The 576,716-nt window shown below is 40.0% G+C and overlaps 3 protein-coding genes across 8 annotated transcripts in view; 1 reads left to right on the top strand and 2 right to left on the bottom strand.

Annotated features, from left to right (window-relative positions):
- Window positions 1-36,056, top strand: part of DNAH11 (dynein axonemal heavy chain 11) — a 278,938-nt gene extending 242,882 nt beyond the window's left edge. For 2 of the 3 annotated variants that reach the window (XM_081287176.1, XM_081287175.1), the window contains 14 exons: window positions 4,154-4,324; window positions 6,605-6,727; window positions 8,728-8,921; window positions 10,157-10,305; window positions 11,149-11,276; window positions 13,998-14,225; window positions 19,749-19,940; window positions 22,967-23,086; window positions 29,356-29,598; window positions 32,410-32,592; window positions 32,670-32,785; window positions 34,477-34,589; window positions 35,028-35,168; window positions 35,801-36,056. In XM_081287176.1, the coding sequence (XP_081143302.1) occupies window positions 4,154-4,324; window positions 6,605-6,727; window positions 8,728-8,921; window positions 10,157-10,305; window positions 11,149-11,276; window positions 13,998-14,225; window positions 19,749-19,940; window positions 22,967-23,086; window positions 29,356-29,598; window positions 32,410-32,592; window positions 32,670-32,785; window positions 34,477-34,589; window positions 35,028-35,168; window positions 35,801-36,048 (2,349 nt within the window). In that variant the 3' untranslated portion in view covers window positions 36,049-36,056. Of the gene's footprint in view, window positions 1-4,153; window positions 4,325-6,604; window positions 6,728-8,727; window positions 8,922-10,156; window positions 10,306-11,148; window positions 11,277-13,997; window positions 14,226-19,748; window positions 19,941-22,966; window positions 23,087-29,355; window positions 29,599-32,409; window positions 32,593-32,669; window positions 32,786-34,476; window positions 34,590-35,027; window positions 35,169-35,684 lie in introns of all 3 variants that reach the window. The other variant, XM_081287177.1, reaches the window with a different exon arrangement.
- Window positions 36,057-36,073: 17 nt separating this feature from the next.
- On the bottom strand, window positions 36,074-82,031 carry CDCA7L (cell division cycle associated 7 like). 3 transcript variants are annotated; one of them, XM_081287180.1, is made up of 10 exons: window positions 81,874-82,031; window positions 51,125-51,265; window positions 46,776-46,910; window positions 42,738-43,112; window positions 40,449-40,520; window positions 40,165-40,335; window positions 39,431-39,556; window positions 38,469-38,618; window positions 37,498-37,634; window positions 36,074-37,022 (listed from the first exon to the last, which is right to left on the bottom strand). In XM_081287180.1, exons 1-10 carry the CDS (start codon window positions 81,895-81,897, stop codon window positions 36,992-36,994), a joined length of 1,362 nt encoding a protein of 453 aa, XP_081143306.1. In that variant the 5' UTR covers window positions 81,898-82,031; the 3' UTR covers window positions 36,074-36,991. The 3 variants fall into 3 exon arrangements, with proteins under 3 accessions (XP_081143306.1, XP_081143305.1, XP_081143307.1); XM_081287179.1 differs by having other exon boundaries at window positions 36,075-37,022; window positions 46,776-46,913; XM_081287181.1 differs by lacking the exon at window positions 42,738-43,112 and having other exon boundaries at window positions 36,076-37,022; window positions 46,776-46,913.
- A 142,456-nt stretch (window positions 82,032-224,487) lies between these two features.
- On the bottom strand, window positions 224,488-461,192 carry RAPGEF5 (Rap guanine nucleotide exchange factor 5). Of its 2 annotated transcripts, none has more exons than XM_081285924.1 (26): window positions 460,878-461,192; window positions 415,612-415,659; window positions 413,655-413,761; window positions 408,826-408,947; window positions 407,187-407,355; window positions 396,294-396,360; window positions 369,659-369,707; window positions 337,637-337,710; window positions 324,960-325,085; window positions 296,647-296,765; window positions 296,097-296,185; window positions 271,872-271,950; window positions 267,212-267,356; window positions 265,743-265,840; window positions 263,834-263,864; window positions 262,553-262,631; window positions 260,195-260,344; window positions 255,806-255,903; window positions 252,195-252,317; window positions 250,202-250,380; window positions 245,212-245,302; window positions 242,022-242,072; window positions 241,132-241,219; window positions 236,166-236,230; window positions 231,486-231,540; window positions 224,488-228,448 (listed from the first exon to the last, which is right to left on the bottom strand). In XM_081285924.1, exons 1-26 carry the CDS (start codon window positions 461,100-461,102, stop codon window positions 228,330-228,332), a joined length of 2,646 nt encoding a protein of 881 aa, XP_081142050.1. In that variant the 5' UTR covers window positions 461,103-461,192; the 3' UTR covers window positions 224,488-228,329. The 2 variants fall into 2 exon arrangements, with proteins under 2 accessions (XP_081142050.1, XP_081142051.1); XM_081285925.1 differs by having other exon boundaries at window positions 337,637-337,707.
- Between the last annotated feature and the right edge of the window lie 115,524 nt (window positions 461,193-576,716).

Raw genomic sequence — 576,716 nt, 5'->3', positions numbered from 1 at the left:
TGTATTGTTTCTAAACAAAGTATGAAGGGTTTATTAAAATATAAAGGATTTTTCTTTGAGGTAACTATTCTGTCTTTGTGAAAATATAGGAATTTAGAGAATTCTCATGTTTTCTTGGTGAAGGTAAATGAATAAAAACTAGTCACTATGACATATGTAAGGCACTTATATACTAAAGCACTGTGAGAAAGTACAGTCCCTCTCATGGGCCTTATTGCAAAAGTCCTCAGAAAAGATTGACATACTGAATTCAGCCATATAAAACAAGCACAATATAGTATGACTAAATGGAATTTATTGCAGAAATGCAACTTGATTTAACATTCAAAAAAAGCACACAAGGTTATTCATCATATTAATAGAATAAAAGAAAAACAAATGATCATTTCAATTAATGCAAAGAACCTAGCATATTTCAACACATGGTTTTAGAAGGAGAAAAACTTCTCAGCTGATAAGGAATATATGGTAACTTTTCAACATGATAAAAGGCATCTACAAAAACCAACAGCAAATGTAATGTTGAAAAATGAACAAGCACAGCTTTCTATTCAACACTATATTAGAAGTTATAGCAGTACAATAAGACAATAAAAGGCAAGAGTTTTTAAAAGGAAAAGGAAAACTTTCATTTTTCATAGGTGATCTGATCATGTATGTTGAAAATCCTATGTAATCTACAAAAAAGCTGGTAGAACTAAAAAATGAGTCTTTAGTATGGTTGCATGATATAAATTCAATATACAGAATCCCTCATATTTCTGTAGATAAGAGAAATAATTGGAAAATAAAATTAACAGCCGAATAATATTTACAATGATTTCTAAAACCATGAAACTCTAATGCATAATTTTAATAAAATGCATGCAAGATTTTTATACAAAACTATAAAATATTGTTGAAAAATTCAAAACATCATTATTAAATAGATGTACTATGTTTATGAATTGGAATTCTTTTTAAGATGTTAATACTATCCCAGCTGATGTAGAGATTCAATTTGGTCTCAGTCAAAAACACCAGAAGATGGTTTTTTTGTTTTCTTTGTTTTGTTTTTTGGTAAAAATTGAGTTGGTTCTAAAATTTGTATGGACATACAAAGGATTTTAAATAGCTCAGCAATTTTCCAGAAAAAAAACAAAGTTAGAAGCTGATCTTAAGATGTATTATGAACTTACACTCACCAAGATGGAGTGTTGTTAAACTAAAAAATAAGAAGAGCTCACTGGAACTGAGTTACTGCAAGTGCAATATCTGGTCAGCTGATTTTCAGCAGCGATGCCCAGACAGCTCCAGGAGGGTAGAACGGTTTCTACAGCTGAAGCTGCTGTGACCGCTGGACAACCATGTGGAATCACACAAACCTCAGCTGTTATACCATGGTATACACAAAGTTAATTCAAAACAAATTGGTTGAGCTATAAAATTTCTACCAAAAAAGAAAGAAAAAGAAAAAAACAAGGAAAAAAACTTTGGGCTTTGAGTTAGGTAAGATTTTTTTTTTTAACCCAGAGATTGAACCCAGGGGTGATTAAGCACTAAGTCACAAACCCAGCCCTATTTATTTTTGAAACAAGGTCTCCCTTAGTTACTTAGGGCCTTGCTAAATTGCTAAGACTGGTCCTGAACTTATGATCCTCCTGAGTTGATAGGATTATAGGCATGTGCCACCATACCTTGCTTAGGCAAATATTTTTTTAGAATGGAACAGAAAGATAAAAAAATAAGAAGAAACAAATTGAATCTTATCATAATATAAAGTTTATGATCTTCAAAAGACTCTGAAAATAAAAGGTAAAACACAGACTAGCAAAACCAATATTCCCGATACATGTATCTAACAAAGAATTTGTATCAGGATACGTAAATAACTTGTACAACTCAGTAATAAGTGTTGAATAGACATGGCATATAATAAATAAGACATGTTTACCCTTAAGCACATTATAAATGTGCAACAATCATCAGAAAAAAATATGTGAATGGCTAAAATTTTAGAAGACAGTCAATACCAACTGTAGCACAGATATGGTACTGCAACTTCCCCATTTCTGGAATGAATGCAGATTGATAAAACTATTTTGGAAAGCAGTTTGATAATTTCTTATGAAGTTAAATGTACGGTTGCAATATGATCCTTTGTTTTTACTCTAGGCATTCATCTAAGGGAAATGAAAGTACATGTCAACCAAAAACTTGTTCACAAATGTTCACAGGCACTTTATTCATTGCAGCCAAAATTTGGAAACAATCCAAAGGACTGACAAGTAAATGGATATACAAATTTGGCACATCCATACATTGAGATGTTGCTCAAAATGTAAAGGTACACATTTCCTGATACACACCCAACCATTGGAAGGTCACCAAAACATTATGTTCAGAAAAAGCATCCAGACACTTAGGAGTACCTACCATATTAACTTATGTGAAAATATAGAAAAGGCAAGGTTAATCTACAGTGACAGGCAAGATGGTAGTTGACTGGGGCTGGGGATAGTGATAGGAACTGACTCTAAAGAAGCACATGAAGACTTCTTTGCAGTGATTAAAACAGAAAGGCTCTGTATTTTGATTATGGGGGTTGTCAGTGGAATATAGCCATTTGTCAAAACTCATCAAATGGTATATTTGATATGCACATTTCATTGTATTAAATTAGAAGTCAGAATATCAGATTAATACTTTGCCCATGCCTTCTTACCAGTATTTACTGTATTATGTATCATTGCAGCCTATTCCTTTCATTCAAATATATACCACTCCATCAGTCTGTGGTCTCTGGTCCCTGGCCACCAACCAAAAATAAACATATAAACAGATGTATTTCTACATACTTAAATATATATCTGTGTGTATTAAATATATACATATATATGCATATATATATATATATATATATATATGTATATATATGAATTTTTCCAGCCCATTACTACCAAAGTATGAAAAGGTAATATACACCAAGAGTGATTTTAACAGAAGAGAGAACCAAAGGGCATACTAAAAAATACATGGGTAGAACCACAGAAAAAAAACAACCTGATTTAAAAATAGGTTCAGGACTTGAGCAGAATTTCTCCAAAGAAAATTTGCCAATAAAAATACAAAAAAAGGTTCAGTATCACTAGTTATTAGAGTAATGCAAATCAAAACCACAGTGAGGTAGCATCTTACACCTATTATAATTTTTTTAAAAAAGTGTTGTGAACATGGAGAAATTGGAATCCTTGTACACTCTTGATGGAAGTGTAAAATAGTTCCACTGCCATGGAAAACAGTATGGCAGTCCTTTAAAAAATTAAAAATATAATCACCACGTGACCCAGTAATTCCATGTTGGAGAATATATCCAAAATAATTGAAAGAGGTTCTTAGAGATATAGCTCAATACCCATATTCATAGGAGCATTATTTACAATAGTCAAAAGATGGAATCAACCCAGATGCCTTTTAATGGATTTACAAAATGTGATCTGTGCACACAGTGGGATATTATGTATTTTAAAAAAAAAAGAAGAAATTTTTGACACATGCTCCAACATGGTCGAACATTGAGGGCATTATCCTGAGTGAAATAAGCCAACCACAAAGACAAATCTTGCATGACTTCACTCATATGAAATACCTGGAACAGTCAGACTCATAGATGCAAAAATGCAGAATGGGGATTGCAGGGACAGGGGGTTGGGAGGGAGGAACGGATGATGGTGGTGGTTTAATAGGTACAGAGTTTCAGTTTATCAGGATTAAAAAAAAAATCTAGAGATTGTTGGCCCAATAATGTGAATACACTTTACTAAATTACACACTTAAATTTGGTAAATGGCAAATTTTATGTGTATTTTACTGTAATTATAAAAATTTTTAAACTTTTTTAAGTACACAGGTGGAAGGAGAGTGCCTGATGCACCTTAGTTGCTAGGAGGGAAATGAGAGCAGATTGTATAGACCTGCCTTAAGGAGGACAGTCACACACATGAGGAGCATTTGCCTTGCACCAGGAGTCGTTTAAAAAACTCATATATATATAATTGTAAAAAGTCTACCTTTCTCTCCCCATAGATAAACCTTGTCTGAGGCCCTGTGTTTTGAGGCTAGCTAGACATACGGGCACCAATGGGCACCTTCTAATAGTCGTTAAATCCCCCAGGCTTTCAACATGCTGTTCCACAGAGCGATCGAACAGGCTGAAAAGGTGGAGGACCCACAGGGGCGCATCTCTGTCCTGATGGAGAGCATCACCCACGCCATCTTCCTCTACACCAGCCAGGCACTGTTCGAGAAGGACAAGCTCACCTTCCTATCCCACATGGCTTTTCAGGTGAGGAGATTAGTCAGTTGAAAGCATCCCCAGGACCACAGGCAGACCCCTCTGTTTATCAGGTATTTTCCTTCTGCTTGACTGAAAGCAGAGCTTCCTTTCTTGGAAGCCTTTGATAGTGAGAGGAGAGTCTGAAGTTCCCACGGAGAAACTGAGTCAGCCCTCCTCTGGGCCACAGTGCTTTGGTTAAGCAGATATGCTTGGGTCCTGTCCAGAACCTTTCAGATCCTACCAAAAAGGTCCTTTAAGATTAGGATCTTGAGGGATGGGGCTGTGGCTCAGTGGTTAAGTGCTGGCCTAGCACATGCGAGGCACTGGGTTCAATTCTCAACACCATATAAAAATAAATAAAGGTATAAGGTATTGTGTTCAACTACAACATATATATATACATACATATATATGTACATATATATACATACATATATATGTACATATATGTTTGTATATTTATATGTACATTCTCATTTATATATATATATATATATATATATATATATATATATATATATGTATGTATATGTATGTATTAAAAGATTAGGATTTTGAGTCTGAATCTAAGAGGTCCAAGGACTTCTCAGAATCCTTTTAAAAAACAATGAATGGTTTATCCATATTGTTGCAAATGACATAATTTTATTTTTAAAGGTTGCATAGTATTCCTTTGCAAATAGTCAATAATAATGTATGTTTCAAAATAGCAAAAAGGGTAATGTTTTAGGTTAAATGTTCTCACTGCAAAAAATGGTTATGAGGTGATAGATGCATTAATTAGCTTTATTTATCCATTTTACAATGTAAACATATATCAAAGCAACACATTTTGTCCCATAAATATATAATATTATTTGTCAGAAAAAAATGGGTACATAAATTACCTTCTAGGCTTAATGCCCCATCTTCATGAGACCAACTTCCCTTTTAATCTTTTTCATATGGAAGATTAAAAAGGAAGCGTAAGTGGGAATTAAGGTGTCCATGGTAAGAAAAAGAAGGAAAAATAATTCAACTTCAAGCTCCAGGTTCAGATGAAACAAGCCTGTTATCTTTTATTAACTAGCTTGCGATATGGTTCTTCCCATCCCTCAAAACCTTGAGAGAAGATTTGTGCCTTGCCTGTTTCGTGTCTTCCAAAGGACCTTGCCCAGAAATGACATTTAGTAAACACCTGATGTGCATAATAATAAGCTACCACTTCGCTTTTGATGTTTTTGATAATCACAGATGCCCTTAGGTTCTCTAAGAATATAAGTGTAGATGTTTTCGAATGCATGTGATAAACAGGAACAAGGCATTACAAAATGAAATACATATTGCTAATTAACAGGAAAGAGTCAGGTATGATAATACATGATACACACATCTATTTAAAACTTCCCCTTGGATGCCATAAAGTAGAATCTATCTCCTGTCAATCTATGTAAATAAGATCTTCATTATCTATATGGATGATTACTCACTTGCTGAAATAAACTGAATTAAGAAAAATTATTCACTAAGATAGTTTAATGAATTTTGAAAATATCTAGATTTTTTTAGATAGCATAAAACTCATCTGTTTAACTATAGAGGTATTATGTTTCGACATGGAAATTAGGAATGCTTCATTTTTGCCTTCCAAAATGCACTATGAACTTATTATGAACTCTACAACCAGACTGTTTAAAGTTTATTCAAGTAAATTATGTTTGTTAAACAATTTTGAGCTTACTCAAGATAATCTCACATATAAAAAAGATCTTTTATGTTCCTTGCAGTTTATTGAATATAGCACCTATACTAGGTTAACTTACAATACTAGTTCTGCTCTGTTTAGTAATTAAGTCTATTGTCACCAGAGGCTTTCTCATTTTCTATCACAAATTTAAGATAAATTTATGCCTTAATAGAAGATTAAATATAAAGCATATTTCAAATATGTTGCTAATAGCCATCATCATTAGAATTGGAATAAAGCAGGGCTAGGGTTATGGTTCAGAGGTTAGAGCGCTCACCTAGCATGTGCGAGGCCCTGAGTTTGATCCTCAAAACCACATAAAAATAAATAATAAAAAGAACTGGAATAAGTCAGCCTTTGCATTTTTTTAATCACATTTCCAGGAATGGTTTTGCAATTATGGACATACTCTCAGAATCTTTATTTCACCCATAGAATAGATGCTTGCCAGAATCCCAGCAGATTTGGCTCTGCCGATTCGGGCATATCTTCCCTGGTGACTGCTTCTTGGGTTGTGATTTCCATGTAAACCTCATGATCGTTTTCAATTTTGTGTATTCAAGATTTTGTTGAGAAAGAAAGAGGTCGACCCCCTTGAACTGGATTTTCTGCTCCGCTTTCCAGTTGAGCACACCTACCTAAGTCCCCTCGACTTTCTAACGACTCAGTCATGGAGTGCTATTAAGGTACATTTGACAAGTTGGTTTCTCAATTTCTAAATATTACTTCAAGTATTAGCTCTCACAAAAGGAGAAATATAGTTTTAAAGCTACAGTGATATATTAGACACTATTTTATTTGTAAAAACATGCTATATAATGTGATCTTTTGTTATATTCATATTATTAAATTGGTTAATTTCTTACTGGGAAGTAAAAGAGTTTTTGACCTATGTGTGGGTAGAAAAATTATATATAGTCAGAACCTTTGATAAAAGTCAAGTTATATAAATGTGGGTTTTTTTCAACTTAAATCTATTTTCTGCATTTCATTTTGTTCAATTATATTTTTTTGCTTTTCTTAAATTTTTTAAATTGCACAACAAAACAGGAGTTTATTCTCATTGTAAAATGTTAAAGCAAAATAATATCATAAAGAAAAAAGTGAGTGTCCTTCTACAACCCCAATTATCAATCCTTATTCCATTTTTCTGTCAGAAGAGCCTTACTTTCCTTTTTTTTTTTTTGGCGGCGGGGTACTGGAGATTGAACTCAGGGGCACTTGACCACTGAGCCACATCCCCAGCCCTATTTTGTATTTTATTTAGAAACAGAGTCTCACTGACTTATTTAGTGCCCAACTTTTGCTGAGGCTGGCTTTGAACTCATGATCCTCCTGTCTCAGTCTCCAGAGCTGTTGGGATTACAGGCAAGCACCACCGTGCCAACAGAAGATCCTGTTTTAAAGAATTCATTCCCTAGGCTCTAGAGTTCCTTAAAGCTGTTTGACTTTATTAAACTTTGCCCCATTTTTTGTTCAAAGGAAAAAATATTTCCATGCATTGAAAATAACTGTTATGAGGCTAGGGCTGTAGCTCACTGGTAGAGCACTTGTCTAGCATGTGTGATGCACTGGGTTCAATTCTCAGCACCACATATAAATAAATAAATAAAATAAAGGTACTGTGTCCATCTGCAACTAAAAATACTTTTAAAAATGTTATGTCTGGGGCTGGGGTCGTGGCTCAGTGGCAGAGTTCTTGTCTAGCATGTATGAGGCACGGTTTGATTCTCAGCACCACATATCAATAAATAAAAAAAAAATAAAGGTCCATTGACAACTAAACACAATTTTTAAAAAATGTTATGTCTTATTTTTTTATATTACATTAACATTTTATTTTTAAAAACTAGTTTTGGCTAGCACAGTGGCACACACCTATAATTCCAGCCACATGGGAGTCTGGGGCAGGAGGATCACAAGCTGAAGGGCATCTACAGCAAGTTAGCAGGACCCTCGACAACTTAGTGAGACCCTGTCTTCAAATAAGATATAAAAAGCACTGAGGATGTGGCTCGGTGGTAAAGCATCCCTAGGTTCAATCCTTAGGACACCAACTCCCCACCCCACAAAAAAAGAAAAGAAAAAAACCTAGTATTTTGTTTTCTGTTTTATCTTTCTTGTTTGTAGAACTGAGAATTGAACCCCAGGGTGTGCTACCACTGAACTATATCCTTTGGTTTTTTAATTCTTATTTTTTATTGTTGAAATGTGGTCTCTGCAGAAAATAGCACATTCAAATGGGTGATAGAGTTTATCAAAGAATATATTTTTATATTGAGGGCAAGAATGAACCAGGGATGGAGAAGAGTGAACCAGGGATGGGGAAGAAAATAAGAGAGAAAGGAGCTCTTGGAACTCCTGAGAAATGAAGTTATGGGAGAGAGCTAATATTGTCTGTCATTGTCAAAGACATCCCAGCGGGAAAGAGCCGGCAAAGAAAAACCCTGCCCCTCTCTCTCCAGCCCCCAGTCTGCTGCAACTGCTTACCTTTGGCCAAACCCGGCAAAAGGAGTGGGGAACTTGGCTGACATTATCCTTAGAGATCACCCTTAGGAAAAGGGAGAGTAGATCTGGAGGGAAGAATGAAGACTGTCCAGCATGATGTGCTGAGAGGGGACTAGATCACCCTCAAGTCTCTCTGGCTGGAAGCTGCTGTTCCCATCCGTTTCCTTTTGTGCTCCAGGCACTTGCCCTTATGGAAGAATTTCGAGGCATAGACAGAGATGTGGAAGGATCTTCCAAGCAGTGGAGAAAGTGGGTTGAATCTGAGTGTCCAGAAAAAGAAAAGTTACCACAAGAATGGAAGAAGAAAAGTTGGATACAGAAACTGATAATTTTAAGAGCAGTGCGCCCCGACAGGATGACATACGCTCTCAGGTAGGGCAGCTGACACTTCTGGAAATGCAAGTTAACATGGAGGAAACTTGGTCCTAGGGATTAGGGGGGATTGGTGGAAGTGTCAACTGTCCATTTTGATGTGGTGTGATTCTGCTGAGATTTTGATGTTTCAATCAGTGCTATTGTTAAAATTCACAAAACACCAAACAGTGTGCTGGTCTATTGGCAGAACCAGCATATATCCTTCCTGAAAAGCTCAATTTTGAAATCAGAAGGGGAGATGGGGAATCTGATGGAAATATTCTTGGAAGAGAGATGGGTGTCAGCAGAGTTCAAAGGCCGGGAACATGCATTATCCAAGAACGATTTCCATCATCTTTATTCAGTGGTAGCATTTTGGCTCTGAAGATTTAGCATGTCAGACAAAAAAAAAAAAAAAAAAAAAAAAAAAAAAAAAAAAAAAAGATCCTTTTATGGAGCAACTCAGAATCCTATAACTTTACAACCAATACAATTTAAAAGCAGAAACCCTGTCTACATCTCTATTCCAGTGTCCTTTTTCTTTACCCTTTTGGCTTCTAAATGGTAATATGCTGCTTAATTCACACAAGTCTTATTCTAATTTGAATTCACCAACCTAAGAGTTCTTGACTTCCTCCCCTGTTGTGCTCCTCTTTCTTCAGTAGTGTTCATGTGCCTCAGGTTTTTTCCTTTGCTTTGTCTAGTTCAGCCAATTTTCCCTTTGCAGAAACCTCTGCCGATCCCTACTTTAGAAGTTAATTCTGCTTAGTAGTACTTACTTTCTGCTAAATCTGATGCTGCTGGAAAATAATCTCTGCTTAATTGAGCTTCCCTGTGTTAGAAACACCCCAAAAAGCATTTGTATATTCATGAGAAGCCCAGCAGACTGGAAAATTGCACTGTGGCAAATCTAATGAACTGTTAATAAGTAATCGGGGAATCTGGCAGGGGATTTGGGGGATACAAAACCATATGCAGGCAGGTGATGGTACTGGGGGGGTGGGTATCTCAGAAGCCCCCCAAATAGAATGCAGGCCTCTGCTTTTCCGAGTTTCATAAGTACAGAGGGGTTTCATGGATACACCTCCTGCATAAATCTAGTTGGATTCATATTGTCATTCTAAAAAGCCACCCCACATAATACATGTGGCTTGCTTCTTTTCCTGTGCTTATGATTTAGGCTGATCCAAGTGAAGATGCTTTTCAAGATTGAAATCAATTATCATGTTTTTAGCATATTCTTTTTTTAATAGAAATTTTGTGGAGGAAAAAATGGGTGCAAAGTATGTGGAGAGGACCAGATTGGATTTAGGAAAAGCGTTTGAAGAAAGCAGCCCAGCCACGCCAGTATTCTTCATCCTGTCTCCAGGGGTGGATGCCCTTAAAGACCTTGAGGTGCTTGGTGAGTGGCCAGGGGGCTTACTGGCCTGCCCTTCCTCCCTATCTTTTACCTGCTGCCCACATGCCCTTCCTTTCTGTTCACAGTCGTCTTTTTTTTTTTTTTCATTTGTTGGAGATTGGGTGTATGGAAAATGTAAGACTAATAACACTGCAGTCTGAAGAAATGTTCAAACGGAACATTCATCTGGTTGGCATCATGCAAGTTTCTTTTGTACTGTTTCCCACCTTTTGAGTAGATGAGGGCCAGAGGGCAATTTTCTCCATGCTCATATAATCTTGTGCCCCCTGTAACTAAATAATGGTCATTAGAGCAAGTCTATTTGATTGTGCAAGGCACTGGCGCTTTGTGTTGTGGATTACTATTCCCCACGGTCTACACCAGGAATACCAGGTTAATGTAGCTGTGACCTGACTGTGCTCAATTTAAATGCGGCCTCACAAGGTGAGAGCTTGTGCATTTACCCAATGAACCGATCCTTCAAAAAAAAAATGTGATATCTACCACATGTTGCTCCTTTTTATGAGGGAAATGCTTTGCTACTCCTGCAGGAGTTTAGAAAGCTCCCTAACAATGCTGCCATCTATCAAAATGTCAAAAGCTTTATTATCATAAAACCAAAGGAACTGACTTCCACATGCTTTTCTAATGCTTGTTGGAAGGCAACTGTGGAGAGCTCACAAAGCCACTTGTGGAAACCACAGAGATCTAGTTCAGATCCTCCAGGAAAGTGACCTGGAAGATGGCAGCAGTGACCACCCATGTACGTTAGATCACTAAATTCAGACTCTCCTCACCTCTTCTCCACTGACATTTCCTCTCTCGCCATGTTGTATTCCCCCACAGGCAAAAGACTTGGGTTTACAATTGACTCGGGAAAATTCCATAATGTGTCTTTAGGACAAGGTCAAGAGACCGTGGCTGAACTGGCACTGGAGAAAGCTTCTAGAGGAGGACACTGGGTCATGCTCCAAGTGAGTATTAAGTCTTCCTAGAAAGTGGCTGGGCACAGTGGCACATGCCTGTAATCCCAGGGGCTTGAGAGGCTGAGTTCAAAGCCAGCCTCAGCAAAAGTGAGGTGCTAAACAACTCAATGAGACCCTGTATCTAAATAAAATACAAAATAAAGCTGGGGTTTTGACTCAGTGGTCGAGTGCCCCTGAATTCAATCCTTGGTCCTCGCCCCCCACCAAAAAAAAAAAAAAATATATATATATATATATATATATATATATATATTTTTTTTTTTTTTTAATTTCCTGGAAAGCACTGAGCATGAACACAGGATAATGCAGAGCCGCTCTGCCCAGAGTGGGGGAAAGGGTTTCTCATCATAACACACAGGGATTCAAGGAGCCAGGTGCCATATTCACATTCATGATACCTCTATGGGAATTAGGGACTCTGCTGAGAGGGATGGCTCTCTTCCTTGGAGAGCCTGCCTAGTGCTTTAAAATTTTTAAATATTAGGAAGAATCCCATTTGTCTCCTGACTTGTAGATGTCTGCAACACTACTGTAGCACTTGAGGACAAACAGGTTCCTAGAGATTGCCACACTATTGCTATGGTAGTAGCAGAAGTTGCATGTTGCTTTAACGTTGACAGAGTCCAGTATGTACACACACACACACACACACACACACACACACACGCACGCACGCACACACGCACACACTTTTATACAACTCTCACTGCCCCTAAGCATTTGGGTAGCTTTCTCTTGGTTTGTAAATTAAGGAGACTAGACCATTCATTCCTCCCTTCTAGGGTTGACATTACACAGGTATGTGATTCTACTAAATGGTAGAATCTTCTAGGTGGTTTTCTTAGCCAGGGATTCTAACAGGAGCCATGGAGCACAGGCCAGCTCCAGGGGCCCCTGGGAGCTGTGCTAACTCCTCAGGCAAGCTCCTCTAGCTGTCAGCAGGTCTGGCAGCGGCCATTTGGTTTGAGACACAATGAGCCCGAAGATTACCTTGAGTAGGTGATCACAGGATACCTTATCTCCAATCGTTACAGTAAGGCTCCGCAGGTTAAGTATTGTTTCCCATAGAACCTCTAGCATCCAGTATGTTGACACATGTTGTATTTTGCTTGAAATAAAACTGGGTTCACAATGAAGCTGCCCAGAGTCCAAGCAGGCTTTCATCTGTAGGAATATATCCTCTGGATTAATAATACCCACTGCTCAGATGACCTTGATAGAGAGCTTCATACAGGGACTTGGGATGGTGGTGCTTCCCCTCCTGAGGCTCAGACTCAGGTGTGCTAGAGTGGAGGTCTATTTTTTTCCCCCAGAGACAGCAGTTATTGCTCATCTACTTCAAAAATACTGAAATCTTCCCCAAAAGAAAGAATCTATTGAGAGTTCTCATGCACCCAAGAGCTCAGTACTGGAGAAAAGAGTAGAAGGGGTACAGTCATCCTCAAAAGAGCCTATGATTAGAGCCAGGTGTGTGTGGTGGTATGTGCCTGGAGTCCCAGCTACTCAAGAGGTAGCTATTGTCTAAATGACAGGACATAATTGAACTTAGAAAACGGGTTTTGTTACTCACTTTCCTGATTGGTATACTTAGGTATGAGAAGAACTCTTGTTAGAACCCCATAGCAAGCATGTAAAAGAGGAAACTTGGGTCTTTACTGGATTCATTTCCAGGGCTGCCAAGTCAAAGTGTCATAGACTGCATGACTTAATCCACAGAAATTTAATTTCTTGCAGTTCTGGAGGCTGGAAGTATGAGATCAAGGTAACAACAGGTCTGGTTTCCTCTGACACCTCCCTCTCTGACTTATAGATGGTCAAACTTGCCTGTGTCTTTATCATATGTCATATGGGGACATATGACTTTATTTAGTCTTAATTACCTCTTTGAAAGACTCCATCTCTGAATACTAATTGCATTGTGAAGTACTGGAAGTTACTGCTTTCACACCTGAGTTTTGGAAGGGACATAGTTCAGCCCAGGACTCCTGGCAATGTTCAGTATTTGCTATGGGAATAAAAGCCTAATGATGTGAACAACTGAATTGGCATAGGTCTTCCTACAACAAAAATTTCAAAGAATGCCTACATTACTATTCAGTTCCTTGTTTGTCTTTGCCCTCTCTATTTTTGTACATATTATAATCTTAAGCATTTTTCTTGTTGGAAATAGTTATGTGTCCCTGGGTGTGATGTTTTAGTCACTGTTTCAAAACGTCTCCAAAACTGGAGGGCATATCAGATACAGCCTTCAGACCTCTCCCCCAGTACCAATGATCAGTCTCCACCCATGAGTGTTTAGTGTTGAAAGCACATTTGTGAATCACAAGATAATTGTGATGATGATGGTAGTGTTTGTGGTTTTGTGTGTGCAGCTTTTGACAGCTCTTTAATTTAAGAACAATGTCATGTTACAAATACACACATTCATTCTTAACAATAAATATTTGAAGTAGGTACATGTTTAGGAGGACATTCTGGTTAACAATGACAAATTCAGTGAAACATTTAATATATTCAATATTCAACTGTTTTACCTTTCTCCCCCTTTTCTGACATTAAAAAAAAGAAAATGTAGGTCATTGTTCTGAGTTTTAAACACACACACACACACATATGCTTGTGTGTATATATGTTAGAAAATGTTCTGATACTAGAATTCAAGTAATATGGTAAAATGTTATAGGAATCATAAGCCATACTGTCTTTCAGAATGTCCATTTGGTAGCAAAATGGTTAGGAACCTTGGAGAAACTTCTTGAAAGATACAGCCATGGAAGCCATGAAGATTACAGGGTGTTCATGAGTGCTGAGTCTGCCCGTACACCCGATGAGCACATCATCCCTCAAGGACTTCTGGAAAATTCCATTAAGATCACCAACGAGCCTCCCACAGGAATGCTAGCCAATTTGCATGCTGCTCTGTACAACTTTGATCCGGTAAGAAAGCAGAAGCTACCTGATCTGACAATAAAATCAGAGTTCTCACAAGGCTCTGGAGACCATCTTCAACTCATGTGTCTCAGAGGATTGGTGTTAACAGCTCTGAGGGGAGGTGTATTTTGTGTGTGTGTGTGTGTGTGTGTGTGTGTCTCAGTTTCTTAAAAGAACTGCCCTAGTCTGATGACTCAGAAATATATTTAATTTTCCCACGAAAACTATAGCCACATGTATAAGATACACAAACTCAATAATGCTTGAGGAACTTTCTCAAACTAGTATCTCTTACCACAGAAAAAGGAAAAGATTTTTTACCACATTTCACTGCCTAGTTGTCACAAATTTTATGCCAAATTATTTTGCAAGAAGTGGAGTGAAACCATCATGTGAAGTTTTTCTTTTTAATTGTGCCAGTAGTACTTAAGAATCATTTATTACTAAACTGTCTTTGGCACAGGATTAGAATGCACACAATCCTCATGAATATATGTTAACGCAGTAACAGTTCTGTGGTGAAATACAGTATTCTTATGGATGTGGATGACTGTGATGACAAGAAAAAAGTTTCAGTATGATGTTTCAGATCTGGTTTTTCTTTTTTTAGTTGTAGATGAATGCAATACCTTTATTTTATTTATTCATTTTTATGTGATGCTGAGGATCAAACCCAGAGCCTCACACATGCTAGCCAAGTGCTCTACCACTGAGCTACAATCCCAACCCTCAGATCTCGTTTATATTACTAAATTCAAAGTCCCTTTTTTTTCAGATTATAGTCATGATAGCTTCTTATTTATATTTTAATCTCCTTTCAAAATAAAACAAATTAATATGTGTATACATGAATGATAGCCCAATTACCATTACTCCCGATACTCAAATTATTGTATCTATCTGTATCAAGACCAAGTCTTTCATTTTCCTTTGTTTCTATTTCTTTGCGTTCCTAGCTCTCCTTCTTTTATTATTTTTGGAAATCCTAGGTAAATAGCAGTCTTATTAAGAATAGAATAAGTTGTGAAGAAGAAACAGACATGATTTGGCCCCCATTAGAAACGTTATCATTTTCCTTGAAGCTCCCCCCAACACATTTAACTTGTTCTCCAGTACTTTTTGGACCAATACCTACACCAACTTTATGAAAAAAATTATAATAGGCCACTTTAAGAATACAGTGTTGAAAAACATGGCTAATTACTTAAATAATTGTGTAATTTATAGGCTAGATATACAGAAGACTGTGTAAGCAATAGGCACTTAAAAATCTTGTTGAATCTTTTAAATATTTGCAATATGACTTTTTAACTGCACAATGGCAGACACATATTTGTCTTTTTATCATCTCTTAATTTATAATTTCTAATCAGTTATGATACTTTCAAGTTCTTCCCTAAAATAAGTGTAAAAGAGAGGAACTCAATATATTTATAATCTATCCATTCCCCTAAAAGAACTGTCTTAAACATGAAAGCGGGCATTTCTTGAACAAATATGCTTTTGCCCAATTATCCTTCAGCTTCTTATTTATTTATTTGCTTGCTTGTTTGTTTGTTTTGGGGGGGTGAGGATCCCCTTTGAGAATTTGATAATACTTTAGATACTCTCTCTAGAAAAATGCATATTCAAAAATATGTTGTATATAATGATAGAAGATTGCCCCAAAACCTATGCATGAATTCTCCAGTTAAGAACACCTGTTCTAGTCTATTCTTGAAAGTAGCCGTTCTTCTGACTGCCATTTAGAAAGTCAGAAAGACTTTTAAGAACTTTAAGGAGAACTGTTTTTTTCTAGTGGGAGGAATACTCTTTTTTTGTTGTTTGTTTGTCTTTGCTTCTGGGTATCTAACCCTTGGCCAGTGTTCAATCAGTGAGCTACATCTGCAGCCCAAAGAGAATACTCTTAAATGTTAAGGCTAAATTTGACCATATATAGCAAAAGGAAAGATCATCCACGTGATCCACTAAACTTCTCAAACCTATTTTATCCAAAATTAAAAAAAAAAAAAAGTCTAAGGAAGAATCTTTAGTGAATGTCCATTTGTCATTATGTTTAAAAGTAAAATGCAGTTTTTAAAATGTCATTCAAGGGTATCGGCCTTGTCCTCCATGGCTATCTATGAATAAGCTCCCAGCACTCTTTATCAGTCCAGATTTCAAGTTGGCTACTTTTAAATGAAGTTCTTACAAAACAACAATGGCTTAAATGGGTTTAAAAATATTTCTGCCATGTGAGAGTTCTGGGTGCAGGCCCTTCAGAACTCACATGTGTCACCGGAAGATTGTCAGTAACCACATTTTTTACAGCTTACCATTGCACTATATTTAGGATGCACCCATCATGTCCCAGGTGGCTGAGAGTATTGCCATTCCCATGTCCATGTGATCAAGAGAAGGGCAAGATAAGAAACAAAGATGATGACCAAGGGAACATGTTTGTTGTATTTTTTAAAAAGATGGTTCCTACAAATTAATACTGTAGTCCCATGTCATCTGTGGGGGAAAACAGATGACGTGGGACTACAGTATTAATTGAAACCAAGAGTAGCAACAAGTCCTTTATGTACTCTATTTTTTCCTGTGATATATACCTATGATAAAGTTTATAAGTCCATCACAGTAATAGATTCATAATAATAACTAATAATAAAATAGAGTAGCTATAGCAAAGTGCCATGAAAACTATTTAAAGCTTTTGAACTGTTTCTGGAATTTTCCATTTAATATTTTTGGATGGTGGTTGGCCACAGGTAATTGAAAGTACAGAAAGTGAAACTACAAATAAGGGGTAGCTACTATACATTTAAATATTTACAATATGGCTTTTTTAAGTGCACTATGGCAGACAAAGATTTCTCCTTCCATGTTACTGGTCAAATGTAATCACATTGCATTACCTAGCTGCAAAAGAGGCTGGGAAAAGCAAATCTACCTAATCATATGCCTAGCTAAAAATCAGCAATAAAACATTAAGGCAGGCATAGTGGTCTCTGTAACAGTTTTACTCCTGTCTTCAAATCACCTTGGGCATTCTCTATTGCTGCCATGCCCAGTATGATTAAAGTGTGTGATATGAGTAGAAAGTGGTGCATACTACCTGCTGTGTCACTCAAGTGGGTTAAATAAATGTGTCCCAGTTGTTCTTGCTGTCCAGATGACCCTCTTAGCTAAGGAAAACACCCAAGGGGACTAGGCAAGTAAATGTTCTGTTTGGGTGTTTTTGTTTTGTATGCTTTAGTTTTCAAATCAAATCAAATCTGTATTTTTCATCCTCTCGAATTAGAATGTACCTCCTAACGTTGGAGGCACTTAATATTAGTGCTTTATTCCCTTGAGAATTCTAGGATAATCACATGAATCTGATCATTAAAGTGACAAAGACATAAGGAACCATTTTTTTGTAGGATGCTTACCAACATCTATCTCTTTCAGTGTATTAGCATTTGCCTTTTGAAAATGTCAGAAAGGAATACTGTTTGGGCTCTTTTCATACTAAAATAACCATATTTTTTTTAAGACTAAGAATATGGATTTCTATTTCTGTGAAATTTGCAAGTAGAAACAAATAAATGGTAATTATGTATGTGAAGCCAGAGGCTCCGGGCCAGATAGCACTATCATGTATGTGTAAATTCATGTTCTCTGTTCACAATGTTATTTGTATATTTTCTGATATTAATTTGCTCATCATTTGGCTTGTAAAAATACAACTGGCCTGAAATATGGAATGGTAGGTAGACTCATGCTTTTTCTTAGAGAAACCTGATTCATAATTTTGTTCATCAGCATTTATGTTATCAGAGCATAAGGAAATGGACATTGACACATACTTTTTAGAACTGAGGATAAAGCCAAGTTATGTGAAATAATAGATTGAGTTGATGTACTTCATTATTGTAGTATTTGGGGTCTTATGTGACCTATCTGTAATTCAAGAGGCTGTTAAATGTCTTGCTAGATCATAATTCTGATGTGAAATTTTGATACTTATAGTGGGTCCTCTGGAAATTTCTTACACATGAACATATTTTTATATCCTTCAAGGTTAATTTCAATTATTTGGTTTCTCTTTTCTTCTTTTACAAGGTTGCCTTTTATTTGATGTTTAATTGTAGAAAAGTTATTTTTGATGATTATACATTGCCAAATCCCATAAGTTACCAAAAATGACCTGATGACTTAGAGAGACCTAGTGACTTTGTTGGGTCTGCACTATACGTAGCCTGGCCAATTCTAGAACTGTATGTGGTGGTACCTCTGATTCTGCTTGAAAGCATTATGGAAAGAAAGTAAACACTCTCCTGGTTCTGACCCACAGGGGAAAAAAAAATCTAGACTTGGTTTAGTACCAGCAGTCCCTTGGGAGACCAGAACTGAACTCCTTTCAAAAATCCTAAACATATTTTGAATAATGTCCATGTTGTCAGCTCCATCTGAAATTTTGACTGGCTGTAGTTTGACATCCTAGACAGTAATGTATAGATTGTGGCCTAATTGTCCCCTCCTGCCTAATACCAGCTGCAGGAGTTATCTCAACATCTTTTTGTTGTTTTCCACCTAGAACTGCTGACCTTGAGTAAAGTACGTCTTCAAACTGTAGACTGGACAGCTGTTTTCTGCCTTCTTGTTTTACCGCTGTTGGGGCTCTAACCAGATCAGTATAGCATGCTAGGATTCTACTTTTTCTCTACATTTTCAAAAACAAATCCCGCAGATCTAGTCCAAAGGCATTCCCACAGGCACAGGTTTTCCAATCCTTCCTGTGTCATTCACACATCTTAAGAGTAAATTTTACTCCTAGTTCATTGGAAGGAGACTGTGTGTCATGGTGGTTGTATTAGCTAAGGTCAAGCTGAGCTACTGTAACAAAGAATATCAGTATGAGTCGAGCAAGACAGCAGTTTGTTCTCTCAAACACACTGTTCCTCCATCATCTACCTCCCATGCCTGACTCAAGGCCATCCTCTCATCATCTCTAGCCTTCAGAAAAGGGAAAAGAGTGACAGCGAGGGTGAGCCATTTCCTATTAAGCAAACAACATGGAATTTATGTACATCAATTCTGCTCAAGTTCTGTTGACAAAAACTTAATTATCTGGTCCTCTGGTTTGAAAGGAGGTGGGAAATAGTCTTCCAGCAGGTGGCCATGTGTCTAGATGATCTTTATTACTAGGGAACCAGGGAATGTATGGGTGAGAACAATGGATAGCTATGGTTAACTAGCATTCTACTGGTGATGATTCTAAGACCATGAAATATTTTACAGGGAAAAAAATGACATCCAGCAGTCTTACCATGGTTAAAATAAATTGCCTCATTTTCTGGTGAACTTAGAAGCACTCAGAATAACAAGCAAAATGAGAAGATTCCTTTTAAATCAACAGAGACGAAGATATCAAATAGCTACCTTTTGTGCTCTCTTGGAACTATAGTTACCTCTGTAGAATATCTCCCTCGAATCCTTCACAAGAGTATTGAAAACTCAGACCTTTGCAAGTCATGCATTCTTTTTTCCCTTTTCTCACAGGATACACTTGAGATGTGCTCCAAGGAACAGGAGTTTAAAAGCATCCTCTTTTCTTTGTGCTACTTCCATGCCTGTGTTGCTGGAAGACTGAGGTTTGGTCCCCAAGGCTGGAGCCGGAGTTATCCTTTCAACCCTGGAGACCTCACCATCTGTGCCAATGTCCTGTACAACTACTTGGAGGCAAATCCTAATGTAAGTACTCATGGTCAGATGGTACCTTCCAAGGAGTATACTGAACCTGTCAGTCTTTAGGCATTATCAAAATGGACCATGATTTCTTTCTTGGAAGCTATTACTGAAGTAGCTGACACTACATATGCCAAGTTTGAAAATAAACCACACCAACGGTTTTCCAGCAGTGGACGGTCGAACTTTATAAGATAGGTCAAAACAGTTCTACATCAGCAGCTTAGTGGAAAAAAAAAATGTCCTTCATTATGTTAACAAAAACAGTGGTTTACATGTGCATATATGCCGGATTCATTAGGCAGGTAATGAAGCATTTGCACAAATGTAATTACATACAGCAATTCTGACAGTTCATAACACTGCATTAATAATCACTACAATTAGTTCTGATGATGGAAGCAATTTACAGTGCGTCACATGTATAAATAATGGTGCATTTCCCGCATATGTCATTATTATGTATTAAGGATGCCACCTTGTTATGACTTTCTCAGTAACGTTCCCCTTGATTTGAAGTTAAAGGTAGATGAATGATTTTATTTTGTAGCTAAAATGTGTTTTACAGATGGGAATGGGAATGCCTCATCAAGAACAGTTGTGTAAACTCTTATAAACCCCATGATTGGATTTCAAAAAGACTCATTCGTTCCGAAGGAGATCCTGGTTTAATCCTCACGTGGGGAACTTTTTCCATTAAGTCTGTTAAAATTGGGGTATATTTGTCAGAATCAACTAGGTGTTAGACTCTCAGCCACATTCTATAAAGGGCCTTTAAAGTCACCCATGCACGTGTCTAGGGAAGCATGGTTATTTGATGTTCTTTTGGTTTTTATCATCAGTGTTTTCTCAAGCTTCAGTGTTGATTCGACTGCTATCAGCATAAATCTGCTGGGTACACAGCATGGGTGTGTGCTCCCAAGGAACAAATTTTGAGCAAGTTGTTTCCAATAATATAGTTTGTGACAATCAATATTCCCTATCTTTTTTTTTTAATTTATGAAACTAAAAGCTAAGTCTGCATGCTTGAAAGCATGCTTTGGCTAATGGAATGATTTCCTTGTGGTGATCTGTTTTGTTTATAATGTTAAACACATAAAATTGATTATTAGAATCATTCTGAGCAGAAAGATAAGTGGCATCTTTGATACTTAAGTTCAAGTCCTGCATAACTGTCCCATGAAGATGAGCCCAGGAATACTGTCCTATCTGAGCTGAGCCCTATATACAATGGAAGGTGGAAATGCAGCAAGAAAGGAGCTGATATAGGTATTTATCTCCAGCTCTCACATCCCAGTCTGGCAACACTCCTTGGCCAATTAAATTGTCTTGTGTCCTGCTGCTTCTCCCAGTGGGGTCCAGGGTGAATGCAGCTTCAGGTTTTTAACATAGTCTCATGTGTGACTCAAACATCTGCACCCAAGTCATTTGCTATACATCACAAAGCAAGCTGTCAAGTTTTGGGAAATAAGTTAATATGTGCACATATGCCCCTTTCAAGAAGGTATGTGTTGGGACCGGGGTTGTGGCTCAGTGGCATGGCAGAGCCCTTACCTAGCACATTAGAGGCACTGAGTTTGATCCTCAGCACCACATAAAAACAAACAAAATACAAGTAATGTGTCCATCTGCAACTAAAAAAAAAAAAATTTACAAAAAGAAGGTATGTGTGAAAGACAAAAATCGAGAGAGAATCACTTATTGAAAAGAACAGACCCTCTAGCTAATTAAAATTTTCAAGAAAGATCCATATATGATGCTGCAATGCAGAACAGGCATTAATTAAATGTAACCAGAAGGGGAAATCAAATCAAGGGGTCTCTTTTACTCTACTTCAGCTACGGAAGGTCCATCCATGTAGAGGTACCTGGTGCATGGTGTAGAGAGCGTGCTGCAGCCTCGCCTCTTGTTTCTCATTCACATCAAGTCAGGGTAAAAGAAAGACATATTTGAGGTTCATTTATATTCAAATTCAAATAAACTCTAGCGAGTACACTGGAATAGTCGAAGCAAGTTCACTTGTACTGTTCTGTCACATTGTGCAACAAGCGAAGGCTATAATTACGTTTTTACTTGAACCATTGGGAGGCAATAGACTGCCCCAAGGGTATAAAGGTTCCTGTCTATGAAGGCTTCATCACAAACTGGCATGTTTTGCAAACCTGGAAGAAGCTAAAGGGGAGCAGAAAGAGGCTTCAAACCCTGCTAAGCCAAATGAAGAGGAGATACAGTGGATTCTTGAATAAAAATGGTACAGTCATTGGTTACAACCTTTATATCATTTGGTCAGTGAGGCCATAAACCGAGCCCTCAAGTCAACCCATGGGGCAAGATGGGTTTGTGGAGACTTCCAGAAGGTGATTCAAAATACGCCCCAAATTCAAATTGTCCAGCTATTTCTTTCTTTTCCTGAATCAGATCATACAAACTGATATAAATCAGGTCATAAAAACAGGTAACACTTCAAAGGCTCTCTGAACCAACATCTTAAGATTTGGGGATGAGATCTTGAACATATAAACTTTCCCTGCTGTAACATGTCTTAGGAATGATTCCATTTCTTTAAAATCTGCATTAAAAGTACAGTGTTAGTAAATTTTCACCAAATATATTAGAACACACAAAAAATAATTCTCCCAACAAATTCTACAGACTTAGATGCTGCTTGTACCTCTTTTAATGTTATTGTTTGGTTTGGGGTTTTTTGTTGTTGATTTTGGTACCAGTATTTGAACCTAGGGACGCTTTACCACTGAGCTACATCCCCAGATCTCTTTTTATATTTTAATTTTGAGATAGGTTCTCACTAAGTTTCTAAGGCTGGCCTCAGACTTGCAATCCTGGTGCCTCAGCCTCCCAAGTCTCTGGAATTACAAATGTGTGCCACTATACCCTGCCTTCTGCTCTTCTTTTAAATGACCCTGACGACAGGGGCTTCAGGATGTTGTTAGAGGGGCAGGTGTCCTCTGGTTGGCCCTGTGGAGGCAGGTGCTTTGGGATCAGAAGTGAACATTTGCATGCTTTTGCCCCAGGTCCCGTGGGAAGACCTCCGTTACCTCTTTGGTGAGATCATGTACGGGGGCCACATCACAGATGACTGGGATCGCAAACTCTGTCGGGTGTATTTAGAAGAATTCATGAATCCATCTCTGGTAAGTCCTGTTTAAATTAATTCCCCTGAGGAAAATGTTCTGGTAAGAATTTCTAAAACTTCATTTCATTCTACAGATGATTCTTGAGTGTTATTGAGGATTCTTGCCCTTTTGTGAGTGTGTTTTGGTCTACTTCCAGTGGAGTCTGATAATTTGTTAGGAATGTAGAATCTCAGGCCCCTTCCAGGATAGATAAAATTAGAATCCACATTTCTAGAAGACTCCACCAAGTCATTTCTGTGCTTGTGCAATGTGTCAAGGTAAAGCGCTCTCACACACCAACTTGGTGATCTCTCTCAACCCTGTGAGCTGTGCAAATCCAACAGTACTGCTCCGCCTCAGACCTAAACACGGAGGCATGTGACTGGCCCCAAGCCACTATGTGTAGACAAAAGCTTTGGCCAGAATATTAGTCTTTTAACTTCAATTGCAGGGCTCATTTCACTAGTTTTATTGTTTTGTTTAGATATTTTTTTGCTTGTCACAAGTATCATGGACCAATCTAAATTTTGATCAGTAACACTTACTAAATAGATGCTCAAGAAAAATGTGGTGGATAAGCCTGTGAGGTGATGGGTTTGTTAGCTTGATTTAATATTCCACAATGTAAACCTGTATCAAAACATCACATTATTATTCATAGTTACTGTCAACTAAAAATAAAACCTAGCCAGGCTATAAAACAAAGACATAGTATCAAATTTGTATGATCCGAGAATCTTATTTGGATCTTGTTTCAAATGATAACAAAAAAAAAATGACACAATGAGAAATTAATATATAGTGGAAATTCAGAATTCCTATTAACATTTTATATAAGAAAGTAATATAGTTATGTTTAAAAAGAACAATGTGTTGATTTGAGAACCTGGTTTTCTTATTCTGTGAGGAAGGGGTAGATTATCACTGTGCTGGAAGACCAGGCCTCTTTTCTCATGCTAACTCTGTGTCTGTGGCCAGGGCTGTGTTTTTTATAAAAATACTAGGTTCTTGTTACTAAGGAAGCTAAGAGTGGTAGCCCTGCTTTCCTCATGTTCCTCTCTCATGTTCAGGTTCCTGGTTATTTTCCTGAAAGCCGTTTATCAGCTTCCCATTACTATGACAAAAAAACATGAGTCAGTCAACTTAAAAGGAGAAAAGGTTTATTTTGGCTTATGGTTTCAGAGGTTTTAGTCCATGGTTGCTTGGCCTGGGGCAGCACAGTCCATCATGGGGGGAGCCCATACATGGTGGGGGCTTGTTCACTTCACTACAGGGAGGAAGCAGAGGAAGGAATCAGGCCTGATACTCCCTTTGAGGGTAGGCCCACAGCTATGTGAAGAACTCCAATTAGGCCCCACCTCTTAAAGGTCCCACCACCTCCCAGTGGCACCACAGGCTGGTGACCAAACCATTAACATGTGGCCGTTGGAGGCTACTTCCCAACTACAATAGCACCCTACCGCATCTCATTTCTCCTCCCAGTTGGGCAAGACACTTACTAGTTAGAGCCAGAGTATTTGTTTGTTTGTTTTTAAGTAGCTTGAACAAACTTATAAATTTCTTGGAAATCTCCCTCTCAGAGAAGTGCTGTACAGAGCCGATCACCCTCCTCCAGCTCTTTTTGAGAAGTACTATGACCGTATACTTGAGAACCTGGTGTATTCTCGTCTACCTGTAAAACTGGCACATTATTTTTCACTACTTTGAATGTCAAACAACTTAGGGACTAGGCAGAAAAAAGAATTCCCTGCTATGTGACCATCCTTTAGGTGTTTCTTTTCATTGCCAGTCTGGTCTTCCTGGCTTTTAATGATCAGGATTTCACGTGTCCAATATATTTCCAACTTACCACTGCTGAAGTTGCTTCTCTGGAGAGGTCAAGGAGCACGTTACCATGGAGATGGGAAAGCTAAACAGTGCCTGAGAGCGACCTTTACAGAGGCTGATTTCTCCAAATGATGCAGAGGTCAAGGGGCAGAGCGGGAGGCTCATGCAGACATTCCTTCCCCTGGCTCTGGCCTGTGGCTGCGGGAATTACTGTTGCCAAATGAGACAGTCCATTAACCTTCACAAGTCTGAACTCCAATTCAAATAATTGTAAAATAAATATAGGTGCTGCAACCTGAGGGGCATCACTGGTGTGTATGTAAGCCCTTTAGAGATGTAGGTACCTGACCTGCCACACAGATCTGGTGAGATGTTCAGGATCCAAGTGATTCATTTGCAAGCTTGTGTCCCCACTGGACAGCGCTACCTTCTCATTCACTCAGGGAAATGAGCGCACTTACTGACTCCATGTCAGAGGCTGCAGATCTATTATTTTGTTCTCATGCAAATGTTTCCTGCTCATGCTGTCTATATGATTAGCAATATGATCTAACGCTTTGCATCCGCAGGATGTCTTATTGCCACTTTTCACATTGGTTGATGTATTTGCAATATAGTATCATTGGTTATACTGGAACATGATCAGAAAGCAACAGACTAATGGGTTGGGTTTAAAGTTCTTTTATGAGTGATATTTTGCTATTCGGAGGAATTACAATTTCTGGGTAGATAAAGGAATTTTGCCTTCAGAGAGAGTATCCCACTGACTGAATCTTTGCTCAAACTTAAGGATAAAAACATGTTCTCATATAACACATATATTTGGCAGAAGTACGTTAAGTAATGCAGTAAATTATTTTGGGAAAATAATGTCTTTGGTCACCTGGAAGTTATGTTCTGCAAATTACTTTGATAATATATACTAAGGATTAAGATCTTGGGCTTCATGTAAAATCTTGTATTGGCTGTGTGATCTCAGACAAATTAGTGAACTTCATCATCTATAAAACAAGAAATGACCAACTCATACAGTTGTTCTCCGGTTTAAACATTCATAATGTTAGAACCATATTCTTACTGAATGGAAAATATTTTTATTAAGTGTAAACGTTTGTAACACATATTTTATATTTCACCACCTTATCTGTGGTAACAATGGAAGTCATTTATTAAACACTTGCTGGGCCACGGGTATCACACATCTCTCACTACTTTATCATTTCATTTAACCAAAAAGGAACTCGGGCTCAGGGAGATTTAACAGCTCATAAGCAGCAGAACCAGGATGTGAACGTGCTGTGGGAAAGACCTGTATCTCTGCACCACCCTGCACTGGCTGGAGTGCTGCCCAGTTTGTGGTGGTTGCAGCATAGGCCACAAAACACTGAGCCGCGTGTCCTCTTCAGTATGTTCATGGCTGTACAACCATTATAACAATCTTCAGCATACCCCAGAAAACCCCTGCACCCATTAACGGTCCTCATTTGCCCCTTTGCTCCCCTCATACTGGCTACTTCCCAGACCTTGGCAACCACGATCTACTTATTATGCTTACCTGTTCCGGGGATTTTATTTAAATGCAGTCTTTCAATATGTGGCCTTTTGTGTTTGGATCATACACATGGTAGCATGCCTCAGAACTTCACTCCTTTTTATGGCCCAAAAGTCCTCCATTGTATAGGTACATCACATGTGTCTGCCCACCAGTGGACACTGGGCTGCCTCAGGCTTGAGGCTATTATGAACAATGTTGCAGTGCAACTGCAGGTATAAGTTTTGTGCAGATTTATTTTTTTAATTCTTTTGAGAGTGTACTAGGAGTGGAATTGCTGGGTCCAGTGGTAACTGTTTAACATTTGGAGAAACCACCAAATTGTTTTCCAAAGTTATTGCACCCCTTTATATTCCCATCAGCAAATTAAAAGTTCTGTTTCCTCTCCACCCTCACCAACACTGCTAATGTCCCCATTTTTTATTCTACCATCCTGATGGTGGTGAAGTGGTGTCATTGTCATAGTTTTGCTCTGCACGGAGGGAGGTTATTTGAGAAAGTGTTTTAATGCCTTAAAGAATTACCCATTCTAAAGACACATTGCTCCAAACAACCTTGGTCCAAAAGTGGCCACTGTAGAGAGAACTCTGCAGGTAGGGCCCCATCAGCAAGCAGCAGGTTATCATAAAAGCCTGAGAGGAAAGAAGGCCTGGAGTCAGAATCAGAATTCAGAGCTCCATGAGTATATTGGTCTCTTTAGTTCTCTTACAATAAAAGGGGATGCAAGTTTATGAACCAAACCTTGCTTTTCAAACTTAACTTGTTGGGCACCAAAGTAGGAATTTACAGGGCATTTTAGATTTTGTTTTTCCTTCCAGAAAAGCAAGATGTACTTAAAATAACCGTAAAAGACGTCTGTAAAATAACCATCTGCCCCTAGGGCACAGGGAAGACAAAAACAAACATTTGTACAAGACTGCTCTGGGCCTAGATGTTTGCATACCTTATTAAGTGTTCACAGCCACAACTATTAAGTTGCTATTATGAGCCCCATTTTACTGGTAAAAAAAAAATATCTGAAATAAAGAGACTCATTTCTTAAAGTCATCTAGCCATCAAGGATGGGAATTGAATCAGGTGTGCCTGGCTGTGAGCCCTGAGTCCTTTCCCTTGGGCTTGGTGTTTCCTTTGCTTCACTTACGCACTTACACATAAAGACCCCTTTCCCGTCTGTAGACTTACTGTCTGGCATTTCCAGAAGGCACGGACTGTTTGCTTCCCACCAGCATTACAGAGTGTGCACTTAAACATTCAGCCCCCATGGCATCTTCACATTGCCAAGTGGTTCAGGTTTTAGTTAAGTTTATGGCTTGAAATTGTTTTGAAGGACAGATTAACTTCAGCTTTTAAAAATTTCTTCCAGCTACCTGGTAAGCACTAACAGAGAAGACCAAGTCTTTGTAGAGAATAAAGTTCAATTTGGATGTGTTTATCCTAATTTGGGATTTTGTTAATATTTTTATTCATGTTTTTATTTTGGGCAATGTTTTTATCATAGGCTAATAATGGTGAGTTCAACTTTCCTATGTCATTTTTTATTTTATCTAAACTTTATTTTTGTACATAAATATGAAATGATAAAAATGTGAGCAATTGAATATAGCCAAGTCCAAGGATACTGGTGGTGGGAGAGTCTCACTGGCTCCTTCCTGTATTTCTGTATAATATAAAGGATGAGATAACTTAAAAATCCTTTAGCACATACACACACAAAAAAAACTGACTCAGATATTTAAAATGCCCTTGAAATTTATGGAACACTTGAGTATTTTGCTAAGGTCACAGCTGCTCTAGGCAATCCAAGATTGCAGGCAAGGAACAAGCCACCATTAGTCACCAACATGTCTGTGAGAAATCGCGCTTCCCTTGCCCCCATGGGATTCAGTTCCTCAAGAACAAGGTCACATGACATTTTACACTTTCAAGGTTTACTGTAGTATACTGGGTGATCATATTATTGAATAAATTAGTAATTACTGAGCACTGTCTCCAGGTGACAAGGAGACATGGCACAATATGCACAATAGAGAAATCTCACTTTTAGAAAATAACTTAGAAAATCTAGGCAAAGCTATAGTAGATGAGAACTGACATACAGAGTTGGGATATCTGAGATTATAAACACTTGATTATATTTGTGGCTGGACACAACTTGGGCCCATAAAGTCTGGTTACATTTTGGAGATCTGTATTCTCCATGTTTAGAGGATCTGGTATTGCTACCATTCATATTGCCTTTATTCAAAATGTCCCTGTCTGTGCAGTCTACCCCCTCATCCAGCCTTAGTGAAATTGATGGGCACCTTTATGGTCTTCATTCACTAGGCAATCGTGCTCTGAGCACCAGCAAGTGCTGGCCACTGACCCAGAGCCTCAAGGTCTTGAGACAAACACAGGCTTTGCTCTGAGTAGCCCAAGATCCAAGGGAGGTGATGTGAATTTGACTTAGTATATACCCTCTAGGTACTGGGAATGTCAGGGAGATAAAGTGGCATGTAATGGAGTGGCCAGGGCACAGGGATGGCACAGCACTTGCTCATTGCTTCTGTGCACACGGCAAACTGATTCTCCCCAGGGAACAGGATTCCTGTGTGCACCTCAGAATCTTCCCCTGGTGCCATAAATAGAACAGAATGTTTGGTTTTGAAACATTTTAATATTTATTTTTTAGTTTTTGGCAGACACAACATCTTTCTTTGTATGTGGTGCTGAGGATTGAACCCGGGCCGCGCACATGCCAGGCGAGCGCACTACCGCTTGAGCCACATCCCCAGCCCGAAACATTTTAGAACCTGCTACTCATCAAGCATTACCCTGGAACCTTCTGGCCTGAGTTTCAGTCTTTTAGGAAGTGAAGACTGATGCCTATTTAGTTTTGGAGTAACCAACTTTTCTTTTATGATTAAAGATTGAAGATGAACTTATGTTGGCACCAGGATTTGCTGCCCCACCCTACCTAGATTACTCGGGGTACCACCAGTACATAGAGGAGGCACTGCCTCCAGAAAGCCCGACCCTATACGGCCTCCACCCAAATGCTGAAATAGAATTCCTGACAGTGACATCCAACGCTCTCTTCCGAACTCTGCTGGAGATGCAGCCCAGGAACTTGATCAGCAGTGAGGAACTGGGGCAATCCATGGAAGAAAAGGTACTGGGCCTTTTTAAAAAATTGAGTTATAACTTACTTACACCAAAGATAATCTTAAATGTACAACTCAAAATAATTTTTTGCCTCCTCATGAACATATTCATGTTATCCGCAGGTAGATCAAAATACAGAACATTTTCAACAGTACAGAAGGACAGTTGGGCCCTTACCAGTCAGTGCACCTCCCCAGGCCCCTTAGGGTTTGCTTGTTTCTGAATTTCAAGTGCATGGGATTGTACAATACATATTCACTTGTCAAGCTCCTCTGCCGCTGCACTATGCCCGTGAGATACGTCTGTTGTTCATGTGCCAGCAGTTCATGTGATTAGTTTTCTATGATGTGACCAGTTCTTCCTCTGTGGTTGATGTCCCTGGCTTTTCACTTTTATGAATACTACAGCCACGAGCCTCTTCCTACAGTCTCTTATTCAACAAATTAACTTCTAAAGGCATCTGTTCCTAATACCCATTTTTCTATACCCAGAAGTGGGACTGCAAGATCACAGAGCAGTGTTAAAGCTAGTTTTTAATAGTACTTCCAGTTCTCTCACTTGGTTCCACCAGTTACATTCCCACCAGCAGCGAGGGTGCATGGTTTCCAGTTGCTATCTCGTGTTGGTTTTCCTTTTGCATTTCTCATATGTGGAATACTACTGAGCATCTTCTCGTGCAAAGTGCTTATGGCTTCCCTATTATTTGTCAGTCTTTTTCTCATGGACTTGCGAGAACTCTTTATTGTGGATGTGTATTCTTGATCAGGTATGTATGAGTTACAGGTAACTCCTCCAATCTGTGGCCTGCCTTTCACTCATTTTAATGTGTTTTTGACTCTGTCATAATCTTTTTCACTGGGAGACTAACTTTTTTTTTTTTGAAGATTTTTATTCAAGAATGATAGGAATGAAAAATGACTTTTTAATCTTTATTATCATTGTAGTACTGGAGATCGAACTCAGGAACATTCTACCACTGAGCTATACCCCCAGCCACTCCCCTCTTTAATTTTTTTTTAGTTGTATATAGACTCAATGCCTTTATTTGTTTTTATGTGGTGCTAGCAAGTGCAAGGCAAGTGCTCTACCACTGAGCTACAACTCCAGCACTACTCCCCTCCTTTAAGATAGTCTCAAGTTGCCGAGGCTCACCTCAAACTTACAATCCTCCTACCTTGAGTCACTGGAATTACACATTTGCATCACTGTGCCTAGTTTTCTAAACTTTCACATTAAAATCTAGTTTTTAATTAATTTAAAACCTGAATAGCTGATTTCCCCCAAAATTAATATTTTTTTTAAAAAAATTATTAATCAGAATTAAATTGACCAGAATTCAGGTTGTTCAAATAATATTCACTAAACATGATATAATTGTAGTAGGACCTCACAAACTGTTTATTTCTTGAACTTTTTCAGTTATTTTTTGAAACAAGGTTGTTCACTGAAACACTTGTAATTTAGAAACTTTTAGAATTTAGTATGTTTGTATGTTTCATCCTATGTACTAGCATCTTTTCTATAAGAATATTCCATTTAAAAAAAAAGATGATGAACAAGGAAAAACTCATCCATTTGGGAAATAGCTATGGCTTAGTGAAAGCAGAGGTGGATGATGGACATCCATGTCTGGTTTTTCTGCTTCCATCTTTCCCACAAGGATGCTGTCATTACACCAGGATGCAGAGCATTTGCCTCAGCCCCCAGAAAGGCAAGTGCATCCTGACAAAGGCTGTGTTAGGTGCTTACTGTAGGTACTTTAGGTATGCTGTCTAAGTGGCAACAGCTCTGGGCATTGTTTCAGAGATAAGCCATGGCAGCTGGAAAGGACCAATGAAGGAAAACAGAATCTGGTTGTTTCCAGAAGTCACTCTAACCCCTATACTGTGGTTCATATTGTCAACTGCTGCAAAAATGAGTTCAAGATTTCAGGCCCTGGCATTTTCCCTGCCAGAATGCTCCAGCAACTTCCAAGTATGATGCCAGAACCACCAGCAGTAGCCTGAGAAATCAAGGAAAGAGGGAAAAGTTGCCTGAGGCTAATCATTTGCTTTTTTGGGTATTTACTGGTTTCTCCAGGTCAATGAAGCTGCATAGATAGAATATACATATGGGTAGGGTACTATGGCCTTTATACATCTGGGATGTATAAATCTTCCATTTCTTCAAGGCCACTTTGTCTTATCATATCTTTACATACAAAGGGCATGTAGTTAATGATGAGTCTTAAACCCCTAACTGCTAACAGAAAATAAACTGCATATAAACATCAGTCTCCTCTAGAACTACATTTAGAATCTAATGGAGAAGAGATGGCTAGCAATGATGGTCTGCAATGAGGTAGTGGGCAGTGCCTCTCTGCCCACCTCCCAGAAGTAGGAGGCATCTCTAAAATGCCTTTGCAGGCATCTTTGGAATTACAGGATATATTCTAGAACTTCAAAATGTATGGTATACAAAGACCAAATGTCCTCTCCGATAAGTGATCCATAATGGGGGAGGGGGGAGGCAGGGGGAAGAATGGAGGAACTTTGGTCAAAGGGGAGGGAGGGTGAGGGGGCATGAGGGCAGGAAAGATGGTGGAATGAGATGGACATCATTACCCTAGGTACATGTGTGACTGCACCTGTGGAGCGACTCTACATCCGTGTACAGAGAAATGAAAAGTCGTGCTCCATTTGTGTACAATGAATCAAAATGCATTCTGCTATCATGAATAACGAATTAGAGCAAAAAGAAAAAGAAAAATGTATAGTATAGGTGATCACCATAAATAAAGATGAAATAGGAGATAAATCTTTTGTGTAAATGATTTAAGGTTAAGAATGTCTTGGACGACATTTTGGAGAAACTCCCAGAAGAGTTCAACATGGCAGAGATAATGCAGAAAAACTCAAATAGAAGTCCCTACGTTCTTGTTTGCTTCCAAGAATGTGAGAGGATGAATATTCTCATTCGAGAAATCCGAGCGTCACTTCAACAATTAGACCTTGGTTTGAAGGTAAGTTGAAAGTGGGGCTAAGCAGCCTTCCCCACATGGAAGCTATTTACTATGTGGCCTTTTTTTCTCCATACAAGGGGGAGCTGGCGTTGTCTCCTGATGTGGAAGCCCAGCAGCTTGCATTGAGTTACGATATAGTCCCAGACACTTGGAGCAAACTGTCTTACCCATCTACTTACGGCCTAGCACAGTGGTAAGCTACCCATCCCCCCCGGCAATGGCCATTATCTGCATCCATGGTGCCCGGCTGGTGTACTGTTGGCAGCGTAAGAACCCAGAAGACTCTGCTTTGTGACTGAACTCGGTCCCTCAGTGAGACAACTCTACCAGAGCAGAGAAGTGAGCAGAACCTCTCAGTGGATTTTTAACTCTGCGAAACACCCGAAATAAGGATTTATATGGTTACATCTTGTGATTAACAACTGTGGACTTTTCCCCACCGTTCTTTTGTTAAATTTTTTATATTTTTCACAGCTTTTCCCCCAACCTTTACTGACTTGTTGGTTTAACAGTTTAACCACGTACCAGTCCCTTATTTCAGTAGAGACATTAAAACATACACTTGATTCTTCCAAGTCAGCATTTTCCCCTTAGACCTGTCAAACGTTCCTCCAAACATCAGGCTCCTTCTGGTCTTATTTTAGACAACAGTATTTTCATTTTGTTTGTATTCAATAATTTTTTTTCCTTTAACAGTAGATCAGCTCTTTGCTCAGCAATGCTTTTCTCATCTTGTCAGGGCTTCCTTTTCTTTTACTATGGCATAAACCATGTGAAGGTTTGAGTGTCACATTCTTTGTGTGTCTGAACCAGCTTCGGCGACTTGATTGGAATTCTAAGGCACAATGACTATTTTTCCCTCCAGAACTTCAATTTTCTGTTTCCTAGTATAGATTGGAGGTGATCAGCCTGTTCCTATATATTCTTGTCATTCACACGTTTCTCATTACCCTTGGTGTTCTTCAAGTGTACTGCTGAATTTGGGATGCTTTTAAATCTGCATCCAACTTGCTGCTGTGTGCTTACAAATATGAGAGTCCATTTATAGTTTCCATTGTGAAAATTTCTCTATGCATATTTCCCTGTTGCCTTTTGCTCTCATTATCTATATTCATCCAAACTCCCAGTCTGTGTCTGCTGTTTTGGTGGATTTAATTGTTTCCAGGTGATCCTCATTATCTCTTTAACCATCTCCACACTGTTTTCTTCCCTTGACTGAATTATTTAAATTCCATTATTTTTTGAAGACTCATCTTTGTTATTTCCTGTTAGGAACCTTCCTGATGTTGCATTTACTGTGGTTGTTTATAACTGTCTGTCTTCATACCTGAATGACACTATGGCTGGTTATATAAATTTCACATTTTCAGGACTTGGGAGGCACCCTTGTTGTACCAGCTGTAGAGATGTCTGAGGCCGGCATTGTTTTTTCCTTTTATAAATGGCTTCATGTTTTCCTCTGGCTTCCCAGTGGATTTGCTGCCAACTCCAGTCTTAGACCCACTATGGCAGCCTTCTTCCATCCTTGACAAGGTGTTCTTTGCTAGGTTCTGAGTCCCCACATATGTTGGACTGACAAGTGCCAACATGAGGTATGGATGACCTATATAAATAGTCACCATATAGCACCGGGAGGATCTAAGTAGATTAATAAACACAGAGGGATGTTCCATATTCCCCTCTAGTGGTATTAACTCTAAGAGGTGCAGGTGTAAAATCTCAATAGGAAACACCCCCAAAATCATCAGGTAATCATTTTACTAGCTGTCAATGGTGTACTTTACCACCACCACTCCTCCCCAACCCTTTCTGCCAGAATTTTACTGGAAGACATCTGTTTTTACTAAAAAGCAAGTTCATTTCTTCTTACCTTCCACTAACCAGGTTTAATGACTTTCTTCTGCGCTGCCGAGAGCTTGACATGTGGACCCAAGACCTAGCCCTTCCAGCCGTCGTGTGGCTCTCCGGCTTCTTTAATCCTCAGTCCTTCTTAACTGGTAAGAGCAGAAGTCCTGCCTTGCTTGATCTATGATGCATCCTCCCTGTTTGCTAATCTTCAAGCAGCAGTCATTAGAAGGAGTAGGAGTGACTAGGAAGAAAATAAAGGGGCCCTGGGGGCAGGTACAGTGAGCTCAAGTCAAGGGCCATGGGTCTGTCACAACTTCTCCACTCCGCCATTCTAGTTTGTAAAAGCAACCACAGACGGACATTACAGAAGCAAATGGCTGCTCCAATAAAACGTGATTTACAAATAGGCTGTCCTGTATGCCTTTGTTTGCCAGGCAGGCCCTGCTCTATGGCAGCCATGTGCAAATAAATGCCCAGAAGCTAAAAACCACCCTGTGGCGCTAAAGACTGCCTTGGCTTACTGGTAGCTTCTGGGAACCTATTCATACTTTTAGCCTAATCAATTCCTGTTCCTTCTCCTCCCAAAGCAATTATGCAGACTATGGCTCGAAAAAATGAGTGGCCACTGGACAAAATGTGCTTAACTGTTGATATCACCAAAAAAACAAAGGAAGATTACAGCCATCCCCCAAGGGAAGGTGCATACCTCCACGGGCTCCTCATGGAAGGTGAGGCACTTCTAGTGTGAGTGAAAACTCTCCAGGTTCAAGTTGGGGATTGTCTCAGGATCCACTCACTTAACTTCATACAAGTGGCTATCATTTACCTCGTGTCCTCCCGTGTGAACCAAATTGAGACATGGGTGTTAATGCCCCCAGGATACTCAAGAGCTACAATGAAGTTACATTATTCTGCTTTGAGTATAATCAATTCAAAATCTTCTACTGTCTTAAAATTGTTGGCAAAACTATCAAGACTTCTCCCAACCTTTAAGATGCCATTGTGTACCTCTGAGGAGGACTAGGATGTGGTTTTCCAGATTTAATTGGCCCTATGTTTGTGGGACATCTAGTCCCTGTCAAGGTATTCCTTCTGCATTTTAAAGCAAATGCCACAGTTCAAATATTTAAAGGCTGAGAAGATGATGTAACTCTTAAGGGAGGACAAACTGATTATGATTTTATTGTTCAGCTATTGGGAACATTACCTATGCCGGTTAAGTTAACTTCTGTTTCAAATCTCAGCTGCTGGGTTATGATGTTACTGATGAGCAGAAACATGACAAAACCAGAACATTTATTGCATCCAACAATCACTATCAACATGCCATACTGTTGCAACAGCTGTGTTTTTGCCACAGGTGCCCGATGGGACCCCCAGTCAGGAACCATTGTTGAAGCTCGCCTCAAGGAGTTGAAGTCCATGATGCCTGTCATCTTTGCCAAAGCCATACCCGTGGACAGACAAGAAACCAAACACACTTACGCGTGCCCTGTGTACAAAACCAAAACCAGAGGTCCCACCTACGTCTGGACTTTCAGATTAAAGAGCAAAGAGAAGACAGCTAAATGGGTGTTGGCAGGTGTGGCTCTGTTGCTAGAAGCGTAAGACGGTCCTTGCACTGGGACTTAACGTTCCTCGGCTGGAAAACAGAACTTTTCATTTTGTCTCTGTTCTTATTATGCATGTATACTTTTTTTTTCTACTGAAAGGCATAAAATACACTCCAACTTATGTAACTTTTAGTAACTTACACATGCATTCATTTTTAAAATACTATCCTTAAAAAAGAAGCAAATGTACAAAAAATAACAGACACCTGTTCAGTCTCTATGTTCACTGATTTTAGCTTTCCTCAGTACCTCCTGAAGCCCCCTTCCTCAACTTGCACAAAACAGTTTGTCACATTTTCACCAAGGTTCCATCAAACAGATGTGCAGCTGAAGGAAGGGGGATTCAGTTATTATTAAACATGAAAATCTTTTAAAAATTAGCCCTTAAGTTCTTTGAAAAGCAGCAGGCACTGTGAGACCTCTAGTGTCTGTAACCTGACAGTCCACAAAACCCTAGATTCACTCGCGTTCCATGATTAATTGCACTTTGTAATTTTGGGGAACAATCTTCAGTACAAATTTCCAGCAATCTAGAGGAGGATAAATTATTACTGTTTGAGCTATGGTCACTCAAGGTAAGGCAAACTACAAGAAAAACAAGTCCTGTAAAAATAGCCTAGAGTGACCACGAAGTTAAAGGCTGCTTCTATGTGTCTTTTCTGTAACTTACCTAAATTTTTAACTCTGCCCCATTTGAATTGTGCTTTTGAATCATCAGCAGATACCACACAGGGCTTGTGTGTGTATATATATACACACACACATACAGATTCCTCTGCTATGTTCCTGAGAAATCTTAAGCAAATAAACATTTAAAAAAAAATAGTATTCATCAACTCTATAAGAAATTTTGTATAAAAACAACTGTAAGAAATCTTAGGCACAAATGGTATGCACTTCTTGTTGGGGGTACCCCATGCTGACTTCGAAGGTTCCTCTCAATTGTCTTCCACCAGCTGCTTTTGTAAGCTGAGAAAAAGATGATAAGTAGCTGTTAAAGGTGAACAGAAAGCAGCATTCTAGGGAGATTTTTAAAACCCTATAGAGCATAAACCCTAATCTCCTGCCACTTCCAGAATAACTGTGTGTCCTGATCGCCCCCAGTGACTCCCATATTCCAACTTGTAGGTAACAATTCTGTGTCCCCTTCCCAGGTCCTGTGGGACCTCTGTGCTCACTAGATTACTGTCCTTACAGCTCCCTCTCAGCCTGTCCTTCTGTTTTTCACAAGGGAAAATTCTGGCTAGAGGCAATGAAGAGTTGAAGATTCTAACAAAGGAAGCACAAATAATAAGCCTGAGCTTCTCCCACACAGAGGCAGGCTGGACAGCACTCAAGGTGGTTTCTATAAATCAGCCGGGAAACGGCAACAGCTCCTTGCCTAGAGGCTCTGCATTGCTGGGCCCCAGGATCACAACAGCCATTTCTGAACTAGTAGACTTACCTCTCCAGATATTCCTTAACATTATCATAACCATAAAACTTGGCCAGATGAATGAGGATCCCCGTGGCACAGCGGCCATCACGCTTTCGACAATAACTGCAATTGCAGATCCCACGGCAGGGAGGACACATCCAATCCTAAAAGAGATGATGGCAGCAATTTCCCATGGGATACAGGAGCTCATTGAGTCTGAGCTGAGTCTCTATCTTTAGCAGGGTGTCACTGTGGCCCAGAAAGGCTGACCACCCCACATCAGAGAAACAATGAGATATGTAGCTGGTCTTGTCTAAAACCGACATATGATTGGTGGGCACCCCTGCTCTTCAAGAAGCAAGTGCAGGACCCTCATACCAATTGGCCCTGACTGTAAGAGCATGGGGTTTACAAAAATCAAGCTATGAATTCCAATTCTCCCAATAGGTGTACTTATTTTGAAATCACTTAACTTGAATAGTCTAATAAACTGGGCACACTCTATATACACCTTTCAAGTCACAAGCTGAAGGTTAAGAACACAGACCAAGACTACTTAGGTCCAAGCATTACCTTATTTCACAAAGGGAACAAAGCATAGGCAGGTTTACCCACTTCAGAAGAGAAAACAATAACAACGGAAAGAAAAATAACAGTGCTAGGTACACAGGAAACATTGTACTATAACACACACACATCCTGGCCTGCAAAAAAAAAAAATCAAAGATCTCTGTTGGAGGAGAGGCACAGGGTTAACTTGTATGAAAACAACTCTAAGAAAATTCTGCTCAGACACTAAAAAACCTGATAAAAACTCTTCTTCTCCATTGGCCTGCTCATTCTCTTTCCAGAAGAAAATGCTATTTTTCATCCCCCTCAGTCTTAAAATGTAGGAGGAAAGTAGAAAGGGCTCTACAAAAAACAGAGCTCTTCCAGGTCCCCCACCTTGGGCTCATTTCCCTTCCCCAAAGCGACTTAAAAGCAAACACACTTCCTACCGGGTCCAGCAATGCCGATCTCACGTCCTCCCCATAGCGATTCCGCAGGCACGGACCACAGAACTGTCCCCGCACCCCACCACAGCTCTGGTTCCGACACACTGTCTTGGTGTCAATGGTCTTCTGCCGACACTGATGGCACGTGTTACCCTGGGGAGCGGGGGAGGGTGAGAATGAGCACAGGGAGCAAGAGCTAGGGCCATGAGAAGAGATGCCAGTACTGCCCCTCTCCCACAGTCCCTAGGACAAACCCTGGAGGCTTCCACCAGATAGTGGGCACTTTGGTTCTCGGGTCACAGAAACACAACAGAGCAGATGAGACTGAGCAGGGACCCCCCAGAAAGAATGAAACAGTGGACAGGAGCAGAGGCAACAGGTACAGTGGTGACAGGCCCCAAGCAGCAACAATTTGGCTGAAGCCCTGAATACCTACAGGGTAAAATCTCCTAATTTTAAAATGTTGGTAATTCAATAAAAAACATTTAAATACTACCTTAAATTACTTATCAAAAAAAAAAAAAGATAAATAACAAAGCCCCTTTAAATCACCATATAAAAAAAAATTTCAATTTCCTCCGAAAATTTTCTATGACTATATTATCCCCCATAACACTATCTTTTTCAATATTTAAGATACACTACTATGTAAGTAATAAAAATGTTAACAATTACACGTAAATATGATTTTATGCTTTTCTAAACTATTATCGCTGCCTCCCCCCAGATTATATGCATGCCTCAGTAACCCACCTCTCCTGATGAGGGTCACTGCACTAAGTCGTCTTTCTTTTCCCAATGATGGCTGACCAAGACGCTACAATTTAGAGCCAGGTTCTGAGCCACAAGGAGATGGCACAAGGGTATGAGTCCCGATACAGTTTAAAAACAACATAGGAGTTCAAATACCAATGCCCTGGACTCTCAATCACAGTCATACAAATTATTCATAAAATATAATTTACCAAAACTTTATCATAGATTTTATCTCGCACAGTTATGGCAACATTGTCCAAGTCCTGTTCAGTAATATCCTCCACTGGTCGAAAAGAAGAAATACGGCGACGTCGTCTATGCCCCTGGGATTTCCCCTGCAAAAGGACAGAAACTGGAATAAGATATGTTAAGCCATTTCAAACAGATTAAGAATCTTAAATTAACATTGATCATGTCCCTTCTCTATTTCCTGGGAACCCTGTCGTCCATGTAGTTATTCACTGGGCTCAATTTTCTTCTGAAAATTTTGTGGAGACCGGGAAATGAAACTCATTGAACAGTTAAACCCACAAAGTAGAAGGCTCTAAAGTTCCACCCTCCAGACCAAAGTCACTCACAAGGAACCATCCCTGGACTTTCCCACACATAAAAGCACAAGGCTAGCTGGAGCTGTTCACAGGCTTTTACTGCTTCTGCTAGATATCAAGTTCAACCCACTTCATGAGCAGTAACCAGTGAGCTGCTTCTCAGCTCAGTTTGGATAAAGGACTGTCAATGCAACCTATAGTTTAAAGCAGGGGCCTTCTCCAACTGTGGTCTCAGGGGCATAAGCATCACCAGGGAACTTGGAAATTAAAGATCCTAGCTGCTGCAGACCTCCTGAGCCAGAAACTACCTGTAAACAGGCCTGGTTTAACAAGATGCATCACGTTTGAGGACCAATGGCTTACACGATAATTCAGTTATTACAGTCAGAAAATACCCCACTAGTTGTCTTCCTTCTTCTGATTGTATAAAACTCTTCAGCAAATTTGGTGGCAGAGATGGTAAAGTTTTCTAGAGCAAACTTCTCTGGGGGCCGCGCACTTCGGGTTGGGTTTGTGCGCCGGATGATCTGTCCCTCTGAGAAGGCCCGACGCACTGTTTTCTTCTTCTGAAACCAAAACCACAGACATGCATTTGAGTGCTCTCTTGAATAAAAGCCACTGGGCAACCAATTACTAAACATCAGCAATGGTGAGAATAATTTTAAGGAGTTTCACTTACCGAAGCTGAGGCTGGCGTTCGTACTGGGAATAAACCTGGCATTGAGTTCAATTCTGCCAATAACTGAGCAAGCTGAAGAACAGAAGAAAGCATCTTACATGAATCATTACTGCCAGAATGTTATGGTTTAGAATATGGAGTGTCCCCCAACAGCTCAGCAATCCTTGAACTGACGAGACTATGGGGACTCTTGGAGATGGACTAAATGTATTGTGAGATGATCATGAGCTTTTGGGGAGCAAGGGCAAAATGTTATGGTTTGGACGTGAGGTGTCCCCCAAAAAACATGTGAGAAGGTTTAGAGGAAAAATGACTGGGTCATGAAAGCCTTAACTCCAATTAGTCCATTAGTCACCTGATGGGATTAACTGAGTGGTAACTGAAGGCAGGTGGGGCATTGGAGGCAGGGCTCTGGGGTATATATTTGTATCTGGCAAGTGGAGTCTGTCTGTGTGTGTGTGTGTGTGTGTGTGTGTGTCTGTCTGTCTCTCTCAAGGAATACAGCCCACTGTCTATGCTTTGAGACCTCTGAAACTGGGAGTACCTAAATAAATTTTCCTCCTCTACACTTAGGCTGGTCAGGTATTTTAGTTAGAATAGCAAAAAAGCTGACTAAAACACAGGTCTGTGTCATCCTACACCTCTAGCAAGCCTTTGATTTTGCTACTAAATAGCTTATACAAGCCTCAAGAGTCACATCACATCACCTCACGAGTCGAGATTTTATCTCCAGAGATGAGAAGCTGACAATACCATTCATCCGCATGAACACAAGGATGGGACACAATGACAACGGTCCTGGAACGTCCAGAGCCTCAGGCACAAGGTTCCTGGCCAGTAATTAGCTGTGCAAAACTGGGACAAATCATTTTGCACGCCTGAATCTCTCTCAGTTCCAACATGACCAAAACTCAACTGGCTCAACTAGGTGATTCTAAGAGAGCCCCCCAAATCTGATACTTTTAGGTAAATTTCTTGGCAACAGAAACAATTTTTGAAGACTTCTCCAAATAAACATCGACTAACACCAAGCAAAAAGTACTAATATGCCAATCAGAGAATTCAAATAGAATTTAGTTTTAGACTTGGTACCACTATAAAATCATATAGAACATAGTTCTTACTGAAGATGCAGATGACACTGAATTAAAAATTTCCATTAGTCAAAGCCAAATGTGCCTTAGAATACAAATTGCCCATAAGCAGGCTTTTAATTTTTTGAAGTAATGTATTGGACATGATTACATTAATATTTCCCCTTTAAAAAAAAAAAAAGGATAGAGAGCCGGGCACAGTGGCACATGCCTGTAATCCCAGTGGCTCAGGAAGCTGAGGCAGGAGGAGCATGAGTTCAAAGCCAGCCTCAGCAAAAGCAAGGTGCTAAGCAACTCAGTGAGACACTGTCTCTAAATAAAATACAAAATAGGGCTGGGGATGTGGCTCATTGATTGAATGCCTCTAAGTTCAATCCCCAGTACCACCCACCCCCAAAAAAAGGATAGAGGAAAAAATATTCCAAAATAAGTGATTAAGTGGTAAGATTATTTCTTAAAATTCTGTCAATACAAGGGCTGGGTTTGTGGCTTAGCAATACAATGCTCACCTAGAATGTGTGAGCACTGGGTTCGAGCCTTAGCATCATATTAAATAAATAAATAAATAAATGTATTGTGCCCAACTACAACTAGAAAAAATTTTTAAAATCTGTCAAAATTATAGAACGATTTTCAACAATGATCAGATTAAGTTATTGACCCCATTTAGAAAAAAATAAATGCACATCAAGGATTTCACCTTGTTCTACTAACTATTCTAATAAAGACATTTAAAAGTGAATTTAGCCCCTGGGGTTGTTCTAATCCCTAGACCTTTTCCCATTCCTTCAGAAATGTCTCCCAGGGGGGCAGTTTCCAGGCAGAAGCTGCCTGCCTGTCCTGCCCACAACTCTTACACACTCGGTGACAGCTTCTTTGCTTCTTTCTGCAGTTGCTTGGCCCCTCTCCTCCCCAGCACTCCTGATTCAGAACTCAACCTGACAATCAGGAAGCTTGTAGGGTTCCCTGTAGGACCTGTAAATGGTCCCAGGGGTCTCTTTCTGTTCTGAAACCAGAGCTGATCATGTAATAACAACTTTGGGTTCAGGAAAAGAAAATAGATACACACTCCTCAGAGTACACCCCCCTGACAGAAGCCAAGGTGGCAGGAGCTAAAGGGGCAGAGTCACCTGTGAGCCTCAGCACCTGCCATCAGAGCCCCGCCTACTCCTGGCACCTCCTGTGGGAGTCTCACCATGGCCTTGTTCTCCTTGATGTTCATGGTCCTCTTCAGCAGAGCATCTGAGCTCTCCTGGTTCTCATCCCTGGAGTCATCCTCAGACTCAGAGGCCGAATCTTCCGTTTCCTTTGCCTGTTTACAGCTTTTATTTCTTCCTAGATTTTTTTTACTATCCTGTAAATGTGAGCTGGAAAACAACAGCTCAGAAGAACTATTTTTATCTGATGTTTTTGCCAATTTCTTGGTTGGGAACTGCAAGGCTACTCGTAGGCCAATACTGCTTCTCCGAGACCTGCCTCTTCTAGGTGTAGCCTTTTCTTCCTCTTCATCTTCTTCTTTCTCACTCACCAAGGATGCTTTGCCGTCATCACTTGAATCTGACTCCACGAGCTAATAAAAGAACAAAGACACTATACCACTATAACCCTATGCTGACCCATGAGTTATTATCTACTCTATCAAAAAACAAACAAAAAACCCTACTCATTTAAAACCACCCAGATCACGAACTGAGAGAAAAAATGCTTGCTTATGCATAAGCCAAGATACATTCTTCTATTAATTGTAGCTATGTAATACTTTGTTTCTTTGAATAATGATTCCTGTTTTGTAACCACAAAGTATTGTGAGCCTGCCAAAATGAAAAGTATATATGACCAACTTCACAAGATTGGGATTCAGCACCTTCAAAAAATAAATAAATAAATAAAATAAAACCACCCAGACATTATTTTAGAATTTTGAAAAGTAATGAAAAGCTTCCCCTTCCTATTGCTAGATCCCTTTGAACTCTTCACTTAAAGCACACATGAAGTTTGTCGGGGAAATAAACTCAAAGCATCAGTAATTTCCTACTGAACCCTGCACAGGTTATGCCCACCCACATGCTGAGTTCCATCAGTCAGGCTGTAAGCAATACACTGACACAGTGGTGCTCTGCCACATGAGCAACCAAGGGGCGCATCACGAAGTCAAGTAAAATGAGGACTATGGGGTGTGCGTGACCAGAGTTATCTTCAGATAAAAATGGCATGCGGTGGGGAAAAATACTCATCTGCTCTAAATAGCAGGAACCGAACTCAAGAGTGGAGGGAAAGGAAAGCAGACTTCACCCTGGTGAAGTGACCAAGGAGCAGGCAGAGGACCTGCCAATGGTGGGGGGTGGGGGGCGAGCTGTCATCCTCAGGGCGGACAGGGCTCTCCATCAAGGGAGCTCCCTCTCCTCTCTATAAACTTCAGAACCACAGGGTGACATCAAATCTGACAGCTCTACAGGCTTATGCAGAGCTTCTGTTCAGTGGGCTCCAGAAAACTCTCACCCCAAATTTTCAAACCCCACGCAGTATAGGTCCTCAGCGTGACAAGCTCACTTGGTCTTGCAAGTGAGAAGGCGGTAACATCACAGGTGATAGTTGGGTGACATCCAAGATGTAATAGGGACTCTGAGCAATGGTGGAGGGGGTTAAATACTAGAGACCAAGGACATCATATAGGCATCCTTTCTTGACCACACATGATAAAACAGCCTGGGAATGGCTAGCAGTGAATGCTGAAGATAGGCCACCATGAGCAAAGAGGCAATGGGATGGACCAGGATCCAATCCAGTGACTCTGCCTCCTCCCCAGGGACTCTTAAAATTCTAGGTGGACTCAAGATAGAAATGAGAAAGGAAGAAAAAATATGCAGAAAACTTCCAACTCTAGTGTACCCATCCACCCATCCACACCACGCCAGTAGAGAATTAAGACTGCACCATGTTGACTGATCTATTTTTTATTTTTTTAAGTATCCTAAACTTTCCACACTAGTAGCTTCAGAATTCAGGGAGAACTTGGGACCTGCTCTATTTTTCTCACACTCATCATCGGCTTTGCCTCTCCTGACTAAGGATGTGGAGAAGCACAGTAGAGAACGAGGTGAGGAAAGCGCAGTCAACACAAGCACAGAAACAGGCCCAAGGACAAGAGCAAAGGTCGGCGCCATGGCTATGGTTGTTCTGCACCTGGCCTGCAGACCACTAGGAACCGAGACTGTGGCAGGACCTATCAGAAGGGACAGTCTGGCCAGTTCTCATGAGCACAGGCAGGAGGCGGGGCTGGGAGGCAGCAGTGCTTGTGGTATAGTCTGGATCCCCTCAAAGGTTCACGTGTGAAGGCTTGGTCCCCAGGGTGGGAACACTGGGAGGTCATGGAGCCTTTAGAAGGTGCTTAGTGAGAGGTCTTTAGATCATGGGGGAGGAGACCGTGCTGGTAAAGGACCCAAGTCTCTTCCTGGCTCTTTTGGCTTCCGGACCATGAGGTAAGTATTTTTGCTCTAACATGCTTTCCCACTGTGATGTGATTCTTTACCACAGGCCCAAGGTCACAGGACTAACCAATCACGGGCTGGAAACCTCAAAATCATGAACCAAAACAACCCATTTCTCCGTATACATTGATTATCTCAGGTATTTTGTCATAGCAAAAAAAAAAAAAAAAAAAACCTAATAACATCGAAATTTCTCACCAAAATTTGAAAATAAAATTTGCAGGTAGACCTTATGAGTTATAATCTACTCTACATGATACTCCCAACTAATACCCTAAATGTGTATAGTCTAAGTGGGGAAAAGACTTGGGATAATCCACTTTTCCTCACTATAAGAAATACAAATTCTTCAACTGACTAGACATCACTTAGCTCAAGAACAGAAGATACCCATTAAGGTTAAGCAAGAATTTTAGTGTCTAACTGGCAAGAAACTGGGGACCTGCTGGACAAAACCCACGAACTGCCACACAGCCAGCTTCTGTAAAGAAAGCCAGAGCAGAGCTGAACCTCCAGGTTGGCTCTGTGTTGCTATTCACAGGAAAAAGCCACCACTTAACGAGGCCGCCTACCATCAGGGCGTTCCATGGCCTCAGCTCTCCCCATGCAAGGGGAGGGACAAAGCCAGCCTGGCAGTCACAGCTTATTTATACTTCCACACTGGTTCTGTGCCAAAAGTTGTTCTTTAGGAGCCACCAAAGGAACAGGCTTAAACTATCTTCACCTTGATCACAAAGGAGGAAATGTTTGTTTACTTTCTGGATTAACCTATGCTGTTTTTCAGTTGATAGAAAACATTTTTGCACTTAAAAAAAAAATCCATACAATTGTCATGTTTTTAATGTGTCAGTTAATAACATAAATTCAACTTGAATTGTTTAAAAAAAATGGAAGGGTAAATAAATGTAATGTATTTTTGGATTGGAACTCAAGATATAGAAAGAGAACTTTACCAGAAAAACTGGTAAAATTTCAATAAAGTCTAGAATTTACTTAATAACACATTAATTTCTCAGTTTTGACAACTATATCATGATTACATATGGGGAAATAGGTCAAATATATATAGGGACTCTCTGTACTATCTTTTTAATTTTATAAATGAAATTATTCCCCAATAAAAATACTTACAGAAAAAAAAAAAAGTCCAAAGGTTGGGCTTCGATGTTATCTTAGAATTCAAACATTAGTTGGCAGAAAACTAAACACAATATGCAGAGTAAAAGGAAGAAATTTTAACGGTAAAGGGCTGAGAGATTTCCCCAGGAGTCCAGGAGGAACAAGGATCACCTTTAAGGTTCAAAACCATGCTGGGTTCCTGAAATCAACATGCACAGGGAAATCCCAATCTACACCACGGCTGCATTTCAAATCTAAGAATGTTACTTCACATACGACCAGAAAGGCTGGAAGGAAACTGTTACCCCAACACAGACTGAAAAGATAAAAGCAGCTCAAAAAATCTGAGATAAACTGGTAAGGATAATAAAGGATACCTGGGACACATCCCCAGAATCCCAAAGGGAAGACAAACGGATTTTTCTAAGAAAGGAACAGACCAGTGGACAGGAGATTAGCCTTACAGCAGCAATTCTTGTATTATGTTAATTGACTTATGAAACAAATATAAGAAAAAAATGAAATCTCTTCATTTGCGAAGTGACTACTTACAAATTTAAAGCTATAATTCAGAAACAGGACTAAAACTTTTACTGCCCACAATCCTATGTGTTGATAATCATTACCATTACTTCTGGGTTACTGTTTACGTTCAGATCATTCTGGGTAAATCCTTCGAAGTCTTCATTCTCTGAGTCAGTGTCCTCTATAAAAATTCTTCTTAGCTCTTCTGTGAAGTATTTGGAATGGAAACGAACATCCTGCTAAATTAAAAACACATACATCAGAGAGACAGGAAGCACAATAGATGTGATGGGGGCGGGGAGGACGGGGAATCATTGGTTGGAGGGATGTGAGTCTTTGCTGGAGATGGATGGCGGTGACAGCCACCCAACACAGTGAAGGTACTTAATGTTACTGAACTGTGTGCTTAAAATGGTTAAGATGGCACATTTTATATAATAACAATTTTCCACCCCCACTCCTACCACCCCCACATGCATGTGCACACACACATTTTCTAAGGCTTAAAGAAATAAAGACCTACAAATTAGGCAATTTCAAAAAATCAGAATGGTTGTTGCCTTAGTCACTTCTGGCATGACTGGTGAGTACTGATAGAATTCAGCTTCTCCTGCCAAAGCTGGCAACCAGAAATGTCTGCTTTCACACAGAACTGCAAACACAGGGAGAGGAGAGACGAGGAGAAAACCTGGCTTCCTCCCACATGCCATTTTTCCCTAACAGCCATCCAGAGCTGGGGTCCCCTCCAAGAGGGTGAGCCTGGCTCCCTTTCACAGCAAGTTTCTCTGTAGGAAAGAACTGAGGACCCTCACACCCCTCCACCCACTGCCACAAGAGCTGGACTTGCTCCATTACCAATGACCTTGGGGGACTAGAGGGAAGCCACAATCCTCCTCACCCCCCAGAGGTGGGGTGAGCAACCACAGTGGTAGCAAGTTAAGCAGAGGGAAAGACTGACTGTCTTGACTGATTTTTAAAACACAAAGATGTTTTCCAATAGTGAATTTTCCTCCTTCTGAAATACCAAAAAGAAGGGACCGGCTCTTAAGAAAGTGGGTTCGAAAGAATGAAATAAAAAAGAAAGAACTACAGACTCAAAGGGAGATTCCCAAGGACAACCATCTGCAAGCCTGCAATACTCCATCAGGGTGAGTCTGGGTCCCCAGTTTCCTGACGCCTCATCCTCCCATCTCCAACATATCCACGACCCCTCACAACACCCCATTTGATTGAGACTCTTTAGCTCCCCCGCCTTTCCCTGACTTTAATTATATCCTTCTTCAAGCTCTGATATCCTTGGGGGAAAAAATAGATATAATAGATGAGTGGAAAAACTTATAGGGGGATAGAAAAGAAATGCCTACATCCAGCATTCTGTCAGCTTAAAAATGTCTCCTATGAATTATTATGGATAATTGGAGTGAGTTTGCTCAGAGCTAAATTACTTTCTTCCTTTGATGATAGCTGTGGTGCAGCTGCTTGAAAAACAAATACACACACAAAAGGGAAGGTTCTTTAAAGTGAAATTCAAATTGTGTTCAAGAGAAACCAGAGTAGGCTATACATGTAGTGCACAAGTTCAAGCAGCTTCCCTTGGCTGGTTAAATGTATCTCAAGTGTGTGGGGGTGTGGCAAGCCTAGGATCAGGGCTCCTCATTAAGAAAGAACACAGCTGGCTACTGAGGAAACCCATCATGCACCTGAGTGCTGGAAACATCTGGCTCACAGAGCCCCGAGCCAGCCCCTGCAGGCTATTTCAGGGAAATGGAGTAAATTTCATTAAATATCCAAAGTTCCTACCCAGAGCCTGCAGGGAACAGGTCAGGGCTGGGAGCAGTGAGTTCCAACCTGCGCTCCCTCTAGCTTTTCCTATCCTTTGTGCAGGACTTGCAGGGCAGTGGACAGCCTGGGAGAAATCCTACCTTTGGTGGCCAGTCCTGATGGAGAAAAACTTAGCCATGGTCCTAAATTGAGACCTATGCTTTTATTTTGCTAACTCCAAAGGGTGTGAAAATGGTTTTTTACGTGGGTCTGTTTGGAGCTCATCTCCACTCCACACAGCCTCTCTGCTTTCCATCTCTCACAGCCCCCTCCTCTCTGGAACCTGTTCAGTATGCTTCAAAAGCAATACTCGGGCACCTCCATTCACCATGATCAAGACGGTAAGCAAGTAGCAGACTGGAAGGAATTACACAGGCAGCTACATCTTTTATTTTGAAGCCCATGTGACATGAAAACAGACCAGAGAGCAACGGCCTGCTGAACCAGTCAGATGGGCAACCATTTCCAGTACACAGAACACCCAGGGGCCCTCATTCTGTATCATCAGGTGGGGTGCGGGATGCTTAAACAAGAGCAAAGGGACAACACAAGGACAAAAGGTCAGAGCCAGGCAAGATAGAAAGCACCCTCCCAGTAGGAGGTCTCCTCCTTCCAGGAGCTTATAATCTATAGCAGAGCCAAACAGGTCAAGTAACCATAGTGAATGTGCCAGTGGAGACACACAACGTGGCAACATCAGGAAGAAAGTCCAGTGAGACCTCATGGAAGGAGGAGCATTCGAGCTGGACCAGAACCAGGGTCACAGGAAGGATGAAGAGTGGGGGTCAGTGGGAACAAAGGGCAATCAACCCAGTTTCTGAGCCATGTATCCCAGCAGGTGGAAGAGCATCAGGGCAGTTAAGAGACTGTGAAGTGGTGGCCCTGTATCAGGAACATCACAGCTCGTTGTTTCCCAGAAGTGGGTCCTTGAGCAAGGGACAGTGACAGCACCTACAACTGCCCAGTGAAGCTTTAGAGTCAATGCAGTAGTAAGAAACCACATGACACACTGTCACAGGCCAACCTGTGAGACCTGGCTGGGGTCAGGCCAGGGGTCCAGGAAGGACAGAAGTGACTGTGTAAGTACTAGTCACTGAAGCAGAAGCAGCTCTTGTGTTTCTCAATGCCCAGGGTGTGCCAGGCTCTGCACTAGGCACTTCACACATGTCCAGTGCTGCTCAGAGTGCCCCTTAAGGTGGATCCAACAGGCACTGCTCTCCCTCACTACCTGACCGTGCTCAGAGAGAGACTGGGGAGGAGATGAGACTAGAGCTCAGTCCTTAAAGGATCCCAGTAGGGTCACTGGGGTAGGGGCCATGAGGGCTAGTACAGCTACAGAGGGAAGAGAAGGGAAGGGACAGATATGAGAACACGGCAGAAGTTTCTAAATTAACTCCTGGATGGGAGCAGGTGGGTAGGGGCGAGGGGGGAAGGGTGTCAAGAACAACAGATGCAGATAAAGATGGGCAAATGGGAAAGCCAGACAGACAAGCAGAGGAGGGAAAATTTTGAGTTTCAGCTGTCCCTTGAACAACTAAGAGCAGTCCAACGGGCAGCCCACCTAGGGCTGGAGAGAGAAGCCACACTGCATGTGAAGAACATGGTGACAGCTGCAAGCAGGACTGCCCATCGCTAGGATCAAGAGGGGTGAAAAGATCCGAGGACGAACTCTTAGAGAACCCACGTTTAGGGACAAAGAAGAACTGAAAACAAAAAGCCAACGGTATAACAGATGAAGAAACCCAGGAGTGGAAGGAGGCAGCTGGAGGGATCAAATGTTACAGTGACATCAAATAAGACAAGCATCACAGTGACCAGAAAGGCCCGTTGACCCCAGACAGCACAGCTCCCATTGAGGCCAGAACACACACAGTCACCCAAGTCGGGAAGCAGGCTCTCTTGCAGGTAGCACCGGCTGCTTCCCTTCCTGGAGGGACCTAGCTGAAGCAAGGTGTGTTGAATTTACAGCCATTTAGAAGAGGCCACGGTGGAGGAGAAGGAAGAATTTTGTGTCACAACGAACTCAGAAGAAAATGCCACTGAAGGCTAGAGATTCTGATGGGCCATTCTATTGGCACAATATAAACCTCCACTCTCAGAGGACTGTAACTTGTGTTTGCTACAGAGCAAAGTAATTAAAGAAGGCATAAGACTCTCCCCAGCAGTTCCAGGCAGGAGGTGCTGATAGAATCTCACTGCAGGACCACAGAGTGAGGCAATTGTCTCATACTAAGGCACATTCCACGCGCCTCGTTGCACTGGCAGGGCTGGCTGTCCCCTGCCAGCCACGTGGGAGGACTCTGAATGCAGCCTCACCACAGGTAACAGGCCCAGAGGTAGCAAAGGAAATGGATTTGCTCATGTGAGGTCCCTTTATTAAAAAAAAAAAAAAAAAGTGTGTGTGCGTGTGCGTGGAGAGAAAGAGGTAGAGTACATAGGAATAAAATACCAACATGTGAGCAAAGTGCTCCCACCAGTGTCTTGAGCATGAAAGGCACAGCACCTCTAAAATACAGCACTCATCTACTAACTCCTATCACCAAGCTCAGAACACTGGAATAAAAGAGCATCCAAACCAAGATCCCGGCTTCCAGACGAACACACCTGCCCTGCCGGCTAGAATCCCTACCTGCTTCCCAGGCTCCAGAGAGTCAAAACTATCACAGCTCTCCTCTGATGACAGAGTTTCCATGGGAACATCATCTCGGAAACCAACGAACTCTTCATCATCACTGGGGGCGTTAAAGATGTCAGCCACTTCTTTAGGGATCTGTTTTGGATTCAAAAAGAGAAGAAGGATAAAACGGAGGCTGTTGTAATCACTTAGGCAAATTCTCTAAAGCAGAGCAGGAATTACCATCTCATGATTTCATCACGCTGCCAGTTGCCCAGGAGACCCCAGAAACCCTGGGCAAAAGGTGCTTAAGACAAGACCTTATAGCAAAGGTGCTGGGGGGAGAGTAAAATTTTTTCCAATTCTAGATACACATCCTATTTTACAGGAATATTAAGGATAAACCTAGATGAAAGAAGGAGGGAGGGAGGAAAAAATAGGCATCAGTTTCTGGAAACCAACCAATGACCTCTTTTTCCTCTGACAATGGATTTGTCCTTAAATGTCATTCATGTAAAAAAAAAAAAAAAAAAAAAACTCCATCGAGTGTCATTAAGCTCTTCTTTTCTTAAATATTTCTACCTATGGGGTTTTTATTTCTCTGTTGTTATGTGTTGACTCTGAGATATGAAAGTTCATATAATGAAACAAGTAGCTTTCCCCCTCTTTTATACTCAAAACTAATTTAAGCAGTCATGGAATTAATTCCAAGAGAATTTAAATGCCATTAGGGGCAATTATTCCCAGAGAGAATCTTGTCAGCACATTTGATCTAACAAATATGTATTAGCTGGGAATTCATTTTTGTATATTACCTATTTTTTTCTCTCAGCCCTTAAAAAGTTCAAACAATAGAAAAGTGAAAAAAAAATCAGAAATCACCTGTAGATTCCTCACCTGGTAACACCATTTGTCTTCACCTTTGCTTTCTTTCTCTTTTAATAAACATCAGGTTGGATTATAGGCATTTGCTGATGTTTTCGTCCTCAGAAAACAGCAGTTTAATAGAAGCCAACCGAATCCATGTACACCCACCCAAGAAAGCAATTTACAGACATACTAATTTGCTATAAAATACTTCAATGTACATCTCTCCAGGATAAGAACATCCTCCTGGATAACCACAAAACCACAACCCAACCTAAAATGATTGACATTAATTCAGTAATATAATTTGCTATAATTATTTAATCTTAATGTCTGGCACTGTCCCCCCCCCAAAAAAAAAATTTTAAGACTTTTGTGTGTGTGTGTGTATGTGCGTGGGGGTGGGGGAAATCCTCTCAAGCAAGGCTCGTGTATACTATTTGTTTTATATGACTGTTTTGTTTTTCCCAACACTGACCCTTTTTGGATAACCCAGGACAACTGCCTGGGGGACTGGCATGCATCCTGAGCTTCTGTGATTGTTTCCTTAGATGAGATTCAGGTTAAATATTTTTGGCAACAATTCTGCCGAAGTGAGGCATACTTCTCAGTGCCATCACATTGAGATGCACAAACTGTCAAGTTATCCTACTTAACTAGTATTTTTAAAAAGTGTAATCATAAGGGCTTCCAAATATATTTCAAAAGTCAGTGGAGTAACATAATGAACACACATGACGGCTCCCCAGCAATTACCTACCCAGGGCTAACCTTGCTTCATATTCATCCTACCCAACTGCCCTCCTTTCAAATTATGCCATGAAGCCTACATGAAAACTTCAAATGAGAAGGGTTCAGAGGGCTCTGGATAGCTGAGCTCACGACGTACAGGAAGGTGAGCAAGGGCTCGTCCATGTGCAGGGAGGATGGTGCTCCCCAACTACTCAGAAAGGGAGGCTCCCATGCTGCAGACCCTTTACCCCAAGTATCTCTTCATCCGGTTATTCCTTTGTGCCCTTTAAAATACCCAGTAATAAACCAGTTACCATAGAAGGTATTTCCCTGAGTCCTATGAAGAGCTCTAGCAAATCAAACCCAAGGACAGGGGTAGGGGAACCCCAACTGGTAGCCCAGTGGTCAGAAGTTGTGGAGGCCCACACTTGCAACTAACATTGGAAATGGGGGCTCAACCTGTGGGGTCTGGCTATCTCCAGGTAAGAGAGTCAAAACTGAATTAAATTTAAGGACACAACTGCTGGCTGACCTGTGGGAAGAAATCCTCACTCATTTTGGGCTCACAAGTGATCTGTTTCTGGGGGTAACGGAGGAGGAACAGTTTGGTTATGCTCTATATATTCAGACATTGCTTCTAGGCTTTTTGACTGGACAAAATAAAGGTATTTTAAATGCCTTAAACCTCAATACACAGTGACACCTTGAACTCACATCAAGTGGAACAAGATTCTTCCTTGCCTCCCCTAATCCCACGTTAGTGTCACCTTGCCCCAGGATGAAAACCCCCGACTTCCAATATTTCTAACATACTTATCCATGAGCTCTATCCACAACATACTCAAAACAGTGTCCATCACACCATCAATGTGCCACCATCAATAAAGAACGAAGTTCAAGTTTTCTTTGCAGTGCCTTCTATCCCTGGAACACAGTATCCCTATCTACTACCACCTTTTCTCAAGGTAACCAATCCTTGTCCCTGGAAATGCAAAGATGCTTTCCAGGTGCTTCCCATTTCATGGCACAGTATTATTAAGATATGCCCTCAAGGTTCAAGATCTAACAAAATCATTTTTACTGCTCCACTGAGACAGTCTCACGTGAAACCGACATTTTATTTTTACATTGAATGTATGACTAATGCAATGACTCCTAGCACAGTTTGCTGCTACCACCTTGACTCCTGCTAAAGGCCAGGAATTTTCTCCACCTTTGTTTTTGCACAATCATTGCAAATAAAATAATAATAATAATAATAATAATAATAAAAAGGAGTAAATAATGTCAGTATCATTAAGACAACAAATTACCCTCATGGGTCACTACAAAGTTCTCAGGGTCCCTCAGAGTGCCCTTTTACTGCATGCTGGCATAGACAGTGTTGTGTAGTCAAAACTAACATACTCTGAATTTGTGTGTGACTGTGGGCGTGTGTGTGTGTGTGTGTGTGTGTATGTGTGTGTGTTGAAATAACCTTACATTCAGTCAGATTCAGTTGAGAAATTACTGATTCCTAATCTACTTGTTTTCATCACGATTTTAATGCTTGTTTCAAAATTACTAGAAATTAATAATTCAAAGAAATTTAACATTAGGTTTTCAGAGAACATAAATCCAGAGACTGGATTCTCCGAGTCCAATGATGTTGGAGTTAACACACACACTTTTCCATCATCTCATAAAATCAGCTTTAGCTCCAGGGACAAACAGGAACAACACTCAGCCTACCTCTGAAATGCTGGGGGGGGGGGGGGGCAGGGGTGTAAAAACTTTTCACCAGGAAGTACATTGAGCAGTGCTTCCCACCATTATCTTGTCAGACACCTTCTGTTGTTGTTCAGCTATCAGAACTCACGCTCCAAGAGAATCCTGTGTGACAGACACACAGACAACACCTACGAAAGTGTAAACATGCCGAACATAGTTCACCCAACACCAAGTTCTACCCCTGAAGTGGTACTGAGACAGGGATGGTATGTCCACGTCAGTCTCTCTTTTTTTGGAGGGGGTGGGGGGACAGGACACTCGACCACTGAGCCACATCCCCAGCCCTATTTTGTATTTTGTTTAGAGACAGGGTCTCACTGAGTTGCAGAGTGCCTCACAGTTTCTAAGGCTCGCTTTGAACTCCCCTGATCCTCCTGCCTCAGCCTCCTGAGCTGCTGGGACTACAGGAGTGTGCTCAGTCTCTTTTTGACCATTTATGTTATTTGTTTTAACATAAATGGCTACAAGAGGGGCATTCCATGAACAGATTTATTGGAAGAAAATCCACAGAGAACAGAAAGTCTCAGAGATAGGAACAAACAGCTTCCAGTGGCCAGTACATCAGCCCCAGCATCACCATGTGGAGCCCCTCACTGTGTAAGGCCTGCAATTCTCAACCTTCCTCCTGCATCTGCTCCAGAGGTGCCATCAGGGGGCTGTAATTGTTAGAAACAAAGGGGAAGAACACATGTTGCAAAATGCATTCTTGGGGTACAAAGGACTGATTCTTGCTGCCAGACTTTAAATTTGAAGATTTACCAAAAATCTCTATCAAATATCCCTATGTCCTCAATACAATGTTTAATTTAACAGACACAACAAAGGGGAGAGGGTTTGTAAAACAGGAACCCAATAAAAAAGGGACACGCTTCTAATGTCTGACCAGTTCAGCGGGTCAATACATTGACCTCACAAGCTGTCATCTTCTTGGGCTGTGATCCACGGGGTAGCTGTGTGGTCCACACAGGGTGCAACTGACTTTTTTAAAGTGTCTGCTCCATTTGTTAACATCAATCCTAACATTCACCAAAAAGAAAAGTAAAGCAAATAACTGAAAAGACAACACATTTCCCACCAGTGGCTATTTATGTAAGTTGAATTCACACAGAATTAGGATGACCTCAATCTAGTCAGCAAACACAAAATCCGGAAAACTCCCTTCTGAAAGCTCTATCTTGATTCATTATTTTTTAAAAATCACAGACACATTCGTGCCATCCCTGACTCTCATATACACTCTTGGTGTGTGTTCCCTCTATCCTTATTGGAATTAACCATGGGACGATCAGTAAAAGTCAAGTGGGGACCAGGAGTCAATTCCCCGTCAAGGGCAGAGGCACGAGGATGGCATCCTTGAGCATCTGCACCAGGCCTAGCTCCATAGGCCACCAATAAATACTTGCTGAAAGTATTTAACCTGTATGACTTTGTAGTCTCTTACTTAGAAAAGGTGCATTTTCCTAGGAAAGGCACTGGGTCAAAAGGTACACTCTGGGACATTCCTATAAAAGAGGAATTAAGAATTTTCACCCAGAATGCTAGGACATCTACACACAACAGTAGTGGTCATAGCTCCTCTTCTGGAAAGGGCTGCAGATCTCACCTGTAGCCATATAAATTTCCCAAGAACTCATCTCTAAAACAGACACTGCAATTCAGTGGGTTGGGGGGCCACCAGGTAAGTGTAAAATGAGATGGGACGGTGCCCACCCATGAGGGAAGCTACTCCTGAACTCTAGCTAACCACTACCAGGCAGGAACAGGGGTCCAGTGGGCCTGACCTTCAACATTCCCAGGAAAGCTAGGAATCTGAGTTTGGGTGGGAAGATCCAAATATCTCTGTGATGGATCTCAAACCTTTAAGAGAAAGCACAGAGCAGAACTATGGAATACCACAGAGCTGTATGGAAATTCCAGAGTGCCAGAATTTCAACTAGTATTACTAGTACATCTACTACTAGTACCTGGCGTTAACTTTTGTGGGCACCAAAGTGTTAAGACAATTAAGAAAAATGTTAAAATAAAAATTGCCTTGTTCAGCACAGCATTATTCACAAAAGCCAAAAGCTATCCAATGATCCATCAATGGGAGAATAAGCAAGATATGCCATACACATGCTATGGAATATTATTCAGCCATAAAAAGGAAGGAAATTCTGACAGGTGCCACAACATGAATGAACCTTGAGGGGTTTATGCTAACTGAAATAAGCCAGCCACAAAATGACATATTCTGTATGACTCCACTCATGAGGTACCTAGTGAGGATAATTCCTGGCAACAGAATATAGAAAGGTGTTGAATGGATACAGAATTTCAGTTACACAAGATGGAAAAAGTACTAGAGCTCCTCAACCTCCTTCACATACCCATGTACACATACCAGGTGGTACTGAGCTGTACATTTCTAAATGGCTGAGACAATAAAAGTTATGTGTATTTTTAATGTATTTTTTAAAAATTCTACATTAAAAGAGATTTTAAAAGATGATTTAAAAATCAGGCATGATTCCCTCCTTAAAATAATCTTTTCTAAACAAACAGAACAATTATCACTGTGTCCCACTTCTAATGCTGCCAGCTGATTAGGGACATGTGGTTGGAGAATTCAGCCTTCTCACCTAAGCCTCAGGTGTCCAGAGTCAGCTTTGAGCATGTGCATTACCACACCTCAACCCAGGTATCCAGACTTCAAAGTCCAAAAGTCACCTGACAGTCTAGAGGGCAGAGCTGTTTGCAGAACCGTGTTTGGCTGAAACCCAGCACTGCTCCATCACAAACAAGGTGTTGTAATAACAACCAATCCTGCCCAGTAGCTGACTGCACCTTGCCAACTAGGTGCTCGTGTGGCAGCTCCTGAGTAAAAACAAAGCAATGCGTTGGAGGTCTCCCTCTCACTTTGACCTCTGCCTCTGCCAGCCCAAGTCTTAATTAAAATTCAATAAAAAGCTGACGAACTATAAAAAGACACCTCAAGCTGCCAGCTGGCTTTCCATCAAGTATTTACCTTTGAAAATAAATTAATGTGAAGCATCGCTAATTTAAAATTTTATACTGTAAAATTAAGCATAATTTTTTAATTAAAGCTTTTCCATATCTTAATGGTATCTAAATGTATCCTTCCCGGATTTAAAAAAAAAAAAAAAAACCTCCAACCCTCTTAGCCAGGAGGAACATATTTATCACTCATTAATTTCTAAAGAAAAAAAAAATAGTCAATTGATTCAAGGGCTGATGTGATAAAGTTTCAGGAAATGCTTTTTACTGTAGGAATATGGAAACAAGCTCCATTTCATTTTAAGCCTAAGTTAAAAAAAAAAATTCACACACCCACACACACGGCTGCATTTTTGTTAAGTGTTTTGAGAGCCACCTGATGGCTGTGACTGCAGAATTTACAGGGTACACTGTCCTGCATCTGTGTAAGGGACCTATGTACAGAAGCAGCACTGCCTCCCCATGGATCTGCCTCATGGGAGGTTTTATGTCATTTTCTACCAAAAGCATGGTCAATTCTTTAAATCTTTTTCAAATAAATTGGACGGTCCATAAGAAACATACATTAACATGTATTATTTACAAGAACTAACCCAGAAATGGTTCACAGTCCTGAGTATGAAAACCTAAAACTACAGAGTCGGCATTGGTGGTGCACACCTGCAAGTCCCAGGCTCTGAAGAGGCCAAGGCAGGGGGATCGCCTGCGCACAGGGGTTCAAGGCCAGCATGGACAACACAGCAAGACTCCCTGTGACACTGGGTTAGGCAAAGAACTCTTTAAGACAACATCAGAAGCATAATGCAGATTTTTAAAAATCCTGTTACAGCAGAACTTCTTTAAGAAAATTAAAAAGGGACTGGGGATGTGGCTCAAGCGGTAGCGCGCTCGCCTGGCATGCGTGCGGCCCGGGTTCGATCCTCAGCACCACATACAAACAAAGATGTTGTGTCCGCCAAAAACTAAAAAATAAATATTGGGCTGGGGATGTGGCTCAAGCGGTAGCGCGCTCGCCTGGCATGCGTGCGGCCCGGGTTCGATCCTCAGCACCACTTACCAACAAAGATGTTGTGTCCGCCGAGAACTAAAAAATAAATATTAAAATTCTCTCTCTCTCTCTCTCCTCTCTCACTCTCTCTTTAAAAAAAAAAAAAAAAAAAGAAAATTAAAAGGAAAGTCACAGATTGGGAGACAATATCTGCCGATCATGTATCTGGTAAAGGACCTGGATTCAGATTATACAGGAAGAACTCTCAAAACTCAGTAACAAGGAAACATCCCAGATTTTAAAAAATAGACCAAAGGTCTGAACAGATCCTTCACCAAAGACATACATGCGTATGGCAGATAAACACATGGAAAGATGTCTAACACCCTTGGTCATTAGGGAAATGCATATTAAAACTACAATGAGATACAACTATGTACTATTAGAAGGGTTTAAAAAATATGACCATATAGAAGCCAGGCATGGAGATGCACGGCTGTAATCCCAGCAACTTGGGAGGCTGAGATATGAGGATCTCAAGCTCAAAACCAGCCTCAGCAACTTAGCGAGGCCCTAGGCAACTTAGGGGGAGCCTGTCTCAAAAAATAATACATAAATAAAAAGGATTGGGGATGTAGAATCAGTGGTAAAGTGCCCCTGGGTTAAAATCCCTAGGGATTTTTAAAAAAGACAATACCAAGGGCTGACAAGAGCAACCAACCCTCACATGTTGCTGACTAAAATGCAAAATAGTAGGGCCACTTTGAAAACTAATTTATCAATTTCTCATAAAGTTAAATATTTACTTACCATAGAGCCAACAATCCCACACCTGGGTATTTATGTACGTGAAATAAAAACATATGCAGGCAAAACTTGTATGTAGCAATTTTATTCCAAAACCAAGCAAAGATTTAAGTCAACTAGGGAACAAATAAGCAGAAGTAGTTTTGTCCATTCAAAAGAATCCTCTCGGTAATAACAAAGAATGAGTTACTGATACACAACATAAAAAAACCTCAAACACATTATGCTAAGTGGAAAAAGCTACAGATTGTATGATTCCACCTACCTGATTTTTTGTAAAAGGCAAAAACTACACAAACAGAAAAGAGACCAGTGGCTGCCTGGGGCAGGGGGTGGAGGGCTGACTATAAGAGGCAAAGGGGAGTTTTGAGGAGTGATGGAATTGACTGGGATGTAATCACAAAGCTGCAGGCATGTGTCAAAACTCTTGGGACTGGGGGTGCATTAAATTCAACCTTAGTTGATAAAGATAAATATGCAGAGACAGCTGAACAATACAGATCGCCCAGAAATGGATCCCAGCCATGAGTAAAACACAACCAAGGAAACACCACACATCAATGGGAAGGAAAATGTGCTTCCAGTGAATGATGCTGGCAAAATCAGCTGAGGAGAAGAAAACAGGTAATTTTGCTTCTCTCCTGATGCAAATCAAACAGAGTTACAGCAAACTACAAAGAGCAGTATGATTAAGGTGCACATGCACCTGGCCTCCAAATGGGAAGACTTTAGTCACCAACATAAAGAATATCAAGATGAGCTGTGTGCAGTGTTACACACCTGTAAACCCAGAGGCTCTGGAGGCTGAGGCAGGAGGATCATGACTTCAAAGCCAGCCTCAGCAAAAGCCAGGTACTAAGCAACTCAGTGAGACCCTGTCTCTAAATAAAATACAAAATAGGGCTGGGGATGTGGTTCAGTGGTTGAGTGCCCCAGAGTTCAATCCCTGGTACCAAAAAATAAAAAGATGGGAAACTGTGTGTTTCTGGCCCCATAATAATTTAAAGCTTCTTATTTAAAACAAAATTTATAAAGCAAAAAAAAAAAAAGTTTGGGGCAAAGACTTGCCAATACAACAAATTATTAACATTAATAATTTCATTCATGCAAATGAAACACATCCAAGAGTCACAGGGACAAAACAGAAAAACAAAGAAAAGTCAAATATTAGGCAACACAGAAGGGGTTAAAAACGTTTTAAAATTAAGTCTCAGCCAAAGTAGTAATGAAAGGAATGTAAATTAAAATAGGTATCATTCTCATTTTGATGACATGACATTTTGTTTCAGTTTTTAAAGAACATGCTAAATCATGGGGAAGATGTGACAAGAGAAACATCACCACACAGAACTGATAGGAGGATAAACAGGCCCAAATTTTCAGAAAAGAAAATTGGTCATATACATCTGTATTTGTCAGCTTGTGTTACTACAACAAAATACCTGAGGCACCTAGCTTGATAAAGAGCAAAGGATTAAGCTCAGCTTCAGAGGCTGGAAAGTCCAAAGAAAATGGTGTAGGCAATGGACCTGGGCAAGGTGGAAGGTGACATGTGGAAGTGTGCGTAAGGATAAGCAGTCATAGCCCGAAACAGGTGCACATGTGTGGAAGAGCTCACAATGCCAAACTTAAACCCTATCCAAGTCATAGTAACATCTAAATTAGAACATTAAAAAAAAAAAAAAAGTACGTACAGTGAGATTTCAAAATTGTCAGGAAAATCTGGTTAAACTCAGGGTGATGGAGTACATGAACTACTACTAGCAATTAAGAGAATCACAGAACCCAACGATAATCAGGTTGTGATGGAATCACTTCATTTAGTTGATGCACTTCCCCTCACTCAAGAGGAGCAAACAGCAGCCTAGTCTTACACAAAGGCACAAACCTCATTAATGCCCCTACAAAAAAATATAACTACACACCCACACTGCACAGAGTATTTAGGAGTTACTCAACTAGGAAATCTGAGATCAATCAAAAAGCACAGCTACAGAAAAGGAAAAATACAAACTGGACTTCAACAAACTAATAATTTTATGCATCAAAGATATTACCAATAAAGTGAAAAGACAACCAACGTAATGGGAGAAATACTTGCAAATCAGATTTCTGTTAAGGATCTACTAACCCAGAATATACAAAGATCTCTTAAAACTCAAAAACAGAAAGACAAGCAACCAAGTCAAGAAATAGGCGAGGGATATGAACAGACCTTTCTCCCAAGGAAATAAAGGAATGACCAATGAGTACATGAAAAGATGTTGTTCAACACTATTCATCATCAGGGAAATGAAAATCCAGAACACGAAATGCTGCCAGGCACGGTGGCGCACACCTGTAATCCCAGAGGCTAGGGAGGCTGAGGCAGGAGGATCTCCAGTTCAAAGCCAGCCTCAGCAACAGTGAGACCCTGTCTCTAAATAAAATACAAAATAGGGCTGGGATGTGACTCAGTGGTCAAGTACCCTGGGTTCAATCCCTGGAAACCCCACCCCCAAAAAAGAAAAGAAACAAGACGCTAGCTGACCTATTCTATAATAGCTTTAATCCAAAAGGAGAAGTGGAGGTGAGGATGCATAGAAATTAGAACACTTGCACACTGCAGATGGGACTATAAAAAGGCTCTGCAGCTCAGTGGTTCCTCAAAAAGTCACAACACAGAATTAACACATCACCCAGCAATTATACTCTGAACCATGTAATCAAAAGAACTGAAAACAGGTGTTCAAACATGAGCCCACATGTTCACAGCCTCACTATTCATAATAGCCAAAAAAGTGGAAGTGACCCAAATGTCCATCACAGATGAATGGTTAAGCAAATTATAGCACATATATACCATTGGGCCATAAAAAGGAAAGCAGTACTGGTCCATGCTACAATGTAGACAAACTGGTCAAACATGCTAGGGACCAGAAGCCAGGCACAAAAGATCACATATCATGCAATTCAACTTAAGTGAACTATCCACAACAGCAAACCTATAGATACCATAAGCAGATCAGTGGCTGCCTGGGCAGGAGGAAGGAGGAGAGAGGCTATTCTAAAAAGATACAGGGCTTCCTTTAAGGGTAATGACAATGTTTGGGAACTAGATATGAGGTGGTGGACACCCATTACGAATGTACTAAATGTCACTGAATTGTTCACTTCAAAATGGCTAATTTTCTGTTTTATGAATGTGACTTCAACCACAACAAAATTTAAGTCTCAGTTCATGATGATAACTTAAAAGGTCTCATCCCACTCTTCAAATTTGCTTATTATGTAAAACTCGGCAAGCAGGCCGCTAAATACCGTGGATCACAGGAAGAACACAGCTCTTCACCAGGTTAGCAAATGGTCTGTTGGCACCACTGAGCACAGTATTGGGCTATTGGTAAAGGTCCCTAAACTCCCTCCTAACCAGTCTGTTTCCCAGGGCTTCCTTTAGCAATGGAGACTTCTGTATTATATCCCCCCAGATTCTCCCATCAACCTGAACAGTGAAACCCTGCATTGCCATCATGGCTCCCAAGGGCCCCCATTCCTCTCCACTCTGGCTGCTCCGTGCCCTGCGACAACAGTCCCTTGTAAATGCACGAGGGGAGGAAGCACAGTCTGCCTCAGGACCTCTGCCTGCTCAACAGATGGGCAAGGGAGTCTTTTCTGGTCTCTGCTCAAATGCCTCCTCCTCAGTGGGACCTGCCCCTTGACCATTCTTCCTGAAGCAGGACCCTGGGAGCAGCCAATTTTCATAGCCCTTTCCCAACTTGGTTCCACTTCATTCTATTGATTGTTGCCTGCTATTTTATAAGTTTTAAAATACAATACAGTTATTAGCTACCTCTCCCACAAAATTTAAACCCTGAGAGCACCAGGTGGGCAAAAACTTCAGTTTGTTCATCACTGTTCTCAGAGCCTGCAAAGAGAGCAAGCTCAAGTATTTACTGAATGAACACAATGAACATATTCATTAAATGAAAAAAAAAAAAAGCATGATCATACACAGGAATGAATGCAATGGAAAGTACAACAGCAAGGCTACACAAAACAACATTAAGTGATCATTTTTGGATTTGGAATTATAAGAATAACAGAGAACAGTAAATGGCATTTTAATGTCAGACTACCTTCTCCTAATCATGGCTCCACCCAAAAGTTGAGTAACCAGGGCCAGGTTTCTTCACTTGCAAATGCAGAGAACAGTTCTGTAGTTACTATAAAGATTAAACAACACATACAAGTACTTGCTATGGTTTGGATACAGTTTAAGTATATCCTCCCTACCCCCCCCCAAGGTTCATTTGATATAGGCTTGTTCCCCAAGATGCTGGTATTCTTATGTGGTGGGACATTTCAGAGATGCAGCCTAGTTGGGGTTCTTAGGTCAATTGGGGGTATGGGTTCAAAACAGACTGTGGGACTCATCTCTTTCTGGCTTCCAGTTTTGAGATGTGATTCTTGCTCCTGTATGCATTCTTTCCGTCTATCATGGGGCTCTCCTCAGGTATTTCATTACAGCAATAAAAAACTGACTCACTAGAGCAGATTATGCTTAGTGAAGCTAGCCAATCCCTAAAAAACAAATACCAAATGTCTTCTTTGATATAATGAGAACAACTAAGAACAGAGCAGAGAGGAAGAGCAGGAAGAAAAGATCAACATCAAACAGATACATTAGGTGGGAGGGAAAGGGAGAGAAAAGGGAAATTGCATGGTAATGGAGGGAGACCCTCATTGTTATACAAAATTACACATAAGAGGTTGTGAGGGGAACGGGAAAATAAACAAGGAGAGAAATGAATTACAGTAGATGGGGTAGAGAGAGAAGATGGGAGGGGAGGGGAGGGGGGATAGTAGAGGATAGGAAAGGTAGCAGAATACAACAGTTACTAATAGGGCATTATGTAAAAATGTGGATGTGTAACCGATGTGATTCTGCAATCTGTATATGAGGTAAAATTGGGAGTTCATAACCAACTTGAATCTAATGTATGAAATATGATATGTCAAGAGCTTTGTAATGTTTTGAACAACCAATAAAAAAAAAAAGAAAAAAAAAACTGACTCACTCCAATAAGAATGGCAGCCATTATGAAGTCAAACAACAATAAGTGCTGGCGAGGAAAAGGTACACTCATACATTGCTGGTGGGACTGCAAATTGGTGCAGCCAATTTGGAAAGCAGTATGGAGATTCCTTGGAAAGCTGGGAATGGAACCACCATTTGACCCAGCTATTCCCCTTCTCGGACTATACCCAAAAGACCTAAAAGGAGCATACTACAGGGACACAGCCACATCAATGTTTATAGCGGCACAATTCACAATAGCTAGAATGTGGAAGCAACCTAGATGCCCTTCAATAGATGAATGGATTAAAAAATGTGGCATTTATACACAATGGAATATTACTCAGCACTAAAAAATAACAAGATCATGGCATTTGCAGGCAAATGGATGGCATTAGAGCAGATTATGCTAAGTGAAGTTAGCCAATCCCTAAAAAACAAATGCCCAATGTCTTCTCTGATATAAGGGGGCTGATTCAAAATGGGATAGGGAGGAAGAGCATGAGAAGACGACTACCACTAAATAGGGAAGAGAGGTGGGAGGGAAAAAGAGGGAGAAAGGGGGTTGCGCAGAAGATGGAAGGAGAACCTCATTGCTATACAGAATACATATATGATGTTGTGAGGAGAAAAAGAAAAAAAATGTGTCACATTAGATTGGATAGAGAGAAAGGATGGGACAGGAGGGGAGGAGTAGGGGGGATAGGAAGGGCAACAGAATAGAATAGACAATATGATTGATGTATGTACATTCCATGTATATATTACATGTCAAAATACATTCTGTTGTCATGTACAACTAAAATAAATAAATAAATAAAAATTTTGTAAAAAAACTGACTTACAGTATTCAATAAAGTCACCTGGCACACAGCCAACAACACGTATGCTTAAGAGTCCCTCTTAATTTTTTCTTTGCAATTTTTCTTTGAGAAATTTACATATAAAAAAACTCATCAGGGAGTAATATCAGCAAAGTAGTGAACCAGGAAACTCTAAGGTTTTGCTTCCCCAAGGAGACAAAAAAAGAAAGAAAAAGAAAAAAGAAAAAAAAAATACCCAAGAATTGACTGAACTAACATTACAGGAGCTCTGGAAAATGGCCAAAGGTCTACAGCAACCAAGCAAATGCCCAACCAAGAAAAATAAATAAATCACCTACAATGACAATTGTACAAAATTCTGTGGAATTTTTTTCTCATTCTTTTCTATCCACTCCACAAGGCAATCTTTGTCTGGAGGGTACTGCAGTCTAGTTTCTTTCCCAGAAACCAGAATGATTCAGTAATTTTTTTTTTTTTTTTTTTTTTTTTTTTTTTTTGGTACCAGGGATTGAACCCAGAGACTCTTAACCACTGAGACACATCCCCAGCCTTTTTAAAAATTTTAGATTTTGATGCAGATCTCACGAAGTTGCTTAGGGCCTCTCTAAATTGCTGAGGCTGGCTTTGAATCTTCAATCCTCCTGCTTCAACCTCTCAAGCCACTGGGATTACAGGTGTGCACTGCTAAGTGCCGTTTATAACATTCTGATCTATCAGGGAGCTGCCTGAAGGAATGGGACCTATCTCACCTCATTTGGACCCCAGATGGGGTCTTGAAATTTGCAGGGAGACTACAGACCTGCAGATGGTACAGATATCAGGTGTGGAAAAATATAAGAACTTCTGCAGCCCAGTAAGAATTGGGTGAGATGCTTACAGAAATAGACTTAAAAAAAAAAAGGAAAAAAGAAAGAAAAGCCACAAATATGGGGGACTTCACAAAGCTACACACAGCTCCAGGCAAGTCAATGTGTTCAGAAAATATCTGAGAAGACCTTAAGTTTTCAGACTCAGAACATGCCCAGCTAATCACTGTAGGACTTCCCTGGCACAGAGCCAATCAGTAAGAACTGAAAGAAGTGGCTGTCTTATCAAATATCCAATTTTCGACAAAAGGTATACATAGAAAGAGAAAGGAATAACATATTCAAAGGAGCAAATAAGCTGGGAGGGAGCACAGAAACTGGGAGGGAGCACAAATATTGCCCTCAAAGAGCAAAAGGAAGCACAAAGAACTAAAGCAAAATGACACAGAAGCAAAAGGAGTTTATCAACAAAGAGAAATTATGAAAAGAAACCAACAGAAATTCTGGAGCTAAAGAAAATATAACCACCAAATAGAAAATTTCACAAGAGTAGTTCAAATACATGTCTGAAGGCACAGTAATCAGCAAACTTGAAGACACTTGAAAATATCAAGTGTGTCCAGTCAGAATGATAATTATCCAGAATACAAACAATAATAAATGCTGGAGAGAATGAGAAGAAAAAGACACACTTTACACTGCTGATGGGATTGTGAATTAGTATATCCACTATGGGAATCAATATAGTGGTTCCTCAAAAGACTAGACATGTAACCACCATATGACCCAGCTATACTACTCCTTGGTAGTTATCTTAAAGAATTAAAGCTATCATACTGTAGTGATAGAGGCAGTCCCATGTTTCTAGCAGAACAATTCCCACTAGACAAACAATGGAACCAGTCTGGGTATTCATCAATGGATAAATGGATAAAGAAAATGTTGTATGTATACAGAACGAAATTATATCATTTCCAGGAAAATGGATGGAACTAGAGATCATTATGTTATGCAAAATAGGCCAAACTCAAAAAGTACTGTCAAGGGTCATATGTTTTCTCTTATATGTGGAAGCTGGGGAGGAAAAAGAAAGGTGGAATAGGCAGGGATCACATGAAAATCAAAGGGAGATCAGTAGAGGTAAGGGACCGTGGGGTGGGGACTGGGAGGCAAGAAGTGCTGGGGAGTGATATTGGCCAAATTACATTGTTGTATTGTGTGCATGTACCAATATGTAATAACAAATCCCACCATTATGTACAACTACAATGCACCAATAAAAAATGTGGGGGGAAACATCCAATGTGAGGAAAGAAAATAAAGAAGAATGAATACAGCTTAAAGAGATTTTTTCAAACAGATCAATACATGAATTATGGGAGTCTGCAAAGGAGAGAATACAGAGATTATTTAGTAAAATCATGGCCAAAACTTCCCCCAAAGTTAATGGAAGATATGACTATACAAATCCAAGCAGCTCAGTGAACTCCAAGTAATATAAATCCGAAGAAACCTAATTAATGACATGTATAATCAAACTGCTGAAAGACAAAGAATCTTAAAAGCAGCAAGAGACAAGCTACTTGTCACATCTAGGGGATATTCAATAATATTATCAGCTCATTTTTCAGCAGAGACTTTAGAGGCCAGATGCAGTAATGGTTCATTTATAATACATTTAATATGCTGAAAGGAAAAAAAAAACACTGTCAAACAATAATTCTGCACTGGGGTGGGTGGGACTATCCTTCAAAAGTGAAATAGAAACTAAGACATTCAGATGTCTTAGTGAGTTCATGACCACTCAGTGAGTTCATTACTGGTAAAGAACAGAGTGGTTCAGGTTGAAATGGAAGGACACCAGTGACTTAAAGTCATACCAAAACATATAGTTCTCAGGTAAAGATAAATACATGGAAATATAAAAATGAGTATTATTGTAAATTTAATTTTGTTTTTGTTTTTGTTTTATTGTGGTGCTGGGGATTAAACCCAGGGCCTTGTGCAATAACTTGTAACTTTACTTTCTATTTTTTATAGGGAAAACTAACAAATCTGTCAGTGGGTACACAAAGCATTGAGATGTAATTTATGATAGCATTGTACAGGAATAGTGTTTTTGTTTGTCAGTTTTAAAATCAAATTGGTTTCAAAGAGGTTGTTGTTACCTTAGAATGTTATACATAATATACTCAAGATAACCACAGAGAACATATCGACAGAAAACACAAGAAAATGTAACTTAGAGTAAAAATATGTCACTACAAAGAAATCAACTAAATACAAAGTAATGGAGGAAGAGGGACCAAAACAAGCCATTAAGATATAACAAAATGCAAAAACTAAGCTGTTAAGGCAGAAAATACAAAATACAACAATTTAGTCATTTCCTACTAGTTATTACTTTAAATGTACATGGATTAAATTCCATAATCAAGAGATAGGCTGGCAGAGATTTATAAAAGGCATTAACTACATGCTATCTACAAAAGATTTAGTTTAGATCAAACAAATAGGTTGAAAGTGAAAGTATGTAAAAAGACATTAAGTGCAAATAGTAGCCAAAAGAGATGGAATTGGCTAACATCAGACAAATAGATATTAATTTAAAATCCATTACAAAAGACAAAGACACTATTGACTGACAAAAAAAAAAAGTCAATTTATGGGGCTGGGGTTGTGGCTCAGTGGTAGATCACTTGCCTAGCACATGCAAGGCACTGGGTTCAATCCTTAGCACCACATAAAAATAAATAAAAATAAAGGTATTGTGTCCAACTACAACTATAATATGTACACACACACAATTCACTAAGAAGATAACAATTTTCAATATATGCACCAAAATCAAAGCTCCAGGACATATGAAGCAAACACTGACAGAATTAGAGGAAGGAAGAGACAGTTCTATAATAATGAAGACTTCAACACCTTACTTTCAATCATAGATTGAACAACCAAATAACAGCAATAAGAAAACAGAGGACATGAACAATACAATAAACCAACTAACAGACACATAGGACATTCTACCCAACAGGAAAACACACACATAAAAATTATCCAAGACAGACCATTTGACAGTCCACAAAACATGTGAATGAATCTTAAGTGATTAATGTCATACAAGCAATTTTTTCTGAGCCCTAGAATAAAATTAGAAATCAGTAACAGAAGAAAAACAGGACAGCTCAAAAGTATGCAGAAATCACATAACACACTCTTAATGGGATAAGTCAGAGAAGAAATCACAAGAGAAATTAGAAAATAATGGTTGAGCAGCCCTAATCTAAAAATCTAAAATCCAACGTGCTCCAATGTATGAAAATCTGATCTCCAACATGATGCCACAAGTTTGGAAATTCTATGCCGTGAAATTTTATTTCATGCACAAATTTATTAAAAATATTGTACGAAATTACCTTCAGACTTCGTGCATCAGATATATATATGAAAGATAAGTGAATTTCAAGTTCAGAATTGGGCCCCATTTCCCAACATATCTTATTATGTAAGTGCAAATATTCCACAATCCAAAAAAGAAATCTGAAGTCTGAAACACATTTGGTATCATTTTGGATAGGGGGTATTCAACCTGAGCCTTTAAACAAATGCAAATGAAAATAAAACATACCAAAACTTACAGGATGCAGAAAAAAATATGCTAAGTGGGAAGTTTACTGCTGTAAACACTTACTTATGTTAAAAGGGAAAACAGATCTCAAACCAAATTTACACATTAAAGAACAAGATAAAGTACAACCAAGGAAACCCAAAGCCAGTGGAAAGAAGAAAATAATGATTAGAGCAAGAGACAAATAAACTAGAGAGCAAACCAAGAGAAAAAAAATCAATGACATCAAATGTTGATTCTTTAAAAATATTCACAAAATTAAACTTTCAGTTACTTAAAAAAAAAACTCAAAATTACTAAGTTCAGAAATGAAACTGGGACTTTACCACCAATTCTGTAGAAGTAAAAAAGGATTTTAAAGGAGTACTATAAATGATTATATACCAATAATTGGATTATCTAGGTGAAATGGATAAATTTCTAATAACACAAAACCTATCAAGACCAAATTATGAAGAAACAGAGATCAGAATAAATCTATAACTTGTGGGGATTTGAAACCCTCCCAAACAAAGTAAAGCCCAGGTACTAATGGCCTCACTAGAGAGTTCTATCAAATACTGAAAGAAGAATTAACACCAGTCCTCCAAACTCTTCCAAAAAAATAACTGAAGAGGAAAGAACACTTCCTGATGCCTCTACAATCTAGCATTATCCTGATACCAAAGCCAAATACTATAAGAAAACTACAGAGCAACATCCTATATGAATTTTGATGCAAACATCCTCAACGAAATTTAACAGCATAGTGAAAAGATTATACTAGATGACCAAATGAAACTTATCCCTGCAAGGCAAGATAGTTTGACATACGAAAATCAATTAATGTAAATACACCATATTAAAACAAAGAGGGAAAATGATCACCTTAACTGATGTAAGGAAAAAAGCCTCTGACAAAATTTAATATTTTTTCATGATTAAAAAGATAAATAAATCTCAGCAACAAGAATGGAAGGAAATGTCATCCACCAAATAAAACCCACCCACAGCTAGCATCATACTCAAGGGTGAATGAAAGACTCAAAGTTGTTGCCCCCTAAGATGAGGAACAAGACAAGCTTGCCTGCTTTCACCACATCTATCCAACAGAGTACTGAAAGCTCGAGCCACAGCAGTCAAGCAAGGAAAGAAGAGTCATTCCAATCGGAAAGGAAGAAGTAAAACACACCTGTTAGATGACATGTCTGTATATGTACAGAACGGTAGAGGTGCCACAAAAAAAAAGTAGTCAGAGCGATTAATAAAGTCAACAATGTTGTGGGACATAAAATCCACATATAAAAATTAGCTGCGTTCTACATGATAATAATAAAGAATCTGAAAAAGATACTTTTAAAAAATCAATTCCATTTAAAATGGCATTAGAAAGGATAATATTAGGAATAAAGGTAACCAATAAGGTACAGTGCTTACATACTGAAAAGTACAAAACATTACTGAAAACTTAAGGAAAACATAATAAAGACAAAGATATCCTATGTTCATGGGTTGAAATACAATACTGTTAAGATGACCACACTACCCAAGCCATCAACTGATTCAATGTAATCCCTATCAAAATACCAAGGATGGAATTGGGATTGTGGCTCAGTGTCAGAGCGCTTGCCTAGCGTATGTGAGGCACTGGGTTCAAATCTCTGTACCACATATACATAAATAAACAAAATAAAAGTCCATCGACAACTACAAAATATATTTTTAAAAAAATACCAGGGATGTTTCCTATCGAATTAGAAGAGACTAACCTGAAATTCATATGGAATCTCAAGGGACCCTAAATAGACAAGTATCTTAAAAACAAAAACCAGTGTTTGAGGACTCAACACTTCCTAATTTCAACACTTACAACAAAGCTACAGTTATCAAAATGGCGCATACAGACCAACTGGAGAACAGAGAGCCTGAAATAACCTGACACAGCCAAATGACTTTGGTGATAAGAGTGGCAAGACCATCCAATGGGAAACAATATTCTTTTCAAAAAATGGTGCTAGGCAAACTTCATGAATCCACATGAAAAAGAATGAAGTTGAGCCTTACCTTAAACCATCTATAAAAATGAACGCCAAAATGAATCAAAGGCCTAGATACATAAAAGCTTCATGATAGTGGACTGGACTGTGATTTATTGGATACAGCAACAAATGATAAAGTACAACATTTATACTTCATCAAGATTAAAAACTTGTGAAAAGCACACTAGTCAGTGAAAAGGCAACCTACAGGAGACAATATTTGCAAATCATATATATGACAAGGAATTAATATGCAGAATATAAAACCAACTTCAACTCAACAACTACAAAAACTTCAATTAAATTAACATTTGAATTAACATTCCCCCAAAGAAGATATACAGAAGGCAAATGAGCACGTGAAAAGATGCTCAACATCAGGAATCATCAAGAAAATTACATCAAAACCATAAGGAGATCCCACCTCTTAGTCAACAGAGCGGCCATCATATAAAAAATAAAATAAACAACCTACCACCAATCAGCAAAGATGTGAAGAAAAACTGAACCCCTTGCACACTGCTGGTAAGAAGAGAAAATGGTGCAACTACCATGCCAAACAGTAAGGTGTTTTATCTAAAAATGAAACTTAGAATTACTATATGGCCCAGCAACTGCACTTTTAGGAGTATAACCAAAAGAACTGAAGAGAGACACTCCTGCAGATATGTGGAAACTGTCACCCACTGTATATGAAAACATTATTTACAATAGCCAAAAGGTAGAAACAACCAAATGTCCTTTGATGAATGAATGGATTTAAAAAAAATGGTACATACACATAAAGGAATACTGGCAGATACAATGCAAACGGAATGAGATATGATAAAAAGAGCATTATTCAACCTTAGAAAGAAATGAAATTCTGACACCCACTACAAGAATAAACCTTGAAAACACTATGCTGAGTGAAATGAGCAAGCCACAAAACATTTTGCATGATTTCACTTGTATGAGATATGCAGGACAGCTGGGCGCCTGTTGCACACCTGGAATCCGAGAGGCTGAGACAGGAGGACTGAGAGTTCAAAGCCAGCCTCAAGAATGGAGAGGCACTAAACAAATCAGTGAGACCCTGTCTCTAAATAAAATACAAAATAGGGCTGGGGATGTGGCTCAGTGGTTGAGCGCCCATGAGTTCAATCCCTGGTACCCACCAACCCCACCCCCCCACCCTCAAGAAAAGAAGAGATATGCAGGATCTCAAATCTCTCAGACAACAAAAAGGAGAGAGATTACCAGGGGATTAGGGTGGGGGAGATGATACAGAATTTCAGTTTAGAATGATTTAAAAAAAAAAAAAATCCCTCTGGAGGTAATGGTGATAGTTACACAACAGTAGTGATTATACTGAATCATGTATTTAAAAATGGTCAAAATAGTTCATTTTATTGAGTGCCTTTTACCCCAATAATAAAAGACCCCAAAGTATAATTAATGTTATTTTTAAAAGACAAAATATACGCAGGGAGAAATATAGACATGTAATCTGTATAGGCTTAGAAGAGCTATTCAATAGCAGATACATGGCCAGTGAGTGGAATTTTGGCAGAGATGGATACATTTGGCAAGTACTGGTCTAGTCCCTTTTCCAGGGAGGTCTGCAGATAGGAACATGAAGCTAAAGTTAAGCATTCTCTGAACTCTGATGGACGATCAACTCAGACACATCAGTTCCTGTGCTTTCAACAAGGCAACACTGGCAATCTGGACAGAACAAATTGCTTCATCCTGGGGGCCTCTCCTGCCTGCCAGGTGGGCCTTAACACCCCTGAACTCCAAACCACCAAATAACAGGAGTACCTAACAGTCAAAAACATAACCACATATCTCTTATTACCACCACCAGGACCCCAGCTCACTCAGATGACAACCATAGAGCAAATCCAACACTGAAATACGAGCACCTCGGTCTGTCAGGATGTAAAGTTAGAAAACAGCAGCAAACAACTCCAAAGCTCCAGGAATGGCTTAAAACAAAAAAGCCTGCTTTCTTGTTCATACTGCATGTTCCTCACAGGCCGGGCAGTGGCTCCACTCCACGAAGAACCCAGTTGACCAGGCTGCCGGTATCTGGAATGCTGGCAGACGCAGTGCGGAAGGAATGAGATACGGTAAACAATCTGCTAGCATTTGAAGAATCCCACCTAGAAGTGACATGCCACACTTCTGCTCAGACTTAATTGGGCAAAGCAAGTTAAACAGCCTGGTGTGTTTCAAGGGGCCAGGAAAGTGCAACACTGACATTTACCCAGCAAGAAAAGACAAGAAGATTAGAACAGAGTCCTGATGACTTCCAAACTATGCCTGGAGAGTGTTCCATAAGCAGAAGACACTATTTAAATATTAGTTATTAAGAGTGTAAAGTACTATTACTTTGCACTATCCTCCCCACAACAGGTATTTATTAAGCATCTAATATCTGCTATGCACCACTCCAAAAGATGTGATAAAAAATGAGTCATATGCAATAGGGAGAAACAATGTGATGTGAGAAATCGTGAAATGGCAAGTAAGTCAAGAAGCTGGAGGTGTCCCCAAGACAGCATGTTACCCTGCAGAGGAGGCAATGGTCAGGAAGACTTCTAGGGGCAGTGACGTTGGCCTTATCTACATAGCTGCAAGATGGACACAGTCTGGGGCAGGACATACAGAAGCTTCCCAGGTGGAGGCAGGGATCTGAAGGTCTTTCAGAGGAGGAAAGAGTCCCATGCTCACTCCAAGAAAGCAACACAGCACAGCTCTTCCAACTGCTGGGGCACTCTCCCATTCTACAGTCTAGCCCTGGAAGCCTTTCTTCAAAATCTCCTGACACACATCTACCCTAAGGGCACTGACTGTGGCCATGGAAGGTGAGCTCCAGCAATGCCCCAACACACTGCTCAGGCTGTAGACACCACTAGGCTCCTGGCATTGGGCCACAGTGAATGACATACCAAGAGCACATCCTTCTGCGGTGCCTCATTACAATTGCTTAGTCCAAGGAAGGTCAAGAGGATGCCCAGGCTCCTTCTTCCCTGAGCAAAGCTGGCAGTGAGGGGAATGGGGAGACTTTTAAGTCAGGTAAAGGGAGAGGTACAAAGAGGTCTTATGTATGGGGGGCAAGGCTACATGGGGCCTGTGGACTTAACTACTCTATTAAAAAAAATAAACCTCCCAAAAGGGAAAAAAAAATCCTGGACCACTTGTCAGGGGGTTTAAAAAAAATGAGAGTTAAAAAGAAACAATGAGGGCTGGGGTTGTGGCTCAGTTGTAGAGCACCTGCCTAGCATGTGTGAGGCACCGGATTGGATTCTCAGCACCGCATATAAATAAATGAATGAAATAAAGGTCCATCAACATCTAAAAAAAAAAAAAAAAAAACAATGAGCTGGGCATGGTGGTGCACTCCTGTAATCCCAGCAACTCTGGAGACTGAGGTAGGAGGATCCTGAGTTCAAAGCTATTTTCAGCAACTTAGCAAGGCACTTAGCAACTCGACACTGTCTCTAAATAAAATATAAAAAAGAGCTGGGGATGTGGCTCAGTGGTTCAGCACCCCTTGGTTCAATCCCTAGTACCAAAAATAAATAAACAATGGTATTAAATATACCATTATTGTTCTTAACTTTCCTTTTTAAACTGCCAATGGAAAACAAAACAACATTTTACATTTTAAAAAAATGTTCTTAGGGGTTTCAACATCAACTAAAAAAAACTTATCTCCCTTCCCCCCATTTAATATTCTTTAGAGTCATGGAGCTTTAAATAGATTTGGGGGAATGGGGAGTGGGAGGCAGTTAGCTCTTCTATCTCAAGGTTTATAGGTATGATTTCTGAATTTTACACTTGGCAGTCAGTGCTTCTCCAGCATGGGAGCACAGTGACAGCCAGAGGGCTTCCAGGGCCACACTTAGGGCAGGAGAGGGGAGTTTTTTCCAAGAACTGTCCTTTCTAATTCTGCTTTTGTATTAAAATAAGTTTTAAAAAATGTATGCAGGAATAGAATACAAAATAGGCCTCACTTTGAAAGATAGAACTGAAGATTTATGAGGACATTCCTATGTAGGCAGTAGGAGCTGCTAGACCTGCAGGCCTCTGGGGCAGGCAGGAACTGGCTTCCACATTAGTTCAACAGAAAAATCTGAGCAGCTGTTACAGGATGTTCCAGCCCATCATAACTCATACTTCCACTCATTTGGCAATGACAGCCGTAAATCACCCTTTTTTAAAAATTTCAACAAATATTTAACACCTACTATATGCCCTGTCCTTCACCCATCAGCTGGATGACCATGATTTGGGGTTACCAGTCACTACCTGGAGAAAATCCTGGAGACTTCACCACAGAGGAGGTCCTCCTGTCTACAGCAGGCAAGTACTAAGATTGATGCCACAGACCCAGAGTGCCAGTGCAAGGCACTCTTCAGGTACAAAAGACCCTCTTGGAACAGAAGGTTAAAGATGGGGAGCTGCCCCCACTACTGTGCTGCTCTTCATGGGGGTTTGAGGACACTGCGGAAAGGATTCTTGAGAAAGCCAGCACCACTGGCAGGGATCCAATCCCAGGAATCTGTTGCCCACACACCTGGCAGCCTGGGCTGGCACAGGCCCGAAGACTCATACTTAGGGATTCCATATGCCATTCTTTAAATGTTCTCTAGAAATGCAACAAAGAGAATAGACAGATATCGTTAGGTACACATCTTGGCAAGGTTTTAGAGTGTACTCGCCCTTTATAGCCAACACCTGCATCAGAAGTACTTTTTTTTTCTTTTTGCTCTTAGAAATCACCACTGTATAATGGTACAGTTGGACTTCTAAGGCATTCAACCTCCAATGAAAACACATTTTCAGGAATGCAATCTAGGAGACTATCATCTTCTAAGTAAGCAAGGCAAAAAAGGCAACTCTTAAAAAAAAAAAAAAAAAAGTTAATTTCTGCCACACAGGAGAGAAGCTCACCTTGGAGTGGCCTTCCTTCTGGGCCAACATGACCAACTTATACACAGTCCCCACCAACCCCAATCCAGTCACTCCACTGCGCATCCACAAGCACCTGCCTGGGTCATCTCTGTTTTCTAAGCAGACCAGATGGTGGTAGAGAATGGACCTCTAGGACAACCCTCCACTTTCACTCACACTAAAACACTCTAGATGGTTTAGATTCTGAGAGACAATAGTCATCATTTCAGTTTTCATGAGCCTTAGTACTAACCACAGTAAAAACTGCTTTCCCTCAGCCAATACAGCATAACAGAAGGGGAAACACCCTAGAAAATATTGGTATCAGAGTCCCACCTAGTGAAAACCAGTCACATTCCCTTTAAGACAAACATAAAAAAAAAAAAAAAAAAAAAAAACAACCACTGTATGACTTCATCACAAGTCATAAAATATATAATGTTTTCACTCTGGGACGTTTATTCCAAGTTCCTTTAAGAAAAATATTTTTCAAGAGAAAATTAATACATTAAATACACATCTACTAGCTGGGCACAGTGGCACCTATGATCCCAGCACCTCAGGAGGATAAGACAGGAGAATCACCAGTTCAAAGCCAGCCTCAGCAAAAGCAAAGTGCTAGGCAACTCAGTGAGACCCTGTCTCTAAATAAAATACAAAATAGGGCTGGGGATGTGGCTCAGTGGTTGAGTGTCCCCGAGTTCAATCCCCGGTACCAAACACAAACACACACACACACACACACACACACACACACACACACACCCTACTCATTAACACTGTACAGTCACTAAAACTGAAAACTTTGTAAAGATTTCCTGCAAACTACTTCAAAAATCAGTACTGACAGTACTAAGAAAAGCAGAATTCTGGGGTGGGGGATGTAGCTCAGAGGTAGAGCACCTGTCTAGCATATGCCAGTCCCTAGGTTCAATCCCCAGCACCAAAAATTTAAAAAGCAGAATTCAAAGAGCAAGCAAACAAGATTCTGAAAAAATGACTCTTATTCCATAGGCCACTGCAAGATGGAAAGGATCCAGAAAATGAGGCACAGGGAGTACGGGAAGCAGAGCTGTGGCTCACCATTTTGCTGTCATGTCAGCTTATATCAACATGCTGTTACTTACACAATACAAAAATCATGTAAAAGTCATTCCTGTGTAAAAGCTTTACAGATCTTATCATATTCCCAAAATGACAAACGTCAGTTTGACTTTACATTGTGGGACTTTATAAACCAAAATCCGGGCTGAACTGGCTGAATGGTACCACAATATATTTAAATAGCATGTTACACTCCACAGGTCCTTAAATCATCTCAGTGAGATGGCAAATAAGGCTGAGATTTCTATCCTCATTATTTCAGGGAAAGCTAGTGACCCAACCAGTTCCTGTGATTCCAGTGACAAAGAACAGGCAGTGGTTCTAGAGCCAGAATCCTAGATGAACAACTCCCTGGGTTGATTCTGGGCAAATGGGCCAACTTGTAGCCTTATCTGTAAAATGTAGATAATACAACCTACTTCACAAAACCACAGGGAGGATTAAATCGTAATCCCTAGCACAACATAACATAACTTTGAAAAGGCAAGGACAGTTTTCATTTCTTGAAAGAAAAGGGATAGTACTCCTCCCACCCCCAACCCCAAGGCTACCAAGGTCAGCAGGCTGCTGAGCTCTGGCAAAGGCAAAAGTGGCAAGGAGCTACAGAGACATCTTGGGGGCCAGGCAGTAGAGGGGACCACAGTATCGTGTTTTTGTACTTCCACTATAACTAATAATGTGAGGCACTCAATGATCACCTGATAAAGGGACTAACCCAGGCAGCAAGTCCTCTGACAATTATGAAGAAAAGCCAAAGCATCAACTGTCTGTTTGAACTTAAACTTTGGCCCTTGTACAACAAAACTCCGAGGCATATTCTGCAGTTGCATTCAGGGCACGAGCATTTACCACCACAAAAGGTAAACTTTTTTAAGTGTTTACTTCAGCTACATGACTTCCCCTTGCCAAACATGCTTCTGAATGGTCCGACTGCAAAATATTCACAAACCACTGCTTTTTAAAGACAAAAAGGAAATAAAATGGTCCCACCAATGTTTTCTTATCTCTATCCCAACACCAAGTAGCCTGAATCAATTCCACTTTGGTAAATAAAGCTAGAAGTATTTTATGAAACAAAACTAAATTTTGGAGGTAAAGATTCTAAACTATAACTCAGAGACAGTAGTAAGAAGTAAAGGAAAATTCCTAAGAGCCATTCAAAACTAATACACTTGGATATTCTATTCAAATTGTTTCTCTAAACTTTTTCATTAATATATTCAAGCATTCATTAATTTCTTTAAGTCACATATTATCGGGGCTGGGGATGTGGCTCAAGCGGTAGTGCGCTCGCCTGGTATGCGTGCGGCCCAGGTTCGATCCTCAGCACCACATACCAACAAAGATGTTGTGTCCGCCGAGAACTAAAAAATAAAAAATATTTTAAAAAAAAGTCACATATTATCTCATGGTTTTCTGTCCTATGTACCTGCTGAGATCAGAACTGCTGTGATCTCTAAGAATTTAGCTCTGCTTTTCAGTAGCCTTATGAAAGAACAAGTAGCCTTTTAAATATAGGACTATTAAAGTGGCAAATCATTGTCCTGAGAAATCACACATGACTTCCCCTCTGTTACCAGCTTCTGGGGTTCTGGGCACAGATTTCAAGCCATAAAATCAGATGGGTTTTACTGCCTTAAGGGCAATACTAGAAAAATTCCCCTTTGCCCTTTCAACAGCATACTCCATGCATATGCATAACATTTAGCATCATTTCCTTCTCAAAGAGTGCAAAATGCAACCTGGAGCTAGAAAAGTGGAAAGAAGGAAAGTGACTTTCAGGACCTACCAGCCTCTCTGCTAAGGAACTGAGACTCAGGTCCAGTGAGCTGCACTGTTGTGAGTTTAGCAAGGGATCACACCCTTGCCTCTGCTAAATATTGTTTCTGTCACTGAACATAAAAGCACAAGATACAGCGGTCAGCCTATCAAAGACCACAGCCCATGGAAGGTGAAATCACTGTTAGAGAACACTGAATCCAACACACTGGTGGGGAGCAGAAACATAGAGGCTTCAAAGCGGTTCCAAGTACAAATGAGTATCCCCTCAAACACTTGCTAATCGTAACAGGTCTTCCTACACTGCTCTGCTGCAACACCTTGCAGTTTTGTGCTTTCCAAGGGATGGAAATTATATTTACTGTATGAATGAGATTAAAACACACAGCATGCTGGGCTGAGCCATAGTCACTGTGCAGAAATGCTACTTCAGGCATTCATCACACTGCTTTATTCATAAGGCTGGGGGGACTGGGTAGAACCACACAAATTTAACATCTTGCAGTGCCTGAAATGTTCATTAAGTGCTCTTATCTGCAGTCACCTGCCTACCCTACGGAATCACTCTCAGCTAATTTAAATTAAAGAGACAATAATCTGCTCACATTTAAATTATGATGAACAGGAATATTTCCACAGGAAAAATCATCACATCTTAATTTGCACTGCCAATTAGGAGGTCTTCAGAAAAGAAAAAAAAAAAGATCATCTTACATATAGTAATTTACTCTAATTGGTGTATAATGGGTTGGATATAATTTGAGGATCACCCCCACATGGTAAATAGTTTAACATTTCAGAATTACCAAAAATTAGCCTCATTATCTGACAGTAAAATGTTCACTTCCAACTACACATTGTGGGACTTTCTGAATTTCCAAAGCTTAAAGTATGAATGTAAGTAATCAAAGTGCAAAGAACTTTCCAGCAGAACAACAAGTTTCAAGAGGGATACATGAAGATACATTTTCTAATGATGAAATTCAAGAGAGTGCAAATCTCCTTCCCAAGGATTTTTTGTTTATTTTTAAGTCCTGGAGAGGCCAAAACTTCTAGAAGCAGAGGCCAAATGGCACGCACACCGCGTACACACACACAATAATCCTAACGCTGGGCTCAGTCCTTAGCCTTCCTCATTGTTTTCCTGATTTGAAAATCACCTCACTGGAGGCATTTCAAAAACAATACTCTCAAACATCTATCAGATTTTTCTCAAACAACCACTTTTCAGAAAGGCTTTCAGAAATTACCCTAAGTAGCCAAAGCAATCATTAGTGGCTCAGGGCCTTCAGTTGCCAGCAGACTCTGGCAGGTGACAGCAGTCCGGCAATGCCAGAGGTGCAACCTCTTCCTGGGGCCCCAGAGCCCAGGTGGAGGAAAGAGGTAAATGCCAGCCAGAAATTCTGGTGGAAGCTGTAGAGAGGTTCTCACAAAAGCAAGAAATTCTGCCTTGCACAAAACATCTCAGGTTCCCATCAGCAGCGGGTGGCTGCTTCCTTCCCTCTTAAAAATTGTCTAAAAAAGTTGTTAATGCTTATCTCTGAATAAAAATGTATGTTTATTTTCACTTAGAGCTTTTTATAGAATAGAGTTCATTTAAAAGTAATGAAAAGCTCTTTGAAAAAGTATATATATATATATGTATATATATATACACACACACACACACACACACACACACATATATATATATATTAAAAACCCTAAAATCTCGTTCACATTCCCACGACTCACTGAAACGTTTGAAAAACACTCAAGTATTTGTTAATAGGTTTTAAAGACCAGATAGATAGGCCCATAATGCGTAATTGGAGTCGTGGCTGAGTACACGATCTGGGATCTTGCAGTAGTTTTTCAACTTGGACTAATGACGTTGCCATTTCCCCCAAGTGATTACAAACTACTTGAAAACATTTACAAAAAGTTCTAGAACAAACCCGCGAACAATTCCTTTTAAACTCCATTACCTAAATTAGGCTAAAGCTGACTCCCGATTGTTTTTTAGAAAATTCTCATTTCTTAAACTTCCTCATCTCTGTGCCAATTCCTCTAGGAAGGTGGGTGGTGCACCAAAACAAGCCCCCTCGCCCCACCAGGTTTTGGGAGCGCAGCTAACACAGGCGCTCCGCCCCCGCTACCTCCCCGTCCGCACTTCCTTGGAAAAGAGTCCACACCTGGGGCCCGTGGCCCTTCTGTGGCCCTTCTGCGACCCCGGGGCCACCCGGGACCGCCCCCTATACTTAGGTGGCACAGCCCGGCCCCACCCTGCACACCTGCAGGGCACGCCAGCTCCAAAGTTTGCAGAATGGAGCGCGCCCGATCCACAGAACCATGGCCAAGGGCCACGTTTCCATTCCGAGGCCAGGGGCAGGGCCGGGGTGCAAAAGAAAAAGCAATTCACGGGGCAACCGGGCTGCGGCCGGTGGCCAGACCCTCACCTGGGAGCGAGTCGCCAATTCCATCTTCCTTACGTGGCTCCAGCCTCCTCGTAGCACGCGGCCACTAGAGCCAGGTAGCCACGGGCGCAGCGCACCAAGACCGCCCCCAGGCCGCGCAGCTGGCGCGCTCGGCCAGGCGCTCGGGCGGGCCCGGGGATATGCGCACTCGGCGCCCGGGACAGGGGGAGCTCGCCGCACCGCCCACTCGGCGCCAAGTCCCTAGGCCTCTAGCCTCTGGGCACTGACCCGAATTCGCGACCTGTGAACTTTACTTCGCAGGTGGTGCAAGACTGAGCTGTCCCTGACCGCGACCAGAGACGGATTCCGGTCCGTTCGCGTCTTGCTCCCCCCTGCAGCGGAGGGAGGGAGTGGAGCGATCCAGCCAGGTTTCGCGCGGGAGAAATGAGAAGAGGCAGTCCCGGCACAGCCTCCAGCTGGCATTCCTACTCGCTCTGCAAGTTCCTAGGGTTTCTTCCAGCTTGTGCTCTGGAGCGAGAACCTCTGCTGCAATCCACGTCTCCGATCCAAAAAAGAATTTTAGGGCGCCTACAGAGCTTGTTTTGTTTTGTTGTTGTAAAGGGGCGGAGTCTACCCTCTCCTGGATTCACTTTTTTTTTTTTTTTTAAAGAGAGAGAGAGAATTGAGTGAGAGAGGAGAGAGAATTTGTTTGTGGTGCTGAGGATCGAACCTGGGCCGCACGCATGCCAGGCGAGCGCGCTACCGCTTGAGCCACATCCCCAGCCCTGGATTCACTTTTAAAACGGGCAACCCAAGCCCCCAGTTATTTTCCAAACATCTAATAGGACCTGCAAACTCTCCTGGAATTTAGTCGGCCATTGTACAGTAGGCCTCCACCCCTACTATATAAGGTTCCCGACTAGCACCTACCATGCCTTGTTTATTGTCTGGGAGACAGTTACCAACATAATGACATAAATAAATGTACTAATAATACCAATAAGTAATAAAGTAACTTTGTTAATTTGATAATGTAATTAATGTTAGTCTGATCACAGCTAATTAATAATATATGTAATAGTGATGGTGCATATAAATGTAAATTTGGAGCAAAGACAGATACCATGAGGAAGAAAGAAAGTGGTTTTATAGTGACTTAAAACGGAGAAAATTTGGCAGAAGTCAGGGAAGACTTCTTAGAGCTAGGGTAGGAAGAGTAGAGAATTAAATGAGTGAGAGGCCTTCTGAAAGGCCTGAAGCAGGAAAATGAAATCTTGAAATTGTGTGCAAGCCTGTTTAACACTACAGTCTTGAGTCCTTGTGGAATAGCCTGCATGCATAGGGCCTTCTGCAGCCCCTCTCAGGGGCTTGGGATCTGATGTTCATTTTGTCTTTGTTGAAATAATGCTTGCAACTGGCCAAACATTTACTCAAGCTTGAAGAGAAAACTTTTGGGAATGATCCTTTCTTTCTTCCTTAGTTCAATAAACATGTATTATGTGATCTCAGTGTTCCAGCCCCTGCCGGTGGTAGGGCCAACAAAACTTTGTCTGATTTAAGAAAATGTTTTAAGCTTTATTCGATGATATCATTTATGATTCTAGCCAGTTTCATGTTTATCATGCTTGAGGTTTCCCCTTCATATAGTATCTCCTTGAATCTTCTCAGAAATCTTCCAGATTCCTTTGTAGCATCTATACTTTTAAAATAGGGAATAGAATCTAAGAAGATACATTGAGAGTAAGATCCCTGACTCCCTGCCAGTAAGTGACATCAGACTGCCAAACTGCAAACAAGTTTTTTTTTTTTTTAATTGTTGTGGGAGAGTACCAGGGATTGAACTCAGGGGCACTCAACCACTGAGCCACATCCCCAGTCCTATGTTGTTTTAGAGACAGGATCTCACTGAGTTGCTTAGCTACTTGCTTTTGCTGAGGTTTGCTTTGAAAGAGATCCTCCTTCCTCAGCCTCCAGAGCCACTGGGATTACAGGCGTGTGCCACTGCAAATGATTTTTTTATGCCACCAGATCCAGCATTCTTTCCATTTTTTTTTTTTTTTTTTTTACTTTTTCCCTTAAGCTGCCAGGAAGCTAGAATTAAAAAAAAAAAAAAATCAATTAGAGCTTATCTTTTTTTTTTTAAAACAGTAACACCCCCCCACCCCATGAACCAATGACTTCATTGGTATTTATTTCTTTTCACTGTAGGTTATGTCAAAACCCTTTTGAAAAGGGAGTATAGATTTGATGTATGTCAGATTTTGCACAGCACTAGAAGCAGGCTACCGTACTTATAGTTTGGAAACCTATAAGCAGCTGAGCTTTTCTACTTTAAAAATCTGCCAGAACCAGCCTTAAGTCTTCAGACAGCAACCTAGAAACACTTCCTTTACCCAGTAAAGTCCATGTACTTGAATGCTATTTTGCAATTCATTCTGTAGCCGTATTTTGTTGTCAGGGTTTGGTTCCATTCTGTTTAGGGAAATTCCTAAGGAACAAGAGGGATTTTAATATCACATTGTGGTAAGACTTTCTACTGATGGTTACTGATGGAGAAAAGTGTGAACACTGAGAAAATGATTGTCTCTTCTTGAGACAGTAGTATGCAGGGTACAACAGAGGAAATGTAGACATAATGTTTGCAAACAAACTTCTTCAAGAAGTCTATGTCTAGAAATCTATGCTTGCTTGCTTTTAAAATGTTTCTTTGAGAGAATAAGAAACTGTACTCCCCTTGAGCAAGGTAAAAAAAAAAAAAAAAAAAAAAAAACGTGATTAAAGACAGAAAGAGTTAAGATAATGCCACCCCAGATATGCTGCTCTGGCATACTGATGATTCTAATTTAAAGGAATTAAAAAAAAAAAAAAACAAACAGCATTAGCCTGGACAACAGTGAGATCCTGTATCAAAATACAATTTTTAAAAGGGTTGGGGAGGTGGAGCATTTGCCTAGTTGGATTGAGGGCCTGAGTTCAAGCCTCAGTACTGGTAGGAGGAGAGGGAGAGCAGGTACAGGAAGATTACATGATCTTCCTACAGTTTCTTAAAGACAGGAGATGAAATTTCCTCCCGAAGGATGCCTCCTTACAACACAAAGAAAGCAACATTCTTACCAAGGACAGGAAATTGAAGCAGAGGGAAATCTATACAGACCAACCTTGTTAACTTCACACTTAGTCTTCTAGTCACTTCTCCCCCTGTTAACCACCCTAAGCCAAGGCCCTTTCACTTATCACGTTTTCACACATGACAACTTTGTCAACTTTAACTCTCTGGGTTTTCACTTCTTTATGACAGCTCCCATGCTACCTAAAATTTGTATGAAGTAAATTTGTTTGATTTTCTCTTATTAATCTCTTTTATGTCAGTTTAATTATCAGACCCAACTGGCCCCTTGGGAGCATGGAGGTGAGTAGGGGAGGATGGCCTCCCTACAAAGCTATCACTGAACCTACTTTAAATGCTGTGAGAGTTGTGACTGGATGTCAGCCCTGGCCGTCAATGTTGGCACTGTAAAAGGTCCATACACCTCTGCCCTTGCCACAGGGCTAAGTTGTGGGCAAACTCCTCTGTCCATTCTTTTCTTTGTGGGGGAAGGGGTACCGGGGGTTTAACTCCAGGGCACTCAACCACTGAGCCACATCCCCAGCCCTTTTTTGTATTTTATTTAGAAACAGGGTCTCACTGAGTTGCTTAGTGCCTCACTTTTGCTGAGGCTGGATTTGAACTCGCCATCTTCCTGCCTCAGCCTCTGGATTACACAGGCCTTCTTTACAATGAAGAATCTTACCAGTTTGGCAGTCTGAACAACTCAGCAAAGAATCCACTTTTGGCAGACAACTGGAAGCAATGTGATTAATATCTGAATACTGCTCAGCTTTATATTTGATCATAAATAAATAAAGTGACAACTGAACAAGATAACACTATGTTCTCTATTTCTTGGTCATTTGAAATATCATCTCATTGTGATTAGACAAGACCTAACCTAGATTCTGATGTTTAAAAAACCACTTGAATAGTTTTAGGAAAAAAACATCTCAACAATCAATAATCAAGTGTCTTTATACATCGAATACAGAAAAACACACATTATGATCAAACTTTAATGGCCTATGATTCGACCAGAAAGTCAATGGCAATTGACTATTGGTATCAACTTGAAGAGCACTCCCCTTACTCCAAGCACCGTGCTGAATGAGCCTTTGCATGCCTTTTCTCATTTAATCCTACAACTGTGAGAGCTCCACATCTGCTTCCCAAAAATAATGCTGTGAAAATAAGTTAAACGCTATTTGTTAAGCATTTGGAATTTCTTAGAGATTCTATGTAAACTCCAAATATGATTAATGCAATCCACATTTCATAGACTTTTGCAATATAGGGGATGCTATTAATAATTTAGCCTATGAATATAAAATATGATTTTAACTGGGCAACTGAAAAGGATGAAAATAGATAATTCAATAATTTAAGAACTTATTTATTATAAAAGAAAAGAGTAATAATCCATTTTTATTAGTACTGTGATAATAGTATTTAAAGAACTGCTGCCGGATGCTGTGGTGCATGCCTGTAATCCTAGTGGTTCAGGAGGCAGAGGCAGGAGGATGGCAAGTTCAAAGCCAGCCTCAGCAACTCAGGGAGCAACTCGGGGAGACTCTGACTCTAAATAAAAAATACAAAATGGGACTGGGGATATGGCTCAGTGGTTGAGTGACACTGAGTTTTTTCACAATGAATTATTATAGGTCATACTTTTAAAATTAATCTATAAAATATCAATAAACATCTATAAGAAATAACTTTTAGAGCTGGGGTCATAGCTCAGTGGCAGAATGCTTGCCTAGAATGTGTGAGGCATGGAGTTCAATTCTCAGCACTACACAAAAATAAATAAATAAGTAAATAAATAAAGGCTAAAAATGCACATATTTTTTTTAAAAAGAAATAACTTTTACATTTACATTACTTCTTAAAGGACAAAAAATCAAATATTAATGCAATAGAAAAATGCAGAATATTTTTAAATGAAAGGTTTTTAATATTGCTTTTGCTAAAGTTAAATTAACTATCTAGAATTTCAGGAAAGAATTCTAAGGGCCAATATCCATTCCAATATTAAGAGCTGAGGATGTAGCTTAGTAATAAAGTAGTTGCCTAACGTACATGAGGTTCTGAGTTCAATCCCCCAATACTGGGGAGTGTGAGCGTTAATGCTTCCGCTATAAGTCAATAATCTCAATTATTTGCAAACCTCATTCACAGCATTTGGCAAGCAACAATAGAAAGCCTTGGGCCATTAAATGAAAAATTTGGATTCAGAAATGTAAATCTTTAAATAATTGGCTCTACAAATATTTTGTAGTAATATTATAGTTATAGGGGGCGGTGTTATGGTTTGCATGTGAGATGTTCCCCAAAAGCTCACATGTGGGACAATGTAAGAAGGTTTGGAGGAGAAATGATTGGGTTGTGTAAGAGTCTTAACCCAATCAGTGATTTAATCCTCTGATAGGGATTAACTGAATGGTAAATGAAGAGGTAGGATGTAACTGCAGGAGGTGGGAATCAGAGCGTGGTTTTGTATCTGGAGAGTGGAGTCTCTCTCTGGGCTTCCGGATCACCATAACTTGAGCTGCTTCCCTCTGTCGCACTCTTCCACCTTGATGTTCAGCCTCAATTTGAGCCCTGAAGAATGGACTAAGACCTCTGAACTGAGAGCCCCCAAATAAACTTTTCTTTCTCGACAGTTGTTCTGGTCAGATCCTTTAGTCAGAGCAGCAAGAAAGCTGACTAAAGTGGGGGGAGCCCACAACCTTCCAGACTTTGTGAAATAGTTGTTATACTTACTATTCATTTTCGGGGGGGGGGGGGGTGCTGTGTGCCAGGGATTGAACCCAGGGGCTCTTTACCACTAAGCTACCTGCTCAGCCCTTTTGGTTTTTCATTTTGAGACAGGATCTCACTAAGTTTCCAACACTGACCTCAAACTTTCAATCTTCTGCCTCAACCTTGGAGTTGCTCGAATCATAGGTGTTCACTACCACACCTGGCCATCAATCCTTTTTTACTTTGAATTGTTGAGTATTTATATGTCGGGGATCAATGTCAGAAAATCCATGGAATCAAGGTGATTTTTCATTAATTTATTTCTTTAAGCTTTCTGATGATTCTAGCAAACAGGTATGTATGAGAACCATTGTTCCCATGTAATTCAGAGGTTTGCAAAATGTGGTCTTAAACTCTGGTAAGAATCTGGCCCACACCACAGACCTACTGAATCAGAACCTCCAGCAGTGGAGCTCAGAATTAACCTTCCAAATGATTCTGATCCTTGCTCAAATTTAAGAGCTCTGTGTTGTAATCCAAAGTCTACTTATTGCTCACCAACCAAGTGGCTTTGTGACTAATCGTTGAGCTTCATTTTGTCATCTGTAAAATGGGAATACTGCATGCCTGCCCAACCCACTCAACAGTAATGTTTGTGTGTGTGTGTGTGTGTGTGTGTATGTGTATGTGTGTGGTGCCGATGGTTCTTTTATTCTTACTTATTTTTAACTGACATGTTAAAATGGTATATATTTGTGTATATTATGAAGTTTTAACATATACATACACACACACACACACACACACACACGATGTGGAATGACTAAATGAAACTGTTTAACATATACATTACCTCACATACTTACTATTTTTTGTGGCGAAAACATAAAATCTACTCTTACCAGCTTTCAAATATTTAATTTTTTGTTATTAGATGCAGTCACTGTGAAGTATAATAGATCCTTGAATTTATTCCTCCTGTCTAACTGAAATTTTGTGTTCTTTGACCAACACCTTCCCAATTCTTGTAGCTCCCAAATAGTATTTTTTTTTTAAATGAACACTTACCCAGTGTGATTTACCTTTGAAGGCTAACATGCTGGCACTTGTAATGCAGTAGGTTTTGTTTTTTTGTTTTATGGTGCCAAGACTGAAACAGAAAATCAACCCAATAATAGTACATGGAATTCTACTTTTTCAGAAACTGCTGGTGTTTTCTGGTGTGCTTGGGATGATACACACAATCTAAAGTCAATGTCAGAGCCTCCCTAATGCTAGGAAGGCACTCTGCCACTGAACTACATCCCCAGCCAGTGAAGTCATGTCAACAGTAGCAATTGGCCTATTCATTGAACAGTGATCATGTGCCAGAATCTGTTTACTTATTATTTCACTTGGTCATTGCCACAAACATGTATTGTATATAATATCCTCAATTTTCAGATGAGAAAACTATAGCTTTGAGGGTCTAAGAAATTTGCCCAGGATGGCCCAGCAGAGCCACCCACTACTAAGCTGTACTCACTTACCTTTTTGGCTTTATTCAGCTAGCAGGAGAAAGGTGGCAGACAAAATTGAGGTTTTAATTAAGATAAATGAGAGAGAGGCCCTTTAGGTACTATCATCCCAATATTTATTTACTGTTCCCATGATTCTGAAAATGATTGTTGTTGTTTATAGGCCACTTTTAGCAGGTATTCCTATATTCTTTCAAGAGTTGTCCCCCTACCCACCACTTCCCCTTCTGCCTCTCTTTTCTAAACTCTATGCATAGTCTAGACTTGAATGTGGTGAAATTTGTGCCGGATGATTATTTGAATTTGGTAATCTGACCATCATGTCCTTAACAGCTTTTCACTCTGCCCTACTTATCCTGTCTGATTCTTTTATAGCTTCTGAGCCCAAACAAGCTCCTGACCTTGCTAACACCAGGAAATTTCTGACAGTATAAAACTCAAGGCCTAATCTTAAGACTAAGTAATGAAACCAATAAATTCCAAGTTGAGGTCAGTACAACAGGACTTGGCCATTTCTGACAGTTACTTCAAGGCAAATCTGTACATGAAATAGGAGGAAGAAATAGGCTACTCTGAACGTGTTGAGCCCTGTCCCCTGCCAATCTGAGTTGTTTTATGTGTATATGTATACATGTAAATGTAATATGCATATATATTTAAAATATACAAATATATATGTATATATGCATATATACATGTTAAAATGTACATGTAGTACATATGTAAAAACATTATTTTATACTTGCAAATTTTACTTCACAATGTATATACACACATATATACATATACGTATATATTTCTGTGTGTGTATCTGTGTGTGTGTGTGTGTGTGTGTGTGTGTGGTGTGTGTGTGTATATATATATACAGTGCTTACAAATATATATATTTGTAAGCACTGCTTTGCTTTGTCAGAAAGCTCTTTTGTTGGGGGTTGGATACTGAGGATTGAGCCCAGGGACACTATATCACTGAGCTACATTCTCAGCCCTTTTAATTTCTCATTTTGAGACAAGGTCTTACTAAGTTTAAGCTGAGAGCCTTGTTAAATTGCTGAGACGGGTCTTGAACTTTCCATCTTCCTGCCTCTGCCTCCCAAGTCACTGGTATTACAGGTGTGCATCACCATGCCTGGCTGCCAAACAGCTCTTATAAACAGGAGGTGAACTGTTGCTATCAGACACTGGCTAAGGAAACTGAAATGTAATGATGATGCTATATTTAGCATCGTTTTGTTTTGAAGCAAAGCAACATTCTATCTCCCTTGCCCCTTCCTCTAGTCACTCCCACTCCATTGCTCCTCTCTGTTTTCTGCCTGAACACTCTGTCAAGCAGTTCATATACCAGAGCTTGCAGTTTTCCATAGAATCAGGAAAGACTTAGAGGATTTTTAATGTAAGGAGGAATAGGCTTTGCAATTCCTTAGGAAATCTGGGGCATGTGAAAACTCAGACAGAAATCTATCATATTAGAAGCTTGAAACAAGTGTCTCCAAAGTAATAAGAAAAAGCAAAACAAATAAAATCAAAATGATAATAATAATACATGGAGTTCTACTTTTTCAGAAACTTAGGGTATTTTCTCACCTATTCATACTTTGGATAATATGCACAACTAAAAACATGTTCAGAGAGAAGGGTGTATCATCCCTAAAGAAAAGGGGGGCAGTAAAACACCATGACCCTGAATGCCTCTTTTCTGTTCCCAAACAACCTTACTAAGTTAAGAGAACAATGAGAGCAAGCCTGGGCCTGAATGCCCAGATTCATATTATCTTGAAGGACACTGGCTTTCTCTTATTCAGACTGGGAACTAAGGCAAGTTAGTGTTATCTGTAGAAAGCGACTTTGTTGCATCTGCGCCAGGACAGCTGCTCCTTAGGATGCTAGTCATACAAGCAAACTAAGCCAGCTAATGCCAATGATGTCACTGCTTCTGCAGCCGAACATATAAAGTTAAAAGATAAGCAGCCTTCCAGTTCAAGATAATAGTTGGCCATTTTTATTCTTCCTTCTCAAGTTTCCACTAAAATGATGGTAAAATTATTAGAAAATAAGAGCAAAGAGAGCAGAAGAGATCAGGATGAGAGGTTTCCATGCCTTCATGGGAGAAGCACAGGAAATGGGTGACTGGAAATACTTAGCTGAGTGGGAGAATTTGTAGTTGAAATCCAGAGGGCTTCATTGAAGAGAAAGTACCCAACCTGCTTCAGCAACCTGGAGACACTGGCTGTAGCTAGGCCTGGCTGAGGGCAGGGCAAGGCAAGACCAGGCTCTAAAGACAAGGGGATTGGCTCAACCCCAGACTCCTTCCTTTCCTCCTACACACTATGCCAAGTGTCTGGAATCCAACCTGGAAGCACAAGACCAGAAGCTTCATCTTCAGAGAGGGTCTGGACAGACTAGGACGACACCCCTATACTGACATCTGTGGGTCCTCAGGTGAAATGCCTAGTATTCTCACCTGTTGTTTGCTGCTGGCAAGCAAATCAGGTCCATGCCACCAGAGCTTACAGTCTGCATCATCTGGACTCCTCTTGAACATAAACAATAAAACAAGGAACATCACCCATTTTAGAAAATGTTTCAATGTGGAGAAATTCAAATAAGCTAATAGGAAAAGAAACACAAAATAAAGGTGAGAATTAATACACTAGAAAGACATTTTTTAAAATCTGCTTTTTATAAGCTCAAAAAGATGCTAGGTGATATTACGCCCATATGTAAGAACAGAATACTATGAAAAAGGAACAAGACTAGAACAAGAAAGCAGGCGCAGTGGCACATACCCATAATGCTAGTGACTCAGGAGGGTGAGGCAGGATGAGGCATGTTTGAGGCCAGCTTGGGCAACTTGGTGAAAAATTTAAAAAAAAAAATTAAAAAATTTTTAATTAAATTAAAAAAATTAAAAGGACTGTGGATGTAGCTCAGTGGTAGTGCATCCCCAGGTTGAATTTCTTTTGAAAGGATCTATTGACTAGCTAATGTTACAAGCGATAATATGGCCTCACCTTCATGCAATTACAAGCTATGGTGAAATTTCAATACATGAAGTATAAAAAGAAGATCCTAAGTCCAGAGAGAATAGATCACAAGTATCAGAATAATATCAGATTTCTCAGCTGGTAGTGTGTCTCTAGAAGAAAATGGAGCAATTTTTCCAAAATCCAGAGATAAAAAGATTTTTTAAATATACTTAAACAACCATCAAAACTGGGTATATGTTAAAAATAACACCATTATTTTACACCTGCAAAATTTACTTCACATATATACATATATATGCACACATATATATGTATATATGTACATATGTAATACATACATATGTATACGTATACATCTTGTATATACATATGTATATACACATGAAGTAAATTTTATAGCTATAAAATAGTGGTTTTATTCTTATATATCTACATATTTATGTTTTACATATATATATATACACATACATACATACATGTGTGTATAATACATATTGGAATACATATTTTATGTATATTAGCTTGGATTGGTCAGATTAAATCATGGGAGAGGGCTCCAAAAGGAGGTCATTAGGAAAAAGGGAGAAACTTTCAACTCTAATCAGATGGAGCTTTTGAAAAAGTTCAAGGCTAACACATTTTCTTGGGGATGGGGGGCAGATGAGGTGATGTGAAACTTCAACGAAACACAAACTTGCCTTACAGAGAAACTCTAATTGCGGTGTACTTCTTGGCTCTGCATGTATGACATTTGTAGAGAAATAATGATAAAAACATACCGAGACAGTGAAAGAGAAGCAAAAGGAGTGTTGAGAGGATATTTTTATCTGTCAAGAAAGAAGCCATTAGATAATGCCTCAAATTGAATAAATCCAAAAAAATTATATAAGCATTTTGCTTTGGAATATTAAAATTGCAAGTAGAATTGCAGCTAAAAAATGTTAAATATGATGACTCTGGGAATTGGGGAGACTGTAATACTTTAAAAATATTACCAGGAGCTCATCTAGGTTGTATGGTACTCGAAGCTCATTTAACATAGTCAGAGGAAAGTCTTCTTTAAGCAAAAGAATACAATTTTATAAATAAAAATAATTATAAAAGGGAATATTCACTTAAAATTAAAAATGCCACAAAATCTACAAAGTTTTAAAAATGAAAATACCCCAAACATCACACAATACAGGGGAAAAACCATCACTTTCTCATTGAAAGGAAAGTGAGGAACTGGGAGACAGGTGAGCAAGAAATGAAAGACCAAGGCAAGGCAGAGATACACAAGAGAGTTTATTTGTCAGACCTGCCAAATAAAGGCCATCTCTCCATAGACTGAGAGAGGCAATACCAGCTTTGGGTTTGAGACTTTTATGGGGGTGGCTCAGGGATTAGAGCCTAGAGGGTTAATGTGGACGATTAAGGGTGGAGTTGGTACATCTTTGGGCAGGAAAGTCTTAAAATGGCAGCTGTCCCTTGAGATGGCCACCCAGACGCTAAGCAAGGACTCATTTCTCAACTTCATGATAAGTCCTTGTAAGGTCTTTGCTTAGCATCTGGATGGCCATCTTAAGTGACAGCTGCCATTTTAAGAAAAATTTTGTTTTCCCTCATACCTCTCTCCATCTATGGAGAGATGTGCCTTGATTTGTCAGTTCTGACAAATAAACTCTTATGTGTACCTCTGCCTGGTCTCTGTATTTCATTTCTCGCTCGCTCATCTCCCTTTTCCTCGCTTTCCTTTCAATCCCTATAATGCATTTTCTGGTATTTTTGGTTACATATTTTTCAATTGCCTCTTCATTTGTAGCATAAAAATAGCACAAGACCATTTTCTTTAGAGGGAACAAAAAGATAATCCAGTCTTTCTTTAGCACAAGTGACTGAAATTGTTCTTCAGTATACTGACAGTTTAAAGAAGTTTTCCTTAAGCTTCACAACTTGATATTAATAATGCATTTAAATCACTAGAATTTATGACAAGTTCGAGAAAAGCTGTGCTCTCTTTAATATTTGAACAGTAAAAGTTTAAAAAATTTAAATTTATTGGTGCCATGAATAGACTTAAACACTCTTTGAAGATTCTCATAAACCAATTTGTCATCTGTGTTCTTCTTGCATGGTTGTGTTGTGCTGACATCATTTTTTTGGCACTGCTGGACAAGGTCATGCTCAGTAGACAAGGCAGTGGGCTCGACCTTTTCTCTCCCCATACTCTGCAATGCATTTTCCTGTGTCACTTTTCAAATCTCTTCTAAATCTACCTGATGCTAACAGCTCATGCTCCTAGTGGACATAACTCTCTCTTATTTGTGGAAAAGTAAATTCATAAGAGAAAAGAGGAATTTCACTCCAATCTTGGGAGTATTTGTGCATGAGCGATTTATCATAAGTAACAATTATTTTTATGTTTTGGTTCCACTGGTAATCTGTGACTTTCTAGATTTCTTCTGTGAACCAGGCCCTTTAGCTGGTATGTGTTTCTGAGCTTGCTAACTTGTGTTTCAACAACCAGTGGAGAAAATTCTCTAATTTTGTCAGCATGCAAAACTATCCCTCAAGAAAATAATGGCTTCCTTTCTATAGATCCATAGATAACAAAAGGCTGACTGTAGGGCAATTCAATGAAGAGTTCCATTAAGAGTGGTTTTCTTTTTTCCTTTCTTGACCTTGAGACCTTGATCTGCAGGGAGAAGGTCAGGGCTTAACAGAGCCTACAATTGTTGCCCCCAGTTCTTGTTTTATTTGATCACATTCTTCCTAGTTGCTCTATGGAGTCTACTTTTAAACCTTTTCTCCTCCCATTGTTTGCCATTTTGAAAATTTGTGGGTGGTAAGCCTATTTCACCTGGGAAAACACTTTGGAAATAGATTTTTCTTTTTCTTCTTTAATATCAACAATTTCAGCTCCCTAGTCGTCTTTTCTCACTAGCTCGTATTTTCTAAAAATCTGATCCAGAAAAAATAAAAAAATTTTAAAAAATTTAAAAAAAATAAAAAAAAAAAAATAAAAATCTGATCCCGGATTAAACAATCTTGAAGAAATTGAAAAGTTAAGTCAAAGCTTTCCTTGGAATTTAACAAATCATAAAATTAAAAATGTATTCTCTAATCTCACTATTTTGTAACTAACACACACAAATGTTCTTGTGTTTTCCTGCTTTGGGGTTTACTAGATGTCTGAGCAGCCTGAAGCCCTTGGCCCTTTATGCCCAGGCTGACTTCTAGAAGCCAAAGATCTGCATCTCTATTGAGGATTGTTTCCTGAACTGAAGAAGATTCAGTGCCATGGGCAGTCAGAACTGCCAGGAAACTCTTCTGGGGCAGCCCTCAGCCAACGATGATTAGGAAAGTGACGTGACTATGTGGCTTGCTTGCCCCTTGGGTAGAGTAATTCTATGTGTTTCACACTATTTCCTGTAAGATCACAATTCAAGTTCCTGCCATGGTGGAGGGGAGCCTTTATTACTCACCTTCTCACCTCTCTATTGCTTCTCTCCTTCCCTGTGGGTGTTCCCTGCACTTTCTCAAGTTCTTTGAATTCGACTCTCTATCTCAGGTCTGCTTCTGGGAACATTGTGGGGTTGAGTCATAAGAGGATAAACTAAGCAATTTCATACAATCACTCAGTCCAAAACAGAACTGAATGTGTTGCTGCGTCCACAGTAGGATCGTCATTCATTTGCTCCCATCTTGGATGATGGGACTCCTTCAAGAAGCTTTTCCTAGCTGATTTTATTAGGTTGTTTACTTCATGGAAAGGCCTTTATTATAAACTTCACTATCCAGAGGAGCATTTTTCCTTGTTCATATGAAGAAAAAAAAAAAGATGTGGTTAGACTAGGTGTTTTCCTAAGTAACTTAACATTCTACCCATTTATGATTTTATGGGTTTTTCAAGGTTTTATGCTTGTATGTTTGTTCCATTGGGGTTTCCTATCTCTCATATCAAATAAAACCATAAATAACCCAAATGCTCATCAACGGATGGACAGATGGGCAAATAAACTGCAATATATCCGTATGTGGCACAGTATTCAGATTTAAAAAGGAATGAAGGATCGTTTCATGCCATGACATGGAAAAACTTTGTAAACAGAATGCTCAGTAATAAGAAGCTAAGTATAAAAGGAAGGAACTCTATAGAAACAGAGTGCAGGCTGGTGACTGCTAGGAGCTGAGGAGAGGGGGAGCGACTGTTTCCTGGAAAAAGAGCTTCTTTTGCGGATGATGAAAATGTTCTGGAGCTAGACGGAGATGGGAGTTGTACAAGACCATCAATATACTAAATGCCCCTGAATTATTTATTTTAAAATGGCTAATCTTATGTTTTATGTATTTAATTTCAATAAAAAGTTTTAGAATGATCTATAGATTGTTACTGAACATTTATATTTTTTTAGGCTAGAGTGAAAGATCTTTAGGTAAAAATGAGAATTAAGTATCACTGAAACAATACCTTTAATGGTAACAGGTACAGTTTGTTAGACTCCTCTATGTCTTATACTTTACATTCTTTATCTTTAATTCTAGTGACCCTCACCTGTACTACACAGATGAGGACACCAGGGTTCAAAAGTGTTAAATCAATTAACTCAAGATTCTGAAGCTAGGAACTGATAGAAAGGAGATTTGTTGCTGGGTCAATCTGGACATATCAAGATAGTAGAGTAAAACCCACTATATCAACCTACATTAAATATAATTGAACTAATACTCTAAGTAAGAGGCAGAAGTTGTCAGACTGATTTAAAAACAAAGCAGGATTCAGTTCTACTGTTCACCTTAAACATAGACACATAGAAGAAATATAGATGAATAGAAAAAGATGTACCACTTTAATAATAAGTAGAAAAAAGTTGGTATGCTTTATTAGTAGGAAAGTCAACTTCACAATAAGCAGTATTAGGTAAAGATGTTGCATAATGATAAAAAATGAATTCATTTGGGTACTTGAAATTATTTAATCTCAATTTTTTCCCCTGATATCTTTCTTCACCACTCCTAATGTAAGTTCCTACCATTATCTGTTTTCTCCCCATTCCCATATTGTTCTGAGTTTCTTATACCCTAATCCATACTTCCAGACATCTCCACTATTGCCTTTGGAATTTGTTTGCATATAAATCTCCTCACAGATCTTAAATAACTAGCCCACATTCATGTACCTTGTTACAAGGTTCAGAATCATTCTCTCTCTCATTCCTTCCAAATCCTATCTCCTTTGGAGTTACCACTTGGTATATATTCTTCGGCCCTCAGTATGGTAAGCTTTATCTCCATGCCACATCTTCCACTCATCCACATAGTTATATATCAGTCTTTGTCATGACCTGGAAATGTTCTACTTTGAACTCTTAAATTTGTAATGTTTGCTCTCTGATCACCTCCTTTCCTTTCCTTTCATTCTTTCAATTTTTCATCAATAACAAAATCATTGGCTATTGACTATGTTCCAGTCACTGTTCTAGATGCTAGAAATATATCAGTTTGCAAAATTTTTAGAAATTACATATTAGTTCTGCTCCAGTTCGCTTATTCTCTGTCCACATCTCTTCTCCCATTTTATTAAAGAAATAGATTGTTTTGTATTGTTTCCCTAAAAAAAAAAAAAATCAGCCCTCTTCTTTTTTTACTTTTTCTAACCAACCCAAACTCCATACCTCTTATTGTCTTCAACCATCTTGTTTCCTTGTCCCTTTAAACACTTACTCTGTAAAACTTTCATACTAAATTTCTACATCCAGATAAGATAGAGTAACAGTAGCCAGATTTGCCCTACTGTCTTAAGCACTAAAATATCAGACAAATTTTATGATGTAACAGTTTTTAAATGTTGGACATCAGTTAGTGCAGGACAGCAGTCCCTGATAGAAGGGATAATAATGAAGGCCTTGTGATTGTCCCAGCTGACTTCCTGGAAGTTACAATTCAGGAAAGGAGAACCGAGGCAGAACCAGGCAGGCTCCCTGAATTGAGGAGATGGCGTTGGGGATCTGTGAAAGGCAATGCCCAGTTTGCATGGTGGAGGGAAGAGATCTGCACAGAGACAAAGCAAGCTCCGGAGGGTAATAATCAGTACACACATGTGACAATACTATCCAAAGCCAGGAAAAACATCACCCAAAATGTATAAGCAGAGCAATCCTTAAAAATCAAACAGGGTCAGGAATCATTCATAACCCACCAGCTATAGTGGAAAAGCCTTCCAACACATGGGCATTGGATAGAGTTCTCTGAATAATCTTGTCTTAGTATGGCCAAACACTAGCTCTAGATAGACTAAAGGCACCTCTGCTCTCACCTAGTGAAGCTTAAAAGCAAGCCTCAAAAGGATCAAAGTGTCACTAATATGCTAATTGCATCCTAGAACAAGGCTCAAGGGTATTTTTTATAATTTTTCAAAAATACCTAGCACGCAACAAAATTCACTATGCCTGCCATTAAATTTAAAAAGAATCATCAAGCATGCAAAGAAGGAAAAAAAAAAAAACACATGATTCTTAATGAGGGGGGAAAAACATCAAAAGAAACTGAGCTTGAAATGACACTTAATAATTAAAGTAGTACCAAGGACATCCAAACATTTTGATCAAGGAGGTAGACAGGCATGTGCATAGTAAGCCACACATGAAAGTTCTAATAAAAGACTCAAATTGAACCTCTAAAGATGAAAGAGCACAGGGGGGATGTGGCTCAAGTGGTAGCATGCTTGCCTGACATGCGTACTGCCCGGGTTCGATCCTCAGCACCACATACAAACAAAGATGTTGTGTCTGCCGAAAACATAAATAATTAAATAAATTATCTCTCTCTCTCTCTCTCTCTCTCTCTCTCTCTCTCTCTCTCTCTCTCTCTTTAAAAAAAAAAAAGATGAAAGAGCACAATGTCTGAGATGAAAATCCTTACATTAATTTGATCCAAATCGCCTGATTTGTCCATTCTGCACCTTAGCTGCTAGGGACGGTGTGATATCACAGTGGTTTGTAACATCAATTCACATCTGTCAGCTTTATGTTCTTCGTAGCTGTTCTATCATGTCCACGGTCAGCTCCTTTCCCATTCCCTTAGTAGATTCTCCAAGCCTTTACCATTCATTATCGACCACCCATTGCCCTCCTGAGGTGATGTGGGGATTGCATCACAGAAAAAAGTGGAAGCCTTCCAACAGGACATCTTGCAACCACCTGCCCTCAATTTAATTTCACCACACCACACTGTCTTACTTTCTTCTTTTTTTCTTTAATTCTTTTTAATATTTACTTTTTGGTTGTAACTGGACACAATATCATCATTTTATTTATTTATTCCTATGTGGTGCTGAGGATAGAACCCAGGGCCTCCCACGTGCTAGGCGAGTGCTCTACCACTGAGCCATAATCCCAGCCCCACACTGTCTTACTTTCTTCCCCTCCTGCACATCTCATAGCTGGCCCCCTCACTTCTTCTGGCCTGTGGATTTTATCCCTGCCCCTCTCACATTTCCCAAAGCCCTCTGAGACTGTGGCCTATCATCATTCCCTTTCTTAAGAATTTTCAAACTCTAGCTCTATTCTGGTACTTTTTTCTTATACGTTATAAATATAATCCTTCTCTGCTCACCTCTAAGTAGTCTTCCCTTGGTTTTAGATTCTTCTCCTTTCTCTCCTTTCCGACACAATCAAGGAATTCTTTCTTAAGGAATAGTGTATATGAAGCTATAAAACATTTAGAAGAAAACACAGGAAAAGCTTCATGATATTGGATTTGGCAAGCATTTTCTGGAGATAATGCTGAAAACAGGCAACAAAAGAAAAAAATTGATTAATTGGACTACCTTAAAATTTAAAACTTCTGTGTATCACAGGAGACAAAACAGGGGAAAGATTAAGGAGTGGGAGAAAGATACTTGCAAATAATATATGTGATAATGGATTAATATTCAGAGTATTTAAAGAACTCCTATGACTCCACAATAAAAACTCAATTAAAAAAGAGCAAAGAACCTGAACAAATATTTCTCTGTAACAATAGCCAAGAAGCATTTGTTCAAATATTGCTAATAATCAGAGAAATGTTAATCAAAACCATAAGAGACATTATTACACAGTCATTAGAATGGCTATTATAAAAACAATAGAAAATAGGAAGTATAGGTGGAAATGTGAAGAAACTGAACCCCTTGTGTCCTATTGATGGGAATATAAAATAGTTCAGCCACTTTGGAAATATCATGGTATGGCTATCCTCAAAAACTTAAAAGTGGCCTGGGCTCTGATTCAACATCTGTCACCATATTGGTCTCACCCTGAATCCCCCTAGTCTACTTAATAATTGCTTCCTTTCCACCAGTTTTCATTCCTATGCTTCCACTTTCTTAATTTACCTTCCAAATTGCTGTCTGAGCTGTCAATCACAAGTCTGGTCATCTACTTCCCTATCTAAATTCCACCAAAATCTTTCCTGGATTGTGAGTGAGGTCACCTAGGCTGGTCCCTTCCTGGCTCTGGAGCCTCATCCCTCCCTTCTGTCCACATATGCAGCATGCTGTTCTGTGCTTTCACTTCTCAGGCACACCTCTCCTCACAGCCTGACTTGGCTCCTGATTGTCCTTCAGGCCTTCCCTGGGTCTGACTTCATCCTTGAGCAATCAGCATTTGCCTCTCACCTCTGGGCTGCAGGTGTTTTTTTGTTTTGTTTTGTTTTGTTTTTTGGTTTCTCTTCTTTTCCATCAGATGCTGAGCCCTGTGCTGAGAAAACTAGGATTGTGTACGTCCTTCACGTTACACATGTTTATTGAGCTGCTATTTTAGTGGAAATCACCATGCTAGCTCTTTCTGCCCTTATCATTTGTGTTTAGAAAAATATTTGATATGCAGTGGAAAACTTGATATATGTATGTTGAATTACATTTAAATTTTTTCAGTTTAATTAGCATTAATAAACTCTGTGAGGCGTCTGTCAAGTGTGAGATGTCACTCCTTGGGGAGTTGAAATCTCGTGAAAGAAGGTGAACAGTATGGATTCCCAGTCTCCACAATGCCTCACTGGAGAAGCCCAGCAGAACAGAGGATTTGGGAAAGAGAATCAGGAGTTTGACCAGCAATTAGTGGGAATTCAAACAGCAGATCTATGTTCTGGCTTACAAAAGCTCTCCCTTCTGAGCCTGAGAGACCCATCCAAAATGCAGTTAACAAATGAGACCTAACCGGGAGTCCACACTGAAAAGAAAGCCTCATCAGCAAGTCCCTAGCTTGGGCCAGGGAGACCACTTTCTACTTTCCCCCAATTCTACTCTCGGGTATGGATAATGGGAAATAAAATGAGAGGTCATTTTTAGTTTAGAATGGCCTGATTATTGACCCAAATCTGTTCCAATCTAGGTTCTGATATCATCAAAGTTATAACATAGCTCCAGGTTGGTCTTCCTCACACACTACTGGGCCACTGTACTCTCGTACTGCTCATGGAATCAGTCTCAGGGCACCATGGGTTGCTACACACACCTGTGGGAGCAAATACCATGATCCAGACTCAAATTACTGAGACAAGGCTTGAATGGAAACACTCGAGTGACCAACTTTTGACCAACAATTGTAATGGCGTTACTAGCCAGCATGAGCTTTTCAGAAGATGGGCTCTTCTCCTCATTGCTGAATAACTGGGGCTGTCAAAAGCCCTATGCTTCAGTTTCCTCATTTTTTAATCAAAGCTACAAATTTTGTAGTCAATATCAGAGTAATTGTGAGGATTAAATGAACAAACATGTCAAGCTCCTCAAATCGTACCAGGCATATAATGTGATGCAGAAGTTAGCTAGTTTGTCATTTGACAAGAGAGCAAAGTGACCCAGGCATTATTCTGAGCCCTTTGCATGAATAATTCCATTTGTCACCCATGCCCTTGTATGAGACAACACTCTGCATAAGTATCACACTACTCTAGATACCTAAGAAACTGGAGGCACAAGTATATTTACACAAATATTAAATGAAGAGTCAAACTCAGGACTCTATGGCTTCACACTCTTATAATATCACTTAGCATCCTGGATCACAGCTATTAGTTGACCTGTTTCATCTCTCTTTAAGAATAGAACCTTCTGGGCTGGGGTTGTGGCTGAGTGGTAGAGTGCTTGCCTAGTATGTGTGAGACACTGGGTTTGATTCTCAGAACCACATATAAATAAAATAAAGTCCATTGACAACTAAAAAATATCAAAAAGAAAGACTAGAACCTTCTGAAGTCAAGTGCCTGCCACACTTGACTCATTGTTTTACTCCAGTGTAACCGTTTGGGTGGCCTAGGTTACGCTGCAGCAGTATTTTCAAGATCATAGTGGATTAACCCAACCCAATCTGCTCATTCTTGCTATACATCTGCCTGGAACAGGTCATCAGGGAGACTCTACTCATGTCAGCCACTAGGGACCCAGCATGACAAGGGATCATCTCAACACTTACTTCCTTAATCACAGAAGCAGGAAACAGGGAATGTAAATGTAATAGGGAAATTTATACAGAAATAAACTCTATACTGGTTCTTAGAGTTTCAACTCAGAAGAGTCACACATAACTTCTGAACAAATTTCATTGACTCATGTGTATCATTTGTCCATAGCTACTTAGAGGGATACAGAAATATAATCCTTTCATGTGCTTGGCAGGAAAACTAAAGTGTTTGTGAACACTCATTTGCAACCACACGCAGAGTAGTTATCACTATGCACAGAATAGGCATCCAACGAATACTCATGAAGTAAACATAAGCTATAGCAGACATTTAGATTAGAGATTCCCACACTTGGCTTTCCATTAGGATAACCTGAAATTTAAAAAATTGAATTTCAGAAGGTTAGGCTGTACTCCAGAAAACATGTATGGTCGATACATGTCATTATACATTTGTCCAAACCCATAGGCTGTACAAAATCAAGAGTGAACCTAAACATAAACTACAGAGTTTGGGTGACAATGATGTCAGTGTAGTCTCATTGATTGTTACAGACATACCATTGTGGAGTGGGATGTTGATAATATGGTTGACTGTACATGTGGTGGGGAAGAGTTGGGAAATCTCTGTACTTGCAGTTTTGCTGTGAAACTAAAACTGCTCTAAAAATAGTCTATTAAAAAATGAGGTACTAGAATGAAGCTTATTTAATAGACTATTGACAAGTTGAATGGGACACAGTGTGACTCCAAAGAGATTTGTATTCAAGTGTGTATGGATAAATGTTATGAATATAACTACTTCAGAAATCATATGCTGTGTGAAAGTGTTAGAGAATTGTCAACGCCCTCACCAAAACCAGAGTGACTGAACAAGGCTATGTAAGACCTTCAAATCTTATACTGGACTTATACAGAACAGGTCTGATTTAGAACAACAGTCTTCTAATCTAAATGAAAAGTCATGTTCCACAGAAAGAGATGTATGTGCACCCTTGAAGCTGTTCAGGCCAAGTCCTTCCACAATACAATAACTTCTTATGATACAATGAATGTTTCTAAGTAGATTTGTATCTTCTCATTTTCATGTAGTCAGTGGCACCACAATGACACCAATATTTGTAGATGACAAATATTGGCAATCTGTTCAAAGCACAAGGTCTGGAGAACCAGATGTTTTTATTTGATTTTTTAAGAAAATATTTATTATTTTTTAATTGTAGTTGGACACATTATCTTTATTTTATTCTTATGTGGTGCTGAGGATCGAACCCAGGGCCTCACATGTGCTAGGCGAGCGATCTAACTCTCAGCCACAATCCCAGCCCCTGATTTTGTTTTTTTCTCAAATATGTTTTGAGCTTTAAGAATTTACTTATGAAAAATACTTAGATTATTATAAAAAGTAAAAAATAATAAAATAAATTGCTAAAAATTTATATCAAAGAATGCAAGACAAAAAACATTATAGCATGAACATTTAGACTACTCTCCAAATATTCCCTTCAGAGTTGCTCAGTCTCAATTTCCCTGGCATCTTTCATGAATACTGAACCTTACCTAGTTTCCTAAAATTTCACTGGATTACCAACTAGCAGATGCAATATCGTTTTTCTTTCTTAGTCACACTTAAAACAATGATTAGTATGCTTTGTCCTTAATTTTACAAAATAGGGCATTTACTTCTGAACTGGAGTATTCATTATAAAAATAACCACACCTAGGTAACCTGGCTGAAAGAGAGTTTTTTTGTTTTTGATTTTTTTTTTTTTTTTTTTTTGCACATGGGAGCAATTAACCACTGAGCCACATCCCCAGCCCTTTGTTTTTTATTCTAATTTGTTATATATATATGAAAGCAGAATGCATTAAAATTTAATTACAAATATGAAAAATATAAATTTTTCATATCTCTGATTGTATACAAAGTATAGTCACACCATTTGTGTCTTCATACATGTACTTAGGGTAATGATGTATCTCATTTCACCATCTTTCCTATTCCCATACCCCCTCTCCCACCCTTTTGCCCTATCTAGAGTTCATCTAATCCTCCCATGCTCCACCCCAACCCCATTATGAATCAGCCTCCTTATATCAGAGAAAAATTCACATTGGTTTTTTTTGGATTGGCTAACTTCACTTAACATTATCTTCTCTAACTCCATCCATTTACCTGCAAATGCCATGATATTACTCTCTTTTATTGCTGAATAATATTTAATTGTGTACATATACCACATTTTCTTTATCCATTCATCTACTGAAGGGCATCTAGGTCGGTCCCACAGTTTAGCTACTGTGAATTATGCTGCTATAAACATTAATGTGCCTGTGTCCCTGTGGTATGCTATTTTTAAGTGCTTTAGGTATAGACGGAGGAGTGGAATAGTTGGGTCAAATGGTGGTTCCATTCCAAGTTTTCCAAGGAATTTCCATACTGCCTTCCATATTGGCTGCACCAATTTGCAGTCCCACCAGCAATGTGTGAGTGTGCCTTCTTCCCCCACATCCTTGCCAACACTTATTATTGTTTGTATTCTTAATAGCTGCCATTCTGATTAGAGTGAGATGAAATCTTAGAATAGTTTTGAATTGCATTTCTCTAATTGCTAGAGATGTTGAACATTTTTTCATATATTTTTTGATTGATTGTATATCATCTTATGAGAAGTGTCTGTTCAGTTCCTTGGCTCATTTATTGATTGGGTTATTTGGTGTTTTTTTTTTTTTTTTTGGTATTTAGATTTTTGAGTTCTTTATATATCCTAGAGATTAGTCCTCTATCTGATGTGTGTGTGGTAAAAATTTGCTCCCAAAATGAAGGCTCTTGATTCACCTCACTGACATTCAAATGGAGAAAAATGGAAAGCCTTCTCTCTAAAATCTGGAACAAGACAGGGATGCCCTCTTTCAGCACTTCTATTTAACATAGTTTTTGAACACTGGCCAGAGCAATTAGACAGACAAAGAAATTAAAGGGATACAGATAGGAAAAGAAGAACTCAAATTAGCACTATTTGTCGACAGTATGATTCTATACCTAGAAGACCCAAAAAATTCCACCAGAAAACTTCTAGAACTAGTAAATGAATGAGCAGAGTAGCAAGATATAAAATCAACAGCCATAAATCAAAGGCATTTCTGTATATCAGTGACAAACCCTCTAAAAGGAAAACTACCCAAAGTACCCCATTTATCATAGCCTCAAAAAAAAAAAAAAAAAAAATACTTGGGAATCAACCTAATGAAAGAGATGAAAGACCTCTACAACAAAAACTATAGAAAACTAAAGAAAGAAATTAAAGAAGAAAACCTTAGAAGATGGAAAGATCTCCCTTGTTCTTGGATAGGCAGAATTAATATTGTCAAAATGACCATACTACCAAAAGCACTATACAGATTTAATGTAATTCCAATCGAAATCCCATGGACATTCTTCATGGAAATAGGAAAAGCAGTCATGAAATTCATCTGGAAAAATAAGAGACCCAGAATAGCTAAACCAATCCTTAGCAAGAAGAGTAAAGCAGGTGGCATCACTATACCAGACCTTAAACTATTCTACAGAGGAATAGTAGTAAAAAGAGCATGGTATTGGCACCAAAATATATTGGTAGGCCAATGGTACAGAATAGAGGACAAAGAGACTAACCCACATAATAATAGTTATCTTATATTAGACAAAGGCGCCAAAAACATACATTGGAGAAAAGATAGCCTCTTCAACAAATGGTGCTGGGAAAACTGGAAATCCATATGCAACAAAATGAATTGCGCCCCTATCTCTCACCATGCACAAAACTCAACTCAAAGTGGATCAAGGACCTAGGAATTAAACCAGAGACCCTGCACCTAATAGAAAAAAGTAGGCGCTAATCTCCATCATGTTGGATTAGGCCCCAACTTCCTTAATAAGACTCCTATAGCACAAGAATTAAAATCAAGAATCAATAAATGGGATGGATTCAAACTAAAAAGTTTCTTCTCAGCAAAAGAAATAATCAGTGAGGTGAATAGAGAGCCCAGCCCTTTTAAACATTTTATTTAGAGACAGGGTCTCACTGAGCTGTTTAGCCTTACTTTTGCTGAGCCTGGCTTTGAACTCAAAATCCTCCTGCCTTAGCCTCCCGAGCTACTGTGATTACAGGTGTGCACCACCCCCCCACTGGCTGAAGGTTTTTGTTATTCTAGAGACAGGAGGATGCTGAGGGAAAGCAATTCTCTCTTTTGAGCACTCTCAGCCCCCACCACCCTTACTATCTTCCTTGATTTCAGTTGTCCCCTGGAATAAAAATGACTAGGCATTGTTGACCCAAATAACAACTCATCAAACACAGGTATTTATCAAGTAAAAAGAACCTCTAACATGCACATATTATATGATTCTCTAGAGCCTTAGATCAAGGGTGAGAACACCTCTTTATTCCCTAGCAGGCCACCAGGATGAATCTAACTAGAGAAACCATTTTTCATAGGTGCTTCCAGTTCTCTGTTGGAAAATGTGGGTTTTTAGCTGAGATTTTAGCTGAGAGCTTTCAGGCTGTGGGATTCACTCAGTTGCAGCTGGATGCCTTTCCTTTCATTGCTCTCCAGAGTGGGGTTAGGAATGACAGCCTGAAGGAGACCTGGTACTATAGGTATGTTGATGAGAAGTCAGCCCAACTCCAAGATAGCACAACAAGCTAAGAGGTAAAGGGCCCTACCACATTCACTTATTAATATGAAAGTAAGAGTTTTTATAAACACCACAGTTTTTGAAAAATCTAGAAATTAACAAGAGGCTGCACCCTAGCAATACCTTGAATTTACATATTACATTGCTATTTACTCAGTGAAAAAATGAAATTCTAAGTGATGAGCTGTAAGATGCTGATCAGCCTTCCAACCCTATGCAAACATACATGTGATATGTTTTTACATTTGTGTATTTACTATTTCAGTGTAGTCTTTGGATAGTGATAAATCTAGTCTTCCTTTCAATTATCTTAAGGTATTGTGTGTATCTACAACCAAAGAATAAGTCCACTGGCTTCATCCGTACCGTGAAACTTCTAAAATGGAACAGCATGGTAAAGCACAGACATAAAGAGAACAGAAGAACAGACTTCCGTTTATTCAGTAACATACATAATCCCAGGGATATTTTTGATTTATCTAATGATGAAGACATAGACTTTTTTGAACTTGGAACAATTTTTAGGATACAGTATTTCACTTAGTGTATAGAATTTAACTTAATTCACAACATTACATTTCAAATGTAAATTTGAATTAACATATAAGTTTTAAATGTCAAAGCCTCCCTAGAGAGCAAAAGGTTAGGTCAGTATTAGAAAATCCATTAATATCATACACCGAATTTATAATCTAAGAAAAAATCATAATTATCTCCATATGTGTAAAAAAAACTTATGGCAAAATTCAATACTCATTCATGATTTTTTAAAAATACTCAAGAGAATAAAAAATGAGAAATACTTTGTTTATGCATGTGTATGATGTGTGTATCCGAGTCCTAAAGCTGATATGTTATTTAATAGGAAAATATTAAAGGTGTTTTCACTAAGATCACTAGCAAGGCAAAACCTCAGTGTCCATTAGCAGTTGAATGTGGGAAGAAAATGTGATACATGTACACAATAGAATACTATTCAGCCTTTAGAGAGAAGAACATTCCATTGTCTTCAACAACATGGATGAATCTAGTGATCACCACAATATGTGAAATGTTATGCTCGAATTCAGAACCCCCAAAGACCACCAGAGACCGAGATCGATGTAAGCAGCAAAGAGGTGTTTATTGTGAGCTAGCTTGGTCCTCCACGCACACACAGCGACTGGTGACGCTGAGAGGCCCCGAGTCCCGGGTTTGCAGGAGTTTTATACACTCTTTGGGGAAGGCAGGGACTTCACATACATCATAGCATCTCTTAGTAAATCATCACACACCGCGGGAAAATCAAACAACAACTCTAAAACATGATTAGCACATTCACTGGCGGGAACAAGTTGGGTAGGGGTGATTGGTTTGTACAAGAGGGGGATTCGTTTGAACTGATTGGTTTAAGCCAAGATGGGTGTTCATGCTGAATTACATGGTTTCCCAACACGTTACCAACCACCATGAATTACTGGGAAGGTCATCTGGCATCCCAGGTATTTTTCCTGTCTCATGCTAATTGGTGGCTACTAGGGGGTTGCTATGGATCTCCACCTAGCCTGACTGAGTCAGGGACACCTGGCACAGCAGATCTCTCCTGTTATTTGTAGATAAACAACTCAGCAGGGTGGGAATGTGCCTAGGAGTGCTCTGTGGGTCTTTCCAAGGAGAAGGGTCACGCCCCCTTCCTTGGACAGGCTTTTCTCTGAGGTAGGGGCTGGTTTTCATGAAATACTCTAGGAACAGAAAGACAAGGACCACATAATCTCACTTACAGGTAGAATATTTAGAAGCAGAGAATAGAATGATGGTTCCCTGGGACTGGAGAAGTGTGTGTGTGTGATGGGGGAGAGGAGTCAGGAAGCTGTTAGTCAAAGGATACAAAAATCTACCTGAGATAAGAGGATTAAGTTCTCTTGTCCAACATGGTGACTATAGTTAAGAATGGTGCATTGCATTCTTGAATATTACTAAAATCTTTTTTCAGTGTTCTCACCTGAAAAACAAAAAAGGTCAAGTCAGTGTGACTCATCTTAATTAGTTTGATTTAGTCATTTCACAATTTCATACTTCAAGATTTGTACACAATAAACATATACAATTTTCACTGGTTGATTAAAATTTTTGAAAGCTTAAAAATATTAGTAAATGAAAAAACAAGATATTCATTCTTCCTAAGTTAATGTATAAATTCAGAATAACCCCAATAAAAATATCAATAGACATTTTGTGAAGTTAAGTAAATCGACTAAAGTTCATATAGAAAGGCAAAGATGCAAAGGTAGTCAGGAAAACACTGAAAAGGAAGAACTATGAGGGAAGACTAAGCCCACTGGCTTCGTCCATACTGGGAAGCTTCTAAAACGTGAAAACATGGTGAAGCACAGACATAAAGAGAAAAGAGGGACACAATGGAGCCCAGAGATTCCAGGTGTACGTGGAGATGTGTGTAAATCAGAGTGGGCATCAAAACACTGCTGAAATGACAGTAGTTTAAATGAATGGTACAGTGACAACTGAAGGGCCATTTGTAATAAAAGATTGAATGACAGGGCCTGGGGCTGTAGCTCAGTGGTAGAGCTCTTGCCTAGCAGGTGTGAGGCACTGGGTTTGATCCTCAGCACCACATAGAAGTAAATAAATAAAGGTATTGGGTGTATCTACAACTAAAAAAATTAAAAAAAAAAAAGACTGAATGAGGCCCATATCCTATAAGATACACACAAAGAAACTCCAAACACTTCAGAGAATCTAAGTGCAAAAAAGTGAAACTATACATGTACTAGAAGAAAGCACTGTGAATCCTTCAATCTCACTGTAGGGAAACTTTTCAAATTAGAACTGATATAGAGAAGCTACCAACAACAAAAAAAATCAATAAATTTGATTATATAAAAATAAAAAATTTGCATGCCCAAAACACTCTAATCAAAAGACAACTGGCAAACCGGGGAAGAAAATATTTGCAACATATACTATAAGCAAAGAACTAATATGTATTTAAAAGAAATTCCAGAAATTGAGGAACAAAATACGGAAACCTACTTTAAACTTTTGGGAAAGAACAGACCATTCTTAAAAAAGCATATAAGTATTGCCCTCAACTTTATGAAAATAAATTCAAGTTCACTTATTGCTGAGAGCCATAGCCAAGTAGGAATGACGCATGGCAATTTCCTTGTCAGCCTACCCATGTTGCTTAGAGGGAGAACTCTCCATTGTGGAAATGGGCTTGCCTTGGACCCAGGTCATTTGCAGTGACATTGCATGAATGTTTGAGAGTTTTGATTTGAAAGGTGACCTTGCTCAGGGATTAGGACGGATCCGGGTTTAGGGTGGATCCTGCTGGGAATAGGGCGTATCCTGCTGCCTCAGGCGCCGGCTCCTTGAGTTCCCGTTGAGTTCTCGCGGGATTCAGAGGGTATTTGGTACACAGAGCCCAGTGGAGGGTGTATTTTCCCCAGAACGTGCGTGTGGAGTGCCGTGCGTGTAGAGTGCCAGTGAGAGTTCAGGAATAAAGAGTTGCTGTTGGAATCTACAAGTTTTTGTGGTGGCTCGGTTATTTTGTGCCCAGCCAGACTGTGGCAACTTATTATTAGAGAAATGCAAGTTAACACAATACAGAAATACCATTTCTCACCTATCACCATCATAATAATAAAAAGTACAATAACACGTGGTGTTGGTGAAGCTGTGGGGAAACTGGTACTCCTATTTAACTATTGGGACTGCAGACAAATATAACCCTTCAGGGACCCAAGGGGTGCCTTTAGGCAATATCTAATAAAACTTTATGTATGCTTATTTTTTCCAGATTTTAAAATTTTGACAAAATATATGTACATTAAACTTACCATATTAAACCATTTTTAAGAATTCAATTCAGTGTCATGAAGTTTATTCACACTATTGAACAACCATCACCACCATTTATTTCCAGAACATTTTCATCATCCCAAAAAGAAACTGCACACATCAAACACTAACTCCCTTTCTCCCTCTCCCTAGTCCCCCCCACCCCCTGTAACAACCATTCTACTTCATGTTTCTCTCTTTCCCTAATAATTTGACTGCTTCATGTAACTCCTATAATGAAACTGTACAATGCTTATCCTTTCATGTCTGACCCATTTCATGGAGATATCCTTGGGGTTCATCTGTGTTGTGACATGCATCTGAATTTCCTTCCTTTTAAAGGCCAAATAATATTCCTTTGTATGTAAATACCACAACTTTTTTTTTCCCCATTCATCTGTTGATGGGCATTTTGGCTATTTCGAATAATGTGGCTATGAATTGGATGTGTGAGCATCTGTTTGGGCCTTCACTCTCAATTCTTTTGGTATATACCTGGAGCAGAATTGTCAAATCACATGGTGATTCTATGTTTGACTTTTTGAGGTGCCACCAAACTGCCACCGCCGTACTTGACTTTTGACTCAGCAATCCTCCTTTCAGGAATTTACTTTGAAGTTACACATTCAGCAATACAAAATGTGTACATAGAAGTTACGTCCTATTGATGGCTTATATTGGGAAAACATGGGAAGCAAAAGTATAGGAATGATGAACCATAAATGCAAGAGATTGGTTTCCCACAGAGAATGGTTGAAAACTAGGTGGAAAGGATGGAAGGATGGAAATGGGACAGCAAGGACAGAAGGAAGCGCCTTTCAGCAGGATGCAATCTGTACAGCTCTGACTCTTAGAAGCATAGGAATAGTTTCGATCCCTGAAAGAAAAACAGTAAGAAAATTCGGAAAGTATATTTTATTTTATTTTTTTACTTGATGATGTAAAGTTTAAGGATAAAAAAAACAGTATACAAAATAGTAAGTAATCTTGTTAGTAAAAATCAGAATTGTATAATAGGGGCTGGGGTTGTGGCTCAGCAGTAGAGCACTCACCTAGCACGTGCGAGGCCCTGGGTTCAATCCTCAGCACCACATAAAAACAAATAAAGGTATTGTGTCCAACTACAATGAAAAATAAATAAATAATTTTTTTTTTAAGAATTGTATAATAGTACAAGTAACAACTATCAGTAAAAAGAATCAAGTTTTCCATTGTTGGAGAAAGATGTTATCAATCAAGTGAGGAAATGACTCAGAAGAATTGGAAGTAGATTGGAGTCACAGGCATCTGCAAACATCCGTATTTTCATATGTGTGGAGTGGATGGTTAGATGGTAGTAGATGTGTGGGTCTGGGTTAGTGTGCGTACCCCTAGTTCAGTTCTTTGCTCTGCTGGAAGGGCCCAGAAGCAATTATGGCCTAATTGCAACATAGTGCTTCTATCTTGCTTTCTAAATACTACTCTCAAATAAAAAGAACCACACTTCTCGGACAAGTGGTTGATACCAGGACTGGGGCAGTTGAAATATAAAATGAACATGGAACATCTTATGCCCAACTGCAGGGAAGTGCTTACCAAGATGCAAGCTAAGAGCTCACCTGGAAGAGCTCTCAGTGGCCAAAGGTGAAATCAGTATGAGCAAGCAAGAAAGAACGATAGCATTAGATTACAGCCTGTGGGCTAAAATACATATTTATGAGTCTATAGTAATATAAATAAATAGCTCAGTGAGTAAATAAATGAGGAGAAGGGACCCATCTTTTCCTTACAGCAGAAATCCAGTTAATAAATACAGAAGAAACGGACGAACCATGGAGAAAAAAACTACAGTAATAATTGTAGGCATCCATGGATCCTGAAATTGTGGGTGAAAGTTTAAGGATGAGCAGGATATTGTTTTTGTTTCTTAACTTTTGTTTTGAGATAAACTGAAACTTATAGCAGAGTCACAAGATTATACAGAGAATAATAATAATCAGGATAGTTGTAAAGTATCTCCCCAATATACTTATTAATCTCTAATAGGAAAATAGTTGTTTTACTTTGGGAAACTAGTAATGAGGGTTCATATCTTTAGTAATAGATACTAATATCACATAACGTGCAGAGGAGGGCACAAATCACTTCCATGATGTTCCTGCTAACACACAAAACCTCATCTCACCATGAAAAAATATCTGCCAAACCCAAGTGGAGGGACATTCTATCAAATGACAGATTTAGTCTTCCGAGTGACAGGGTCAGGGAAGACAAGGAAGAACTGGGAAACTCATACTGGAAGAGACTGAGACACAACAACAAAATTCAACGTGGGATCCTAGATTGAGTCCTGGAACAGAAAAGGGATGTTAGTAGGAATTTAAATGAGGTTAGTAGATTTAGTTAATAGTTTTTCACACATGCTTAATTTCTCCGCATAATTTGCTAATGGAAGGTGTTAACATCAGGGGAGGCCAAGTGAAAGGTGTCAAGTTATTCTCTGTATAATCTTGTGACTCTCTAAGTTTAAATTTATTTCAAAACAAAAGTTAAGAAACAAAAACAAAACACTTGCTGAACCATGGTTTCTTCTCTAGAAAAGGTGTGTGTTGAGTCATACTATGATTTATAAGAATCATTTGGGATTTAAAATCATGAGTCACCATTGCCTGCCTCTCTGGGCAAACCTCCTTGCTCTACCCTCCACACTTGTGCTCCTCATCACCCCCATATTCTAAGGCAGGTCTTTGTTTCTGATGGGATCAGCTCCCCAGAATGCTTGTTACTTTTCAGTAGTCACCGGGGCCCCTATTTTAGGAACTGAACCAGATTCCATCCACTGGCTGGCACAATGGTCTTGCCTCAGCCTAAGGCAAAACGTTGGAAGATTAAATAAAATAAGAAATTAATAACTGAATTATTTATTCAATTCCTCTGATCCCATGGCAATATGAATTTTATATCAATAACTACCATTTATTGAAGATTTATTCTGTGCAGTGCAGATCAGCAGGGTGTGCTTACCTCTAATCCCTTAGAGCCCTGTGATTGGAACTTGTTGACTCCATTCCTCCCAGACAAGGAACCTGGGGCTCTGAGAGATCAAGCAACCAGCCCAGGTAGTGAGTGGAAGACCCAAGATGAGAGTCCTTTTGATCTTTCCACCACAGAATTCTAGCTCTTCAGATGTAGGCAAGTCAAAGAAATGCATTTAAAAACAAAGAAAGAGGGCTGGGGTTGTGGCTCAGTGGTAGAGTGCTCCTCTTGCATGTTTGAGGCCCTGGGTTTGATCCTTAGCACCCACATAAAATAAAGGTCCATCTACAATTACGAAAATATTAAAAACAACAAAAAAAAAAATAAAGAAAGGAAGAAAAGTAAAGAAAGAAAAGAAACAGGGGTTGGAGGTGTAGCCTGGTGGCAGAGCACTTGCCCTTCACATGTGAGGCACTGGGTTGGATCCTCAGCACCACATAAAGAAAAATAAAATAAAGATATTGTGTTCAATTACAACTAAAAATATACATATATTTTAAAAAGAAAGAAATGGTGTCAATCCTTCATTTCACACCTTTATCTTAAAGTAGAAGCAACAAATAGAAAAATGATAGGAACACAGCCCAGGCTCTCAAACCCTCTTTTTTTTTTTTTAATTAAAAAAAAAAAAGTGTGTAAAATTTGGATGGGTGGGAAGAGAGAGTTAACCTTTCAAGCTCTGTTAATGTCAAGGATCAAGGCCTGGGAATGACCAACTACATGCATACTCAAATAAGCAAAAGCACTTTCCCATTAGCACCATCCACATTTACCACGGAAGAAAATACTCTTTTTATTGTTCCCCTCATTCCTGTGATTTGCCCATTGCGGCAGGAGGGAGGGTCCTATAATAACGACGGCAAAAATCTTTCTCTGGTCCTTTAGCCCCAAATGATGGGCTGTTTTATACAACAGTGCCATCTACTGGGAAGACACGGAATTACAGGCCACTTGACTTTTTTCAGTCTTCGCTTTCTGTTTCGCTTTTTAAAGGAGCTTAAAAACGGCCCTGTCTCCATCTCAGTTAGCTATTAGCAGCTCTATTTTATGAATAAATATATTTCCATAGAGTAAAGCCCTGGAGAACTGCATTAAAATGCTCTAAAACCACATGCCAGTTTACAAATATCGTGGAAGGGTTTCATACTGGACTAGAATGTGGTTTTGTTTGTTTTTGTTTTTGTAGAAAGATAGAAATATTTATTTAGTGGCTGAAGGGAAGCACAATCACCATAATCCTCCTGCTAAAATATAAGCTACCTTTGAATTTCCTTTGTGCTTTTGTATTTACAATATGGAATCACATTATTTCTCTTGTTCTGTAAACAGCTTCTTCCACTTAGTCATAGAGGTAACCATCATTCTTTCAGAATGTTTAATCCTCACTGTTTAGGTCAGTGCAAATCTGTTTCATACCGACAGCAGGATCTCCAGACTGTCTCCAGCCAACTCTAACCAGCAGTGTGGGTCTCTTGTGGGTGTTTATCCATTCACTAAAACACCTTCTATTGGTAAGAAGGCAAACAGGGAGCTGGATCCTGCCCGACCCTCTAGTTTCCCCTCCTTTCTGACTATCCTTCTCTTGGAAGAGGGAAGTGCTATGGAGCTGAAATTGAATCATGGGACAGAAAATAAATAAAAAGACCAGTTTGAAGAAGCGTCCCTGCTCTGAACCATGAGTTCTTCCCGGTTCCTTAAATATTTAGACTCTGGTGACTGAATTGGAAAAGACTAATCCCAATTTGAAGAATTTGGAGCTCGTTGGAGTTATTTTCAACAACCCCAGTTCTCATAGGGAAACTTATAAGCTGTGATCCACCAAATGATTTCTCCCTGAACTTTTCTAAATTCTAAAAAAGAGCGATACTATTACTAATTAAAGGTTATCAATAGCATGAACACCTACAGGGGCTCAGCTTGATAATGGTGCCTTTCCTCTTTATGCACTTGCTTCATGGTGCAGAGGTGGCTATTCTGTGGCATCTGGAAGACTATTTTTTGAAACATGCAAATGTTTTTCAGCCCTCTTCTATCTACTTCTTTCACGCCTTTTTTTTTTTTTTTTTTTTTTTTTTTTGCCATATTAATGATTTACTTAACCGGGAGGCTTTGTTCAACCCTTCAATTCCCCATTAGAACAACATCCTTATGGGAAAATATGGGACACTGGGCTATGATTTACCATGCAGTGTGGAAATAAAAAGTATGCCTGCTCTTCACTTTGGAATCCTGTGAGGACAAACATGTCTCCTCAAGTGACAGAAGGGAAATGAAGCTTTATAAGAGACAGAGCATAGGCTGATATCTCTGGCTTCCTTCCACAGTGCATTTTTCTTTTTATATGCATGGTCTATCCCTGACCAGGGCAATGGTTAAAAGATTGGACCTGGATGCCTAGGTTTGAGTCTGGGCTCTGTACTTTCTAACCTGTGTGCTGGGCGGGTTGCTAATCTCTCTTTGTTCAATACCCTCATCTGTAAAATGGGAAGATGAAAATAACGGTGCATTATCTCATAGAGTTGTTAAGATGATTAAATAGATTAGTAAAACATTTGGAATGCTGCCTTACAGAGAGAAAACCCTTAATAAATGTTTGCTACTATTGTCTACGTGGTCGATGAAATCTTATACAAAGGAATTGACACAATTTACATGACATTAACAAAATCAACAATTTCTATTTGATGGGTGATTACTAAACATTACATAATTTATTTTATTTGCTGCTTTACCTCCACTTTACAAATGGGAAACTGGAATCTCAGAGAAACTAAGTAATTTTCCTAAGGTCACACAGCCACCAAGTGACAAAGTCCAGCTTAAAATCTAGGCATCTCCACTGCTAGTCTGTCAGTACTCCATCACTAAACTGTATGACAGACCCCTCTTGCGCTGTTAATCTTCTTGCACTGTCCATCTGCTGCAATAACAATAGTTTGGCTCATAGTTCAAAAGATGCATTTCTGATTGAAACCTGTCAAAAATTTCATCTTAAACTCCAGCTAATTTTAAGATTGATAGTTCTGGGAGCATTTCCAAGGACTGAGTATCCAGCATTGTGCCTGGCCCTGGAGAGCTAGTGGTGAGCAAGACACAAGTCCCTATGCTAAAGTTGCTCACAGGTTGGTGAGAGAGTCAGACTACTAACAGGAACTTGTGAAATGTTATGAATGTATTCCCAAATAAGGGTGGAATAAGATGTATCCTTAGGAGAGGGGCCAACCTATCTCCTGGGGTGGTTAGTGGAGAACATCAAAAATGCTTCTTGGAGGAACTGATGGATGAGCTTAAGACTCTACCTGTATCATCAGATTTAAAATAGTACCATTAGGGCATGCCCACTGCCTGGCTGGCATCAGGTGGACACCTGAGATATTATCTCACTTAATCTTCACTACAATTTTCTAGGAGTGGTGCTATGAGTCCTTTTTTGAATAAGAGAAAATGGAGACTTTGAGAGGTCTAGCAAGCTAAGATCAGTCAGCTCTTAAGTAAGGCACCCAGGATTTAAGCCTGACCAACACTCCTATACCATCATCCACCACAGCTTACTACCCCTTTACATTGTTTTGGTGTTTGGAGCAGTTTAGTCCAAATTAAATTTTGCCTTCCTACCAATCTGCATTTGGTTGTTTCACTTGTTTTAACAACCACTGTTCTCCAAATAAACAATTTCTAAAAGTTCTTATTTTCAGGGATCCAGCTTGACCTAACCAAAGCCATCTTGAATGGTAACCACCAAGATTGCCCCTGACTAACCATGGTCTATTTTCTCTACATAGTTTCCAGCGTATTATGAATAAACAGAACCATTAACATGGTATATGAAACTTTATGGTCAGACCCTGGCACTATCAGTGCCAGGAGTGTGCTTGACATCTTTGATGTTAGTTTGAGACAAATCAGGTACATTTGGACTTGCATGAAGTCACCTTTTCCCCTGACCATTATATGTGTCCCTTCCCTCGGACCCAAATTATGAGGATCCATTGGTCTTGCTGCTGCCTAAGACCATGCTTCTGTCAGTAAGTCCTCAATAAATGGCTCTCTGTGCAATCCTGGGTCTTCCTGCCTCTTTATTCAGCCTCTCAGCACCTTGCATCTAGTTCTCTTATACTGGGACCAAGTTTTCAGAATCATCATTCCAAACTATTGTGTTAATAGTGTCAACCTATTGAATCAGCTTTTCCTAAACTTTAAAAAGGTACATCTCTCTTGCAGAGTATGTAAATCAGCTTTTTGTCACTGTGACCAAAATACCAACATAGAACAATATAAAGAAGGAAAAAGTTTACTTTGGCTCATAGTTTCAGAGATTTCTAAGGTGAAGCAGAACATCATGGCTAAAGGGCATGGTGGAGGAAGTCTGCTCTGCTCATGGAGGCCAGGGAATGGGGTGGGGGTTGCACAGAGAAGATTAATGTGCCCAGGGTACACCCCCAGTGACCACCTCCTCCAGCCACAGCCCACCTGCCTATAGTTACCACCCAGAACAGTAGTGCTTTCAAATTATTAATCCATCCAAAGAATTAACCCACTGACTAGGTTCTAACTCTCATAACCCAATCAATCACTCACCCGAGCATTCCGGTATTAACACAGGAGCTTTTGGGGGACACCTCCCATCCAAACTGTAACATAAAGTTTCACAGATTCTGTGCGAAATGTTGGTAAAATTGGGGAGGCAATTCAATTTGGGATTGATTTGGATGGATCTAAAGTCAATTTTCTATTTTAAACCCTACTAGAAACCTTTGGAATTTTTTGTTTGGAGGTTGTCCTAGTCAATACCAGGGAACTGGGAAGCAGATCTGATCCCCTGGGGAATCTTCAGGAGGAGATACATTACTTAATGCCCTCAAGACAGTCTCTTCTGTCAACATGAATCAGGGCACTGGAATATGTAGCAAGATGTAATTAGCTGGAAGGAAGAAAATGTGCAATAGCATGACCCGTACGTCACAGCCTCCAGAAAACTCAGATTTGATCAAATTCTTTTATGGGGCATAGGACTGGGGATACTCTGGACCCTGACTGCCTTTCTTCTGTCTTTTCCTGAAATTTCTCCCCATTCCACGCTCTCCCCTTTCAACTTCAAAAACCCCAGCACACTCCTGTGGGCCAACCATAGCCAACTTCTTGCAGTTCCATAAATACCCTCTTTCTGCTTCTGGGCCCTTGAACATGTGTTGCCTTCTGCTCTTTCTCTGGCACGTCCTTCCCACATATATCCTTGACCTCTGGTTTCTGACACTTTCTTCATGATCCCATCCTCTATAGAGACTTATTTGAGTCCTCTTTCTAAAAATCAGGAACTTTTTTCTTGTGACTTCTCATAAAGCCTTCTGAAAGTCTTTATTCTTTTTCATAAACCATTGCTTCAATTACTTGTTGCACATCTGTTTCCTGGTAATCTTTAAGAAGGATAAGAACCACATTTTGTTCATCTCTGTACTCATTTCATCTTGAGCAGTGCTACCATAAGTTAGATCCTTAATAATTGGATGAATGGATGATGGATGGACCGACAATATTAAATGAGCACCAAAATCTCATTGCACACTCTCAGATGAGGTCAGAACTTTTCAGTAAAGATACCATTACTTACTCAAAAGTTAAAGATGAGGAATTTCAGACTTCAAGAAGAAAACATTTACGAAGAACCTATAGCAACAGGAACCTTTGACCCCAGTGATTTTTTTCCCCCCAGCTTAAACTAATTTTGCATTTCATTGACCTGAGCTTAAAATGGGGAAGGGGTAAGGACCGGTGCATTTCTTTCTATAAATAGCACTTACAGATTTCTTGAAATAACAAGGCCACCTCAAATAGGCAAGGATAAAACAAAATGCCAGGCACTAAAAATAAAACATGATGGCGATCTCTAGATACAGGGAAGACAAAGATAGCCCTGTGCCGGTACCTCTGAATTCCAGAGCTTCCCTGGCGCACAAGGGCTGAGGGGTTTGAAGGCTTCATGCTTGCCACCCTGGTGAAACTCTGAGAATATAGATGATGCTTTTCTCTCCTTCCTTAAGGGAATGATGTCCTTTAGCATCCATGTTAAAGATGGTGGAAGAGCCAAGTTGTCTATGCCTATCCCCTTTCCATTTTGATATTTTTAGTGAAACAATGTTCAGGCCATAGAAGAGTTGGACAGGGGAGGTTTCCATTAGCCAGGCTCTTATATTGTACGTCTTGCTCCGCCCCCTTTGTCCCCACTCTTGCTAGCACGCCGCGTGCTTTGTGTCTACTTCAATTCTACCAATCTCTGCTGGTGGCACCATCACTGCTGCCTCCGGGGAAGTGATTATTGCAAATGTGCATGATTTGATCCACAATATACAGTATCGTGTGAAGCTTGCTTTTATTGCCTTCAGCCTTTTCTTTCTTACAATTTATTTTAATACGTTTGGAATTATTATCCCAAACATTAGCCAGCTGGCCCGCTGGGGTTTCCTTTGCTGGATTCTGGGTCTCTCTTTTTCTAATCCTCTCTTCATGGATAATCCACTCTAATGTTTCTTGGCTGTGGCAGGGGTTTTGCTATTACTACCTGTTGATTAGAAATTCACTTTGTCCTGTGTAGGTGGTTCTAATTGTTCGGTAATGAACACCTTATTTGAGTCGGCTGAGGTCAGAGTTACATGCATGAGATTTTTCTTTCTCCCTTCCAGATTTCTAGATGCTTACTTGTCTTTTCTTTTTTGTTCCTGAGCTACAATTCAGCTGGTCTTTGAAAGCAACCTCAAAGACCAAAAAAAAAAGAAAGAAAGAAAGAAAAAACAGTAAGAAAGTGAAAAGAAACTGGGAGGGTAAAGCCAGAGAAAGGCTTTCATTTTCTCCCAGCTGTTCAGACCCCAGGTATGTGTCACTTTTTGTCTTGGTTAACCCCCCCCCCCCCACCACCACCACATGGACCTTCAGGGCCCCTGCTGAGGGCTCCTCTAAAGAGCTGGAGGTTTGTCCTTTAGATGTGATTACAGAGTCCAGGAGAAGAAAAGGCAGATAGGTGGGGTTCTCAATCATTAGAGGCCTCCAGTATAAAAAAGGGTCAAGAATGGCAGGCAGGTTTGGTAACCTGGCTGACTCTCTCTGCTCTGAAGACTCAGCTCAAAGCCCCTGCTGAGCCATCGCAGCAAGTGACCTCTCCAGAACACCTGGGGAGGATGCAAAAGGAATGTACTTCCTGACACCCTTGTCAAGAACATATGCCAAAGTCTCCTAGTTCATTTCTGTATTGAAGGGAATATTTGTCCAAAGGTGTTCACAATTTGCAATAAGAAAACCACCGTCTACCTTTCACTTGAAATTCCAGAGAGATGATGATGATGATGGTGACGATGATGTTAAGCACCATAATAACATCATCTCTTATACTTGATGATTTATTCTGTTTAAACCTGCACTTTGGAAGTTTCGGGAGTTGTGTGAACACTTCCTGAGGGGACTATTATTTATATTTGTTTATCAGAATCTGGCCTGGTATTTAGTAGAGAATTGATAAAAGGGAATGGCGGTGGGCTGGGGTTGTGGTTCAGTGGAAGAGGGCTTGCCCAGCGTGTGTGAAGCACTGGGTTCGATTCTCAGCACCACATATAAATAAATAAAATAAAAGGTCCATGGACAACTAAAAAATATTTTTTAAAAATGGGAATGAGGGGGCAGCTGGAAGTGGGAACAATATGTGAAGCTGGAAGTGGGAACAATATGTGTTCAGTACAGACATTTGGAGAACACAGAAACAGAAAAAAATAACTATTACTTCAAAATCCAAGTGACAAGTAACCTTTGTTAATAGCTTATTCTTTTTCGGCAATTCTCTAAATTCATTTGTTTCATTGATTGCTAAATCCAGATTATGCTGTATGTGTATCCTGCCTTTTAATTCAACTAACCACCAGTGTTTGACTGAGTTCAAATGCTGTTCAAACACAATTTCAAACTGCTGAAAATCACATTTTTAATGGCTAGATAATATTTATCTTTGAACCCATTGTCATTTCTTTAACATTGCTTCCTGTTAAGGGCATGGCTGTTCCCATACTAAGTTTACAATAGATATTCTCTTCATCAGAGGTGTTATTCTTCTAGAGATTTCTTTTTAAAAAATAACAGCAGGTGTGGAATTTATATTAGCACATGCGATTATATTGAGCATTTAGTACAAAGTGTTATATTGCTTAACAACCAGAATTGGTTCAATATATCCACACAAATAAGGTGAATACCTTCCTTAATAACAACAAAAGTTTAATATAAGGTTTTTTTTTTTTAAGAGAGAGGTGAGAGACAGGGAGAATTTTTAATATTTATTTTATTTTTTTTTTAGTTTTTGGCAGACACAACATCTTTGTTTGTATGTGGTGTTGAGGATCGAACCCGGGCCGCACGCATGCCAGGCCAGCACGCTACCGCTTGAGCCACATCCCCTGCCCCTAATATAAGTTTTTGAAAATTAGAGGTTTTTAAAAAATATTTGTTATTGTATTGAATATTGTCCAGTTTGAAGCAAATATTTTGTTGTACCTCCCTTCTATATTATGTTCCTGAAATTTGTCAAACATAGTGTACTTCATATTGTCTGTCAATAATTATAATGGCAACAATCTTTCATGATGCTAAGGCTTTCCAAATATGAATTCTTTACTTTTGATTTTCCATGTCCAATCCTTTTTGGTATCTTGGAAATCACCTGTCAAACTGAAGCCAGATTTAAAATTAGGCAGTGTAGTTAGGTAAATCGGGTCTAATATCGAGTGAAATCTAAAATGGAGGCCACGAGAATGAATTCCCAGAAAAGTTGAGCAACTCTTGAAATGTTAATGAAGTCCAGGAAACAGCTCCCAACAGATTTGAAGATAGCCCATCCCAAAGAAGTGTTAATGAAGTCCTTCCTGCCCAGATTACTTCTTTGGCCCACCTGTGTCCCACCCTTCGGGCATTCCCACCTACATTCCATCACTGAAAGAACTATAAAAAGGGGAGACAACAGCACTTCCACGGATTCCACCTCTTGGGTCCCCTTCTTCCTCCGGGAGAAGTCTTTTCTGCTGTCCTTTAATAAACTTCTAATTTCTACTCTGACCTTGCCTCGGCGTGCTTCTCTGGTGTTATTCTTCAAAATTGGGGAAGCAAGGACTCGTCAACAGCGGTAACAAAACTGCTTTTAGAATTGTTTTTTACACTTGAAAAATCAATTAAAAGAATTTTGAAGATACATTTTATTTCGTGTTGATTGTGCTCAGGTGACTACTTTTTCCTAATGAGATTTTCTTTTAATCACTAACAAAATTATATCTAGACCTATTTAATCCACATGATATATAAAATTATTTCCATATTTTAATATTTATTTTTTAATTTGTTTTTACAGAATGGGGATCAAACCCAGATTCTTATTCATGCTAGGCAAGCTTTATACCACTGAGCTACATCGCCAGCACTCCTGACCCCTTTTTGTTTTTGCTATACCTAAAATTAATCAAGCATTTTCTAATTTTTGAAAACAACCACAGTCATGTTGCTCCATAGATTTTTTTTTTCTAGGAAACTGGGTGACTTCACCACTCCTGCCACAATGATGCACCAATGGTTCAGAAGAAAGAGATGGCTAGTTGACCTATATTTCAGTTTCAAATTTCTTGGCACAAATATCACATTATCTAATGTATTTGAGAGGGAACTGTCACCCTGACATGCAGTCACCCTCCTTCTAAGTGTTTTCTCCCTAGAGACACACAGGTAGGGGTCCGAGAAGAATGGGCCACAAGAAAGGGAGAAAAGACAGCTTTAGGGGGTGAGGAGGAGGGGACTTTGAACACCTCACTCTTTTGAGGAAAGGTCAAGAACAATCCCATGTTGGGACTGCTCTTTCTTCCCGCTCCAAGGCCCTCTCTACCCATGATTCCACCTGTTGAATTTTATTCTGAACCTTTTTGGATGGGAATGAGCGTTTTTCCACTTCCTTGGGCCCGCTGGGCTGACTGTTCTGTTTTTATCCATGTGTCCCCCAGAGCCTAGCAGGATGCCTGGCATGATGATTGTCTGTCAATAATTATAATGGCAACAATTTTAATATGTATTCTAAAAATCAGAAGGTGAACAAAGGGACTCTAATTTAACAGCTAATATAATTATTATTATTATTTAAATAAAAGCACTTAAAACTGAGAGTCAGTTCTAGGTAATCACTAACTAAAACAATTAGCTTAAAAACATGTACACTATTTCTATTATAACAATTTCTATTGTTAAACAGATTAAAGATTGTTAGAAGACTAAAGCCAGTTGATGTGGTGGTTAGGCTTAAGATTAATGGGACTTAATGACAATTGAACAAGGGGCTTCCAGCAAGGCTTGCCCAGAAGCCTGAGTTATTCCACAGAAAGTTCTACACTGAGGTAAGAGGTTGTTTGTACAAGTTAATGATCTGATGAATTTTCATATTTGCTGTTCGAATAATTTTTCCTCTTATACATAAAAAAAAAGTACATACACAAGTACTTTTGTGTGTGTGTGTGTGTGTGTGTGTGTGGTGCTGGGGATTGAACCCAGGACATTCTGCATGTGAGGCAAGCACTCTACCAACTAAGCATCTATATCCCCAGGCCCATACACAAATACATTCAAAAATCTTTTTGAAGTATATAATCCTGAGTTCTTCCCAGCATTGTCCTCCTTCCGCCAAGATGATGGGGCCTCACTAGGCCAGTGTCATGTGTTGGGTTCAAACAGAATGAGACTTGAACTCTAACTTTCGCACTTCCTAGCTGTGTTGCTTTGGGCACATTTATTTTTTTTAAACTCTCAGTGCCTTGGTTTACGTATTTGTAAAAACAGAGACTATAACATCTACTCGCTGGTATTAACTCTGTTAATCCTTTAATGTGCCTGACACAAGAGTTTGATCATGGTGATCGCTACTATTTGCCCCTTTTAAGTTATTTCTGTGCTTATTTCCCTTTAGCTCTTCGGCATCCATTTTCATCATTTCCTGTATATCTGATTAGTATATTAGCCAGACTTACCATGGCTGTCTTGGTGGAAGCTCCTAGAGTGATGATTGGAAGGGTGCACCTGAAGAAGGTTTAAGAGCTGCCCTCCAAGGGATGATCTGATCAGGGAACAGTTAAGATACAGTTTCTGTAGCTGAAGCAAATATTCAACTAAATAGTAATGGCTTCAGCAGCAGAGAAATTCATTAGCCCTCACACAATCATTGAGAGTAAGAAATTCAGGGTGATTTGGTGACTCCGTGGTGTTGGGGACCTTGGTTTCTGTATCCAGCATTCTATAAGCTATTTTCATCTTGTCTGAGTCTAACCTATCCACATTCTAGGAAGTGGGAAGCAGAAAAACAACAAGGAGCAGCATGTGGCACATTTATTCCTTTCTTCTAAGGACATAACGTAGGAGTTGTATATATCACTTCCTCTTATGTTTCTTCTGCTAAAACATAGTCAGATGGCCACAAGGTGGAGGGAGGCCGAAACAACATGACCTTTATTCTGTGAGGTCACAGATTCAGCCAAAATTCAGAAATTAACAAAAGAAGGGAGCATAGATCTTAGGAAATGAGGAACAAACACTCTTCTAGATACAAAATTTGGCCATCAGCTCTGAAAGTGCCAAGGAATCTTCTCAAAGTCCCAGAGGTGGTCACTCTCAGAAATGCTGACTCATTGAGAAGTTCATGAGAGACTTATGGGTAGAATCAGAATGTAACGAAAATTATTATAACAAACACGACTTCCAAAGAGATTGGAAGGATGGCTTGTCACAAACATAATTGTTTCATGTATATAACTGCACAAGGGGCCAAATTTTTAGAGGGCTGCTTGGTGAGCAAAGAATCAGAACCTCTGAGTGCATAATGGCCTGGACTCTGCCAGCCGATTGCTTTCCTCCTCGCACTAAAAATGTTACAGGCTACTCACAATGGTTTCTTTTCTGGGCAGTATTCCAGTCGACCCTGCTAGCCATTATCTCCCAGACTTTCCATGAACCCTCTTGTGGACTTACTTCCTTTTGAGCAATGGATTATGTCTTTTCGATTTTTTTAACAACCCTCCAAGTTTAGTTTGTTCATATTGAACCCTGAGTCATTTCTTTCTATCTCACTGTTCTGTTCCTTATGCATTGGCTTTTGGCTCTAGTCCCATCTACCAGGCTACTTCTATAATACTTAGAGCTCTCAGTAGTCATTTCATGTACATATAACACTTTTAGGATAAGACCCTCACCTCATATACCTTGGTACCCATGTTCTTCAGTATTTTCCACCACAGCACTCCCAAATGATATTGATGATGACCCAAGACAACAAACACCTCCACTGACACAAAGGTCACCTAAGTATAAGGTGGTCACAAAAATAAGGCTGGTGTCAGGAATAAAAAGTTAATGGAGGAGTTGGGATTGTGGCTCAGTGGTAGAGCGCTCGCCTAGCATGGGTGGGACCTGGGTTTGATCCTCAGCACCACATAAAAATAAAAGGCATTGTGTTGTGTCCATCTACACCTAAAAAATAAATATTAAAAAAAAGTTAATGGAACTGGGTGTGGTGGTGCACACCTGTAATCCCAGGGGCTCAGGAGGCTAAGGCAGGAGGATTGCAAGTTCAAGACCAGCCTCAGCAACTTAGCAAGGCCCTGATCAAATTAGTGAGACCCCTGTCTCAAAATAAAAAATAAAAAGGACTAGGGATGTGGCTCAGTGGTTAAACACCCCTGGGTTAAACTCCATGTACAAAAAAAAAAAAAAATTAATGGAGATTTCATAATGGGGAATAGTTAGTAAATTCAAACACAGGAACTATATATTTTGTAGTTATAGTAGGAAAAATGAAAACATCGCATGTTTTAAAAAAATTTAATGTGACCTGGTTGCATCTCCTATGTATAGCAATAAAATTTCCAAACTGAGAATGTTACTTCCCATAGTAGTTATGTGTGTGTGTGTGTGTGTGTGTGTGTGTGTGTATGCATGCATACACATGCAACACACATGCATACTGTAACATAATGTTCTCCTGCTTCACTTCTGGCTTTAGTGACTGATGTGGGGATGCATGACTGGCTTGGTGAAATTGGGTACTTAGCGATACTCAGACCAGATGCCCACTAGACACAATGCCAAAGAAAAATGTTGGCACCTTGTTCTTTTGGAGAGGTGACTGAATCTGATGATTCGGTAACAAGCTGGTTTGAGTCTGGGTAAAGTCACAGTCCATAAGCCCTCTGAACCTAGCAGATCAGGCAGAGGCTATTAAGCACAAATAGTTGGAATTTGTAACCCAGCCATTTCTGTGCCATGGAACACATAAAAAGCCTTCTTTTTAGTCAAATGTCTAGGTGAGATCAGCCTCTGTAGGGAAATAAGAATGGAAGTTTGGAAGGGAAAAATGTTTAAGTCCTGGATCCTGGAAATGTTTGCAGGACAAACAAGAGGGCATAATGGAGAGCCCAAGAGCAGACTTGGAAGAGGTTTTCTCAGTGTCAGACAAAGGGAAACAAAGGAAACTGTATACTCAGAAAGCCTAGAGCATGGGCCCAGAAAGGAATGGACAAGGGGCCACTGACTATTTGATCATAATAAGTCTTGGATAACAACAAAATGGGTGCTGTAGTTGTAGGCCATTAAGAAAAAAAAAAAAAAACATTATCAGGAAATAAAGAGAAATAGAAAGGTAGGTAGAATGAAATACTGGATCATGTGAACCTTCCTTCCTTAGCATTTTCCCTCCTTAGTATTCAGCTTTTGGGGATGGTGACATTTTGGCTATATCCCACATCAAAACTGTGTGATGATAGGAGAGCCATTTGAGCAAGAGAGTGAGCTGTTGTCATTAAAAATGAAGAATATGGGGGAATCCAGGACAAGTGGGAATGGCTGGCATAGATCCAGAGGGGATGTTTGCTATTCCTGAATGGGAGACAGAGGGATAAAGGAGACAGACCTGTCACCAGCTGGCTGTGCTGGCAACTAAAAAAACCACACAAACACAGAAATACTTCTTTCAAAGGTCAGGGACGGCTCAGAAACCTCAGGTGTCACCTCCCATGCTGGAAGGCCAGGGGAGCGAGGGAGGCAAGAGGCAAGAGAGAGAGCACACCTGAAATTTGCCTTTTTACTGGGAAAAAGCCAGTCATAGAATATTCCACCCAAATAAGGCAAGGGATTGGGTTTTGAAGGGTGGAGTCTTGTGGTCAACAGATTGACTGACATCTTGGAAAGCCACACCCATCTCACGGGCTTTGCGGGATCACAGGCAGAGCTAGAGGAAAGGCACAACTACAGCCCAATCAGGCAGTAATGGCAGGCCAGTCCCCTCATGTGCTCAAATGCTCATAGCTCACACACACAGCCCATGAGTGGCTCGAGACAAATACCCAGGAAGAGGAACTCTTGGACATCCATTGAAAGTGGTCCCCTCTGGGCTGACAGGTTCCACCAGGGATGTGCACATCCTCCTCTGCTGCTCCTCTACCACCCGCAGGGTTGGCCTATCTTGTGATGGAATGGCTCTGCACCACTTCACCAGGAGGCAGAGTCCCAAGGGCAAGGTTATGACAACAGTTTTTGTTTTATTTGGTAGGCTGATAAGTTGCCTTTTGTTGTTGTTTTGCAAAACAATTTCTATTTCTTTTCAGGCTTTTTCCAACGTGTTTGGAAGCAGAAGAGAAGCTGTTAGGAAGAGAACCGCTGAAGAAGCTGGGAGATGCACATACATGGGAGGGAAGCCTCTGGGCCTGGGAAGAGATGGGATTGGATCATTAAGGGAAGAAGCTGATGGATAAACATGGGCGTGTTCTGCCATCCCCAAAATATCCATTAAGTCCCTAATAGGTACTGAGCCGGAGCTTGGCACTTGTGTTAAGTTCAATAAAATAATAGCTTAGACGCCAGAAGAAGTTGGAATAGTTTTAGGGACTGAAGTTTGACTTTCCATGAAGAATGAACAAGAGGATAGATGGATGAGAGTCTAAAGGACTTGTAGTAGGACTTTAATGTCTGCAGAGTTATCTAGTTCATATGAAGATATGAAGAGAAATGAAAACCAAACCCAACCCGGAAATGCCTTCTAATGATAGTGGGCCTAGAAAAAAGGGCAAAGCTCACTGAGATACCAGACTCGCAGGCCCCTTTCTGCTCATTTCCTCACTGGTGCTAATAAGAACACAATTTCTGAATTCCCAGAAGGGAAAACAAAAGCCAGATTTGCATTTGAGTGGAACCACAGTGTACCAGCACTATCCGGGACCTATTTGTAGCCACAGAAGCCAATGATATGAATTCATTCAGCCTCCATTGTTTATAATTCTTGCTTATATTTGCTGTCGTGTATTACATAAAATTTACACCCTTTGGGGATGGAAGAAGTTATTTTTATTTATCCTTCTTTGTTAGCTGTTTCATTTCACAATAATTAATCAAATCACCAATGCATCATCAACTTGGGGAGCAAGGATTATTTGCTTTATTTGGCTTTTCTAACAGGGTATCTCAGAGGCTGAGGACTCTGTTGTAATGTGGGTCCTCTTATTGTATGACAGGTTGCAATTTTCTTGTAATGTTCAATGTGGTTCCTCTTGATAATTATGCTAAATTAAGTAGTCCTACACATTATAGAAATGTATGTTAAGATACATTAGCTAACATTAAAAATTTTAATTAAGTTCTGCAGATTGTAGAGATACACCATTAAATAAGAATTCACCTGAAATTCACAGTTTAGTTATAACTCTATGCAATTCAGACAAATTCCTAATAGAGAGGTTGGGGATATCCTCAACCTCCCAGCCTTGTCTGTGACATAAAATTTTATAATGGGTACTTAGGTCACACATAAAAGAGAAATGCCTGGCTGGTTTGGAATTCATCTCAGATTTTCTCCCTTTTCTAATCTGTACTTCTGTGTGTCTTTCTTCTCTTACTGCTCAAGTACCAGTAACAGGGGAATGGGCAGAAAGGCAACTTGACAGTGGGTGCACTGTCCTGTCCCAGCAGGAGAAGCCTAGTAGAAAACATGGCACTGAATTTAAAGGTGACCACAATTTAAAAGGATTAAAACATCTGTAGTATGTTGATCCTCTGTACTAGTTAGGGATTTGATTGATTGATTGATTGATTGATTGATTGATTGAAGCAGCTGGAACAATGTTGCTCTTCCTTCTCTCTCTCAAAGGTGGGGATTTATTGACATTGAAGAAGCTCACAGTACCTACGGAAGAGCCCAGCCCGAGATCCTGGGCGCAGGGCAGGCCTTCTCTGGGACTCTATAAGACCGGATGAGTGCACTGGTTTCTGGAGCCATGACATGGATGAAACTCAGCGCCACCACTCCAGTGTGCAAGGTCTTAGCTGGAGCCCACATCCCAGGGTCAGCTGCAGTTAGAGGCCCCCCATCCCACATTGGTCAGTGGTGGGCAGGAGGTCTAGCCCAGGCTGACCTGGGGGATCATCCCCTGTGTTTCAGAGCTTCCCGCAGGAGGGGCACTTGCTCTAGCCTGGCGATCACCTTGTCACTGTCTTCCACAGCAGTCCTCTCACTGTACTCCTCTCTTACCACAAACTCTCCCCGACCCTAGGACTGCCCACTTGGCAGCTAAGGACCAAGGTCGAGAGCTGGAGATGCCATCGTGGGCGTTCCTCCTCTCTCTCCCCTTCCTGACCCACACTTATTGATTTGAAGGTGCACTTAGTGCTCTTTCCCTGGGTCTAAAATTGCTGTTATGGTGTCCCCATCATTTTCATGGAAATAAAAGGTCTCACTATCTCTGAGAGCTGTACTTGACCATGGATTCTTTGCTGCCTCATCTTCTTAAAATCAATACAAGTGTTTTATTACTTTTCTCCTTTAGTAGCTCTGCACAGCCTTTGGAATAAAACCAACACTGCATAGGGCTTATAAGCCCTTCATTATCTGACTCTTTCCTATGTATTGCCTTGCCTTGCCAGAGCCACTCAACTGTAAGTTTTTCACTGTTTCCTGAACTTGCCTGCTACTTTAATGACCGTCAGACCCTCCTTCTTTGTGTGCATTATTTCCTGTTCCTGATATTTTCCCTTCTCTCTCACTATTCCATTTAGGTGAGTACAGATGCATCTTGCAAGACTCAACATAAAAGTCATCTCTTGTGCAAAACATCCCTGATCCCCTCAACCCTGATCCAACAATTTGTTTAATTCTCCATGCAACTAGTGAATATTTATTTTTAAATCCAAGTCCTCTTTGGGACTCTGAACTCTCCAAGGAGCTCTGTCTTGGTCAACTCTATAATGCCCAGAACAGAATCATCTGTGTTGTTGGCTGGGCATTAACAACCAAGCAGGCCACCCAAAGCATGTCATGTCTACCTGCCACACTTTTTAGCACTGGTCTTTCCTAAAACATCTTATTTTCACAGCCACCATACCGTTGCATAATCTGTGGGTGAGAGGCTCCTGAAATGGCAAATATCAACACTCATTTTGTTACATCTTGAGGCATGCATTTACATAGCTGGCATGAATCTCAGTCCGTAGAGTCACACATATAAGAATATCAAGTGTTGTATTTTCTCAAAGTTGACTTAATTCTTGAATCTGCCATCAATCCTGCTAGCTGGGAAATTCAACCCCCTTCTAATATTCTTCTGAGACAATTTATTCAGCAACTACTATGCACAATATATGTGGAAAATACACAGTTGAAAAGAATCTATCTGGATAGATACAGATATAATTGCACATTATATAAACTCATTCCACAGGATTTGAAGCAACACAAAACTGAATCAGAGAAAGATCTCTTTTATACATGAGTAGAGATACGAACATATATAGGACCTATATGAGTACATACATACATACACCTGCATAAACATGAACATGTGCACATATATACACACGTATATTTTTAACTGCAGAAAAAATATGCCATATATCATTTGTGAGAAAGCATCATAATTTAGTGTGAACTTTAAAGAAACTTCCAAGGGAGCAAAGCTATACATTTTCTATTAATTGCTTTTTTAAAAGGAATTTTCAGTTAAGAAGATTAACTCTCTCTTTAAGTCATTTGGTTTTCATGCTTTCTGTCATACTCCTCTTAGAGAAGCCCAAAATATGGATCTGGAAATCATATTGCTTCTAATGGAAATTTGAAAATGACCTTCTCTCTGTTTTACTTAAATAAATTTAGAACCCATTAATTAAGAAACCATTGACTTAACTTTTTTTTTTCCATGTCATTCAGTTGGACTTAAAGATGATTTTCAGTTGAGTCTTAAGAAGGAATATTACCAAACTATGATGCATTGTGACAGATTTAAGATGTTCTAATTTTTTTTTTTTGCCAGAAAAAATAAACAGAGAAACTAATCTATGGTTTTGGAATTATCAACCACTTTTTCCTTTATTTCTTATCATCTCTCTAAAGATTTTTGTGGTAACAATTGTGGTTATCACAAAAAAGGAAGAAAAAGTTGAACTCTGTCATCTATATGAATATTATTTTGGTCAAAGTACGAATTTGCTACATGAATAAAAAATAATAAGAACACAGAGTATTAGGAGAGTTCAGATAGTTTTTTAGGTCATAGCTGATCAATCAGTCACTTTTGTTGTTGATGATGTTTAGCCCAGTGGTTCTCAAACAGGGGTAATTTTCCTGTTTGCTTCTGGAGGCATTTTGGTTAGTCACTCTGGGAAAGGGGCACTACTGGCATTTAGTGGATGGTGGTCAGGGATACTGCCAGACATCCTGCGATTCATAGGACAGCAGAGTTACGCAGCCCCAATGTCAATGGCCTGAGGTTGAGAAACCCAGGTTTAGCTATACAATACTTCCCTAGGATTCAAAGTTCTCCCCCATTATTTATTTTCAAAAGCAATCCTGGAAGGCCACCAGAAGGAAGAGATTAATGTTGTTTTGGCACCCTAGAATCCCACCTGTCTCCTTTAACATTTGAGAAAAGTGTGAATACAGAGAGAGAAAATCACTTTGTCAAAACTTTTTTTTTTAAACAAAATATGACTTTGCTGCAAGTTTAAATGTCACCTCTTTTGCCATATCGGGTAACCTGGCTTATTCTTTCTCATTTGGAATGTTCCTGTTCCTTTGGGCTAATTCTCTCTCTGTATTTTAAAGGATGTTTGAGGAGATTTCTTTTAATGGTATGGCCCAAAAGTGGTTGCTGTACCTTTTCAGGAGTGCCCCTGGATTTCATCTGGAATCTAGATTTTTCTGTAGATTTATTCAGTCTCTGCTAAGTGTAGCATTTTGCAATTATTTAGTAGAAGCAAATAGATTAATGATAAAAAGGGGAAGGGAAAGATGGGGTGCCCTGTATCCTGTGGAAGGACAATGACAAACTTCTCATTTATCTTTATTTCTTTTTATTTTTCATCATTTATTCAAGTTCTTTTGCAGTGCTGGGAATCAAACCCAGGACTTCCTGCATGATAAGTGAGCACTCTACTACCAAGCTACATCCACAGCCTAGCAAAGTGGTTTCCTATTAGACTTTAGTTTGTAAAAAAAATATTTATAGACTACTTGATCCCCCCAGCCTCAGTACTGGGGGTTGAATGCAGGACCTTATGTATGGCAAGCAAGCACTCTACTGCTAAACAAGCACTATTCTGCTGGGTTATACCCCCAGCTCTTTATAGAATACTTGGAATGATGCCAAATTATTATTATTATTCCTTTGGGCACCTGTTACAAGTTAAATTGTGCCCCCTCTCCGCATTCCCAAAAATCACATATAGAAGTTTGAACTTCTAGCAATTAATATTGTGGTATTATTTGGAAATTAGCTTATTATAGTTCTAATTAATTAAGTTAGGATGAGGTGTGCTACAGTAGAGCAGGCCCCTCGTGTGACTTGCTCTTTTGAAAAGGGAAAATTGGGATACAGATGTGTACACAAGGGGGATGCCATAGGAACATGAAAATGGCCATCCATGACCCAAAGAGAGGTGAGGAACAGATCTTCCTCTTGCAGCCCTGAGAAACAACCAACTCTGCCAACACTTCAATTTCAAAGTTCTGGCCTCTAGAACTGTAAGAAAAATAAATGTGTTGAAGCCACCGGCTTGTGGGACTTTGTTCTGGCAATCCCGGCTAATTAATGCAGGCTGCTTTGTATGTTGGTCCAGTCCTTGGTGTAGGTTCTCTGGATTCTCATAATGTTTGAATTAAGTCGAGCTGTATTTCCCAAACATGAGTCACCTGGAGATCTTGCTAACATGCAGTCTGTGATAGATGCAGTCTTGGGCTGAGACCTGTGATTTGGTTTCTATCCAGCTCCGTGGTGTAGCCTGTCCACAAGCCCCACTTTGAGAAGCAAGACCACACAACCCCCTGAGTAGCAGGAATCGCCACTTTTCCATCCTGACTTCATGTTATGCAATGTATTATACTAGTGTTTCTGTGAGTGGGATCTGGACATTGATACTTTTAAAAAGCCCTTTAGTAATTCTAATTTCTAGGCAGGTGTGAGAACCACTGAGCTAGGGCATAATAAATTGGAGATTTCTCTTCTGTCATCAGCCTACTGACTTGATGAAATGGAGTCAGCCCACCACTGAAAAAGAGGTCAGTACAATTGGAACAGAGAGATGAAGGAGAGTAGTAATGTGTGTGTGGGGGGGTGCTGCAATACTGACAACATGGGCATAAGATGGGCTCACCCAGCCACTGGGGAATCATCCTAAACATCCATGAATGTAATTCTAGTTCCTCGACTCCTGAAATTGCTAAGAATTTCACTTGCCTTCTCTACATCCAAATCCAGAAGTATTTTCTGAGCACCTATACTTTGAGGCTCAGCATTGCACTGCAGTGGGTTGAGGGTGGGGTGCTGTTGCAAAAGATAGAGAAGGCCTGGGGTCTGCTTTTGAAGAGCTTTGATCATACAAAGACAATGGTGCCTAATGTAGGTTGATGGACCAACATCAGTACCACCGATGGGAAGGATTACAGGATGCAGAAAGAAGGATTGCAATATAATAGGTACAGTCAGCCCTCCATATCCGTGGGTTTCCCATCTGAGGATTAAAGCAACTACAGGCTGAAAATATTTGGGTATGTAATGAACATGAACAGACTTTTTCTTCAATATATAATACAGTATAATATTGTTATGATTTGGATATGTGGTGTCCCCCAAAAGCTCATGTATGAAACAATGCAAGAATGTTCAGAGGTGGGATGATTAGATTATGATAGTCTTAACCTAGTCAGTGGATTAATTTACTTAAATGGATAATTTAAATGGCAGGAAGGATGTGACTGGAAGCAGTAGGTCACTAGAGGAGTGCTTTGGGGTTTATATTTTGTTCCTGGTGAGTGGCACTCTGTTTCCTGGATGTCATGTTCTAAGCTGATTTCCTCTACCATGCTCTTCTGCCATGAAAGTCTAACCTCACATCAGCTTGGGCCCAGAGCTATGGAGTCAGCCCACCACTGATTGAACCTCTGAGCCCAAATAAACTTTTTCTCCTCTAAGTTGTTGTTGTATATTGGTCACAGCAACATGACCAATGTATTTACATAGCATTTACATTGTATTAGATATTGTAAGTAATTTAGAGATTATTTAGAGTATACAAGAGGATTGGGTGGGCTATATGCAAATACAATGCCATTTTACACATGGGACTTGAGCACGGCAGGTTTTAGTATTCAGGAAGGGGGTCCTGGAACCTAGCCTCCTAAAACACTGAGGAATGACTATATTTGTTCAATCAGTCTGTCAGCCACACAATAGAATCTATTTATATTAAACTTACATAATTAATATAAGCACTTAGCTATAAAAAGCATCCCTGAATTGAACAGGAGCATTTTGCTGAATTGGAGTCTTTGGTTTGGGAAAGAGCAACAGTTCTTCTGTGAGTGCAGAAGAGGGTGTCCTGGGGTCCTTCTGCTTATGATACTTAAGCCCTTTGCCTCATCCACGGCTCAGGACAGAAGCAAGCCAAGCTGCAGCCCCAGTAGTCCACCTGCCCCCATTCCTGGTGGCTTTCTCTGTGCCTGGACCCCTCCCACTGCGGTCTGAGTTGACCAACCAAGACAATCCCAGCTTGCGGGTCAGACCCACCAGCTCACCATTGCTCCTTCTCAGCTGACTCTCTTGCCTGAAAACCCTTTACTTCTTTACCGGTCTGTTTTGCCAGAGTTAAAAATGGATCATAGCTTCCATAGAAAACGAACTAATGGTATGTGAGTGGAGGTCTAGCATCGGGACCTTCAGTTCACCATGAAGGAAACATTAGGACTAAATTATATAGCGGAGGCCTAAACTTTGCTTTTATTTATCCTTTTCCTGTTGGGGCCCCTATACAGTAAAGAAATTATTTTGTTTTTCTTCCATAAAATTTTTTGCATGCAAATTGAGACAGCTCTATAGGGGCACGACGACAGCGTGGGGGGTTAATGTCGCATAATTTGTCTAAGCAGCGAGATCGGAGAGGCCGATTATTTAACTACATTTCCTGCAAAGCTTTTTTCTTAGTGGGATGACTCAGTTCCACATAAGCCCACAGTAGGGGGATCTCACTTGGGACAATTATATTGAATCATGTGCCTTCCCCAAACAATTTGCTCTGTGGGGAAGTCCCAACTTGTGCCTGCCATCCTTTCACAGAACCTTATTTTATGCTCTTTGCCTCAGTGGGAGAGGAAATGGATGTTATCACTGTTGTGCCCAGAAAGAGCAATCTATGCTAGATACACATCATTTGAAGCAGACCAAGGGATTTCTTTTTTTCCTTTAAAAGAAAGCAGGAAGGCTGCTTGGTGCCATGTGTATTGATACATAGTTGTTATAAAGTAAATAAACGGGGATGAAATCATGGGAGGAGAATTAAGTGGGGGCGCTTCGGGAGGCGTCCTGGGTAAACTGCATCAAGTTGAAGTCTTCTCTAAGGTAGTACTGATCCCTGGATAGCTTGTGACCAGAAATTAATGGATGTACATGCAACACTCATTTAATTTGCCTAATTACAATTTGTTCACACCCGAACCACAGGGCTTTGTTACAAAGGATTCCCCAGCTCGGTCCACCGGGTAGAGGGTAAAAGCATTGTGCTCCAAGTGGTTTGTGGGGGAAATTTACATAAAGTATCTCCCCCACCAAATTATTAATTGGCTCCTGGGGAGGGCCTGGTTTCTGAGGTTCTGTTAATTACTATTCATGTCAAGGTTAAACAGCTGCCCCTGGTAAGCAGTACCTGCTAACCCGCCTGTCCCCCTCTGTGCTCCTGGCTGTCAGCAACATGTTTACATTCACAGTTAGGGAGCTCATGTCAACACATCCCTTCCACGAAAACAACAGAGAATGTTTGCCTTGACACTGTTTATGCTGATCGCCCAAGGTTGTGTGGGTAGAATGTCAACAAGGAGTGGAGGAGGCTGGGGGTGCAGCCTGTTCTCTGCGGGCCTCACACAGTGTCAGGCAGTGAAGTCTTTTCATGGAGAAGGAAAGTGAGCTCTTGGATCCCTTTTTTTTTTTTCTCTCTCTCTCTCAATGCCAGGGCTGCAGCATTGCTACTCCGGGTTAAAATATATTCTCAGCTCATCTCAGCAGCTATTAAAACTGTGAAGCATTCTGGTTTGTTTGTTTTGTTTTGTTGATTCTTTCTCCCAGTCCCATGATCCACAGGATTAAAAGAGCCTTTGGGGGAACATTATACTAAGATCTGTTACTTTGTTCTGCTAATTTTTCTGTCAGTTCTTATTCTAAGTGTACCAACATCAGTGAATTACAGAACAAGCTCTTAGGGCAGGAGCAGTCCCTGCTACATGGGCTATGGTCATGACTGCCACAGATGTAGGCATGTGGATGTTAGTGATTCTGATGTGACCCTCGGGTCCTATCAGATCTCTCCAGGTCCCCCTCTGCAACCTACCTCAAAGAGAGTGTTGGACTAGTTCAGGTTACTGAATAGCCAGCCCACTTGGTCTTTTCTACTTCTTTCCCAGGCTAATGGACACATACTGCCCAAGCTGAGCTACCACTGCAATTGAAAAACCACATTGCTTAGTTCATAGCTCATGTTCCATTTAGCCTGCTGGAGAGAGACCAATTTCAACAGCAAGAAGAGATGAAAAGAAAGAAATTAACCTAAAAATTTACTTTAAAAAGAAATCAAGAAATGGTCTAGAGCAGAGATTTGCAAAAGAAAGCACACAGGCCAAGTCCAATGCCCTGCCAGCTTTTTAAAATAAAGCCTTGTTTGAATACATCATGTTCATTTATGCACACATGGTCTGCTCTGAGCTGAGATTGACCTATGCTTAATATGTCGGAATGCTTATGTTCAACCTCAAATCCCCAGTGTGACTGTATTTATAGATGGGACTTTTTAGGAAGCCATTAACATTAGATGGATGGGATTTAATGAGAAAGACACTTCGGCTACCCCCACTCTGAATATTGGAAGGACATGAGCACTCAGTGAGGAGGAGGCTGTTTGAAAGGCAAAGGGGACCCTCATTAGAACCTGAGCATGCTAGAACCTTTTCTCAGACTTCCAGCTTCCCAAACAGTGAGAAAAAAAATTTCTATTATTCAAACCAGCCATAGCTAAGGCATTGTCTGCAACTGCTTTTCTGCATGTCCAATCTCAGTAGTTGAACAGAAACTATAGGACATGAAAGGCCAAAAATATTTATTATCTGACTCTTTATCGAAGAAGTTTCCTGACCCCTGATATAGAATGCCACCCTTCAAAACCATGTACAGAGAATACAACTATTACATCAATAAGGGGAGACTTCAAGATGTATTAGAAGCAGGTAGCAACGCAGTGACTAAACACATGAATATAAAAAGCAGTTAATACAAAGTTAGAGATTAGAAAATACAGCTATAGTTAAATGTAGAGATCAGTTATCTACAGAGGTGCATTGAAAGAAGGAGCAAAACAAATGAATGTGAATTTTGGGCCAGAATTCTGTATCAATGATTAATTTAATACTGTTAACTCTTTGAAACCCAAGAATTACAAACTTAAATGCTCACAGCAAACAGGTGACATGGGAAAGAACCTGTACTTCACCAAAATGACTGAATCTAGCCTATGCTTGACAGCCCTCTGATTCATGAAAGCTATAAATCTGGATTCTTACATGAAATCTTCCAATTTTAAAAATTAAAAAGTCAATCCTACAGACTATTAAAAAAAATTGACCGATGAGCCACCACTTTGTGCTTCAGATTTGTTTATGCCACATATATTTAATAAGATCTAATAAAAAGTGTTTTTCTTTATTGGCAATTGAGCCCAGAGCCTCACACATACTGGGCAAGCCCTTTACCTCTATTGGGATCTCCAGTCCCCCCCTACACTTTTAAAATTTTTGAGACAGGATCTCACTAAGTTGCCCAGGCTGGCCTTGAACTAGCAATCCTCCTGCCATACGTTTTAGAATTGCTGGGATATATAAAATAATAAAGAAAATAATTTTTGTTTAAAGAAAAAGAAAATACCTCTTTTGGTGACTTCCTTAGAAATCACTGGGTGCATTGCTTCTAGGGAAGCTTGAGTTGCAGATAGGTTTGGTTGCAGTATTTCCCCCATGCTATTCCAAATTTAGCCCACGGATTAACCATTGGGGTGTCACATAAGCTCATTAGTCCCTCAGTGTAGGCAGGTGTAATGTGGCGTGATGCACAAAACCCAGGAAACATTGACTGACAGGCTCTAATTGCACCTAATTGCTTCCATTTGAACAAATAGTTATGTATTTCTCTACATATGTATACATGTACACACACAGTTTTTAAAAAGTCACACTGAATAAAGCAGCAAAAACATGTTCTAGGGAATCTCTAGGTCCCAACAATAATATGGCAGCAGGAAATCCTAAAGGATACTGAATGATGATGACATCTCTCTCAGTTGGGCTGGGAAGACAGGTTGTGAAATTTGATGTCTTGTTTTTGTCTTCCTCAGTGCTGGGAATCGAACCTAAGTTCTCACACCTGCCAGATACATGCTTTACCACTGAGCCACACACCCAGCAAAATTTTTACTGTTTCTGGCATGTCAACCTTTTTTTTTTTTTTTAATGTAAGTTGACTTAAAAATTGCCATTTTTTTCTGACAGAAATAACAAGCAGAGAGAATAGGAAAAATATGTTTGAGCCCAAGCTTATAAATAATGTCAGAGCTCCAATCTATCTCCTGTCTTTTCGAGGCCTTCTGAGGTAGGCTCTGCATGGTCACTTCATCTCTTTAAAAGCTCAACTTCTGATGACATCTAACACATACTTTCTATGTAGTATCAACTCTTATCAGAGGAATTAGAACCATGCTGGTTATTCATCAAAAAATTCTAAGCAAGGAAATATTTTAAAAGATTCATACATAGTTCAAACACCTTATTTAGTGTAAAATTAGAAATGGATATTAGCTAACCTATTTAATTTTTTTTTTTTTTTTGTGGCCAGTCAAGACTTTTCTTTAAAATTAGGCACTGTGGTTAGATCCCTCAATATCTTTCCTTCACCGACTGTAAACACAATCCTCCACACATCTTTCCCAATACACAGCTCCAGTTGCATCCCTTGGTGCTAAGTGAAGAGTGAACATGTGGGCAAAGCAATCTTAACACTTGAGCTCTTCCAGAACATGGGATGACCCTAATCTGTCATTCCTGCCTCAGCTACTAATTTGACAGTGATTTCTTCTGATGAACTAATTTTTATTAAGGCCTACTAATACAAATATGGCACTCCCCTCTTAGGTGACAGACACCACCCTCCACCAGTGTCATCAGCTCAGTGGTTCTTGGGCTTCCAGAAGAATCAGGCAGATGCTCAGTATAACAAGAACAAGGCTCTTACCTAGAGGGGGTCTGCTTGAATAGCACTGAATGAGACTGTCAGGCTGGCCCAAAGAAAGGACATGGGTGGACAGTTTTATGGCACCTGCAGGGTACACAGGTCCCAGTGTCTTGCTGTGGTCCCCTGGTTGGGGATTCTAGTTGTGCCTGTGTTCTTCTTCATCACGCCACTTGGTACATCTCATCTTGTTGCCATCCTGAGTGTCAACCTAGGGATGTGCACTGCCCCATGCTGATAAGGTAGAGATAACAACAGTTACTTTAGTGACTATCCTACACCTGTTTTTCCCCCCTCACTGTCGGCAACTTGTCCCTTATCATCTGGCAGAGCCCCCATGTTAATTTCAAAACAGGGCAGACTGTTGTCCTATCTCAGTGGGTTTGTTGGTAGTGACCTTGCCCTCTCTGGCTTTTTGACATTTTTGCTGACCACACAGTTTCAGAAGGCTGCACTGACTTCCCAGCCTTCCACCTCCAGGTGCACTATCTCATTCCCAAGGCCTTGAAGACTGGTTCACTTTTTCACTCCTAATTTTCTGGTATGGTTGTTAACCCATGACTGAGAGTGAGCTTGGCTGTCTTATATCATGTAGGGATTTTAATCTCCCAATCCTGAAGAGTCCGGTTTTTCATGAGGGTCCATATCTCACCAGTACTCACCCCAGGAAGTGGGAGTCCTCCCCCAGGTGGCTCCCTTGGGTGCTCTTTATTCAATTGGATGTCAGGACATGTTCAACTTGTCTTTGCAGTTCTCCATAATTTGTCTTCTCTCTCTGCCCTTTGACTCACCCACTTCTTATTCAGTGCTGCCCCCACTGTTCTATACTCCATAGGCCTGCCGTGATGATCCTCCAAACTGCACTTCTGAAGACCTCACTGTCCTGGATCGATCCTTCGATGACTTCCACAGTGCCATCAGGATACTATTCAAGCTCTTCCTCCTGTCACGCACAGTGCAGCCTTCCCTGACTTGTTCAAGCATGTGTCCACACACATGTGCACTTCAGTCCAACTGTACCCAACTGGAACACTCACCCAAACACATCTATATGCCATTGCTTGCTCTGTTCTCTCTGTCATTGGCACCTTTTCTTGCCACGTCCCTTCATCCACTGGGATTGAGCTCATGGGTCACTTTACTCTGTGTAAGTGTTCCCTGAGCCTCTCCTCTGCACCCCGACAATGCCACTACACTTTTTATTATTGAGTTGCATTATGATTGTTAATGCTGTTGTCTGTCTTTTCAATTGGACTGATGTTTCTCAAAGACATAGGTTTTCTATTTTGTTCTCTGAATCTCTAGCATGAATATAAAGCCTTAACTGTTCTGAGCTCAATAATTGTTGAATGAACAAATAGGGAAAAGTCATAAAAAGAGATTGTGCTATGGCTGCCCACTAGAATGCTTTATTTAATGATGAAGTGATGTACAACTGAGTAGCATAATTAAAATGAAGTTGGTTTTAAAGAACTGAATTTTTTAAAGTTTCTGAAAAGATGGGGGGAGGGAAAACCATAGCTAGAGGGATTTTTACCTGTCCATTAAAAAAGCACCTAAATGACTACAATAGAAAGATAAAATAATCTTTTTTTTTTTTTTTTTTTTTTTTTTTTTTACAATGGAAGGATAAAATAATCTGTTTTTTTAAATGGAAGGATAAAATAATCTTTTTTTTTTTTTTTTTTTTTTTTTTTACAATGGGGAGTTTGAGGACTATGGAAGATAAAATTGTTAAGCCACAATGGTACATTGTAGAGCCTGTTGTTGGACAGGAACAGAAGGCAAATGATAACTACTGTTGTGATGGTTAATATTATTCCTTTTGAATTAGTAAAAATTAGATTGTATTCTTTTACACATGTAATTGTTATTTTGAAGTCTTGAGACATAGACACCAAGTATGATAAAAATGAGCTTCTGGTTTATCCTTGAGATCATTTGTCAAAGTATGGAATTTACATGAGAGAACACCACTCTTAATCTCATAACTAGTAATTTAAATGCCAACTTTGTAAAGTTTGGAAATGATTTGGAAAATAGAACAACATAGCCATTGTGACCAGAAGAAGTTGTCATCTAGTTATTTTCAAATGTTAACAAGCATAGGAATCATGAAGATCTTATCAAATGCAGATTCAAGTGCAGGGGGTCTGGAATGGGATCTGAGATTCTGCATTTAAATAAGCTTCCATGTGATGCTGGTGCTACTGGCTCATAGCCCATGTTTCAGTGGGAAAGTATGCCTCCATCTTGATTCTTCCTAAGAATCTCTTGAAATCGTAGTTAAAAACATGGATTGCTGCACTTTCTCCAAGTGTAAACACAGACACAGACACACACACACACACACACACACACACACACACACACACACGTTTGTGGAACAGAACTTTGGAGACCTGGGATGTGACTACTATATAATATATAATTATGTATTAGACACATTTCCTATAGAAACTCACTGATGTCAACTATACATTCCTCAATTTCATAGAGATTATTCACAACCTTCTTAAAAATTCAGAAATTTTAATAAAATTTTCAAATCAAAGTCTTTTCCTATATTTCACCTTTCAGTTCCATTGTTCTTAGCACTGTGTCATTCCTAATTATTTTATGAAGTAAGTTAATTCTCCAAATTTTGAAGATTTCTAGATAAATGCCTGGCTTAAATTCTATATCACAAATTTTCCAAAATTAAACCTTCAAAAAATATTTCAAAATCTTTTTCTTATTTTCTTCCTTCTATTCTTAACATTTAGCTTGGATGTTGTTATAATTTAGATATGAGGTGTTCCCAAATTCTCATGTGAGACAATACAAGACTCTTCAGGTGAAATGATTAGATTACAAGAGTTGTGACCTAATCAATGGATCAACCCACTGATGTATATTGACCAGATGGTAACTCCAGGTAGGTAGAATGTGACTGGAGGAAGTAGGTCACTGGGGGTGTGACTTTGGGGTCTATATATTGTCCCTGGTGAGCAGAGTCCTCTCTCTGCTTCCTGGTTACCATGTCCTGAGCTGCTTTCTTTCTCCACATCCTTTGCCATGACATTCTGCCTCACCTTGTGCCCAGAACTATGGAGCCAGGTCACTGTGAACTGAACCTTCAAAACTGTGAGCCAAAATAAACTTTTCCTATTTTTCTTGTCAGGTATTTTGGTCACACCAACACAGACCTGATTTACACAGATGTGAGATGGTATGTGATGAAATAAGATTTATAGTTTGGTTTTTGGGCTGGTCACATTTAGAAGAAATTTCTTTCCCTATTGCCATGGTGTACCCACTAGGATAGATTCCCCTTTTACAAATGATGATAATGACTCAATGGCAGTGAAAATGGAGTATTTACGCAATGCTTTCTAGATGGCAGCCATTTTCTAAGTGTTTTATATCAATCAATCTATACCACAAGTTGGCAAATATCATTATTTCCATTTTAAAGATGAGGAAACTGAGATACTTCACCTAAGATCACACAGCTCATGAATGATGTTGCCAGGATTTCATCTCACACATCTGACTTTACAGTCTGAGCTCCAGACCATTATAATCTATTGTTGTCATAAATACTTAAATCTAAATTTCTAGTTTCTAACCCCTTTATTTATTGAAATCTCAAAGCACCTACTGATGTTCTAGAACTCATTACCTTTAATACAGACAAGCAATATGAAGTGAACAGGATGACCCTCAGAGTTCTGTGTGTGTGCTTTGCACAACAGCAGGAGATATCGTTCCTCTTAGTGGCCCTCATAAATCTCTGTAGTCATTACAACTTTGCATGAGATGTCAGTCAAATGTCCAGAGGAAAAACTACATTTTTTCCTAATCTGCATAGCTCTCAGTGGGGACTGAATTTTAATATCTCTAATTATATGGACACAGCAGGTTGGAAAAAATGGTCAGAATGTTTTGAAGCTACTCCAATCATGAGATGGAGTCTATTTCTCCATCTCACGAGTCTAGATTGGCTAGTGACTTGGTTTGACCAAGAATGTGGTGAGAACCATATTGTCCAATATGGCAGCCTTTATGTTATACAGCCTTTCAGCCTCTGCTTCTGCCCTTTGGGAACACTTCTGTCATCCTACAAAGAAGGCCAGTCCAATCTACTGGAGAGTTAGAGGCCATGTGAAGGAGAATTGAGGAGTCCAGCTGACATCCCCAGCTGAGTGTCACACCTGGAGAGAAAGCCCTGTACTCCTGTCATAGCTACGCTCAGCCTCAAGCTGGCTCAGAAGCTAAATGCAGCTGAATGAGTGGGCTCAGAAAAGCTCTGCAGAATAATTTCCCAGCCAACCTACAGACTGATAGGAATTAATTATTCTTCTAAGCTACTAAGCTTTGGGGCTGATTGTTTTATATCAGTACACATGTGATGCAATGGTTTAAAATATTAATTAAATTCAAGGCAATAAGGATATTTCTAACTAATGATATCTGGAGAGTTGTTTAACATAATATAGCTTTTGGGTTTAATAACATTATTTTGTATAAAAGCCTGCAACTAAATTGGAGATTAAAGGGGATACATTTACTTTTAGTGATTTCCAAAAACACATATTTTTATAACTAGAAGTAACAAAGAAGATCATTAACTAAATGCATTACTACAAATCTGAGTTGTTATCATTGATTTTATAATCTCAGATTTGAAGCCAATAAAAAGAAAAAATTTTAATGCCTACATTTTTATAGTCAATTTGATAATGTGTTAACAATAATATAAATCCCCTCTTTTGGAAAGGATAATATGCTATCAGAAATATGAATCTCTTTTTTAAGAAGGGATTCAGCTTCTAATTAAAAAGAAACTATGGCACAATCTTCTTAGATCTAAAAATCCCCCACTTTTCCCCAGTTACTGTTATAAATACCTCTTCTGTGTTGGTAACAAAACTTGTTAACTTGTTTTACAATAGAGCTTGTCTTTACACACCAAAAATTGTAGACCTTTATATTTTTATTGCTGTCAAAAGTTTGTAAAATACATTTTAGATAATTGTGGAAAATCATAAAACCTGCCTGGTGTGGGAAATAGTAAGAGTTCACAAATTACACTTCCTGTTAATCAGTTCAGACATAACTGAACTGCAAATGAACTTTTCTTTTTTTTTCCTGCTTCAAGCTAGCCCCATGTTCTCCAATACCTGATGATTTCTTTTAATGGCAACAACAGGCCTTGTCTTTTCTCTACAGCAGTAACAAATATAAGAGCTTCTGACAATCTCAAGTGCCTACACACAACCCAGAGCATTATTACTGTGAGAGTAGCAGTAATAAAACATGATCTGCAAACAGGTGAATACCTGCATAACTTCCAAACTGAATTACAATGGTAAAGTAGTTAAAAACAGCCAGTGGTTCCACCCCAGAGCAAAGAAGGCTGCTGGAAAGGTCACATCTCCTAGCTCCTTGATGGAAATTCCAAAAGCATATGCGTGCTTTTGGTCCCATTGCAAAGATTATTTGGAAGTTTTCTTAAGCTCAAAAATTTAAAAAGTAACCCATCCTATAAGCAGTTGACTATTTTATTCTAGCATCTATCGTTGGCATTTACTATGTACAATTAGTAAGTAATGTATCAAAAATGAATGGTTACCGCATGCCTATAATCCCAGCATCTTGGGAGGCTGAGACAAGAGGATCACCAGTTCAAAGCCAGCCTCAGCAAAAGTGAGGCACTAAGCAACTCAGTGAGATTCTGTCTCTAAATAAATACAAAATAGGGTTGGGGATGTGGCTCAGTGGTTGAGTGCTCCAAGTTCAATCCCCAGCACACACCCCCCCCACACACACATACACAAAAGGAATGGTAACTAGGCACAGTGACATATTGCATACTTGTATCCCAGTGGTTGGGGAGGCTGAGGCAGGAGGATTGCAGGGTTAAAGCCAGTCTCAGCAACTTAGTGAGGCTATACACACCCTATTGAGACCCTGTCTCAAAATTAAAATTAATGAATTAAAAGGACTGGGGATATGGCTCCATGGTTGTAAGCAGCATCTGCCATAGACAAGTTGGGACATGCTGGGACTCACTAAGTTGCTAGCCATGAGGAACAGCAGCCATAGCAGGCTTGTCATGTCTGTTTGCAACTTATAAGGAGCTGTAAGGGACACTAGCCATAGGCATGCTTAACAATGACAGATTATAATTGATAGGAAGCATAGCTCCATGGACATGTGCAAAGAACATGCCCTGTTGCAATTACATCATTTCACTGGACATAACCAATGGACATTGACTCTCACTGGGTGTAACCAGTCACCAAAGTACACCACCAACTTGAAACTATATTTAAGCCATTTGTCCTGTCATATCAACGAGGCTGCTTCAAGGACATCAGTGAGACTGGCCACCTTGCTGTCATCCCCAGATGGAGTCCACCATTTCCTGACATCCAACCACCAGACAATGACAATGTCTGCTCTTCTGTCTGCTCTTCTGCTAAGAGAAGTTGCATGGCATTGGAGGTATGTGGGGGCTCATGGTTGCCCTAGGATTGGGTGATCTGTGTGTAGTGTTAATCAGTGTGCATTAAATGCTACTTGGGGTGCTCCAGCACACCCAACAATTTTTGCATGAATTATTTGAGTTTGATGATTGATATGATTGAATATATGCTTGCATTAAAGACAATCTGCCTCTGAGTAATTATTAACAGTGCTGCTCCCAACAGTGGTTAAATGTTCTTGGGTTTAATTTCCTGGTAACAACAACAACAGAATGGTAGTGCATTAAATTTATTTTGTTATCTTCTTCTAAGGGTCAATTCATAAGTTTTTGGTTTCAATGTACAGAGGTTAAAAAAATAGTTCTCACAAGTGTAAATATTTTAGTTAGGGGTCAAACAGTAATATAAGATTCTGTGATACTTCCATCAGAGCTGTGCATTAGAATGTTTTGTGTACCAGAAGGAATCTTCCCATCTGATAAAGAACGCATTAAAGCCAGGCATAGTGACTCTTGCCTGTAATCCCAGGGACTCAAAAAGCTGAGGCAGAAATATAGAAGTTCAAGGTCAGCCTAAGCAATTCAGCAAGAACCTCAGCAACTTAGAGATTTGAGACCCTGTCTCAAAATCATTTTTTTTTAAAATGAGGGATTCTTTACCACTCTAGTTCAGTGGTAAAGCACCCTTGGGTTCCATCCCCAGAACCAAATCAAACCAAAACAAAGACTGCATTGAAGAATTTCATTGCCTTGAATTTGGAAAGAACTCTCCAACCCAGCTTAATCTATTGTTTTATTTTACTTAAGGTTAATAACAAAGGGCTGGGAATATAGCTCAGTGGTCGAGTGTGCTTAACACACACAAGGCAGGTCCTGGGTCCAATACCCAATACCGCAAAAGAAAAAAGAAGGAGAAAGAGAAGGAGAAGGAGAAGGAGAAGAAGAGGGAGGAGGAGGGGAAAGGGGAGGAGGAGGGGGAGAGGTTGATAACTAATAGTTCCATCTGTCTATACTTTCCTGTGGTTAGTTTTTATTGAAAATGTGTCAAATGAGTATGTTAATAGATTTCACATAGAAAAGAAGAGTCCCATACCAGAGGAAGCCACCCTATTCCTTAGTAACTAGATGAAACAAACTCTGCTTTCTGTCCATTTCATGTGTTGTGTGAATTCCTCACACCTTCCCCCACTTTATCTGGGCTTACATTTTAGGGGTATGCTGGCTCTCTTAGTCGCTCCTTCTGGGGCTTTAGTTGATTGTGAGGATGTTTTTATTCACTTGAAACCTCTGTCTCTTTCTTAATTGGCCTCATCCCAGATGTAAAATCCAACTACTTTGTTGACCCAAACTCCCACAAAAACACTACTCCAAAAGGGCCCTTGTACAAAACATTGAGAGATTTTTTTAAAAGACGTCAGATCGAGCAAACAACTTCAAGTTATTTTCTGGATATTGTTCTTTTATTAAAATTAAAGTATCAATTTGTTTTTTAAAGGCAATGTATGCCCTTAGTAACAGAATCAAAACAGGAAAAAGCTCCCCAAAGCTCTCGTGTCTCTTCCTCCCACCCTGGATCCTCAGGCCTTCATTCCAACAACACACACAACTGATTTTTTCTAGTTTATTGTGCAATCTCCCAGAACTTATCGTCTGAGTATAAAAATTTAAGTGAGTATATTCTTGTACTTTAAAGAAAATAAAAAAAATGTTATCCTGGGGCTTGCTTTATTTCTCCATTAAATACTAATCTTCAAAATCACACATAATCATACAGAACTGTTTCTGTGCATGCTATTTATTGATGGATATATTTTAATCTACTTAACCAGACCCATTTTGTGAACATTTAAATTGTTGCCAATCTTCTGCCATCACAATGCTGGAATATGTACACTTGCACATATGCATGTGACAGTGAAGTTAGTATATGTGTGGGATGAATTCTTGGAATAGGAAGTAATTGATCTAACGACATTTAAACAATTTTTGCTAGGTATTTTGAAATTGTGCTAATTTTTTAAACATTTTTTAATTTTAAAAATGTATTTGTTTGTTTTTATTTGTTCATATTGGGGGTACCAGGGATTGAACTCAGGGGTACTCAACCACTGAGCCACATCCCCATCCTTATTTTGTATTTTATTTAGAGACAGGGTCTCATTGAGTTGTTAAGTACCTCACTTTTGCTGAGGCTGGCTTTGAACTGGTGTACCTCGTGTCTCAGCCTCCCAAGCTGCTGATTACAGGTGTGTGTTACTGTGAACACACCTTTTAATATAGAGGAAAACATATTATAAACCAAGTTTGAGTCTTGATTTTTTAAAACTGATTTTATATTATCCTTTCTGTACATTATCCAAAGCTCTTTCTACACATTTTTCAGTGTTTGTAATTATTTATGCAACAATATCATAGATAATTGTTTTTTGATTGCTAATTTAGTTGTTTTCATCTTTTGCTATTTTAAAACAGCCTATCATAAACATCTTTGAGCAGAAATATCTACTCTCTCAAGTATTAACTTCTAGAATAGGCTTTTAAAAGAAGAGTTATTGAGTTGAAGGATAAAATTGTATTTAAGACTCTTGATCCTTAGAGCCAGATTTCTTTCTTGGAAAATAGTAACAATTAACATCACTGTCAACCATACAGGAGTGTGTCCAGCTTTTCATGTCCTCTCCAATGGAATCACTACATAGTAAAAGAAAAATGTTATCTAGTTGTTTTAATTTTAATTTATTTGCATATTTTTAAATTGTTTTGTAAAAGGATTTTGGCTTGCTAGTTTTATGAACTTTTTTTGCAAACACTGTGTGTGTGTGTGTAAATGTATTATGTGTGTGTAAATTGTCTGGGTATAGTTGGTGTATATATTAAAGTGAGGTGCGTGTGTGTATGTGTAAATGTATTATGGTGGGAGCCAAAGTTCTCACTGCTGTAGTGAGATGAGCAAGAGGAGAAGACTAGAATGACCCCTATTAAAGTGGTTATAGTTGGGGACTTCAGCATGAAATTATACTTAGCTTAATATAGACACAGATGACTATATATAGGAATATTTATAGATATATGCATGTGCATGTATTTGTGTATGTATTATATCCACTTTCCTTGCTCTGTCTGCTGAGAACCTATAGGCAGAAATATCCCAGGAGCAACAAGCACACCTAGCACGCAGATCTTGGTATCTAATATCATCCACCAGTGTCAGTAACCAGGGCTGCTTGATGAAATGGCTGATTCTAGGACCCCCAGAGGTAGTATGCAAGGTAAGCCGAGAGCATCTTGTAGTGCCAAAGAGTAAGGGACAAATCACAACAAAACATAGCCATGGAGGTAATCCAAAGGGACACAGGAGCCAACTGAAAAAATCCTCAAGCCATAGCTGGAAAAATTTCAATAATAAAATAAGTAAATATTGGATACACTGTAAAACTCGATGTATAGAATAAATACCATGAGACCTCACTCTCAAAACTATCATGGGCATCAAAAACAAGTTAGGTTTGCAAATTTGTCACTGCCAATAGGAGCCTAAATGTACATAATGACTAAATGTGATGTGGTATCTTTGGAGGGATCTTGGATTGGAAAAGTGACATTAGATAAAAACTAAGGAAATCTGGGTTAACTATGGACTTTAGTTAACAATAATGTATTAATAGTGGTTAATTATAACAAATGTGTCATACTAATGTAAGGTATTGATAACAGAGAAAATTGGTGCCTTTAGGATATATAGGAACTTATGTTTTCCCATTCCATAAATCTAAAATTCTAAATACTCTTAGAAGTTTAGAATAAAAAATTATTCCAAAATTTACATTATAAAGTATTTATGAGATAAAAATAAGGTTAAAGAATAAAATGAACACACTGTACCCACTCTCCAGTTGATGATATTTACCAACAGAATTGAAGTGCCCTTTGGATCCCTCCTCCATTATACTCTTTAGTCTATTCTTCCAGAGGTAACTGCTATCCTGAATCCAGCATTCATTATTCACATGATGTTTATGACATTATTTTACATGCTTTATAATTTCACTTCATTGAATCATATTACATCACTCTTGCAAATGATGCATTTAATGTTATGCTTATAAGATTCATGTAAGTTTATGTAGCTCTAATTCATTTATTTTCTCTGTTACCAAGTCTTCCATCATATGAATACACCCAAATCTATTGATCCCTTTGATAGACTGTAGGGTGTTTCTTCATCCCATATTTTAAAGTTCTCTTGTTTGTTTTTCATTTGCCAAAGACACTGGGGAGTACTCACCAGCTGTTCCATTCCACGTGATACTGTTACTCCGTATCTCAGTCTGGCTGCCTCACTCCTCTCCCCTTTATGTCTTCCCTCATCCTTTTCCTCTCAGATTGGCCTCAGGAGCTCCAAAATCTTGTTTGCTTACTATGCACAGCTGTTCATCTCTCCTGTTCCCTTCCCCCTCCAACCTGCCTTTGTATAGTTACAAACCATCCAAGACCTCAGTTGAACAAAAGGGGCTTCTATTTCTTTGGTACCTCCATTCCATGCAAAACTACCAAAAATAATAGTTTAAAAATTGTTCTAGATAGGCACAGCAGTGCATGCCTGTAATCCCAGCAACCCTAAAGGCTTAGATAGGAGAATTACAAGTTCAAGGGCAGCCTCAGCAACTTAGCAAGACTTTGTCATAAAATAAAAATATAAATAAATAATTAAAAAGGGCTGAGGATGTAGCTCAGTGGTAACGTACTCCAGGTTCAATCCCCAGCACAAAAATAAAACAAAACAAATAGAAAAACTTTTTCCTCTTGAAGTGAGCTTTAAAATACTTAGAGAAATATCCACAGTTCTTTTATAAAACAATATTTAATGCCCTTGAATATCTTACTCTATAAGTAAGGACAGTTCAAATATGATCTTAAATATAATCATAAGTAGTCTTAAGTAGTCTGTGCAAAATGAGTTTTCAATAAATGAAAATTTTTATAAAGCACATGGAGATGAAAGAACTTGGAAAGAATCAGCTGGTGTGTCAGGATCAGCTTGTCCTAAGTGAAAGGGAATTTTATGTGACTCTTAGATTCTCCAAGTGTATCTATGTCCCCCTTCTTTCCATTTAAATCCATTCCATTTATAAGAGTAAAAGAAAAATTTGGACCTTTAAAGAGAAATATAAAAAATGAAAAACAAATTAGGTGTTGAAGAAAGACTTAGATAAGTAGAATCAGGGTTTGAAGACCCTTGAAATCTAAAGGAAAAAGAGATTTTTGAATTTTTATGTAGCTGCATTCAAAACTAGAGAGTAGCTCTCTGGTATTAAGGTACAAAAAAATTGTCACATTTAGATTTCTATTGAGAAATGATTTAATAAGATTACACAAAACCTACACTGTTCCCACATTATGTTTTGGATATGAGGTGTCCCACAAAGCTCCTGTGTTAATGCAGAACATTGGATTGTAAGAGCTGTTTCTAACCAGTCTCTCCAGTTGGAATGGACTAACCAGATGGTAACTGTAGGAGGTGGGGCATGGCTGGAGGATGTGGGTGATGGGAGGGGTGCCCTGGGAGACTTCTCTTCTAGAGGACTCCTTCCCTTTGTTTCTCAGCTGCTATGAAATGAGCACTTCTCCTCCACTGGGCCTTCCCATCAAAATATTCTGCCTTACCTCTGGCCCAGAGCAATGGAGTTGACCCATCATGAACTAAATCTCTGAAATCACGAGCCAAAATAAACTTTTCTTCTGTAAGTTGTTTTGGGTATTTTGGTCACATCGATGAAAAGCTGACTAACACATCCCCAAGGGGGAGACTATTTTTAATTCTTAAGAAGGAGATAGCTTTCTGATCTGCCATTTGCAGTGGAACTGCTACCAAGATGCAGATTTTTGTAAAACTTACAGAGAAAACCATCACTCTTAAGGTTGAACCCTCCAATGCAGTAGGAAAATATAAAGGTCAACATCCAGGATAAGGAAGGAATTCTTTTGAATCATCAAAGACTGGTCTTTCCCGGCAAGCAAAGTTGGATGCACTTTGACTACAACACCCAAAAGAAGCCCACTCTCCAGCTTGTGTTGATTACCCACAGCACTGAAGAGGAATTTAGGTACAAAACTATGAAAACCTAGCTGGGGGCAGGGGCAGTGAAAATGGAAAGAATTTATACAGCACATGGTCAACATCACTTAGCTAGACTGACTGGCTGCTAGGCGAGAAGAGGGAGAGGGGTCAGGGGTATTTATAGTTGCAGAGTGGGGACCAGGGATCAGGGTGGTGCCATAGTCCAAAATGGAAACATAGGAGTTCACCACCCAGTCCATGACAATGCACCCATGGGAGCTGGCCCAGGGAGGACTGCAGAGAGATAGGATCTCCAAGAAGAAGGAGGGAGTGATTTGATAGGGAGAGAGCTACAAAGGAGATTGACGAAGGAATGAAAATGGCAAAGGCAATGTGACAAAGTTTGCCAAGTGCAGAGCACCCCAATGTGGACCTAAAGAGCAAAAGCCTCTTCCACTGTCAACTACAGCTGACTTAGTGGCTCTGTTTCTATTACCTGTGACTTCTTTCCTGTCTGAACTGTTCAGTTTCTACAAGGGTCATGACAATAATTTTTTTCTGTTGTTCTGCCTTAGCAAGATTTGGAGAATCACATTGTACTTTTACAATGAGGAAATGTAGTATCCTAAAGGCTCAGTGTACCTAAGAGTGCGACGAGTGGTAGAGAAACAGGAGAGAACCACCTGCTCATGAAATGCCTCCCTTGCAGGTGCTAAAATCAGGTTCCTCCTCCTCACCTCTGGAGAGGATGGGCATTTGGCTTGGCTAGCTGTTTTCTTCTACCTTGTTTTATTCTTCTATATTTGTATCTATCATTCATTTCATCCATACCATGAAACCACACCTGTATATCTTCAGACTCCCTCAACAAAAGTTTTCTCTCTATCCAAAATATCTATCTCTTCCTTTTGTGAATCTGTGAACTTAACTGTTTTTTTTAAGAGAGAGAGAGAGAGAGAGAGAGAGAGAGAGAGAGAGAGAGAATTTTTTTTTAAAGAGAGAGAGAGAATTTTTTAATATTTATTTTTTAGTTTTCGGCGGACACAACACCTTTGTTGGTATGTGGTGCTGAGGATCGAACCTGGGCCGCACACATGCCAGGTGAGCGCGCTACCGCTTGAGCCACATCCCCATCCCGAGAGAGAATTTTAATATTTATTTATTTTTTAGTTTTCGGTGGACACAACATCTTTGTTGGTATGAGGTGCTGAGGATCAAACCCAGGCCACACACATGCCAGGCGAGCGCGCTACCGCTTGAGCCACATCCCCAACCCTGAACTTACTGTTTGTTAGGATGAATTGATCTGAGTTGAAACTCTACTGAGCATGAAGAAAACAGGAATGCCAATAAGACTACATGTCATTCATTTGTTGATTCAGACACCCATTTAATGTGTACAGCATTTGATGTGTACCAATCACCAATATGGGTGCCTGGGTTACAAAATTCAGTAAGACATGGCTGTTGTTGCCAAGGAATCTGCAGAGAGGGGTAGATGCAGTAGCTGAGTTTTCTAGGTTGGTGCTGGAAAAAGGATCATCAAAAGATACAGCTGCCCCTCTCATAAGGGATTTTATTTTATTGATAATCCTAGGAGGTGTTTTCTTTGAAGGATCTAGATTTAATAAAGGAACCAAGGGTCTTTTTTTTTTTTCTGGTTGGTTGATGATTTTATAGGAATATAGGAGTACAGTCATAGCCATAGCTGGACTCCATCATAAACACCACCCCCAATTTAGTTGGTTGAAGTTGGTTTATGTCTAGGTTGGACATAAAAATAAGTTAACTGGGGGATTCAGTAAGTGGTGAAAGACAAGAAGTCTTTCCTGTGTATATTTAAGATGCTGTTACTGGACATAACTGAATATGGAGATTCTACCCTTGGCCTGTCTTTGTGTCTTCAGTTTAGAATCTACAATTGCTTAATAAAAGTTAAATAGCAACTAGACTCTAATTCTTTTCAAATGCCCTTCTGCACTGGAGTTTCTTTGCCCTTTGGAAAATGAGGCAGCTGGGACCAAGACTTCTCAAACTAAAAAGAACTAGATACCCCTGTGCACAACTTTGTTCTGCAGCACAGAACGGCATGAAAAACAACATGATAGCTTCCTTTATGCACCACTGACAGGGGGTCTTGTTTGGCCTTCCCTAAGGAGAAGATGACTGGTTTGTGGCCATCACCTCCCTCTCTCCCACCACAACAGCAATTTTACTTTGTAATTCAAATAAGCCTTTCTAAAAAAAAAAAAAAAAAAAACAAAAAAAAAAACAAGTGGAACAGCTTTAAATCTTCTAGTCAGTTAAGCAAATTTTGCATTTTATGAGCGAGGATAATCCTTTCAACATTTTCAGAAATAAGTTTACAAGCCCGCATGCCTGGTGAGCAATGGAAGCTGCGTGACAAATGGGGACACAGAGCGTCCTCCAGGCAATCTGTGTGACACGCAGTAAATCGTCCGGCTTTGGCAGGCCTGCAAGTGTGGTGAGAGCACAAGATCAATTCTCCCCCAGCCTCACAAAGGGTCCTTCACTGCTGATGGCTGTTAAACCAGAGGAGAAGCTTAATGAAGTAGATGCTGAAAGCTGACAGGAGTATTGGAAATGAATACCGAGAAAATGAAAATATTATGCACCAAATTGGCAGAACAGAAGACGGAGGGACTATTAGTGGACAGGAAAATAGAGCACGGCTGAGTGTTTTCTCAGGCCAGCTGGTGACAACAGAATATCTGTGCAAGGATGTAGTAAAATGAAAACCACACATGGGTTGGGGAATACTTGGAAACCCAAGTTATGCCACAGAAAGCAGTGCATAAATTGGAAGTTTAGGCCTGCCAGCGTTTTGAAAAATAAACATAGCTATGATGAAAGGGAATCTGCACATCTGAGCTGGAGAATAATGGGAAAGCAGAAGGAGTAATGAAAGACCAACAGGAAGCTGGATCTCAGGGCAGGAAACCCATTACCCCCTCTCTCGGCTATTTCTCCTTGGTCTGCTAATTCATCACTCTTTTTTGTCCACGTTTGGGCACCATGTTTATGCTTTCTTTTGCATTTTCCTTCTGTGAGCTTACACAAATGTGCCTGAAAAATAGCATTCCAATTCAAGTGGAAAGTCATTGTAAAACTGGGAAACATAATGTTTTACAGTTTTAACAGGTGTTATTAGTAGGTGTGTCCCACAGAAATAGCAGAGTGACAGAACAGAAGAATAAATACCTGGTAATCAATAAGTAGAAGAAAAGTGACAAGGGTATTATTCTCCTGCCTTCCAGAAAAAAAAAAAAAGTTATGGCCATTGGAAAGAAAAAAAATATTATTGAGAAATTATCCTCTTACCAAGAGGCACTCTACCTATTCTGTTCAGCCAAGGCAGGAGAATTCTTATTTCTAGTCTCTGGGTCTGCCAAACATTGTTGTCACCGCCCATATGAGTTGGATTGAAAAGGGAACGTAGAGCATTACCATTATCCTGAGATTAGATTAGGATGATAGAAACAGGAGCGTGTTATCACATCTCTACAGAAACCCGAGGGAAACTGAGGCTCAGGAGTAATTTTATTGAAATAAATGAACTTTGATGATACTGGAAAATAGGAATGAAACAAGGAGAACTTACATTATTAGGACCAAATCCCATGCACTAGATTTGTTTAGGATAGAAAACTGCGTTGGTGGACCTAGATGTGGCTTTGGTATCTTCCTGATTGGTGAAGTAAGGGGTAAAAGGAACAGAGTATGCTGCGTTAGATCTATCCTTCGAACCACTGCTGAATGGGAAAGGATTTATAGAACGTCAGAGCTGTCTTACCACAACCTCAAATAAATATGTATTTTTTATTGTCCTACCAACATGGTTCCAAATGGAATTGAATATTTCTATGGAGAAATTTTTTTTCGTGTTTTTTTTTTTTGCTTTCCTGGATGTTAGGTTGTTGGAGCTTTTCTGTTTCAATTCTCCAAAGGTGAGTCTGAGGAATTTAGGGTCTTGACTGAAGGAATTTATTTGCTCTCACCTTCCCTATGTGACCAACTTTGAAGATCATGCCAAAGAAGGGAGTAGAGAAGATAGCAGAAGGGACAAAAGGGGAGGGGGAGGCGAGCGAAACAAAATGGATTATGAATTTGAAAATTGCCAATTATCTTGTATCATACAGCTCAGAGCCCTGGCACAATGATCAGCCACAATCCAGATTTTTCAGCTTAAATGGCTTTACATTCAAGCAAGCAAATTAACCATAAAATAGGGGGGGGAAAAAACAAAATATCCCAAGAAAGAATAAACTGCAGATAATAAGCACCAATCTGGTGTTGAATGCAGCCCAAGACACCAATTGTTTTAAGTCACGACCAAGACAGCTGAGCGCTCATCTCGGGGATGCAGCGTGAGGATGATTGCCTGCCATGAGTATCTTCTCTCACAAATAACAGTTTTTTCGCTCTTAATTTTCTGCTAAATTGGAAGCTAACTGCTTCCCACATTGTCATCGGAACACCTGCAGCTGTGCTGGATTTCTGCGCACCATTTCTTTTAGGTAAAACAGCACTCTGCTTCCTTCAGCGCCTCATTATGCCGAGGTCTTCCTTTCACTGCGCTGCGGCACTAATGATTCAGGCAGGCTGGTCAGTCATTAAGTGACAAGCAAATGATACCGTGTGCAACGTGTGAGTAATCGGTCTGAACAAATGAAATCACAGACTTGCCTTTCCCATCATTCATTTCACAAACAGTAGCAATGTGGTGCACAGCAGGTAGCCCGGTTAAAACCAGCCTTGTAAAACAAATTTCCTGCAGCCGGTTAAGGGAGCTGCCATGGGCTGGAGGCTTCAGGGACTGGATTGTGCCCAGAGGAGTTAAGGAAGGTTGGGGTGGCAGGAGGCATGGTGAGAGGAGCTAGGGGGAGAGCTTCCGTACATACATTAGAGTAATTAAGGGTTTCGTGTCTTATTGGTATGTTTTTCATTTGTATGGATCTCAGAAATGACTGTTGGATTAGCAGACCCCAAACATACAGCATACACTTCACTGTGCCTTGTCAGGGGGTAGCTGTTAAAAGACTGAAGCAAAGTTCCCAAATAAATGTTCTAAATTGGGAGTCCTGAAGACGTCATTGTAAATCAGATGGATTGCTAGGAAGCTGGTGATGCAAATCACAGTGATAAGAAGCTTCATGGCTCTTATTTTCTCAGTAGATTCTCTTCTGATTCACCAATTATGTTGCATACAATGCAAACTGACAGCTAATGGAAACCTGAGTTGTGGGTTAAAGTTTGAAATGCTTTTGATCAGCCTCAGTGCTGGGAGGTACAGTGAGAGAGAGTGACATGAAAATTCTTGTATCTCCCTACGTTTCCCTTCTGGCCTCTAGTTAATGGATCTCAGGCCTTGCTGGCTGGGACAAGCAGAGCGGCTGATTTTTTGCTGGGAGTGGGGTCCCTCCTGAGGTTTTAATTGACATCAACTTTACTATTTTTTCTCTAGAGCCTGCAGCTTGCTGATAGGAAAACTAGCATTGTTTTGGTTTAAAGGGTGTTGGGTCTCTTGTAGCAGTGCTCTGGGGTTGTGGGAAGACAAGCTGGAACTATATGTGTGACATCACCTCTTTTTTGTCCCACACCATCAGGGACAAAACAGAACATGGTCTGATGTCTAGCACTATTTTTCATCTCTGGTCATCCTGATCTTGGCTTCAAACTTATTCTTGGGCAGGTAGCATGAGCTTCCAAAGAAGGGCCTGAGTAGTCAATCTGGCTTGATTGGAACCCACACAATGTGTCCACATTGCACAGCTAGGAAAGACAGTGAGGCAGCGTCCATTTGTCCAGACACTAGTATTAGCCAGCACTGACTCGCATTCTGACCTTCCTGGGACCCTCACAGACCAAACTAGTGTCCTCAGCCTCCCTCTGTTCCATGACACACAGAATAACATATTGAACACTCCTAGTCTGAATCCAAGACTTGAAATGCTCCAAAATCTGAAACTTTTTCAGCACTGATATGATTCCACAAGAGGAAAATTCCATTCTTGACTTCATGTGACAGGTCACAGTAAAAAAAAAAAAAAAATCTGTGTATTAAAGATATTGTTCAAAGTTACCTTCAGGCTGTATGTATAAAATTTATACGAGACACACATGAATTTCATGTTTAGACTCAGATCTCTCTCCCAATGGTGTTTCATTGTGTACATGCACGTATTCCCAAATCTAAAAAATATCCAAAATCCAGAATATTTTTAGTTTAGAACATTTGGATGAGAGATATCCAACCTATATAGAGAGTGAAAGGAAGAATGTTCCTCAAAAAAACCTTGAACACCATGAACTTCCTCTTAGGTCAGGCCAATATACTTAGTCTGGGATGCTTTTTTGGATTAGCTTGAACTCCTTAACTAAAGTTCTCAAAAAAGGACTTCTTTTAAGTGGACAATAAGGTGACCATTGCAAATAAAGCTTCCTTTTATAAGTATGAAATACGATTCGCACCTCCACTATGCCCAGCTGTAAATCTACCAAAATAAGAGTGACAACTCTAAGCTGTCCTTGACTTAAGAGAATGGTGCACATTTTTTTAAAGTTTCAAAAGTATATTTTTGAATTAACATGTGCTTATTATAAATATATAAAGTTATATAAAATACTCTCTCCTTCTGTGTTTTTCTTCACTACAGGTAAAGCCACTTTAACCACTGGTATAAGGATGGTATACATGACCCTGGTGGTTTTCTATGCTCATGCCAACACATACCTGCATGTAATCAGACCCCAGACCTTCTTCTGCAACTGGCTTTTTTCTCTGATTGAGACATAGTGGACACCTTTTCATGTCAGCACATGGAGCATTATCTCATTTGTTTTAACATCTAAAGAACACAGTGGCCCATGAATGCATTTTAATTTTTAGACCAATCTTCTACTGATGTATAATTAGGTTGTTTCTACTTCTTACTCTACTGAAAATAACACTGTAGTGAAAACCCTGTGTGTATATCTTCATTTATGTGAGTATAATTACAGGGTAAATTCCTAAAACCAGAGTTACTATACAGTTTAATCTTTGTCAGTCTGACACTTGATTGTTTTTCATATTTTAATCTTTCTAAATTAAAAAAGAGACAAAAAATCTTTTCATGTTCCAAAGAAAGTTGTAATCCTTTTTTTTTTTTTTTTTTTTTGTCTGTGACTTGCTTACTCTCACAGTTTGGGGTAAGACTCAGGCTTTTCCTCACTATTTAAATGCAAGCATATCAGCATGTCTTCCAAATATTTGTTGCTACTTTTAGCTCATTTAGAGTGACTTTTGTCCTAAAGAATTGTTTGATTTATGCAATTTAACAACTCTTCTCTCTGATAACTTTTGGGATTTTCATTATGTTTGAAAAGTCCTCCCCACTGTAGTATTATAAAAATATTCTTCCTTTAATTTTTTTTTAAGAATGTTCATGACTTGGTTCATTTGGAATAAGTTGTAGGTAAGGGTGAGAGAGACCTGGCTTCACTTATTTCCACATGGTTCGCCATTGTCCCCAAATGCATTGTTCAGTAGTGCATCTTAAGGAGCAGTGTGGCCATCCCAGATCACTGCCTCCTGGTAAAGCATTTTTAAGCTTGATTTCTTTAATCATGGGGTCTGGGCCTTAAACACTAAAAGCTACACATATTCATAAGTTCTTCCCTTTAAATGTCAACAATCTAAATTTAATGTAATCAAGATCTTTTAAGCTTGTTTCCAGATTCTGTTTCAAGACTTTTTAAAGAAAAATCATATTTATTTATTTATATTTTGCAGTGCTGGGGATTGAACCCAAGGCCTTATGCATGTGAGGCAAGCACTCTACCAACTGAGCTATATCCCTAGCCTCTGTTTCAAGACTCTTTACTTCTGCTGGTGCTGGCTTGCCTTTGGGTTCAAGGGCAGAACCACATCCACAATCTCATATTCAAAATGGTGAGATGCAAATAACTAGGAAAGCCCACATGTTCTTCTTCTTTTTTAACGGTGCTAGGGATTAAACCCAGGGTTTTGTGCATGCTAGTCAAATGCTCTCTACCACTGAGCTACTTCCCCAGGCCCTTTTACTTTATTTTGAGATAGGCTGGATAACTTGCCCAGGCTGGCCTTGAGCTCACCATCCTCATGCCTCAGCCTCCTGAGTAGCTGAAATTCCAGGTGTGTGCCACTGTTCCTGGCTCTTTTTCTTCTTAATTCACTTGATGATGAATGCTAGTTTGCCATAATAAGGTTGTTTATAGCCCCTATTCCATTTTATCTGAATATCTGTTTCTTACTTAAGACCTATAGACACAGTGTACACATTCTTTTAAAATCAAAGACAATATAAATTTCAAAAACATCTGGTCCCAAGGATTTTGGAAAGGAGATTGCTGTTGTAGGGAGACTGATTTGTTATCCTGCATAGGAGCAGTAAATTTTCTGATAAAGGCTGAAGAGTGGGTTATGGTGAGGGTCAATAGAAATGAGGAAGGAGGAGGAAGAGAGGAGGAAGATAAGAATCAAAGCAGAAAATTATTTCATGAACAATTCCTTCTGTATAAAGCCATGGGATTTCATATCAATCAAACTTAAGTTCAGTGGTACTGGACCTGAGATTTGATTAAGCGAATCACAATCAGGAAGCTACCTGGATACTTTGCAAATCAAAACAAACCCAAATGGTCTTGATATTTTGAATTTTTATCAATGTGAAAAGAAGAGCTGACTAGTATTATGAAGGCCAATAAAATAATGTGCTTTTCCATTCCTTCAAGAATCTTACAGTCCTTCTTAGTATTCTGGGAAGAGGATCACTTCTATTCAAAGGGCAAACAGATTCTCCCCAACACACTTGAGGCTGATTTTTAGAACCCCAGTAGAAAAAACCAGGACTGTGTCTGCTATAGCTCTTGGAGCTAAAGGACCAGAAATTAATAAGCACTTGGTCTCCCCCACACACACACTGGAAAAAAAATGGCAGAGAAGGAAAATTCTGTATTCAGCCCTAGCTGCACATCAGAATCATCTAGGGAACTTGTAAAAATATCCCCTCACACTTGCACATGATCAGATTCACCTGTTGGGCTTATAAAAACATAGGTTGCTGGCCTGTCTCTAAAGTTACGATTCAGCAGAGCTGAAGTGAGCCTAAGAATGTACATTTCTAGCAAATTCTCAGATGCTACTGGTGTAGCTGCTCCAGGGCTATCCCTTTGAGATGTTTGTATGATGAAACTGAGCATTACTCATTTTTCAGAGTTCCCCAGATAATCCTAACATGGCAGAGGGTCCCTGATAAGGCACAGAATTTTTCTATGCATACCTGACCAATGGTTCTCACCATTTCCTTCTACACTGTGACCAGATATTCATCTGCCTCCCTCATACTTCAGTACTTTTTATCAAGAAGTTTCCTTATAGTGCACTGGAAAAAGTAGTTAAAATTTTTTTTGACGATATAGATTTTACAAGTACATAAAAAAACAAGATATAATTAGGAATAAGATTAGAAAATCTTAAGAAAAATCTAATTTTTAAAACATTTTTTTGTCATTGTTGGGTTCCTTATCAAATAGATATAGAAAATCTACAAAAGGCTAGAGCCTAGTTTGGAGTGTAGCCCCGAACAAAAGTAAATCCTGCTTAAAATTGCAATGAAGGAGAAATTCCAGACAACGTGCAACAAATAATACCCTTAGAAAAGATATTTATGTAGCAATGATTGTCAGTTCATTTCTGGAAACCCAATAATCTACTCTTACGAAAAACCCTTTAATAGAATTGTAAAGATGAATGTCAAGGGGCAACTAGGCATTTGCTTTGTTTGAAATTTCATGTTAACCCAAGATTTTGTTTGTCTGTTATTCCTAAATGCTGGAAGAGGCAGGGGACATCCTTTAACATGATAATTCACTCCCTGGCAGTCTGTGACATGAGACTGATTTGATTCTTCCTTTTTTTTTTTTTTTTTTTTCTATTCTCTGGCAACAGTGCTTGGCTCTGGGAAAATAGCCACTTGATACTGGGGGGAAAAACTGGGAATTTTTTCATCTGCTTTTGTTTGTTTTCCACACCTGCTGTGAGGACAGGTAGAATCGGAGGGAACATGGTGCTAGAAGTTAGAGGATGCAGACTTCGCTGCATGAAATGAGAGGAAATAAGACTTCAGAATTAATCCATACTGCACAAGCAGTGTGCTTATTTATTTATTATCAATCTTATTTACATGCTTACAGGGGGCCACACCTAGCTAACTCAGCTGAGGGCAGGGGAGCTGTGTCACTCCTGAGCTAATATAGCTAATTTGCCTGATACTTCAAGGTGGGGCTGGGCTTGTAGCTCAGTGGTACAGCGTTTGCCTAGCATGTGTGAGGCATTGGGTTTGATCCTCAGCATCACATTTAAAAATAATAATAATAAAATAAAGTTTACAAAAAAAGACTCCAGGGTGGGCTTAGTTCCCTCACTTGGTTGATTAATAAGACATCAAGCTGTCCATGACAAACAAGATTATCAAGTAGTTTTATTTGTTTGGACCTGAAATAGTTGATAACCAAAGACATACCTAATGTCAAGGGATTTTTATGGTTAATTGCTTTTCAACCTTTACTTACTTTTTTGGATGTTAACACATCTGTGGCAGCAGACAGGATCAGTATTGCTAATCATGTTCCCAACAGTCCTTTCATTTGGTGGCAGTCATCCATGCCAAGGACCTCCTTTTCCCTGCCTCCACCTATGGGAGGCTCATTGGCCACGTGCATGACCCGTACTGCCCCCACCAGGTAGTCAGAAAGGGAAAGCAAAGAAGGTCAAGTGCCAACCATCCAGTTTTGCCACTTGCTAGTTCTAAGTTGTAGTCAGCATAGAATATAACTAGTGTGAAGTTGAATTTCATTCAATGCCAGATCAGAGCTACTGGTTCTGATGCTGGATGACCTTGTCCTTCAACTAGGGTCTGGCCATCATCACTGTCAATATAACTGATCATCACTGCAAAATCATTAGTGGCTCTAGTAATGGAAAGAGCAGCTGACTAGGACTTTTTTTTTCTTTCCTTCAATTTCATTTTTTGTTTCTCTCCCCTCACCCACCCACCTTGGCATGCTGTGAAATAATTGGGCCAACAGTCAAGAATACAGATGCCCCTTTTCCTAGGTCCTGAAAGTCTTTAAAAACCATCCTCAATCACAGTTACTCAGGAGAATGAGGGAGGAGGATCACAGTTTTGAGACCAGCCATGGCAATTTAGTGAGACCCCATTGAAAAATAAAAAGGGCTGGAAATGTAGCTCCCTGGTAAAGTGCCCCTGGGTGCAATCCCCAGTACCACAAAACAAACAAAACAACCAGCCTCCTAAGGAGTTTTCCTACCCATCTCACTAGGACACACTGCTTAACATATTTTCTTGGAACATTCCATGGTATAGTCCTTCTCTTAATTTCCAGGAAACCTCCTACTGAGTAAGCTTGGACCTACTCTCCAATGCTTTCTTTTTTTTTTTTTTTTTTTTTGGTATTAGGGATTGAACTCAGGGGCACTCAATCACTGAGCAACATCCCTGGCCCTATTTTTTAAAGTTGATATGTATTTGTTTGTTCTAATCAGTTATAGATGACACCAGAATGCTTTTCAATTCATTGTACACAAATGGAGCATAATTTTTCACTTCTCTGGTTGTACACAATGTAGAGTCACACCATTTGTGCAATTATACACGTACCTAGGGTAATGATATCTGTCTCATTGCACCATCTTCCTATTTGGTATTTTATTTAGAGACAGGGTCTCACTGAGTTGTTTAACACTTTGCTTTTTCTGAGGCTGGCTTTGAACCCAAGATCCCCCTACCTCAGCCTCCTGAGCCACTGAGATTACAGGCATGTGCTACTGTGCCTGGCTTCAACGCATTGTTAACGCCCTGTTTTTGATAACGTTCCCAGGATTCCTCCCCAGTAACTCAAGCCCTACATTCACAAAGGATGGGGACTTATTTTCCTATCTTGTTCCCCCACAATCTTGCTTCTTCCCTTTGACAAAAGCTAGAATCAAACCTGGAATGAAGTGTCATTTGCATCAAACATCTGTCATGTTGGCTGCTTAGTGGTCAGACCCTGGGATTTCCCCTAAGACAAGTATGTGATACATGTAATTGACAAACTGTCAGAATCCAGCTTAAAGAAGCCAGGGAGATCCCTTAGGAGAAGATAAACAAACCAAAAGAAAAAGGGACAATGATCTCAATTACAGGATCACTGAAAAAGAGAAAACTTGAACAGCCAATAAACAGTTGAGAAAAACTCAACCTTACTAGTAGTCAAGGAAATGCAAATAAAACCACCCTCAGATTAACAAATCTTAAGATTTACTCATATGAAATACTGACAGTCTGGGTTGGGGTGCATAGTCTCAGATCCTGCTGGGGAGACTGGAAGTGTTTAGCCACTCTGGAGATGACATGGCAACAGGCAGCGTCTATCACATACAGTCCAGCTTTTTCCCCCCAAAGTATAAATCCTAGAGAACCTCTCACAGCTGTATATAGGATTTGTCTTCAAGGATGCTCATAAAAACATTGTTTGTAATGGCAGAAAAAAAGGAAATATTTAAATATTTGTCTATAGAAAATGGAGAAACAAATATGATGTCTACAGTAGTCCACTCTTATCTGTGAAGGACACAATCGAAGATCCCCAGAGGCTGCCTGACGCTATGAACAGTGCTGGACCCTATATATACTATATTTTTTCCTATATGTATATTTCTATGATAAAGTATAACTTATAGATTAGGTATAGTAAGGGATTAACAATAATTAATAAAATGAAACAATTATAATAATAAGCTTATGAGTTATTTAAAATTTATTCATTATTTCTAGAATTTTCTACTTAATATTTTGGACCATGATTGACTCAGGGAACTGAAGCCTTAGAAAGGAAAACCTCAAATAAGGGAGGTACCACTATACTCATATAAAGGAACAGTGAACAGCATTTAAAATAAATGTTCTAAGAGGAACATGTGTCACATACAAGCCATGTTTACAGCAGCACAATTCACAATAGCCATGTCATGGAACCAATCTGGGTGTCCGTCAACAGATGAACGGGTAAAGAAAATGCGGTATATATACATGGTGGAGTTTTTCTCAGTCCTAAGGAAGAGCAAAATGATAGCATTCACAGAAAAACAGATGGAAGTGGAGAACATCAAGCTAAGTGAGATGATCCAGACTCAGAAGGACAAGGGTTGTATGTTTTCTCTCATATGCAAAACCTAGAAAGAAAAAAAAAAAAAGGAGAAAAGGGAGCTCATGAAAACAGAAGTGAGACCAGTAGAGAAAGGGGATGGAGGGAGAAGAGGGAGGGAAAGGGTGGGCAGGGAATGAAACAGACTGATTGATGCTGTGCACATGTACAAATATATCACAACCCCACTGTCATGTATAATTAGAAAGCAACAATAAAATTTTTTTACAAAGAATATATGTATCAACATGGGTCATTTTTTCAAACACAATGTAATATAACACAATTTCTCTGTAGAGTTTAACTAAATATGGTGACTATGTGCACAATTTGTTCGATGATGGGACTGGAGCACAATTTCCTACTACTGAGCTGCACTCCCAGCCCTACATACTATTTCTAAACTCATTTCCATGTAGTCAATGCATTGAATCAGACAGAAAAGATAGATATCACCTTTAATCCTGTAGTTACCTCTGGGGAGAGTGGGAGGGATGGGGAGAGGAAGGGCACAATGGGGCTCCCACTATATCCAAAAGATTTTAGTACTTAAAAAATGAAGCCAGTTGGCCAAAAAAAGATTATGTATATCAAATATGGATGGGCCTATGAGTGATTTTCATTGTATCTAAAATATTCCTCTTCTTTTCATTTAGTATCATAATAATTTTCATCTTAGTCAAGAAAAAGGATGTTTTAACCCCTTGCTATGATTGAAAAAGCTAACAATAAGGTCTTTTCTTCCTTCAGAATCTTGGTTCCCTTCTCCAGGGCATTTACATGAAGCACAATGGTGGAGGCAGAGCAGGAATACAGGCTAGGTGCTTGGGGTACCTTGGACCAACCAGCATCTCTCTTCAGGATGCAGCTACTAGTCAGTGCTCAGACACTTCCAGAATGCTCTTTTGGTTTCATTCTCCTTTAAATGCTCAGAGGAAGAAACAAAGGGAGATGCCCCCCATGGCGTTAAGTCAAACCCTTAATTTTATTTGAATATAGTTTTTTTGTCATTTAATTACTGCCATTTTTTTCTTTTCTTTCATTCTTTCTCTCTCTCTCTCTTTTTTTTAAGCTTCCAGATTGCTGTGTAATTTCTGCATCTATGCAGATTAGACTGAGTCCACAGAGACCCAGCCACATAATTAAGGACAAAATGGAATCTTCTTCTTTATAGCCATCTTTCCCAATTGAAAGGAATGACATTTTCCATTTGTGAATCATGCAGGGCTAGCTTCGGGTTTTCACTTTGACAAATATTTTTCACTCAAAACCTGCTGCAGGGAATTTGCAGCTTCTTGTGTCAAAGTGGCAGTTTTGATCTGGATCCAATTCTAGGCAACACCAGTGGTCTCCGCATGAGACCCCTCAGGAGAAACTCCTCTCTCCTTCAGGGCTTTTCCTGGAGAGCTTTGGTAGGAACTCAGAATAGGATTTACTTCAGATTTGCAAAGACTTCCTAAGTGCACATGGGTGTCTTTTGGTTGCCCACCAGACCTTGGAGGCTAAATTACCTTCGACAATATAGATACAACAATGGTAGTTGGTCAGTATCTAGGAAACAGGTGGCCAACCTTAAATTTGAGAATTTAAGGAAAGTTTGATAGAGCGACTGTCATGGAGTAAAGGAACCACAAGATTAATGACCCTGGAGCTCTTACCGCCCCTTTGATTCAACAGGCAAGGGAGGGAGGAGTATCTATAGCCAAAATGAACCGATAGGAGCCATGACAAACCATAGCAGGGAGGAGGTGGGGAAATAATTACCCCAAATCACTCTTTCCTTTTATTCTCTCATTGGTGTTCTCCAATAGCCAAACCCAACTGAACCCAGGGGTAAAGAAGCTCCTTGGTTTCAAGTCAGTCTCCCAAGCACAGAGTAAAGCAGAAGTAGGGGAGAGTGGATATCAGCATATATGTCCTATAAGGTGCTGAATGCTTGACATTCCACATTAAAAAACTATTCTAAGGATAATATATTCCCTATTCTGGTGGGTGGAGGAGTCAAGTTTCTCAGGCAATTTACATATCATTTAGAGATGCTCTGATTCCCAAGCCAGTCCACCAGCTCAACGTTCTGCTTTGTGTATAAATACACATGCTTCATTAGAGGAAGAGGTGGTAGGTTTTGTGCTGACGAGGAATGTATTAAAATAAGAGCAAATGCAAATGAATTCAGTAATAGTTGGTTTCTCACATGGACAAGAAACTTCTCTTTGTACTTTCGTGTTTTGAAGACTATTGACAGTGATATCTAGATCATCAAAGAAAAAATGTCCTATGTTCTATCAAATGTTAAAATTAATTCAAATTTTATATTTCTTAACTAGGATTCATATGACATTTGAAAACATTGTAAAATTTATTATTTCTATTCTAGAAGTGTTATTAGGATGAATAAAACACAATCACTATGCTCCAAGACAAAAACAAATTGGTCCTATTCTGCTTACTAGGAATGTAATGTCCTGGTTTCTTTCCACAAAATGGGTAAAGCCAGCATCAGACATAGGTGGAAAAAGTCATAGTACTTCTGACCCCTCCCCACTCCATAACCCTCTCTGAATCCTTTCCCACTTAAGCCTCCTATTTCTTCAGTTAAATGGCAAACATTTTGTGCTTATGAGGGTCCTGGCACATAGTCATAGTATGTGCACAATAAATGTTAGCAGTAGAAGGAAGGAGGAGCCAGGAGGAAAGAAAGTTCATAGACCATTCAGAATAAGGAAGTTTCTACGTAAATAAATTCAGAAAAATATTTTATTAGGAAGTTAACATCTGGGATGTACCTTAAATGATGAGTGATTCTAACAAATGAAGTGAGACTGGGATAAACAAAGGGGACTGTGTCAAAGAAGGCATTTGTAAATGTATTCAATGTTGGTTGTGAATGAGAAGTGGGTAATCAGTCATAGTCTTGGAGTGCAGATTTTGGACTTAATTAGGTTAACAATAGAGAGCTATTAAAAGAATGGGTGAGGGGCATGGCAGCAATAATAAGAGTAGTAATATTTGTTGAACACATACCATGTAGCAGGCACCACATGAGTCCTTTACATGTGATGATTTATGCAGTCTCACATCATCCTATGAAATAGTTGATCTTACTCATTATGCTGGGTTAGGGGCTACCAGGTATTTCAAGATGGTTATATTAGTTCACAAATTCATATATACATTTTCTAGGGATGGGGGGAGGGAGTATTTTCATAGAATTTTTATTTAATTTTAATTTTTATAAAGAAAAGAGGTGTATTTTGGTTCATAGTTCTAATCCAGGGTCAAGAGACCACAACTGTTTCATAGAATTTTTAAATCTCAGGGCTAAAACGAGCTTCAACATTATTAGCTTTTTTACTCTTCGCTATTATTCTATAACATAGGTCCTATTATTAGCCAATTTTTAGACAAACTACACAGAAAGTTCAAGAAACTTGCCTGGATTCATACAACTAGCAAGTAGAAGTGTGATAGCTTTTTATTTCAGGCAGTTTAACTCCAAAATTCTTAATCTTTACCACCACTGTGCTGTTTGTGCACTTGAACATCCACTGTAAATCTGTTAGCTATCATCCATTAGCTCTGTTAAGGACTAGGGCTACAGAAATAGGTAGAAAGTAGCTCTTGTCTTCAAGGCAGCCAGGGTTTCATGGGGAATAGAGACACCTAGTCACAGACAATTGCAATGAATATGATACAAGCTATGGGGAGAGGGGTATCCACCTGGGGTGAGGGAACACAGAACTGGAGAGTTCACTGCCTGGAGGGTTCAGATAAATCTTCCCATGGCAGGTGGTCACTAACTAGGTCAAGAGGATTATGTACTGGTGTAGCAAGAGTTGCAAGAACTCACTGGGTAGGAAGGTAATCTTTGCAATATAAAGAGATGATAGAGAACATGAGGTTGAGGAAATTGGTGAGATATATATATATATATATATATATATATATATATAGAGAGAGAGAGAGAGAGAGAGAGAGAGAGAGAGAGAGAGAGAAAAGAAGAAGAAGAAGAAGAAGAAGAAGAAGAAGAAGAAGAAGAAGAAGAAGAGGAGGAAGAAGAAGAAGAAGAAGAAGAAGAAGAAGAAGAAGAAGAAGAAGAAGAAGAAGAAGAAGAAGAAGAAGAAGAAGAAGAAACAACATTCAGAGGATAAGATCAAGAGGTGCTGCAACTGGACCTGTTGGAAGGGTAAGTGAAGGGGACAGTACAGAACACCTCCCAGGATTCTGGTCTGGCATAGTGGGGTAGAAAATAGGTGATCACCAGGACAGGAAGTGAGGGAGAGGAAGATTTAGAAGCAGGAGCTGGAGAGAAGGCTACTGTGGGGAGTTTCTGGTCACTTGTGGTTGGTGTGGCGCCTCCTAGTGGAAGTGAGTGCAATGAACAATTGAAAACAAGGATCTAAAGGAAGAACACTGAGCCATCCACTGTAACACCCAGGGTCTATAATAGCCATCTGGAATATATCATTTGTTTGTTTTTTGAGTGCTGGGGATGGAACCCAGGCATGCTCTACCACTGATCCATATATCTCCAGCCCTCTCCCACCACTCTCCTTTTTTTTTGAGACAGGCTCTTGTTAAGCTGCCCAGACTGACCTTGAACTTATGCTCCTCCTGCCTCAGTCTCCCAAGTCACTGAGATTACAGGCATGTTCCACTGTGCCTGAAATAGGTCATTTAATTATGAAGGTAATGCAAGTCTCCTTACGGAAGGTGGTTTGGGAGTATCAACCTAGCCTATGTAGTACCAAAGCCCTTGGAACTCCACATTGGTGTTTTCTTAGAAGTAGAAATAGAGTTTTGGGATTTGATCTTTTGGGGGAGAATTTGAATTTAGAAAAAATGAGGCAATTTACTCAGAATAACATATTTTGGTTAAAAAATTCTTCCTCTAAGAGGAAGAAAGCAATGTTTTAAATTTGGAGTTGGTGCTTAGCTCTAAAGGTAATTTTAAAAGATATTACTTATTCCTTTAAAAATAACATTGTAAGGAAATCCTCTGTAGAATGGTCAAATGAGGTAGAGGAAATAAGGCAGATTTAGATTGCTGTGAGGGGAGGCATCAGAGGTACCCAAGAGGGAGTATCTCCTTAAATTTTATGCCCTAGATGCCTCTTTTTTGCCTCCCTAGTCCTGGCCCTATTGATCTGATTAAGAGTCATCCAGAGGCTGATTAAACAGGAGGTGGCATTTAGTCCATGGGAGATGAGAATGAGGCTGCTCCAATCTGCTCCCAGGTATTTCTGAAAGCCAATGTCACCTGATGAGGACACAGCCTGCTACGCTCAGCCCTGGCTGACTGATGGAATCATCTTAAGAACTTTTTAAGAAATCAGAGCCTGGACACCTTCCCACCACAGATTCTGAACTCACTGTTCAAGACCAAGACACAGGCACTAGAATATTTTAACTTTCCCAGATGACTTTAATATTCAAATTGGGTCATGAAAGATTTACCTACAAAAGATGACAATGATGGGATGATGGGTTGGGGGAAAATAAGGACAACATCAGATCCAGAAAGGAATGCTGACTGTGTGTCTGGCATTCAGTCCTTATGATTTATCAGTAACATTAATAATAATGCCCTTATTATAGGCATCATTATTATTATCATTATCACCTAACTTGTGGACCAACACAACCATCCAGGGTGAGAGGGCTTGACCCACTTGAATAAAAAGATCTATCTGAGAAAAACACAAAGCTACAAATAGCCCCTAGGAAGTGCTGGACCACTCAAGGTAAAGTTCATGCAACTGGGGAATCTCCATCAAGTCTCTTGAATGTACTCTGTCAGCAATGGCTGGTAAAGACGAGAAGGTGCCCTTGTGATGTTAAGTGTGGATAAAACCAGATTGAAAATGTTTATTATACGCAGGTGGCCAACATTCATAGGATAATCTAGCTATTTGCCCAAATGCAGCTCTTTTGCTGTAAACTATAGAACAAGAGTAAAAAGGAGAACCCACCCCCCATATTTTTCATTTTATGGAAAGTTTTACGCTTTTTTTTCCCCCTGCCCCTTCCTTCTCTCCTTGTCTCCTGACACCCTCTAATTAGTGCTCTCATCACTGCCTCTGGCACCGTGCATGCTGTAGGTGGCTGGCGTGACATTGGATGCCTGCCCCTGCAGTGCTATTAGGCACCCCGTGGAGCGCAAACAAAAAGCCCAGAAAGCCTGACCCAACTATTTTCCTATGAATAGAATGTGCTTTCTTTATCGAGATAAAAGGTGTTTGTGTGCATCTATTGTATAGAGATGAGATACACATATAGGCATAAACACAGGGGACCTTGTGTGTGAGTGTGTTGCACGTGAGTTTCTCAGTCTAAAAAGACTCAGGGTCAGAAATATTTTGGGGTGTCCTCAAATAGATTGGAAGTTCCCGAAAGACTATTTCAACATTTGTTTTCATGTTTGAAAGACTCAGAGAGTGAAACTTTCTTAAAGGAAGCTGGAATCCAGTGAAACTTTCTTGAGCTTGAGATTAAAGAAGCTCTCAGGAAATGGGTTGAAACCCTCTTTTTTCCAAGTTTCATTAGGAACATCTTAAGGTGGACTTCTTCCTTTGCCTTAGAGACAGAGATCTCAAAATACCTATGGTGCCAGCCCCCTTTTACCTCCAGCGTCAGGGGGAAAGAAAGAGGCCCCCTCCATGGTCAGATATCAGATTAGTATTTATCAAGCAACCACCAAGGACTGAGCATCCTGCCCGAGCATCTCATTCTCTGGAGAGCTACAGAACCATCCCTCTGAGATGCTAAAAGATGATGGTGGACAATGAAAATCTGGACTGAATATGGTAGCACAGGGGAGGATTTGCAAGGCAGAATGATTTTTCACTGGGGTGGAGACACATTTTGGAAAGTTCTAGTGCTAGTACTGAAGAATTAATGTAGCAAAGAGCATGACAAGTGCATAGACCTATCAAAGCCCACTCTCTAAATTCAGTGATGTGAACACTGCAGCAGTACTTGCTGATGACCCTAACCTGGGAAGCAGGTAGTCCTTTTTGGCCCTGTGTGGACACAGCTGAACCTGATACCTGTGTAAATGGTAGGTGGTAACAGGTGCTCCTTAGTTTACCACTGTGGGTAGTAGGGGGCACACATCCCAGTGTACCTGTGCCAGAGCCAGTTAACACCTATTGACCTGGCATGCACCTCCTCTCACTCTTACAAGTATCCAGGGTTGGGAGCTAAATTATATTGTCACCCTTGTTGAAACTGAAACCACAGCAAGGACTTGATGTTGTATTCTTCCATCAGGACTGTAATAAAGGAATTGAAATTGAACCTGGTTAATCTAAAGCTAGGAAGATTCATCCCATTACTAATGATAACTGGAGACTTTCTATGTTCTAAACAAAATGAACTGATTGACAAGCTCTATGAAATGTCTGCCTCATTCAGTGCTTGGCAGGCTCTCCTGTGGCTGTTCCTGCACAGAAGTGGGTCCCTAGGCAAGGAGGCAAGCAGGGGCTGAGAGCTTACTCCCCAAGCCATGCCAGGGGATGCTCCTTTTCTTTTTCTTTTTTTTTTTTTCCTTTTGGTACCAGGGGTTGAAACCAAGGGCACTTAACCACTGAGCCAAACCCCAGCCCTTTTTACTTTTTATTTTGAGACTGGATCTCACTAGGTTGTTTACAGCCTTGCAAGTTGCTGAGGCTGGCTTCAAACCTGCAATCCTCCTGCCTCAGCCTCCTGAGCCACTGAGATTACAGGTGTGCATTAACATGTCTAGCTCATGATGCCCCTTCCTAACTCACCCAGGGCATCATGTGGCTGGTGTTGGCTGTAGATATGGTCCCTCACATTGGAAGGGGCTCCTTTTGTTGAAGAGACAAGATGAACATGTCACAAGACATGTTTGTGAAACCCCACAGGACAATACTATAATTAGATGCTAAATCAGCAGTGCCTGGGTCAGGGCAGAGCAGCCAATCAGTAAATGTTGAATAGATGAACAATTGACATGGACCACTCATTTAGAGGCGTGTGATGGATTCAGAGAAGGGAAATCTCAACCAGAGTTAGAGTCAAGTGACTTGGTTGAATGGATGAGGTGGGAATCCTGATGGAAGGATGAGTTAGATCAAATAGATAGGGAGGATCTATGGGGTGAACAGAGTGAGGGGAGGAGCTGCCCATTTCAGGAGAACATTACAAGCACAGGAATTTAGACAACACAATAGGTTAATGTGTGAGAGGAATGAAAGACAAGACTTTCGCTGCCTTCCTAAAACATAAAGGCAAGGACCCATTCCCTCTGAAGCCACCTTATGCAATTTTGCCAAAAATAACAACTAATCAGTTTGATTTTTCCTGCATAAAGGAAAGGAATGATGTGGTTAGTTTTAGGATTAGATTATCTATTTATTAGTAAGCATGTAAATTATTGGACTTTTTTTTGTGGGGGGGATAACCAGGGATTGAACTCAGGGGCACTCGACCACTGAGCCACATCCCCATCCCTATTTTGTATTTTATTTAGAGACGGGGTCTCGCAGAGTTGCCTAGTGCCTCACTTTTGCTGAGGCTGGCTTTGAACTCGCCATCTTCCTGCCTCAGCTTCCTGAGCTGTTGGAATTACAGGTGTTTGCTACCTTGACCAGCTAGAATTTGCCTTTTTTGACCTCCGAGTATGTATGAGTACTCTTCTGAGTTGATCCCCATTAAACCCCATTTTAGATATATCTTTGAATATATTCAGAGCATCTGAATTCTTCAAGGTGAGGAAAGAGTTTATAGCAACAATTTCAAATGCCCATGAGGAACCAATGGCAAACACAGATATGCTGAATGACAGGTCCCAAAGCTCAAATGTCTAAGGGGCACAGACAGGTGTATCAATAAGCAATGATGCAGGATTGTGTCCTCCAGACAGTGCGTGGCTCTTTTACAGCATTCAAAGTAAAGTTCAAGACCCACTTGGCGAATCAAAGAAATGGTCTGTGAGCTGAATAGAACCTCTGATTACCAGTTTGCATCTCACAGAATGTGAGTTACTTCATTGGTTTCTCAGTATTTCCATATAGCCTAGAACGTTTGAAAGTGCAATAAATAAAAGATCTTAAGGGGTGAGGGGACAGTGGAGAATGGGATAGACAGCAGAATACATCAGTCACTAGAAAGGCAATTTGTAAATCAATGGAAATGTAACTGATGTGACACAGCAATCTGTATACGGGGTAAAAATGGGAGTTCATAACCCACTTGAATCAATCTGTGAAATATGGTATAATAAGAACTATGTAATGTTTTGAACAACCAACAATAAAATAATTAAAAAAAAATCTATTCATCTATTGAAGGGCATCTAGGTTGGCTCCACAATTTAGCTATTGTGAATTGTGCTGCTATAAACATTGATGTGGCTGTGTCCCTGTAGTATGCTGTTTTTAAGGAGCATGGGAGAAATAGACGAACTCTAGATAGGGCAGAAGGGCGGAAGGGGAAAGGAGGGGGCAGGTGGTTAGCAAGGATGGTGGAATGTGATGGACATCATTATCCAAAGTACATGTATGAAGACATGAATTTGTGTGAACATACTTTATATACAAACAGAGATATGAAAAATTGTGCTGTATATGTGTAATAAGAATTGTAATGCATTCCGTTGTCATATATTTAGAAAATAAAATCAATTATAAAAAAAAAAAAAAAGATCTTAGAATGGAAGCTCTATAAGACAAGGGACCCTTATCTTTGTGTCCCCTGATATTCCAAGTCTCTAGACCAGTTGCTGCATGTGGCCAACACTAAGCAAATGTTTGTTGAGTGAACGAATAGCCAAGGTCTGAGAGATTTTTCTTAATTATTTTCAGAGAAGAACTTCATGCCCATCATGTTAACTGTCTGGATAAAAAGAGGAACAATGCTCTGTTTTTTAATGCTTAAAATCCAGCATTGATTTTATTGTCAGATAACCTTTTAAATTTGTATTGTGAAACAGATCCCAATTCTTGATTTCACTGGGGAGAAATTGCCCAGGACCTTTAAACTCTTACAGTCTTCCTTTAAACCATATTCATAGCTGGTATACTCAAAGTATACGGACTGAATATTTGTGTTTTTACAAGCCTGAGGTACTAAGAGCAAACATTCCTAAAACCCAAGTTTGTTAAGCCTCTTTAAAAATAAATTGTATCTATCCTGAATTATTGGGGTTTTCAGGGCAAACTGAGGGTTTGGCAATTTTATCTATTCTCAAGCCCTTTGACATCATGGTAATGATGGAGGACAGCAACCATATCACAGATCTAAAAGGCACCTGTTTCCAACAATGTGTTTGAGAAAGGGCATATTTTGGGACTGGATCTAGGGCCTTGCTTGTCCTAGGCAAGCACTCTAAAGCACTCTACCACTGGATTCCCTATTTTTTTTGAGACAGGGTCTAATTTGCCCAGGTTGGTCACAAACTTGAGATCCTTGACTCTAGTCTCCAGAATAGCTGGGATTATAGATGTGAGCGACTATAGCTGGCTTAAATATCTCTGATTCATGATATGCTGACTCATTTAACTTGGATACAAAACCAGAAGTGGGCTAGCTAGATCATATACTAGATCTATTTTTGTTTTCTTGAGAAACCTCTATACTGTTCCCAATAATACCTATTCTGATTTATATGCCCACCATAAATATGTATAATCATCATCATCATGATGTAGGGACTTAAGGACTAATTAATTCCATTTTCTGTACCAATGAATATGGCCTTTGACAAACTACTTTATCTTCAAAAAGATAGACTGTGCCTTGAAACTGGTCTTCTCAATATAAATCATAATTAAGAATAAATCTGCAAATTACTCTACCTTACATATAAAGATAACAAGAATTCTAACAACCCAAATGAGCAGATTTGCAGAGTTACATTAAGGAAATGACAAGCAAGAATATATAGATATTTATTTATATCTGGGGGTTAATCTGTCTATATATAGATAGTTTGTGACTTACAATGGATTGACTGATAATGTTTTGATTTTTAAGATGGTGAAAATCATACTGTGGCCTGGTGACCCAGACAGAGGCCCGCCCCACCACACCTCAGGTGGTGATCACCCCACGCCCGTGCAATGAGCCACCCCGCTCTCAGGTTCCTTATTCACCAAAGCATGGCTCCACGGCCCAACATCAGGGTACATATAGGCTTGAGGCTGCCACCGCCACAAAACTGGGATATGTCCATTTCTATCAAGGGACAACAATAAGGACCTGGTAAGACATCACCAAGGTCCCTGTGGGCCTGGCTGCACTAGAGATTTCCCTTTTAGGGGTGCTAACAGTTGTCCTGTTGCTGAGGTAACAGGGAGTCTATCTCTTGTTTCTCCTACTAACAGCCAACTTCTTATGATGACCCTCTCACTTGTCATATAATCTAATACCTCCATATTCTCACATCTTACCTCATAAACATCTAAGGCAACCGCCAGTCTCCCTTTCTACTATAGTAACTGTAAACCATCACGCAAACCTAATGACTATAAGGTAGAAAATAACCAAACTTATCATTTCTGATTATAGTGACAAAACTGTAAATGTAAAAATAGAAGCTAACTGATATATGGCTACATGTTGGGTACATTGAGTGCTGTGATATTGATCTCTTCCTTAAAAGTGAGGTATTGGTAACCTATAGGAACACTATAAGACAATAGGGCAGAAGCTGTAATACCTCAGATCTACACTGCAAGAGAGGAAGACACATAGACATCATGAAAAAACAAGGGAAGAAAGTGCCCAAACAAATCAAGACAGTACAACAATAAAATCCATAGATAGCACAGTAGGTGAAATGTAAGAGAAGGAGTTCAGAATGAATGATTTGGGAATGAAAGAAGAACCTAAGTGAGCAGTTACAGGCAAAAATTGATCAGTCAACAAAGAGATGAGAACAAATACAGGTGACCACTGATCACACTAACAAAGAGATAAGAGAGCGTATACAGGTTGCAAGAGATTATTTCAACAAAGAGATAAAGATACTGAAAAACAAACAGAAATCCTTGAAATGAAAGAAACAATAAGCCAATTAAAAAACACAATAGATAGCATCACCAACAGACTAGATCACTTGGAAGACAGACTAGATCACCTCAGACAACGAAGAGAAAATATACAATTTTGAAAATAAAGTTAACCTCACAGTGAAGATGGTAAGAAACCATGAACGGAATATCCAAGAATTATGAGATACCATCAAAAGACCAAATTTAAGATTTATTGGGATAGAGGAAGGTTCAGAGATTCAAACCAAAGAAATGCAAAATCTCTTCAATGAAATAATAGCAGAAAATTTCCCAAGCAAAAGAATGAACTGGAAAACCAAATACAAGAGGCCTATAGGACACCAAATGTATAAAATTACAACAGATCTACATCAAGACACATTATAATGAAAATGCCTAGCATACAGAAAAAGGATAGAATTTTAAAGGCCACAAGAGAGAAAAATAAGATTACCTCTAGGGAAGACTAATTTGGATCTCAGCAGATTTTTCAACCCAGACCCTCAAAGTCAGAAGATCCTGGAACAACATATATCAAGCTCTAAAAGATAATGGATGCCAACCAAGAATCTTACATCCAGCAAAATTAAGCTTCAAATTTGGCAATAAAATAAAAACCTTCCATTGATAAACAAAAGCTAAAAGAATTTACGAGAAAGCCTACATTACCGAACATTCTTGGCAAAATATTCCACAAGAAGGAAATGAAAAACAACAATGAAAATCTGCAAAAGGAAAAACTACAATAAAGGAAAAGGCAACCAAAGGAGAAACCAAGTCAAGCTAAATACCAAAAATAAACAAAAATGACTGGTAATACAAATCATGTCTCAATAATAATCCTAAATGCTAATAGCCTAAACTCATCAATCAAAAGACATAAACTGGTAGATTGGATTTTTAAAAAAGACCCAACAATATGCTGCCTTCAAGAGATTCATCTCAAAGGAAAAGACACCCACAGACTGAAGGTGAAAGGTTGGGACAAAATATACCATTCACATGGTCTATGTGAACAAGTAGGGGTTTCTATCCTCATGTCAAAGAAAGTAGACTTCAAGCCAAAGTTAATCAAAAGGGATAAAGATGGAAATTTCATACTGCTTAAGGGAACCATACATCAACAAGACAGTTACAAATATAGAGCATCTACGTCCATCCATCAAACTCTTCTCAAGTTCAAGAGTCAAAGAGACCACAACACAATAATTCTGGGTGACATTAACACACTTCTTTCACTACTGGATAGATCTTCCAAACAAAAGCTAAACAAAGGAACTACAGAACTTAATAATACAATCAATAGCTTAGATTTAACTGATATATATAGAGTATATTATCCACACTTTCTTCTCAGCAGCACATGGATCCTTCTCTAAAATAGACTCTATATTATGCCACAAAGCAATCTTAGTAAATACAAAAATATAGAGATACTACCCTGCATTCTATCAGATCATAATTGAATGAAATTAGAAATCAATGATAAAGTAAAAATAAAAGATACTCCAACATCTGGAGACTAAATAACATGCTACTGAATGAACAATGGGTTGCAAAAGATATTGAGGAAGAGATTAAAAAATTCTTAGAGATAAATGAAAACACCAATACAATGTATCAAAATCTCTGGGACACTATGAAGGCAGTTCTAAGAAGAAAGTTCATTGCATGGAGTTCATTCCTTCAAAGAAGAAAAGTCAACAAATAAATGACCTAATATTACATCTCAAAGCCCTAGAAAAAGAAGAACAAATTAACCATAAAAGCAGTAGAGGACAGGAAATAACTAAAGTCAGAGCTGAAATCAATGAAATTGAAACAAAAGAAACAATTGAAAAAACTGACAAAACAAAAAGTTGGTTCTTTGAAAACACAAATGAAATTGATAAACCATTAGCCATGCTAACAAAGAGAGAGAAAGAGAAAACTAAATTACTAACATCCATGATGAAAAAGAAAATATTACAATGGACACTACAGAAATACAGAAGATAATTAGAAATTATTTTGAAAATTTGTATTCCAATAAAATAGAAAATATTGAAGGCATCGACAAATTTCTAGAGGATATGATATGCCCAAACTAAATCTGGATGATATATATACAAGATTTAAACAGATCAATCTCAAGCAAGGAAATAGAGAACCTACAGAATGGGAGCAAATCTTTACCACAAGCACATCAGATAGAGCACTAATCTCTAGGATATATAAAGAACTCAAACACCTTAACACACACACACACACACACACACACACAACAAATAAGCCAATTAATAAATGGGCCAAGGAACTGAACAGACACTTCTCAGAAGAGGATATACAATCAACAAACATATTAAAAATGTTCAACATCTCTAGCAATTAGAGAAATGCAAATCAAAACTACCCTAAGATTTCCTCTCATGTCAGTCAGAATAGCAGCTATCAAGAATACAAACAACACTAAGTGTTGGTGAGGATGTGGAGGAAAAGGCACACTCATTAATTGCTGGGGGACCGCAAATTGGTGCAGCCAATATGGAAAGCAGTATGGAGTTTTTGGAAAACATAGAATAGAAACACCATTTGACCCAGCTATCCCACTCCTCGGCTTATACCCAAAGGACTTAAAACCAGCATACTACAGGTATATAGCCATATCAGTTTTTATAGCAGCACAATTCACAATAGCTAACTTGTGGAACCAACCCAGATGCATTTCAGTAGATGAATGGATAAGGAAATTTTGCTATATATACACAATGGAACATTACTCAGCATTAAAGAGAATAAAATCATGACATTTGCAGGTAAGTGGATGGAGTTGGGGAATATAATGCTAAGTGAAGTCAATCCCCAAAAAACCAAAGGCCAAATGTTTTCTTTGACATGAAGATGCTGACTCATAATGGTGATGGAGGGGGAGCATGGAAGGAATGGAGGAACTTTAGATAGGGCAAAGGAGAGGAAGTAAGGGGGTATGAATGATGGTGGAATGAGTTAGACATCATTACCCTAAGTACATGTATGAAGACATAAATTGTGTGAAAATACTTTGTGTACAATCAGTGACTTGAAAAATTGTGCTCTATATGTGTAATATGAAATGAACTGCATTCCGCCATTCATGTATAACAAATTAGAATAAATAAATAATAAAAAATAAAAATAATAATTAAAAAAAGATGGTGTAAATCATTAGAAAGATTTTGATCTTTTCCCAGACTAATGATATTGTTTACTAAAGGTCCTCCCTCCCAACTTAGCTGCTTGATCATGAGGGCAAACAGCCCCTATTCTATAACAGTGTGCTGTGTTGTTAAACTATAATATTGGTAGGTTAGATATATTCAATGAATTTTCACCTTATGATATTTTCAACTTATGACAGGTTTATTAGGATGGAACCCCATCCTGAGTCAAGCATCTGTATAATATCTGCCTCCCTTCCTCCCTCCATGTATATGGAGGCATTTACTATGCATACTATTAGCATCACAAAAGGAATCTATCATACTGCTAAAGACAGATGATTAGCTCATCTATCCAAACCACTTCACTCTTGTGCTTAAACAATGCACTTTCTATTATTTTCAACAGTATTTCTAGACTACATATCTGAGAGACTTTTAGTCTGTCAAAACTCTCCTTTGTGTACCACACCAAAAGAAAGAAAACCAAAGCAAGGAAAGCAAGGTTCACTTTGATGACTATTCATAGACTATCTAGTTTAATAACATTCTCCTAAAGTTAAAAAAAATGCTCCTCGTTTGGATCAGATGACATCAAAATAAAGCAACAATATGTCCTCAGTAGGTTGTGTTTAATTCAAGATAATGAAGGGGAAATACTTTAGGCCTAGAACATAAGAGTAAGTACAGCAATGGCTTTGCTTGCTTATTTATTTATTTAGGACTGGGTAAATGCACTTCACTAGACAGTGGTTCACAAATCTAGTTTGGCATGAAATGAGCTGATGAATGTGTTCAAAATATAGATTCCTGGGGCTGGGATGTAGCTTAGTGGTAGAGTGCTTGCTAGCACACTGGAAGTCATTCCCAATACTGACAAAAAAGGATCCCAGTTTACTACTCCGGCTCTCTGGGGGATTCTAAACTCCTGAATCTACTTTAAAAAAATCTCATCAGGTTATTCTGGTGCAGATGGTCCATCTGCTGCAAATGGAAACCACTGCTATAGATGTTTCATTAAGGAATTTATTTTTCAACAATCCATTTTATTTTATAAAAAAGACAAAATGAATAATTTTATGCATATGCATACTAAACACACACACACACACACACACACACATACATATATACTGTGTGTGTATGTATTATGTGGTTGATCCTCAGGAAATAAGTCTTTTGTCCTAATAAGCATTTTCTAATTTCCTCTTTGAACTAAAGTATGTGACAGAAGTCAATAAGCCTCTCAAAAGGTTTAGCCGGGAATAATCTAGATAGTGGGAAATTTAATCTCAATACATGTGTTGACTGACTTCTGTAATATGAAAGACATGTAACTTATTTTTGAAACAGTGATCTGAAAACTTTCTTTGTGGAGAGGGGGAGGGAGGGAGGAGGAAGAGAGAGAGGGAGAGGGAGAGGGAGAGGGAGAGGGAGAGAGGGAGAGAGGGAGAGAGGGAGAGAGGGAGAGAGGGAGAGAGGGAGAGAGAGAGAGAGAGATTGATTTAGAAAATACTCTTCAAAAACTGGGCAGCTTTCAGAAATTCCCAGCATAAAATAGATCCGACCTCTCTCTCTTCTGCTCAGCCTTCCCTACTGTGAACAGTGCACTTGGAGCTTGATTGTGTACAAATGTTTAGACCCTCTCCTTAAAGGGCTGGAGGGGAGGTCTGGGTATAAAGGCGAACCAGGGAGATCCCTTTCTGTGACTGAGAAGGCTACTTAAGTCAGTGGGACTTAAGTGGGTAACTGACTTTCGGCTGGCGTTGGGCATTCGCCACATCCTCGGGAGAGACATTTTGAATGGTGCTGCAGTCTGATCTGTACCTGTATCCTGAGATGTGAATAATTTAGAGGGAAAATACTTGCCTTTTATTCTCTTTGATTCACCAACTACAGAGATAGGCAATCAGAAAAGCCTAGACCTCAAATTTTCAGAGTTCGAGGGTAGGGGAATGCTGTGGAAAACAGTTACATGCCAAGTGAGGAAGGATGAAACTGGCATTTTCTTTCTTTCTCTCACAGAAAAAGACGAACCAGCTTGATCAAGACAATGCTAATTGCCCTAACTCATGGGTCTAGTGAGAGTGCTGATTGGCCACGTTAGAATGATCATAGTTTTATTCTAAGTAACAAATGGACAGAAACTTGAGTGTGACTTAGTAACATGGTTGTTAGTTAACGATCCACACAGGAAGAGCACTGAAGACAATTTTGCAGGCATGGCCCACGATATACTCACAAACGGGCACAGAAAATGACACCACTAGGAGAAGCCCTGAAGAAAGGAGATGCAAAACTGGGTCACACCATCCTGTCACCAATATCATCCGAGTAAATGCCTGCCTAGCATGCTACCTGTCACATTAAGTGCCACACAAATATATTAACTAGAATACCCAAATGACTTGAGCTATGAAAAATGTACCAGAAAAAATACTGGAAGGAATCTGTCCGTATGGTACTAGCATTCTTCTGTATTTTGTACTTTTCTGCACTTTTTGTGCCAATTTTCTCACATCAGCATGCATTACTTGTGTAATTCAAAAAGACCAATAAAGATGAACAGAGTCTCCTTATTTTCTAATTCCTCAGGTTTCTCTGCCTGGACACTTGGAGGTCTGTTTTCCTATCGCTGGCAATTACTTTCTTATTTTGCCCCTTGAAGGAATATTTTTTTCCAATATTGAAAACGTAGCTGCAAAAGGAAAAAAAGATGCCTTTTTGCTTGGAAAGTATAAGGTAACAAGCAAGTTAAGATAGAACTCAATAGAAAACAGCATTGGGCTTAAAAACAATCTAATAAGTAAACTGGAAAACTGTGCTCTCCGAGCAGGAGATAAAGTCACAGACAGCCCCTCACTTAGGAGGGCTCCACTTGCCATGGCACTAGAGTGATACACATTCAGTAAAAATCATGGTGAAGTTGAAGTGGGCACCCCCTTTCTCCACAGAAAAGCCCTCTTCACCATGGCTGATTTTGGGACTGTCAGCAAAAGAGTCTCTGCAAAAGAGTCCAATGTAGATAAACTTCCTATTTTCGTTCACCCTGTTTACTTGGACACTGGCCGAGAAGGTACCAGCACTCCAGGTGCTAGACACCCCCTTACTAGCTTTCACAAACATATCAAGTATAGTACTTTGAAGAAATGTGCAAACAAGGCCTCTGGCCTTGAGCTGGGCTTCACAGGGATGTCTACATTTTTAAGATAAGTTACAAATGGGCTCCATGGAAACAGCTGGCAGGGGGAGGAAAGAAAGGGGAGAAGAAGCTCTCCCCTTCTCAGGTGTTGTCCTTGAAGAGTTAACTTGCCCAGAACAGTGGAAGAAAAAGCTGCTTTTATGTAAACTTCTGCAGACTGTGAACTTCTGAGCCCCTCCCCTTACACACTGGGTATAAAACTCTGAAACTCCCTGAACTTGGGGTTCAGGGGATTAATTGATTACAGCAAAAGCTGTGCCCTCGGAACCTGGCTGCAGCCAAATAAAACTGTTTCCTGCTATCTTGGGTGCCTTGCCTCGTTTGTCCCTACAACAAAGTTTTAGTCTTTTCCTGCAATATGGATTCACTGTTTCATTTCCTCTTCTGATGCTGAACTGCCTTTATATGTCCTGCAGAAATTTAAAGAGCCGAAACATTCAGGCTCATGAAGGCAACTGACCAATACTTCAGTCTGCCGTGCTGCTAAACTCTGATGTCAGATAGCTTTGAAAGGTTAGATACATTTTTTTTTTTTTTTTTACTTAGGATATTTTTCAACTTACAATGGGCTTATTGGGCGAGAGCCCATTGTAGGGGGAGGAGCACTCATCCTTCAGAGGTTATTGAAACTCTACTGCCATTTATTCATTGTCTTTATGGAGCCAAAACGGAGCATGCTGATGAAAGCTCTGCAGACTGGCTGAGACTTCCTGCACATTACTTTTCCTGTAACCATTCTCTCCCTTGTGTGCTATTGCCACACTCTTATTAATTATGCTATTTTTGTGATTGAGGGTCAGGCCAAACTTGTGGCCAATAGGAGACCTCTGCAGTTTTTAGTCTTTTTTGTTTTTGTGCTGAGGATTGAACCCAGGAGCACTTTACCACTGAGCCACATCCCCAGCCCTTTTTATTTTTTAGTTGCTCAGGCTGTGATACTCATGCCTCAGCCTCCTGACTAGCTGGGATTACAGGTGTGTGCCAATGCACCTGGAAAATTCTTTCTGTTTTAATAGACACTGAAAATACTACTGGCTTTTAAACAAACAATCAACAACAACAACAAAAATTTCATGGACCATAAAACCTAAAGAAGTCCACAGCAAGTTCTGCCCACTGCTATGCCCTCAGGGAGAGAGGCAGCTTCCTGGGGTTTGGAGGTACAGACCTTAACTGGTGCTGGGGGTAGAGAATCTCTTGTTTGTACATCATGTTCCATTTGTATAGAAGTATCAAAGTCCTTTCACAACATTGATCATGTTGATCTCCTTACTTAGGTGTCAAGTATTGTCACTACAACTTTCTGCTCTTACAGTGGGTGTATTGAGGCCCTGGGAGATGGTGTGGCTTCCCCCGTCTTTGCACTGCTTGCAAGTGGACAGCAGAGATAGCTTGGAACTGGCCTCAATTTCCTTTCAATACACCATCCTGCCTCTGTATGCCCTGCACGAATTGAAAGCTGAAATGCTCATGCCCAAGGCACTGAGATGCTCTAAAAGTCATTGGCACAAGGTGAAGTATTCCCAGCAACTGATCCAACTCGATGTGTACATGGGTAAATAATTTTCTGTTAGACACCATCATCATTAGTTTTCAACAATTACAATGCTTATCCCTTTAGCCCTGAAAAATCGATGGAGAAGCTGTTCAGGTAGTTGTGATCCAAATTTCACAGATTCAGGAGTTTGGTTTTTCCAAGGTTCAGTAAAGCATGCAAATGACTGTGGAATGGCAATGCACTACTGACCCTTTTCAGGGCTGCTGACCACCATGGGTTGTTCTGTTCAGACTGTCATCTGGCGGCTGCTGCTTTAAAGCAATTACCCGTGGCCACTTAGTGACAGTATTAGGAAAGTTAAGTTGGGATTTTCCCCAACTCTTAATTTACCTCTCAATAAAAATTGAAAGTTAAAAAAACTGGCTTGGCTGCAGCCGCTATGTGTTTTTGAAAGACACAGCTGGGGCAGGTAGGTGTGAAACAAGCCATCTGACCAAGAACTCAGAGATTAGTTGGAGATGCTGGTGGTGAACTTGGAGTCAGCCTGGGGAGCTGTTTTCTGGGGGCAAAGGAACTGACAGTCTTTAGAGGGGGAAGTGAGACAAATTGTCTTATCCAGAGGTGTTTCTGTCATGGATATTCAGAACTAGACCCTGTGGTACTGTCCATTACAAGGGTGCTTTCTTTCCTTTAATCGTTCATCTTAAATCCTATGCCATCAATACAGAAATTTAGGAAGCTGGTTTCTGATGCCAAGAAATTTTTATTTCTCTGTGTGGCTTTGTGGGACACTTAAAGAAGATCAACTTTATCTTCAATTTTAATGTTTTAAGTTTCTTTTTGCCAGTTTCAGGGATCGAATCCAGAGGTAATTAACCACTGAGCCACATCCCCAGCCCTATTTTGTATTTTATTTTTAAAGGCAGGGTCTCACTGAGTTGCTTAGCGCCTCATTTTTGCTGAGGCTGGCTATGAGCTTGCTCTTGCCTCAGCCTCCTGAGTTGCTAGAATTACTGGTGTGTGCCACTGTGCCTGGCTTTTTAATGTTTTATTTTGAGACAGGGTCTGGCTAATTTGCTGAGGGACTCAGTACATTGCTAAGGCTGGCCTTGAACTTATAATTCTCTTGCCTCAGCCCTCCTAAGCTGCTGGGATTACAGGGGAGCACCACCACACCCAAATGTTTTAAGTTTCTTGCTTTAAAAATTATTTCAAATTAAAAAAAATTATTTCAAATTCAAACATCTTTATAAATATTATAATAAAAGGAAAAATAAAAAGACACGGGGAGAAAGCCAACAGCAATGCTACCATCCAAGTGTTCACCTTTCCTGTTACATTTGTCACAGGTGATTTTTAGGAAGAGGTTTTTTCTATTAGAGATGCTGAGGATTCCATGGAACTAGACTTCAGTACTACGGTGATGAAGTGATCAGCTTTCAGAGGGTGACTATTGTTCCAACATGAGTGAACACCGGAAGGACTCTGGAAATCCACAGCTGACAACACGTTCTGCTCCTTCCCTACCCTATAGCACTGTACCGTCTCCCACCTCCATGGCTCTATGCCAAGAATTCTTAACATTGAAAATTACCCTGGCTCCTGATAATTTAAGCAAGACTTAATTTAAACAAATGGTTCTGTTACCATCAAGCAAAGTCTTGGCAGAGAGTTAGAAAACTCTCAGAAAGGTTGAGTCTGTTTTATTCTACGTGTGCCTAATATTTTGCTTTATGTCTCTTTCTGGTTAGCAGTTACTACTGAGGCTTTATTTTTCTTGTTGCCCACTTTGTGTAGCTTAATTTCTCTACTCTCCCTCTAGCTAGAGTGGCTCCCTTTCTTTGACCCATTCCTTTCCTACTCCTGCTTTCCATTTTTTCACCAATGCTAGAGATCAAACTAACACAGGCTAAGCACCTGCTCTACCACTGAGCCACATCCCCAAGCCTGAATTCCACCTTCCCTTTCTGCCTATTCAGTAGGATGGTGGGTAGCGCATCCCCATGGCTTGCAAGAGGAAGTGCCCTGTAGGGGGCGCACTTCCTGTTTGGTCAATCTTGGGCAGCAGAATCTTAATTTGTATGTGAGAGGGGTGCAAAAGTGGCAATTTTTTAAAATGAGAAATAAAAATTTTAAAAGGTGACAAATGTTACAAATATCACAAAGTCCAGAGACATGGCATCATATATAATTTATATGATTAAAATATTAATAGATATATTACTATAGGTAATATATAGTAATTGGCCAGCACAACACTGTCTCTTTTTCCTACATTTAGCTGTACGTTTTTTATGATAATAGTTTTTGCAACATCAAAACAATTTGGTATTCTTAATTTTGTGTAAATTGTTGGGATTGATGTAAAATTAAAGATCTCTATTTTCTTTTCCCAAATTTGAGTTTTAATACTTTAAGGTAGTGACTAATTTTAAATATTATAAATATTGAAGACACATATTTTTACTTTCTATGAACATTTTGATTTGTTTTTTTTTTGTTTTTGTTTTTGTTTTTTTTTGATACTGAGGTATTTTGGTGAACTTTTTTGCCACTGTAATCTGACAATAACAACTTTAAGAAGGAAAAGGTTATTTGGGGGCTCACAGTTTTCAGAGATTTTAGTCCATAACAGTTCACTCTATTCTTTGGGGCCAGAGGTGAGTAATAACATCATGGTGAAAAAGTGTGGCAGAGGAAAGTGGCTCAGGACATCCCAACAGGAAGCAGAGAGAGTCCCACTCAAAAAGGGCAAAATATGTACCCCAAAGGCACTTCCCCAGGAATCCACTTCCTCCAGCCACACCCTACCTGCCTACTGTTACTGATTAGGTTAACGTTCTCATAACCCAATCATTTCACCTCTAAACTTTCTTGCATTGTCTCAGACATGAATTTTGGGGGGACACTTCATATATAAACCATAACAGGGAGATTGAACCCAGAGGCACTTTGCCACTGAGCCACATCCCCAGCCCTATTTTGTATTTTATTTAGAGGCAAGGTCTCTAAATCTCTAAAGTTGCTTAGCACCTCGATTTTGTTGAGGCTGGCTTTGAACTTGCAGTCCTCCTGCCTGAGCCTTTCAAGCCACTGGGATGACAAGTGTACACCACAGTGCTGGGCCATACCACATTTTCTTTATCTATTCATCTGTTGATGGACAACTATGCTTGTTCTGTAGCTTAACTGTTGTGAATTGTGCTGCAATAAACATAGGTATGCACGTATCACTATAGCATGTTGGCTTTAATTCTTTAGGATAAATATTGAGTAGTGGTAGAGCTGGGTCATATGGTGGCTCTATGCCTAGTGTTTTGAGGAACCTCCATAGTGATTTCCATAATGGTTGCACTAATTTACAATCCCAGCAACAGTGTAAAAGTGTTCCTTTTTTCTCCATATCCTCTCCAGCATTTATTATTATTGAATTTTTGGATAACTGCAATTCTGACTAGAGTGAGATGAAATCTCAGTCTAGTTTTGATTTTCATTTCCCTAATTGAACATTTTTTCACATATTTTTGGTCATTTATATTTCTTTTGATAAGTGTCTGTTTAGTTAATTCACCTATTTAACAATTAGGTTATTTTATTCCATGTTATGTTTTTTGAGTTCTTTTGCATATTCTAGGTTTTAATCCTCTGTTAGAAGAGTAGCTAGCAAAGATTTTCTCCTATTCTGTAGGTTACTTCTTCACATTCTTAATTGTTTCCTTTGTAGTGCAGAAGCTTTTTAATTTGATGTCATCCATTTATTAACTCTCAGCCATTTGTTTTTCTGGAAGACACTTTTGAATCTGTTTATCATGTATGTCACTGTTGTGATGGCCCAGGATCACATTTTTTTGTTCTGTTTTCTGTCCAAATAGAACTGCCTTGACCCAGTATTAGTGAGAACTAAATCCTCTACTTAAAAATACAATTTCTGATGATTGTATAAGTTTTATATAGACTGACTCTGCTTTGTACATTCAACCCGTATTTCTCCTTCACAACATGTATACTTTCGTGTTGAGCATCTTTGGGTCACAATGCCAGTTGAAGAAGCATAGATGACCACAAGCATTATTCATAAAAGCCCTTCCCGCATGGGGGCAATCAACACAACTGAGCATAAATTCTTCTTACATGAAATAATTAGGAACCAAATAAACTATGAAACCTCAACCAAATGTATCTGCAATTCAGCTTTCTCTTAATCCCAATAACTGGAGCCACTCAAACGCCACCAGGTACAAGAAGTCATTAGAGGGAAAGTTGAAATGGGAAAGACAATGGTCTTGAATTGTTACAGTTAAAATATCTCATTTTTTCAAGTTTACAAAAACATGACCCATGAACACATTCCTAGGTCATGCTCAGGATCTTGGAAGAAGCTGTGCAAATGCATACTTCTGAAGCTTAAGCTTCATTATTCATTGCCTTCATTGTAAATATATTTCTACTATAGGAAAAGTGTAACTTCGGGTTTTTTTAGAAACAAAAAATTTAAAGAATAACAGAAACATTATTCTGTAATGAGTATTAAAATTCTACACATTTATGTAGATAAAAAAATCATACCTTTTGTACAGTAGCTATACAGATGCAACTATTGAGTAACAATTCAGGCTCCCAGATTATGAAAGGCACTGGGTGTCACTGTGGAGAGAGTGTGGACCAAGGAATTGATGAAGCATAGGTGAGCATGGCCACTAGAGCCACAGATATGGTCTTGGGTTTTATTCTAAGTCCTTCTAAACTTTGAGTAGATCTGATGTTTTAGAAGGCCCACGGGAGTTGCTATGCTGAGAATAGACTATAGAGGGCAATCCAGGCTGTGAGCCCTGTTTGGAGATTGTTCTCACTTGGAATAAATTAAGTGAGAGCTGTGGGTGGATTGGTCTGGGCTGGTTGCTGTCAGTTGGTTCTTGGGCATCAGGCCAAACAAACAAATAAGTAATCACCATCATCATCATCATCATCATCATCATCATCATCATCACAACAAAAAAACCAGAACTCATTGCTATACAACAGTCCTAGTCCTTGACCAGATTTGGGCCAGAATCCGCTGTTCAGTGTAGGATGGCTTCCATATTAAATCTCCAACATGCTTTCTGCATGAAACCCTATCAGAAATCTGTAGAAGTTCCACTCCTCAGATCAGGGGTCAGGATGACAGATCAAGAGCCCAGGCTTCCTTTATACAAATTGTTCGAAGGATAACAAAGTTTTTGGGGTCAGACAGTCTCGGGGTGGAATCAATCTCTGCCACTTAGAAACAAAATGACCCTGGACAAATTTCTTGGCCTCTTAAAATCTCAATTTCCTAAGGTGTCAATGGATAGAAATAGACAATCAAATTTTGGGAGGAACAGATGAGACAATGTATGTAAGGGCTTGATGGAGTAGCAGGGATTTGGCAGCAATCAGACCCACAATGTGGCTGTGTCAGGGTGTAAATGTCCACTTTCTGCCCGTTAAAATATGCTTTGAAATAGTACATGGACTTCTGAAAAATCTCCAGGAAATTAACTTTGTCTGATTGTCGGTATTTTTCGAAGTAGGGGCTGCACCAGTCATGACCCAGAGGTGCTTGTTACAATTACAGGAAACTTTTCATCTTGGGTAACATTTCGATCTGTTTGAGAATTGTGATTATTTTCAGCTTAGTTTTGTGCCCTCTCTCCCTGGTTCCCCCTACCGAGTACCGCCGTGCCCAGCCTTCTGGAGTCTCTCAGGATCTCGCTTTCCCGACCATAGTGACACCTGCCGAGGCTGCACGGTACAGCTCAGGCGGCGGGAGCGCCCCGGCAGCCAGGAGCGGTGAGGGGACGATCCTGAGGCCGCTGCGCCAAAGGGCCCTGAGGGAATCGCAGAGTGGTGTCCCGCTGGCCGGGGACTGGCCGGCAAGCTCTGGCAAGGGGATGGATGTCTTTCAGGAAACCAAAGGACCAGCGCCCTCCAGCGCTCGCCGGAGACTCGGTTTCCTTCAGAGCCCTACCAGCTGGTCATTCCCTGCGGCGCATGCCCTGCAGCCAGGGCTGGGCTACCAGACCCGCCCTATTGTGTGGGTCTCTACTGCCCAAACAGGAACTCTGCAGAGTGGAGAAAGTTCCCCCGGAGCAAATGGTAGGAGACTGATAAGGAAGGAGGAGCTGAGAGAGCAGGGAGGAGAGCCATCATCAGAGCTTTCCAGGGAAGGTAACCCAAGAGGAGGAAAGCGGGCCCAGCAGCTGGTGAGCGGCAATCCTATCTGGGCTCTCTTCCCGCACCTCTGGCCCCACCCCTCACCCCCAGCGCTCCCTGTCGGGAGGCCAGCTTGATTTCCAGGCCTCCCTCACTTACAGGGTCTCTGCCCTGTGTTGTGACAGTTTGTTCCTTTCTGATTGTCAGCTCAGTAAAATAAGGGACCTTGTGCTTTATCCCGTGATGTACCTCGGAGACTGGCACAGATCAGACCCAGGCTGCCTGGCTCCAGAGCCCTCAGGGCTAACCATCGCACCGCCCTGCCTCCTGTGAATGAATGTGTGGTAATCTTGGTGAATTCTATGGAAAAACATATAGGCTTTGAGGCTGAAACGGGTGTCAGTAAAGAGGAGAACTCTCTCTGACAGAGTGTTGAAAAAGAACCAGAACTCCTGGGGTCTCCAGGCTCTGTAAACCAATGCTCCAGTATCCACACCATAACCAGCTTCTAGCAGCTTTTTACCAGGCTTGGGGCTAGAGCAAATTTATCTACATATTAGTCACTTGGAAGAAATGAAAAAATAAAATAAAAATAAAAACAACCAGTGGCTTAGAGCATCCCTTCCCCACCCCACACTCCTGAATCAGAATCTTGTAGGCTGAATCCCAGACATCAGTTCAGTACTCCTGAAAATTTCCCAGGTGATCCCAATATGCAGTCACAGCAGAGGGGAGGGAAAGCCACAGACACTGCTTTCTTTCTCAAAAGTGTGGCCTCTGAGCATCTGGCTCAGAACCACTGGGTTGGTTTGTTTATAGTACAGATTCCTGCATCCCATCCATATTTACCAAGTCAGAATCTCTGGGAGTGGGCTATAGGATCTGCTCAAAAGAACAAGTTCCCAGCTAATTTTTTTGTGCACACTGAAGTCTGAGGGCTGCTAGAGAAGTAGTTTTCAAAGTGTGTTATTGGATCAACAGCAGCATCTCCTGGAACTTGTTAGAAATGCAAATAATCTGGCCCCACCCCATATCTACTGTATCTGGAACTCTGGGAGGGGGACCCAGCAATCTGTTAGCAAGCCCTGTGGGTAAGCTTGGTGGCCACCAAAGTTTGGAATCAGATGGCCCTGGGTTCAAATCCCAGCCTGATCACCCACTATTGGTGTGACTGGGCAGGTATTTAACTTCCCTGGACTTCGGTTTCTTCATTTATTAGTTGGAGAGGGGTGTTATTGATTCAGTTGTGTACCTCTAAAGTACATATATTGAAGTCCTAATTCCCAGTAACTCAAAATGTTCCCTTATAGGGCCATTGCCGGTGTGATTAGTTAAGATAGATCATGTTGGACTACCAAGGGTCCCTAATCCAACATGACTAGTGTCTTCATAACAAGGGGGATATGGGGGACAGACATGCACACAGGGAGAATGTCATGTGAAGACTGAAGTTAGGTTGCTGCAAGCCAAGGCACTACCAGTACCAAGAGAAATAAGTGGAACAGATCTTCCTGGAGCACAGCCCTGCCCACACCTTGATCTAACATCCCGGCCTCAGACTGAGGGACATATCTCTGTTGTTTAAGCCACTCATAATGTGATATTCTAGTACAGCAGCCCCAGCAAACCAATATGAGGGCATTTGGTAGGATTATGTAAAATGCCATATCTAAAAGCACATAGCACATGTTTGCTTCTAGAAATTTCTTAATGTTAGGTTTTGTTATTATTCAAAAATGTTTCTTTACATAGCCTCCATAAGTAGGGATTAAACCTGAGAAGCAGGAAAAGGAACCAAGCAGGACATACCACCAGTGGCCTGAGGCAGGGGTGGGAGGTTGTGGTGTGCACCAGGCTTGTTTGGCCCCAGCTGGAGGCTAAGAAACTGTGGACAGATGGCCATCATTTCTGGTCACCTCTGATCTGGACAAGAACCAAATGAAGAACCAGAGGCAATGGTGTGTTCAGCTCAGATGTAGCTTTCCTCATGTTTAAAGCTCTCTGCGGAGGCCTTAGTTGCCTTCCCTGAATTGTCCCAGCCCTTCCTGGTCATAAGTGGCCCTGTCACAGGGACCAGAGTCCATTACCAATGCCCTGATCTACTCAGACCCTGCAAAATGCCTTTGTGTATGTGTGTGTGTAAGGTTCATTAAATCAGCTGAAATGGAAATAAATGAAGCAGAATAGAAAGTTCCCTTTTCTCCACCCTTACAGCCTTGTTATCTGACAGTGCCACCTATGAATAAGAGCCCATCCTCAGCAGGCAAGTACCTGCTGAGGTCCATTTGTCCTCCAGAGAGGGGAAAGGCACTGCATTTTTCCAGAGCTTCCTTCTGCACATGCTACCCAGCAATCAGAGATCGGTTTCTTTCTTCCTAACTGCAACAACGCTGCTGGCACTGAGGTGGATTATGGCCTATTTTGCAGTCTGTCTCAAGGCAGCTGGCAAGCCCAGCTTATCAGGAGGGGGCACTGCACAATCTCAGAGGCCTGTTTCTGTTTTAAAGTCTGTTCTACTTCTCCACTTCCCTGAGGTCATCTGCAGAACAGTTGCTATACCTCAGCAACTGCTCAGTGTCAAGTGCAATCATCCCAGCAGGAGGGGTTGATGTCTGTTGCTGTCCTCCGTCCTGTGAAATGCCATATCTAAAAGCACATAGCACAATGTGGAGTTTCACGGCAAGTGGGGGAGTTAACTGGGCTCCAATCATACTAGGCATCACAATGTGACCCTCAGGCTGCTGCTATCTAACCTCCCTAGGTACAGTGCAAGCCCTTCTCCAGCCGGAATCACCAACACCACAAAATGACCAACAGCATGTGATAAGTTTAAATGTAATGGTGTTTATCTTAGCAAATGCTCAACAACTATGATCCCTGAATAGGGCAGACCCCCAACCAGAGCAGGTTCAGACAACTGCAGCCAACAACGCCATGGGATAGCAAGGTTAGGGAATTGGAAGTGAGGCATGGAAAACAGCTTCATTGGCTTTGACCTAGACAATCAAACAGCCAATTGATTACAGCTTAACTAGTCAGTTGTTTACAGCTTAGTTAACTGGCTGTAGCACCTTGTGCAACTACTCTAAAAGTAGTTCCTGTGATTAAATTATTGGCTTATTCTGTTTGGCCCCGAGGCAGGTGCCTGCTCCAAATCTACAGCCTCCCACAAAATACTTAACAAGGGAAATCAGGAGCCCTAGGCTGACAGTAACAGCACTTCGTGATCCTCTGCCATCATGAAACTCTCTGTCTTTCTTTAAAATAATTTTTAAAATTTTTTTACACAAATGGTGCACAACTTTCCATTTTTCTGGTTGTACATGATGTAGAGGCGCACCATTCATGCAATCATACCCGTACATAGGGTGATAATGTCTGTCTCATTTCACCATATTTCTCCCCTGCCACTTTTCCCCACCCCTCTCTCCCCTCTGCTCAATCCAAAGTTCCTCCATTCTTCCCTTGCCCCCCACCCCCCACCATTATGGATCACATCCACTTATCTGAGAAAACATTTGGCTTTTGGTTTTTGGGGGATTGGCTTACTTCACTTAATATAATATTCCCCAGCTCTATCCATTTACCTGTACATGCCATAATTTCATTCTTCTTTAAGTCTAAGATTCCATTATGTATATATACCACAGCTTCTTTATCCATTCATCTATTGAAGGGCATCTAAGTTGTTTCCACAGTTGAGCTATTATGAATTGAGTTGCTATAAACATTAACAACCTCTTCATCTTAAAAATGGATTCTTTAAAATGGATTTAATAAAACCCTGTCTTGGCTGGGTGTGGTGGTGCACGCCTGTAATAGGGAGGCTGAGGCAGGGGAATTGTGAGTTCAAAGCCAGCCTCAGCAAAAGTGAGGCACGGGAAGCAACTCAGTGAGACCCTGTCTCTAAAAAAAATACAAAATAGGGCTGGGGATGTGGCTCAGTGGGCAAGTGCCCCTGAGTTCAATTCCCATTACCCCCAAAGCCAAACAAACCAACAAATAAAAGCCCTTCTTTGACTTTCCTCCTGAGGTTGTGAAAATTCAAATGTGTTTGTGGATTGTGAACAGCAGAGAGTGAGACGCAGAAGCACAGTGGGACAGGGAGATGGATTGTGGTTGTGAAAATGTCCTGCTTCCAGGGCAGGCATGGGTGACCCCGCTATGGTGGCTTTGTTCATATCTTTAAAGAATGCAGATGATGTTGGACAGGAAAAGTAGACTGAGGAAGGGCAAAGCCAAGGGAACTTGTGTTCAATGGACAGTGAGTTATACTGGATTTCATTTAATCCACTCAAAAATCAAGTCAGAGAGAAGTGATTAACCAAAAGCTAAATCAAATGTTCTTAAAGTTTCTTAGTGTGTCAGCATGCCTGAGCCAAAAGTCACACCCAACAGTTGTTCATTATGGAGCTAGATTCAAACAATTTAACAATTTTGTTGTCCTAACATTTTAGCACTCACTGGGACATGCACAGCTTCTCATATTTGGGAATCAGATAAAAGCACAGACACTTGATCTCTTAATCATATTAATTTTCTTAACTCACTACTATTTTATGGCCACTGAAATCCTAGCTTCTCATTGCAATGGCATCATCAAGAGGAATATAGTGATTTAATGATAAAACCGAACTGCCTCAAATTAAAAGGCCAAGGGGTGTCAGGCAGGCATTGTCAGGCTTCCCTTGAAAACTGAAACTACCCCAGAGCGCCCCCATGAGTTCACCTTGGTGCCCCCAGCTCCTCGGAGCACAGTGTGGGAACTGAGGTAATTAATGAATACTCAAAGTTTGGAAATAATTCCGGGTCAGCACTTTAGGATTGTGACATGCACATGAGTACCTGGGATCTCCCTTTAATGTGGATTCTGACTCTGTTGAAGTGTGGCTGGGGCCTGAGACTTGTCTAGTCAGCCCTGAGTGTGGGGGATGCTGCAGTAACTAGCAGGGCTTTCTGTGAAGTAGTCAGGAGGGATGGTGGAGAGCTTAACCATCCGGGTCTCCAAAGCCCATGCGCCTTTACTCAACCACACTGCTCCCCTTTTAATTTAAAGGGAAGGAAAAGTTTTAAAATTCTATCATTAGACTTCCAGTTTTCTGTTGAGCATAGCAAGAAGCTTAGATGTTATCTATCTCATCCACACAACAGAAAAAGCTAAACAAGCTGAAAAATCAACAACCCTTCCTAGATCCACCAGGAAACCGAGGCCACAGGACAAGCTGTTGCCCCATAATTGGAAAGACAGGGAGTTATGGAAATCATGACTTACTGGAGAAAAGCCTAGAAGCAGAGACACCCTCAAAAGGGAGCCAATGCAGGGCAGGAGAAGCTGAGTGTAGAGGACAAACACTGGTGTTGTGTCTAAATACTGCATCAGGTTCTCACAAGGAAGCTTAGCGGGAGTTCCCTCACACTTCCAACAGGGAAATGGGAAAAGGGTCTCCCCTAAGCACACTCGGAGCATTCCGCTCCTAACAGGGCCCCTCAGCAGAAACTCTTCACCAGAGCTTAACCAGCCTGGGGGAAGGAAAATACCCAGCTGCAACACTGTCTAGCATCCTGTCCCACCTATGGGGAAAACCAAAACAAAATAACTGAGAAGCACTGAGGAGTTCACAGCCCAGGGGCACAGGCTCACTGAAAGCTTGAGACCAATCACAGGATTACAGAATGCTCTCCCCACACCTGACCACACAAATAGGGCTCTCCTCTAATAACAGGGGAACTCAACCAAGAGAACATGCATCTCAGACAACATTCAAGCCACCTCCAGGGAAATCCAAACACAAAACAAGGGCAAAAACAAGGATACCAGAGGAAGGTTGAGCTTCCAACACCTACAGCTACCGCCACCAGAAAACAGGACCGAACCCCTCACCAGATAACAGAAAACCTCGCCCTGAGTCCTCAGTTCTTTTGACCCCTGCATCATATCTAGCTTGCAACAACAACAAAAGTTTTTTTTTTTTTTCCTTTTCATTTTTCTTTTGAGACAGGCTCTTGGTAAGTTGCTGGGGGTCTCACTAAGTTGCCCAGGCTGGCTTTGAACTTGCGATCCTCCTGCTTCAGCTTCCTGGGTTACTGGGATTACAGGTGTGCACCACCACACCCAGCTTCACCAAAAAAAAAAAAAAAAAAAAAAAAAAAAAAAAAAATCTTGAAGAAATGTTAGTAGAAACAGCTAAAATGAAATGCAAAGGGCCTCTCAGCGTCACCAGTTGCTGTGTGTGCGCGTGGGGGACCGAGCTAGCTCGCAATAAACACCTCTTTGCTGCTTACATCGATCTTGGGTCTCTGGTGGTCTTTGGGGGTCCTGAATTCGAGCATAACATATGGGGGCTCGTCCGGGATCCCCCTAATAAGCCTACCCAGACACCCCGATCGAGAGGTGATGAAAACCCGGCCGGTAAGTAAAGGCATTGCCGATGTGTAGGAAAATGGACTCTGGATGCATGCAGTAATGGTTTTGTGTTGTGAGGTCGGCAAAAGGTCCAGGTGGACGCACCGAAGGGCAGCCGACGGGGTTTGTGGGAGACGTCCCCAGCCCCTTTCTGGGTTCTGAGTGGATTGCCTGTATTAAAGTATTTTGTGAAGTATTTAGTAAAGTATTTTGTAGCTGATGGATCTTCGGTCCACCTGAGCCTTTAGTTTCTGGGTAGCAATCCACGACGCGCTGCGAATTCTGTGGCCACGCTGCGAATTTTGTGTTATATGTTTTTGTTTCTGTTGTCCTGTCTGTCTCCACCCCAACACCCTGGCAAGAGAACTAATCTCCCAATCTGGGGTTGTCAGACCCAATCTGAGGGGGATGCTCTCCCAATCCGTTTGTCTGAAGGGAAGGCCCCAGTTGGCTTGGGGCCAGCACCCACTTTCATTTTTTTGACAATCTGAAAAGGGAATCTATGTCTTTGTGTGTGTCTCTGTGTGTCTTTTTGTCTGTGTCTCTGTTAAGTGTGATGGCATTGTTTTACTTTGGACCGATGCAGAGTCCCAAATTCCAATCTGCCTTAGAGGTGTGGAGATAACTTTAGCTAGATTTTAACCTAAATTGTAAGCGAGATTAGGGAAGCAGTGTTTTCTTTTCTTCCCATAGTTGGCCTGAGTGCACCCGCTGCGGTTAAGAAATGCCTGCTGGGGATCTAAGAACTTTGATATTTCTCTTTAACTTTTCTCAAAACCCTGTCCTCATTATTAAATTGGCATTAATTGGCTTTGGGGATGGGAGCCAAACTTTCAGTCATAAATTCTGTCCCAGACCGAGATTCTACACCGAGGTAAGTGCACGCACCCCATGTCTGTTTGAGGTGCATCTTTCTCTCTCTTTCTTTCTGGAGGTAAGGTGGGCACCCGACGGCTACTTAAACACAATTAGTGCAGCCGCCACTCTACAAGACTCGGGTGAGAGGTTTCCCGGCCTAGGCAGCTCTCAATCACCTGTTCAATACAGAGCAGGCATGTTGGGTTCTGCCAAAGCTGCTTCCAACTTTTCTGTCTGGGCCCGGAGAGCAATTGGCGTGAGTACACAGTGTCCTGAATCCCGGTCTGCCTCGGATGCGTGGAGGTGGAGGAAAGAGTTTGGAACAACTGCGGAATTCCGGTCTGGGCTACCCTCAGACGTATTCCTAAGGTCCTTTCTCTTGAGCCCCCTCCCGATAGCCCTCAGGGGTATCTAGGGTGATCGGTAGATGAATGGCACTGAGGGAAAGCCCCAATCACATTTGCCTCCCTATGGGCTACGCAACACTCCCAACCTCGCATCCATTCCTCCTGGATGCTCCCCTTCTTTCTCAGATTAGAAATGTTAGCAATTCAAGTTGTAGGACTGAAAAAGACATAAGATAATTAGTAAAATCTGCCCAGGTTCTCTAAGGAGCACAGATAACTTTCAATAGTCTGTTTTACCGTCCCAATGTTTAAAATGTGCTGTGTTCCTTAAGCTGCTAAGAGAGACATTTTTAGAGGGAAAAAAAAATCAAGAAAAAAATTTGGGCCGATCAAAGTACAAACCCCCTCCCCCTTCAAGAAAACATCTGGTCCACTCATGGGAAATCTAAGGTGCCACTGATAAGAGTCATAATTAAATGAAGTTAAAAACCTGGAGATTTTTCTCTTATCCGGTCTGTTTTAAAGGTTATTATAGATTGTTTCTTGGGGATGATCTTGGCTAAATGTGATTTTTTTTATTGTAACAATCTGGTATCTGAATGGGTTTCTAAAGCATTGCACAATCTTACAGTTAAAAGTTGGGTTTAAGTAATTGTTTGAGATTTCAGATAGTTCATGCTAGAAAACTTAAATACTTAGGACAGAAAATTAAAGAACTCTACTTCCAAGTTGGCAAGTAACTCCCAATCATTTAGCTTTATTTTTTCTCATCAATTTTTGAACTGGATAGCCTGAAAAGATTTCACTATGTATACCAGTGCATTAACTTGGACAAGGATAGTAAATTATTATATGGTATCTGTTCCCCTCTGTGTAAAGATTCAGGAAAAGAAAGTGTTGGATTGGGACATTGGTTGGTCTGGCTTATTGAAATGACATTAAATAGCAACAGTCTTAAAAATTTTTAAAAGCTTAATTTTGGATATACATGGTAGTGTGTGGTTCTTTTTAAAATTTTTTCAGGCGATTTAATGTAACTTAATACTACTTTAGGAACTTAAGAACAAAGAAAGTGGCTTAATGATCCTGAATAAATTTCTTCTGTGGTAGCTTTTATATTATCAAGAAAGATCCTATTTTCAGTTTTGTGTGAGCAAGTTTTTCTAGTGTAGGAAGATATAAAGATGAAATTTTGTAAATTGTATCTTAAACTTTTACCATAATTTTCAACTTCCAAACCTAAAAATTGTGACTTATGGTTAAAATGCCTTAGACATAAAGTTTCTGCTCAGAATTCCGGTTTTCCCAGGTCCTTCCAGACCTCAGCCAGGACTTAAGTTGATATGCAAATAGAAGAAGCCTGGAGCACTCAGTAGGAGACAGATCTGAGGCCCAAGGAAAAAAAAAAAAAGGGTAAAAGTGTCTTTTACCTGAACTCAAACTAGATTAAACCAAAGAGTAAATTGTATGGCATTTACTAATTACTGGCCGGCCAATTTTTTTCTAGGACTTTTGCCTTTTCTTAGATTCTATGTTTTTTTTTTTTTTTTTTTTTGAGCTCATGATTTTTATCCTACAGACAAGCTAATGTTTTTCTGATAAATTCTATTTTTGATCAACTGGAGTTTTTTTAAACATTGCAATGAGATTTCACCTGAGAAAACTGCAAGGCCTTTTGTGTTATGTGTTACACTTGTGTTACGTGTTGTATGTCGGTATGTCTGTGTGTATGTCCATATATCCTACAGTGATTGACAGACAATTGACAGATGAGGAGCGCTCATGAAAAATTTAAAAATAGATCCAAATATCTCTGATTCACGTGATTCAAATGGTTCAATTTAAATTGGGTAAACAGATAAAAGTAAAGATGTCTTTAAAATTAAGCTTATAAGTTTTTCTAGGTGTTCAAAAAAAAACCTAATAAAATGTTGATGTCTATAAAATAATCTGCTTAAATTCAAAAAATTCACAAGTTTTGTTTCAAAATGTGAACAAAAGGAAGTTAACAGATAAAAAGAGAAACTAGAAGGTTCTAGGTATGGATTTAATAGAGGGAAAATGTGTTTCTGGATAAGAGAGTCTATGTGACTAAGTAATCAAGAGGGTTTAAGTAAGTGATATAAAGAAGGTCTGTGTAAGTTGGTTATAAGTGTAAGTTTTTGAGCAAGTAATCTTAAAGAAATTAGACAGCTGGTTAAACAAGTGCTGTTGTTTTAGAGAATTGTGCTATGTTATTTCTTTAAAAGCTAAACTTGGTTAATATAAAAACATCAATGTAATTGGTGCCATTAATGTGTTCATATCTTCCAGGTATACAAGTCTGTAAGGTAGAAGCTTTAGAAAGAGCATTATATCAAGCTGGTGTTCTAAAATTGTATGGTAATTTTAGGCTTAAAAGAAAAACATGTTGAAAATTTATTTATATCATTTGTGTTCTATAACTGTACTTATTATCAATAAGTTATGTAAAGTTCCATGTTACTTTTTACACTGAGATACAATTTAAATGTATTTTTAAGTTAATGAGAGCCTAATCTATGTAAAGGTTTTATTGCAAAACACAAAAGTACTTTGCTACTTTTCTACAAAAGGTTAAAAGCTTTCAGCCTTTCTTTACTTCATGTTTTAGATGTGATATTATGTTGTGTTAGCTAATGTTCATGTGAACTTGAGCAACAATTTATGTAGACTTTGTAAAATGATGTCTAAAAAGCAAAGATCAGCTTCAGAACTGTAGTATTTAAGATTTATGAAGAGCCCCTTCTTACTTGAGATAAGGCTCTATGTCCCATCTCACTACATGTGAAAGTGACTATGAAAGAAGTAGGCCAGATTTCAGTACATTTAAAGTTATGTCCAAAAAGTTGGTTTTTGTCACGATTGCCAGGATCTCAAACAGGGGATTATAATGTATAACTCTGCCAGAATTCAAGGTAGCTACTACATAAACTAAATATGTTTTTCCCCTAGTTAGTTTTGTTTTGTAGTTTGCTTTTAGATGGTCTAAGGATTGCCTGTTAATGTTTTAAAGAGGTACTGCTTTAAGAACACACAACCTGGGTTAATTTAAGATAATGAGTTATCACCTACAGGAGAGAGATAGACATTAAAGCCCAGTACTCTTAATATAAGGCTGTTAACTTATTTGCTAGATGTTTAAGATTAAGTTTTAAAATTAAAGATTTGGCTCTTGCCCTCTGAGTCAGTCTGAATCAGGGAATAGGGGACTTCTCCAAAGGTCTCTGCAACTCTAGGCCACATAACCTCCCGATCAGGGAGATTAATGAGACCAGTGGAGGACAGGAAGCCAGTCAGTGCATTTGCTGTGAAGAGGAGGGTCATCAGAGAAGGGAAATGTTCCTGATGCTTCCAAGGGAAGCCATATGGTCAAGCAAGGCCTGGACCCATCCTAGCGCAAATGGCACTAGCAGAACTGAGAAGCTGTTGTGAGTTCCCCGAGGACTTCCAAGGAGACTTAGCTGACTGTTAACAATAGATAGAAACAGAAGTCAATTTGACTCACTTAGCAAAGACAGTTAAAGCCAAAACATAGCTGTTCCTGGACATTTTAAATGATAATCATAGTTAAATGTAACCTCCAAAAATAAGTAAACTGGAGGCTGCAAAAGAGATTCTTAGGTAGGAATGCCTGATAACTATCAAAAGGAACTGCCAGAGTAGTTTTAGCTTAAGGCCTTTATTTCTAACCAACACAGATAGGCTTACTGTTTGCTAATATGGTTATCAATCCCTAAGTAACAGAATTAAAGATTTCTCTATTAGACACAGAGGTCATACTAGTAAAAGAATTTTGCAAGATCAGATGACATTAAATTATTAAACTGTGTCTTAAGGGGAAGGACATCTGAAACCCTAAAAGTTAAATGTTATGTTTACAATCCTGGTAACTGGGGATGTTAAAACCTGGTGAGGGAACTTATGTACAGTGACATGTTCCAGCTGCTGCAATACTTATTCAGTACTCATGGTTTTTGTTTCTCTCATAGAAGTACCCATCCCCAGATGACAACCTGTTTTTCCCCAACCAGACCTCAAATGGAACTGACTTCTAAAAGGGAACTCATGTCCCCCATGTCGTCGTCCCCCCTGTCATCGAGCCCCCTCATGTTCGACACCCCTTTTCAGCCTGAAGCAGCCAGAACGAGCCATCGCCCCTTCTCACCCCTTCTCCTTACAGCAATAAAGTTTCTAAAATTAGGGGAAATAAAGCCAGAAATGGTTAGGCAGTGTAGATAGGTAAATCAAGTCAGGTTGGATCTAGGAGGCCAATTTTAAGTAACTTTGGGAAGTTAAAGACTGTCCCCTGAGGATTACTGTTTACCAAGATGTAGAGCCTGCCCCAATAGGCCCACAACTGAGGGAACCATGATTGGTTCCCAAGTTTCCAAACAAAGGGGGGAATGAAAAACCAGCCTCTACCTCAGAGCAAAGCCTGTCCAAGAAAGGGACATGACCTTTGTCCTTGGAAAAACCCACAGAGCACTCCTAGGCACATTCCCACCCTGCTAAGTTGTTTATCTACAAATAACAGGAGAGATCTGCTGCCCCAGGTGTCCCTGACTCTGTCAGGCTAGGTGGAGATCCATAGCAACTCTCTAGCAGCCACCAATCAGCATGAGACAGGGAAATACCTGGGATGCCAGATGACCCTCCCAGTAGTTTATGGTGGTTGATAACATATTGGGAAACCATGTAGTTCAGCACGTACACCCCTCTTGGCTCAAACCAATCAGTTCAAACCAATACCCCTTTTGTTCTGACCAATCACCCCTACCCAACTTGTTCCCGCCAGTGAATGTGCTAATCATGTTTTAGAGTTGTTATTTGATTTTCCGGTGGTGTGTGATGATTTGCTATGATGTATGTGAAGTCTCTGCCCTCTCCAAAAACATGTATAAAAATGCTGCAAACCCTGGGCTCGGGGCCTCTCAGCGTCACCAGTTGCTGTGTGTGCGCGCGGAGGACCGAGAGCTAGCTTGCAATAAACACCTCTTTGCTACTTAAAAAAAAAAAAATTAAAAAAAAGAAATGCAAAGGAAAAAGGATGAAAAAGACAAAAGAAATGCCAAGTGCTGTGGGACAGTTACAAAAAGTATATACATGCAATAGAAAAGGAAGAAAGAAAGAAGCAAAGGAAATAGCTGAAGCAATAATGTCTGAGACTTCCTCAGAACTAACTATAGATACCAAACCAAAGTTCCAGGAAGAGCACACCACACAGGGTAAATAGCAAGAAATCTATACCTAGCTATCTCATGTTTAAACTGCACAAAATCAAAGATAAAGCAAAAAGTCTTAAAAGAAGCCAGAGAAGAAAATCCTTTTTTTTAATGGGGAGCAAGTATCCTATTGCTTAGATATGGTTTGAACGTGTCCCCCCAAATTCCATGAGTTGGAAACTTGGTCCTCAATGTGTCAGTATGGAGAGGAGGTGGACTCCAGGAGGTGGGGCCTAGTGGGAGGTAATTAGATCATTGAAGACAGGACCCTCAGAAGAGATTAATACTGCTCTTACAGAGTGTGTGAGTTCTCTAGAAAGTGAGTTGTTATAAAAAAGTAAGTCTGGCCTCTGAATCCCCCTCTGGCTTCCTGTATCACCATGTGATCTCTACAGTACATAATCCTGCATGATGTCACCTGCCATGAGGCTTTCATCAGAGCTGAGCTGTAGATGTTGCCATGCTCTTAGGCCTCCAGAACTTTAAGTTTATACAAACTTCTTTTCTTTAAAAATTACTCATCCTCAGGTATTTTGTTACATCAATGGAAAATGGACTAACAAGGGATTAGACTGAGATGAGCCTTTTCTTCAGAAATCATGCAAATAAGGAAAGAGCAGAGTGAAATATTTAAAATGTTAAAGGAATTGCTAACCTAATTCTGAACACAGTTAAATTATCCTCTCCAAATAAAAGAGAAATATTTTCTTAGACAAACAAAATTTGATAGAATTTGTTACCAATAAAGCTGCTTTGTAAGAACTGTTAAAAGAAGTTCTTTTGAGAGGAGATATTAATAAAAGTCAGAAACTCTGGTATAACAAACAAAGAGATTTGGAAAAAAAACAATCTTAGGTATACATAAAGAAAGAAAGATTGTTAGAGAAAGAATAAATGAAAGTAAAATAAAAAATTTTTAAATGATCTAATGGGTCACATTTTATTCAAAATAATAATGGCAACAATATATTTAGTAATAATAGCTAAAAGATAAGCAAAATAAAGAGCAACAATCTTAAAAAGGAAGGGAGGGAAATTGTAACTTGCCTATTATAAGGTATTTGTACTTACAGGGAGTGACAGTGTTATTTGAAAGAGGACTTGGGTTAGCTGTAAATCTGTATTGAAAATGCAAAAGAAACCACTAAAAAGTAAGGAAAAATAAATACATTGACATACTAAAAAAGGAAAAAATGGAATCATACAAAACACTAAATTAAAACCAATAAAGGCAGGAAAAACAGAGAGTTGATAACAAAAAAAATATATCATAGACATCAAGAGCAACAGAAAATAGTAACAAATATGATAGATATTAATTCAACTCTCAATAATCACTTTAAATATAAGTGATCTAAATACAGCAATTAAAAGAAAAAATTAACCAAAAAACAAGACCCAACTATCTGTTGTCTTCTAGAAAACCTACTTTAAAGACACATGTGAATTAAAAGTAAAGGGTCAATCCCAGCAACTCAGGAGGCTAAGGCAGGAGGATTGCAAGTTCAAGGCCAACCTTGGCGACTCAGCAAGACCCTGTCTCAAAATAAAAACCAAAATAGGTTGAGTATATAGCCCCTCCACAGTACCATGAAAAAGAAAAAAAGGGGAAAAAAGATAAAGACATGAAGATATATCATGCTAAAACTAATTAAATAAAGTCAAAGTGGACATATGAATACTATGCAAACTTTAGAACAAGGAAATTATCAGTGATAAAGGAGATATTATGCAATGATAAATTGATCAATTCTCTAAGGAGGCATAATACTTAATGTATATGCACCTAACAATGAAGCATCAAAACATATAAGGCAAAAACTTAATAGAACTGCAAGGAGAAGTATAAACCAACCCACTATTACAGCTGGAGACTTCAGTATTTCCTTGTTCAGTAAGTGACAAACCCAGCAGGCAGAAAGTCAGTAAAGATATAGTTGAACTAAACAGCACTATCTATCAATTGGATTTGATTGACATCTACAGCATATTTATCCAACAACAGCAGAATATACATTTTTATGAGCTCACAGAACATTTACCAAGATAGGCCATGTTTCTGTGCAATATCTCTACTCACTGAGCAAATGATTCTTTCTGTCCACACTGGCCCACCACACTTGCTCTCAGTGTCCATATTATTATGGAGAAGTATTCAGAAAATGGACTATTACACCTGGGTAATCAGGATGATCTTCCTATTTGGGGTCTATAACCTTCATTCCATCTGCCATGTAATAGCACATTTGCAGGTTTCAGAAGTAGGGTGTGGACATCTTGAAGGGGTGTGCATCCCACTATACCAACTATCAACAAGGTCCAATCAGGAGCTCGAGAAACATTATTAAGATTTTTTTTTTTTTTTTAATTTTGAGATGAGTCTTGCTGAGTTGCTGAGGGTTTCACTAGGTTGCTGAGGATAGCCTCAAACTTTCAATCCTCTAGTCTCAGCCTCCCAAGTGGCTGGGATTACAGACATGCACCACTGTGCCCAGCTACAAATGGACTATTTTAATTAAATATCCTTGCATGTAATATTTTAACATAAGCAGTTGCTTTCTTATGTGCCCAAGTGGTCCTGGGAATGTCTCCTGTCCTCTTCTCTCCATACTGAACATTTCGGTTCTGTTTTGTGGTGCTGGGGGATGGAACCCCAGGGCCTTACGCATGCTACACAAGCACTCTACCACTGAGCCACATCTCCAGCCCACCATTCAGGATTTTTAAGAAATCTCAACAATAGCTTGCAGAAGTGACTGCCGTCCTGCCAGCAAAACTGGCTACCTAACATGTAGGATGCAGTGCAAAACCAAATTCCAGTCCCTCTTATTCAAAAAGCAGGAAAACCTTGCTATTCAAGGTACTAAAATTATAAATATTTTCTCTTTGTGATCTCTTATGGCCTATCATGGTGGGGTTTTGTTTAGTTTTGTTTCTATTTAATGTGGCAGTTTTCTGCATGTTACTCTGGGGTAAAGACCCTCAAAGGCCCCTGGGAGAAATGGTGCATGTGACCTACAGGCTATTGTGTTTCTCCTCTTTGTTGTCAGTTGCTGAACCAATACACAATGTCACGGTCTAGGACAGGCATCTCCCCTTCTCCTAGGGTCATTGGATCATTTATCCCAAACCATGGTGGATGGGTGACCCCCAAGATCATTATAGCCTCCATGGTGAGGCCCTCGGTAACTGGGGAGGGTGGGTAAAAGGCTCATTCCTACCAAGTGACTGTGCTGCAATGCTAGGAGCCTGTTGGGGAGCGCAGCAGCCACGGTCTGCCCCTAGCTGCCCTAAGGCACAAGAATCTACCTCAACCCTCCCCCTGTCCAGGCCCAGGCATGGAGGGCCACAGCATTCAGTAGGTAGAAGAACTAAGAAGGAAGAGACCTTGTAGGCTTAGGACACTGAGGATGGGGAAGCAGGAAGCTGTCGGCTCATCCCAGGGACACAGGGAGGCAATGGGAGGAGGGACTCATGTGAACTGAGCTTCCAAGCCCTTAGGGCATGCTGCATGTTCCTACTGGATGTCACTTACAAAACACAAGGTCAAAGTAAAATTATTAAGAATTTCAACTCAGAAGCCACAAAGCATAACACCCTGAATATGAAGCATTCTGAACACAGGGACCCACTGATGGCATTGGTCCCACCTCTATGAAGTCACCTTGTATGACAGATTAAAGTCTTATCAGCATGTGGTTGCTCATAGCGATAGGGGATCTGCTTCCCCACCTGCCTAGGAGCCAAGGTCTGGAAAGGATCACCGCAGTATCCCTAGGACCACCTCAGGCTCAGAAGGCCATGACAGCCCCTGGGCTTTCTCACTGGGTGTGTTCTTTCACCTTGGCAAAACCACTGTCTGGCCTGCAAGAGGCAAAGCCCCTTCTCTTTGGGCACACCTGTGAGGGTCACACAATGCTGGATATCTATGCAAATCATGCCCCCTCTGCTGTTCCTAGGGAGAAACAGCAGCTCACCTGAAGCAGCTCACACTCCTCATGAGGTATTTCCTTAAAGGTAATCAAATGTATTCAGTAACGTATTCAGTAAAGCAGTGGCAACATGATTCTATTGCAGAGCGAGTTGTTCCACACCCCTGACACATGCTTGTGCAAGTGAGAACATAGGTAACAAGACCCGTTGCCTTCCTCCCACTGAGTGCCTGTCAACAGCCAAAATTTAGGCACCAAACAATGGTTGGTGTTGTACATTGAAAGAAGCAGAGGACTCCATTTAAAAGGGGAATCATCTGTGGATGACTAGAGGTGTAACAGTAATTGTTACAGGAAGATAAATGACCATCTGTGATCACCTGTACACTCTAGGAGAGTGGATTCTAGAGACTGAAAGCCTTTTCTTTCTGCCAAGTTCCTAAATGGATTTGGTATGCAGATTGGCCTGGAACTTTGGGGGTAGGGTCAGAAGAGAGCTGAAGTTGGAAGAATTTGGTTTTGCTCCCAGACAGAGGCTGCAAAGAAACTGAGGAGGCACCTGGAGCCTGAGTTATGGAAAAAATGGCCAAGGGATATATTTTTTCCTAAGTTGGGATGCCTTGAATTCAATGTTAAATTGCACGTGTTGCTTTAGTAATGGTGTGAAGTACTGATTGAGATCCTTTTTTAATCTCAGATTTTAAAAAAGTGGTGCTAGGATAACAATGAAACTGGATACCATAGAGAACCAAACAGTATCCAGGCAAACCATGAGCTAGACCAAAATCACCCTGGGCGGGCATGCAAAGTTTGGGGGCTTTGCGTGCACACCAGGATTAACCTTGCACAGTAAAAGGTTTGGCCCTTGCTAAGCTCTGGGGAGGTAACTTCTGATGCTCTAAATGTCCAACCTGATGAGAGTGCCTTTGTTTACCTAGGAGCCTTGGACCATGTATGAGATAGTCTCTATTAATAATGTGATTGATGATGGGACTATTGGGCCACTTGGTAGCAATCTAACTCCTAAGACCTGGAGATAAAGGTCATCCACAGCTATGCCTACAAGACGAATCCTCAACAAGATCCTTGGTCACCAAGGCCTGGATAAACTTCTCTAGTGAATAAGACTCTTCATGTTGCCACACACGACCACTGAGAGAAGTAAGTGCTGTTCCTCTACACCACTGGGAGAGGACAAATGGAAGGCCTGGTCTCTCCTGGACTGCCCTCTGCCTCTCTTCCCTTTACTGATTGTAATCAGTGTCCTTCCACCAAAATAAACTGTAACCACCAGTTACCAACATTTCCTAGTTCTGTGCATTCTTCTGGGGAATCATTGATGCGTAGGATGGTCTCAGGGACTTTCTGAACAGCAGCCTGGCTCTTCTTTCTCCCACAAAGTGAGTGCAGAGAAAAGAAGGGTGGGTGGAGCAGAGCAGCCCACCCCTTCAGACCCACAGATCCAGATCATGGGGCCCTTCCTGACCTGACAGGAGTGATACTGGAAGCTTTCACCATGAACAAGATGAAATTTTCATAACCAAAATTAGGCTCTTAGAGTGACTGGCAAGTAAGAGTCAACCTGAATTGTGGAGGGAGTGGCCTGAGGCTCTAATGGAGCCCATGAGGAGGAGTCACAGGGACAGGTTCCAGTTCACATCTGCCCATCCGAGATACCTCCATGAGGCTGGGCACATCACGAAGTGACTGTCAGCGACTCACCAAATGATCTGCTGTTCTTTTTATTATCATTTTTCTCTTAATTGTTATTTTTGGTGGGAATTAAGAGGGTTTAGAAATCTCACAAAGCCCAGAGTTGTAGGAACATCCGTTCCACAAGTGGGCCACTGGGATGGTGGTAACTGGTTGACTCCTGTTTCCACTCCTTGTTGCCAGGCCTGGGTGTTCCAGCTAATGGACAGTACCATGCACAGGCCATTGCTCAGCATGCGCACTGGGTCCTGGAGGATGTGCCCATCTTCACACCGTGTTACCTCTGAGCTGGACCTTCAGTAGGGGCTTCAACAACCATTCCATGCTTTGGTAGGTGCGCAGCTAGGGAGTGGTGAGCTTCATTCTGTGACATGAGAATCCCGTGATAATGTGCCTACTTCCTTTGCTGCAAAGTGTCTCACAATAATGCTGGCTTGAGGCACTGTGGGAAGAAATGGTAAATCACATCTGGAATAAACATGTGGTCTAATGCAACTTGCAGCTAAGTGACTTGCTATGTCCTCATGGTGAATATTTGGAACTCAGCACAGGTCTCTGTCTCTGGCCTGTTGAGTATTTGGTGGTGGCAGATGGGAAGAGCCTCCATAGAGGCTCCTCCATTTAGTTATCCCACCTGCACTAGGGTGCTGATGATAGAGGCCGGCAGGGACATTCTCTCCACCTGGTTGTTTAGTGGCTCCTCTCTGGTGTGTGTTAACATGTAATATAAAGATATTCAGCCTTTGTGCAAAGTTCCGTATGTCCACCCACATCCTTTCACACCTTCCTTCTTCCAGGTCCCTGACCAGCCAGCCAGCCAGCCATTTGCACTGGCCAAGAATGCACTGATAATCCAAGTAAGTTGGGGAATCTCTTCTTTCCACATAAAGTGGAGAACCAAAGGCATCACCTGAAATTCTTCCCATTCCATCACCACTGTCCTTAAAGGCCACCCATGAGTGGGCATGGAATGGGGTTTCTGTCCATTCTCAGCTTGTTCTCACAAACCCACTTCATTCATTTGTTGGATTCAGAGTCCAGAGTGCTGACCACATGACCCAACCTGACCCATTTGGAAAAATGAATGGTACTTTGTCCTCCTCTCCCAGGAAAGGGAGAGATGTGAGTGAAGTGGTGGATGGAGTGAGTTGGGCCATCTGCTAATTCAGCTTGTTGGGCACACTGGACCTGCTCATTCTCAATCCCAGCTGTATCCCCTTCCACCTAACAATTATTCCTGCTGTACTCACCTTACACTATGTCTCACTAGGTTTGACAGGCTCCAGCTTGTGACCGTCTGCTTTCACTGCAGGATCATGACCAGGTGTGCTATGTTGCCTGGGCCTCAGTAGCACATGAGGAACTTGCCACCAAGAAACCTGCAGTCCCCTGCTGAAATGCCACAGTCTTAATCAGAAGCCTCGGGGTCTATGTCATGTGCTTCTCCCATGGGGGCCTATCTAATTCCAAATGGCATCTTTTCTCATAATGCACACCTCTAATACCCCAGGATCTGCTGGGAGCTATAATCCCAACAGCAGAACTGTTTTTACATCAGCCAGGAACTGATTTGGAGTTCCTTTCTTCTTTGAACCCCTACCCCATCAAAGCTGTTGGCCTTTTTGGTTCCCCAATACACAGATTAGGTCAGCATCTGAAGTTATGGACTATGTTGTATCCTGAACACCAAGGGTCCAACTAGGCAATGGTTCTTAGGGATGAGAGCTCACGATGTCATAATTTGTCTTTTATTTTTTTAAAGGAAGCCATAGAAGTCCAAGCCAATGGGCCCTTAACATTTTCCTGATGTGGAGGTTGCCTGGGTCTTCCTGAGATGTATCTACCATCTTTGGCACCACAACAGCCCTACCATGGCCTCCCAAGAACTAGCTACTTCCTGCTTATCTGTTCATAGTGCATAATGTCATTGATGTCCTCAGGGTACTCTGATGTTCTGTGGGATGTCTAGCCAGAACAGGATTCTTTGAACTACATTATGACAGAGGATGGGAGAGTTTCAGCAGAAATGGGTCAAAAATAAATATGTACTATTGTCTGTTCAAAGTGAATACAATCTTTATGGCCTTCTTCTTTGATAGTAGTAGAAAAGAATGCATCTATTAGACCAGTAGCCATATATTATGTACTTGGAACCATGTTAATTTGCTATAGCAAAGATACCTACGAATGGACCTGCTTTTTGGATGAATTTGTGGTCATCCATTTTCATAATGCAAGATTTATTTGTTTTTTGTAGGGGTCAGCACTGGTAAATTAAGTAATAAAAATCTTTCTTGTATCCTTTAAATAATTAAGGGCAGCATCAATTTCTGCCATGTCCCCCAAGATGAGATATTATTTTTGATTTGTGATCTTGACCAGGGTGGGGTTCAGTGTAAGAAGTTTCCTTTGGATCCCCACCACAATAACTTTTATCACAGAAGCCAAAAAACCAACATGAGGACTGAGCTCTTTACCCAGTATGGCTATTCCAGTCATAGAGAAAATTATTATTTGGTGGATCTATAGTGGATCTATTATGAATCAGATCTGAGCCAGCACACCTAATTACCTGCTTCCTCATTCATTTCCTCTGAATGGGGGGCTCATGACGATACTTTGAACTTTCTGCTTTCGGTGTCAACTTGGATCCTGTATCTAACAGTCCTTAAAATGTCTGGGTATTTCCCTTTGCTCAATGTATGGTTACCCAAGTGAAAGACAGCAAGCCCCTTTAAGGAAAGACTGGTGGATCATGACCATGTGTACTTGCCCTGCGGTTGAGGGGTCTTCGTCCTGGGGACTCAGTATCTCCTTTAGTCACTGGGATCTCAGTTTGAAAACTTCTATCCAGTAGACCTCATTTTTACTTACTACATCTGCAATGACTATATTTCCAAAGATGGTCCCATTCTGAAGTTCTAGGGGTCAGGAGTTTGGCAGCGATTATTCTTAAACACATGTTATAAAAACATATAATTGAAAAGGAAAGCTCCTGAATCCTCACTTTGGGAAGTGGATGTAGTTATCCCAGGGGTGCTGGCCAGGGTGCCTCTACATTCTGCTCCACAGGGTGCACTGGCAAGTCTCTGGTTCCCTTGGGATGCCCTGGAAGCACTGGTTGTGGTGTTAGAAGGTGACAGCACCTGATAGAAGGAGTGCTGACCCAAATGTCTCATGGTTCAGTACAGAACAGTCTATAATGTGTGGCCAGTAAGAAATCATCTTATGTTGGCTACAAAGAAAGACTGGCAGGACAACTTTGCCTTGTAGATCAACAAGAAGCCCAGTTAAGAAGAGAGTAAGAAACACTGAGTGAATACTGAACAGCTGTAATATTTTTGGTCAGGGGGAGGGCACGGGGGATTTAGTCAAGGACTCTACCATTGAGCTACATCCCCAGCCCTTTTTTCATTTTGAGACAGGGTATCACTAAGTTGCAGAGGCTGGCCTTGAGCTTGTGATCTTCCTGCCCCAGTGTCCTGAGTAGCTGGGATTACAAGCATGAACCGCTGTACCTGGTGAAATTGGAATTTCTTTTTTAGCATTTTAAAACTTGATTTCCTAAACTTGTCTTCAATTTTTACTCCATTAATTGTGTTTCCTCAAGCACAGAAATGTTGAAAACTACTACCCTAAACAATCTGTGATGAAAAGACTGAACTGTTGGCTCTCCTTAGTTGATCTGTGGTTGCATTGGGTGTCATTGTGCTCTTGAAATCCAATTTTAACTCCATGACAATCAAACAGCCTCAAAGTCCAGTGATGGGCAATTTGTATCTAGTCAAGCATTAATAAGAGGGGCTGGGTCTAGTCCAAGATCCCTGAGTGAAAATTTTGCAGATTCAATTTTTTCTTGTAGGGTTTAAGAGGCTCTGCAACCTCTCATGGGGCCACTAGATGGCGCTTGAGGCACATAGCGAACCTGCCAAAGTTCCCACACACCTGAAACCTGGATACTTCCAGGGTCCCCACTTATCCTTCAGGCACTGGAAATAGGCTAATTCCCTTTTTAAAATATAAATAAAAACTGATAAAATATTTCTGGATTATAAACATCTTTATACCAATGAACTAATAAATACACTTAAATATATACAAACATATATATGTATATATGAATATATATGATGTACATATAGTCACATGCTGCTTACTGATTTTTTCAGTCAAAAATAGAACACATGTATGATGGTCATCCCACATAATTGTGTATATATATATATATATATATATATATATATATACACACACACACACACACACACACACACACATAATTTTTTTTTTTAATTTTATTGTTGGTTGTTGAAAACATTACATAGTTCTTAATATACCATATTTCACAGATTGATTCAAGTGGGTTATGAACTCCTATTTTTACCCCGTATACAGATTGCTGTGTCACATCAGTTACATTTCCATTGATTTACAAATTGCCTTTCTAGTGACTGATGTATTCTGCTGTCTATCCCATTCTCCACTGTCCCCTCACCCCTCCCCTCCCCTCCCCTCCCCTTCTCTCTCTCCATCCCCTCTACTATAAATCGTTTCTTCCACTTATGTAATTTTTCTCCTACTCCTCCTTTCCTCTTATATGTAATTGTGTATAACCCTGAGGCTCACCTTCCAATTCCATGCAATTTCCCTTAACTCTCACTTTCCCTCCCGCCTATCATCCCTGTTTAATGTTATTCTTCTTCTCCAGCTCTTCGTCTCTACCCTGTCCTTGGTTACTCCCCTTATATCAAAGAAGACATTTGACATTTGTTTTTTAAGGATTGGCTAGCTTCACTTAGCATAATCTGCTATAATGCCATCCATTTCCCTCCAAATTCTATGATTTTGTCATTTCTTATTGCAGAGTAATACTCCATTGTGTATAAATGCCACATTTTTTTAATCCATTCATCTATTGAAGGGCTTCTAGGTTGGTTCCACAATCTTGCTATCGTGAATTGTGCTGCTATGAACATCGATATAGCAGTGTCCCTGTAGCATGCTCTTGTTAGGTCTTTAGGGAATAGACCGAGAAGGGGAATAGCTGGGTCAAATGGTGGTTCCATTCCCAGCTTTCCAAGAAATCTCCATACTGCTTTCCAAATTGGCTGCACCATTTTGCAGTCCCACCAACAATGAACAAGTGTACCCATTTCCCCGCATCCTCGCCAGCACTTGTTGTTGTTGGACTTCTTAATGGCTGCCAATCTTACTGGAGTGAGATGGTATCTTAGGGTGGTTTTGATTTGCATTTCTCTGACTGCTAGCGATGTTGAGCATTTTTTCATGTACTTGTTGATTGATTGTATGTCCTCCTCTGAGAAGTGTCTGTTCAGGTCCTTGGCCCATTTGTTGATTGGGTTATTTGTTATCTTATTATCTAATTTTTTGAGTTCTTTGTATACTCTGGATATTAGGGCTCTATCTGAAGTGTGTGGGGTAAAGATTTGTTCCCAGGATGTAGGCTCCCTGTTTATCTCTCTTATTGTTTCTTTTGTTGAGAGAAAACTTTTTAGTTTGAGTAAGTCCCATTTGTTGATTCTGGTTGTTAACTCTTGCGCTATGGGTGTCCTATTGAGGAATTTGGGGCCTGACCCCACAGTATGTAGATCATAGCCGACTTTTTCTTCTATCAGACGCCGTGTCTCTGATTTAATATCGAGCTCCTTGATCCATTTTGAGTTAACTTTTGTGCATGGCGAGAGAAAGGGATTCAGTTTCATTTTGATGCAAATGGATTTCCAGTTTTCCCAGCACCATTTGTTGAAGATGCTATCCTTCCTCCATTGCATGCTTTTAGCCCCTTTATCAAATATAAGATAGTTGTAGTTTTGCGGATTGGTCACTGTGTCTTCTATTCTGTACCATTGGTCCACTCGCCTGTTTTGGTACCAGTACCATGCTGTTTTTGTTACTATTGCTCTGTAATATAGTTTGAAGTCTGGTATCGCTATACCGCCTGATTCACACTTCCTGCTTAGCATTATACACACATAATTTTAGCTGTAAATGGACACAATATCTTTATTTAATTTATTTTTTTATGTGGTGCTGAGAATCAAACCCAGTGCCTCACACATGCTAGGCAAGTGCTTTACCACTGAGCCACAACTCCAGCCTATAATTACATATTATAATGGAGCTAAAAAATTTCTATTGCCTAATGACCTTGTGTCCCCTAAACTCATTAACTCCCAAGTTTCAATTCTATGAATATATCATTGAAATAAACATAAGTACATTAAAATAGGTTGGAGATCATAACCTAGAGTTTATATATATTATATTAATCCATGTTAATATTTATATAATTATGTATTGCATGCTATATTTAACTTTTCACATGTGTTCCACATCTGGGACAGTGGGACAAACAGGTTAATGTAACAGGCCAAAGCATCACTCACATGTTTGGGGCAAAGCTGAGGTAAACAACCCACAGTTGTATAAAAGTTTAGTATGATCTTTATAAAACAAAATACTTGATAATGATAAAAATGACTATACTCTTATCACTATTTTAGAGTATACCCTTATTTATTAAAAAGTTTAATGCTACATGGTGATACACCAGCAGTGTCCTCCTACATCAAATATTCAATACACACCAAGAATCTTAGCAGGTATAAAGATATCAAGTTAAATGATTCCTGGTGTGCATTCAATCTTCAATGAATAAATGAGTGAATGAATAAGGTCACCTCCAAAGATCAAACAGTTACTACATGGTGACCCAGTGAACCAAGCAAGCCCTGCCTTCCTGCTTCCTATGATTCTGCATAGTCACAGAATATTAGGAAATATTCTAATATTTCCTAATATTATCCAGGGAGGATAAATGACTTGCCCAAGGTCACGTTGCCAGGAAGATGATAAAATAGGGACCAGAGCAAAGGTTTCTGTGGGTTGTACTGCAGGATCTTCCCCCTGGAGCACTGGATGACATGAACCAGAAGCAGAGGAGAGAGCAAGATAAGATTGAGCTATTTTCAATATCTAGCTGAAGATACTAAACAGCTCTGAATTGCCAGGATTTGTGCTGTAGAAAGAACTCTAAGATTGGAAACTTAGAAAAAGAGAAATAATATTGTCAAAAATGTCACTCCACGTGGGGAGGGCTTTGCACAGGAGTGAGAAATGCAGGAAGTGCCACCTTTGTCACACAGGATACCTTGTTTTCTATTCAGCCTCCTCACCCCACCCCCAGCCACCCCACAACAGCCAAGCTCTGGGTCTACATCACTCTGGCAACTCCAAAATGGAAGGACTGTGTGGAGACAAAGTGGCCAGGCAGTGCCAGCCAGAGACGGGACAATGCCCCACACCCACAGCCTGCTGCTCTGAAGTGCCTTTTATCTCTATTTTTATGGCCAACTCTTGGCTTTCAGGCCCTATTTGTGCTTTGTCCCGGGTCCTTATTGACCTATTGGATTCTGAGGGTAAGCTTGGCCCTAGGCAAATGCATTTTCATGCACAGTGGAAAACAGGGGTTCCTCCAGGGGTTCCTCCAGTGCCCCAAGCTGGGCTCAGCAACTTAACCTTGGTCATGAACTCCACCCAAGTGAAGGAACAAAAGGGATCCTGGGCAAACACTGGTGCTAAGAGGAATGACTGAAGGGTGGAAAGCTGATAGTGTTCCCTTCTGCATCTTCCCTGGAGACTTTCAGAGAAGAGTAGGGAAGAGCAGGAAGTCTTCTGTGCAATCTTTACATTTTGCCAGCCTTGTTGCTCTGGCAGGCTGCAGGTGGGGCCACCAAGTTCACACCAGGGTATGTTCCAGATGCTTAAAAATGGCGGGGGAAGCAGATGGCTCAACTGGGGATATTCTTAGCCCTACAAGCATCTGTGAGCAGCCACAGTGATTAGCCTTGGCAGGGCCATTGGTGGCAGTGGAGAGGTAAAAATTGAGAAGAGGAAAGGATTCTTAGCAACCCTAATTGGTGTTGCTCAGAGCATGGCTTTACTGGTGTCCCATCATCTCTTCCTCTGAACTGTGGGTGCTGTTCCTCAGGAAAGAATGGGCTCAGACTCCTAGATGGATTGATGCTGCTGGAGCCCTCAGGTGTAGCTTACCTGGAACTTACTCTGGGAAAGCAAACTTGTATTCACCTTGGCAATAGATGATGAGGAGTGTGCTGGAATCACTGCCTGTTCCTGGGACAGACAGACACCAGAACATTTGGGAAGTGCCCAAAGCAACCTTCCTGCTCCCCCCACACCAGTTCCATGGGCTCCTCACCCTAGTCAGGCCCATCGTTGGTGGTCTCCACACTCACGGGAGCTTGCAGCTCATCAGGTGGAGATGGCCTTGTGTGGTGATAATGAATTGACTTTCCTGCTGCAGCATCTCTGGGTTGTCCTACACTCAGGTCTGTGACAGTACCCATGACTCTTCCATTGACCACACAACACCTACATGTACCTGATACGTACTATCCCAGACCTTCACCTTCTTCAGCTCCTTAGGAAACAACAGATCACAGTGCCTGACCCAGGCGAGCCTCAATATTCTCTAGTTTGGTTCCTTTCCCATCTCCTTAATATTTGGAGAGAGAGAGAGAGAGAGAGAGAGAGAGAGAGAGAGAGAGAGAGAGAGAATATTACATTGCAAAAACAGAGAACAAATATCCACTGGCTCACAAACCAGTAATGCAGAGCTGCAAAGCCATTGCCTCGTGGTGCTGACCCAAGCTTTCAACAGTGCCCCATTGTGTTGTGTTTTAACCAGGCCCTCCAAGAACCATGGTTCTGGGCTGGGGTTGTAGCTCAGTGGAAGAGCGCTTGTCTAGAATGTGTGAGGCACTGGGTTAAATTCTCAGCACCATATATAAATAAATAATAATAATAAAGGTCCATCGACAACTAAAGAATATTAAAAAAAAAAAAAAAAGAACCGTGATTCTGACTTAAATTCTGTGCAAGATCCCCACTTGTCCACCAGATGTCGCTAATGTGTCACGGTCATGACAACAGCAAAGGTCTCAGTCAACAAATATTAATTAAGCAACAAATGTGTATTGTGTGCTGTGCTGAGTACTTTTTAGATACAAAAATTCCTTTCTCACAGCAGTGTAAAATTGGTGTGGAAAGTTGGGACTTTCTTAAGGCTGATTTCAAGGGCAGTAGCCTGGAAGAAACACAACCAGGAGGAGCTAGGCAGATCCAGGACCACCTGAGAGGCTTGGCCCTGGAAAGCAGACCAGGGGATTGGTTCCAGGGGGCTCTCTTGTGTTTATTGGAGGCATGTGTCCCTAGAAAGAAAGCAGAGTCAGCACTGGGCGCAGGACATGGAAGGCATGAGGTGTTCCTTTCCGGCCTCCTCCCACAGCCTTTTCCCTTCCAGCCCCCTTCTGAGGCCCAGCCCAGGTCAAAGGAATACAAAGACACATGAACAGTAATTTCCTACATCATTTTTAAAGTTAAGACACTTAAAAAAATAACTAGAAAATGAATTCAGTCTAGCAACACAGATCCATGCCAGCTTAACTGCTGTGGGCTGTGAGGGTTTATATAAAGGTTGCAGGGCACAGCCCTTAGCTGATGCCTGAATTGCCTTTGAAACCATCCGTGGTGGTTGGCTTCAAGTCTGTTTGCACATCTCTGATGGGAAAGAGCTCATTGTCCTTAAGGCAATTCCAGACGTCTGTTAGGTCAACACACCTACATACCTGTGCACACACAGCTGTCTGCATCATTAGCAGTTTAGCTTCAAGATTTAATACCTTGAAAATAGCAAGGAAGTCTTAGATACACGTATTTATTTACCAAATATTTGGTGCATGTTATTTTCAACAGACATTTTAATTAGTAGAAATCCATTTATCTCTATGTGTAGAATATGTTTCAAGGAACATTAAAGATGCACACGTGAAATTCCAGCAACTTGGGAGGCTGAGGCAGGAAGATAGCAAGTTCAAAGTCAGTCTCAGCAATTTAGTGAGGCCCTAAGCAACTTAGCAAGACCCTGTCTCAAAATAAAATAAAATTTAAAAGGGCAGGGGATATGGCTCAGTGGTTAGAAGTTCCTTGGTACTGATTCCTAGAGACCAGAATATGAGAAGTTTATGAGGAAATAAGGTTTAGTTCTGCTGCCTAGAAGGAAGCTTTATGGAAAGAAACGTGATGAGATCTGCATTTCAGAACAAAAGTTTCTTTGGTACAGTTTAGACATTACATGGAGGGAAATTTAGACTAGAGAGTGGAAGACTATATAGAAGGTGACTGTAATGACTGGAGTAATGGACAGCAAGGTCCTAGACTTGTGCGATGAGTGGGGATGGAGAAGGGCAGCTGATGGAGAACTTGCTGAGCAAAGGCTGTGAGAGCCAAGGAGTCCAGATCAACCCCATGGTTTGGACTTGAATGGAGAGGGGCACCACTTACCATCCAAGGCTGTCCCTGAGAAAAGGACTTTGGGTCCTGACACAGCAGAGAGCCACCATTGCTACAGAACTTGGGGAAATTCTTACCACTGCCTTGAGTCCTATGTGGGCTGATGCTTTTGACTTCAATCTCTCTGCTTTATATTTTTTGTTTTCTTCTTTTTTATTTTAAAAAGATTTTTGACATTTACTTATTTATTTTTGCAGTGCTGGGATCAAACCCAGGGCTTCACACGTGCCAGGAAAGTGCTCTGCCACTGAGCCACACCCAAGCCCTACTTCTCCTCTTTCTTTTTTGGGGGGTGGGGGGCAGGGTCAGGACTCCAAGAACAAGGTGACTACTTCAGGGATTGTCTCAAACTATGATTGTTTTCACTCAAGATCTAACTAGAAATGATAGATTCTAGCACAAAGACAGCTTGGGGACCTGCGGATGTCCGTGAGCATGAAAGAGGCCTTCAGGAGAGGAAGCTCAACACTACTTCCTGTGGACGTGGTCTCAGGCAGACCAGCTGCCAAGGCCTTCCAGAGTCTTCCTGGAGAAGAAAAGGCCAGCTGGGAGCGCCTGTAACTCCACCCTTCACTTCCATGTTGAACACCTGGGAGGGAAGGGTAGAGACCCCCAGAGATACTGGGGGACCCATAACAGGAGCTGGTTCTAGTCTTTCTGGAGCATTCTCAAACCTGTCAAGATTTTCAACATGGTGTGATTGTAGCAGAAAGTAAGTGGCGGCATGCAGGAAGAGTTCAAAATGGCCCCTCTGCTCCTCCTGCCTGGCTTAACCTGATGTTCAAGCCCCCTGTGAGGAGGACCCTGAGCTCTTTTATTCCAGGCTGGGATGGGAGCAGTGGGCTCAAAGGTGGCTGGAAGGGTGGCCACAGAGCTTCCTCTGGGACTGCTGTGGAGAGGAGTGAGGTGACCTGGGCAGAAATGCTCACAAGGCTCAAAGGGAACACTACCCCAGTCCCTGGAAGACCTTGAGCCTTAGAAGAGGGATTGCAATTAGGATCCCCAGTGGGGCCAAAGAGAAGGCTGAGTTCCTCCTGAGCAGAGTTGCCATAACAGAAAAAAAACACCAAGCGATGTGACTTGACCCAACTCTGCTTCTGGCTGGGGATGGGCTCCCAGTGTGTCCCCAGGACCCCATGATTCTGCATGGTTTGCTCACCCTGATCATCAGGGTGCCTTTCTTATTCTGGAGAGGAGTTGTTGGTTCTCTGCTTAGGTAAAACAAGGTTTGTGCCACCTTCAGTAACAGGAATGCTTCTCTAAAGAACACCGGCTAGCTTAAAGCAGGAGCAATCTCCTGTGTTCAAAGTGATTTATGAAAAGCAAACATAAATTTTCTCACTGAGGATTTAAAAGAGCTTGGACACAAAACGGGCCCTGATATGGAGCCTGTGCCTTGAAGTAAGGTTCTGTGGCTAGTGCATCGCAGCTGGGGCTACCAGCTGCATTCTGAGGTTTGCTACTTGGATGAGAACAGGCTTCTGAGTTCATAAGAGCCCTGGTCATTGCCCCAGTGCTGGCTGTGAAGAAAACATGGTAGCATCCTCAGCAGTAGGTATTTCCCTTTCTTCTTTTCTTCTCATCCAAAGCCGAAGCCTAGGCTTCCCATTCTCCCTATTTTTCCCCTGGCTCCATTCTGGGAGGACTCTGTGGGGTCAGCAGCCATGCATGAGGTGATTAGGGGACCAGGACAGAGCAGGAGAGCCCAGTGGTGCTTGCCCCTCTCTGCTCCCAGCTGCTGTGGAAGAGGTGTTGTCCTGTTCCCTCTTCCCACTGCCCTGTCTCACACAGACGCCAATTCCCAGAGATTAAGAGCACAAGAAAGTTGTCTTCAGGTCACTTTATCTTTTCCTGTATAAACATAAGCCCTTTGCATGGATATGTGATAACAGGTGGCTTCATCCATCTGGCACTAGCGAAGCCAATACTGCTGCCCACACATGGATTGAGGGAAAAGAAGTGCATTAGTCAGCCTGGGCGAAATTCTACTGAGTAATGAGCCACTGCCAAATCTCAGGGGTTCAAATGCTGACATTTTATTTCTCACTCAAGTTATGTGTCCTTCCCAAGCTGGAGCTTTGCTTCATGTTGCTGGTGCTTCCAAGACTCAGGTTATTAGTGCCACCTGTTTCTGGGACAGCGTGGGGGCTCCTAGCAAAGCAGACAAGCATGGACTTTGCTCTAAGTGGCATGGGTCACTTGTCTCCACTCTTCACTGGACAGAGCAAGAGTTCAACATGGTGAGATGTATGATTCCCCTCTCAGGAGAGAATACATCATGCCAAAGGCTTCCTGACTTTGATGGGCAAGATGTCTACATGTCCTAAAGGGAGAGACTGGGAGGATTCCAAACTGCTGGAGTTTACCACAGTGCAGATAAAGCTAGTTTATCCACTGGCCCCAGACATCATTAATATCCCCCTTTCCTGTGCCATCTTCCCACAGCTCCTCTGTCATCAGGACCTCTACCTAGACCAGGGTATCACCACTGGACCTGGCACTTCTCTTATGGCCCTGCTCATGGAGCAAGGAGTAGACAGTGGTTATCTGATTCCCCAAATCTCAGAACAACACCACTGATGCAGTTTCCAACATACGGTATTCAGGAACTGCCTGCAATAACCCAGTAGCAGGGTAAGGGAGCAGGCTTCTGTGGGCATGTTGAGAATATCTTCATTTACTTGTAGCTCTTTCAGGGAGCAAATGACTTCTGAGGTCCACACTGAGTACCACCTGTCACTGGGACATCATGGAAAAAGCAAGGAGTGATGAGCCATGGATAGTATCTTTAACATAGTCTTATATTTGGAAAAGCAGTTAAAAAAAACACTTGAAAATACAAGATAAGGTAATGTTACTTATATAAGTTTTAACCTTATATTGCTTGGCCATTTTTACATATAAATTATTGCTTACTAGCTTTGATAAATACACAACACAGTCATATATACAGAGGCAGAAAGCATGAAATAGGAGAAAGGAAACACTGTTAATGGGAATTCTGGTAACTCAACAAATGTGTCATATTTACCAGCTCTTCTAATGGTGGATAACTACCAAGTGTAGTCCCTGAGAAGTTAGGTAGACACCCTGATGGCGGGTTTTCTATCTTCTAATTGTTAATGCAGGCTGACAATGTCACAGCAGTCCCCAGTAATGGTACATTAAAAGGTAAGATTCCTTGCTTCTGGTCATTGATTTTATCCTGGTATTCAATAACAGTGTCATACGAATACAATAAATAGGCTATGCAAATAAATATTGCTCTGCTAAAAAATGTTTAGTATATACAGCTTTGCTTTATACAGTAGTACATTTTCATCTCACTTTTTGGCAAATCTTAAAAACTTTTTCCCCCTCTGTCTGAAATGAAACTGGCCTACTCACTACTCAGCAGGCTGAAATTTTAAGGACACATGTTGGAAGCATTTAGAAGAAATCCTGTGTTGGATGACTGCAGTGGATCTGATCTTCCAAATTGTGATGTTCTTGCCCAGGTTCTAAGAAGCTTGCACTGGCTGTGCCACGTAGGAGCAGGCGGTTCTGGTTCTGCAGTGTGTAACATCAGCTCTAGCAAAACTGCAGTGCTGGGATTTGGGCTGCAGCAAAGGGCCAGCTCCAGGTTCAAATGTCATCAGCAGCACCCTCTCTTCCATGCACCTGTTTCTTTCCCACTTCACAGGCGAGTGACATCTTTTCCCTACAAACTGAGAGGTGTAGGTATGTTCACTTTATTCTCATTCTTCTAAATTCAATGTATATGCCACACTACCTCCAACTGGTACTGGTCTAGAAAAATGAATTTGTTCTAAACACAATTAAGGATGCTAGAAAAAAATGAAAGTAGGTCATAATATGCATCACTACAACCATCTGGCAATTATACAGATCATAAGGAAGGGAATTTAAAATATGTAGCCTATGGAACATCTGCAAATGTGTACTTTTTTTTTTTTTTTAATGGGAAAGCTTGTGATTTTGCCTATAGAAACCTGTGGTCTACTGTCCTGTGCTAACTTCCAAGCAGGGCTGGTTTGCTAGATGCTAACAAATCCAAAGACCCACAAGAGCTGAGGGAGAGTCGTGCTGTAACAGAAAGAACCCATTTAGAGGTGTCCATTCATCACTTGCTGGTGAAGGTGCCAGATTACACAAGATTTTCAGTGTGGATGGAAATTTTATGCAATCATAAAAATCCAAAGGAAAGCAGGAAAAGAGCTTTGACATCTCCCAGTTCGCCCTCCTAGTCTGAATGAAGGCAATTCTGAAAAGGCCTTGATGACCGTCTGGAGAGGGATCAGGGCCAGCCCCATCCACAGCGGGGGTTTACATTCTGTGCTTGTTTGCTGATGGACATGCTCAGAGTTGCTGCCTTGGAAATCTCTAGAAACAGTTGTTAAATTTCAGAAAGGGTTCGAGATTTTAGATGTTCAGAAGATCGGGGTAGAAAAGCAAATCAAAACCAAACAAGATCCTACCTTCCTTTTGCTTTGGAGGAAAAGGCAAATGAGCACCACATAAAATGTATTGAGACATAATATCTGTGTGGCTTTGTTTGGACGATTGTACTTATCTGAATCGGGGTCTAGGCAGCATGTGCTCTGCTGAAATAGATGGATCTCCACTGAAAATTAGTTGTCTAAAAGTAATCTCTAACTTGGTGCAATGTAGAGCTAATGTAAATATGTTAAATTATAAAACGCAGAGGCAATGCTTACCATAATTGCAATGGACAAACTCTGGTGGCTAGCTTACAGAAAGACCAAAATGGGTACTATGTGCTTTCAGCCCATGCCAATCTCTATTAGCCCAAGGGATGAGCCTTTTGAGTGCTTGATCAGCCCTCAGGAAAGGCTGTTTTCCCTGATTCTATGGCTCTGGTCTTATTTCATTATCAGCAGCATGGAGCATTTCTCTGAGTGGACCAGCCCTGGGCAGAGTTGTTCTATAGAATCCAGTGAATTTTCACAGGACTGAATTGTAACATGCTGGGCCAGACTGAGTTTCTTTGAAAGTCCTAGCAGAAATGTTCCCCACATAGGAACAGCTCTGCTATAAGGGTGTCAGGAAGCACTGGACACACCTCAGTAATGAGAACGAAGTGAGTGTTGACGAGGCAGAAAGGAAGCAGGTTTGTATGGGCACTTAGGAGATGAACAGGCAGGAATGGTGGAAGTGCACCAAGATTCACACATTCTTCTGAGAATGAAGCGACCAAATACAGAAAGCAGGGCCTTGCATTTTAGCAAGGTGACAAACAACTAGCTAGCAAGGAGGACTGGATTATTTTTACTCCCAGGCTTTTTTGTTCATTTCAAGATTGAGGGAGCTCCTCTAAGTCTTGAGAACAGTAAGAGGTCTTATTTACTAGAAGGGGCCCAACTTGTAAAACTAGAAGTAATAAAAAGGACTCAGATGACTGTGAAACTTCCTGGGGTCAGGGAGAAAAAGGCAAATAATATAGCAAGGCTTCCTGCTTTGGCTGGGAGGTAAACTAAGACTTCTAAGTCTCCAGCATAAATCAGACATTTGGATATTTCTGGGTACTTTCCATTTGCTGAAAGACTGGTAATTCCCAGTAACCTATCATCTTGTTCTTTTTAGAGAGTGCTAAGAGCTTCACACACCCAATCTTGCCTCACCTCCCTCAGGGGCTGTTCTCATTCCATCCTGTGGGCAAGGAGCCCACCTGGGGGTATGCAAAACACTAAGGCTCCACCAGGCACAGAATGCAGACTTTTATGATTCTGTTATTTCAATATGCTGTTACTGAGTGCCTACAGTGCATCAGGCACTGCGCTTTTTCAAAAATCAAACTGTGCCCCATAAAAAATAAAAGCCTGCTTACAAATGTAAAGAAAATCCCAGAATTTAAACCATGAGTCAATTTCTTAAAGACTACTATTTTTCCTTATGGGCAAAGCAACTTAGTCTACCTTGCCTATACTGCAAATGAGTTGTACAGAAACTAATTTCACCTGCAAGCAGACACTGGTAAGTGATTGTGGATGCAAAGAAGTGCATGCCTTGACATTTCTCCTCTGCACGGCAGGGCAGGGCTGCCAAGCAGCAAGTCCTCCCGTCTCCCTAGACACAGTGGCTTTTGTTGATGTCAGTTAGTATTGAAAGAGGCCTTTCCCTCTCCCTGGAAATCTAGAGGTGCCATTACTGTCTGTAGGTGTTACCATCCCTGGACAGCCTATGGATAGGAATCTAATGCTAGGAAAAGGGAAACTCCTTCCTGTTGTATGCACACTCTTACTGAAATATTAGTTCATTGTCCGTCAGGACACATTTTCTCCTCTTAATGCTGGCACATTTCAAATTGAAACTTGGACTGGATCAACAACGTGATCATGAGAAACCAGACTGCTCCATTCCCAGAATGCTTCTGGCTCTTTCTGCCTTTTCCTTCCGACAGCAGCGTGGAGGAGCCTCTCCTCTCCGTCTCTGGCGGCTGACATCACTTCCTGAACACACTCTGGCTGGCTTTCCTGTGCATTTCTTGTGGTCTACTGATAAAACTCAGCGACTTCTTTTCTCACAGGAAAGCAACTTGCTGGGCAGAGACCTTCCCATAGCTCAAAGTGCTGCAGTCACAGGGGAAGGCGGGGCAGCGGGCTCATGCTCGGGGCTCCAGCCTGTGGGAGAGCTCGAACAGGGCCTGCTGGCTGTCGATGACATACAGGTGGTTGACGTAGGACTTCAGCTCTTGATGCTCCTTTGGAGACACGTCACCTCCTATATTTTAGAGGAAAAGTCAACAATCACTCTTACAAAAGCTGAAATGCCATTTCTAAATCCCAGTAAACCCCACACAAAGACTTAGAGTAAATCTTCCCAGTTGGTCCTCACTAGTCAGAATCTGGGGAGCAGCCTCCTTGTCCTAACAGTAGAAACCCCTTCAGCTAGGCTGGATTCCTCAGGTTGGGCTGTCAGACTGGCCCGGTATTTATAGCAGTCATTACCTGACATTATACCCAATGTAGAAGCTATGCTGCCATCCCTCTCCCTAGTGAGAAAACTGAGCACAGTAACATAATTTAGTGGTGTGATCAGGATTTGAACCCAGGCCCTGTGGTTCCTCACTCCATGGTCTGAGCTCCTGTGCTATGCAGTCTTTCAACCCATAGCTGGCCTTGGTCTGGATTTGTTGGATAATCTGTTCAGCACACAAAAACACCAACTTATTATTTGTTTTTTTAGATTTTGCACACTTCTTTGATATCCTTATTTTTTGGGAAAAAGTTAGTGCAAGATTGAATGAAAGGATATAACAGAACCAAAGGTACGGCTAACAATCACAGTGTGTGTACAGGTTGAGGTCTACTCAGAGAAGGCCAGGAGTTCCCACCCACGAGTCCAGGACGGTCAAAGAATCAAGGGGCCACAAGAAGGTTACTGTATAAAGGTCTGCATTCTGTGAACATGTACGTGCCAAGGCTATTGACAACACTGATAAGGAACCGGAGATGGACAGTGGAGCAAGCCCAGTCCACACTCAAGAAACAAAACCAGAAACAAACTAACTTGCAGTGTGGGGAGAGGGATCAACGCGCTGGAGACAGTGCATATGGGGTCACAGCGCGCCCTCCTGCCTCCTGGAACTGCAAGCAGGAGTCCTGCAGGCAGGGTGTGACTCTGGAGCTCACAGGAGAAGGAGGGAGACTGTGAAGCTGAGCATTTATTACAGCACTTTTTTCTCCTGGCAAAAATACCTGCCCCACAACATCTTCTATGACAAATACATTTTATGAGGAAATAATTTAAGATTTGTCTGTTATTGGTGGCTTGCAACTTTTAGGGTTTTTTTTTTTTTTTTTTTTTTGGTGCTGAGGATTGAACATAGGGTCTTGCAAAAGCTCTACTGCTGAACTACACTCCAGCCCAACTCTAAGGTTTAAAAGCAACAAGTCTTCCTAATTTCAGCAAGAAATGGGAGTGAAATGCTTTTATCATGAACCAAAAGCTGCATTATTCTAGAATGCCTTCTCTGGAAGACACTGAGAAACTGCTTTGGGGTTAGTAAAAATTGGCTTGGAAAACATGATGCTCTAAAGAAAAATTTGTTGTTAGTTTGCAAATCTTAAAAGATGGCAGTATGAGTAGCCCCAACCATGACAACTGGTACCTGTATGATACTATATCATTTCTAACTTACTTGATTAACATTATTTTATCCCAAATATTGACACTAGTTTATTAGGCCCATATAAACTGTTAAAATGAACACAGATAATTCCGTCCTACCCAATTTTTAAAGGTATATCAATATTTGAACCCAAATTGGCGTCAAAGTTCAATTTCTCCTTTAACTAGTGCTTTGCAGAGTCACGTTCCTCTAGGTGGGAGGTTCAAGACCAGCCAAGTCAGTATAAACTACTTGCTCATACTTGGAAGAAACATAATCTAGCATCCCTTGTTGGATGAGATTGATGTGTTAGAATTAGCTGAATACCCAGCAAATACTGGAAAGAAAGTAAAGAAAGACAAAAAAACTAGAAGTGACACTGTGCTTATACTTTTGAAAGAATCCCCATGATAATGTATTTATAACTGTTTCTAGTATAACTGCATATACTTATATATTTAATGAAGAATCATATAAAGACATATTAAATGGTATTGGTTGATGCGAATATTTAGAAAATTAGAGTCCTGTTTTTATAATTCTCCTTTTCAAACAAAAAACTTCATGATCCATACAGAAGTTCAGTTTCTAATTTGCTTTCCTGGACGACAAGATTGCCAGCCAAGAGCAACACTGTGTAGAAAGTAGAAAGTGCTTTTTAAAGAATGCATACCAGACAGTAGCACTTTCTTTGAGAGGGAAGACTTTTAGTCTCTATTGTGCATATACTTCTGTATTATTGATAAATATTTTTTAAATGAGGATGTGTTATTTAAGTTTTACTTAGCAATCATCTTTGATTGATTCATAATTACTGAATTCAACTCTTTTTTTTAAAATCACCATTTTTATTTATAAAATCTTCACAGGGCAGAGGGCATGGGCAAGGAAGTCAGGCAGCCTCAGTTTATACAATGGTTGCGGAGCTGGCCTCTGAGCCTCAGTTTTCTGCTCTGTACTTATAGGGTTAACAATGCACATTCACTAGAGTGGGTGTCAGGATTCTGCTACCCCATGTGAAAGCTCCTTCAGCTCAATAAAGCAGATTTCCTTCCTTCCTGCAATGTTCTAACACCATTTAATAAACACACTGTAAATTATGCCTGAGATTTTAAATGGGACAAATATTCCTACATACATAATCTCAGTGGGGATTCTACAAAAGTGTTCAGAAAAATACTTTCTCTGCTGAAAAGCTGCTCCTGACAGGAAGTTTTTGTGAGAAAATTCTGGAAGGCTGCTTTAGGCACTTTTTACAAACTATTCCTAGTCCAAGAAGGCCCCAAGCAAAAAAGGTCAGGGACAGGGTTGCTCTGCTAAACTCACCCATAATTCTGAGACCATGGGCAAGCTATGCAACATTTTCTGGGGCAAGGGTTTGGTAGAGAGCTCCTGAATGTCTAAAAACACTCTGGACAGGGTAAACCTGCTTTCATGAGAGACTAATGATCTATCGTATCTTGTCTTTCTCTATATCCCAAATATGCAGTGAGGAATCAAAGTGAGATCTAAAATATGCTACATATATACATATGTGTATGTATTTATTTTACATGCTGTTTAAATTAATGACCATAAATACTTGTGATATGACCACATTCACTACTAATGTGTATTCTATGTACATTCCTGACATCAACTACTCACCAAACTGGTTAGTCCTGCAGTGTCTCAGAGTTCGAACAGTGTCTGCAATCATGTGCTAGAAAGTAAAAAAGGAAAGAATATATCAATGGAAGTGTTATTTAGGGTGTTGCTGAAGTAGCAGTGCTTTCTGGGAAGGAGGGATAGTCTTAACACCTTTAGAGATGAGCTATACTTAAAGCCAAACGTAATTTCAATTGATTATATTGAGCTTGCATAACAAAAGGATATTTAGTCTTTGTGTGCACAAATGGAGGCTTCCAAATTGGGTTGCACGGATTCTGGGCCATGGAAAAGCATGCCGTGAAGAAATCAGCCCTCCCACCCCATCTTCCTGTCCACATTTGCTTAAGACTTTTTCTCTGCAGGTGAGGTGGCACCTTCTCTCCATCAAGCCTTTCAGAGATCTCCCTTCTTGACCTGGGAGGTTCCTTTCCCACCATACCACTGTTCTTTGTGCTGTGTGCATTGTCCCCGTCATTGTTGGAGCACCTGCCACATATCACACATGTAGATGCCCATGTTAGTGCTGAAGGGAGGCAGAAAGCTTTGTGGGCTCAAAGGCTCAAATGGTGGCAGGATGTGGGGTGCTTATGAATGATGAATGCTTTCTACAACATCAACATCTCTGTGAAGACTAGTTTCTGTTCATAATTTACAGTCCCTCCTAGCATCTTCAGTATTTTAATTTAATTTCTTTCTTTTTTTGGTTCCAGGGCTTAAACCCAGGGGTGCTTAACCCTTGAGCAACATTCTATATCTTTTTTATTTTGAGACAGGGTCTTGCTAAATTGCTTAAGGCCTTGCCAAGTTGATGAGGCTGACCTTGAACTTGCAATCCTCCTGCCTCAGTTTCCTGAGTTGCTGGGATTACAGGTGTGCATCACTGCACCTGGTTTTCTAATTAAATTTAAGTCCTCATGATCTCCAGTCTTCTTAAATGTGCAGCTGCTTCTGACAAGATCCTATCTCCTTATATTTTGTACCTGCTATGGGCTCCTAGCTATCTCTACCAGTATCAGTTTTCCATGATGGCAGACATAGCATTTTGGGTGAAATTATTCTCCATAATGGTTCCTCCTACTCTACTGCCAGAATAATTTCTAGATATTGTTGTCATCATAGTCTAGCTCTCTGGTGTCTCTAGAGAATATATATTAACTCCCTACTCTGTTTCATACCCAAATCCAAACATGATCCTGTTTTTCAAGAATCAACATCACTCATTAACTGGTCTTCCAGAATCCCTGACTGGGCACCATCTTTCCCATTTTGTCTGAACACAGGATCAGCCACATATAGCAAACTCTGAGTGGATTATTGCTGGAAGAATAATGTTAGCCATAAAATTTTTTTTTCACTTAAAATCCAGCAGAATGACTGAAATGATATTTGAATATGGCCTACTGATTAAATTGTTCTCACAACTGTACTGCTAATGTACTTCCACTCAATAGTGGAAAATTAAATGGGACAGTGATTACAGCAGCAGCTCAAGTGGCATTTGCAAAGGAAATGAGACCTGACTCATGTCTATGTGAATGTATTGTTAAATTTCCTTCCCCAAATTTTACTCCTATTCCCAGAACAGTTTTCTCCTTGTTTTAGGCCGTGGCGTCCCATTGATCTCTATCATGTGCCATTTATGCAGTTCATTCGAGTCTCCAGCTGAGGTAAGGCTGCATGTGGCATTGAAATCTGAGTCCTGATTCTCATTTTCAGGCTCTCTGAAGGGGGAGGGAGGAAATATTTTAAAAGATGATGCTCTTAATATCGAGGGATTAAAAAAGAGAAGGAGAAATCCTTTGTTTCTTTACCATTTGATAGTTTGAGATGGAAACATTTAGAGTTGCTGAGGCAGCAAGGAACTTAGCCCAGGGAACAATAGAAATCTTATTAGAGCCAATGAGCACTTCTGGATCTGCATGTGGTCTGATCTAATGTGTTGGCCTGTGTCAGCCAGATAAAGATAATACACTGAATTATCTGCTAGCTGGCTTAAGTTAATATCCATCACCAGGAATTGGCTTCTCACAAGTTAATTCACTTAGGTTCTATTGGTTCATTATTGTGAAAGATGATCCTGTTTTAGCTTCAGTGAAACCCTGGCCTTTGCTAAAACATTTTTTAAAAATACTCTCTACTAGGAAGGTCAGTTTCACTCTCTAGCATTCAAGTATAACATAGATTCATGTGTGACATAAAACTGATTATTTTTTGTCCTTTTGGAAAAATTCTAACTTCACCCTATATTTCCCATGTAAGGTTGGGTCAACCTGAAGCATGCTGAGTATCAGGTGCCATCTTAAGTCTTAAGAGGACCAGGAGCTCACTCATAGCACAAAGTCTTCTCTGTTTAGAAATGCTGTGCTAGCAACTGCTGGATAGTGGTGTGTGTGCTTACACAACTGCACCTATATCCTCATTCTCCTCTCTGGAACTTAAAATAGATTATTACTTATGTCATACTACTTCCTTAAACTTTCTTAAAGAATTAAGGGTATGAGATGGGTATGGTGGTGCGTACCTGTAATTTCAGTTTCTCAGCAGGCTGAGGCAGGAGGATTGCAAATTTGAGGGCAGCCTCAGAAACTTAGCAGACTTTGTCTCAAAATAAAAAATAAGGGCTGGGGATGCAGCTCAGTGGTAGAGCAACCCTAAGTTCAATTTCCAGTACTGAGAAAAAAATAAATAAATAAAAGGTGTGTGGGGGTACATTACTAATGTTAGTGAAATCAGTATTATCTAGGCTTTGTTTGGGTTCCCACTGCTAGTTGGGAGTCTTAGCACATGAAAGCTGGCATTAAAAGGCTTCTGACGGATTGCTGAGATAGCAGGGAAAAACCATTGATGGTGGAGAGAAGGAAAGGGTGAGGGTACAGGAATACTTCCATGGCATTCACTTGTGCCTTTATGGAATTGTTCTCTCATTTTGGTGGCACTATCTAAGGGAAATGACACAGAAGCTTAACCAAATCACTGATTCACTGTGGGGAGAAGGTCAACCATGAGTTTGCACTTAACTACAGGCAACAGGTCACAGAAAGCACAGCTGTTCCAACTTGTACTGTCTGGGTCAAGGTGAAAAAGTGACTAGACCTTTATAGAGAATCCAACTTGGTGTGACCCATCTCATTCCACATCTTCACACATGCTATACCAAGTTCATCTGGTATTCTTAACCAGGAGGCAAAGTAAATACTGATCAAAAGCTTCATATTACTGTAATCATTTCATTAATAGCAACTGTTGGAGATTAACCTGTTAGAGAAGAGAATTCTAGTGACTTTAGCCTCTGGTTGCTAATAGGTAAGCTGTGATCCTCAAGACATTACACAACAATGCTGAAAATAATTAAATAAAGACAAAAATAATAACAACACTTTATATCTATTTCTGGCTGGGTTGGTTGGACTAAATAGAGCATCTACAACAACTAAACTCTGATTTTAGAACATACAGAGAGCCTTGAAAATTAATCAACATTTCTACTTCAAAATTAATTAGTCAATGAAGCAATTGTCTTCAGAGTAGTTAGAAGGGCACTATGGAAAGACATCTGAAGATGTCAACTTTCAGACTCTGTCTGAGCTGAGGAGCTGTACAAGAGCTACCAGCTCTTCCTGTGTAGCTTCACCTTGTGTGTGGCCAGTCAGCCTAATGATCAAAGCAGTTCTCTTATGAGGCAAAGGTCAGATGCCAAACTGTATTTGGACACATCAATTTGAACTGTTCTTTGGTCATGGTCTATGGCCCCTACCTCAATCAACCTTCTCTCAGAGGCCTGACCCAGTCTCACTGGGAGCAGGGGTCAGTTCCTAAATGAGTTCATGCAAGTTCATTACCATTACTGAAAAGGTCACCTGAAGGTCAGGATCCCTGGAAAAGGTTACCAGGATCATCTTTAACCATGGCAGAACATTTAATCTATGACACTAAAGTTCATCTGTCAGACAAATCTGTTCCTCTGGTAGTGTAAGTGGGTCTCTCTGGAGGACTATACATCACAGCCCTCTGTTCTTACGGTAACTCCTCATCTGCCTACAGTCAGGCAGAAGGGCTCATGGAGCCCACTGTAGGACAAAGTACCTGGGAGAATCCTGAAGAACATTCAAAAAGAGACATTTGGGAAACACATATGTGGGAAACAGACTAGACCCCCCAACTCATGAGCAGGCAGCTCCTGTGTCAGAGCATGAGGGGTGGTCATTCCTTTCACTTGGAGACTCTACAAATCCCAAGTTCATATCCAAGCTTGGGGTACTGGGAGGCAGACACATCTGCCCAGCAAGACTTTCTCATTTTGTACTTCTAAAGCAATGCACCTCGAGGCATCAGGAGATGCTCTAAAGAAGCAAAGCTCAATCTTGAGTGCGTGAACTCCTCCTGACAGGGGCCTTACATTTGTACTCTGGTTCCATAATAAATCCTCAATGATTAATATTCACCCAATGAAGTGTTATTTTTAAAAATAAAGCACACAGTTTCATTTTTGTTCCCTAAATCTTGCTAGCACGCTTATTTTTAAGTGGAATACGCGGTGTATTGACAATGTACAAAGTGCAGCCAATTAAGCCCCTGGAAGTCTCTATGTGTTTGATGGAGAAACATACTCAACCATTTGATTAAGCTGATAGACTTTGTTTACAGTGGGAAAAAGGAGAAACGATGAAATCTACCTACCAGTTTTTCGAAATTGACGAGATTATCCAAAAATGTTTTATTTCCTTCATGAATAAATGTTACATCTGAAAGTTAAAAACAAAAAGACATATGTACTGTTAGGAATGGGTCATGGAGCAGGATTGAAGAGGTCTGGAAACAATGGAACGTGTAAATATTTCTTAAACTTGATGGAATTATTCCACACATTTGACCAGGCAGTTTGAAATTAAACCTGTATAATATCTGCTATGAAAGTGCATGATCAATCTCCCTATCTCTCTCTCTCTCTTTCTCTATCAGTTTAACATTACTGAAAGATCATGCTCTATACTCTTAGTCAAGTATTGACTCCAACCTGCTAGAAAGAAACTAACATTATTCTCTGACTGAATTGGCCATTATGTTTTTAGGCCAGACAACTGAGCAGAAAATAAATGAATACTCAAACACAACAGGATTTTAATATCTATGTGTTTGAATTTTTAAAAAATCCCTGGCAAGGTATATGGGATTTGCTTGACTTAAAATAGTTAAAATTTAGATTTAGCTATTCAATTTAAATTTTTGGTTCCCAGAGTGGGTGCCTGATTCTATATAGGAAGTGAGTGAGGAAAGGGGCAGGGCTGGAAACAGCTGGATTTCTGGTCCCATCTGGCTGGGTAGAAGGAAAACATCACTGATGAACAGGGAAATAAGGCAGGCAGGGTGAAGGTACACTTTTGGAGGGAGGGAAAGCTAAGTTTTGCTTGAGACTCACAAAATTTAAAGTGACCAAGTAATTAGGGGTATACACACACACACACACACACACACACACACACACACACATGAGATTCAAATAAAAATCTCTTTTGGGTTGCAAAATACAGAGAAGTGCCTCCTTGAACATCAGACTCAATGAAGATAGTAACTGAATCTCTGATAACGAACAATGTACACAAATTCAGACCAGAAAGTCCATCTCTGAGCATTTACAAGGATCATAATAAGAAATATACTATAATTTAAAGAGCACAAAAATATTCATGCTTTATCACAAACATGGAAATCTAATCAAATAAAAATAAAAATTGTGATCAAATAACCTGATAGAAAAAGAGGGGAATGAAGGGCTTTAAAACTCCAATAAACAGAAAAAAAATCATATTTGCATTTAATTAGCACTTTTATTCTGCTGGTCCCTAGGGTCTAATATAAGATACAGAGCTTCTGAAACCTGCCTACAAAACACTGGGCCACTGAGCTTTGACTGTCTGCCAGGAGATGACTCCAGTGACATGGTTACAGCACACACTGATACAACTCTGACCAAGGTTTCCCTGTGCACAGCCTGCAGTGTAGCCTGCAATGTTTTCATAAGCTGCTTTTCCTTTTAAACTGGTGTCCTAATAGGAAAACGATTTACAATTAATTACACAATCTGACACTCTCTGGTTATTTTATTATCTTTCACAAATTTGCTTTCAGAACATAATTGCAAGCTTTCACTTTGTGACACAATATTTAGAAAAGTGTAGTCAACAGAGTTAGCTTTTAACTTTTGTGTACAGCAAACAAAACAGCTCGTTGTCTACATGAAACACAATTTGGAAGCTTGCCTTTACTTCCTCACAGAAAATTCCAGATTCCAGATGCCTCTCAGAGCTCCTGGGTCCCTTTCTGCACCTTCCCCCTATGTTCCTGAGGACAATGGTGACAATGATGTCAGACACAACTTGAAGTGCTGTACCTGCATTAACTCATTTAACCCTCACAAAAGACTTTATACAGTAAGACCCTAGGAGGTAAGCAGGTGAGAAACTTGGGCCCAAAGGACATCCCCAGCTGATCCATGCCCCTACTATAAGCATCAGAGCCAGGATTCAAACCCAGAGAGTTGGGGCCCCTCCCCATGCTGCCCCTCAAGTTGAAGAGTCTTGGGCCTTTCTTCCAGTTACAGTCCACCTGCTGAATTTCTGGCACACTTGCTGCCTTTCCAACTTTTGAACCGTTTTCCTCCTCACTCCCTCCTGCTTTAAATCTCCACTCTTCCTGGGGGTTTCCTCTCAGGCTGAACTCAGGGCCAGGAGAGGCCAGGAAGAGGTTGATGAGCAGGGAGCTGACTAGACCAAGCGGCAGAGAGAGGCTGGAAGGGGCTGCAGCCCAGAATGGGAAGGGCCGAAAGTGGCTGAAGAGCTGATGTGGCTGAATGGCCAATGTGTGATGAGGAAGGAGTAAGAGAAAGACAGCCATAGGTAGTGGGCTCAAAACTAGGATGTGAGAATTTAAGTCACGGGATATGATTTGCCAGGTCCTTTTCTCAACCAGAGACACTTGAACACGCTCCAAACACCTCCTCCTAAATTTGAACTGGATGAAAGGATACTGAAGAGATGGCAAGTGGTGGAGGAAGAAGAAACACACAAGCACCCTGACAGTCCTTTCCTTCAAATACCCCCGCAAACCTGCAACAGTAATCTGTGCTCTGAGATAGACATGCAGCTCCCCGCAGGGACTACAGTTAATCCGCAAACACCCCTTGATGATTCACACTAGTGCAAGGGACCACCATCTTCAAAAATCACAGAGGGTACACATGCTGCTCAGCTGCTGTGGACCTCAGCTCTGCTGGAGCCTTCCTCTAGCACTCATTTAGGCTTCCATTCATCCCTTTCGGAACTGGCTTCCACAGCACAGTAGGGGGAAAGCACATCAAAGGCAACAAAATTCAACTGGGAAAGAGGAAAGCTGGCAGCTGGAAGGATCCCCAGGTAATCCACTTACCTGATAATCTGCATGCTTACAAACACAAAGGGCGACACTTGGGAGGCCTGAGCCTTCCCAAGCACCCAAGGAGTTCAGTTTGGTTCTATTCTCTAGTTAAAAGCAACTCCAAGTAGAAGGTACAAAGAGGGAGGAAAAAGAGTTCATTGAAAATTAAGTCAGTTGCTCTAAATCTAAAATAGTTCATTACCACTTTAAAAAAAAACACACAATAAAAAAAATCTAAGAGTTAAATAAAGTTGTGTATTTTTTTTCAAAGATACCTCATCTTGGGGTATGATACATATTTTTAAAAATTTCATTCTATTTTCTCCTGGAAATGATCTCAGACAAAAATGGTAACTTTAAACACAAAAGAATACTAATATTGTTTAAGTTTTGTAAGAAAGATTAAAGTAAAGGAAAAATAAATGCTTACTTAAACTCAAGAAGGTGTCTAACGAAAAGAAGAAAAATGTTTAATTTCCTACTTGTTCTTTTGGAATGAGTGAATATATTTTTCAGTAGAAAAAAGCAAAATTTGTTTTGCTGCCAACAGAAAGGTCTAGATAAACTCAGTAGAGCAGAAAATTGTGTCTAAGCTAAGATGTAAGTGTGAGACACTTGACTGCATTAAACATTTTGGGAGAAGAAGCACTAATACACAGTACATATCTATACTCTGATCTAATGAAGTTAAAGGGAAACCATCAACTAATTTCTTATCACCTTAAAAGCATTTATTTTTTCAAAAATTTTTTCTTACAAAAATCAATTCCTTTCCCACAACCTTCTGTATTTTCTAGTGTCCCTTCTTGTATCTAAATGATTCTAAGTGCTGTTTCTCACCTGCCACCCCTTTCCCTCCAGTTGATGTTTTATTTTGCAAATAGAAAGCATGAGCCTGAATAAACTTATCTTAAAACTTAACAAAAAAAATCAACTGAGCTTTTAAATTGTTACTTCAGCATAGCAATCTCTCCTCATTTCAGCCATTAACACAATCTTTTCAGTTGGAGTGGAATATTCTGTGCATCTATCTCTCGGTCACCCTTATATTCTTGCTTCACAGGGATTCCTGCTTCATATTAGATGAAGAACAAATGAGGGACTGAAGAGATGCACAAAAACTCTCAACAATTCTGTAGGCTCTGGCTGTTCTGGAGCAGCTGAGGAGGGAGGCCAGCATTATTGCCAGTGGGATAGCAGTGGGGAGAGGCAGGCCTGAGGATGGGGAGGCCAGGCCAGCCAGCTATACAATTCCAATGCAACCTACTTCCAGAATCACATTTATGGGTTCAATCACTGGGGCCTGGCCCAGTGGAAGTTAGCTCTGAAGGGCAGAAGCTGGATGAAGGGATATTCCTACAAAATCCCTTCTAAGAATCAAAACATGGTCAAGAAAAATTCCCAAATCTTTCTTAGGGAAGCATACAGGTGAATGTACAAATAGAATGTCAGGATTATAGGCCAAACCCAAGAGTTCCCTTTTATTTGTCCCCCTGGTTTGAAAGAGCGATCACTGAGATACCAGTAAATTTAAACGTCAGGTTTCACAGTGAATTATATGGTGCTCTACAGAACAGAGTTCAGTTGTCTCCCTTTGGGCTGTCACTTTCCCAACTGAATTCCACTCCTTGAAAGCAGATTCTCCACCAATAATTATTTTTTATATTTATTTTTTAGTTGTGGTTGGACACAATACCTTTATTTATAAAATAAATATATTTTTATGAGGTGCTGAGGATCCAACCCAGGGCCTTGCATATGCGAGGCAAGTGTTCTACCGCTGAGCCACAACCCCAGACCTCCACTAATAATTTTTATCTATTATGTTGCTTTGATGAAAGGGATTCCTCACATAACAACACAATATGGGCTGTATCTCCAAAATTCAGCTTGCAAACACACAGCACGACCAATCACCATTTGGGTCCTTTATGCCAGCCTTGTTCTTGTTTGAGTTAAGTATATTTCGGACTTAAAGAAAATAATACCAGGCTTAGAAGAAAAGTAAAATAAAAACACAAAACAATGTAAGTGAAAGTCTCTGACATCTGCTTAAGCACAATGAAGCAGTCAATATTTGAGTATTTGAAAAATGATCACAAGCAAACACAGGTATGAATCTCAAAATTCCTGTAAAGAAATAAACTGAGATTCCCTTTTTTGCCTTTTATAGTTAGAGTGATAAGCTTCTGAAAGATGGAATTACATAGTACAAAAGGTAGAAAATAATTACCTTTAAGCAATAAGGGCATGAAAGGAATTTTTGGTGGCTTCATCTTTTTGAATGCATCTCTGTAGGCTTTGTGGTTTAGGGAAGGATCCTGCCGAACCAAGCAGATTACAGAGAGAAAGAAAAATCAATGGTGCTATAGAAACAATTCCAAATCTACTTTGATAAACAATTTGAACATGACTTAGATATAGAGCAATTCTTCCTGAGAATAAAGTAGATAAAGGTTTCCTAGGAGAATAAACTCACTAAATTAGGGCCAGAAATCTAAGCAATGGATGAAACTCAAGTTACTGGTTTACAATAATGGGAAATGACTGCAGAAGAGAGACACCTTTTGATTGCCCTATTATTTTCCTCAAATAGGTTCTTTAAGTACAGTTTCCTCTACATAATTTCTATCATGAGGTAATCTCAAAGGTCTTTTGTTAGTACGCTACAAAGAAAAACTGCCTTCATAATGCAGACAATGTGGAGAAAACATGAGAACACTGGTTTACTGTGCTATAAAAAGAAAACTATAAACTTTGGATCTAAACCTAAGAAATAGTAAAAAGGAGAAAAGGCAAAAAATAAAAAATAATGCGAAGATGTTAGTTGTTACTAAATTTATACTGATGAATTTCGTAGGCTTTGAAATGGATTCGGCTTAAAATCTGTCTTCAGAAAAATCACACTGAAAAGATTATTCTCAGCACCTTATACATGGAGAGGAAGAAGCAGAAACTGCCAGCTCACTTCATTCCTTACAAAGCAAAGCTCCTATTTCATGTGTAAGCAAACTTGTTGAGGCTCCCTGACAGTGGAGTACAGAATCAACCAGTGAAATCTAGAAGGCAATCTGACGCTAATGTTAATTTGAAGAATAAATCCCCTCCAGCCCAACTACTTACTGTTAAACTTTCAAGTTCAGAGAAAAGTTTCTTGAACTTCCCAGGGATTTTCTAAAAAACAAATACAAACAATGAAAGGTCACAGAAGTCAGTTATCGTGAGAGGCATTGGGAGTTTTCAGTAAGGCGGGCTTACGTGTGTCACATTTTTGAGCATAAATACCTCGGTCATCTGGCTCTCCCCTGATTGTTTCTCATTATGCAATTTTCATCATCTCCTTAATATGACGTTGCTTAGAAATGTTGCTAAAAATAACTTAATATAATAGCCACATGATTCAGGAATCTAGCTGGTTAGACATTCCACACACTGTTGATAATTTAATAAAAACTTAGATTTTGGTTCCAAAGTCTACCTTTGATGAATGTTCTCATCTTCTTAATAGTCTTTCTGAGTGGGAAATAATGATGTTGGCTGACATTTTTTATATAAATGATATAACTGCATTTTACTGTAGAGGGTGAGTTAGTGAAGGGCCATGAAAACCTATGTGACAAAGCTTGCACTTTAATGGATTGAATCACTAAATCGTCAGGCTCAACCACACTGACAGGTGGCATGTAAAATGACAGAGAATGGGAACCTACGCTATCTTCCAAAGAAAAATTCAGGCCAAATGACAAGGGTCTGAAAGGTTGCAGCCCACCTTCAACATGAGGAAGTGAAAACCTGGATGCCTTTCATAGGGACCTAGTGACCTTCTGGGTTTCAGAGCTCAAGCTTGCAGCCAGGCTCAGTGTGAATTCTGACTCTGCCCCTTTCCAGTTGTGTATTTTTGGTGTGAGTCTGCAAGCTCTCTGATCTTAAGTTTCTTTAGTACACATACCAAGTAAACTCATGAAATGAATACAGTCTGTGGCTGACACTTGGCAAATTCCAGCTATTAACATTAACGATGTTCAAAAAATGTTTATGGAATTTCTGTTTCCAAACCAAGTAAAAAATAATGAGGCAAATTCTCATTATTAAATGATTCATAAATGTTGTTTTCAGTTTGATAATTTTGAGTCTGGACTCAGTTTTTCCAGCAAGCAGACAGTCTAATACATTTGAAAACTGCTCTCCTGCCTTCGCCTCCTGATGAATGGAGGACAAATTTAAAGATATAAAATGCAGACTTTTGCAACTTTTGTAACTGACTTTAACCTTTTTTCTGAGCTTTATGCCTTGGTCTACTGGATATTCCATACGAACGTCCCAGTGATACCTCAAAGCTAACGTGTCCAAAGTCAAACTGTTCTACTCCAGGGGTCTGGTCCATTGGCTGCTTTTGTAAATAAAGTCTTATTGAAACACCATCATGGCCTTCTACGTATGTGGCTGTTCTTACACTACAATGGCAGAGTTAAGTAGCTACAACAGCAACGATGTGGTCCTCAGAGCCTAAAATAAATTTACTATCTAGCCTTTTTCAAAAAAATTGCTGACCTCTGATTCGGTTCCTCAAACCTCTTTCTTTTATTACCTTTTTTTTTTTTTGGTACCAGGAATTGAACCCAGGGACACTTAACCACTGAGCCATATCCCTAGCCCCTCTTCTTTTTTCTTTTGCCCTAGCCAGAGGTGCTCTACCACTGAGTGACATCCTCAGTCCTTTTTATTTTGAAATGAGGTCTCACTAAGTTGCTCAAACTGCCTTGAATTTGCATTCCTCCTGCCTCAGCCTCCCTAGTAGCAGTGATCACGGGTGTGGGCCAGGGTTTCTTGTTAGTCTTCTCAACTACCCTGAGATGGAATGAGTTCCTTCACCTGCTCCTCTCTGGTCTAAGGATGCTGATGCAGGGCTTCATTCATCATATGCACACTATGTTCTAAGGTACCCATTTTCTATCAGCCAGGGCACTGATACAGTGCCCTGCACACAGTAGGCAGTCAATATGCAGACTAAATGTGAGCTATTTGAACATAACTGAATTATTTCTATTCCCAATTTTTGCAAACCAAATTTTCTCTCGAGGTTTAATTCAAATTCTGCTCTCCACAGGCCCCTTGACAGCCACTTGTTTTCCATCCTGACAGGTTGTGGCATTTGTTGCCCATCTCCTGTAACCTTAGGATGTATGTGAATGTCTTGTTTGCTTAACCAGAGCAGGCAAGCCTTTCATTTCTTTTCTTTTGAACCCCTTTAAGGAGCACTGACCCTGACCCCTGGATCACAAAGTACATTCCCCCAGAGATGGCCCACTGAACAAAAGGGAATCCATGGAGAGAATGGTATAGTCAGTGACAGCAACTGCTCCTGAGAGGCCACCACAACCAGCTATACACAGGCTAGAGCCAGAACAGATGACGAGATGGTTACAGAGTGAAAAGGGAGAGGAAGGGCACACAGTGAGGTAGTGGGGCAGGGAAAGGAGGGAGAAGGAGAGGAAAGCAGAGGACAGAAGGAGTCGGGCTGTGAAGAGGCAGAGCCAGAGTCCGAGGTCTATGTCTGGCTCTTTAGGGGATCCCCAGGTTTGGTCCTTCCCATGCTGTCCTCAGGGCTCATGTGACAGAACTGGAGTGGGCTCCTCTATCTTCCAACCCCAAAAAACTTTCATCATTCAAAGAGGGAGGACAGTCAGCATTTGGGGGCCTCAAACTTATTACATTTGTGGGCCTTCTTTTAAAATAACTGTACTTTGACAAATTTTACAAAGATATGTGCTGTGCATGTGAACACGATGCTGGAGACTTACAGATGAGAGACCTTGAAGGTCAAATTCATGAACATCACTGCAAACCCACTTCTGAGCACATGGCATCATGCAGGCCAGACTGTGACAGGACCAGCCAGCATGGCAGTGGTGCTCCCAGGAGGAAGGCTGATCACAGCTAAGGAATGTTCTACAATTTTCATCACTTTCATAGATATTAGAGAACTGTTTTAAAGAATATTTGATGGAAATGCTCCCTACCACATTGACCCATTACTGTTCAGCATTTTTAGCCTCCTAGTACTTATCACATTTAAACTGTTTAAATAAATTTAAATTTATTTTATTCAGCAATATTAAGGATAGAATCCAGGGTCTTGAGCATGCTAGGCAAGCCATCTACCACAAAGCTACACAACCTACCCATAAATCAATTTATTTTAAATAAAGGTTTTCCCTGGAATTTCTTTTTCTTTCTTTCTTTCTTTATTCCTTCCTTCCTTTCATTTTTTTGCCCATGCTCAACCCCCCTGCAATAGGACCCCAAGACTCACCTCCCAGGTCTGTGACAGTCGGCTGACAGAAGCAGTGTTAAGGCCCATCACAATGGCAAAGAAAGAATTCAGGTTTCTCTGGGCTTTGCAGCTATGGAATAAAGGAAAGCAGAGTACACTTTGAGGAAATAATCTTTCAATGGGTGATCACAAAAGATAAAGCTGGAAAGACTCTTTCAGGCCAGAGTTCATTCTCCCTGCCCTTCACTGCCCAGGGGAGGAGTGAGAACCCTCAGCTATTCCTAAAGCAAAAGAAGTGATCCCGTGCTTTCGCTCTTCTTTTAAGAAAAGGTCTATGCTCTTGACACCTCCTGACATTTCACAAGATCTTCTCTCCTTTAAAACCTATTTTGTATGCATTTATAACTTCAACAGAACAACCTTTAATTCACCTTTTTCTCTCCATGCCATATCCTCTTCTCTTGAATTGGTCTGCTATTCTCAGTTTTTGACAGTCAAAAGCACGTCTCACCTCATGGGCCTATGTTTTCCTCCTCCCACCCTACTTAGACACATTTTCTTTGTTACCAACAAAATGACTACTATATTATGTATGTGTTTAAAATACAGCATCTATCCTGGGGTTTCTTTCTCACCTTTCTCATTAAAAAATAAGGAAATAAAATGAAAGCTAGGATCATGTTGAGCCCCAGGTACTCTATAAGGTTATCCATTCTGCATAATATCAATCACCAGAGACCAATCTGGTCAATATCCCACTAATTTTCAAAGTTAGGAGAGAGGGCTTGGACTTCAGACCAGCAAGAGCAACCTGTGAATTCCAGACACTTCTTTATCTGGAGAGCATTTGAACACAACTTTTTTGAAGTAAGACTTTAAGAGTAACAAACTGTTCCGCCTTGATAACTAAACATCAATGTGTTTAGCAGTGAGCCAGGCACTCAGCAGGTACCTAGCAATGCTAGTTTAGTTTCCTTCAGATGCCATTTCTTCCATCATACCTCCAACAACATCTCAAAGGAAATTTTGGGACAGGGTCTATAATTCTGCTTTTCTAGGTAAATATCATGTTATATTAGGTACTGGAGGCACTTCACTATCATCACCAATGGCTACATTCATCAAGAACATATGCATGATTTATTTATCCAGCTAGTGTTTGCCTTTCAGTTATTTTTAGTTCCTCCCTGACAACTTTTTACTAGCAAATGCTAGGAAGTCTTTAAAGGTTCTTGAGGTTCCCCCAAAGCTATAAATATCCAGAGGCACAAGGAGTATAGTTTATAACCAGGGAAATGGTTTGGGCTGTTAAAGTTTGGGCTGTTAGAGAAGAGGCAGAGGCTGCTGCCTAGTGAATCAGACACTGTCTGAGTCCAGCTACACCAGACTTCCAAGAGGTTCTTCTCCCCATGAGCAGTAGAACTGGGAAAGTACTGCTGCCTCCTCACTTGGGTGGCACATGTCATCAGGCATCTCACTGTGGAGCCTTGGCTGGAAGGGCCTATCCCTCTGAGTCCTGCCAGTTTTAGGCTGTCAGCTGTCTCTGGTAGGTGTGAGGCAACTGGGCCTCATTTCAGTTGACCCCTTTACCTGGTTCCTTGTCAGCTTTCCCCTGGTGGTCCTGGCTTGGTAGATTCCATTAATATGAGAATGGCTGCTGTCTTAGGCCTCAGTATGGTGATTCCACCTCTCCTTGGTCATTAATTCACTTATTGTACTCCTTCCTCCTCAGACCCCTGGAAAGCTCACACCAGCCAGAACAAACAAGAGCTAGCTCCACCTCCTAACTTGATGTTTTGAAATACCCAACCCTGTGCTGAGGCTCTGGTCAGAGGGAATGTTCCATCCCTCTGCCAGAAGCACCTTGCTGGGGGTCTCTCTCACTTCTGGTCATTCCACCTGATAGAGGCTCCAGTAGTTATATCATCCCCTATGGGCAGCAGGCTCTTAACATTAGAGTATGTGTCCATTTATTTTTTATATTCTGTCCATATCCAATTGCCTCACATACAGCGAGCTCTTTACACAGCATTTCCCAAAGTTGAAACAAGAACTTTTGGGGAAATAGTTTTAATATTTTTATGATAAAAAGTTTATTATTCATCTTTTTTCAGCATCATTTACCATATAAAATTTTAAATAAAATTCCCATCTTTTTATCTGTTAGCTCCTACAAATATTTTTCATAGCCCATAAGGTTTTTTCTTTATAGTCAAACATAAAACAACAACAACAAAACACAAGCTAACTGATGGTTGTATCTGTTTAAAAAATAGAACTGAATTAATGTAAACACAATTTATGCAGAAGACAAATTTTACAGTGCAAATATCAGCTACTATTCAAGTCTGGAATCCTGTTACCATGGGTCATTCATTCCACGAAAAGAACAGACTGACACTAAACATTCCAGCCCAGCAAACACTCCTTTGTCTCTGTGAGGAAATAAAATCCACTCAATCCACAGAGGTGGGGGATGGGGATGCTGAGGAGGGAAACATGAATATGTAAATAGGATGCCTTAGGCAGAGAAAACACTTCATGTTTGTGGAAATTACTGTTTTCCCTTGGTTGTTCCTACTAGTGTGATTATAAGGAATTTAACTTTATGTTTCTGTTGGCATTCCATCCCATGGGCCAGGATAGAGACCAGTACCATAAATAATTCAGGAGCATGGAGCTATATGGAGAAGATATGAATATATTTCTTTTCCCTGAGGATAGATATAATCTTATACTAGGAATGGAGCTGGGTGGTATCATTTTACTCCTTGGAACCTTGATGTCCTATTTCTCCATGTAACAGCCATTTATAAGAAAGCTTTTTACCTAAAAGAGACTCATCTTTAGGAATCTTATAGTCTATTTTAGAATATACAGGCTGAATTAAAAAAAAAAAAGCACTTGGCATAAAAGCAGTCTAAGATTCAACCTGTTATCTTCCCTTACATCCCAGTCACAGCAGACCTGGGTCAGGTGCTTCCATGATCTCTTGCCTTGGTAAACACAAGCTCCTCCTTCTGGGGTCTTTTCACCTATGGTACAGTTTTTGAATGGCAATTCTGATCAGATCATTCTGCCTCCTTAAATCAGATGAAAGTCAGGATCTTTCATGGTTTGGTAACATTTTCCTTTGCAGATAAATCTCTAACAGCTTCCTTACAAACATCCCTCTATATTCCCCAGATTTGTGGAGGTGGCTTCCCTGGCCAGACTCTGCTTCTGTCTCCAGTGAGGCTGCTCCATGGAGAGAATGCTCTTTAGACCTTTTACCTATCAAATTCCACCCAGAATGCAAATATGTCCTCAGACACTACTTCCTTCACCAGTGTTTCCTGATTCCGATTCCACACCCTGGATATGAGCTTTCCCTTCCCTGAAGTCCCTTACAGAATCAGACCTCATCCCAGGGCATTCCCCAACCCTATTCTGCACAGCAGCTGGTTGAGCTATAGGAGTATTCCAGATGACGGCAAGTTGCTTGAAGGCAGGATTGGGCAGACTCAGTCTGATTGCCCCACACTACCTTGTATAGAACTATACATATGATTGATATGTTTCTTGAATATACTGCATTGATAGGCACAGTCAGCCCTGCCTGTCTATGCCTTCAAGATCTGCAATTCAACCAATTGCAGTTCATGTACTATGTAGTTGGGACCATGATGGTGTGTTTGTACTGAACATGTGTAGGCTTTTTTTTTTTTTTGTCATGAGTTCCTAAACAGTTCAGGATAACAGCTACTTACATAGTATTCATAATGCATTAGGTATTATAATCTAGAGAGGGTTTAAAGTATATCAATGGATGTATGCAGGCTACATGCAAATGCTATACCATTTTATATAAGGAATCTGGGCATCCTCTGATTTGGTATCCTGAGGGGGATCCTGGAACCAATCCCCTGAGGACACAGAGATGACTGTACTTGAAAACTGTGTAACATACAAACTACTTTGGAAGACAAAGAAGAAATAAAGTGGGAAGCCTAGGAGGCAAAAGTAATTGGGGAAGATTTTGATCTGCACTGTCTGTTTCTATTGGGAAGCAGTCCAAAGAACAGTCTTAGGAAGGATAACAATCTTGTACTTTAAAAAAAATAAATTTATTTATTTATTTTAATTATGTATATATGATAGCAGAATGCATCCAATCTTGTATTTTAAGAGACAAATTATTAAAATTTCATTCAACCAACACTTACTGAGTCACAGCTGTGTACCATATTCTATGTCAGGCACTGAATAGAATTGGTTCCTGTCCTAACAGAGTCCAGTGAAAGAATTAAAAGGGTAAAAAGTATGCGTGTGCTTAGGGGAGTTAGTGGATCTGGCATCTGATTTTATTCTTTTAATTTATTTACTTTTTAAAAAGTTTTGGGACCTGCATCTGAAAGTCATCTGGAAGGAAATAACATTTGACCAAGGTCTTGAAGAACAGCAGCAACTTGCTGAGTGGTAGTGGCCATTCTTGGCAGAGCCAATACCACTGGCCAGACTTGGAAGTTACTGTGCATGACAGACATATTCAGAGTAGCTGGAATATAGGCTGCACCTAGGGGGTGAGGCTCAGGGGGAAGGTAGGGCAGCTGGTGAAGGGCTTTCTAACAAAAGAGTCTGCAAAAGTTTATACAATAGGCATCAAAAAACAATGAGCAGGATCTCAGAATGCACCTGATTTTCAAGAATTCTCACTCACATCATCTTCTCTCATTTGCTGAGTCTACTGTAGTTAAGCCAGAAACACTGTAAGACTGAGTTCTGTTTATTAGTTCTGAGCATGGAACATGGTGCTTCAGTCTGTTATTTGGACATTTACTTTAAGATATAAATATTTTAAATGCAAAACTTAAATACTCAAGAACATTTGGTCATTTACCCTGATATCATGCTTTTATCTCCCCAACCATCTCATTATCACAAGGGGAAAAACCAAACCAAACCAAAGAAAACAAAAAACAAACTAAAAAACAAAACTGAAGTACTTTCTCAAGGAGATGAGAAAGTACTTTCACCACCAGCAACTTACTGAGCTGCGATTTTGATGAATTTTTTCACCAGCTGCACTCTCTTGCACAGCTGGCTGCAGAGCAGAATCTCTGTGGCCACCCAGAGCTGGACTTCATTGCATCTCTGGAGCAGAAGGCTGAGGTTCACAGTGTGCTCCCCACTTCCCTGTCTGCTGAATGTGAAGTAAATAAGCTCTTGCTGAAAGAAAATGTACCCATGCCAGGGATTATTTTTAGCACAACATAAAGCAGATAGAACATTTAGTTCATTTTTAAGAGATGCTTCAGGTAGCCACACCATATCATTCATATGTTTACAGAAAACAGAACAAATAATAGGATATTAAATTCAGAGTGATTGAGCTTTAGTTTTAGAGATGCCTCATTCAGTAATGCTCACCTAGAATCCTCATATAATTTTTCTGACTGTAAGGAAGATATCTTTATATGATAAAAATAAAAATATTCTAAAGTTATAATCACAGGTCAAATGGAATCCCTAAACTTCTCAAACTTGTTATGTAGAAAACTCAAGTGAAAACACAAGCACTACTAGTGTTTGTTAAAGTATCAGACTTCAAATCAATTATCAAATTTTAATGTGAGTTAGGACCACCTGGGGGACTTTGAGAGCTAATCAGCCTGTCCCTGATTTCTGACTTAGTAGACTCTGGACAGGCTGAAAATGCACAACTCTATCTAGTTCCCTAGTGGTTCTGGAGATGGTGGCCTGGGGACCTGCTCTTTGAGAACCACTGATAATGAGATATTGCCAAAATGTAAATAGAAAGAAAATTGATATTAAGAGCTAGTCCTAATAATTTACAAATAAAGCAGAACCAGTAACTATTTATATCTACTGCACAGAAAGCAACAGAAGAGATTTATTTTTTTTAATTTATTTTTTTAAATTTATTTATTTATCTGGTGCTGATGATCAAACCCCGGGCCTCCCGAGTACTACGCAAGTGTTCTACCACTGAGCCCCAGCCCCAGGATTTGTTTTTAAATGACAGTGTGTGCACATTTGACAGAAGTAATCCACACTCTCCCCTGCATAATCAGTGGCACTTCCCATACCACCAACACTGCCAAAGACAAAGTCTTTCAGCCTGATAAAGCACACTTCTTGCTCAAATTCAGATGGTAATATTGAAATTTTTAAATGTGAAATGTGATTCCTCATTTTCTGCAAACGGGTTCTAAACCGACATTTCAAAATAAAAATGAAACTTAAAGATCCTTAAATAGGGCATGAGGTTCTTCTTCAAAAGGAAAAGCCATTTTTGGAATGAAAAATGTCATTACATGGTAAAGTCCAACATATGGTCACACAGGGCTGTAACATTCTTCATCTCATGATTCCTATGAGCCTTTCTACCAGCCACATTTACTCATTAATCGTCTTTAGCTCCTAATCTATTATTCAAAAATGTTATTCTCTATCCAGAAGAGAGATAGTAATGGATATAAAATTTGAAAAATATCCAATATTTGAAAGAAAGTATTTGAAGTCTTAAGAGCACAGTCTAAATTTTGGAATGTTCTTAAGTAAAAGGATGGGTATACACATCTTTTATATGTGTATGTGTTCAAATATAAATATGATTACTGTAAACTTCATGCAAAAAATGGAAAAATCAAAATCAAACATAAAACTGTTCTTCAATTCCATTAAAGCATCATATATATGTGTATATATATATATATATATATATATATATACACACACAAATCATATGCCCATATAAATGTATATACACATATAAAAATATACCGTATCTGTACTACTATACACAAGTATATAATTACATTAGAAAAAAATAAAGCATGAATACATAATCCAATTTACCTAGGGTGGGGTCAGACTTCCAACATACTTTAAGTCCACAAAATAACTTTTGGACCATGCCATCCTAGCATAACTCTACCACTGCACATCAAAACATCTCTTCAAGAAGAATTCACAGTGAAAATAGCATTAGTGTTTTGATCTTTTCACTCCCTACTCACCTCGTGAATTGAATTGAACAGATTCCAATCAAAATTCATTAATTCCAGAGCAAGATCCCAAGTGTTCATTCCCAAAATCCTCATCGACCTTTGCTGTGATTCCTCATTTTCTGCAAACGGGTTCTAAACCAACAGACAAGCAAAAAAAAAGGAACCTCAGTAATTCCCACAAGTTTTACAGTGAATTGGCTGCCTGTAGAAGTGCACCAGAAGCCCAGATTAGAAAGGTAATCTTTTCTGGGTGCGCTTAATATTTTTCCTGGTCTGTTCACCTTCAGTGAGTTATAGCCAATTTAGGAAACAATCTTGGAACTGGTAGAATGTGATCAATGATACTTCACTGAGTTAGCCTCCCCCTCCTCCTCCCACCCCAAGCCAGCACACACCCACCCACAAATCTGATTATAAAACACTGCCCTGGCAGACAGCATAATGAAAGCAAAAGCCCTGAAATCACTTTGGCTGCTGGTAAGAATTAATGTGCCAGCAGGGTTAGTAGAAAAACAAACAAAAGAAATGTCATAGTGCACTTCAAAAAAGACAGACACGGCTTTTACAGGAAATATGTTTAACAAGTCTCATCCCAGATACACATTTACAAGTTTTATTAAAATGCCCGTGGAAAGTGAAAAAACTCAACATGGAATAAAAAATAAAAGCTATTTCATTTATATCCTATGGTAACTTCTTAAGTATTAGCCTCTTTCTCTATAAAAAAAATGGTGCCTAATCATAGGAGGCTGGTAACTTCCTTAAAAATCTGGCCAGAAATAATTAAATGCCAATGCAACTTTAAATTTATCATCACCATTAAAGCTACTAAAAAATAATTTGGCACCTTTCCAAAATATTTGACACTTTCTAATTAAAATACAAATTCCTCCATCATTTGAGGGGCTGGACTTGAATAGCTAATGACTAAGAGAATGAGACTTTGCAAAAATAAATGACATGGCAGAAGGAAGGGACTATTTCAGATGCCAAATAATAGTGTCTACTTCTAATCTGAAAAATAAATGATTTGCATTTCTAGAAGTTTTACATTTATTAAGAGGTTTCCTAAGTAAAAACAACAAAACAACAACAACAAAAAAAACAAAACAAAAAAAGCAACTCATAACAAAAAGATCTTCACAGAGATTTCCCTCTGAAGAACAATGATTCAGAGGAGGAAGGTTTAAACTGCCTCTGTATCCCCAGTGCTGTCCACGGCAAGGAGCCCGGAAAGTGCTGACTAAATGAACGAGCTTCTGGATGAGGAGGTGCTGGGGTGGGGGACAAGGTTCCTCAGGTCGGTCTGCTAGGATGGGACTAGGCTGACTTCACCACAGAAAATTGTCAAAGGGAAGGAATAGCAATAGCGGCTGAATAATTTGGAGTTGTAAGGGTGTGTTCGTTCGTTTGGCTTTTTATTTAAATTTTCCCTAGGTGTGCCCCTTACCCCTCTGGTTGGTTGTCCACTCCCTAGTCTAGGAAACATCTTATATTTCTTTATTCTATACCTACACAGCTCTAATTCCTGATGTCTAAAAGATATACTAAAATGAAATCAAAGTTCTAGTGGGTTCCAAAACTTTCACATAGGTTATTCTTGTGTTTCCTGTGTTATTCTTCCCTCATGATGTTCTATTTTAACTAAAATTCTTTTCAGATGAAACACTGAATTTTATGATTCCCAAGAAGAAATGTGAAGTGGTGCCCCAAGTTGATGGGGGAGACATCTGAGGGCAGGATGGAGTCTGGCTTCTCTTAGAACATACTTCACAGTACCACTTACTCCATGGAGACACTGCACCGGGGTGCCTGAGACTGAACAGCAGGAGAAGCAAGCTCAGGGAACTGCATGAGGGCTGTGTGGCTGAGAGAGGAGTGGGAGACAATTCAACTGCAGGTCCCTTCACTGCCAGGAGCCCCAGAGTGGCTACATGTTAAATCACAGGGAAGGGTACAATCAATTTCAATATTTACTAAAAGAGATACTGTGCAGAGCTGGGCTACTGAGAGTTACCTATCTCAGTAAATCTGGAGGCTGAGGCAGGAGGCTCACAAGTTTCAGGTTAGACTCATCAATTTAGCAAGACTCTTGGCAACTTAGTGAGAATCTGTCTCAAATGAAAAAAAAAAAGTCTGGAGATGTAGCTCAAAGGTAGAGTGCCCCTGGGTTCAAGCCCCAGTTTTTTAAAAAAAATGTTTACTACCCAGTTGATCATGTTTCACTGAGGGTGTTATATAGGACATGCGATCTGCTAAAGGTCAGAACAGAAAAGGTCCAAGTAAAGCAAATGCTTCCCACTCCTTTTCTTCCTCATCACCTATAAATGAAAGGAATGTGCAGGAGCTTCTGAGTCAAACATAAGGGGATTTAAAAATCCTAGTAGTCTGCTGCCTGGGCATGGTGGTACATGCTGATAATTCTAGCTACTTGGAGGCCAGAGGCAGGAGGATTGCAAGCTTGAGGCTAGCCTCAGCAACTTAGCAAGATCCTGTCTCAAAATAAAATTAAGGAAAAAAAAAGTCCTAGCACTCTCCCTTGTGTGGCTTAGGAAGCTAGTGAGTAATTCAGCCTTTCTAAAACTTACAGGTTTATTGGGAATGTTAAATGAGATACTATAGGTCAATCACTCAGCAAACCCCTATCAGGTTATAAATATGAAAATTGACAGTGATGAACATTATTATGCTAGCTTAATGTCCTTCAGATAACTTTACATAGAATGTTTTTATTAAAACAATTTTGGTTAACCCATGTGGGATAAAAATTCCTTAATTATATATACAACGGGAGCCAGCTAGAAAGACAGGCCCCAGTGACGACTCCGTGAAAGGAGACGAGGGCCTTGAGTCTAGAAGGTATGATCACACTGTTAGAGCCTGCTTGTCCTAGATGGTGGATCTAGCCTGACCCTGCCTTTCAAGAAGCAGCCAAGAGACTGAAGTCTTGACTACTGAAAGGATGTGTTCTACATTTCTTCAAACTCCTGTTCTTCAGTAGTGTCTGATGTCCATCCTTATGACCCCATCCTACATAGGGAGGGCTGATAATCCACTCTTTCTTCTCTCTCTCTCTCTCTCTCTCTTTTTTTTTTTTTTGTGCTGGAGATTGAACCCAGGGCCTTATGCATGTGAGGCAAGCACTCTACCAATTGAGCTCTACCCCGGCCCTCCCACTCTTTCTTCAAGGAAACCGAGCACTCAGAGTGCACCAAGTGCATTAAAGCAAAGCATTCAGTCTGTTTGCCCCTAAATTCATCCGGGGAACATTTCTCAGCTTGATCTCCATATACCTCCCAAACAAGAATAAGCTAAATTGAAATTTCATAGGAGAAGAAGTCACTTGCTTCCAATCCCTTTTTTCAGGAGATCAAAAAGCAGCAAGAAGGAGCTGAAGAGTTCGTAAGGTAGGTAGGAAGAGCTCCTAAGGTAGGCAGCGCCTTGTCTTGCAGAAGCAATGTGCTCTGGCAGCTGGCTGGGGAGGACACAGTTCATATATATGTGTGTGTGTGTGTGTGTGTGTGTGTGTGTGTGTGTGTACTTTTTTTCATTATAAAGCATGTGGAAGTATGTCTTGAGTCTGACATTTAGGTTTGAAGTACAGGGCTAAAGGTTCTTACCAAAGTGTCAGCCAGGTCTTTCCGGTAGACACAGATTCGACCAGATGCCTCAAGAGATTTGGAGATGGCCAAGTCATTCGGCTGAAGTTCGTGCTTTTCTTTATTTAAAAAAAAAAAGTAATTAGAAACAAAATAGGCCTACACAAAACATGTACTGAGTTAAAATTGCCCACAAAATATGTTCAAAAGTATATTAACTAGGATTGAAAGTAGATTAATTCAGTTCTACACATTATACAACACCAGAGGTAACATGGATATCACTGCTCAGCTCAGTGTAGGCATTAAACAGGTTGAATGCCATGGAGTAGAACTCTCTTGAAGTTCTTATCTTAGTTATTCTTTAGAACATAAGACAGTTAAAGGAACAAAGTAAAATTTACTCATCATCCTCTCTCCAAAATAATTATACTCCTATACATATTTGCAGTTATTATCCACATGCATTTATAATTATTCATACACACATAGACTTGTAATTGGGTCCATTTAAGGCTTTATATTCTGATTTTATTATAAGCACTTACCCACTTATCAAAGTTATTTATATATGTCATGTTTAATTGGTATGTAATAGCTCATTATGCCATCATCTTATCTTTCCTCTACTGTTGAACATTTAATCGTTTCCTTTCTTTTGGTCATATAAATTAAATGACATGATACATGGTAAGTACTAGCACAGGGCCTGGCACATAATAGGCACTTGATAAATGGGTTCTATTAGCATAGCAGCCATAATATATATTGCTGAAGTCAACATCCTTGCACATAAATCCTAGTCTGTTTATAGATGATTTTCTTAAGATAGATTCTCAGTACTAAAATTATGGGGTCAAAGGGAATGGATATTTTTAAAGTTATTGACAAAAATTGCTTTCTAATTTTTTTTTAAAGAAAAGCAGTCATTATATTTTCCTAAAAATAATTTTAAAACTTGCACACTTACTAACACTGATTATTACTTTTTGGTAAGTTTGCTATTTTGCTAAAACCAAAAATATGATTCTCAGTTTATTCTGGTTTCTATAAATATTTTGTTTTTATTTAGAGATAGGGTCTCACTGAGTTACTTAGCACCTCACTATTGGTGAGGCCGGCTTTGAACTCATGATACTCCTGCCTCAGCCTCCCAAGCTGCCAGGTTTACAGGCATGGGCCACTGTGCTGGGTTCTAATATATTCTTTAAAAAAAATTTTTTATTAAATAAATGACAGTGGCTAATATATTCTTAATGGTCCAGCATTATAAAGACTAAGAGTATTAGAATGCTGCACTTTTGATGTGGGTAGTAAATAGCTCCATTCAGCTGGGTTCTAAAGAACTTTCAGATCTTTTACTATACTATAAAAGATCAAAACCGAATTTTAACCTCTGAATAAGTGAGTAGGTTATTGTTAGCACACACATATATCATATGTACCCATAGCCTGGGTACAAAGCATCTAGAAACTACTAAAGTTTTTAGAATAGGACTCTTTTTTTTTTTTTTAGAGAAAGCCATAAACCTCCAACATTTCAAAACTTTTTTTTTTTTTAAAGAGAGAGTGAGAGAGGAGAGAGAGTGAGAGAGAATTTTTAATATTTATTTTTTAGTTCTCTGCGGACACAACATCTTTGTTGGTATGTGGTGCTGAGGATCGAACCCCGGCTCGCCCTGCCTTGTCCATGCTGATTCTGATCCCCTCAATGTCTCTTTTGCTAATGATCTTGCAAATCGCACAAACACGGCCACTAATGATGCAGGCGAGCCCACTGCTGCTTGAGCCACATCCCCAGCCCCTCAAAACTTTTTTTGACAAGAATAAACAGAGATCATTGTCATTTCATCCTGAAGTAGCATTAAAACATTATTTGTAAAAAATTTATGTAAACAGAGCAAAAAATACATTAAATATCTTTTTTTTCCCTAATTAAAACATTCTTGTTGCCAGGCTGGGTGGCATGCACACTGTAATCCCAGCTACTCAGGAAGCTCAGGGCGAAAGGATCACAAGTTCAAGCCCAGATGGGAAACTCAGTGAAATCCTGTCTTAAAAGGATAAAGGGATGGGAGTGTAGCTCAGTGGTAGAGCACTCCTGAGTTCAATTCCTAGTACTGCAAGAAACAAAACACTACCCCCAAACAAAAACAAAACAACAAAAAATGATTGTTCAGGAGGGTAATAAGATGCAGGCAGGAAAGTACTTTTGTGTATGTGTGGGTGCTAGGGATTGAACCCAGGGCCTATGCATGGAAGGCAAGCACTCTACCAACGGAGCTATATCCCCAGCCCAGGGAGGTATTTTGTGAGTGGAGGTGGATTACTGGAGATTGAACTCAGGGAGCTCTACCACTGAACTAAATCCCCAGCCCTATTTTTTTTTTTTCCTATTTTAAGACAGGATCTTACTAAATTGCCCAGGCTGGGCTCAAACTTGTGATCCTCCTGCCTCACACTCCCAGGTTGCTAGAATTATAGGCACACGCTACTAAGCCTGGCCAGGAAGGTTCTTTACATATTAAAAAACAAACAAACAAACAAACAAAAAATCTTAATGGATGGGAAATGGTGGCACATTTTCAAATCTGTGGGCTAATTCCAGAAATGAGCTGACACTTCTACTGATGATTAGCAATGGACCCCATTAGAACTCACTGTACATCCTGATGAATCGAATTTAATAGAGGATGAAAATGGTAGTTCACAGCCATCAAATAGATATTAGGTAGTAAAAGAACCCCTCATTAGTTGCCAGTTTCTGTCGGCTCCAAGTGATCCCAGGGCCACCAACAACTGTGTTGCAAAGTTTACTGAAGCCCCTTCGTTCTCTAGCCCTTTTGGAACAGGGACCTAATGATCACTTTCTGCAGGGGCTGCATCTTGAGCAGCAAATGTTGGTTTTGATGAAACTCAATGTTTAAAATCATTTAATATTTTTGGTCACTCAAAAAATTAAATATACACTTATCATATCTATCTAAAACATGTTAATAAAAATTCAACCACTTTTGATGGATTGCAGTGGTACAGACCCATAAACCCAGAAACTCAGGAGGCTGAGGTAGGAAGATTCTAAATTCAAGGCCAGTATCAGCAACTTATTAAGACCCTGTCTCAAAATAGAAAGTAAAAAGAACATGGGGATGTGGATTAGTGGTAAAGCACCCTTGGGTTCAACTTCCAGTACCACCTGCCCCACCCAAAACAAAAAAACAACCACTCCCCCTTGATTAAAATACATCACGTTCACATGTTTTGCTTGTTTTTCCCCTAGATAATTTTTTGGCAGGGGTAGGTACTAGGTATTGAACCCTGGGCCTCATGCATCTTAAGCATGTGCTCTATCACTGAGCTCCCTTTTAGCCCTAGATCATGCTTTGAGAGGTTGTACAGAGTTCTGGAGAGGAGAGACTCTCTTTCATTAGGCCTAAAGAGAAGTGCCTGCGTGCTGTGTAATGGACTAGCGTATAGGACCATTTTACCTGCCTGTAGGTCTCAAAGCAATAGGAGCCAGATACTGTTTCATGATGCTTTAACTAGTGTCATGCTGGGTATATTCTGGGGTTCACCTCTTCCTGAACAACAAAGAATAACAGAAATGTGGTCTATCTGCTCCCCTCCCCTGCCTGCCCCATCTCTGGTTGATTAGTTCATAGAGTTCTTACATTTTTTCAACTTCTGATGTTTAGTCCCTTTCTTCGTATTTTTCTCAGGGTTAATGAGATATTAAATAAAGATAGTAAGCCAAAAAGGAGGCCAGTGACACTGAGATCTGACAGGTCCCCATGAAAATGATGGGGTCTGTTCAGGCTGAGTAGATCAATAGTGACAGCTTGTAATCTGTGTGATCTTATTCAAAACAGACAATAAAGCATTCTCTGTGGATAAATAAAGTCCAACAGAAGGCGAAGCTGTAACTAGGTCTTGCTCCCCACGTCCACCTGAAGGTACATTGCCCTGTGAGCTCTGGCTTATTGTGCAGTTTCCTTTCTTCCGACAGGAGTCTTTATGTATTAAACTGTCAGCCAGCAATAAGACTAGTTCAAGGCCATCTTTTATTTTTTTCCCCCTACAGAAATGTCATCCTTTAGCAATTTCCCAAGTTAATTTAAATATGAAAATGGAAGGGTTATCTAGAGTACAAAATATGAAAAGCTTTATAATGCATTTCAAAACACTGTTGTGCCTCACTATTCAGTTCTCGGGGAGGAAATTCAGCATCTAATGCTACCCCACTGTTGTCATGGAAACACCTCTGGTAGGCAGCTTCTCATTGTTACTGTGGTCATCCAGCTGCGGGCCCAGAAGAGAAGAGCTCAGCGTTTATCCTACAAAAATGTCAACTCTCTCCTTTTGGAGGAAATCCAGTGAAAGGTTAATATGCAAGGACAGAAAATAATTTACCCCCAGAGAATGTGATGGCCACCAGAGCCAGATCCTCTTCTGCATGCTGGATCTTTTCTGCCACGACTTTGAGGATCTCTTGTGCTGTGCTGGAAACTTTTGCCTTCACACTGACATAGGAGTGCTCCGTTATATACACGTGGCAAAAAACTGCACAAGTCAAAACAAATTATGAACACAACTGAGATCATGAGGTACAGACTATCCCAAATCAAGGCACCCACTTTGTTGTTTTCTTCATTTTAAAGCATATGCAGTCAGATGTACGCGTTTGCCTAAGCACAGGAGTGCCCCAGTTTATATGCCTGTAAGTATGTGCCGGCAAGCACAGGAGACATAGATGTTATAATGCTGATGAATAGGCATAAGTAGTAGTTAGGTTTCCCCAACTGTCTTAGAAATGTATGCTCCTGGCATCGAGGTAAAGAGCTTCTGACTAGAATATAGTGGCATCTGTGCTACATAGGACTGTACTTTTTAATCCCTTTATTGAGAGCGACTGGGATCTTCAATCAAAGCAGCATATTAAAACATCTAACTCATAAATTTTTATTTTACACTCCATTTCATAACAGTCTCAGTGGACCAATCAAAAACAGCACATTTGCTATTAGAATTCTCATAAGCTTATCTAAAAATCAGTCATCTGTCTTGGTTTTTGTGTTCGGCTTTCTCAATCATTAAGAATGACCCTCTTGCCCCCTTATCAAAGTACGGATGAGTTTAGTTTCCAAATAGAGGTCACATTTCTCACCTTTTTAATTTCCTTTTTTATTATCTGTGGTGCTAATAATTTTTACTAGGAAATTATCATCATCAGGGTAAATGGCTCCTGAAAATTTTTTTTGGTTATGATTTAATAGCAAAAACTTTTAATAGCAACGTACATTGTTGACACACTGCTTCTTAAAACAGCTACTCTGAATGTATAAAACACTAGCTGCTTCAGAATAAACAGGATAATTAGATATTCTGCTCTTCTGTATGTATAAAAAAAGAATGAGCTCCTAAGAGAAATTTTATATGCAATTTAAATGGCATCACAAAAAATAACCAAGGATTGCTTTCATAGAAATGCAAACAAAGCAAAAGCCTAAGCATGAGTTGACATGTCTAGAGCCTTAAAGCAAACATGTAAGTAGAAAGCACTTGACAGATTTTGCGTGGTTTGGTTGGGTGTGTCACTAAAACAATAGCTTCTAATAAATAGTTGTTTTATATTTTGTCAATAGGTTGTAAAGGGGGAAAAAGCTTTCCTCCCTTAATGGAAAAATGTAATTTTTGAGCAAGGCAAAGATCCAGTCTACAAACCACTAACTGGAGGGTTAGTTTATACTTTGCTTAATAAACAGATGAAGAGAAAGAGGCTAGGAACCTTGAAATACTTGGACTTTTTGCAGCTCAGCTTGGAAAACTATACAATTAAATTAGAAGATAAATGGGCGAGGGAGTTCAGAAATTAACACATCATGAGGTAAGATAATTTTGTTTGCTCTCACTTGGAGAAGCTGACAATGTCAGACAACAGACCCATCTACCTGCAGCATTATACAAACACCACAGAAGAGGCAAACTTGTGACATTTTGTTTTTAAAATATTCAAGGAAATCAACACGTATTAAATGTCTATATTTCAAATTTCAGCACATGGAGAAATATGAGTCAAAAGAGAGGCTCAAAATCACACTAGTGTGAACACTTTAATTCATTGTTTCCTGGCTCTACATTTGTCTCAACCTTTGTTCCAATGGGAGGAAACCACTGCCACCATTTTGGTGCCAGTATAAAATATTCACTAGAAAGGCTTTTAAGTTTCTGGGTGCTAATTGAAAGAACCTTGTAGTCATGAACCCCTGTCAGCTAATGAGCACTGGCTGGGGACATACCCAGTGCATGGCGCTGCCTGATACTGCTTTGCTTTGGAGGAATTTCCACCAACCACCCTTCCTTTCATTTCTCTTCCCTAAATTTCAGGGTCTGCCTCAGCAAACATCCTGCACACTGGCTTTGATGGCCTTTCCAGTTAGTCTTGGGCAATGAGCAGAGTCAAGGAGAAGATTCCAGGAGGAAAACACACAGTTTCCAGTATATTGTGCACCTCTACCCAAGAAGTCAAGGAAGTCCTTGACACAGCCTTCTTTCCTTGCTTCTCCAATTTAAAATATTCTCGGTCCATTGGACAGTGTTACAATCTAAGAAAACTGTAATGCTCAAAGGAAGAAAAAGGAAATCATCCCCAGATGATTTGCTGAGAGCCAGAAAAGATGGTTCAGGGCAGGCTGAGGTATTCAGATCTGAGAGCGATGGTGACTAACTGCAGTTCCATCCGCCCCAACCCTCCCTGAAAATCCTACTCACTTTCCTCTGCTTCAGTCACAGTTCCTCTATGCTGGAGCCAGTTCTCCTTAAGACTGAATTGGTGGAAAAGGGCTTTATTCTGTGAGAAGGGAGAAAGAGAACAATGAATGAATGTATTCCTGCCCTTTGGAAAACCACAGCTGTTTACAACATGTTCCAAAAGAGCTAGCCAATTTTTTTTTTTTAAATATGAAATCCACCCATCCAATCTTGAAGAAATAAACTGGGAGTTGCCTCAATTAACACATGTGGAGGTGGCGATTCTGAGAGATACGATGGGCTGTGGCCAAGGCCAGTAGCAGGCAAAAAGCCCCTGTAATTACTCCTAGTATCAGCTAGAGAATACTCCCACATTTTCCACCTCTGACTTCTACAAACTACAACAAACATCCAAAGACTCTTCTCCCCAGAAAGACCTGGCTTCCCCATCTCAACTCTAACTCAAAGTTACAATTTCCACAATCTGAGTTTCGGCTTTTTATATATTTCACAAAAGCAGCCTGGAGATGGTTTCCCACTTCTCTTGTAGCACACTGACTTTCTTAAAGGAAATAGGTACATTATAGTCTCCTTCTACAAAACTTGCGCCTGAGGTCTTATTCTGTATGTCCCCCTCATCAAGTTTAATAGGAAAATATATATTGTCGCTACCAGCTCCCTTTCTGTCCTGGTGAGAGTGTAAACCTTTTCCTTATAAGATTTCCTGACTCCTGGAGTCAAGATTCTCTTAGTTGAATGTTTTGGGCATGAATGTTTTAAAATTCAAATTTTTATCCATCTGGGGACAGCAGGGAAGCTCTGAGACTCCAAATGTACCATAAAACATTGAAAATGTCATAAAGCCAAGGGGACATGGCTAAAATCAAATCTGTACCAGCACAGGGAAACCACAGCAAAGCAGAGAAGGGCAGGGAGCTGCAGCCCTGGGCCTCCCTGCCTTCCCGGCTATGTGTGAAGCAGTGTTCATTTTAATTATGAAGAAATGCAAGTGGTGCCAGGCATGGTGGTGCCTACCAATACTCCAGCAACTCAGAAGGCTGAGGCAGGAGGATTGAAAGTTCAAGACCAGACTTGGCAACTTAGCAAGATCGTGTCTCAAAACAACAACAACAACAACAACAACAAAACAGGACTGGGGATATAGTTCAGTGGTAAAGTACCCCTGGGTTCAACCCCAGTGCCATCATAACCAACTAAAAAAAGAAAGAGAAATGCCAAGTGAGGTCAGGTAAGGTCTCCAAACCAGATCTCCCCATTGCCAATTCTAAAGGGTCTACCTACCTTCCTTTGTGGTGAATATTCATCTACAGTGCTGAAAAGAAAAAAGATAACAAGTCAATCTTTGTCCCAAACCCAGAATAATGCAGTTATTGTCACAGAAGACTGATTTTTCAGGCACTGGGCAAAGGGTTTTCCTCTTTAAAAAAGATAAAACATAGTATTTATTAATTTACTGTCTACAACAAACTTGACACTGGGTATTGAATTTCAAGCAAACCAGGAAGAAAAGAAGCTACGTATTCCACAGACATACTATGTTATGTACACACAGAATGTAAAGCCAAGAATTAAGAGAGTAACTGGATTTATTTACTCCACTGAAACTAAACCCTCAGCTGGGTGTGATGGGGCATGCCTGCAATCCCAGAGACTCAGAGGCTGAGATAGGAAGATTGAAAACTCAAGACCAGCCTCAGTCATTTGGTGAGTTCCTACGTATCTTAGAACCTGTCTCCATGTAGTGCAGTGTTTGAGTTCCTCTGGGTTTAATTCCCAGTAACATAAAGAAGACGAAAAAAGATTAAAATTCATTTATGAATTCATTTATGTATTAAACATAAATTAAAGTTTCCCAAGTGCACAAGACTGCCTTATGGCATAGAGCGACTCTCCCATGAGAGATTATTTTGACCTAAAGTTGTCACCCCCCTTTTTTGTTTCATTTATTAGTTTATATATTCATAGGAGTCTTAAGCTATGGGTATCTAATATAATGTAGACTGTGATAAGAGAAGAGCATCATGGTTCACAACATTCATTTCCAACCCATTGTCCTAAGTTGCACCTGACTTTTAAATTTCTAACTATTAATTTTGATGATTGAGGACCAAAGTTTACATGTGGTTTGCTTATAAGATTAATTTATATCTACATTTCATTTGAAAGGAGACCTCCTTTATTAAAAATAAAGCCAGCCTTTACCTTTCAAATCAATAATCAAAAAGGCCTAAATTAACATTTTCTATGAGAAGTACACTTATGATGGCTGATTGGCAACGTATGTGTTCATGTTTACCATAGATACAGGTAGTGCCCTGTCAATCAGAGAACAGCTCTTTCCTTCCAGTGAATTCTGCAGCTATATCCAAAAACTGAAAAATGACTTGATGTATTCATTTACCAAATTTGATAAGAAGAGTCGGGGTAAAATCTCAGGAAAGTCAGGTGTTGCCAGTCCTAAACATTAAGGAGAGACATCTACATTTGCACACACCAAGAATCATTGAGTAAATGGGTTCTTTAATTTTTTTTAATTGATAAAGAAACCTCATAGAACCTATAAAGCTGAGCTTTTAAAATATTCCATGACTCACTACTGGAACTTATTTATGAAACTTTTTTCCTACTCTATAGAAATAGCTATGAGTCCACAAATGACAAAGTAAAAATGCAGACTTTTAAAATAAAATAATAATTTATTAAATAACTCTGTTTGGGCAGGTTGTTGGGGCCCAGTTTATTTTTGTTGCTGCTATTTTTTGTTTGTTTTTCTCTTGGTACTAGGAATTGAACTGAGAAGTGCTCTACCATAGAACTACATCCCCAGCCCTTTTTATTTTTTATTTCGGAGAGACTCCCTAAGTTGCCCAGGTTGGCCTTAAACTTCCACTCTTCTTTTCTCAGCCTTCCAAGTCAATAGGATTATAGGTCTACACCTCCATGCCCAGCTCCCAGTTTGTTTTAACCATGTTAAATAGAGTTGTTTTTTTTTAAGCAGTCAATAAGTTTAATTTAAAATAAAATAAAAATTTTATTTTAATATAAATAAAATACCCATCTTATTATTAGTAAAGCTAAGAAATCAAGATGAATCCCAGTGTCAAATATTCAAGTAGACTTTATGTAAAAAACATTCCAAATTCTATTACATTTGCTGTGTTCATTAACTGCCAGAAGAAAAATTACTTACTGACGACGATGCATTCCAAGTATTTTTTGAAATTCTTTCAATTCTTTTTCAAGTATTGGATATTCGTAGACATCATCCAGAACATTCCTGTAAATGGTCTGGAGGGAAAAGACAAATGGCAGCTGAAATGTTTTTTTTGTAAGGATCAAGATTCAGACAGGGCTGAGTGGCACAGCTCAGAATGTGTGTTTGGCAAGTGCGAGGTCCTGAGTTCTATGCCCAATAAAGCCAAAAAAGAAAGAAAATGACTCGATCCATGAGTACCTGGCCCAAAGTGGAATCCAGGACAATGCAGGGGTTTAATTCTAACTGATCAACAGCTGATTTTAGGGACTATGTGTAGGGAATGCTAGAAACAGAGATCCCTGGTTTGTTACTAGAGATTTCCATGCCTAGTCTACATTTAAAAAAATAAGGTGCATGTACATAATCATTTGGGAGGAAAAAATATCAGTGAAACTAATAAGCTGTTTTGAAAATAACATGAATGTAGATAAGCAGATCAGTTTTTCACTGGATGTCTAAATGACATCCAAATGTTAAATTCAAACTCATTCCCTTCATGAAATGCAGACTCAGTTTAGGTGCTTGCCTATTCTAACATAGAATTCTCCCTAGGTAGAACTGTATTCTATCTCCTCTCTATGTAAATCTGTATACCTAATATGGTTTTGGTGTCTAAAGGAATCCATCTGTCTATTAATCAGCTCCAGAGAATCGTTCATGCTGAAAAGATACTGCAGCCTAAATTGGATAAATCAGTTTATCCAATTCAAAATGTACATCTAGATTAGTATCTATTTAAAAAATTATTACTTCTTAAAATTCTTAAAATATGCCATGTTCTGAAAAAGTTATATACTTTATTGTCAATATAATTTTAAGATGATAAATAATGTCTTATTCAAATATTATATACAGATATAAGACTTGTTAGTTCAAACTTACAATAAATCTCAACTTACTAAATAGTATCAAATTTTGAAGTATATATTATTTGACTTTTTAATTTAATTTGTAAGGTTTCATGACTTACATATTATCATATATATATATATATATATATTTCATATATTATCTTAAATTAGTGAATATAAAATTTTTCTTCACTATTTTTTCATAATAAAATATTTAAAAATCAAGTTTCTACTTATAGCAGGCCTCAGAAATCAAAATGAATTTATATTTTCTCTGAATCACAACTTGACTATCAAAAAAAGTTGGATGACTATTACCCACAAATGAGACTTTTTTTTAAAAAAAAATTATTTTTTAGTTTTAGTTGGACACAATACCTTTATTTTATTTATTTATTTTTACATGGTGCTGAGGATCGAACCCAGGACCTTGCATGTGCTAGGTGAGTGCTCTACCGCTGAGCTACAACCCCAGTCCCACATATGAGACTTGAAATGTGTAAATAAAATCTATCATTTGGCATCAAAGAATAACTGGAAGTGTTGGATTACCTTTAAAAACATTTTTGAATGTTCATCTTCATGAAGCCAGTCTTTGTACAGAGCAATCCACTGGGAAACAAGATGCAAGACTTTACGTTTCCGACAAGGAACATCTGAGTTTTCCTCTTTGCCTTGATACTTCTTAGCAGAATAGGTGCAATGGTTAAGAAAGAATATTATGTTGTTGAAAAAAAAATATAAAGAGATTCCCATATTCTTTTTTTTTTTTGAAGCGAGGGATTGAACTCAGGGGCACTCGACCTCTGAGCCACATCCCCAGCCCTATTTTATATTTTATTTAGAGACAGGGTCTCACTGGGTTGTTTAGTGCCTTGCTTTTGCTGAGGCTGGCCTTGCACTTGCAATCCTCCTGCCTCAGCATCTCAAGCCACTGGGATTACAGTTGTGTGAGATTTGATTATTCTTGTCTTTAAAAAATAGGTTAAAGCACATTTCCCTAAGAATTTACAAGTACATAAAAATGCAGGTGTGTGAGAGATTTGATCATTGTCTTTGCAAAATAGGTTAAAGCACATTTCCCTAAGAATCTACAAGTACATAAAAATGCAGGAAGAAAAAGTAAAAGTAAAAGGAGGGCACTGAGAAGAACAAAAGCCAACCCAGAAAATGAGGTAGCCTGGGTGAGAGGCCTGAAGGAGAGGACAGGACTATCATACTGGCAGCTGCTGATACAGTCCCACAGGCAGCAGTGAGATTAGTGTTCATTCAAAGATGTGGCCATTGATTTCAAGGGTGGCTTCTAGAGGAGACTTGGCCTCATTACATAGGCAAATACTATTTTAATAAAAGTTAAATCAGAATTAAGACAGATATTCTTCGATGCTCTTAATTTTGCATTCTGTAAAACCAATTACTACTAAAGTAGTTTCATATGAACACATATTTCTGAAGCACAATTTGTGGTATAATTCAAATGTCCAATCCTAGGTAAAAGGACTGCTAATTTTCATTTTCATTAAAAGAAAATTTTAAAAATAATATAGGAAAGAACCTAAATGCTGCGTCATTTTAGAACATTTAGCGAGGTTATTATAATATCCATTCAATGGAATATTCTGCAGCCATAAAAATAATGGTCTAGTAGTTTACATATGACATGGAGAACTTACAATGTATTGTTTACAAGAAAAGAAAATAAGAAAAGGATATGTTAGGATGATCCATTTCTGTTAACAATGCTAATATAAATAATTTCATTATTTGGAAGGATATATACAAAATAGTTAACAATGGCTTCTCAATGTAATGAAATTTCAGAGTACATGAATTATTTTACTTATTACCATTTCCTAATTTGTATATAATGACCATGTATTAACTCTGCTGTTAAAATTATATACAAACAACATCGGCCAGGCATGGTGATGTGGGCCTGTAATCTAACAGACTTGGGAGGCTGAAGCACCCGAATTGCAAGACTGAGATCAGCCTCAGCAAATTTAGTGGGACAATGTCTCAAAATAAAAATAAAAAGAGGCAGGAACATAGCTCAGTGATAAAGCACTCTTGGGTTCAATCCCCATTACTGGAAGGAAGGAAAGAAAGAAAAAAAGAAAAAGAGGAAGGAAGGAAGGGGAAGGGGAGAGGGAGAAAGAAAACATATCAAAAGTAAATTGCTTAAATGATTAGGAATGAGACAGCAGCTTAGAATTTTCTAAACTGATCAACTCTTTTTGCCTCCAAAAGCATCACTTCTGAACATTGCATACACACCAAAAAGTTAATTGGGATTAGGAAACACTGAAACCAAACACAAGTAAGCTTGGGGCTGTCAACAGGATTTTACATATGTTTAATTTTTTCTGTAGTTGTAGATGGACCAGATGTCTTGGTTTACTCTTATGTGGCGCTAAGGATCCAACCCAGTGCCTCACACATGCTAGGCAAGCACTCTGCCACTGAGCTACAGCCCCAGCCCGGGATTATGTATTTTTTAATGCTGATAAATAATTCCAAAATAGAGGGCTGAGGATGGAGCTCATTGGTAGAGTGTCCTCTAGCATGCACAAGGCCCTCAGTTTGTTCCCAAACATTAAAAAAAAATTAAAAATGCAAAATTTCTAATCAGACTTTGCAAATATTTTTAAACATAATGCAGTCCCTGTCTCCCCATTCTTCAAGAATCCTATGGTCACCTTTAATTTCCACCAGTGAAATAGAATCAGTCAAGCACACAAAAATCTGTTCAAGTGTTTGTTTCTTTTAGTTCTTCTCTTGAAAACCAAAGTGTGAAGATTTATCCTACATCATTTCTATTTATACAAATATACTTTTCTTCTTTTCCTGTGAAAGTAATATCTTAACTCATATAAAGAAAAAAATAACCTGGAAAATTAAAACATACCAACAACTTATTTTTTTCTTTAGGTCAGCACATATAACTGAAGATATGAGCTTTTAATTCAAATTGCATATATGCATATATTCTACAATTACAGACTAGCAGAATAAAGCAGTTTTAGGGACTGAACTTCAAACATTCTTCTCTATTTGTAGTTATTAACATTTATTTGTTTCACGTTGTTCTTTCCTTCCTGAAAGATATATATTTTTAAAATATCTACTGATTAAATTTGCATTTATATTATTTGCCTTTCCTATATTAAGGTACATAGACTCTTTTACCTTTTGTCCATGCTAAATTATACTGATTTATAAATTCATTTGGGGTGGGGGTTAGCACAAAGGCACTGAGAGAGAGTTACGACTTCTGTGTAATGCATGAATATTAACTGGCCCAGAGGTATAGCTTAATGTGCTTTATGATGATAAAAGCTGAAAGCTACTAATCCTATTACAATAAAAATACTCACCTAAAATATTCAAACCCAGCACAAATGGCTCTAATCTATAAATAATGTTTAAGAATCACAGGGGAAAAACATACCCCTCCCAAAATTTGGACTGTTCTTTAGAAGTTGGTAGTAGTAGGATATGAAAGAGATTCACTAAGATGCGCAAAGACATCTCACATTAATAAGATGCTATATTTTGTTTTGTTTTGTTTTTTGGTTGTGAGATTTCAAAGAAGGTTATGTGTACAAATACATAAATAATAATTTAGAAAGACTCCTGGATTAAAATGTTTTAGATTTTATGAGTTTTGATAATCTATAAAAAGGTTACTAAGAATTTGAACTAAATTTTCTCAAAGACTCAAAACATTTTTATAGCCAAGGAAACTTTAAGACATTGCTTAGTAATATCCTCCAGAAACAAAATTATTAAATGATAATAAAAATATTAGGATCATAGTTAAAGGTAATAGTTTGAAGGCATCTAATTCACTTCAAATGTATAATTTATATTACTTAATAGATAGCAATTGTTTTAGGAACATGTATTAAAATGTAAATGAGATTAATTCACAAATTTTTTCTAAATATGTCCAATGGAGAAATTTAAAACTTCATAATTATTGTTAAATTTATTAGTAATGCTCCACTTGGAAAATATGGAATAAGTCTGTACATATTGAAACTTTCCAAATTAAAAACTAATTACGTTTTAGGATCAGAAATTTTGAATTATGAAGCAATTCTAGAAAGTGTCAAAATTCCTATACTTTTGCTTAGTCAGAGGACACAGTAAAGCACTAAAAAGTAATAACCATTTCTAACTTGTATATATTTTTAAGAAGACATTACTTTTATTATTATGTACTTTGTAGAGTTTTAAAGTATTCTTTAAGGCAAGAAAATGTTGTAAAGTTTGGAGACACGTAATAATTAATTAATAGGAAAAAATATTAAGTGACCATTATCATTGGGTCTTAATAAAACTTTGGCATGTACAAAAAGTATACTATTTTCCTGATTTTTTGTTTTTAAGCAGGCTGGAGTAGAATCCCCACTTTGATTTAATGAAAACATAAAGGTTTTTATTAAATGCTTAAAGTCTTTAATTAATTTAATTCTAAGAATAAAAAGTATTAATTAAATCTAATTAATTTATTAAAAACTTAAATGCTTTAGAAGCAGCTTCATTTATCATTTTGAAGCAAGAAGCTCTGGAGACTGGAGAAGTTATGTGGCTTTGCCCTATGGCCTTCAGCTTCCCTGTGGCATCCCTTCTAGTTAGTGGGTAAAATTATAAGGCTATTAGCCTTCTAATCACTCTGTCGTTCTAAGACAGCACACAGTGACAAAGCTCTGAGACGGTGACAGTTGATTCCAGGGGCAAGTTCCGACTTCCTTATAGGTGAATGATCTGTGTCCCCATGGATACTTGCCTAGGAACACAACATCACACAAGTGCATTCATTTTCCAAACAAGTGGTTTGACTCTGATGGACCAATTTCCCTCTAAGGCCACTTCCTGTGGGATACTACCAGTCCACTCAATCTCTTGATTCCAAGGCCCATTTTAGCTCCAGATTTCTAAGCAATGGTGAGAAGCAGATTTAAAGCAAACATAATATAAGCAGTATAATTTACTGAGATGGTAGAAAATAGCAGCTCTGCATTTTCATCTGTCCTTGTCAATTCTGTCCCATTCTATCTTTTACCTTGGACGTCATGACATTAATATTTAACATGTCCGCACTCTACCGTGAGGGTGAGTAAATTAAAAAAAGCAGTTAATTCCTAATGTGAGACATCTGTCTGAGAGGAAATCCATGCAGCATCCTGAAGTTAATGAAGGATATTGCCTTAACAGCGCCTGGCACAGGTCATCAGTTGTCATGAAGACGGTGTACGTGAGAAGGAAGTCATCGAGGAGAGTCTCTGCAAAAAAAAAAAAAAAAAAAAAACAAATACGAGGTAAGCAAAGAGGCAACCAGAAGGGCAGCTGTGCATCCAGTCTCTTACAGTGTATGAGGCGGAAATCTGATAAATGATGGCGGCGGTGGGAAGGCCACAAAACACATTATGTATTAAAGTTAGGATTTGAGAAATTCTTTACATAGAATGCCTCAAGCAGTGGGATATGTTTTCTTGCAAGGCTCTCTAAACATACAACTCTCACCTTCCCCCTCCCCAAAACATCAGTTATATTTGTGGGTAAAGATGTTTGGAAAAACCAATGCATAAATAATGTGTTAAAAAATAAATTTTGTAAGACTTCCAAAGTATATACTCCAGTCCTACAGGGAACAAAGCCTTCATGTTGTAATAAATTAAGGCTTTCCAAAGCCATTTATTTACATAGAGGGCATGAACAATGGATAATAAAACCCAGAAGACACATATGAGGTTCAAGGCCACTCACTTTCATCTCTCAAATGTATCTATCTCAAGAAGTTGGGGGAAAGATGTGATTTTATTATTGTCATGAAGAGAGACTGAACTGAGTCCACCTAAAATTGGAGAGCAGGCACAGCATAGCATAGCACGTGGCTTCCTAATTCCTTTTTCTATTAAGAAAAAGAGGATCCATTTTTTTAATCTCTTCTTTGCCTTGCCTATTCTTGAGATGTAATATGAAGCTGCTAAACAGGCAGACTCCATCTTCCAACATGATTTCCCAAATGATGAAAAAGATTATATGTAGAATGCAAAGTAGTGATTTTGACACAATGGCCCTGTCTAGGCTCTTTAACTTAGAATTCATTTTTTTTAACGTGATTTAACTTTCATTTTTACATTTTGGCCATCAAATTTTTAATTGCATAAAATAGTAGTAAGTTATACTGGTAATAAGATTTTATACTATGATGGACTGAATGTTTATGTCCCCTTATTCATAAATCAAAACCTCAGTCTATAATGTGGTAGTAGTAAGAGGAGGACCCTTTGGAAGGTAATTAGGATTAGATAAGGTTCTAAGGGTGAATCCCTTATGAATGGAATTAGTGTCCCTGTAGAGTCCTGACTTCCTGCCAGCACCTTGATCTTAAGCATTCCCAGCCTCCAAAGTCCATAAGAAATAAGCGACCAGTCCATGGTGTTTTGCTATAGCAGCCTGAGCTGAGTCATACACTCCATAATATTCAAACGTGCCAAGATCTACACTTTGTAAATGTGTATGTATAAATAATCACCTAGTACAGAGATATACAAATGTAAGTTGAACATTGAATGAAAGAAAAATTCTGGAATTCTTAGGAACAACTAGTTGCATTTATTCTAAAAGTTAATCAAGGCCATATTTACAAATACAAAATTCACATATAAGAAGTTGTGGCTGGGCACAGTGGTGAATGCCTATAATCCCAGTTACTCAGGAGGCTGAGGCAGGACTGCAACTTTGAGGCCAGCTTCACCAATTTAGTGAGACCCCGTCTCAAAATAGAATTTTAAAAGAACTGGGGATGTAGCTTGATGGTAGAGTGCTTGCCCAAGATGTATGAGGCCCTGGGTTCAATCTCCAGTATCTTTAAAAAAAAAAAAAAAGAAGAAGAAGAAGAAATTGTGGATGATGCCTGAATCAGCTATATCAGCTGCATGGGTTAATTTATTTCTATGGTTTGTTTGCTTACAGATTATTAAAGTAACTCTAATCCACATTAGTAGTAAATGGTTGCAAAGGGTAATGCCAAAAATCAAACTTTTTTTTAATTGCAAGATGATATTAATTAAAATGGAGCAGAAGTACTAATGAGGAGTATGAGATCTTCACCAAAGATACTTATGATAAGTAACAGTATTTCTTATCAAAATAATAAATTTGACAAATGGCCACTAAAATAAACCTAAATTTGCAATGTTGAATCTCACTGCAACATGCTAGCAATCACTGGCCTAAAGCAAGTCTCCAGGCAGGTGTGCCTGGGCTTTGCAGTGGGAGGAGGGGACTAAATTAACCCTATACAAGAAATCTGTGGTGGTGATCAGACAATGAACAGCCCCCATTTATAGAGGAGCTAGCAGGCCTCTGCTAGGGTCTCTGTGCACAAAACTTTAAAATATATGCACAGAAAGTCAGGAGAAGCTATATTCTAGATCTGCCCCAAACTAGTTAACCTAGTAGCACAAATTAATGACTGGTAATCATAATGAAAAAATGGGGATAGTTATTTTTATTATATTAACTATTAACTTTATTATAGTTTTTTAAATAGTTGAAATTGAAATCAACCATTTACCTAGTGTCTGAAACCCTAGGATATTTTTGAAATACAACTTTAAAGCTGTCATTTTGGGATGTTATTTAATAGTAATGCTCCCATAAATGGCAAAATTTTGCTGAGCTAAATGTGGTTGATTAAAATTCTCAACTCCTCTGGTCTGATTAGAAATGAAACCGAGTCTTTTTGCATGCAATGTTAGATATAGGCAGCAAGCACAACAGAATAGCCTAGAATCTATGTTGGGGACTTGAGTGTGCTCTTATAGGTAGGAACTACCCATACACAGAAACCCCTGAGTGATGATGATGAGAATTTACGTTTGGCATTTAAAATGCTTCATGTGCCACATAGGTTCAGATGCTGGAATGTTTTTACACTTAGCTATATTTAATGAGGTTGGGACTATTCTCTAATCAAGATTTACTCCATTAGTAGCTAACAACCTTAATAATGAACTCAATGGCTATGAGAGTCTTGTTGGACAGTGGCAAACCCATCTGGCATTCTATTCAATTAATCAGTTTACATATCACAATATTTTGTTAAGGGCTTTGACCCTGAAGTGCTTATTTTCCCCCAAACTACTACCATATTTAATATCCAACAGCATTTACCTAATTATCTCTCTGCCATAGAAATATTAATTAAAATAAAAACAATGAGGCTACATAAACACATCTCCAGTTAACATTCTAATGAACAGAATGATTAAAAATCTTAATGAATAGAAGATTCCCTATATTCCTAACTCAAATCTTTTTCTTTCTAACTTCCATATTGTTCTGAAAAATTTCTATATATTTAAAAAGAGGTTTGGATTATTCTTTTTTCAGCTTTGGCATTTTTTCCTTGCTGAAGTAATTGAGTGATATGAACAAAAAAACTATAATCAAAATGATGCACTTCAAATAAAAGAGCTTTTTTATAATAGCCATGTTTCAAAAAAGGCTGTCCCAATGGTATTTAGAGATATTTTTAGAACCACAATGGCTATATGAATGATCCCCTGAAGAATATTAGCCCACAATAGCCATTTAGAAAGACTAGCAAATCCACTGGCATCCATATTAAAACACTATAATTATCTATTATATTACATAGTACTTAATTAATAGTAATTTAAGACTAGGCAGAAAAGCACTTTTGTGCACATAAAAGCATCTTTCATTTAAACAAATTCATAGCTGCCATATACAATAACACCCTGAATAAAGAGATGTATTCATTTTGATTTCTAACTCTCTGAATGCCTAGGTATTAATATATAAAAAAACTTTTTCTTTGAAATTCTTGGCTCATAACTAATTTTTTATTTTGAGATAAGGCCTTACAATGTTGCCCAGGTTGCCCTTGAACTCAGAACTCATGATCTTTCTGCCTCAACCTCCCAAGTGGCTGGGATTCCAGGTATGCACACCATGCCCGCTCTTTTTCACTACACTTTTGGGATCATCCTCCCCACTCCACCAAAAATGAAAGGTTTTTTGGGGTGCTGATGATTGCACCTAGGGCCTCATGCAAGGTAACCCTGTACTCTACTACTGAGCTACACCTCTAGCCTCCTAAAAAGAATATTTCTATAGTGGCTCTTTTAATTCTTACAGTATAAAAGTAACATCCAGATAATTGTCAAAATCAGAAGGTAACTATTAGTTTTAAGATCTATGGAACTTGAAATAAAATACATAAGTTTGCAATCAAAATAGGAATGGCTCTAAAATTTCTACAATTGTCATACTGACATAAAACAGACCTTCTTCCTATCACTTACTATTATTTTACATTTTAAGGCCTAAGAAAGCTATTGCCTATTTTTATTTGATTCTACTTGAACATATTTTCTTTTATGTATCAATTAAAATATTTCCCATCCTTATTTCAAGTGTAGCAAGCACTAAAAATTCCCATTTTATTTTTGCAAAACACAAGCGTCTCTAGAGCTTTCCCGAGTTGTGTCAAGGTAGAATAGGTAAGAGGTTTGGTACAGACCCTTTTGATAGGGTTCTGTTATGCAAATGTAATCAAATTACAGAAACTGTTCTACATATTACCCAAAGGGTTAAGCTTAATGCTCTTTCTTTCTTTTTTCTTTTTTTTTTTTTTTTTTGGTAAAAAACAGCACAAAACAAAATCCTTGAAGTAGAAGAAATCATTAGGAGTGTAGGGTTACTTAGGAATAATTGTAGAAATCTACCTCTGTTATTTTTTCAGCACTCATAAGCAAAAATACACAGTAATAATGAAACCACTCATCTGTTAAAGTGAATTACCAAGAAAGCAAATGAAGAGTTCTGACAGGCAACTGCCTGTGGTAGCTATTTAATCTAAGTATGGTAATGTGAACATTCAACATTTCTGTGCTAACTCAAATTCCCCTAAGTACTATTAGCAGTTTTGTTTCACCTGCACTTCTGCTGCAGATACGATGGAATGTAAGCCACACTAAAATATGTCCTACATAAACCTTGATTTCAAGGAGCCAAGAAAAGCTTTGAACTTTCAAAAGGGCCCATTTCTGGCCCTGGAATGTTATAACTTACCATTATTTTTTGAGTACTGCCAAAATGTACTATGTAATTTGATTAAGCACAAATAAAAAAAATTTTAATGTTCAGGCTTTGAGACATAAAGTGCTATGCTATTAAAGCTATGATTCTTTCCTGGTGTATCTTACATTTCTGAAAGTGATATTAATAATCTTAAATATAGCTGTTTACCATGGCTTTTAAATTCCTTCATTCCCTGCCTATTCTTTACAATTTCACCAGTTTTTCATACCCATTCTAAACCTAACAAAGTTTGACATCTAATTTTGTTTTTAGGTATTTGTTGCACAAGAAATGCTTATTTATTTAATGTGGTTTGCATATAAAATCTTAAAAGTTACCCCTTTAACCTAGTATAGATAGGGCTTGGGTGTGCTCTTCAAATAATCAAGTCTATTTTAACTGAAAAATTTGGTTGTGGAATCTTTTGTGTTTTTCTCTGGGAAAGAAAGGTTGGAATACAACAGGTATTATGTTCTAAACTACGTTTAAATCCACACACTATCTTTGAAAACTGTTTCTAAGAGGCACAAGATGCAAGGACGGCAGTGCCTTCCTATCTTCTCCAGGCTGTAGTATGCGGAGAAGAGACTGTGTTTGCAGATTGCCCTCACTTAAGAGAGGCCCTAAGAGCAACTTCTGTCCCAGCCCCAATTAGCTATTGTCAGCATAGAAGCACAATTAAAATCCATTTGTGGCTCACATGCAAGTCTTCTAAGATTGCTGGAAAGCCCAGAAAATGATATAAAAATGCAAAGGGGATTAGAGAGCTGAAATTCTACTGGGGTAGCCTGTGACATAATACACCTAACCTCTCTGGGCCTCAGTGAAGTCACCAGTGCAGTGGATGGCATCTTTGCATCTAGCAGAGCTGTAGTGAGGATTTAGGACAGTGTAACTAAAGCAACTAGCTGAGAACTTGGCCCACAGTAGGCCCTCCATCAATACTACCTGGCCTTTATTTTCATAAAATAAAATTATTTAGACTCTGTCCCAATTCTCCAATCAAGCAACAAAAGCTAAGTATAAAGAACTATGAACTTCCAAGAATTAGAGGAGAAAGTAGTAAAGTGTGAGCAAAGAAATAGATACAGGTGTGTCTGTGACTAATTCATAAAACTGTGCCCTGAAGACCTTGTTTAGCTTTTAAACATGTTTTTTTTTTTTCTTTTTTGGTATTTGGCAATATTTAAAAATCAGAAGATCTGGCAATACCAGGCAGGCCCCTCATATTCACAACCATGGTTTAGAGCCGATTTACCTGTCTATGTAGGGGACCTGTCCAGTTTATCACCATTATGCCCTGGCTGGCTTCACTCACTTGCTTTTAACTGTGTGGACATAAAAGGTTTTAAGTCCTGGTTCTATAGAATAGTTGTGAAATGGTAATAGAGGAGACTTCATAGTACAACAGAAAAGTAGGGTAGGGTCAATTCCTGGAGGGCCGTTGAGAGTTGGACTAAGGAACTTGGGGCTCCTTCCATAGAAAAGGAACTCAATGGAAGTTTTCGAGATGGGGAGCAATGAGAAAGAAACAGATGGATCAAGACTACTGTATCAGCAAAATCAGATAGGAAGAATAAAGAGAGGGAGTTGAATTCACCTTTACAAACTTGTTGAGCCTGGCTTCCCTAGTTACTTTAAGTGAAGCCATTGGGGAAAATATCAAAGATCTAAGGTTACCAAAAAAGGTTAGAGTTATGATTATGGAACCACTATATAAGTAGGAAGACTGAGGCCGCCATGGATTTTCAGATACATGCACTGGAAAGATAAGCAATTGTCTAAGGGTTGAGCTGGGTAGGTATTCACATTTGGGCAATGGTAAGAAAAAGGTGAATTAAGGAAGAAGAAAGAGAAGAAAAGGGTAAGTAGAGAATCAGGAGACACAAATGTAATAGAAGCTGAGATAACCAGAGAACTGGAATGCAGACACTGCTGAGAGGAGTTTTCTCAGATGGAGCACTCAAAGGTCACTGGAGGTGTTGTGCAGATGTGATGCCCTTGGAGAGGTGCCCCTTAGTAAATGTTGGGGACATGCTCTAGTGAGATGTGAAAGAACTAAGAATAACCTACAGCTCTTAACACACTTAGCACACTTTCCCCCAAAGACTCTTGTTATAGTTGTACAGGGCTCACTGATGAGGAACAGCATTCACTCTCAAAAAAATGAGACAGGAGAAAGGAATTCTTCATGATCAATGCAAGTTACGTTTTATTTAGCAGTATAGATCAGAGCATGGGAACTGTCATGGGTATGAGGCCTTCAATACCAATCCACCAGCATCTACCAATAAAAACGAATATCTTTGTTCTAAGATCCACTCAGTCTAACATAATTGACTCTCTAAGCTGCTGGCTGTTCACATGATTAGCATCACATAATGCATGCTAAGGCACAAACTGTGTTCCTAAGTGCTTGTCGACTAAACAAGAGAAAGCTTCAGAAAACAGAAAAATTAATTTAAACATATCTTAAATTAGAAGCCTGGTTATTTCAAGCAATTAATAGTCACTTTAATACTTAAATTATCTCAGGTCCAGGTGTGATGTTTTTACCTCCTAGGCACCAAGAAGAATCTGAATTACCAGCTTATTTCCAAAACGTGAAATACATTGCGATTCTGAATGTTAATGTTTTGCTGGTCACTGTGAGTCACTAGCACTGAATTTTAGACAAAAACATTTTTCTGTTTTGTATCTGGTTAGAACAGAAGTTCTAGATCTATTGGAGAGATGTTATTTCCCTCAAAGTTTCGAAGTGGATGGCCAACTGCCTCTTTTACAGCTAAGAATTTGCATTCAAGAAAACTTAATGTATTGTCCATATTTAAAAATATTCCAAGAACAAATATATAACCAATGAGGGGCAGCAGCTCTGCCCTGTGTTCTGAGTTCCAGAGCAGTCATTAGAATTCTTTGGTTGCTTTCTTTCACAGACAGGTGAAAGAGAGATGGTGGTTTATGTTTGGTCAGCTACTATTTACTCAACTCCTACTAGTTCAGAGCTGAGTGCTGTGCTCTCTGCTGTGGACGATGTGAAGCTGTTTGCAGGCTTTTAGAATCTGGTTGGTGATAATCAAAGGACCACATTAGGCAGCCTACAAGCCCCAGGCTGATGAATATCCCACTGGTGTGAATGCTCATGCTTCCATACCCTGCCCACCACTACCAGCACACCCTTCAGTCCCAGAGACCCCAAATTTGCTTCAAACCACACCTATTCCTTACTGTGCACTAGAAAGGCAGTAGTGGCTTTACTGGGCATGAGGAAAAGCAATGGGGGGACATGATGACAACCACTGCATTTGAAAATAACCCTAACTGTGCTCTCTTACTGAGCACATACTGTATGCTGGGACCAAGATCTTTACCTACATGATCTGAATTCTGCACACCTTGCCTAGGAGGCAGGTCTTATGTTCTCTTGAGATGATGACAGGAGGCTGAGATAAGCAAGGGGAATACTAACCTGAGGCTCCTCAGCAAGGCAGTGTTAAAGGGGCCTAGGTCCCAAGGTTTGCTAAGTCCCATCTCTGCCTCTATTGCTCACTGTACTTGGCTCTCCTGAGGGTGTGGGTGCAAACAATCCATGCTAGTGGGAGTGGGGGAGAAATGTAGGAGCATCATGGAATCCCCAAGTATGGAAGGTGGGGACAGCATAGTCACAGGAGCTTGGTCTTCTTATTAGCTATGGATAGTCAAAGATGCCTCTGTGTGAGGTTGGTTTCCCTAAGTGCCAGTATGCTGGAGTTCTTTTGTAGGGACAAAGGTATTTTGTTATTTTCCACTGGCCATAGCCAGTAGATATAACTGAATAATCAATTTACTCTTCTAAAGGTAGACCTGACCATCACGCGGAAGGGTAAGACCACAAATTCATTAAACGTTTTAATGGCCAATTACACATGACGCATATTTATACTTTTAAAAACTCGAAATGTTAAGGCAAAAACTTTTTTTTTAAATGAAAGACAAATCAAAAAATCTTCTAGATAAACTTCTCCATAGCATACATTATAGATACTGAAAATTATTCATCACAATTACATTTTGCTCACTCTTTCCTAGATTAAAAGGAAACAAACTTCCCTGTCAAAGCCTCAGTGGTCTCTCAGCTCAGGTATGGTCCATGCCTATCAGCTCAACACCTGGGCAAACAGACCATTAAATGTATCAGCTGCCACTGATCAAGATTATTTTTTTTAGCTAAAATATTTTTAGCACCCTTAGGCTAAAGGCATTCATGCAAACTCCTTTGTTCTAAAAGGTACTAATAGGTCCTTTTGTTTTATTTTAATTTTTGGTGCTGGGGATAGAACTCAGAGCCTCCTGCATGCTAGGCACATGTTCCACCAGGGAGCTACAACCCGGGCCCCATTTTTTTTTTAAATACATGTAATTCCCAAAACTACAAACCTCCTTAGGCTTTTCTCTTACTATTGAAATCTCATGATTAATCATGATACATTACAGATATGTAATGAGCACACGAATTCCTGAAATATCACCAAGAATAATCTAAACACAACATAATAAAAAGAAAAAAAAAGTGATTTTCTACTTTCTTATTTTTTGGTACCTGGGATTGAACTCAGGGGCACTCGACCACCGAGCCACATCCCCAGCCCTGTTTTGAATTTTATTTAGAGACAGGGTGTCACTGAGTTGCTTAGTGCCTCACTTTTGCTGAGGTTGGCTTTGAACTTGCAATTTTCCTGCCTCAACCTCCTAAGCTGCTGAGATTACAGATGTGTGCCACCGTGTCTGGCTTATTTTCTATTTTCAACACATCAATTGTCCTACATTTTAGTTCTGACACTAACTACCTGGAGTTAGTACAGACTCTATAGGTTAGGTCCTTAGTTCTATGAGACTGCACTTCTCTTCAAACACCAGGCACGAGCACCAGGTTGTCACCTGTTCTTCTGATCAACTAGCTATAAATTGGGAGCTTTCATAAAACCAACCTTCCTCTGGTCTGATCATTTACTATAGCAGCTCACAAAACTCAGGTGCACATTACCTGGTTCATTATAAAAGGCAGCAGTACAAAGGAGACAGATTAAAAAAGTCAGATGAAGACCTGCATAAGGTGAGCTCTGAAAGGGCCCCTTGTATAGAAGCTTCTGTCACTGTGGAATTGGGGTGTACTACCCTCCTGGCACATAGATGTGTTCACCAACCTAGAAGCTCTCCCCCAACTCTGCGGTTCAGTATCCTTATAGAGGTTTCATTATGTAGGAAAGATGGATTAAATCATGGTCCATTGGTAACTGAGTTAGTCTCCTAACCTGTTCCCCTCCCTGGAGGTGGTGGGGTGTGTTAACCAGTCCACTCTTCCAGTGATAGCCTTGGGCTTTGTGGTGACCAGTCCCCATCCTGAAGCTATGGGGGGGGGCCTGATCACCAGTTCTTAGTATACAAAAAGATACTCTTATCACTCTGTACATCCAAGGATCTTAGAAGCTCTTGTGTTAGAAACCAGGGACTGAGATTAAACATTAAAATAAAAGTTGCTCCTATCATTTCTATCTCTCAGGAAATCACATGGTTTTTAGAGCTGTGTGCTAGGGGGCAGAGACCAATATGTATTTCTTACTATATTACAATAGTATTATACAGAATTATACACTATAAGCTACTCCTACAATACATTTTATTTGTGTCTTTGTTTAAAAAAGAAATTCCAAGGCAAAATATACTAAGCGTTCCTTGGGATATGTTTAATTTCTTTTATGAAAAATATTTCTAGCTGGGCATGATAGCACATTCCTAGAATTCCCGAGACTCAGGAGGTTGAGACAGGAGGATTGCAAGTTCAAGGCCAGCCTCAGAGACTTTAACAAGTAGCTCAGTGGTAAAGTGCCCCTGGGTTTAATTTGCACACACACACACACACACACACACACACACAAAATATATATATATGTATATATGTTATATATACATATATGTTTTATATATGTTTATATATGTATGTTTTATATGTTTATATATAAAAAAATTCTAAGGATTTTGCCGTGAAAGATGTAGAATTCTCAAACATGAATTCAATGGCCCAAATCAGAAGGGAGGAGGTACTTTAGAGTTAAATAAATCTAGTATTCTAATATATACAAGATTATTCTAAATTTTTCTTCTTTAGTACTGGGAACTTAACCCAGAGGAAGTCTACCAATGAGCTACATCCCCAACTCTTTTTTATTTTGAGATGGGTCTCACTAAATTGTTCGTGCTGGTCTTTAACCTGCAATCCTACTGCCTCAGCCTCCTGAGTTGCTTGGATTACTGGAATGTCACCTTGCCCAAAATATTGAGTTGGTCAAGTGAATATGAGTTTATCCACTCTGTAGGCTTTTTAAATGCTTTAAATCACAATGCTTATGTTTCTTTGAAGAAACAAATATATAATTATGGTTTCAGGTCTACAGTGTCAAAAAAAAAAAAACCGCTAAGGACAACTTCCATTATAAAATTACGTGCTATTTTCCATTTCTCTAAGAATCTGGGCATTTTGCTTCCTATATATTTGAAGTAAAAAGCAGTGCATTTTCCAACTTCACTTGCAGCTAGATGTGATCACAAGACTAAGTTTTGGCTCATAGGATAAAAGCAGAAGCCAGTGTGATGGAAAGGTATGTTCATGCTTTTCACATCAGGTTGCCTGGACCAGCATGCTATTAGCCATCTGAGCCTGTCAGATGAAGGCCTGACTCTAGGGACATTAGAGACAAAAGCTGAAAGGAATCTTAGTACTGGCTAATATCAGGGTGGTCTGATCAGCTTTGGACTGCATTTTTCCATGACTATTTTTAAATGAGAGAAAAATACATTTACATCATGTTTAAACCACCCTTAGTTTTTCTACAATCTGCATCATGCCTAATCACAAATAATACATTTACACTGGACATTTTCAAAGGTTCAAGCATGTGATCAGTAATAAATCTGCTTTTCAAGTTTCTCCATTATCAAAAGTAGGAAAATAACATGTAAGCAGCAATAGGTATTGTGGATTTATCCTGATCTCAATACTATGGATTTCTAGAATCTGCTAAAAACACATGTGCCTCAAATGTTTTTGTTTTGAAAGAACAACCTCCCTCTTCAGGAGACTGTCAAATGGTGTAGAATGCCTTAATTCTGAGATAGGCATGCTATGCCAATCAACTCTGGCACAATTCGAACTGACCCAAATTGTCTACAAGTGTCATTAGTGGTTATTAAAAATGGCTTGCAATGTCTCCAAATTCAGATCAAATTGAATTAAGACCTCAGAAGTCACATTTTGTATGGCCCACTCTTGAAAGAAAATCCAAAATTAGGATGGGTGCTGATTTGAACCCAAGACCCTGTCCATGTTAAATTCATGTTCTTCGACGGAGCTACCCCTCTAGTTTTTTATTTTCCATAACAAAACACATGATGTGATACTAGATTTGAGAAATCTATAAATCTGCAACACAAAATCAAAATAAATGATACCAAGCAAGACCAGAAGAAAACATGGGGCAGGGCAAGCCAAAGTTGCCCTAAATACTGTGTGAATCCTTCTTCATAATGGACACATTTAAAGCAGACTGGAAGGGATATAAGATAAAGCATGCATACACCCATATGCCTAAAACTATGATTACTTTTAGACTGAGAATTTAAATACAAGTATCCAGCCAGGTATGCAATGGGCAATTTCAACTTATAATATTTGCACTAAGTGGAGCTCATTTGAATGATTTAAAAGAGGATTCACAAATATACTTAAGTGCTGAATAGAGATAAGACTACCAAGTCTGGAGCAGAAAAGGGAATTGCTCTGAAAATTATTTTCTGTCAACATTTAGATTATGGTAAGATTGGGATTTCTGGGGTTTAGTTTTCCATGCTATCTGTTCACCCATATGCAACAATTATGACTAATTGTGTTTATTTCTGAGATGCAGGGGAAGCACTGCCAGCCCAGTAGTAGCCTTAAGCTCAGGAAAAAGTTGCAAACATAATAAAAAGAATGGTTTCAATTGTACACTGAGAAAGCCTCAAGGGCAAAAAATAAGAATAGTGGGAAATGGGAGAGGACAGTTATGGTGAGAGAGACTGCAAAGAGAAGCGAGAAAAAGCTCAATTCTAGGTAAAGGCAAAAATTCTCCCCCACAAAGAATATTCCTTTTATGTACGAGCTTGTCTGTAGCATTGCAACCTTTAAATGAAGCAAAATTTGATTGAAGCATGCTGTGAGAGGTTAACATGCAGTGATTATAATTCAACAAAATGCTATCAGCTAACATTCCTTCTGCACACTTGCAAGATGATCTGAAGTATACACAGTTACGCAAACATTGTTTTAAATATCCATTTTCTGATAGGATGCTAACTTTTAATTGAGGAAGATGTCACCACATTTTAAAATTCAGAAGGACATCTGAAATACTCAAGATCTCTGAGACACAGAGAAAGAGATGGAGAGAGTGAGTTTTCTCAACCTCTGACTTACCCAAGCACAATTTCAAGGTTTTTCTTCCCCCCAGTGTGGGGATCCAAGCCAGGCTGCACCCACTGTCGGCAAGTGCTCTACACGTGAGCTACATCCCCATCCCTCGAGTAATTTCAGCTGCTGGGGCTAGAGGGAAACTATCATTGTGCTAAAACTATTTATTAGTTCTCAAACTCACTACTGACACAGCATCTTATCTTCATGAATGTCTCCTTTCAATTTCTGTTTCTCCTTTCAATGCGCTCCTTCAGAAAGGCCTGACTTGAAAGGTGCTTCTGGAAATACAGCAGGGCACTGACAAAATAACATGTGTTTCTACTAAAATCCAATATTAAGTATGCCAAATGACGTGAAACTTACAGACAAAATATGGTTTAAAAATTTGAGAACAGAATTTTCCTTTTAAAAGAATGAAATCCCTGGCTACCACTAAACTGAAAAACTATGCTGTAAGGATTATTTTTTCCAAAGAATTACAGATAGAAAATTGATGAGTTAGACAGAGGATTTGTGTTACAATAGCAACCTTTAATCAGCTGCTATGCCTGTAATCCTAGTGGCTCTGAAGGCTGAGGCAGGAGGATTGCAAGTTTGAGGCCAGCCTCAGCAACCTAGCAATAACCTGTCTCAAAAAATAAAAAGGAATCCAGATGTAGCTCAGCGGTAAAACACCCCTGAATTCAATTCCTGGTATCAAAAAAAATGTTTGTTTTTTTTTTTTAAAGCAACCTTCATTTTATGTCAAGGAGACTCTGTAGACGTAAACCAATGTCTTATTTATATAACACTAAAACTGAGGACTACTATTGGGACCCCATAATTTTACATTAACTTTGTGACTTATCAGATACACTGGGTTGAGTATTTGGATTGGCCACTGTATTATATATTTGAAAACAGTATAATTTTATATATTTTGATCCCTGAAAATTGACAATTCATGTAACATACTTATGGTGACTCTCAGTATGCCACAATATTTTATTTGCAATAATTTATTCTCCAGCCAGTCTAGAAAATTAGAAATTTACTTAACTATGAAAACAACCCAAGGTTACCCATGGAACTCTATATAACAAAAATGGGAATCAAGTTGGGTGCTTGAACAGGAGGGAAAGTCTTTTAGGTGAAACAAATACATGTAAATAAAAAGTGCAAACAAATGTGAGCCTGGGATAGTAGTGCATGCCTGTAATCCCAGTGGCTTGGGAGGCTGAGGCAAGAGGATTGTGAGTTCAAAGCCAGCCTCAGCAAAAAAGCGAAGTACTAAGCAACTCAGTGAGACCCTCTCTAAAAAAAATACAAAAAAGGGATGGGGATATGGCTCAGTGGGTTCAATCCCTGGCATCCCCCTCCCCAAAGCAAATGTGAGTAAAGAAGAAAGTTCATTCATTTCTACATCTTCCATATTGGCTGTCCTTTACACAGGGAAACTAGGATATTTTAATTTGTCCCCAGGATGCTCTGGACTTGCACCTGTACTTTCTCTTTACAAAGTCTGCTATAAATGGTCACCATTTTATGGCAAAAGCCACATCTGATAAGCTAATTTTAATTTCCCTGTGGTTAAATATTACAGTTTTAATTGCCCAGTGCTTTTATTTTCTACTTTATTTATAAGGAGACATACTCACATATATAAATTTTAACAGTGGGCACAAAATAAACAAGGGGAGAAACTGAAAGAGAATATAAAATTAAACATTGAATGAAAATGTTCATCTCTACATAGTGCACTACAAATATTGGGTAAACATGCATAAATGGCCCTGCATTTCACTGAAAACTTGACACTCATTGGAAAACTATTACACTTTTTTATAATCATTCATGCTGAAATCATTTGCAAAATCAAATTAAAATTCAGACTATAAACTGTAGCAAAAGCATGGAGTAAACATGAAAATGATGTAATTTTGAAAACGCATCCAAATAATGGATCCACTCTCATTCTAAAGAGGCACAATTTCCCTGAAAGGTATGCTGCATACCTACTTATCACAGCCTTATCCATTAAACATCTTCCTTTGCCCATTGGTTATGCTGTAATGAATTTGTCCACATTTCCATTATTAGTCAGTGTATGTTAATGATCTTATACTTCAGCTCAGTCTCACTTCATTTCACCTTGCTTCATTACCAACAAGGGTATTAATGAACCCACAATCTACTAGCAGTGTTAAAGCATCAATTCCCCTGTTATCATACATAATATTGCATGTTAATAGGTGGTGCAAATAGATTAACCCAGAAGATGAACATCTTAAATGAAATCCAAAGACAAATCTAGTTTTCAGTCACTTATCTGAGTGGTCTGATAGGATGTCAGCTAGAATCCCTCTCCCTCTTTTTTTTTTTTTTTAATATTTATTTCTTAGTTGGATACAATATCTTTATTTCATTTATTTGTTTTTATGTGGTTCTGAGGATCGAACCCAGGGCCTCGCATGTGCTAGGTGAGCGCTCTGCCACTAAGACACAACCCCAGCCACCGCCCCCCTCTTTTTTTAAGCATTTTGAAGCAATTAGCTGGCTATCCTGCTCAGAGATGGAAATAAACAAACAGATTTTTGTGCTAGAGATTAATTTACCTTTTCTTTGTGTGTGTGGTAAGGGGATTTAATCCAGGGGTACTCTACCACTGAACTACACCCACAACTTTTTTTTTTTTGAGACCAGGTTTCAGTACATTGTTGAGGCTGGACTTGAACTTGTGATCCTCTTGCCTCAGCTTCCTGAGTGGCTGGGATTAGAAAAGGCTGGAATTACAGGCAAGCCCCACCATTTCTGGTGATTAGTTCACTCAGTAGCAAAGGGCCTGATTTGAGGAGTGTACAGTTTGAGTTGGACAATACACTTTTTAAAAAAATTCAATTATGTATTTAATCCATGATTTTAGTCTCTAACAAAAATTATTTTTGGAATAAAGCTCAGAGTATATCTGGGTGCTTTTCCAGATTCAAACATTCACTCGATCACCTAAGCAACTTAGTTAACTTCTACCTAGCACTTAAAGTCATGAAATGCTGACAATTATTCTGCACAAGGATCCATCTAATGGGATGAGGCTTGGATAAATGAATTGGAGTTCTGAATAATCTTTGAACTTTGGCCTTCAGTTCTGGAAGGGGCCTTCCTCAAATATCATTCAGTCTGAGACCTTTGCTTTTAAAAACAAGACAACTGAAAAGAACATTTCAACCCAGCTCTAATTATCTCCTCACTTTGTCAACATAAATTTATAAAGTCTCCCAATGCTTCCATTATGGTTGACAAACACATTACATTCTCCATATTAGTCATCAGGAGAGAAGCTAAGGGAACTGCCAAAAAACCAGATCAAAACAGACCCAACAAAAACCACAACATGAACATGACAGGGCAAAGTAGAAACTATATTCAAATTTGGGCACTTTTATTGCAGTTCTCTCTTGACAGCATTTCGGGGAGTTCTGTCACCATGTATAGCTGCTTGAGTCTTTGCTTATGTGGAAAACAGGCCTTTGCTGAGCAGTGGTGCTCATCATCTGCATGTGAGGCATACCCAGGGCAGCTGGAGTTTGTGCAAATGAATTCAGTCTTCCACTGATTTTTTTATTAGTATGTATGCAAGCAAAATTAACCTAATATTTAAAAGTGACAGGTTCATAAAGCTGAAAAGACCTTGAGTACATCCCAGTTCAGTTATTCATTTTGAAGAAAGCTTTTTTTTTTCACAGTTTAAGATAGTAAAAGGCTGATATCCTTATCAAACATTTCCATGTGCATAGATTCTGCAGCACTAACAGCAGCTATTTACTAACTTGGGGCAAATGTACATACTTTAAATTTCTTTCATTTCTCCTATGTTATTTATTTTATTTTAATTTAGTCTATTTCTTTTGGCTCTTAGCTTTATTTCAAGTTAATTCCTAAAATACTTTAAATACATTAAGTTATCTTGTTGCCAACATAATTTTTCATTTAAAAAAGTTTTATTGAACTATATTTGACACAAAATAAACCTGATTTAAAACACATAGTTTGATTAGTTTTGACTTATTTCTACACTTGCAAAACATTTATCCTAATCAAGATAATGATCTGTTTTTGAAGACACACGAGTGTAATTATCCTAAACTAGTGTCTGTAATAATATTAGCTACTTAGCACTCATCTTAGAATATGTAGTATTTTTAATTTATTATCTAATTCCCTTCCCTAGAAGATAAGCTTCCATGAAGATAAGGTATTTGTCTATTGTTTTCCATTGTATCCTTAGCATTTAGAATGGTCCTACCTAGTACTAAGTCAAAGATATTTATTTGTAGAAGGAAGGAAATAGAGTTTTCTAAAGTATTCATTCAGGTGAATATAGAAACTACTCAAAAATTAAAAGTGCATTGTTATGTTTTTTATAGTAGTCTGTAAAGTTGAAAGTACAAGAGATATGATGTAGTATATTTCATAACTGGGGGAAAACTGCAGCTTTTCTCTTGCAATAGACTATTTCTGAATATCCCAAAATGACTCGGTAATAAAACTCTGCAAATGGAATTTACTAGCTGCTGATAAATCAAAGCTGTTCTTCGGAAATGTTATGGCATAATTTCTCAAAGGAACTTTAAAAGTTTCCCATTGGACAGGGTTATATACAAACACACTTAAATCACCACCATGTATGGCCACTGAGCCTTGGATTCCAAGCTCAATACTCCATCAGCATTCTAACTGCTCCATGAGGCTGAAAAACTGCAGCAGCAAAATGAAGCATCATGAAGTCAGTCCTAATTTCTTCAGTTCTCATGTGATGGCTAAATCATGGTGCTTTTACCCTAAAATGACCAGAATATTCTGGAGATCATCTACATGTATTCTCAGGTCTCCGTTGGATCTAGAATTCTGTGGCTTTCTGACATATTTTGAAGCAAAAAAAAAAAAAAAAAAAAAAAAAGAGGGCACAGAACCCTTTGAAGCCAAGAGTCTTAGTGATGAAAGACACCTCAGAGATCATTTCACTTATGTCTTGCTTGAGGTCTTAGGCTGGTTTATTAATGGAGCACAGATCTGGGACTCTCAGCTTTAGAAGCTCATTTCAGTCCCTTTTCTACTCTGTTTATATGTGTTTGCTCCTTTCTTGAAACATTATTTCCAAGAGAAGTAAGCATTCTTGGCCATGAGACCAAAGGGCCACCCAGTGATTTCTGTAGGGCAACGGAACCCTTGTAAAGTCCAAATGGGTTGCATTCACTAAATCATCACCTCATTCCAAGAGCTGAGAAGCCAAACAGCTGTGTGGCCTCTAGTTTTGTCCTTTCCTCAAAACTACTATAGTAGAAGGACAAGCAGTGCAGTTTGTGAATTGCAAACTTTTCAGAATGCAGAGATTCCAGGGACCAGTAGACATGCTGCTGGACATGGAGTCCTGGAGAGGGGATTGGAAGGGGGAGAAGGAGAGAAAAAATCATGGCCCTAACTCTTAGAGGCAAGGGTACATGTAAAAACATTAGAAACCTACTGTAGGTGTTTTAAAAGATGGAAGTGAAACATATACAGTCAATGTTCTATTTTAGAGGGTTTCAAACCTGGTCCCATGTTAGCATCACCTGGGAAGCTGTCAAAGCTACGAAGACTTGGGCCCTACTCAAGCCCACTGAGTCAGAATCTTTGGATATTGGGATTTGTTTAAAAGTGCCCTGGTGATGCTCATGTGCAGCCACAGATAGCTACACAGGTCAGTTTGTTATATGATGATATAAATAAAAACAAAAGGGAATGGAGGTATTGCTCAGCGGTAGAGCCACTGCCTAGCATGCACGAGGCCCTCAGCTCAGTCCCCAGCATCTTGGGGGAGGGTATAAAATAAAAAGAAAATATATAAATACAAGACAATTTAAAATATGTATCAATTGCATAAGACCATAGAAAGACTTACCATTACCTAAAATTTTATCTACCTACCCTCAAACAGTTTTAGTCCTGCAACAGGGACTACTGTTACAGGGTTATAATGGTTTCATGACCTGAGTGAGGAAGCTCTGTTCCATCCTAAAAGTCAAGCAAGGAAAGAGATCACTTAAATTGTGTTCTAACTTTCCAACAATCAGAAGAAAAGCATTCATAATTTTCTCCCATAAAAACCACATATCAAGGGCTTATTATGGGCCTGGTGCTATCAGGGGTGGAGATAAAATGTTAAGAGAAAATGAGGCATCTGTTTTACCTTTATTCAAAATTCTGCCAGTGCAAAGCTCAAAAAAAGCCTCCAGGTTGACCACCAAAAACTTCTGGACTCTCCCCATCAAGGGAGACACTTCCATACTATAAAGGAGGCCCTGCCACAGAACTACAGCCTTAAAGGAACAGGGAGGGATTCGCTTCTTGAACTACATGCTCTACCTACTACTTGCTGCTAAAAGTGAACCACCAACACTGAGGCACCCATGGAACAATCAAGGCAGATTGTGCAGACATGTCTACACCAGGACACGTTAATAGAATATAGAATATACAGAATGATTTAAAAAAAAAAAAGCAGCCATACCTTAAAGAAATCAGGTCAGGCTTAATGAGAACCAGTCACAGGCTTTCCCTATTCTGACTATCTTGTTCACTCTGCTTTCTTGTTTTCCTTGGAAGCCTATCATCATAAGTGCATTTTCTTTGAAAAGATGAGTAAGGAATTAGAAAATGAGAATAAGAAATGGAAAATAACATTTTGTCTTGTGTTTTTCCTAAGGCAGACTCATCACAACACATACTCAAAAAGAAAGATCAATATTAAGGTTTTTCTAATATCAATCAATTTTCTATAATCAATCAGATACAGCTTCCCCCCTGCTTTAAAACAGAACTCATTATTTTCTACAGAAGCATTTCTAAGCCACACATACTTATCCTCTCCAGGGAAGGGAAAAGGTGTCAAGGGGGACACCACTGGGACCTCCTGGAAGAGCTGGCTAGTTCTCATCAGGTACCTTCCTCCCTGCAGCCCCTCTACTCACAGCTCCCTGGGTTGTTTTTTTTTTTCAGTCTTGCCTTCCCTGTAATTCTCGTGGGCTGAGAGTGCCCGATGATGCCTGCCCTATTTCTGAGAAGATAAAACACAGAGCTGCAGAAACTGCTTCATTTTTCTCTAACAATCTAAAATGTTTCAAGTCAGAACCTGAACCCTGAAAGAAAAGGGAAATCTTTGACAACAGCTTCAATCACTTTCCACATTCACAAATAAATATCTAATGGTCAGTTTCAGTTTTTCCATTTCAAAAAAAAATGAAGAACTATATGGTAGAAAGGAAAAAAATGCTCAAAAGTTTAGATTATAAAGAATTTTAGTGCTGTTTGCTATTTGTAAGTATTATTGCTAAATGAGTAAACAGAAGAGAAAGTACTAGACGAAAGGAGATTTCAAAGTTGGTTGCAAAGGAAGATCTAAATGCTTGGCTGGTTTACCTGTTCCCTACCAGCATTCTCCTTTTTTCTATTTAAGAGTTTAGAGGGACTTGCTCACTCATCATTCCACAGGTATCCCTGGAGGACTCCCTGTGCCTGGTACTACCAAGAAGGCAAAGTCTGCAGATAGGCTTGAAAGTAGGTATGGTAGGTGGATGCAAATCATTTATAAAAGTCATTAGTAGGCTGCTTTTCAGCATCCCTATAACAATTTTTGCCTTTAAAACTTAGCTTGATTTGGCGGTAGAGTACTGTATGAATTATTGAATTGTTTCTATTCTATTCTCAATTCAAGTAGCAATAAAATAAACGCTTTATCTCAAAAGTCTGGCATGCATCTTTTGATTCCATTCAATTCAGTAAACTTTTCTACTTGCATATTAATATCAATTGTCCTGTGTGAGCATAGAAGACCTCCTCTATTGGGGTCTGGGCCTACATTTTCACAACTAAGTGCCTTTTATAGGAAAGAGAAGGGAAAATAACATCTCTTTCTTGGTTGTCTTCCCCAGTCTCTGGTGGGTACAGGAATGTTGGAATGTAAGAATCCAGAACAGGCTCATCCCAGCTTCTAGGACCATTTATTTCTTCCCATGTATACTTTCCTCCTCATTGCCACCGGGGCCATGTGGAGGGGCCACCATATGGCTCCCCTGGCCCCATATGGCTCTACCTCACTAAAAGGGGCACTCAGGAACATAAAAATGCTGCTGCAGGCTTTTATTGCAGCCCCTTCTCGTTTCCCTCCATCTGTCTTCCATATGGTTTATGCAGCTCGATTAGGCTCTTGCACACACAGGCCTCTGATAATGAGCCTGCCGGCCACCTCCAAGATAAAGAACTAGAACTCACCTCAGTCAATGGCAAGGGGCCTCAATGACTTGAAATATACCATTCATTTAGTATTCTAACTACTGCAAATGAATAAGCACTTTTCTTCAATGTACATGCAAAATTTGTTTTGTTTTCTAAAATTTTATCAACAAAAAGCTACATGATAGCTTTTCAGTTGTATTTTCTCCAAGCTGTAGGCTTGAAGTTTTGAAAAGCTACATGAGACTTCCACTTAGGTGTCCCTTTTCTATGCACATAACTCTCTCCAAAGTTGACTTTTTCCTTTTTATCAAATTCTCCTTTGATGGGAGGAAAGTTGCTATTATTTTTACTCTCCAATGTCTCTATAAAACTGAAGTTTCATGTGTGTCTACTCCTCAACGTCTAAGGAAATGAGCAGCAATCAGGTGGGGCTGACCCTGACTAGCCCCCTCCTGCTCTACTTAGGTCAGGGCTGTGTGGGTCAAATCACTGAGTCCTGATCCTCTGCTTTGTGTGCAGGTGGCCAAAGTGAAATATTTGACCTCAGGGTTGGTATAATTGAGAATAAAAATCACTAGACACCATGTGCATCCCCATTCCCAACAGGAAGCAATTGCTGGCATTAGTAACAGTAATAAAGGTGATAAGTCATTCCCTGTTAAATGGCCAACCTGTTAGTGAGCACCTGGGCCATTTTTCTCAAAAGTAAAGAGGATGGGCTGAGGGTACAGCTCAGTGGTAGAGCATCTGTCTAACTTGCACCAGGCCCTGGTTTCCATCTTTAGCATCTCAAAGAAATGGGCAAGGTGGGGTGGAGAGAGAGAACACAAACTAATGACAAGTAGTAAGAAAAAAAGAATTCAAATTAAATAATTTCTATGCTTATGATACTAAGCAGCAGAAAGCATCCAATACCTCCAAAGCTCTACCACATTTAAAGTATACTGTTCTCTTTCCATGACAGGCAACTTCCTGCCTTTTAAGTGCAAACCACCTGTGTAAAGTAGTCTGGCAATCATTATGTGGGAAAGTATGCCCAGTTCCATGATAATTGTGCCTGATGAAGCAGAACATGGGAATAGTGCTTAAATGCATGAAATATTAATGTGCAGACATACAAAACAACCCAGAAAGTGCCACAACAATACTTTTCTTTTAGCTTATTTTATTGTATATAAGGGAGAACTATTGATTTTCCCAATTAAATGCCAAATATTCATTTGAATTTTGAAATTGACAATAACATTATCGTAGGATACGTGATTGAATCACTTGCTTTTTTTAAAAACCCATTCACATATTTCACACATTGCTTCTCTTATTGACCTTTGTAATGTAATATAGATCTAGCCATCACTCATGTTCAAACAAAACTATTGATGCTGGACATGGTGCACACAACTACAGTCTTTGCTGTACTCAGGAGGCTGAGGCAGGAGTATCTCAATATTGAGGCCAGCCTGGACAACACAATAACACCTTGTTTCAAAATAAAAAAATAGGACTGGGGAGGTATCTCAGTGGTAAGAGTGCTTGTCTAGGCCCAGGGTTCAATCCTCAGTAACCCTCTTCCCTTCCACAAAACAAAAAAACTACAGGGATTCAAGGAGACTGTATTTTACCATCCCTTCTGCATGATAAAAACCTAAGTAGATATTCTGTACTAATACAACCTGCAGCTCTCTTTTCTTGATGCAATCAGTTTTGCAAAGTATGGGTGTCACAGGTGCTATGGTAGCCACAAAAAGTGCATTTTAGTGAGGGGATCAAGTTGTAAAATTCAGGCCAACACCAGAGTCCCATTCACTGGAATAATTGCTCCAGGCTGGAACAAATTGCAAATTCTGCATCAGAGAAGCAAGTGCTCTCTCTGCCCTGATAAAGGAAATTATGGGTAAATCATTTTATAAATGGACTAGTAGTGTTTTCAAAAGTGCATGGATGAAAAAGCTAAATGGGTATTTTTCTCTCAGGTCGAATAAAAAAGGACAAGTCTGATCAATAAGGCTCTAGTGAATTATAGTTTCTAGTCTGGAAAGCTGAGTATCATTTTCTGCACCCCAGGGCTTGCTCTGAGCAGCAGTTTGTAAACCACTTGGAAAAAAAAGCAGAAGTTGCTGCTGAGCATATAGCTGCTGAGTAGTTGCAGTAATTGTTGACATTTCAGCAGGGAAGCTGCTGCCCCCAGCTCAGCATCTCCTACATACCAGGTAAATGTCTGCTAACCTTCCTCCCCTTGTATTTCTTTCCACTGCACAAGGGCTATAGAACACTGGCCTTTTGCCAGTTGCCTTTAGGTGAGATTTAGTAAAAATTACCAAAGAAATAAGAACATCCGCCTTCATATCATTTTCTTTGTACAGTTACTTCCCAGGCAGCTGCTTGGGAACTAACTACATGTGTCCATTTACTGGATTTAAACAAAACAGCACAGGGCAAAGGGGGAGGCACACAAAGCATATGCTATTTCATCCCACCTGGTTTCAGCCAACAGTGGGAGCCTCGCCCCTAAGGATACTGACAAGGGCATCAGCAGCTTCCTGCAAGTCTGGAAGCAGGAGACACCCCTTGCTTTACCTGTTTCTTTGTCCTGGACTTCCTCCAGGTGCAAGTCATTCAAAAGGTGCTCCAAGATCTTCTCTGGGGTTCCGGACACCACCACGTATCTGTCAGAGAGCAGAGAGTCCACTGAGTCATCCTCGGTGGAAGACTGCGAGCGGCTGCTCCATTCATCATCCTCATCCTCTTCGTCGATGTATTTGAAATAAGGCACATCGAAGGTAGGCAAGGGCAGCTCTCGGTCTGAGAGCACCGCTGAATCTTTCCTCTCTAGATGAGGGTCAAAGACTCTCAGCCGGGAGCTGCCCATTGTGAACGGTTACTAACAAAGGCATCCCCTAAATGCTAAAAGATCTTGCCATCCCTGTCCTTTCACTGGGAACTGAGTCCATCTGGCTGCTAAGAGCTCTGCAGTCAGCTAGAACTGGAGAGGCAAGAGGCGGAGAGAAAAGAGAGGGAGGGAGGGTAGAGGAGGCAGAGAGCGAGTGAGATGGAGCGAGGGGAAGGGAAGGCAGCAGAGAAGGAAACTGGGAGCGCGTGCCTGCGCGGCTGCAGGGGAAACTCTCACCTCCAATCGCTCTCCGCACTCCCAGCGGTGGGGGCAGGGCCACAGCAGCGCACTTTCCTCAGCAGCAGGACGGTCTGGTCTTGCTCTTTAACCTGAACAGTCGTCACTTCATCATCTTGCTTTAATTGTGGACAGGAGTGATGGATGGGAGAGAGAAAGAAGAAGAGAAAATTAAGAAGGAGCTAACTAGAGTTGCATGTGCTAGCTTTACAGCACCATTTCTTTAAAGATTTGGAATAAATCAGGAGTAGGGCCAAGAGTCTCCCTCTAATATACAGAATCCAGACTCAAGTTCCATAGAAACGTAAAGCAGTAGAGAGACACAAATACCTTAAAAGAAATAGGTAGGGTGAAAGTTGGGATTCAAAGAGTTCATTTAAACTATCTGAACAATTTGAATTAGAGAACACAAAATTCAAAGTTTAAAAGAGCACAACATACTAACTGCATATGACTTCTCTTTTACCTGGTTAATGTTTTTAAACACTCTTTAAAAAATCGTGGAAATCATATAAAAATATACATTATTTAAACACTAAAGAATGAGCACAGCCTTACTTGAAAACTACCCATTCAATCATTCAGATAGTCCCCCCTCCCTCCCCAGACTCGAGATGGTCTTCAAATTTATCATGTGCTTGTTTTGCCAGCATAAAAGCAAAAATGGATCTCTAGTTAGAATCTTATCGAGGCTGAAATTTGGATGTCATGGGTGGCTGCACTGACTTTCTTCACCTCAGTCCCTTTTTAAAAGGAGAGAAGGCTGAACCATCATTCATTTCTGCACACACAGCTTCCACAGCCCAGAGCCAGTGTGGCCCGCTGACGTGGCTCAGTTGCAGAGGACGCTCCCTGCTGACCCAGCAGTGTGGACACAACTCTGAGCGATGAACACTTCCAGAGGGTTTAGTGTGAAACTCCCAATGTGCAATACCCAGGAAGGATAAGATAGCCCAGGACAGAGAATCATAACATGTATGTAAGAAAACCTAACTTCTATACTTTTGATGATTTGAGAAAAAGGTAAAAGTATGTAGGTTTCACCTTAAAAATTATGCCACCTTTTGAACATGGGTTAAGATTTTTAGCATGTTTCTGCTATTGACAGAAAAATCCTATTAATTAGGTACAAACCTAAAGGAGGTTATCCCCACCCCTGATGGCCAGAAAGTGCCATATCCATTTTACCTTATTAATTGTTTCTATAGGCCAATCAGGGATGCCAATGATTTATTCACCTTTCATAAGAATAGAAAGGCACTAATCTTGTCATAATTACCAATCAAGTCAATAAGATTGTGATTTTAACTCCTGGTATTCTGATTTTTAGGAAATGCAGTGATCCAGTCATTTAAATCCTCCCAGATTTTCTTAAAAACAATCAGTATTGGTCATTCTAAACAGTAGTTTAATTTTATGATGATTCTTTGAAAATCTTTTAGTGGAAAATAATTTTACTATGTAAAACTGATGTATTACATTTCAGCAAGGTCAGACGCACAGTTTCTGTGGCAATTAATGTTGGATATTCATTGTTCAACTCCCTGAGGACGCCAGTGTGACTCCCGTAACATGAATACCAATGTGTAATTGCTATCTTTCATTTCTCTGAAGCAGTTCTTTTGTTATCCATGTGGCTGAAGTAAAATAAAGTGGCTAGAGAGAAGGGCATATATTGACCAGAAAGGAAAAAAAAAAAAAAAAAAAAAAGGGAATGAAGGTCTGGGATACTAAGACCCACGGACAAATAATTGTGTGATTTGAAAGGATAAAAATCTTTCCCTGGGTTTCCTCTAGTCGTGAGCCAATATTCATTTTATATGACTGCTGTCATTCCGAAGTACATTTTACATTCTACACGCATGTGATATATGGCATTATTAACTTCCGCGGGCCACGTGCATACATATGGATGGGAGGGCTTCTCTAATGTCTGTGCAACAGACGTGTATTACACGGCTGTGCACAGCAGCCATACTCTACTAGGCAGGGCATTAGCTGAATCAGACTGATGTACTATCAATAGCACCTTATGTCATTGTAATAGGTTCTATTTTGAAAACCTGTTAAAAATAAAGAAGAGAAAAAGCAGAAAAATCAATGAATGAAGGGAGATGTAGGTTATAAAAAAATTGCCATGAAAACATAATAATCCTATGCATTATGTCGGGCTCTGAGGAAGGAAAGTTAAATGAATGCTAACGACCCATATACCCTTAAAAATTTTCTCATGTTGAAAAAGGGCAGAAGTACCATAATTGAGGTTCTGGATATGAAATTCTATTCTGGTGCTTGCTTGGTTAAGAGTAAAAGTACTAAGAGAACTATCATGGAAAATATGTTCAATGACAAATACTTCATGAAATGTAAGAAAAATGTTAAAACACTTAACGGAGTCAGGTGTGGTAGTGTACCCCTGTAATCCCAGCAACTTGGGAGACTGAGGCAAGAGGATTGCAAGTTTGAGGCCAGCCTCAGCAGCTTAGTAAGAGCCTGTTTCAAAATAAAAAATACAAAAAGGACTGGGGATGCATTTCAGTTCCCCCGGCTTCAATCCCCAGTACCAAACAAATAAACAAAAACCCAAACTAAACAAAAAAAGAAAACCCCACTTAATTGACAGTCATTAAGTCAACAAATAGAAAGGGCCTCCTTTGGATAGGACATCCAGGGTGATGGATACCATGTGGCAGGCCAAGATGAGTAAGAAAAGTACCCTGTTCTTAACTAAGTTAATATGCTCCATGACAACCTAAGCATAGTTTGGTGAGCACACTAGAATGTTTCCAATTGCAAGAAAAAAGGAAAAGGTAGAACCCTCAGGATTTAGCAGTTGAAAATAACTATGGTGATCAAGAGAATGGGAACGCCACCAAATGGGAAAAAGATGTGCAGAAGATTGCTTATGGGAAGACTGAGCAGTCTGTTTCAGACAGCTGATGTTTTAGTACTGATAAGACACCATGTGGGAGATGTTTAGTAGGCAGTTAGAAGAAAAAAGAGAGCGAGGTGAAGAGCAAAGGGGGAGAATATCAGAGTCCCAGGGAAAACCTCTTGTTTTTGAGACTACAAAGAACAAAACCAAGACAAGTCAGTAAGGAAAAAGATTGCCTGACCTTGTAAAGTTGGCCAAGACAGTTAACCTAAGAAAAGGTGAGGAGGGGATCCCTTTAAGTCAAGAGGGAGAAGAGCAAGTGTTAAGGCAGAGTGAACAAGGAGGATGGGAACATAGGTGGAACAGCCTCTGGGGGGTTTCATTATGGAGGAAAGGGGGTGGTGCAGATGGGGAAAGCACTGAGGTGGGAAGGGGACAGAGGGAAGAGCTGACAGAATGAGGAACACAAGTGGAGGATCAGGCTAGAAAAGGGACAGATGTCTTCCTTTTGGAAAGCTGAGGATGTAGGTTAAGGAATAAGGAAGCTGAGGTTGATAGCATGAGATGGCCCCTATCCTCTTAGTAGAGTGGGAACTGAGGCATCTTCTAAAAGGGGTGAGGTGAAATTGGTGGCCTGAAGAGGACATTACTGGAACAGTGGCTTCAGGGAGCGTAACAAGGGATAAACTAGTTATAAAAAAAGGATTGCCATGCAGCTTTGCAGACTGCTGAGGCTACAAACCCTGGTTTGATGACTTTCTGCTTTAAGAGCTCAGGAGCCTGGGAGGAAAACAGATGGAGGGGCCACCCTGGACTGGTGAAGGAGAGGGAGAGATGATGGAGGGGCTGGAGCACTTCAGGGAAAGACCTCATCACCACAGGGCCTCTGTCTGGCTGCGGAAAGTGTTGTTGAGTTGTGAACTCTGAGGGGCTGGTGACCACTCCTCACGGGGGCTTCAGTGAAGACCTTGAGGAGTCAATGCCTGAAGTAGAGCAGATCTGAGTGGTGAAGAGGAAGAAAGGAACCGCCCTGTGAGATACATATATCTTGAATCTTTTCCATGGTTTCTGACTTACAGCTCCTGTTCACCTTTATAATTTCCTGTTTGAGGGCAGCACTGAGAATATCTTTTATTAAAGTATTTGGTGGCCTTTTGTCCTTGGTTCCAAAAGCAGCTCTAAAATACTTCCAGAGTTTATGTTAACGAGGTACATTTGGGAAAGTCCCTAAATAACAGCACCATGGGGGGCTGTTTGCCAAGGGCACCAACCACCAACTCAGAGGGCTGGGACTCACAGCCACAGCCTCCACCTCAGAGGAGGGGAAGGGCTGAAGATGGAGTTGGTCATCAATGGTCAATGACTTAATTAATTATACCTACTTAACGAAGCCTCCAGAAAACCACAGAAGGACCAAGTTCAAGGGGCTTCTAGGAAGGCAAACAGAAATTTACCCATATTCCAGGAAGGTGGTGCATCTCAACTCCACAGGGGAGGATGCTCCTGTGCTGGGGACCCTTCCAGACCTTGTCCTGTGCATCTTTTCACCTGACTGCTCATTCATATTCTTTAAAAGTTCCTTTACAACAAACTAGTAAGCATGTTCTCCTGATTTATATGAGCCACTCTAGAAAATTAATTGAATCCAGTGAGGGGATTACAGGAACCCCAGTTTATAGCCAATAGGTCAGAAGCACAAGCATCCTGAAGCTTGTAACTGGCATCAAAAATAGGGGGCAGCCTGAGAGGACTCACTTGGAGGACTCGGCTCTCAACCTGTGGGATCTGATGCTGTCTCTAGGTACACAGTGTCAGAACCCAGCTGCATTGCAGGACATCCATGAGCTGGTGTTTACTGCAGAATCCCTGCTTGGAGTATGGGGAAAACTCCCACATATTTGGTCATAAGTCTGGGTAGGTTGCTGAGTGAGAGAATAGGGGAAAAAAAACCTTTTGTGTTTTTTTCCCTATATTTTCAGATCCTGACAGCTGGAAGCTGGCCTGGCACTAGTAGTTAGGGCTTGGTTTTCTGTTGTAAGTGACTTAGTAGAGAATCAACACCAGACTAAACGACTATGTGACCATGATGGGACACAGGACAAAAACACAGCCACTCAGCAATCATATCTGAACACAGACAAGCATGAACATGGTCCATCCCACAATATACTCAAAAGGCCAAATAATGTGAGTGACTGTTCTTTTTTCGGTGACAGCTGTAGCTTTGCCCTACTCTGCCCTCCAAGGGGAGGGTAAGATTGAGTACCATATTCAGTCCTAAAGTTATCCCTGCTTCTTAATAGCATCTAGTCAGAGCAAAATCTCACTTCCTTAAGGGTTCCCAGGCTCACCTAATACACACCCAAATCTTACAAGTGCTTTCTTCTAGCACCCTCCTACTGAGATGCCCCATGGCTCCCCCTGTTTGAGGGTCAAGATCCTCACTCCAACAAGCAATAAACCCAACTGCAGATGTGTTTCTGGTGGTCTTTAGCTGGAGGGCATTGACAAGGTACCAGAGACTGCCCTGCCATTGGTATGCAGTGATAATGAAGACAGCAATTATTGTGTTAAGCATAAAACACATTCCCATGTCATGGCGATGAGAGCTACACACAGAACATTCCTGTCAGTGATGGCCAGGAATGGGGCTGGAGATGGTGAGGTAGGAGCCAGACAACAAAACTACCCAGGACAGTGGGAGAACATCCGGGGGTAAAATGGCACCTAGCTCAAGGGAGGAGGAGCTGTGGTAGGTGTGATAATGACATCCAGGGTGAAGTGGGGAATGGTCCCGGAATCACAGGAGCACAATGTTCTTTCTTGCCTCTGCCCATGGTGCTGAGCCCTGGTGTGTACATGCCCCTCCTTCCAACACACTCTTTGGCCTGTAGATCTGTAGAAACCAGTTCTTGTCCCTAATCTCTTGAGGGGATGGTAGGAGGAACAAGGAACTCAACAACTGGCCAGATGGATCCTTCACAGCTTTGCCTATAGGGTCATTATTTGAGATGAGTGGGAAGGTGGGCAAAGAGGAAGCACAAAGATAAACAGGTGCCCTCAGCTGAAAGCAGGGAAAGCCATTTGCTCACAGAACCCCAGAACTCTGAACAGGGTCCATCAGGAGCATGAAAACAGACGAAACTTCCAAGTTTTCCCTGGTCCTCATCTTTGTTCCATTCTTTGGATGAACGGCTCTGATTTATTTTCTCTTTGGTTATGCTGCCATCCTGCCTATGAATTCCAAATGCATAATGGAACCAGTGCCTTCCTCTGACTCAGATTAACTTCCATGATCATGACCAGCTTTTATACTCCTAAATCAAACTTGTAATTTGTTTCTTTCATTTATTCACATGAACAACAGACTTATTTTTTAGGAAGAAAATACCTATAGAGTCATAAAAATACTGACTTTTTTTTTAAAAAAAAAGGTAAGATGAAAACTTGATGCTTGTGGTTTAGCAGGTCCTAGCCTGTGCTGTCCTGAGTCAAGCTTCTGACTGTATTCACTTTCACATATCACTAGCACTACCAAGAAAAGTGATCATGGAGGGATTTCTCATTCCTGCAGGAATTGTCACAACTACTTGCTTGATTTTCTGTTTTCAGAGAAAATGGAAAGACTCCTTTCCCAAGTCATCCTGTGAGGCGGCTACTGGCATTCTCCAGGGCAGCATGTCCCTGCTACTTTATGAGCATATACTTTACAAGGGTCCTAAGCTGGGGTTCATGGATGGGCTTCAAGGACTCAGAGAATCCTCTGAAAATATATAGGGTTTTTATGTGTGGTCTCATTTTCCCAGGCAGAATCCAGAGTTCTCAGTGCTGAAGTCTATGAATTTCCAAAGGAACCATGTTCAGAGCTCATGCATTTATCACCTTATCTAAGTTTCTAACCCCCTCTATGCAGATGGAATGTCAGGGTTTCTCTTTGTCTTCTTTATTACACAAGGACATCTTGAAGGCAGGAACTGTGCTCTCCATTTCTCTTTCTAAATCAATGACAGTCACTTGACGAAGATTCACTGAACATACAAATCAGTGAGGGAGCAGAAGAGCGAAGAAGGTGGATCCTCTCTAGAAGGCACAACTTGGTCTCAGGGCTCCAAGGCCACTCGTACTTGAAGTTCTAGCAAACTGAGCAACCCTGCCACTGACATTTAAGAGGTCAGGCAACTAACGCAATGCTAGGAAGGCATTACTAAATGGTGCCATCCCTTATACGACATGTGAACAAAACAAACGGGTGGCTATGAACCATCAAACTGCAAGCTAAATTGTGAATTGGGCAAAGTCTGTCTTTTGTGCCTCTGATCTCCCCTTCCTGCTCTATTCTCCCCTAACCAGGATCCGTAACACTCCTCATGGGATCCACTGCTTCAAAATCACCTGTCTAATTCAGGCAGCATGAGAAAACCTTTCAAATAAAAAACATTGAGAAGAATTTAATTCAGGGACAACATTAATCAAGAAATCATACAATGGCAAGTGCAGTGGCACGTGCCTATAATCCTAGCTAGTTGGGAAGATCACAAGTTTGAGGCCAGCCTAGGTAATTTAGCAAGACAAGCCTCAAAATTAAATTTTAAAAAAGGGCTCCGGATGTAACTCAGTGGTAGAGCATTTGCCTGACATGTGTGAGGGCCTGGGTCTAATCCCCAGCACTCCAAAAATGGAAAGAAAAAAAAAATAGAAGTTATACAGGTTGCACAAGTTCTAGAACTATGTTCCAAGTTTGTGAACATAGTTGTGACAGGTCACAGAGCAGAAAGGTGGTGAGGCTGAGGTGTACCCCAGTGACAAGTTGTTTTCCAGTGCCTATAACTAGAACCATTGATGTCCCTTAAGGTGATCAGTGCTCTTTATTATATATCACTGATGTCATAGTGGCTTTAATTAGCTCTGATGCTAATAGCCAAAGACAGATAACCTGTGTTGGCGGTCAGGAGTATCAAGGACCTGGTGAGTCAGTTTGGCATTCAGAATGGCCTGTCTGGTATGGGAACACCATCTAGGGGATTGAATTTGAAGAGAAGAGGGTCAACAAGGGCTGAGCATGGTACTGGGGGGCACAGCTCAATCAGCTAAGGTCAGGCAGAGCCTAAGACACAGCAAGGGGAAAAGGAAGGGCTGACAGGGACCCAGGCAGGGGACCAAGGCAGAAAGTTACACATGGCAAGGACTGTGTGTGTAACTGCCACATATCTAGGGCCATCTATGTTCATAAACTTGAGACCCAGAGACAAGTAGGTAAGTGTGATAGAGGCAGGGCTCCCAATACAGATGCCGCCTTAGGCCTAGTGGGCTCAAGAACTAGACAGAAACTGACAGTATACTTTAAAAATGATTAGTTTTATATTATGCAAATTTTGCGAGAGAGAGAGAGAGAGAGAGAGAGAGAGAGAGAGAGAGAGAGAGAGAGAACAGAGACAAGCAGACAGGAGCCCTAGGACACAGGGATTTGCTGACTGAGATACTGAGAACTCTACACCAAGCAGCCACCAGGGGGTCTGAGCAGCCACCAGGGAGTTTAGTTGGGGAGCTGGAATGTCTTAGACAGATGAGATCAGAAGAATGACCGATAGTAGATAGTAGGTTATTTCCATTCGCTGAGCTATCTTGCCTTCTGGGAGAGGGAATCTTGGAATTACTCAGGATGTTCCAGAAAGGTAATTTTCCACTGGTGGGTGGCAAGATAATGCAAGCTGATTGGGACTCGATGTAAGAAAGCACTCAGAACAAAAGAGGAATGAGCCATCTCTCAAGCTGAAGCAGAGCCTGTCAACAGTATCACAGAACAAGTGCAGATGATTCTGGATTGAGAACGAGGGCTAGGCTCGGCATCCTTTCCATTGCTAAAGTTCTACAAAATTCATCTGTCTTGATTCTGCTTTTCTCACAGAAGCCCCAAGGATTGGCTGTCCTAAATAGGAAGAAGGCGAGTGATTTGGCAGTTAGGTATCACTTCCCATCTTGTACTATGGAAATTAGAGCATAGCTTAGCAAACCAAACCACCAATGCCCGCATCTATTTTGTGCTGTAAATGCGGGTACAGCAGAATTGGAATACTTATCTGGGGAGGGGGGGGAATCTCTGGCCAAAAAGAATTTTGAGACCAACATTCACAGAATTTGCTGACAATGTATCTCCTGATTCTTTTTCTCATGGAAAACCAGAATTAAACACAAAAGGACAAAGGAACATTGCTGGCAAGATACAACTGGTTAAAAGAAAAATTAAGTAAGCAGATGTGTGTCAAGGTAAGCCATTAAGACTACAAGACCAAAGGTGCTGGCCTAACAAATCCATCTTTGTATAGGTTACCCTAGCAGAAGGAGGGTAATTAAGAAATAATTAGTTCTTTATTTTTATACCATGCATATTAAAATTAATAACTCAAAGTGAAGGCTAATGGGACTAATAGAATTCACCATCCTCAAATGTACAGAACCTAGGCGAAGTCTGACTTTCACAGGTGTGAAAGCAAACACAAATTTACTGTGGAACTTGACCAAACACAGAAAACCAGTAAACATGTCTGGATAGTAAGCTTTTAGCTTCTAAGGAAGAACTGCTTTGCATCCTGTTGCCTCTAAGAATTACATCATATAAACAATTTGTTTAAGAATCCTAAAACAAGAGCAAGCTCAGGAACTTGATGCTGGGTCTACTTCAGCTAGCAAACCTGCTGTAACAGTAAAGCAGAAGAGACGGGGATAAAGTACAGTATCTTGAAATACAAAGTCAATGTCTTTTTATCACAAAGATATTTCAACATGCTGTACTAGCTTGATGGATCATCCTGGATACTAGCAGGAAGTGTTCAATGGAGAAGCTATTTACAGAAGCAGGGGCAGATTTGAGAAAACTAAGCAAAAATGGTAAGAAAATCATGGGCTAGCAAAGAGGGAGCGCTAACTACCACTAGGCTGAAAGGGCCAAGTAGAGGTAAGAGAGAGTACAGGATCCTTTAGAAGCTGGAGGTGTAAGTGAGCTGCACCAAACAGGGCTTGCAGTCACTGCCAGAAATGCAGGAGGAAGTTGGACAGAGTGGGAAGCACTCTGGACCCTCTTCCTGCCACTCTTGCTGTACAGTCTGTGTCTTCCATGGAATGAGTCCCATGCAAGCTAGAGGGCAAGAGATGGGGGTGACACAACCCTAGGGGTCAGGACTCACTCCCACAGGCACAGCACATAGGTGAGAATGGAGGAGAAGATGCAATGGAGACAAACTGTCCTGCTTCACATTCCAGAGTCTCCAAGAAGCTGGGTTAACTTTCTAATTTAGACTACACCATACGGGTCATGTCCATTTTCCTGTTGTCAGGAAAACATCTAAAAACTTTGGGGCAGGGTATATTAGCATTTCCATATTTAACTTAGTCCAATTCCCTCAGGCCTTACTGTCCTAACTCTTGCTTATCTAATGGCGGCACTACAATGCAGTGCCTGCAGCTTGCTTCATCCTCCACTCTTCCCATGTGACCTTTGAAAGCAGGTGTTCAATCACACAGATGTTAATTTTTTAATCATAAAAGCTTAAATTTTATTAAATCTTTTCCAGCAAGTCTTCTAGTTGTAATATAAATGTTCTTGGTTGCTGGCCAGATTTGGGAGTGGGGATGGAGAAGAGGGAGGACAAATGGCAGGGCCAGTTCCACTCTGATGTTAGTTGCATGGGGACGGGGACCTGTTTAGTTTTCTGTTTCATCCTACACTGAGAGCAAGTGCCCACTAAATGAATGAGTGGCCTGGTGTGTAAAGGAGAAGTGGATGGACACTGTAAACTAGGTAGCCCAAGATCAAGGACAGAGAGGTTGCAAAGAACAGGAGGCAGAGGTCCAGCTCCAGAAACTTATTCCAGAGAACATGTAAGGACAGAAAGAGAAACTCAAGCTAGAACAAAAAGGACAAGATCTAGAGGCCCTGGGTCCAGGAACTGGCACTCCAAAGTCTGATCCAGGAGGAGTCTGAGCCATGGAAAAACCTCTCCCAGAGCAGAAACAGAGCTTGATTTTTGACCCCAGGGTCTTTTGAGCCACTTCTCACCCAAGGAGAGGCAGGTCCTAAGAGAAGAGTCAGATTCATAGCTACAGACAGGTTCTCAAACTGTACTAAAGTACGGATGGATGATAGGGGTTGTCTTGTCTTGAGTCAAATCCTGGCAACTATCATTTAACTATGTTTCTGGGAAAAAAATATACTCCCCAGTTTTCAAAGCATTATCTGGAATGTAATCTGTCTCAAGGGATTTTTAGGCATTAAAAAAAAAGAAAAAGAAGACTTACTGTAGTCCCAACTCAGCTACTATTCGATCACCAATGACTATGACTACATAAATCTAATTTGTTAACAATCTACATGCCTTACCAGGATTCTTTCCACCAAAGCCCATTCTTCATTTCTCTCTCTTTCATGGGTAATAACAATTCTTAACAGCATAAAAATTGAATTCAGATAATGACATTCCTTCAAAGAAATTATGGTCCAAATAAAATTCAACTGATATCAAACAAAACCAAGATAGACCTGCCTGGGTCCTGCGTTCAATCCTAGACTGGCCAAATATTAGCTGGATAGTCTTGGTGAAGATGCTTAATCTTTTTGAGCATCAGTTTTCTTACTTGTGATATAATACCTCCTTTATAGATTCAGTCAAGTGCTAGACATAGAGAAAGCCCTCAATAATAGGATGCAGAAAAACACACAGGTATATTGTAATGATAAGCCATTTAAGTATGGTAACACCCAAGTGTTACAAAATTGAATTAGTATCAGGGCCTTGCTATACTTTTGTCCATGTATGTGTGTATGTAAATATCATCCAAATTTAGGAAACAAATAATATTGTCAACCCTTTTTTTCATTTTCAGTAGAAGCTACTGTTCCACCGACAGAATCATAGGAGTTAATTACAGAGCTCATTGAACCTGGAGGAAAAGAGGTTCCATACCCTTCTGCTAGAGGAGGACTGGCAATGATGAAATGGATCACTTTAATGGGAAGGCAAAATTGATTTTCTCTGGCAGTCACCATACCCCTCAACTCACATCTCAACTGCCAAGAAGGATACACCTCCAGAGACCAAAATCTAACAGAAGGGAGACTTAGAGAGCAGATGTCTCTGCCTCTGTCAAGAGTTTGTTAACAACTTTGGAGTCCTTTGTCTCTGGGTGGGGTTACTGATGATTTGCAAGGGAGCACCCACCTCCTTTGGTGTCAGCATAATTCAATCAGGAACAGGAGAGAACTAAGTAGGGCCTGACATCAGCCATAGTCACTGGAGGAGAGGAAGCTGGAGCTCTGCTATTGTCTGCTGCTTCTATGTTGCAGATACGATGGCTGTTTCTTTCTGCTGAGACTCATGAGTCGCATCCATTTGTCCTGCTTGTTTTAGTAGGTCCCAGGGAATATGTGATGGGTCAGCTGAGCTGAGAAATCTTCAAGAATTTTGAGTCATAAACCACCTGCTTGCTAGAACCAGGGATCATCAGCATCCCTAGAATCATGCAGCCTGGGCCAAAGGGCAAGTGAGGGCACTGCTTTGTACACACACACAAACAAGGTGTGTACAGGCGTTCAGCCCGATACAGGCCTATATGAAGGTATTGCACTAACTGGCTAGCCCTATGGCTTTGGCTTCTTCTTTCAAATTCCTCTCATAGGATCTGAAGCTCAGCTGCATTTGATGCCTCCTGATTAAGTGAAGACCTAATTCAGAAAGTGAAATTATTTGAAAAATAATGTGTGTGTGTTTCTTAACTCTGAACAGATCCAGCAGAAGTACTCTTCAAACTTAAGAGAAAAGTAAAGAAAGTATAAAGCAATTCACTTAAAAAATATAAATAATTCAGGCAAGGAACTCTTTCCAAATCTTTCATATGTGTGCATGAGGATATGCTTTGTGTGTGGGTGTGTGTGTGTGTGTTCATGCACATGTGTATGTAACTTCAGACGGCAAAGAAGGAATGAAAGGACAGCCCCAGAGTGCATGCAAGTTATGGAATGAAAAATTCCTAGTTACCATAGCAACTGCTAGATTACATGGGATGGGTGCAAAGAGATATGAGGCATCGTAAGCAAACACTTGCTTTTTTTTTTTTTTCATGTTTTGTACATTCCTGGGTGTTTTTATAGAGGCTTGCCTTTAAATATCTGTGGTAAACATCTCAGAAACTTCATTGCACAGTTGGAAACAAGACTGGTAGAAAGAAAAAACAATGTGTCCCTCCTAGTGCATCGCACAATTACAGACAGTTGGTATTAAAATGGGTTAAGAGAATTTAACATGCAATGAAATAGTGCTACAACGATTTGAAAGTCAAACAAGCAAACAAACAAAATCAGGAGATAAAACAGAAGAAAGAAAGTTAAAATAAGACAAAAATTTGACTCTAATGCTTGAAATTGGGAAATATTTCCCACCATCCACAATTGCTATCTCTACCAAATCCAGTTCCACACATGCTGAAAGCCTAGTGCCAGACTTAGGGGACATAAAAGATCGAATGAAACACAGGGACCATGCTCATAGAGTGAATTCTTCATAGAATAGAGTGACACATAAAAAATATAAATTAGCATTTTCTAATAACTGTGGTTTGAAGTTATGCTGTGGGTAGTGGTCAAGTAAGGCACCCAGCCAATAGCAATAACGAGGCCATTTCTTGTTAGTTCCAAGAGTTCAAGGCAATTAAGATCTACTGCTTTTTCAGTTTGCCAAGATCTGGGAGTTTCAGATCTCTTCCCTCTTCAGGACATTCTGAACTCAACAAAACAATTCCAAATATTTAACAACTTGACTTAAAATATGGCTTTAATACCCTGATAACAGAGACGGTTCTAGCTGGATATGTTAGATTAGCCATCTGTCCCATATCAACACCATTTCACAAAGAATACATTTTTAGAAGTTCTATCCATAGGAATATTTTGGGAACATAAGAGAACAGAATGATTCTTGGCAATGATAGGCATATTCAATTAGAATTAAAAAAAAAAAAAAGTTACTCGAAGCTTCCAACTGGTATCCATTAGAAAATGGTGACATTTCCCTCCAAAAAAGTTCAACACTCAAAGGCATAGAGGCTGCTGAATTTGTGGAGGGGAGCCTTTAAGGTAAAAAAAGGATTTTAGAGTCAGAAGAAATCTTAGATCTCTAATATTCCAATTTAATTAATAAAAAAATTGAAGCTCAGAAAAGTAAAACATCTCACTAAATCTATATGTAACGTATTTAAACTGAGAAAAAATGGACTTTTTTTTTATTGGTGGTGCTGAGGATTGAATTTAGGGCCTTGTGCATGCAAAGCAAGCACTCTACCACTGACTTGAGCTATATCCCCACGCCTAAAATGGAATTTTTAAAACTCCTAATAACAAAATAATAAATTAACTGATTAAAAATTGTGCATGTAATAGGTAACCAACAAATCTTACTTTATCATTATGAAAAAAAAATCTTAGTTATACAGAAGACCTGAGCAAAAAGAATAATTCTAGTAGAAATTTAAAAATAAATAATATTGAGTATCTGGTCACAAAATGGGGAAGAGCTGTCTAATTTTAAAGGCTTTTTTTAAATAATAAAAAAAGAATGAACAGTTTAACTCATGTGAATAAAAATAACTAAGTAAACAGGAACAAACTGGGGAAAACTATATAATAAATATGACAAAATTTTGTTACCTTTTGTATGTGAGGAACTTATCTAAAACAAGGAGAAAACTCCTAATGGAAAAAAGTGTGTAAATAGATTATTCATAGGTGAAAGAAATATAGATTGATATAGTTGCAAATATTCAACTTCAATAGAAAAGACAAGTAAATTTTCCCTCTCCCCCATCAACCTGATAAAGATACTGAGTTTCTTCTATTAAAAGGTGTGACACTCAGTGAGGTGAAGGTGAGGGCAAGTGCTTTCATGTATTGCTGAGGTAAGCAAAAGCAGCCCATGCTTTAATGGAAAGTAGCTGGGCAAAAACATAAAAGAGATTAACATGATTCATACCTGTAATTACACGGATAGGAATTTATTCTTAAGAATATACACTTTGGTAGAGAGTTGGTTTTTTTTTTTTTAGAGTTGGGCATGACCAATCATTAATAAGAACAAAATTTGAAAAACACATTTGCCCCCAAGTGGAAGAAGGGTGGCAGATAAAGCATGCTATGAAATCTTGAGGAAAGCCTCATGTTGCAAATATTGGGGACAGGAGGCAAGTGAGGGGGAATTGGGGCTTACCACTTTTTCTTTGCATGCTCTAACACAGCTTCCTATTATTTCTACATTCTCTTAGAAAGGCATATATTACTTTTTCCATTAGTAAAACTTTTGAAACAGCAACAATAACAACAACAAATCTGTAGCAGAAATGTGCTAAAAATCCCAGCAAGGGGCCTGATCCCTTATTCTGGATTACTGAACACACCTATAACATCTTTCAGATGAAGCTTGTTTTTAGAACAAGCTCATTCAATAAAATAGGTCAAAGACTATGTAAAACAATCAATTTTTGAGAGGTGGGAAAACATATTTTGTAGCTAGGATATGAGGGGTGGGGCATGGTAAACTCCAATAACCCGTGACTTTCTTTAGATTTGAGGTTTATGATCTTTGCCATTTCTGATTTGTATTCTGACCAGATAATCACCCAGGAAGTAAAAGATGATGCTTAATTTAGCAAATACTTCCCAGGAATGTGAGGAAGTAATTTTCTGGAAATTAAAACCTTATTCAAAGTAGACTTTTTTCTCCCTTCTGGAAGCCCCTCCCAGCCCTTTCTTTTGTCGGCTTATTGTCTTCTTTACCCTCCTCTGTCTTCCCATCCTTCTCCCTAAGTGGTAGTGTCTTTGGGGCTCACACCTCATTTTGTTTATTTCTGTCTCTGTTCTGTTTTGTAGGATGCCTGGGTCACAGGTGTTCAGCAAATGCTTCTCTCAATGAATAAAATTAATTTAAGTCCCTAAAAAACTTGCAGTATGCATGGGGAAAAAAAAGACAGTTGTAGAACACTAAAAATCAGGCAGGTCTTCAACAACACCAATTTTAAGCATTGTAGAAATGACTGCTGCCAGTTATCCCACTCCTGGGCACATACCCAAAGGATTTAAATCAGCATACTATAGTGACACGGCCACATCAATGTTCACAACAGCTCAATTCACAATAGCCAAGCTATGGAATCAACTGAGGTACCATTTAACAGACAAATGGATAAGGAAGATATGGTACATATACACAATGGAATATTACTCAGCCATAAAGAAGAATAAAATTATGGCATTTGCCAGTAAATGGAGGGAACAGGAGATTATTATGCTAAGTGAAATAAGCCAATCCCCAAAATCCAAAGGCTGAATGTTCTCTGTGATATGTGGATGCTGACTCACAATAGGTGGGGGACGTTGGGGAGTGGAGATTCACCAGATTGGACAAGGGGACGTGGGGGTAAGGAAGGGAGGATGGGAATAGGAAAGACAGTAGAATGAATTGGACATAACTTTTCTGTGTTCATATATGAATACACGACCAGTGTAACTCCACATCATGTACAATCACAAAAATGGGAAGGTATATCCCATGTAGGTATGATTTGTCAAAATACATTCTACTGTCATGTATAACTAACAAGAACAAATAAAAAAATTTAAAAAGTAATAACTGCTGCTGGTGGTAGCAAGCTACACAGCTACTTGGCTGCTACTGTCTTCACACGGTGTGATTTTTTCTAATCATCTCTATGAGCTAAAGCACAAAACTCTGAAGCAAGGTGCTAATGGTGGCAAAACTAAGTGTCTGGGCCAGTCATCAGGGTGCTGGCCTCTCTCTGAAAACCTGAGTGCAAAAACACAAGTGACCAAATTCCCTGGTGTCTGGCTCACCACTTTAGGTAGGCAATGCTTCCATTCCTTCTGGGACTTCCTCAGGCCTATGCTACCCAACTCTTCTTTCCTGCATAGGGTCCCCCAGGCTGAGAAGCCTGCAGCTTGCCATCCTGCTACTCAGAAGGACTGAAGCAGTCTTAAGACTTGGGTGTGGGCCCCCGTGGGCCCGACATGACACTTTCTCACTGCAAAAGGTTCTGGACTAGCTGGATGTGGAACATAAATGAAGTCTGAGTGAAGATGTAAAAATGGCAAACCACAGCGGGTGGGGCAGAAGGACATAGCAGCTGCAGATGCTGAACATACTCAGGGCCACTCTGATCTTTATTAATGAGGATTTTTCCAGGGTGTGGTAAATCTTCTCAGGTCTGGGCTAATCTCCTCTCTATGCCAAGATTCTGAGTAATACCAAAGGACAGGAATCTCAGATTTACGGAAATGGGATCCACTTAAAATAGAGATAAAGGTCATATGTGCTTGCCAAGGTACAATGGAAGTGGCATTTAATAGTTCAACAAGTCATTAAAGGATTCTGTGCACACGGATCTGGCATTCAAGTAGGTTCCTTAAAGACAAGTGGCAAAAATTGACTTTTTATTTATTTATTTTCCTGGGGCTGGGGATTGAACCTAGGGCCTGGCACATGCTAGACTGGTGTTCTAACAGGGAGCTGCATCTCTAGCCCCAACTGGCCTCTTGTGGGCTTATCATCTTCTTTTTACCACCTCCTGGGGTTAGCCCTTAATAGCAAATCTGGGAGTCTAAGTCAGCACCAGCCTGGGCCACGTGTGCTCCGCCTCTGCCACTCTATTTTCTATAGTTTTACCTAATTATATCTTTTAAAATTCCAGACCTACACATTAGAGGAGATGACATTATTTCCATGATTTCAATTATCCTCTTTCCCCATGTGTTTAGAAATAGGAGTATTGTTTTAATACTAAGATAATTTTTGGCTATGTGCTTCCCAATGGGTGTTTAATGAGAAGCACTTAATGATTGCCTCCCCACCCCCAATTTTTTGGTGGTGGTACTGGGAATTGAACCCAGGGACACCTGACTGCTTTACCACTGAGCTGCATCTCCAGCCCTTTTTATCTTTTATTTTGAGACAGGGTCTTGTTAAATTGCTGAGGCTGGCATGGAACCTGTGATCCTCCTGCCTCAGCCAAGCTGATAGGATTACAGGTGTGTGCCACCATGCCTGGCTTTAGTTTTTAATTTTCTGATGAATAACAGATTTAAAAAAAGAAGGAAGTGGTTCTACAAACACAATTTTTTGAGGGCAAGGGTCACTTCAATCATATTAGCCCCAAGTTTTGGGCCCACAAAAGAAGTTCAAGAGTAAGAGATAAAAGCACAAAGACTGAATTATAAGATCCTCTAACAAACCTAAATGATCTCCAGTAATTACTATTTTTAAAAAATATTTTTCATTATAGATGAACACAATACCTTTATCTATCTATCTATCTATCTATCTATCTATCTATCTATCTATTTATTTATTTTATGTGGTGCTAAGGATTGGACCCAGTGCCTCATACATGCTAGGCAAATGCTCTACTACTGAACCCCAACCCCAACCTGGTAATTACTATTTTTATTAATCATTTTTGCTTTTGATTACATAGACTAAAATATTATCAATGAAAGGAAATATTTTAACATTTTCTCCTGCCCTGCTCTCCTTCCTCTTCCTCCCCCCTTCCTCCTCCCTCCTCCTCCCCCCTCCTCTCCCCTCCCCCCACTTCTTCTTATTCTTGTCCTCTTCTTCCTGCCCCCTTTTGTACTAAGATTGAATCCAGGGGCAGAGGTACTCTACCACTGAGCTATATCCTCAGCCCTTTTTATTATTTTAAAGATTTGGGGAACAGGGTCTTGCTTTGTTACTCAGGTTGGCCTCCAACTTGCAATCCTCCTGCCTCAGCGTGTGGAGTAGCTAGGATAGAGGTGTGTGCCAAGCCACCACATCTGACCATTTTAACATTTTCTTGTGATTAATGAACTCCCAAAAGAAAGAATCAAGTTGTTGCCCATTTTAGAGGAAACTATTTGTAATCCTACTTAGCAGGTGCCGGTTTGTGAAAGAAAATTTCTTTATCAAACCATCAAGATGCATGATGATCTCTAAAGCTCTCTCTGATGTCTATGATTCTCAGAGGAAAACTCCAGGGTACTCAGATTCACTGTGAAAAATCACAATCCCCCAACTTGTCATAACAGTCAGTCCACTGAGCAGGGGGAATGTGATAGCATTCACCAACTATAAAATTAAGTTTGGGATTTTATCATGCATTGTACCATTTGGGGATCATTAGAACCCTTCATTCATAAAGGTATCGCCATAAAGCTTGTTCTACCTCTATAAATCCTAGCTAAGGCAAGATCATACAAGGTTTAAAGAATTCTCTGGATGAAGTACTTCTCTCTTCTTTGATGGTAACAGGCCAAAATTCCACCTTGATGTATTCCACCACCACCTTTGAGGTCACCATGATATCCTCCTATGACTCATGAAGTTCTCCTGAACCCCTGTACAAATCCTTACCCCCAAGCTACTTCCTGCCATCTTAATTGTCTTATGATCACATTATCCTCTCCTACTATGTGACTTTTAGAAGTTGGAGAGCCCCTAAACCTTTATTATGACTCACTGTGCCTTAATCATGCCCAGCCATTCCTGGAACCTGAACAGAGAGGACATTTACAAAGGTTTGTTAGAATTGTTGAGCCCCGTTCACTTAATTATGTACATTTTACAGTAAATATAAGTGAACACAACACGCATGCTATATATTATTTCTCCACTTTTTTTTTTTTAATATAGGAGGGAAATATAAGAAAAGGGTCAGGGGGTGAAAGCCCAATGAAAATCTCTTCCAGGTAAACCTAAGTGCTGCAGCACTAACTTCTAAAAATCTAAACATTAATCCTTTTGCGCATTAATGGAATAGACAGCTTTTTAAAAATTAAAGACAAATGTATATGTCATGGCAAATAAGGAAATGATTATGTTTTAAGGAAAATGTGGATATTTATGATTTATTAGAAAAATATGTACTGCACACTTGCTTAAAGTCTGTGCTGTTCTGTTATGGTATTTTCAGCAATCTTCTATTTTTGTTATCTTAAAACAACATAAAGGACTGCTGGGTACCAGATGGAATCTTTCCTTTCCACCCACTTCTCATGGCAGAAGGAAAAAAGGTTCTTTGTATCCTACATGGAAATCTTTTATAAATTCCCTTTTAAAAAATCTGTATCAACTGAAGTATCCGAATCACTGAGAAATCATCAAAGTTTGGCCAAATCAATATGATGCACATATACAGCACAATAACTTGTTCTTTAAGTGAACATAGCTGCCTGCATAATGCTCATTAGTAAAAAGCCTTCACATACAGGTACACGCATGCTCAAAATTCACCTTTACAAAGCCAGGATGCATCCAACTCAACTTTCTAAAGGAAAATAAGAGTGTGGCAATATGCTTTAGGGTAAAGCTAATAAATTAGAATTGAGCTATAATTGGGCATTCTGCCTTCACTGAAACTGAGGTCCCAGAACTTGAGCTCTTCACAGCAAATTTTTAACATGTATGTCAGTTACTGCTTCATGTGCAACCGAGAGAGAGGACTGCAAGGAAAGGAGAGTCAGAAAACTTTGAAAGGAATGAATGTGATCCATCCTTCACCTTTAAACCTATTCCCACATTGAAGTAATCTCAAAATTTAAATCTAATCATCTTTCTTGCTTTTTCTTAAATTTTTCATAACAGCTTGATATTGCTCTTAACACACCATGTTAGGCTAAAGCCCATGAGGTCCTGTGTCTTTTGGCCCTGCCTCTCCTACGTAGCCCCAGTACACTGTGGCTTCTTGCTTCTGCTTCCCAAGTTGCCACATCCTCTCCACATCAGGCCCCTGACATCATCACATCTATTCTTTTCTCTGCCTGGATTCCCCAGCCCTCCTCACTTCTCCTCACTCTTCTAACAGCTTAGATTCTGTCCTTTAAGGGAAATCTGCATGACTCCCTAGACTAGTTGAGTCCCTGTTAGAAGCTTCCATAGCACTTCATAAAACTTACCACACAGCTTAATGTGAATTCAGCCTTGGAATTCCTTGTGGAGCATCAACTCCACAAAAACGGTGGCCTATCAGGGCAGTCCCTGAGCAGTCACAGCACATCATAAGTTGGGACCTTCATCGCCCTACTCCTCCATAGCTTTTCTTTTTTTAAAAAATCTTTTTTTTTTTAAATTTTTAGTTGTAGGTGGACACAATACCTTTATTTAATATATATATATACATATATATATATATATATATATATATATATATATATTGCTGAGAATCGAAGCCAGTGCCTCACATGTGCTAGGCAAGTGTTCTACCACTGAGCTGCAACCCCAGATCCCCATAGCTTTTCTTTTCATTTCTCCAATCCTCAGCAGAACACAGTTATCAGGGAGTCTCCATCTGTCTGCATCTTTTCTGCAATGTTTTGTCCTCAAGCATCTTATTATGATCCCCCCCAAACTAAACTGCCAGAAGTTTCTAGTGTTATTTGACCACACAATAGTCTACAGATATTATTATTGTTATATTAATGCAGTCAGGCCGGCATCAGGATAGCAAAGAAAAGAATGTAAGGTTGTCTGGGGTATGGTTTGGAGGGAGATGTACTGCTAGTGGGAGTGTGTGTATGTGTAAAAGCCAAAGAAAAATAACATAATTTTTAATACTTCACTTTAATAATTTCCAACTATACTGGAGATGATATAGTCATTTTAATTTTATAAGAATCTAATAAACTCTGGAAGCAGTATCCATACAGCACAGAATAAAAGACCCTTTGACAACATGAGTTTGATAAATCAAACTAACGGAGCCAGTATCCATTTTCTTAATTGGGCCTTTAAAAATAAACTTGAACATTTTCAGAAAAGTAAACAACATCATGACAAATTCTTCTTTCTTAAAAACTGCTGAAACTAATTTAAAAAAAAAAAAGTCAAGACTTGCAATGGGCTTCTTTTAGAACCTAAAAATACAGCTAATGAGCAGATGGCTCCACCAGACAGCATGAGCACATCACTGACTCTCACTGACAGTCTACTGCCATTTATCTGGAGGAAAAAAAAAAATCCTAGAATTTAACTAAACTTGTAAACTTTGCTCTTGAATGAATGGGAAGAGCATGACTTGCTGTTTGGAAATGTGTTAGCAGGCTTTATTTCTCTCTCTCTCTCAGTACCCGAGAAATTACTCAGACACTTCATTAAATGGCTATCCTTGATGAAATGGTTATTTTCCACATATAAATCCTTTTCTTAAATAGATTGTAAACTTCATGGAGGCAAGAACTACCTTCTACTACTTTTTTGTTATCCTGTGACCAGATGGATCCTGATTAAAGAATGGACTAAAACTATTCACTCAAGGAAGTCTGTTTTCTACGAAGATACTTTAATACCAACCCAAGTCAGAAATTTGTTATCAAGAAAAAATAACACTAATGTGGTGACTTCTTAGCTTGAGTAGACAATGTGATGTGTTAAAAACTACTTATCAGGTCTGAATTATGGCTTTGAATACTAAGCAATAATATTATAAAATTCTAAGTAATTTTCTTAGATAAAATCAATGTACTGGTAAACTTCAAACAATGACGAGCTTGCTTGAACTTTTACTCATCTGGATGTAGAATACAAGTCTGAACAGAGTGATAAAACACATTTCCTTTTCATATTCTAAATAGAGCAAATAGAGGATTTCCACCTTTCATTTAATTGCATTTTTTAAAAAAAACCAATAAAGTAATAAGCCAAATGAAAATCAGAAAAAGATGGAGATCGATTTTTTTTAAGTTTTTTTTTTTTTACTTTTGTTGATGGACCTTCACTTTATTTATTTATATGTGGTGCTGAGAATCCAATCCAGTGCCTCACACTTGTGAGTTAAGCACTCTACCACTGAGCCACAACCACAGCCCTGGAGACCCATTTTTAATATGTAAAATAAGAGTGACAGTAGCTGGAACACTCCAGACCACTTCTACCCTAGTAATCCTTAAACAAGGAACCCTTTGACGTAGGCAGAATTCCAGGATGAGGCTTCAGGAAACAGGGAAAAGGAAATTCCGGTGGAGGCTGAGAGATAGGGACCCTGGTGTAGGCAGCAGACTATGCCAAGATTCAGTTTCAGAATGTGCAAAATCCCCTTCCCACCCATATTTCACCAGTGAGTTAGAGAAGGGGAAGGAAGTAGGGCGGGTCCTCAGACTTAACAAAGGAACTGAAGAAAACAGGGTGGGGAGAGGCAGGGACACCACAAGGCCCCTGAACATACATCTTATGGCTCCTCATTTCTACACGTTAGGAAATCCGTTCAGGAGCTGTGGTTGGTGTTTCTAATGTACAACTGAATACACTACAAAGCATAAGCTACATTTCAGGAAAAACACAGCTGCCGTTTTCTGGTAAATAATGCAGTTATATTTCAGAAAATAAGACCCGCATCTAGACACATACTTTAATACAGCTATTGTACTGACACTAAAATGTGAATAGTTTATGAGCCTTTCAAATCTCTCTTTCCTCCGACACCCATCAACACCATCCCTTCCTAAGCACTCCCTCTCCCTCTGACCCCAGGGCTGCCTGCCTCAGGATTATCAGGATCCCGTCATCTCAGCTTCCTAGACTCAGAGAGGTCCTGAAGACATCGGACTTGCCTCCCTCTGGGCCCAGATCAGCTTCCGCTGGCTAATCTGTCAGACTGAAACAATACCATTTATCTCACAGAGGCCCCACCCCATCTTCCTTTTTAGTGAAAACTAACAAAACCAAATACAGGCTCCTTATTGTTTTGAAAACAAAGTAAAACTTCTCAGACCTCAAAATCTTCCACAGTTGGGTTTCAGCTTTAATTCTCACTAAATCATTCTCCTGACCCTTGTCCAACTTCTCTCCCATCCCTGACTCCTGGTGACAGAAGGGTTTCTAATTTCTGAAAAATATCGTATATTTTGCCATTTCTGAGCACCTTCTAGTGCTATTCTTCCCTCTGAGAATGCTTTTCTTCAATTAGAATTGTGTGAATCCAAACTCAAAACCTACTTTAGGACCCAGGTCGAACTCTGCCTCTGGTATAGGTTTCTCCAGCTGGGGTTCCCGCGCTCATGCCTGTGTGTCTTGGGATTTGCATCACAGCTTTCTTGTATTGCTGTTATTAATTTCTATGTCTTCTCTCCACAACCAGACCATAATTCTTGAGGAGAAGGAGCCACCATGGTTATTATAATCTCTAAACAATGGCTTAAATAAAAGTCTAGTAAATAAATGAATGATGGAGAACATTCTAGAATAATAGTATAAGGTAAAGCAACCCAGACACATAAAAATAGGTCAGGAGAACATCCTTAAAAGACACAATAAGTTCTGAAGAAAGCATACACGACATTGCAGCAAATGCCAAGGCTTTGGAAAAATAAGCCAGTTCATTTGGAGCTTCCAGAAATTTTCTCTGCCTAAGGTATTTCAAAGAGATTGGTTTGAAAAGAAAGTTTATGTGGTCTCTACACTGGGAGCCAGACCCCCATCTAACAATTCATTAGGGAAATAAATACCAAGATCTCAGACACCTGAAACATACTACAGGAAAACAAAGCAAGGTCCAAGGCTCAAGTGATTTGGGGGCCAAAGTGACGACCACTGCAAAGATAAAGAGAGCATCTTAGGTCTACCCTATACTGAAGAAGGCTTAACCAAAATTCAAATATTACTCCTTATAAAAAAGAAAACACAGCCCCATTACCACTCTCAAATTCTGCCAGTTTTAGTGTCTGAATGGCTCTTGAATGCTACCCCCTCTCAGTTCCTAGTCACTGCCTGGATTGGGGTAGCACCTCTCACCTGACTCACGGGGAAAGCTTTCGAAGGTTCTTGCCAACATTTCTTTTTTCTTCACTCATATTTCCCTCTAAACCAATGCCAGAGAGATCTGACAAAGCCCACATCTGATTGTGCCACTTCACTTCTTTGGTGGCTCTCTTTTGCCAGAAAAGCAGGCCTGGACTCCTCAGGGTGGTTTACTAGGTCTTTCACAACCAAATTTTAGCCTCCCTTACAACCCACCTCTTTCCATTCCCCACAAATCACCAGGAGCTAGTTATGTTTTCCTGTTGGTTCCTGCATCTAAAATGCTCTTTTCTCCCTGCCCTTGTTTATGACCCTTAGTCATCACTCAAAGTCAAGTGCAGAAGTCCTGGTTTGGAAACATATGCCCCTTCCTCTATTGATAATAATCATAGGATTAAGGTTAGGAAAAACAATGCCCACATCAGAGGTAATTTCTTTAAAGAATTAGTGACTAAATGTTAATCTTCCTATCCTAATTTAGAAGACATACCCCACTGCCATCCTCTTCGTTAAGAATTTACATTATAATTTTCAACACTTAGGAATGAGCACTGCCTATTTTGCCTATAGCTAGTTAATAGAAAGTAGGAAAACTGAGTGCTTCCTGCGAAACCTGTGATAATTACACACTTAACTTTTTTTTTTTTAAATTTCAGAAACACCCTGGCACAAGCACAGAGTGAAATGTTTCTCTAATTGTATGCATTTATAATCATGGCATCTACCAGTTAAAGAAAATACTAGAAATGCCTACTCAGAAAGCTCTAATCCCCTTCAATTTGTAACAAGATGTAACAGCAACAAAGCCTTTGTTCTATCAAGCTCCTGTCATTCCCAAGGCAGCAGACTTCAAAGTATTAGTGCATATATATAAAAAAGGATGTAGCACTCTAGAACTAGAGTAGCAATGGAGCTTAGTAAAAAGAGTAAATAGGCAATTTGGATTCTAACTTAAATTTCCACCATTGTCTGCTCTGCTAACTTGAGCCCAGGAATGGTAGATAAGGCAGATGAATTCCTGCAAAATAATAAAACAAAGGAAATCTGTATTTAACTCCAGGGTTTGGTCATTATTGTTAAAACAAGAGGAGATAACAGTAGACCTGGGTTTACACTAGTCAACTGTGGCTTCCTCTGTACATGCTGTGTGTTAGAATGGAGCTTCCCTAAGCAAGAGCAGATGATTATGATTGCAGGAGAAAAGAAAGTGCTGCTTCCATCTCAGGAACACGGTGAACTTGGTGGGCCAGCAGAGGACTAGCTACAGCAAATACTCAGGACATGAAAGTTTTAAAATACAGTTGGGGTTTGATTTTTAATAGATTATCATAAAAAATGTAAGCATTAGTTATTAATGAGTAATTCATTTAGTAGAGCAGTATATCAACACCAGCCCTGAGAGCTGACTAGTTCTTGCAGAAGGGAGATCACAGAATGGTTGACTTTATACAAATCATAAAGAAGGAGAAATCCTTAATATTCACCTTTCCTTTCTTTATGCTTTGCAGGAAAGTCATAATTCCAACATTCATTTATACACCATCTTCCCTCTCAGAAGCATAAACACTTCTGAGGTGTTAATGCACCATCATACAACACCCTCGTAAGAAGCAAAAGACCTTAGTGCTCTATTTTACAAACTTAAAATGCAGCTTTAAAGGTAAAAGAACAAATAACCATAAGCAAAGTTACAAATCTTCAACCATTAAATTTCTGTCTCATGTCAAAAGCATTCTGATTAACGCTAAGTTCAGATTTTTACTGTTAGATCTTAGGAAGGTATTTAACCTCATTAGCTAGAACTATCGATAACATTCTGAATTGGAATTGAAGTAAGCATAAGACAGAGAGAGGCAACACAGGTATCATGTTAATAAGCATAAAGTTCTCGTGGCCTAAAGCTGATGACCGCTGACTTCAGTGAAGTGGTACTCTACTTTTGACTTCAAAAGATACCCCATCTCAAGTTGTCACTGGTTCACTGCATCTAATCTTCAATTATAAGATAAACTGTTCATTTTAAGGACCACTAGGAAAGAAGAATGATCACGAATACACTATGACATTTTTGTTTTTTATGGTACTAGGGACTGAACCCAGGGGCTAACACATGCTGGGTAAGTGCTCTGTCACTTTTTTAATTCATTTTTTATTTTGAGACAGAGTCTCACTGAGTTGCCCAGGCTGGCCTTGAACTTGTGATGCCCTACCACAGCCTCCCAAGTAGCCAGGATTACGGGTTTGGGCCCCTGAGCTCAATTGCACTATGATGTTTTTTCATATCATCAATAGTTAAGGCTTTTTCTAATTTCATTCAGGCTAAAATGTAGGGACATATACATCATGAAATCAGTAAAACAAGGCATAGGAAAATTATTGCTCTTCTGATTGAAATGAGTCAAAAGGAGGATTGTTTTCAGAAATTTAAGCTGCATAACTGGGATATTCAAAATCCTAAGCACATGGATATACTTTGCTATTCTCAAGCTTCAGGGGACTTTGAACAACTTAAACAAGCCCCTAAATTTTTCCCTGGTACCTGCCAAAAGGTGTCGGGGACTCCCTGCTGCACTTAAGGTCAATAGTCAGCCCTGAAATAGTTTAGTCACAAGGCTTTGAAACTGCCTACTTATTCCCCCCCTTGAGACACCAACTGTTACAATTTGAGGCCACACTGTTAGAGATGTGCTGTTATTAAACTAAGCAGCCAACCAGCCTAGAACTTCTCACCTTCTCTCCTGCTCAGCAAGATCCTGACAGCTGTATTGATGGACTTGGACTAGGAAAAGCATGAAGCAACTTTTCCCCCTTGGAAGGGGATGAAAATAAAATTCCATGGGAAAATTAAAGTCAGAAAAAGACATGTTTATGAGCACAGAGGAATGTTCCCCTTCATGAGCAATCCTGGAGAGTGCCGACCAACCGAAACTGAAGTCTTACAAACAACAGCAAAATCAGAGGACAACAATGTTTAGCAGAAGACAGTGGCTGCCCTGGCTCCCCAGCGGGAGGGCAGCAGTCTCAGCTCTAAGCTGGAGCTGAATAACTGCTTTCAGGGCACCAAGCAGAACGACCTTTCTCCTAGCTTTAGCTGTGTCTAAACAATGTCGTGCTTGTTGGAACACAACATTCACAAGATACAGGGAAATCTCCCTCTGACCCTCCCACTTGATGTGAGCATCGACATTCTGTTCTTCTGTCCCCATCTATTTCTAGTGACTTAGGATACATTAGTTTGACAAGTAGATCTACCCTCATGCCAAACATAAAAGTACACGGGAACATTCTTTCAAAATCCATATTCATTGAACAATCTGATGGGACAAAACTTCCAGAGTCAAACCTGGAAGCCATCAGGTGTTCATGTTTGCCTAAGAGTATTCTCAGATACCTATGTGGCTTACTTTAGAGAAGGGTTCTCTTACAAAGCCAGTGTCATAAACTGCTAGCTTACAGCTATGAGTATCTGACATTTTTGCTAAGGAGGATGCTTTGGGGAAAGAAAGAAAACCCCAAACCTAAAAAAATTAAAATAAGCTATTCTTTTCTTCAAACATATAACCAGGCAGAAACATTCTCTACCCCTTCAAACCTGCATCCCCAAGACGAAAAGGGCTTACGTGTTCAGACTTCTCCGGTTCTTTTTTGTCTGTCTGCAAAAACTGACAGTTTTCTCTTGCCAGCTTCTGGACCAGTTCAATGCGTGCGATATCATCTCTCTCTTGAAGCTTGCACATCACCCCGGCCTTAAGAGTTGGAGAAAAAGCGAAGATATACTTAAATCCACAATCCCAGGACATGGCACCACTGTGAAGTTCACCTTATAATAGGCTCATTTTTTCTGTGACCTGGATTCAGTCATGATCTTGGTAAAATATTCCTCTGCCTTTCTAAAACTGATATTATTTTAATCTAGAGCTCTCATGCCAAAAGACTTGAAGTTGAGATCATGTATCAGTGTACTTTAAGAGAGCGAAGGGCAAACTAAATCATTTGCTACTACGTGTGCGCCTGATATGCTGCTATTTGTCTGTCCCTGACAGCCTGTTTCCTGTTACATAAGCAAAGCCTAGCAAGAGGTTAAAAATTCATGGGAAAGTTAGCCAGGAACCACTCTGGCAAAAAGGGTGAAGTGATACAGAGTCCTAAAAATAACAGCCTACAACTTCTTAATTCTTTAGCTTCACTAGATCATTCCATAGATAAATACACACTTAAAAAGAGGCTTACAAGATGATTTTTTTTTTTTGGTCACAACTGGAAAATTACTATGCAATATGAGCGAAATACTCCCGATGTTGCATGAAAATAGTGGAAATTTTTATTTAAAATAAGAACTTGAAAAAACAAAGCTTAAATTTTTATTCATCAGGGTTTGGAAGTGGTCCATTAAGTATCAAAATTTTTATTAGGTCCAAATACCTAAGGAATAATAATGAGAAAAGAGGTGACTATAGAACTTTGGAATTGAAAATACACACACACACACACATGAATACATATAATGAATATGTATATATATACTATATATAAATATATGTCATATGTATATATACATATACATGTGCATCCATTCTAACACACAATTTATAAAATGTTTCTGTTCAAATTCTTTCCAAAATGGTTCATGCTGATATACTAAGGCGTGATCTAATAAAGAGATCGGAATTTTATATTTGGCAGAAGTAGTAAAAACTATAGAATTCTTATTTTACACAACACAGCATGCAGGATTTGAACGTGGTACTCAGCAACATGACCAAATATGGGGAAGGGGCTCAAAACTGATACAAAGCTACATGGTCTTCATGGTTTGTGCTGAAGCCACCTATGCTGTTGAGTGGGTATCACAAAAATAGAAACCATCCATTAAAAGCAATGACAACAACTTTATTCCCAAGGGCAGTGACATCCCTTTTATCTAGTTGTTTCTCCAATTCAGAAAGAAAGAAAGAAAATCCTTGAAGTGGCCCAAATCATAGGTTCCCAGAGGACTGCAAGTAGAATTCCTCCACCCAAATCAGACAGGTATTTTTACAACATCCTTTACAACTGGTTTTCTGGTTCTTTTTCTAAGTTTCATTGGACAAGGATCTCAGTCTATCTTAAGACAGACTACGCACTGTTGGAGAGCCAGATATTTGGAATGTCTCATATTATTCTAGGCGAAATTCTTTTTTTTTTATTGGTTGTTCACAACATTACAAAGCTCTTGACATATCATATTTCATACATTAGATTGAAGTGGGTTATGAACCCCCAATTTTACCCCAAATGCAGATTGCAGAATCACGTCGGTTACACATCCACAATTTTACATAATGCCATATTAGTAATTGTTGTATTCTGCTACCTTTCCTATCCCCTACTATCCCCCCTCCCCTCCCCTCCCCTCCCTCATCTTCTCTCTCTACCCCATCTACTGTAATTCATTTCTCTCCTTGTTTATTTTCCCATTCCCCTCACAACCTCTTATATGTAATTTTGTATAGCAATGAGGGTCTCCCTTCATTTCCATGCAATTTCCCTTTTCTCTCCCTTTCCCTCCCATCTCATGTCTCTGTTTAATGTTAATCTTTTCTTCCTACTCTTCCTCCCTGCTCTGTTCATAGTTGCTCTCATTATATCAAAGAAGACATTTGGTATTTGTTTTTTAGGGATTGGCTAGCTTCACTAAGCATAATCTGCTCTAGTGCCATCCATTTCCCTGCAAATTCTATGATTTTGTCATTTTTTATTGCTGCATAGTACTCTATTGTGTATAGATGCCACATTTTTTTAATCCATTCATCTATTGAAGGGCATCTGGGTTGGTTCCACAGTCTAGCTATTGTGAATTGTGCTGCTATGAACATCGATGTGGCAGTATCCCTGTAGCATGCTCTTTTAAGGTCTTCAGGGAATAGTCCGAGAAGGGCAATAGCAGGGTCAAATGGTGGTTCCATTCCCAGCTTTCCCAGGAATCTCCAAACTGCTTTCCAAATTGGCCGCACCAATTTGCAGTCCCACCAGCAATGTACAAGTGTACCCTTTTCTCCACATCCTCGCCAGCACTTGTTGTTGTTTGACTTCATAGTGGCTGCCAATCTTACTGGAGTGAGATGGTATCTTAGGGTGGTTTTGATTTGCATTTCTCTGACTGTCTAGGCGAAATTCTGAAACTATTTAATGACAACCCGTGAGTACTAGTTTTGTCTTTTAAAGTCATTGTCATTAGGCCCATTCCTTTTCCAAAATGACCATCTTTCTAATATGTAAATATAAATATTTACTATAACTTTTAATATTCTCAAGATATATGCCTCTAGTTCTTTAAGTTATTTTATTTTGTCATTCATTCACTCAAAAGACTTTATTTGAGCAACAACTCACTGAGACTACAGAAGTCAGCAACAAAAAAATCCCAAGGTCTCTCCCATCATGGAACTTATATTCAATAAAAGTTTATGTAACATATAAATAGAAATAGCAGGTGGTAATATGTGACAGGACAGAAAATAAAGCAGAGTAACAGGACAGAGAATTATTCAATATATTAGTTAGATAGAGATATCAGGGAAGGATTCTCTAGGAATACAACTTTGAGTGGAAACCTAAAGGAAGTGAGAAAGAGGTCATGTGGACACCCAGAGGAACAGCCGTGCAAAGACCCTGAGGCCTGGCTGCTTCACACTTTCAAGGACCAACAAAGAATAGGTGCAGCAGAACAGGGTCGGTAAGGGGCAGACTGGCGAGACTGGCCACAGAGGTGTAGGACCAGATCACCTAGTTTCCTTACAGCCTATGTAAAAAGTTTGGATTCTTTCTCTGATTAACATATAATGGAATGCTTTGAACAGAGGACTGGCATTAATCTGATTTATACTTTGGAGGGTCATTATGTGTTCTGGATAAGGTAGGAGGAATCTAGAAGACCTAAATCATTTAGGAGATTGGTTTTCACATAAGAGACAGCTTGGAACTTGTGGCAGTGGGGGGCATGATACGAATTTGCTGGAATCTGAATATATTTCCAAGGTAGGGCCAGCAGATTTTGATATTTTTGTGCATTGAAAACATCAGGCCTGAGCATCTGGAAGGATGAAGTTGTCTTTTACTGAGACTGGAAAAACTGGGGGGAGGTCTGGGAAGGAAGATACCTATTAGACATCCCAGTGGGGTTGCTGGAGGCTCAGGGAAGGGATCCAGGTATAAATTGGAATCTGGAGACATCAAAGTGTAGATGGTTCTACTTTGATTGTAAGGTTAGAAGGTTGTAAATCCAGGAGCTGAGTCAAATGTTCAGACACTGGGAAGATGACAAGTGATCAGAAAGGAGACTAAGGAAGAGCAGCTCCTGAGGAAGATCTGGAGAGCAGTGGAGATGTTTCAGAGCAGAGGGAGCAAAGTCCTCTCCCCAAATGCTGCTCAAGAATTAAAGAAGATGTTCAAAATAATTGATGTTAAATTTGACAGAAATAATCAGTGACCTTGAAAAAAGTCATTTTATTTGGAGGTAGAGACAAGCTTCATTAGTAGGTGTTTAATTATGTTAGGAAAGAAAGGGTCCCTGGCTGGAAAGCCAGGTTGAAGGGAGTTTTGCTTGATTGCTCATTGGCATTGAAATGAGGGGCATTCCAGCATCCTGATCATATTTGATTTGATGATTTCATATTTGTATCAGAACTCACTGGGTGGAGAGGGAAATCTGATGATGCAGGAGGAGGATAGTGCATTTTCACGAGTAATGTTCTTGAGCAGGAAAGATAAAGATCTACCCTCAGAAGACAGAAATATAAATATTTCATCTACTGGAACAGGAGGGAAGGGGAAGTAGAGGGGCAAGTATATAGGGACCTTGGGGAAATTCTTTTCTGAAGGCTTCTACTTCCCAGAAAATCAAGACATCAAGTTACTAGCTGAGAGCAAGGATGGGGGGAGGGACGCGGGGGGAGAAGATGTTAGAAGTAATGGAAAAGAAGGCATGTGACAGCCATTGGAGTTGCAAGTGCTGGCAAACCTCCTCTGTAAGGGGCCAGAGAGTCAGTGCTCTAGGCTTTGTGTGCCATGGGCTCTCTGCCATAGTGACTCAGTTCTACAGCAGGAGCCCAAGAACTGCAAGAAACAATAAGTAAGGTGGTAACCCAGGAGGCTGATGCAGGAGGATTGGAAGTTCTAGGTCAGCCTTGGCAATTAAGTGTCTCAAAACTAAAAATAAAAATAAAATCGCTAGGGATATAGTGAAGTGGTAGAGAGTTCCTGGGTTCAATCTCCAGTAATACATATACAAACATTTAAAAATAAAAATATGTAAACGAATGATCATGGCTATGTTCCAAAAATACTTAACAAAAACAGGCAACAGGTTGTGGTTTATCAACTCCTGACCTAAGATAAGAGGGAAGTGGAATGGAGAAGGAGAGTGAGATTGCTGGGCTGGCAGTGTAGACCAGTGGTAGACAGAGCACGCATGGCCTGGGTTCTATCCCCAGTACCGCCCCGTCCCCTGCCACCAGTCAGTCAAGTATTGTTAAGGGCCCACTCGGTTTTTACTTTTAAATTCTTTATTCACCCTAGCCTTCCTAATAAGGGGATATTTCTGTTTGTCAGGATTTTAATGGATCCCATAACCAGAGATGATGCTACATACACGGAGCATCACGAAGACGCTCTTCTACTCAATCCTAGGGAGGGTGACAAGAGGGCCAGGGGGCTAAGTGTTCTTTTAAAGTAGGACGGCATGGGAACTATTTGGGGCTATTTCTCCTTGCAAGTAACATTTTTTAAACATTATATCACTTAAAGGAATATATTTCTGTTACCTAGAAATGCATTTATACCTGAGTCTAAAACTGAGTCTCCTGCCATGTCATCCTCACAGACTTTAAGATTCTGTCCCAAGACAGGAGAGAGGGTGCTAACAAGCCTCCACCTCAGGTCCTCCTCTGTGGTTTATTCTGCAGGGTGGGCTAGTACACCACCTCCTCTCTGCTACCCGATGTGGCCCCCACCCCCATGTGATAGAGGACAAGGCCCAGGCAGAGCTGGCACCTAGGTGAGAGCAGGGAGGGGCACAGGGGACAACCAGCCTGCTCTCATCAACACAGGCTCCACAGCCACAAGACTGAGTTCCCACCGATTCTAATTTGGAAATTCTAATTCGGAAATAGTCTTTCCTCTGGTTGTAGTTCCTCTACACAGTTTTTTTAAACAACTGATAACGGTGTTAGCAAGGAAATGCTGGGACTAAGAAGAGGCCTTAGCTGTTCTCCTGTGAGAAGACAAGTTTGAAAGGAACTCTAACCAGTCTTCATGTCATGATTAGCATCCTGAAGACAGGCTCTTCTTTTAGGAGGAAACATTTTTATTAGAACCAGATATTTGGGTGCACCAATTAAATATAAAAAAATAAAAATACATCTATCTATCTATCTATCTATCTATCTATCTATCTATCTATCTTATCTGTCTATCTTGCATAAGGAAAGAACCCAGGACCTCCCACGTGCTGGGCAAGCACTCCACCATAAGGCTATATTCCCAGATACAAATATGTATTTTAAACACAAAAAGTTATTACTTTTAAAAATGAATTTCAGATTAACTGAATTACTCCATTATCTTCTATTTATTTATTTATTTGGTCTAGTTGGAAACAATGCCTTTATGTTATTTATTTCTTTTTATGTGGAGCTGAGGATCAAACCCAGGGCCTCGAATGTGCTAGGCGAGCACTCTAACGCTGAGCTATAAAGAACCCCAGCCCAGCCCAGTGTCTTGATTTTTTTTTCCCCCTGTCCCATGGGCACTTTGAGATGAGATTTCCTTGCCTGTTTTGGTTGTTTGAGTCTCTCTTTGTTCACTACTTTTTTTTTTTTTTACTACTCCATTATCTTCTAATTGAAGAAGTAATATTTCTGCCTTGATTCACTGATTCCCACATAATTTCTAGATACATTTTCATGAGACAATTTTATAACACTCCTTGCAAGACAACTACCAAAATATCTTTCAAGGAGGGTTATGAATGCTGCTTCATCCCCTGGGGAACTTTAAGCCCAGAATTATGCCTGTATATCCTAGATGGTTTATAAGATAGTGCTTTTTAAGAATCACGCTAAGCCAAATTTTCTCTGGGGTCCCTTTCACAGCTCCATAATTTAGTGATTTAATTCAAGAAATCCATGAATTTGTTAATAAATTTTGGAGCTTTGTTATGGCAGTAGAAACAAGATAACTAATATCCCTTGATCTACTTTCACATTTTTGGTCTATTTAATATATCTATGTGAAATTAATTATATACAGTTTACCTAACACTGCTAAGGCAGAAAAAAAATAAAAGATTAATGTGTAACTGTCAGAAGCATTATTTCCAGGTCTGTTTTGAAAAAAAAAAAAAGGAGGAAACTTTGTAATTAAAGTTTAAGACTTTGTAATTAAAAACTTTGTTAATTAAAGCTGTTCATATGATTTTCAATGTTTGAGAAATGTAATGTTAATGAAAAGTCTGTTTCCTTTATAAAAGGAATCATAAAATTGTTGTGTCAATCCCCCTCAGTGGAAAGATATGAAACTCGGACAGAATTCCCTTATGAAATGGCACATGGGTTTATAAGCAAGCAGTCCTTCTGTAAAACAAGGTAAAATAGTATAGTGCCAAGTCTGAAAATATTCTCTGCATCATCTTAACTTTAAAAATCACCTTTTTTTCTAAAATACCTTGCCAAAATATCATGCAAAAATTGCTATCAATGCTGGACATTGGGGCGCCCACCGATAATCCCAGCAACTCTGGAGGCTGAGCAGGAGGATCACAAGTTCAAGGCAGGCCTCTGTTACTTAGTGAGGCCCTACACAACTTAGTGAGATCCTGTCTCAAAACAAAAAAGGTCTGGGAATGTGGTTCAGTGATAGTGCCCCTGGGTTCAATCCTCAATACCAAGAAAAGAATAAAAGTAAAAAGTTAAATTAAAGATAAAAGTAAATTGCTATCAATTGCTATCAGCAAAGCAAAACCAGGAAGTAACAGTCAAACTTTCACAAAAGCATTGTTTGCAAAAATAGAACAAATACTGCTCAATACAATCTAAGGCTATCCAAATACATTCTTACTGATTAGTACATAATATATTTATTCCATTAAAAGTTAAACTTTAAAGAAATTCACTGAATTTTTTTTTTATTCTAAACAGAAAATATAAACAACAAAACAAAACTCTGATGAGTTGGGATGATATATTATATTACTCAACTGTATGCACCTATTTCCAAAACAGAAAATATTAAGTATTCTTCTCAGGAAAATTCAGAAGACAGGGCATTAATTAAAAATTAAAATTTTTTTGAGAGGCAAAAACTTATTTTGTCAAACTTCTTTCAGGGGGAAAAAAAAAAAGAGAAAACTACAAAAAAGCTCTCCATAGATGGGATGGGAAAATACTCCATTTGATCATTGAGGAAGAACTACAAGGTGCCCACAGTGACTGCATCAGAACAGAAAGAGTGACAGTCAAGGCAGCTTTTCTAAACCCCTGGCATCACAGCAGCAGACCTCAACCCCAGGTTGGGGCGTCAGGCAGCCTTAGAAATCACTCTGTGATTCCAAGCCCCTCACTGTCCTGGTGAGGCGATGAAAGTGCAGGTTCTTTCTTCCGGGCCTCTGAATGGAATTGATCCACAGCCTGCTTGGACAGAGCCATATGCCCTGGTGCAAAACTTCATCCTGCTAGAGCCTACTGAGAGCTCAGGAGGTAGCGAAACCAGTCACAAGGAATTTATAATTGCTTCCCTCAGGTCCTCTCTTAATCTTTATACTTACAGAATATTCCCTTCTGGTTAAAGTCATAATACAATATGATAAATTTACATAGCTGATGAAGTAAGGGGCTCATCCATTTCATACACCTGATTCCTTGAGCTTTTATACTAGAGTAGGGAGGCCACTAATATTTTATCTTGTTTCAGCCTGAGAGAAATTACAGCTCAGAATTGCAAGCAGAGCAGCAAAACTGAAAAATAATTAAAATGTAACGAAAGGGGATAAGCAAACTAATGGATTACAACATGAAGGATATAAAACGATTATGTGTTTTGTATGACAGTCCAAATAAGAGCTGTCTTTAGGATTTTTTTCTTCTAAAGTACACTTTGGCTACTGATGAAATTTAAAATATTTAGCAATTAAGTTGTATAATTTACAGTTATAATCACTGAATAGGGAAATGCTTGATTCAAATGGGGGATAGGAGAAAATGAAAATAATTATCAAATCTTGTGATCAATATCCAACAGACTCAAAGCAACAATTTCCAAAGTTTGACCAATTACAAATTACTCATTAAAGATCTCATTAGAAAAAGGGAAAATGTAGAAACATTTTGACAAAGATCTGGAGTCCTTTACTCTTGTAGTAAAGAATAAAGTGGCTAGAATGTTTCATTTATAAGACAGATGGAGAGTAATACTGCATCCCAGCCACTTAAATTTTTAAATAAAAACAATGAGACAGATGATCATGTTGATACTGATAATAACTGACAGAGGTTAAAATCTTTGAGTGCTTACTATGTACCAGGCATTGTACTAATTGCTTCACATGTAGTCATTTAATTTTCAAAACAAACCAACAATTACTCTCATTTTACAGAAGTTGGAAAAGCAGTTTGAACCGTGATTAAAAGCAGGCATGCTGGAACCAACCTGTCTTGCTCATCTATAAAATGATGCTAATCATACTATCTACCTCGTACGGTGTGTTGTGAGGTTTAAGCACCTGGACAAAAACAAAGACCTTAAAAGAGTGACCAGCATGTCTGAAGTGCTAACTGTTAATATTGATGTGATCACTGAAAAGAAAGAAGGGGCACAGGGAGAGCCTGCATTGTCCAAGGCTACTATGGCAGAGCCAGGAAAAGAACCCAGGCAGACTGGTCCCAGAGGCAGGGCTCCGACACCTCACACTGTGCTGCCTGACACTGACTGAAATTCTTTTATGTGCCAAGACTACAGGTGTTTTGATTATGTTTGCATTTTTGTTAATTTTTATTTATTTTTTTCAGTGCTACAGGCTAAACCAAGGGCCTCTCAAATGCCAGGCAGGGGCTCTACTGCTGAGCTACATCCCCAGTTCTTGTAGACACTTTTTAAAATATTGCCTTAATTTTTTCATTGGTTCTCTTTTAGATATACATGAGAACATGGAGAATAACGTATTCTAATTAGGATCCCATTCTTGTAACCACAAGAACTGATATGAAGTTACACTGGTCGTGTATTCATATGTGAACACAGGAAAGTTATATCTGGTTCATTCTACCATCTTTCCTATCCCTTCCCTTCATTCTCCTTTGTCTAATCCAATGAACTTCTATTTTCTCCATTCCCCTGACTGTGTACTAGCATCCACATATCAGAAAGAACACTGGACCTTTGGGTTTTGGGGATTGGCTTATTTCACTTAGCATGATGGCCTCCAGATCTTTTTATATGACTTCATTTCAACCTCACAATAACCTTATATCTCAATTTTACAGAGATGAAAACCATTCATGCTAGATAGACACCACAGCAACAAAAATGTGGTAGTGCTACTCACTGGGAACTCAGATTTAGAGACACTAAGAGACTTGCCAGCCATTTGGAGCAAACCCAAGTCTAAATGCTCTCTTGGATCTGACAGTGTCAGACAGTGTTGAAACAGGGAGTTTCTTAGGCATAAACAGACAAACAAAAATATTTTTAGTGAGTGAAGGAAGAGAGGAGGCAACAAATGAGGAGAGAATAGAGTTCTTTGGCAGGTAGGAAACCTGTGTATGACAAGGCCCAGTCTCTCTGGGTTAGTGACCACTTTAATCCTTTACGTGCCCAAAGCGGGGGCATTTCCCCCACAGTAATAATACTTAATAAAGTACCACAAAGAATGAATGAGAAACTAATGTTCACTTAAATTGTTTAAAATACCCAGGAGTGAAGAATACCTGTATGCCTGGAGTCTGGCATACGGGTGTTTGTTCAATCAACTATATGTGTATACATGAAACATCAAATAAATAAGTCATGTCAATTATACACATATGTACACACCCATGAGCTTACACATTTATTTCTAATTCTGCCCAGGAATCTGAGGGCAAAAACTCTGAAAATTTTCTTTCAGCTCATCTCCTATGACCTGAGTTACTGATTCTAACCAAAGAAGCTAGATAGGTGGGCCTGCAGAATCAAACCAATCAAACTGGTAGTTCCAGGTGGCTTCAGATGAAACTTGATAGAACAGAGCAGGTGACAGTGGCCTTCCTTCCTATACAGCCTTGACCTATACCACTCATAATTATGCTTTCCAGTGACCTTGACTCTGCACCTAAACAGAATCTATTCCTCATCTAATTACTAATTCACTGGTTTCATTCTTCTCTATGTCCTGTAGATATGTGGTTATGTTACTGTTGTTTAATAAAATCACAAAATCTCAAAGAGCAGGATTTGTGTATCCTTTTGAGAAATAAAATGAAATTCAAATTGACTTTTGCCCATTGAATAAGTTCAAAAGAAATAAACAGCAAGAGCAGTTTAAATTTAGAAACATCTGGGCTGAGGATGTAGCTCAGAGGTACAGTGTTGGCATACATGAGGGAGGCCCTGAGTTCCCTGCCAAGCACTGCAAATAAATAAATAAATAAATGAATAAATGAACAAATAAATAAATAACTTAATTAACTTATAAGCAGCCCACCAATAAATTAATAATTTATAAAATCTCTGAGAAAGTAGTAAATGCACTAAGTTGGGGATCCCTGGACAGGCTTGCTTGTGTAATACCAATAGAAACTCATAGAAGGCAACATCTTTAACATTGTAAGAGCACAATAGGTAAATTTATTAAAATGTTACAACATATGTAATCTTGACTGAAAAAAAAAATTAGTGTGACTATTCTAACTGGATCAGCAGATTTAGAAACTTCAAGGTGAAGGCAGTAGGTCAACCAGGCTATGAATCTTCAACTGTTCCACTTTTTATATAGTTTTTGACAGCCATAGGGTGTCCTACGTTTTAATGTCATAATGGTATCTGAAGGCTAAATTGCTACCAAAAGCACACCCATGCCATGGCTTAGTGACCACGGCTAATACAGCATCTCTGGCAGGTAAGGCACCTTGCTCACTTGTCTGGACAGCTACAGCTGTTGGTGCCATCAGTTGGCCCATTCACCTCTGCCTTCTTCAAGAGAAGGTCTGTCCTAAGGGTGGCCTTTCCTTCAGGTTCTCTGCTTTCTCTGGAAAGTGGGATTTCTCTCTCTTTCCCTCCGTTTTCCCCTCATGAATCAAATTATGCAGTAGTTCCCCTTGTCCCAAGATACATTCCAAGAATCCCCAGTAGATGCCTGAAACCACAGCTACTACTGAACCCTATATATACTAAATCTTTTTCTAGTCATATATGTATACATAACTATGATAATTTTTTTCTGTTATATTTTACAAACTTTAAATTTGATATATTAACAACAGTCACAGTAAGAGGTTAACAACAGTAATTAATGATAGGACAAATATAACAATATACTATAAAAATGATATGAATGTGATCTTTATCAAAATATCTTATTTACTGTGTTCATCCTTTTTCTTGTGATGATATGAGATGGCACAGTGCCTATGTGATGAGGTGAAGTGAGGTAAATGACACAGATACTGTGACATGGTGTTAGGCTATTTTGTGTAAGGGTACATAAATACAAGTCTTGCAGGACCTTGACAGTTGACCTGATAGCTGAGATAGTTACTAAGTAACTAACAAGTAGGTAGTATATACAGTGTGGATACAGTGGACAAAGGTATGATTCAAATCCTTGAGAGGACAGAGCCAGACAGCTCCAGATTTTATCTTGCTACTCAGAGTGGAACACAATTTAAAATTTGTAGTTGGGCTGGAGACGTAGCTAAGTGGAAGAGTATTTGCCTAGCATGCATGAGGCCCTGGGTTTGAACCCCAGCCCAGCACTGCAAAAATGAAAAACAAAATATCATTATGAATTGCTTATTTCTGGACATTTCCATTTAGTATTTTTTGGATACATAATGAATAACTGAAACTGCAGACAGTGAAACCTTGTGGGAAGTCCTGTAAATAGGATTGGCAGTGCAGGGTCCTCCTTGTGAAATACCTTTATACCAAAACTAAATACTTTATTCCCACCAAATGACTATTTACAGAACACAAAAGGTAAAATCTGTATAATCTGCAAACACCTGTTCCCCTCACCACCCTGAACAGAGGAAGGCACAGCAAGGAGCTGCTGCAGAACTGACGGTACCTGAGGATCCAGAGCCCCTTCAGCTTCTGTCACAGTCACACACTTGTCACTGTCCTCCTCATCCTGTTCAACTGCTTAAAGAAAAAAAGAACAAGATAAAACAAATGTAGCACCATAAGAAAAATGCTTCACGTAATTTTCTTTCAGGCAGCAATATGGCAGGAAAAATGATAGAAGGTGGATTTATAAAATTTAAATTGCAGCACTATTTCTTTGTTTGTTTACCATTTCTTGATATTTGGATGAAAAGTTAAATATATCACTGGACATTTTTCATGTACATTATCCATCTATTAAATCCATGGGAGCAGGAAAATTTAATCTCAATTCTTCACCTAAATCCAACCTGACATCATAGCAGTATTGTGCTTCACCAAAGGGAATCTGGGATACGGACAAAGGTTTCTATTGAGAGGAATCATTTTTTCCCCCTTTTATGAATGAGGTTTTCTGGAAGGCTGTGTAAATGTCATATAATAAAAGAAACACAATATTTTATATCTTGGTTGCTTGGTGCATTGTTACCACAAAATTCTAAACTGTGGAGTCCTGAATCCACCTCTCTGTTCCCCGGCATGTCTCTGTCCAAGTCCTTATCTCCCTTCCCTCACTGTTGCAATAATCTCCTACGCTAAGCCCTTGATTTCAGCTTCTTCCTTATTCAGTCCAGCTTGGGCACAACTGCTAAAATAATCAGTCTCAAAAAATATAAAAACAAGTGCCAGGTGTTGGCCTATGTATTATTTATTTTACTAAGTGAACTTCTGCTCATCACTGAAAGCCTTCCCCCAAGACTCTAGCTTCCTCTGAATCTTTATCTTCACACTAACATTCAGCAACAACAACAACAAAAAAAAAAGTGTTCTATGCAACTCAAATCAAAGAGTGATGACTAGCTCCATGAAGCATAAATATTATCTCGGGAAATAGTCAATAACAACTAGTACTATAACTGGTAATTAAAGAAAAAATAAGATGAAATTAAAAGTCACAATAAGGGCCTTAAAAGAACAAATAGGAGCTGGGTGCAGTGGCACACGCCTATAATCTCAGCAATTCAGGAGGCTCAAGCAGGAAGACTATAAGTTCAAGGATAGCCTGGGCAACTTAATGAGACCCTGGCTCAAAATAAAATTTAAAAAGGCTAGGGATACAGCTCAGTAGTAAAGCAAACTTGGTTTCAATCCGCAGGAAAGGAAAAGAAAGAAAGAAAGAAAGAAAGAAAGAAAGAAAGAAAGAAAGAAAGAAAGAAAGAAAGAAAGAGAGTGAGTGGGGGAGGATGGCAGAGACCAACTAGCAGAGGTCACAGTATAGAGAGGGTCATGGGCAGTGCTTCTCTAAAAAAGTGGTCCTGGTGGGCTGGGGTTGCAGCTTAGTGGTGGAGCGCTCGCCTAGCACCCATGAGGCAGAGGGTTTGATCCTGAGTATCACATAAAAGTAAAGTAAGGGTATTGTGTCCACCTACAAACTAAAAAAAAATTAAAAAAAAAAAGTGGTACTGGGGCCCAGACCTGAAGGTTGAGGTGAATGAAGCTATGGCAGGGGACAGTGACATGAGACAATCCTGAACACAGTACAGTTCACAATAAATTTAGATTTGATCTTAAGAACATGGGGAACCTTTAAAGAATTTTACATGAGAAATTGTGTGATTTGATATATGTGCTCCAATCTTCTTTTTGGCTTCTTCACAGAGAACAAAATCAAGTGGAAGCAGGGAGACCAGTTAGGCAGCTGTTGCTACCATACTGTCTGGAAAGGACAAGGGCTGAGACCAGAGAGTGACAATGAGCAGGAGAAACTGCATGACTTGAGTTGTATTTCTTTTTTCTTTCTTTTTTTTTTTTTTTTTTTTTTACACAAAATGGACACAACTTGCCTGTGAACTGAACAGAGGAGAAGAGGGAGAGGCAGGGGTCAGTGATCCCTGCAAAGCAGGATAAGTTATTCCTTGTATCCACCATGACATTTACCCTTTCTGCCTTCTCCATCAAAAACATAGCAACCTGGCTAACGGGGAGTAACCTGCTGTACTTATGGATTCGCTTTGCATTATTTTGTGTACTTTTAAATATTTGCTCTCTGCTCTGTATTTTTTAGGATATCATTTCATGCGCCTTTTGCTTTTGTATGCCTTTCATGCCTGGGGTGCAGTACTCAGCATGGAGCCCCCTACAGTGCTGTGAATACAGCACTACTCAGCAAGCCCTGACTGGGACCAACAATTCATCCCCGAGTGACCACAATGGCACACTACTTGACAACACCTACTTACATAATAAGCTACTTTTTTCTAAGCTATTTATGAAAGAAGAAGGAAAGAAGAAAAATTCTGTTAACTCCACAGACCACCAAGGTAAGTCCTGCCAGCTGAGCATCTATAGGTAGGCAAAAACAGTGGAAGGGGGCAGAGACTTTTCTCCTCTTTTAAGAAAAAAATATATATGTGCCATTCATACTTGTTCAAAGGGGCCCCCTGTAGCTACTGTTACCCAGTTAGGAGGAAACTTCGAATAAAGAAAAACACTCATATTTTCTTGGAAAAACTAGAGGTGAGAATTCAAAGGAAAAACAAAATCTAGAATAACACCCTAAACTCCACTTAAAATGGCAGAGGGCTGCAGAAGTGAGGAATTCCATTTAATCAACTGAAATGAGAAGTACTATCCCGGAGGGTAAGTTAGTGATACACCAAGCCGGATCACATCACATGAGGAGCAGTCATACTTGGGTATTTCATTTGTGCTTTATTTGAATTTTTGCTCTTTAAAGCTTTAGTTTTGATGAATAATGAATAAAATTAAATTCTGGAGTATTTTAGCCTACTAAATTTATTTTAAAAAGATATTTTTTAGACTCTTTCTGCCTCAGTCTCTCCATTCTGATGCCATGTAATGAACTGCTCCCTCCGCCATACCCTTCCACCATGCTCTTCAGCTTCATCATGAGCCCAGAGGAATGGATTGGCCACCGATGGACTGAGACCTCTGAAAATTTTGTGCTGCTGTTCAGCAAGAACTGGAAGATGATCCCAAAATGGTATTCCCTCTCAGCAAGGCTCTCCAGGGACCTCAGACTCACACATCCAACGTGGAAAAGAAACCTAAAAACATCTTTGTAACAGATCTTAATACAGATCAGTCCCTTTGTGGATGAGCAGTTAAAGGCAGAACCACTACAAAGGTAGAACCACTATGTAACATGTTCTCACTAAATTGCCAAGAGTTCTGGAACTTGTGATCCTCTTGCCTCAGCCTCCTGAACTGCTGGGATTACAGGTGTGGACCACCCCACACAGCTGAGGAAGGACTCTTTACAACTGAGAAGAGCTATCTGCAATAGGAGAAAGAGATGAATAGTGTTATGCATAGTTCTGTATTAACAAGGGCATTTGAATACTCTTGAGTTGTACAAAAATGAAACAGATTACTTCCTTAACTGGTTAGATGCTGATCTCTGAAGGTTTGCAAGCCAATATTGGATTTTGTGCAGAAGTTACAGAGAGAACCATCAGATAGAAAATTTGAATCACAAGCCTTGTCTTCTAAGTAGCCCCAAATCCTGCGAACCACATGAATGGTATGTTTGTCAAGCACTGTTCTCACACACAATATTTATGGTCTCCTTCAAGGGTATAGCAGGATGTTGGGAGAGGTTTATCTAGCTTATCAGAAAGGAATATGAGGTTAATGTGTCAAAACTCTGTGTATACCTAACAATTTGGCGATTCATTGTATATATACTTCACATGAAAGTTAAAAGTACTTTAAATAAATATTGAACTCTCTTAATGATAATGATGTGTGTGTGTGTGTGTATTTTAGTTGTAGATAGACACAATATATTTATTTTTATGTGATGCTGAGGATCAAACTTGCCTTACATGTGCAAGGCAAGCGCTCTACGATAAAGCTAACAGCCCCAGGCCCTAAATTCATTTTTGTTTTGTTTTGTTTTGCTTTAAAACGACAAGGTACTGGGGTGTAAACATTTCTTTTTCTTATCTTACTAACCTAGGACATTAAACATTCAGGACAATGCATAACAATTATAGGACTGAGGGTTAATATCACGTGTTGTTGAGATTTAGGCATAATTCTTAATATGTGAAATAGAATTACAGTTATTGATAATACCTGTCAAGTTGTTCATTCTCATCATTTAAAACATTAAAATTACAGCCAGGTGTGGTGGTACACATCTGTAATTCCAGTGGCTTGGGAGGCTTAGGCAGGAGGAATATGAGTTCAAAGTCAGCCTCAGCAAAAGTGATGCACTAAGCAACTCAGTGAGACTCTGTCTCTAAACAAAATACAAAATAGGACTGGAGATGTGGCTCAGTGGTCAAGTGCCCCTGAGTTCAATCCCCAGTACTCCCACAAAAGAAAAGAAATAGAATTACAGGAGGATTATACAAACATACAACCAAACATAGGGTAAAAACTCAGTTCTTTTTTTTTTTTTATCTTGTTGGCAACATAATGCTTGCTTTGTTCTTTCATTCACCCATTTGTGTTACTTGGGACTGAACCTCGGGCCTCCTGGGTGCTAGGCAAGCTCTCTACCACAGAAGTATATCCCCAGCTCTCAAATGTTACATTTATTGTTGCAACTTTGCAGACTTCAAAATCTATTGTCAGGCATTACACTTAAATTAACAGAGAGGGGAAACTGAGGCTGGTCATGGGACTCTAGTTTGCATACTGGAGAGACTTTCTGCTGGACTCTGAACCTCAATACTCTGAGGTGAAGAAATGACAATATTCTAACATATAAATAACATTATTTTCTTGGAAATACTGAAAAATCATAATTCCAAGGATGCATTTTAGCCACTGGCTTATATATACCACTTGGGAACAAAAACTTGTTTATCCTGGACTTCCAAGGATTTATGATCACCCCATGAAGTCACATGCATGAAATGTGTGGCTGGAGCCATCTAAAAAGGAATGCTCACTCTGCTGAACCTTTAATAGGCAGATTAATTTTAATGTCAGAGAATAAATTAGGAGACAATTTCCCTCTTCATACCTCCTAGTAGTAAGGTACTGTGTGGTATAAGGAGGAAGCAGAAGCTGTCAGATTTGAGTTTAGTTTTTCTTTTATCTGATCAAATAAAGGTAGGTTGGGCAAATTTTCCTATGCAAATATTGACTCTGGGATAGTTTCTCCTAGCAGAACACGTACACAAGGAATGACAGCTTCTGGGCCCAGGGAGGCTGGGAGCCTTGCTCTCTGCCAACACAAACCATCCCCTTATCTCTCCACACTCAGAATCTAAAGCAAGAAGCGGCCTTTGAAAATAACTTACCACAACAAAAACACAAGTTTAAGATCCAGAGCATGTACTCTGAATAGTGAACATTAGAGCCCACATGAGAATAAGAAAATATGTGAATTAATTAGCACTAATTCACATAAGAATATCTAGTTTAAATGTATCTATTTGTAAATTAGCCAAAAGGGATTCAAGATGAGTGACAGTTGATAGTCCCTAAGGATCTCCAGGCTTGCCTTGATGTCGTTTTCTTGTTGATTTGGGAGCAAAAGGTTTTCTCCCCACCCCCATCCCTAACTTACTAAGACAGGTGCTAAAAAAAAAAAAAAAAAAAAAAAAAAAACTCTCCTAGTAATGGTACTAATAATATTACTTGGAAAAAGAGAACTGATGTCCTTTCAAAGCAATGCTTAGGTAATTTCTGATTAATTTTGCAAAGATTAAGAGCCATATTAAATACTCAACAAATGTAAGGCACTATGGTTGGGACCCTTCTTTAAGAATTAAACAATTTTTTTTTTCTTCCAAACAAATGAAAAATTTTCCTACAGACGGAAATTTAGTATTTTAAGTCTCTATGTGAGAAATCAACAAATATAATAAAGAAAAATAATTTGGTAGATTCTTTGCCAAGAAATTAAGTTTGTGCAATAATATAATCTTTCACCTGGGCAGCATTTTTTTTTTTCAAAGAGAAATCCCTTTCATAAAGAGTCTCATCTGACATTCAGCCTTGGGCAGCTAAAAGCATGTCCATTTTATAGATCAGGACACTGAGACTAGTAAGGTGAAGTTCTCATTCCTAGTCTTCATATGTAAATGTATGTATCTGTAGCTGTTCATCTCTGCCTCAGTCAAGGATGGAGCAGAACAGCACTGGTCAAACTAATCCCGACTAGGACTTTTTCTCTCTCTTTTTTTTTTTTTTCCAGTACTGGGGATTGAATCCTGGGCCTTGTGCATGCTAGACAAGTGCTCTACCATTGAGTTATATCCTCAGCCCTTGTTATTTTACTTTGAGACAGGTTCTCACGAAGTTGCCCAGGTTGCCCTCCAACTTTTGATCCTCAGCCTCCAAAGTAGCTGGGTTTAAAGGCATGTGCCTGCCACTACACCCAGCTTTTGACCAAGATCTCATTTCATTTTTAATGAAACAGAATGGGATGCAAAAGAAAAGATAGAGAATATAGTTAAGATTGAAAATGCATCACAACTAGTACTTTTCACAAGTGGGAATGAGATGCAAACCAGGTCAGGATCTTTATGTGTTCTATGGGTTGTAGACATAAAAATGTTAAGAAAACACTGTTGTGTTTCCAGGCTGCAGGAGGCAGGACCCAGTTCCTCTTTATGTAAATAATCAACTGTTTTTTTGTACCCTCCTGGAACTGGTCATAATATTTACTTTTGGAGGCCCCTCAACAACATGCCATGCACATCCTGTGCGGGAGAGAGGGAGGGCAGGGAAACCATCCTGCAGGAAGAAGTGCTCAGAAAGCAGACTCACTGTTTTCAATAAATAACCCAAATGTTTCCCAACACTCAAATCTCTTCTGGTCTTTACAAAGAAAAAAAATGTATGTTTAACTTTTTACATTTTTGTTTTGTTTTGAGCACTGAAATTTAATGGGAATTTACCACCCACTTACTCCATGTGGGGTTACAACCCAGCTGTCCAGAGCCCCGGAGCTCCTCTCTGAATGCTGACCAGTGACTGCTGCTTCTCTATCCCAACAATCTTCTCTCAACCCCAAGCTGTGCAGCTTCTCACCTGAACCTGAGACAGTTGATTTAAAACCCTCTTTTCTGCATCCTTGAATCCCTGTAAAAATCCAAGTTTGTCCCCATCTCTCTTCTTCTCTTTGTCACTTCCCTTGGTGATCTTCTCTGCTCCTGTGGTTGCAATTCCTCACTGCAATGAGGGTTATTCCCCAAACTGTCAGCATCTCTGCCCTCTCCTCTGAGATCCAGGCCTGCAGCTCCAGTGACACGGGAACATTTTTGTTTCATGCACTATGATGTTGTCACCTACATGCAGGCTGCAGCCCAGCCCCTGTCCTCAAGAGGGAGTAGTTCTCTGGAGTGATGACGTCGGGGCCTGGAGTTGCAGGCACCACTTTCACTCTGTTCCACAGCCTCTTCTTCCTCCTGGGCTTTGTTATGTACCTTAGATCACCACCACGTTCTGAACCTGGAAGGACCTGGAAACCCCAGACATCTTCATGGGCTTCCCTCCACCTGGCCTTCCTATCAGTCTAAATCCTAAATCCTGTCACTTCTCCACTTGCGACATTTCCGCCCGTCTTCTTGGCCACTGTCACGGCTCAGGATGTCATCGGCTCTCACCTGCTGCTCTCACAGCCTCACTTTCATCTATTCTCCATACAGTTGCCCGAGTTACATTTCCAAGGTGGGAGAGTGATCATGTCACCACCCCACCACCACCTGGCCTCTGCCATTTAGAGAACATGACCCTAATACCAGGCCAGTTCCATAGCACCGTCCCCAGGGATGTGTGGGCTTGAAAGCTCTCACACCAATGCTCCACTTTCTTCAACACTGACCAACATTCAAGCTGAAGCCCTCACCTTGACCTCAAAAGCCATGCCATCAGGTCTTGGACTCTCTCTCCAGATGCATCTCCTACATTTCTTGTTTCTGGCCTGGGAGATCCTCCTCCCCCCTTTCACCAGGTAACACCATCCACGGGGTTCCCCAGCCCAAATACCATCTTCATGAACAGGCCTCTGAGGTCCTCACTACCCGTGTCTGGGGCCCTGGACAAATGAAGCGCCCTCTTCTGGACTAACAGAGCTTTTCCCATACACCAACGTTTTTATCTCAGTTTTATAGTCAGCAACACAAACAACACTCTACTAATCTTACATCATGAATTCCTCAAAAGAGGAGAATATTTTCATATTCCCAGCACTAGGGATAATTTCTAGTACACAGTCATGCTGCGTAAAGGTGACCAATTCAGAAAGCAATAATTGTAAGATAAATACAAGTGGGAAAATGTAACATCCCCTTGAGAGGAAGGGATTGAGATAATCCAAGCAGCTTCAAAGAAAGGGTAGACTCTGACAGGCAGATTAGGTGAGGGGAGGAAGGCAGTCAAGGTGGTGAACTGTTAAATAGCAGAAGAAATTTGGATAAAAGCTTAGGCACAGAGACAGTGCAGTATGGGGATAATAAAATACAAAACTGGAAAAGAAATTGAGCTTTACTGTAGTTTGTATCTGGAATATCTTCCAAAGATTCATATTGTAAAGCCTTGGTCCCCCCAAGCCCCCACCACCTTAGCACTATTGGGAGGTGGTGAAACCTTTAGGAGGTGGGACCTAATAGGAGGTATTTAGGTCATTGGGGCATGACCTTGAAGGAGACTGTGGGACCCTGGCCTCTTTCTTGCTTTTTCTTTCACTTCCCAGGTAAGAGGTGAGTGGTTTTACTCTTCCACACACTTCTGCCATGATGTGCAGCCTTGTCACAGACCCAAAGAAATAGGCAAATCAATTACGTCCTGAAATCTCCAAAGTATATATAAAAGTAAATCTTTTTACTCTATAAGTTAATTATGTCAGGCATTTATTATATGGATGGAAAGCTGACTAACACAGGAATGAATATTAGGCTAAGGAACTTGAAGTTCATTTAGTAGCAAGTGAGGTGGGATGGGCAAAGGAAATATCACTATGATAGTGATAAATGTGTACAGCTCTGTTTCAGGCACTTGATAAACTTTTAATGTGAATTATCCCATTTAATCTTCCCTATATCCCTGGGGTAAAGATACTAGCATTCCTGAACTAAGGTATGTGACCACTGGAAGCAGGTTAATAATTTGATACTTTTAATGTTAATATGTATTAAATATATTTCAGCACTTATTTAGTGGGACTAGTGAGAGGCTAAATTTCTATAATAAAAGGTGAATGACATTTCTTGGGATTCAGCATTTACCTTTATAAAATCATCTCATTTGTTAATTTTCCAACACTATAAAAATATTTTTTAAAAATTTTAAATTGACAAATTATAATTGAATATATTTTCCGACACTTTTAATACTTAATTTTTATGATACTCATAAATTTTCTTACACATTTACACATACATGTATAAAAATCTTTTTTATACATGTATACTGTCCAAGCCAGGGATGATGGTGCATGACTGTAATCCCAGCAACTTGGGAAGCTGAGGCAAGAGGAAAGTGAGTTCAAAGCCAGCCTCAGCAAAAGTGAGGAATTAAGCAACTGAGTAAGACCCTGTCTGTAATAAAATACAAAATAGGTCTGGGGATGTGGCTCAGTGATTGAGTGCCCCTGAGTTCAATCCCTAGCACCCCCCAAAACAAAACAAAAAAACCCAAAAACCAAAATCACACTGTCCAGGCTGAGCAACTCCTCAGGCATGATTTGGTTTTAGAATTATCACTAATCACCACCCAAAAGCTAGCCCATCTACAGGTTAGTGGGGCTGCCATGGTGGGCCTTGAGTGGTGCTTAAATGAGAAAGTATTCTCAATATTCACTGAGAAAGTGTTCCTCACAGATAGATGTGTGTGTGTGTATATATATATATATATATATATATATATATATATATATATATATATATATCTCCATCAAGGAGCATTTATAAATGTCCAGCAGACTCCATGTACATTTTGTCTGTTTTATTATTCTTATTATAGAAATCTGAGTTAAATGAGATGATATAATATCTGTTATCCTAGTGATATTTTAGGGCAGGTGTACAGTTGACCCCCCCCCCCAATCTGATTTCAAGTACCACTAATTATCCTCATTTTACAGATTTAAAAGCTGAACCTGAAAGAGGCTAAATAGCTTGTCTGGAATTACACAGGAGTCAGTGGAAGAGAAAGTTAAGTACCGAGGTCTGACTCTATCTGTACCAATATGCTATAAAGATTAAATTGTCTTTGGGCATGGTGGTTCATGCCTATAATCCCAGCTACTCAGAAGGCTGAGGCAGGAGGATCACAAGTTTGGGGCCAGTGTTGGTGACTTAGTGAGTTCCTGTTTCAAAAGATAAAAAAGGCTGGGATGTAGCTCAGTGGTAGAGCACTTCCCAACATTCATGAGGCCTGAGTTTAATCCCCAACAGTGTAAAAAAAAAAAGATTAAATTGTCTAAAATTAATTAAGCAAATGGGAGGCTGAAAACTAAGAAAGCAGGAGGTTTACTGCCAACAGTCTGAGCAAGAACTGACTTGAATTTCCTACGAGGCCTTTGAAAATTAGAGCTATAATAACTTACTCATTTTTTAAGTGCCCACTCCCTCCTCCCCAAGCCTCACAAACCATGCTTTTATATAGAGCAGATAAAAAAATGTTTGCTGCATAAAAGAAATGTATTACTTTCACTCACATTTGAATGAAGGGATGCTGGCAATCTACCACCCTCAAAAGACACAATCGATGTAGCTAAAAAGCTCCAGCATCCTAGCCGACGCCTACACTGCACACACTGTGCTGGAAGGGCTCTAACAAGAGAGAAGTGCTCTGGCTGCTGCCTGCCCACTGCCTCCCTGATGCATGATTTATCCCAGCCCTAAGACAGAGAGGATTCCATTTCAATTCTGTGTCTTTGTCTCACAGTCAAGACCCTCCAAACTTCCTTTTCTCCCATTTCTTAGTAGGTTTTTACAGTATTTTCTTTTGAATAAAATTCAATACAAGTCCAGTTAATGGAAAAGTTACTCAACAGAAAAATGATAATGTCACTAGAGCAAAGGTATCCCATATCAGGTCCTTTAATTTGAGCATAAACATTGACCCCATTGACCAGGACAATAAAGAGCAATCAGTACTTGATCCCAGTAGCCAGTTTCCATTCCTATGCTTACCAAGCAATGTACCAGAAAAAAAAAAATTATTGTAATACAAAGACAGCTTGTATATTAGCCAACCAAAATAAAACCTCAATGGATAAAAATCAAAGTAAGCTTACGTATGATTATTCTTTAACATTTTTCTTGAGAGGCAGAATGATCTAGCTTTTTCTACATGCCTTTTGAGGATGTGTTCTGATGACGGGACAGATTCAGACCAATCTGCTATGATCACACTGTACAAGACAGGAGCAGCAATGATGCTCAGACACTGTATGGTGCTCATTCATTTAAAAAGATCCAAGTACACGCCACCACTCTATATGATCTCTCTTGGGAATTAAATTTGAAAAGATCTGTCTTGGCTAATGGCTTCAGAGCCTGTGTTATGCCATCAGAAAGCTATGTGCTTCATGCCATGTCACTTAACCCCACCAGAGGCACGTGCCATTGGCTTCATCTTCAGAGTAAGAAAATGAGCCTCTGGCAGCCACTAAGTCACAGCAAGTGGCTAACCAGAGCTGAACATGAGTCTCTGGGTTTGTGTACGACGGCTTTTCATAATTCTGCCTTGGGGACTATAAGCCAGGAAACAAAATAGGTCAGATCTATATGGAACACTCTTATTAGCTAAGGCTTCAGAGAAGACAATCTACATATTAATCATCACATTTATTACAACTTTTTGACACTCCTATAAGGCTCTTTTTGTTGTTTATTTCCAAATTGTCAATAATTTTACTGCTAAATCTTCCTGTTGATATGACTATGGAATTCTAAAACATACAGAGGAACCACCATGAGTTCCCGGGGAATCCCTGTTTTTGAGAACAGAATTAAAGACTCCATAAGGGCCACTGAATAAAAACAGAAGAGGAGGGGTGCAGCTTAAGAAGAGTCCAGAAAAGACCTGACATTTCCCTCATCAAAATAGACCCAGCTAGAATTTAAAGGAACTTCCTTTCATAATATGTTTGGGGGGAATGTAGAATTACTTCCATGTAGTAATTCTACTTCTAGTATATGACCTAGAACATGTTCCATCAACTACTAAGCTTCAGTTTCATTTTTTATAAAAAGTGGGAAGGATGATCATAACCACAACCCGGGCATGGATGTGGAATGAAGCATGGGTGTGAGGTGCTCCATCACCGACCCGCAGTGACTTTCCACTACCAAGTACGGCAATATGCTTTTCTCTTTTGCACTTTCATATTAAATGGGAACTTTTTTCCTAATCAAGCCATGTATCCTTGGGATGGAGGAGAAGATAAGAAACATAAAGACAAAGTCATTATTATTCCTATGTTAACACCCAAGGTAGAATTTTGCAGCATGACAACAGGCAGATCTGGAGAAAAATGCTACTTGCCTCTGGACCTCAAGACCCAACTCTGTAACTACCAGATCTCAGATTCTTCTCTCCTGTGATGAACAGGCCCCAGGCTTATCCCCCTGAAGGAAGAGGTCAGAAAATAATGGGCTGGAAAAACTTGAGCTGTCCCAGGTTTCTTCCAATGGTTGGTGGGAAGGAGGGGAGAGAACAGTGGAGATGGACAGTAGGCACAGGGCCCATCTTCCCTGGCTGGGCTTGGGCCTGAGAGATGAGGCCAGGTACAGTACTGAGGACAGGTATGCTGTGCTGGTCTGCACACAAATTCAGGCTTGAGATATGGTGGAGACTGTCTCAAAGTTGGCCTCCAACCCTCTCACAAGGCAAGCAACCTCAGAGTCAATCAGCAGCAAGCACAGTCAGGAACTTTATTTTTCCTGAGTGCTTCTGTCTCAGGATAAGAAAGAAGCTCCTATGTATTTATGAGGCACAATGTGATTTTTGACATAGGTATATATTGTGGAATGATTTTCTATTATTATATACAGTCATCCCTTGGTATCAGGACCTCCCTGTGTTACCAAATACAAGGGAATTCTAGGCCCTTATATAAAATGGTGAAGTATTTGCATATAGCCTACATGCATCCTCCTGTATGCTTTAAATCATTTCTAGGTTGCTCATAACACCTAAAGCAATGTAAATGCTCTATAAATAATGATTATAGTCTATTATTTAAGGAATAAGAACAAGAAAAAAGAATCTGTACCTGTTTGGTATAGACACAACCATTGTAGGCCTAACTAGGTAGTACACAAATGAGATACAAGGTGAAAGAGGCTCAAAAAACAAGTGCTGTGGAGACTGAGGATTGAGTGAGGAGAGGTGGCTCCCAGCAGGGGTACCCGCCACCACTTCAATCACCTGGATGCAGCATAGTGCTCAGTGCATGGCAAATTTCAGTTTTGCCTTTTGCAACTTTCTGCAAGCTTTTTAAAAAATATTTTTGATCCATGGTTGGCTGAATCCACAGATGTACATCCTGCAGATATGGAGAGCCAACTGTAGGTATCTATGGTGGGATGATTATTATCAAGGTAATGTATCCATCACCTCACATATTTATATATATTTTCATGGTGAAATAATTTAATATCTATTCCTTTAGCAATTTGAAATAGATATTAACCTTGGTCACCATGCTGTACAATAGACCTCAAAGATTTATTCCTCCTAAATGAAATTGTGAACCCTTTGGTCAACATATCCCCATCCTCAAATCCCACCTCACCCTGCCATCTACCCAAGCCCCTGGGAATCACCAGTTTGCTCTTTACTTCTTTGACTCCCCTCCCTACCCCACTCTGCACCCCGTCCTGCACACACACACATATAAGTGAGACTGTGCAGTATTTACCTTCCTGTATGCTGGCTTATTTTGCTCGACAAAATGTTATCTGGATTCATCTCTTTGCTACAAATGACAGTTGTTATGGCTTGAACACGTGTGTCCCTTAAAAGCTCCTGTGTTTATGCAGGAACAGCCAGAGATAAAATAATTAGATTATGAGAGCTGTAACCTAATTAGTCCATCCTAGTCTGAATGGACTAACTGGGTGGTAAATGCAGGCAGGTAGTACATGGCTGGAGGAGGTGAATCATTAGTGATGTTCCCTGGAGGTGTTCATGTTCCCCATGGTCTCTTCCCCCTCTCTCTGCTTGCTGACTGCCATGAGGTAAGCAGTGCTCTTCCACCACACCCCCAGGCCTGATGTTCTACCTTGCCCTGGGCCCAGAGTGATGGAGTCAGCATACCCTGGACTAAAACTCTGAAACTGTGAGCCCAGTGAACTTTTCACTTCTAGTACTTTCTTGTCAGGTTTTTTGGTCACAATGACCAAAAGATGACTAACACATTGGCATTTACTTCTTTTTAAAGTTTGTATAGTATTTCATTATATATTTATCTCACTTTTTCCCCCATTCATCCACTGATGAACACAAGAGTGACCTGCATCTTGGCAATTGTGAATAGTGATGCAGTGAGCATGGGAGTGCAGACATCTCTTCAACATAATTTCAGTTCCTATGGGTAGAGGGCCAGAGTGGGATTGTTGGACCAAGTGGTAATTCTTTTTTTAGTTTTTTGGTTTTTTGAGGAACCTCTATACTATTCTCCATAGTGGCTGGACTTATTTACATTCCCACCAATAACATTCAAAGGTTCCCTTTTTTCCCACATCCTCACCAACACTTGTTAACTTTCGTCTTTTTGACAATAACCTTCCTAAAAGGTATGAGGTGAATTTTCACTGCAGTTTTAATTTGCATTGGTCTGATATTTAAGGCTATTATTTTTTCATATACCTGCTGCTCACTTGTATGACTCCATTTGGGAAATCTATATTCAAGTCCTTTGCCCACTTTTAAGTGGGTATTTGTGGTCTTGCTATTGAATTATCTGAGTTCCCTGAATATTTCAAGTATTTCCCTTCATCAGACGATTTGCCAATATTTTCTCCCATTCTGTAGGCTGTCTCTTCACTCTTTTAACTGTTTTCCTTTTCTGTGCAGAAGCTTTTTAGATCAATGCAATCCCATTTGTTTATTTTTGCTTTTGCTGTTGTACTTTTGAGGTAATATCTTTTAAAAAATTCATTTCAAAACCAATGTCATGAAACTTCTCTCTACATTTTTTTAAGTGTTTATAGTTTGGGGTCTTAAAGTTTAAGTCTTTAATCCACTTGGAGTTGATTTTTATATATGATGTGAGGTAAGGGTCAAATTTTATTTTTCTACATGTGAATATTTAGTTTTCCCAACACTATTTATGGAAGAAACGGACAATGTACACATTTTTCAGGTCCACGTTGAAGCCATATTTCCTCTCAAATGAATAAAAGTATATGTATTTGGAATTTTCACATAGATTGACAAAATAGGCCTAATGTTACAAGGTTAAAAAAAGCAACTTCAAGAACTCAGATTTAGGTACAAATGTGAGATCTGAAGTCTAAGCCTGTGGTCAGTCTCCATGATGACCTGGAGTCTGGAGGTACAAGGCACTGGGGTGTTGAAACAACCACATCAGCTGTGTGATGATATGTGATGATGAAAATCTGCCACTTCTCTTTCACCAGGTAGGTGGACACACCACTGCCTGGGGACCCCCTCTGCCTGCCCCCTCCACTTCTCTACCACTTCTCCACCCTCAGCAGGAAGGGTTCTCAGCCAGAGATGATGAACAATCTCCAATTTTTCTTAATCCTCCCCTCACCCCTCAACAGGAAGTTTGCTTTCTTTCTCGCATGTGCTGGATTTGTGCTTGCTTCATAAAGCATCCCTGGGACAGAGGGGAAGAACCTGCACTTAGTTCTACTGTTTCAAACACACCAAGGCAAAACTCACACTCAAGAAAAGTAGAACCTACAAAGCCGAGGCAGCAAGCTGCATTAGTCTCACTTTGTTCTCAGTGGTAACTGGAACGCAGGTACACAGACACTATTTCTAAAAATTATCCTCCATTCCTAAGGCTGTAAAGACAACCTCAAACTCAAATTTTCCACATTCTTCTACCAGGAAAACAAACAAACAAACAAAAAAAAAAAAAACCAACATGGTAAGGCACAAACTTCCCAAGTTGATCTTAATAGGTCTTAATGCAAATACTTTGTTTTTATGAAATGTTTGCATTTACAAGAAATCGAAGTTCACCAGATGACAAGAGGAGAACCAGACAGGCCATGACTTTGGTTCAGGGGCGCTTCATCGAAGCCAAGTTCAAATGCACTTCCCCTTTTATCAGTGCAAATCAGCTCCAAAAACGTTCCTGACAAGTTTCATACAGAAACTTTAGTGCGAATATGTACTTATTCCTGACTCTGCTCACTAAGTAAAGCTTGAGAATTCTCCTTACTTATAAAGCCTTTACTGGTAGTGTCATAAAGCTTTACAATTCTGATGTCATTTCCATCAGAAAATCTCTATTCAGGCAGAGAAATACTGACAAGTCTGGCGATTCTCCAATAAATGAGCTGGTAGTAGTATAAATATGTTGTGTGTTTTTAATTTTCTTTACCATGCCTGGTTCATTAGAACAACAAATGCCCTTTATAAAAATCAGTTCATTTCTTGAGTGTGCAGATCATATAGACTTTGACATGTATTCATCAAGGTGTAGCATCTAAATCACCTAGGGTTAAATAAAGTCTGGTTAAAATCCAGATGCTGGGACCACTATCCACAATCAAATGAAGGCCCAAGAGGCAGGGCCCAGAAATTAGCACTATCTACAGGTACTGCAGATAACTACTATACAAATTAAAATTGATGACCATGACCGCTCCTTTAGAAAAACAAAACTTCATTTAGTCAAAGAGGAACTTTGGGGCTGTTGCTGTAATTCATGGGTAAGGGGGGGGGCGTGGATTCAATACCCAGCATGAGAGAGAGAGAGAGAGAGAGAGAGAGAGAGAGAGAGAGAGAGAGAGAGAGAGAGAGAGAAAGGTTTTAGTCAGTTTTGCATCACTATGACCAAAACACCTCACAAGAACAATTCAGCTCATAGTCTCAGAGGTTCAGTCCAAGTAGCTCTGGGCCAAGGTGATGTAAAACATTATGGCGGAAGGGCATGGTGGAGAGAAACCACTTGGGGCGTGGCAACTGGAAAGCAGAAAGAGAGTTCCATTCACCAGGGACAAAATATAAACTCCCAAAGGCACGCCCCCAGTGACCTACCTTCTCTAGCCACACCTTACCTGCCTACAGTTACCACCCAGTTAATCTGTATCAGTGGATTAATCTACTGATTAGGTTACAACTCTCATCATTTGATCATTTCATTTCTGAACATTCTTCATTGTCTCACACATGAGCTTTTGGGGTACACCATGTATCCAAACCATAGCTTCATGGGTTGATGCAGCTGTTTATTAGTTTATTTCATAAACTAATTTACACATCTCTAAACAAAAACACTTAATGTTCAAATGTACTGCCTAAATTAAAAATGTATAATGCATGCCTTCATGGGCTGCAGAGTAAAAATATTGTATTACTAAATCTCATCCCACAAAAAGATCTCAATCACTGTAAGACAATATTAGTATTTTTATAACCTATCTGAAAAATGCAAACAGCTGGAACCACAGATTGTTTTTCCACTCACAAAGAAAATGACTTAGAAATCCTCAAATGTTAAGTATTTATGTGTTATATAAGTGAAAAGAATAATGCATGAAGTAAATTTCACTTTTGCCATAAGCATTACTTACTCTGGTAGAATTCATCTGAAACAAATTATGAGCTTTGAGTTACTTATTATGGAGCTGAGAACTGCTCCATTTTCATGGCTATTTACACAATTAGACTTTTAATGTGACGAATGATGGACAATAGCTGGGTCATATGGCCAGGATGAAGATTTCCCTTGATGGCTCTTACTTGTCAATATAAATGACAGCAGAAAATGTCCCCTGGAGGGAGAGGGGAGGACCTTCTGTAGATTTTCCCTGAGAAAAAATGTCAATGACATGAAAAAAGTTTTGGGAAAAAAAATGGAATTATCTTCAGTTATTATTTCTATATTCTATGGAGTCAGATAGTAATGTGTAATTGAGAAATGCCAACTTCTCAGACCTTAGTGCCTAGCACATGACCTTCTGGCAGGTACACTGTTCATCAACTAACCGCACCTCTTCCTTTAAAAAAAAAAAAATCTGAGCAGAGGATGATGTTATCATAGGTAACAGCCAGTGTAGGAGTCAAATTTCCTGACTCCAGAACCAGGACTGCTAGATTTTGGTGCAACACTGAAAACAGCATATGGCAAGGATACTTCTTCTTAAGGAATATTTTAATACCTATTAGAGATGATTTTAGCTATTAATGTAGTTTTCCTTTTAATCATGTGATCAACTTATAATATTTCCTTCAGCATTTTAACACTTAATACTTAAAAACATCTATGGATTTCTTTTATTTGGTACCTGAGGGGCATAAAGAAAATTTGTCTCAGATTTATAAATTCTAAAAGTGAACGATGGACAATCTCCCTCCACGCCCCCACCCATGCACCCCTAAATGTAAACCTTTAGATCTCAGGATTAGTCAGATACAAGGTTTTCGGTGGATGCACATCCTGTCAGGGTACCTGGTGATTAGCATAATGGCCTCTGGGCCCTGCCCTGAGAACTGGGTGCCATATATCTTGTGTTCATCCAGGAAACAGCTCCCACTCCCCAGAGGACCCAGAACAAAGGAGCTGGCAGGCTTCAGGGGAGAGGCTGTCCAGGCAACAGTGTGTTAAAGACACCCATTAGTTGCCTCAATCAGCTAATTAGCTTGACAAATGCAAAACCTAAATCATTAAATCAAGTGGCCCTAAGATTGCATGCTGGCTTCTGATTTAGTGTCACTAACCCAGCAGGGTGAGGACAGAGTAGTAAGTAGTTCTACAGAACACAAAATGCTGTCCACACTGGGGAATGAGATTGGGATGGGACTTGACTTTTTTAAGAAAGTTGATCCCAGCCAGGAAGTTTCACTGAAAAAAAAAATAATAATAATACCATGGAGACCTCTGTGTTTATGCTTTGAAATTTAAATCAATTTAAATATAAATTGCTCTTCCTTTTTGTCATTATGAGAAAGAAATAAAATGTGGGTTTCAGATCTCTGGTGTACAAATGGTCATTAACTTTCATTTGACCTTGGGTGTAGAACTAATATTGGATTGATGCACAGGGTACTCTCATTATATTCATCTAGCTGCCTTACAGAAAACATGTTCCCAGGAGCTGCAATGCTAGAAGCTACTTAGATTTCAACTAAAAAACTTGATTTTCCCTTTAATGCTTCTCATAGGCCTTTCTGCTCTAAGCCTCAGGAAACTGTTTCTCAAAATTTACCTATGTGCATAAAACATGGGCAATAACAAATAGGAATCTGAACAGCATAAAATCATTGTCCCGGAACATCCAAGGCCAGAAAAGGCCCTGTTCTGTGTGTCATCACATTCCAGGGACAGACCATCAGTGTGTCCTGTTCTCCTTCCCAGAGTCTAATTCTCTACAATAGGAACAAGCTCCCTTTTAAAATGATTTAATTGTCTTTGTCTATTGAGTGTTATAAATGTTACAAGCCCTCACTGAAGTGTCCTGTAGTACATATTTGAAAACCAAGGTCTCAAAAACCTGCCATTTCTGTAGTGCACTCTGCTGTGATTGTCATTCTTTACCTCCATGGAAAAACAGTTTCATTTACTAACTTAGCGGACATGACCATATTGTAGCATAAAAAAGAAAACCATCTTGCCTTGCTTTTTAATTTCCTTAATTCTAAACAATCCTCAGGGTTAAAGGAATCCAACTTCCTGTACTCCATACTCTCAGATCTCTTGCTATTCAGAAGAAATCAGTGCAAAGGGCGATTTTCTTTGATAGTATGCCACTGAATGGTTATTTATCATTTCAACTTAATAGCTCTAATTATAAAAGACAGTGTCACGGGATTTTTTTTTAAAGGCAATTTTCTTTGTATCCCAGTGGGAGAGTTAGGAAAAATTTACAAAGCATCTGCTGCATGCATTTTCAATTATTCCTGGGTTTTACCAGGGCTATTATTTTTTTGATTGTAAGAGTTTTACATTTTCAATATCCTTCAGCTTTACACTGCATTGAGAATTACCGTTTCAAGCCTCTTAATGTGGTTTCAAACCACTACAAAAAGAAAAGAAGATACAACCTGTCAACCAACTGAACTGATCACTGCTCGATAAGAACATGTCCTGGTGGAGACGGGATCTGAATGTAGGAATCAGTCAGCAAGCAGGGACAGAAGAACCGACTCTGGGAATGTTAGAACAAGGAATTATTATAGCGCTGGAGAAAGAGAGGGTTTTTACAAACTGCAACGATCATCATGGTGTTAGGCAAAGCTCTCTCTTTTAGGGAAAACACCCTAGATCATCCATTAATCAGGAAGACAAGAATGCTATATTGGTTATTTTAGGGAAAAATACCTGCTTCTTCTCTCCTCCTGACTGACAAATGCTAAGCAACACATTTGGTGGGGGCTGTAAGACATCACTGAAGGCCCATGCTGACCACAGATGAGAGTGAAGGGCGCTGGCAGGGACAGCATACACAAGGTGGCAGAGGAAAGGAAAAGGATAAAAACAAACCATATGGAAAAATCAATTCTGAGAACACAGGTGCAACCTTTGAGGACAGCCTGGGAGAGTCTTGGAAAACTGCAGAGGTTGAAAATATCACTAAAAGATAAGTATAATCTCTTGATTATTTAAATTACAACCAAAAGACTTATGTTATAAAGTAGGATTTTAAGCTCAAACATTCATTATTAGAGCACTTGGAGATTACAGGGAAAAAAAAAATCTTTTAAGACCCGATCACTATAGCTTGTTAAAAGCACTTAAATTTTTCAATAAAAAAATTATCACACAACATCAGAAAAGTACAAGGAGTTTGAGATCGAAATAATTACACTAGCAGATGAGTCTGTCTTCGCTGACCCTTAATTTTATTAACAACTACTCTAAAATCCCATTTTGTAATGCATGCCCCTAAATATGAGCTATCTGTTTACAAAAGGATCAGGATAAAGTCAAATATGGCACTATATTTATAAAAGAATCTGTTGGTTAAAAACAAAAAGTAAGAATTCAGAGAACACATAAAAGTCGGAGCAATTACATAGGTTTTTAAAGGGGCTTTTCTTCTAAATGTCCAAAAGAAAAGACCTTATTATCTGTTATTAAAAATAATCTAAATCAATTTCATTTCTCAGGACCAAGCAACAAGAATATATTTTATTTGGAATGTGTCAGCCCTGAAGTTGAACATGACTTTTCAATTGTATTCCACCTCAAATCTCACAAATGCTTCATATCAGAGCAACCTGTAACATGTGATTCCCCAGTCTTACATGTATGTTCTTAAGAGGGGACTGGAAACTACTAAATTTTCCTAAAATGTGTTATTGGTGACTGGTGATTGTTACTAACAGTAGACCTGAGAAACTGGGACTTTATCCAGATTACCAGGATGATTAAACACCCTTATATCATCTAACGAGTGTGCCATGATTACCAGATCCAAGGGATGCCTACTTGGGCCTGATCTACATAGAGATCAGTCTTGTGGCAATTGATAGTAATGCAGTTGTTGAAATCACATGATCATCATAAATGCCTCTTAAAAGCTTGAATGTAGGACTCGAAGATGAAAGAGGATAGATTCTTTGAACTTAGAATTTGAAGATGATAAAACAAACTAGAACCTGTAAGGCTAGAAGAAACAATTTAATACAAAACACTGGCTTCCTTCTCATCTTTCCAGCATAATAAAAATAATGACATTTTCTAAAGCTAAAACTAAACACAGTAAGATAAGCCATTTTACACACTTTTTAAAATTAATTACTGGGATTTGAATTCAAATCCTTGTGCATGCTAGGCAAGTATTCTATCACTGAGTTACACACACACACACACACACACACACACACACACACCCCACCCACTGTAATTAAATTTTTTATATTTGAGACGGGGTCTCACTAAAGTTGCCCAGGATGGTCTAGAACTTGAGATCATCCTGCGCCAGACTCCCAAGTAGCTGGGAATACAGACATGCACCACTGCATCTAGCCGTTTTATATACTTTTAAATTATATACCATAAAGAAAAACAGTAAAATATCTTGATACACAAATAACACTTTAACCTGAAATCCCTGACTGGTTCATCCTAGAAACAGAAAAAACAATGCTGTTATCGACAACTTGAAAAGTTTATGAGTTTTCACATTATTCCTTCCCATTCCCAATAGCCAAAATGACCAATGACATCTTTAATCTCATAATGCTGAACCTTACTAACTAAAAGTGGCAACCTAACTGAAAATGCTAGTACGTACAGGTTTACATGGTGTCTGCAGATTTCAGCCTGTGTGGAGGTTACTTCTTCTCTAAATCTTGAGGTTGGGACAGTGCAAACAATTCCTCTTGGAGTGGGCACAAGTTGTTCTTGCCTGTGCTGCAGCCCTTCTCCCTTATTCTGGTTTCCTTAGTGACATATGGGAGGTTGAGGCCAAAGAATCATAAGTTCAAATCCAGTTTCAGAAACTTAGAGGTCCTAAGCATCTTAGTGAGACTCTGTCTCCAAATAAAAAATTAAAAAAAAAAAAAAGGGGCTGGGGATGTGTCTCAGTGGTTAAGTGCCCCTTAAATTAAACAGAGTGAAATTTAAACACTGCCAAGGACATTTATCAATAAGAGATTTCTGGCCTTCCAAAAATAGAAGCCCACCATGGCACAAATGTCATAGGATCTAAAGACAGCAAGAGTTAAACATTTGGCTGTGGAGTCCCCAGAAAGTGGCAGAAACACATCTGTTAAGACACTAATGAGCTAACTAAAATTAGCAGGGATAAACAACACAACAAAAAGAAGAGCAAAAAGTGTTCATTTTTGTAAATCTTGCAAGGACTTCAAATGCTCTTCACATCCACAAAGGTTAGCTCTAGGAAGAAAAAAATATTTAAAGGCACATCCTAATGACCTCTTAGAAAATTACAACAAAATGGATTTTTTATAAGCTAGTGTCTTGAATCATTCATAAAACCTGTATTGATTGGCAGTTACTTTTATTTCTATTTGCACGGTGAGCTGAAACTAAAACTTTTTCTTTATATTAGTGCTCATTTTAATAACCCTTTGCAGTTAGACATAAATCTGGCACAACCACCTGAGCCCTAATTAGCCATTTTACTGCAAGACAGAAGATACTAAGGCAATCAATTCCTCTGTCAAGCTCCAGATGTGCCAACTATCATTTTAATACTTTTTAAAAAAATTAAATGTATACTAGCTTCTATTTCCTTTCCCTTTTAAAAATAATTCAACACAGTTTTAAAAAACAAGAAGCTGACATAGAAATCCCCATACTGCAGTTGGAACTCTAATTAAGTCTGTGCTTAATGGTCCTGTATTTTATCACCTCCTAACTTCACAATAATAAGTTTTCTTTTTTCAGACAGCCATTGACTCATTAATGCATTTTATTTATAAAATATATGTTGTGTTTTAAAAATAGCAGGGGCCAGATTTGTCCTTGCTCAGTATCATATCCTACCATGTATAAGCATATAACAGGGCCTAACTAGAATGTGGAAGGAAGGGATAAATACAACAATTAGGACTAAGGCTCTCTTGTACCTTGAAATTATTATTTTTTATGTCAACTGAAGCATTGAAAATACAGGGTAAAACAGGTGAGTACTTCTAGAATATGTACATCTGAATTCTTTGAATATAATAATATATACTCTGGGTTATTTTTACCTCTAGGTTGTTCCCTATTTGTTGTGGTTGAGGGTGTGTGAGAAAGTATTGTCTTTGTTTTTCTTTAAAATAATCTTCTTTGTCTACATTAATTTTCTAAACAAATGACAAAACATTATATTTCATTAAAGTCAGGGACAAAATAAGAATGCAACTATTATTGATATTATTTACCCATATGTTACAGGGTCCTCACTAATGAAATAATATAAAAAACAAGGAAGTATATAGATTGGTAAGAAACCAAATAGTCATCAGTGACAGGTGATGTGTTTGTCATGTAGAAAATCTAAGATAATTTTAAAACAAACTCTCAGAATTCATTTGAGTTCAACACTTGTATGAAATACAAAATCAAGAATTAAAAAAAAAAGAAAAAGAAAAGACATCAACTAGATAGATAATAGATGAGGACATTTGATAAGCAGATTCTAAAGTTTACATGGAAAGTGAAAAATCTCAGAATAGCAAATGCAGTATTGAAGAAGAACAACAAAGTCAAAGGCCTGACTACATCTCATTTTATAATTTACTATAAACCTATAGTAATCAAGACAGTAAGGGATGGAGTGAAAGGATAGACAACTAACTAGATCAATGGAATAGAACAGAGAGCCCAGAAGTATACCCACACAAAGATACTCAACCATTTTTTTAAAAATATTTCATTCCTTTTTAAATTTTTTTTTTAGTTTTAGATGGATACAATACCTTTATTTTTTTATTTTTATGTGGTGCTGAAGATCTAACCCAATGCCTCACATGTGCTAGGCAAGCATTCTCCTACGGAGCTATAACACCAGGCCATCAACCAATCTTACAAAAAGTACCATAATGTTGTCTTCTCAACAAATGGTGCTGAAATAGCTGGGCATACAAATGAAAAAAAAATAAACACACACCTATATATATCACAAAAATTAATTCAAAATGGACAACAGACCTAAATGTATGATGTAAAACTATAAAACTCCTAGGTAATCACATTGGAGAAAATGTAAATGACTTTTGCTTAGCAATACCTTTTCAGATGCACCACCAGAGACATGATTCATGAAAAAAACAATTGAAAGTGTGGACTTCATTAAAATAGAAAACTTCTGTTTTATAAAGACACTGTCAAGAGACTAAGCAGAAAAGCCACAGACTGAGAGAAAATATTTGCTAAAGGCATATCTGATTTGGAACTGTTATATAAAATATGCAAAGAATTCTTAAAACTCAGAAACAAAATGAATAGTCAATTAAAAATAGACAAAATATCTGGACACTTAGCTCATTGAGGAGGACACACAAATGGCAAGGCAAATAATCACGTGATAAAGCTCAGCACTGTACGTGAAATTAAAACAATGAAAACATCCCATAGAATGTACAACCAAGCAATGAATCCTAATGTGAACTGTGAACTTCCAGTGATTATGATGTGTCAGTGTAGGTTCATCAGTTGTAACAAACAGGCCACCCCTGTGCGATGTGTTCATAGTGAGGGGCGCTGTGCAAAATATACGGACAGGACGCACAGGGGAACTCTGTACTTTCTGGTCAATTTTTCTGTGAAGTTCACATTGATGTAGAAATAAAGACTATCCAAAGAATTCAAAAGAGAAACAATGAAAAAAGAAAGAATGAAATATCACCACACATCAATTAGAATGGCCCAAATCCAAAACACAAACAACTTCAAATGCAGGTGAGGATGCGGTGCAACAGGAGCTCCCTCACTGCAGCTTCAGATCTTTGGAAGACAGTGTGTCAGTTTCTAATAAAATTTAACCTGTTCTGATACACAATCCAACAATCACACTCCTTGGTATTTATCTGAAAGAATTGTGAACATACTCCCACAAAACCTGCATAGAGATGTTTATAGTGTTTGTTTGTTTCTACAAGTGCTCAAATGTGAAAACAACCAAGATGTTCTTCAGTAGGTGAACAAATCAACAGACTGTGAGACATCTAGATAAAAGAGTATTATTCAGCACTAAAAATAAGTGAATACTAAGCCATGAAAAGACCAAGAAGAACCTTGAATTCATATTACCAAGTAAAGAAGCCAGTTTTAAAAGGCTACCTATTTTAATGATTCTAACTATAGGCCATTAAGGAAAAAAGACAAAATTATGGAGACTGAAAGATATCAGTGGTTATAAGGGGAAAAGTAAATCGATGTAGCAAAGAGGATATCCCCCCATCCTCCCCAGTGCTAGTGATCAAACCCAGGGCCTCAAGCATGTTAGGCAAGTATTTTACTACTGAGCGACACCCCCAGCCCAGGCAACAGAACTACTCTGTATGATACTATTAACAGTATGTGGTATATTCTATTATATGTTTTCCCAAACCCATTTGAAGTACACCACCAAGATAAACCCTATGTAATGTATGATGTTCAGGTGATAACAGAACATCAAAGTAGGCTCATCAATTGTAACAAATGTTCCATTCTGGTTTATGATGTTGACAATGGGAAGACTAAATATGTGGGCCAGAAGTGGGCCAGGGAGTTCATGAGAACTCTGTGCTCCTTTTCTGCAACTTTTAAATGGAGAAAAAATTTTAAACAGTATAAGAGTTAAAAAATGGAAAGATGCACTGTGTTCCCTGGATGGAAACATTTATTATCTCAAAATGATTTATCTATCTACAAATTGAACACATTTTTTTTCTTTATGATGCTGGGGATTAAACCCAGGCCTCAGGCATGCTAGGCAAGCATTCTGCCATAGAGTCACACCACCATGAACGCACTCTTAAAAACCCCTATACAGAATTTTCATGGAACTTGACAAATTGAGACTGATTAGAAAAAGAGAAGTAAGAAAAGATTTACCTTCCCCCCTCACTTACTCAAAAAAGTCTTATTATAAAACTCTGGTAATTAAAACAGGATAGTGTAGCCACAGGAGTAGGTAAATAGAACAATGGAATAGAGAGACCAAAAATAAATCTGAGCATATATATAACCTTCATGTATGATGGAGTTACCATTACCAGATCACTGGGCAAAGAACTCCATGAGATTTGCTGGAGTAACTGGTTTAACACGTAAAACTTGATTTCCTCTTTACATCATATATATGAATAAAGTCCAGATGACTTTAAATCTCAAATGTGAAACAAAATTTTAAAACTGTCCACACTTGGCTATTGATCTGGCTATTCTACTTTTATTAATTTGTATAAGAAAATAATTGGAAAAGAACAAAATGATCTTTGTATCATAATGTACGTTCAGGTCCTTCTATTATTCTTTAATGGAAAAAATCCTTAAAAACCTAAATGTGAACCCCCAAATTAATTACATTTATAAAATGTATAGTCTATATAACTAATAAAAATGATGATGCAATCTATATTATTGACATAAAAATTAATTCTATGAAAAATATTTTATATATAGCTATGGAAACCAAGACCATAGTAGTGATGGAATCAATGAGATCCATTTAATAGAACAGAAGAGAGAACCTAGAAATACACCCACACAAATAGCTTACAGAATTTTTGACAAAAGTACAGTTCAATGGAAGAAAAGATGGGCTTTTCAATAAATGTTGTAGCCATCGCTAGCAGTCAGAGAAATGCAAATCAAAACCACCCTAAGATACCATCTCACTCCAGTAAGATTGGCAGCCATTAAGAAGTCCAACAACAACAAGTGCTGGCGAGGATGCGGGGAAATGGGTACACTTGTTCATTGTTGGTGGGACTGCAAAATGGTGCAGCCAATTTGGAAAGCAGTATGGAGATTTCTTGGAAAGCTGGGAATGGAACCACCATTTGACCCAGCTATTCCCCTTCTCGGTCTATTCCCTAAAGACCTAACAAGAGCATGCTACAGGGACACTGCTATATCGATGTTCATAGCAGCACAATTCACGATAGCAAGATTGTGGAACCAACCTAGAAGCCCTTCAATAGATGAATGGATTAAAAAATGTGGCATTTATACACAATGGAGTATTACTCTGCAATAAGAAATGACAAAATCATAGAATTTGGAGGGAAATGGATGGCATTAGAGCAGATTATGCTAAGTGAAGCTAGCCAATCCTTACAAAACAAATGTCAAATGTCTTCTTTGATATAAGGGGAGTAACCAAGGACAGGGTAGAGACGAAGAGCTGGAGAAGAAGATTAACATTAAACAGGGATGATAGGCAGGAGGGAAAGTGAGAGGTAAGGGAAATTGCATGGAATTGGAAGGTGAGCCTCAGGGTTATACACAACTACATATAAGAGGAAAGGAGGAGTAGGAGAAAAATTATATAAGTGGAAGAAACGATTTATAGTAGAGGGGATGGAGAGAGAGAAGGGGAGGGGAGGGGAGGGGAGGGGGGACAGTGGAGAATGGGATAGACAGCAGAATACATCAGTCACCAGAAAGGCAATTTGTAAATCAATGGAAATGTAACTGATGTGACACAGCAATCTGTATACGGGGTAAAAATGGGAGTTCATCACCCACTTGAATCAATCTGTGAAATATGGTATATTAAGAACTATGTAATGTTTTGAACAACCAACAATAAAATAATTAAAAAAAAAATAAATGTTGTAGCAATTTTATAGACTAAACCCCACAACTAACCCAACAACAAAAAAATACTGTATGTAAGTCTCATACCTTATATCAAAATTAACTCAAGATGGATCATAGACTTAAATATAAAACTTAGGGAAGAAAAAGACATAAAAATCTTTGAAATCTAGTGCTAGGCAAAGAGTTTTTAAGACATGGTCCATGAAAAATTTAATGAATTTAACTTTATTAAAATCAAAAACTTTAGCTCTGTAAAAGACTGTTGAGAGAATAAAAGATGAGTTATAGATTGGAAGAAATTTTTTGCTAATCACATATCAACAAAGGACTAATGTCTAGAATATATAAACAATTCTAAAATTCAATAGTAAAAAGCCAAACAATCTAACTAGAAAAGTACAAAAATACTAGAAAAGGGGGATTTCAGTAAAGATTACTGATGGCAAATAAGCACATGAAAAGATGTTTTAACATCATTAGCCATCAGGGAAATGCAAACTAAAACTGCAAGGAGATATCAATATAAACTTACCAGGGTGGCTAAAATAAGATTTAATAAAAAGTGGCAATAACAAATGCTGACAAATATGCAGAGAACCTGGCTTAGTTATATACACTGTTGATGAGAAATAAAATGGTTCAACCATTCTGGAAAACAGTTGGCAGTTTCTCAAAACAAACATACATGCAACTACCATACAACAGAAATTGTACTGTTGGATATTTCATCCAGAGAAATGAAGAATTAAGTTCACATCAAATCCTGGGGTATACACTAATATTTACAGTGGCTTCTTCTGTAAATGCCCCAAACCAGAAACAACCCTGATGTCCTTCAATGGGCACATGCTTGAAAGTGCTATGGTACCTCAATGCCATGGAATACCACTCATCAATAAAAAGGAACAAACTACTGATATTTACAACTGGAATAAACATCCAGAAAATTGTACAAATGAAACAATCAATTCCTAAAGGTTACATACTGTATTCCATTTATGTAATATTTTGATATGACAAAATCATAGAAATAAAGTATAGATTAGTGATTGGCGGGGGTCCCAGAAGGAATGGGGGCAGGTAGAAAGCTGGGGCAGCTATACACCAGCAACTTGAGTAAAGACAGAAATGCTATCACCCATATTAGTGCTGTGCACCCTGGTTGTGGAATACCATAGCTTTGCCCGGTGTTGCCATGGGGGAACTTGGGTACAGGAACTCAGGATCTGTATTTATTATTACATATTTGTGCGAAACTACAAATACCTCAAAATCTGTATATAATATAGTATCTGCATATTAATAGGTGAATATCTGGATATACACACCCAGATAACAACAAAAGAGTATTAGTAGTTATCTATGTTGATGAGATACATGATTTTTAAATTTCTTCTTCATATATAATATATTATAATTTTTTGATGAACATGCTCTACTATAATAGTAAGAAAAATATATCAAGCTCTTTTTATTAAGAAAAATAAAAGTAATATATGCTATTGTATACAACACTGAATATTTTACTATGTTAATCCTTCATAACATCATTTTTAAAGTTGTTTAACATTTCATCACATCAGTCATTGGTCTATAATTGGGACTTATGCATTATTTCTATTTGGGTTTTATTGAAAAAGGCAATGCAAAAGATGTCCTTGATCCTTATATGATCCCTGAGCACTAGCCTTGGAGTTACTGGAACACATAGTTAGGGACAATGGAACATACTGAATAAACAGTTTCCTGAAAACCATGAATTTATGTCCCCACGATCAGTATATATGTGTGAGATTTCTCTGTCCCTGAAAAATTGCTCAAGTTGTAGTCTGTATTACCTGTTCCATAGACCAAATGAGAAAGAAAGCAGACAAGCGAACCTCATGTGGTAAGAAGACATAATAAAATCAACTTCATACCCCTTCCCTGGCTCCCTGAGCAGGGCCTTATGCATTCTAGGAAAGTGCTCTACTACTCAGTGCCACCCGCCCCCCCCCACCCCCACCCCTGCCACATACTGCTCTTTTCACAATCTTGTGTGTATGGCTCTGCTCACTCATCTTCATTTCCCTTCATCTGCAGAAAGTTGAAATTTCTCAGCTGAATGTCCACAACCTACCTTTTTCTGCCTTGTTCACTTGCTTCCAGCCACTCTTGCCTCCTTGCTGTCTCTTGAATAGAGCTGGCACAACTTGGTCAACCACAGGGATTACTTCCTCTGCCCCTACCATTCCATGCTGTGGGAACCTGCACCCTCTATTCCAGCCTCCCTCTATGAAGTTTGCTCTTTCTCTGGAAATGGCACACTGTATATTTTAGAATGCTTCTCTACATTATTCTGAAACCTTGAAAAAACAAATTCTATCCTCCAAGGCTCACAGACATTCCAACTCATACAGACTTTAAGTTGCATCTCATCCTTATAAGATCCAAGGTCAACTCCAGCCTGCTTTATGTCTAAGCCTCCCTCTTGCAATCTTTACATTGGTGTCCTTTTTCCATTGTGGTCTCCACCCCTGCAAGTATCTACTGCATCATGCTGCTCACTGAGGAATCAACCCTGTCCACACTGCTCTCCCTGCTCAATATCCAAGATGACCATTCCATGCATCCTTTTCTCTATTGCCTTTATAATGCCCAATCCCTGTGTCCTCAAGAGCAGGCCAAATGCACAGAGGAAGTAATATGAGTGTTATAAACTAACTCATACAAGGGCGTGCTTGATTAAAATATATGAGGGTTATAAACTAACTCACACTAGGGTGTGCTTTGATACTGAGAGATAAGCAAATCTTAGAGCTTCTAACTGGAAAAAGAAAAATATATAATGCATGTTAAGACATTTTCATGCAATTTACTTCCTTAAGTTCATCCTTTTGATTTTGTCATAGTCTTTCTGCCACAAAAGTCTTATCCTAATTTAACATTACACAAGAAGTACTTCCTTTCTGATTTTTATTCCACTCAGCACTGACCTTCTCCCTCCCAACAGGAAGAATGGCAGATGATGCTGCTTTCTGCTATTTCTCTCTAAGCAAGCATTTTTCTACTTCAGTGAGTTTCCATTTCATATGGGATTTCAGCAGAAAATGCTGTTTTCTCCTTCACAATATATTTGAAAGCCCCTTTTTTCCTTTCCACATATAACTTTGATAGATTATATCCCATGGGTAAGAGGAATCAGATCTATGTAATGAGTTCTATGAAAAATTTCTGTTTTGAAATGTCATTAAACAAAGTGTTTTTAGAAAAAAACTAATTTTTGATTAAGAAATTTATATATCCTTACAGAAAGATCACCACTATAATATTTATTGTTCTCTGTGTCATGATATGTAACTCAAGCTAATTTAATTGCTCTTTTTATGTAGTTAGATCTGTTTCAGGCTGCAATGAACTACAAACTTAGTTTATCCTTGAAATCTGAAATAAATTAGAGCAAAGCAGTGAAATTGTACTTTAGAGAATGATATATAAAAGCATGTGGTAGAATGAATCCTATTAAAACAATGGTGATACTTTTCTGCATCCTATACCAAAGCATCTGAGATGCATTCAACTGCACACTTCCAGGTGACATCTGAAATATCCACCAAAAATTATAATCTTCCCTCAGCCCCATAAGAGACTACTCACCAGATTTCCTTGCTTTCAAAGCAATAACAGCTGCTAGCTCTCTCTGCACCTAATGAAATATTAGGGAAAAATCAAATTAGAAGAAGAAAAATGAAGCTACCAAATCAGTACTTTGATTTCAGATATGCAACCCCAATTAAGACTGGTTGCAATGACACTTAAGTTTATGCCATCACTTTTTTTTTTGCTCTTAATACATGGAAAAGCCTTTGCATAAGAATTTCAGGCCAAAAAAATCTGGAATAATCATACTGAATTACTTTTTTTTAAAACTAGTTGCCAAATCTATACATTGTGAAATATTGATCAATATATGCTATATGTATGTCAAAAACAAAACTATGTAACATTCAGAAATAATGCAAATATGAATTAAATTATTAAAATACATATGATATCCTGACAAAGATATGAAATATTACTTATCTCTCAAAGATGCTAGTTTATGTAGAAATTCTAGAAACATTGAGATAGTTGATCCTGGTTTAATTGAATATTTGCTCAAATGTAGTGAATGTCTACTATAGACCTGACAGGTTTACAGCAACCATTTGGATAATACACCACCTGAAACCAAGTGTCACCGACTCACCTGAGGTGCAATGTGAATACAAAATAACCCTTAATATCCCAAGTGTCTTAAACTCCAAATTTTTATCTTCCAAACTTTTTAGGACTTTCATGCCCTCTTGTCCCTCCCACTGTGAATGCTTAAATACTTCTTTAAACACATTCTCAAAAAGGTACATTAAAGACAAAAAACATAAACCCAGTTGCTTTCAAGGATAACATGAGGATAATCTTTGTAAAATCTATGCTAGGTTGCAATAAAAATTCCTTAATGAGCAAGGTCTTCCCCTTCACAACACAAGCTCTCAAGCTCAGAAGCATGTGTGTGTTGAGAAATTTGGAGGCGGTGACAGTGGGAGTTGGGGAGGGTCACACAACTGAATATATTACAGTAATAACACTTCAAAGGGGGAGTCTGGGAGTTCAAGGTTAAATTGCAGAACTGCTATTCAAATTAATTTAATTTATATTCATTTACTGGAAGGTGAGAGCAGAAATGTGCTAGACCCTGAGACTCCGCTCAGGACTGCTTTCCCAGAGGCTAGGGCATTCTTACCCCGGAGGGAGGCAGTTCCAAGTGCTTTCCCCGTGGGCTGGTGTGCATGTCAGGGAGAGTGTGTACTCATAATTTAGCTGATTATTTGATGCCATTCTCTCAGGACAACTGTGCAGTAGCTAGAAGGTAATCATTCCCTCTCTCTTCAATACTGAGAGTTTGATCTCTGAAAAACCTTATGGCTGGAAAGCTTACAGTGAAAATTTAGGGGGAAAAGAGGACAGGGTGGGAGGGTGAATGGAAGTCGTGAGTGACCAGAGCTAAACCTTTATAAATACATGGGTATGTATTCAAATTAAAAAAAAAAGCAACACAATTAAAATATCAATCATTGTATATTTTAAATTTGGGGTTATTTATAAGATTTATTATAGTATTATCATCTACTTGGGGATTTTCCTCCTTCATGGTGTCATGCATGTTTATAATCATTCACTGGGATCTTGTTAAGAGATTCCCCATTTTTCAAAGGGAAGAGCCTATGGTGGCTCAGAGATAGGAAGACAGCAGAGATGGAGAATGACGGGTGAGGAGGATCACTTCAAGGCTCAGAGAGTTAGACACTGTCTTCTCCACCCCCTTCTTCTGGCTTTCCCAACTGGAATTCTTTACACAGCATCCTTAGTTTCTCCTTCTCTAAATAGAAATAAGGCTCAAGGCATAAGTAGCTCAAAAAAAGGAAAGTATTATATTCCCAACACTCTATATCACATCTTTTCAAAGATTCATTGGGGAAAGAAAAGAGGAATTGGATGAGCAAGAAAACAATAGAGCATTTTTGCGATTTTGGGAAGAAGAGAGACAGGCTATGAGAAAGTCCAGAATAATTCACAGTTTAATTTTGAAGGAACCTAAGCTGATTTTTGGTTTGTTTTATGGGACTGGAGACTGAACCCAAGGCCTAGCACATGCTACGCAAGTGCTCTACTTCTGAGTTACATTCCCAGCCCATTTTATTTTATTTATTTTATTTTATTTTATATTCTTTGGTACTGGGAATTGAACACCCGGGGTGTTTGTCACTAAACTAAATCTCCTGTCCATTTTTATTTTATATTTTGAGACAGGGTCTCACTACGTTGCTGAGGCTGGCTGGAACTTGTAGTCCTCAGGCCTTAGCCTCTGGAGTGGTTGAGATTACATACAGCCATGCCTCACCATTCCCAGCCTCTAATTTTTTTTTTTTTAATGTGAACTAAATGAGATTTCTGTACTCTCTACATTCTCTGAATCTCTGCAGTGGAAGGAAGTCAGTATTTTATGCAGAGTGGAATGTACAGGAGCTTCCATTATTTGGCCCAAGAAAATAAAAGGATTTTGACAAAAACCCCAAATCGGGCTGAGGATTTATCTCAGCAGTAGAGTGCTTGCCTAGCAGGTGTGAGGCTCTGGGTGCCATCCCTAGCACCTCAAAACCAAACCAAAACAAAAGGTGGGTATTCTTCCTACAAAGCACAAAGGGGAAGTGCTGATCAAGCTATGTGAATTGGCACAGTCCCATTATGCAATCCCTCTGTAGCGTCTCTTCAGATCTTTTTGTTTGTTTCTTAAACACACTCAATGATGTAATTAATCATTTTAAATTGTGTGACTGATGGCTGTCTTTGGGGCTGGAAGCCTTGGGCTGGAGGCAAGGACCTGCATGTTTCTTCTTCACTTTGCACAGAGCATAGACATACCTTCAGTGACCCCCAGCAGGTGGGTATTGAGGCAACCCCTGGAGGATACAGAGAGGGCCCAGGAAGAGGGAAAGCTGCCTCAGGGAAGACAAGGGACACTCATAGAAAAGGCATTCTCCTGCAGTAAGCTCCTCCCACAGGAAATCTTCAAAACTTATTAGGGGAACTCAAAGCCTCCTTTGCAAATAATTATAGATTTACATTTAAAAAAAAAATAAAGATTTTGAGCAACTGTATAAACACACTAGAATTTTCTTTACATACAAATAAGGAATCTGTTGGCATTAGAAAAGGAATTCCATATGCCAGCACCCTTCAAACCTTCAGAGGACCACATCCTGGCCAAAGTTCTAACCACAACCTCCTAAGAGACCCTGAGCAAGAACCACCCATCTGAGATGTGTCCAAATTCCTGGTGAGTTGCTTTTATAGCATAGTGATCATTTTTTCTACTGTATTTACTTGTGTTGTTGGTTAAACTTACTTTCTCTCACCAAGACTGACATGGAACCTTCTAATCAGGCTTATAGGAGAGTCAGGAGCTACATTCTGATATTGGCTTCTGTTTTTATCTAATGTGGACACTAACCACTGCCTAGGTAATTAGAAGAAATGCATTGTTCTTGGCTCAGTGGTGCATGCCTATAATCTCAGAAGTTGGGGAGGCTCAGGCAGGAGGCTCGAAAAGTTCAAGGTCAGCCTCAGCAATTCAGCCAGACCCTCAGGAACTTGGCAAGACCCTGTCTCAAAATTTGAAAAATAAAATAAATAAATACATCAAAAGAGCTGGCCCCAGAAATATCCCACCCCCACCCCCAAAAAACAGTTGGGCATGAAGGTGGGTGGTACAGCCTGCCAGAGTTCAATACCTAATGAGGAGGGTGGGCAGAGGGGTGAAATGCATTGTTGTTAATTTTTCAGGAAGAATAAACCTCCCTACTATGATCTATAACTCCCTTTCTCATCCCAATAGGTCCAAATGAATTTCAGAATTCAAAATTTCATAAAGGTACCCTTTCTACATTATAACCTTAGTGAGATCTGGAGCAGACCTCAAAAAAACTAGGCATTCCACTCCTTGATGCTCACCTCAAAGATCTAAAATCAGACACCTATCGGACATGTTGATGTTTCTGCAATAATTACTTATCATACCAAATGGAATAGAGAAAGACTAGAAAAAACATCAGGTTTTGAGCTCTTCTATTTCAGAATTGTGAATATGGGAATGTAAACCTATGCTTACTTTACACTAAAAGTTTCTCCCCCTTATTTTTCTCACCTTTCCTCCTATCCTATGGCTTTTTAGTCACTATTTCTTGTCTACTAAGAAATGCTTTCTTTAAATAGGTTGAGTTTTCATCTATTACATAGTTCTCAAACCTGACACCACTTAGAATCACTTTGGGAGCTTTAAAAAATATATATATATACTGATGCACCAACCCCAACTAAACCACATTCTCTGGGGCAGAGGCCCAAGTGTGAGCAGAATATGTTTCCAAACTTCCCCTACAACTAACTATAGGTTGTATCTGGGGCTAAGAATCACTGCTCTGTTCCACAAGACAGAGTAGTTTCCCTAAGACTCCATATTTCAATCTTATACTCATCTGAACTGACAATCAATCTTTATTTTTTATTATGCTGTCCTCTAATTTAATTCATTTGTAAAGGGACATGGCCTTCACTGTGTCTTAGAGATAAAATTATGCTGTAATCCAATCAAATGATTAGATTCACTTACTACATCAGCAGGTTGACAGACTCTAGTACATGGAAAATTGCAAGGAAGCTTTTACAAAGCTTCAACTTTAATTTAAAATACTGTTTACTCAATACACAAAGCAACTGTATAATGTAAAACATATAGCTGAGGGCATACTTGCCCTTGTGAATATCAATAGGAATACAGAATGATTAAGGAACTGATAAGACATAGCCCCAATTTTACCCTCTCCTCAGGGACACATCAGAAATTGCAGTCAGAAACATGCAAAATATTTTGGCTATCTTCAATAACCATCAGGATAAGAAAAACCAGATATCGACATGTAAAAGAGTGAATTTAGATTTCTTTCACCCTGTACAAAAGTCAAATCAAAATGCATAAAAGACTTAGAAATTAGGCCAGAAACCTTAAAACTGCTAGAAGAAAACATAGGATCAACACTTCATAAGTGTAAGCACCAATATCTAAACAAGACCCTTAAAGCTTAAGAAATAAAAACAAGACTCAAGGGACTGGGGTTGTGGCTCAGCCATAGAGTGCTTGCCTAGCACCTGCAAGGTGCTGGGTTCGATCCTCAACACCACATAAAAATCAATAAGTAAAATAAAGATATTGTGTGTCCAACTACAATTTAAAAAATTAAAAAAAAAAAACAAGACTCAATAGGTGAGATGCCATCAAATTAAAAAGCTTCTTTATATACAGAGATACAAAAAAATGTACTCTATATGTGTAATGAGGATTGTAATGTATTCCACTGTTGTCGTGTATTTAAAAAATAAATTTAAAAAAAGCTTCTGCACAATAAAGGAAATGATAAGAGACTGAGGAGGGAGTCTACAGAATGGGAGAAAATCTTTGCCAGCTACTACTATGACAAGAGACAAATACCCAGAATATATAAAGAACTCAAAAAAACTCAATGCCAAATATACATAGTACAATCAATAAATGGGCAAAATAACTAAATAGTAACTTCTCAAAGAATAAACAAAAATAGCCACTAAATAAATAATATATAACTATTTATAAATAAAATATATTTTAAAATGTTCAGCATCTCTAGCAATTAGAGAAATGCAAATTGAAGCTACATTAAGATTTCATCTCACTCCAGTGTTAATGGCAATCATCAAAAACATGAATAATAATAAATGCTGGAGAGGATGTAAAGAAAAAGATTTACATTGTTGGCAATACTGTAAATCAGTACAATAAGTCTGGAAAGCTGTGTAGAGATTCCTCAAAAACCTAGTGAGGTACCCAGCTAACTCACTCATTGATGCTCACAAAAAAAAAAAAAAACCCAAAAATCAGCACACTATAGTGGTACAGCTGTTTTAGTAGCACAGTTCATAATAGCCCAACCATGGAATAAACCCAGATGCCCATCAGTAGATGAATGGATTAAGGAAAGATGGTTTATATACACAAGGGAGTTTTACTCAGACCTAAGAAGAATGAAATAATGGCATTTGCTGGTAAATGGATGGAAATGGAGAAAATCATGATAAGTGAAATAAGCTAAACTCAGAAAATCAAAGGTTGAACGTTTTCTCTCATGTAGAAGCTAGAGCAAAATAAGGGAAAGAAGGCAGTCGGTGGCACATGACTGTAATCCCAATGGCTCAGGAGGCCGAGGTAGGAGGATCACAAATTCAAAGGAATGAGATACCATAAAGTTACAGGGAAGATGAGTGGAGGAGGAGGAGGAGAACAAGTTGGGAGAGAGGAAGGAAGAGACTGGGGAAGAGAAATGGAATGAATTTAACAAATCATGCTATATGCATATAAAGATACCAGAAGGAATTTCAGTTTTATGTATATGTAAAAGAAAGGAAGATTAATAGAGTAGAGGAGGAAGAATGGCAGGAGGGAGGAGGGGAGAACAACGGAGGATGGGGCTTAAAATCAAATTCCTTGCAGGTATGATTTTTTCAAAATGAGCCCAATTACTATGCATAATTATGAGGGTGTAATAAAAAATATTTTAAAAATAACCATCAGGACTGCTTACAAAATAGCTCTGAAATTCAGGAAGAATTAGACCCAATCTTATTTCCAGCACTCTGCCTTCTTTTTTTTCCCTAGCACTTTCCCTGGCACCTTTGTTCTCAAAACCCAAATGCTCACAAAGCTGTTGTGCATCAAAGCTAAGACTCCAGAGGCAACAGGAAGTGTTAAATGCAACTTCTGAGTGCCAGAGAGCATCTGCTGGGAGAGGTTAACTGAGAAGACATGAGCAGGCTTCTGGAAGAAGAGATCCTTGAAAACAAAGCATAGAGCTAAACAAAAGTCAGTGAAGGTCTAAACAGAAAGTCAATGAACACTGGCAAATATCTTAGCCACCCAAAAGGTTTTCCTTACAAACTAATTCTAAGTAGAACCAGCAATTAAAAAATTTCCTATATGTTTTCAATAAATCTAGAAACATTTAAATTTTGAAACTGTGATAAAAATGTTTTTAAAACATGGAGTTACTGCCAGGTGTGGTGGCACATGCCTGTAACCCCAGCAGCTCAGGAGGCTGAGGTAGGAGGATCACAAGTTCAAAGCCAGCCTCAGCAACTTAATAAGGTTCTAAGCAACTTAGGGAGACTTTATTTCAAAATAAAATATAAAAAGGGCTGGGGATGTGGCTCATTGTTTAAGCATCCTGGGCTAAATTCTCAGTACCAAAATAAAACAAAAACCAAAACCCCAAAATCCACTTGAAGCCCCTTTTCTCAATTTTTAAAATTAAATATAAGAAGAATTATGACCCAATATTCTTCAGTGTTTCATTTCCAAACATACTAAACTTTTAAACCACTATAAAATCTTAAGCTACTATAGGCTTTAAGAATTCTAGAAAAAAAATAAATGTGCTTCTTAATCACTGTCCTCTTAAGGACAAACTCAGCAGTGATGGTGAGTTGGGCCTTTTCTTCTATGAAGGAGGTGCATGAGCTGAGTAATGATTTTCTTTGTTTCTCAGAGGCCTGGTTTTCTATTTTCAAGCTCATTATTTTATTGTGAAGGACTAATATTGCCACAGTTCTGACACATAGATAATCTTGTGATTAACTATTAATGCAAACCTATAATTAGAAATTAAGGAAGTTATATGTCTGCCTAGAACTACTATTTTCTATTCTAATAGTTTATTTAACAAATATTTGTTTCTCCAATAATTTCTGTCACCATTTCAAAGAGGTGTTTATTAAGTATGTGGGGATGATAAAATACACTTATGCTTACTCATCTGTTTCAAGGCATTTAAGGATATTTAAGAATCTCTCATATAGACTATTTTGTTGAATGCATACATATAGCTTATTAGTCTTATTATGACTGAGATAATAACTGGCCAGTCATTCAAATCCTAATATATGGAGAAGTGGTCTGAAACCAACAAAATGAATTGGAATGAAGTTCTTCACTTAGATTTTTTAAAGTCTGTTATTTAAGTCTGCTACATGTACATCTAGTTTGACAGAGTTTCACATTAAGACAAACACAGTGGTGGACACTTGTAATCCAACTACTTAGTAGGCTGAGGCAGGAGCAGCTCAAGTTCAAGATCAGCCTAGGCAACTCTAATGTCTCCAAATAAAATATTAAAAGGATGAGGGGTGTAGTTCAGTGGTAGAGAGTTTACCCAACATATGCCCTTAAGGCCCTAGGTTCAATCCGCAGGACAGGGGGAAAAAACCTGATAGTTTTCATTTATCATAAGCATAATGCAAGTTAACAACAGAAATGGGATTCTTTAGAATGAATAACAATATTTTTAGGAATATTACTAGAGATATTCAGGTTACAAAAAAAATAATGTATCCCAGAAAGATAAACATCTGGTTAGGGTATCCTTTGTTTTGGTTCAAGAGATATAGAATATTCACAGGTGGGCAACCAGGAGATAGTCCACCTCCTGTAGCTAAACTTGATGGATAGTCCTCATTTACCTTGTCCTCCTTGCACAATTTGACGCTGCCAGCCATTCCTTTCTTCTTAACCGCTGGGACTCTGTACCCTCATATGCTGTGGGCTTTTCTCTTTCTTCGCTGAATACTACTTCTCTTCTACCAAGGAACCCCTTTTCCTCTGAGTTCCCCCCCCCCCGCCAGGTACTAGAGATTGAACCCAGGGGCATTCTATCATTGAGCTACCTCCCCAGCCCTTTATATTTTTCATTTCAATACAGGGTCTCGGTAAGTTGCCCAGGCTGGTCTTGAACTTGTGATCCTCCTGCCTTAACCTCCTGAGTTACTGGGATAATAGGTATGCATTGCAGTGCTTGGTTCTATTTTTAAACTTTGATGTTCCATAGTGATCTCCTGTGGGCTCTTTCAACCTTCCTCTCCTTCCATTCACTCTCATGGCTTCCACTGCATCCTTGACTCTAGTCTATACCTCTTGGGCCCTAGAGCCCAATGTCCATCTACCTTCTGGATCTGAAAGTCTCACTAGTAACTCAGGCTCAACATTTCCAAAAGTGAAGTCATTTTCATTTTACTTCCCTCCACCTTAAAAATCTGCTGTGTCCCATATATCCAGTCATATCTCTTCCAGCAAACTCTTCAAAGACTCCTCCATGACACTATGACAGAGTCCAACATCTAATACTGTGTATATAATATTCTTCTGGTCTGGTCTTCACTATCCTCTCTATTTCCATTACTCCTTTCAAAATCCATACTCCAACAAAATAAGTTGATAATCATCATCGTCATCATCATCATCATCATCATCATCTATACTCCAGCCTTAGTAAACTATTTACAAAATATAAAAAAATTTGCAATTCTCTGAATATATATGCTCTTTGTCCTGGATCTTTCCTCATACTATCTATCTAGAATGCCTTTCTGCTGCTCAACTTTATGTGACTGTTTACTTATTTGTCCTTCAGGCCATAACTTAATCACCATCTTCTTCTGAGTGCCACCATCTTCCCTGATTGAGTCAAGCCCTGTTTATACTCCAGTAGCATGCTACACTTACCTCCATTATAATAGCACTTTGTTCACTTCAGTGAAATCTTCCCTTTAGCTGGGGCTCTCCAATACTAGATTTAAAAAAACCCACTGAAACAAACTCTCTTGTTCAATATGCTGACCCTGGTTCCTGGCATCGTTATATATATTTGTGATTTAAAAAATTACAAGCTCTGTTTTAATCAGCTTTTTAACTTCTATGACTAAATGTTCTGACCAAACAATTGTAGAGGAGGAGCAAATTATTTGAGGGCTCATGGTTTCAGAGATCTTAATCTACAGAAGGCTGGCTCCATTCCTTGAAGCTCGAGTATGGCTGAACATCATGGCAGGAAAGGATGGCAGAGGGAAGCAGCTTACATCATGATGATCAGAAGCAGAGACAGACTCTACTCTCCAGATAGAAAATATATACCCCATAATCAAACCCCCAATGAACCACTTCCTCCACCCATACCCCACCTGCCTCCAGCTACCACTCAGTTAATCCCACCAGGGATCAGTTCACTGATTGGGTAGGCTATGATCCAATCATTTCTCCTCCAAATCTTGCATTGTCTCACACATGAGCTTTTGGGGGATGCCACACCTAAATCATAACAAGCTCTTATAGTTGCTAGTGTGAAGACAAGACTTAGGAGGAACAAGATCAATGATCATGTTCATTAAATGTTTAAACTTCAAGTGTTTGAAAGGTAGAAGATGAAAATCAGACCAACATATAGAAGTTGCAAAAGAGCATGTTAACTCTTAGAACTTTCAAATATCCAGAAGTGACCACAGTGGAGATGGTCTACTATGTGAGATTCAAGAGACAATGGGAAGGTAAGTATCAGAAGTGTCCAGGACAGGGAATGGCTCTAATGATTTGTTACACAATGCCTCCTTCTCCAATAACCTGCTATTGTCTCACATGGGGAGTGTTTGTGTCACAGGGATGGAGGGGTGGTGGTGACATGTCAGCCTACAGTTGTGATATTATGGACATCTACACCACCCTCCACCCAAAGGAGATGTAGGTGGTGCCAATCTGAACAAACAGATGAAAAACAACTGTGGGAAGCCACTTCTTATTGTGGAAATTTCATGACACAAAAAGCAGGGAAGGTACAAATGTTTGAAAGAAATCTGAAAAAGTAATCCAATGACACTAATATCTTTCCAAAGGAGCAGGTATACCAGCTCCTTCAGCCTTCAAAGTGGCTCATGACCTCTGATCAGTGACTTCTCCAAAGCCCTAACTGCTGACCAACACAAATGTCCTGATAAATAAAAATTTCATACGTATGAAATAAATTTTAAGGAAAAAAGTATATATTGAACATACTCTTCTTTGCAATAATAATGAAATAAAAGATTTATTATGTTTACATAATTAAATCTTTAAGTTTTATATCTCAAGTACTTTTTTCCATTTTCTGTTAAGTCCAGACTATTTTAAAATCTATATGACATTGTAAATATTCTTCAATGGATTCGCATAATAAAATATAATAAAGTATCTACAAAGACATAATTTGCAAATCTATGCCTTACTATGCCTTTCTTTCACAGTACATATAATTTCTTACACAAAAATGTCCTTTCTTGATCACTGTACTTTTTGGAGGCATTCCTAGCAATAGTCTAACCCCATCACCAATCAAATCCCAGACACTAGTGATCTTCTGTGCAGACCAAGGGGTCTTTCATCTGTAGGAAGAAGCTTCTGGAGAACCTTTTAGGGATGTTACATCAGAAATACTCATTGGGATAAACCCCCCAAACTAAGAACCCTCCCAACTTCAAAGTCTACAGAAATTGCTGACATGCAAGGACTTCTTAGAAGAGCAAGATTCAGAACTTGAGATCCAAAAGTCTAAAACAGGAGTAGGAAATCTCTACTTATTTTATGCCTTGAGAGATGCTGTAGGATTCCAGGTGGTGGGTTGAGCCATAGTCCCCTACTTCATAGGACTATGAGATTTAAATAAGTTGATATGTATAAAGCCTCTGGAACGGGTGCTGGGCATGGAGTAAGTGTGTGTATATGTGTGTGTGTGTGTGTGTGTGTGTGTGTGTGTGTGTTAGCTTCACTGTCACCAACACATTATTATAATTAGTATCTCTGAGCTAAACAATGGACTATAATAGAAGAAGGAACATATCCAGCCCTTATTTGCTTTTATATTTGAAATTCTTAATCTCCCTCTTCCCACCTAAACTGCAAACTCCTTGACAATCAGTACGGCCTCAACCCCTTAAGTTCCATCTATCAGCCCACACACATTGCAACTAACATAAAATTAGCAAATAGAGTCTAGTTCTGAGGCTTAAATGTTTTATTAAAAAGTTGTAGATAGTGCTTCAAGTGCTTACATTTTCAGAGTTCACTTTAAAAATAAACTTATATTTCCACAGAAAACTGAAGTTTCATAAATATATGAAGGATAGACTTTAGTTGCAGAATTTCACTTTGAAACTTCATAGGTATCATCAATATAACTAGCTGTGGCCTGGCAGCTTTTGACATTCAAGGAAGAATGCTGTTATGAATCAAGGGATTATGGGCATGTGTTCAATAAGGAATATATATTGATTTGTATCTCTGCCGTAGCAGATAAGCACCCATTTAACTGTTTAACATGACAGCACTTATTATCTCATCTTGTATGGATCAGAAGTCCAGGCTCCACTGGGTGGTCTGCTTAGAGTTTTCAAAGGCCAATATCAAGGTATCCACAGGATTGTATTCCTACTGGAGGCTCTAGGGGAGAATATACTTCCAAGTTCCTTCAGGACATTGGCAGAATCTAGTGCTGAAGGTCCTGTCTCCTCGCTGGTTGTCACCTGGAAGCTGCCCTTAGTTCCTATAGTCCTCTTTCTGGTTCTTACACTCTAGGGCCTACATTTTAGTGCTAGCAATTGAATCCTCTCAGGCTTGGAATTCTCTTCTCTTCTGTCATTTCTCATTGACTCTCACAAGGGCAAGTTCTGTGTTTTTAAAGGTTTATGTGATTAGACTGTGTAGATATAGACAACCCAACTTTGCTGTATCTACAAAATACCTTTTGCTTTTTCGCATAATATTCACAGATACTGAGTAGGGGACTTATCTTTGGGGGACCCTTGTATCCACCAAAGAATGATAACACACTTCCTCAGAGACATCCTAGGAATTTAGCTCTCCACACCTTTTAAGGGTCTTACCTTAAGTAACTTGGTAAGAGAGACCAGCTCTAGAACATAATTTGCCTTTACAAAATCCACCAAACTCTCTTGCTTTCCCTTCACAACTTTTTGTTACTCTACCCTCAAGCCTCAGCCAGGACCCCCAATTTCATCTTAGATTATTCATTTGCAGCCATTTCTACCCCTTGAGATGTCTTCCTACCTTTATGAGTCTATGTAAAATGTTCTTTCCCTTCCTTCATTGAGATAAAGCCTGCATTTCAATTTTTGCATGGTGCTAACCACAATAATCAAGATTTATTTTTTTTGTAACTATCATTTTTGTCTCATCACCATCACATAGTATGCATGATCTGAAAAACATATTACAATTTATATGTACATTTTTAAGCAAAACCACTTTTTGTTGTTTTATTAGATTATTTACTTATAGTCATATATGCTTCTTTTCAAAATTTGGAAAATGTATAAAAGTAGAAGGGTGAAAATCACCCATAGTCCCAGTGTTCAATGAATTAATCCTGTACATACTGCCCGCTGAATAGCTGATAAACTATAAAAACTTGTTTATTAATCAGATTATTATATCTATCATTCATGTCAATGTTTTTAGTTTTAGGAAAAATATTGGTAGTACAGGATGGCAGTTAGAAGTAATGTAAAGATCACCCTGTTCACCTAAAGAAAGAAGTAGAAGAAGATCTTAGAAGATGGAAAAATATACCTTGTTCATGGATAGGCAGAACTAACATTATCAAAATGGCGATATTACCAAAAGTTCTCTATAGGTTTAATGAAATGCCAATCAAAATCCCAACGGCATTTCTTGTAGAAATAGATAAAGCAATCATGAAATTCATATGGAAAAATAAAAGACCCAGAATAGCAAAAGCAAGTCTAAGCAGGAAGTGTGAATCAGGCGGTATAGCGATACCAGATTTCAAACTATATTACAGAGCAATAGTGACAAAAACAGCATGGTACTGGTACCAAAACAGGCGGGTGGACCAATGGTATAGAATAGAGGACACAGAGACTAATCCACAAAGTTACAACTATCTTATATTTGATAAAGGGGCTAAAAGCATGCAATGGAGGAAGGATAGCATCTTCAACAAATGGTGTTGGGAAAACTGGAAATCCATATGCAACAAAATGAAACTGAATCCCTTTCTCTCGCCATGCACAAAAGTTAACTCAAAATGGATCAAGGAGCTTGATATCAAATCAGAGACTCTGCGTCTGATAGAAGAAAAAGTTGGCTCAGATCTACATATTGTGGGGTCGGGCTCCAAATTCCTTAATAGGGCACCCATAGCACAAGAGTTAATAACAAGAATCAACAAATGGGACTTAATTAAACTTAAAAGTTTTTTTCTCAGCAAGAGAAACAATAAGAGAGGTAAATAGGGAGCCTACATCCTGGGAACAAATTTTTACTCCTCACACTTCAGATAGAGCCCTAATATCCAGAGTATACAAAGAACTCAAAAAATTAGACAATAAGATAACAAATAACCCAATCAACAAATGGGCCAAGGACCTGAACAGACACTTCTCAGAGGAGGATATACAATCAATCAACAAATACATGAAAAAATGCTCACCATCTCTAGCAGCTACCTGGCCTCCTCATACTCTTCCATAGACCACTGAAGCTTGAACTAATATAATCTCCAAAGATCCACAGACTCTTTTGTTTTAAAGAGCAAAGTTTAGTTGCATAAGTAAAAAAGCCTCGTAAGTTTTTCAAAAGGTTTTATGATATTTTTTCTTTCTTTTTTCTTTTAACGGTGTTGAGGATTGAATCCAGGGCCTCATGCATGCTAAACATGTGTTCTACCACTGAGCTACAACCTAAGCCGCTATATTTTAAAAATCTTCTGTAAATCTTTTGGCCTGACTTCCAATATACAGTTTTGTTTTGTAAATTAAGTATTAATATGTTTAAGCCCTTCCTTTAGAAGATGCTTTGTTAGGATTTATTCCTTAGAATTTCCTCTAACCCAAATTCAAATCAAATTAAAATGCTGGTTTAATTTTCCTATGATTAGCATAGAATCTATTAAGCTTGAAAAAGTTACTGTTACCTGCTAAGCTATAATATATTCTTAGGCATAGTTTCACCTTCATGCTATAGGTAACATTATATTAAATGAGATTTGTCCTGTGGTCTTAGCATTTCTGCTGAATCACCAAGCCAAGAACAATTGGAGAAAACTGCTCAGAACTAAAGGCCAGGGCTAGGTGCATCTCTGCCTGATTCCATTATCCCTTGAAGCAGCAAAATTCTCCTTTCAGCACCACTCACCCCCTTCATTTCAAGGAAATATTGGGGAGGCTTGAAGATTATCCCAGAGGAATTAACAAAGATCACTTGTTTAAAGGGAGTTGTTGCAGTGCTGCAGGGACAGTTAGTTGCATAAGTGCAGGGGGACACATACACACTGAACCAAGTGGTGGCGGGGCTTGATCACTTGAATTATCTAGCATTTGTCTCTGGAGTTTATGGGACAAAGGGACTGCTCCCATTAAAAACAACAACAACAACAACAACAAGAGGACTAACAAAAAGGGGCAAAGAGAGGCAAAGAAAGGAACAAAGAGTTGGGCTGTGCTGGGATGGCCTGTTCCTCCAGAATTGGGCAGGACAATAATGCTTTCATGTTTCCTTTGTGTGAGAAGGGAGTTGGGTGTAGGTCATTTTGAAAACAAGACTCCTGGAAAGGTGGGGTTCCTCCAATAGAAGGAAAGTATAGGCACAAGCCAGAGGCTAAAGGAACAGTCTTAAAGTTTCAGTAGAAGAGAAACGACTGAGGTCATGGATCTGCAACTGATGGCTCCAAAGGAAGAGGAGTATCCAGCCAAGTCACAGGATGACCCCTGTAGAAAAAAATAGATTTCTACAGCTCTTGCACAGAGAACCCTGATACCAGATCACAAAACTGTAGCAGTCAAGAAAGACCTTTACTGACTTGATCTCTTCCGTCTAGCCTCTCAAACCCTCACTGGGATAGTGCTGGGGGTAGAGGAAGAGGAATGGCAGAGAAGGAAAAGCAGGAAACAAGATGAGAATGTCAACCCAGGTTTAGGTTAGGAGGAAGGAGCTGCTCTGGACCGAACAGACTAAAGCTCTGATGTTGGACTCAACTGGACTTCTCGTATGTAAATAAACTGATTGATCTGTGAAAGCCAAGGAAAGCTATAGATCTACCCAAAGCTTCATCCAGGGGTGGAATGAGACACTCAGAGCTGGCTGGAGAGAACAGTGGTGAGAAAAATTAAAGGATTTTTCTGCTTGTTTCTTATCAAATCCAGCTCATTTAATAAGCTATTTAGAATTCTCCCCCTATATCTGTGAGGAATTGGGTCCAGGACCCCCAAGAATACCAAAATTCTCAGATGCTCAAGTCCCTTAAATAAAATGCTGTGATATTTGGATAAACCCAGATATATCCTCTCATATGCTTTGAATCATATCTAGACTAATTATAATACCTACTATAATGTAAATGCTACATAAGTAATTATTATACTGTATTACCTAGAGAATAAGGATGTGAAAAAATTTCTGTACCTATCCATTACAAATCTAATTTTTTCCAAATATTTTCAGTCTGAAGTTGGTTGAATGTGGAACCTGAGGATGTAGAGGGCTGGCTGATTATATATACTTAGTTTTATGGTAAAAACAGACACATATGAGTGCAAACAACATTTTAGTTGTTATTTATATCTTACCTTCACCTTTTTTCCTTATTTTATCTCTGAGAATGTTTTTCTTCCACCCTAAACAGATCTTCCAGGAACTGTCATCTTTGGGTTTAATCTCCAATATCAGGAATATCTATCTGCCTAACTGAATTATTTAAAAAAAAAAACTCATTGAGGAAACAGCATCTGTGAGCAGTATCTGATGTAGTACAAAATTAAAGTTTGAAAGGAAAAGAAAAAGGCACATCCCCCACATATACTTCTGGCTTCAAAGTGCTTCCCCACCCTCCTCTCTTGGCTTAGGTAAGAAACACAAGGCATGGGCAAGAGAGCAAATGTGAAAAACATGCATGAATTTACAGTCCACACTATCATTACCTGACAAATCGATTCCCTCTTGCTCAGAAAAGCAAATGGGATTTGGGGGTTTCCTTTGAGAAATATTTTTGCCATGGGTCTTCCTATTCTATCTGTAATATAAGTGAATAGAGAAAAAGACTTTGAAGCCTTCCTTCCCTGCTTTCTTTCTTTCAAAGGGACCAGCCTTGATGTTCTCAAAACTTCAAAAATTCCACTAAACTGTAACAGTGCCTTATGCTAATTACTGAGGTATACTATATAGTACTTGCAGCTTGCAGGTACTGTACAGTTAGCTCTCTGCTCAACTGATTTGAGCTTAATAAAACCCCGAGTGCTAACGGGGTCTCCTGGGTTCACTTAACAGTGTGATTCTCCCTCCGCATTCCAATCCATCCAGTGAGGATGTCACCAGGTAAAGCTCCTTACAGCACATCCCAATCCTCTCAGGTGCTTCAGTGGCTATTTCTGTCTACCTAATCAAATCTCAACCCCTCCCTCTGCAATTATAGATGTGAGACAATTCACCCTGCCCACCTCACAAAAGAGATTCTTTATTATTGCCACTTACGAACTGCACAATCCTGCCACATGGAAATGATACTCATTCCTTAAACCTACCCATCTCTGGCTTTTTGTTCATGCTGTTCTTTCTAATTAGAATGCTATTCTCTGTTCACTCTCACTGTCCCTTATGTCCAACATACATCCAAGGCTCTCCCTCCATGGGATGTATCTTAAACCTCTGAGCACCACGACTTTTTCTTTTGACCTTCACAGCACATTGTACTCACTACAGGAAACTGACATTACACTACCTTTTATTACAGCCTCTCACTGGTAAACAGCAAGCCGCTTGAAGACATGGACCACGGCATATTCTTTTTTGTTTTTTTTCCCTCTGAGTTCACGCAGTAGACCCAGAAAACCTGAAAACCAGCTCGATGAACTTCCAAACTGCTAAATCAGACAGATATGCAGACATGCTTACCAGTACTTAAAGATTTCTAATAGGTTAAAAACCAAAATGCTGGGCTGGGGATGTGGCTCAAGGGCAGCGCGCTCGCCTGGCATGCGTGCGGCCCGGGTTCGACCCTCAGCACCACATACAAAGATGTTGTGTCCGCCGAAAACTAAAAAAATAAATATTAAATCTCTCTCTCTCTCTATCGCTCTCTCTCTCTCTCTCGCTCTCTCTTTAAAAAAAAAAAAAACCAAAATGCTTTTGATATACCTTTTGATAGGCATCATTTCATGAAAAGCCTCAAATAAGGAGAGAATTCCAGAATCAAACTCCAAACCCAACTTGTTGAGGCCCATTCAATGAATACCAAGTTTTCTAAGTGATAATAAAAAGAAAACTACCCTTTTCAACCCTCTATTGTTGTTTAGAATTCATATGCATGCTTAATTAAATCTTTAATATAGCCTGTTGTAAATGCTTCATCACTCCAAGTGGATAATTTATGCTGTGATATAAGACTGTGTGATAGCACACAGAAGGCATCAACAGAACACCTGGACAAGGTTAAAATGCACCAACCACCAACCTCTGTCAGCCTCTTACACATTTCTCACTTGGTCTTCATAAGTTGACAGCAGGCTAATACATTAACACCTGTGAATTATTTCCCTAAAAGATTTTCCCATATAGAAGTTCATCTTTGTGTGTTTTTAACAGAAAAAGACTGAAAATAACCACAAAGTTTAAATATAGAGGACATGCTAAATCCATGAAATGGGATACTCAGCACCACTGTAAATGCTCTAGGTAGTACTAATATTAGCCCTGGAAACACAGTAAAAACGAAAGACTACAAAATCAAAGGTTTGGGGTTTTTGTGTTTAAAATAAATATGCACACAAGAAAAATAACCTAGAAAATAATAAATCCTTCAGTGTTAATAATGGATTGCTTCTAAAGAGCTTCATTTGGCGCATTTTTTGATTAAAAAATTATGAAGTGTTGACATTCAACTTAAACAAGCCAAGTATCAGATGAATGTGAAAGAAGCTGCAAAGCAAGATCAACAGTGTTGATAACCATCAGATTTACTTTGACCTTCACGAATACAGGAAAGAATGCATGCTATTTCTATCTAGTATTTACATAACATGTCATTATATCCTAATTTGTACAGCAATATGAAACAACAGAAACTAATTTAAAATTTACCTTATTCTATCATCACCCAAAACAACAACAAAAACAAAAGCTCAAAAATTGTCCCTTTTTATATGACCCTTGGTCCTTGTCCAATTATGGCTATAACAGTGACTTAAGTGTGCAAAATTACTTTCATCTAACACAGACATAATAAATCCTATTTTAAACAAATACACACAGAAGTGGCTCAATATGAAATGTTCATGGTTGTTCTTTTATAATTCCTTTGGCTTCCCTCAGAGAGGATTTCATAGTAACTTTGCAAACTTGTGATGTCAATATCCAGACTTATGGCTGAATGGTATATTTCTGTTCCTTGCCAATTAAAAAGTTCCTACTTTCTATGTGTACTGCATATCAAAGTGGTTTTCTTCATCTTGGGAACAAATACCCAATACTATAATATTCATGTACACACACACAAAAAAAAAACAAAAACATAGGGCTCTTCCTCTATCTCTGAGGGACTCGCTGAGATACTCTTGAATGGTCTCCACTCACCTTTCTGAATAGATATTTTATTTACTTTTTACTATTTATTTATTTATTTTTTATGCTGAGGCTAAAACCCAGAGCTTCAACCTTACTTAGCACAACTAATACTGGACTACACCCCAAGTCCCCAAACAAATGCTTTAAAATAAAGGTCCTCACATAGCCTCATTTCAGTAGGTGAAACAGCATGTATTAAGCTGTTCCCCAAAACCAATTCTCAGAGCTAGGGTTCCATTAGATCATCACATAATCTGGGTAGGCTCAGATAGTTTCTTTGGAATTAGAGATGATGACTTAGTAATTATTTTTAAAAGGTATGTGTATATATATACACTTGAATTTTATGGTATTTGTGGATCTATTCCCAGGATGACAAAAATAATTTTGATGGGAAAGAAACATTGAGCATATAACATTTTTTTATTAATAAGGGATGGCAGTATACTGTTCAGGGATCTGTTCAGGTATCAACAGCCACAGATTTGTAAAGTGTTAACTGTCAGATCCCAACTAAGGGGAACTGCAAGAGCTTTTTAAACCTGCTCTCTGTATGATCCCAGAGACCCAGAGACTGGCAGCCCACAACCCATGGCCCTCTGACACGGTAGCCAGGTAAGGGCAGCACCAAAGCACAAACAGGGTAGGGAGTAGCAAGCCCTGCAGCTCCCCAAAAACAAATGAAACAAGCAATCTACACAAGGGATGTGCTACAACTGCATTGGCTCATTTAAAACAAACCTCAAAACAGATTTGATTTCTTAGGCCTTGCTTGATGCCTCCTCTCAGAACTCAGTCTACCTGGCCCTTCCCCAAATCATATATCATCTCTTAAGTCACTGAAACGGAGATAGCCAGACTAAGGATTCTAGGTAGGAATTTTACTTTCCCCATAGATAAGAAATAGAAGGTAACAAGATGTGTGTGATCCTGAGGCAGCCAGACAGGTTAGTCATTCCCTGGGGGAGTAACTTAGTTTTTTTCCTCTGAAGAGACAAGCCTGCTCAGGTCTATGAGAGATTGAGGGGAGGAAATTAACTATACTCCATTTCTCAATACTCCAGAAAGGAAGAGGCAGACAGACAGTAAAGGAAGTACTGAGTGGAAACTAGGTGTTTGTATTTTTTAAATCCATTTTTAAATGGTTTTGGAAAAAAAAATTATCACTTGATTATGCTTGTCACTTACTCATTGTGACAGATTCTCCCGCTTCCACTCACCCAACATTACTCAGACCTTGCTAACTTGGCAACCAGTCCCTTAAATGAGCCTCCGGTAGCCTATCATTTTAAAGGTTCATTGAAATCCAAATCCCATGCTATTTCTGCTTCTTGAACGAGTATCAATATGATAGTTTCCAACTTAAAAAGCTGTCACTGCTATCTTCAGATACTACCACTCAAAGAGGAATTTACCCAGTGTATCGAATCCAAATTGTTGAGTCATCAAGAAGAACTGACTGAAGGACTCCTAGCCACTTTAACTCCTTCATGCACTTAGGAAAGGTATAAATAGACCCCTGTGGCAGATGCAGCTCAAAGAAAACGACTGAAGTTTCAGATGAAAGATGAGTTGTGGCAAATGGGAGAGAGCTTTAAATGAGTAAAAGGAAAACAGGAGAACAGGCTCTGTTGCTGAGAAAACAGAGAATCTTTATAAGTTTGGGTCTTTGAATTTCATAGTGTCATGCTTCTGCTGGCAGGACAACTGGTTCTCATTAAGACTGCCTCCTGGTGGTTCTGTAACAAGTGCTGCTCAAGAGAACTCTAAGGAAAAGAAGGCATGAAAGGAGAATCAGAGGCCCCAGTCGAGTGCAGGTCTTGTTAATAAGAGCACAATCAGATCAGTTTATCTACAAAGCAGGATCCCAAAAGGGGGAAAGTGAGAAGATGACTTTTGTAAAAAAGGATGCTACAAAATCTGAAAGAACAAGTTCACGGTTGATGTGAAACAGATGGAACTTTGTCACATTCTTTAGACACCAAGCAGTGAAAAATGCTTTTGTGAAGTTGACATTGTACAGCAGTTAGTTATAGCCACTTTTTTTCCCCCTAGAGAGATGAAAAAATAAAATCTATAGCAGATTCCTTTTTCTCTATTTCACCTAAAGTTCCATATCCTAACACAGGTTTTTGCTTCTTGAAGCTATAGCTCCTTCCAGATCTTCTCAAACTGATAGCATCCATCTCTTTTATAACTTGGGTTCAACTGACAAGATTCTAGCTCTCTCAGAGTAGCAATGATTTGTACCTCAAGAATCTATGAGAAGGAATTTGAAAAATACCAGTATACACATCAGAGGATGCAGTTCTACGTTCAAGCCAGATGAACTGAGTCAAATGAGCCCAGGGATAGAGCAGAACCACACAACTAAAGAAATCTAAATGGATGAAAAGGATAAACTGAGTCAGCTCTGAGGAGGAATGCAGGGGGTGAGAGTGCCTGTCACATGGTCCAGGAATATTCAATATTGCTCACATCCCCATTGAGCTCTCTTCTTAAATTCTGAATACCCCTTTTGTCATTTTAATTCCTCTCTCAAGATATGGGCATAGACTCCCCACCAGCACCAGGTCTGAGTTTCACTCTAGACACTCAAATTGTCTTCTCTTTCACCAGCCAAGTGGGCTGATTTTGATGGATCAAGCAGCATAGAGGACATTGTGAGCTACCACCCATTCATCAGTAATGTGTTGCCATCCAACCAAATAGGAATCCAACATACACATTTCGCAGTTGAGCTGAACACACATCACTGCAGGAGTTTGACAATTAAACCAGGAATAAAAATCACGTTTTACTCAAGTCCAGATTAAGATGTCTGTATTTCTCTCTCTCCACAATTTCCATCGTGAAAAGGAAGCCATTAGAAACAGAAATAACTAATAGGTTTTGTTTTGGGTGTTGGTCTTAAGTACATAGAGAATGAAGTCTAGAATTGGTTTTTACTCCTTTTTAAGGATGTCCAAGTTTCTTTATTACCTATTTTTGGACACTTCCCAAATAACTTCTCAGTTCTTATCAATGCCTCAATATTACCTTGTTTTCTAAATTTACATCCTTGAGAGCTGCTATGGTTTAGATATAAGGTGTCCCCCAAAATCTCACAAATGAGACAATGCAAGAAGGTTTGGAGGAGAAATGATTGGGTTATAGCCTTAGTCCAATGACTTAATTAATTCCTGATGGTATTAACTGAATGGTGACTGGAGGCAGAGGGTGGGTGTGGTTGGAGGAAGTGGCTCATTGGGGGTATGGCTATGGGGTATATATTTTATATCTGGAAAATGGAGGGGGTTTTTTTCCTTCTCTCTCTCTATGCTTTCTGATCATCCTCTGCCACACTCTTGTGTTATGATGTTCAGCCTCACCTTGAGCCCTAAGGAATAAAGCCTGCTGTCTATATATTGAGACCTCTGAAACTGTGAGCCCCCAAATAAACTTTTCCTCTCCTAAATTTGTTCTGGTCAGATCATTTAGTCATCGAAAAAAAAAAAAACTGACTAAAACAACAGATATGGCTTTGAAACAATCCATAATGCACCATAAAATTTTCCCTATGTTTAGTCTTGAGCAAGCAGAACCCTAAGTTATAATATGAATATATAAAAGTTGCCTCATCAATTCTGAATACTCTGTTTGTCATGAACACTGGAAGAAGTAAGTTTAAAAATAAGATTATGCTCAGAACTTCAAAGATGGAAACTAATAGGCTGAGGGACTCAAGGGACTTTCTCAGCTGACCAGTTTTATTGGTCCTCCAGAGACTCAGAGTCAAGTAAAAAAGAAAAGGGGTTTCAAACTATCAAAAAAGCCAGGAGATATTATAAAGAGGCCAAGGTATAAATCATATGTGCAACAGGGAAACAGATTGATCCCAGATAACAATCGCCAGAGCATCTGTGAAGACTTCACATAAAGGCAAGGGTTCATTACATCCTGTCCTTCCTTAGGCTGAAAACTTCCCACAGAATTAATTATTTAAGTTTTTGTATGTCAGGCACTTGGAAAGGTCACCATTCCCTGAAAAATTACTAGATATATGATTGGACCATTTTAATTGTTCAGGCTTTATATAAAGTTGACAATTCTAAATCAGAAGGAATTATAAAGGCACTTTTATTTCTACTCATGCACTGTTCCTCATGTCCTTCAATATGAAAATTCACTAGAATTGTCTTATAGAGTAGAATTTCAGGTATTTTTTAAATAGATTATAAGATCTTTCCTACTGATAAACCCAAGAGAAGGACTAGGAAATAAACTATTGGGATTAAAGAAATAAGGATTCTTTTTTTGTTTGTTTGTTTATTTTGTTTTGTTTCAAGAGACAGGTATACAAAACTTCCAAATTTGAAATAAAAAAAGGTGCATCTGCAAGAGGGCAGAGCTAACTGTACCGCTGGAAACCACTGCCCCTTTCAACTGCCCCCAGAGCACACACACACCCTCAGAGAGAGCACATCAGCAACTCTACATTACAAACGGGACTTTTGTTTTCATTCCTTTACTGCCTGTACTCCTAGTACAGGAAAATGGTTAACTTGGGTGATGCGTGTAAACATCTCTCTTGCTGCATGCGGTTAGCACCTGGGTAAACTTAAAATGTATCTACCAGTGCCAACAGGTGCTACCACATTCTGAAGAGGTGAACCTAGCACAACAGTCCCTTAATAAAAGCTAACAGAATGACCAGTGGAATTTTAGAACTTGGAGAAACCTTAGAGATGGTTTAGCCCAACAGCTCAACTTGACCAAGGGTCACATTATTAGAAAAAAAAAAAAAAAAAAAAAAAAAAAACAAGAATCAAGATCCTCAATCTCAGCACAGGTTTTTTTGTTTTTGTTTTTTGTTTTTTTTGTTGTTGTTTTTTACTCTTCTAGGCTAAGCAAGCATCCTTTGAAAAGATGAACTTGTCTCCTCCGTCCTTTTATTCAAAAATGCCCCTCTTATAATTTACCTGGATTTATTCAGTCTTTCAGCTCAAGTATTTTCCCAGTTAGGTTACTTTAACTAAATTCATAGTGAACTCTTTTGAACTTGATTTCCCGGGAAAAAACCACCCAGTTGTTCCTCTCCCTGTCCTCTCCTCTCCCTGGTGATCTCTCACTGTGGGTCTTCCCTAGACTCCTTTTTCTACTCTGCTCTTGCATTTGTGACATCTCTGTCTGCTTCAAAGGACTTAGCCCTGACCTCTGTGAACACCAGACTCATGTCTCCTGGTTTTCCCTGAATACTTGTACGTTCTTATCTCCACAAACATTAGTATGTACCCCCAAATCATCTCCCTTTCCACATACTTTACTCAACTTCTTAGAAGCATCAACGTGTGTCCATGCATGACAATCTGGAACTTTATTTGTCTGACTCCCCTTCTACCTTTACCTAGCCCTACTGATTTTTAAGAATTCTTGATGTTCCTTATTGAACTTGTCTTTCTTTTGATTTCCACAAAACCTACCATAACCTAGGCTTTCCTCAATCTCCAACTGTCTCCCTTCTTCCAACCTTCTTCTTTCTTAAATATTCACTTCATCACATTAATCTGTTGTTAAAAAAAATCTTTCATTTTTTAAACTAATGCCTTCTCCTCTAATCAGGTGGGTGTACTATTTTCCCACTGCACCTTCTTATTCCCACACCTGCCCACAGTAAGTCCTGCAGCTAGAAGAAATCTCCAAGATCATCACCTGTTCAAAGCTCTGCTGTCTTCAGTGGTGGTACAGTCACCTCTGCAACTGTTCTTGCATTTAAAATCTAGATATCACATTCTCTGGTGTTCAGTTTCCAACCATATCCTGTGTCAATTTTCTAATCTACCTGTCTTGCCTTCTTGGTGTGGCTGTAGAAACCAAATCTTACATATCTTTACCATTTCTGAAATAAATGTTCTATATTATGAAAAAATGAGAAATGACATTTAAGAGAACCTGATTAGGAGAGAAAACATTCTGAGCTCAGTTTCTGGTTTTGTTTCTTTCTAGCTGGGTGAAATTACTTAACCTCTACAAGATCTCATATCTGCAAAACAGAAGTAATACCGGCTACTTCATAGAACTGTGGTGCAATTTAGCAGAATGTATACACATGTGTATGTACATGTACCCATACATACATATAGCATATAACATGGTATCTGACCCAGAGTGAGTGATTTTTTTAAGATGTCAATTATTATTTTGTTTACAATAGGCACTCCTCCATTTGGGTCCATATTTTAAACAATAGAAGCCATGCTAAATATTTTTTTCATAATATGCTGTCAATATTTCATTTCATGTGACATTTTATATGACCCATCACTATACCTAATAAAAAATTACTTTCCTAAGCTGCATGCCATAAGAGTAGGACAAACAACTTTCATTCTTCAAGCTATGCCCAGGTGACAAAACTGATGCATAACACTGTGCAGATAGTTTCATCCATACATATAACCCAATCAAGTGTGATTTTATGCAATAATCATTTTATTAATGGAATTCAAGCAGAATAAAGAATCTTTGGGGAGTGTAGAAAAGCTTCCAAATAGCCAGGTCAATGGGTAAGATTTTGTAACTCAGGATTGCTAGAGCCTGTCAAAAAAAGGTTTGATGATTAATGACCTCAGCCAACTTTTGCTATGAAGAAAGGCATGAACTCTCCTTCAACCAGCAATGCTCTTACCAAGTTGAATCAGTGGCTTTAATAACCACAATGACAATGGTGTAGTACAGTACATTAAAATCCAATGTCCTGGCTGAGGATGTTGCTCAGTGGTAGAGTGTTTGCCTAGCAAGTGGGAGGCCCTGGGTTCAAACCACAGTACTGCAAAAATACAAAGACAAAAACTAACCAACCAACCAACAAAAACCAACATCTTGCCCTTTTGTTACCTAAAGTATTTCTCCCATAATAAAACAGATAGTCTTTTGTACTTTGTGCAGCAGATTACAATTTTTCCTAGGTTAAATCATACTGGATTTAAACAATCAGATACTATGCCTCCACGAAGACTGCAGGAACTTTCCACCAGGGATACCTGCAATCTTGCAAAAACATTTGCATCGGAGCACAGAAAGTCAAATCCACTTTCTCTCTGCCATGCCTTGGGCCTCCCACAATGAAGAGCAGCCACAGGGCAAATCTCTCTCTCCACCACCACCCAAACAGGCTTCCTTGGAAAACCCAGCCTCATTACTTCTGCACCTCTAGACAGGGAAATTGCATGGCCTTACCGCAGAGGTTAGACGAGCAAGAATCTCATCACTGCTTTCTTCGGTGTCTTCAATTTTCTGATGAGACCTTTGAGAAACAAAAAACAAAGTATTCAACTTCAGTCACTCAAATTTATCTTCCAAGTTATAAGGAATAAAGGGTAACAAATGACACCATCATTATGACATAAGTGACCGAATTGTGTCATAAAACCACAGAAACACAATCCTGTTGCAAGACAACTATTTCTTAAACATTATTTAGTAAAAATATTTTTATACCTGGGCGCTGTGGTACACACTTATAATCCCAATGGCTGGGGAGGTCAAGGCAGAATAATCACAGCCTCAGCAATTTAGTGCAACCGTAAGCAACTCAGAGAGACCCTGTCTCTAAATAAAAAATTAAAAAGGGCTGGGATATGACTCAGTGGTTAAGCACCCTTGGGTTCAATCCATGGTATACCCCCCAAAAATGCACCAACTGAATTCTAAGGATCGAGTGCTGTTCTTCAAATATCACAGAATAACCCTGACACACCCAATACAGATATGGGCATGCACAAAAGCACGTCGGAATATAAGGTGGTTAAGTGCTAAAATTTCTTCTAGATATAAATGAAATCCAAGCTTTAAAAAAGTATAAAATGTGAATTTTTCACTATACTTGAGTTTTAGTTTAAACAAGTTTTCTGTGAAATAGTATGTTTTAGGCCTAATACTATAATGTAAATTATGGAAATACAAACAGCAGAAGAAATCTGCTTTATCGTCACGAGACCATAGCCCAGTTGAAAAGCCAAAAAACAAAAACAAAAACAAAAACAAACCCATGCATTTGTGAAATAACTAACAGGGTAAGGTAGATCAGTTTGTTTGTTTAGGAAAAGTCACATTAAAAGTGTTTTTACTAGTTCATTATAATTATACATTATAATCATATATGCATAGAACATAATTTGTTCCATTTCAGTCCTAGTTCTTCCTCTTTCCTTTCCTTCTTCTTTCCCCCATTCCCCTCCCTCCACTCTGCTGGTCTTCCTTCTATTTATTTATTGTTTTGTAATTGGAACTTTATATAGATATACACATAGGTGGAATTCACTGTGGTATATTCACATAGGATCATAGTGTGATTTGGTCAATTTCATGCTACTGTTCCTCCCTTTTCATGTCCCTTCTCCCTCCCCCTCAATCCCCTTCCTCTACTCCATGGAACTCCTTCTATTTTCAAGGGATCCCCTCAGCCACCCTGCTTTCATTCCTTCTTTTGCTCTAGCTTCCACATATGAGGAAAAAAATTTGACCCTTGACTTTCTGTCTGGTTTATTTAACTTAGTATGTTGTTCTCCAGTTCCGCCCATATACCAGCAAATGCCATAATTTCATTCTTCTTTATGGTCAATTAAAACTCCATTTTTGTATATATACCATATTTTCTTAATCTATTCATCTGTTAACAGGTACCTGGGCTGGTTCCATAACTTGGTTATTGTGAGTTGTGCTGCTATAAACAATGATGTGCCTGCATCACTAAAGCATGCTGATTTTTAGTTCTTCAGCATAAATACCAAGGAATGGGATAGCTGGGTTATATGGTAGTTGGTAGTTCATTCCCAGTCTTTTGAATACTCTCCATACTGCTACCCTAAGTGGTTTTACTTAAAAAATTATATTTTTAACTTAAGTTGAGAAAAAATTTCCACTACGCAAATGTATATACTAATATAAAATTTTCTACTTAAGAAAAATCTTACAAATGACATTTTTTTCCTGGTTTGATCAAAGAAAAAAAATTGACTAATGCCAACTGAATATATAAAATTGTCTCCCAAATCTATTTCCACAAGTAATCCCTTTCGACACATTCTATGCATGTGGAGGGTTTCACAGTAATTGCCCTGTAGAGCCATGTTATCAGAATCACAATCCAGTGATTGATTTCAATCTCAGAAGCGGCAGTGGGCCACCTGGAGCACAGGCCTTGTGGGGCAGGAAGGTTTCTCCCAGCTCACAGGAGAGCTGAGCAGCAACTCTTCAAGAAGGGAAAAGCTAGTCGGATCAATTCCAGCATTGGCTTCTTGCTTCTGTAAATGTTATTACACCCTTTTTCAAGAATAAAAAAAAAAAAAAGTCACATGCTTTAAATCAAAGCAATGAATTACAAGCCACTGCCTTTACAAGAATTGCTAGATGCAGGTATAGAGCAGTGCTCAGGTTATCAAATACCTTAATTACTCATGCAGCAGCAAGATATCTGAAAATCTTGCTAATGATCTGCCCAATAAAAACAGTGGGAATGAGCACTCTGCCTTGGCATATTTAAAAAAAAAAAAAAAACTGGATAATGAGTCTATCAAACAGCAAATTTTATTATTAAAATTCTACTGAGAAGAGATCTATCTATCTGAAATCCTTTACAACCTAAGCTACCAAATCAGACTTACGTGATTAAGCTAAAATGACTGGAGGGATCTGACAGGAAATTAAGAGCCAAGCACCCTAGAGACAAGGGCACCAAGGAAGGGCTTCTGCTTTGTCTGTCTTAGAGAGCATGGGCTGGTGCTACCTCTTCGTGATTCTCAGACCCCAAAAGATCCCTGGAGGATTAGTTAATGGGCATGAGGTGTTTAGTGCTAGCACAGATTCTGCCATGAATCTATTTCCAATAAACTGCTGAAAGAAATTCAAAATTCCAAGGGAAGCACACGTGTACATGACTGGTAATGGTTATTTCATGAGCAATTGGCTGAGCTGTGGTTGCTCTAGTGACAAATAATTCAGTTCCTGCTCAGAAGCAAAACTATCTTTCATCATTCTTCCAGCAGAAAACATACCTTGGCAAAAACGTTTCTGAAGGAAAAAGATATGAAAGAGAGTGATGATCTCCTGGGAGCTATCCTGCCGCCCATATCCCACTTTTACTGCCTCAGTCACCACGATTTAGATTTATACCCAGATCTCCCAAATCCTTCTCTAGCTTCTGAATCCCCCTGAGCTTCCCTGTTTCTCCATCTGCCTTCAAAATGACTCTATGTGGCAATTCCAGGAACTTTATGCTGACCCATGTGAGCCTCTGATAGGTTCCGTGAACTGCACCTAACTCACACTGACCCCTTTGCCTCCAGCCCACACCATCTCTCCGGGCCTCTCACTCCTTGTGGCGCCCAGGTCATACCATGGCCATCTCTTCCTTGACCAACTGCCACAGCCTCCTCTTTCCTTTGGTCCCTCCCTCCCTGTCAGGCCCAGACAGTCCAGGCATTTGACCCCTCTTGAATACATAACTCTGATCACCTTCCAATCCACTTGTTTGGGTCTGTTCTCTCTTCTTCTGCCCAATCTCCTATAGATACCAAGATTACCTCTCGAGAGCCCAGGTCTGGGCTCGCCATTCCCAGACCAGACTCTTCAGGTTTATCCCCACTGTCTGCTGAGAGCTCTAAACTTCAGAAACATTCTTCCTTTCCTGCCAACAGAACTCAGTCTCCCCTCCACCTGCAGCCACCTGCATCTCACCTAATGTAAAGGAGGCTCAGGGGAACAGGACTGGCCCTCACAGGCAGACAGCTAAAGAGCTTGAGAAAGAAGGAAGGGAGAAAAAGAGAGGACAGCACTTGGCTACTTTTCTACCGTACTGCCAAGACTTTTTACCTTATTCCACCAACTCAACTCTATATGTCAAAACACCCACAAATATGATTCACTTTTCTTAGCAAATGTATTCTTATAAAATGTAAATAAAGTCTTATTTATATATGCAAATACACATCAGTGCAACCCAGGAAAGTTCTCACTTATCAGATCAAGTAGATAATGAAACAAATGCTGCAGAAAAAAATATCAAGTCTAATATTTGCATATTTTCCATTATTACCAAAGGGGGCTGTGAACAAGAGAGAAGCTGTGGGTTTGGTGTATTAGTGGTTAAAGAAAAGAAACAAGGAAACTTTGGCGGGAATCAGCAACTAATAGCAGTAGCAAGTGACAGGCAGGAGAGAAAGGGAGTGACCCCAAGAAGGGAGACCCATCCCTGAGTGTTTGTGCCAGTAGGAAGCTCTCAGCCAGCAAGTTCTGTCTTTGGGAATTCTCCTGGTTGCTTCTCAAGGACTCTGTTTACCAACAGGCCAGGCCAGAGCTGGTTAATTCTCCAAGGGAGAGTGCTGAGTCCTGGTGCCGATGTCTTTATAAGTTTCTGAGATCTAATATTTAAGGGTGCTACTGTAAGGATTCAGGATGGCAGAAGCCTTGCTCCTCTGCCCTTGTCCCACCAACCATCAAATTGGATACATCATCATTCTACTCACCCCTCCCCCAAAGAGAAAAGAACAAGCTTCCTATAGCCTTCTCCACCTTAATGGGTGGCAGCTCCCCCCTTCTAGCTGGAAATCATCCTTGACCTCCCTCTTCCTCACACTCCCTGCTATACCCATCCTGAAATCCTGTTGGTTGTTCCTTCAAAGTGGATCTCTCACTTCTCACCACCTCCATTACCACCACTGTGGTCACAGCCACATCTCTCGCCTGGACCCAAGAGCCACAGTGATCTTGCAAAAATGTAAGATATAGCACATCTCTCCTCACTCAGAATCCTAGAGTGACTAGCTCCCTATCTCACTCAGATAAAACCAAAGTCGTCTTTAAAGAGTATAAACAGTGTATATTTAAGGTGTACAGGGTGGTGATTTGATCTCTGTAAATACTGTATATTTAATGGTCAGTATCCATACCCATCCGCATGTTAGATCCTCAGAACTTGCTCAAACTCATGACTGAAAGTTTAAACCCTTTGATCAACATTGTCCCCTTTCCCTGCCCTTAACTGTGATATTCTGAAGAGGTCCATATTGCTTAACAGAGCAAATTCCTATCTTTTTTTTTTTCTTAAAGTAAGATGGTAGAAGAATAAGAATTACATTTTTCTTGAGATCTTGATATCATGAATGCAAACACCTGTTCACCTCTTGAAAGAAAATCATTTTTCATAGAGTCTAGTTATGCTGACAGAGGAAATTTTCAAAACAGTGACAGATTGTGAATATGACAGGTTTCATTAAAGGTCCAGGGTACACAGTAATATATTGGTCTAAAATTAAATAAAATCAGATACTGATATCTTTTGCACATTTTATTTTGAGGAATTGAAGACTAACACTTCATATTTAATTAAACAGCTTCATTTCAAAGGCTCACGTACCCCAATCCTAAAAACTTTTTTTTGAACCCAGGACCTCATACATGCTAGGCTCAACTCATGACTGAAAGTTTGAACCCTTTTATCAACCTCATATATGCTAGGCTCAACTCATGACTGAGCCTAGTGCTCTACTATGAGCTACCCCAGCACTTACAAGTTCAATTTTTGCTAGAATTCCTGTAGTACACTTAACTTAAGATGTGCTCTGGCCCAGTGTGGTGATACAGGCCTGTAATCTCAGTGGCTCTGGAGTCTGAGACAGAAGGATCCAGAGTTCAAAGCCACCCTTGGCAACTGCAAGGTGCTAAGCAACTGAGTGAGAACCTGTCTCTAAATAAAATACAAAAAAAAAAAAAGGGCTGGGGATGTGGCTCAGTGGTTGAGTGCCCCCGAGTTCAATCCCTGGTACCTGACCTACCCCTCCGCAAAAGATGTGCTCTGATAAAGAGTAAGCCATCTGTTGCCATATGTGGAATAAGCCTTATCTATAAACAATGGAAATTTTGGAGGACTCCAGGCTTCCTTGGGAGAGGGAGTGATGAGTAATAACAAAGACTAAGAGCAGAGTAATATTTTCTATAAAAACATTTAAAAAGACAGATGGAAATTTTGTCACCTAAGATCTTAATACAAAATTTCAGCTGAGTTTCACTATGGAAAAGGTTTTGGAAAATACTTGAAAAACTATTTTTTTACCTGAACAGTGTTGCTTTCTATCCAGGTGCATGAGAATCCAATGAGAGAATGTCAGAAGTATACATGGTAGATTTGGGACATTGGAATGGCAGACTTGAACTTGAGCTACCCAGTCAGAGGGTGTGAATCCAGCATCTTTCAGAAACTAAGACTGCCAGTGGAGTTCTCATGTTGCTTACCCATGTCAGGTAGAAAAGGAGAAATTAAGCAGGATGAGCATAAAGAGAGCAGAGGTGAGGGAGACCGGAGGTGGGAGTGGGGGGTGGGTGCCGTGTTTCACAGGGTGCTAAGGGGACCTGAATTTTGGGAGCCATTGCTGCAGAGCTGACATTAAATACATGACTGGGTGAGGGGATATCCAAAGAGGGAACAGAAAAGCAGAGAAGACTAAAGACTGCTCTGGGACACTCTGTGTTTACAGGTCAGTATTTTAAAAACAGGTTTTATTATTGTTCAGGTGTGGCCAACCTGAATAATCAGAGGACACTGGATTCAGAGAAGAAAAGATTTACAGTTCCCAAGAGGAAGGGGAATGACATACTTCAAGGGGCCATATGGTCAGTCAGGAGGCAGGAAAAATGCTAGCATGAATTTTCTGTGGTTCCCACAAGCCATACCAGATGAGGTAGGATATACAGGCTGGGATCTGACTAGTTTGAATAATTTCACCAGGCCCTGGGGCATAGAGGCTGCCCTTAGTTGCCTGGTACCTGAGCCTGGGGTGATTAGGGAGGTGGAAAGTGGCCCTGAGGTGGAAGAAGGCTGGGCTAGGATTGGTTAATCTGCATATAAAAGGTAAGCTTGCAGGAGTTGTCTCTAGAAATTGACTGTCTTTGAATGGGGCAGTCTCTCCAGAGTCAGCAAGACATCAGAGCACTGAAGCTATAGGAAGAGGAAGAATAAGCAAGGGAGCCTGCAAAAGAGAAGCCAGTGGGATAAGGAACCAAGGATGCCAAGTGGAAAGTCTGCTTCCAGAAGGCAGTGATCAGGTGTGCCATGGGACGCTGGCCTGTCAAGTAAGACGAGGACTGAAAATCAAACACTGCATTTGGCAACATGTAGACCTGTGCACATAACAGTGACGCTTTCAGTAGAGAAAGTATCATCTGGGACAGGAGAGCCTCCCATGTCTTCCGCTGTCAAGAACAAGGGGTCCAGGGACCCACACCACTCATCTTGTCTCTGGATGATGTCTAGTTGAGGAGCAGAGCAAGATGCTGAGAGACTGAGCTCTTGTACCAAAACATGATCAGTGGTTTAAAAAAGATTTTTAAAAACTACTATATTAAAATGATTTTACTGGATTGGACAAAAATTTGGGACTTCTTCTCCTTCTGACTACCCAATGGGATGGTGGCTCATATAGACAACAAACACAAGACCCCACTAGTAAAAGACACAGAAGCTATATTTTTTTTTCTTTACATAATCTAAGTGCAACCTGAGTTCAATTTCGGCAACCCTCTACAAGTCTTTTAATAATAGCATAAGCTAGGGCTGGGGTTATGGCTTAGTGGTAGAGCACTTGCTTAGCATGTGTGAGGCACTGAGTTCGATTCTCAGCACTGCATATAAATAAATTAATAAAATAAAGGTCCATCAACATCTAAAAATTTAAAAAAAAAAATAATAGCATAAGCATCAATTGCTCTGTAACTGGAAAGATTTTTATATATCCAAGGATCACAGGCTCTGTCTGCTCAGACACCTGCCCCTCTCACACCTGGTGAGTTGGGAGCTGCCATAAAGGCCTAGATCCTTGGCCTAGATCCTCAAGTAAATTAATGTTGGAGAGAAACATCTTCCTGGTCCTGAAGGAATGACTAGGCTGCCTCTCTACACTGTTACTTCTTCATTCTTCATCGATTCTTCCTCTCCTCCTACCCAAAACACAAGAGCAGAGTTTAGAAAAAGTACACCCTGGGTAACTTGACTTGGCTGTCAGTCTGAATGAGGAACCATGACTGTTCTCTTTGCCCAGGATAGCACCCTTGACAACCAATTCTCTCCTTTTGAATTATCTATTCAGTTGGGGTACAAAAGTTATTTTGTTTAGAACAGAAATTTTGTTCCCTCAAACTACCCTGGAAACTTGAAGCAGCTTCATTTTCCCTCCTACTTTAAACATTCTTTTTTAAATAAAAAAAAAAAAGAAAAGAAATCCCCTTTACTTTTTTTCTCTTTTAGAAATGCATTTGTATAGAACAGAATTGTGTTTACATAGAGACATTAAGTGGTTCTCTCAAATTATTTGAAAGACAGAGAGAAGATGGCAAATTAGAGGGACCTAATAGGTAGACACTAATAGCTCTTGAATATCAAAGAGCTTATTAAAAAGAAAAAGGTTTTCAGCCCATAAATAAACAACATGAATGAACAATATAAGAATCCAGAGGGATTTAAGTAGAATGGATCAAAATGAAACAACATACAGCTAAGAGTGACACAGAAGAGTGGATTTAAATGTTTTTATTTTTATTTATTTTTTTATTACAAAGAGCAAGAGCAATAAGTTACCCAAAAAAAGATCAATGCAGATCAGAGACATTATGAAAGTTTTGTGGTCAAGGTAGGACTTGGGCTCCCCCTTGAGGGTTGGGTAGAATTTAACTCACAAGGACAGAGGCAGAGGAGAGAGCAAGAGCATCACATCACAGGAGGAGTAACTGGTGTGGGCCAGAGGCTGAAGAGGTTGAGATTGCCAGGTCAGAGCAGGAGTTAGGATGGAAACATAGGTATGGAACCATGCCAAGGGTTTTGACAATGCAAATGTCAGAGGACAGTGTCCCTGACCATAGTTCATTCCAAATCTACATAAACAGAATCCTGGCTTCCCAAAATTTAATCAACTACATTCTACCATTACACAAACTGATTTATAATTCTAGCACAGGGAAAAAAATTCTCTCTCTCCACTCCAATAATTTTATCTTTTTATATTTAATACTTATAATAAGGGAGACAGAAGGGTTCATAGGTCCCTAGTGACCATTTGTCTGCAGGAGTCAGTGATCACTCACAAAAGCACATGTTCACATCAACAGCAAAAACTTGCTGATAAACATGGCATGCTATGGTGATTCTCGACTCCAGAAGCTGGCATTTGTGTCCAAAGTGATCAGTGTGACAAAAGATGCAACTCATCTGCAATTCATATTAGAGCTCAAATTTTGAAAGTATTTTCATTTTTAGAAATTAGAAGAGACTCAGGCTTTCCACAGAACTGTCATCTCACCCACTGACATTCAGATTTGCTTTCTGAGGTGGGAAGAAGGAGGTAGTGTTAAATCACAAAGACTTCTTGCAAGGTTATTTCTGCTGCCCTCCTGTCCCTGTTAATCTGGGCACACCCATGGGATTGCACACATATCCATTTCGTGTGCAGAACAGGAAATGGTTGAGAAGAGCTACTAGTGAATGCTGGTCCCTCTGAGTCAAAGCCAGTACACCACTTCTGGGTTATAAGCATCCCACTCCTTAGAAAGCTCACTAAAGTTTATTGACATGCTCTTTGCCTTTTCTTAGATGCTTCTGACCTTATTAAGAGCACATTACAATAAAGAACATTTTCCGTACTTGGCCTACTCAGTGATATTGAACTTTGCTTTCTCATTGTAAGGGCCTTTATAAACAGCAGTGGTGGGAAAATCCATACCATTTTACAACTCAAACAGTTTTCATAGCTTCTGATTATACTCTTTCAGAAGGGGATACTAGAATGATCCCCATAACTTCCAAGGATGCCATAGCAAGTGTTTAAAGAAGGGACATTAGAGCTATAAAGACATGAATCCAAACACCGAGACTCTGTGCTTGCTACTTTTGTGTGACTTGTACTGGTTACTTGGTCCCCGTGCCTCAGTTTCCTCACTTATAAATTGGGATAATAACAGTATCTGTCTCATAGAAATCTTCTGAAAGTGAAATATGGAACATAAGGCATTTATTTAGCACAGTACCTGACATAAAATATATTCTCTTCAATAAATCTATTAGCACAGTGTCTCATAATATCCTGAAACTTTCATTTCCTAAAAGCAAACTGTATTAACCATTCAGCAATGTCACCTTTTAATTAATAAGAGTAACTAACCTCTGTTACATTATACAGATATATCTATCTGAACTGAACCTACTTTTTTACCTAAGAAATGAGAACAATTTCATTTGCCCTTGAAGGAGTTAACAGTAAGGAGATATATTCTATGACCTGAAATGTTCTATGTATATAAAAGATTCCAGCTGAAATTTTAATTTGTAACTCATTTCTGAAATAAGCTTGTCACTATCACTATAAACAAAGGCATGGCAAAGTCTCCATATCACAGCTAAAGTTTTGTTTGTAAGCCTCTTCTAATTTTAATTAATTTTAATCATACAGTGATTCAGTATCTTCATGTGATAATGATTCACGTGTTTTAATTTGCTAAATATTGCATCTAGATTATTTTCAGAAATGTCTGCTGAGCTCTTTCTTAGCAAAGTCACGACTTGGAATGGTGGTTAAGAAGTGAGTTATTATTTCATTTCATATTTAAGCCCAATCATGATTATTCCTAATTTAGATCATCTACTCATACAGCAATGGTAAATCAGGAGCAGTGTGGTGCAGCTGGTGAGGCACGGACATCTGGGACTTGAACACCACATCGGTCATTTAGGAATTGGATTTAATTTCAGCAATTTATTTTACCTTTCTGAACTTGCATCTGAAAAATGGGAATAGTGTGGTGGAATATGGTAGACATCATTCTCCAAAGTACATGTATGAAGACACGAATTGGTGTGAATATACTTTGTATACAACCAGAGATATGAAAAATTTGTGCTCTATATGTGTATTATGAATTATAATGCATTCCGTTGTCATATATAAATTTAAAAATTGATTTAAAAAAATGGGAATAGTACAACTACCTCCTAAACTGGATAGTGATCTTAAAGAGCACAGCAAAGTCTCTGGACACAGTATACATTCTCTAAGAATCATCTAACAATGGCGCATGATCACCCCCACTTACAGCTCACAGATGCCAGTTCTCGCAGGAATGAGAGGAACAAGTTGCAACAGAAGTTTGACGCCATTTTGCCATTCTTCTTCTCTTTCAAATTCACAGTACAGGTAGCTACATTCATCGGATGAAAACTGGTAGAAAACATAAGTATCTTGAAAATACAGATGCTGGTCCACTGTTTGAAATTAAAAAAAAAAAAAGATATGGATCAGTTTTTTTTTAAGTATATAGTTTAGACAATCAAAATAAAACAATAAATTGAAAACCCAATAATTATTAAGGAGAAGCCAGAGGTAAGACTATGATTCTACATTGTAAGCTCATTCATGTTCACTATCCCATTGAATTGAAAAGGATTTATTGGCTAGTCTATTTTGATTACTTGAAGTTTTGTCAGCATATTCACACGATTTTGATAATTCTTCTGCTTCAGAGACAAATATCAATAAAATCAATATTGACTCAAAGAGGATGGCAAGAAATGTTTTTCAGTGTCCAAAAACAAGCTAATATATTTAATTTCTTCACTGACACCCAATTACTACATGACAGCAAGTTTTAAGTTAGCAAGATTCATGGTTCTCAACTAGGTGTGACTGTGCCCCCCTCAGAGGACATTTGGTGATGTCTATAGACATTTTTGGTTGTCATAACTCTAGTGTGTGTTTGTGATTATGGCACTTAGAAGGCAGAAGAAAGGGATGCTGCACAAATTCTATTACATACAGGATAGCACCTGCAACATAGACTTGCCTGATCCAAAATGTCATTACAAACATGGTTGGAAACCCACACGTGAAGGAATTATAAGTTGTAGACTTTTCCAAAAAAACATTAACACAAAATGAATGTTCTATTAACCAGAAGGCTGAACCTAGCAAGTGAGCTGATAATACCTCCATTCCACAAAAGCAGTTAACTGATTTTCTAAATAAGAGTATTAGGTGCTAGGTATTATTGACTAAGAAGATTACAACCATGTCCCCATCTGTACCACTCTTTCACAATGGCACCAGGGGTATGCTCTCAAAATTCATTACCTATAAAGAAAAAAAAAAGACTTCTCAGTGATGAGCCAGCACCTGAGAGATTTGCACTAAAGAATCCAGATTGCTAGGTTTCTAATCTTTCAATTCCCTGGGCTCGACTAAGAAAAGAGATATCACCATCTATTTTAGATTCGAGTTAACATCTATTTTCTATCCTGTTTAAACAGCTAATCTTCATAGGTCATATCTCGAAGCATTCATGATTACTTAAGTCAGTTAAAATGGCATACACGTCCCACTCACAAAATCAGTTTCTGATGATTAAGTACAGCAAGATAAATAATACATTCAGAGCAAGCAACTAAAGATGTCACTGATTAAAAAACTTTGTGAGTAGAATCTTGAGTAGAGAAAGGAGAGGGTAAGGGAAAGACCTTTTACAGGTATTAGTCTCTAAATCAACAAGTTCCTAATTATTCTCTTAGAACATGTGAATAAAAATAAGTGAATCAGAAGATGACTTGGTACTTTTAATTAGAAAATAAAAATGATTGTAGATATTTACCTTCAAAAACAATTTCCATCCAGGTTGTGACATCCTCTAGAAACGCAAATATATTTTGGTCAAACAGCTTAATAAAGTATATAATACTAACCTGATGACATGATTCCCATGTCTAGTAGGAGCTGCCAGACTCCTATGGCCATAGATCTGCACTGGACAAAGGGACAATGTTCGAGAAGCCAGTCGACTAGTTCTGACCCAACACAGCTCCTCCTGGACAAAAGCAAAGCCATTCATAATGAGAAATTGGCCCCATATTTTCCTCTAAATAAATAAATATGTTATGTATAATGTCGTTTCCTTTCATATTCTTGCTTTTTTAAACATTTGTTCAAGCAAGCCAAGAACAAATGACATAACCTCTTTCAGATTAATGCTTAAATATCACTTCTTAGGAAAACTTAAGAGTTAAATCCTCTTATAGTTTTTCTTCAAATTACCTTTATGTAGTAATCCTACATCTTTTCAAGTGAATAATATTTGTTTCTGCCTCCAGAAAATAATTTTTAGGAAAACAGCGACTTTGTACAACTTACTGTGAATCCCCAACAATTACAAAAGCCTGAGGCACAAAATAAGTTCTCAAAATAAGTTCATAATGTTTGAGTAAATAAAGGAATAAATTTAGCAGCCCTTTATATACATAGTGCTTCTGCCCTGGTAAAGCCACACTGTTCAAGTTGGTGGTGATAAACTCTGGTTCAACCATTTGTAGATTTTTATTTAGTCCCTTTGAGAACAAAATAATTCCAAGAATGCAGGACAAAATTGTAACCACAGCAGGTGAAGAATAGTTCTATTTATGATTCTTCCAAGATTAAGCCCCAAAATTTGTCTGAAGCAACAAATTTGATTATGCATCTTTCTAATATAATTTAAACAATCTAGTTAAATAGCCTAGATCATAAGTCCACAGATCCAGCTGTATGTGTAACCAAACATAAAACACCTTCTTTGTACTCTGTCTTAAAACACAATATGCCACAGCCTGGTTACGACAAACAGTATCTTCATGCCTACTTTTCCATCAGTATCAGCCTCAGGATAAAAACAAAACTTTCTGAAATATGCTTCTTCATTTGCAGAAATGTCATTGAATTCCACCCTTCGTTGTGAGAAAAGAGGGTGGAATTATATTAAAATGTTAAAAAGAGAAAAAAGAAAGAAAATTAAAAAGAGTGGCATCATGTATTGGGGATCTTTAGTCTACAGTCAGTATTGAAGGACCAGAGATGTCATTATTTATTTGTATTCCTAAAATATAAGTACATTTTTTCTATCTCTCGTGATTGGCATGGTCACATATACCTTGGAATCATACCTAACTGACAATACATAGGACTGCTATGAGGTGCTATGTTTTCAGGGACAAAGGAAAATAGGTAATGAACTTCTCTGCTGAGATACTTGGTCAGATATTCTAGCTTTTGATGAAGCATGTTTTGGGGTAAAGTGTCACTAAGGAAAAGATAATCTAAGGCACATAAGCCAGTTTCAGACATGTTCACTTGCAAGTTAACATGAAGACAACAGAAAGATTAAAAGTCAAATATACAGATGTTTTTTAAACAAAATGAGAAAACAGATATCAACAAAAGAGGCAATTAGATCAAATGGTTGATATTAACTTCTAATTTTACATGACACCTTTGATGTTCAAGGTTCAAAGTGTTAATTAACTAATTCCTCAACGCCTCTCTCAATTAACCAGTGTCTCTGGCTTTGAGAGCAATTTTGTCCTGTGGATTAAATGCTGTATCATCTGAATTCATTTTCTCAAAACAATGCAGCTTCTCAGCCTGCTGAGTGTATGACATCACTTGGAATATAGAACCACACAATAAAACATTTATTTACTAAACAAATCACCAAACTGCAAAAGGTGGCTATGTGGATACATCTGCTTGTGCAATGGTGATGTAGACCAGGCTTCTCGGAATTTTGCTGAGGAGTCATCCGGGAGGGAAGGGGAATCTTGTTAGAGTACAGATTCTAAAGGCTGTGTGGGACTTGAGAGCCCCACTCCTAATCAGCCCTCAGGTGATTCTGTTGACCACAAATCCCCAATCCCTCACCTCTCCCTTCTCTTTGGGAAAGGCTCAACCTGTTCGGAGGGCAGGGCTCTAAGCCCATAGTCTAGAACATGGTATTACTGTGACAATCTTAATGGATACTGTGCCTCCCCTTCAGATAAGCTACTGTTTCCTTTGCATGTGATCCTTTTCTACACCTCCCCTAATTCTATCATATGTTTAAATCACTTTCAACCATCCACCTATACCAGGGAAAACATGAGGGATAATGATAAGCACTATCATTAATATCACTAAAGCAAACAAAATGAGGCAAATCGTCTCTGCATTTAATACCTAGATCCCTGAATTGCTGACCAAGTCTGCAATAATCAGGTCAAAATATCATCATCTCAGCACAGGAAGAGCAGTGAGAAAACAAACAGAGATGGTTGGAATAGAGCAACTTCATTACTGACAGCAGTTTTTACCCGCAGTGTATTTTCAGACTTGTATTCAATCCAGAAATTGTTCCTGGTACATGCAGATCTAACTACAGTTGCAATTCTAGGTAGGAACACTGTGATATAGAGGTGCTGGAGCTGCAAAGCTCTGTGATTGCTATAACAAAACATGAATTTTACTAATCTCTGGAGTGGAAAATTCATTTTTTCTTGGCCTCCTCCTCTCTCCCATTACAATTTTAGCAATTAAGTAACAGTAATGCATATGCTAACCTCAAATGTAAGTGGGATGGTGGTATTTGGTGACTTATTTATGCAAAGGAAATGAAGTCTCAGAAGCCAGTGGGACTCCTCCTACAGTATGAAATGAATAGAAAACTTTTCAAAGTCTTGAAAGTGAATTCTTACATAGTACATGGAGAACACTTTACTTCAATTTACTACCAGACAAATGAAAATGATCCACTCAAAGCAATCATACTAGCACTTCATCTTTAAACTCAGTACATTAATCAGTCTTTAGATTACAAAAGAAAAGTCATTCTGTTCCACTCACAGCAAAACACACACTCTAGGCTCTGTTCTCACTAAATTCTAACTGTTCTAACTTGGGTAGATGGCTCTTTTTCCTGATTAACATACACCTCCCAATTCCCTTTTCAATCTATATCCATGGAGATCTCAACAAATGAAAATAACAATAGGAACACTGATAGCTCTTACACATAGCCTATGCAGTAACTGAAAGGAATCCTATGAGCTTACTCACAACTAGATCCCAAGACTCACAGGTATGATTTTACTTTTTTAACAAGTCAGATGGGCGCAAAATTGATACCATCACCTACTGAATAAATGAATCAGAGAAAGACAGGTAGACGGACAGACAGAAATAGATTCTATATGAAGTAGTCCAACCACCATAGCCCCTCTTGGTTCCTGTCCTGTTGATGTGAACTAGTAATTCTCACACTTTGGGCTATGAATTTCAAATGAAAAGAACAGGACATAATGGAGCTTTTTCAAGATGTTCATGAATCCAAATATGCAAAAGCATTGTTCATAAACAGACCAGGTCATGTTTAGCCGATAGCATCTTTTCAAAACTTACATAAAGCCTTATGTGATTTAATACAGGACCTTAAAGGGTTAATTCATTGTGGTTCCTCCCCACACTTTGTATTTTCTTAATCAATGGCTCCTAAGAATACATAATCTGCCAATTTTTTTATATTAAAAAAATGGTTGGTTGCAAGGAAAAGTTACTAACTGTTTAAAGGCCTGAAGGAACTTTCTGAGACATGAAAATACTCTACATCTTCATAGTGGTTACATAGATAATGATTACATAAGTATACAATAAATAAAAAACTTATCAAGATGCATACTTAAGACTTGTGCATTTTATTGTATATAATTTATGCCTCAATTTAAAAAGTCCTCTTCTTCCAATAGCCTAAGTATTGCTATCCCCAGAATCCAGGCCATGATGAAATGTTTCCCATCTGTGGCCAGTGGAAAAAACAGGAATATTATAAATATGAATTTTTCATAAAGCTAAATTTATTTAACTGAAAAGAACATCCTTTATTCTGAGAATATGTCTCCTTTTTATGTACATGTTTATTCTGAGTACTGTTCCTATTCTTTATGGTATTAAAATGTCATTTCTTAAAGAAGAGTGATAATAAATGATAGTAGTTTCTATTTGTTTTATTTTTATAATTTTCTTCTGGTATCATTTGGTATGGCTTCATATCTTCACCTGGCAAAATAAAGAGCTGATAATCCACTTTTGGCTTTCTGTAAATTGCAAACATGTGCTCCAAACTTTGTAAGGAATCACACTATTGGTCTAGTTTTACTCTAAACTTGGCCAAGAACCTACTTGCTTACTTGAATATATCTCTGCCCTTACTCACTAGCAGGGTGGGTAAGCCTCATATTCCACCAATCTGCCTCTCCCCCTTTGAACAGTACCTTTTATGGAATTCACTCTCACCTGGAGGGTGAGGCAGCTCTCTCTCTGCTCATGGACCGCCAAAGAATCCCCACAGGAGCATAATTAAATCCTTGAGGAAGGGACCTGTATTTCTAATTATTTTTCAGGACAACACACAGTCAAGAAAATATAAAATACCACATCTCAGAGGAAGCACAACTGAATCTACACTTGTAGCTGGGTATTCTGTACCCTAACTTCAGAACCAGAGCCTTACGGTAAACAAACAGAAGAAAAGTTTAACAAAAGAAAAGTTATCACCAGAATCCTCCACAGACAGAACACAGCAACCCCTCCACTGCTGGTACGGATATGACCCACCTCTCTATGATCAAGGTCACAATTTAACACAAGCTGGGTTTTTGTTGTTGCTGTTTTGTTTTGTGAGTTTTTTTAATCCCTGAAGGAAAGTTTTTGATATGGTGTTAAGAAACTGTGTTACCTGTAAAACCCCTTAAGGTTCACTCTGTCCTTCACCAGGTCAGCAGCCTGAACGATAATAATATTTCTCAGTGCTCTTCCTGCACATGAAGAATTCTCTCCATAAATCTGAATGAAAAAGACAAACATTCATTATAAATGTAGAACAATAACGTGATAATGTGTGAGCTCCCAATAGCATGCTATATATAAAAAATCATGACCAAATCCCTAAGCTTGAGACACATTTTAGCCTATGTAGCTACAGACCTATAATTACCTTATTTTATTTTAGCTACTGGTCCACTTATGCTATTAAGCTGTAATAACTATTTTCCAAATTCTAAAAGTTCTTTTCCTAAATATAATTATAAATAATTTCCTTTTAAAACACAAAGCTTTTTTACACCTACTATTTTTTTTAAATATAGTGTTTCTATCACTGCAGCAAGTTGAAGAATACTTATATACTAACTCTGCCATATTGATAATGCATTCATATAAAGGTCTTGGAAGATGAGAAAATAATTTTTTCCTTATTCAGTGAACATCTTGAACCATGACACAATTTGACAGCAGGCTGCTTTGCTTTGAAGTGATATTCAACTGCTGAACTCACAGCTAATTCCAAGCATCTTTGTTCCATCTATAGTATTTCACAATTCCATCTATCAGATAAAAATTTCATTTAGTTTCTTTTTTAATCTTTTAATTCCCTCATATGAGCCTCTGATTCTTAGAGATGAAGGAGGCTACTTCTCAGCTCTGGAGAAGTCTAGGTCCTACTTTTTAAAACTTCTTCCTTTCTAATTGCGCCTTCCTCTATAGCAGCACATAAGCAAAGGAGGCTAAGTGAAAATGAGCTATCTGCATAACATAAATACTCATGAAAATTTGTAAATATTGGTAGGTGCAAGCTTACATATTTTTAAATGTTTACTGGTAAATTTTTTGTTGTTGTTGTTGTTTTGGTGGTGGTGCTGGGGATTGAACCCCAGGCTCATGCCTACTAGGCAAGCAATCTACCATGTGGCTATGTCCCCAGTCCTATTGGTGAACTCTTTTTGAACCTATAAAACATTTATGTCTTCTCTTGAAGCAAATAAATTGATAATGTCTTGATAATGACTTGACAGGGAACATGTTAACCCTGTCCTTATACTTCTTTAATTATCCCAATACTATCACCAAAATGCAACCTGATGAGAAAGTGAAAAGGGCAGGAAATGATTTAGCTTTAACATGTTAACATATTTTTTTAAAAAATCAAAACTTGGAACAAGTCAGATGACAGAAAGTATTACCAAGGAAGAAGTATGAGTCAGTTGACACTTGACTTGTCCTGACATCACAGAAGCTTCATTCAATCAGTCATTCAAGAGACATTGATTGAGCAACTGCCAATGTCAGGTCTTTTCTAGATGCTGCAGTTACAGTGGGGAACTGTAACATCCTAGCCCTCAGAAAACTCAGTCTCCTGGTACCCTAGGGAATGTAAATGTTTGTAAACTAATTCTTTAATGCAACACGGAAAAGATGTCCCTATCTTTTCTCAGCACTGAGCACACAGGATGTATCCCTCCAGTGGATAACTATACACATACATCTTACACAGTTTTCAGTGTAAACTCCTCACTATTTGTAAAATATGCCATTTCTATCAATATAAAAAATTGAAAAATATATTACATATTTACTCTGCCACATCGATAATACACCCATATAAAGAGTGTAGAAAACAAGAATTACCCACACCCATCCTGTGAACATCCTGCATCATGATACTATGAACAGAGCATCTCAAACACTTTCCCTGTGTCATCCCTGGTGGGTAGAAAATGTGATCACTGAAGAATCTTTGCCAAACCCCATGGGGTCAGGAGCAGAGGCAACAGCAATAACTGAAGAATTCTGCACCAGAATTTGTGAATCATTGTTACAGAAAATGCAGTAAGAGAAAGAAAACTGAAAAATCATACCTGAGGAGTATGTTCAAGGTACGGATTGGAAATTCTTCTTGACAGAGTCTATTTTAAGAGAAAAACAAGAGGAAAAATTAGAATCAAGGAAACCTTTGTACCAAAGGCAATAATGGTAGGCCTGAGACCATTATTGTATTATTTAGTATACCTGCTAAAAATTGAGTTTAAATCTCAGCCATGGGCCATATGGGATTAGTCTCCTTATTCTGACTTGATGTTTCTGGTCAACATTCATACCAAAAGGGCCTCAGGATATTCTACTTGACTAGCTCCCAAACTAGGAAGTACAACCAACAAAAGCAACATAGAAAGTCTGGGATTCTGTCCTCATCACTTTATTCTTAATGTGATTGGGATTCCATTTTTCCTTTTCATGTCCATTTTCACCACCTCCACTCAGACCCTCATCACTGTCCACCTCAACTGATACATCAGCTTCCCAGTGGATTTCTCTGTCTTCTAGTCACCCCGCTTCAAGCCATCCTGCCAACCTCAACTAAGCAAATCTCCTAAAACCATCCCTTCCACTCAGAAGCAGGTACTTTATTGCTTGTGGGAATGAACCCTGGGTCAATGGCCACACCACAGCCTGCCTCCCAGACATTTCTAGTGTTCTCTCTCCATCTCCATATAAGTCTTCTGCAACTGAGTAAGATCTACTTGTCAGAAGAGCATGCCGCTCATATCCCTGCCTCGGGTCACACCATTCTCCATGTTAAAAACTTCTATTTTCCTTGATGCTTCCCTGAATCCCAATGACTTCAAAGTCCAGGTGTTTGCATGGCTTCCTGAGTGAAGCTCCTGCCACAGGGTTTTGTTCTTCTCTGGAGCTCTTTGTTTTACTCTTATGCACACAGCAGCCCCTAGGTGCTCTGCACTGTGTAACCATTCACTCCATGGAATCCATAAGCTCCTTGAAGGAGTGTTGGAAACTTGATTGCTTGGTTTTCACAACATCTAGCACACAACCTAACATCAAGATACTTATTTTTCTATTCATTTATTTTAGCTATTCATATATCCATATCAACTAAATAAGTATTTGCTGAATGGTTTGAATTGCATGAGCTAATTTCTCCTACCCAACAATCTTGTAAACAGCACCATCACCCACATGTGCCTGAGCACAATGGAGAACGATTATCACTTCCTGTTGCAGTACAGGGAAAAGAATAGAGAAACTAACATTTACTGAATTTCCAGCCTATGTTTAAAAGCTCTTTATACCTCTATTCCAAGGCTTGCTGTCTTTTGAGAGCCCAGAGTTTTTAGCATGCCGCCTCCACTTCTTAGAATAATTTGCTAAATTTACAAAATATACCACGCCACCATCTGAACCTTCTACCAAATTTTAGCCTAAAAAGAGAATTTCCATTCCACTCTGTGCCCACTCCATATAACTCCCACACTACTTATCTTTTAAGTAACTTGAAATAAAATTATTGACTCTTTATCCAGAAATGCCAACTGATGCTCTGCTAAAGATGTGCAACTTGCATCATAGAAAATGTTATAATCCCCACTGTTCTGGTCTACTTGCTACACATTTCCAATTGGCCTTTCCTAGGCCTTAGATCATCTGAGCTATGTAATATATTCATTTATTTTTAAAACTTGCATATGTACCAGATTTATAATACGAAAATGAAATCATCGTGATAAGTTACTTCCCCCTAAACAAGAAGCATTTTAAAAATCGATCTAGCAGACAGGAAATAACAATCTTTATTACTCTTCTAATTGTCTGAATTAGCTCAAAAAAGCAAATCCTTCACATGGTCTAGTTAAAGAGAAAATTTTTAGATAGAAACAAGTTCTATAAAACTAGGCGGAGACGTTTTCACAAAAGAAAATAAACCATTTGCCTTTCTCTCTGCTGCCACCCTAAATCTGGCCGTCTCCACACGAGTATTACAGACACACAATCCCACTTAACAGAAGCATCCCCCATGGATGCCTTGTTTCAAAAGATTGGTAAGGTGAGTAGATAAAGCAATGGTATTCGTCCTATACTGAAGGGATAACACTGCTAGATCAGCTGCTAGCCCACAGAGAATGGACAAGAGCAACATAATAAGAACTACCTTTTATAGGACACAATTCCAGGATTTGTTGTCAGAAACTCCTGTGAAACCCTCTCTTAACTGGTCCCAGGTGAGCTCTGTTTCATTAACACTTGAGTCCAGTAGTTCTCAAATTTGTCCACTGAGCTGGGGGAGGGGGGGTAGCCACAGGGCTCTTTGGGGATCTCAGTAAAGTACTGACTGACCCCTTCAACATTTTTAAAAATAACTCTTATAACTCTGTAGTTCTGAAGAAATCATTTTATGAAGTTTTCAGTATTGATCAAAAATAGCAAGGACCAAAGATGTAAGAAGAAGAAAAAAAATAACATGAGGATTATTTTACCCATTACCTCATTTTTAACAGGTAATAAAAAAGAACTATTAGTTAATTTTATGGGCCTACTGGCTGCTGCTCTAACTCACCTAGAGGACCACTCTCAAGCATTTACCCGGAGAACATCACAATACCACCCTAGAAAGTGTAACCCCTCTAATATCCTTACAAATTCTCAAGCTGTTTTCCTCCTACCTTTGAATCTCCTGATTTTCCTTCTCCCCTCAGCATTCCAGGGCTTCATTTCAAAGATCCAGTAGTAAATTACTTCCATTCATTTCATATTTATGAAGAAGCTACTGAGCTCATTGTCAAGCACTATGAGAACTTCCAGAAATAGACACAACAAAAAAGAAACTAACCCTTTGTGTGTGTGTGTGTGTGTGTGTGTGTGTGTGTGCGCGCGCACGCGTTTGTATGCACATGCGCATGCACTACTGGAGACTGAATCCAGGTGCACTCTACCACTGAGCTACATACCCCGCCACCTATTTCTTATTTTGATAAAGGTTCTCACTAAGTTGTCTAAGCTGACCTTGAACTTGAGATTCTCTTGCCTCAGCCTCCCGAGTCACTGGGATTACAAGTGTGTGCCAACTATACCAGCTAAACCACCCCTCATTTTCACAACCCCTTTATCAGAAGATACAGGACTTAAAGAATGCTTAAAATCCATTGAATTCTCCTCCTTGGTTCTGATTTTCCTATCAGTTTGCTCTATAATCTCCGGTGGCTGGTCTGCCAAGGCCAACCATCCTCTCAAAGGTAATGCAGCACAGCATCTCCTAGACACGAGGCACTGACAAGGTGACAATTCCTTTTCCTCTCATCTCCAACTGCTAGAGCTATGTAATCTAGATAACTCACCAAAGACACTACACCCCAGAGAGAGAGGGACAGGAACAACACAAACGAAAATGGATTTTACTCTTAATTTGTTTTTCTTCCTTTCCATTTTAATGAACCACAGAGAATGGTTTCTCAAATGATTCTAGGCAAACTTCATATTTTGAACATTTATTAGAAAACTGCAATTACAAAATGGACTTCCAGAAAACAAAATAATGGCATAACTCAAAAGGATAACTGATGAACAACAATACATTACCATATTTTTTTTTTAGTTCAGTGCCTTCTCAATTTAAACTATAATAGTCCATGAACTGGGTCTGAACCAAACACGGAATTCATTCCAGAGGTGCTAGAAATATCTTGCTGAATATGTTTCACCAGATCTTAAAGGGTATGCCTTAGTACTATCCGCAGTCCAGTTACTTTGGTGACTAAGAACAGAAATGAAAAGAGAAAGACTTCAACAGTCACACTTCAATAGTCACAGAAATATGACCTGCCTTAGCAATATGAACTAATAAGAACTACTAGATTTGTTGATAATGCAAGAATTCGGCTCATGACACAGCTTTTTGTCACCTTTAGCCATTGTCCCTTTTCCCATTCTGGGTGGTCAAGTAGAATATGAGGATGGAATGGTAGAATAAGTACACTGAATTTCTTAGAAACCTAGGAATACAAAAAGCCTCTATAAGTGACTCATAAATATGACAAGTTTAAGAGATTATAGAATAGAATAAAGGTTGTGATCTGTTAAGCTCTCCAGAAGATTTCTGAGACTGTGGGTCCTTCCTAAGCCCCAGGATAAACTTGCATCTCAACGAAAGCTTGATTAAGATTAAAAGGACAGAATCCCAGGCAGTCTGCACAGGCATCACAAGTTCAGTGCAAGGAAAACAGGAGACAGGAGACAGCTGCTGAGGCAGAAGGGCAGGGAACACAACTCTTTCTGTCAGCTCTGTTTCCAATTTGGGTCCACAATTGTTTCCTGAGGGATCCAAGGGACATGCCCAAGACAATAGCCAGTCATAGCCAAAAAGGCCATTTGTAATAACATCTCAACATAGCATGGCCACACCAAAGTCAATGATGTTCTTGAAATTACATTTTTCTACTGCCCTGTGATGTGATAATAAAGCAGAACAAAAGGAAGGTGACAGAAAGGAAAGGCTCACTGGGCACCTCCTTTGTCTTAAGCGCCGCTCCTATATTGTACACACATATTCCTATTTTTGTAGATAAGAGGCCAGAGGGTCAGAGAAATAATGTGTTTTACTTAAGGTTCCAGAGCTGGAAAGATTAGAACCAGGACTGAGACAAAATTTTGATTGATTCCAAAGTCACCCTCTATTATAACATGCTACATGTTACTAAATATCAGTATTAGAGTTCCTCCTATGTGCCAGAGACCATACTAAGTATTTTACCTGTATTGTATCACTTAATCCTTGAAAACCTACAAGGTAGGTACTATTAATTTATTTTGAAGATGACAAAAGTAGACTTAAAAGAGGTTAAAAATTTTGCCCAGTTTGCAATTCAAGCCTACTTAGTTATACTAAGAGTATCTAACTACATTAAGAAGTCACAAATAGTCTCTTCAAGATCCAGTGGTTCTCAGTCCTAGATGTAAATAAGACCACCTATTTACGTTTTCTTCAGGCAACTGAAGAAAAACAAAACAGATGCCATTTCAGTATCCCATTCCAGGCATACTGAATGAGAATCTCTTTCTTCTGGGAGTTCCCCACGTGGCTCTAATGTGCAGCTAGGTTTGAGTAAAAGCCATAAAAATAAGTGATTGAGAATGGCAGCTGGATCCTCTCCTCACCCGTTTCAGCCATGGGGCTTGGGGCACTCCTCTACCATGCATGACCTGCTGAAGGAAGGGGGGCGAGAGTCATTTGCCAACAGCTCTGATATCTGTGGCAAAGCCTCCAAGTGACTTGTGCAAAACAAAGAGCCACTGTTAGGCAATTCTCGCCCTGCACCTGCTCATGTGGTATGTGTTTCCATATAGCCCATCCTAGACATAGCCCTAAGCCAAAGTATCTTCACGTGTGCCATCAGAGCATAGTACCTGCGTACCTTCTGAAAGGTATGCCTTTTTAATAGCATTCCAGCATTAAACTCAACTTTGACTTCCCAGTATTAAAGGCTATATTCTAGTATAAATACGTTTCCCTACTTAAAAGCTACAGTAGAAAAAGCAAAGTGAGTTCTGGGGATAGTTAGAAAAATTTCACAATCTTGCCTGCCTAGGAAGATAAATCAGCAAGAACCCAAAGCTTTTGGGAAAATATATAATCTAGGTACAATGGAAACAAATCCCAAAGCTTCATTGATTTGACTTTATTCAGTCCTTGGGAAATTATTTTGGGGGGCTATCTTTATAAACAAGAGAATAATTTTGCCTACTAGGGTGGGCTTCCCTGGTTAATGTAATCACAGAAAACTCTTTAAAATTTAAGAATCTATTAACTAAAAGTTTAGGGAAAAAATATTTAAATCAGAAAGTTTACCCCCACTTGTCACTGAATTTCCTATTTTCATAACATGAACTGACCTCGTTATACCTGGACCCTTCCCACAGCAGCCAATCTGAAGTAGCTCCCACTGTTCAAATCTGGGACACTCTGAGGAGCAAAATAAATGGTGAAGGTATTGAATTACAACTTATAGAATAATCTATCCATGAATCTATACTGATGTAAAGAAGTAATAGAATAAACAAATGGGAGTGGAAGAGAAAAGACAGCCTTTCCTCACAGAATAGTTCTACTTACTAAATGCAATAAAAAGAGGAAAACAAAAGTACCATTGAGGAAATACCACAAAAATAAATGCTGCAGACAAGAATCATCAATGCATGCTTAAATGAGATATAGGATATTTGCACAGTGTCAAAGTATCTCTCCTCATGATACTTAGTAAGTACAGAGGAGAACATAGTCACTTAACAGTGGAGCTTAGCAGATTCCACCTTAACAAAGTGATAAAAACCATGGTCTATCAGGTGACATGATGACATCATCTATCTCCTGATGTCAAGAACTGAGATTGGCAATTTTAATGATATATTTGTCAAAATGCATATCTGAAATTTTCATAAGAAAATGCCTGACAGCTCCGAAATGAGAAACATTCTTTAAAATAACTAGTCTGAACTCTGCTAAAATTGTTTACTCTTGGAGAGGCCAAGAGATATTGAGGAAGTATCCCAGATTGGAGATCGAACAACACTGCCAGCCAAAGCACTGAGTGACCCTGGACTAGGACAAGGAACTTAGTAGGACAACTGGAACAAGTCTGAATTTTAGAATATAGATCAATGCTGGTTTTGAGAACTGTACACATGGGGTTGTGTAAAAATGTTAGCATTAGGAGCAACTGAGGATGGTTCTGAGGGAACTCTCTTGGCACTATTTTTGCAACTTTTAAGGCTAAATTTTTTTTAAATAGTCAAGGGTTTATTGTTGTTGTTGTTGTTTAAGTAATGGTCTCTTTCACCCCTCCAAGTGCAGACTCAGGAAAACATTCAAATATCATTCCCAAATACAGCATTTATTTCTTTGCTAGATGCTGTATGCCCTCAACATGATTTCCTCAGGCTACACCAGGGTACACCTCTACTAGCTTTCTTATCTGCTTTGGCCTCCAGAACCTTCACACAAATCAGATTAGTCTCCCTAAAACCTCTCTTTTCATATCACCTTATTTAATTTATTTTTATTTTTTTCATACTGGAGGTTGAACTCAAGGTGCTCAACCACTGAGTCACATACCCAGCTCTTTTTTTATATTTTATTTAGAGACAGGGTCTCGCTGAGTTGCTAAGTCCCTCACTAATCTGCTGAGGCTGGCTTTGAACTCACAATCCTCCTGCCTCTGGCTCTGAACTCGGGATTATAGGCGTGAGCCCCCACACAAGGCATATCTTCTTCTTTTCTCCTTCTCCTTCTCCTTCTCCTTCTCCTTCTCCTTCTTCCAGGGATTGAACCCAGGGGGATTAACCATGGAGCCACATCCCCAGTCCTTTCTTATATTTTATTTAGAGACAGCGTCTTGATGAGTTGCTTAGGGCCTCACTAAGTTGCTGAGGTTGGCTTTAAACTTTCGATCCCCCTGTCTCAACCTCCCAAACTGCTGGAATTACAGGCGCATGCCACTCACCTTATTTTTTAAAAATTAAACAAATAATAATAATAAAACAGCTTCCCCCAACAGTGCTCCCAGCCACTCACTGTTCAAGTCTTCGCCTTAGCAGTCAGAACCCTCACCACCTGTCCACCCAGTCCCTAACTGCACTTCTCCCGTAGGAACTCGCCGGTCCTCTAGAGAAGCAAGTCCTCTGAAGCCATGTGCCTTCTTATCTCTGCACCAAACCCTTGCCACCACCTTTGCCCTGTGTAGTTCTCTACATTTCTGCAAGCTGCCCTCCTTCAATCCACACAAGTGAAACATAAAGCCCATACAAGCCTGAGTCTTTCAATGATTAATCTCATTCTCCAAACCCTACAGCACTTGCCTCTCCCGGCCACTTAAGTAGAAAACCTCCTGGCTCCATCTGTGGTTCCTTGCCATCTTTCCTCAACCAGTCTCAAACCCCAGTGGGATTTATGCCTTCTGTAAGTCTAGGCCCTTCTATGATGTGTGGCAGGAGCTAATGGTCCAGTGGTGACATTTTCCAGTGGCACCAGGTCTAGTGATCCCTGAATTCTTAGGCCAAGTGGTAAAGCATATACACCTCAAAAATGTGCTAAGCCCACTGTCACCTCTATCCGGCCTCCATCAACCCTTAAGTGGTCATGCATAGAATGTGCCAATAGACAGCTACATGCTGAATAACATGTGCTTGCTTTAAAAGTCACATGAATATAACTATTTCTTCATAGTGAAAATCACAAGTTGTTTTGTGTGAGGTCTTCAATAGCTTAAAAAAAAAGTACTCTTTTCATTTCCTAAATTACTCATATGTCAGAAAGAGAAACCTGAATTGCCAGGCATGTTGGTGCACGCCTATAATCCCAGCAACTAGGGAGGCTGAGGCAGGAGGATCACAAGTTTGAGGCTAGGCTCAGCAATCTAGCGAGAGACCCTGTCTCAAAAAAAAAACAAAAAACAAAAAATTGACTGTGGGGTATATCTCATGGTATGTGTTAGGTCCTGGGTTTGATCCCCAGCACTGCTCAGAAAGAAAGAAAGAAAGAAAGAAAGAAAGAAAGAAAGAAAGAAAATAAAAAGAAAAACAGGAATATTAGAATAGCCATTTTTCTTTCCTTCCTTGGTAGCTGGAAACAAATTAGTCTCTTAGGTATTCCTTGTCAAACTACGTAAAATTTTGAAAGGCACAAAACAGTGTGATAAGTAGTCTTATAGTGGAAGTAAGAAATTAAGAAATCTAGTTCTACTTTTTATTTCTCAATTACTCAACTCAGATACACAAACAGCACTAGAAAGGTCCTTCTGGGGTGACTTGGCCCATTCGAGAGCCTATTTCATCTGAACTATGTAAGAGAGCTAAGAATTCAGACCAGGGGCCCATGAACCTAACCCAGTTGCCACCTATTTTTATAAATGAAATTTTATTGGAATATGGGGTGTCATCTGTTTACATATCCATTCTGGCTGCTTCCTACTATGGCAGCAGAATTAAGTAGTAGGCAGCAAAGTCCAAAGTACTCACTATCTGACCCTTTACAAAAATACTTCACCAACTCTGATCTAGATGGAATTCACAGAGCAGGACAAGCTCTATACTCTCCCCAGCAACATACAGTAGCATTTGACTATCTCACCAAAATCACCTCTGCAATTTAAGATTCTTTCTTCTACTACTTGTTTAAGGGCATTTCCATCTTCACTATGTTCCATAAAAGAAATAGCAGCCAAAAAACTGTTTTGACCTAAGATCAAAACAAAAAGTGAGAGAAAGTACTAGTAAAATGGTACTAATTTAAAATTAAGTAAAACAGAACCATACCTGAAAGGTGAGTGCTTGGTGCATGTTAACTCACATTCATGTGCAGTACTCAGCAAATTTTGCCATGAGCAGAAACAGACATGTGGGTATTTGTTACTAGCTTGTAAGTGTCTCAAAGGAGAGAACCCTTTTTCACACACATCCCTAGGACATGGCAGAGTGTTATGTCACAGAGATAGGCCCATGGAACACTTTCAGAATTCTCTGCATACCAAGATACCAAGTTTCTGTTACACAAAATAAGTAAGTCCTAGTGATGTTCTGTACAGCATAGAACCTACAGTTCACAATGCTACATCTTAAAATTTTGCTAAGAGAATAAGTGGGTCTTATGTTATCACCAAAAGTAATAAAGAAGATGGGAGGAAGCTTTTGGAGGTGATCAGTGGGTTTGTAGCATAGATTATAGTGACTGATTTATGGTATATTCTTGTTTTCAAATTCATCAGGTTAGGTAGAGCTTTTTGAATGTCAGTGATAACTCAACAGCATGGTTTTTAAAAAATAAATGAAAAAGGAGCTGTAAAACAACTCTTTTTAAACCAGGAACTTCCAACTTCTCCACAATCTAGACAAGTCTAAACTACACAAAACTAATGCTAAGGGCCAAATATACAAAAACACTAGTAGATCCATAATATGTTGTTTCAAACATCTGAATCTTGCATGATATTTTCTTTGCCTGGAGTGACTTTCTTGAATACATTTAAATTTTCATATAGTTTGTTGAAATGCATTCATATATGCTCAAATTGCCCTTTAGAATTCATTTATGTGTTTCCAAAGTACTTTCGATTCCAGATATTTATATTTGAATTTCCTGATTCATTATAAAAATCTTAAAAACACAGTGTCTGTGTTTCACCCAAATGTCCACAGTGTCTAACATGATGTGCTTCATATAGTTAATGCTCATTAAGTGTTTGTAAAGAAGGGGAAATTCAGCTCTCATAAATACCCTCCTTATCTCTGTTCAAATTTTCCTTAGCTCTGCTCACCTTCCGGAGTCTACAGCCCCTTCCTCTGTGCATTGCACCTTCTGGAAGGCAATCTTGCATAGTGGTTAAGAATAGAACTCTGGGTTCACATTGCCGGGATTCAAAGCCCATCTGTACCTCTTAAAAAAGTTGTGTCCTTGGACAAGTTAACTTCTTTATGCCTCTGTTTTTGTCTCTGTAGTGGATGAGATAAAAACTGTTCATAATATTATAAAGAATAAATTACTTAAGACAGTAATTCCCCAAATTAAGCATGCATCATCTAAATCTCCTAGAGGGTTTATTAGAGAGACTGCTGGGCCCCTATACAAAGTTTTGCATTTAGTAGATCTGGGGTACAGACTGAGAATCTGCATTTCTAACAAGATCCTAAAGAATGCTAATGCTGTGGGTCCTGGAAGTACACCTTGAGAATCACTAACTTAAAATTAAGTAAAAGAGCTCAGAACAGAACCTGCAAGGTGAGTGATCAGCGCCATGTTAACTCACGTTGTGGTGCAGTATTCCACAAACTTTGCCATGAGCAGATACAGGAGTGAGGGTCTCCCTTACTATCTCCTAAGCTTCTCAGAGGAGAGGATCCTATTTTTCAACCCCATCCCTAGGACATGGCAGAGTGTCATGCTACAAAGATAGGCTCATGGAACACTTTCAGAATTCTCTGTATACCAAGATAGAATCTTTTCACCCAAGGCTTCTCCTGGTCAGAAGGGAAAACAGGATGTGTGCAAAAGAAAATTACAACCTCCCCAGGGCTTTTACATCAAGCATCTCTTGAACATGGGTTATTTCATTCACACACTTGACCCATGAGATTAGGTCCAATTTCCCTTACTTGGGAGTCTGGAAGGGCTAACTTAGAAACAAAAGCTAATTTGTTATTAAGGTGCTTAGGGTCAAGGCACTTTCCCAATTGGGTACAGAATTGCTATGAATTTCTGTCAATGGTAGCTTGCCACCATCACTGTTTATAATTCTAGATGCAGTCAACTGTGATACAAACAAAAATTTTACCTGGAGGCTGACAAGTGAAAACTCTGTAATTCACTCCCAAATCTATAGCCACTCCTGGTTATGTATCTTCCCCGGGCTCTTGAGTATTTTACTTAAGAATTCATTTTAGAATTCAAGATGCTCAAAATTAAACTACCAGTCTACCACTTCATATATACAACTTTAAAAATTCACAACACCCACTCTTCCAGGGTTATGACACCAATCCTCTGTAATTCTGTGAATAATCCTAACAGCATTGCTATAATCCCACATGCAAACCCTTGGTATCATGGAAGTTCATTTTTTTCTAGTTCCCTTGAGATTATATCAATGGTTAGGAACTTTATTTCTATCTGGTGCAACTATTGTTTATGCCGCAGTCTTGGCTGGGCACAGAATCACGAGCCAATCAAGCAGGAACAAAACTTTATTTTGAAAAAGCCGCTAACACTCTCAGCGCCAGCAAGTCAAAAACCGGTCCTCCCACGAGGGTGTCCGACCGGAACCGCGCGCCGACCGGAACCCCCGGGGTCCCCCCGGACCTCCCCCGGAATTTCCTCCTACTATCCTTCCCCAACCAATGGGAACTCTCCAAGAGTCTGGTAACATGAGTCCGTAACATGAGTCCGGTAGCAGGCCAAGGTGAACAGCGGGAGTCCAATTTGCATATGAATGTAAATCTTAACATAATCATCTCAGTGGCTAGCTGGCGTCACTTTACAACCAAAGGTGCCATACATTGTATATTTGCTTGTGGCTCCTAGCATCTGCCCCCTTCTGTTTAATTAAGCAACAAGCAATGTGGCTAGGGACCGTGCCTGGTAGGTTGTCCAATTTAACATATGGTTCTTACCCGTCATGGGAGAACTGACCTTTAGGCGTCAGCTTCCTGTCTTAGGTTGAATCCACTGTAATCAGAGCAACCCGTCGCTGACTACCGGTCCAGCATTCAGCCATGCTCGTGGATAGGCCTATGCACCAGTGGGGGGGTGAGGTTCTTGCCTCACCTCTGTTGGCCCCCAAATTTTGCCTTGGTGCCAGTGGGGGGGTGAGGTTCTTTGCCTCACCTCTGTTGGCCCCCAAATTTTAGACCATCACTAGTAGAAGGGAGGAGGATACAGAAATGCCACGACACCAAGCCAATTGATGGCTCCTTGGAAAAATTGCGTCACTGGTGACACCATCAGCAAAGATATGCCAGTATTACCACAATAAACATGGGGTGAGCTGGCAAGGAAATTGCATCACTGGTGACACCATCAGCAAAGATATGCCAGCAGTACCACAATTCGGTGCACCAGATGATATTTTACAATGTATACAACTGATATATAGTCCAGGCAAGTTCTGCAAGCAGTTCAAATTGGAGGAGTCTATCAATATGTCCATTTCCTCCCAAAGTAAATCAAGTCCTTGATTGAGCATTACTTGTTGAGTTATATTCATTGATGCATCAGTTTATACAGTTTACTGTGATAGCTATCATAGAAGCTGTAGTTTGGTTTTATCTCAGTCTTCACCGGAATTGGGATGGAGATGGAAATTCTGGCAATGATGCTAAAGAGACATTATCCTGAACAGAGTTATTAAATATAATGAAAAGGAATGGTGAAAGTAAACAAACAGATCTGTTAACCATCTTTAACAACAATCATAAACAGCTGTTCACCTAATTTAAATTAAACCATATAAATCACGTGAATAAAGAAAAAATTCGGATCCATTTTTTCATGAGCGCTCCTCATATAAGAAATATGGACATACACACATACAGACATACAACACAAAACAGAAGTGTGCACACAACATACAACACATAAGACAATAGTAAATAAAGGCCTTGTAACTATACTTAGGTGAAATCTCCATTGCAATGTTTAAAAACTCCACAGTCAAAAAATAAATAAATAAATAAATAAATAAAAAAAAAAATAAAACACAGTCAAAAAATAAAACTGATCAGAAAAACATTAACCTAGGTTTGTATGAGCTCAAAAATAAAATAGAACTTTATGATGTGGAAAAATGCAATAATAAAATAGATACTGAAAAAAAAAAAAAAAAAAAAAAAAAAAAACACCTTGGTTAATCACTGTCGCCGATGTAAGAATAGCCAAGCTGGAGCTCTGGATGTCAGCTGTTATGGATTTGAGTCAAATCATCTTCTTTTTCTGTAGAAATTGTTTTAGTTAATCTCTCTGGAATCCAAATTGGTTGCTGTTCATCCTGTGGGAAAACACAGACAGCGCCCCGATTCCAGACTATCACTGGATCCGGGCCTTTCCATTGTCCTGTTAGAATATCTTTCCAAAGTACCTTAGGCTTATGTACATTTTTGGGGTACAAATGTCTTTCCGCAGCACTAAGTCCCGATGAATCTAAATTTAAAAAGTTTAGAGTAAAAAGGGTTATTTTAAGTTTATCTTTGGGGGATATATACCCCTTTCCAATTCCCTCCTTTTGTTTTAATAAGTACATTTTAATAGTTTGATGAGCTCTTTCAACTATGCCTTGTCCTTGTGGATTGTATGGAATTCCTGTTATGTGAGTAATACCAAATGATGAGCAAAATTGTTTAAAAGAGGAGGAAGTATAACCAGGACCGTTGTCCGTTTTTAACTGTTTTGGAACGCCCACAGTGGCAAAATTTTGTAAGCAATGAGCTATAACATCTTTAGTTTTTTCTCCGGCATGAAGGGAGCCCATCAAAAATCCGGAAGAGGTATCAACTGTAACATGTAAATATTTTAATTTTCCAAATTCTGGCAAGTGTGTGACGTCCATCTGCCAAATATGGTTAGGTATTAGTCCTCTAGGATTGACTCCAAGATTAACTTGTGGTAAAAATGTCACACAATTTTGACATTGTTTTATTATATGTCTGGCCTGTTCTTTAGTTATTTTAAAACGCTTTTGTAAAGTATTAGCATTGACATGGAACCTTTTATGAAAATTTATAGCTTCTTCTATTGTGGAGAAAATATGTATGTCATGTGTAGATTTATCTGCTAGTTCATTGCCCATACTAAGGGCTCCAGGCAATCCTGTATGTGCCCTGATATGACCTATGAAGAATGGATCTTTTCGGTCCCAGATTAGACTTTGTATAGCGGAAAACAAAGAGAAAACAGTAGAGGAAGGGGAAATCCTACCAGCATCTTCAAGGGAATTAATAGCATTAACTACATACTGACTATCAGAAAATAAATTAAATACAGAATCTTTAAACATCATAAAAGCTTGTAATACTGCATTAAGCTCTACCTTTTGAGCTGATTGTTTGGGTACTAAAAATGTAAAAGTTTGATCAGGAGTAACTACTGCTGCTGTACCATTGTTTGACCCATCAGTGAATATATTTGGAGCATTTATGATAGGGGTTTTTCTTGTCATTTTTGGAAAAACTACAGGATGCTTAGACCAAAAAGACAACAAAGGATTAGATGGTAAGTGATTATCAAATGAAACACTAGTTTTACACAGGATTATTGCCCAAGTATTTAACTCATTAGCTAACTCATCAATTTGATCCATAGTATATGGAGTAATAATTTTATTGGGAGAAATCCCAAACACTCCCTTAGCTGCTTTTATTCCTTTGAGTATTAATTGTCCTACAGCCTCAGGATATCTAGTAAGAATAGTGTTAGGGGAATAAGATAAATGTATCCACAATAATGGACCTTCTTGCCAAAATACTCCTGTAGGAATATTTTTTGTTGGTAGTACAATAAATAATAAAGGCAAACTTATATCAATTCTATCCAAATGCATTTTTTCCATATATGTTTCAATGATTTTTAATACTTTTCTTGCTTCAGGCGTTAACATGCGGGGTGAATTTGGATCTGATGGACCTTTTAGAATATCAAATAAAGGTCCTAACTCTCCTGTTGGTATGCCTAGATAAGGCCTTATCCAATTTATGTCTCCCAATAACTTTTGAAAGTCATTAAGTGATTTGAGTTGATCTACTCGTATTTGAATTTTTGGTGGACGGACCATGGTTGAGGATAATAGAACTCCTAAATAATTAATTGGAAGATTTAATTGTACTTTATCTATTGCTATCTCTAGATTATAATTTTTCAATAAATTTGTAAGTGTGGCATAACATTCTAGTAATGTGTTTTTATCTTTATGTGCCAGTAACACATCATCCATATAGTGAAATATTTGTAGTTCAGGATTTTGGTTTCTAAGTGGCTGGATTGCTTTATTAACATAAATTTGACACATAGTTGGGCTGTTAGCCATCCCTTGAGGGAGTACTTTCCATTCATATCTCTGATCAGGACCTTCATGATTCAGTGCAGGGATAGTAAATGCAAAATGTGGACTATCCTCGGGATGAATTGGAATTGAAAAGAAACAATCTTTAATATCTATAACTAAAACATGCCAGGTTTTTGGTAAAGCAGACAATTGAGGAATCCCTGATTGAGCAGGTCCCATAATAACCATCTCATTATTAATGGCTCTTAAATCTTGTAATAATCTCCATTTACCAGATTTCTTTTTAATGACAAAAATGGGAGTATTATAGGGGGATACGGAAGGTTGTATATGTCCTTCCGCTAACTGTTGTCTGACCAAGTCATGGGCTACTTGTATCTTTTCTTTAGTCAAGGGCCACTGAGGAACCCACACTGGTCTTTCTGATTTCCAAGTAATTTTGATTGTCTCAGTGGCCCTTTCTGAAAACCCAATTCATGTCTATTTATTTCTTGATCTATTTGAATAGGTGCTGTCATACCTTGTTCTTGTTCTCTTAATCTTTTTTCTTTCCTAAAGCCTTGTTTAGCCCTAGTAGTGGGCGCGTTAGGATTGATGTTATTTGTTAATGTCAATCCTAATTGATCTAGGACATCTCGTCCCCATAAATTTACAGGAAGATGATCCAATACATAGGGCTGTATAGTTCCTTCACATCCTTCAGGATCCCTCCAATCTAATACCATAGCACTTCTATGGGGATTTGTTGCCACTCCTAGGCCTCGAAGCGTTTGAGTGGCTTGTTGTAATGGCCAATGTTTTGGCCATTCTTGACGAGATATGATGCTGAGGTCAGCTCCTGTGTCCAGCAGCCCATTAAAGTCATGTCCTTGAATTTTTAATTTTAGCATTGGGCGAGAATCTAAATTTAAAGACAGCATAGCCCAATCTACACCTGTGGAACCTAATCCCTTGGAACCTCTTTCTACATTACAACTGGAAAATTTATCATGCAGGCTGGGTATTATTAATAACTGTGCTATTCTATCTCCTGGTGAAATTACTGATATACCTCTTGGAGAACTAGCTATAATTTTTATTTCACCTTCATAATCGGGATCAATTACCCCAGGACTTATCATAAGTCCTTTTAGTGTAGAAGAACTGCGTCCCAATAATAAGCCTACTGTTCCCTGGGGAAGAGGTCCTTTTACTCCTGTGGGAATGATTTGAATTCCCATCTCTGGGGTTAGTACTGCTCTGGCAGAGGCGCAGATGTCCAGCCCTGCGCTCCCTCTAGTTTGTCTGATGAGGGATTTAATGGATAATGCGTCCTGGGCACTACCTTGATGGGGCTGTTGGGTTCCTCCATTGCCCCATATATTTGTGGTTTGGGGCCCCGGGGCATTGGGCCCTCTAGTCCGTTTTTTGGCAATGGAGCTTGATACCTTTCTCCACGATATCGTGGGTAAACACTTGGTCCTTGTCCGTTTTTTGATAACGGAATACCCTCTATGGTGGTTTGAGAACGGCATTCATTAGCCCAATGTCTCCCTCTACGGCATCGTGGGCAAATACCTGGTATTCTATTCCTTTGATATCCAGCTTTGTTAAACCCTCCTCTTATGGGGCAACTCCTTTTAAAATGTCCTGTTTGATTACAATTATAGCATGTTCTTGGCCTGGCATCTAAAGCCTGTTGTACTGCTGCTAAGACTTGCCCCTGTTCATTAATGTCTCTACATAATTTAATATATGTGTTTAAATCCTCATGTCTCCATGGTCTAATGACCTCTCTGCAGCAACGATTTGCTTGGTCATAAGCCAGTTGTTTTATAAATGGCATTACCTGTTCTGTATTTCCAAATATCCTAGAGGCTGACTGAATAAGTCTATCTACAAATTCAGCATAAGGTTCATTAGTTCCTTGTATTACCTTAGATAATTGACCTTGTAAGTCTCCATGCCCCTGTAAAGTTTTCCATGCCCTAACTGCATCTACAGCAATTTGTGCGTACACACCAGGGTCATATTCAATTTGTTGTCTTTGACCCTCATAAGGTCCCTTCCCCAAAAGCATGTCCATATTTCTTTGAGGGTACCCAGCTTCTGCATTTCGCCTAGCTGTCTCCATGCAAAATTCCTCATTGGCAACCTTCCATAACAAATATTGTCCTCCGTTTAGCACAGATCGACACATGTTAGCCCAATCTGCTGGTGTCATGTCCAAGTTGGTAACAGATTCAACCATGCTTATTGTGAAGGGAGCTTGCGGCCCATAGGTCGTTACAGCCTCCTTTAATTGCTTTATTGTTTTGAAATCTAAAGCACGGTGAATTCGTTGCCCTCCTGCCTGCTCAAGTACAGGGCATGCTAATCTTTGGGGTCCTGCCTCAGAATTCCGTCCATCAACTACGGTAGTTGAGGGCCGCTCAGCGGTAGATGGAGCTGTTGGCTGAGTTACGCCCTCTGGTGATAGAACGGAGTTGGTAGCAACCTCCTGTTGTAATTCTCCACCTGATGGCTGCTTGTCCTCTAAGCTTGCTTTCTTTAAATTCTCCTCTGTCTGACTAGCTTGAGAGACCTTCTCTTTTGCTTGACCTAGCGTTTTTTCTACCATAGTCTGGACCTCTAACAATTTACTTAACAGTTTTTCGGTTTGTTTTTTATTGGATTCTAATCTACTATAACCTAACCCAATAAGGTAGGATAAAACAAAGCCGAAGCAGAATGAAACAAAGACGGAGCAGACAATGGTTGTATCAATTTTCTCTTTCTCAGGGCTGAATAACTTCAAACCTTGAGCCAACCATTTTTTCCAGTTCGCCTGAGAAAATTCTAGGGCTAGGGAGCTCGAAATGAAAACAAAATAAATCAAAACAAGAACACATTGTTTTCTGAGAAGGTCATCCATCCTGTCGCCTTCCCTCAGGGGCGAGCAATTTACTCACCTCTAAGCTTCAGGCGTTCCCCGCACGGGCCGCCAAATGCCGCAGTCTTGGCTGGGCACAGAATCACGAGCCAATCAAGCAGGAACAAAACTTTATTTTGAAAAAGCCGCTAACACTCTCAGCGCCAGCAAGTCAAAAACCGGTCCTCCCACGAGGGTGTCCGACCGGAACCGCGCGCCGACCGGAACCCCCGGGGTCCCCCCGGACCTCCCCCGGAATTTCCTCCTACTATCCTTCCCCAACCAATGGGAACTCTCCAAGAGTCTGGTAACATGAGTCCGTAACATGAGTCCGGTAGCAGGCCAAGGTGAACAGCGGGAGTCCAATTTGCATATGAATGTAAATCTTAACATAATCATCTCAGTGGCTAGCTGGCGTCACTTTACAACCAAAGGTGCCATACATTGTATATTTGCTTGTGGCTCCTAGCAGTTTAGAAAAAATTATCCTCTTGACAAAGATAAGGCTAGTGTCTCTCATTGGTTAACATCTAACTCTGCCACAAGAAGGAGGCTTATGCCTTCTTTCTTTTTGTGCTAATCACAGATAAAATTGTTAGCTTTACTGTTCTTCACCTATTTCACAAGACCCCAGTTAGCAGGCACTTAAGACTTATAGGCTTGTGAAACCTTATTCTGGGTCACATGACCCTCCTTCTTCATGCTTGCTGCATTATTATTATTATTATTATTATTATTATTTTCTTCTTCTTCTTCTTCTTCTTCTTCTTCTTCTTCTTCTTCTTCTTCTTCTTCTTCTTCTCCTTCTCCTTCTCCTTCTCCTTCTCCTTCTCCTCCTCCTCCTCCTCCTCCTCCTCCTCCTCCTCCTCCTCCTCCTCCTCCTCCTCCCTTCCTTCCTTCCTTCCTTCCTTCCTTCCTTCCTTCCTTCCTTCCTTCCTTCCTTCCCTCCTTTTTTTTCTGTCTTTTTTTTTATAGTACTGGGGATTAAACCCAGGGCCTTGTACATGCAAGGCAAGCACTCTACCAACTGAGCTATATCCCCAACCCCTGCAAATGCTCTTAAAATCTAAGTTTCTACAAAAGTTTACTATATAGCCACGTTGGTCTCTTTCACTTCCTTCTACTTTTCTCATACATTTGAGCAGCATTACTAGAGAATTGAAATTTCATTCCCATCTTGTGCTGTATTCAGCTATGTTTAATGTTTCCCGCTATGACACCTATCACTTCTCTTTATTTGCTGAAATCAGATTCCACAAAGTTCAGGATTCATAAATATGGTCCTTTCTGCAGAGGCCCCTTCTCTATAATGGAAAGAGCCTGGTGGGTTTTATACTGCTTTGATGCCGACAACTTTCTTGCCCTGACTGTGGCTGCTCCTTGACTTATGATAGGGTTATGTCATGCTTAGCTCATCCTAAGTTGAAACTACATCTGATACACCTAACCCCCCGAACATCCTAGCTTGGCAACACAGTACGCTCTACACTCCTGGTTGCTTCCCTTCCTGATTGCTTGGTGAACTGAGAGCTGCTGTTAACTGCAGCTGCCCAGCATCTCAAGAGAACACTGTACCACATAAAGCTATCCCAGGAAAAGATCCAAATCTAAAAAAGTATGGTTTCTACTGAATGCATATTACTTTTTAACCATCATAAAGTCAAGAAAATCTAAAGCTGAACAATAGTGAGTCAGGGGCCATCTGTTTATCCTAACCCTTCCTAGCTCCTTGATGTTGGTTTACATTTCCTTCTGCCTCTACCAAATCACCTTCTTTCTCATCTACTCACTGTATTATTTCTTCTAACCTGTCTGGACATCCTTTATTTTTTTTCCTAATAAGTCATCACAGAGGCTTTTGTCATATCATTTCCCCCTCCTCCTCCCTGCACCTCCACTCTGGTACAAAGACTTACTACAGGGCCAACAAACATCACAGTGGTCTCTGCAGCCCATACTCTGCAGGTCACCGTAGTATGTGGATATCCTGGAATTCAAGGGGATTTCTGGTCCCCTCTGAAAATTCCCCTGCCAGGGTAGCAGACATCACCAACTGCCATTCTGTTCTCCCTGCTCATTAGGAACCTCCCTTAAGACTCCTGGAATGTGAATAAAGCCACCTAACACCTTACTGGAGCTCATCTCAGCTAATCTCCAGGTGGCAGTAATCCACAGTCACCTACTACCTTCCTGAGTGTGGTCTGTGGATCAGCAGCATCAGACTCACCTGCAGGCCTTTGGACCACACAAATTCCAGGCTCCACCCCAAAAATCAAATATCCCTCAAGATATTCATAAAGATCTTCCTGAAAAGGATTATATAGGCAAAGAGAATCTTGAAGATGTTGCTTATTCTATTTTCCCTTCTTAAGGATGAAAAATGCACATAGTCATGTTAAAAGTTAAGGCAAACAGACCTATTTTTCGGCATTTCTCAAACACATCTAACCCAGGAATCTATAAAATGTATTTATTTAATTATTTAGCTAAACACCCATTACCATTTGAAAGCTCATTTACTGCTGCTAATAGAAAACAGTAAATTACAAGGCTGTTTCAATGTTTATTCATTTGCATTTGACAATTGCAAAATATTTTAGTCCTCCAAACCTCTTCTACTGGCCTGTTTACCATATATATATATACACTTGTCAGTATATATATTAGTCAGGTTTAGATATGAAGTTGCCTCCTACTTTCTTGGTTGAAGAAGTAAAGAAAAACCAGGTTCCCAAAGCAGGTCACTCTGCAACCAAAAGGAAAAATGGTAAAGAGGTCAACACCAGAGTTACCAAATCCTCAGACTGAAGCCACCTGTGATTACCTCCAACTTTCTGGACACATTTTACCTCTTCTATTTTCTTTCACCATCTAAAAAGAAAGCCACATTCTGATTCCAGTTTACATGTATTCCAGTAAATGACCCAAAAGCAGCTCAAAGATTTTTGTATTCACTCCTCTTTAAGAGTAACTGTGGGGGGCTGGGGATGTGGCTCAAGTGGTAGCGCTCGCCTGGCAAGCGTGCAGCCCGGGTTCGATCCTCAGCACTACATACAAAGAAAGATGTTGTACCCACCGAAAACTAAAATATAAATATTAAAAAATTCTCTCTCTCTCTCTCTCTTTAAAATAAAAAAAAAGAGTAACTGTGGGCTGGGTTTGTGGCTCGGTAGAGTGCTTGCCTAGCATGTGTGAGGCACTGGGTTCGATTCTTAGCACCACATATAAACAAATAATGTCCATTGACAATTAAAAAATATTTTAAAAAGATAACTGTAAGAGATACCTCAGAATAAGGCATCCCATTTTAGAACTCTGAATAATTAAGCTTCACTGTGAACACCTGCAACTGTATTCCTGCTTTCTATCTGAATAAAATGAAATAACAAACATAATTTCTTTCCTAACTTAATTTAGCCCAGCTAGAATAAGTCACAACCCTGTTTTTAAAAAGGGGCCCCTTTCAAATATGCTAACCTGAGGGATTCTCTGTCTCCAGATGGAAGACCTAAAGTTATTATGGTACCCTACATTCCAAAAGCAGAAGACCAAGGACTCAGCCAACACAAGAGGCATGAGGAGACCTCTTGCTGGGGTATGTTTGCTACTCAAAGGGTTTTATAACCTGCGGTTCCTCCAAAACAATGTGCTCCCTCCATTCCCTCACTCCCAGGCCTCATCCCTTCCTCCACCTTCACCTGGGTACAGGATAAAACATGCAGCTATTACACACGCTTTAGTGAGCTGTGACACATGAAATTATTCCGGTGAAAAGTAAAAAATAAAAGTAAAACTGAAGACACAGCATAAAATCAACTATACTTCAGGCAGGATCACCTGAACCCAGGAGTTTGAGATTAGCTTAGGCAACAAAAGTGAGATGAGAACTCATCTAAGAAACAAAATAAATAAATAAATAGAAAAGAATATATACCAAAAATGATAACATAATGGGCTTTATGTACTGGGCTCCTAGGTAGATTTTTATAACAAATATATTTACCTTTATAACTAAGAATAAAAGCTATAAACAGCCAGGCACAGTGGTACATGCCTGTAATCTCAATGGCTCAAAAGGCTGAGGCAGAAGGATCATGAGTGCAAAGCCAGCCTCAACAACTTAGTGAGGTCCTAAGCAATTTAGCAAGAACTTGTCCCTAAATAAAATATAAAAAGGGTTGGGGATGTGGCTCAGTGACTAAACATCCCTGGGTTCAATCCTCGGTACCAAAAAAAAAAAAAAAAAAAAAGCTATAAAACAACATAAAATCTCCACTCTCACCACCATCCCACCCCCATCCCTATGAAGAAATATCACAATGAAAATGGCTGCTCTTCATACATAAAAGATTAAGACCATGTCTACAGTCAGAAAGAAATCTGAACTTAAGTGAACTCTGAATGTATTCATGGATGGGAAAGAGAGAGACAACTCCAAGCAGGACAAGGTTAAAGCTGCTGCTGGGGAGGATGAGTCTATTCATGTTCCTTCTGCTCAATGGAGTCCATTTAGTCACTCTGCCTGCCCCAATGAGACCTGAGTATAAAGGAGACCATGGAACATGGAGGGATTCCTCCAAGAAGGAAAAGAAATATGGAGAAAATCCAACAGAAACAGCAGAGCGGGAAGATATGGAACAGTCCCTCTATTTCCAAGGGGCCCGCCCTGGATACAAATTGAGCTCTGTCCAAAATTCCTGTTCTAATAACCTCAGTGTCTGCTCTGTGACCAATTTGCTAAAGCATTTCGGATGACTTTCTCCTGCTATTGACCTGTAAACAGTCAGTTTTGACAACATCTAAACAAAACGATTCAGGAAGAAATACCTCAAAGACAAATATCAATAATTTCACTGTCTGGGTTCCCAGTAGCTGAATTTAATTGTTTGTGCAAACCAAGTTCTACCTCAGCTTGAAAAGGATGAGTGTAAGATATGCAATGAATCATGATTGACAGCTATATTTAATACACTACCTGAAAGCACACAGTCAATATATTGCTAGTAGACTCTAAACCCCCCCTCCGCTGCAGAGTACAGGTATTGCATTGACTACTCACTCTTGGATATGCAAACTACACATCAATATTTTAATTAATTGTGATCCTTACATATAAGACACTGGCTTCATTATAGCCATGAGCAAGAATTTACACTTGTTCCCTCCTTCACAGTCTACACTGTCCATCATATTCCTTCCTGGTTCCTGTATGCCAAACCTCCAGTAGGATACAAGTCAGTGTGCCGAAGTTATAACATGCAGACAGACAAAGTTAGCAACCCATGGGAGGAAAGAGGTTTTTAAAGATCCTTGAAATACAGCCAGGTGTGGTGGTACACTCCTGTAATCCCATCGGCTTGGAAGGCTGAGGCAGGAGGATTTCGAGTTCAAAGCCAGCCTCAACAACTTAGGTGCGAAGCAACTCAGTGAGAACCTGTCTCTAAATAAAATATAAAATAGGGCTGGGGATGTGGCTCAGTGGTCAAGTGGTCCTGAGTTCAATCCCTGGTTCTAAAAAAAGGGGGGGGGAGGAGGAGGAAGAGGAGGAGGAGGAGGAGGAGGAGGAGGAGATGATGATGATCATCATCCCTGAAATACATGTGTAATTAACTACTTTCCCACACAAATCTTTCACTGGGGATAAGATCAAATCACCAGGGCAGTTGTGTTTAAGCAGTTCCTAAGCTAGAGTGGAAACTATTTTAAAACTCATATATGGAAGATAAAAGCTGAATGATTAAGTCCCTTTTTCTTCTAAGAGATATGCCCCTCTCCAGGGCAGAAGGCCTATAGAAGCTTGTATGTCTTCACCCTTTGGAGTTTGATATTATGTGAGTTCCTTGAAACAAAAGTAGTTCCAGGAAATATTCAGCTGACCAAGAACTTTCCAGAAAAAAAAAATAACATTCAGAAAGGGGGCCACAATGAACAGGTTACCAAGGATTTCTTTCTATATCTATAACATATTTAAAAATCATGAGTTAGAAGACCCTTGTAATGGGAAAATTTAGAACACTCTACTATTATTAAAATCCTAGGCATACTTATAACAAAGTTTTTATACCCATCTGGCTTTAAACCTATGATTTTAGAGAAAGGGTACCCGACAATGTAAATGTACTTCATGGTACTGAACTGTACACTGAAAAAATGGTTAAAATTTTAAATTTTATGTTTTTTTAAAATCATAATTAAAAAACAAAAACAAATCTGGGTGTGGCTGCGCATGCCTGGAATCCCAACTCGGAAGGCAGAGGCTGAAGGATTGAAAGTTTGAGGCCAGCCTGGGCAACTTAGAGTCTGTGACAGAATTTCAAATAATAATAAAATAAAGACTGGGAATGTAGCTCAGAGGTCAAGTGCCCCTGGATTCAACAACCAAAAAAAGAAGGAAAGAAATTAAAAAACTGTATTTGATGGATTCTGAAATTCCAAATTTGGTTGCAAATGGTTATCTCCAAAACCAACTAAATAATAACTAAAGCCTCCAGGCTGATAGTTCTGTTACAAGGCCCTAATGTTGCCTGATTGCAATGCCTGTTGCCACGTGGAGATTTAGTACTTGTCAAACCTACTTCTTCACTTCAGTGAGGTTTGTAAATGGCAGTGCTAGAACCCTAACCATGAGCACACGAAGCTCCAGGAGTTAATTAGCACAAGTGTGTACCCATGTTTCTTGTTACAAATGTGTACTTAAATACAGCACAGAAGTCATCAGTACAAATAAAGCCTTGATATGAAGGTAAAAATGAGCACTGTTCCCACTTCAGACAACAGGACTTTCCTTTCTCTTGGAAAAGCACTTTCTCCCTCCACTCTCACCCACATTTCTGAAGTACAGATTCAATGCCAACAAAAGGTTTTCAACAGCCATCCCCATTTCTTATTACTGACAAGATTTGACACACATGGGAAATGTGTTTTTGAAAGGGTTCCAATTATAAATTAATTCCATGACTCATGGTAGTCAACTCTTTTCACACAACCCTCACTTAAGTCCTGTGTATCTCAAGCTGGACAACAAACATCTCTACACAATTACTGTCCTATTAAGCATCAAGTGATACATTAAATCTTTAACCACCTTCTCTCTGCCTTTCTCACGCTTTCTATGCTTGAGAGAGCAACTGGCTACATAGTGTGCAGAGACATTGGAAGATGCTGTAACTGTTTTCTTCAAATTACTAGCTTTCAAACCTTTACATAACTGCAACCCACACCACAAGAAGTATATTTTATATGATTACCCAGATCACAAAAACATACATACAGACATACAGAGTGGAAACAAAATGCTTTTAATTAACCCCTTATGCCTGCCAGCAAAAATTACACTCTGAGCTCATCAAGTTATGCAATATAGATACATGGCCCTATTAAATATTAGCATTGTATTATGATGATTCTATAATTCTCATGTTAAACTTTCAATGAAAAAAACTGTCACTTTTTAAAATATGCTTTAAATCTTGAAAATATTCAATAAATAAATATTTAGGAACTTAACATATCTAAAGTCAGGATGATCTGAATGACTATATGCCTAGATATTCTAGGTGTGTGCCAGGTGGGGGAGAAGGGCAGCTAACCAACCTTGAGACACAAACAGCAATTCAACACATGGGCTACAAACCAGTCAAATATTTTTAAGTAAATTTTCTATATAAATAAATTATATTTTGGGTTTGCCTGAATAACCAACACTACTAATAATCTTTCCTTAAAGAAAAGACTATTTCAATACAAAAGAATGGATAGATGTAATTTTCTGGAAGGAAACTGAAGGAAAAGAACATTTTGCAGAAGTGCCTGTTCTTTTATATTTCTAAATGCTTATGTTGCAATTTTAAAAAGAGAAGAGTTTCTAAAAACTATTATAGAGGTAGGATAATTTATCTTCTATAGGAGTTTGCACTGGCTATTTCTCACTTAGCAAAATAACAGGAGAAAAGAGAAAAAGGATGTTAACAATGATCATAAAAACAGTATCAAGAAGAATGACACACAGATGGCAGAAAAAATTGACTATACCATCTATAAAGGTGGTAAGGTAAAATAGAGTAGCAACTGTTGGGTGTGGTGGCATATGCCTGTAATCCAGTGGTTCAGGAGGCTGAGGCAGGAAGATCTCAAGTTCAGCCTCAGCAACTTAGCAAGACCCTCTCTCTTAATAAAATATGAAAAGAGTGGGGGATGTGACCCAGTGGTTAAGTGCCCCTGAGTTCAATCTCTGGTACCAAAAAAAAAAAAAAAAAAAAGGAAAGAAAGAAAAAGAAAAAAAGTAGTAACCAAGAACTTTTATGTGTCCTTTATTATTAATAATGATGTCTCATAAATGATGCTTTTAAGAGAACCACAAAGGACTGAAACTCGGTCCTTATGCAGAGATTGGCAATAAGGGAGAGCCACTGCAAGCAGAAAAGAGTGGTGCGTGGAGGGGACACCTGTAGCCTAGGGTGCAACCTGGCATTTATTTAGCAACATCTACCAACATACATATGTCTATACATACCCTATGTAATAAACTCATCTAAATTGAAAATATCATTAGTCAAAAAGTGCATTGCACACACCTAATCAATCGAACATCATAACTTAGCAACACAGCACACTTCAGACTGTCACTTATCCTCCAGGGATCTTGTGACTGATTGGATGCTACAATACTGCTGCCAGCATCACAAGAGAGCTTCATTTTGCATACCACTAGCCCAGGAAAAGAGCAAAATTCAATATTTAAAGTATAGTTTCTGCTAAGAGAGGTTCACTTTCATGGGATCATGAAGTTGAAAAATCTTGAGTCAAAGCATCATAAATTAGGGACCATCTGTATACTCACAAGCTGAATCAGTAGTATGTACTTACTAAAAATTGACATACTGCCTTTTGCCACTCACTGTTCTAAGCACTTTTTTTTTTTACAAATATTTATTATTCATGACTATCTTTTGCAGCACAGAGGCCACCTGTCCATGGTCATTCAGTTGGTAAATGGCAGTGAACCCCTAGCTGGCTGGTTCCAGCATCTGTATCTGGAATCTCTCCACCTGTGTCTTCTCCCCTAGAGAATGATGCCCTTCATTCCTGCCCCTTTTGAAGTCTCAGGTCCCGCCCCCTTCCTTCTGCAAACTGACTTGCATCCCGATACCCTTCCAGCAATTTCAGAGTTCATTTCTCTTGTTTACAATTAAGACCCCTGACTGATTCATCCCAAACCCCAAGAGCCTCCACCACATCCACCTCCAGGAAGGAGTCAGTTACCCAAGGGGCAGGAGCAGAGGGACATGGGTGCAGGCTGGAGGCGGATAGGGGCATGTGTGTCCTATAAATGAGCCAAGTCCTCAACTTACTCGGAGAGAATCAAACAGCTTTTATAAAATTTATGAGTGCAAGAAGGAATAGTGGTATTTATTGTTCTTTTCAGTTTCAAGACAGTGGGGAGTCTCACGTGGTCAGCTACAGAAGTTCACAGTGTTCCACTGGAGGCTCCTGGGAAAAGCAGCTATGAGTATCATTAAGACACAATTCCCTGGACCCAAAACACACAGAAATTTAAGAAGTGGGAAAGTCAGGAGTGGACAATGGGAATAAACACCTCCTTTATTTCCAGTCAGCTTCCTGGCTTCCCACAGGGCTATCTTCCACCTTATCTCCCTCCACCTCACTCAAGGCTGGCCTTGAGGGCAGCTGGCACTGTGCTTATCCGACCTTGAAGGGGGAGACCTGGCCCTTGGCAGACCAGTCGCTGTGTGAGGACAAGGGCAGGGGGTGGGGCATCCATTTCCATCTGCTTGGAGGCCACAAAGCAATACCAACTACAGTGCACAGAGCCACTAGGATGGCTGCAGACTGCCGTCCTGTTCTCCATCCCTGAACCAAAGCACTGAAATTTTAAAACATGTCTCCTAAAAGCCACATAGAAAGCATCTCCTTTCCCTCTCTTTCTCTTGCAGAAGGTAATTTATATAATTAAGATGATTTTTCATACAAACACCACACACACACACACACACACACACACACACACACACAATCTTGCACATAATTTCTTAAGAGTCTTGGGAATCTAGGAGATTTTCTACATAGAACACAGACCACCTTTGGTCATGTTTCTGACAGAGTTAAATTCCTCTCAAGACCAGGAACTGATTTTGTTGTGTACCCACTGATTTTCAAAAGCAAATTATTAAGTTCTCACTTCCTTTTCATCCCAAACTCTGGCATCTCATTCCCAATGCTCCATCTTAAAAACAGGCCCTGGACCACCACCCTATGTGACCTCCAAGACTTCCACCTCTCATCCTGCACACCACCCACCAGACTGATCTGTCTAGAGAAGTGCTTTTGTCAATTGATAATGTCTGCTTAGTCTCTCTCTCCACTCTGATGGTGTCTTCCATGTCCACATAACTATCTCACCTTTATTCTATCAAAAAAAAAATAATGTACACACCCCCACACACATATATTGCATAAAAGTTGTTTCCAAATGTTAATGCAAAGCTCAATAAGGGCCATGTACTACATTTTTAATAAATTAAATTAACTTCATTATAAAATTACTGAATTATAAAGAATAGTGCTTTATTCTGGTGGCATAGGAGTAGGTTTTTATGATTTAGATATTAGGTGTCCCCCAAAAGCTCATTGAGTGAGACAATGCAACATTCAGAAGCTAAATGATTGGGTTATGAGAGCCTTAACCCAATCAGTGAATTAATCCCCTGACAGGGATTAACTGAGTGGCAACTGTAGGCTGGTAGAGTGTGGCTAGAGAAGGTGGGTCTATGGGGGCGTGCCTTTGGGGTATATATTTGGTGAGCTGAACTTAGTCTCTCTCTCAGCTTCCTGATCATCATGTGAGCCACTTTCCTATGCCACACTCTTCCACCATGATGTTCTGCCTCACCTCAAGCCCCAAGGAATGGAGCAGGCTGTCTATGGACTGAGACTGAAACTGTGAGTCCCCAACTAAACTTTTCCTTCCTAAAATTGTTCTTGTCAGGTCTTTTGGCCACAGCACCAAAAATGCTGACTAAAACAAGGTTATACCCTAGTGGGGGAAGACTGATCTTGAACAATTATGAGCACAGACTGATCTTGAACAATTATGAGCACATTCTCATTTATGTTCAAGGTGGCAGAGGAATCAGACATGGGAAGGAGGTAGATGTTGTAATCTTAAAACAGGGTGGCCAAGGGACCTCACTGAGAGAATAGCCTTTGAACAAAGACCTGTAGCAAGTGAGTGGGTTTCTAGAAAAAAAGGGCTTAAGATTGGGAAACAGGAGGTGCAAAGGCCCTGAGGAGAGAGCATGACAAGATAGTCAAGAAAGCCAGTGGGACCATAGCAGTGTGGAGGACAAGAACACAGCTGAGGAAAAGACTGTCACCTTTGTTGACAAAGGACATTCCCTGCAGTGTTAACATACCACGCACATCTATGCTCGACAAAAAACATGTCAGAATTCTGGACAAGTCACAGTACTGCCTGTGCAACCTCCATCACCTAACGACGAACTTTGGTTGTTATTCTACACTTGGCTTTGTTCTTCTCATAGAGTACCAGCAAGTTTAATTTTTGAGATCAAAGAACTGTCAGTAGCATAACTGCTCAGTAAAGTATTTTTAGCAAGTCTTCATTAAAACGACACTTGTGTGCTGCATTTCATTTGAACCAGCAGGTCTGTTTGCTCTCATTTCTTTCTTGAGGTCTCGAAGAACAGGTAAGCCTATTTCTTAGAACTATGTCACAAATTATTGGTTTAGATGCTATGTGACATATAAAACAAGTCAGATAACACCCTCACCAAGGCAGCATTGAGCTGAACCTGGTAAACAGACCAACCTCACTTCTGATGTCACCTCCACACTGAGCTTTTCCTCTTGTCCCCAAGCACAGGGAGGTAGATTCTACACCTTTGTGCTCCTGGGGTATTTTGGTTCTATCACAGTAGCCACTGCACCACGTATTTTTGTAATTTATGCAACGTTGTAAAAATTACTTGTTACTATCAACATGTTCGCCTCACCCACTTTGAATTTCTGAGGACCAGGGTCAGGCCTTTATTCATTTCTATATTCTCAGCACCTAATGACCAAGGTAGATGTCACTAACACCTGTGCTTGTTTTCTTCAAGGGTCTGGGAAGGATGATGCTCCCAGTGTCTTAACTGAGCGAGGCCACGTGACTGGCTTTGACCAATGAAATATGAACAGAAGCAATTTCAGGCAGAGCATTTTAAAGCCTCTGTGCAATTCTCTACTCTTTTTTCACATCCTGCAGTCACTATGAAAAAAAATGTGGACATAGAATTGTCATAAGATAGAAGCAGAGCTCACACCTGGAGGAGAACTACCCTGGATAGCACTCCCATGCAAAGCTTTCTCTTTGTAAATAAGAAATAAATTTTTTTGTTATGTTCAGCTACAAAGATTTTTTGTCTCACTGCAGCAAAACCTAGACTATTAGATAGTAGGTGCCCAAAAGAGACTTTAGAAGAAAGAAAGGATATCAGAAAAGGTGGCTGCAGCAGACAGCAGGGTAGTCTGTGACAGACAGGTGCTACATCACAGTATGCTCTCTTCAGTGAAAGAACAATTAACAAAAACATTAGTCCACTTTACTTGGTCTTAGGGTTAGCCTGGAATTCCCAAAGCTAATTGCTTAAATAGAAAAACCAATGCTTATTACAGTCATTAAGAAATGAAACTGGTTTTGAATTTCACAATCTTACTTCTCACTGGAGCAATATCTTCCTGTGTGTATATCCTTTATCCAAGGCAGAAGTCTCTGTTTAAAACAAGTAGGTTTGAAAATATAATGCTAATTAGCAGTCAGTGCACAGCATTCGATTCCCTAATGCACAACAGTTAGACAGTGGTTCCTCAAGCCCCTGTAGCAGTTCCGCTTCATGGGGATTTGAGAAGTTAAATAGTCTTGGAAAATTTTAAGAAAGAGGTTGGGTTGGGAGAGGGCTTCTGTGAGAGTCTTAATATGCAAAAGTGGCCGCCAGGGATCCAAACTCCTGCGACAGGCATCTAGCTCCTTGTTGCCCATGAAACAGAGACCTCGGCCAGGGCCAGGTAAACTGACAAACACAAGAGTGAAGAAATGGAAGGGCCGTGCTGTTAAACAATGAGTGCAACAATAGGGTATGCTGATTCAGAGAAGAGGCATGGGAGAACAGCCCTCCAGAAAGGCCTTCAGGGAGAACAGGACGACAGGAATGGCAAAGCCAAAAGAAACCAAACCCAGAGTGAAGAGGGGCTCACCCAAGGGAAGTGAGTAAGGAGGTGAATCCTCAAACGCCAGGAGAAAGCTTCACCAGAGATTTCTCAGGACTGAACCCAGAGCAGGAGACGCTAAGATCAGAAAAGGCTTCCCTCCCAGGTAGGGGGCTAGGGACAATTTTCACTCTAGACTAGAGGTGAAAACAAGCTAGATTAGCAAGAACCATTCTTACCCAGGTCTGAGACAGGAATAGGCAGCCTGCATGGCCAGAAGCCCACTACCACCTTTCTCCACACAGAGCTCCTCTCCATACCCCAAGTAGGATACGGACTCTCCCACCATTCTCCTCTTCCCTGCTAACAGGTGATGCTCAAGCACGGCCACTTCGAGGAAGACTTTATCTAGATAAGGCTCTACCTAGTTCCCGGCACCTCTGGGCCCCTCTATGTACCGGTAGCTTGTCTTCTCTGGGTACCCAGCCATCCAGCTTGACTGGAGAAATGACCAGAAAGAAGGGAAAATGAAGCAGCACCAAAGGATCCACATGCTTTAAGCCTGGATAACGTGATTCATCGTGATTTGTCTCAAATGTGTTAAGTCACACCGTGGACTCCCTCACACACACATCCATGCTGATACATACACATACAAAAACCCAGAAAGAGGGAGAAAAACGTTCCAGAGTTGATTTTTCCTCTTAGAGAACTCTTATTAAAAAAAAAAAAACTGTTAACAACAGAAAATGTGTTTGTCTTCAAATGTTCCATTTGTTAAAATGAAGTATCCAGCCTTTACTATCCTAATATTACTCACAAAAGCTGGGAAGTAGTTTCAACCTGGCCTGACATTTCAATCTAAAAGGAACTCATAGACATATAAAATTGCTAACTGTGATTCTGCTTCATGGCAAGATTAGTATAGGAGATGATTTGGTTGAGTACCAAAATCATGAAGTATGTTTTTTATCTCACTGACACACCCATCACCAGCACCCATGGGCAAAGGATCCAAAGGTGTAATTATTCTATTCAACTGTTTGTTACCTTGTGAATACAGTTTTGGCAGGCATTTCAGAACATGCTCAATATACTGTGACAAAAATTAGCAAGATCAAAGTACCACATCAAGGTTTTAGAACTCCTGTGTACAAGCTGGCAATGCTTAGGTGCCTGAGAAAAAGGCAGGGGCAGAAAAAGAGACCATGCAAAGGCACGCAGATCCCTCATGAACTGCTTCTCTGATTCTGAACACTACTCTTCCAAGGCTCTGCATAGGAATGACATAGGAATGGAGCTCAGGTCATGTCCTAACACAACCAGCTTCTGACCAGAGGTCCAGAGACCTCTCAGGACCCTCCCTGGGTCTTAGCATCACTTTCAAGGACAGGCCCTTCCTTGACTCTCCCCCATCTTCCACATGAACTTCAGGTATCAGGCTGCTTCCTTACCTTGACCACGCCCAATGCCCACTCCATTCCTTAGCTTCTTCACATCCCAGCTACACAGTCCACCATCACATTCTCCATCACTGCTCTTACCTGGGCTCCTGTATCGGCCAAAAGTTCTCTCAGAAAAGAGCCTATCAGAGATGTGTGGGCAAAGTTCACATACCACTGGGACATGCTACAGAACATGGGGACTTTCACAGCTTATAAAACATTTAACAGGTGGAGGCCAGAGAAACAGGGAGATGGAGCTCCACAGGAGGCTGAAGACGGCCGAAGGAACTGCCCAGTGGGAACTGCTGTAATAGCTGCTCACTGTCACCACCCACACCCCAGTAAGGAGAAGGACCTCTCTCCTCCTGGCTCCCGCTGACTACACCCAGACCAAAGCTAGAGGAAGAGGGAATCCCAGGGATCAAAGTCCACAGAGGGCAGCCTCCAAGGTGTACACTAGAACAGAGATGAGAAGAGACTGCATGGGATGGACAGAGTGATCAGGACTGTGGCCACAAGTCCTCTATGTTCCAAATGCTCATCGTGTGTTTTTTTTTTAATTGTTTAAAAACAATAATTTATTGCAATCTTCTCCCTCAGAAACTGTTCAAATTTTTCAGAATCAAAAATGCTACCTTCTACTGGATGAGAAGAGTACAAATTAAATTTCCAGGTTGTCCACTTAAGGCATCTTGTCTTTCTGCTACAAAGTTACGACACAACACCATCCTGACAGCTGGCTGTGTGATCAGAGAGCCCTACTGAGCATCCTCTATGTAACTAGGTGGAAACCGCCTCTGCTTCACAGATGTTGACTGCACAGGTGAACAGGATGCAGAGGCAATCAGGAAAGCTCAGTTACTTGCCTCTGAATCCACAAAAGAAAAAAATACCTACCTTATTCCAGAGTTATGAACACAGAGAATTAAGAATGTGTGTGAAAGCACTTTGTAAATGAAAGTATTATATAAACAACAGCAGAGGGAATACCCAATGGCTGATTAGTTGAATTTGCTGAGGATTTTAAAGTTAACCTCATTTAAGATATCGAAGTAGACCAGAATAGGTCTAGGAGGCATTTTTTTTTTTCCTTAAGGAGTTATGTGCCAAAAACCATGGGGAAATTTGAATGTTTCAACAGGTGCTGTTTCAAAATATGTGATAAACTTGAAGTAGTAGAGGAAAGAAAATACTGATGCTAACTTGAGGCTAAGAAGTAACTTACTGATGACAAGAAAGAGCAACAAGCATCTTCTCCAAAATGAAAGAAACTACCTGGGAAGGTCTCTGACAGCCACAATGAGGGACTGGCACCAAGTTCTCTTCTGACACTTCTCCCAGAATTCAGTTTATGACTAAATGATTTAACTTTCTAAAAACAGATTTAGAGATATGTTCTTTTCATGTTTTTGATGTGACAGGTCTTGATTTAATCAGATTTCTCTTGCATCTTCGAATACTCCCTCTGATAGGGCATTACCTTCTTCCCCAACTAAAGTGATGTAGTGAATATTGTCTAAGATGTGACCAAAGTGCTCTGCAGATTGAGTAGACATCTCAATGTAGAAAGAACACCACTCTGACAATGGTCAGAAGAGGCTTGTTGCAAAAAATAAAAATGGATATCCTACCTCACTATTGATTTTCATGATAGAATATAAATATTCCATCTTAGAAACAAGAGACTTAGTTTGCTTGACTTACTCTGAGTCACACACCCATTAATTGACAAACTTACAGAGAAATATTCTCTCTACTGTACTACAGATAAATAGTATTTTAACGGATTGAAATAGGCATCAGACTTCTCCTGATCTCCAAAAGTTTTCATCACACTTTCTCTTCTCTAATGAAAAAAATAAGAGAGAGTACAAAAGATTTCATAGTTATGTATAAATCCACAGCACACTATGATGAGTAAAGTATTTGCAGTGTTTGCTCACTGTAGTCAACATGTGGAGAGGTAGGGTAAGCAGAAGAGATAAGCTGCTCACTTCCCTCAATAGCAACAGAAGAGTAAAACAAATTTACAGTCAGCACCAAAGGCACAAGTGTTGGGCAATCACAAGTATTTGCATGTTCGGCCCATAACAGCTACAGGCAAATGATTTGACAAGGTCAAATTCAACCAGAGAAAACAACCAATGGGGCTGCAGTGTAAGTTGCTAGACCAGTTAGGGGGAAAAAATACAGGAAGATAACTAGCTACAATGCAAAAACCCTGGTTTTCAGGACTCCTCAACTTTAGTCAAGACTTGTTTTGCCTAATGAGGAATCCTGAATTATGTTTTCTCTACAGACAACACAAATGGTGCAACATGAAAAGGAAAGCATTTTACAAGCAGGAATGTCTCATGAACAAAGCAGATAAAATACAAAAAGGATTAACTGAGTCACAGAAGGGAAGATCTGCCTACTCACCCCACACAAATTACGGTGACTCAAAGGCAAGTCTAAATGTATTGTCCATTTTGTGAAATTTATTGGGAAGTCGAAGTTAAATTTTACTTTAAAACACACACACACACACACACACACACACACACACACCCTGTGAAGAAACCAATAATAAATCGCACACACACACTTTAACCTCACAATTTGAGTTTGGTTTCTTCCACCTTCAACATTACTCTACAGCTCTTCTGCCTTTTATAGTAAACATTTAAATTTAATCTCTCCTGACATCGAAGTCATTACCTAAGCAATATCAATGTTCATATAAATTGTTAATAGAGTCTTAATTTGCATTTTTCATACTTCCACAAATTAATAGGGATTTGTTTGAATGCATCATTTAAAATTTTGATATTTCTATAAATTACACAGCTAAATTTTAACAAATGAAAACATGGCTTACTATACTTCTTTTATTCTAAGGCACCAATAATTTTAAGACATACCATCAATTTAATAATAGCTTTACAGGGGAGAATAGTACTTCTTTAAATGAACACATCCACTCTAAGATGCAGCCCAATTTCCAAAGTGTTAAAATGAAGGAAAAAAAGAGAATATAGTCAAGAAAATACATTAATTATTTAGAGAGGGGATACAAAAGACTGTAGATAGATTAAAGCTAGACTTCCTGGGTTCATATTTTAGATCCTCTGCTTCCTTGGTGATCTTAGGCAACTTACTTAGCCTCTCTGTGCAATGAGACAATCTGTCACATGAGGCTGTGTTACTAGGATGGAGTTACTGTTCTTAAGGTACTCTGAATGACCCAACAGGATAAATGTTATATAAGGACTTATTAAACAACAATAGCTATTATCATCATTACTACCAACTACCAGGGCTTACTGAAACATTTGCTACATTCAGAGGTGAACATTTTCCAACCCAACAAACTGATAAAATATTTTAATTCAATAAAATATTTATGACTGAATTACTTCTTGTGTCAAAATATTACAGTAAGTTTAGACAAACGGTAAAATAATTATATAATCATAGTCTTGCTCTTTAGAAGGCAGGAGAGGGAAGATTTTTAAACTAGGGTGTCTGTGTGGTCCAGGCTTTAGAACACCCACGAGCCACCTGAAATGAGAAGCAAAATTATGTCTGCGTGTGTGTTTCTGCAGTGCCAACTCCTGACTCCTAAAAATGTCTAGAGTAAAAAAAATAGATCCATTCACCTCAGATAATCATACCACATTAAAAGGTAAATAAACCAAAGTCTAAACTCATTAAAAATATTAGAATATTCTAAATTATTTCATTTAATTGTAAATGAGTTCAGTGACTTTGACAGGTACACAAACTCTGACTTCCTCTTTTTCTTTTTTCCTTTGAGACAAGTTCTCACTCTGTTGTTTTTCTCCAACTCCTGAGCTGAAGAGATCCTCCTGCCTCAGGCTTTCTGGTAGCTGGAAGTATAAGCACAGACCACTGCACCCAGCTTCAATTTTCTTAAATGTCAAGCATGTTACCATCAGAAACATAAATCCTGGGTCACAAGAAACTCATTATTCTTCTTCTTCTGGTTTTTCATATAGGCCAGAAAAGCAGCTTGCTTGCTTTATAACTCTCTAAGTAGATAATATAATATGGAGCTGAAAATAAGTGGCCCTGTGATGAGTTGTCCCCAACCTTCGAGCCTCTTGCAGGATGGCTGGTATGGCTGGGAGATGACTGACAGCTGCCCAGCTCAAACAGCTGCCAATACCTATAGGAAATTAGTGCTGGTCCTAGAAGCTACCACTGCAGACACTGGAAAGAAAATGAATCGTGTTTTACACTGAGACTTGAAATGTTCTGTGCATCCATTGTTTCAATATACTACATGTTACTATGATGTCGGAGCCTTAGTGTGGTACCGGGGAAAGGCCATGGTTTCTGGAGTCAGGCCTTCCTGGGCTCCATTCCCACTCTTTCCTGGGTGGCCACAGCAGTGTTCTCAACCTCTCCATATCATAATTCCCTCATAAGTGAAAATGATTCTTCCTTTTAGGAGATTATGGAGGTTTGAATCTGATAAAGACCTGCCACAATAGTACCTGTGGACTTTCTCCTCTCCACACCCATTTATGAATGATTGAATATAGCAATATGGGCCACAAAAAGTTAAACTGGTAAGTTGAATCATTTTGAGTTCACATAAAATCTCACAACTTCTTACAAACTACTTCCAAAACACATATCATCATTGGAATTACCAGTATTCCTAACCAGGGTTGTTATGCAATATTGAGTCAGGAATTTGAAAAAAAATCACAAGTACTCCAAGTCATCACCAGTGACTTAGCTCCCACCTTTCCATCTATTTTTAGCTACCCAAGTTATGAATTACTGCCAAGCCAATTTAAAAGACAGTACAAGTCTGAAACTCAGCCTATTTTGTTAGACACCACCTAAAATATGCAGTATGTATTAGAAAATCACTTTTTTTAAAAAATGGAATTTGACATTGCATACAAAAGTAAAAAGCAAACTATGCCTAGATTTCCATAAATATGCTTATTTCCTAGAATAAGCATCTGGACAGGGAAGGAAAAATTGAAGCTCCAATGTACCTAACACTTATCTACATTGTCTCTATTCTTGGAAAAGCTGGCCTGAGGTGTATCTCATTATAGAGGAAGAACCAGAGGCTCAGGGAATAACTTTTGCAAGACAGAGCGGTGGCAATGGGCGTCCAACCCAGTCTCCCAGTTATACCATGCTCTTTTCCTCCCATCTAATCTTGTACCCAAAGTCTGTTGGGGTTGGGGGATAGGGAAAACATTTTTAAAAATGAAGTATTAACTTGTCACTGAATTCCTTTGCTAGAATTCAATGAAAGTAAAAGAGAATAAATAAATCTACAGTTTGCTTTCCTTCTTCCCAAATACTTAGAGGTGATATCTATAGAATTTTACAGCCAGCCCTCTATATCTTGCATCTGCAAATTCAACCAACCACGAATCAAAAATACTTGGAAGGAAAAAAAAAAACATGTATAGACTCAATACAGTAAAACAACCATTCACCTAGCCTCAACACTGCATTAGTTGTCATAAGTAATATAAAGAAGATTTAAAGTACATGGGATATATGTAGGTTACATGCAAATAGAATACCATTTTATATAAGGGACTTGAGCATCTGTGAAGATGGGATCCATAGGAAGTCCTAGAACAAATCCTCCTCAGAAACAGAGGAATGACCTTCTGTATAGCTGTGGTTAACACCTTTATGGCACCCAGGTTCAAACTGGTAGTTGGTCAGCTATCAGAGGTGGCAATGCCAACGTTTCTAAGTTCATCAAGTGTTTCTTGTATCTGATCTGACTACCTTCCCTGGCAGATGCAGGTATCCTTTAATGACACTTATCTTCTCACAGGCTACTATGAGCAGATAAGAAATAGGTAAGCTGGGCCAATTCACAAGGTTTTTGGATTGACCTTGATCAAGGTGAACTTGGGTGATTTTTGCTGATATGCCAAACACTATTTTTAATTTTGGTAAATATTAGTGTTATGGTGTGGATATAAAGTTTCCCTCAGAGACTCTTATGTTGAATGCTTAGTCCTTAATACAGCTGTGTTCAGAGGTGGAAATCTAGAAAAATGATTGGGTCATGAGAGCTCTGACCTCATTGGCCACTGGTAAGTGAATGGACTACTGGGAGGTGGTGGAGGCTGTGGGAAGTGGGACCTGTTTGAAGGGAGTAGGGTCCCTGAGGGCATGCCCCTCGGGGCTCTATCTTATCCTCCAGCACCAACCTCTCAGCTTCCCAGGTTGCCGCAGTCTGGCTGGGCACAAATCACAGAGCCGCCACAAAGCACTTATATGTTCAAACAGGAAACTTTATTGCCTGAACTCCACCAGCACCCCACGCACACTCCCCAGGAACTCTCCCGAACGCCACCCACGCGGCCCCCAGGAACACCACACATCCACCAGAATTCCCTCCACTGGGCTGCTCACGCATTCACTCTTGGAAACCCTCAAGAACTCAACAGGAACTCCAAAGTAGCGGGCACTGGAGACAGCAAGAGCCACCCTATTACTGGTGTAAAAGTCTAATATACAATTGAATCAATCCAGCATCATCTTAATGGCTCGCCTCTCAACCATTACTTCTGGCAAAATGCAAGGGGCCATTCCGACTGGCTGTGGCTCTCAACACCAGGTGTCAGGAACTGAGCAGCTTTCTTCTGCAATACCCTTTTGCTATGATGTTCTGCCTTACCTCAGATGCAAAGCAATGAACCAGCTAAACATGGTCTGAAACCTCTGGAACTGTGAGCCAGAATAAATCTTTGCTCCTTTAAGTTGTTTCTCTCAGGTATTTGTCACAGTGAGGAAAAGCTGACAAACACCATTTGTTATCATTCACCTCTAATCACAATGTTTGTCCCCATTCCTCTTGCCCCACACCCAACAGGAGAGTCACAGCCTCTCTGTGTTCCAATGAATGAAAGTTAAAGTCTGGCATCAGGAGCATTCAGTGACCATCTTCACAGTGGTTAGGCAATATTAGCAGGTGCTATAAGGCTGTGGTCGTTTAAAGTAAATAAAACCTTTGCCCTTGGAGCATTTGAGGAAAACTAGACAGTCAATTCAGAGCATGGATTGGACTCTGTGGAACAAGGCTTCCTGGAATCAAAACTCCCTCCTCCCACCCACACACTCTGTGATCTTCGGCAAGTTATATCTGTGTTTCAGTTTCCACATCTGTAGAATGCAAATATCAGTATCTAACTCACAAGCTTGTAAGAGTTAAATGAAGTTTGTATCAGAATGTGCATGGCACATAATTAAGTGCTATGATGTGTTACCAATAGAATTCAATTTACATACAAAGAATGAACGAGATGCTTTGCCTGAAAGAGATGTGTTTAAAATGAGTATAAATTGAGTGTACTGGTATAACAACAGGCAGTACATATTTCTCAATCAGCAAAGTCAAGTTTCTGGAAGAGGAGGGTATTGAGTCTCACCCATAGCACTCCAGCTGGACAGAAGGAAGGAGTCACTTTGTTCCTCTTTGAGAGGAATCACAAGGGAAAGTGACCTTACTTGAAATAAGAGAGTCTCATTCAGAGAGCTGCCAGCTCTTCTGCCCAGTTTCTCCAAGTTGAAAAGCACCTGCTACGGGGCCACTGCCTAGTGAAGGTTGGTTAAGGGGTAGAAGACAGCCACCCTTTCTGAGGTTTAATCCAAAAGCTGACGATCACCCAGAGGACTGTGATGAAGTCAATTTGGCACAACCCTGAATCACTCTGGCTGCTGTAAATGAAACAGATTTCAAGATGATGAAGACAGTGGCGTAGAGTCTGCTGAAAACATCACAGCAGCAAAGACCAAAATAAGTCAGGCCAGTATTTTGGCAGTATATATAGAAAGAGAGAATGGTTGTTAACAGCTATTTTATTGGGGGAAGGAGGGGGACACCAGTCTTGAATTGTCTGAATAGAAGGATTAAAAGAAAAATGAATGAATTAAGGTAAAGGCTTAAGACCAAGAGAGACAGAAATTAGGAACAATGAACCCTTTTCAGTTAAAAAACTATTCATGCTCCTTGGAAAAATGGCTGACTTCGGGTCTGGAGCAGGAAATATACAAGATAAGCCTAGAATATCTCCTGCCAGATAGTTCTCGAAGCCTACTGAGGCTTCATGTAAAAGTATATAGGACACAAGTACCAACAGAGTGCCAAAAAGAACATTTACCACAATGGACTGAAACCAATATATTAAGATCCACAAATTCTTAAAGATACTTAGAAAAGCTAACTAGTTATCACTGGAAGTTGTTAGGGCCACAAATCATTACTCTGCAAATTCATAAAGGGAAAAAGAATCTTTCCCTGTCTTTCCTGAATAATCTGAATTTCAAGAGATCCAAATACTTTATGAGGAAAAGTTCTTTATATACAAAATTCCAATAATAAATGCCGAGGTAGAATGGATTTAGAATCTCACCATTTTGTGCCCCATAATGATATGGATGCTCCATAACCATCTGTTGAGGCTAAAATCTTAGGTAAAGGGTAGAAATATAAGGAAACACTAATTGGACCCACTGATCAATCTTTTTTTTTTTTTAATCTTCGCCCCCAGTACTGGAGATTGAACCTAGGGGCACTCTGCCACTGAGCTACATCCCCAAGCCCTTCCTATCTATCTATCTAGACAAGGTCTCACTAAATTGCTCAGGTTGGCCTTCAACCTGCAATTCTCCTGCCTCAGCCTCCTGAGTCATGAGCACTGCCTTCCCTGGCCCACTAATCAATCTTAATTTCTCAAAAAGAGAGTCATCCAGACATTATGTGTCTCACAATGTGATGCAACAGATTTTACACAGCAACACCCATGAAGGATACTTACTTGTCTTTGAGACTAAGTTCTGATCAAGAACCACATTATAGGAAATGTGAAGAACAGAAGAACAAGTTAAATGACACCACAAGTAAACCATCACCTGGGAGAGTGGGACATCACACTAGACAAACCAACCACTCACTCCTGCAAATCAATGGCCTGAAAAAAGAAGGGTGAGGACTATAATCATAGAGCTTAAAAGCCTAACCACAAATGCAACATGAGGACCTCATTGAATTCCTGATGCCAACAATTAATAGTAGAAAAAAACATATTTGAGAAAATTTGAATATGGGAATTATACTAAGGAATTGTTAAAATTCTTAGGTATGAAAAAGGAACAGAAGTTTTTTGTTGTTGTTTCACTTTTAAAATATCCTTACTGAAGATGTAAACTGAAAGATTTGTAAGTGAGATGACACTATGTTTATGATTTTGCTTTCAAATATACCAGCTCTCACAAAAAAAAAGTAGGGAAGGGAGAAATAAATGAAACATGACTGGTAAATGCTAATAACTGTTGAAACTTGAGGCTTTATTATGCCCTTCTCTTATATATTCCATTATATAAATTTTTTAAATGATTAACTGGAGATGTAGCTCTGTGACAGAGCATTTGCCAAGCATGTGTGAAGCCCTGGCTTCAATTCCAATTACTCAAAAAAGAAACAAACAAACAAAAAAAAAAGATTAAAGGTTTTAGTGGTAATTCAAGCTTACTTGCCACTGAGGCTTAAGGGGTGACCTCAACAGGGACCTCCACAAAGCAAAACTTAGTCTTTGGCTCCCTTATCCTAAAGAGATGCAGTGTCTTAACCAATAGGACCGTGAATTCAATAAAATTGGAAGTGACTGACCCGAGGAACCAAGCAACTATGCTATTATCAACCAAATGACAGCTCACTTTGTCCCAGTTAAGAGACAGCCTACAATGCACCGGGGTGGAGCAACACAACCTACAAGAACTGAGTTGAAGTCAGAATGTCCAAATTTGTGGAAGCCCAAGGCAGCATGGACAAAAGTCAAACATTTCAAATTCAGATCTTGGTCAATACAAGAGTTAAAAACTTTACTTATGTAATTCACAGAGTTCCTCCTTTACCAGTTGTAAAAATATTCTGTTAACTGGCCCTTGAATTCACTCAGCTGCACTGGAAACAAATCTCCAGCCAACCAGTCTAGAACATATCTGTTTTTCTCTTTCTTTCAAACCCTTTCTGAAAGTTTGTATCTCCATTTGTGTCTCCAAAAAAGTTCTTATGTTGAAGCCCAAATCCCCAATTTGATGGCATTTGGAGATGGGAACTTTGGAAGTATTTAGAATTAAATTAAGTTGTGAGGGTGAGGCCCTTATGATAGGGTTAGTGGCCTTGTAAGAGGAGAAAAAGAGAGCTGTCTCTCCCTCTGAGTAATCAAAGAAAGGACACAGAAGCATATAGCAAGAAAGTGGCCATCTGCAAGCCAGGAAGAGATCCCTTGCCAGAACCTGAATCAGCCTGCACACTGATGTTGAAGTCTTCAACTTCCAGCCTCCAGAACTGTTAGAAAATAAATTTCTGTTGGTTAGGCCACCCAGCCCATGGTATTTTGTTATGGCAACCCAAGTTGCCTAACACAGGTACACATTTCACTTGTTTTTCTATTTCTTTCAAACTCTTTCCTACCCCTTTGAGGGCAAAGGTTTCAACATCACAACCATAGTTCAAAGCAAAAAGAGTGAAAAATTGTTGAAAATTATGGGTTTCCAATAATAGAAAATTTGACAATCTTCCCCCAATTAAGAAAAAAATATGGCCATTCACTTAAGCCCCCCAAAAGAACTAACATAGTACTAAAATTAAAGAAGTGTTAATAAAGTATATATTATTCAAAGTAATTAAGAAAATAAGAGTAGATATGTATATTGGCAAGACACATATCATTCCCATAAGAAACGGAAGTCTCTATGTAGATGCATGCTACAGATCTATTTATATAGAAACTCTCAGCAATTCTTGTTGCAGATTGCCTGGCTGCCCTCATGTCTTCAGAATTCTGTGCCATGAAAAAGTAACTGTCAAGGATAATAGGAACACAATTTGACCTACTTTTCCCTAGATTCTTGCAAAGTCTATAACTCTGGTTCTTGTGTTTATTTAGCTACCATGTCTTGGGAACACATTTCCTTGCTTTCTTTGCAGGCAATCCTGTATGCCAAATGTTAAGGTCACTGATGGACAGTTCCAAAAACTCTCCTGGTCACCGACTTTAAGAATGTCCCATTACATACAAATAATCCTCAGAAATATCATCCTTCTGAAAAGACACCTAGGAAAGGAGGAACTGTGGCCTCCAGAGGTTGGAAGACCTTCACCACTTCTGACTCTTCCCCACCCAAAGAAATCCACACCAACACAAATACCCCTCAACCCTCAAGTTTCACAAACCCAAGATGCAAGAGCTAAAAGTATTCCACTAAGATCTTTTAAAGTGGACAACCAAGACTTCATGTTTTAAGTTACAGTCCCAAATCATGTACACTGTTGCAACTTCTCAGTGAAGACTACTTAATAATGAGGAATTCCTACAAACTGAGTAGGACCCACCAAAGGTGCTCCCCTGGTTAGAAGTCTGAGTAAGTCTGTCCAGTGTCCAGAAACCCTGCTGGAGCCTCCTGAGTGGCTTAAAGATCCTGAAGGATAATCAGTAGAGCTTTCTCACTTCTCCTGTACCAAACATGTCTGACCGGCTCAGGTCATTAGATGCACTTAGTACTCAATGAGGGGCACTCCTTGACAGGTAATCATATTTGAACACACCATCAGGAAGTCAATATTTAAGATTCCTGGGGGGCGTGCACCCTCCTCTTCAAGGGGATGTCCGGAGTACTAAGTGCTGGAGAGGCTGGAAACCAGGAACTAGAAGATCACCCAGGAACTTTCAACTCCTGGATCTCTCTCTCTGCCGTGGGGTGGGGGTAGGAGGATGGGGGGGGGGGTCAGGGGTGTGCGGCCAGAGCCCGTCCTTATGCCCAAAGCTTGCAATGGGACGTCCAAACACATCGAATGCGTCCTGCGAACTGGGATCCCATTCTTAGGGCCTGAGGCTTACTGTCCGATAGGGCTGGCTGACTGCTAGACACCGGACACCTGCAGCTTCCCATTTGAGAAGAGGCGAACTGTCCTTTCAGCGATGCCCGGGTTAAGCAACCTAAATTCAGGTGGCCTTTGGTTAAGTCAAGTGCATCTGGGGGTGGGGAAGCTGTCGCTCACCGAGGGGAACCCCAAACCCACCGTCCCGGGCTCCTCTTCAGCGCAGTCCGGCAGAAGGGAGCCCCTTCCGCCGCCTCCCTAACTTCCAGACGCCCCCTATAATCGCCGGGAGGGTGGGCGCGGGCTCCACGTGCGCTCCGCGGGTGCCCCATCTCTGGCCGGGACCACTCACCCGGCCCCCGGCGGCGCTCCGCTTTCTCCGCAGCGTGAGCCCGCTCCGCAGCAGTGCAGGCAGGTCCTTCAGCCGCGGTCGCAGCGACGCCGGCGGCTGCTCGCGCTCCGGCTCGCGGGCGCTGGGACTGCGGCGCAGAGCGCTGTCCGCCGCCGCCACCGCCGCGGCCAGGGCCGGGCTCTCGCACGGCGGCTGCATCTTGACTGAGCCCACCGCCATCCTCATGCCCAGACCGCGGCCGCGGCCCCGGCAGCTTCTCTCCACCGAGCTCGCCTCCGCGCGCCTTCGCCAAGCAGCGAGAGGGCGCGACTGCGGCTCGGGCGCGGGGCGCGCTGCCAGCCGCTGCCCATTGGCGCGCGCCGCGGCCCCAGCGAGGCTCAGCCCCGTGCACCTCCCCCTCCGGCCCAGGTGCGCCCCGCCCTCTCCCGCTGCTCACCTACGTCTGAAGCCCTAGCCCCTCAGACACTCCCACCCCGGACTCAAACGGAAGAGGCGCCCGGGGGAAAGCACCCTCCTACACAGGTGCTGCATTCCCAGAATCCTCCGTTAAGCCCACTCCTCTGCCGTCTTCTTCAGCTCCCCATTCCCTTCGGGCTGAAAAATTCCGGTGCACTTCCCGTTTCTCAACAGCCAGGCTTGACCTGGACTTCGACCAAGTGCTGAGAAGTCGTCCTCCCTCCCGCACTTGACGCACAGCCTAGCCCCACATCATAATCCTTATTTCTAGCGACTGTTTTCACCAAAGAACCTCAAAATAGACTCTGTATTCTTCTACAGGACAAACACCGTGACATAGAATTGCCCCACGCCGACCCCTCTGGGCATACTCATCATTAAAAGATGAGGGGAGAAAACTTCTGTTGGTTATGATAGGTGTACAGCAAAGTAGGTGCGAGTCTGGTGACCTGAACGTGAATCTCTGTTAACATGTTGGAACTTGATCTTCCCTGAAAGCCTGCTACCTGTGATGAATGTGCTTGGTAAACTGCGAAGGCCAAGCGTGGTGTGAATCATTGTTTATACCATTCCAGGAGTAGGAATCCTGGAGCACCCAAAAAGAGACTATTCCAGCAGGGCCTTAATGCAGGGGCTGTGACCCTTTACATCCCAGCTCCATCTCTTCAATAAAGCCAACCAGTGGTTTTCCCTCCAATCAGTAGGACACTGGGGTCCCCGTTTTTTCCTGTACCTTGCAAGAGTTGAATAAACTTGTTCACTTTTTTTTTTAAAACAGCAAGTAAGAATTATATGTGTGACCAGAAAAGGGTGTAGATAGCAAAACAAGATTTAGCCCCTATACTCTTGCTAATAGCATAAGGCAGGAGAAATGCTTCTAAGTTAAATCAATAAAAGGAGGGAAGTTTGAATTGTACCTTAATGCTGAGTGGGAAAGATTCAAGTAGGCAGAAAGGAGAGTAAGGGTCCTTCAAGTAAAGAGGGGAAGTGTAACCAAAACGCCAAGAATCTATTGGACATTAAGAATATGTCATGCTGATGGGAGAGGAGGAAATATAATGAAGAACTAGGAATGGATGCCAATGACACATTGTAGAAGGCCTTAAATACTGTCACATTAGGCTTGTGCATATACTAGAAAGAATTCTATAATAAATTCCATTGTCTGTTATGGTTTCCTAATACCTGTCACTTATATTTATCCAAGGCTGAAATCCTACTTCATGCCAGACTGTATCTGTTCTTGTAGTGTTAAAACACTACAGTTCCAGTAGGTAGTCATTGCCTTGAGCCCCAGAATGCCATCTTCCCAGTACTTCAAATATTCCCCTGATACACCTTGTCTACCAGAGTAGGACACTTCTGGTAAACATTCACTCTAAGACAACAATGTTTGTACCATATCACCCCTAAGAATACAATTTGAATTATCCCATGAACCCACTCTGCTCCAAACAGAACATGTGTGTTCTGTCACCTGGTACAGGTTCTTGGTATTCATGTAACTCCCAATGTGAGGCCATAGATGCCATAGATTCTGTGGCATTGACCCAGTGTCTAAAACTTGACATCAATAAGGGCCTTTTGAAAATTTGGTTTGGGTAAAGGTGATAAATGACAAAGGCTATGTATTCTCAGTATAAAAATAGGCAGACAAGAACAAAGGGAAGAAATGGTAAACAGAAGAACCATGCCACAATTTCAAATCAAGCAGTGAACCACCCTAGCACCTTTACACATGCGGAAGCCTCTGCTGGGAATGCCACTTCTCTACAGTGCTGTCCAACAGCATTTTTACACTGATTGAAATGTTCTCTCTTTTGCAGCCATTTACCACGTGTGGCTACTGAGCACTTGAAATGTGGCCAGTGTGACTGAAGAGCTGAATTCTTAACTTTATTTAACTTTAATTAGATAAATTTAGAGGAGCATATGGCTAGTGGCTATCCAATATGGTATAGCACCATTCTAGAAATCCATATTTCTTTTCCTCGTTTCATTTTCTATATTCAAATGCCACCATCTCAGTGAGGCTTTCCCTGACCATGTGATTTTAAATTACAGCCCTTCCCATCCACTTCTTTGCTTATTCCTTCCCTAGTCTTCCACAAAATTTATCACCATCCAACATTCTATTTAATTTGCTTATTTATTTTGTCTATTGTTGAAATTCCTACAACTAGAATTAAATTCCATAAGGGGATTTTCCCCCTCTTTTGTTTAGTATCTACAACATATTAGTTGAATAATTGAATGCTTCCATATATCAGAACTTAGTTTTTCAAGTGGGGCTTAACCTGGATTTTTATATAAAATCTCCTGGTTTTGCAATATTAGAAGCTTAAAAAATGCAAATCCTATATTTTCCCAACACCACGAAGGTCAAACAAGACTGCTGGCCAGCAGTTCGCAACTTTTCCTAAATGCTAAGTTAACAGAGCTAAGTTTTACTTAGGAGAATGAGCTTATCAGAGCTGAACTTATGGAAATATCTATGGAGAGAAAACACATTTTATTGACTATTGGCAGTGAGGGAAAAGTGGAGAGCAGGAAGATAGCTCTGATAATGACTAAGAAGCATTGAGAACCTGGGTTAGTCATAGCAGTGAAAGCAGAAATGAAAGCTTTGCTATTAGACAGTACAAGAGAAGATTAGGAAGGATAGAAAATTACTTCAGATGGTGTTGCAGACGCTAGATTCCAAAGACAATCATTATAGCATCTTCTATCCCCCAAACTCATCGGTAATGTGATCTCAAAACTGCCCCATAAGGATATGGGGTTGATATCTCCATCCCCTTTCATCTGAGCAGGCCTTGTGAATGCTTTGGTCAATTGAACACACAGAGATGACTTTATCTCTGCGAATAGCCCTTAATTGGCCTGGCAGCTTCCTCTTCCTGCTACATTGGAACACTTGTTCTTGGGGCGTGCCCACTCAGAACCCAGCCTCCTTATTGTGAGAAACTGGAGCCATGTGAAGAGTTCATGTGAAGTTGCTCAGGCAATTGATCTCCCATTAAACAATGGCCTCCATTCTGGCCAGCCAAGCCTTCAAAGAATGTCTATACCTGTTGGCATCTGACTGTAACTATACTTGAGGCATGAGCAAGAACTACCCAGCAGAGCGCCATCAGCCCACAACACTGTGTGAAAGAATAATAAATTATTTAAGTCTTAAGTTTAGAGTGGTATCCAGTAAAAGATGTTCCAAAAAAGTGTGAAGAACATATTCCCCTTTGAATAAAAAGGAAGGAAATTTATATTCACTTCTGTGTGTGCATAAAGAAACTCTAGAAATTTCTTGCAAGTGGTTGGCATTGGCTACATGGGGAAAAAGACAAGAGATTGTTAACAAATAACTTTATATGTTTTTAAACATGTGAATGTTATTACTTATTCAAAAACAAATTTTTAAATGGTTCTAGATTTAGCTAACCGAGGAAAGTAGGGCAAAGCTGGTTCTGTGGGCTTTAATTTTAAGTAGCAATTACACTGACTAAACAAGATAGGCACCCAAGTGAAAACCTAGCCAAGGAGAGGAGAGGGGAACTGGAGCTCTTGAGAAAGGACTAGAGAGAGTTGTGCCAGAATTCAAAAACCTGATGGTGAAGAGCAGCCCCAGGCTTGGAGATTGAGGAAGAGCAGAGGCCGTCTGCCCCTTGCTGAAGTTTAGCCCTTGGAGGACATGACAATACAACTTTCCTTCCCAGTCATATGGAATTTAGGTAATGCTTTTTGTGGCTTTTTACCTTTTAATTATGTGGCTCCATATGGTTACCAAGAAAACCAAGGAAGTCATGGATGACTTTGTTTCCCTTGAACTCCTCCACTGCCTATCTACCTGCTTGTTTTCTGATAAATGCATGTCAGACTAATGACATTGCCAACATTACAGCTATTAAGACTTTTATGAATCCTCTTTGGAGTCCATCTTCCCATCATATCCCATTTTGAATTCTGTCCTAATTGAAGATGTTTTGTGTTGCTTTACCACCTCTCAAAAATAAACACATGTATAATTTTTGTTTTTCTGTTCAACTCTGCCAACCCCCCAGTATGTGATGACTCAAATGGATTAAATGAACATGACCTTCAGGAGGGCTAAGGTTGAGTAGGTAGGTGACCCAAAGGCAGATCATTGTGTAAGAAACCCAAGGCTTCCCTTACTGCCTCTACCAAGTGTACCAGATAGAAGCATTTACATGCTTGATGCTAATGCTATTTTTATGTTTTCTTATAGAATGCATACACACTTGAGAGAAATGTAGCAAAATATGAAACATGTTTCAAACCTAAAAATGTTAAGCCTTACTCACTTTTAGTTTTCAAGAATCATAAATAGAACTATCTGCCATCAGACTAGTCATGACAAACCTGTGGGATACTGTGCTATTATTTTTTTAGTACACCATGCACTATGCATCATGCAGATATTCCCCTTGGGGATGGTAAACTCTCCTGTATGATTTGCATTGGTGACTCTAGCCAGCAATAGAGGCTGATAAGGATGGGTGCCAGAATGGATGCCGTTCCTTATAAGTTCATCTTCTATTCATTATAATCTTGAAACAAAATCTCAACATGCCTTTTCATTTGCTATTTACTACTCTACTATCATTCTGGAAACTTCCTTTTTAAGTGAGGTATTTAGAGTCACTGGACCTTTGGGTATTCGGATATTCTTGGAAAAATAAAATAAAATTCTGTTTGGTCAAATGCCCAGGAAGACAGAGGAAAGGGCAACAAAGAAACTAACTTAACCAACAGACAGCAAGAAGGCCAAGTCAATCCTGTATCATCCCCCCTTCTCTGCTTAGGGGAAATTATTCATTCTCAGATCAAACAATACCTCCTCCTGGAAGGCTTCTCTGCCTTTCCCATCTGGCATTAATCCTTACCCTGGTAAACCTTGGTATTTATCTACAACTATAGTTCTACCTTTACCATTTCTCTTGTCACAGTCTGTGCTGTATTTGAATTAAGTCACATATGCTTCTTATCTAACCTATTTGAAGTTGTAGACCTCTTGAAGATATAAATGATTCATCATTGTATTCCTCTCTGGCATTGAATTAAGTGCCTAGTACATGGTAGATGCTAAGTAAATCGATGCATGAGTGAATGAATGATGGATGGATGAATGAACAAATGAATGAACAAAGTCATGACTACCTAAACACTGCCATCCTCAGTAAAGGGCAGAAACACAGAGGTCTTGGCAGATGCAGAGTCTCTAAGGTTGTAAGAAAATACACTATCCCAAGGGTGTTGGGAGGCTATAAATGGACTCCAGATGGTGGCATGTTCAGATCAGCAGGGAAAGAAGATGATTTTAGCATCAGTATGTAAAGTGCTTTAGAATATGGAGATGCAAGATGCTGGGCAGCCAGCAAAGCAGGTTACAGAATCCCAGGCATGAAGAATTAAAATGGTGATCCAGTGAATAGAAGCATCTCTTGTGCTTCTCTTAGGCTATTTATATTAGGGTATTCTGTGCACACTTTCTATGCTAGTTAAATGAAGTGCTGTTTATAACAGTGTTCCTAAACTTATATAAAGCACAGCACAGATAGGAAGAAAAGGGAAGGGGCAGATGAAATGATGCCTAGGAGAAAGTGGAGTCTAGACTAGGCTGAGAGAAGAAACTGGGAGAGGAACCAGGACGTTTTCTACATTAATCCTGAAATTAAAGACCTTTGGGGATACAGTAGTCCTTCCCTATTTGCAGTTTCACTTTCCTTGGTTTCAGTTATCCATGATTAACCATGGTCTGAAAATATTAAATGGGAAATTCCAGAAACAATAAATTTAAGTCATGAAATTTTCTGAGTATCATGATGAATTCTTGTGCCATCTTGTTTCATTTCACCTGGAATGTGAATCAGCCCTTCATCCAGCATTCCTATTCTGTATATGCTACCTACCCATTAGTCACCTAGTAGCCCTCTTGGTTATCAGATGGACTATTGCAATATCAGAGCTTGTGTTCAAGTCACTGTTATTTTACTTAACATGGTATTGGCTACTCTTGTTAATCTCTTACTGTACCTACTTTATAAATTAAACTTTATCATAGGTATGTATGTATAGGGAAAAAAACATAGTATACATAGGGCTTGGTACTATCCACAGTTTTAGGCATTCACTGGGAATCTTGGAACATACCCACTGTAGGTGCAAATAAGGGTGCATGCTGTGTGCATCTTGCTGTCTGTGAATATTATACATTTGTAACATTGACCCAAGATAAGTACAGAATGGGCCATGAGCAAACTTATCTTTGGGCATATTAGCAATATTGTATGAGCTCAAACTGGCTTTTGCAGATCCTAGTGAGAAAATATAAATCTGGGCCAGAGAACATTGGGAGCAGCAGGTCTCCAAAGTTATTAAACATGAAGAAGGTCTTTAGCTTGGAGAAGATAACAGCATCCAAGGGATCTCAAGGGAGTTTTTTTCAACCATTTTGAATACAATAAGGAGGAATTAGACTTACCAAAGAAGACACTAAGAGAAAAAATAATTCTTCTCAATATAATAAAGCCTTTTTGATGCCTTCAAAGTACTTTCCAAATAGAATGGTTGCTATTCTTGCTAAATGGGGAGCTTAGACTGGACTTGGTGGGATTTTTGTATCATCAGGTGGATGATTGAATTTGAGAACCTATAATGACCTTTCTAAACAAAGGTACAGTTATTTCACTGGCCCTCATGTATACTGAAGTGACTATTGAGCAGGGCTCCTCAGTGTGATCTGGGGACGGGAAACTTGCTCAAAGCCCTCTTAGGGTTTTTGTAAGGACCTTTTCAAAATACTATTCTTTTTTTTTTTTTAACAGTACTGGGGATCAAAACCAGGTAAGCACTTTACCACTGACTAAGCTACAACCCAGCTCTAAACTATTTTCTTGATGGCTGTAGTCAAGAAAAGTTGCAACACACCAAATGCAGGAGCAGATATGAGAACTCAGCTGCTCTGTTAAGGCAAACATCAAAAAAAAATTAACAAAAGTATAAAATAATATCGCTCTTTTCACTAAGTTCCATGGAACTAATACCACTTTTATTCCAACAAAAAACTACTGACTTCTACACAGGTGGCCACTCTGGAGACCTGGGGTGGTAAAGTGGAAGAACCACACTTTGTCATCAGATGAGCCAAGTTCAACTCCAGGTTTCTTTGACTTCTAGTCACAGGCCCTTAAGTTACTTTGTCTCTCTGCCTCTATGCTCTGTTCTGTGTAATACTTATGCTACCAGGTGGGAGGGGATTGGACAAAATACACTTGAAGAATCTAACCCAGAAAGGTGCCCCAGAAAGTGGCAGTGGGTGCCATTGTTGGCACCATGCTATCTCCAAGCAGCTGGTGCTGTTGTTACTTAATCCTCAGAGAGTCCCAGGGAGGCCACTAATCTGCGAAGCAAACTGTGGCCTAGATACAACTTCCACCAACTTTTCTTCCCTCATGTATTTCCCTCTCTAGGCAAACTCCAAAACGTTTAGACAGGTTATTCCTGAAGCACCTCTTTACTGCCAGCCATCAAAATATGACTTCCTGGTCTGTCACACTGGACACATAGTTGTGGGTAGTAGAACACACATTGAGCGTGGAGTCAGAAAAAACCCAGGTCAAGTCTCACGGGGATGATTTATTGTCTCTTTGACCTCAGCCTGGCACTTCACCTCTGTATAAAACAGAGCCTCTTTCCTCATCTATAAAATAAGGATAATAAAACCCAACAAGCAGGGTGGTTATAAAAGCTAAAGTAAACAATGCTTATGAAAGCACTCTGTAAACAATGAGAATATACGTGTCAGCTATTATTAGTTATCATCTTTTCTGTGCTCAGAAATTGTGTAAGCCCAAAATTCCACAACTGATATTTAAATGATACACACACACACACACACACACACACACACACACACACATTTTTTGGATAGTCATATGAAATTTGCATATATTTTTTACAATTACGTAAATTTTGTGAATATGTTATTTTGGTCAATCCCCCAGATTTATTTTCCTTTTCTAAAATTTTACATGTAGCCTGATGAAGAGAAAACACTAAGCCTTCTATCAATGCTTTATTTCTAAATAAACCTTCTAAAAAGAGGTAATATTGATAAGAGCAGCAATGAAGAACTTTAGGGTAAAATTTTAAATGTGACACTCATGTGGACGACATAGTCCCTGGAGAAGGAGGGCTTGAAGGAGGTCATCGTTCCTAACCTCTATTAAAAGAGCTGCTAACTAACTTAAATGGACCCTGTCTCAAAATAAAAAATAAAAAATGGCTGAGACTGTGGCTCAGTGGTTAAGCACCCCTGGGTGTAATAGTTCCAGATACCAAAAAAAAAAAAAAAAAAAAAAAGATTAACTAAATCTTCCATATATGGGGTCTCTGTTATGATGTCTGTCTATTTAGAAGTGGAAATAGCTATTAGTAACAAAAGTTTCTGCTTATTTCTGGTGAAATGTTAAAACCTTCATTGTCAACACTGAGACACTCTGACTCAGTTCTCCAATCCATTGGGGGAAGGGGTGCAGGATTAGCCATAACTCACTGTGTCTGCATGTCTGCTATCCTGGATTCCTGTTTGGCTGTGAACTGGGGCTTATGTGTAAATTCCCCATTATTTACAGTATGGTTCTCCACATGGTAAGCCATTACATAGAACTATAACTTTATGATCCAGATCAAAACTGAAAGTGTTTAACTTTTCTAATACGTAAATCGAAACATTCTTTTAGATACCTTTTGTAATGGTAACAATAGAATTTTTATGCTTATTTAAACAGGAGACTCAAAAGATCAACAAGCCTTATTGTTTGTAACATTTTAATAGTTCTTTCCAAGATATATGGCCAAGATAACTTTTAGGTCTCTATTTACAATGTAGACATTAGAAAAGGACCAGAAATAAATTTAGGAGCCCATGAAATCACAGGAAAGGTTTGGAAGCATTGTTGTGTGTTATCTATTCTCCCTTCTTTCTTATCATCTTTCTGATGATGTCTAATCCTAAATGAGCAGAACTTTATTGTATGAGGGTCTCTGGGGGCCAGACTAGCTAGGTTCAGTTGTCTCTGTGCCTTTAACCAACTGTGTGGAGGCTCATGGGCCACATCTTTGTTGGGAGTCAGGTACCGGGGATTAAACTCAGGGGCCCTCGGCCACTGAGCCACATCCCCAGCTCTATTTTTTAAAATATTTTTTAGCTGCTGATAGACATGTATTTTATTTATTTATATGCATTGCTGAGAATCAAACCCAGGCCCTCACACATGCTAAGCAAGTGCTCTATGCCTGAGTCACCACCTCAGCTCCTCCAAAGCCCTAATTTGTATTTGATTTAGAGACAGGGTCTCAGTGAGTTGCTTTTGCTGAGGCTGGCTTTGAATTTAAGAATCTCCTGTGTCAGCCTCAGGAGCCACTGGGATTACAGGCATGTGCCACTGTGCCCTGCTACTAGGCCACATCTTTGGCCTCAGTTCTTTCATTTGCAAAATACAGATAATAACAAGAGCTGACTCCTAGGATTATGTGGGAATAAATGAGTTATTATCTAAAACACACTTAGAAAGGTGCTAACAGGAATATAAGAGTCTGAGAGATTATTTTCATTTTCATTTCAATCTGGGGTTTGTGGGCTTCAGTAGAGCTGAGAACCTCCTGAAATTATATTTAAAAATGTCCATGAACTTCTCTGATGGAAAAGATGGAGGCCTCATCAGATTTTCAAAGCAGGCTATTTAATAAGGAAATCTATGATCTACAGCATTTGGATCAGAGCCTAACTTCCTAAATGGCATGTGTAGCAAACCAAAAAACAAACGGATATCCATCTACACTCAGTCACTTATTATGAATTCAACTATAATTTGAAAGATTGCTCCTCATTTGGTGGATATTCAACTATTTCAAATGGACACTCCCCACCACCAGCAGCATCACCACTGAGAGATCAAGCTTGAAAACGAACAAAGCTGACGCTCTACATGGCTTTTGTGAGGTGGGCCAGTCCCTGCTGGCAAAGCGATATGGGGAAGCGTTGGAAGCCTGTGGTCCAGGACCTAGCAAAACAAATGGAAATCCAACACCCAGCACATCTGTTTATACTCGAATTCTAAAAATACTCTGAAGAAGTGACAACCAGCAGGGATCACACGTGAGAAGTAAAACCAGAGAGCAGAAAATGACAAGGCATTCCCAAAAGCAACTTTATTTTATTTCATTGTTGCATTTGTCTACTTGAGGCAACTCAGGTCCTCCCAGAGAAGAAAATGACAGACAGGATGGCACAGTTTGGGGGCTGCGTTTTCTGGAGCATTTACTAGAGAATGTATGACTCCTCATAGTTACTGTTCGGTATGTATGAGACTAATTGTCTGCCATGACAACAGGTAATCCTCAGAAAATTTCAGTCCCTAACAAGAGGGCAGAGATGTTGCTTTGCTGGCTTTTCCACCTCACAGCTTGCATAGTAATAACCTTGAATAGCTACTCAGTGCTCTAAATAATTGAAGCTGCCTTGCTTGAAATCTACTTTATTATTCTTGGTCTTAAAAAACGACTGATTCTTTCTTCTCTCTGGTCAATTTTGACAGCTTCCTGGAATGGGTCTTCCCGGGTTGGAGATTTTCCCTTTGGTTCACATTAAATATCTCTAGGATCAAACTAGACATAATGCTAATTTTGCCTTTAAAAATATAGCAACATTGAACATTTTCGGGGGTTTAATCATAGTTCATGCCCAGTAAGCAAACAATTAATACTTAGGGAATCCCAATCGCATCCTTGTTCAGCACTGTCCTGGCTACAGACGTCAGTGGCAAAATCTATACCCTAAAGGAGCTTAATATTGAGAGAGTCAAAAAAGGAGAAAACTCTGTAATAGTCACTAAGCTCCACTGCATTCTGATGCAAAATGGAAAGATGACTAAGTCAGGGGATGTGCCTTCTGCAGCAGCAGAGTTCTTATTAAAAACTGTTTTAGAAGTAGGAGTTTATAAAACTTCCATAACATCAGGGAGGAGACAGATGGGGATTGGTATAGTAGAAGAAGACATTGTAGCTTAGCTACATTTTGAAAGATGAGAAGGATTTAGACAGGGAATGGGAAGAAATAAAATCATGGGACTAGCAACAACCAGGATGTCTGTTGCTCAAGGACAGGGGCTGTCATTTAGGTGATAATCTAAGTGAACAGTGTTTTTGTTTTTGTTGTTGTTGTGTTTTTTTTTGTGTGTGTGTGTGTTTGGCACAACACAACCAGAAAAACAATGCCCAGTGGTACTGGAAATGATCGGGCCTGTCAATGGTATGTGGGAAAAACAAAACACATTGGGTAGTCAGAAATGAAAGTATGCTGGGGTGTCTGGGACAGGCTGAATTATGGAGGGTCTTGAAAATCACGCAGAGGACGTTGGAAGGTGCCAGGTGAGCCACAGAGAGCAGGCATGTTTCTGGGTTAGGTAGGGACGTGGTGGAAGCATGTGTTAGAACTGTTAGTCCCTTGACAGGAGGCAAAGCTCCCTGGAATATTGAGAGTTGTATCAGTGAGGACATCCCAAAGATGCTGGGGAACATCATAAGCTACAGAAATACTTGGGTTATGAAATGGTCAATGCCCAAATAGAAAAGTTTAGATATATTGAACCCAAAACCCACAAGATGATGATATGGATACAGGAGATGAAAGGATTCAGGCCAAGAGGACACCTGCTCCCACAGAGCTGCCAAATGCAGCTTTGTTGGTCAGGAATCACAAGATAATGTCTACCAAACTCATTTTCCATTCTTGAAACAACATAAAAATAAACATCTTTAAGTTTCGGAAAACAAATTCTGGAAACCAAATGGGATTTTGTGCCTCATGGTTTATTCCTAATCCCTTTCGCATCAGGTCTGAACTAATACCCCAACAGGTTGCTAGGAGAAATTATCTTACTAAACATGTTTAAACTACAGAAAGGATTAAGACCCTCATCATTTTATAGAATGACCTATTTCAAAGGAAGTCCATTCAAATGTAATGGGTGGATTTATACAGGTTAGTAGATTTGCCCAGGGCTGAATTGAAATCTTCCCTCCATATACTTTAGTCAATTCACAGGGAACACTTTTATATTATTAGAGGGAAAATACTAGAGTACCACCCATTTTTATTTTCCTTTTTATGGGTAAAGAGCAGAAGGCAAGTAAGTTGGCTGGGATGTGTGGAGGGGTCAGGCACAGCCCTTTACAATGGTGGTTCTGACCTTTGACCCTCTGCTAATGACCAGGCAGCACTAACTCTTGATTAAAAGCCATGCTAGTGGACCCAGAACGTTTCCTATAAATCTCCTAAGCCAGCAATACTTCTCAGAATTTATGTATTAATATAAGGGATTCACAAAAGATGCAACAGAGAGAGTTTCCATGACAAAACCTTTCCAGAAGAAGCAAAAATGAATAAGCTCACTGGAAAACCACCCGTGGAGGTTAAATATGTGGTCAGGTTAGGTTTTGTTAAGGGACTTGTCTGGAGGCTTAACCCAGGCTGTCCTCATTCCACAACTGCAGGCTTGGGGGTAAACAGTCTGCAGAGGGCTAAAGTAGCCCAGAATGCTGGAAGTTCCTCGACACACAGTGTCCTGAGCATTGCTCTGAGTGGCCTTTGAGTAGACTTACCAGAAACGCACCCTGTCAAACTGTAAGTAAAGGAGAACAGACTTGTGAGCACCCTGTACCTGGCCAGAGCTTTGAGTACCCATAAGACAGCTCGTGCCATTCATAAGAGGTCAAGTCTGTCACAGTCTCCTGGGCTCCAATCAACCCCAGCCCCTCCAACAAACTAAACTTCACAGTAGATTTTGTAGCAGCCCCATAAGGAAATATCTGGGTCAGACACAAGACAACCTATTAAAATCATATAATGCTGATGCAAACACACTTGCCCAAAATATAAACATGACACAAGAGTAGAAGCTAATAAAAACACATAGCATTGAAAGGATTGGCTTTTGTGTTTATGGAGAAAAGGTGCACAGCAGTTGATCTGAGGCAAAGGCATGTGCATGAGGCAAAGGACAGGCCCGTGTGAGCACCCCTCCCTTCAGGAAGAGGCCACAAGAGTTCATTGGAGGAGGGACAAGGTACTCCAGGAGGAGCTCAGTGTGGTGTATCAGCTTGACAGATTAGAAACAGCAGCAGCAAGGGCAGCAGCAGCTTTAAATATGGTGTGGCTTCATACACACACACACAAGTAGCCAGAGAGTAGGTTCCAGCAAGTTCTAGTTCCCAAACACCACACCCTGGAATTAGAATATGAGAGCTGCTCCTAAGAACCCCACATACAAGATGTCCTCTTGGGACGACTTCACCACAGGTTAGGAGGGGAGCCAAGGTGCATTATTGATGAAGATGCCACTTGAGTGAAAGCAGCTTGCTTTTGCTGAAGAACTCTGGAAGCCAGTGTGGAGTTTTTGGTGCTGCTCCATTGGAGGGTGAGGAAGCTGAGGTGCTTATACTCAACTCCCATAAGTCTATTCGGCATCAATTCTCTAGCTCGCTTCGTCTGCCCTGAGTAATGACAGTAGGTTTCAGCCACTGGGAAAACCCTTTCCACAGGGATGTGATGCCGGCAGTTTAAATTCTGGCTGGTGTGAGCCTCAGGGGCTAGGTCTCGGGGGAATGGACAGGATGCTGACAGGAGCTGCCATGTTCTCAGCAAGTCCCCCAGATATCAGGTCAGCTTTTAGCACCCATGCTCTTTCTCCCCACACAAGCTTTTCTCCCATCCACAGCACGCTGTCCACTTCCAATTTTCTGAAGCCACATGACTGAACAGAGGCTGAGGTCCAATGGAGAAAGGTATACTGGTTTGTGAAGGATGGCAGACTCAGGCACCCCCACACATGCCATTTTGGCATAAGGATTATTTTGAGTTAAGGGCATTTCAAGAACCAACAGGTGCAAAAAGGGTAATCTGACCCTCCCTTTGGAGGTAATGGGAGATAAATCCCCACATGCAAGATGTCCTCCCTGTACTAGGAAGAAAGTAACATTCTTATCACCAACAATGGGAAGATAAAAGCCAAAGAAATCTGTATAAACAATCCTTGTTAAATCCTTCTTCATGATCAAGTGAGCTAACTCAAATCCATTTGTCTTGTTACTTTTTCATAATTTACCACTCTTTGTCCAAGTCACTATATAAACATTCAATCCTAGCTACTTCTTGGGGTCTTCATTTCCTTATGAAGCCTCCTATGTCACATAAAACTTAGATTTAATGAATTTGTATTTTTCCTCTCATTAGTCTGTCCTTTGTTAACAAGAGTCCTAGCTGAGAATTTAGAAGACATAAACGGTATTCCCCTCCTCAACATTGACTAGGGCAGCCATAGCAAAAAGATCACAGACTTGGTGATGTAAATAGCAGAAATTTATTTTTCAGTTTCTGCAGTCTAGAAGTCCTAGTTTGTTGGCAAGTTTGGTCTCTGCTAAGGCATCTCTCCTTGGCTTGCAGGTGCCTATCTTCCTGCTGTGTCCCTACATGGCCCTTTCTCCGTGTACATGCATCTTTACCATCTCTATGCAGATCCAAATTTCCTCTTCTTCTATGTGCACTTGCCAGATTGGATTAGAGTCTCCCCATAAGCTCATTACCTTAACTACCTCTTTAAAAGCCTTGTCTCTAAATATCATCGCATTTGAGGACCAGAGGGTAGGACTGCAATAGGTGAATTTCTACAAGTGTTGAGGAACACAATGCAACCCATATAACAAAGTATAATTAAGCACCTTCATCACTTAAAATGGTGTATATTGCTGTTATGGAGGAAAAAAGTATTAACTAAGTTGAAACATGTAATTACAATTAGCAACACGAATATATATTCTGTTGTCTGAAGTTGAAAGAGACCTTTTATGAGTTCCCTATGACCCCTTTGATGTGACCTCTTGCAATAGAACCCCTGGTGTTGAGTATGCCTTGGTTCTACTCTATTAAATCTCACGTGCAACTTGTGGACCGGCATCAACTGGGTGCCTGCTGTGCAGAAGGTTCTGTGCTAAACAGTCTATACCATTTGAGTGATTCCTGTTGTTAGGCAATTATTCCCATTTAATGAGTGAGGAAACTGAGATTTAGAAGGCAAGTAATTGTCTTTTTAGCTCTTTATTAAAGCAACTGAACTTGTCTCTTAATAGTAATACAAAGGTAAGTTTCACTTGTACTGTAATTTGTATATATTCAACTCAATAAAGTAAACCTATTAAGAACTGAGCTCAGCCTTGGGGGGAGGTGGGAAGAGGTAATTAATAAGACTTTGGGTCTGTTTCCAAGAAGCTAACTATGCAACAGAGAGAGAACAGAAACATGCTAGGTAAGGGGGAGATAGAAGAAAAGCAACTGCAGTTAAGAGCTTGTGGAGGCCTGGGGCAAAGAAGACGTTAGGCTCAATAAGGAGGGGAAATCTTGAAAGGGCAGATGGTTCTTAAGGGGAGTAAATTGTTGTATGAGGCTCTGAAATGGGCAGCTTCATCCACTTCTCTATACTTCAACATCATGTGTTTCTAAAGCTGGACCAGAGAATTAGAGCACAGGTTTCAGGAGCACTTACATTCAGAGGGTGAATATTTAAGAGAAAGCAAATTTAGTTTGGAGCCAGTGCAGTGGTGGTGGAAGATGGCGGCCTGTGGGCTCAGCATGAGCTTCAGGTGTGTGCTGTCAACATTTTGCTCTGCAAAAATCAGATCTGGGCAACTGGACCCAAAACCTGCCTCATTTCTCTTTCCCTAGGTTTGTTACAGCCCCACTACTTCCTATTCTCTCACAGCAGCTGACCTCACTCATTTAAATGAACTGCCAGGCCCTGTAGCAGCTGGAACTATCACTTGGCTGGGCATCAAGGTGATTCAGAGGACTCAAAAGTCAATAGGATTGAGGCTGGGATTGTGGCTCAGTGGTAGAGCACTCACTTAGCACCGGCAGGACCCAGGTTCAATCCTCAGCATCACATAAAAAATAACGGCACTGTGTTGTGTCCATCTATACCAAAAAAATAAAAATATTTTTTAAAAAAGTCAATGGGATCTGTTTTAAAATCTTGGCTCTGCTATTTTACTAAGTGTCTGATTTGCCATACGATATCTCAGTTTTCTCATCTGCCAAGTGGTATAATATTGTACCCAATCTTCAGGAACCATCTAATATGTGTAAATTACTTAGTACAACACCTAACTCCATGGAATACTGTAAACAGAAGTCAGCTGACTCTCACTGTTGTTGTTTCAGGTATGGTCAGTGTATGCAAATTTGTCTTTGGATGGTTACCTCGGAGGAGAATAATGCCAATGGAATCAGTCTTCCCTTTGGGGCAGAAAAGTAGGACTGTAAGCTGTACATTGTTCAAAAAGTAGTTCTGCAATTCTGACTCAGCATGGTCATTTCTTATACATGTCATTGTGCCTAAAGGGCACCAGGAAAACAGTCCTTTGCCCCATTGCCAAAAGAGGTCTTTTTAATAGACCAGGCATATTTATCTTAAAAAGCAAAACAGCCAGGTGCTGTGGTGCACACCTATAATTCCAGTGATTCGGGAGGTTGAGGCAGCAAGAGGATTGCAAATTCAGCCAGCCTCAGCAACTTAGCAAAGCCCTAAGCAACTTAGCGAGACCCTGTCTTAAAATTTAAAAACAAAATTAAAAAGAGCTGAAAATGTGGCTTAGTGGTTAAAGAGCCTCTGGGTTCAATCCCTGGTACTAAAACAACAAAAAACCATACCCAGTCTCTAGCAAACTGAGGAGTTATGTCACATGGACATTTATTTCAAACGAAACTATATATTGTCTAAGAGGTTAGGTTGTAAATATCAGAATGTTCCTTCATGATAGCACTGTAGACAAGATTAAGAATAGGAAAATATTTCTGTCATCTACACACATGAATCATATATGTTCACAATTATTCCTCTGCTAATAATTACCTGAATAGACAGGGATTGATTCCATGATAAGGAGAGGAGGGTGAGAAGGTGCTGGATGATTAATCCACTAGGCATTTTAAATGTGCACAGAGTAAATTCAACAAGGGGTGATGGAGTTGAGAAGCTACATAAAGAGGCCAGATGGGGATGATCTCTCCCCTGTTCTTTTCCCTACTGTAGTAGAGGCTACAAAGTTGGGCCTGGGCTTTCTAGTTGCAAATTCTACCCTGCCTGTTAACTATATGTCCTGAGCAGGCCACTTATCAGTACCTCAGTTTTCCTACCTGAAAAAGGTTTTCAATTAATATCTCTTGTATTGGGTTATTGTGAAGATAAAATACACATGGAGGGCTTAGTCCAGTGGCTGACGTATCATAAGCACTCAATAATCTAAGCCATTTATATTAACAATAGTCAGTTTATCACCCCTTTAAACATAACACCCAGGGTGTTCTCACAAACTGGGAAGAATCCGTGTTCTTTCTGTTTCTCTCTTGATTCACTGTTACCATTGTGAATGGTAAGACAAAGAAAAACACCTGTTTTCCCTCCTCCAGAGCAATGCAGATTTATGAAGAGGAATTGGGTCCATATGAGGTTAGCCTGGAGAGTCCAGATATAGGAACTGAAGCAAAACAGAGGACAGAGCTGCAGAGTTGAGGGGACAATGACAGAGACAAGGGAAGACAGAGGACACTCCACATTTTAAGTTAGTCTTCCCCTTTATCCTAGCAAAACACAGAAAATGCAAACACTGTAGTTATTAATGTGCACCCTGGTCCTCATATGGGTGAGCTAAGATGAACATTTTTAGTATCATTTTTTTTTTATCAAAGTAACATTCACTTATCAGGAAATATGCAGTTGGATTAACATTTTAGCACTCCCATCCACAATGAACTCTCAAATCAGGTATGAGTTAACCCTACTGAGGACAATTTCCCATGACTAGGGAATTAACAGAATGTACTTTGTTCAGGAATAAGTTTCAATACTTCAATATTTTGGATTTATAACCAGACATAGGGATAAAAGGTCCATGGAGACATTAACTATTAATGTTTTCCCCTATGTCTGCTTGAAGAACTCCCTCCCTGTCATTGGCAGGGTGTACAGACCCCAAGCTGAGATCTTAATGGGTCTCCACAGATACATGTGCTTAGCTAATGAGTCTCCTCACCGTTCTCTTAACCCATGGACTCCTGGGCATTTCTGTGGCTGAATTTTATGACAGATACTAACTTATACAGGCTTATAAAGGGTCCTTTACTACCTTACAGCCTCTTCTCAGGAGAGCAAATCATAGGAGCTGTAGCAATAAAGTATAGACTTGACTAGAATGCAGGCAGGGTGCCTTGGGAAATCTAACTTGAAACCAATGCACAGTCCTGGAAAAGTGCATTGTTACAGGACTGAATTAAGATGTCAGCCACATCAGGGTACAGGCTGTCCTTTCTGTACCGGAGGCAGCCGTCCCTCTGCTGGGAAAGAAGCTGAGATCCCTGCTGGACAACAAGACTGGGGACAGATGCCTCCAGAGACAATAATTAGCAATTAGCAAGTAGAAGCAAATGGGCAGGGCAGAGGTGAAAGCAGTATTGGCACTTGATTTTTTTTTAATCTTTTCCTTTTAACATCCAAAAATCACACTAATGATCTTTGTGCTTGAATCTCCAAAGCTTGATTGGCCTATTCATCTCTAAGTGATCATTTTCAGAGCTTTATACATTTGTGTTAGGTTTCCTTAATATACGTGGCAGGCATGGGTTTAGCTATTGCCTGGGGCAACCCCCTACCTGGCACGAGGGTTCTTGGAAGGGGTCTCCCAAAGATTTAACCAGTGCATCTGAGAAAGGAAAGAGAGGAAGCCCTTTACACAGTTCTACTGGATGTCACAGAATGTAAATTCACTCCACTTGCTACAAATTCTGGAGAACTGAGTTTTGCATTTGCTTACGAAACATGCTCTTGACTTGACCAAATGAAAAATGATGTGAACCCTGCCCATGGGTTATTTATCCCAGCATTGAATGCTCAGTGTCTGAGATTGTATTACCATGGAAGCCCCTATGGACCTTAGACTCTTTCTCTGAATTAAAATAAGCCTGGTGCCTTTGCATTTGTCCTCACAGGTCACATTTTTGAATGACAAAATTATCTTAAAGTTTCTGCTGTGGACCCTCTGTAAGAGGAGGCCAAGTCAATTGTCCAGGACTAACTCCCTAGGCCAGAGGTCATCAAATTATAGCTCACAGGCCAATTCCAGTCTGCTGCTTTTTTTTTTTCTTTGATAAGATTTATTAGGCATGGCCCTTACTCTATATCTCACTAGAAAGCTTGGTAGAGTATAAAATGAAGGAGGAAATGGGTTCCCTTTCTCTTCTCTGTGCACAGGGACCTCCCTTCACTTCTATCAAGAATCACAAAATTCCTTTTATTCTTCTTGTATCTTTGACCCTGAGGTTCACAGAGGTGACCGACTGAATTGTGCTCAGTCCATAGCATGACCTCATTGGGCCATGACTGCCTGTTCTGTTTCATTTAACCTTTTCCTTTCTAGTCTCTCCTCTCACCTCCTCCTCATAGGCAATGCCATTTTTAAGCATTTGATATGTGTGCATTTTTTATAAAATGGGGATGGTTATTGGTTATATTTTTGTGTTTCCTAATGTACGCTGTAGTCTGGATGTTGACTATGCCCCCAAAGCCCAAGTGTTCAATAAAGTTTCCACTATTGGAGGTGGTAGAAATTTTAGGAGGTAAGGCCAAGTGGGAGGTCTTTAGGTCATCGGAGTTGTGCCCACCAAAGGGATTGTGGGATCCTGGGTCCCTACTCACTCTCTCTGGCTTTCTGGCCATGAGATGAGCAGTTTTGCTCTATCATGTGCTCCCTCATGAGTCGCTGCCTCCCAACAGGCCCAAAGCAATGGGCCAACAGCTCACAAACTGGAAACTCCAAAACTGTGAAAAAACAAACCTCTTCTCTGTGTAAGTTATTATCTCAGGTATTTTGTTATTGTGATGGACAACTGACTTATACAATAAACATAAATTCTATTGTGTTGTAAATCTCATTTCAGTTCGTTTATTTCACTGAAAACTATTTTATTCAACACCATGTTTTTAAGATTCATCTAAGATGCTCATGTAAATCTTGTTCATTATTTCTAATTACACTTCAAAACTTTTAGGGGAAATGAAGAATATGAGTTCTCTCAGGTGAGGGACCTCTGGTATGTGAGTTCCTTATAACATCTATGACATAGAAAATCCCTAGAGAAGAAGGTGAAGTTCTTTCAAAAGAGCCTGCCATATAGAAAATAAACAAGGAGAGAAATGAATTACAGTAGATGGGGTAGAGAGAGAAGATGGGAGGGGAAGGGAGGGGGGATAGTAGGGGATAGGAAAGGTAGCAGAATACAACAGTTACTAATAGGGCATTATGTAAAATTGTGGATGTGTAACCGACGTGATTCTGCAATCTGCATTTGGGGTAAAATTGGGGGTTCATAACCCACTTCAATCTAATGTATGAAATATGATATGTCAAGAGCTTTGTAATGTTGTAAACAACCAATAAAAAAATAAAAAATAAAAAAAATAAAATAAAGAGTTAATTCATTACAAAAAAAAAAAAAGAGCCTGCCATATATAAATCACAATTGAGTTTCCATCAATAGAGAGGCCCCTGAATTTATAAACCCTATTATCAAACTCTATAATGAGGGACTATTTCTGACAAGCAGTCAGCATATGATCACTGAACACCTCCCAATATAGTCCTATAAGCTAATTCATGTCTACTTTGAGTTCTCAGTGAAAGCTGACAAGGCCTGGGGTTTCTCAGCAGATGGAGATTCAGATGGGCCTATCTCTAAAATGGCAAGAAAGAGAGCTGCTGGGTCAGCACCTCTAGGCTCACTCATCAGAAAGAGCTCATAGGACCTCTGTGTCCTCTTCCATTCCCACTCCTGTGCTGTGTTAGGAGGGAATATGTGGTTCATATAACTTCCAAACTGAGGTTCTATGAGCTACCAGGAGTTGGAGAGCTAGGGAAGTGGGAATCACAGCAATTTGCCAAGTGCAAATGGTTTAATCAATGATTTTGCAATAGACTTGAGAGAAGAGTACTCAACTTTGACCATTTATTATTTCCACAATATTTTATAAATCATGTTCTAGTCAAAACTTTTAATCTCAGCTCTCATGAAAATTCATGCTTTTTATGTTTCTGTGTTGTTAACAAAAGAATTATGTCTTGACACTTGACACTTTGCCAATATGGGAGTAGGCAATACATGGTTGGTGAAAATTAGAGAGTTGGGTAATACTTAAATTTTAGTGATGTTAATGTTGCCAAGCCCCTACTAGAGATCTGGACAATTTTTGTGGAGTATCTAATGTGTTATTCAAATTAATTCTATCAGTTCTCTCCTCCCCTCCAAATTTTAGGGCACTCCTGACATATTTAGGAAAGTATCTCAAGATAGAGCGGTGGAGAATTAGAGAAGGGTTGGTCTGCAGTGTGTGCTGGAACAATCTGTGGGAGTTGAGGCTCTGTAGAGGTCAATGGCAAGGGACTTCAGTGTGGGCAAACTGTTCCCTAAGTTGCCCCAGGGGTTCAAACCAAGGCTATTGGCAATTCTACTAATTAAAAGGCCCTTGGTATGCCATAATTCACCACTTTGGTTTCCAATCAATATCTCCTTCAAGTCAATTTCCTAAACTTATAAATGAGATGGAAGACATGTGGTTCAGTTAGTTCATTACTGATTTTTATTTGTTTCTTTGAACAATGTCCCCCAACTAAAAAGCACACACAAATCAAATTTGTGAGATGGACATACCCAGGCCAACTCCCTGCCTTTTGTCTCTGTGACTATGATACGTATCCACACACATCTCAGCATTGCAGATAGACAAGCAATCTTTCCAATTTGTAATTGACAAAGGTTAAGAAAAAAACCTCTCTAAAATTTAATCTGGGAAACGCTATTCTTCTGGCTTATAGCTAAAGAGATTGCACACTAATTAAATGGAGCAGCCGTCAGGATTAAAGCAAATTCTATAAATGGAGGAGTCTTCAATAATGCAAAAAAGCATAAAACAATGAATTCCATTAAAATATTTTTAGTGTAAACAGTAGCAATGATGAAGATTTTCACAAAGGAGGTCATTTTATGAACCCTAATTAGGTGACTAAAAAAAACAACAACAAGAATTCAGGCACAGTGGCACACACCTGTAATTCCAGCAACTCAGGAGAACTGAGGCAGGAGAATAGCAAGTTCAAGACCAGCCCTCAGCAATTTAGCAAGTCCCTAAGCAACTTAATAAGACCCTGTCTGAAAATGAAAAATAAAAAGGGCTGGGGATGTAGATTAGTGATAAAATGCCCCTGCATTCAATCTCTAGTACCAAAAGGAAAAAGAAAAAGAGAACAAAAAAAAAAAAAAAAAACCTTGAACAAGGGTCTATCACATCCTATGCAGAACTGAGCAAATTTGAAGCTCTTTAGCAATCAGTTAAGGACCTTTCTGCTTAGCAATTGTGCTACTAAGAAATCTTCCTCCTCTTTGCTGTCCCACCCTCCACTCACATTGGAGAATTTAACTCAACTTCTACATAGCTCCCAATGATGTTTGTTCAATTATTTATCATTTTATCACCCACATTCAAAAGTCACTGTCATTTCCCCCCCTCCCCCAGAAAACCAAGAAAATTATAGCTACTCATGTTAATTAGGCCTAAGGAAGTGAAAACTTCTTAGAACTTAAATGATGTGTACAGAGAAGTGTCCAACACATGTTCCTTTCTGAACAAACTACTCACAGAATATGCTAAATTTTTAAATTAAAAATACATAGAATCCCTGGGCATGTAATCCCAGCAGCTCAAGAAGCTGAGACAGGAGGATCACGAATTCAAGGTCAGCGTTGGCAATTTAGCAAGGCTCTAAGCAACTTGGTATAATCCTGTCTCAGAATTTTAAAAAAAGAGTTCAATTTCCAGTAGCCAAACAAACAAATGAACAACCAAAAAAACAGAGACTCTATCTTTATTTCAATATAACTATTTTAATTAAAAAAGTAAATCCCTAACTCACCTAGTCAGAACTTTCATGAACTTAAAGCTATAAATATATGAGCTCTACGTTTTTCACGTTTTCTTTTAAAAATGTACTTACTGATTCATTTATATCTGCACTTTAACACATTTTCTAAAGGAAATAATAAGCTGCACTACTCCTCCACCACCTAACACTTTCAGAGTTTTGCTTCCCTTGCATTGTAAATAGTCTTTTAAGTTTCAAGGCTACCTTAGTTTCAAAAGGATGGGCCTAGATTAGAAGGACAAATGAGAGATAGTGAAATGATACATTTCTGTTTTTGTTCCTGTTGGCACTTCTTAGGATAGAAGTTACTGAGTTGTTCTTTCATTCTCTTATTCTTTTTTTCTCCCTCCTCATTCTGCCATATTTGCACCCAGAACTCTGTTTCTCCATCATTATTAAACTCTTTGTAGACAAAGTATATGTCAAAAAATTCCTAAACAATTCAATGATGAATGGTTAGTATAATGCTTGGTATAAAGTGGGAAGAAAAGATTTCTTTGGAATTGACTGCTATGACACAAATATTTCCCTAGTATTTAATTCTAATTTAAACTTAACTCATTGCCCCAACCAAAAAGACAATTTGCTTAAGGACTACTCTCTGATAACATCTGTCAGGCTCCCCGCAGTCCTACATGTAAGGACAACTCAAAGCCCACATTGAGTTTAAGGACTATTTTCTTTTAATATTATTTATCAAGATTATTTTTCAGCTGATATGGTCATTGAGAGGCTGTGGTTAGGAACAGCAATACATCACAATACTGTAATGATCCCCCCTTGCCTTAGAAATCAATGTACTTACTCAATGTCATTAATATCTGAATGGTAAATTACCTTCAAAGCTGCTAGAATAGATCAAGAGGACAGGGATGCTTATCTTTTTGACCATCATTTCCCAAGAAAGTAGAAAATGCTCCACATGTTAAGTGCTCAATAATATTGGTTGATGAAATGAATGAACTTAGAAGGTAAGGTTTAGGGCATGCGCTAGGCACTTGTGAATGGGAAGTGGGAATAAAAAGGCAGGTAGAATCAACTCAGTAAGAAGATGCAATGGGCCCCTTACACATATCAGTCTCTTGGGAGGGTTTGCATTTCGAGAGGCTTAGATTTTCTTTTTAAGTGTAAGTGACTCGCACAGAGGCTGGCTGGCAAAGGAGACACAAACACAATAGCACTGTAATCTGCACATCTGACCTTTTCTACTTCTAAAAGTCAATTAACAATGGTGCCCTTTCCTCAATATGCAAAAAACAATCAAGTTATTAAACACTGTGCTTCCAATTTTAAGGGTTTTTTTCCCCAATTTTTTCCCCTTTTTCCACTACAACCTGTTTATGGGCGATACTAGCTTGCAATGGCTTGGGTTTTTTCACAGTGCTCAGCATAGGCCAGGGTTCTAATCATATCTAAGGATCACTGTAGTCACCTCTGCACTGTGATGAAAATCTGCAGCCCAGAGATAAGAATCCTGAGCTCTAACCCCAATTCAGCATCAGCATATTAACTGTGTGGCCTTTGGCAAGTCAGAGTCTCTATCTCAATTTAATCATCTGTAAAATAGGTCTGAATTTGTCTATTCCATCTACCTCTCAGGTTTCTTGAGACTTAATGAATTGAAATGGTTATGATATGAAATTACAAGGCAAAAAGGAAAAACAAACAGGAAAGAACCATGCGGTTGGACCAATGCATTGGAACAATACTCAACTCTCATTCTTGCCCCTAAAAGTAACAACTTGGGGAACTAGAACACTCTAATCATGTCTTCTATGTAATTGCCTGACTTTGGCAGCTGTGGGAACCCTCAGAGTTCTGGCCTTGGGGAAGGCAGCTTTGATTCAGAATCAGTCTGCCACTCAGTAATTACTCCTCAAGACAAGTCATCTCTCAGCTCCAGTGCCTCTGCCTGTCATGTCACATGGGAATAGTGAAAAGAGTTGCTTGCTATAAAGAATAAATGAGAATGGTGTGCAAGAGATTTCTAATTATAATAACAATGTCTATTTGCATATTAGTTTTCTCAGACATAGGATTCAAACTCTGGTCTTCTAATTTCATCTGATCCCCTTTCCACTATTGCAGAGTTAGATTTTTATTAGATAAATCTGATGTTCTTTCCTCATGTTTGGAGAAAGTATTGATGCTATTTTGGCATATTCAGTGGTATGTGCCTCATTAAAATATCATCCTTAAGATCTCACCCTCAAGACAGATTGTAAAGGCAATTTTCAGAATTCTTTGTGTTCTCAATCCTCCTCCTCAGTGCAAATTTTGCTTAAAGCAATGAATGTTATGGTCAGTCTTGATGTCCAGTCTCTTATAATAATAACACATGCAGCTGTAGTTTAAATTCAAGGCAGAGGTCATGGTGAAGAGCACTAGACTGGCCCCTTGTAAAGATTTGGACTGGTCTGATGGCAGCACTGTTACCTGCCCTAACTCCCCTGCAGAAAAGGACTCCCTATTACCAGCTACCTGGATCTTGTCTTTCTCCTGGGAGATGCTGACTACGTACAAAAAAGTTTAAAAAAGAAAGAAAGAAAGGGAGGGAGGAAGGAAGGGAGGGAGGGAGGGAGGAAGGAAGGAAGGAAGGAAGGGAGGGAGGGAGGGAAGGAAGAGAGAGAGAAAGAAAGGAAAAGAAAAAGCCACTAGTGAGAAGTTAATTGAGCTGAGTGGACGGGGGCTAAGGGGAGGACATATTTTAATCCTGTACATTGCTGCTATACTATTCCCCAAACAAATTTTCACAGCCTTGCTTGTGGGTGAAGGTACAAAGTCTACTTTTGTTTTTAAAAATTATAAAATACACTTAAAATTTACCATTTTAGGCATTTCTAAGTGTGCAGTTCAGAGGCATTTAGAATGTTGACATTGTTGTATGACCACCACCAGCCATCTCCAAAATGCTTTCATCTTCCCTAACAGAAACTCTGTACCCATTAAACAATAGTTTTCCATTTCCCCTCCTCTTGACCCTGGGTAATCTATAACTTTCTGCCTCTATATAATATATATAACTTTCTGCCTCATATAATACTTTTCCCATTATGCCTGATTTATTTCATTCAGAATAATGTCTTCAAGGTTCATCTGTTTTTTATAGCATGTACCAGAATTTCATTCCTTTTCAAGGATAAGTAATATTCCATTGTATATATAGACTATTTCATGTTTTATTTATCTACATGTCTATTCATCTACAAATGGACTTTCAGATTGTTCCACTGTGATTAGTGGCATTGTTCCACTACTGTGGCTACTGTTGCAGTGAACACTGGTATCCAAATACCTGTTAGAGTTCCTGCTTTCTTTTGGGTATAGACCCAGTATGTAATTGCTGAATTATATAGTAATATTTAAGTGTAATTTTATTTTATTTTTTTGTGGAGGCAAGCAAGCAAGAAAATTTATTAAGAAGAAGGGGAAAGTGTAGAACTCCTGGCACAGTCCACGGGAGGGGCAAGATTGCCATTTGAGTCATAGTGCACACTCTTTTATGGGCTTCTTTATTTTATTTTATTTGTTCTAATTAGTTATATATGATGGTAGAATGCATTTTGACACATCATACATAATGAGAGTATAACTTCTCATTCTTCTAGTTATACATGATGTGAAAACACACCAGTCGTGTAATCATATGTTCACATAGGATAATAATGTCTGATTCATTCTACTATTTTTTGAACCCCTATACCACCTCCCCTTTCTTCACTCCCCTCTACCTAATTCAAAGTAACTCCATTTTTACCTAGCCCCACCCCTTATTGTGAGTTAGCATCTGAATATTAGAGAAAATATTCAGCCTTTGGGTTTTGGGGATTGGCTTATTTCACTTAGCATGATATTCTCCAGTTCTATCCACGCCATAATTTCATTCTCCTTATGGCTGAGTGATATTCTATTGTGTGTGTGTGTATAATTTTCTTAATCCATTCATCTGGTGAAAGGCACTTTGGTTGGTTCCGTAGTTTAGCTATTGTGAGTCGGGCTGCTATAAACATGGATGTGGCTGCGTCACTGTAGTAGGCTGATTCTAAGTCCTTTGGGTATATACCAAGGAGTACGATATCTGGGTCAAATGGTGGTTCCATTTCTAGTTTTCTAGAAATGGATGTATAGAATCTCCATACTGCTTTACACATGGTTACATGGATGTATGGAATCTCCATACTGCTTTACACAATGGTTAAATTTATTTTTTTTTAGTAACTGCCAGCTATGGAGTTGTTCACAGTGGCTGTACCATTTTACATTTTTATCAGCAATGCACAAGGGTTCCAATTTCTCCACAACATCACCAATGTTTGTCATTTTTGTGTTTTGGTTAATAGCCATCAGAGAAGGTATAAAGTGGTATCTCCTTGTTGATTTGATATTTATTTCCCAAATGGTAGTATTCAAGAGCTTTTTGAATTAACAAGAGCTCCTTGGCTGGAGAGTCAAGGCCCCATAGCACAGCCTCACATTCTTTGTGAGCCCATATGTACCTTCTCTGCTTAGCTTCCCACTCTCTAACTTTTTGTGGGTATCCTTCTTCCTGCTATTCCTTGACTCTATCTAACAGAAGCAAGAAAGTGGTGGGTGCTTTTCATCTAAAGAAGATCAGCCTCCCAAGATGCAGGTAATAGGGGGGTTCATAGGGAGACTATATCTGGAAGGGAAAATAAAAACTCTCTGCCAAACTAGCATTCTAATGATTATTCTATGTCCAACACAATATCTAAGACCATCATGGGATCATGGGAAATGACAGATACTTGTGAATTTGACCTTATTTTTTACTGTATGTCTCAAAGCAGAGGTTCAGGTTAGGCCTGTGGACCACTTATTTTTCCTGTAGTTCCAAATATTTAACATAAACCCATCCCTGCCATGATAGACAATTGATTTGCCTTTCCAATGGATACAAGTTCCTCATTATCATTTCTTCTTCTCATCACAGGTCCACAGGATTAACAAATGGATAGTTTTGAAGTTGGATGATGGATACATAGTCTTCATTTTTCTGGGGCGGGGAACTGATGGTAGGGATTGAACACAGGGCCTCTTGCTTGCCAAACACATACTCTACCACTGAGCCCTAACTCCAGCCCTAATTTTATGTATATTTAAAGTTTTCCATAAGAAAAAATTTATTCAAATAAAAAATTTTAGGCCCTATCACTGACCATGTGATGCAAGGGACCACCTATGTGCTTATTTACCCCTGTTTAATTTTTTCATTGAGTAATTAATTTGAAGTGGATGGGTAATTGTTATTGGATTTGGTTTTTTTTACTTATATAATTAATTTCGCAGTGATGCATGTTTAAGGCATTTTCTATAACATGCTAATTATATTGTAGGTCATTTTAGTCATTTTAACTTATGTTTCTTATTTGATAAGCATACAAGATAACATCTAAATAACATTTCAATACCTCCTATAATTGCACTGAAATTTCTCCCCTAGTGTTACTGAAATCAATTGCAAATTTTACTTCCAGATACATAAAGTACTAGAAAAGTAGCCAAAAAAAGAGACATGGACTCAACATGCTGCCAAAAATAATAATAGAACTTTAAATGTTAAACAGCTTTTTAAAAAGCTCTTCTCTGGAATGAAATGCATTTACTCAAGTTGTTTTTCCCCCTCCTCTTGCTGGAGTAATGCCTGTCTGGCTGCCTTCTTGGTGGGTTGGAAGGGCCATCCCACTGAGTCAGCTGGTGGCACCTGTTTTGCACGGATGTGTGGAGCTGATGGAAACCTACACAGAGAGAGGATTGGAGACTGAGCAGCCTGGGAAATCTTAAATTAGGAAAAAGGAGAGAGAGAGAGAGAGAGAGAGAGAGAGAGAGAGAGAGAGAAACTAAGTTCCTGTGGTGAGAGTAGGTTTATTGCCCTTCGTCTCCTGTAAGCCTCACAACATTTAACTGATTGAAGCCAAAATTGGTGAAAAAATGAGAAGAGCAAGGCTTGTCCTCTGGTTGGCATCACGATCCTTTTAGGCACAAGTTATTTCCTGTTACAAGTGGTTTTACAGGCCTGTAAGAAGGGGTGGGAGACAGTTCATCATTTTCCCATTGTCACTTTGGAAAGTCCATGGGGACATTTCATTCCAAGCTGTCCCTCTAAGTATGTTGTCCCTATTCATGTGTTTAAAATAAATTGGCAAGGGCACCCAACACAGTCTTGGAGGTATCCATTCTCCGGGTCAAACCAGTTCATCCTGGATCCTCAAGAAGCTCAGCCAGTGCTAATTACTTTATGCAAAAACCTGCTCAGGTCTTTCCTCTAGGACATGTTCCTGAAGCCAAGTCTATGCTCCATGATTTACCTATTTTTTTTTTAAGAGAGAGTGAGAGAGGAGAGAGAGAGAGAGAGAGAGAGAGAGAGAGAGAGAGAGAGAGAGAGAGAATTTTTAATATTTATTTTTTAGTTCTTGGCAGACACAACATCCTTGTTGGTATGTGGTGCTGAGGATCGAACCCGGGCCGCACGCATGCCAGGCGAGCGCGCTACCACTTGAGCCACATCCCCAGCCCTGATTTAACTAATTTTAAGAGAAGGTATTTAATGCCAGTCAACACTAATGCTTTTTCTTTTTCCTTTAGTACTAGAGATTGAACCCAGGGTCACTTACCACTGAACTACATCTTTAGCCCTTTTCAGTTTTTAACTTTCATAGGTCTTACTAAGGTCTTACTGAGGGTCTCATTAAGTTGCTGAGGCTGGCCTTGAACTTGCAATTCTCCTGCCTCAGCCTCCTGAGTCACTGAGATTACAGGCATGTACCACCATACTTGATTACCAATGCTTGCTTTTTGAAATGTTAATAAAAATTAAAATTAAATAAGACAATGTACATAAAGCATGTAGTGTGTGCCCATCACATTGTGGAAGTCAATAAATGTTAGCTGTTCTTTGTGATTATCCTAGCCCTCAGCATGGCAAGCTTCATTCTAAGTTATTCATTCATTTGTTTAACAAACAATTATTGAGCACCTGTCATGTGTCAGGCACTGGTTTGGGTCAATAGGAGGTAGCAGTGTAGAAGTGAGACAAGATCCCTGCTCTCAGAGAGAAGACACAACATATTCTAGAACTAGGTAATTCCATTTAATAATTGTTATAAATAAAACAAAACAAGGTAATGAGGGTAGGGAGTGATTGAAGAATATGATGGGGAGAGGAGTTGACTCTAGATAGAGTGACCAAGGGAGACTTCAAGGATGAGACTTAGATGATCAAATGGAGCCTGACCTGTGAAGAGTCAGAGGTAGAGTATTCCAGACAATGGGGGCAGCAGGAGCAAAGGCCCTGAGGAAGACCCCATCTCAATCCCAAGCTGCATTACCATGGAAGCAAAGCTACACTCCTCTCTGCTGTCATAAATTCTTTCCATTTTCAAGGCATCCAAGTATGTGACCAGCAATCAGATTAAATCAGTAGACCTGTGGTACTTGGGTAAGAACTAATCCATTTATACAAGTAGTATAGAAATTTTGGTTAAACCAAAGATAAGAACAGACTTAGCAAGTCAGAATTGCTTGATGTCATTATGGCATATTTCACCAGGAAGACTCACCTAAGATGTTGGGACTAGGTCCCTAACTCACTGCCATTCATAACAGCTAGCCAAGAACCAGAGTACCAGCTGGAGGGAGCCTGTTCTGCCAGCAACCTGCGGGATGCTCTTGACAGATTATTTAGACATCCTGTGACTTTGTTCATCTATAAAACAAGAGGAAAGGTTTATACCAGTGCATCTAAAATTTTAATGTGCTTCCATCCCCTGGAGATTTTGTTCCTGGCAGTCTCTACTACCGTGATTCTGCATTTCTACCCAAGTTCTCAGGTGGTGCTGACGCGGCCCATCTCAGTCCCCACTTTTGAGTGGCAAGAATTTAGATCACCTCCAATGTGCCTTCCAGCCTGAAATCTAGGACTCCAAGTTCTAGGCTGATTAGGACTTGAACTTAATGTCCTTGATCTAATCTTAATTACATCAAGATCTGTGTTGACAGACATGTGACCTTTCTGCAATCCCCAACTTATACTGCTTTCGGGGTTGTCCAACCCTTGCAAAACAAGGTCATTGTCTCCCACCTCAACTACCTCCTACCAACTCCTCTGCATCCTAGGGCAGGACCAGTGAAACTCCTTATCACTTATCAAATTTGCTAAGATGAAGCAAGGAAGCTTCAATTTCAGAAGAGTGCCAACACTCCAGCTAGAATAGAAGCAATAATAAAAGGGAGCACGATATTTTCAATTTAAATTACTTGACTAATGATTGTAATCATTGGGTAAGATATTTTTTAAATTACACAAAACCCTACACGGTTTCAGAAGTTTAATGGAAGACGTCATTGCAGATTTTGCCTTAGTTTTCCATGTTGGGATTTGCTGGGAGGGGAGTTTAGGCAGGTGACAAATCTAAATTCTTATAAATAGAAAGTCCTTCAACTCTTCTCAGCAAACTCAGTTGCCCCCTTGGCTTTTTACAGCCCAAAGAAGAGCTGAGGTGTGGGGTTTCCTGCAGCTTCTCTCCAGCAGACAAGAGGCAGGGAAGCATGAAGATCAGAACACAGGGAGTCACCAGTTCTATGCGAAGCAACTGCTGTGCTATTTAAAGTAGGAAAGAAAGGTGGCATCAGAAGGCACACTGTTAGAGTGATGACAACTGCTTACATTTCAGTGTCATTTCAAAGTCTTCAAAGTTTTCGGGGGATGACTGTGGTTTCTCTACCTCATAATGGAGGAGACTGGAGGCTAAAGAGACTTTCACACTGATAACTGAGAAGCAGGGTCTGACTTGGGACCTCTAACTTGTGTGATTGAGGTAGGACAGAAGAGGCTGGACATCTGAGGAATTTTCAGGAAGCAGGTTTATTGACTGCAGGGTCCATAGGGGCTTGCCCCTAAAAGATTCTCTGGACCTTGAGGTTTGAAATTCTTGGAACTTTATACCCAAGCCCGGTGTGGAGAGGGGGCACTTGGAGTTTGTATAGGAGTCTACATAAATTTTTTTTTTTCTTGAGTTCAAAGAAAGTGCTTTTTGACCCATTTTTTAGATTAGTCAGAGGTTTTACAACAAAAGCAGAAGTGACATCATCAAGTCTGCAGCCAAATTAGTTTTTGCAAGAGAGTAACTTAGTCCTCACAAGAAATAGGAAGTCCTATCCCACATTGAGATTTTTGTAGAAATTGTTGCTGATATTGTGTTTTAAAGCTTTCTGAAAAGAAGAGGAAATTATATGTTACAAATACAGTGGGGGTTTCTGCCTAATTATGGTAAGGGTCTACTGGATTGGGTTCTTGGCTCTGCTTCGTGATTTTTAGCACATGGGTAGTGTTCTGATCACAGAACATTAACTCCCTCGTCTTTGCAAACATCCAGAAGCTCACAGAGCAACACACAGATGGGGAACAGGACTCTCTCCAGCTCTGTCCACCCTCTGGTTGACGTCTTCCCTTGCCAACCTGGGACCTGTGGTTACCTTGATTGGGCTGTTAGGACCACACAATCTATATTTCCCATCAAATGTGTTCTGCTGTACAGTGTCCCCCGGGGAGAGATTGAGCCCAGCCAGGATGTCAATAAATGGCATAAAGGAATTAACTGACATTTCATTTATCCTTCAATGTTTTTTCTCCCTAGACATTAGTCCAAAGGATCATAGTGTCATGGAGCATCCATCAAAGGGAAAGTAAACAAATGAAATAGGAGTTATTTGCTCTAATCCTTTTCAGGCTATGCAGGGCACTCCCTGGGGGAAAGCTGACCATTTCAGAAAAAATACCATAAATACTTGTCAGTTGGTTCCTACATGTTCAATCATCATTCCATTTTATTTTTTAGTGTTTGCTATTAAGGAAGATTCTCTAACTGGCTTGTGTGAACATACATTTCCAGAGAAGTGATAAGCTGGATGTTACTTACGAAGAAGCCACCTCTTTTGTAAAGAACTAGTAGGAAACAAATAACAAATCACATTAAACATGGCGCTTGGCTAAAAACTGAGATCATTTCAGAGCAATAACAGGAAAGAGAAGTATTTAGCTGTGATTTCACCTATTGTGGCCTCCCTATCTTGTTCACAGAAGCCACTACAAATATTTATAAGTGATCATAATATACAAATAGGCAGCAAATTTGAGAGACAGCAAAGCCTGGGTTGGTTTGAGTTCATTGACTTCCTGGATCCAGCAGAGATTTGTAACTAACAATCATGCCCATAGGTGGGAGTCTCTGTTAGGGATTTCATGCAAGACATTAAATCAATTAATTCCAACCCAAACAAACCAGATCAAATCACAGACCAATATGTGACACTTAATATGGAGATAAACATCCTCATTTTGGACATGATGGAGAGCCAGACATCTGTAGAAACATCCTGATTTGTTTTGTTTTTCTTTTCTTTTTCAACATGTTTCTTGTTTTTAGTAAAATGATACTGGTGTTTACAATTGGCATGCTAAATTGAAGTCTGGCCCTAGCATATCTGCCTACCTCTTCTCTCCCTCCGTCCTGGTGACCCTGGCCTTGGCTGAGGAAAACTGTGACTGAACACTTGTGGTGGTGGATTCCTCCACGGGGCCCCAGCCTCACGCTGCCAGTGGGTCAACCCTGATGCACCTGTAATTGACTCTGCTATTACACTGATGGCTTTGGCGTCAGATGGAATGGTGGGCAGCTGACTCCCCTTGTCTTTTGATGACTCCACCTGAAGGTGATGACAACTCACATGCTCCCAGTGAAACCACCTGGAGTCTGTGACCACTTGCTATCCTATTTTGTCAGGGTTAGAGGAACTGAATGTGGCAGAATGGGGCCTGAGATGGGCTGTAGGGCAGACATATGGGCAATGTCCTGGCAAGGTGGTAAACTTGGAAAAATATGGCAGAAGACATTCCATGTGGACCAGGCACCCTGCTTCCTTATCCCCCAGTTTCCTCTTCTTCATTCATTTAAAGGACATTGATTATGTCCTAGGAGCTATATGTATAGGGATTACAGGGATCTGGCTCCCAAAGCCATTCACTCACCTAATGACCAGTGGGCATTGACGACCACAGCAAAGTCCTGAAGGAAGGGTATCCTGACACCAGAAGGATATTCTCCCATTGAAGGGACTTGGATTCCATGTCCTGCCCTCCTGCTCTGAGTCAACCCCATTTTCTCTGGCTATCTAATGGTAAAGATCCTTTCCCAGAGGTGTACCAGCATATGGGAATGGTGCTCAAGGCCTTTGGACTCCCTTTCTTGGTTGTGACAATAGACAGAGGACTAACACCAGAGACCCCCCTCTATAGCCCTGTCTCTGCTGCAGAGAATGGGTCTAGCTTGGTGATAACATCTTCCTCCCCTGCACAAGCTCTCACCTGGCAGCCATACAGAGATGCGGGCAGAAGCACCACCTTCCTGCACACTTCCTGGAAGCCCCAGGCAAGAGAGAAAAAGTGTCTGGAAAGATCTGCCATCAGCCCTCCAGAACCAAAGCAGCGTGAAGAATCCCTGCTGCGTAGCTTTGCCTTGCCAGGTTGCAGGCTGCTGGCTTAGAAATGAAACCACCATCAAGTGCAAATCAGAAAGACTGGACTCTTGGCCCAGTGAGACCTGACCAGCCATTCAAGCTTGTTTAGGCTTCTCTTGGCCCATATGTCCCATCTTCGCCTCCTCCTCTTGCTTTCCTTGGGTAACCTAGAAAAGAGCTGAGAGATGTAAATAATGCTTCTGACAGTGGAGATGTGGGACCCAACCAGCAAGGAGGAGCCTGATTAAATCCAAGCTGACTCAGAGATGACGGGCAAGGATAGCAAGGAGAGGAGACATCTGCAAGGGCTTGGGCAACTCATTAGGGAGGAATTTTAGGAACAGAAGAGGGAGAAGCTGTGGCGCAAGCTGGCACCAAGGAATAAGAATCACCCCCCTGCACCACCCGGCACCAAGTCAGCCTCTCCCTGCACGTGGCTGTGTTTGGAGACACATAGAGAGACCCAAGTCCTGGGTGATTTTAAAAAAGTGTGAAAAGGACTCTCTGTGTTTGGGAAAGGAGGGACTAAATTCATTGCCATCTGAGTTTCATTTCTATCAACATTAACTGAGTACCTCTGAAATTCCAGGCACTGTGATCAGAGAGGACAGAAATGAGATCCTAGCCTGGAAGCAGCTTTATAAGACTTAGCCCCAGATGCCTCTATTAGCTCCCAGCAAGTGATCAGTGTTGTCCTAAGAGGAGAAAGAAGCAGCCATCTGAACTGCAGAACAGAGAGCCTTGCTCAGCAGGGAATCCTGCCACACTCCATCTAGCATGACCCAGGGACCCAGGGCCCACGCGGCTGCACTTACTGTTATTCTATCAGTCAGTAACAATATAGGTACTTGGGATATATCAGTAGACAAAACAGTGAAGCCATCAGACAAAAATCTCTGCTTTATGAAGTTGACATTCTTAGGGGAAAGATACTATTCATAATACCAGCCATCACACTAAATGGTACATGGTATGGTAGAAGAAGCACATATACAAATAAAGAAATAGTTAGTGGGGCTGGGGATGTGGCTCAAGCGGTAGCGCGCTCGCCTGGCATGCGTGCTGCCCGGGTTCGATCCTCAGCACCACATACCAACAAAGATGTTGTGTCCGCCGAGAACTAAAAAATAAATATTAAAAAAATTCTTTCTCTCTCTCTCTCTCTCTCTCTCTCTCTCTCTCTCTCTCCTCTCTCACTTTCAAAAAAAAAAAAAGAAATAGTTAGAGAAGGTAGGGTAAGAAAACCAAGGATACTGCAATTTAAAAATAAAGTACTCTAGTACGGCGCAGTGGTACATATCTATAATCCCAGACTCGGGAGGCTGGGGCAGGAGAATTTAGCCCCAGATGCCTCTTTTAGCAAGTTTGAGGCTAGTCTCAGCAATTTAGCAAGACATTGACTCAAAATAAAAAATGACTGAGGATGTAGCTCCATGGTAATATGTCCCTGGGTTCAATCCCTAATATTGAAGTAAATAAATGAATAAAATAGGGTACTCAGGGTGGGTATTCTTGCAAAGATGATGTCACAGCAAAGACTTGATGGGAATGAGATCCACTCGAGGACCACATACTGAGGGTCCTGAGAGTGAGCCTGGGTCTTTGCCTGAGGGAGTTAATTGGACCAGCAAGGGAGAACGAACCCCTTGGCAGTTTCCAGGTCCTCAAAAGCAGGCTCTGCATATTCTTCCCTGGAACTTGATGTATTAGTCCATCATTTTCTGTTGCTATAGTAAAATACCAAAGGCTGGCTAATTTCTAAATAAAAGGTTTATTTAGTTTATTTAGGCCCAAGCACAGGGCATTAACATCTGCCCAGCCTTTGACAAAAGGCCTCTCAAGGTGGAAAAACAGAATGGCAAGTGAATGTGTTAGAAGAGATTGCATGGTGACAGAGGAAGGAAGGAGAGTCAGCCTGGGAAGCCAAACTCATTTTAAAACATTCTGCTGTCGTGGTAACTAACCCACTCTCATGGCAACCATAGTAATTTGTATACGAAGGTAGAGCCCTCCCGACTTGTTACCTGGCAAAGGTTCTACCACCTCTCAACACCATAACTTTGGACACCAAGCAGTATAATGAATCTTGGTGAACACATCAAAACCATAGCACTTAGTAAATGCTCAATTAAAATCCTGTGATGAGGCACATGCTGGAGCAGTCTCATAGGCCCACCTTGATGAGGGCTTTTTTCCTAGGATGAACAAGACCCTGGAAGAATTCTAGACATAAACTGAGAGTGCAGCACTCTAACAAGAGGGGACATTGAACAAGTCTTTAAAAATAGTTTCCCATCTTGAGACTCTTGGATTCCATTCCTTGTGTAAGTACTCAAATGGGAAATGCATCTGGAACCAATTAAAAGGAACATTAACATTTTCTGTACAACCTAAGATTGTTATGTAATCTGGCCAGAAGGGCAGGTCTTCCTAAGAAGCCAATGTGATCACTTTTGTTCCTCCCTGTATCAGCTCATCTCATATGCCTGCTCCGATGCTCAGGGCTTTACTTGTCTCCTAAACCCTCTGCCTCTTGTTTAGCTACAGCAACCACCACGGAGACTGATTCTATAGGGCAGGTCAGCCTTGTCACCTAAGGCCTGTCCATGCATCTCTACCACCTCTGGATTCCATGAAGCCTAGGGCCAATGGGTGCAAGATCTGTATCACACCCTGTCCAGGTGTGGCAACAGGAAGCGAGGGGGACTGAAGGAGTGCACAGGTAATTACCTTCTCTGTTTCAGCCTCTCCTAGTCTGTCCCAAGGACAGGCAGCCCACAACAGAGAAAGGTAAAATGGGAAGAATTCTGCTTGTTCCCCTGGGTTCATGCCCCAATATATTTCTGATGTCTTTTCTCTATATGCTGTTGTAGTCATAACAATTCAAGATTGATTCTCACCCCCAAAATTCAATGCTTCCACTTTTTCCAAAATAACAAGCACAAAGGATTCAGATTCTTCCCAGTGAAAAAGACCATGTGATTTTCTTTCACTTCTAAAGTCTGTTTTAAAATTCTTGTCTCGCTAGCCCTCCGCTTCCTTCTCCCTGTAGGAAATGAACAATAAATGATATTACCCAAGGTTAGAGGTGCTCTCTGATACAGACACCATTGCCATGAACCATCATCGCCTGAGCTTGCCCCTGTGTGTGTGCATGTGTGCATATGTGTGCACTCCCCCCCCACAAAAAAAAAAAAACCCAGCTAAATGCTTTTAAGCTCTGCTTTGAAATCTTTTTAAACTCAGATAATTTTCCAGGATTTTATTCAGCTGAACTCATCAAATGCACTTTGTTTTTTCTATCTTGGATCAGCAAAGGCAATTTTCAGAACGGCTCTGGAGGGATTATGTTTCTAATGTGTCTCTTCCCTGAGACGAACTCACCTGTCTGCTTCCTTTTGAGCTGAACCTAACTCTGTCCTGTGATAGAGGTTGGCATACTAGGTCTTTTTGACAACATGTTTCTTTTGATCAGTGGGGGCTCCTAGGTTCATGCGTCTGAATTGTGCACAGTGTGATTTTTTCATGAAGTTTTGATGCCTGGAGGCGTAGTGCACGCCTGTGGATCTGCCTAGACTCGGTAAGCATTTCTTCATAGAGCAGAAGGAGAGAGAGGAAGGGCTGTATGTGCTGGGAGCATGTACCTTGGCAGGCCTCTGAGTGCTGATTCAGAAGCTCTAAAATACGGGCCTTACCTCCTGGGCTTCTTTCCCACCTATTGGTTTATGTAGTGAGCTAAGAACAAAGGCTGTGTGCAGAGGGTTTCTGAGAGGGATTCTGGGCTCATTTTCAACACACATAATTCCATGGGCTCTTCTCCCTCAACCATATTTTAGGGTTATCACCTTGGCACAAACAACACACTTAGAGTTCCTTAGGCTGACATGCAAGACCCTCTGCAGTATAGCTGCCAATCATCTTTCCTTTAAATCTCTCCCCCAAGCCACACTCCTCTAACAGCAGTGTACTGATCCCAGAGCAGTCTCCAAATCCACCATCCTCAAATCCACCATTCCTTTTGTTCACCTCTGGCCCTTTTCTTATGAAATTCCCAATTCCAGAAAGCTTTGCTTTCACATTTTACAATCATACTCACTTTCATAGGCCCAAATTAAATGGCATTTTCTCCAAAAAGCTTTCTAATTTGAATTCATTTCTTCCCTTCTACCCCCTTCACCCTCTGGGCCTCTATTTTGTGGAGTTCATTAGAAGAATGGGCAAAAGAGGGGAAGCCACCTGATGTTTGGGGTGATTAGGAGAAACTGGGAAAATCATGATCATGTATAGGTGTTTGGAATTTCTTTTTCTTTCTTCTTTCTTTCTTTCTTTCTTTCTTTCTTTCTTTCTTTCTTTCTTTCTTTCTTTCTTTCCTGGGGATTGAACTCAGGGGCATTTAACCACTGAGCCACATCCCCAGCCCTTTTTAAATAGTTTATTTTGAGTCAGGGTCTCACTAAGTTGCTCAAGACCTGGCTAAATTGCTGAGGCTGGCTTTGAACTTGCAATCCTCCTGCCTCAGCCTCCTGAGCCACTGGGATTACAGGCATGCGCTGCCTTGCCCAGCAGATGTTTGGAATTTCACTCCCTGCTTTGTTAGGGGGAAAGCATGACCTGGTGGAAGCAAAGCCGGCTTTGAAGAGAACTGAGTATTCACGGATGCTCCAACAGGCTTAGGGGTGACATACCCAAGGAAGAGCCGAGGAAGGGGAGCAGGTATTAAAATCCAAGGTAATGGCTGAAAGTTGAAGTTTGACCTGGGTCTATGTTGTTGGTGATGATTAATGAGTAGCTATAGAGAAAAGTTGCCTTGCTTTGAAGAGCTGTCCATATTCTCCTGGTTTTTGGAGTTAAGACCATCAGGTTGGTGTGGCAGGAGTTAGTAGGGCTACAGCAGGTAGCACAGACAGCTTTGTGGTGCTTGTCTTTCTACCTGTCTTGTTAACCTGGCTTTGAGCATCTCAGGGGTAGCAATCAATTCTCCTCATCTAGATACTCCCACATCCTGGCACTCAATAAATAATGGTTGTAGAATTCAATTAAGTTGAATACACTTGTTAAAGGTTTCAATCCTAATGGTCTCTTAATGGCATCTTTAAGAAAAGTAGACTCAATTTTGTGTTGCTTTAAAAACATTTCATTTAACCCGAATCAGCATCAAGGAGGAAAATGCTTCTTTAAAATAGGTATATTTGTCTGGAAACATAAAACCATCCAATAGAACAGGCCTTCTTCTGAAACATTATCTAAGCTCTGAGCAACTCAGTCTTTGATTCAACAGTGTGAGGTGTTTTCTCTGTATTCTTTGATTTAAGATGTAGGATTGTTTTCAACTTTTAAAAGTTCTGATATAGATAACCCATGTTAACTTTATAATTGGGGGGAAATAAAAATATATACAAAAGAGATAGTAAATATATTTATGCCACCCAAAGATAAATGCTTTTGTCAACATTTTGGTGCGGGCTTTCCAACCTTTCCCCTGTACCCCTGGACTTGCCCTAGGATTCAGTAACCAAAGGGGTCCAGACCCTCTTCTAGGACTATGGCTGGCATCCTTTCTGCCAGGGTCCTTGCCTGTGTCTTGTCTTGAGCTCTGAGTTCCCTCCCACTCCTTCCAAGTTCTCCCACTTTATGCTTTCTCATCTTTCCCTTTCTGATAGGACCTACTCTCAGGAAAAGCTCTAACTCACTCTCACTAAAGTGCAAATGGTGGCTGAGCCTTTATGTGTCCTCCATTCCAGAAGTCTTTGTACTTAGAGGCAAAAACCTTAAATCCAAAAACTGGATTCCCACTTCTAAGCTGTAGAGCCTTCTCTAATAAAGTATCTGTTTTTACACTATCTATGAAGGCCTATTCAGGCTCTGAGAACCCTTCTTAATCAAAATAATTCAAAATTATGAATACAAAATTAGGTATAAAAGAAATTTACTTAGAAGAATGTCATGTAAATACGGCAGTCTCAAGTTCAATCTTTAGGAGCTTGATTATGAACTTGCCCCTGGCTTTTCTAGTGATACTTACCATGCAGTGAAATTGACAAGGTAGGGACCATTAGTCCCACTTTATAGACAAGGAAACCAAGACCCAGAGCAGTCACACGGTCAGCCAATAGAATCATGCAGTGATAGACCCGGGATGTCCTCATCCTAGTAAACTGAAGCCAGGAAGAGCTAAAGACTGTGCTGTAGCAAAAATCTCCTGCTCTGAGCCACTGTTTTTTCTAGTATCTGGACCATCTCAATAAACTGAGGCTATAACTTGCAGCCACTGAATCTCTGGTCAACATTTTCCCCCAAGACCTAATGTGGATGACCACCCTAATAAGAAAAAAAAGAAAAAGAGGCACTTTTCTTGTAGATTTGATCTTTCATATATACAAACACAGTGAAAAGCAAAACCAGGATTATTATTTTAATATGAAAGGAGTCCTGAGAGAAATATGGATGTGTCATGTTTCACATGATAGGAGTGCTCAGAAAATTTTCATGTCAAATTTGTATGAAGTAAATTACATGGTGAATAGAGAACTCACTATTTCAAGGAACTCCATAATGAAATCTTTTGTTAAAAATTAAAAGAATTCTTGTCAATCAAAAAGTAACATTCTAATTTCTCTTTTGACAGTTTGAATGCTCATACCCAGAGCTTTCTTGAAGGCAGAGTACAATGGCACATACTAGGAAATATACTGGAATTCAGGAAGGCCCCTAAGGTGGACAGAATTAAGACCTGAGACATGGTCTGGATCCATTCAAAAATAACTGACCTCCACACTGTGGAAATATATGTCAATCTTGCTGATTTTGTTTTCCTCTAAACAACTGAATGATGCTGCCAATATGGTTTCCTGTCCTGTCTTTGCCATTATTCTGCCTATTATTTTAGAATCTCTGGTAAGTTGATTGAGGCCATGATTGTCCTTGCCTCTCTGGATCTATGGCCTTTTTAGTGTTGCTCTGCCTTCTTCCCAGAAAGAGGTGGAATCTATCTCCCCACTCTTAAAATATGGGCTAGTTTGGTGACTTGCTTAGACCCACCCAGCACGGTGGAAGTACCATGTGCCAGTCCTAAGCCTAGACCTCAGAAGACTTTCATGCTTCTAGTCACTCTCTTGGTTCCCTGGGACTGCAATGCAAACACTCCTAGGCTAGCTTGCTGGAGAATGAGAACCATGAGATCTAGTACTCACCTCTCCACCTGTCATTGCCCTAGCTGCCAGTTGTTATGTTCTCTATGCATAAGGCCATGCTGGTGTACCAATCCCTGATGAAGTGGCCAACTGGCTATAGACCACAAGCCAGCTCTAGTCTATAATATGTAAACCTGGCCCAGATCAAAAGAACCAAACAATCCATGGAGTTATGAACTGAATGAGGGATTATTGTCAATCCCATAGTGGTGCACAGTGGTGCATACCTATAATCCCAGCAGCCTGGGAGGCTGAGGCAGGAGGATCGAAAATTCAAAGCCAGCCTCAGAAAAAAAAAAAAAAAAGTGAGGCACCAGGCAACTCAGTGAGACCCTGACTCAATAAATACAAAATCGGGCTGGGGATGTAGCTCAGTAGTCCAGTGCCTCTGAGTTCAATCCCTGGTACCCTCCCCCTCCCCCCACAAAAATATTAAGCCTTGTGGTGGTTTGTTTCTGTAACCAACTGATGCAGAAAATAACCATAGTACATTCCTACAAAGAATTAGCTACTTTGAGAGCATTTCCTGCTTAGTAAAGACCAAAATCTTAAGAGTTGTTTGTTATTCCACCCTTCATCTGCTTGAACTTCTTAGTGACCCCCATAAACTATTTAGTCTGATCTTCAAAAATCCCACACCATGGATATTCTCCTGTGGAGATACGACACATACATTTGCTGAAAATATTAGTCTGGCAGTCATTAAAAAGCAGGAGAAAAAGAAGTTTCAGAACAAAGCAAACTTTTTTGATGGATCTGACTACATACTCACTTACTTGAGAGATTAATTGATTTCTCTTTTGACATTTCATCAAATAATTAAAACTTTTTAGACAAGCTGTGTTAATAGAATAGGGGCTTGCCAAGCTGGTTGCCTATATTTGTAAATGCAGTTTTATTGTGGTTTGGATATAAAATGTCCCCCCAAAACTCCTGTTAATGTAGAACATTCTGAGGTTAAAATGGTTGGACGGTGAGAGCTGTAACCTAATCAGTCCATCTAGTTGAGTGGACGAACTGAGTGGTAACTGCCTAGCAGGTGGAGCATGACTGGAAGAGGTGAGCCCAAAGGGTTAGCCCCATGGCTGTAGGAGGTGAGTCCCCATGGAAGGGTGCATCTTCCTTTCTGTCTTTTTCTCTCCTCTTACTCTGCTTCCAGACCCTACCATGAGCTAAGCAGTTTGACTCCTCTGGGGCCTTCTATCATGATGTGTTACCTCACATGGGGCCCAGAGCAAGAGTCAGCTATCTATGAACTGAGACCTCTGAAACAGTGAGTCCCAAATAAGCTTTTCCACCTTTAAGTTGTTCTTGCTGGGTGTTTTGGAAAAAGCTGAGTAAAACAAGCTTTATTGTGGAACAACTTGATGTGGAACAATTAGGTGCATTCACTGACAATATCCACTGCCTATGGATTCCTTCAAAGTGACAACAGCAGAGTTTAGTAGCTGCATTCAATACAAAACCTAAAATTTTTGCTACCTGACTTTGAAGAAAAATTTGTCCGCTCCCGGCCATACACCACAAAAATAGTTTTAAAGGAAAACCTATTAAAATAGGCATTATTAAGATACTCCAAAATTTCCAGCTCAGGTTTGACCAAACTTAAGAGCATTGTAGGGGGGGAATGGTAAGAAAGGTAGGAAGGGGCATGTGGCAGTGTTGTCACAAAAAGATATAGGAACACAACCATTGTTGGGCATGTTGGATGGATTTCTTCCAACTCAGTGACAGTCAGCCTATACAAACAGGTGAACCAGTAGTCATAAAGGATTTACAGAAAGTCAAGCTCCACTGAGTTTGCCCATCTGTTTTTCTATAGCCTATTCATTAATCATGTCCCTTAGGAGTCTACGGGTTTCCTGTGCCAGAACCACAGTTTAGTTTCAAGAATATTAGAACTCCTAGCCGGGAACAATGGAGGGGCGTGGCATTTGTCCTTCCATGCTTTTGTCTCCTTATTCATAAAATCATCACCAGATCTCTAAAGTTGCTTGCCAGTTGAATACTGTGACTCTGAGCTGATGCTAGTGGTTATGGTGCTGCTAGGAAGACAGTAATTGTGGCAGCTAGTGGCACAGCGCCACCAAATCAAAGGCATTTACTGCTCAGGCTTTATCAGATCTTACAGACCCATGGACCCCAGCTCAGCTCAACCTGGGCCTCAAGCTCTGGCAACCTCAACTTACAGAAAGAATCAGATCCCTGGCTGGTGCTTCACACATGGGGGCCCCAGGTGGACAAATGGCAATGGTGTGCCACCAGCTTGTCCTAAAGAAACAGGAAGTTTACCTTCCGGAAGTGATTCTTTGTACATGTTAGCAGAATAACTGAGGGAGGTAAGGACGCCAGTGTTTTTCTTTTCTTTTTTTTTTTTTGATGGATATGTATCTTCTACAATGGAAAATATTAAATATTTTTTAAAAGGAACAGAAACAATAAAAGTGTGTTATCCTAAGGACTCTGATGCCATCACTAAGGCAAAATGATTGGAAGACTGAAAACCAGACTCCTTTCTGAGCCTGACTACTGCCTTCTTCAAACTCAGCCTTGAGGCTTATTTTTAATAGCCTGCCCATGCATAGAAGCAATACAGTAATTTGTCTTGGGTTCACCTCTGTGGCCTCTGGCCTGCTCTGGTCTATCCATGTGCGGGAGACACTTTGATTCTGCTATGGCAAGGATTCCAAACCCTGACTGGCCATTAGGAACACCTGAGGGAGTGTAGCATTATTTCCCAGGGTTCAGGTTGGCTGAGAAGCTCAGGGGCAAGACTGGAATAGTTGCCCTTTACATTTCCCCAGGGGAAATCAATCTAACAGACGAGGTGGAAGACCTCTGCAGTGAAAACTATAGAATACTAAAGAAAGAAAAAGAGGAAGACTTTAGAAGATGGGAAGATCTCCCATGTTCTTAGATAGCCAGAATTAATATTGTCAAAATGGCCATACAGACTTAATGCAATTCCTATTAAAATTCCAATGACAGGGCTGGGTTTGTGGCTCAGTGGTAAAGTGCTTTCCTAGCATGTGTGAGGCACTGGGTTCAATCCTCAGCATCACATATAAATAAATAAAATAAAGGTCCATTAACAAGTAAAAAATATGTATGTTTAAAAAAATTTTAAAAAAATTTCAATGACATTCTTCATAGAAACAAAAAAGGCAGTTGTGAAATTCATTTGGAAAAATAAGAGGCTCAGAAGAGCCAAAGCAATCCTTAGTGAGAAAAGTGAAGCAGAAGGCATCACAATTCTGTAAGTTATATTACAGAGTTACAGTAACAAAAAATGGCATGATATTGGCACCAAAACAGACTTGAAGGCCAATGGAAGAGAATAGAAGACACATAGAGAAACCGAAATAAATGCGGTTATCTCATACTAGACAAAGGCACCATAAACATACATCAGAGAAAAGATAGCTTCTTCAACAAATGGTGCTGGGAAAACTGGAAATCCATATGTAGCCGAATGAAGAATCCAACTCAGAGTAGACCAAGGACCTAGGCATTAGACCAGAGACCTTGTGCCTACTAGAGGAACACGTAGGCCCAACACTCCATCGTGTGGGCTTAGGAACCGACTTCCTCAACAAGACTCCAAAGTGCAAGAAGTAAAATCAACAATCAATAAATGGGATGGGCACGGTGGCACATACCTGTAATCCCAGTGGCTTGAGAGGCAGAGGCAGGAAAATCGAAAGTTCAAAGCCATCTTCAGCCACTTAGCAAGGACCTGGAGCAACTTAGTGAGACCCTGTATCTAAATAAAATATAGAAAGGGCTGAGGATATGGCTCAGTGGTTAAGTGCTCTTGGGTTTGATCCCTGGTAAATAATAATAATAATAAAAAAAAAACAGGATGGTATCAAACTAAAAAGCTTCTTCACAACAAAGGAAACAATCAAGAGCTTGAAGAGAGAGCCTATAGAATGGGAGAAAATCTTTGCCACCTGCACATTAGATAGAGCATTAATCTCTAGTATATATAAAAAACTCAAAACACTAACATCATTATAGGTGGTACACACCTATAATCCCAGCGGCTTGGGAGGCTGAGACAGGAGGATCATGAGTTCAAAGCCAGCCTCAGAAATTAAGGGAGGCACTAAGCAACTCAAGAAGATCTTGTCTCTAAATAAAATACAAAAAAGTCTGGGGATGTGGCTCAGTGATTAAGTGCCCCTAGGTTCAATCCCCAGTACCAAAAACAAAAAGCAAAAAATAACACCAAAAGAAACAAATAACCCAATCAATAAATGGGCAATAGAACTGAGCAGCACTTCAACTAGAGGAGAAATATGAATGGTCAACAAATAAATTTTTTAAATGTTCAACATCTCTAGCAATTAGAGAAATGCAAATGAAAACTACACTGAGATTTTACCTCACTGCAGTCAGAATAGCAACAATCAAGAATACAAGTAACAATAAATGTTGCCAAGGATGTGGGGGAAAAGGATACACTCACATGTCACTGGTGGAACTGCAAATTGGTGCAACCACTCTGGAAAGCAGTATGGAGATGCCTCAAGAAACTAGGAATGGAACCACCATTTGACCCAGTAATACCTCTTCTAGGTATATATCAATAGTTGTTAAAATTAATATATTACAGTAAGGCAGTCACATCAATATTTATAGCAGCAGCTCAATTCACAATAGCTAAGGTATGGAACCAACCTAGGTGCCCTTCAACAGATGAATAGATAAAGAAAATGTGGTATATATACACCAATTAAATATTACTCAGCAATAAAAAGAATGACTTTATGACATTTGTTAGTAAATGAATGGATCTGGAGACATATCATTCTAAGTGAAATAAGCCAATCCTCCAAAACCCAAAGGTTGAATGTTTTTTCTGATATGTGGATGCTAACACACAACAAGGGAGGGGAAGGGGAAGAATAAAAGTTCAGTGGATTGAAAAAGAGGAATGAAAGGAAGGGAGGGGGGATAGGAATAGGAAAGAGAGTGGAAGGAATCTGATGTAACTTTCCTACGTACAGATATGAATATACACAGTGAACCTCCGTCATGTACAACCACAAGACTGGGATTCTAATTAGAATAAGATATACTCCATGTTTGTATAAATATGTCAAAATATACTCTACTGTCATGTAAATAAAAAATAATAAAAATAGAAAAATAAATTAATGTTAGTATGTTATGAAAAATGAGTACATATTTAAATTTAGAAATAATTTTACTTTCAGTAAAGTCGTCTGAAATAATATTCCCATATGCTTGGTATAAAGCCATATTAGGCTTTGATTTTTTTTTTTTTTTTTTTTTTTTTGCTTAAAACAAAAATCTAAACATTCAAAAATAAATAAATAAATTTCCCCAGGGGATTTTACTGATGGGCCCCATTTGGGAATCAGATCCCTGTGGACCTCCAGCCAGAATCTGGGTCTGATCTCTCTGGCAAGTAGCCCAAGTCTGAGGCTGGATCTTACAAAAGTCAACAAAGCAAGCCTGGCAAAGGAATAAGAGAGTATGTCTTGTAAATCATGGGGCTTTTTTTTCTGGCAAAGGTGCAGGGAGCCTGTTTTTTTCTTTTTTCCATTGATTAAGAGCCTGAAATCTGAAACCATTCTGCCTATGTCCAAAACTTGGTTCATCCCCTTCCTAGTTGAGAGACTGAGCAAGTTTCTTAAAGTCCCTGTGCCTCAAGCTCCCTTATCTGTAAAATAAGGATAATAATTGTACCTAGTTCACAGAGCTGTCGGGAAAACTAAATGAATTAATATATAAAGAGTTTAAAAGAGTGCCTGGCAGGCTGTAAATCAAATTAACAGTGGCTGTTTTTCTCATTGGATTTTTGGGGGGTGGGCACTGAGTGTGTTGTGACAGGTGCCCTTGCCTTGGGACCTGTCTTGGGGAATTGCAGCTCCTTGGAGCACTGTTACCAGGTCAGAGAGGGAAGTGTAGAACCAGATCGTCATTGTTGTTTATGCAGATCTAATTCCCAAGGAGGGGAATGTTGTGCAAGTAACCACTTCACTGGCCTACAGGACAGAGCTTGAACAACACCTGCACACAGGGCCTCCAAGTCCTCTCAGTGGGTCTTCACTGGGGACCAGAGACAAAGCAGCTCCACTTCAGGGCAGGCATGGGGTTTCCCATCTCAGATCACACTCATCTTTTCCCTTTTAGCTGGCTGGCTTGGTTTGCTTTGGCTGCTGTAACAAAATACCCAAGCCTGGATGGCTTATAAGCATCAGAAACTCATCTCTCACAGTTCCTGAAGTTAAGAAATTAAGATCAAGCCACCAGCAGTTTCAGTGCCTGGTAAGGGCCTGCTTTCTGGTTCACAGATGGGGTCTTCTAGCTTTGTCCTCACATGGTAGAAAGAGTAGCCTACCTCTATGGTGTCTTTTCTATAAAAGTAACAGTCTCACTCTTGAGGGCTCAGCCTTAGTGACCTAATAATTTCTCAAAGGCCCTGCCTCCAAATAGCATCACATTGGTGATTAGGCTTCAATACATAAATTCTGGGGGTACATAAACATTCAGTGCATTGCAATGGTCATTTGGAAAATACCCACTATTCTGAGATACAATTAAAAAGAGAAAAAACAATAAATGCGAAGCAATTGAGAAACACCACCATTTGTCCAATTTGGTTCTGACCATGGAGTGTTCAGCTGAGTGAACTCCTTCCTCCTATTCATGCTGTGGGTTAATAAACAACCATATTCATGGCTGATCACAGAGAATGGAGATAAGAAAAACCAACTTTCCTCCAACTTGTCAATGTTGTACCTGGAGCAATTTGGGATGGCAGAGTTCCAGAAACTGCAAGCAGCTGCCATTAGCAGTGTAAATGCAGTCTTTTACATGCACATGAGTTATGCTACCTGGTAACTTTTTTTTTTTAATTACATTATTAGAACTCACAATGAATTAGTCCTTTATTTTTAGGTACTAAGTCTGATTCTTTCTATTCCCAGGATGGCATTAAATCCTTCACCCAATGATTTAATGAGAACACCTCATAAAAATAGCACAATTATCTATACTACAACTTGGGAGATTTCTAGTGTCACCTTATATTTGGTGTTGATGTTTAACATTTACTAGATGCCCTCCAGGGTAAATAAATGCTAAGTGGTGCAGAGCAGGCCTCCTCCAGATGTCTATAGCCTGTCACCAATGAGGTGAAAGAGCACAAGAATTCAAGTGAGCCCAACTCCAAATTTTGTGTCTCCGTATGTGCATTTGTTTAACCTCTCTGAAGTTGCTTCTTGAACCAAGAGTAATAGCTGCCTTGTGCATTATGGCAAAGGATTGAGTACCTGCAAGTATTCTATTGCTTCTCTACATTCCCCAACCACCCACAACTAGGGAGGGTCATGTGGCTAGTTCCAACCAAAGATGAGCAGAAATGACATGTGTCAGTCTCTTATGGCTAAAGCTGTGAAAAGCCCCCATCTCTCTCTCTTCCCTGGTCCCAGGAATTAAGAAAGCCACATGTTTTGGAGTGGTCCAGGTGACAGGATGGTGAAAGCCCTGCAGCTTAGGTCTCTGCATAACTTGGTGGAGATGAACACCCATCTGCCCCACCCCACTCCCATTTCCTCATTGATCCTTAAGGAATAGATGGTATAAAGAAATCATCTTATATTGAGGGATTTCCAGGTTACTTGCTCCACTCCTGTAACCTGCTAATGGCCAGGGATGTTGTAAGGTGGCAAAGTGCAGGAGTAAAGAACATGCATTCTGGGGTCCACACTGCCTCGATTTGAAACTGAACTTCATTAATCATTAGTTTTGTGACTGTTCTGTGCCTTGGTTTCCTTATTTGTAACATGGAGACAATGACTCAGAGAAATTTTTTTAGGTATCTGAGGGTGCTTAACCACTAAGTCACATCCCCAGCCTTTTAAAATATATTTTTATTTTTTTGAGACAAGGTCTTTCTGAGTTGCTTAGGGGCTTGCTAAGTTGCTGAGGCTGGCTTTCAACTCATGATTCTCCTTCCTCAGCCTCCCAAGCCCTCAGGATTACAGGTGTGCACCAGAGAATTGTTAGAAATATTAAACTAGTCAAGATATAAAACTTTTAAAACAGTGCCTTATACATATAGTAAGAATTATGAACCAAATTGTATGCCCTACCTCAAATTCACATGTTGAATTCCTAACTCCAGTACCTCAGAACTTTAAATGAAGTCATACAGTGGATCCTGATCCAATATGACTAGTGTTCTCATAAGAAGAAATTAGGGGCTAGGGCTATAGCTCAATGGTAGAACGCTTGCCTCACACGTGTGAGGCACTGAGTTCAATCCTCAGCACCATAAAATAGTAAATAAATGAATAAAGTTGTTGTGTACATCTACAACTAAAAAAAAATTTAAAAAGAAGAGATTAGGACACAGACACACACATGGCACGTGAAGACACAGATGACCATCTACTGTAGCCTCAGAAGAAACCAATCCTGTTGACATAGTGATCTTAGATTTCTAACCTCAAGAACTGTGAAAAATTAATTTTTGTTACTTAAGTCTCCTAGTCTGTGGCAGCCCTAGCAAATGAATATAGTAAGTGCTCAATAAATAATAGCTGCTACTAGGTATATTGTCTAGCACATAATAGAGACTCATAGATGACTAATAAATGTTAGGTGCTATATAGCTCTCCCTCCTTTCCTCTAGAACAGCGATTCTCAACTCTGGCAGTACATTATTTGGTTGGAGAGATCTGAAAAAGTACCAAGTCTGAGCTGTACCCTCTATTTCTGACCTAATTGGCTTGGGTGGGAACCCACACTGATAGTTTTAAAAGTGTGTCAGGTGAGTCGAATGTATGCGGCCAGAGCTGGGAACCACTCTTCCACGCTTGTCAGCAAATTTCTGCTTGTCTCCTTAATACTATGAAGTTTTTCCCAAACCTGATAAGTCACAACAAAAACTCTCAGTGTGGGATTTCCTGTGAGCCAATACCCTTTCCCTGCTCCAGGAGGGCAGCATTCAAACCACAAAGCAAAACCAAGCCTGTGTCATGCTGACTTGGCAGTCTGGCCGACATTGTGCATTTTTCCACTCAAGTCCTATACAGAGCAACTGATCTGAGGCAGCATTTAATATCTGATGGGGGAGGGGAGGCACCGCAAAGAACTGCTCAGAGAATTGTTACCCAAGACACCTAGAATTTCAGTTGCCTCCTGTTCTGGTTAAACTGATCAGGTTGCAAGAAACAGAAGTCTTCTTGTGCTGGTCCAAGTAAGGAAGATGGGATGGGAACATGCAATAGGCAAGTTCCCGGATATTGAAGGGCCAAAAGACAATCCCAGCGTGACCACAGAAAGAACTGAGACCTCCTCCCTCTGCTAGATTCCTCAAGGCCTCCCTCTTCTGTGCCTTTTTTTTTTTTTTTTGGCAGGGTGTTACTGGGGACTGAACCCAGGGGCATTCAACCATTGAGCCACATCCCCAGACTGTTTTTGTATTTAATTTAGAGACAGGGTCTCTCTGAGTTGCTTAGGGCCTCACTAAGTTGCTGAGACTGGCTTTGTACTCATGATCCTCCTGCCTCAGCCTCCCAAATTGCTGGGATTATATGCATGTGCCAATGCGCCCAGCTCTTCTGTGCTTTTTTCACCCACTTAACATTGTCCCTCTCAACTGGTTGCACTTGCTTTTTACTCGGGCTCGCTTTCCCTAACAAGGCCACCAGACCCATCTGCAGGAAGACTCCTTGTCTTGAATTCCTAGCACAAAGTGATGGCAGGGTATTACCTGGTTCAGATTTACTCACTCAAATTTGATAATCCCTGCTTGTTTATTGTAGGTGGAACAAAATCATAAGACTTTGGTCAACCAATAAATTGGCTGGTGTTGGAGCAGGAGCTCACTCCTGGCCATCAGCTATGAATGAGGAAACAAGACCATAACCTGGAACCAAGCGTTAAACTGGGAGTATCAACTGGGACACCAAAATATGGATTTTGCTAGGTGACAATGTAAGTTGTCAGATGGACAATCATGCACATACTTCAAACAGGGGCTTGCACACCAGCTTGCACACCAGTTACTCCCAGTCTCACACTGAGGAGGACAAAGGGCAAGAGAAGACTTTCCAAAAATCACTTTTGGGGGGAGGGCCAGCCTTAGTGCACTGCTGCTCCCCTGGCTTTAATAATCCCTACTCAGAAAGATAAATATGTATTCCCTGCAAGGACCCAGAGGACCAATACCTGATCACATCTGAGAAAGCAGATGTGGCCTGTGGCAGTACGGTGGGCAGCTGCATCTAGAGAGTTCCTTTGTATGGGCATGGGCATGAGTCCTGGGGGTCAAGTCAGTTGTGGACACTGTGGTAGAAATGCCAGCTCCTTGATCCTGCCCAAGAAGGTGGGGGTTCATGCTAAGAGGCGAGGGTTATAATATCAATGGCAGACAGTGAGAGGGATCAGGAGAGTCTCATTGGGGTTTCTTAGGATGTACTTGGGAAAGCACTGCAGGAGAAAGGTGTAGAGAGTGGGATGCCATCTTATGACAATGCCAATCATGTGGACTTCCCTGTCCCCTATCTTTCCATCTGCTTTAACCCTGAATGTCCAGAGAAACTGGTCTAAAAGGTTCAGCTATCCTGAGAAGAATTAGAAATGTCAGATACAGAAAGAAAAGAACCATCAACCTTTTCTTCTTCCTGAACCAGGTGGGAAGTGTGGAGAGTCCATGCCCAAATTGAAACTGTTTGTGGCAAAGTAATTGGAAGACTTTTGTTATCTCATGGTGACCAGAACAGTTGTGGTATTGTCCTGGCTTTTATCTGACTTTTCATCAACCACCCCAATTAAAAGATTTGAGGGAACCATGGGAAACAAAAATAAAATTGTCTTTATGGTTCTATCCCTGCTGATCAGTTAGTTACAAGCAGGCTGGGGACATGAAATTGTGGATGAAACAAATTAATTTAGCGGAAGGAGGGTGTCAGACAAGTTAGGGGATGTGTTAGGTGTTCCTCCATTTAAAATCAGCTCCCAGACCCTGTGGCCATTTGCAAAGGATCCAGTTTCTCCCAAGAACAAAGGCCTCCTTGGACAGACTGCGCTGGATGGTTGACAGTTGGATTCAGTTCTACTTTACTCAGTAGCCTGTCAGGTTCACTGACCCACTGAACAGACTGGCCTTAATCTGCTTAGTAGAAGAAACTTTGAGATGATCTTCCTGGAATTTCAGCTGGTCAAGGTGACCAGAGCCATTTACCTATGGCCTATTCATAAAGGAGTCAGAATTCTGTGCTGCTTTTCTGTTTCCCATCAGTGGTTTCCAACTGAGCTGAAAATGCCTGTGGGCAATCCTAGCAATTCACCCTTTAGGCAAAGCTCCTGCTGAACGATGCATGTCTTCTCACATCTCATGGGTTAGAGGAGAATGAACCAGCGAGTGGTCACATCATGTTTCATTTTCTAACACCAGCAGTGAAAATTTCTTCTGTTCCAGACCAGTCAATAAGGTTGGCACTGCAGAGTGTAGGAGGATAAGTAAATCACTCTCCGTAATGTATTTACCTTGTAATAAAGAAGACAAGAATAGAACTAATCAAGAGAGGTGTAAACAAAGTCTCTGAAAATTTAAAATAGGAGCCTCTCTGTACTAAAAGAAGTGCTAAGGCAGGGGATGCAGAGAAAAGTTGGGTGACTGGGAAGCTGTGACTTCAGCCCTGGGTTTGAATGGGTAGCATTTCAATAAGAAGAGATTGTGAAGAAAGGGAAAAGGGAAGGCCACTCCAAGTCCAGGGGACTTGCCCCCAATACTTGGTCTCTCTGGCAGCTTTTCCTCCATGCTAAGATAGAGGAGGTTAAAATTCTTCATCTCCTCTGCAAACTTGGTCTATTTCTGTGTTGCCTATAGTGCTGCTTGGTAAATGGAGGTAAACAGACTAATATCTTGGGGTCCAGGCATCTAGGTTTTTCTCTGTGGAATCTGCTGTTGTACATGAATCCTTAGGTCTATCCCTGGAGGATCATGAATTTTTTAAGTTGAATGCAGACTTTTATATTTTGGTGAATTTTTCTGGGGTACTAGGCTAGAAATTTCATCAAGTTCTCAAGGAAATGTATAACTAAGAAAGGTTTAAATCACATAGCTTAAATAAAGAAGAAAGGTTAAATGTATTCAATTAGGTTGGTTTGAATAAAACAGTGATAAAGAAGTTGGTCTTAGGTTCTTTTAGAGTTAGGAAGGCCAAGATGCAGAACATTCCCTACCCAGAGCACGACCAATTGCTAAACTTAGTGTGTCTGGTCTCTCTATGAAAAAGAGATCTCTTTTCCAAAACCAGGGAGGTGAACAGGAAAATTAAACAAGAATAGTTTTCTGATCTTTAGCTTTGTCATTGCTAAGCTTGTGTTTTTAGCTTTACTTTCTAAATGGTGGGGCAGGGCAGAGTGTGATGCCATTGAAAGTCCCACCCCCCAAACTGTCTTCCTTGGGATTGGCTGTGCTAATTGGATCCACTAGAAGAGATTCCGCTTTATTCTGAGGCAAGAATGACAAAAGATTTAAACTCTTACAGGGCTCTGATCTATTTTTAGTGGCTGGCTGTAATGCCATGTGAAAAAGGATTCTAGATTAAGACTGGTTCCCAGGAAAGAGATTGTTTGGTTGAAGGAATTTTCTCCAAAAGGCTCCTACTAACACTTTTCTGGGTTTTCTGGGGAAAGTAACTCAGATTCCCTCAGCCTACCTGAGCAAGAGCTGGTGGGTTAGATTAGCATGTTCTCCCACACCACCCTGAGGGTACAGCCTGGGCAAGCCTGAGCTCTGTCAAAGAGAAGGGGAGAGAGTGGAGAGGCAGGATGCACCTGTGATGCTCTGTGAGGAGGCCCATGACGTACAACCAAGACAGATGTTAGGACCTGAGGATGAGGGAAGCAGGGACTTCCTGACCGTGTGTTAGGAATATAAACAGCACAGGACTAGGAGCCGCTTCACAACAGTTCTTCAGGGGCAACACCTCACCATGAGTCACTACTGCAGCAAACAGCAAGAGAACTCAGAAATAATGCTCATATGCCCTTTGTACAGGTAACTGCTCTGTGATTTCTACACATTAAAATCTTCTGGAAGCTTTTAAAAAATCCCAGTGCCTGCTTCCTCTCATGCAACTGAACTCAGTAGTTCTTGATATTGGAACTACCTGGGGAACTTTAAGAACTATTGATGCTTGCATTCCCCACTCCCCCACCCCATCTAGAGCTTCTAAATTAATTAGTCCAGAGTGCAACTTAGCTATGTTACAGTATCCCAGGTAATTCTAATGTGCAATCAGGGTTGAGAACCACCACTTAGGAAAAACTTGGGGAACAGAGATTCTGATCTCAGTGGGGGCCCAGGAATCTCTACTGATACAACCTTGTCCCAAACCAGTGACTGACTGTATGGTATAAAAACAACGTGAATTTAATTGTGTCAACTCAGGAAAAGTAAATGAATCTGATTTTCTAACATTGTATAAACATATCAAATGGTTAATTGAAATTTCCTCTTTTCAAGAAATCACTTTGATACCATATTGAAAGAGCTGTCACACAGTATTAATTTGGACTTTTTGATTTAGTTGAATGGTTCATACCATGAGGGTCCATAATGTCATTTTTGTGTCTCTCCCAAGCCTATTACAATGCCTGGCATACCAAAGATAATGAAATACTAAGTAGACTGAAATCAGTAGTTACCTCGAGATGTTTTAAAAAATATGAGGCCGTACCCTAGCTTAAATAATCAAAATGCTTGGCAGGGAACCCAGGTAATAGACCTATCAACTGTGGATGAATGTCCCATTTTTTTAGCTAAAATAACCAAACTGGTCAGGCATGGTAGTGCACACCTGTAATCCCAGCTGCTAGGGAGGCTGAGGTAGGAGGATCATGAACTCAAAGCCAGCCTCAGCAAAAGCAAGGGACTAAGCAACTCAGTGAGATCCTGTCTCTAAATAAAATACAAAATAGGGCTAGGGATGTGGCTCAGTGGTCGAGTGCCCCAGTGTTCAATCCCCAGTATCCCATCCCCCCACACCAAAAAAATAAATAAATAACCAAACTGCTGTGTGTGTAAACCCTCCTTCAGGCACTCTCCCACACCTCCCTCTTCCTCTTCAGGTGGAGGAGGAGAAGGCTCTGGCGGCCTGGCTGACAGGATGATACATAAGCCTCTCCCTTCATCATCCCTCCTATACTAATCTCCCAAATGGTCACATCACATTAGGGGAGCTTTCATGCCTGGGAATTTGCAGCAGTCTGAAAAATCTTTCCTTGGCTGACCAGTGGGCTGCCTAGGGGAAGATTCAGCCTCCCGTTAGCACATGCAGGGCTTGGCTGAATGGCACTCTGGAGAAATTGAGCCTGGTGGATCTCCTAAAACAGCAGCAGCCAGTGACACCCAGCACATGTGTGGCAAACCTGGCCATGGGGGATGGGCCAGCAGTGAGGGCTTCCTGGACAGTCCTTTTCAGGGGGTCAGGCAAGCCACAGTGTCCTTCAAGATGGTCAGCGCTGAAGGCTCAAGTGCCACACACTCAGCCCATGGGTCCACGGTGCTGTGGACGTTCCTGTTGGGGCTTAGTGTCCCCAGGCACACTTTCTCAGGTGTTCCTCCAGTGTTTGCTCACAATGATGTCAATGAGGAAGAAATTACCTTATCTTATGACCTTTAATCTACTTTAGAACTTTTAAGGTTTTACTTTATGCAAGTTAGGTGTGTTTCATTTTCTATTCATCCTTCACAAAGAAACTGATCACACTTAGGACAAATCTTCCCCCATTCTGAGAGGAAGCAATGGCCGCCAATAGGAGAAGTCACTGGTGCTGTTTCTGACTCTCTCCCCTCTGCCAGGGCAGACAGTAGAATGTGAGGCTAACATGGGGAAATATTTCTGGACCATTTAGGAAAGAGCTTCCACCTGGCCCAACAGGGGGCCCCCAGGACCTGGCTCCAGGGCAAGTGGATGCTGACTCAGATTGGTCTGTGTCCATGCTGGGGTAAATATTAAGACTGGTCTGCCTGTCCATTTCATCTCTCCACCCAGACGTGGAGCCACCTGACTACCACTTTTGGATCAACACTGTCCTGTGCTTTGGGATAGTCCCATCCTCCAGAAACAGGGATTTGCAAGATTTTGCTCAGCATCGGTTCATACTTGCTCCCAGCCTGGCTCTGATTTTCTGGTCCTGATCAGTAGCTAACTTTTAGTATTGTTTCTGAGGGAATATTCCACACAGTGTCCCTTCCCAGCCAGCCTAAAGAGCTGGGGTCACCCTGTGGATGTGCTGTGTGAAGGCTTAGGTGAGGTGGGCACTTTAAGGCCCACAATACCAATGGAAGGAAAAGGAGATGTCTTCCAGTTAGTAAGAGTTCATATGGGATGAGAAGAACTTGCATGTCAGTGGGAAGGGGAGAGGAGGGAGGTGGAGGGAGGAGGGACACCGGAACAGGCTGGGAGGCTGCACAGTGGGGCTCTGAGCATGAGTTCCTGAAAGGATGGTGCTCTAGGTGGGGACAGCTCTGCAGTGTGCTTGGAAGAGTGAGAGGAATCCAGTCCCATTCCTGACTTTTCACCTGGGTCTTTGTGCTAGCTCCTGAGTGAGCAATGCTTGGCCCTGATCCCTGCTAAAGCTCAGGTTTACCTCTTTCCTGTCAGTCAGCCCTGCCCTCCAGACAGCCTGCATACACCCACCTGCCAGGGACTGCCACACTCTGCTCAAATAAGATGACATTGGAGCAGAGACCTGAAGAAGAAGGAGTTAAGCTATGAGATATTCTAGGGAAGGCCATTCAAGTGCAAGGAGTAGCATGTGCAGGGGTCCTGGAGCAAACATGCCCTTGGGAGGCTCAGGGAGGAACTAGACTAGAATGATCCGGGGAGTGAAGTAAGATGGTTAGCAGAGGTAGCAATGGTGAGGCCGTAGTAGAGAGCCTTACAGGTCTGGTAAGGAATCTGGATTTCACTCTGAGTGAAATAAACACAATAATCACTTTTCTCAAAAATTCACAATATTGGGCTGGGGATGTGGCTCGAGTGGTAGCGCGCTCGCCTCGCATGCGTGCGGCCCGGGTTCGATCCTCAGCACCACATACCAACAAAGATGTTGTGTCCGCCGAGAACTAAAAAATAAATATTAAAAATTCTCTCTCTCTCTCCTCTCTCACTCTCTCTTTAAAAAAAAAATTCACAATATTGCAGAGCTAAGGGCATAAGGGATAAGCAGAGAATGACTCTGAGCGTGAGAATGAGGATCTGGCTCTGGTTCTGTCCACTCTTTGTGACAAAGCACGGTGCAAAGTCCTACTCCTTCGCACTTCCAGAAGCACGCTTCTCCTGACAAGCAGCCCCGCCCCAGGGAGAGCCCCACCCTTCACCCCTGTCTACATGCCCACGTGCAATTAGTTCTACCTTGCTCTGAGCCTCCAAGTATTAACAGTGCCCATGTGTCCCTTCTCCTGGGCCCAGAGGAAGGGAAAGGAAAGAATCCACCACAGCCCTGGTTAATCAAGCCACTTAGGATGTGCTCTTGTGTGGAGTGAGGAGAGAAGGGGAAGGGGCTGCTACTTTTAGATGGAGGGAAACTAAAGCTTCGGCCCTGAAGGACCATCTTCCCTACCTTCCCTCTGACTGTCAGCTCACCCTCTACCTACCACCGTGTGCTCCAGGAATTAGTGTCCCATTTTTGAGCCTGGTGGCTCCAATGCAGTTCCATGACAGGAACCTAATTACACAGAGTAGGCACTGGCCACATCTACACCTCCTTCCCAGCTATCCACCCTCTGCCCCATACCCCTTGGTGACTTGACCTTGTGATTTCCTCTGACCAGAAGCAGGAGTCACTGTTATGACTAAGATTCCAGAAGGACATTGCATTCTAGTTAAGACTAAAGTAATCCAAAAATAATCTGTATAACAAAACATCTATACAACATATATCAGTGCAGTTCAAAGCTTAGAACATACATAGTCACAGAGACATACACATACACACACACATATGTGTACGGGTGTGTGTGTCTCTGTGTGTTTCAAGTTGTCAATAGAGAAATGGGTAAAGGACACAAAGGATAAATAACAAAAGAAATACAAATGATTGAAAACTTCAACCTTTCTAGGACTCAAAGAAACAGACTCTGTCTCTGAAAACATTTGAGAGTAGCCAGGGAATGTGGACAGTAGCCACTGTTACTTAGAAAATGGGGAAACAGATGCCCTCCAACATAATTGATGGTAATGTAAATGGATATGATCTTTCTGGAGGAGAATCTAGGAAGAGTAGCAAAGTTGTCAAAAGGCATATCCTAACACAGCTATTTCACTTCCAGGAGCTTATTCTTAAGGATAATTGGACAACTCCACAGAACATATGTGTAAAACTTTACAAGGGAAAACCAGCCAAATCTCCACAGTGCAAAGCTGGTTGAAAAAAACCATGCTCCATGCATACTATGGGACAATCTTAAGCAACCAAAAATCATGTAAAGTAGTGTTCTCTAATGTGGAAAGGGGTCCATAATGTAGAAAACACAAAAGCTAGAGTACCAAAGCTTGCAATGTATGACACAAATATTTTGAGACTATTTCTGCATTAATGCATTAAAAATACAAAAAAGATACGTATATACCAAAACCAAATCATTTTAGGTTACCTGTGGATTAAGGGATTTTGTTTGATTTTGACTTTTCATATTTTTCTGTTTTCTCTGAATTTTACATACTAAACACAACTGACTTTTAAAATCAGATAAAACCAATAATGCTGAGATACTCTGAAAAGTGAAATGAAATGCTCAGTCAGTGGACCTCCATCAAAGGTGATCTCCTTTCTCCTCAGTCCTGCCCTGCAGACAATCCATCATGCCATCTCCAGATAGGATTTTGCATCACCTCTCTCAGGCAGATGAGCATATATCCTATTTTTAAAAGCTTCCTGAGAAAGAGACCTCAAAATTTCCCTTGGCAACCCATTCCTGGGTTTATCAAATCCATCTGAAAAACACATTTCTCCTCTATCTGATCTGAAACACCTGTTCTATGATTTAAGCTATTGCTTTTCTCCTCCAAATCACAGTGAAAATAGGAAGCTGTGACTGTTATTTGTTCTAATCAAGAGCAATTATTTTCCAGAATAACCAAAATTGTGTACATTCTGTGAGTTAAACATATGTGCATGTACACACACACACACACACACACACACACACAGAGTCAGGATGTGCTAAACTGGCAAGATCACACAGCAAATGTTAAATGCTGAGCCTGAGGCTCAACAGAAGGAACCACCTAGAAAGCCCCACCCTGCCCTCGGAGGTTCTGCAGCACAAACCTGAGTTGGAATGTGCAGGGAGCTTCCTCAGACTGTTCTGGTGGATAAGGAAGTATCCCAGTCCCAACCTTGAGAAAATGAAAGAGAACCACAGGTGGCTGATGCCAACAGCCCCTGCGTGCAGGTCACATGGTGACAAGAGCCTTCTGTCTCTAGGTTCTTTCACTGCAGCTCTGTCCCTCTATGCCCTTCCTCTTCCAGTGGTGCCTTCCTTCCACCCTTCAGACTTCTTCCCTCTGTCCTCTCCTGCTTCATCTTCGTCATCAACACCAACATGGCTAACATTTGTGTTCACTTTCTGTGTGGCAGATGCTATCCTAAGAACTCTTAACTTCTCGCAAGCACCCCAGGAGTGGATGCCATAGTCCCCATCAATAGTGGCCTTATCCAAGAGTTCATGTCTCTCTTCTTATAAGCCAGATGGACCTCCAGATTCAGGGCTTGCAAATTAGGGGAGAAGCTACTGCTCAGGGCATTGTCCTCCGAGAGCTGCTGGTTCCACAGGGAGCAGATGATCATGGCACTTGCTCTCAATTCCTAGCATACAGTTGGCTTTTCCTTCATGCTCTTAGAGCCTTATGGACATCCCTGGGTCCCTGAGGATATGAGAGCTTCTCTAAGGAGACAGGCTCTCTCATCCCCTGGGAAAATTCCTCCCTTCCCTGGCACAAACTGACAGGCATTTACTATTCACCTAGCATTCTAGACACATACAAACTCCAGGCCTTAAAATGACTTGTGCAGAAGTCACTATTATTTTACAGATGAAGAAACTGAGGCACAGAGAGAGTACGTGACTTATCCTGGGTCACAAAGCAAGTAAGAAGCATAACCAGGATTTGAACTCAGGTGTTATTTGTGCTTGTAATGGCCACAGTTCTTTCAGAGAATATAATAGAAGAATATAAATATTTGATTAATTTTAAAAATAATTAAAAATAATCTTCAACATCTTTCCTTGAATATCCAGTACCAGTGATGACTGAAAACCACATAGATAAAAGCAGATTCTTTCACTGGTGTAATATTCATTTATCAAACACTGGCTGCATGCCAGGCTCTGTGCCCAGCAATGGAAAAGATACAAGGATAATGGCAGTATGAGATTCCACTTATTTGGCTCTTAAGAAAGAGGCACTGTCCTTGGAAAACTTGGAATGGAACCACCATTTGACCCAGCTATCCCTCTACTTGGTCTATACCCAAAGGACTTAAAAACAGCATACTACAGGGACACAGCCACATCAATGTTTATAGCAGCATAATTCACAATAGCTAAACTGTGGAACCAACCTAGAGGCCCTTCAGTGGATGAATGGATTAAAAATATGACATATATACACAATGGAATATTACTCAGCAATAAAAGAGAATAAAATCATGGCATTTGCAGGTAAATGGATACTTTGGAGAAGATAATGCTAAGTGAAGTTAGCTAATCCCCAAAAAACAAATGCCGAATGTTTTCTCTGATACAAGGTGACTGACTCATAGTGGGGTAGAGAGAGGGAGCATGGGAGGAATAGACAAACTCTAGATAGGGCAGAAGGGTGGGAGGGGAAGGGAGGGGCCAGGGGGTTAGCAGTGATGGACGAATGTGATAGACATCATTATCCAAAGTACACGTATGAAGACACGAATTGGTATGAATATATTTTATATACAAAGATATGAAAAATTGTGTTCTATATGTGTAATAAGAATTGTGATGCATTCTGCTGTCATGTATTTAAAAAATAAAAGCAATTTAAATTTTTTTTTAAAAAGAAAGAGGCACTGTAGCCAGGCATGTGGTACATGCCTATAGGCTCCAGAGGCTGAGGAAAGAAGTACAGGTTTGAAGTTTGCCTCAGCAATTTAGTAAGAATATAAGAAATCTAGTGAGAACCTGTTTCAAATTTGAAAATTTTTAAAAATGGATAGGGATGTGGCTCAGTGGTTAAATGCCCTGGGTTCAATCCCTGGTACCAAATAAAAGAGCACTGTATGGGTGCTAAGAAGACTATACTAATGACAATAATGACATTGATAACATTACTGTTCCTCCTCTTTGAATGCTCACCATGTGCCATACATTGCATTGAACATCACTACATTTCAACTTCATTACACGTTGAGAGACAAATATTTTCTATTTTGTGCTCATTTTACAATTGGGGAAACTGAGGCCCAAGAAGCTATCATAAGCCATGCAGCCCTCACTAACCACTGAGGCTGCTTCATATGTACACTGGGGTTTCTCTGTGTCACTTTTGGTGCACAGCTAAGTTCCATCTATAAGCTGATGCAATTCTGCAAGTTTACCTTTTGTCCTTCAGTAGAGCTTTGGTGTTGCCAATTGGACACCCTCTTCGAACCCAGATATAATAAAGGAAAGCCCAGTATTAAATAGAAAAAAGATTTTTCCAAGCATTTTTTTGTAAGAAACATGATTCATTAGTGTTCTGAACATGCCTACGGTGAGCTTTGTGTTCAACAAGTTCAACACACAGTGCCAATGAGACGTGAATCCCATTATGTGCTCAGTAGGGAGCTTAAAGCCCAAATAAGAACCCAGATTTGTAATGAGAACCTCCCATGAGAACATCTTGAGTATGAATAAAACTTTGAACTTAGAATTATCAAAGTAAACTTTGAAATAAACTATCACTGTCAAACAGCTGGATATATTTGAAAACAAATATGCTAGAACTTGTACATCCTTTTAATATAAAGACATTATTATAGAAGGGTTTTCTCTTGATCAACAAATAGTGTTAGCACTTAAAAATACGAATAGGGGTTGGGGGCATAGTTCAGTGGTAAAGTGAATGCTTAATATGTGCTGGGTTTCACCCCAGCAGCACCACAACAACAAAAAATTGATAATTGTATTTTACAGCTATTTTTTTTGAATTGTTTTGTGGTCTAACCTAGGAACACACAGAAAGAGGAACCAGGGTGTGCACGTGTCTACATAGATGTGCATGGCGGGGGCACATGAGTGGGGTGTGTTACTATACAGTTCATATTTTTGGTTAAATTCAGTCACTTAGACACTTTGCTGAGTAGGTTTCTTTCCAAATGACTTTAAGCTTTTACTAAAAATAAAATTCACCTGCTACAGACACCATACCCACCAAAGACGACCAAAATATTATGCCATAGGATTTTCAGGAAGATTCCAAAAGAATGATCTCCAAAATGGCCTGAGTGGTAACTTTACTAGAATTATCACAATGAATACTTTCAGGATAAACACAATCATTTGTATGAGCATGACTTTCCCCCACCCCACCAAGCACTATTTCCAAAAAAATTTCAGGTAGTCACTGATAATTTAAGCCAGTTAACCTAAATGCTAGTTTAGCCTATCATTTCATATGACAAAATCTCTATGAAATGCGTGTTTTTGTTTGGATGAGGATAAAAAGATAGAACTCTATTCTGAAGCAGGTGAAAGGAGATATTCAGAGGAAAAAGATCATAAAACATTTCATCTAAATATGAACTTAATTGAATAAAAAGATGTCATAAGCCGGTGGATGAGGGGAAATTATTTTATATCTATGTGAAACAAAAAAACAAGTTAAGGACTCAATGTAAAAAATTCCAATTATAGTAGCAAATGTTGGCAAGGATGTGGAGAAACAGGAATGCTGCTGATGAGAATGTGAAATGGTTTAGACTCTTTGAAGGCAGTTGGCTATATTGTAAAAGCTAAGCATAAATTTACCATATGACCCAGCAATTCCACTTCCAGGTATCTTCTAAAATATATATATGTATGTATATCCTCACAAAACCTTGTATATGCATGTTCACAAAGCTGTATTCATAATAGTTAAAAGATGGAAACCACTCAACTGTCCCTTGGTGGATGAAAGGGTAAATAAAATATAGTGCATCTATCCATGGATTATTATTTGGTGTTAGGGTTTATATGTGGAATGACCCCAAGGGTTCATGTATTTAAAGGCTTGGTCCCCAATGCAGCAATGTCCAGAGGTGAGACTTTTAGGAAATGATCTAATTATGAGGGTTTTAGCCTCATCAGTGGATCAATTATTTGAAGAATTAACAATTTGAATGGACTATTGGGAGGTGGGACCTAGTTGGAGCAAGTAAGTCACTGGGGCGTGCCCTGGAAGGGTGTATCTTTTCCCTGGTGCCCCCTTCCCTGACCCGCCGCCTTCTTGTTGCAGCTGTCTTCTGTCATGCCTTTCCACCATGATGTTCTGCCTTGTCTTAGGCCCCAAATAATGCAGCAGGCTGACCCTAGGCTGACCCTAGACTTACACCTTGGAAACTGTGAGCCAAAATAAACCTTTCTTCCTCCCAGTTATTTGTGTTAGGCATTTTGGTCACAGAGATGAAAAGCTGACTAATACATTTAGCAATAAAAAGGAATGAAACTCTGAAGTATATTGCAACATGGACGAATCTTGAAACATTACACTAAGTGAGAGGAGCCAGTCACAAAAGACCCCGTGTTGCACAACTCCATACATGTGACGTTTATATGAAACATCCAGAATAGGAAACCCATGGAGGCCCAAGAGAGATTAGTGTTTGCCCAAGAGACTGGGGGTAGAAATGGATGAGGCCTGCAAATGGGAACAGGGAGGTGATATTGGAGGTGATAAAAAAATGCCCTAAAGTTAGGTTACAATGAGGTTGGCATAATTCTGTAAATTTACCAAAAATTGTTGGATTGTATACTTAGACTAAATGAATTTATGGTATGTATATTATACATCAACAATACTTTTAAAAATGAATAGTTAAAAATGAGTACCTATCTCTGGTTCCCAAGCTTAAATTTTAATGTAAAAAGTAACAAAGCAATGATAGATATAATAATATTAAAATATAGAGATTTTATACATCAAAACACAAAATAAAATGTAAAGAACAGATTGACAATGACATTTGCCATACATAATACAAAAGTATTAATTTAATTAGTATATAAAGATTTCATGCAAATCTGTGAGATAAAAGCAGTGAGATCTCAATAAATGGGCAAAAGTCATGAACAGATTGGTTCAAAAATGCTCCCTCAAAAAAGGACAACAAACAAATTACAGCCATCCTCTGTATCTGCTGGGGATTAATTCCAGGATACTCCTTAGATACCAAAATTCACAGATGGTTCAAGTTCGAGATAGATATATATATAAAATCTACACATACACACCCCTGATGATGATGATGATGGTGGTGATTCTTCTTCTTCTTCTTCTTCTTCTTCTTATTATTATTATTATACTAGGGATTGAACCCAGGGGTACTTTACCAGCCCTTTATACTTTTTTTTTTTACTTTGGTTTTGCTAAGTTGCTGAGGATGACCTTAAATTGGTGATCCTCCTGCCTTAGCCTCCTGAGTCACTGGGATTTACAGACATGTGCCATGGTGCCTGGCCCTCCCATGTACTTTAAATCATCTCTAGATTACGTATAATACTGAATACAATATAAGTGCCATGAAAATAGTTGTTATATTATATTGTTTAGGGGATGATGAAAAGAAAGATGGTCTGTACCTGTTGTACAGATGTAATTTGTTCCCACAGATCTTCTATTTGAAGTTGGTTGAATCCAGGATGAAGAACTTGTGGATATAGAGGGATGATTTCAACCCTGAGAACAATCAGAAAAATATAGGTTATAAGAGCTATACTTTTCCTCGAAGCACATGACTGTAAATCTAAGCTACTCTGGAGTCTGAGGCAGGATGATTGAAAGTTATCAGTGAGTCTTAGCAACTTTTTAGTAAGACCCTGTCTTAAAATAAAATACAAACAAACAAAAAGCTGGAGATGTAACCCAGTGGTAAAGTGCCTAGGGGTTCAATTCCCAATACACAAAACAAATAAACAAACAACAACAACAACAACAACAACAAAAAAACCCTATACTGTTCACCAATTAAAATTTCTAATGTAATGCTCCATACTGGCCTGGGTAAGGTGAGACAAGTCTTTTTATGTTATCAGATTAAATGTAAAAAAATAAATGTATTTATTTTTAATGTATTTATTACATTAAATGTAAAAATGTATTTATTACATTAAATGTAAAAAAATAAATGTATTTTTCTTCTAGGAAAATAATTGGCAATTTGTCCCAAGCCCTAAAATATACCTATAACTATTAGCTAATAATTCTGCTATAACTATAAAATATTAACTTAACAAAAGAAGTTAAGATACAGGAAAAAAAAACAATATTTAAACCTATTCAGTCAAGTGGTATTTGTATTAATAGATAACAAGAAACTGCCCCCCAAAAAAGAGAATGTTTAAGTAAACTAGTCCACATTCATATAATGGAACACTATGTAACCATTAAAATATTTATGAAGGGCCAGGCATGGTGGCACACAAGTGTAATAGTAATGATTTGGGAGGTTGAGGCAGGAGGATTGCAAGTTAAAGGCCAGTCTCATCAACTTAGTGAAATCCTGTCTCAAAAAAAAAAAAAAAAAAAAAAAGAAAAAGAAAAAGAACTAAGGATATGGCTTACTGATTTAAAAAAAGGCATCTTGGATTCGGTCTCTGGTACAAAACAACTAAAACCAACAAGCAAACAAACAGTTGGTAATAATGTAGGAGAATAGTTAAGTTGCCATTTTTAGTTGGACAAGGGAATACTAGGATGTAAATTATTAAGTGAAAAAAATCACATCAGGATATAGTATCATCAATTAGTAAAAAATGAACAGAAAAAAAAAGAAGACTAGAAGGAAATATAGTATTGTATTAACTAGTGTCACCCCAGGGTAGGTGAGATTTTCAAATATTCATTGCAATAATACTTTTATCATCAGAAAGCACAGTTGAATGACAATAAAGATACGAACAACAATGATGACAAAAAGCCAATCTTCCAGCCTCAGCAATTTAGCAAGGGACTAAGCAACTCCATGAGACCCTTTCTCTAAATAAAATACAATAGGGCTGGGGATGTGGCTCAGTGGTTGAATTTCCCTGATTTCAATCCTGGTACAAAAAAAAAAAAAAAAAGCCAATCTTCAAAGCCAAAGCCAAAGATGGATATTTTAAAGTAGCTCATTGCCTATGTCCCTAAGGTCATTATAACCTATCAAAACCTGTACTGGGTTAAGTGGCCAGTGATTTGGTATGATACATTAAAAATTTAATCCACTGTATGCTATACTCTGGACTGTTCATGTGCTTTTTAAACCACCGCTAGATTGGCAGCACTAAGTGATTTTTCAAGTAAAAAGTTAGCAAGCCATCTACCAACTGGGGCTGTCCACTATCGCCTGTGGCTGGCTTGTTGCATTTGATCGTGGCCCAACAGAGCAATCACTGTCTGCCATATATCAAAAGCAATCATGCAATTAAGTCAATTTAGGCCCAAAGTTGATCAATTCAATGAGACAAATAAGGTTTTAAAAAACTGTGTCAGTTGGCCCGGCATGAAGTGAAATTGATTGATGGACTGAACTTCTCAGTCTCTAACTGATTTGCATAGTGTTCTGAACACTCCAACCTACCGCCATTTTGCTTATAGTGAGCCTATTTCCAGCTACACCTTCTCATCTGAACCAATAATAATTTCTTTAAAACCTTCTATAATTATCAAGGTACCAATGTTTGCATTTCAACTGACAATCACTCAAGGTGCAGCCTAAGTGAACAGCAAGGACGAAAAGCAGGTGGTCTCCAGCCTGAGACTAGAGTAGAAACCTTAGGAAATGGATCTTTCAGACTGGACCTCTAGAGAAAGAGCAAAGGGCAGCTTCTGGCAAAGGCTACTCTGCAGAATCACCCATGATTCCTAGAGCTACTGCCCATTACACAATTGCACATGGCTACCAGAGCACTTGGTGGCAATAACAGTTTTCTTATGACCTTGAAGACTGCTGTGTGGTTCTTCTCCTGCCTGGCCTCACTGCTTAGGGATACTCAGTGGGCAAGGAATGTGGGTACTATTAGACCCTCAATAGGAGCTAGGGCAGCCACCAGCCCAATGTGGCAGGCCCTGGAGGAGAGGAATCTTGGGGTCTGGTCCCCAGCAGTTTTATTTGCAGTAAAATCTTGAGCAAGTCAGTACATTGGGCTCCTGGGTATTACATTAAAAAACAGAGAGTCTTAGAAATTCTATATTCAAATATATGGCAGGTCAGATCATTGGAAATCTTTCCCTAAAATAAAATAAAGCAATATCGGTCAAAATACATAGCTAAGCTCCCAAGAGTGTAAGGGAAATCCTCAGAGGACAACAAATGAAGCAAGACCATGAGTTCAGAATTACTTAAAGGTGGTAAAGCAAAAGTTGCTCTGGGGACATTTGCAGTATTCATTTATTAAGAGGACAGATGAGGCCTTGGGCCCTGGAAGCATAAGTCATAAGGCAGACATTGCCTTCCTCCACCTCCACTCTGCAAAGTAATCTCAATCGCCAAAGGGCCACCTGTGCCTTCAGAGAATAACAATGATGCAAACCAATGATGTAAACCAAACTACCTCATGAAGGTAGAGCTGGGGCTCCAGGTAAAAGGGGAAGCAGCCAGCCCTGAGAATTTGTAACTTAAAATCAACTTGCAACTCATTCATTCATTCATTCATTCATCCTTTCACCCAAAATTCATTGAACATCTACTTTGTGCCAGGCTATGTTCTAGACATTGCAGATAAAACAGTGCCCACAACACATAACCCCTGCCTGGAGAGAGCTTAACTCTAATAGTGAAAGACAGACAATAAACAAACAAAAAACATGTCAGGCAATGAGGAACACTAAGAGGAAAAATAAATTAGGTTAAGAACAATAATAAGTGAATAAGTGACTGGATAAGAAGTGGAATTATGTATAGCTGGTGAAGAAAGGACTCTGATAATGTACATCCAAGCAAGACTGAAAAGATGTGATGGAGTGAGCCACGCAGGTATTTAGGGGACCTCAGGCGCAAAAACTTAGCCAGGTCTGACTGAGGAGCTGGGGGGTATCATCTGGAGCAAAGGGAGCTGAAGATAGAATATGAGACACAGTAAAAGGACAGATTCTTGAGGATCCTGAGGCCATACAGTGGCTTGGAATTTATTCTCACAAGATGGAAAGATAGTGAAGAGTGAGTCAACATTTAGAATTTTTACCCTAAGTGCTGCATGGAGCATGGACCTCAGGGGGGCCAGAGAGGATGCTGAGAAGCAGTAATAGAGAGCATGCTAAGCATGAGGTAAGATGGCTCAGGCTATGTGGTATCGTGGACATGACCAAAGGACCAGACACTTGAAAAGCCAACAGAATTTCCTGATTCATTGGAGGTAGGTTGCAAGAGAAAGAGGATCAAAAGTGATGACAAGATCGTGGGCTGGTTAACAGGAAGAATAAGTTAGCTGTTCCAACATGGGAGGGGTGGGGAGGAACAGGTAGAAGAACAGATGGAGATGGCTAGTCTAGGTGTGGACACAGTCACTTTGACAGCACCATGGACCTAGCTGGAGATACAGTTGTTAAGAGAACATTTAACGCCTTACAAGTTCCATGTTCGAATGGACTGAAGGATAGATGAGCTAAACATTCAATTGAACAGATTAGAGAAAGAGGAGAAAGTTAAAATCAATGCAAGCAAATCAAAGGCAGGGATTTTGCACAAACCAGTAAAGTGTGTACTAAAGGAAAAAAAAGTAAAATAAATAAAACTCTATCAAGATTGCTTAAGTTAAAAAAAAAAAGATTGCTTAAGAGAAAAAAAGATGCAAATAGACAAATAGTAGAGATAAGAGAATGTGTGATGACAGCTGAGATTTGAAAGTCATGCATGGTGTTGCAGTCTAAGATGCTGAGGTGGGTAGGCTGAGGAGACTGAACTGGGACACAGCTGTGACCATCAGTTCAGTCAATCCCACAGGGAGCTTCTGTAGGGTTAGGGCAATCCTACTGGATTGCCCAGAATTGAGGCAGGGGCTGGGTCTAAATTTTCAGGCAGATGGTCCCTGAGAAGTGCCCCGGATCTTAGTAAGGCAGCTCTCCCAGCCTCAGGCCAACTTAAGAGGGGTTGGTTAGGAACTGTCAGTGGCCAACACCTTCGGCACCAGCAGAAACAAGTGCTTCTCTTCTGGGGGCTGGGAAGTGGGGAGGTTTGGGTGGCCTATCCCATTATCTAGTACAAATGTTATGCCAAGAAGTCTTGAAAAAAGTTAACAAGTTCCCCAAAATATGTAACTTTCCAAAACTGATTGGAGGATAGATATCTGCCATGACTCATCTTCCTCAGCTGCTCTTGACCCAATCTTGACCGTACCGGAAGTGGAGTTGGTACTGTTGGAAGAGGCAGTAGGAACTGCTTGTTATCTCATTCATGTCCTGCAGGAAAACAACACAATTTCCCAGTAACTCCCTCAGAAGTGAGGCATCTTCTTTTCTAAACATTCTAGGAAAACTTTCCTTTTAACTCCTTGGCCTGAATTGGGTCATGTGTTCTGAACCAAGCCTGGGAGCTGGCACGTGCCAAGGAGGGGTTAGCTCATCAGAACCTCTTGCTGTGCTCTTGGAGTGTGTGTGTGTGTGTGTGTGTGTGGCGGGGTGTCTCCTCTCCCAGAGTGCAGAGGTTAGTACAAGAGGCCTGAAAACTCTGCTCTGTTTGATCCTGTGTGTCTCAGTTGTGTCTGATGAAGACATTCTTCAGAATGCTTTATCTGGTTCCCTTGTTCTACAGCTTCCAGCTGGATTTGACCATGGGAACACCAATAGGAGATCAAAGATGCCTTGCTGAGGTTCTAACAGTGGATATGTCATTTGAGAGAGACAACCCTGTGGATACTGGAAGCCCTTTCAGCTCTAGCCCTTGCTTGGAGCTCTGGTCACCCCATTCAGCCTTTACCTACCAGGCCCCAGGGTGGTAACAACTCCCTGTCTTGCCAGTTGCTTGGTGCCCTTGCTGTGGTCTGAATGCTTGGACTTCCCCTGATTCAAATGTTGAAATCCTCATCCCACTCAAGGTGATAGTATAGGAAGGAAGGGGCTTCAGGAGATGGTTAGATCATGGGAACCGAGTACTCATGAATGGGATGAGTGTCTTTTATAAAAGGGGTCCTTGCGCTTCTGTTACGTGAAGTTGAAGTGAGAAGATAGCTTTTGATGAGGAAGCAGGCTTTCCTCAGACATAGAGTCTCCCTGTGCCTGGATCTTGAAATCCCAGCCTCCAGAACAGTGAGGTGTTTCTGTGCCCATCCCACCCACACTTTTGTAATTAGCCCCTTCATTAAACCCCATGATTTTCCTCAGTTTCCTTCCTGGAGTTTGACTCTGCCATACTCAGTAAAAATTGGGAAGTAGTAGCAAGTGGACTTAGGCAGCCAGAACCAGCCAGTGCCCACTGTCACTCAGTGCTGCCTCCTGCCCTCTGTCACTCACCCACAGGAGGCATGAAAACTTCCCTTCATTGGCTTCTAATAGACAGTATACTAGTCTAGCTTGTTATTCTGCCATGATTGCATATGTGAACAATATTTTTTTAAATACACACAATAGGAGCCTTGTTTTCTAGAATCATTCCCTAAGAGCAAAGGACTTCCAGTTGCTTCATGAACTCAACCTCAGGGAGAAAAACGCAAAGCCCTTCAGACCTGCTGTTTCTACCAATGAATACTGTCCAATTGCCCGTAGCAATAATCAACTGGGAAATGGAAGATAGAAAAACAGGGTCAGAGAAAATAAACAGGCAGGGAACTCAAATGAAATGGCACCTGGATGTCTTATGCCACAAAAAAACACAAACTTCACAAGTTTTCCAGTGATTTGACTAGACTTCTGCATTGGCCACAGGATTCCCCCTTTGCTGTCACTAACCCTTCTTCCTCCTGCTTATATGACTCTTTGTAATGTAACCCAGGGAGAGGGTGGTTTTTCCCCCTCACAAAAGCACAAAGACAGGTTCAGGGTCAAAGGAGTTTGGGGGCAGGGGGCTTTGCACAGCAAAGGGGTACACACCATGAATATCTAGGCCTGCTACACAGGATTCCTACTGGGAAGAAAATATTGCAAGGTGTGCACTGTTAGGAAGAGTGCATTGAAAGATGTGAAGAGATGGACTCAGGGCTGTGGTGAGACTCCCCTCCCAAAGTTACTTCCCCCCTCCCTTCAGGAAAGAATGAGCCCTTAGAACTGGTATAACTGGTTGTCAACTAAGATGAATTGAAGAGAAAAAACTGCTGGCCTTGTCATCACAAATGTGTGTGTGTGTGTGTGTGTGTGTGTGTGTGTATGTGTGTGTTGGGAGGGTGGGAGGGGGAGAGGGAGAGAGAGAGAGAGAGAGAGAGAGAGAGAGAGAGAGAGAGAGATATTAATTCCCACCATTGGCAAAGTTCTCCTTTTCCTCTAACAATTAGTAGCTCACCTTTGCAACTTCAGGGACTGTGCTTTATGGGTGGGGGTGGAGCAACCTACATCCATTGGCTGTGTCCTGACAGCTGGGGAAGGACATGTCCACCCATACAAGGGCCTGCATTTGGCATCTGCCTGCTGACAGCTGTTCTAACCACGTAAGAAGCATGAGGGTCACCGGTCATTCTCCATGAGAACAAAAGGCCACGGATGCAGAGATAATTGTATCAAAGGGATTCAACTTCCTGGATGACCTCATTCCAAAGATCTGCAGAACCAAGATAAGCATCCCTGGGCTCTGGCAGAGGGCCACTCCAGAGAGAGGAAAGGGACAGGAAGCTGGCTTTCCATAAGTCTACACTGCCTTCCTTGAGGATGGGACACCTGTGGCCATCAAAAGTCATGGTGCCCTGTGTGGGCTCCTGCGAACTCCCCACAAAAGTCAAATTAGGGTCATGCTGGCTTCCAAAGTGAGTCCTCCATCAATCCCACATGGGGCTTTCCCTTCTATGTTCTCCACCATAGATTTTAAACACTTTCATTCTTGAATTTTTTCTTCCTTTTATATTCTCAGAAAATACAACATCAAGAATTGTAGGAATAGGTAAAAAAAAAAACAATTAGCAGGTCTCAGAATATAATCTGCAAAATAAACAACTATAATTAGCAATAAAGAAGATTAATTGAGGTTTCAGCATTTATGTATTTATGTATTTTTGAGCCCTCTTTGTGCCAGATGTTACTTCAAGCCCAGGATCTCCCTATGCTGGAAGAGCACATGGATTTGTTGGAAGTCACAGATATTTAAACAAATGATTATATATGTCCCACAAAGTAATTCTATCTTGGGAATTCTGCTAATATTCCCCTAACAAGTCAAAATAAGAGTCATTTATCAGAATTTAGTTATATATTGCTTGGTCTGGGCCTTAAATTGTGCTAACTTATTCAATATTCTCATCCTAAATCATCTTCCTTATCATGACAGAACTTTCTGCATTGGTGGAAAGGTTTCAAGTTGTGTCATCTAATCAGGCAGCCTCTATAGCCACAGGCTGCTATTGAGCACTTGAAATGTGACTAGTGTGACTGCAGAAATGAAATTTAAAGTTTATTTAATTTTAATTCATTTAAATAGGAACAGGTGGCTAGTGGTCACCATGGATTATAGCATAGTCCCAGAGTTCTAGTCCCATGCAGATGTGGCCTGATCTACCCAAACCAGTAAAGTTCAAACATTTGAGATTAAAATCAGGCAACACACCAACAGGTATGATCAATGAGGCATTAAAGAATCCTTTGTTGCCCACCTGGACCTATTCAGCCTTGAACATCTGGGAGAAAATGAGCCTCTTACTCAGATGCAGCAGGAAAACAGGCAGGAAGTGTAAAGGTAACACAAGGTCAAGCAGCTAACATGGACTCGAGAGCATGAATAAACCAAAGGGCAAGTTTGGGGAAAACAATACAAAGCCACTGGGTATCAAAAAGGAAAATTCAAGCAGTTTCAAAGTTAAGTTCTATTTTTATTATTTTTCCCACATCTGTAATTGATGCATTATATTTGTACATAATGATGGGATTTTTTGTTACATATTCTTACATGTACACAATTTAACATAATTTGGCTAATGTCACTGCCCAGCACTTTTCCCTTCCCTCCCTACCTCTTCCCTCCTGGACCCTCTTCTCTACTTCTCCTTGGTTTTCATGAGACTCATCCCTACCTATTTTTCCCCCTTTCTATATTTTTAAACATTTGAGATATTAGAAAAACCAGTCGAGTCCAATCCAAAAGCCATTTATTGACAATTTACTTTCTACCAACAGATCTTTTTCTGAATGTTTTTCATATGCTCAGCACCAAGTGAGGGTTATTAAGAAATTTATTGTAACATCAGTCTGTCTTAAAGAAGCTCAAATTTCACTTTATACACCAAAGGCAACAGTAAGAAACCTATACAAGAGAGTACTTGATAAGGCATTTAGCCATATCTCATTTAGCCATATCTCAAGCTCATCTGTATACAAAAATTACCACGGGTAGGGAGATGGAGAGAGGAGCATAGGCTGCTGTCACCTGGGAAGGTTTCAGGAGGAACAGCAGGTGTGATGCAGGCACTTTGAAAATTTCAGGACTCCGTTCAAGTCAGCCTGGCCTCTGGGGTCTCCAGCAGACTACTGCTTCAGACCAACCCCACCCCTGCTTTCACCAGAATGACCGGCTGCTTTTCCAGTATGTTCAGCAACTCTCTTGCTGAGCCACTGCATGGGCAGAACGTGGTCTGTTGACCTGCCTATGATGCCCAGGGCCTGGAGTCACAGACTTGTGTTGGAACTCCGGCCTCACCAGGTAACCTCAGGCAACTTCCTTATTCTTTCAATCCCTTAGTTTCCTACTATGTAAAATGAGAGCAATACTATGGATGGTTGGGTTTCATGAAAATTAAATCAGACAAACAAAAAGCTTACATAGATTAACCTTTTTTGAAAACTGCTTTTCACACTTTAAAAAAACCCTACTTTTTGAGGTATGGACATACAAAATGCTGTACATATATAATGCATAATGAATTTCTAGGTTTGGAGATAAGAATACATCCATGAAACCATCACCACAATGTATGCCATAAATATATCCATCACTTCCAAAAGTTTTCTTCCACTCTATCATTTTTTGTGTGATAAAAGCACTTACCATAAGATCTACATCTTAGCAATGTTTATATTGTTAAATAAGTGTTATAAATTTCTATCTAGAAGCACTATGCCAGTCATGCAGTAGGTCTCTGGGACTCATTCAGCTAGCATAACTGAAACTTTGTTAATACCTTTGTCTAATACCTCTTCATTTCCACCCCCCTCCCCCATCCCTGGCAACCACCATTCAATTCTCTGATTTGCAGAGTTTGACAATTTTAGATTTCTCATATGTGTGAGAACATGTGGTATTTGTCCTTCTGTGATTGGCTTGTTTCACTTAGCATAATGTCCTCCAGGTTCATCCCTGTTGTATATTGCAGGATTTTCTTCTTTCTTAAGATTGAATAGTACTTCCTGGTTTGTGTCACCACATTCTCTTTATCCATTCAGCCACTGATGGACACTTAGTCTGATTGGTTATTATGAACAATGCCACAGTGAACATGAGAGTGTAGGCATCTCTTGGACATGCTGATTTCATTTGCTTTAGATATACACACAGAGTGGGCTTGCTGGAACATATGGTAGTTCTATTTTTAATTTTGAGAACTGTGCACACTCTTTTCCATAATGGCTGTGCTGATTTACATTTTACCAACAGTGTACAAGGGTTCTCTTTTCTCTGTGTCCTTGCCAACACTTGCTTTTGCTTTTTTGATAATCCCCATCTGAACTGAGGTTTGAATTTGCATTTCCCTGATGGGTGATGTCAAACACCTTTTCGTATACCTGTTGGTCATCTGTATGTCTTCTTTGGAAAAAGTCTATTTAGTTCTTTTGCCCATGTTTTAATCAGATTATTTACTCTTTTGCTATGGAGTATTAGATAGGTGGTTCCCTATGTATTTTGAATATTAACCCTTTATCAGATATATGATTTGTAAAGATTTTCTACCGTTCTATAGATTGCTTTTTGTTTTGTTGATTGTTTATTTTGCTGTGAGAAGTTTTTTCCTTTACCTATCTTTTAAGATTCAGTGCAGGTATTTCCTGTCCTAAGGAACCTTCCTTAATGTCTCTTCCCTTGCTTTTGGGTGTCTTTCTGAGGAATGACATGCTTACTGCTCCAATAGCCAGTGAGAGCATACACTGTGCTCCTCCTGAAACACTCCCAGTTTATTCTTATCGTTCTAGGAAGTTCTTTTTTTTTCATTTTTTTTTTGAGAGAGAGAGAAGAGAGAGGGAGAGAGAGAGAGAGAGAGAGAGAGAGAGAGAGAGAGAGAGAGAGAGAGAATTTTAATATTTATTTATTTTTTTTTAGTTTTCGGCAGACACAACATCTTTGTTGGTATGTGGTGCTGAGGATCGAACCCAGGCCGCACGCATGCCAGGCGGAGTGCGCTACCGCTTGAGCCACATCCCCAGCCCCTAGGAAGTTCTTAAGATTCATCCTGATGTTATATTTTCTGTAAAACATTGTTAATGCTGACTGCATAAGTACATTTGTAGATGTTCACTTTGTAATACCAGCTTCTACCATGGCCTGGTCTGCAAATATGTAAGACTCATATTTGGGTTGTAAGCTGGGCTCTCATTTGAACGTGTGCTTAAATCTGAAAGATAACCAGCAATATCTTATCTCTTTTACTGAGATTTTCGAGATGCAAGCCAGAATATGCATTAACTAGCTCCCCCTTTCATCCCCCTTTCTATTGAGAAAGGAACTTTCTATAACTCCTTCAGACCTTGGAAGGTGATAGGGGTTGGATTCTGTGCTGCTTACTGCTCTTGCTGGTTATTGGTGTCCCAGCCAGTTATGCAAAATCACCAAGGACTCTAGCCAGTGTTATTGGAAATTTAAGAAAATTCTACACTGGTTGCCTATGAAGTTAGTGGGAGTTAGAGATGGAGCAGCCCTGCTCAATCACTGTATATGTTCAATGAATAACCTGAATACTCTTGCTATAGAGTTTTTCATTTATAATATAAAATTACAACCATTCATTTTGTTATTTGGTACATTTTTCATTTGACAATGCATATTTTCAGCAGCAGTGGACTGAAATGTGCATATTAAATAAAAAATTAAGTGCTGAATTTCCAAATATTAACAAAGTTGATAAATAGAGTTTGTACAAAATGTTTGATAACATATACTCTCCACTATCAGGGGTCCTAGTGACGTCACTGACCTGTAAAAAACAGACACAAATCTGAAGAATCTGCTTCAAGCATTAGCACTGTCCTAAGAAGCCCATGTCTCCAGACAATGATATCACATGTGCAGTGGCAGAAGGCATATTTGCATATCACCCTGGGAAGCATGAATTCTTGTTAAGATCAAATGACAGTTCTTCTAAATTAATTTTGTCCATTTTTTTCCAGGTCTGTACATACAAATAGTGAACTGACAGCTGCATGCATGTTGACTACATTAGCAAAGGAGGAGACACAAAATGATTGCATGCAGCAGGGTCTTATAGCAGGGTCTCAGATACTTGAAATAGAAAATCATTAATTCCAGTGATGGTTTGATTTTTTTCACAATGATTCATGAAATCAAAGTAAAACTTTTGGAAACTTATTTTTGGGAAAAACATCTGATATTAATCAATGCTTTCATAAATTCAGTTCAGAAGTTCAACACTGAAGATAAAATATGTTTTTATGGTAATGATGGGAAAACAAACTTGCAGGGGGAGCAGGTCCGCGGAAAAATAATGTTCTTACTAAATTAAGAGAGCCTCAGAGCAGAATGTACTTGGAAATTGTTGTAGAACATATAACTCATAATTGTGTCAGAACCACTGTGATATGCCACTAAAGGAAACAGAAACTGTCATTGTAAAAAATTACAAATATTTCTACATCTAAAGGAAGTAGAGCAAAAAATTATTGCCACAGAATTTGTATTAAGTACCCCACAGCACCACCCCCAAAACAAAACAAAAAATATACCAACAAAAGCCACCCACTAACAACAAAAATATGGGCTTGGTAGTACTCATTTTCTTTCTCAGTTGTCCACCAGCGATCTGATTTTAGAAATGTATGAAACTTTGAATACTACTTCATAAATCAACCTACGCATCCTGGAATACTCTTGAATTCTTTTGGATTATTTCCTCAAATGTTGCTTGCATTTTGATGAAAATTCATTAGAATATTTTAATAAATTATTCAATAAGTAGAGTACAAAAATGTTCAGGTTGTGAAGCTGTTATGAATTGTAATTATCTATAACAAGCTTACACAAGGTCACATTGGGTTTGTCTCTATCACATCAAGGGAGGGAATAAATTAGACGGTGGGTGCTCAGAGGTGTGTGATACCTTGACTTGTGGTAAGCATCTTTTGGTGAAGCCCTGTTTTTAATTAGATCAATTTATATTCTGTACTGAAATGGAATATAATTGAAAAGACCTGCAATTTTATAACATTTAACTCTGGTGCAGCATTTGAAAGGATTATCATGAATAGAAATTGTTTGACAAGTTGTGCCTTGTAAAATATTTGTTGAATAAAAATGCTCTGAATGGGATCAAAAGACATAACTCATGAAGTCATTTGGGCTGAAATATTAACATAATTCAAAATGAAAACATTAGAATTGAGAACAGGCTTTACGTAGATGCATTTTCTCTGAGTTTACTAAATAATTCAGCATCTGTTGAGTATATTTTCTAAAAAATATTTTAGTCCACAGAGGAGGGTCAATTTCATTAATCACAAATTATAACTGTAAATGTATGACAGATAATGTTATTTAAAAAATTAAAAAATAAAAAGACATTGAAATACATTCCTTGAAAATGCCTATGACTTAATGTATTGGACAGATCTCAGAAAATGATTACAGTAAGTGAAAATACTTATAACCATAATTATTCACAAATTTTCTTAATCAATAAAAATTACTTTAAATTTGCTTTTTGAACATAAAATTATTTTCTACTTTAAAGATAATTTTATTTTTGTATTCATTTTAATAGAACTATTTACAAATCTACCACTACACCAAAACTAATTTGTTAACCCACAAATAATTTCAAAACAATGTAATTTTCATTATTTTAGTAGTCCTTTCTACCACAAAAGGGTCCCGGGTTGGATACATTCTGGGTTTACACACAGCTCATGCCAGCCTGCATCATGATTATTTTTGCTTTATTCTTTCCCCTGGAGTGAAACTTTCCTGAGAATGAAGATTTGATGTGACTGCCTCTGCATCCCTTTAATGGCCCTGACTACATACCAGGAACCACTTAACTATTTTAACTCCCCCACTGACCTCTGAGATGGGTGTTCTAGTTACCTCCATTACAGATGAGAAAACTGAGTTGGGGAAGACGTTGAGTAACTCTGCTATGGTCAATCCTACTGTCTAGTGGGAGCCTATCTGGGATTTAAGCCCAGTGAGTCTGTCTGCAGAGTTTGTGCTCTTAACCCAACTCCCTAGGTGACTCTTTCTTGGAAAATATTCTCAGGAAATGTCTGTTGAATGAACAAAAACCAAGCAAAGGAATGAATGAGCAGAAGAAGGCAGTGGTCTCATTACAACCATGACGGGTGAAAAGATGGCAGCAAGAGGCAGAGCCTAGGAAGGAAGGGATCAAGGCTGAGGCTGAAACCCAGGACTTCAGAGGAAAACATTCACTTTAAGTAAACAGGCTTGTTGACACAGAACACCAACTGCCAGATGCAGGGAATCAAAAAAACAAATGTGTTTCCCCCCCTGCTGACCACAGAGGCCTCCTCCTGGGGCTATTTACTCAGACACATCAGATGCTTTCTCCCTCCAAAGCAAAGAGGTCCTGTCTGTCCCTTCAGGCCCTGGAGGAAGGCCTGTCCTGCAGACAGGGAAAAGCTCTTGCACAAAGCCTGGGACTGCAGCCCATGCCCTCTTCCGGGGGGGAGAAAGAGGAACCTAGATTTTGATCAATGGGACCTGATGGGTTCAAGGGAAGGAGTAAACTCCAGTGATGTTTGGGCTTGTCAAGCCTGAGACATTTGGAAAGTGGTTGGAAAGAAAAGGCTGAGAGAGAGGGCCTTTGTGTCCTGAGTTGCTTCCCAGTGAGATCTAGCAGTGTCCCTGGAAAGTTGGGGCTGAGGGAGACATGGTTGTCCCCTATGTGGAAGGAATGAGGCCTAAGAGCATGTTGCTTGGAGAAGGAAAGATATAAGCATTGCCATAGGCAGACCATGTCCACCCTTCCAGGCAGTTCCAGTTGTTAGGACACCCCCAGGGAAATCAGGGCTCCCTGCACCCTGCGGCCTCCTTCTCCCACCCTGCTTCTCCTGCCTTCCCCCAGCAGCTCCGCCTAGTGGACTTCCTTACTCAACCCCACTGCTTCCTTTTTCTCTTCCACAGGTGTTGGCCCCACTGAGCCCCATTTTTAATTTTATCTCAGTGTCTGCTTCTTGTGGGACCTGAACTGACCCGCTTCTCACATCTCAGAAAGTGACACTGTTTTTAAAGATCCAAAGAATATCCTAGTGTCCTGTTCTCTGATATCTTCAGGAATTGACCACCCAAGTGAATGGCCACATATTCAGTTAGACATTCATTTAATCGATCATTTCAATAAGTATTAATTAAGCACCTATAGTTTGCCAGGCATTGTGCTAGACCATAGAGTTTAACTGTAAACAAGGAGGACATAAGTGAAAATCCTTCTGGGCACCCTGGAAAATGCAAGACCCCAAGGAGTCCAGGGAGGAGGAGCTCGCTCTGGATGTGACTAGAAGTTAAACCATTTTATTCCTCTCACCTGACACAAAGCCATATAAAATGGACACCCCAGAACACTGCAGAGATCTTTGATTGCAAGCAGCATGGCTTCTGCTGCTGCTGTGTCCCTTCCACACTGAACACATTCAGTTACTCCCACCAGCATCCACCAGAGAAGGGCAGTGACCGTCTGTGGCAAGACAGCAGCACTGCCTGGCGGGTCCCAAGGCAGCTCCCATGGGTTGGCATTCGCCAGCTACTTTCTCTGCTTTTAGGTCCCTGCCATCACCACAACATCGAAGAGTTGGGCAGAACACTTCCACCTGGCTGGAGCCACCAGGAATTTGATCTGCATGAAGTGTCCTGAAAGTCACCCAGTTAAACAAGCTCCAGGCCAGGAAGAACTTGGCTGGCTCTAGTAGAAGGGTGTGTCAACAACTGAGGTAGGAGGACCGTAGAGGCCTCCGTGGAGCCTGGGCTGGCCCCAGAGGTGGAGCCTGTAAACTAAGTCTCAAAAGGTGCTGAGACCCATTTCCCTGGTGCCTTTCTTCTGTATAATGCAAGGAAACCAGAGACTGGCACAGCCTGATAAGCTCGTAGAGAAGAGCAGACATGGAGCCAGCTGAGCAGTGCTGAGGTGGTGGTGCAGCCTGGGGCTCCTGAGGAGGCAGAGAGTGTGAATCCCAACTCCGCCATCCTCCTCCTGTGAAAAAGAGGTTCCTGAGGATGCAATGAGTGTGAATCCCAACTCTGCTATCCTCCTCCTATGACAAAGAGGCAGTCCTTTAATTCTCTAGGCCTTGGATTCCTCTGCTACAAAGAGCAGCTGTACCTCTCATTGGCTATTGAGATGACACATGGAAAGCACTGGGCCAGGTGACCTTACAGTGCACGAGGAGGACTGGAGAATTTTACCCTTGCCTAGCTCTAACCATCTGTCCACACTCTACTTTTGCCCACTTCCGCATTTAAAAAGAAAGAAAGAAAATATAAATCCCCCTCTGCTTTCAGGAAGGGGTTTCTTAAAATCACACCCATCATGAGGGTTCCCAGGGCCACCGTGTACTGTAGTTACACTAGTCAAGCCCATTGAGAGACTCTCCCATTAGTCTCCAAGGAATCTCAGCCCCAGCCACTAGGAGCAACCCTGGGAGACATAAGGGCCTGGGGCAGAACAAAAGGATAGGTTGTGCCTCTTGCAGGAATTTCATCTGTGACTGTGTAACAGGTTTTGATCTCAGGCTGGCCACCAGTTAGGAAGTGAAACCCTTTCAGAACACATGCTGTTTTGTTGGTTTTCCCCTAGAGATTTACAATTTCACCTAGAAATTTTAGCTGAGCAGCTGTGCTGTGTAGTCTATCCTTGTAAAAACTGACAAGAAAATTCATGGGCCCCAATGCTTTTTCCTGAGAGTGGAAGTGCTGTGGTCCCTAAACAAACAATTGGACACCCCCACAAGGTGTTCATTTCCTGCTACCAAGCAGCACAAGGGAGGCACAAGGAGAGCTGTGTTGGGTCAGTCTTCTTTTATAACCCTCGGGCCTAAATGAGAAGACGAGAAAAGAAAAAGGACCTTTGTTTTTGCCGAAGGTTTGCCTTAGGAACCTGGACAGTAAAGCTGGGTTCTGTTTAAGGGCCTCTGGGCAGGGCTGGCATTGGGAGCAGGGCTGAGAGTGCTTCTAGACTTTTCCATGTTCATGACAATGATTACAGTCAGTTATGCAGATGGCAGCTTAGGGTGGGGTTTTCTTGGGCAATCAGCAGATTTGGAGCACATAGGAGCACTGGTAAGTCTTTCTGTGTGTCCATCGTCTCTGCCACATTTGAAATTCCTCTGCATTTGTAACTTCAGGTCAAGTGGGACTTATTTCTGCCACTCTTCAATGGGAACAGCTGGGCCATTCCCACCTCAGCCTTCTAAGCCTTCCCTCATCTGGAGGGCCCATGTCCAGGGATCTGCAGGCCACCTTGTGAGAGGTGGCAGGAACCAACCAGAGGGCGGCTATAAATATCCTTCTCAGCACCTGGCTTCTCTTCGGGGCCCACAGCGAAGGGGCAGCTCCGGGAAGCACCTGCATCTCTTGGGGGCACATCTGAGCCTGGGCCTGGCTTCCTGCACTCAGTCTTTGAACCGTGGGTTTGGTTGACCTTTCCCACTCTGAGGAAGTCACTGCAGAGATCCTTCCCAGCTGTATTTGTAGGCACTGGGCTCCAAGCTGCCAAGCCCCAACACTTGGAACCTCCACTGTAAGGTGAACACTGAGAAGCAGAGGGCGCACTGAGGAGCGGTAGGGAGTGGGAGGAAGCTCTTAAGGAGAATGCCTTTCTCCTGATTTCGCTTATTTGGGGGAAGAACCAGCAATCAGTTAAGCCTCTTTCCCCCTGATGAGTCAGAAACTTGACAAATGGGGAGTTTTTTAAAAAAATCAATGAATAAATATTTCCTTTTTTCCTCTTTGTTTTGTTTATGAAGCATGGGCTAAGAGATCCCTTCTGGGCATTTTAAATAACCAGAAGCAAGTCATAGCAGCAGCTAATGGTCATTTGTAAATGGAGTTCTGCTGGGTGGTTGTCATTCAAAATGAGACAGGATTTAAAAACCAGGCTGTGTATGAGATAAGGGAGAGTTTAAAGACCCATTGGATGACAGTTTTCACACTTCAGTGAACAGAAGAATGGCCTGGAACCCTTATTTAAGAGATGGGCCTCTGAGTCCCACCTCCTGAAGTCTGATCCTATAGATATGGGCCAGGGCCAAGAATATGTGCTCGAGCCCATAATTCAACCCAGGTACTCAAGGTCAAGACTGCACTTTATGAAATAATACCCTAAGATAGCAAGCGCATAGGCAGTCCTCAACCAGCAGCAACAGCAGTGTCAGGAAATTTGTTAGAAATGCAGATTCTCAGTCCAACAATCAGAAACTCTGGGGATGAGGCCTGACAATCTGTTTTGACATACATCCCAGTAATCCTGAAGCCCACTCAGAAACTGTTCTACGACATTTCTCGCAAGCAAGGAGTTCAAATAGTGATGATATAACACGCAGTCGAGATCAAGAACCTCTACTCTGGGTCATTCCATGGGAATGTGAATGCTAAAGCTCAGGACTCCTCGTTTTCTAAGCATGTACTTCTTTGAACCAGGGTTAGAGATGAAAGGGAAAAATGTGAGCTTGGTTTCAGATAGACAAAGGTCCAACTCCTGGCCCCATATTGAACCTGGGTGATCCCCAGTGGTTTTGTCTGTGAAGCAGAATCACTAACAATGGTGCTAGGAGTGCTGAGACCAGAGCTGGGAAAGCCCTTCGCCAGGGTCTGGCACGTACAGAAACTCCATCTTTCTCTGTGTGTCAGCAATCATTATTTTTCTTAGTTTAATAGTGTCTGGAATGAGATTCTTAATCTTTAGAGGAATAGAGCTTGAGTGTTTGCTCCCCAGAGAGCATCATAAGACTCTTTTAAAAATTCATCTCTTGTCTTAGGGTAAATGTATGAAGAGCTCAGTGGGCAATTCTGATTTCAAAGACAGCTGCTGGCTCCAGTGCAGAAGCAGCTCTAATTCAGCTTAGCCTCATTTCACTTACAGCTCCATCTCCTTCATGGGCAAAACCCTCATTCTATTCTTAGGCACTTCACACAAGGATTTCACTTTCTAATTGATCTCTGATGCTAAGAAAATGCCAGGCCTGCTTCCACCACAAAGGTCTGTCATCCACTAGTGTAAACACATCACTTCTTGTGCCTGTGTACTGGTTAGCTTGCTTTTCAATTGTTCAGAAGATCAGTACACTTATAAGACAGCAGAGTTAGTAATCACTTGGGCAAGAAGCTGTTGCTTGTGTTTTTTATTTTATATAATACATGGTAATGCTATTGCCCTAGAAAAATACTTGACAGTGACCACTTCAATAGAGTGTGAAGATGAAGCATGACTCTCCTGAGAAAAAGAATGAAGTATTAGCCATACGTAGAGCTTACACAGGCTGTGTTTGTGGGGGTAAAGTAGGAACTTGTCTACATACTAGGATCATGTGTTCCACATACTTGCATTAGGATGGCAGGGTATGTAGTAAGGTCAGGACCAGTGGACAGTCATAGAAGCAACACAGTTTAACTTATGGTAAATAAGCTGCTGTCTTAGTTCAGAGAGAGATGGATACACCCAAAGTGCTCTACCACCCAGCACTTCAGGAGTCAGCCAAATGTTTACTGAGGGCCTGCCAGGTGTTAAGCACTTTGACATGCATGATCTCATCTAATGCTAACAGTTAGCACTATCCACTTTTTACAGATGAGAAATTGAGGCATAGAGACATGAAGGCATTTGATAAATATCACGCAGTCCATTACTAGAAAATCTGGTATTTCAACCTACGTCTTCTGGCTCCAAATCCAGTTGTCCAAATCTACAATTGTTTCCTTCCAAAAGGTAAAATGAGTAGTCCAACTGTCATTGATATAAAATTTCTATATATATTTTACAGATGGCAAAATGAAGACATAAGGCAAGATTTTAAGGGAATGAATACATTGTTACATGCCACTCATTCAGCCATAGATCATTCTGAAATAAGAACAGAGGAGAGGCTTGCCCTGGCCTGGCCCCTGATCTGTTCTCAACATCAAAGGCATGCTGGTATCTGCCATTTTCCATTTGCATGTTTCTCTAGGAGAAGGAGCTAAGAAACCTAAGGGAAACCAGGGATGTTGTTTTCATTCATCCTAGGAGGGATTTCTTGCTTTCAATTGCAGACTTCCTTATTCATTCATTAATCTCTCAGACAAATCTTCATTTTTTCATGATTTTCCATAAATGAGGCGACTTTATTTATTTACCTCTCCTGAAATGATTTTGGAAAACATATCCTCTAGAACTATAAAAGATGAGCTCTAATTACATTCTTTGCATGTAGTAGTAATATTGACAAGTAAAAATAAAAGTATTAATGCATGCATGCTTTTATATGATTCCGAGGGAATATTAATCCAACACCATAGCAATTACATATTTATCATCATTCAACAGTTATAAACAGATGAACAATCTATTAATAGTTAAAAAAAACTAGTTTACTTTTCTTCCTTGAACTCATATTTCTATTCCATTCCCCCAATATCACTCCACTGTATAGCATTTCACGCTTGAAAATCTGTTATTAATCATCCGATCACAATTCTATATAGCAATAATTAATGTAAATCAAATTGATTTTCAAATGTCCTATAATTTTAAGGCTTCACATATTAAATCTTTTTCCTCTGAATTAAATCATTTTTGAAATTACTCTTTAAATTAATCAAAACAACATAAATGTACCACAACTTTAGACAATGCACCATAAAATCAGGAAGATGTGAGAGCTATGCCTTTCTTTTTGAACATACAAGGCATGCTGAGAAATCAAAACCCTTCTCCTGATATCTGCCTGAAGGCATGTCTCAGGCCCATCTTATTAAGAATACAAGTGGAAGTCTAGAATCTGAACATTAATTCCCTGAAATATATCCATTCTAGCATATCCCAGCTGGAACTCTGTTTTCCTAGGGGCCAAAATCACAAGGTTCCATAAGGGGCCATGAGCCCCACAAACAAGCAACCACAGCACAAAACAGATGCATTGAGCGTTGCTTCTAGAAGGGACCAGTTGAGTCAAGTCCATTAGTAATGTGAACAGGAGAGAGCTAGTATGAGTAAATGTTTCCTCGGCAAGAGATAATTAACTACTAAAAGGCATTAAAGAACTATTTGGTGTAACAGAGATAGAAACTGAAGAAAGCAGTTACCACTTCTACAGCTAAGGGCAAAGTAAGAAAGGAAAGAAGAGATTTAGAGGAGGGTCCAGCAAGGTTGGCAGGTGGAACCACAAAGAAAAGGTGTGGCTGCCAGGAAAGAAGAAAACAGCTGCCGGCGGGTAGGGGGCCGCTTATTGCCTCTCCCTGAGATCTGCCACCGGCACTGAGATGAACACTGCTGGGACCCTCTGCATCCCAACTTGCTCACAACTGCAACTACACACAGAAGCATCTGGCCTTCCTTTTCAGCTTTGCTGGTTCCTTGCAGCGCCCTCTATTGGCAGAGCCCAGCATTGAGTCTGCCGTCAAAGGTGAAACGTGATGCTGAGATCTGCTCCTGAATCACAAATCAAGACAAAAAAGGGATGGCTTTGGAGCTTCGAGGCAATAAATTAACAACTGAAACAAATGTCAAGAGAAAAGTAGGGTTGAAAGATTTGATGAATCTAGAGAAAGGATGAATGACTTTTACTCTCTCCTCTTCCAAAATTATAGATTTATAGAATTATCCTCTACACAGGATACACTCTGCACAGGATCCTGAGTTAACTCCTTTCAGCTCAGTGTAAAAAACAGAGAGCAACCAGAAGCTCAGTGACTCCCTTGTAGTGGCACCCAGGGCTGAGAAGATTTCCCCAAGCTCACAAAATCCCGATTTTGTCTGTGTGTGCAAAGGAGCTGGTTTCCTCACATGTTCAGGGAGCGCGGCCAGGATTCTTGAGGTGAGAATTATTTATCTGTCTTCATGGCAGTTGCTCATCCTGACACCAGTCCCTGGAGACTGCTTTACTGCTGAGCTTTTTCTCCTTTGATTCCTGCCCAAGAAGAGTAGGAAGGCAGGGAGCGGGGGAAGAACTATTTTGATTTTTCATATTTTTGCTCTGTTTTGAAGTGCAGTGATTTCATACAGCCACCAAATTGGCACATGTTCCCTTTTCACCAACTCTCCTACAGTCGTCATCACCGCAGTCAGGAAGACATTATAAAAAAAAAAAAATTGTGTCCGCTGCCAACCAACTGTGACAGGATTATTTCAAAATCATTCTCTGTTGGCTTTTCTTGGATGAAACACTGCTCTGTTCTATAAAACACCCCATTACTCATCTCAAATGTCTTTAGAAAGTAACCTTCTGAAATGCCACACGACAAGCAGAAAGTGCCCCATCTGGGAAGAGAAGACTGGGGTGTGTCCATCGCCACCATTAACTGGCTGTGTACCTGAGAAAACCACCGAGATTCCCATTGCCTCCCTCAGACTCTCTGCACCCAACCCTACAGAACCCCCCAGGCCATCACTAAAGTCATTTCCCCAGGGGAGATTGTAAAATGCCAGGTTTAGGTTATTGAGTACCATTGAGGTGTGTGGGGCCAAGGGATTTAGTTAATGGGATCTTATCTACACAGCTCTGTACCCATGGCTCTTTTCTATGACCTTTTATTTATATTACTTTAGCTTTTTATTACAGTATAATATAAAGTGCACAAACTGATGGCTTTTACATAAATATATACCTATATAACTAGTTTTCAATCAAAACATAATATGTACAATATCCCCAAAAGATTCCTTGTGTCCTCTCTTAGTCAACATCTAAGTCCAGTCTGCTCCTAGACATATTAACTCTTCTGACTCTGTCATTATAGATAAGATTTGTCTGATATTGAACTTTATATAAATGAAATATTACAGTCTATACTTTTTTGCATCTGGCATCTTTCACTCAATGCTGCCCGTGAGATTCCTCCACAGGCAGCTCCCTCTTTGTTATTGCTGAGTATCCCCTGTGTGAATCTACTGTGGTTTACCCATTCTACTGTTGGTGGACATTTGGGTAGTTTCCAGTTTGGGACTATGATGAATAAAGCTTCTGTGAACATTCTTGTACATGTCTTTTGGTGAAAAATACAGATGTATTTTTCTTGGGTATTGTATCAGTCCAATCAGAAGGGCAAAACCACATAACAACTTGAGTAGAAAAAGGTTAATAGGAAGAATGTTTATAATAGGATTAATAAAGGATTAACTATCAGGAAGGGAAGAAAAATCTAAATATTGAAAAAGCAGATATAAAGAGCAGAGATGCAAGAGAATGCCCAAGGAAGGCCCACCCTAACCCCTGCCTTAGGCCTGAGATAGAGATCTTACTGGAGAGGGCCTGGTCAGAGCTCACTGAATAACAGATAGAGCTGCCCTGGTGGAATCTTCTAGAGATCTGTCCTCTGGGCTCTGGAGAAAGTTGATCATGGGCAGCATCATACCTATACACTTACTATAAAACTGACTAACCAGGCCGATCAGTGAAGCTGTAAGCTACCAGGTGCTCCTGGTTACCTGGCGTTGCAGGAGCTGAGAAAGGCAGAAGGTGCAGGTGCTGCAGGTTTTGGATGCTGGGGAGGTTGCACAAGCTGCAGAAGCTGGACCCTGGGGAAGCTGCTGCAGCTGCCAGAGCTGGACGCTGGAGAAGCACATTGCAAAAGCTTGAGGAATGAGCACAATGGAACCAGAAAGCAAAACTTCTCCTGCAGCATCTCACCAGCAGTTTCTACTGACCAAGCTTCAGTACTAGCTGGCAATGGGGAAATAAAAATAATTAAAGGGCCAAGATCCATTTCACAGAGAAGTCAAAAAGGACTAATTTGTTGTAGAGAGACAATACATCCATAGTTGATGTAAGTGTAGGCATAGGAATGGAACTGCTGGGTCACAAAATTGTTGAAAATTTAGCTTTAGTGGATTTTGCTAGTTTTCCAAAGGGGTGCACTAATTTATAATCTCATAAGCAATGAAAAAGAATTCCAGTTGCTTCATCTACTTGCCAACACCTCAAATTGTTGGTTTTTCTAATTTTAGACATTCTGGTGTGTATGAAGTGCATTTCATTGTGGTTTTATTTAGCCTTTCCTTGTTTGGTACAGATGCTGAGTACCTTTTCATGTGTTTATTGGACATTTGGATATTCTATTTAGTAAAGAGTCTTCAAGTTGGCTGTTCACTTTTTAATTTGTCTTTTTTCTTATTGATTTACAGTAGTGGTAGGAAATTGATGCTAGCTATGAGTCATTTATTATCTCTCTCTCTCTCTCTCTCTCTCTCTCTCTCTCTCTCTCTATATATATATATATATATATATATATATATATATAGCTAATATCTTTTCCCAATATGTGATCTGTATTACTTTTAAAATGTATTCATAGACACAGAAGATCACAATACCATATTTTCCAATATGCTTTCTTTCTTAAGTGTTAATGACCATAGAATCATGACAACATGCTTACATAATTGGAATAGAGTAAATTAATGTTTTGGAATTGACCTGTGTATTTGCCTAAGAAGGCAAATATTCTAAAAACCATCTGAATCATCTTAAAATATCTATTATTATTATTATTTTTTTTTACTCTGTCAGTTCAATTGTTGAGGACACAGAGGAGGAAAAGATGCAGGCTCTGGATTGATTACAGAAGCTTCTGTTAGGTAGAATCAGATTATCTGCCTGAATTTCCAAGTGAGATTTCCTTAATCATCAGGAGTAAGACAATACTACTTTTAAGCCCTCTGATGGCACCTCTCATTTCCTGTCAAGGTTGTTTTCCTTATTAATTCCTTGAAAGCAGGAACTACTGTGCCCTGTGTACTCAGAGAATGTTCCTTGAATGTCCAGATAGAATCACAGTCATCATTTATTCCAGAAGTAAGTTAAGTTAAAAAAAATGGGTTTTCACCTATGCCATTTTAAACTGATGTTGGTTTTGATTGTAGATAAGGGGAAAGAAAGGAGCCTGGAAGAAAGGTCTAATTCCCTGAGGCAAGTGAAGTGGGAAATTAGAAGCCTCAGCACCCTCTTTTGGATGTGTGAACTCAACAATTCAAATGGGGGCAAGAGCACAATTCACAATAGCTAGACTGTGGAACCAACCCAGATGCCCTTCAATAGATGAATGGATAAAAAAAAAATGTGGCATTTATACACCATGGAATATTACGAAGCACTAAAAAATGACAAAATCATGGAATTTGCAGGGAAATGGATGGCACTAGAGCAGATTATGCTTAGTGAAGCTAGCCAATCCCTAAAAAACAAATACCAAATGTCTTCTTTGATATAATGAGAGCAACTATGAACAGAGTAGGGAGGAAGAGCAGGAAGAAAAGATTAAACAGAGACATGAGATGGGAGGGAAAGGGAGAGAAAAGGGAAATTGCATGGAAATGAAGGGAGACCCTCATTGCTATACAAAGTTACATATAAGAGGTTGTGAGGGGAATGGGAAAATAAACAAGGAGAGAAATGAATTACAGTAGATGGGGTAGAGAGAGAAGATGGTAGGGAAGGGGAGGGGGGATAGTAGGGGATAGGAAAGGTAGCAGAATACAAAAGTTACTAATAGGGCATTATATAAAATTGTGGATGTGTAACCGACATGATTCTGCAATCTGCATTTGGGGTAAAATTGGGAGTTCATAACCCACTTCAATCTAATGTATGAAATATCATATGTCAAGAGCTTTGTAATGTTGTGAACAACCAATAAAAAAATAAAAATAAATTAATTAATTAAAAAAAAATCAAATGGGGGCAAGGCAGGCCAGCTGTGTGTGTGTGTGTGTGTGTGTGTGAGTGTGTGTGTGTATATATATATATATATATATATATATATATATATATATATATATATATATATAAATGTATGCCAGGTGATTCTTAGGCACAATGGACATTTGGAATACATGCTCTATAGCAACAAGCATATAGAGGGCTTCTCCCATACATTGACCCTGAGGTCTAGGTTAACACAAGGCAGATTCATGTAAATTTCCTTGAAAGAATCCAGAGGATCCACCCATAGAACTCTTTGTGCTGCAGAGTGGACAGCTTTAACTCGATCTGAGGAGTAGCTTTAGGTTTCTAGTACTCAGAATTTTCTTTCATTGTAAATAGAAAAGTAATGACAGGGATTTTTTTTTTTATTTTGAACTACTGAGGGGGAAAAAACAAGGAATTAAGAAGCAGGAAAGGTTACTACCCTAAGTAAAAAGCCACAAATAACCAGTTAGCCAATGGTTTTCCTCATGCACCCTGAGAATACAACACACTGTGAAGGAAGTCAGTTTAGTAATTAAAAGGTTAAGATCAGGGAGTGGAGAACTTTGAATGCCAAGGTCAGGGGTTGGCTACCATCCAGATACAATCTTCTGACTCTGGGGGTTGGTGGCTTCACTAGTGAATCAGTCTCAACTCTAGAATTCTACAACTCTATATAGCACACATTTGCAAGATGTGAAATAATAGTTATTTTTGAAGTTGAGTTTTCCCCCCACACACCTATCTTTCTAATGCCAATATGTGTAACATTTTCCATGTGAGTACAACTGGCAGACATTGGCAGAGCATAGGAGCTAGCAAACCTATGGAAAAGTTTTAAGCCTTATAAACCTGAGGTTTAGAAAGAAAGCACAAAGTCAGGCAGCTCCTGCTTGCCCGGATATTAAAAAAGAAAACAGATGAGGTTAATAGACATTGTAATTATTGGTATTGTTCTACACTAAACTCTGGGGTTCCATGCCCCAACCCCTCCAGCCATTTCCTATTCCAGCCAAACTCACCCAGCCAAACATTCAGCAGCCTGATTTATAACAAGCCTGAATGAGCTATCCCAACAGGTTATTTGAAGACAATTTCTAAGAACATTAGACAATATAATCTAACTGCAGGAGGAAAATTACATCATTTTGGCAAGGGAGAGCTATACTCATTCTTTCAATAAACATATATCAGGTGACAACTATGTAGCAGGCACTTTGCTAGGTGCCAAAAATCACAGAAGAAAAAAAAATGTGATCCCATCTTCCTAGAGCTGAGTCCACAGAAGAAGCAGAGAGAAACAGAAACATCAGCTGCTGTCTTAAAAGTGCAATGAGACAAAAATACACAGGATGTCATGGAAGCATCCAGCCCAGTCTTGGGGCCAGAGAAGGTTGTAGTCAGGGGAGGCTTCCTGGAGGAGTGGAAGTATAAGGGAGAAGTGAAGTCAAGGATAAGCCAAAGCTACTGACGCTGGCTTGCAAGAGGCAATTGTGTACATTTCTTCCCAACTCTGATGGGCACCTTGATGTCAGCAATGCTGAGTATTAACACCTTAGAAATCAGCCCACCTACAAATCAAGCCTTTTCCTTCTGGAGAACCTGTTGTTTAACATTTACCAGTACACCACTGGGTAGCCACAGCCAAGATGGAGGGAAACATTTCAGGCAAAGTGTATCTCATAAGCAAAGGATAGAGGCCAGAAAATACATGGAGGCAGGCACTCCCAGACAATAATTTCTCTAGGCTATCAAGTGCACAAACACAAGGGCAGGAGATAAAACAGAAAGGGAGTCAAGGACTAGGTTGTGGAAGGCATTGTGTGTCATGCCAAGGAATTTCGACTTTCATTCTGCAGGGGATGTGTAGGCAAAGAATTTTTAAGCTAGATTTTTATACTAAGATTTTCCTTTTGGAAACATCCTAATTGACAATCACTGAAGCCTTTCCTTGGTAGTAAATAGTAAACAAACAACTTATATTGAGATTAAAGAGATTTTGTTCCTGAACCCACTCTCAAAGTCAAAAATAAAACCAAAAGTAACACATTAGAAAAAGAACACCTCTAGCAGTGAACTTGGTCCACCATGCTGGTCTGACCACAGTGGCCCTGGGTATGTCTGGCCCATAGATGCAGGGACTCTCATTTGATGTGCCATGTGCTGTTTGTGCTGAAGTGCATTTTAGTGATGATGGAAACTGTTAATTCTCCTCTAAAGCACTGGCACAGGCCTTGACTCCATTTCTGAATTCTACTGATGGATAGACCTCATCTTTTAAGCTTGGGAGCTACTGTCCATTTATTTTGTAAGCTTGTTCTCTAATTTTGTAACTGGATGAATCAGAGACAGTCGGGGTCACCTGAAAGATGTGGAAGCTGTCACCGCCTTTCTTTGCTGTATTTGAAATGAAATTTCAAGTTTTCAGTTCGACTTCAAAGGAGTTGCTTTAAAATTTGATCCTGTTATGTTGGCAAAACACCCTAGGCTATGCTGGGTGCCAGGGCGATGTGACCTGAATGAGGATGGCGGATCAATTTCCACTCATTATGAAGAGGTCTATCTTAGCAAAAACGGCAAAACAGGACAAAAATGACAAATAAGTGATTTCCTCTGGTTATGGCATTTTCCATATATTCCTGTTCTTGTACCAAGAAAGTGAGCCAGGCTGTGCCTCACTTCCCATATTAGGGTGGGTGGGATTCTTCAACTGATGTCCTCTTTTGAGCACAGGCCATGAATTTTCCCTCATCTTCTATCCTTCCCCCTCCTGGGCCCATCTTCAGGACTCCTGCTCATTCACACTGTATCCCAACATCCTCAGTGAGCACACCTGAATTTTCCTTTTCAGTATTTTTTTTCCTACAAATCTCTTTTCATTTTGGTTGAATATTCTCCTTTATGGAGAATAAATAAAGACACCTAAACTGAACTGAGATTAGATTGAAGAGATTTATTCCTAAAACTACTGTCAGAGACAAAAAGAAGACCAAAAGAAAAAAAAAAAAAGAGGCAGATAATAAAAACCAGAAGTTCAGTTTCAGTATCCAAACTGCCCACCACAATAGCATAGTTTGGCTCAGGCAGGTGGCCTAAGGCATGTGTGGTAATTGCCCTCATTGTTAAATGGGAGAGTGTGATATAAAGAATCATTGGCAATGAGAAAAAGACTGAGATGTGAGGTAACTCAGACTGAGGGAGAGCCCTCAAGGAGGACCAAGCTTGGAAGGGACTCCTCCAGTTGGAGGAGTGTTTTGGTCAGCTGTTTCACTGCTATGACTAAAGGACCCAAGCAGAATAATTGTAGAGGAGAAAAGGTTTATCGGGGGGGCTCCCTGTTTCAGAATTCTCAACCCAGGGAAGGCCAGCTCCTTTCTCAGGGCTTGAGGTGAAGCAGAACATCATGGCAGAAAAGTGTGGCAGAGGGAAGCAGCTTCCATGATGATCAGAAAACAGAGAGAGAGAGGTCTCTATTGCCACATACAAATATATACCCCAAAGCCACACCCCAATTTCCACCTCCTCCAGCCACACCCTACCACTTCAGTTATACTCAGTTAATCTCTATCAGGGGATTAATTCACTGATTGGGTTAAGACTTACAACCCAATCATTTCTCCTATGAACCGTCTTGCATTTTCTCCCACATGAGCTTCTGGGGACACCTCACATCCAAACCATAACAGGGAGGCATGGCTCAGCCACTAGATGTAGAGGTTTCCTGTGGAGTTCCTCGAGCTGTGGGGCAAATCAAAGGCCATCCTGTGGAGCACATATTGGGGAGCCAACCATCAAGACTGGTGGCATGGGCATGCTGTGGGAGTCCAGGGGGACTCTGATTTTCATTAGAGACATCTGCAGAAAGGTTATTGTCAGGCCTAAGATACAAGGTTGCAGAGGGACCTCATTCTGGGGCTGACGGTAGGACAGCTTGGGCTACATGTCAGCACACCCATAAGACCAAGCCCTGAACCAACCAGGGGACAGCCAGAGAGCCTCCTCGCACCAAAGTGTCCTTCCAGTGCCCTCTACTGAAAAAGCTTAATACTTCAGCCCACTTATTTTTCATATGTGATATATGTATATACATAGGTATCACAAATACAACACAGTTTATTTCACTGCTCACTTTAAAGAAGAAATTCTTAAAGGCATCCTGTTCTTTATCATGGAGCCTATGTTAGAAGGGGCATTGGAAGCTGACAGGCAGAGAGTTGATAAATCATACAGGAGGTCCAATATTCTAATGGAAACTGGAAAATCTGGTCACTCATTTTAAGTTTCAACTCAAGGCACTTGGCTATAAAAAGAGGGATGCTTCTGTTTCCTGTGCAGTTTCAAAGTGACAGTTCTCTGAGCTCTCATTCATTACTTCCAATCACCGAGTGGACTTAGGGCAATTCTGCTCCAGGTTTGACTGACCTTTCCAACTGAGTTACTCAGTTCATTGTCACAGATGCTCACATGCTCTGCAGTTCTGGATCACTGGGTCATGTCACAGGATTTCCACTGTGTCTCTGTCAGAACACCAGCAGGCTCTGCTGTATTTGCTCCATTTTCTTGATGGTGCAAATAAGCTCTTATCATGAGAAGCCATAGTTAAGGGCCAAAGTTTCAAAGCCAAAAGTACCCTATTTCCAACAGTTAGTTAAATTCATGTGTTAAATGGTGGGACCTTGGTTTGCCCATCTGTAAAATAGTGACAAAGACCACCTGCTCCTATGATTGTTAGAATGGTTAAATGAGATAATCTGTGGAAAACACTTGGGAAGCACCAGATGTACACTCAACATCTGATAATAGTTATCACTGCTATGCTATGCTGATGACCAAACGCACACTCCCAGAAATAGAAAGAAATAGAAAGCTAAGCTATGCCTTCCTCACAATGCTAAAATTTTAGTGGTCATTTATACCTATTACAATTTTGAGTATTGGTATTACCATCTAAAAGAGAAATGCATTTTGGTGGAATGTTTTTTACTCTCCTCTGGCTTCACTCCCTGAGCAGAGAATTTGTAAGAACTTGCCTATTTTTCTTTCCTCTTTTTAATTCAGCTGATGGTATTGTTCATTATCCACTTGAGGTGGCATTAGAATAAATTAATATTAAAATATTTAAATTTAGAACAATGTGTTCAAAATGCTATTAGGAAGATTTATCACCTGCAACGAGGAATCAGTGCTCCATTAGCTCCAATGCCTCCCCAGTAAATTTGGAGACTCCAGCTCAGATCATTACCTGGCACCTCTGCCCCTTCTCAGGCCCCAGACTCTTCTCTAGACATCTGTTCTTGGGTTTACTCAAGACTTTTTCTACTGACTCTTTTCAACTCAGACACCTGCATCAGACTAGGTGTTTTTTAATAGCATCAGCCACTGAGCTAGGGCCAAGGAACCCTACAGGTGCTGTGGACTGCACTGTGTCCCCCCATTTCCCAATTCACATGTCAAAATACTAAATCCCTGTATGGAAAAAAATGTGACTGGATTTGGAGATGTGATTAACTTAAATTGAGACCATTAGGGTGGACCCTAGTCCAATCTGTCTGGTTGCCTTATACACACACACAAGGATACACACAGATCCTTCCCTTATGCCCCCACGCCCCCAAGGAAACCAACCCTCCCTGTGCCTTGATCTTGGATTTCCAGCCTCCAGAATGGTGAGAAAGTTAATCTCTTGATGTTTAAGCTTCCTAGCCCTGCGTTTGTTATGGCAGCCTAACCAACTAATGCACAGAGACAGGCAAATCTCATTTGTCCAATTAATCAGTAAAGGTAATAGAAGCAAAATAATAGAAACATACATTTCCAGCTTAGAGGATGGAGCTGTGAGAGGGAATGCCACCAGGTCTCTGAGGCGCCATAGTGTGGCTATTAGAAGCACAGACCCTGGAACCAGACTGCTGGGGCTCAGGTCCCTGCCCTGCACTTGCTGGCCAAGAGTTCTTGAGTAAGTTGCTTTACAATTCTGTTCCTCGAGTTGCTCAGCTGGAAAATGGGCAGGATAATGACATCTGCCTCATAGAGTTTGTAAGAATCATATAAGTTACAAATGGAAAATGCTTCTAACACCTGGGACATGACAAATGCCATGGAGGAATTCCCTGTTACCTAGTCTCTGAGAAAGACTTAAGAGGAAATATAATTACAGGTTCTCCCAGTCAATTAAGCACTTTCCAGCATTCCAGGAGACTTCTTATTTATAAGATCCCTTTCCTGGGTTCAGACTTGCCTCCCTTTGCCAAAGGATAATGACCCACTCGTAAGTCAAAGCTCCAGGGAAACTTCTCTGGAAATTCCCAAGTAATCTGCTGGGAAAAAATATCAGTATCTTAAATCTGCTTAAAAGCGAGCCAGCTCCAAATGAGTCTGGTGTGTCACAAATCAGGATGGGGTCGGGGGTAGCAGTGGGCTGTTCCTTGGTCTGGTGCTAGATGCCTGGCTGGGTGTGTTCCTTTTGTGAAAACAGATCCAGCTCTGCTCTTGTGATTTGTGCACACTTTTGTATGTATATTCAACTTCAATACAAACTTTACTAAAAACAAATACCAAGATACATAGACCATGCTCACTCAAAAACCTTTAAATCATTTCTATATCTTCTTCATGGGTATTTGAGAATTCCTTTGGTAAAGAGCTCTAATTTTCTTGGAATTAAGCTGAAGCCTGAGCAGACTAGATAATCTCTAAAATATCAGAAAAGCAAAAATTTTAATATACATACAACCCATGTTATATTTGGGACATATTTATACTGAAGAATACTTGCTGTCTCTCTGAAATTCACATTTCATTCCTGTATTTTTATTTGCTAAATTCAAATTTCAGATAAGCAAATCTTTTAAAGAATAAGTATGTCCCAAATATCACATGGGATGCATTTATATTTTTAAATTGTTAATTTGAAATTCAAATTTAACTGTGTGCCTTGTATTTTATCTGATAACCCTATTCCGAGTGCTTTACACAAATTGATTCATTTAACCCTCATACAACTGATTTAGGGAAAGTACTATTATTACCTACATTTTATAGATGAGGGAACAGAAAGGAGGCTTAGTTTGCCCCGCTCCTCTAAAACCCTGGCAATATCAAGTGCTTGTTAAAATTCAAAGCAGCTGGAAGTCTCATATACTGCTGGTGAAAATGCAAACTGGTTACAGCCACTTTGGAAGATCATTTGGCAGCTTCTTAAAAAGTTAAACATACACCTACCATATGGTTCTATCTATCATATGACCCTATCTACCATTTCAAACACTTTGAAAAAGTGTTTTGATAGATCCTATGAAGCTAGAGACAAAGAACTGAATATAATCACCATACTTGAGTTGATAAATGTGGAGTCTCACAGGGGTGCAAGTTAGGAGTTCAGAAATTATTTGTACACAAGAGGAACAAGTAAGAAAATGTATTGCTGACCCAGTTCTCACTACTGGAAAAAGAAGTTACGGATAAAGAAAGGAGAAAGGCTAGAATGAACACTGAGATGACAGATGGGGGTCATAGCTATCAATGTTGACTTATGTTTTAAAAATTTGCAGGCAGATACAGAAATGAAAGTAGAAGTGTGCACATGCTTAAGTTAGTACACATGCATTTATTACCTCATTCGATCCACTGAGAGGAGCTAGAAACGACAGCACCCCAGCAGCAATGAGCACAACTACTCCTAGATCCTGATTTCCAAATAATGCTTTCCAATAGAAGAAAGCAAGGCTCCTTAGAGAACGGGTTGATTCTAGGGAGAAAACTCAAAATGAGCCTGAAGTACCTTGTAGTGCCAGAAAGCAAAGAACTAATTTTAAAAAAACAAACAGAAAAGATGCAGGTATGTCTGAAGGGCACGGGAGCCTCCTGAGAATGTCCCCAAAGGTCAAAGTTGGAGCAACTTGAGTGATAAAATAAATGATTGGATTGGATTATAACAACAACCAAAAGATAAAGATCCAGACTGATAGACACTTTACAACTTGAATAAACATCACATTGATTGCCTCAAGCCAGAGCTAACAGTGAGTACTAAAATTGGGGGGATTGGGGGTGGTTAATCAGAAACGAGGTATTTGCATAATCTCAAACCCTTACTCCTCCACATTTAATAATGACAGGGAAAATACAAAGTTTTACTGAAGAATCCTGGCAAACACCAAGTTTACCAAGTGACCAAAATTAATGTAGTTTGTGTCAGAATCATGTACCTCTTACAGGATGTGCTGAGAAGGGAAGCCTTCTGTGTGTCCTTCTCAAACCCCACAACCCGAAGCTAGTGAGGAAGCATCAGGTAAACCCAAACGAGGGATATTCTACAAAATATCTGGCCACTACTGTTCAAAAACATCCAGTCATTATAGACAAGACTGAAGATCTGTTTCAATGGGAGGAAACTAAGGAACCATGACAACTGAATGAGATGTAGGATCCTGGACCGGGTCCTAGAATAGAAAAAGAACATTCGTGAAAAAAGTGGTGCCAATCCAAATAAAATCTGTAGTTTAATTAGTAGTATTATACCAAGGTTAATTTCTTAGTTTTGCTACATTTTCTACAGTTGTTTAAGATGCTAATATAATCAGGATCTGGGTGAAAGGTATGTGGGAATTCTCTGTACTATTTTTGCAACTCAAATCTAAAATAATCTAAAAATAAAATACTACTCCCCCTCTCAAAAAAAAAAACTTACAAAAACCTTCATTTCATCATTCTAATTCCTTATTCTAGGGGGAAAAAATTGTACTGAAGAGCCAATTTTGGCCTTTAAGTATAGGGGTAGACTTCTACATTTTGGACTACTAAGTGATTTCTCTGACCTTTCTTTCTTTCTTTTTTTCTTTTCTTTTTCTTTTCTTTCTTTCTTTTTGGCACCAGGGATTGAACTCAGGGACACTCGACTACTGAGCCTTATCCCCAGCACTATTTTGTAGTTTAGAGACAGGGTCTCACTGAGTTGCTTAGGGCCTCTATAAGTAGCTGAGGCTGGCTTTGAACTAAGGATCCTCTTTCCTCAGCCTCCTGAGAGGTTGGGATTACAGGCATGTGCCATCATGCCTGGCTCTTTCTTTCACTTTGTTTTTAAACATAGATCCAATATCTTTATTTATTTTATTTATTTCTATGTGGTGCTGAGGATCGAACCCAGTGCCTCACATGCATAAGGCAAGCACTCTACCACTGAGCTATAACCCAGCCCCATCTTTCTTTTATTTTTAAGTTGAGTCAGTTTTCTTAAATAATCTATTTTGTTGGGTGTGGTGGCCAGCACAAACCCAGCAGCTCCAGAGTCTGAGACAGGAGGATTGTGAGTTCAAAGCCAGCCTTAGCAAAAGCGAGGCCCTAAGCAACTCAGTGAGAACTTGTCTCCAAAATACAAAATAGGGTTGGGGATGTGGCACAGTGGTTGAGTGCCCCTGAGTTCAATTCTCGGTACCCTCCCCAGCCCCTCCAAAAAATCTATTTTCCCTTCTTCAAACTTCTAAATAAGGACTTGCCACTGAGGGTAGCTGTTGTTTTGGCTGCCTGTCCCCCAGCTCAAAGCCTGACACAGTGATAGCCCCAACTGGCAGGCTGCAAGCCTTCTCAACACGGCACTTACCCTTTCCAAGTGTGGCAGGGAAATGGGCTCTCTGGAGATGCCTCATGTTGTTAGAACATCTGCAGCACCTTCTAGAATTGTGTAAGGAAAGCACTGCAGAGAAATCCCACCCAATGCCAGAGGAGCAAGGCCTTGTCTTGATGGGTTCCCCATCACCTCATTTCTTGAGGAAAAGAATTCCCATCTCTAAATGAATAAACCATTAATGGGTAACAAAGTAAAGATGGTATGCTTCAGTTGGGTGCCGTGGCGCATGCCTGTAATCCCAGTGGTTCAGGAGACTGAGGCAGGAGGATCGCAAGTTCAAAGCCAGCCTTAGCAATTTAGCAAGTGCTAAAAAAAGTATCATAAAGGGCTGAGGATGTGGTTCAGCAGTTAAACACCCCTGGGTTCAATCCTAGGTACCAAAAAAAAAAAAAAAAAAAAGAAAAAGATGATATGCTGCCCTGTCAAGAGGCTTCCTGGCTGTGACATTTCACAGGGCTGTCTACAGCTTCCATCTTTCCACAAGACAAAGGTTTTTTAAAACCCACCATCAGATATTTTGCCTCATTAAGGTATTAGATACTATACGGGACACAGACTGGTCTCTGGTTTTTCAATTAGCTCACAAAGTAAAGGCTAATTTGGATAAATATAAAGTGCTTTCATGTTGATAACATGAATCATTTGCAGTAACTACTTTAAAAGGATGTTTTTCTGGCTAGTGGGAGAATAGTCTCCCTCCCCTGCAAAAAAGGGAAGAAAACAAAATAATCTCCACCAACATAAACCAGAAACAGAGAGTCACCACCCAGGTGGTAATACCTTTAATGGATTTGAGACATGTCAAAACTATTTCTTTGGAGGCTCAGGGACTGCTGGGACTTCTGGGATGAGAGAATTAAATTATTGTCCTTCTCTCCAGGCATTAGCCAGCTTTTGAAGGTCTCAGAGGGGCATGCCTAGGCTCATGGTGGTTCATCTGCATGTTTGATGATATAGTCTGGGACCTAGAGAGCACACAGGTCCTGCCTTCCTGCCTGTAGCTACTGAGCCTGTTCAGGATCTGCCATCCTGGACTCCCCTGCCCCCACTGCCAGGAGGGTAAAGACCTCTGTCACTCCTAGGCCAATAGTAGGTAACAAAAGAATCAGCACTGGGTCTTTGGTGCTCCCCAGGCCACTGCTACTCATGCAGTGGTTGGCAATGATATGTTACCTGCCCATTGTGACCCACACAGATTGAAAGTAAGTGCTTAGGAAGTTCATACCAACTTGATAGTGTAATTCAAAGTTAAATTGAATGATAAAAACAAACTTTTCCATTGCTCAAAACTGGTTTTCTCTGACCATTGTGTGGCATACTTGAATTTGCCAGAGTTCCTGGGTGATAAAAGGATTCTTCCATGTTCTTTCCGCACACTCTTTGTCTCCTGCCAGGACATCTTTGCACCCACACTTTTCCCCAGTGAGATGCTTTGCACAGGGACACCTAGCCCCCTTCCTTCCCTCCCTCCTGACCATGGCTGTTCCATGGATACCTAGCAGAATGGAAGGAGGCTGAACCATGGAGATGGGAGACAGGTCTGACTAACTGCATGGCAAGAGGATGTGATAATAGTGACTTGACCTGTCACTCTTTTAGTTTCCTCATTCATAAAAAGTGGATATTGGTGATGAAAGGCCCTCCTCAAAAGGCTGCTGTAAGTACGTGGCAGCCCGGTGGAAAGGGAATGCTCAACAGACTGCAGTGTGGCCCACTACTGAGTTGCAGCTTTCATTCAGGTCCTACAGAAAGTGGATCCTGAAGCACTGCAGGGCAGCAAAAGTGAGCACAAAGGAGAGATGCAAATCCTCTACTTGGCGCTACCTGTGGTACTGACCAAGACTCAGCCTATCACTGAGCAGGCATGCTCTGCAGCATACTGGGATTTTCTCTAAAAGGTCACAAGGAGAAGCCACAACTCAGAGCTGGGGACTGGGCGGGCACGGGGGATGTCTCCTTTTTCCACTTGACAAACCCAAGGGTGACACCCTTTAGCTCCTCACTGATCTTTCAGAAAATCTCCAAGCTATTGCATTTCATCTTAGCTTAGATGGAGAAGGGTCACTCAGGATGGGGGTGCTGAATAAGACAGAGAGAGAAAGAGGCCATCCAGAGAATCTGAGAAAGTGCATGAGATTTGTGTTTGGCATGTTAGTCTCCAATGCCACCTCTGCCATTCAACCCTCATATAGAAACCAGCAATGGAGAATAAGACAACATGGAATCTGTTTCTTAGATCCAATAATAGCACTGGAGATGCTCTTAGTAGATGACTAATAGGAGATGACTCTAAAACATCTGTTCAGGAGATGGGTTTTTGAGTTTCCGCAGAATCTGACTGATCTTTATTCTACTGCCTGGTTCCCAACCCCAGAGATCATAACTCAGTAGGTCTGGGATGAAGACTGGATTCTATAGGTCCAAGATGGTTTTTCTCTGCAGATGGTTGTGGAACAAAGTTAGGACTGAGAACCATGACCTGTTTCTGTACACTCCAGGATGGGGGTCCTACAGACTCCCTACTGCCCTTGTAGACTAGACCATGCCATGAGTTCCAGTCTGGAGTCAGGACAGCTCTGATGGCAAAGAGGCAACAATAGAAAAGTAAAGTCTGGCACCACCACTAAAAACCTGCCTGAGATCCCTTAGAGAGTACCTAACTGTGCTAAAAATCAACTCCAAAGGGAGAGGATACCAGCATTAACCCACTGGTCACCGAAGAAATGCTTTGTTTCGTTGTTAAAGTTCTGTGAGAAGTTCTGGAATGCCAAAATCATTGCATTCTTTGTTGCTGCAGTTCCAGCTGTATGTCTAGCACAGCTCCTGTCACTTTGGAGGGATGAACTTTAATATACCCTTATATCTATCAGGATAGATATAAACATATAGACATATATATCCCTTCAACATGTGTTTATATATTATTATGTTCTAATATGTAAGGATGCCCAGGGATCCATCAGTCAACATTTTCAGGCCTTCATGCTAGAGATGATAAAGCAGAAAAGACCATTTACTTCAGTGGGCCTCACCCACTGCTGTACCGTGGAATTACCTGAGTTTTTAAAAATATACTGATGTCTGGTGGCTTCCTGTGTGGCCAGCAAGGGCAGCCATGGGGGTTAAAAAAGGTCTGTTGCAGCTCATAAAGGGAAATATTCATGCATTTATGTTACATTGCTCTGGTTCTTATCAAGGATAGCTAAAACTTTGCTATGAACAGGGTTCAGCTGTTGTGGGGCTGCTGGAACAGGGTTCAAGTGTTACAGCCGTGAGTTCAAAACAGGTAACACAATTAGCACTGACAGCTGTGAACTTTTGTCACTTGTAGCATCTGAGCAGTCTTCAATTTGGCTAGAGGACTTTGAACACCTCTGCCCAACACTTTGCCTGTTACAGAGGAAGGCCCAAGCCCTAGATAGGTTGTATATAAGGTTTCATCCTGAGATGACAGAGCTTGTTGCATACTTAAGATTTCTGAATCTCAATGAGGAAGTCTGATTGCCCACCTAGTCACACATACTTTGAATGAACTGGTGTATTTGGGAGTAAGATCAACTCCCTGGTACCTCAGTCCCTTTGGCTATCTAACATGGCTCATGGTGTCCTCATTTCTCAACGAAGGAGGAGAATAGTGGATCCTTGAGTCCCTCCAGGCATGAAGGCTAGTGTTTATATCCATCAACTCATCTCACCACTACTACTACCCTAAGAAGTGACTTTTTCTCTTGAACTACATGTGGTTGCTTCTAACAGGCATGTATCAGCTAGTGGGTGAGGTGTGGCCATTATATCAGACAGTGTGGCTTTAAAAACTTATGTCAGCCTGGAGCCAGGGACAGAGGCCTCACACACTCTCTTGCACAAAGCAACCCTGTGCCCTGCTGCCCATCCTTCTGGGTTGCCAGGCTGAGCCCCTGGGCTGCTTGAAGCTCCAGCCTCATGTAGCAAGATCACTATGTCCCACTTCAGGCAGCTGGTGGCAAACTGCTGTGTATCAGTTCTCTATTACTAACTCTGCCTTAGATTTAGTAACTTGAGCAACATCCATTTATCATCTCTCAGTTTCTGCAGGTTGGGAATACAGACCAGGTTCAGCTGAGTCCTCTGAGAGGCTAAAATAAGAGATCATCTATCCTGGGTTCTCACTGGGAACCTCTAAGCTCACTCAAGTTGTTGGCAGAACTTATGTCTCTGTGTCTTATTCCTTAGGGCTCTGGCTTTTTGGTGGCTGTTGGCACTGGATTCTCAGAGGTCATAGTGGCTTACTTCTCTAAAACTACAGAGGAAGAGTCTCTTTCTTCCTGCTAAGTAACCTAATCAAGGGAATGCCACCTACTGCCTTCACCAGATAAGACGACCTAATTGAGGGAGAGGTATCCATAGCCTTTTTCACATAATGCAACCTAACCAAGGGAGTGGCATCTGGAGCCTTTGCTCTCCTCTTGGTCAGAAGGAAGTCAGAGGCTGCACCTGCAATCAAGAGGGAAGATAATACAAGGGTGTGATCTGCTGGGGGTCACATCAGAGTATGTCTGCCACGCACAGCCACTTCCTCTTTGTATTTGACACTAACTTCAGGATTTCCTCTTTGCTTCTTCTTGCCAGGCCTGAGCTAGGCCTAAGCTTTGTTGCAGAGCCCTAATGGCCTTGTTACAGATCCCTAATGGCTTCCTACTAACTCCATCCCTCCTCTTTCCTCTGGCAGATGGTCTTGAATGATATACTTTAATCTGTTGGTGCTATGTTGGTGACATGCAGCCTTGACAAATAGATAGCACCTAACCCCTGAGGAAACTGATACTGACAAAAGGTTAAAGGTCTTGTCCAAGATTAATCAGATTATAAATCTGCTTAGCCTGTATAGGAGTGATAATAATCCCAGCCACCTATAGGACTGATAATTAATGAAATAATCTATGCAAAATACTTTGTAAATTGAAGAGTCCTGTGCAAATACGAAGTAGTTTGCTCATTAAAATCATGGATTTTGAGTTTTCTAACAAAATAGATTCTCACTTGCCTTTGCCCTTTGAAAACCCCACATCTAGGGAAAATTCTGTTTACCTACCTTTGTGGCACATTAACAAGAGTTAAATCTTTTTAAATGAATCTAGTGTAATTCATTGTATAGCATACAGAACATAAATGAAGAGAAACTAAGCAAATAAAAATACCTTTAATCTCCTTTTCCTAGTCTTCCTTTGTTCTTTTCTGCACATTTTCTATTTAGACCTGCAATTTCCACAAATGAGCCATTGATTCCAGGAGAAGCAGGTTGTCTTTTCAGACCCCCTTGATATCCCCAAACCAGGAAATGCTCAGAGCCCTCCCTCCTGTTCCACCCCAGGGCCCTACACTACCCACCTGAGCCCCAACACCCTCTCCAACTTCAACCCTGAAGACTGGGGTTCTGAGGCTGCTGGGAGTCCCTGGGTGGAGGGTCAGGTAAAGGTTAACGAGATTCAGGCCCCCACAGGTGCCTCCTGCAACCAACTGATGGGACCTAAACCTGGTCACAATTAGGCTTCCATTTGCTGGATAACTGCTGCTGTTCTCAAAAGCAAAGAGGCGAACAATCACAGCATTGTTTGAGAAGTTGGGGGTTTATCTCTGGTTACTTAAGGCAACGAGGACAGACCGCAGAGATTCCCACATCTCTCTGGCACTGAGACTTGTTGCTAACAAAGTAGAGATTCCTACTCTCTCACGGCCTACCACTCAAGATCAGAAGCCGTTATTAAATACTACCTCTTTGCTCTAATCACAACGATTCTCACAGGATTTTCTGCACAGTGCTCACCCTGTCTTGTAATAGACACATGCTGTCATAGGTGTGTGCAGCTTCTCAAGGTGAGGTTCCACGTGATACAAAACCAGGTCAAAAACTTAACGTGGCTATTGGTCACCTTGTTAACCGTAAGCCTTTCTGGGCTTGACTTCCTCCTCTCTGAAATGAGGGTAATACTACTATTAAACTCACTGGTTCATTCTCAAAATGAAATGAATTAGTACATATAAAAAATATTTCCAAAAGGCATGATCTAGACCAGCACTAACCAGTAATAATGGAAATGTTCTAGATCCGTGGTGTTCCATACAGCAGCACCAGCCATGTGCACCCATTGAGCACTGAAAATGTGGCTGCTTTGGGTCTTGTTCTCGGTGTTAGACAGTTTTCTGTTACGGTAACAGAAAATCAACTTCAAGGAGGAAAGATTCATTGTGGCTCACAGTGTATGTGGTTTTAGTCTATGGTTACTAGGCCCCATCACTTTGGTCTTTTGGCAAGGCAGAACATCACGGTGGGAAACATGTACATGGTTGTTGCAGGGCCTGACCTTGGACCTATATGGAGGAATGCTTATCTTGCTCATTGTGCAGCAGGGAAATCCTAACATAGAATGCTGTTTTGGGACAGAGTGCTGTCAGAACACTGGCAAGTGCCATTTCCTTGCTCCTTTGACAAGAAGTTATTCCCCTGTTGGTACAAGATCAGTCTATGTGGCAGTTTCTGAACTCCTGGTGTCTGGACTTCTGAACTCTTGGTGTCTGGCCTATCGTGACTGTTATATGTAAGTTGGTACATACCCACTATAAAAGCTATTGCTGCACAATAAAGCAGATGCAGTTCTCCAAAACCATCTCTGGAGGGTTTCTCTACGCCCTCAAACTCCCCACAGTCGACACTGGAAGGGCAGCCCCTTAGCATGTGGTGGAGCAGAGCTGCTCACCTCATGGTGGCCTGAAAGAAAAAATGAGAGAGAGTGTGTGTGAGGAAGGGGGCCTGGGGACAAGGTGTACTCTTTATGGGCATGCCCCTAGTGACCCACTTCCTCCACCTTTTAATAGTCCATTCAATTATGAACCAATTGGTGGATTAGCCCACTGTTGAGATCAGAGCTGTATTATCTAACACTTCCCAAAGCCCCACCTCTGCACATTGCAGCATGGGGGACCAAGCCTTCAAACATGAGCCTTTGGGAGAGGGTCCAGATCCAAACCATAATACTCTGAATTTTTTTTCCCTTCCCAATTCTAAAGAGAAGTTCAGGCCATTAGTGCCTTTATATCAGGGGCACAAAGCCCACCTCACTTTCTCTTTGTAGTTTCAGGAAACCTCCCTAGGGTTACCCTGGGAACAGAGGAGGCCGTGGTTAAATGCAGAGTAGTGCTGAACCCAAGGCTCCCCACCCAGCTCCCACTGCACCCTGGGAACAACAGAGAAGGGCTGAGCATGGCACCCAGCAGGCTGCTTTTGGCTGCCTGCCAAAGCACCTGAGATCCAACTTTCAACTCATTTGGCAATTTGCTTTAAAGAAAATAAAGACATGTCTTCACACCCAAAGGCAATGAATCATCTATGCTACATAATCATCCTCATTTCTACCAAGAATGGAAATGTCCTCACAGGGCTTCAAGGGGGCACTGAATCACAGGGGAAAGGAATGAGAGAGAGAGACTGGGCATGGTGGCGCAGGCCTGTAATCCCAGAAGGTCAGGAGGCCGAGGCAAGAGGATCACAGATTGGAAGCCATCCTTAGCAATTTAGTGAGGCTGTAGGCAACCTAGTGAGACCCTGTCTCAAAATAAAAAATAAAAAGACTGGAGTGTGGCTCAGTGGTTAAGTGTTTAAGTGCACTTGGGTTCAATAGCTGGTACCAAAAAAAAGGACGAAGGAGAGGGCAGATGGAAGAAATGAAAGGAGATACTGGATAGAAACAAAAGAATGGATAGAGGGAAGCAAAAATGGATACCCGTGTTAGACAGAAGCATTTCAACAGAGGCCCCCACCAAGACTTCTCTTTGCCTCCCTTAGTAGAATCCCATTATACTATAGAGTATGTTATAATTTGCAGACTTGCTCACTAATAGCCTCTGACCCATAATAACTAATTCTTTCTGCTGGGTAAGTACAAGAGAAGACAGATTTTCTTCATTCCATTATTATACTTGTAGATAAACTCCCATGGAGGGGACACATAGGGGGAACTACTTACTGGCTGGCCAGTGTTTTCTGTTTAATTTGCTGATGCCCATCATATTCCACTTGTTAACGGCCAGACTCCCAAGGGTCTGACGACAAAGTTCCTCTAGAGCTCTGCTGTGTAAGACAGTAGCCACTACCATCATGTGGCCACTTAAATTCAAATTAAGAAATCATTACAATTAATTACTATTAAAAATTCTATTCTCAGTCACACAGGTCACACTGGGGACCCGGTGGGACAGAGCACATAGAGAATATTTCTGTCCCTGAAGCTTGTTCTATCATACAGTGCTGCTCTTTAAAGAATGAGGATCATATGCAAATCTAGAAAACTGCTTTAATGACTACTTTTTTGGTGGTTGTAATAGAAACTTATTTTGTACTTAAAAGAGAATAACCCCTATCCTGTTTCAAATCCTAATGAATCATAACAGAGTCATAATTTTATATATCCTTCTCAGCTAAAGATGAAAGTCTACCCACTTCAATCTAATGTATGAAATATGATATGTCAAGAGCTTTGTAATGTTGTGAACAACCAATAAAAAAAAAGAAAAAAAAAGATGAAAGTCTAAGTCTTCCCACGTACCCAGCATTGTTCTTTCTTTTGAAAGCTTTAAATGTTCTGCTTCCTGGGAACTAATGATATCCCAAGACCCTAGTCACAGCCTGTGAGCCCCCGTGCCTTTTGTCTACTGAGATAGAGTCATTCTACAAAGGTGACAAAATCATGGAGGTCTGTACTCCAGGTGGGTACTGGCAATGCCCTGCTGCCCAGATGGATTAAACTCAGGGCAATTTTCAGCTTTCCCCAGGGAGACTGTCTGCAGGGGCAAGTGATGGGGGAGTTGCTGTAAGGATGCAGGTAACAAAGGCCATTGTACTCCATTGAGAGAGACCTGAGCTTGGGGCTGCACTGCCTGGGTGCAGTGTCTATACCAAAGGATTATCCTGCTAATGGCATGCTGTTCCTCCTCATGTTCCCAGCAATGACATGCCCCTAGATGTCACAGGGGTGGCTGCTGCTGTGCTTGAGCTTTGAGTATGATACTGCCTCCCATTAGAAGCCATTATCCTTTTAATAGGAGCCAGCTGCAGCCTGCCCACGGGTGCCAGCAGCAGTAGCAGGACAGAATCATTTAATTTCTACCCTAAAGAAATAGAAATTGCTGTAGGACCAGGGATAAAAAGCAGACAGGAAGAGGGAAGCACTGTGCTCCTGGCCTGGCCTAGGTCCAGCTGTCTATGTGACATGGTAGGTCCCTTCACAGTGTGTTACCTTGCTACACAGGACAATTGTGTCTGAGGTTCCATTAATAGCAGTTCCCAGATGTTAGGTGTTTCCAGACAGGCTTGCTCTTAAGCACTTGATGTGTGTGAATATGGAAGCTGCCAGTAGCTCCATGGATGGAATTACTGCTAGGGTCCCATCTTGCAGTAACATAAAAGTTAGGGGATCTTTTAAACTTGTACAGCAAGAGGTAGAGGCTAACCTTGAAATCGGGTGATCTGATTATTGCTGAAGGTTTCTGAGTCTCCTGTCCCAGTATCCTCTGGATTCATGTATTACCTGTCTGTGCACCACCACCACCACTGCACCTGCACACTCTCCGCAGTGTTTGAATGAGCTTTACCTAGTTTAGTGGTAAAAAACATGAGCCCTGGCATGATTCATAATAGCCAAGTCATGGAATCAGCCCAGGTGTCCATCAACTGATGAATGAATAGAGAACATGTGATACACACACACACACACACACACACACACACACACACACACACACACATAATACAGGAGGATTATTCAGCCATAAAGAAGAACAAAATCATGTCAATTTCAGGGAAATGGATGGAAACAAAGATCATAATGTGAAGTGAAATAATATCAGGTGTTTTCCCTCATATGTAGAATTTGGGGTGGGGAGACAACATCAAACTAGGAGGGAGACTATTAGAAAAGTCTTTTAGAAGAGGGGAAAAGGAGAGAAGGTTAAAACAGGGTAAAGAGAGGATGGATATGATCAAAATATATGATATTTGCATGAATAATAAACATCACAATAAAACCCATTATTCTCTGAAATTAAAATGCACTAATTAAAAGAGAAAATAATCATGTATCATATTGTAAATTCAATTATATATAACATTTAATTGTGTATTTGTTTATGATAACATTTCATTGTATGTTATATATAGAAATCATTGTATATTTTATATATAGAAATCAAATTTAATAATGTAACAATATTCTGAATATGATACTGTATAATATTGTACCTGTAAATTGCAAGGTTCAGTTTTAACATAAAAGTACACATTTTGGGTCAATCTTAAAAAAAAAAAAGCATGGGCTTTGGGGTCTAAACCCAGCTCTGCTGTGAGCCACCTGTGTTACCATATGTAACCCTCCGGGCTGCTTTCTCATCTCATCTTGTATGGATGCAACCCCCAAGAGCTGTCAGGAATGCAAACTCTCAGGCTCCACCACCCACCTAGTCAGAAGCTGCATTTTAATAAGGACCAAGTTTATTTGCATGGTAGAGTTTGAGAAGCACCATGCTATTCTGGAAAAATAGTGCATTGTGATGAATTATTTGGTAACACATGTAAGACTCACATGTGGTTCTGTTTTGCAAGGCCAGACTTACACCTACTTCACATGTGTGCCACTGCTCCTCAGACGAAGACAGACATGTAAAGCCAGAGGAAAGATGAAGAGATGAAGAGAAGTCGATGAAATAGGACAAAGCCAATGAAGGGCATTAATGGTGCAGCTCCTATAATTCAAGACAGCTGGGAGGAAGCACTAAGTCAAACCAAATCTGTTGGCCTGCACTCCCATTAAGACTCATGCCTAACTAGGTGAGACCCAGGAAAACCAGGATCCTGCTCTGGGGAGATGGAGTGGACACTGTTTTACCTGGCCAGGCAGGGCCTTGTCTGGTCCTCAGAGTCCTGCTTGCAAGGAAAGCTGCTGACCTGTGTTTCACTAAGCATCTTTGAATCAGGGTCCCTCATGGCACAAACTGTCTATTTCTTTCCTGCCCTCCATAGTCCCACTTTTTGAGTTCCCCAAAGCAGAGCTTGTGACAGGGATTCTTGTTCAAATTACTTATTGAAGGCATGTTCTTAGAAGAAGGGGTACAAGTAGTTTTGCCAGAGAAAACACAGGATGCCCAGTTAAATTTGGATTTCAGAAAACCAACAAATAATTTTTTAGTTCAAATATCATCCCAGTATTCCATGGGATATCTTATACTAAAAAGTTATTTGTTGATCATCTAAAATTTAGCTGGGTGTGGTTGTTTTTACTGACTAAATCTAACAATCCTGGGTGCCAGGGAAGAAGGACAGGCAGAGAAGATCTCTGAGTAGACAGAGGGAGCCTCTGCCTGGAGCCCGATCCTGCAGAGAGCCCTGCACTGCAAAGCAAAAGCCAGAAATGCCACCCTGTGGGGCAGAGGTCAGCATTCCTACTCTGCCATTCAGCCATTGCCAGCATCTGCCCTGGGCACAAGGGAAAGGGGGTGTTCTTGGCCAGGGAGGATAGGTGGATCCTTTCAGGCCAAGGGCTGTTCTCCAGAGGAGGAGGAAGCTGAGAGCTGTGAACAGCCAGTACTCCATCAGGGTGACCACAGCACCATGCCACCCTCCCTCCTTCATGCGCTTCTGCTGGCCACTCTCAGGCCTCTGGGGAGTCAGTGAGACTTGTGGGTGATTTGAACTAGGGAGCATCCCTGAACCTTTTATTCCCATTAGTGTCCTTTCACTATGAATGGATCCCTGGTCAGGGCTTTCAGAAACAGAACCCAGTTCACCTTGTCCATTAGCTGCCAGATCTGTGTCACCAGTATAATGTACTGTCAACTTTGGTTGACTCTGGGGGTTTCCAGGAACTGGAAACAGGTAAGCACTTTCCTTCCATGGTGCTAAGCACTTTCTTTCCATGGTGCTTCTAGAACAGGGTCAGTGTTTCACCAGGACAGGAAAGGGGGAGGGAGAGAAGCTTCTGGCCATGTCCTCCCAGACGGCGGGAACTTGGCAGTCTCCTGTCTGGGCTAGTAAAGCTGATGTCATTTTAGGACTATAAAAATGCTGCAGGCTTATAGATAGAGCATAAATTGTACATCAACAGTTAAAGGAATTCCCAGTGATGTGTTTGATTTGCACTTGCCAGTTTAAGGTCCCGTAGAAAATGAAAGATGAAGAGAAGTATTCAGGACAAGTTCTTACAAAGTCAGCCTGGCATGAGAAGAGGGCAATGAGGCTGCAGGAATGATATTGTCAAATCAGAGTCCCTCCCCTCTCACCACCACTGCTAGTCATTGCTAGTGCCTCACATGCTACATCAAGAGCAGCTTTCCCAGAGTGTGCTTTAGGGAACAAGAGCTTAATATATGTCCCTTGTAAGGGAACTTCCATGTTTAAAAGACCTGGGAAAATCCTGCAAGCCAGAGTTTTCTTTGGAGCTTTATGAAGCCCATTTATATTATGAAGGCCCTAAGAAGTCCTGCAGTGAAGAAACCCAGCTTTGTGCAAAACATCAGCAGTACGGAAGGAGTTGCTGAGCAGGGGCAGGGAAGCATAGGTTGAAGTTGCCTGCAGGATCACTCCAGCATCTAAGGTTCTCCCCAACATCTGCACCAGTCAATCTGCTTTGGCTCCTCTGTTTCCATATACTAATTTACTATACATAACAGATTAAAAGCAGCTAAAGGACTAACTGGAATCAGGAGAAGTGACCTTCACTACTGTCAAGCTGGTTACCCCCACCTACCCCTGGCTCCCTTCCTGTCCTTCTATAGGGCAACCACATCTAAATTTTGAGAGAGCAAGTGCAAGAGCACCAGCTATTCTAGAAGACACCATGTGAGGTGGGGATATCTTTTTGGGGGACTGGGGATTGTTGTGCTTTACCACTGAGCTACATCCCTAGCCCCTTTTTATTTTGTATTTTGAGGCAGGGTCTTGGTATGTTGCTGAGGCTGGCCTGAAACTTCCAGTCCTCCTGCCTCACCTTCCAATGGCTGGGCTCACAGGTATGTGAGTTCTCCCAGCATGGGCCTTTCTCCAAAGGAGGAGGGAGCTGGGAGCTGCAAACAGCCACTACTCCATCAAGGCGACCACAGCATCATGCCACCCTCTATCCCACACACGCTCCTGCTGGTCACTCTCAGGCCTCTGGGGAGTCAGTGAAACCTTATGGGTGGTTTTGAACCAAGGATCATAGAGGAACTCTTGGCGACACCAGGGAAACATGTCAGAGGGCCCTGCAGGCTCAGGACTGGGAGAACATGGCTCTTTTACCATTTCTTAAGAAAACACCATTTGGGAGAAATACCAATGACTGTATGGCTCACACTGAGGAGAAAGGTTAAGGTGAGCCCTGCTTATTCTGACATCTAGGAGAAAAGTCAGCTTAGAAGGAAGCCATTGCCAGTGGTTTGTTATCAGGTTTAACCTATATGTATTCTATATGAGGAGGAGGGGGACAGACAGAGATGTTCACTTTTCCTATTACAAGACTAAGAAAAGTGTGAAAGTTTCCTAACGGTATTATTTGAGAGGCACTGAGTGGGTCTTTCTGTCCCCAGAATATTTCTTAACATAATTAACTGATACTAAAATTCCACCATTAGAGATTTATTCCTCTAAGTCAGTGGTTCTCACCTGGGGATGATTCACTGCCCCCTCTTCCTTGTTATAGAGGCTAGTGAGGCCCCATCCCCAGAGTGTCTGGTTCAAGAGGAATCTAAGAATTATAGTTCTAACACATTCTCAGGGGTTGTTGATGCTGCTGGTTCTGAGAACCCTGTTTTGAGAACTACTGGTTAAAAGACCTCAATGAGAGAATGCATGCACATAGCTATTAGCAGAACATGGGACATATGTAACCCTGCCATGTTCACTGGTTCTCAAACTTGGCTGTCATTAGGGTTCCCTGGGGAGTTTGTAAAAATCCCAATAGTTGGACTGCACCCAGACCAATGAGAGCACAATCTCTGCGACGGGAGCCCCCATGTTACTATTAAGCTCCTCAGGTGATTCCAGTGTTCAGTCATGGTTTGAATCCTATGGCATAAGTGGCAGCTCATCAAGAAAGTCACCTGAATTTAGAGACACTCTAATTTAATATCACCTGACGGAAACTGACTAGGAAGGATCAGGCATGCCATGGCCACGGTGGGGTTAGTTCTGCAGCTGGCAGGCTGAGACAGGCATTCCTGGCCTTCAAGAGAGGTCCAGGGCTGGGAAGCACACAGTCCAAGAGCTGTTCAGTTGGAGACCCTGATACCATTGCTTTTACCTCATTGTTGTCCCTACCCTCTGTGTATGGGCCTGGCCTCAGCTGGCTACCTATTCCAAACTTCTGAGGGGGCAGGGAGAAATGGTCTCTTCTCCAGGCCTCACCTACCCACCTCCCACAGTCTGTGGCTGGATTCTCCCCTCCTGAGGTGGTGTCTGTTTTCAGAAAAGCCCTCCCCGGCTCCGTCCTGATGAGCAGCTCCAGCA

This window comes from Spermophilus citellus (assembly GCF_964194105.1).
Source record: "Spermophilus citellus genome assembly, chromosome: 3".
Classification (NCBI taxonomy): Eukaryota; Metazoa; Chordata; class Mammalia; order Rodentia; family Sciuridae; genus Spermophilus; species Spermophilus citellus.
Note: the sequence above shows the minus strand (reverse complement) of the source record. Positions and strands in the feature narration are given on the sequence as shown.

Coding starts and splice junctions, on each gene's coding strand:
- CDCA7L (XM_081287179.1), bottom strand. CDS start 81,897: ATGGAATTGGCGACTCGCTCCCAG. Junction 40,521..42,737: donor TCAAGGAGAACAAGGCCATG/GTGAGACTCCCA, acceptor TCTGTTCTTCAG/CTTGCTCAGTTATTGGCAGA. Junction 37,635..38,468: donor GATCGGCATTGCTGGACCCG/GTAGGAAGTGTG, acceptor CATCTCTTTTAG/GATTGGATGTGTCCTCCCTG.
- RAPGEF5 (XM_081285924.1), bottom strand. CDS start 461,102: ATGAGGATGGCGGTGGGCTCAGTCAAGATGCAGCCGCCGTGCGAGAGC. Junction 267,357..271,871: donor TGCCAGGCGCTGTTAAGGCA/ATATCCTTCATT, acceptor TAACCATTGCAC/CTATTCTGCTAAGAAGTATC. Junction 228,449..231,485: donor CTGCAGGACTAACCAGTTTG/GTGAGTAGTTGA, acceptor TCTAAAATATAG/GAGGTGACGTGTCTCCAAAG.